Below are 556,557 nucleotides of genomic sequence, written 5' to 3' on the forward strand. Positions count from 1 at the left end.
TCATATGTTCCTTGCGGAACCATTAAACCTTTATCTTCATCATAGAATCACTGAACAGAGTCAGGAAACATTTCATTAGCGGTTAAAGCAATAACATCTTGCTTCACGCCTTTCATTCTGCAGTGAAATGCAACTTCATTTAAATCATTCGTGAGTAAGTCTATGTAAGTCTTCTTTCCACAAAATATTGACTTGTATGCTAAACTTTGTTTTCCAGGTGTGATTTCTGCAAAGTCGCTATGAAATTGACCAAGGTTTTTACCAATGAGAACTCTTCCATAACGTTTCTCAAACTCTTCAGCTAAACGAGGGATATCTTCATTGTAGAGATGCATACTGTCCGTATCGCTATAAAAGATGTCCATTCCTAAGTCCTCAGCAGTACAGAATACTTCACACATTATTCTCTTCGACATAGACAGAATGTTAACACCAAGTGGACAGAAGTTAAAGTGTCTGCAAATGCTTTTCGTTAGCTTGAAAATAGTTTTATCTGAACCATCCAAACCTTCGAACTTCACTATATGGTTGTAGTTTCTGATGGCATATCTTATAGCATCTTTGTCATTTACTATGGTTATTTTTGACTCAATAGGAGATAGAATAGTTTTGCCATAAATACTGTTCAGAATGAGCTTTATATTTTCTTGCAAAGGATTTCCTTCTTTCTTATACTTTAACCTTAACTCAAACAACTTCTTTACTTCATCTCTTATTCTAATATCTCTGTTTCCATCGTAATAGTATCCTTGCAACACTTCACATTTGACACCTTGATATTTTATGAGGTCTTGTAATGTTATATGGTCAACATACATTAAACAGCAAGTGTTTGAACTTCTGGGAACGTTAAGTTCTGGATTTAGTTCAGGGTCACAAACTATTAAAGGAAAGTGTCTATGTATTCCAATCTCTGTTATCTTAATGAGAACAAAGAAGCCAGACATAAACTTTTCACCAATGGGTTCCTTTTGGTCGTCATCGAATAAATGTCTCATGAGATACTCTGTGCTTAACATTTCTTTCTTCATAACCTTTGGAATTCCTTCTAAAGTATAAAGTCTTGCTATAGCTGATGGATATAATGAAACAGCGTCGAAGTCAGCAATGAGTTTCTTTTCGCTCTTTTGTTTAATGTTATCTGACAGCATACATCTTCCACCTTGAATACAGCGTGAAATAAATTCTCTTGGTTTATTTGAGAGGTCATATAAATTTCCATTCGGGAAGTACACTCTGTTCTCAAACAATTTGTTAGCAATTGAACAAATACTAACATAGTCATAAACGTTTAAATCAAATTCTTTCAATATGTCATTGCGGAACTTAACAAAACCTTCTCTTAAAATTCTTACATCTTGTTTGCAATAAAATGCGCTATACTTTTCTAAGTCGAAGTGGTTTTCATCTATTCTGCAACCTTTGATGGAATTTATGTTTTTCATGAATGTATCTGCATCCCGGATAAACTTACATGCTTCAGAAATGACACCAGTTCTGTTGTCATTTGCTAACAAAACACTGCTGTAGTAGTTATATGGAAATACTTCTTTCGGTCCTGTTTGTAAGTTAAACATAGCAGGAAATAGTTTAAGCTTCTTATTTATAACACTGTAAGAGTCTTTTATAATAATTGCCCTTCCTTTATATAAGCCAGTTATTTGCATTGTTCGTGAACCTTTAATGATGGGAGTTCCTTTCACTTCTGTCATGTGTCTTAAGATGAAGTTTATATCATAACTGAGGTTATGGAAATATATTAAACTCTTGTCAGGAAGTCGTTCCAAAAATTCTGTTGCACAGTTCTGACCCCAAATGCTTTCACTCACTGAACCATCTTCACTGTCGTAACATATGTTAAAAGCTTTATGAAAGCCATCGGTACTGCACTCAAAGTCAGCAAAGAAAACGTGCTCAGGAATGAACTTGCACTTATTTTTATTTACTTCTTTTGACTCGGCTTTCTTCTTCAGTTGTACACAATACTTTGGAGCATATGTCAAATCTTTAAATGGTGCAAGGTTCTGTTTATATAAGTCAGTCGTATATGTGAAAAGTTCTCCATAAGAAATAGGTTCGAAATATTTGCACTCCCACAATGTTTTCATAACATCCCATAACGGTGTTGTTCTATCATAACGAACTACATATTTATCTTCTCTCTTTGTATAAATCTTCATTTGTTTCTCAATGTTCATTCCACCACAAGTCTTCAGATTTCTATTGTAATTTCGACGAAATATGTTGTCATTGGTAATCTTTCATTTAGCATGTAGTGGTCTTCAACAAGAAGTAAGTCAATAGTTCGAACAGTTTCACATTCTTTTGGTATGTATCTCTTTATTTCATTATGTCTTGAGTCATTGAAATAACCAATGGTAACATTAAATGCTATACCTGTTGCGTCAGAAATTTCTTGTACTTTACTTTGAGGAAAGTCTCTAACACGAATGACTTCTCTCATGTGGTCAATAGTTTCTCTCATTTACTCCAGCCTGAATGCAAGCATAAACGAAGCAGTTATCTTCTGTCATAAGTGCTGCAGTTCTTTTCAATTCATTGAAGATTTGGTAGCGCTTCAAGATTTATAGGTAATGTGCAAAGATACTTCCAGAACTGACCGCTTCTCTTCTTATAAAACTTCTTTTCACCATTATCTTTCCAAAAGCTTTCTATAAGTGCTGGGTTTCCTGTTTGCTTAAGAGCTTCCAAAATGGCTTTCTGGTCATTTGTCAGTGTGCTTTCATCTCTATATGGTCTCTTTTTTGGTTTGCCTTTCTTTACATCTGACATCGTTAAGCCTTCATATTCTGTTAAATCATACATCTTTATTTCAGTAAGATTCTTTATGTTTGTCAAGAAGAAGTCATAGTGCATTTCAACAATACCTGCAGCATTTGCTTCTATCTCTGATATAAAGTTCTCCTTCAAGAGCTGATGTAGTAATGTTCCAATATTATTGAGGTTTAACGTAGAACATTCATACTTTCCACCAAGTTTATAACATACCATCCATCTCTGTTGTGAGTTTATTTTAATTTTCTCTAAGAGTCTCATGAAAACCTTACCGAAATGTTTGTGTAAGTAGTCTCTGTTTGGTTCATCTAAAGCTTCGATGTTAAAGTCAATGAGTCTATTGCCTGACTTCACATTTCTCTTCCTATTCTCTTCATCTTTCTTTAACCATCTCTCACCTTCTTTTGGTTTGTCGTCAATGGAACGAATGACATCGTTAGCTTTGCGAACTTGTTCTATAGCACTTTTAAACATCTCTCTTCTCTGTTGTTTCAGTGTGTCGTCTCTTCTTCTTGTTTCACCAACGTTTGCATTTGTTATGTCAAACATTTCTCTTCTTACTTCATGAGGTACTGAACGTCTATGATATAAGTCAATAGCAACGTCATTTAAAGGAAATGCTCTTGCATGGACTTCGTCCTCGCCGCGTTGCGGCTTTATGAACTCATGAATTCTATCATAACTTATTGCACCATTATAGTCTTTAATGAAGTCAGCGAGTGCTTTTTTGTTTGTTGCGTAATGTTTTGCAACATCTATGTTAGCTTCTGTAAGAAGTTGTTTTATTTCCGAGTGTTCTAACTTAGACAACTTCCGATACATTTTTAGTAGGAAATAAAAAAATATTTTTTGAAAAAATTAGATTAGATTTTTTTTAAGTTATTTTCAAAATAATTTAATATTTTTATTTTAATGAAACACATGCAAGATTGCAAGTTCTTTTCATACAATGCTCTCGCTACTGCCATCAAGAATGAGTTCAATAATGCTTCAAATGTTAATGTTATCTTTAACAAGAAGTTTGTGAAAGAATCTAAGTTTGGTCAGTATGTCAGACCATTAGCTATCGTCATTGACCGCAAACGTTATACTTCACAAGAGTTAGCAGTAGTTTTGAAACAAAAGAGTTTCTTCGTGAATGTCAAAGATACTCATTATACTGTTATAAAGAACTCTAATATTGACTTCTTCAGTATTGTTTTAAATCTTTCCGAACAGAAAGAATATAAGAAGGGTGAAACATCTGTGAAATATTATCCTTCATCTCTGAAGACAATAACGAACAAAGATGTTATACAGAAATTCTTACCAAAGGTTGAAGAAGCTTCTATTGACATTGACGAAGGAAGTGAAATGGTTGAAGAAATAGACCCTGAAGCTATTTAAGCAAAAATATATTTTAGGTGAAGAGGTGAGATCTCACCCGTTTTTTCACCTCTTTTTTCACCTCATTCTCTCTTCGTTAATGTTGTCGTGACTTCTTCGTTAATGTTGTCGTGACTTCTTCGTTAATGTTGTCGTGACTTCATTCTTCCTCTTTGAAGTTATCGAAATATTCTGTTATTTTTTCCTTCAGTAATGTTAAGTCTTCTTTGAATGTAAGTATTGTGCAACCTTTGATGTCATAGTGTGTTTGAGGAAGAGTATTTTTGACAATTTCCTTTATTTGCTCATTCGGTGTCATTGAAATTGGTAAGTTTTCACGATAGAACCAGTTTCTGTCAGATTTGTAAATCTTAGCAAGGTCATAAAAGCTTTTGTTGTTTCTTCTGACTAAATGCAACATAACCATATCTCTGTCTTCTTCTTTCTCCAACTCTTCAGTATATATCATATACTTATAACTCTTTTCCTTTCCTTTTGGTACTGAACGCGGTATTCTTTTCTGTATGCTTTTGTCTTTGGATTCAATGACTTCATCTTTTGCTTGAAGTTTCTTTTCCATCTCTCCACGTTCTGCTTTATATAGTTCATCTAACATCATGAAAATATAACAAGCATAACGAGGTGAAGCCCATATTGCTACAGCGTTTACTAAAAGTCTATGAACATAATAACCTTTCAAACCAGGAGCCAAATTCTTGCGATTTTCGTACGGAATCTCTTCTCTCGGTTTTCCGAGGGAAGCAATCATATGAGGAAATTCTTCTAAAAGTTCTTTTGTCTGTTGGTTTTCAAACCAATGATATGCTTGTTTTGTAGAACGAAGAGCATTCATTATACTTTGCATTTGGTACATGTCATCTTTGACTGAACGAATGAGACGTAACTGTTTGTTATACTGTATGTACTCGTATTCTTCATTTATGGCTTCATGAACGATAGCAATTGTTGTGTTCTCTGATGTTGTCATTACTGTCTTTACATACAAAATAAAAAAATAAATAAAAATAAAACTAACTTTATTTTCTGACTTTCACAAAAGACCAAAAATAAACGCTTTACATGTATTTTTCAGCAACTTCGTCAAATAATTTTATAGCTTTATCTATCTCATCTACTTCAAACGTTTCTTTACCTTTCGTGGGAGCACCATACATTTTCTCAAAAACTTCAAGCAGTTCTGTTTCAGCAGCTCTCATATCATTAACAAACACAACCTTGACTCTATTGACTGTACTGTCATATCTTTGAGTTATATTATATGTCCTTCCTATCTTATATCTTTTTGTGTTGAAGTCCTTCGGTTTCTGAACGATATAAAGTAAGCCTTCACTGCAACGTTCCGTATCGAATGAACCATATGTTATGAAGTTATATCCAACAACTGGGTCTAACCATAACAAAACTATTGGTATAAGACTTTTGTCTATAAGATATGCTCTTGTTCCATGAAATGCTACTGATATCATAAGCTCAGGATTTCTTGTCAAAATTTTCTGAGTTGAAGCATTTCTAACCCAGTCGTTTGTTTTCTTTCCAGATGGAGATATAATGTCTGACAAAGAATATTTGTTGTATTTCTTTGAGTATCTTACGTTTAAATCACCTATTCTAACCACTTTGGTGTCATTGTCTATCTTTCTAACTGTTTCAAACTCAATGTTTGTCATTACTGTCTTTACATACAAAATAAAAAAAATAAATAAAAATAAAATTAGCGTTATTTTTCTAACTAATGAAATTCATTATTTTTGTGCTGAATTCAATAAAAATAATTTTTAGGTGAAGAGGTGAGATCTCACCTTTTTTTCACCTAATTTTTCACCTCTTTTTTCACCTCTTTTTTTCACAAGCGTTTTACATTAATTGTACGATGTATATTTGAAATCCTAAACAATTTCGTAGCTTCAATTTCTTCTTTTAGTACATCGAATGTTTTAATCATGCCGAAAGTCTCTTTATATTTCTTCTTGACGTCAGACAGAAGGAAATCTTCTGCAGTTGGATAGTTTTTGTTCAGAAATGTCAACATATCCATTTTATCTTCTGCTGGCTTTTCTGCTTCTTTCTTTAAGTCTGCATAGTCGTTTCGCATTCTTTCTATCTCTTTGACTGAATAGTTATATTTTCTTATTGCTGCTTTACATTTTGAACATTGCGGATTCATTTTTGCGTTATACATTGAAATAAAACCAGCTAGAACAACTAAGGCGTCAATGGTTTTCTTTAACTCAAAAGCTGCTGGTTTTAACTGTTCATGCCATACCTTACCTCTTCTATCTTTATCTCTTATTTCCCAACACATTTTGCAACTAATGAAACAAAGTTATCGTATGTCTTAAACTCCACCGATTTATATGTCAGAAATATTTTTATAAACCATGTCGCAATCTTTGTCCATAACTTTATGGTTGCAATGATATCCTAGAAACTCATAATTTACTTTACGTATGAATTTCTTTATTTCTACTGAGTCAGTTGGTTTCACTTCTATTTCGTCGAATTCAGGAATAGTTAGTTTTTGTTGTTGGATTTCAGGCAATTTGGGTAAATGGTCAATAATGTCCTGCATTTCATAAAGATATTGTTCATTTGTTTCATCTTTCGCACTACAGTCTAAATTACTTGTTAAAAGTTCTTGCTTTATCTTCTGGATTTCTGTTTCAAAAGTATATGAAGAAGGAATAAAGCTTTTCATCTCTACCAACATTGACGTAGGATTCATGACTAGCGAGTTTGGTGCTGTAGTTGTTTGAATTGTTGTTGTGCCGATTGTTGAAATCATATCTTTTATACAAAATAAAAAAATAAATAAAAATAAAACTAACTTTATTTTTCTATCTTAAGGAAATTCATGAAAATTCACGAGAAAGCTAAAGCAATCTGAGCCGCTAAGCGGCGAGGGTGAAAAAAACAGGTGAAAAAACGGGTGAGATCTCACCTCTTCACCTAAAATATATTTTTGGTGTAAATTTATGTTAAAATAAATGGTACCATTAATAATCATGACTGTTCTCATTCATGTCTGATTTACATCTAATGAAAAAGTTTAGAAGAATTTTCTTATTCTTTCTGGCTTATTTTTGTCTTTCCAGTACTCCCGCTCTAATGGTCCCAGATGTGTTGGCTTTGACTCTCTCAAGTTCTTAGATGGTATAACATCTTCAACGCCTCCTTCATATCTTACTTTATAAGTGTCATCGTTTATGTTATAGCCAAGTATTTCAATAACCACTCCTCGCTTTGCTTCGTCAATGGTTTCAGCAAGTTTGCCATTACTACTTTCGACTAATTTATGACGAGGGTAAAACGCAATAGAGTCGTCAGCAGCTTTTATAAGATATCCATTACCTTGCGTAGAGTCTATATATAGTTTCTACTTAACCTTAAACGTTTCTTTGTCAACGGTTTGTCGTCAAGAACTACACGAACTTTTGTACCAGGAATGAGGGTAAATTGTGTTGAATTTCTGATATTTTGTGTTTGGCTTCGTTTCTTTTGTATATACTTTTCTTCTTGTTGTTGTGTCATTGAATTTGGTGTATGCCTGTTGTAGAATGTGTTGAGGAATTGTAAACTTCGGTGAAATGTTTCATTGTTTCTTCGGTAAAGTCTCGCTCTTGGTTTAAATCTCTGAGCGTTCTTATGAAGCGGTTTATGATGCCGAGTATGTTATGGTTATGGTCTTCAGTAGTGTAGTGAGTTATGTTATGCTTAATGAGAAAATCTGTGATTTCATTGCTGAGGTATGCACTGTCTTGGTCTGATGTTAAAGTACTTGGGCTATGTTCTGCTACAAACTTTTGTAAAACTCTTAACACTTCACGAGTTCCTTTATTTTTCATTGGATATGCATATGCTTTACGAGTGTTAACATTAATGAAGATGAGGAATGGTTTATGTCCTCCTTTTCTGCTTTGAATGAGAGTGTCAAATTGGTATGCGTCAGGAGCGTTGGAGTAAATTGGTAAAAAGTAGTCGTAAGGGTTTATTTTTGTTTGATGTACAACATTTTTGTCAAAGAACCTTTTCACTTCAGCTCTGTTAGTAAATCCCCAACTCTTTGCAGCTTCATTGAACTTCTTAAATGACCTCCATGGATGTTGTTCGAATACTTCTTTCAAGCTCATTTATGTAAAGTTAAAGATTTTATTCTAGGCTCAAGCGCGTTCATTGAACTCTATACCATGCGAATACAGTCACAAATGGTGGCATATAATCTGCACCCGAGCCTGTTGGATTTGTTGTGAAAGTGTGTGAATGATTTCCTCCTGGTTCAGTTGGTCGAAAAATCTTTTTTGCTGCATTGTTATAAGATGGAGATAAAACATCATGACCGGCTTCATACTCTGAGTTGTATAATGGGTGGTCTCTTAATGAGTGGCTATGGTCGCCAGAAAAGTTTGTCGTTCCTGTATGAGTGTGCGGTGGAAGGTTTGCTTCTTTAATTTTCTTCGAACCTCCTGTTTGCTTTGAAGAGTTAGCACAGTATAAGAATTTATCTACAATCTGTTCCCACGTACCAAAACCTAAAACACTTGCTGGATTTGTTGAATTCATTGATGTATAAATAGAGCCTATAGGATATATGGTTTCAAGAATCTGAGTCTTCATTGTTTGAAGTTCATGTTTAACATTTATAAATCCTTTGCCATCTACAATATTTATATTGTTTGTTATTAAACCATTAGGAAAAGTAGGAGGATAAATTCTTTGTTCTTGTACAGTTGCACCGTTTCTTCCTGTTTTTGTTACTATTTCGATGCATGCTTTAATTTCGTTAATCTTGATTGTTTGAAATTCTTCATGTGTATGGTTCTTGTCGGCTTTTCCATTAAGCGCAGCATTTACTTCCGACTTCTTTGCATAATTTTCATCTACATAAGTTTTGTCAGCTTTCTTATCTAACATTGCTGGTAGTTCGTATGCTTCAAAGTTTCTGGCATGACCTTCAATGTTCATACATCTGTTATCTAAATTGTTTAGTGTATCTTTTACGCTTGTACTTGGATTCTCTAAAGGTGCACTTGAACCCAAATCATAGTTCAATATTATGTCGTCTGCTCTAACAGTAGTGAAGGATTTATGTGTATGTTCTTTGTCAGCTTTACTATTTAATGTAGCTTGAAGTTCATTTATATCGGAGATATTGTGTTTATGAGATTTCAAAACTTTGTTCATTGCTTCGAGTTCAACTTTGTCAGCTTTACTTTTAATAGCATCTTCAAACGTTATTTTTGCCTTAACTCTCAAAGTAAATCTTGGTTCAACTAATACACCGTTAACAAAGAAATAGAGGCATAAATTTCACGTTATAACCAAATGCTTCTGGTGCTTTACCATGTCATACTGTACAGTACAGCTTATGTCATAACCTTTAGCACGAATGTATTTATATCTTCTTTCATTAACATTTTTTGTCTTCGCTTCATCACTTCGTGTTAAATATCCATGGTAGTCCGTTATAATCTGTTCGTCTGAAGTTATATAATGAACATGGTTTTTATCTGCTTTTTGTGAAAGAAGTTCAACAACTTTTGCTTCACTTATGTTACCAGTGTCACTTTCATTTATTTTTGTCAGCATTGCGTTCAAAACTTCATAAAGACTAACTACTTCTTTTGGTTCTTGAAACAATGAGTCAAAAGTCTTTCTTAACATTACATCTTCAACTGTTATGACTGAGTCAATACCTTTCTCTTTTATTGTCTTAGCTAACTGACCTAAAACAACGAACATATAGTCTAAAATATTATCTTCAGTGTTAAACACTATACAGTTTTCACGAATTGTTGTGTTTGTTGCTGTTAAAACTTCTTTAAACTCAGGATATATATTCAGTAGATTTTCAACAATTGTTTGAACCACTTGTCCTCCTTCATCTAAATCTCTTGCTGCCATTAAAGGATGTAAATTAATTGGTTCAATAATTCCGAGACGAGGGTTGTAAGCAAGTCCGTCGAACATATTTTTACGTTTGAGTGCCCAGTTAGTTAGTTTCTTTGTATTATATGTTACTTTACCCCATAAATTTTTGAGACCGTCAAAGAAACTTCCTGTATTTCCATGTAATTTAGCAAACTCAACATAAAACTTCATGCTATCTATGCCACCAAGAAAAGCCCAGAGTGCATCTATCTCACTTTGCATGGTTATAAGAGATGCAGTTGTTACACCTGATGAAAATAAAGTAAACAACCACCCTAACCAACTCTTACCTGCTCCACTTTGTTCTACTTTCACAAAATCACTGATATGACTTTTTAAGTATTCTTTCGTAAGTAATGTGTCTCCAGGTGTAACGTCTCTAACGATATTATCTCCGTCAAAAGTCAATGTTCTAACTTGTGTCCGTGCAGCCTTTATTTTAAGGCATGCATAGTCTGGTGTTTGAGGAGCAGAAGGCTCGATGTATGTAATTTTAAAGAAATCGTCATAATTTTTCTTAAAGGTTTCATATGTTGTTTTGAATGTATTGAACCTCATTATTATATCAAGAAGTTTTGTCAATGAGTCAGCAATTGCTTCATCTACTGTTGACGTTTTGAGTTTTATTTCTGCTGAGTCGTTTATGAATGGTACTTGACATTGAGTTGTATATGGGTCAAATCCTGTAGGACCCAAATGAAGCAAGTAGTCTAAAATATCACGAACAGACTTTGAGACAGTGTTGTCGTTCTTCATGACGATTTCACCATTTACAATGAATGGCATAGTACATGAAGTTATTTGTGGGTCAAAACCAGAAGGATTGAAATGAAGCATATAGTTCAGCGCCTCATACACTGACTTATACACTGTTTCATTATTTTTTGACACAATTTCACTATTTACAATGAATGGCATTGTCGAAGGAGTTGTTTTTTGTATCGAACCCTGAAGGATTGAAGTTAAGAATGCTTTCAAGAGCTTCATATACAGACCTATAAACAGTTGTGTCGTTCTTCATGACAACTTCACCATTTACAATGAATGGCATAGTACATGGAGTTAAAATAGGGTCAAACTTTTCATAGTCCTTCCATGTTATATATTTCTCAGTATTTCCATCAGAAATAACAATATATTTGTCAGTAAGTGTGAGAGAGTATTGACCAAAATATAAACGTTTAGCTCTGTCAGCTTCATACGCATATGCAGCTATACTCATATTTTAATGAGAATAAAATGTTGTTCTATTTGCAAAGTACAGACCCAAACGAATACGGGACAGTAAAGCTACAAACAAACTTAGGTCTACAGAATGAGGCGCTTGCATTCAGAATGGTTGACTTCAATACTATCGCTTCATTCGTTATAACAGATGAAACAGATTTCATGGAGATTGAAATAGATGGAAAGAAGCATGAAATAAGATTTCACAATAATGTAGAATATAAGATGGAAACATTAGCTGGAGTGTTAAATGCTCTCATAAATACTACAATAAACAAGGATAACGAAAAAACTTAATGAATGTTAAACTTATTGCAGGAGTTTTGAAGTTCAGTTATGTGAAGGAGTTTAAGATACCAGAATGAGTCATAGAGTACAACTTCTTTTGGGTGCATACCATATGACATTTCCTTTGAAAAGTGTTGACAAAACGATTGAGATGAAATCTGTTCCATAAGTATGTTATGGTAATTGTTTATACATTGAGTCTAAAATAGCTAATGTCACAGGCATTTCAGGAGTTAATAGTAAAGGTTCAGTAGAATATAAATCCTTCTGTTATGAAGTAAATTCAATGTTCATTCCAAACGTTCCTGTCATAGCAACTCATTTAGGTAAATGGGTTCGCATTAGTCCTCATAATTTGAAAGACATGCAATTCAGACTTGTTGACTTTCAAGGAGAGCCTGTAGAACCGAAGGCACCAGTGCGAATGACTGTTGAAGTTGACTTTTTAGAAAATATTAAATGCAACAGCTTACAAGAGAACTCAGAGCTAAAAATATAAAGTATGAATGTTATGTATTAGGTCATGAACTTTGGTTGTTGCTGTTTGATGAAACAAATGAATTAGTTATGTCAGTCAAGAGAACATAAAAATATTGTGTTAGTGAACACTGCGCCAAGTCAATAAGATTAGGTTTGCATTATGAAGATGAGTTCGATACTGTTGAAGAAGTTTTGGATAGATACTATAAGTTGCTTTAATTTACTAAAACATATTTCAAGCAAAGTTTATATTCTGTTGAAAGTTTTGTATACTCGTTCGAATATTTATACTTAAACTCAACTCCTGTAGTTCCTGGTGTTTCAATGATGCGGATGTTACCTATTTTCATGAATAGTGGAGTTTGACCACAGCATTCGATTTCAGGGTCGAGATAGTCAATGACACATTGTTTCCCTGTTATTCGTGATATAGCATTTTCAAGGTCCTCCTTTGTTAGAATTATTTGTTCTTGCTTATAAGATTTGTCAAAAGCTTCTTATCGTCTTTGAGTAAGATAGTTTGATATAACTGAAGAAGGTAATGGTCTACGTTATCTGAAGGATTTGTTTGAAAATTTGTGTAAGGATTGTCGTTGGCTTCTCTTGAAAGAATTTGGTCCAGTGGTGATACTCTAACTTAACATCTGATGTAGCGTTAGCGTTTGAAGCTGAGTTTTAAATTCACCGACTTAAGTTCTGGTTCTTTTTCTTTCAAACACTCTGAACTATAGTTCTTTATGACAATATTGTTTGTCGTTCGTGAGTCAACATTTGATGTTGGTTCAATTGGAACATTAACGGCACCAGCTAAGATGGATTTGCTTCTCATTTCATATAGAATAAAAACCTTTTATATGTATGAAATGAACAATATACTCGACAAGGGTTTGAATGTAAAGCTAACAAATGAAAAATATTGTTGAATTCACTGAGACAGGAGCTGTGTATAAAGATGAGAACTACTGAACAAAAGAGCTAAGGAAGAAGCAGGAACATGAACAAAGGGTGGAAGCCTATAAAAATTTATGTCAATGATGGCTCAGGAGGTTCAAACATAAAGTATGCAGAAAGTTATAGAGTTTATGCTCTCAAAGGTGAAAAGCCTTCATTTAAGAACAGCTATTCTAACGCATATCCTCAAAAGCTAACGGATGGGGAAGTGGATGATATGAATGACAGCAAAAATATTAACAGAAATGGCGACAGAGATGCATGGAATTTGTTTACCATCAGTCAACTGAAGGTTAAACTTTAAAACAATGTTGGTCGTTCCCATGGAATATTTTGACTTTAATGGTATTAGTCATGATATGAATCTCAAGGTATGAACGAGGAGAGATGAGAGACTTATATGCTTCCCAAATTTCTTCAAAAGGTAATATTATACCTGACTGTTTCCAAATGAGTTCAATGTCATAGCGTGAGAAACCTTGAAAGATAACGAAGTCAGTTATGAGACGTTTTATGTTTAAAGCTAAAAACCTCCATGTTTGCATAAGTATTGCTACAGTTAAGTGGTAATGTCTGACTTTAGTAATGATGTTAGCTAATGGTGAGTCTGGTTTTGACACTAAACCTTTTCCGGCGAAGTCGTCGCAAACGAGCAGAGTGTTTGAAGGATACTTTTTGAAGGGGTATTTTGAAAGTTTTGACAGAATGTAGTTTGTAAGTCGTTTCATATCGTAAACTCCTGAGTACTGACGTAAGTGGTGTTTGTCAATAATTCTTTCCATCTCCTCAGAAGTCTTTTGCATTCCTGACTGTATAAATTCAACGATGGCATAATATTTCCTCTTACGTCGAATGTAACGTTGAAGAAATTCAATGAGTTCACTGTCTGGAACTTTAACGACAGAGGCTTGAACTTTTGACATAAATGTTTTCGCTGTTGAGTCCATAGAGTCTGAAGTTGCTGATATAATGATTTGGTCATAATATGAATCTTGACCTAAACGTTCTGTTATGAGTATATGACGAATGAGGTTAAATGTCTTACCTGAACCCATCTTTCCACAATAGAAATAAACGCCATTTGAACAGAACTCATAATCCTTACTGAAAGGAAGAATAAGAGAAGAGTTAAGTTTGTCTGTAGTTTCATTCATGTCTTCATCTACGTCATGTATTAAATGCTTCATTTTATCTCCATTAAAAATGCAAGTCAGAAATATTCAGAACATAGCACCGAGTCTAACTGACAAGAGTATAAAGATATACTATGAACACGTTATGATGAAACCAACCAAAATTCAAGAAAGTCAGTATACTTATGAATATCCAAGACACTGGGTAGAGTATGTAGGAGGTGAGAAAGCTATTGAAATCAGACAGGTTCGAAGTATTCCAGCAGGAAGAACAATATTATTGAAGAACTTTAATGTTTTGAGATATAATGATGAAACAAAGAAGCAAGATAGTTTCCCTGTTGCTGTGTATGTGAACCTAGACACAGGAGATGACATGAAAGTTTTTAACACAAAGCTTCAAACGGTAGTGAGAGAACAACTGACTGCGGAAGGGCATCCATTACCTTCAGAAGTTACCATAGCATATAATTTTGAAACAAACTCAATAGATTTTAAAGTCATCTCTGCAAAGAAGTCAGGTTTTACATTTAATGAAGCAGATGTATATTCGAATGAAAACTTCAAAGCTATTGCATGGTTAGATAATGACGATTGTTTTAAGAAAATATTTAAATACAGTGACTCAACGATGTCAATAGATGACCTTCGTGGAATGTTACCATCGACGTTTACAGTAGAAGGTTCAGCAGGATTGCTTACAAGATTGTCAATTGGTGGTATTTGGTCTCGTGAAAACATTGTTATAAAATCCAGTATAAGTGAATTTGCTGAAGAATCTATATTATGTCTTTCAAACTACATGTATTCGCCGCCGAAGCATTATAGTATAACAAACTTTGTCAGTAAGTTTAACATAAGACTTGTCGAACCTTCTTCAATGAAAGATGTTGTGCTACCTAAAGACGGAAAGGATGGACTCATTATTGAGATGATTTTAATAGCATATTAAATGAGCTTGTTCTTGAAGGTCATTCATGATGAAATAACTGTTGTAGAAGATGTTAGCAATTGTTCAGATATTTTGAAGCGTATAGATGATATAAGAAATAAGTTAGATAGACCGCAAAGCGGTGAGGGCGAAGCCCGTGAGAACGCTTATGTTTCATTGACTTTCTCCAGTAACGAGAACTTTTATGAGATAATATTGAAGAGAGATGATTTTAATATGGTGTAAATGGTAGCTTGGGCAGCTTTAGGCGCAATGGGAACAAAAGCATTAGCATTTGGAACAAAAGCACTTGGAGCTTATGACGCAGTAAATAAAATGAGTGGAGGAAGGGTTTCGAAGACATTAGATGCAAATAAAGGAAAGATTGGAGGCTGGGTTGCAAAGAAGTTAAGATTAAATAAAATAGGGCTCATAAATAAAGCATCCAATTTGGTTGCGACTGAGTCAGAAAATGCTTTAGGAAAGGACGATGAGTTTGCAAAACACGCAAAAGACTTTAATGACCAGATGAAAGGTGAAACAATGCATTTAAATAGAGTCGATGGAACTAAAGAAAATGTTTCTTCTCCACCAGTAGTTCTTCCGTATGGTCCCTATGGAATGTATGGAAACCCTTACGAAAGACCATTTGACCCATTGACTGGTGGAAGTAATTGGTATCATTACGGACGAAGAAGAAAGATAGTCAAGTTGGAGACGGACGTAAAGAAAGCAACTAAAAAGAAACCAAGGAAGAGAGTTATAAAGCAATGAATTCAACAGGGTGAAAAAAACAGGTGAAAAAAGAGGTGAGATCTTACCACTTCACCTAAATTTATTTTTGTGCTATGTTTTCATACGTGTGAGGGTGGTGATATCATTAATTTTTAAGTTTATTTTTTATTTTACTGAAAATTTTTATTTGGATGTAAATGACAGAACAAAAGCAACTCATACAAATCGAAAAATATAACAAACATACATTTAAACATTTATTCTTCCTTCCTGAGCATAACATGTTCTTTCAAATACATCCGAGACCAGTTGACTTTTCATTGACTGTGTATAAAGATAGAAATAGTTATATCATTAAACCATATGATGACGAAGGTAAGTTATGTAAATTGTACGTTAAGAAGTTAGAGAAAGTTTATGACTTCAAGTATGACTACAATAGGGTTAACACTGATGATGAAGATATTGAGGAAAATTTATGAGAACATTAGTGAAGTCGTTAGTGAGAACGATAGTGAGAACGTTTATTTTTTTACATTAGTGAGTTCGTTAGTGAAGTGAAGTGGGTGGTGGTTTTGTAAATATTTAAGGTTAGGTTAGTGTTGTCGTTTGTGTTGTAAAATATACGTTACCGGTTTCGTAAAGTGTCAAAACCGTTAAGTGGTGTACGGAGGCGCGCAGTGCCACAGTACCCAACTTAACCATACTAACTTTTGTTGAAGAGAGGAAGCACCTTGATGAAGAGAGGAAGCATCTTGATGAAGAGAGGAAGTACTTTGAAGAAGAGAGGAAGCATATTGATGAAGAGAGGAAGCATCTTGATCAAGAGAGGAAGTACTTTGTTGAAGAGAGGAAGCATCTTGATCAAGAGAGGAAGTACTTTGTTGAAGAGAGGAAGCATCTTGATGAAGAGAGGAAGCATCTTGATGAAGAGAGGAAGTACTTTGAAGAAGAGAGGAAGCATCTTGATGAAGAGAGGAAGTACTTTGAAGAAGAGAGGAAGCATCTTGATCAAGAGAGGAAGCATCTTGATCAAGAGAGGAAGTACTTTGAAGAAGAGAGGAAGCATCTTGATCAAGAGAGGAAGCATCTTGATGAAGAGAGGAAGCATCTTGATGAAGAGAGGAAGTACTTTGAAGAAGAGAGGAAGCATATTGATGAAGAGAGGAAGCACCTTGATGAAGAGAGGAAGCACCTTGATGAAGAGAGGAAGTACTTTGAAGAAGAGAGGAAGCATCTGGATCAAGAGAGGAAGCATCTTGATCAAGAGAGGAAGTACTTTGAAGAAGAGAGGAAGCATATTGATGAAGAGAGGAAGCATCTTGATGAAGAGAGGAAGTACTTTGAAGAAGAGAGGAAGCATCTTGATCAAGAGAGGAAGTACTTTGATGAAGAGAGGAAGCATCTTGATGAAGAGAGGAAGTACTTTGAAGAAGAGAGGAAGCATATTGATGAAGAGAGGAAGCATCTTGATCAAGAGAGGAAGTACTTTGTTGAAGAGAGGAAGCATCTTGATCAAGAGAGGAAGTACTTTGAAGAAGAGAGGAAGCATCTTGATGAAGAGAGGAAGTACTTTGAAGAAGAGAGGAAGCATCTTGATCAAGAGAGGAAGCATCTTGATCAAGAGAGGAAGTACTTTGAAGAAGAGAGGAAGCATCTTGATCAAGAGAGGAGCATCTTGATGAAGAGAGGAAGCATCTTGATGAAGAGAGGAAGTACTTTGAAGAAGAGAGGAAGCATATTGATGAAGAGAGGAAGCACCTTGATGAAGAGAGGAAGCACCTTGATGAAGAGAGGAAGTACTTTGAAGAAGAGAGGAAGCATCTGGATCAAGAGAGGAAGCATCTTGATCAAGAGAGGAAGTACTTTGAAGAAGAGAGGAAGCATATTGATGAAGAGAGGAAGCATCTTGATGAAGAGAGGAAGTACTTTGAAGAAGAGAGGAAGCATCTTGATCAAGAGAGGAAGTACTTTGATGAAGAGAGGAAGCATCTTGATGAAGAGAGGAAGTACTTTGAAGAAGAGAGGAAGCATATTGATGAAGAGAGGAAGCATCTTGATCAAGAGAGGAAGTACTTTGTTGAAGAGAGGAAGCATCTTGATCAAGAGAGGAAGTACTTTGTTGAAGAGAGGAAGCATCTTGATGAAGAGAGGAAGCATATTGATGAAGAGAGGAAGCATCTTGATGAAGAGAGGAAGTACTTTGAAGAAGAGAGGAAGCATATTGATGAAGAGAGGAAGCATCTTGATCAAGAGAGGAAGTACTTTGTTGAAGAGAGGAAGCATCTTGATCAAGAGAGGAAGCACCTTGATGAAGAGAGGAAGCATCTTGATGAAGAGAGGAAGCATATTGATGAAGAGAGGAAGCATCTTGATCAAGAGAGGAAGTACTTTGATGAAGAGAGGAAGCACCTTGATGAAGAGAGGAAGTACTTTGAAGAAGAGAGGAAGCACCTTGATCAAGAGAGGAAGCATCTTGATCAAGAGAGGAAGCTGCATGGTGGAGTGAGGAAGCATCTTGATCAAGAGAGGAAGTATTTTGAAGAAGAGAGGAATCACTTTGTTGAAGAGAGGAAGCATCTTGATCAAGAGAGGAAGCACCTTGATGAAGAGAGGAAGCATCTTGATGAAGAGAGGAAGCGTAAGAACCGATAACATTTACAAAATATTAAATTTATTTTGTAAATTTTCCAAAAGCCTTAGTACCAATGTAATATAAATGCTCCAAAAATACCATCCCTCCTTCCAAAAGCGTAAGAACCGATAACATTTACAAAATATTAAATTTATTTTGTAAATTTTCCAAAAGCCTTAGTACCAATATAATATAAATGCACTAAAAACCCAACTGCCAATAGCATGTATTCAAAAAATGCAATTCAATACAAATTTGATTGCATTTTTTGAGATGGAAGTGTATCTGAATTCACAATTGTAATCCACGAATACACTTCCATCTCATTGATAAGAGGCTAATGTTTTTCTCATTAATAAGGTGCTGTTGGCCTCTATCCATAGCCGAAGTGATATTAACGTATGTTAACGTACAAAGTAAAAACATGTTTTTTCTTTTTAAAATCATTTAGTAATAAGGGTTTCGTTTTGCGAAAAAAACGTACAATACGCAATTTCGCTAAAAAAACATTTAGCTAGCAATTTCGACCTTTGACTCCACTCAAGACGTCACTTTTTTAATTTTGCGGTATCATATTTTTGGAAAATCTTTATGAATATTATATAAAAAGTCTCTTTAATATCTATATTTCATATTTTTATCGATTTTTAAAGTTTTTGCGAAAAGTATTCAATTATTTTTGCTATTTGGTCGGGTAAATGTCAGATTTGCGACATTTTCTGATATGATATTCAGATTCTACGTTGATAATAATGCTTATAGAACCCTCTTGCTATTGTGTCAAAATTGCGAAACCGATAGCAAAAATATCTCGCAATATCAAAATTGAGATATTGAGTGAATTATGCATTATAGAGATTAAAAATCTGATTTGTGAAAACATCTCATCAGTTTCTAGCTAATTCAAAAATCTTTACTATCTTATTCGATTAAAATGAAAAGGGAATAGTTTCATTATGCTTTAAATGACAGCCTTATAATATAATCATAGTTTTCGCTCAATATGCAGCATTTTTTTTTCGAAATCTATGGTCAATATCCTAAATACTGATTGCTTTGCATTCAGATCTCTTACATTTTCTATACCCACATCACTATTCATTGCTATTCCTATCTTTTTCATTTTTGTTTGTTTCTCATAATTTCTCAAAAAACATGATAACTTGATATTTGTAAATATCATACTTTATAACGTAAATAAGAACTTGACCTATTAAGAAAAGCAGTAATGAAAAGAAAATCTGAAATTCATAAAAATTACAAGTTTCTGATGACAATTAGCTTAATTAAACCAGGTACAAGATTATATAATTGTATTTTCTATCCAATTATCCATATAATATCTTATCCAGAAAAAATAACTTGATCAATACCAAATGATTTTTTAACTAGTAAATAAAGTATTTTCTTTACACACATGTAATAAACAGAAATTCATCAAAAGTGACATCTCTCAATCTTTTGACATTTGTAAATTCTAAATTGAATGAGAAAAATGAAATAATACTAAGCATAATACAATATTCTAGATTTAATTATAATTAGGGAAAAGTTAGTTTTGAGAGTACTTTTCATAGGCATATAGAATGAAATCTTCTGAAAAATAATATCACATAAACTCATATTATTTTCTAATATATAACTATTTTATATAAAAATCAAATTCAATGATCTTAAAAGCGAAGGATAAACCTCAAAATTTACGAATATAATGAGTGGGAATATAATGCTTATCTATCATAAAACCATATGAAATATCAATTTTTGCTTTACGCCTAATTTTTGACGACAATTAGCAAAAAATGTTAAATGTTAACACTCAGTCCATTTGAATATGAAAAATAAAATTGACTTTGATTAAATGTTTTTATTTATCATGCAATTCTTCTTGCGACCAAAGATTTGAATAAAATTTCAAAAAAATAAGATAGCTTAAAAAATAATATACGGTAGTGTTTACTAATAGATGAATAGTATATAAATTCTATTAAAATGGATTTGATCCAAAAAAATATATAAAATTTGATCATAAATAAAATCGTTTTAAATTACTTCTTCATTTAAATTATAACAATTATTTTTGGTTTTATATTTTTTTGGATCAAATCCATTTTAATAGAATTTATATACTATTCATCTATTAGTAAACACTACCGTATATTATTTTTTAAGCTATCTTATTTTTTGAAATTTTATTCAAATCTTTGGTCGCAAGAAGAATTGCACGATAAATAAAAACATTTAATCAAAGTCAATTTTATTTTTCATATTCAAATGGACTGAGTGTTAACATTTAACATTTTTTGCTAATTGTCGTCAAAAATTAGGCGTAAAGCAAAAATTGATATTTCATATGGTTTTATGATAGATAAGTAAGGGTTTCGTTTTGCTAAAATTGTCACTTTTATAGCATATTTGTTTTTGGATGTTTTGCGAAACCAAAAAAAAACTATGATATACAATGTGTGTGTAAAGAAAATACTTTATTTACTAGTTAAAAAATCATTTGGTATTGATCAAGTAGTAGTATATATGGAAGGGTTGTGTGACTTTTTTTTGTAAACGTAAGAATTCATACGATATTGAACGATTTTGTATCATTTTTTTTAACATATGAAGTAAAAAATGTATGATTCTTACGGTTTTTATTCTTACGTTTTTGAATAAATCAAGATTTAAAAAATGTTCAAATTGTAAGACATTTACTAAAAACACTTGTTTTAATGAATTTGCGAACGAATTTATGAACGAAAGACAAAGGGCTGAATTAGGAGGAAATAAAGGGAAAAGTTTATTTTGCAAGATTTCGCTTAATGGATCATATGGTTACGATGCAATGAATACACAAAATTACACAAAGACTAAAATAATGAATGCACAGAAGGCACGCGTTGCATGTATGCCAAATAAGTTTAAAAACATAAGAGAAATAGGAGAGGATACATATCAAGTGATGCTTAAAGATAGATTTTATAGATGTGATTCATGTTTACAAGAGGCATTCTTCACTTTAGATAATGCTAAATACTGGTATTTGGTTTTCATTTATGATTTTATGTATAAATGCATGAATGTTAATCGTTTTCATTTCATTGAAGGTGATACTGATTCATCTTATTGGGCAATCGCTGGCGATCCAAATCTTCCTAACACTCAAGCATTTCAGGCGATTGTAACCGATAAACAATTTTATGATAAAAACATTTTCAAATTTGCACCATTTGATTTCTTCTGTTTTGATGAGAAATTTAAACCTAAATTAAAGAATAAAGCTGAAGAAAAAGCACATGAGAAGAAGTTATTGGGTTTAGCAATTGAGAAACAAGGTGATAACATGGTTGCTTTATGCCCCAAGTGTTATACATCATTCAACGGTTCAATTGATGGAAGTGATTTTAAAAAGATTGCACAAAAAATGAAAGGTGTTAGTTTACGACAAAATAAACAATTAACACCTAAAAATTATTTGGATATAATAAATGATAAAGTGATATTTGATGGTCAGAATATTAATTTACAACTTAAAAACAGGACGATGACTCGCTTAACAATCGGTAAGACTGCATTAACGGGAGCACACACTAAGGCTGTATGTTGTGAAAATGGATGTTGTATGCCATTTATTTAATAATTTATTTTTTATTTTTAATGAAATGCCACAGAAGAGACAAAAGGAACCGTTAATAATGGTTTTAATTCTTGATCAAAGAGGTGGGCGCCCTTAAAACATTTATTTTATTTTTATATAAATGGGCAATGTAGATTTAAAAATTTTAATTGATGATTTAGTATTTAATCAAAATTTTCTTACTTATTATGAATTAAAAGCATATCTCCAAAAATATGATGAAAATATAACGGGTGATGATATGGATTATTATTATCAAAAAAAAAAAAAAGGTAGTGGGGCTTCCAGGCACTTCGTGCCCTCTAGCCCCGAAGATGTTTAGTATAAATGAAGTTTTTATTCGGAAAATTGTTAGTCTTCTGGTGTGAATTCGGAGGACTCTTCTTCTTCCTCCATTGCTTCTGGGAAGAAGCCTTCTTCTGGGTCGAAAACATTATATAATGTGTCGCTTTTCACAAATTATATATGTTTTCATGTTTTGTTACTTTTCTGTCACTTTTCAGGAAAAAACATTTTTATTATTATATATAAATGAATTTTACAAAACCTCCGTTACCGTTCTTTGGAAATAAGAGTAAATGTAAAGATATTATATTGAGAGAACTTAAGAAACTACCGAATGGTCTAACATTTGTAGATTTGTTCGGTGGAAGTTTCTATATATCCCATTTATGTCATACAATATTTCCAGACTCAAAGATTATATGCAATGACTTCGACAACTATATGGACCGTCTCAAACATGATTACCAGACACAAAACAATATATTGAAAGAGTTAAAAGAAAAGATACCTATAGGTAAGATGGAACGTATACCATTAGATAAGAAAAATATTGTGAGAGAGGTTTTGAAAAAAGCAGAATATATAGACTGGGATAGTATATCTGCTAGACTATTATATAGTGGTTCTATAAGAGTTCATGACATTGAAACACTTATGTCAAAAGTTTTTATATCTTAACTATACAAATGTTTTCAAAGAGGACATAGAAAAATATATTGAGGGTATAGAGTTTGTGAGATGTCATTGGACAGAGTTGTATGAAAAATATAAAGACAAGGAAAATTTTTCTTTATAGTGGACCCGCCGTTCTTAACACATGGATTTTCAATACCAAGTAGACTGGACTTTGAGAGACTCTTAGAAACTTTAGACGTTTTACATAACCATCTATGCTTTTACTTTACATCCGATAAAAGTGGTTTGGAAACCGTTATGAGATGGTTAGAGGACATACATGACTATGAGTTTAGATATGACAAGATAGAATATGAGAGAGGTCCTATAAACCGGAGAAAGTGTCATAACAAGAAATTTTATTAGTAAGTAAATGTGGTTTGAAATAGGACTACTTGTTTTAGGTTTTTTCCATTGTGTCATTTATTTCTTTGACGTGCAGAAAAGTACAGAGAATATGAAAGATGAACCAATGCCTGCAAATGTTCAGTATATGTACTCGTAAGAGATATTTTTATCTAATATTAAATGGACGCACAGAAATTAGCGAATGCACAGCAACCTGGATAACCAAACCCAGAGAATATTCCAAATGAAGTTAGAATACAAACTGCAATGGCAAACTATGGTCAAGTGCCAACAGATGTACAATGCAAACTGCCATGTCAAATGACGCTGCGTTAGGTTTGCCACCATGGTATGCAAATATGAGATGGAAAGAGTTTTATACAAACCCTGAAGTGGGATATAAACAACTTTATGCAGATGACGCGAACACAGGAGTTGACCCAGAATATGTTTTACCAGAGGAGAAACAGAATGTATGAGCTCCAGTTAAAGAATGCTATGGAACTCAACAGGAAACGCAAAAGACTAGGCGGACATTAGATTTTTACATATAGTAAAATGGGTTTCTTCAGTAGTATTGGAAACTTCTTCAGAAGAGTTGGAAGAGGTATATGGAATGGAATAAAAACCGTAGGAAGAGGAATTTGGAACGGAGTCAAAAATATTGGTAAAAGAGTAGGTCAGTTCGTTGGTATTATACCTAAAGACCCTGAACCAGAAGAACAAGCTCCTGTTATACAACAGCCTGAACCTGCACCACAGTCTAGTTGGCAACCAAATCCAACACCTCAACCGTATTAAAAAATTATATTTTTACCGTTCGATAGTAGTTGTATATGAAACTAAGTTCTAAGTAAAACGCATGGTATAATGGAATTATTCTTTTTCTTCCATCTGTAGTAAACCATACTTGAAAGTCTGAAATACTTCCACTTGGTGGTTCGTATAACTTTGTAGGTTTTTCGTAAAAGTCATTTGCCAAGCATAAGAAAGAGTTTTGGGCGCCAGAAAATGAAGCATGAACAATAATAGCATCTTGGTCGAAAACATTTTCATATGTTCCATTAGGGTTTTCGACTTCATAAAAGTCTGGGTGTACTGGATATGCTGCAGGCTGATTTAACATCCTCATAAATCTATACCATGCCAAGTTGTTATATTTTGTAGAAATATAAAACGTTTTCTCCAAGGTCTTCTATTTTATTGATTTTAACAGTTGCATTTTTCCTGTCATAAATAATATCGAGATGGTACTCTCCCTCGTCAATGTTATACTGGTTGCATATTCGATATAGATATCGTTTATTTTTTCTTGAAAAGCTTGAAGAGTTGTTTCTAAGTTTACAAGCAATAACTTGTAAAAGTTTTCCCTGTTCAAATTTCTCATACATACGTTTTTCTTTGTTATAGTATCGAACTTCAAAACCGACCGTAAATGGGAAACCATGTATGGCTTCTGAAATGAACTTCATTCTACGAAAGCCAATAGCTTTTGTGACGGATGGGTCTCTTAACCATCTTAATGGGTAGTCAAAACGATAGCCCTGCTTTACAGTCTCTGTCTCAAACTTTTGACCGACATTAGTAAAAAGTTCATCTAATGGTTTAGTTGTAGCAACTCTTGAATTTTCTTTTTCTATTGGAAGCATATTTTATCTAGAATAAAAATGTCGAAAGATATTGCTTCCATGAGAGAAATACAACACACCGACAACTCATTATGCAAGCTCTAAATAAGAACACAACAAACTTTTCAAACTACTCTAAGATATCTGAGTCATTGAAAGAAGGAAACTTAAAATTGACATTAAACCCAATGACAGATGAGTTTCTGTTTCAAGACAATAAGAACCATACTGTCTGTATAAATCCAACAAAAGGAACTTTAAACGAGAAACCTATAAATGAACTTCTTTTGAAAGCAGATGTTGACAACAAAGCTGACAAAGAATATGTAGACGATGCAATAGCAAAAGAAGAAGAAAGAGCTAACAATGCTTATGCAACAAAAGAACATACTCATCCTGAACTAGCAGACAAAACATATGTTGACAATAAAATGTCAAGTGAAGTGACAAGAGCTGAAAACGAATATTCTAAAAAGACTCATATACATTCTATATCTGAAATAACAGACTTAAACGTTAGCCTTGAAAATAAGGTAGATAAGGGACTTATGGCTAGTGTGTTAGTGAAGAAGGCGGATAAGGAATATGTGGATGAAAAAGATAAAGAAATTATAGAAAGGGTTGACTGGTACCATGAACGGACATCAAAGATTTTAAAAACTAAAGCCGATACAGGATGGGTTTCAGGATGTTTAGACCTTAAAGCAGATAAAACTTATGTTAACGATGAGTTAGAGAAAGAAGCAGATAAGACTCATACACATACAAGTTTTACAACTGTTAGAGCAGACGACATAATATGAACTTTGACCTTGGTTCAAGTGCACCTTTAGAGAATCCGAGTACAAGCGTAAAAGATACTCTTAACAATTTAGATAAGAGTTGCAGGAACATTGAAAGTCATGCCAGAAACTTTGAAGCATATGAACTACCCGCAATGTTAGATAAGAAAGCAGACAAAACAGAGCTTCAAACATTAAAGACTGAAATGCTTCAAACATTATATCCTATAGGCTCTATTTATACGTCAATGAACTCTACCAGACCAGAAACAGTTCTGGGTTTTGGAACTTGGACTCAAATAGTCGACAGGTTTTTGTATTGTGCAAACTCTTCAAAGGAAACAGGTGGAAGTAAAACGATTTCAGGTGAAAATTTACCTGCACATAGTCACTACATAGATTTAAGTACATCTCAAGCAGGTTGGCATAAGCATAGATATTGGGATTGGTCAGCAATGACAAAAGGTAAAGGATATGATGTTAAAGACAACGTTAAGTTTGCTATAGATTGTTACTGGAGTAACTGAGGAGGAGGAAACCATACACATCGCGTTTCAGGATATACGCAAACAACGGGACAAAGTAAAGACTACATGCCACCTTACATGACAGTTTACGCATGGTATAGAAATGCTTAGTCGTCATTTTCAACTTCTTTAGCATATTCGTCAGGAGTTGTCTTATATTTGTTAGGAACTGTCTTTGAAAGTATACCACCTTGAACTTTGACAAGTTTTGAAACGAGGTCTGACAATAGTCGTTTTATCTTCTGCTTGCAGTCTGTACATTTTGCCATGTTGCCTAAAACTTCATAATATTCTCTTGTATACTTTCTTCTATTTTTACGAACACGAATGTGAGTACTGTCGGGTTCCCATTGTTGTCATAGTCAATAGTATTTTCATATATGGGTCGGTGTTTAGGTATTTCTATTTTTACTTTGTCACTTTCTTAAGTTTGAAGCCCGGCATTCTTTCTTGTTTGTCTCTTTTGACTAAATTATTAAATATATAGTCTTTCTCTAAGTCAGGGTTGTTTTTCATTTCTTCGGGGAGTGGTTTCCCAAACCTTTTTTGTTTACGGCTATTGTAAATATTTAAAACTTGTCTCATCTTTGCCATGGAGAAGTGTCTATATTTGTCGTCATATGACATTTCATTTGCTTCACCACCTTGTGGTTGGTTTAAGTCTCTTAACATTTTTATACAACCGTCAATGACACAAGAGCAGAATGGTTTTGGTCGACAATGAAATATTGGTTTACATTTTTTGAACGCAGATAGTTTTTTACATCATCTGATTTGAAAGAACTTTCACAGTCAGATGTCAGTTTTGTTGGATGGTATTTGTCAACGAATATTGTCAAAGCAGTTTTTCACATCTAAAATATTTTTGGACCATAATGGTATGGCTTCACAGTATCTTGTGTTTTGACCAACAAATATTAGCCAGTATGGTGGTCCATCTGTTCTAACTCTCGGAATGTTTTCCAAGATATCCATAAACCAAGCATTTGGTGTTGAACTAAAGATTTTTACCATGAGTGCTTTCTTTGTCGCTTTAAGAAACATAGGGGTCCTTGTTTGGATTCGTCATTTTTTATCCTATAAGAAATGGGTTTATTTGGCGCATTAGCAGGAGTTGCATCCAGATTTTTGCCCGCAGTGGGAACAATAGCCAGAGGTGTATTTGGAGTTGGAAGGAAGATTTTGAGTACATTAGGTATACTTAAAGAGAAAGCACAACCTATTATACAAACTGTACAGAAAGGTTGGGATGTAGCACGAGATGCAACAAATCTTATTCCAAATCCTGAAAAAGAGGAAAAGTTCAAGGATGGATGGACAATGTAGGAAGACAAGCAGGAAACTATTATAACAAAGCAAATGACTACTATAACCAAGCAGGACACTATATGGACCAAGGTGAAAGATTCTTTAACAGAGGATATAACCATGCACAACAATGGGTAAACAATAACCAACCTCAACCGCCTCAAACGTGGGGAATGTAAAGTTTTTTACTGAGATGAAATGAACAATACAGCATTGAGACAAATGGGTTCAAGATGGATTTGTCGGCTTCCAGCAGTTACACAACGTGTTTGTCAAGTTCTTCCTATACCTCAGGAAGTTTTAGACCGACTTAAAAAACAACAACAACCAGTTGAAAACAAACCAAACTAAATTTTTTTACTGAGATGAAATGACCGAAGAAGTTGAAACGGTAGATTTGACACCACAAACAAAAAGTTCAGAACCATTGTCAAAACCTGTCAAAGAACTTACAGATGAAGAGAAAAATTCAATAATAGAAAGTGCCAGGTCTGGAAATACAAACCCTAACTATAAAGTCACTTTTCATAAAAATGGAACGGCTAGTATCTCAAAAAAGAAACAGACTCTCACAAATAAAATATTGAAGTCTGAAGGAGCTTTCGAGACAACAGATGGAAAAGTTTACTTCACTGACCAACAGTTCATTATAGAACATCTCATTGACTTAGAGTCGAAATATTCTAAACTTTACAACAAACACAAAAAGTTGAAAGGAAACAAAAACAAATGGCATATGATATTTATGAAGATGTTGACAACACAACTGTTCCTGCAGGTGAGGTAAAGTCAGAGGAACCGAAAAGTGACGAAAAACCGATAGAAGAAGAAAAACCAAAACTGAAGATAAACCAAAACCAAAGTTTAGTTTGGAAACTAAACCAAGTCAACCTTCATTAGCTGGTATGGGTTGGCGTCAAAGACTTATGGCAGCAGGCGGTTATGTAAAGTAAAGAAAAAAATATTTTTTATTTTTATAAAAATGCCCCATATAGAATGGATAGAAAATCTGCTAGAATAAAAGCAGAGTTGCAAAGATATGGTTGGAGAGTTTCGAAGAAGTTTAAATATAGGAAGGGAAGACCCATAAAAGTCTATGACAAATTGTTGGTCTTCGCTACGAAATGGATTTGGAAACAGCACGTGCAAATTATCCAAACAGACTAGAGAGGTTAGAAGAAGAACGTCTTATGGACATGCCTTTCGATGTTAGTGAACATTGCATGAAGTAAAAATTTATTTTTAAAAAAGTGACATTTTTTTATTTTATTTGAAATGTACGCTGAGTTTGTTGGAGAAGACCGTTGGGAAACTTGTTTGTTAGATGAGAAATATGAAATGGCATACCATTTTAAAACAATATATTTTTACATATATTAAATGCTTCAGGTTGAAAAACAAAGAACAAAAGTAGTAGATACAAAACCGTTAGACTATATCTTTACAAATGCTGGTAGGACTATTTCAGATGAAGAAATTTCATCCCGAACATACAGGTTTGACTATCCAATTCGTTGGCTTCAAAGTCCTTCAGATGCAAAGGCAATAGGATTTAGAAGAGTTTTGTTTTCAAATAGAACTAACGCATTTATGTTCGCAGTATATTTTCATGGGCAGTATAAAGGTTCTGATGGTCTAATAGACAAATTTGACGAAATGAGAATCTTTACAGTTCGTTCAGACGAAAGTCTTGAGAAAACTCTAAATGACTTTCAAACTCAAATGAACAAATATTATTGGGAATTTCAAGAAAAATACGACTCTTTACTAAATGGAACATACTATCTGAAACTAGAATATGACAAGATGAACTCCACCGTTTCATTTCAAAAGATTGAAATTAACCCTCCAAGAGATACAGAGTTTTTATATTGGAAAGTAGACAAACGTTCTTGGGCACAATTTCTTCGGTTACTAAACCAGAACGAACCATTACCACCAGATGGTCCATTTAAATTTATACTTCCACCAGCAGATTTGACAGTTTATAGAAACGTGTTTGACCCTCAAAATGTTATGTGTCATGCAAGTTTCAGTTCAAGCAACAATAGTTTTCTATGTATTGGTAAGGACTTTTATGACTTTGCTTCTAAATTCTACGAACCACCTAGTAACAGTTTCTCTGACTTTCAAGTTTGGTTCACAACAAATGGTGTGCAACATATTATTCCATTGTACTATGACTTTTATCTCGAATTGTCTTTCATATATAACTACGGAAAAGTGCTGAAAAAGTATTGAATGTGAAGATATTAGAAAATAACACGTTTTCTAACATCGTAGAAAACTCATGAAAACAATTTATTTTTGACACTTTCACAAAAAACATAAAAAAGTGCAGTTAAACGTTAAGGTTTACTGAACTGGTTGGATGTCGCCTTCTGAGGTTATGAAGAACGGTTGTCCTGAGAAGTGGAACAGTGCTCTGAGAATTTGTATAATTCGTGGAATTGGACTCTCTCTGTTTGGAAGTAGTATCCAAGGACGCTTGGCAAAGAACTTGAGAAGAGCTTCTTTCTTTGCTTGCTTTATGCCATCGTAGGCTGTCCCGTCTGGTATTTGAATTGGAATTCCAGTCGAAATCTCGAGAGTCAAGGCAGCCCTTCCAGAAATAGTGGTGAACTTGACCTTGGGCTTCATGACCTTGCGCAAGTACTGCTTAACAAGCTCGTTAATTTAAATTAGGTAAACTGCCTCATCTAATGGCTCGATGTTGTCCATTGCACTGCTTCAGAACAATACTTGTACTTTTTCAGAACAATACTTGCACTGCTTCAGAACAATACTTGTACTTTTTCAGAACAAGACTTGCACTGCTTCAGAACAATACTTGTACTTTTTCAGAACAATACTTGTACTTTTTCAGAACAAATTTCCCGTAAAAGCTCTCAATTTGTGAGAAAAATTTTCTGTTTCAGAACAATACTTGTACTTTTTCAGAACAATACTTGTACTTTTTCAGAACAATACTTGTACTGCTTCAGAACAATACTTGTACTTTTTCAGAACAATACTTGCACTGCTTCAGAACAATACTTGTACTTTTTCAGAACAAGACTTGCACTGCTTCAGAACAATATTTGTACTGTTTCAAGACAATGTCCGACGTACCACCAACCCAGTCCATTCCCAAACCAGAGGAACCTAAAGCACCAGCCCCTGCACCTCAGTTCCAGCAAGTACCTCCGATTTACTACCAATTTCCACCTCAAGGTTACTACCCACCACAAGGCTTCCCGAACTACCCTCCTCAGCCTATGCCTTACTTCCCCAACCCTTGGATGTTTATGCAAAACCCTGCCCCACAATTCCAATCCCAATCGAAGAGAGCCCAAGAGTTCGAGGAAGGTCTGAACCGCTTACGCAAAGAGTATGCTACAGCTCCAATTGAGAGAAAGTTGTTCCCGGACCAAAAAATAAAGTTTAGGGTAGAAGGTTAGATCTAACCTCTTTTCTACCCTCTTGAATTTTCATGAATTTTCATGAATGTTTTGTCATGACTTCTTCGTAAATGTTTTGTCATGACTTCTTCGTAAATGTTTTGTCATGACTTCTTCGTAAATGTTTTGTCATGACTTCTTCATCGTAATGAGCGTAAATGTTTTGTGAAGAATATAGCAACCGTCGGAATACAGACGGTTGGTTTTTATACAAAATTCATGCGGGAAATTCTTGAGTTTTGGTTGAAAGAATACGGTGGAGCCAAAAGTGGCTCGACCTCAAAACAAGCATTTTATGAGCTTACAAAGGGTGTTATGAATGAATTCAAAGGTATTTGCATACATCCTGACCTCGTTCATTTTGTTGCTGAATTCAGCAAAAATAAAGTTTATGTTAGAATGTTAGATCTAACCTCTTGAATTTGTCATGAATTTTCATGAATTTTCCCGAAATAAAAAATAAAGTTAGTTTTATTTTTCATTTTTTTGTATGTAAAGACATGATTTCAGGGATTTTTTTGACGAAGTGTCAATGTTCACTTCGTCAAAAAATAACAGTTATCTAATGAAAAAGTGTCATTTTATTTTTTTATTTTGTATGTAAGATATGATTTCAGGGATTTTTTTGACGAAGTGTCAATGTTCACTTCGTCAAAAAATAACAGTTATCTAATGAAAAAGTGTCATGACTTCTTCGTAAATGTTTTGTCAAACATGAACGTAAATGTTTTGTCATGATTTCATCGTAAATGTTTTGTCAAAACTTCTTCGTAAATGTTTTGTCATGACTTCTTCGTAAATGTTTTGTCATGACTTCTTCATCGTAATGAGCGTAAAGGACCCAAAAATAAAGTTTAGGTGAAGTGGTGCGATCTCACCTCTTTTTTCACCTGTTTTTTCACCTCTTGAATTTTCATGAATTTTCCCGAAATAAAAAATAAAGTTAGTTTTATTTTTTTTATTTTTTTTATTTTGTATAAAAAAATAAAAATGTCAACAATCGGCACAACAACAGTTCAAACAACAACAGCACCTAACTCGTTAGTCATGAATCCTACGTCAATGTTAGTAGAGATGAAAAGCTTCATTCCTTCTTCATATACTTTCGAAACAAAAATCCAGAAGATAAAGCAAGAACTTTTAACAAGTAATTTAGACTGTAGTGCGAAAGATGAAGAAAATGAAGAATATCTTTATGAAATGCAGGACCTCATCGACCATTTACCCAAATTGCCTGAAATTCAGCAACAAAAACTAACCATTCCTGAATTCGATGAAATTGAAGTCAAAGCAACTGACTCAGTAGAAATAAAGAAGTTCATACGAAAGGTAAACTATGAGTTTCTAGGATTTCATTGCAACCATAAAGTTATGGACAAAGATTGCGACATGGTATATAAGAACATCTCTGACATATATAAATCTGAAGAATTTAAGACCTACGACAACTTTGTTTCGTTAGTTGCTGAATGTGTATGGCAGATAAGAGATAAAGATAGAAGAGGTAAGGTATGGAACAAACAGATAAAACCAGCAGCTTTTGAGATGAAGAGAGCAATTGACGCTTTAGTTGTTTTAGCAGGTAAGGTTTCAGAATATAACGCAAAAATGAACCCGCAATGTTCTAAATGTAAAGCAGCAATGAGGAGATATAACTACTCCGTCAAAGAGATAGAACGTATGAGAAACGACTATGCAGACTTAAAGAAAGAAGCAGAGAAACCAGCAGAAGATAAAATGGACATGTTGACATTTCTGAACAAAAACTATCCAACAGCAGAAGATTTCCTTCTATCTGACGTCAAGAAGAAGTATAAAGAAACTTTCGGCATTGTTAAAACATTCGATGTACTAAAAGAAGAAATAGAGGCTACAAAACTGTTTAGGATTTCAAATATACATCGTACAATTCATGTAAAACGCTTGTGAGAAAACAGGTGAAAAAAGAGGTGAGATCGCACCACTTCACCTAAACTTTATTTTTGCTGAATTCCGTATGAAATTTCATGAGTTTTGTGTGTTTTAGACCATGTTAGAAAAGAGGTTAGATCTAACATGCTAACATAAACATTATTTTTGCTGAAAAAAATGACCAAATTTCATGAATTTCCTCATATGTTTGCTACCCGAGGAAAACCGAGGGTAGAGATTCCGTACGAAAATCGTAAAAAATTGCCAATAAATTTAAGAGGTTGGTATGTACATAGACTATTAGTAAATGCAGTTGCAGTGAAGGCTTACTTTACATCGTTCAGAAACCAAACATACAGACATTGGTTCAAAAACCAAAGCACACAAGAACTTTTGAGTGAAATTTCTCTAGACCGACTTTTTTCGGTCTAGCATAAAACTCATGAAAATCGTGAAAAAATGACCAAATTTCATGAATTTCCTCATATGTTTGCTACCCGAGGAAAACCGCGGGTAGAGATTCCGTACGAAAATCGTAAAAAATTGCGAGTAGGGAAAAAAACCTGGTCGCCTAAAACTCATGAAAATCGTGAAAAAATGACCAAATTTCATTATATAACTGTTATTTTTTTACGAAGAGAACTTTTGCACTTCGTAAAAAAAATCCCTGAAATCATATCTTTTATACAAGATAGAAAAAATAAAGTTAGTTTTTTGTAAAATATTTTTTTTATTTTGTATGTAAGAACAGAAATGACAAACATTGAGTTTGAAACAGTTAGAAAGATAGACAATGACACCAAAGTGGTTAGAATAGGTGATTTAAACGTAAGATACTCAAAGAAATACAACAAATATTCTTTGTCAGACATTATATCTCCATCTGAAAAGAAAACACACGACTGGGTTAGAAATGCTTCTACTCAGAAAATTTTGACAAGAAATCCTGAGCTTATGATATCGGTAAGATTCTATGGAACTGCAGCATATCTTATAGACAAAAGTCTTATACCAATAGTTTTGTTATGGTTAGACCCAGTTGTTGGATATAACTTCATAACATATGGTTCATTCGATACGGAACGTTGCAGTGAAGGCTTACTTTACATCGTTCAGAAACCGAAGGACTTCAATACAAAGAGATATAAGATAGGAAGAACATATAATATAACTCAAAGATATGACAGTACAGTCAATATAGTCAAAGTTGTGTTCGTTAACGATATGAGAGCTGCAGAAACAGAACTACTTGAAAAGTTTGAGAAAATGTATGGTGCTCCCATAAAAGGTAAAGAAACGTTTGAAGTAGATGAGATAGATAAAGCTATAAAATTATTTGACGAAGTTGCTGAAAAATACATGTAAAGCGTTTATTTTTGGTCTTTTGTGAAAGTCAGAAAATAACGCTAATTTTTTATAAAATATTTTTTTATTTTGTATGTAAGATATGATTTCAGGGATTTTTTTGACGAAGTGTCAATGTTCACTTCGTCAAAAAATAACAGTTATCTAATGAAAAAGTGTCATTTTATTTTTTTATTTTGTATGTAAGATATGATTTCAGGGATTTTTTTGACGAAGTGTCAATGTTCACTTCGTCAAAAAATAACGCTTACCATGTAAAACGGTTGTGAAATAACTGGGGTAGAAAAGAGGTTAGATCTAACCTTCTACCCTAAATTATATTTGTGCTGAATTCAGCAAAAATAATGTTTAGGTGAAGTGGTGCGATCTCACCTGTTTTTTCACCTGTTTTCTCACAAGCGTTTATTTTTGGTCTTTTGTGAAAGTCAGAAAATAAAGTTAGTTTTATTTTTTATTTGTATGTAAGATATGATTTCAGGGATTTTTTTGACGAAGTGTCAATGTTCACTTCGTCAAAAAATAACAGTTATCTAATGAAAAAGTGTCATTTTATTTTTTTATTTTGTATGTAAGATATGATTTCAGGGATTTTTTTGACGAAGTGTCAATGTTCACTTCGTCAAAAAATAACAGTTATCTAATGAAAAAGTGTCATTTTATTTTTTTATTTTGTATGTAAGATATGATTTCAGGGATTTTTTTGACGAAGTGTCAATGTTCACTTCGTCAAAAAATAACAGTTATCTAATGAAAAAGTGTCATTTTATTTTTTTATTTTGTATGTAAGATATGATTTCAGGGATTTTTTTGACGAAGTGTCAATGTTCACTTCGTCAAAAAATAACGCTTACCATGTAAAACGCTTGTGAAAAAAACAGGTTAGAAAGGAGGTTAGATCTAACCTTCTACCCTAAACATTATTTTTGCTGAATTCAGCACAAATTTCATGAGTTTTGTATGTTTTAGACCATGTGAGAAAACAGGTGAAAAAACAGGTGAGATCGCACCTCTTCATATCTTACGCTCATTACGATGAAGAAGTCTTGACAAAACATTTACGCTCATTACGATGAAGAAGTCTTGACAAAGCATGTACGAAGAAGTCATGACAAAACATTTACGAAGAAGTTTTGACAAAACATGTACGTTCATGTTTGACAAAACATTTACGAAGAAGTCTTGACAAAACATATACGTTCATGTTTGACAAAACATATACGTTCATGTTTGACAAAACATTTACGAAGAAATCATGAAAATTCACGAGGGTAGAAAACGTGTTAGATCTAACCTTCTACCCTAAAATATATTTTTGCTGAAAAATGACCAAAAATCTGAGTAAAATGGCATATGCTTGCTACCCTCGGAGAACCGAGAGAAGAGATTCCGTATGAAAATCATGAAGAACAGCGAGTACGTAAGAAAACGTAGTCGCCAAAACTCTATGAAAACAGTGAAATTTCTCTAGACCGACTTTTTTCGGTCTTGCATAAAACTCATGAAAACAGTGAATTTCCTTAAGATAGAAAAAATAACGCTAATTTTTTATAAAATATTTTTTTATTTTGTATGTAAAGACAGATATGTCAACATTAGAGAACACAACAACTGCTATCGTTCATGAAGCCATAAATGAAGAATATGAGTACATACAGTATAACAAACAGTTACGTCTCATTCGTTCAGTCAAAGACGATATGTACCAAATGCAAAGTATTTTGAATGCTCTTCGTTCTACAAAGCAAGCACATCATTGGTTTGAAAACCAACAGACAAAAGAACTTTTAGAAGAATTTCCTCATATGTTTGCGACCCGAGGAAAACTGCGGGTCGAGATTCCGTACGAAAATCGTAAAAATTTGGCTCCTGGTTTGAGAGGCTGGTATGTACATAGACTTCTTGTAAATGCTGTTGCAATGTGGGCTTCACCTCGTTACGCTTGTTATATTTTCATGATGTTAGATGAAATTCATAGACAAGAACGTGAAGAGCTAGAGAACAAGCTTGAAGCAAAAGACAAAAGCATTCAGAAAAGAATACCACGTTCGGTACCAAAAGGAAAGGAAAAGAACTATAAGTATATGATTTATACTGAAGAGATGGAAAATGAAGAAGATAAAGATATGGTTATGTTGCATTTAGTCAGAAGAAACAACAAAAGCTTTTACGACCTTGCTAAGATTTACAAATCTGACAGAAATTGGTTCTATCGCGAAAACTTACCGATTTCAATGACCCCAAATGAAGATGTGAAACAAATAGTTCAAGATACTTTACCTCAAACACACTATGATATTAAAGGTTGTACAATACTTACCTTCAAAGAAGATTTGCCATTGTTAAAGGAAAAAATAACAGAGTATTTTGACAACTTCAAACAAGTAGAGTAGATGAACCATTTATTTTTCAAGCTTGACTTCAGATGGCTCAAGTAGCTCTATAAGGTAAATTGCCTTGTCAAATCCTTCTGGCATTCCGAGTCCTTCCTTCCGACAGAAAAAGTTTTTCCTTCCGACAGAAAAAGTTTTTCCTTCCGACAGAAAAAATTTTTCCCGACGACAGGAAGAACGCTTCCAGTTGTCCGTCCGTAAACCATTCAAATTTTCGAAAATTGAGAACTTTTTGGTCGAACTTCAGAAAAAGTTTTTCCTTCCAACAGGAAAAGTTTTTCCTTCCAACAGGAAAAGTTTTTCCTTCCGACAGGACACAAACGGATGACTGACGTTTCTCTTCCTGAATGCCTTCCCAAACCAGAAGAACCGACAGCCCCAGCACCACAACAGACTTACTAAGACTAAACACTTACATTTTTCAAGCTTGACTTTTTACAATTTGAACTTTGTTTGCGTAGATATGAATTCTGAAAGAAGTATGAGGGTCTTGTATGACTTTGTACTTCTCCCATAGTTCATATCTGTCAAACTTACCTGCCATGGACTCTTTCATAAGTTCCATGAAATCGTCTTCGGACAATCCGGGGAAAAGTATAATGTCAGTAAGTATTCTTTTAACATCCTTACTTAAACTCTTTGCTGTCTGTACACAAATGACAACTGAGATGTTAAAGTGTCTGAGCTTCTTAAGAATTCGACACATATCTTGTTCTCTGTTCTTTAACAAAGGATGAGAGGCGAAATCATCTAAGATAAGAAGACATCTATGAGGGTATGTCTTCCAATCGTAAGATTGCAATTTCTTCGAAATGTATTCTATCTCTTTCTGTTTGTTTCTGAAGTGTTTCTTCTCTAATTTCTCTGCATTTCCTCATTTGGGTCTTTAAACTTAGAATTTATATACTCATTTATAGCATTGTACTTCAAAACTCTTCTTTGGTACTTCTTTATCCAATCTAACAACTCAGTATCCTTTATACATACTAACTTAGACTTCTTTATAATATCTTTGAACGAATTGACGGTTTGGTCAAATTGACCAGAAGTACTACAAATAACAACAACTCATAGAATGGGTTTCTCTCATCTAGTTCTTGTTGTGTGCAGCCATTTTAAGATAAGTGAAAGTCTTACCCGACCCAGGTGGTGCAATTAGACCTGTTATACCATTCTGAGCAAATAAGAACTTGTCATGTATAGGTTTTTATCTGAGCATTTTCTAACTTCCTCTTGTTCTTGTTTAAAACATTCTCAAATTTCTTGTCAATGTCAGCAAACTTTTTTTCTAACATATTTTTAGAAAATTAAAATTTTATCTTTTAGAAAATGTCTAGCGATTTCGCTATCTATATTCGAGACAAACTTTTCGACAGCAAAAACATCTGTCGACCATAAAATCTTACATAGTGTAAACAAGAAAGGTGAATTTGTTCTAAAGTTCTGTTTCTGGGAATATGACAAGAACCATAAAACATTAAGCAGAGCAGTCTTAAAATTTGTCAATGACAGACTTGTTGACAGAGATGACACCGATTGGAAAGATGAAGTCCAACAAAAGTTCTTAGAATGCAAAGAAGACACATGCGCTGTTCTTGAAGATGAAATAGAAAACAGAATAGATGAGCTATTAAAGGACAAAGAACTTTTACATAAATATGGTTCGGAGAAATTTGACATAACTCCACCAGAAAAGAAGAAGAAAGAAAAGAAAGAAAAGAAAGTAGAAAAGAAGAGAAGAAAGAACCTGAACCAGTTCCAGAGAAAAAGAAATTTGACATGTAAAAAATAAATTTTATTTTTAGAACATTTCTGGGTCAATGTCAATGTTCTCTTCCTCTTTAGGAGCAAACACTGGCTTAGACTCTAAATCTTTTTACCCAATTTACCTTGAACTTCAACTATCTTAGACTCATAATATTCATAGTCGTCTGCTTTTCTTTGGTTCATAAGGTATAACAAGTTTGTATGCTTTGCCTTCTTAAGGTTTGAAAACCTTGTCAAAACTTTCTTTGACTGCTAACAAACCTTCTATCTCTAAGTCTTCAAATTTCGCACCATTTTTAGTCACAATAGCAAACTTAACTGGTTCGATGTTCCAAACTTTGCTGAATGAAACTTTTCAAAATGGTAGAAGTAAACATTCAAATATGTGAATGGGTCTAGTTCTTCTTTAAGTCCTGACATGTACTTGTTTACTGAGATGAATTTTGTCATCTTTTCTATCGGATAAAAAAATATTTTTTTTAAAATTTACTCAGAAAAATTTTTCTTTGTATATACACCATTCTGTACGTCTAAAAGACTTTTGACATTTGCCAAGAATGTTCGTTTAGAATCTGTCATATAACCATATTCCTTGAAATATTGTTTATACGAATCGTACAATGACCTTTCATCTAAACACTCAAAGTCAGTTTCATCTATGAAAGTTCATATACACTCTTGTTTGCTTCTAACAATGTTTGTCTCTCTTCGGTATGTGGAATTTGTCTTGGATGAACTTAGAAATATCTAATGTCATGAAATATGAGAACAAGTGGTTGTAAAAGTCAGATGTCAAAGTTTCTGCTAAGTCGTCAAAATATTCTGTATCTTGCATATGAGAATCTGACGTTCTGACAACTACATATCTTCTGTCAGAACTTTCTAACTTCATCGGAACAGCATTGTTTGAAACCATAATGAAGTTTGCAACATTTTCACAAACTCTTTGGTCTTTATACTTTCTTTCAACAACTCCAACTTTGTCTGTTATAAGACTCTTCAAAGCATCTGAGTTCAAAACTTTTGTTGTATCTATACTTTGAAGTTCATTGCAAACTATAAGTTTCATATTCTCAATAGAAGAGTTAAATTTACCGCAGATGTTTTCTAAGTTTGTCATATTCGGATTCGAATAACCTTCTAACAGTTTGCACAAGATATCTGTAAAGAAAGTATTCTTACCAGTTCCTTGTTTTCCAATTATAATGAGAGCAGTTTCATTTTTAGCACTTGGATGTTGTAAGATGTTTGCAAACCAACATAAGATATACTCATAGACTCTTTCGTTTCCATTGCATATAATTTCTTTGACATGGTCTAACCAAGCTTCTATAATATTTTCTTTCCATTCTACTTGTTCGTATTTATATCCAGTGAAGATAGAATAGAAGTTTGGAGAAGGTGTATAGAACTTTATACCTCGAACTGAAAAATCTTCTAACTTTGACAATAAGATATCCCAAGCATCTAACATCTTCATGCCAACTTGTACAACTTTTATTTTCTTAAGTTTCTGTCTACATTCTTGTTCAGACACTATTGTTGCTCTTGGTTTGTTAAAGACAACATCCCATTCTTTCATGACATAACATTCTGGGGCAGAGTCGACATAAATGACTAAACGTTTCAAATTCTCGACTGCTTTGTTATAGTCTCGAAATGGACACATATTTCTGAATGCTTGGAAGTCATAAAAATCTGAAACATCTATTCTGTACATTTTTATAAAAATAAAAAAATATTTTTTTTATTCTTGACTTTGTTGTTGCATTTGTTCCATTTGTTGCATTTGTTGTTCTTGAGCTATTTGTTGTTGAAGTTGTTCTTGTAATACAATACTTTCACCAGTTGCATCTTCCAATTCGAAACTTTCTGCCGTCATTGACAAATACATAGGACATAAAAGTTTTACAGGAACAAAGTTTGCGTCAACTAATGTCAACGTTATACTTGCCAAAGTGTTTGAGTTCACTAAGGTTGAAAATTCTGCATTCGAATGAACAATAGGCAAACCAGCAGAGAAAGTATTGTTTATACGCATAAGTATCTTTTGGTCATAATAGTTTCTGTCGACATTCGAATAACACTTTGAACCTAAGTTTGAAACAATATATAAGATTGGTGTGCTTAATGTCAATGGAATAGACATTCCTTGTATGACACCTTTTCCTGTTATAGGAAACTGTTGGTAGTAAAAACCAGAAATAAGTTTTGTATTATAGCTCATATCGTTTATAGTAAACTCAGTCGGACATCCAAACATAATGAAACCTGCTCTAGTTGCAGCACATGTTACACCCGTACTTAAAGTATTAAATAAGTCAACAAAACCTGTTGGTGTATATCTGAGTAAGTATCTTCAAAGGAGTATTTTTTACCATTCACAACAATAAAGTCTTCTGGTGTCAAAAGAGCAAAACAGGCTTTAGTCGTCATTGTGTTTAAGGTTAGTTTACAATATCGTCCTTGAGGACTTTGTAAGTTTGTTGTTATAGAATTATATGACTCAGGGTTTTTAGTCGTAATAGTATAAACCATTATATCTTCTGCCATTTATATATATTTAAAAGTTTTTCTGAAAGTGGAGAAGAACTTCATCTAAACTTTCACATGGCGTTTCTTTGAAGTTCTCTGTCTAAGAAGTTCAAATATTTTGTAAAGACATAGAACTTTCCTTTGTCTACACGAACAAACAAAACAGGGTCTTTCATATCGTTCAAAAGTGTGTAAAGTCCTTTACATGAAATAAAGTCTATATTATTTTTCTTCAAACATCTTTCAAGAAGTTTTGACATTTTTACTTAGCAAATAAATTTTTAATGAAATGTTGTGGTCGTCAAATATTTTTATGACGTCTGGGAAACTATACTTTAAGTTCAACGTTTCACCTCCTTTCATAACGTATATCTTGTCAATGACATTATATGAAACACCACAGCAACTAATGTCGGGTTCTATTTCTTTGATGTTTATATCGTCTGCCTCTGTCAAAAGTTTCAATAGTTCTTTCAAAACTTCATGAGGTGCAATGACATATGAGTTCACTTTTACAGGGTTGTGTTCGACCAAGTTTAACATTATACCTAAAGCTTGACAAATCTTCTCCTGAGTTTGAAGTTTTGTCTTTAAGTTGTTGGTAGTCGTTTCGAATATCTGCAACAGAACTTAAGTCTCTGCTAACTTCAGGATATGTTGGTTGTTCTTTTACAGGAACAATTGTTATACCATCTTTGTCTTCGTATGGTTTCCCCACTTCAACATCTCTGTCTTTGACATTGACAATAACACTTTGACTGTTTGTTTGAGTTGGTGAATTTAACTTCACATCTGCCACCGCCATTAAACCTTTTGAAACACTTATGCTTCTATTTTTCGGAAATGACATTTTACTTAGAATAAAAAGATGGACGTATTCGAGTATCTCTTCGAATTGAAGCAGAACAAAGTTTACACACACAAACAATACAAATACATTGACAGAATAGTTCTTTATACAAACAATGGTAAATGTTATAGAATAGCAATATTTGCTGAACCAAAATATTTCCATAAAGCAAAGAAAGTTGGTATAACTGAAATGGTGAAAGTTCTTGACGTTGACAAAAATATAACAACAAAACTTACAGATATTTCTAAAGGTAAGTTTATAATACAATATTATGTCAAAACTGGCGTACTGTCAATATTTGACGGAGAGAAGTCAGTTCAAGAACAACTTACTGACCTGCTGCCAAAATCTGCTCGATGGAAGCTGTCGTTATGCCAATCTGAGGAGCCCCAGCAGGTTTCATCGAACGAATCTTCAAAAGAGCATCTTCCGTGAAAAGTGCTATTGGTTTTGTAAACTTCTTTGCTTTCAATTCATCTGGACCGTCTCTGTCACCAGTATATTGTATTTGTACAGTACCAACAGTTGAAATACCACCCATAAAGTCTTCTGAGTCAGCAAATGGAATGCCAAGCCAAAAGTTTGAACGGTCTCCATTTGTATATTGAGTTTTTTGACCTCCTGTATGAGTCCATACTTTCACATATGGCATAATAGAACTTTGCATTTCAGGGTTAATGGTTGTTGTGAAGTTGTTGTTAAAGTTCATAGCATCTAATGTCAAGTTGTATGACCTCATATCCTCAACTGTAGAATATTCTTCTCTTGGATAATATTTGCCATCTATGTTTATATGATATTTAATACCGGGGTTGTAGAAACAAGAATAGTCATTTATAGTTCGTCTGAACAGTACAAACATAGTATCTGCATGTTTCATTGCAGTTGTTAAAGCAATATCTGTTCTTGCACCTGGGTCAGCACTTTGGTTTCCAACTTCACCTGCAAAGTCTTTGACAGATATTTGGTGTATAGGGAACATAAGTGGAACTGCAATATATTTGGCAGCTAAAGCATTTGAAATATCTGGGTCCAACATATAGACTGCAAGTCTGCTTTCTATTCTCTTGCATTCAAATTTTTCGCATGTGAACTTAACTGGGTCCCAAGCAGTTCCAGCAGCATTGAAATAATAGTTTACTTCATTGTTGAAGTTTGAGAAACCAAAGTCTAAGTCAACTTTGTCTTTGCAAAAGTCACAGAACTTGGCTCCACCAGTTCCAGCTACAGTAATGCTGAATGGGTCTTGTGTTGGTGCAATGACTAAGTTATTTTTGCTTGGAGTAAGTTCGATAGAAATTTTCCTGCCCAGTTTGGCAAGTATCTAAAAACCTGAAGATGAGGAAAGATGACAAAGGAACTCTAAGTTTCAGTTTTACTTTAGTGGCAGCAGTTCCATCTGAACCAGAAAGGTTAACATAAACTCCTGGAACGTTAGGGTCAAGTCTTCTTATTTTCTCAATATTTGCATACTGGTCTGTTTGTTCTCTAGCTTGTGGTTGTACTGAGTTTCTCAAAGCGAACCATTCATAGTTTGCCCATGTTACTGTTTGAACTAAGTCAGAGTTAGAATATATCTTATATCCCATGAAAACTTCTGGAGCATATTGGTATCCGACATAGAAAATTCCATTGCAACCTTTCTTGTCAGACAACTTGGCAGAAGGTTTTTTTCAATGTCTTGTTCCACGTATAAGAATGAGTTGTCAATAGAAATAATATGAAACCTGTCGCAAGCAATATCTACTGTTGTTGAAGAACCTTCTCCAAACTCACCTACGTTTCCATAAGAAACAGCAGTTGTATATTCGTAAGTTCCAGGAACTATTTCTGACCTTCTAATGGCATTGTCGCATTCGTTATACCATTCGGAAACATTTCCGTTCATGGCATCCAAAACTGTTGGCGTTATATTCTGAGCGGCGTACATTTCATATGGGTAAAAATATAGAATAGTTGGATTTATTTGTCATAATTGTTTCGGACCAAGCTTTACTTTCTTCCTGACTGAGTTTTTAACTCTTCTTTTTCCTTCATTGCCACTACTTTCACTAGATGAAGTTACTTCTTCACTATTTTCACTTTGTTCTACTCTTCTTCTTTGGTGTCGCTTTTGGTAACTTGCCCTCTGCTTCAAGTTGTTGCATCTTTGCCTCATGTTCACCTAGTATGTTGTAAATTTCCCATGTCCTTTTGCCTTTGGGCTCTGGTCGCCCATCTCAGGTAACCTATATCCTAGAAAGATTTTGTCATAGTTTGTATTTGAGTCTTCGCGTATTGTTTGCATGACTCTTTCCTGAGTTTCCGGTTCAAGCTCTTCAAACAGAGCTTGTCCATATGGAATAAGCTCGTTTCCAAATATATGTTTTTGTAGCCATTCTGGTTTTCTTTCCATGTTACCAACAATATCTTTTGTGAATGGGAAAGCTTTTACCCAATGTTTCAGTCTTGCGTCATTTATTTCTGTAGTTTCCAAAGGAGGGACTTGTTCGTTTCCTTCAGGCTCTTCTAGCTGTTGTTGCTGAACTATTTCTTCCATGTCTGGTTCTATCTGAACTTCTTCCTGTGGAGTTTCTTGTACCTCATCTGCTGGCATTTCATATATTCCGAGACCGTTTTTAAAAAGTTCCCTATCTAAGTCATCCGGACTCATAAACCTTTCTTCTTTCGTTCCGTCTCTATTTTTTACGCGTTTCATGAAGAGAGTTGAATTATCATTTAGCTCTGACACCAAATATCTCGGAGTAAATTCAGTCATGTCATTTGGATGATATGCTATTAAATCATATCCCTTAGCGAGCTTGTATTTTCCAGGTTTGAAATTATATCCCATTTGGTGCTGAACCATAAAGCTAAATAGGTTCGGGTCAGTATTTCCTTCCTTGAACTTTCTAATAGCTTCTTTATATCTGTCACTAAAGTCAAGAGTATCTGGGTAACCATAGTCTTCCTTAAGCATTTTTAAGAATTCTTGGTTTCCTTGTTCTCTACTTCTTTTATGTCCTTGCTCTGTTTGTGGTTGTTGTGGTGCAGTGTTTTGAACTGTTGGTTGTGGTGCAGTGTTTTGAACTGTTGGTTGTTGTGCAGGGTTTTGAACTGTTGGTTGTTGTGCTGGTTGTGGTTGTTGTTGTGCTGGATTTTGAACTGTTGGTTGTTGTTTTGGTGCATGCCTGTGTCTGTGTCCATGTGACGATGTAAATGTTTTAGGTAGTCCTGGTGCAGGTGCTTCTCTTGGAGGGTTTGGTGGTATATAAGTTCCACCAGCTAGTATATAAGTTCCACCAGCTGGTATATAAGTTCCACCAGCTGGCACATATGTTCCATCTGCAGCATAATGTCCTACCTGACTTTTCGTTTTTAAGAAAGCATTTACTAGGTCTGTTTTGGTCTGTTGTAACTCTTTTTCTTGACTTTCCACAACAGTTGCTCTAACGGCGTCATAGGCACTTTGAACTGCCTGTCTCGTTGCTGCATCTGTTATTTTCGTCATATTTTGTGCTACTTCTCTTAACTCGTTGTCGAAACCTTCAGACTTCAGTTTCTTTCCAGATGAGAAGTCGTTCACTAGTTTCACCTTACTATGAAGAGCTTCGAAGGCGTTCTTAAAGTCAGCATTCATTAAAGCTTCATTTGAACTGTCTTCATCCGCTTGTATTTTTGTCCTTATTGACCCTATAAGTTGGGCTGCTTTAGCGTTGGCTTGGGCATCTAACCAGTCATTATTAGCTTTTATATATTCTGAGCTTTTCATTGCCTTTTGCATGGCTGCGTCGTTATTTTTACTTTCTTGTGCTAAGTTTTCATACTGTACGGTTTGGTTTTGCAACTGTAAAAGTTTTTCTGCCTTTACATTTGCTTCAACTTCTTTTTTATACTCATCGCTATCCATATATGTCTTCAGGGCTTTTTGTTTTATTTCTTCATCTTTCAGTACTTTATATTGAGTAGTATGGTTTTTCAAATTTATAACATCTTGTTCCATTTTTGCTACTTCTGCTGCTTTTTCTGACACTTTTTTCGCATATTCCTCTGTACTTAGTTCTTTCAGTTGTTCTTCTTTCTTCTTTTTCTCTACGTTTAACTCATTGAGTTTCTTTGTGTGTCTGTCATATTCTAGTTTCTTTTCGTTTTCACTTATTTGTTTCTGTATGTCTATGTTTGACTTTTTGACATCTGTTATTTGATTTTTGAGTGAACTCAAATTCATTTGACTTTGAGGGTTATAAGCTGTTCCGTCTGCAGCTCCACCATAGCCTGCCATTTTCGCTAAAAGTGCCGCTCTTAAACCTCCACTCTGTGCACCAATAACTCGGTTTAAAAGCATAGGGTTGCTTGACATTTGTTGCAACATAGTGGGGTCATTCATCATTTGTTGTTGCAACTGTTGTTGTGGTGTCAGTTTTACTATTGGATGTTTCAATGCTCTCTTCCTCTTACGTATATTCTTACGTAGCTTACGTGGCATTTTAAGTGAAGTAAAAAACGGTTTTTGACAGATGTTTATATGACACTATTTGTTCAGCACAAAAAACTACTCGGTCAACGTGTTGCTAGTTTTGTAAAATAACCGTCCTATCTTGTTTTAAAATGGAGAAAAGGCTTCTCAAAGTATACTTCCTTGGAACGCCCGTAACTTTTCCTGTAGCGACGATAGACCCTTACTTGTCCGGACAAAGTTATACTATTTTGAGTGCTCTACAAAAAAGTCAACGGCTGGCTCGTCCTCAAAAACTTTTTATGGGCTAGAGGGCACGAAGTGCCTGGAAGGCCATCCCAAGAAAAAAAAAACTTCATTATACTAAACATCTTCAGGGCTAGAGGGCACGAAGTGCCTGGAGGCCCCACTACCTTTTTTTTTTTTTTTTTTATCATTATTATAAAAATGAAATTTTGAAATATCATGATAAAATAATTTCTAAAATTAAAGACAAAATTAAAAATAATGAATATGCAAAGGGAAAAACTAAATCACAACTTAAACAATTGAAAGTTTTCAAAAATAAAGTATTAACAGAAGAAGATATTGATGAATTATATAATTTATATAATCCTGAGCCGCAAAAAACAAAAGTGCAAAACGCTCAGGTCATTCAGACCATAAATGATGCACAAGCTTTAATTTATGATTCATTAGTTAAACCATATTCAGCCCGACTTTTAAATGAAGATCAACTTTTGGAATTCATCCTTCAACATAAACTCGAAGCGGGAAAGTATATCAAACCTTTATATACAGTATATTTAAAACAAATGAATAGAATACATCCAGAATTAATGAAAGGAGGAATGAATTCCAAAATCAAAGCAGATAAAATTAAATCACTAGCAACACCAAAACCTCCAACAGTAGTACCTCCTCCTCCTTCAGTTAATCCTTCATCATTCACTTTATTATATCCATTTCAAACATTAAAGAAGCAAAAAGATTTTAAAAAGGATTTCAAGATATTAAATAAACCAATTGACCCGAAAATTCAACCGTTAAAGGAAAAATTTGGTCGCCCCTCATTTGCACCATATCCATATTCATACGAAATCGATCATTTAGAATATTCAAAAGGAAACGTTACTTATTTATTTGCCATTAACATTAACACCAGATATTTATATTGCATTCCAGTGAAAGGGAAAACAGAACAGGAAACAAGAAGAGCTATACAATACTTACTAGATCATGAAAGAGTAGATAATATAAGGGGTGATGGTGATAAAGGATTTCAGGCAGCTATGGCTCATTATTTTCCACAAATTAATTTTTACTTTTCATCCTCTCCATATACGTTTCATAATAAAATAGTTGATGCGGTAATGAGAACTCTTAGAGATGCGTTAGGAGTTAACGGCCAGATATACTGGGATGGAAATCATGACTCCATCATACAACAGTTAGTATATTATTACAATAATACATGGCATAGAACTATAAACGTGAAACCAGTGGAAATGAAAAATGATATTTCAAAAGAATGGGAATATATTAGAAAACAAATGGAAAGGTTAAATGATGTTAAACGTGGACAAATTAATTCGGGGCTCATGAATTTTAAACAAGGGGATAAAGTTTTGATTCATCTCGATTATGGAAAAACTGATAAATCAATGACAAAAAGAAGACGAAGATTTGACACAATAGCTGAATTTGTTAGATATATTAACGGTAATGTATTAGTTGAGGTTAACAATAAATTAATAGAAATTCCGATTTATTTTATTACTCCATTATATTTAAATAATATTTAATTTTTTTTTATTTCGTAAGAAATGAGTGACAACGAAGCAGCCAAGAGTCCAGACGATGAATATAAAAAGAAACTAAACAGAATTAAATCAAAAATATGCTATTACAAAAAGAAGCCGCAATGTGGTGGGGTTGAAAACGATCAAGAGAGGAAAGAAATAATCGAAAAATTAAAAACTTACCGTTCAATCCTTAAACTGAGTGAAGCAAAAATAAAAGAATTTAATAGAATAAATAAATTGATTGGAAGAGATGAATTTAATAAAGATGAATTTTTAAACTCAATCCAAATTTAATTTTTATTCCTCATCTTCTCTGTTTTTCATGGTTTGTTGTTTTTAATTTTTCGATTATTTCTTTCTTCCCTTGTTATGATTCGTGGTAAATTTTGAGCTTGTGGGGTATTCATTCATATAAAAATAAAATTTGATGTTATCGTTATTTTATCATTAATGGTTTCAGGTTATTCAATAATGAATTATTTTTGAAGAACTGAAGGTGCTACCATGTCAATTAATTTCTTTTAAAAATAGTGACAACATGACATTTTGACAACAACACGAGAGGAAGGCAATAATGAATTATTTTTGAAGAACTGAAGGTGCTACCATGTTGTCATGTTGACGACATGACATTGTGTCAACAACACGAGAGGAAGGCAATAATGAATTATTTTTGAAGAACTGAAGGTGCTACCATGTTACCGGGTGCTACCATGTCAATTAATTTCTTTTAAAAATAGTGACAACATGACATTTTGACAACAACACGAGAGGAAGGCAATAATGAATTATTTTTGAAGAACTGAAGGTGCTACCATGTTGTCATGTTGACGACATGACATTGTGTCAACAACACGAGAGGAAGGCAATAATGAATTATTTTTGAAGAACTGAAGGTGCTACCATGTTACCGGGTGCTACCATGTCAATTAATTTCTTTTAAAAATAGTGACAACATGACATTTTGACAACAACATAGGAAATTTGATGTAGCCCAAAAATAAAGTTAGTTTTAAAATTATTTTTATTTTTTTATTCCTATATAAATGACGGCAACAAACAACAACAGCAACTATATCGTTTCTGATGAAAAAGTTATTGATTCATTAGTTGAGGAATTAGTTGTGGCAGAAACTAAAACCCTCAACGAAAGAATTGGTGAAAACATGATTGATTTACACAACTACCTCAAACATGATGGAGGAAGAGGAAGGAAAACTGGTATGGCTTTATTAGTAAATAAAATTCCAAATTTAACGATTATAGATGTCGATATCAATAAATCGTACAATGATGAACTTAAAGAAACGGTTAGAAAAGACATTTTATCAAAACTTTCGGATAAAGATGTTATAGTTAAAACCGCTTCTGGAGGTCTTCACATTTATTGCAACACTAATTTCTTCTATGCAGTTTCGAACAGAATGATTAAATGCTATTCCTGCAATGATTATGATATTGATATCATGACTTCTATGGATGATTCAAAGCGTTCATTAGTAGTTATGGCTGATTCAAGAGTTCGCAAGAATGCAACAGAATCAATCAATACATACTCATTCATTCGTGGAAGTTATGATTCAACATTAACCAGAACAGTGAATGATATATTAAATGATTTGAATATTAAGGTAAAAGTTGAACAGAAGAACGAAGAAATAAAGACTATCATGAATGAAAACAAAGATGTAAACATTGACGATAAACTTGCCCAGAGCATAGTTGATGGCATCTGTGATTTTGAAGTACATAATGACGGTGGAAACATGAATTTAGAAAAAGAAATAACATTATTCACACTGTTTCAAGCAATTAATTCGTTACCTAATCATTTAATTAATGAAGCATACGATAACGTTTATAACTTCTGCAGTTTAACAGAAAATGCAAAAAGTAATTTTGAAAAAGCACGTAGTAGATATGCATATTTAATGACTTCTCCATTTGTTTTGGTGAAGATTCTAAAACTATATCAAAAGGAATATTATGATGAATATGTTTTACCTCTATTACGTAAGCCAAAAATAACATTTGATATCAAACTTGACGACTCGTTTTTGATAACAGATATTAGACGCAAGGCTGAAAATCATCAGTATAAAAACAGTTCTGAAGTAATTGAGGATTTATCACGTGTAATCCGTTTTGTAGATTGTGGAAATAAATATTTCATTCAAAAGGACTATAATATCCACGACAAAATGAATCAAATATCATTCGTTCTTCAATCAAACATGAAAGAGTCACTCAAAATGATTAAATTATTTAAAGAAGAAGGTAAAACAATAACAGCATGGGATGTACTACTAAATCAATTGTCTTCATTAACCGTTAAGGGTGTTTGCTTTAAATCTGATTCCCCCGATGTTTTCTCAACGTTTCAAGGTTATAAATACAACGTTCTCGAAAAGCCTGATTACTCAAAAATTGAGATGTTTATGAATTTCATTAAAGAAGCCATTTGTGATAATAATGAAGAAGTGTATAAATACCTACTCGGGTGGATTGCATCAATGATTCAACATCCTGGAATCAAGAATGAAACAGCAATTATTTTGAAAGGACTTCAGGGAACAGGTAAAAACAGATTTACAGACATTATTTCTGAACTTCTCGCTGGTTATTCATGTAAAAACATTACTGAAATCGGTGAGCTAACGGGTAATTTCAACTCAGTAGTTGAAAATAAAATGTTTCTTGTACTTAATGAACTCAAGAATGTAGGTGAAGATAGACTCGCAAACTTCAACGCTTTGAAATCAATTATAACGGATAATGAGATTAGAATTAATGAAAAGAATCAACCCAGAAGAACCGCTCAAAACGTTGCGAACTTCATTTTGGTAACTAATAACGTCTACCCTGTCAAAATTGAAGTTGGAGACAGAAGATATGTAGTTTTAAGGGTTAATGGTAAATTTAAGGGTCAATTTGATTACTTCAAGAATTTAATGGATTCATGCACAAAGGAATTTTATGATAATTTACTGACGTATTTTATCAATTACGACCTTTCATCATTTAATGTACGAATCATACCGATGACTGAAGCCAAACAAGATTTAATTGAATTATCATCAAATCCTTTAGATGTATGGATAAATACACATTATGATGAATTGTGTGCAGGTATGATGTGTGAAAATGCTTTATTCTGCAAACCATCAGACATGAAAGACAAGAATTTTCAAATGAGTATTAAGGATAAATGTGATAGGAAACATAGAAGAATAGATGGTAAACAAACATGGTGTTATGTTTTGAAAGAAGAAATGAAAGGATTATATAAACAGGTTGAACCAAACGATAATGAGGATTCATTTACTGATGATGAAATACCTGTAAATGAAGCTTTATAAAGTATGATTCGAATTTATTTTTACCTTCCTCTCGTGTTGTTGTCAAAATGGTAACATGGTAGCACCTTCAGTTCTTCAAAAATAATTCATTATTGAATAACCTGAAACCATTAATGATAAAATATATTTTTGGTTGTTTATGATAAAAATAAATGGTTCATTTACTCACAATATTTTTGTACAAAACGTCCCCAAACTTTTAACTTCTTTTCTGCAGCTTCAAATGCTATCTTAGTGAGTTCATATTCTCTAAATTCTCTCTTTAAATCTTCTTGTTCCCATTGGTCTAGTTCGTATGAAGAATCTCTATAACCATAACATATCTCATGTTCATGTTCTAATTGTTTTTCACACATTTTTCTAACTTCTTCTTCAAACAAAGGTTTTGCATTCTCTACTGTATCTTCGAGTTCTTCTTCATCTAATTTCTCATGAACTTTCTTGTCTATGGAGTCCATAATATCTTTGACATAAAATGCATACTTTACTGAGCACCATTCAGCAACAAAATGAACGAGGTCAGGATGTATGTAAATACCTTTGAATTCATTTATAACGCCCTTAGTAAGCTCATAAAATGCTTGTTTTGAGGTTGAGCCACTTTTGGCTTGACCGTATTCGTTCATCCAAAACTCAAGAATTTCCCGCATTTTAGTACTATTGAGAAATCTGTTTAAATGGTTTAACCTTCCCGCTTCTCTTGCCATCTTTGTTGCATTAATGTAACCATCCTTGTCTCTACGTAAGACTTCAATACCATTATAAGTGCCTTTTGTGAATGTTTCGCCATTAGATTTGTTCGTAAATGTTTTTGCTTCGACTGACATTTCTGATTTAATATTAATTAAAAAAATAAAAATAATTTTAAAACTAACTTTATTTTTGGGCTACATCAAATTTCCTATGTTGTTGTCAAAATGTCATGTTGTCACTATTTTTAAAAGAAATTAATTGACATGGTAGCACCCGGTAACATGGTAGCACCTTCAGTTCTTCAAAAATAATTCATTATTGCCTTCCTCTCGTGTTGTTGACACAATGTCATGTCGTCAACATGACAACATGGTAGCACCTTCAGTTCTTCAAAAATAATTCATTATTGCCTTCCTCTCGTGTTGTTGTCAAAATGGTAGCACCCGGTAACATGGTAGTAGTGAAATAAAATTTTGTTATCAGTTATTTTGTCATCATTTTATTAAGCTCATCTTTAGTTAATAATTTGAATGGATTCGCTAATGTTCCACCTTGAGTCACAACACTTGCCCCAGCTAATTGTGAAGAACCTGGGATAAGTACTCCACGAAATGATTTCATTGGTATCATTAATTTAGAAATAGTTGGCTTAATTAATTTTGTCATTTATGATAAAAATAAAATTACATAATTTAAATTTTTATTTTCTCATCCTGTTTTGGTTTCAGCAACTTTTCAAGTTGTTGTCTTGTCAGTAACTTTAATTTTAACTTCGGATCAAATATTGGGTTTCCATCTTTATCTCTTCCAATAACACCATATGGTAGAATCTTCATTTATGATAAAATAAAAATTTAAATTATGCCGTTCGCTCTTTTGGAGCTCAGGACTTTCAGTCCGTTCTAAAGTTTGTTTCACAAACATTGAGCGTTCATTGAACTCTATACCATGCGTAAACCGTCATGTAAGGTGGCATGTATTCTTTACTTTGTCCTGTTGTTTGTGTATATCCTGAAACGAAATGTGTATGGTTTCCTTCTCCCTGAGTGTCACTCCAGTAACAATTTATAGCAAACTTAACGTCGTCTTTAACATAATATCCTTTACCTTTTGTCATTCCTGACCAATCCCAATATCTATGCTTATGCCAACCTGCTTGAGATGTGCTTAAATCTATGTAGTGACTGTGTGCAGGTAAATTTTCACCTGAAATCGTTTTACTTCCACCTGTTTCCTTTGAAGAGTTTGCACAATACAAAAACTTGTCGACTATTTGTTCCCATGCACCAACACCAAACATTGCTTGAGGACCTCTTGCATCCATAGATGTATAAATAGAACCTACTGGGTTCATTAAATCAAACATATGAGATATTATAGGATTGTCTCTTTTGAACTTAAGATATAATGCAACTATTTCAGGTTCTTTTGGTTGTGTCAGAATATTTTTATAATATAATCTTAGTTTCAGGGTAGGTAAAATCTTGACTATAATATTTATTTCTGTCATCTGTATAATAATATACTATTCTCGTTTTTTCTATTGCATTATATCTTTTATATCTATAATAACTAAATATAATGTTAGCTTTTTTCTCTACATTGGTGTTCTGTCGTCATCTCCATAGTCATAATAATATGGTGCTGGAGCTGGGTAGGCAATGTCATATCTGCCATTTCATAAACTTAAATATTTCTTTGTTCGTCTCCATATAGTTTAAGTAACAGTTGTATCTAATGGAACTTTAACTTGTGTACCATTTTCTTTTTATAGCTTACATACATTTCATTGTTATTTTTCGGAATGAGTTTACACCGTGTACCATTTTTTAAGGACTGTACAAACTGCCATCTAAAATATTTATTTTCTTCATTGACAGAAAAGTTACCAACAATAGTTTCAATATTTTTTGTTGTTCCTATCAAACTTTGGTATATTTCGTTAACATATTCCTTATCTGCCTTCTTCTCTAACTCATCGCTAACATAAGTTTTGTCTGCTTTCTTATCATATAAATCTTGAGCAGTGAATTTAACATTATTTTCACTACTCATGACATAAACATTTTTACAGCTAATTTTTTTATTCGTTGTTATGTTTTCATTCGATGTTAAACCTTGTGGAAAGTTAGGAGGTTTATAATATAATGCATCCCCATCAGTTCCCTCAACCGTTCCTTCAATATTTTCTATAGAAACAGTTGAGAAGAAGTTATGTGTATGTTCTTTATCTGCTTTCTTCATTAACTCATCATTAACATAAGTTTTATCCGCTTTAAGGTCTAAACATCCTGAAACCCATCCTGTATCAGCTTTAACTTTAAAAGTCTCAATGTCCATTCATGATACCATTCAACCTTTTCTTTAATTTCATTATCTTTTTCATCCACATAAACCAAATTTGCCTTCTTATTTAACTCACTATCCACATATTCCTTATCTGCTTTCTTCATTATGTCATTTAGGAAACCTTTTATGAATTCCTCATTTAAATTAAATCTTCCAATCTTCAAAACTTTAGGAAATGCATTTAATGCGTAATATCTTTGTTCTTCTGGTGGAATTAATGTTATATCATCCGTTATTCCTTTAATTTTTGAATTCATAAATAAAATTTCTTTTATATTTGATATCACTGCACCACCTTTGCAAACGAATTCGAAAGGTCATTTTTCAATACTATCTCCAAATCTCCATATTTCAACCTTTGCGTTTGTTCTGCCATCTTTGAATTATATGCATATATGGCGTATGTAATGGTTGAAGGACCTGGGTGCTTTGCGCCTTAAGTTGCTTGGTTGCTGTTGTTTAATCATTTATTATGATTTAAAAATAAATATTTAATCCGTTATCTCATCAGCTATTTTTTCTATTTGAAATTGCCATAATATTTCATTCATAAATTCTAAATCACAATCAAATAGGTCAGTTATTCTAAATTTAATATTTGATAAATCTTTTGAATGAAGAATAAATGAATTCCCGGATAATTGAAACGGATATGATAAAGAAAATGTGTTTAAGTTGATGGATAAAATGTTTTGTATTGATGGGTAAGAGTTAGGGTCTAATGTTTGATGTGAAAATCTCATTGGGGTATTAACTTTATCACATTTGATTAAAATGAAATTGGAACCAGTGTCAGAATACAAAACATCCCAACATCTTTTTCAAAATTTAATATCCCCAACAATGAACGAAGATGAGGAGTACAAAATTTAATTTTCAGCGGGAATTTAATAAGGTTATTTATTTCATCAAGTTCAAAAAGTTTATCAGGTTTTGATTTAAAATTTTCTTCATACCATACGATAAATGATTCATTTAAATAACTTAAAATCGTGTTAATATCCCATTTCGCTATCACATTATTTATATACATATCATACGTTTTTTCATGGTCATCTTTAATAAATGATATATAATCTGAAGGGTCTAAAAGAATGGGATTAAATTTACCACTCACAGAAACGAGAGTAACATTATAAATTCCGCTAACTGTTAAATTTAATTCACAACTATTATTCGAAATAATATTGATAATTGACATTTTTATTACGATTAAAAATATGGTAAAGCGTTATTTTCCAGTGATAAATAAAACTAGAATAAGATTACCTCAAGAATTCATAAATTCAACGAATAAGAAATTCATTCATGTTATAAATTTTAGTGTTTTCAGAAAATATGAGTCGATGTCATATTCATCAACAGGTTATATTTCACTTCATTCAAATTTAGTTCAATCAAACCCATATAATGACCATTTCATAAGATTTTCAGATGGTATTAAAAATGTAATTGATAGATTAAAATATGAACAGATTGACAATATCGAATTTTTGGAATTTTGGTTTAAATATCCCGATGGAAAAAAGATTGAAGTTAAAGATAAAGCTGATACTATAACAAAAACAATTACAATGACCGATCCAGATAGTGGGGAACAAAAAGAAATAAAACAAACGATAGAAACTGGTGAAAGGTCAATTATTATTGATTATGATTCAAAGGATTATTATTCGATAATGTTAATGCTTGAATATTAAATAGCCTTAACAAAGAATTTTTCAAGTGATATTTTATATTCATCAACTATTTTATTATAAATATCATTATATGTTAAATGAAGTTCAGTTGTTGTTCCGTTCTTTGATATCTTAATTGTGCTAATATCCTTTATAGGATTTATTTTTGCAACTGTTCCGCAGCATGAAACCTCATCATCTATGAAAAATTGAATCTTAACGTCTGAATCTTGAACATCACAAAGAATGGCGATAATGTGAATTAATGATTCATAAGGTAAAATAATTAAACCGGATTGGTCAATTAAATTTATTATTGAATCATAATTATTAATTATTATATCACGGTAAATTTTCATTAATTCAGAATTAATGTCTATTTTATATGGGTTCTCGATGTTTGATGAAAGAGGTGGGGGTATGTTGGATAAGTGGGAATTTCAACAGGTTCTTTACCAGGTTCAGATAAAATGATTGGGTCTCCATTCTCATGGTTTTCTTCATTCTCCTCATTCTTCGGTAAGTCACGAGTTAATAAATTTGGTTGAGTTGCTGACCTTGTTAATTCAGGGCTAACATTAACTTTAACATTTTGAATAATTCGTGATTTATCATCATTTACGTTATAACCAACCGTAATCTCTGCTTTTGCGTTAGTGTTCTTTTGACTAGTGAAACGTCTTCTCATTTATAATCGAATAAAAAAAATATATTTAAACTTTTATTTTGCTGGAACTTTTGAATCTATTATTCCCTGTATTTGTTCATGAAGTTGATTTTTAGCTGTTTCATCGAAATTAATAGACCAATATATTCATTAATTGCATTCTTATAATCATCTGATTTCTCAAATTTTCTTTTATCTGATTCCTTAACTAAATCATAAGTTAAACCTCGTTGCTGATATAATGGTTTCTTAATTAAATCTTTGAATGCTTGAGATAAAGCACCTGATGCAATTCTTGCTACTATAATTGGTTGGAATTGCTGTTTAAGTTCATCTTTAACATTTGCGAAAACTGGATCGAATAAAGCAACTTTAAAGAATTTCTTAGCTGAAATTTCAGGTCTAATATTTGCATATTGACCATCAAACTGGTTAGAATATCGTGGTAATCCATCCGGTCCCTCTTCAATAGCATTTAATTCTTCATTGAAATAAGAATATGGATTATGACGGTATGAATTAATTGGACCATTTTCACCTTCTCCAATGTATTGTTTAACAGCTTTTCCATTTTCATCAAATTGCATAGGATAACGTTCATTATATGCTTTACGTTTAGGATAATCAGTTATAGTTAATTTGTAACCATTTATGACTTTAATATTACCTTGACCATCAGTAACGAAAACTTCATTTATACCATCAGGTTTTCCATTTGGACCCGTAATGTCTGCTTCGTGTGCTTCCCAATTTGGACCATGACGTTTGGCATATGCTTGAGCTTCTGGTAATGTTAAAACGTTTCTCATTTGTTTAACATCTTTTTGAAGACCAGCAACAATATGAACTAATTCTTTCATTCCATCAGGAACTTTCATAGTTCTATTATATGCACCCTTTTTGTTTGTCCCTTGTTTTAATGGAACCTGTAAAAGATTTGCTATTTCTGTCATGTTTAATTATAAATAAAAAATAAAAATTAATTATAAAAAGTTAATCAAATTTAACACTCCTTTATTTAAATCAACTATTATTTTTCCATGTTCACCTAATTGCTGATATTGTGTGTAAAGTTCATTAATGCTCATTGGTAAATTCACTTGATAAAGCATAACGTTCAACTGTTGACGACTAAACCCACTGAAAATGAAAAGTGTTGATAGATTTGATTTAATGTTTGTGCTTAATGCTTTGAAGTATTGAACAGCCATGAAGAATGAACACTGAATGTGTCGACATTGAGTTAATAACTGATTAAAATATGATTTCTCATTTGTTATTAGTTTTGATTTCACTGCATCATCTAGAAAAATGAGTGAATGCAAAAATTCTCTATCAAAATTTGAAAAGAAAGTGTTTCAAATAATTCATCCCGTTGTTTATCAATAATTTTATCCTCTAATCCTTGCTTCTTGATTGTATTATATAATTCTTTATACATTAAAAAGTTTTTTAAATAATCTTCTGCTTCTTCTTGTGATAAATAAATAATTGGAATTTTGATTAAATGCTTTAAAGATTCAAATGTATCATCTGAAGGTGAACCTGAACGGTTGATATAAATTAACACATGTGAATGGGGGAAGTGTTAGCAATAATGATAATTTGTTTTAATATCGTTAATGTTTTACCTTTATTTTGTTTACCAATTGCTGCAGTGATTGAATTTAAGTAACATTCAGAATATGGAATTTTCATTAATTTTTCCTTAGATAGAGCATTTCTATTATCACTCAATGCTTCATTAATCATATCATCTACGTATGTATTATATACTCCTGCTAATTCTTCATAAGGGGTGGATGAATTTAAATCCATTTAATCAAAAATAAATTTATAATTTTAAACATTTCTATTCATCAATATTTCATCATATGAACTTCTATACTGTGGTGGTGTACCTGTTGGATGATATTTCAAACCTTCATCCGGTGTCCATGTCCAATATGTAGTCCTAGTAAACCAAACCTGAGGAGGATTTGTCACCTTTGAACAGTAAGTGTCATTTTCACCCTGAATGATTGGATAAGCTTTCACTTGTACTGTAACTTGTGAGTTGAAAGTTTCTAATCCATCAAAGAATATACCCGCTCCATCACGTTGAACTGGAATAGTGCATAAGAATGAAGTTTGGTCTTTCCATGTTCTAGCTAATGGCGTGCCATTATCATCATTCAGTGGTCTAGTTAATGAGTCCTCGTATTCTTCTGTGCATTCATTCACTCCATCTAAATCAGAAGCTTGAAGCATACGTGTAAAGAATATGTCACCCACTGTGGTCATCGCTTGATCGGGGAAGTTTCTGGAATCTATAGTGACCTGAAGACCTCGAAGCATTGGATTTTCTAAAACTGTTCTTTGCATTGCATTCTTCGGAAATGTTAACACAACATCTGTAACATTATGAAGAGCGTATGAGAAATCTGAGCTAATACCTTCAGGAGTGATGCAACCTCCATTTAGTGAACGAACGTCAATATGTTGAGCTGGAATCATGAATGGATCTTCCTTACTGAATAAACGTGGTATTGCTTTAACTGATTCTTCAATTAAACCGTATCCTGGTGTAATGCATTTATCCTCTAAAACTTCCATCTTTGTGCATGAAATAATAACGTCATCAACTGTTGCGTCAGCAGATGTAGCGGCTAAGCTTGTAATTAATTTGGTAGGAAGTCCGATTTGTTGGAATTTGCGATCATATTTATAAACATGATTCATAATCTTTTCATAATTTTCATCAGTTATCTTTTCATAAACGTAATTTTGTAAATCAGCAACTCTTAACGGGTCAACCTGACAAAATACTAAAGTATCCCTGAAAACATAATATTTAAGAATGATATCACCAAATGATTTAGGATAATCATCGAACGCCTGAAATGCTAACAAATCATTTACCGGAATAATCATATCAAAAGTGACATCAACTTCTTTATTTGCTTCTTGAAAACTTCTGAAGGGTCAATATATTTACCACATACTGAGTTATCATATTTTTGAACATTATTATATAACGAATGAACAAACTTTTTAACTTTCCTTTCTGATTTTGGTTTATATGTTGCAAATGCGAAAGATTCACGGGCGCAATCCATCTGAAGATAACCGGCATCACCTCTTTCGGTTTCTACTTCTAATTGTTTAAAGCTTTGATTTGATGATTTGTAACCAACGAATAAACGCATGCATTTAAAAGCGGCATCACATGTGAAAGCTTTATTTGAAACTAGAGTTGCTTTAACTTTGCGTTTAATATATGTGTCACCTAATTGGTTCACATCATGAGCTGGGTTTGTAATTCTTAAATGAGTTTGTTTATCATCAAAATATGGAGCATCAGAGTCATAGCATGAACTTTCAAGTTCTCTATAATATCTTCTACTGTCATTCTTTGCGAATATTTCATTTATCTTTTCGAATGAATGAAATACATTTCCATTAATTGGTTTAGTGTTTGGCACCAAATAGTTAGTCGTCATTTATTAATAAATAAAAAATCAAAATTAAAAGATGAAAATGAATTTTTAATTTTAATGAAATAATCAACTATGGCTGTAGGTATATTTAAGAAACTGTGGAATAAAGTAAAAAGAGGAGCGAGTAAAGTTTGGGAAACATTGAAGAAGGGGGCAAATTGGATATTTAAGAATAAAGAAGCAATTAGTGACGTTGCTGAATCAATAACGCCAAAAGCTGCCCCAATAAGAGAAGTTTTAAATAAAGGAGAAAAAGTTTATCAAAGACTTCAACCGATACTAAGATAAAAATAATATTTATTTTTCCACTATCTACCCCCTATTTTATTAAGTATTCCTTCAGCTATTCCACCAACTGCGTTACCTGCTTGTGCTCCCATCGCCGGATTACCTGCTTTAGTACCTAATACTCCACCTATGATATTTCCTGCCGTTTTCGCTACTGGTGCCAAAAAGTTTGCAACGGGTTTAATAATCTTTTTATAAACCCAACCCGCAGCTTTCTTAATTCCATCCCATAATTTTTTAAAGAATCCTGCCGCCATTTCTGATTTAATATTAATTAAAAAATATATTTCATCACTTATATTCTAATTTTTATTTAATGATAAATGAAACCAATTTTAAAAATAAATGAAACAAAGAAGGAAGAAATAAATGAAAGTGAAGATGTTCAACAAAAAATAAACGTTGTTAAACCCACCACTGAAATAAAATTTTTTTTCATCTGTTGAAGAATTTAATGACTATTATACCAATAATAAAAAATTATTTGAAGAATTGACAACGTGTAAATTGAATAAAATGTTTAAAGTTGATGGATTCAAAATTTCAAAAATAAAAGGAGTGGTTAGTTTGAAATCTATTCCTCAATCAAGAATCACCTCATTAATGAAAATAGATGATTTAACAAAAAGAATAGAAGAGATTGAAGAAAGAATGAATCAAATAATTGATTTCATAAATTCAAATAATCATTAGTTTCTTAAAGTTCAATGTTGAACTCATCAAATATCACTTTATTTTTAAATTGAAGTTTAATTAATCGCGGAATATCTGACATCATCTATATATATAGCTTCTTTTTATAAAAGATGAAATATATTTTTTAATGTATGGGCTGAGTGTAAATGTCTTACAATTTGAACATTTTTTAAATCTTGATTTATTCAAAAACGTAAGAATAAAAACCGTAAGAATCATACATTTTTTACTTCATATGTTAAAAAAAATGATACAAAATCGTTCAATATCGTATGAATTCTTACGTTTACAAAAAAAGTCACACAACCCTTCCATATATACTACTTCAAGTTATTTTTTCTGGATAAGATATTATATGGATAATTGGATAGAAAATACAATTATATAATCTTGTACCTGGTTTAATTAAGCTAATTGTCATCGGAAACTTGTAATTTTTATGAATTTCAGATTTTCTTTTCATTACTGCTTTTCTTAATAGGTCAAGTTCTTATTTACGTTATAAAGTATGATATTTACAAATATCAAGTTATCATGTTTTTTGAGAAATTATGAGAAACAAACAAAAATGAAAAAGATAGGAATAGCAATGAATAGTGATGTGGGTATAGAAAATGTAAGAGATCTGAATGCAAAGCAATCAGTATTTAGGATATTGACCATAGATTTCGAAAAAAAATGCTGCATATTGAGCGAAAACTATGATTATATTATAAGGCTGTCATTTAAAGCATAATGAAACTATTCCCTTTTCATTTTAATCGAATAAGATAGTAAAGATTTTTGAATTAGCTAGAAACTGATGAGATGTTTTCACAAATCAGATTTTTAATCTCTATAATGCATAATTCACTCAATATCTCAATTTTGATATTGCGAGATATTTTTGCTATCGGTTTTGCAATTTTGACACAATAGCAAGAGGGTTCTATAAGCATTATTATCAACGTAGAATCTGAATATCATATCAGAAAATGTCGCAAATCTGACATTTACCCGACCAAATAGCAAAAATAATTGAATACTTTTCGCAAAAACTTTAAAAATCGATAAAAATATGAAATATAGATATTAAAGAGACTTTTTATATAATATTCATAAAGATTTTCCAAAAATATGATACCGCAAAATTAAAAAAGTGACGTCTTGAGTGGAGTCAAAGGTCGAAATTGCTAGCTAAATGTTTTTTTAGCGAAATTGCGTATTGTACGTTTTTTTTCGCAAAACGAAACCCTTAAGATAAGCATTATATTCCCACTCATTATATTCGTAAATTTTGAGGTTTATCCTTCGCTTTTAAGATCATTGAATTTGATTTTTATATAAAATAGTTATATATTAGAAAATAATATGAGTTTATGTGATATTATTTTTCAGAAGATTTTGTGTTCTTCTTCAAAATTTTACTTTTTTATGAAAAAGAATCTTTACAAAATATACATTTCCTTTAATTAATATTTAAAAACGTGCTCTATCAAAAGTTCCAAAAATTCAATATTTTAGCTTTTCTGAGGTGTCACTTTTGGTGAATTTCTGTTTACAACATTTTCTTTACACACACATTGTATATCATAGTTTTTTTTTGTTTCGCAAAACATCCAAAAACAAATATGCTATAAAAGTGACAATTTTAGCAAAACGAAACCCTTATTAGTAATTAATAATATTTAGCACTCATAGTAAAAACATTAAAATTTATAAGAATTGTTATGAAGAAAAATTGAGAACTTATGATTTTTATTTAAGAAAATGATTAAATAATATATAAATAACCATATAAACAACATTTTTGATTCCTCTGAAAAGGGTATCTCAAATTGGTCTATGACCAATTGAATGGCTCGCCGGTTATTCAAGGTACGGTAAGTGTTTAGGGTTTGAAAGTGAATGAAGCGGTTTTAATGAAAAGCTTAAAATTTGTTTAAAAATAATTGGAAAATTGGATGGAGATATAATTGAAATATAAGAGTGGTCTTAAATCTTTAACCTATAGAAAATATGTTTTGAATTATTATTTGAACCTTTTTTTGTATTGAAAATGTGTATGATTTACATTGTAAATATTAAAATTTTATCAAAAACAATAGACAGTATAGATCCGTATTTTTCCCAAGTGAGCGGGGTATCTCCAATCCCAGCCCTATCGTCCTCCTAGTGTCAGTTTTCAATATAAAATCCAAATTTTTTTTTGAAAATAAAAATTTCGAGAAATTTTTCTGATTTTTTTCCTTTGATTTTAATAATTCAAAATAAATTTGGGAGTAAAAAAACACTATTTAATGAAATTCATATGAGTGAATGTGGATAAATACTCTCAAAACATACAATTTATCTATTTTTTCTTTATATTATCAACTAATTAGTGATAATTTTTTTGGATCAGATTTTTTTTCATTAAAAACATAATATATAACACAACAATGATGCACACATACGTATCTACACATCAAAATATAAAGCTTGTTTTGGTCTGGGCATCCCAACCCAAAATTCTTTAAAAATTGAATAAAATTGAATACTTGGGGCTGGGATACCCATCCCAAAACCGAATTGAATTTTTTGAATTAAAGAATATATTTATGTATTTATAATATACATGTGATGTCTATAAAAAATACTAAATTCTAAAAAAAATTCAATTTATTCAAAACGTATACTAAGTGATCACTTCATTAGTAGGATCAGCAATCCTACTAAATGGTGAGAACGCCACTAACTAAAAAGGGAGTCCTTGGAGCTCTTGATCTCTTGTCAGTAGAGTTCATAATGAGGCATGGCATCTACTGATTAGAGATCAGAGCAATCCTACCTTTCCTTCAGGAGCTACAAAGCTCCTAATCGTTACGAGAGGGAGCCTTGGAGCTCCTGAAGCTCATCAGCAGAGGCTATTTACCATTTGGGCCTCTTCTGATGAAAGATGCGAAACACGTCTACGAACCAGGAGCTTCAAAGCTTCTAATCCTTACTAAAGGGAGCTTTGGAGCTCCTGAGTCTCCATCAACAGAGTCCCAGATGGTAAATGTCCTTTGCTGATGAAAGATGCGAAACACATCTACGAACCAGGAGCTCCAAAGCTCCTAATCCTTACGAAAGGGAGCTTTGGAGCTCCTGAAACTCCTTTTACTATAAAATAGGACAGTTTTCTTCTGAGGTTCTCATCAAATCTAAGACTTCAGAAGAAAGCTGTCCTATCAATGTATACTTACACTCTCATGGACTACAAGTGTACAATTTTAAGGCAGAGATTATCCGAGGCCTCTCATCAAATGAGGGACCTCGGATAATCTCTACCTTAAGTAGTCAAATAACTTTTCTCACTATTTAGGAACAAAAGAACAAGAGTTGGAGTACTTTAAGGCAAGATTCTTCCGAAATCTCTCATCGAATGAGAGACTTCGGAAGGACCTTGCCAAATCCTTGAACGCCAATATCCTTGGAACTGAGCTAGAACCAGGGAGAAGTAGCATACTATAGAGCACGATAGTAATCTCGGAAATGCTTATATCGCCCCAAGCACAATATTTAAGAAGTCTAACTCATATATACAAGAAGTCAGGCTGAATAGATATTGTGCATATGGTTTGCAGAACTCTCATGATATTTAAAATTCATGTTATCCCAAAAAGGTGACACTTTGGGTGTATCGTCCATCCCAGGGATGCAAAAATCACATCACCTTGGATCTATAATAGACAGATTGAAATTTTGATCATCATTATCACCATAATTTATGTGCATATATTTTGATAATTTTTCCCCATATCTCGAATGTCAAAATTGAAAGCATATTGAATATTATTCGCATCTACCAGTTATATTTAATGTGATAAAATAAGGATGTCAATTTGGAAGAAAAGTGAGAAAATTCCTAAAATGCTAAAAATGAATTTTCCAAACATATTTTTTTATCTCATTTTTTTGATTTTGAAAAAAATTTGGAGAGAAGAACTCTTCGTTTTTGAATTTTATCACGATGGTTTTAAAGTATATTAGACACATGTATTGGTATTACTATTTTTGTATATTTTGAGAGAAAATCCCTAAAAAGTGAGAAAATCTAAGACGGTTTGAGAAAATATATAAACTATTGAAAATTTGAATTAAACTTCTAATTTGGAAAAAAGAAATTTGGAAAGAAGAAAATTCAAAAATCGAGATTTAGACTCAGCATCAAATGGAGAACAAAATGTTTCTTCATATGAAGGAAAAAAATTTTCTTGTGAAGAAATAGAGTTTTTAAAATTTTATTGTATGTAATGAAATAAACAAATATTAAAATTATTTTTTGATAACAAGAAAATTCCCAATAGAAAATATTTGAGAGAAAGAAAAAAAGAAAATTGAAAAATATTACTCTCCTTTATATTTCATGAGATTTTAAATTTATTCTCATAAAATTGACAATTTTATACGTTTAGATGAAAATAAGTGATTTTGGTTGAAATAGAAATTATTATTTGCTTACAGCTATCAAATAGATTTTTGCTATTTTGATTAAAATTTGTTAATCAAATTAATAAATTTTTTCTAAATATCTTAAATATCTGGATCACTCACATATACAATGAATTGAACGATAAAAATAATACAAACTCAACTAAGTTTCCTGTCTTTCAACTAAAAAAATTATGCAAATTAAATTAAATTGTTTATTCAAATATAAAACAAAGATGAAGTAATTACAGTTATCATAAACTTTATGAATAACTCTGTAATTGGTTCAGATTTTCGTAAAAATATTTTTATTAATATCGATAAGAATACGTTTACCTACTATCACAACATATCGATAAACAAGAGTAGAGTGATTTTTATCATCGAAACTTTTTAAAAGCTGTAAGCTGGAAGGAAAAATCTTGTTTTTTCTGAGTTAGTTGTAGAACTATTGATGTACGAGTTATCATTGTGATGTAGAAGGATGTCAATGTACTGACTGAAGGATATGAAGTGAATTGAATTTCATTGCATTTCAATTTGATCAAAATTTGTTGAAATGATATGAATGTGTCAACATCTGTATCACTCTCTTTCACTCCTTCCCTATTCTTTCGAGAACGAAGCTAGCTCAGCTTTCGCTGAGCGAATTGACACTTTTGATGCCCTAAACGTACATACTCTCAAATTTATCGAAAAAAATTATACCACCTAAACTAGTATATTCTTATTTTAAATATGATATTATCCTTAGAATCCACACTAGAATATATTTAAATCAACTTTTAAAAAAGTTCGAATCCTGCGCGTCTCACTTTTTCAATTTTCGAAAAGGAAAATTATATTCTCCTAAAATGAAAACAATTTTCCGAATTGACATCCTTAGATAAAATGATATTGGAGTTAAATATACTTTCTTATTTTTATCGAGAAAAATAAGTTTTTTGGCACAAAATTAAATCGATATATCATATTGTTTGTGACGATTTATTTAATTCGATCGAATATTTTTACTCATTCAATTTTTTTATTTCAAAAGATTTGGATGTAAATCTTACTTCACTCTTAAATTTATATAATATTAAAAATTGATAAAAAAATTCAATGCTGCCATTTTTCAATGTGCTAAAAAACTCAGAATTTTATATTAAACGTATTTTGAAACAATGTTTCCTGTTATATTACAATTTTTTATCATTATGAGTAATTTTGCCAATTACCTCAGACTTTTCAGAGGATTGAGTTGCCACTCAATCCTCTGAAATAGTCTGTGGTAATTTTTAGTCTCTACACTATTTCAATATAAGCTCAATTTTTAAACAGTTTTTAAAAATCGAGCATTGAAAAGTGTGATGAGACTTGATTTTTCATAAAGCATTCAATTGTCTAATGATAAATAAATTTGGATGTGTTTTAACTCTCGTTAAAAATGATTTACATTCATGAAACATATAAAATGCATTAAGAGTTTCAATGTCTTTTCAATTTATCATTTTCTATCTAAGATTGAATCTTCTTTTTCCAATCTATAATATGCACAAATTATTTATTAATTCAATCAAATTTTAAATTATTAAATTTCAAAAATCTAAATATATATTAATTACCCCTTGTTCTACAATTTTTTCCTACAAAACCTTCAGACCAAGTTAAATGTTTCTTAGTTTTTTTAGATTAATTGAGTGTTCTGATTTATCTTTTTATATTTCTTCAAATTAATGTCAATCAGAATTTTCATAAATTTTATCTTCAATAAAATTAAATTCTTTGATATCGGCTCAAATATCATTATTAAATGTAATCAAATCATCAAAAGAGCGTTAAAAAGATTTTTATTTCTTGAAATTGTATAACATCCATATGTCCATCGAATTACTTATTTAATTTTATTCAACTGTTTTTTAATTATTGGATTTTTCATTTAATTGAACAACTTTTGTTATTTTTTTTTGATTTTTTATAGATATCCATATTTTTATGAAGTTGTAGAGTTGCTAATTTGGATGATCTTTTTGGATGATCCAAATTAGCTAAAAATCAAAGATCATTCTAAATTCAAGTTGCAACGGAATGCAGCAGAAGAACAAGTCTACACCTCAAAAAAATCCCAATTATGGAATTCACAAATAAACCGAAGATAGTTCAAACAAAGAACATATCCTACTGTGTTTGAACTTTTTCATGTAATCTTTTTCAAAAATGCAGCTTCTTTACAGCTACCAATAAAAGTGAGCATGAAAATATTCGGTCTTCGTGATTCTGCTTATCACATAATTCTCTTTGTCCAAGATTCATGAATTGGAATAACAAATACAATGATTTATGAAACATGTATTATATGAATTTAAGCAAGATAGTAAGGATTTGATAACAAATTCATTCATGCGTTCTAATTCTTACATTATTGCTCCCAAGTGATTTTCCCTCATTTTTAAATTATTATAGATCATAAAAACCCAAGAAAGCTCCTAGCAAACTTATTTCTCATAAAATTCAAAATTGAAATCAATTTCTGAAACCAGTAATTGTTATTAAAATAAGACTTACTAAGCATCAGTATATATTATTTCACATCAACACTCTAAGATAGCAAACAAAACGAGTGAAGTTTCTCCAATTGCCAAAAAAAGAACAGATATTAAAGTATTTTAAAATCGAATTAAATGGAAAGAAGGAGAGAGAAAAATAAATTTTATTATTGTTATAACAATTCAATTTTTCAAATGCGATGTAAAATTCAAAAAATTGAAATAGCTTTAGTTAATGTTTTATTCACTAAAAATCTAAAAATTATTTTCATATCACCGAAAAGAATTTCTGTTGTCCCGAGTGGAAAAAACTAAAAATTTCTTGTTAAAATTAACATATCCTCATTAAATTATAAAATTGGAATTTAATCATTTGATAAAGCCTCAAAAATTTAAAAGTATTCAATTTAATCAACTCATTACACATGATGCAATTCTTGATTTTTTCATTGCTTCTGAGAAATAAGTTTTCTTGGACTGAAGCCCAAGATCCTTATAATCTATTCGACATTTCTTACGATGATAAGAAAATAACGGATGGAATCAAGGCAACTTATTTTTCACGAATTAATTTAACCAATGATGATTTGTTAAAATATAAAGGCTTGGTAATAAATCCTTATATTGAATCTGATCCAGATCAAGATAAGATTTATTTGCGATTTAAAATTGTTTCAACAAATCATTATAAGGATAGTTTCTTTTATTTGGACATTAAACCGCATTCTAATGATAATACAAACTTTATGATCCAAAAATTAGGAACGGGAAAAGGTTTCTATCTCAAAGATACGTATTCGGATGTACAAATTTCATTTATTATGGACGATCCGAGAAGAACAACTATTGTTGATAGTGATGGCTATGATCGAGATGAATTACTACCAAAATCATCCAAAAATTACAGAATTCTTTTTGATAAGTCAACACTTATACATCCAAATGAAGAAAAGATAATTACTATTGAAATATCTGCTGAAAGTGTGAATAAAATAACTGTAAGTCATGATATTAGCCATAATGTTGCTTTGAGAAGAGGAGAAAAAATCAACTTTACGGCAACTTTGAGAAGTACAGTTCAAATTCCAAATTTAGATGTTAAAATCTATGCAAATCATGACTCAATGATATAATCATCAATATCAATTGATAGTATCAACACAGATATTCCTGTCAATCTTCAATTTGAAAATTCAATAGGAAACGATTATTTCCAAGTCTATTTTACTTTTGAAGCCGACTCCATTCCAATTGAAGCATTCACTTTTACCGTCAATGCAATTCCACTTAATTTCAGAGTGACGAATCCTCAAACAGATATATTCAAAACTTCATATGATGTAAATTTTGTAGCTTCAGGTATTGAGTCATATCAATTCTGCTATGATTTGAAAGAAGTTACGACATGCCAAGACGAATTAATTCCTTTAACAACCACAGAGACGGCTTATTCACGAAAAATTTATCCAGAAATACCAGAAGAACAAGAAGAAATCATTAAAATTTATTTGAAAAGTTCAAAACAAGTTTCCAATATCGAATCAATCACTTTGGAACAAGCTCAATTTACTATAATACCTCCAACAATTGAAGTATACGACGAACTTACATATAGGGTTAATGCCCCAAGAACATATACAATACCCTTGAAAGTCAATCATATCGGAGTTGTAGGAAGTGTTGATGTTTGTTTAATTTGGAGAGCAGAAAATGTGAAAAACTTAACATATGAAATAGAATCGAATTATCAAGTCATTAATTTTCCAATCGAATTAGAAAATATAGAACGAGAAAGATTTGTTTTTGAGTTTTATAACAATGGGAAGATCGTTGGTACAGAAGAGTTCAGAGTTCAAAACTTGACGGAATGGAATCTTGAATCATTTTTACCTGAATTTGAATTAAATAAAGAACTTGAATTTTTTGCAATGTTTCATGGAGTGCCACCAAATGAACAATTCAATTTGGAAGTATATTATGCAGGACAACTTATTTCATCACAAATATTCTCAACTTTTGAAAATTATTCATCTCATATATTCAGTTTTAACTATACATTTACAGAAATCCCTGACAGGGCATTCAATTTGTACACCCAAAAAGTGGACACTGAAGAAGTGAAAATTCCACATACAATGCCATTTTGGACAAATAATAAAATTTTCAATGTCATTCCATTCAAAACCAAGTTTAATTTAGCAGATACTCTTGAATTCAATGTTACATATATTGCACCTGCAGAAGGAATCTTATGGTGTTCTGCCGAAGGATATTATTTAGATTCATTAAATGTTAAACAGATTTATTCTACAGTGAATACCACACAAACTGTTTCTATTAGAAGTTGGACTGATCTTCATGGTCTATTTTACAAAAATGGCCTGAAGGTGAGAACTGATAACATTCAATACATTAAATCAGGATTATACACTATTACATTTTTAATTAAAGGCAAAGATAAAATAGAAGAATTTCCAGTAGAGATAGAAATTGTAAATGAGAGACCCCAGCTAACAACAGACAAATTCGAAATTAACACAATTGGAAATCAATGCATAATAGAAGGTGTAGAAATCACTTATAATAGACCCGACACAAAATTAATTCTTTATTACCAAATAGAAAATATTCTAGGTGGGGCTCCAATTGTACTTAAATCAGATATTACTTTGACAGAAAATACTATAAAACTAGACGACAAATTCGCGTTCCCAATTAACATTTCAAATCCTAAAATATCTTTATGGTGCAAAGAAGATGTTCGTCCTATAGCATCAAAGAAATTTTCAATTTCTCATCAAATTTCCGCTTCATTAACTGAGTATCCAACTCAAATAGACTATGATAGAGATAAAACAATGCCTATAAGAGGCATTCTTAATACATATGGGGTAGAGATGAATGTAACAATTACAATATATATAAGTGGCTATGGATTCATAATACCGCCTGAACAATTCTCAAATGAAAGTGGAGAAACTGAGTTTACGTACACAATTGATTTAACAAATATACCAGTAGCAAATGAATGGAAATTGTATTTACATGCTAAAGACAATCAAAACAGTGAAATAAAATCTCAAACAGTGTATACAATTGATGTATTTAGAACAAATGTGCAGATTCAGAACGTTAATATTGTTAACAATGCTATCAGAGCTGGAGAAACGCTAAATATTAATTTGGCAATCACTGATGATGATCCAGATTCATATAACCCTTACATTGAATATTATGTAGATAATCAAGAACATAAAATAATGAATATTGAAAGTGATCAAGATAAATCGCAACTATCTCTTAATTTCCCAGTTGATGCTTTCGTTCCAGGACTATACAAATTATTCATGTTTTATGTAGGCTATCAAATTGGAAAAACCAAGCTATATTCATTCGATTTTACTATAATTAGTACTCCACCAACAATTTCAATTGAAACAGATTATTTACTTAATGAATACAGGTTCCTTACGTCCCCTACAATTAATATTGATTCCCTTGCATACAGTCTCAATGGAAAAATCGAAATTTATGTTATCGAAAATGATACACCTAGAAAAATCCTCGAATATACATCAGATTATACACATCATAAATTTGAATACATCCATAAACACCCGCTAATTGAACAGAAAATCAATTTAACATTTTATGTAATTAATGAATTTAATGATAAAACTTTTGCAAGCAATTCAATTGAATATAATGTAGTTCAAAAACCAACATTGCAAACATATACCAATTCAGATTGGTTATTACCAAAACAAACATTTACAATAATATGGAATATGGAAGATGTCTCTCCAAGTGATGAGATAACATTCGAAATTATCTTGTTTGATCGAACAATTCAATACTCTCAAAAAGCTCATCCAAAATCTGACTATACAACAGATAATTTCACATTTGAAGGAAATTCAGGTGATAACTATGGAAGTTCTTTTTATGAAATCTTGGCATATGCACAAAATTCAGAAATTGATAGAGTATCTCATTTGATCACTGTTAATGCAACTCCAAGATTTGAGAATGTTCAATGCAATACTTCTTTAGCAGCAGGAGACAAATTAACTATTATTACAGATTTTGAATGGAATTCATTCAAAGAAGTCTACGCACATGGTGAATACGCTTTGTTAAATGTCAAAATTAAAGCTGAATATCCAGAATTAAATTATAGATTTGATAATTCAACACTCAACAAAATGAAAGAAACAATTACAAATGGAGAAACTATTATTCCATTATATATGTATTTCGACGATATAACTAGTGTTCATTCATTGACATTGTATCTTTGTGACAGTTATATAATTTATAAATCTCTGACAAAGACATTTAGATTATCTGATCGAAAACTTCCATCAATAGAACTACTTAGTATATCTAAAACATCAGAGATACAAATGTATCAAGATGAAGTTTCTATTGATGTAAAAGTTAAAGATGAAATACAAAATGAAAATGTTAAAGTTTTCTACATAATTGGAGGATCAAAGTTCGAAATAGGAAGTGGACAATTATCAAATGGACAAAAAGATTTCCATTGCATTCTAGATCTTTTTGATGACTCCTCTGGTCCTTATTTAATTCTTGCAGAGGATAGCCAAGGATGTGTATCCAATTTGATTCCTCAATACCTTACCTTTGAAGAAACACATAATGAATATTTGAACATCATTGAATGGAAGACAAGTTTTGATGAAGGAGATCCAATCACAATTAAATATCAATTAAATAATCTCCCAAGAAGAAAGGAAATAACAATTTCATTCATGAACCATTCTTCAACAAACGAAATTTACAATACTAAGATTACTACTGATGAAAGTGGTAATTCAAACGCACTTGAATATCAATTTGGTGTTCTTCAAAATATTGATATCTTTGAGGTTGATCTTATTATTAAGATCCAAAGCATTATATTTGAAAACAAATTGCTAACTACAGGTATTAATGATATACCAATTTTAACAATTATAACTCCACCATCAGGAAATTATGGTATGATGTCTTGTATTCAATTTGAAGCAAACGTCAAATCTAAATATAAAGACATTGCAGTTCGTGTCTCAATTGAAGGTGGGGAAACAGATATTGGGGGTGAGATACATTTATTGGAATATGATTCAAATAGAACACTCTATTTCCAGTTTTATGGCGTCCCAGAAGAAACTGATCTAACATTTCAGTATTACATTCAGAATAGAGCTGGTTCAGTATCCCAAAAATATACTGCTACAATACATTGCGTTCCTCATATTGCAAATTTGATCATGATTGAAAATTGGGATTTCACAGAAAGTGCATTATCTGATGTTGGGATCACTAAATTTGAAACAATTTCCACAGTGTCGGCAATGATATTAAATCCTGTTGAAGGAATGAAATTAAAGGTATATTATCAATTGAATAATGATGAACCAATCTTTATCAAGGAGGTTATTTCAGAAGCAAAAATACCCGAAGGTATGTTTGGCCCTGGAGGAGGTTCAGGAGAAGATCCATATGGTCCTGGAGGAGATCCAGGAGAAGATCCATATGGTCCTGGAGATGAAGAATATCCTGAGGAAATGTCTGATTCTAGAAGTGCTAATCCTTTACGAAAAATATCATCTGACGAGGAGGGGTATCCAGATGATATGTCTGAAATCTACCAAATTGAAACAATTCAATTCAATTTACCAAATATTGCCCAAAAAACTCTAGTTAAAATATTTTTCATTGATGAAGAAGGTAGTAGAAGCAATACAGTCATGAAAACATTTAACGTAATAAAGCAGCCAGAATTTAGATGCACCGCAGTCGAAGAATGGGATAAATCACCTGTTGGATTCCCAGGAGATTTATATACATTGTCATGCCAAGCAGTTGAATACGAAATCGGAAAAGAAATCCAAGTAATAGTTACTTCAGACTATTTAGAAACAATGCAAAAGTCAATTGTAATGAAAGAAAATTATAAGAGCGATGTAGCATTGTTCGAATTTGCAGCTCCTGATCAACGAACATTCGATATTTCTATATCAGCAGAAAATAATAATTTGGCCATGCATTGCTATGTTAAAATGGTTCCTTTAATTGCATTAAATATTGAAGAAGAAATGGATTTAAGTGGAGAAGATCGATACATTTTCAAGTTTAGAATAAATTCTGTAGAACATTATAATGTAGAATGCAATTTTAGAGAAGTATTACAGAGGAAAGAAGAATTTACTATATCATCTGTAGATATTGAATTTGTTTATCCATTTGAAGATTTCGAAGAACATTCTGGAGAGTTCTCAATAAGTGTAACTTTATTTGATTTAGAATCCGAATTTAGATACAACTTTGAAAAATCAATAAAGTTTATTATTGAGGAACCGGAACCAGTTGATCCAACACCTGATCCTGAAAATCCAACACCTGACCCAGAGAATCCAACACCTGACCCAGAGAATCCAACACAAAATCCAGAAGAACCAACACAAAATCCAGAAGAACCAACACAAAATCCAGAAGAACCAACACAAAATCCAGAAGAACCAACACAAAATCCAGAAGAACCAACACAAAATCCAGAAGAACCAACACAAAATCCAGAAGAACCAACAAAAGAACCTGTTCATCCAACTGTGGAACCTCTCAAACCTTCTTCAACATCTAATGTTCCATCAAATGATGACTCAGAAGATCCATCCAATAATATTGAAAACTCAGCTTCCCTATTTCGCAAAGTATTGATTTGGCCTTTGATAATATTAGTAATAATCGGATGTGCAATTGCAGCATTTTTTGTTTTTAAGTATCTCAAATCAAAACGTGATACACAAAATCCTGATAATGTAGATAATGTTGACACAATTGAGAGTTTGCCTCCTCTTGATGAAAAAAGTATCAATTTTGAAAGTGAAGACGAATCAACTAAATCAAGTGGAAATATTGATGAACAAGCTCCACAAGGTGATATATGGATTTAAAAGACACAATATCTATCTCATATTTGAGATATTTATCCTAAAATTTTTAATTTTTATTTTAATATTTCTTTTATAACTTTTAATAGCATTCCAAAATCAATAAAAATAATGCTAGCTAACTAATCTATAAAAAGGTACATTCACTATTTTTGACAAAATTTTAATTTTTCATGGGGTTGTAAATCTTATAATAACTAGATGAATAAGGAATGAATCCCAGTATAATGTGCATCATTATATTAAACACTATATGTAAGGCTAATGATTCTATTAACACTTATGAAGATCTATAGTATTTGAGCAGATAAATTTGATAATTTCCAAAACTCTTATATTTCAAAATTAAAGTGTGCGAATGCATTTAAATGAGAGCAAAAAGAGATTGATGCTGTTAAAACTAGGTGTTAATTTGCAATTATTTCGCATCACAAGAACTACCCAGTAAATTCGGCTATCTTTCTTTGCAATTATTCTCCATTATCTAAAATATTTTTACGATTTTAACCATGTGTTGTTGAAACCATATATCAATCTTAGCTAAAGTATAGTTTATGAGTCTGTCACCATCTAACGTATGAATTTTCAAAAATGTCAAATATGTTCATTTTTTCTGTAGATTCAGCCATAATTTCATGTTGTTATACTATTCAACTATTATTTAATATTTTTATCGATTTAAATATATGATGAGATGCTTAGTTCTCCTGGAAATCGATTTTTAATCGCAATTTTAACTTTCCAAAAAAAATTCAAAAATAAAAATCCCTCTCAATTTTCTCAGTTTTATAACTCGCCAAATCTCTAGCCAAATTTTTTTGGCCCGTATAAATATTGTTAGGCACTATATAGGGATGCTATTTATCCTATTTTCATCCCATTTTACTGTTATCGCCTAGTGAATGTACCTTTATCTATAATTATGATAATTCTGCTTCAAAAATAAAATTCTATTTTTTAAATAAAGTCATTTTATGAAAATTATTAGTAATATCAATATTAAAATAAAAGTGTAATGAATGTATTTCTGTTCAAAGATTAAAATATCGCTATTTAAAAAAATATTACAGAATTCTGAGATTAAAATGAAAAAATTTGCGCTTATTTTCATTTTACAAACTAATATAATCAGAAATAGATTATTTATCCTTTGTTCAACTTGAATATTTTGGAAAATCAAACAGTTTTCCTTTAGAATTCAATTAATCTTATGCAGATCTTCTTTTGGAGATTTGTAATGTTGATTGTACTTGCTTATATTCGACAAAAGTCAATTTGATTTGATTTCTTTTTCGTAAACTTTCTGATTTGAAAGATGTTTCGAGTGCGATTCATATGTAAGTCGAATCCATTAACTGTGCGTTCTTTTCTAATTTCTTCATGTTAGGTTCATGATTTTTCTGCATTTTTTGACCAAAAACAGTAATATAGAGCAGCATAATTATAATGAAGTCAGACATTACGTGCATTATTGCAAAAAATCCAGTAATTCTGACGTTATTCTCGTATGCGCGTGAAATAGCATGTAAACATGTTTTTGTCTTACTCTCCTTGCATATATCCATTGGAAATTCATCGACAGAATAAAAACCGCAGCATTTGAAAATTACTTGTATAAATGTTGTTTGAGGTTTGTTGATATTGTTTTCCCATGCACTATGGTACCTATTGAAAACATTTTTTGGATCAAATATCCATTGAGCACCGAAAATAAAATATAATAAAATGCTTACTGCAGAAATGAACATTGTAATATACATAAATACATTTGAATCAGTAACGTAGATTATTTCGAAGAGCAATGCTAATATTACGAATGAAGTTAAAGAAAATTTAATACAATTTATGTGAAATTCTGAGAGATAAATGACTCCAGATTCGATCATCCATGACCGTGTTAGGATCATGCATAAAATATCTGCAATTATGTTCGTTAGACATATCGAAAGAGGAATCCATTTATTTGACATTAAAAAAAATAAGCATTTCGTTTTATTTTGTTAAGGGAAAAATTCTAGAAATATTAAGTATAATATATTTTTTAATATAAAAAAGCTTGTTTAGCAATGATTACAGATTTCAGATGTAAATTTCCAATAAAGCTATATTTATGATATAAAATTAATGTATTCATTGAATACATATCTTGAACCATAAAATGATAGTTTCAAACCATGAACAGCAATGAATTTGGATTTCATCAAGGAATATGATAGCAAATCTGTTTTAAATGAAAGTTTTTTAAATAAGTGTGATCACCTTACAGAACCACAAGTCTATCATTATATGAGAAATCAATCTTATGAATTATGTGAGTTGATAGGATTTCATTAGCCAAAGAACTCATAGCCATTATACATATGATGTCCAGCGCTGGATTATTTAAATATTTGCATAATAAAAAGAAAAATTTGAAGCATCGTTATATGAAAATCACTTATTTCAGCTAAAATAAAGCTAAAAAATGCTCGTATGTATCTATGGAGGCAGAATGGAAGATGTTTAATGATGGCTAGTTAAGGTGAAGAAATACGACATGTGACATGAAATATTTTTGAATTGTGATGGATCAATTAAAATCCGTCACACAGTCAATAGGAGTAGAAGGAGTATTTGATGTAACTTTGAAAGATAGACCCCCTTTTCGTGCAAAATGCATAATTCGATTTGTTTTTCTGATTATCGAAGGCGAAAAACAAAAAAGTCTAATATTTTTACCGGAATATGGTCCTGCTATTTTCGGATTTGGAAATTCTGGCAATTCGATTATGTTTTCACCATTAGATATCGATCTTCATAGTGAAATCGTATTATCAGGCAAAGAAAGCGGCTCAATCCACAATTTTTACAACTACGCGTCAAATTCATACTTAGCTATGAAAGAATTTTGTGCAATCAGCGATCGAGATTTATCAAGACAAGAATATTTGATTTATTATTCAGGAATTAACAACGTTGAGCGTCCTATTTGCTTACTATTAAAGGATCAAAAAGTAATCCTCGATGAAAATGAGACAATCATTGATACAATCGAGATAAATTCACGTACAAAAATTACATTGAGCGATGCACGCCAAGAACCAATGTTCGGAATATCTAACAAGATGGGCCAAATCATTTGGTTCCAGTCATTTGATGTAATAAGTGTTATGCAGTGGTTTTTGGCATTATATATCACAAAATACTATGTAACAGAAGATCAACAATCCGTAATCAACAAAATCAAGCTATCTAGTACAATCGAAGCAATTCCTTCACCTGTAAAACCTTCACCTCAAAAAGTTGTTCAAAATTCTCTCGAAACGCTTACTCCTGTTCGAAAACAACCAGAAACCACTCGAGAATCACCAGTTACATCTCCATTTACTACTCCGAAGAAGGAAACCCATAAAGATGAACTTAGAAAACAAAATGAATCTTTATTAACTGTTTTAAACTTGAAACAAACGCAATACAAAGAAAGGCAATACTTATCACAAGAGAAAGACCCAGAGTTATACCCTCCACAACTCTATAATACATCTGAAATCAAAGAGAATGTCGAATTCCCAGAAATTGAGAGGAAAACGATCAATGATGTTTTAATTAGATCTATCGTTCTCGAGTCATCAGAAATTCCGAAAATATCTCCATCGCATTACTTTAAGAATCCTATAGCTAATCCTGGATTATACAGATTGAATTTGAATTATAATCCAGAAAGTAATTTGCTTTTCATCAATAAGTACAAGTCCGCTGACCCCCAAACAGCTTACCAACTGTTAGTCAGTATGGTTTTGTGCCAGTTCAATGATAAATCCATACTCGAAGTATATAATGTTCATGATTCGACTTCAAACCAACAGGGACAAGCCATGGCAGTTGTAGATCATTACAAAAGCGATCTACCGGCTTATATTCTTAGCCATCCCGAGATATTGACTCATTACAGAGTTTCTGCAATTGTTTACGATACGAAGTTACTTAAGGAACTTCCGAAGAAGGAACTACAAAGAGCAATTAATTTCCAACCTTTGTATCGGTTTCCTCATGATCCAATTCGAGATTTAAGACATTCAATGAATTACGCACTCCAAATGGCCAAGATAAGAAGATTTAATCCAATCAAGGTCTTCCAAGACTTTAGCCGCGCTTGGATTGCTGTTTTTCAGAATCATTGCAAATTTAATCTCGAATCTTTCTTCATTCGTATTTCTTCTGATCAGAGACAGAATGATACATGGGCAATCTTCAGAGATGAGACAGAATTGAAGCAGAAATGGCCTCTTTTTCTTCTTCATTCGATGAGAGACGAAAAAGTTTTAGAAAATCTCCTCCTAACGCTATCGAATAAGTCCGTTATTAACGCTTTTTACGACGATTGCGCCCAAATTAGAAGAGATGAAGTTATTGACGAACTCGTGTTTTACACGTGCATTTTCGCCAACTTTTACATCAAAATATCCAATAATGGAGTTGTTGAGTCACCATTATATGGCCCTCAGTTCGAAGCAATCTTCAAATAGAAAAAAAAATTATAATTTTTTTTATATGTAAATATATTTGTTAGTTATCGTTAACTTATAACTATTATTTTATGATTCTTTAATTGATTTCTTGATTTAGGTTTGATTTGTAATTTTTATTGTCGAAGAAATCAAAACTTCATTGTAATATGCCTATTTATTTGTTTAAATTAATCTCTTCTCATTAATTTGATCGTAATCATATTCTTTACGAATTCATTTTGAGAGGTTCAATCGAAACCCCAAAATTTCCATACCAATAAATGTGTTATGATTAGTATATTATTTATCAGATATATTTAATTTATATACATTAAGTCACTTTTGTCAAAAATTTTTAGATGAATTTTTCGCGGAGAGGGAATACTTTAAAAAACACAGCAGTTGATTCCGTGACTAACTTTTCATCTAAGAGGAGAGCTCAGTCTATAAGCAATGCTCACACCACAAAATTATTCCTCGCACCTGCTGATCCAAACCAAAAATCAGATAATTCAAAAAAACAATTTTTTTCCTATAACCTGTCTACAAAACCATTCACAAAAGATGAACTACTTACTTACGCTGGTACGCTTACTGATATGCAACTTATTCTATTTGCCCAATTTATCAAAATGGAAAATCCTTCGAGAGAAAAAATTCTAAATGCAGTGACAGCGATAAGCGAAAACGATACAGTTGCTCTTAATTTCTGGACACAATGCTTCTATAGCGCAACGAGACCTTCACAACAAGCTCTAATTCCACAAAGTACAGGACCTGTCACTAGCTATCCTTTGAATAACATACAATACGGACACTGCCCAGAAGAAACAATGATTATGGCAACACCATTTATCTTAGGAACTTCATTTTTTGATAAAGTCTTTACTATTGATAATATTCCAAAGAGGCATCGCGTAATTTTGCAATGCTTCCGCGCTGGAGTTGCCCCTGCTACTGTATTATGGCCGCAAACTTTAGGAATTTATATCAATGGATATATTGCAAAATCTCCAACCGCAAACTCAAATTCCAACATCATGTATACTAATATTGACATAAGCGAGTTCTTACCAAGCTTTACTCTTCGAGTTACGTGTAGTACAGAAAACATTCCTTCTGTATTCCTTGTAAGAGTTGTAAAGTACTTCACCTTCAAAGAGATTGTACAAATAATACGAAACAGACCATATCCGAACGATTTTCTCGATGAAAGAAATCGAGATGTTTTTACACCGAAACCTGCAGGAGCCGTGAAGTATCCTGGACGCACTACGTTCTGCGAACACCCACAGTGCTTCGATTTGAAGCATTTTATTAAGTTTGCAACGTTGACTGGAATATGGAGGTGTCCGATCTGCGGGAAACAGACGAATCCTGAAAGTTTGAGATATTCAAACCTCACTGAACAGTATCTCAACAAAATTAAGTCTGCTTCTCAGCCTGTTTCACCTCAACTGAATTATAATCCTGCTTTCTCGTCGCCTGATGCATTCCAGAGTCAGACTCCGAATGCTACTATGGATCAGTCACAGATTGACGTGTTTAGTCTAGATCCAAACCAGAATAACGATGATTTCGAATTTTTCTCTTAAAATTCGATTTGTTTACACAATATAAATGAAATGAGGTGATTTATTAGACATTTCCCAGATTTCTAGTGATTTTTTTATGCAAAATATTAGTATTTTTTTTCTTTCTTTAATTTTTTGAAGATAAATGTAATTTGTTTTGATTATTTCTTTTCATATATTAATCTTCTTTAACCAATATGCCTAAAATCAAACAAATAAATGCTGATTTGTTCTGAATTACGGACTTGTGTATCAAAAATAAATTTTTAGGATACCCATGAAGATTAGAAAAATCTTATTTTTGCTAATTGAATATAACCTGATTATATTTTCTATCTATTATTTTCAAATTGCATCTTTTCTTATTAAGATGCATTCTTTCTGTATATACAAACATATATAGTATTGCAAAGAGGTATTTGTATATACTGCACCCACATTGAATGACCATATGGAGTTTGGTATCTTAACATCATGGAAAATTTATATTTAGAAAATAATGACATAAATGCATAATAAAATAATTTTTAGATATATTAAGAATATGACAGGGCACCTAAATCCACATACTTCTTCAGAAGATAATATCAAGATATTGATCTATTGATAATAAGTACGTAGCTATTTAGTTTAACGTGCTCCTGCCTTAAAAAGAAGATTCACAATCTTTCTGTAGTTCTCATTTTCGTTTTGATTTTCTTTTGCTAAATCAAGTGGAGTTTGTCCGTCATTGTTTTTATCATTAAGATTGGCCCGAATTGAAACTAAATATTCAACGACATCGAAATTTCCTTTTAGTGTTGCCCAATGAATTACTGAATTATTAACATCTGTTTTCTCATTTTTATTGCACCCACAATAAATGAGGTATTTAACTACTTCAAGATGATCCATTACTGTAATAAACAGAAATTCATCAAAAGTGACAGCTCTCAATTTTTTGACATTTGTAAATTCTAAATTGAATGAGAAAAATGAAATAATACTAAGCATAAGACAATATTCTAGATTTAATTATAATTAGGAAAAAGTTAGTTTTGAGAGTACTTTTCATAGGCATATAGAATGAAATCTTCTGAAAAATAATATCACATAAACTCATATTATTTTCTAATATATAACTATTTTATATAAAAATCAAATTCAATGATCTTAAAAGCGAAGGATAAACCTCAAAATTTACGAATATAATGAGTGGGAATATAATGCTTATCTATCATAAAACCATATGAAATATCAATTTTTGCTTTACGCCTAATTTTTGACGACAATTAGCAAAAAATGTTAAATGTTAACACTCAGTCCATTTGAATATGAAAAATAAAATTGACTTTGATTAAATGTTTTTATTTATCATGCAATTCTTCTTGCGACCAAAGATTTGAATAAAAGTTCAAAAAATAAGATAGCTTAAAAAATAATATACGGTAGTGTTTACTAATAGATGAATAGTATATAAATTCTATTAAAATGGATTTGATCCAAAAAATATATAAAATTTGATCATAAATAAAATCGTTTTAAATTACTTCTTCATTTAAATTATAACAATTATTTTTGGTTTTATATTTTTTTGGATCAAATCCATTTTAATAGAATTTATATACTATTCATCTATTAGTAAACACTACCGTATATTATTTTTTAAGCTATCTTATTTTTTGAACTTTTATTCAAATCTTTGGTCGCAAGAAGAATTGCATGATAAATAAAAACATTTAATCAAAGTCAATTTTATTTTTCATATTCAAATGGACTGAGTGTTAACATTTAACATTTTTTGCTAATTGTCGTCAAAAATTAGGCGTAAAGCAAAAATTGATATTTCATATGGTTTTATGATAGATAAGCATTATATTCCCACTCATTATATTCGTAAATTTTGAGGTTTATCCTTCGCTTTTAAGATCATTGAATTTGATTTTTATATAAAATAGTTATATATTAGAAAATAATATGAGTTTATGTGATATTATTTTTCAGAAGATTTTGTGTTCTTCTTCAAAATTTTATTTTTTTATTAAAAAGAATCTTTACAAAATATACATTTACTTTAATTAATATTTAAAAACGTGCTCTATCAAAAGTTCCAAAAATTCAATATTTTAGCTTTTCTGAGGTGTCACTTTTGGTGAATTTCTGTTTACAACATTACTGATGCAATAATTATTGGAGACCATACATTACTATATTTTACATCTGGGTTAGCTCCAACTGATATTAGATATTTAACTACTTCAAGATGACCTCGTTCTGATGCAGAAATTAGGGGAGTAAATCCACCATTTATTTTTGAATTTGGATTGGCTCCGATTGATATAAGATATTTAACTATTTCAAGATGATTTTCTTGCGATGCAGCATATATTGCATCACTTCCATCAGTTTTATTTCGATAATTCTTGTCAAATCCAACTCCAATTAAATATTTTACAATTTCAAGATGTCCAGAGTATGATGCTTTAAGTAAACCATTATTATCACAACCTCCTTCTATAAGAGATCTTAATAATTGAAAATCTCCTCTATAACATGCCTCAAGAAGTGGAGTATTTCCAATTGACGATCATTTTTCACTTAAACCAGCTGCACATGAGAAAAAAAAATCTAAAATTGACCGATATGATTACTATTATTCAGGCGGATATAGACATGATTCATTATGCAAATCTAGATCTGTTACAACACCAAAGCTGAAATTAATGAATTTTAATATCATAAAAGCTTTATATATTGATTCCTTCATGTTTACATTGAGCGATGAAAATTAATAAATGCATTTACAGTTCTTTTTATGCAATCGTTTTATGTTCAAAGAAATAATCATTTACGATATCACTTTCAATTGATGATAAATTTATTTCGCGCCTGATTGAACTAGGAATTCAATTATATTTCTGTATTTTTCATTTTCGTTTTGCTTCTCTTTTGCACAATCAAGTGGAGTTTTTCCTTCATTGTCTTTATGATTTAAATCGACACGAATCGAAACTAAATATTTAACAAGATCAAAATGCCCAAAAGATGCAGCATAATGAAGTGAAGTATCATTATGATTGTTTAAATCATTCTTATCGACTCCGCATTGAATGAGATATTTAACTACATCAATATGACCATTTTCTGATGCAGCATGTATTGGAGAGCATCCATTATTATCTTTTCCTTCTGGATTAACCCCAATTGAAAAAAGATATTTAACTACGTCAAGCTGACTATTATTTGATGAAGTAGTCATGGGCGAAAAACCATCATTAGTTTTTTCATTTGGATTAGCCTTAACTGAAATAAGATACTTAACTACGTCAAGATGACCATTATGCGATGCAGCAAATATTGGTGAAAATCCATCATTAGTTTTTTCATTCGGATTAACTCCAACTGAAATAAGATATTTAACTACATCAAGACGACCATTCTGTGATGCAGCATGAATTGGTGAATATCCTTCATTATTTTTCTCATTCGGATTGACTCCAAGTGAAACGAGATATTTTACTGCTTTAAGATGACCATACAATGATGAAAAGAGAATACAATCATTACCATCTTTATTTTTTGATTTTACATCGCAACCTATGCTTTTTAGATATTTAATTACTTCAAGGTTACCAGAAATTGATGCTACAATAATTGGTGTAGATTCATTATTGCTTTTTGCATTTGGATCGGCGCCGCATGAAATAAGACATGTAATGATTTCAAGATTGCCTTCTTGTGATGCAGCATAAATTGATGAACATCCATTATTATTTTTTTGATTTGGATCAGCCCCAATTGAAATAAGATATTTAACTATTTCAAGTTGACAAGTTAATGAAGCATAAAGAATAGGATTATTTCCATTAGTTTTGTTACGCCAGTTCTTGTCAAAACCGGCTTCAATTAAATATTTAACGATGTCAAGACGTCCATTAGCTGATGATAAAAGTAAGCAATTATTTCCGTTTTTATCAATTGCATCTTTGTCACATCCTGATTCGGTAAGAGATTTAACAAATTGGAAATCCCCATTAATACATGCTTCAAGCAAGATTGTGTTTTCATCTGAGTTTCGCTTTTCACTTAATCCAACTGCACATGAAATAGGCATTTTAATATTATCACACTTCTTTGTAAGTCCTTCAAGGAAATTATCACGCTTTTTAGAAAATTCTTTAAGGAAATTGTAAGCTGTATCAAAATCTGAATTTAATGGAATTTCATGTATTGTCGCAATTTTATTAATTCTTTGTTGTAATTGATTATTTTCATTATGACATTTGAATATTTCATTCATGAGTTGTGCATTTTGAATATTAAATTGTGATATTTCATTTTGAAGTTGTGTTTGATTATTTTGATTTTCTATGTGTTTAGTAAAGAAATCTATTAATCCAGATGATGATTCGAGTTTCAAACAGGTTTCGTAGATTTTAAGAATATTAATAGCGTCTTCAAATGTTTTAACACAAACTTTGCATTTTTGAACAAATTTATATAATTTTGGTAATGAATATTTTGTTTTACCTTGCAAAAGAAGAGTCTTGAAAAGAGTTGGATCAAGATTTGCTTTCTCTAAAATGTTTGGAATGTTTTCTTGATCGATATATGTTTGAATATTTTTTGCGATATAGTCTATATTTAAAGAAAGACTCATCACAAAAAAATTATCAGATTTTTTTCTGACCAAACGGTCTGTATCGTCATTTATTTATTATATCTTCAAGTTCAATTTTCATCAATATTCTAACAAAGATGATCTAATAATCAACTACAATATGTGCATATTTTCGATGTATACTATTTAAATATAGGCTATTGAAGGACAATAGTTTGTTTATGACCATATTATTAAACACGACAATCTTAACGCATTTAATGAAGGATATACTAAGTCATAAAAATGATATGATCTTTTTAAGGTAGTTGCTACAATAATAGTCTTTTAATATGTGGGATTAATTTAATCTAGTTTATTTTTGATTTATAAATTGATTGCTTCAATTTTAAATTTGATCAAAATTTTACTTTATGCATATAAAAATGGAAGTTGCAACTTTTTATTAAATAATAAAGTCATTTTAGAATGCTATAATTGAAATTTTGTTTATTGTGCACCTAACCTTATAAGAAGATTCATGATCTTTTTATAGTTTTCATTTTCGTTTTGTTTTTCTTTCGCACAATCAAGTGGAGTTTTTCCTTTATCGTTTTTATCTTTAAGATTGACATCAATTGAAACCAAGAATCGAGCAACTTCAAAATGTCCACTTGTAGCTGCAAAATGAATGGGAGAATCTTTATCTTTTGTTTTATCATTTTTATCACAACCACATTGAATGAGATATTTAACTATATCAAGATGGCCACAATTTGATGCAGCATGTATTGGAGAACATCCGTCATCATCTTTTTCATTTGGATTTGCACCAATTAAAATAAGATATTTAACAACATCAAGATGGAATGATCATTTCATCATAGAAAGAAAGCCTTTAATAAACTGGAGCAAAATTGACATCGACATTCTTGTTCTTGCAAAGAATGTAATCGTTCGTTATTCGCTCTGAATAAATAGAAATAGGAAATTCATTCCAGCGATCACATAAATCTGCTCAAACCGTCAAAACACAATATATTGAGATTTAAATATAAGATAAATTTGATTTGACCGTATTTCATGCCTCAAAGCAACTCATACTATGAGTCATAGTGTTCTATTTGCAATATATAAATATATTTTGATATATGATCCATTAATTTTTCAATTTCGATGAAAATTATTTTAAATGATCATGTTTTAAACAATCACTGGATGAATTATTATACAAAATAACATATAAAACATAATATTTTCGATTTACAAAACAAACAAAAATATAAAATAAAAACAAAAATTTCATTCATTTGGTTCCTCTTCAGCTTCAGCCATTTCTTCTTCCATTGCTAACTGAACTGATTGCAAGTTCGCTCTGAAGAAGTCAATTCTTGTTTCATCACCTTCAACAGCTGCAATGACTAATTTATCTGAATCAGGAGTGTTTTCTATTATTTCCATTGCCAAAGACAACAATTCTCTTATTTCAGATTTACCAAGCTTGTGAAGTTCAATTATTGACGGGTGATGTGAAAATTCAACCGCCAAAACTCTCAAAAACAAGTCATTGAAATTTCCTTCCGCTCTTTGGAAGAGCCACAAGAAGAAGGAGAAGCAATCGCTTTCCAGTTCAAAATCTAACTGTATCGGCATTGCAGAAAGAGCCAAAGGAATTACTTGACTCAAATCGTATTCATCAGGTGACATTATGTCCATTACGAACTTTCCAAGGCATGTAACGCATCTGTCTCTCATCAATATGGACCTTTCGACCAAATTTACTTTGTTCGGGTCCAAGTGATTCAAGAATATTTGGATTAATTTTTCGGAATAAGGACGAACGAGGTCTCTATCAACTGTTGCTAGAGCTCGAAGACAAAGGAATGCAGATCCATCATCTGTTTGGTCTCCTTCCACTGTTGTTAATGATGCTTCGAGAGCTTTGTTTTTTAAGTCATCTTCGACTTTGCAACTCGAATAATTCAATAAACTCGATAGAATACTCAAAGCAATCGACCGAAATCGAATTACATTTGATGTCGAAAAAGTGACAAGGGAAGGAATTAATGGGGCGATAAGTTCCAACATTCTTTCTCCGGCTGCGTAGCTCAGCATCATCAGGAAATCGCAGGCAGCGTTAAACAAGTCTCTTCCGCGTTCGGTTGGCCTCTTTAATTGAGTCTGCGGGTCGTTTATCATTTGGCAAACTACATCTATAAGTTTCTCTATATGCTCGATCAATCCCGTGTAGTCTATATACGTTATGATCTGTTCCGCACTCAGGAATGACTGGTAGCAAACGTTTGCATCGCATTCACTTGCCAATTTTACAATAATTTCTCCAATATTTTGGGCAATCTCCTTCTCAGTATCGGTATTTACAGGAGTCTTCCTTGCCAGGTTGACCAGCGACGCAGCTGCGGCTATACGGCATGAAGGAGCGATAGAAGTTGATTGTAATTGGCAACATTTGATCAATTCTTCATGGAATTGGTCGAAATAGTCATTGGATATGACAATGATATCTGATAAAAGCTTAAGACTTGAAGCGCTTTTTTCAAACTGTGGAGGTAACTCGTATCCTTCATCATTATTTTCTTCTTTGTAGAATGGTGAGTAATCAAGCTCAGCATTCTCAAGAACAAAAGGTAATAATCTCGATATGTACGGTTCGATCGATTTCGTTGAGCCATCAGGTAATTCAATATACATTGTTATGATTTTCTCAAGAGCTGTGATGCATGATGCTGAGAGTTCTTCGTTATTGAGGTTTTCGATAAGAAAAGTGAACGTTGTCGGTACATATTCGTCAAATGTTGGACCAATTGCGACAGCAACGATTGCTATTGTCGCAACAGCAGGTCCTTTCAAGTGTTCGAGGGCATCCGATGCACTGTTGATGATATCAAACAATATATTGAGTAGTTGCGGGTAATAAACGAAAATTTTGAGGGACGACCACTTTGCGAGGTTCGAAATTGACTGTAAAGCGGCCGATTGTGTCTCCACGTCACATTCCTGTACAACAGAGACCAAAAAAGGGAAAAATACGTCGAAAACTCGGTCAGTTTTCTTTGTAGCGTCCAAAAGAGAAGCAAGAACAGTCAGAAGTTCACCGGAGATGTTCTCTTGGCAGGTGTTTGCTACATCATTGATGAAAGCGAAGGAAAGTTCGTCAGATTCAAATACAAATGTAGATACAAAGTCATCAGCGCTTCTTGCGCATGAATCTCTAAGTAAGTTGGAGTCTGATAATATTCCTGCCCTCAAAATCGATATAACTTCTTCTAGTTTTTGGGAATAAAAATCAATAGCTACTGTATACGTTGCAGACATCATTCTTGAGAATGCGAATAGCCCTGCCGGCTCAGAAGACACCTGCATGCACATATCCCACATTGGCTGAATAGTGTCCGCTGTACAAAGATCTGTAAAAATTTGCTCAAGGAGTGGAGCGTTGCTCAATATGAATTGGTCATCGGGTTCGAAGATCTCCATAATGTATGTCATGTACATTTCGATGATTGGAGCCGCATTTTCAGATTCGATGACAATTTGAGCATAGTTATGGCAAATTGCTTGTATAATGAGGTTAAGTTGGAGTACTAGTTTCGAATCTTCTTTGCTTTTTGTGAATTGGTCAATGCATTTTTCTAATAATGGAATTGGATTTCCAACGACTGGAGAATGGCCTAGTGCCGATGCGTATAAAGTAACTAGTCTTGAAAATAGTAAATTGTTTCCGATAACTAAATCGAAACAGTTGACACAGGCTTCCCAAAATGAAGAATTTGTTTCTGCTGAGCAATCAATGACATTGTTCTCAAGAAGGAACTGTACAGCAGCTATCAATACTTCTGGTTGCTGTGATTGGAATGCAACTTCAACCATTTCGTAAAAAAAATTCGTAACGCTTTGATCGTTTATCGATTCAATGAAACCTTGAGGGAATAGTGCAGATAAAAGTAACGCGATTTCTAAATATGCGGTATTCTCTTTGCTGATACAGAACTTGATGAAATCCATAATTATTGAACAGTAATCTGGTGAAATTGCTTTAGAAAGAATGTCTATGATGTTTCTTCTGATAGTCCACTCTGGTTCTGTGGTAATCATTGATAGCAATATTTGAAAAACTTCAGCACGAGATTCAACTGCAACACTTTCCCATGCAAGACCTACACATTTGTTGAGACCAATTATTGCATGTTGTCTGTCTGTCGGATCAGAAGACTGTTTGTAAAAATTTATCAGGTGCTGAATTGCGATTGCTTGTTTGTAGAACGAATCAAGCCATTTCGTTGCCTTTTGAATTTGTTCATCAGTAGGGCATTTTGATCTGAGAAGGAGGTAGCACTGTGTTAGAGTTTCATATACAGCACTATCATCCATCTTACAAAATGAACCTTTTCACGTATCAAAATTCATATTATACTCATATATCATTATTATAACATATATTTCATTTTAAAACCATATGATTCTTTAAGGGTGCACACGAGAGGATCATGTAAACTTCAGAATTTAGAACCTTATTTTTAGGCATTATCTTGGCTACCTATTTAGGCTCGAAAAGCAAAAAATATCAAAAAATACAACTTGACTCCATTATGACCCTTTCATGGAGGTAGTTTTTATCCGCTAGTATTTTCCCTTTGAATCTCTTTACAATTCGAAATCAAATTCAAATCTCAGTAGAAGAAAGGAAGAATCGACTTACTACGGTTGTAATACGAATAAATACATATATTTAATTATTTTTATTTACATAATAATTGTTTGAAGCTCATATTCCATCAAATTTTTAAATAAAAACATTAAAATGTTGAAAATGTTCATATATTTTAATAGGGTTTTGGCACTTTATTGAGGAATTACTACATACATAGTCGAACTGAACTTGATATTTTGAAATTTAAATTATTTATCAAAATTAAAATTTAACTTGAAATTTATAATTATTTAGTCATATTTTGCATAATTCTAAGTAGATTTTGTAAAAAATCAAGAAAGAAAAATTTTAACGTGCTTTTTTTTCTTTTTTATAATAATACATATTATATTAATTAACATATTCATAATGTTTCACCCTTTCAAAAATATAATCCTCCTCCTCTCAAATAAACGTACATACGGGTGGCCTCTTTTTTCAAAAAATTAAAATTTGAAATTTTGGGCTCAAATATTAGAGATTTTTTCAACCTTCAACGATATATGTTGTCTATATCAGACCTCCTTTCTTTTTGATACTTAACATTGTTCCTAAATCTTAGCCGTTAAGGCTGTTCTGAAAATATTTTTTTTTCGAAAAAATTCGAAAAAAATTCTTAAAATTCAAAAAATCCCTTAATTCCTGAGGATTTTGGAAAAAAGTTTTTACATGAACATGTGTATATTATATGAAGTATATTGATAAGGTAAAAATCAAATTTTATTGCATATTCATCGAGAAAATAAACTAACGAATTCCTCAAAATTGAGAGGGTAATCCTCCTCCTCTCAAATAAACGTACATACGGGTGCACCCTTAAATATTTTAAATATTTCTTCCAAAATTTTTTTTCAACCTCAGTAGTATATATAACGGGTTGTGTGACTTTTTTTGTAAACGTAAGAATTCATACAATATCGAGCGATTTTGTATCATTTTTTTTAACATATGAAGTAAAAAATGTATGATTCTTACGGTTTTTATTCTCACGTTTTTGAATAAATCAAGATTTAAAAAATTTTCAAAATTGTAAGACATTTACACTCAGCCCAAATATTTATATACTAAACACATTAAAAAAATTAACATTAATTTTAAAATAATTTATTTTTCATCTTTTATAAAAGAAGCTATATATAGATGATGTCAGATATTCCACGATTAATTAAACATTGTTTAAATCCTGAATGGATTAAACTTCAATTTAAAAATGAAGATTGTGAATTATTAAATGAATATGAAAGCCAAAATAAGCTAATGATTATTTGAATTTATGAAATCAATTATTTGATTCATTCTTTCTTCAATCTCTTCTATTCTTTTTGTTAAATCATCAATTTTCATTAATGAGGTGATTCTTGATTGAGGAATAGATTTCAAACTAATCACCCCTTTTATTTTTGAAATTTTGAATCCATCAACTTTAAACATTTTATTCAATTTACATGTTGTCAATTCTTCAAATAATTTTTTATTATTAGCATAATAGTCATTAAATTCTTCAACAGATGAAAAAATTTTTGTTTCAGTAATTGGTTTAACAACGTTTATTTTTTGTTGAACATCTTTACTTTCATTTATTTCTTCCTTCTCTGTTTCATTTATTTTCAAAATTGGTTTCATTTATCATTAAATAAAAATTAGAATATAAGTGATGAATTATATTTTTTTAATTAATATTAAATCAGAAATGGCTGCAGGATTCTTTAAAAAATTATGGGATGGAATTAAGAAAGCTGCGGGTTGGGTTCATAAAAATATTATTAAACCCGTTGCAAACTTTTTGGCACCAGTAGCGAAAACAGCAGGAACTATCATAGGTGGAGTATTAGGTACTAAAGCAGGTAATCCGGCAATGGGAGCACAAGCAGGTAACGCAGTTGGTGGAATTGCTGAAGGAATACTTAATAAAATAGGAGGTAGATAGTGGAAAAATAAATAAATATTATTTTTATCTTAGTATCGGTTGTAGTCTTTGATAAACTTTTTCTCCTTTATTTAATATTTCTCTTATTGGGGCAGCTTTTGGTGTTATTGATTCAGCAACGTCACTAATTGCTTCTTTATTCTTAAATATCCAATTTGCCCCCTTCTTCAATGTTTCCCAAACTTTACTCGCTCCTCTTTTTACTTTATCCCACAGTTTCTTAAATATACCTGCAGCCATAGTTGATTATTTCATTAAAATTAAAAATTCATTTTCATCTTTTAATTTTGATTTTTTATTTATTAATAAATGACGACTAACTATTTGGTGCCAAACACTAAACCGATTAATGGAAATGTGTTTCATTCATTCGAAAAGATAAATGAAATATTCGCAAAGAATGACGGTAGAAGATATTATAGAGAACTTGAAAGTTCATGCTATGACTCTGATGCTCCATATTTTGATGATAAACAAACTCATTTAAGAATTACAAATCCGGCTCATGATGTGAATCAATTAGGTGACACATATATTAAACGCAAAGTTAAAGCAACTCTAGTTTCAAATAAAGCTTTCACATGTGATGCCGCTTTTAAATGCATGCGTTTATTCGTTGGTTACAAATCATCAAATCAAAGCTTTAAACAATTAGAAGTAGAAACTGAAAGAGGTGATGCCGGTTATCTTCAGATGGATTGTGCCCGTGAATCTTTCGCATTTGCAACATATAAACCAAAATCAGAAAGGAAAGTTAAAAAGTTTGTTCATTCGTTATATAATAATGTTCAAAAATATGATAACTCAGTATGTGGTAAATATATTGACCCTTCAGAAGTTTTCACTAAAGCAAATGAAGAAGTTGATGTCACTTTTGATATGATTATTCCGGTAAATGATTTGTTAGCATTTCAGGCGTTCGATGATTATCCTAAATCATTTGGTGAAATCATTCTTAAATATTATGTTTTCAGGGATACTTTAGTATTTTGTCAGGTTGACCCGTTAAGAGTTGCTGATTTACAAAATTACGTTATGAAAAGATAACTGATGAAAATTATGAAAAGATTATGAATCATGTTTATAAATATGATCGCAAATTCCAACAAATCGGACTTCCTACCAATTAATTACAAGCTTAGCCGCTACATCTGCTGACGCAACAGTTGATGACGTTATTATTTCATGCACAAAGATGGAAGTTTTAGAGGATAAATGCATTACACCAGGATACGGTTTAATTGAAGAATCAGTTAAAGCAATACCACGTTTATTCAGTAAGGAAGATCCATTCATGATTCCAGCTCAACATATTGACGTTCGTTTCACTAAATGGAGGTTGCATCACTCCTGAAGGTATCAGCTCAGATTTCTCATACGCTCTTCATAATGTTACAGATGTTGTGTTAGCATTTCCGAAGAATGCAATGCAAAGAACAGTTTTAGAAAATCCAATGCTTCGAGGTCTTCAGGTCACTATAGATTCCAGAAACTTCCCCGATCAAGCGATGACCACAGTGGGCGACATATTCTTTACACGTATGCTTCAAGCTTCTGATTTAGATGGAGTGAATGAATGCACGGAAGAATATGAGGACTCATTAACTAGACCACTGAATGATGATAATGGCACGCCATTAGCTAGAACATGGAAAGACCAAACTTCATTCTTATGCACTATTCCAGTTCAACGTGATGGAGCGGGTATATTCTTTGATGGATTAGAAACTTTCAACTCACAAGTTACAGTACAAGTGAAAGCTTATCCAATCATTCAGGGTGTAAATGACACTTACTGTTCAAAGGTGACAAATCCTCCTCAGGTTTGGTTTACTAGGACTACATATTGGACATGGACACCGGACGAAGGTTTGAAATATCATTCAACAGGTACACCACCACAGTATAGAAGTTCATATGATGAAATATTGATGAATAGAAATGTTTAAAATTATAAATTTATTTTTGATTAAATGGATTTAAATTCATCCACCCCTTATGAAGAATTAGTGGGAGTATATAATACATACGTAGATGATATGATTAATGAAGCATTGAGTGATAATAGAAATGCTCTATCTAAGGAAAAATTAATGAAAATTCCATATTCTGAATGTTACTTAAATTCAATCACTGCAGCAATTGGTAAACAAAATAAAGGTAAAACATTAACGATATTAAAACAAATTATCATTATTGCTAACACTTCCCCCCATTCACACGTGTTAATTTATATCAACCGTTCAGGTTCACCTTCAGATGATACATTTGAATCTTTAAAGCATTTAATCAAAATTCCAATTATTTATTTATCACAAGAAGAAGCAGAAGATTATTTAAAAAACTTTTTAATGTATAAAGAATTATATAATACAATCAAGAAGCAAGGATTAGAGGATAAAATTATTGATAAACAACGGGATGAATTATTTGAAACACTTTCTATTTCAAATTTTGATAGAGAATTTTTGCATTCACTCATTTTTCTAGATGATGCAGTGAAATCAAAACTAATAACAAACGAGAAATCATATTTTAATCAGTTATTAACTCAATGTCGACACATTCAGTGTTCATTCTTCATGGCTGTTCAATACTTCAAAGCATTAAGCACAAACGTTAAATCAAATCTATCAACACTTTTCATTTTCAGTGGGTTTAGTCGTCAACAGTTGAACGTTATGCTTTATCAAGTGAATTTACCAATGAGCATTAATGAACTTTACACACAATATCAGCAATTAGGTGAACATGGAAAAATAATAGTTGATTTAAATAAAGGAAGTGTTAAATTTGATTAACTTTTTATAATTAATTTTTATTTTTTATTTATAATTAAACATGACAGAAATAGCAAATCTTCTACAGGTTCCATTAAAACAAGGGACAAACAAAAGGGTGCATATAATAGAACTATGAAAGTTCCTGATGGAATGAAAGAATTAGTTCATATTGTTGCTGGTCTTCAAAAGATGTTAAACAAATGAGAAACGTTTTAACATTACCAGAAGCTCAAGCATATGCCAAACGTCAAGGTCCAAATTGGGAAGCACACGAAGCAGACATTACGGGTCCAAATGGAAACCTGATGGTATAAATGAAGTTTTCGTTACTGATGGTCAAGGTAATATTAAAGTCATAAATGGTTATAAATTAACTATATCTGATTATCCTAACGTAAAGCATATAATGAACGTTATCCTATGCAATTTGATGAAAATGGAAAAGCTGTTAAACAATACATTGGAGAAGGTGAAAAATGGTCCAATTATATCATTCACCGTCATAATCCATATTCTTATTTCAATGAAGAATTAAATGCTATTAAGAGGGACCGGATGGATTACCACGATATTCTAACCAGTTTGATGGTCAATATGCAAATATTAGACCTGAAATTTCAGCTAAGAAATTCTTTTTAAAGTTGCTTTATTCGATCCAGTTTTCGCAAATGTTAAAGATGAACTTAAACAGCAATTCCAACCAATTATAGTAGCAAGAATTGCATCAGGTGCTTTATCTCAAGCATTCAAAGATCTAATTAAGAAACCATTATATCAGCAACGAGGTTTAACTATGATTTAGTTAAGGAATCAGATAAAAGAAAATTTGAGAAATCAATGATTATAAGGAATGCAATTAATGAATATATTCGGTCTATTAATTTCGATGAAAATGCTAAAATCAACTTCATGAACAAATACAGGGAATAATAGATTCAAAAGTTCCAGCAAAATAAAAGTTTAAATATATTTTTTTTATTCGAATTAAATGAGAAGACGTTTCACTAGTCAAAAGAACACTAACGCAAAAGCAGAGATTACGGTTGGTTATAACGTAATGATGATAATCACGAATTATTCAAAATGTTAAAGTTAATGTTAGCCCTGAATTATAACAAGGTCAGCAACTCAACCAAATTTATTAACTCGTGACTTACCGAAAGAATGAGGAGAATGAGAAAACCATGAGAATGGAGACCCAATCATTTTATCTGAACCCGGTAAAGAACCTGTTGAAATTCCCACTTATCCAACATACCCCACCTCTTTCATCAAACATCGAGAACCCATATAAAATAGAACATTAATTCAGAATTAGATGAAAATTTACCGTGATATAATAATTAATAATTATGATTCAATAATAAATTTAATTGACCAATCCGGTTTAATTATTTTACCTTATGAATCATTAATTCACATTATCGCCATTCTTTGTGATGTTCAAGATTCAGACGTTAAGATTCAATTTTTCATAGATGATGAGGTTTCATGCTGCGGAACAGTTGCAAAAATAAATCCTATAAAGGATATTAGCACAATTAAGATATCAAAGAACGGAACAACAACTGAACTTCATTTAACATATAATGATATTTATAATAAAATAGTTGATGATATAAAATATCACTTGAAAAATTCTTTGTTAAGGCTATTTAATATTCAAGCATTAACATTATCGAATAATAATCCTTTGAATCATAATCGATAATAATTGACCTTTCACCAGTTTCTATCGTTTGTTTTATTTCTTTTTGTTCCCCACTATCTGGATCGGTCATTGTAATTGTTTTTGTTATAGTATCAGCTTTATCTTTAACTTCAATTTTTTTCCATCGGGATATTTAAACCAAAATTCCAAAAATTCGATATTGTCAATCTGTTCATATTTTAATCTATCAATTACATTTTTAATACCATCTGAAAATCTTATGAAATGGTCATTATATGGGTTTGATTGAACTAAATTTGAATGAAGTGAAATATAACCTGTTGATGAATATGACATTGACTCATATTTTCTGAAAACACTAAATTTTATAACATGAATGAATTTCTTATTCGTTGAATTTATGAATTCTTGAGGTAATCTTATTCTAGTTTATATTTATCACTGGAAAATAACGCTTTACCATATTTTTAATCGTAATAAAAATGTCAATTATCAATATTATTTCGAATAATAGCTGTGAATTAAATTTAACAGTTAGCGGAATTTATAAATGTTACTCTCGTTTCTGTGAGTGGTAAATTTAATCCCATTCTTTTAGACCCTTCAGATTATATATCATTTATTAAAGATGACCATGAAAAAACGTATGATATGTATATAAATAATGTGATAGCGAAATGGGATATTAACACGATTTTAAGTTATTTAAATGAATCATTTATCGTATGGTATGAAGAAAATTTTAAATCAAAACCTGATAAACTTTTTGAACTTGATGAAATAATAACTTATTAAATTTCCGCTGAAAATTAAATTTTGTACTCCTCATCTTCGTTCATTGTTGGGGATATTAAATTTTGAAAAAAGATGTTGGGGATGTTTTGTATTCTGACACTGGTTCCAATTTCATTTTAATCAAATGTGATAAAGTTAATACCCCAATGAGATTTTCACATCAAACATTAGACCCAACTCTTACCCATCAATACAAAACATTTTATCCATCAACTTAAACACATTTTCGTTTCATATCCGTTTCAATTATCCGGGAATTCATTTATTCTTCATTCAAAAGATTTATCAAATATTAAATTTAGAATAACTGACCTATTTGATTGTGATTTAAAATTTATGAATGAATATTATGGCAATTTCAAATAGAAAAAATAGCTGATGAGATAACGGATTAAATATTTATTTTTAAATCATAATAAATGATTAAACAACAGCAACCACAACAACTTAAGGCACAAAACACCCAGGTCCTTCAGACCATTACATACGCCATATATGCATATAATTCAAAGACGGGCAGAACAAACGCAAATGTTGAAATATGGAGATTTGGAGATAGTATTGAAAAATGACCGTTTCGAATTCGTTTGCAAGGGTGGTGCAGTGATATCAAATATAAAAGAAATTTTATTTATGAATTCAAAAATTAAAGGAATAACGGATGATATAACATCAATTCCACCAGAAGAACAGAGATATTACGCATTAAATGCATTTCCTAAAGTTTTGAAGATTGGAAGATTTAATTTAAATGAGGAATTCATAGAAGGTTTCCTAAATGAGTTAATGAAGAAGGCGGATAAGGAATATGTGGATAGTGAGTTAATGAAGAAGGCAAATTTGGTTTATGTTGATGAAAAAGATAATGAAATTAAAGAAAGGGTTGAATGGTATCATGAATGGACATCAAAGATTTTAAAAACTAAAGCCGATACAGGATGGGTTTCAGGATGTTTAGACCTTAAAGCGGATAAGGAATATGTTAACGATGAGTTAATGAAGAAGGCGGATAAGGAATATGTGGATAGTGAGTTAATGAAGAAGGCAAATTTGGTTTATGTTGATGAAAAAGATAATGAAATTAAAGAAAGGGTTGAATGGTATCATGAATGGACATCAAAGATTTTAAAAACTAAAGCCGATACAGGATGGGTTTCAGGATGTTTAGACCTTAAAGCGGATAAGGAATATGTTAACGATGAGTTAATGAAGAAGGCGGATAAGGAATATGTCAACGAAATATACCAAAGTTTGATAGGAACAAAAAATATTGAAACTATTGTTGGTGATTTTTCTGTCAATGAAGAAAATAAATATTTTGGATGGCAGTTTGTACAGTCCTTAAAAAATGGTGCACGGTGTAAACTCATTCCGAAAAATAACAATGAAATGTATGTAAGCTATAAAAAGAATGATGGTACACAAGTTAAAGTTCCATTAGACAACAACTGCTACTTAAACTTATATGGAGACGAACAAAAGAAATATTTAAGAGTTTATGAAATGGTAGATATAATTGCCTGACCCAGCTCCAGCACACCAATTATTATGACTATGGAGATGACGAGAGAACACCACATGTAGATGAACAAAAGCTAACATTATATTTAGATTATTATAGATATAAAAGATATAATGCAATAGAAAAAACGAGAATAGTATATTATTATACAGATGACAGAAATAAATATTATAGTCAAGATTTTACCTTTCCTGAAAACATAAGATTATATTATAAAAAATATTCTAACACAAACCAGAAGAAACCTGAAATAGTTGCACTATATTTTAAGTTCAAAAGAGACAATCCTATATATATCTCATATGTTTGATTTAATGAACCCAGTAGGTTCTATTATACATCTATGGATGCAAGAGGTCCTCAAGTAATGTTTGGTGTTGGTGCATGGGAACAAATAGTTGACAGGTTTTTGTATTGTGCAAACTCTTCAAAGGAAACAGGGGGGAGTAAAACGATTTCAGGTGAAAATTTACCTGCACACAGTCACTACATAGATTTAAGTACATCTCAAGCAGGTTGGCATAAGCATAGATATTGGGATTGATCAGGAATGACAAAAGGTAAAGGATATGATGTTAAAGACGACGTTAAGTTTGCTATAAATTGTTACTGGGATGACACTCAGGGAGAAGGAAACCATACACATTTCGTTTCAGGATATACACAAACAACGGGACAAAGTAAAGAATACATGCCACCATTTATGACTGTATTCGCATGGTACCGCATTCATTGAACGCTCAATGTTTGTGAAAGTCCTGAGCTCCAAAAGAGTGAACGGCATAATTTAAATTTTTATTTTTATCATAAATGACAACACAGGAGGATGGCAGTTATGAATTATTTTTGAAGAACTGAAGGTGTCACCATGTCACCATGTCACCAGGTTATTTAACTTTTCTGAAAAAATGAGACAACATGACATTTTGACAACATTAGAGGATGGCAGTTATGAATTATTTTTGAAGAACTGAAGGTGTCACCATGTCACCATGTCACCAGGTTATTTAACTTTTCTGAAAAAATGAGACAACATGACATTTTGACAACATTAGAGATGGCAGTTATGAATTATTTTTGAAGAACTGAAGGTGTCACCATGTCACCATGTCACCAGGTTATTTAACTTTTCTGAAAAAATGAGACAACATGACATTTTGACAACATTAGAGGATGGCAGTTATGAATTATTTTTGAAGAACTGAAGGTGTCACCATGTCACCATGTCACCAGGTTATTTAACTTTTCTGAAAAAATGAGACAACATGACATTTTGACAACATTAGAGGATGGCAGTTATGAATTATTTTTGAAGAACTGAAGGTGTCACCATGTCACCATGTCACCAGGTTATTTAACTTTTCTGAAAAAATGAGACAACATGACATTTTGACAACATTAGAGGATGGCAGTTATGAATTATTTTTGAAGAACTGAAGGTGTCACCATGTCACCATGTCACCAGGTTATTTAACTTTTCTGAAAAAATGAGACAACATGACATTTTGACAACATTAGAGGATGGCAGTTATGAATTATTTTTGAAGAACTGAAGGTGTCACCATGTCACCATGTCACCAGGTTATTTAACTTTTCTGAAAAAATGAGACAACATGACATTTTGACAACATTAGAGGATGGCAGTTATGAATTATTTTTTGAAGAACTGAAGGTGTCACCATGTCACCATGTCACCAGGTTATTTAACTTTTCTGAAAAAATGAGACAACATGACATTTTGACAAACATTAGAGGATGGCAGTTATGAATTATTTTTGAAGAACTGAAGGTGTCACCATGTCACCATGTCACCAGGTTATTTAACTTTTCTGAAAAAATGAGACAACATGACATTTTGACAACATTAGAGGATGGCAGTTATGAATTATTTTTGAGAACTGAAGGTGTCACCATGTCACCATGTCACCAGGTTATTTAACTTTTCTGAAAAATGAGACAACATGACATTTTGACAACATTAGAGGATGGCAGTTATGAATTATTTTTGAAGAACTGAAGGTGTCACCATGTCACCATGTCACCAGGTTATTTAACTTTTCTGAAAAAATGAGACAACATGACATTTTGACAACATTAGAGGATGGCAGTTATGAATTATTTTTGAAGAACTGAAGGTGTCACCATGTCACCATGTCACCAGGTTATTTAACTTTTCTGAAAAAATGAGACAACATGACATTTTGACAACATTAGAGGATGGCAGTTATGAATTATTTTTGAAGAACTGAAGGTGTCACCATGTCACCATGTCACCAGGTTATTTAACTTTTCTGAAAAAATGAGACAACATGACATTTTGACAACATTAGAGGATGGCAGTTATGAATTATTTTGAAGAACTGAAGGTGTCACCCATGTCACCATGTCACCAGGTATATTTAACTTTTTCTGAAAAATGAGACAACATGACATTTGACAACATTAGAGGATGGCAGTTATGAATTATTTTTGAAGAACTGAAGGTGTCACCATGTCACCATGTCACCAGGTTATTTAACTTTTCTGAAAAAATGAGACAACATGACATTTTGACAACATTAGAGGATGGCAGTTATGAATTATTTTGAAGAACTGAAGGTGTCACCATGTCACCATGTCACCAGGTTATTTAACTTTTCTGAAAAAATGAGACAACATGACATTTTGACAACATTAGAGGATGGCAGTTATGAATTATTTTTGAAGAACTGAAGGTGTCACCATGTCACCATGTCACCAGGTTATTTAACTTTTCTGAAAAATGAGACAACATGACATTTTGACAACATTAGAGGATGGCAGTTATGAATTATTTTTGAAGAACTGAAGGTGTCACCATGTCACCATGTCACCAGGTTATTTAACTTTTCTGAAAAAATGAGACAACATGACATTTTTGACAACATTAGAGGATGGCAGTTATGAATTATTTTGAAGAACTGAAGGTGTCACCATGTCACCATGTCACCAGGTTATTTAACTTTTCTGAAAAAATGAGACAACATGACATTTTGACAACATTAGAGGATGGCAGTTATGAATTATTTTTGAAGAACTGAAGGTGTCACCATGTCACCATGTCACCAGGTTATTTAACTTTTCTGAAAAAATGAGACAACATGACATTTTGACAACATTAGAGGATGGCAGTTATGAATTATTTTTGAAGAACTGAAGGTGTCACCATGTCACCATGTCACCAGGTTATTTAACTTTTCTGAAAAAATGAGACAACATGACATTTTGACAACATTAGAGGATGGCAGTTATGAATTATTTTTGAAGAACTGAAGGTGTCACCATGTCACCATGTCACCAGGTTATTTAACTTTTCTGAAAAAATGAGACAACATGACATTTTGACAACATTAGAGGATGGCAGTTATGAATTATTTTTGAAGAACTGAAGGTGTCACCATGTCACCATGTCACCAGGTTATTTAACTTTTCTGAAAAAATGAGACAACATGACATTTTGACAACATTAGAGGATGGCAGTTATGAATTATTTTTGAAGAACTGAAGGTGTCACCATGTCACCATGTCACCAGGTTATTTAACTTTTCTGAAAAAATGAGACAACATGACATTTTGACAACATTAGAGGATGGCAGTTATGAATTATTTTTGAAGAACTGAAGGTGTCACCATGTCACCATGTCACCAGGTTATTTAACTTTTCTGAAAAAATGAGACAACATGACATTTTGACAACATTAGAGGATGGCAGTTATGAATTATTTTTGAAGAACTGAAGGTGTCACCATGTCACCATGTCACCAGGTTATTTAACTTTTCTGAAAAAATGAGACAACATGACATTTTGACAACATTAGAGGATGGCAGTTATGAATTATTTTTGAAGAACTGAAGGTGTCACCATGTCACCATGTCACCAGGTTATTTAACTTTTCTGAAAAAATGAGACAACATGACATTTTGACAACATTAGAGGATGGCAGTTATGAATTATTTTTGAAGAACTGAAGGTGTCACCATGTCACCATGTCACCAGGTTATTTAACTTTTCTGAAAAAATGAGACAACATGACATTTTGACAACATTAGAGGATGGCAGTTATGAATTATTTTTGAAGAACTGAAGGTGTCACCATGTCACCATGTCACCAGGTTATTTAACTTTTCTGAAAAAATGAGACAACATGACATTTTGACAACATTAGAGGATGGCAGTTATGAATTATTTTTGAAGAACTGAAGGTGTCACCATGTCACCATGTCACCAGGTTATTTAACTTTTCTGAAAAAATGAGACAACATGACATTTTGACAACATTAGAGGATGGCAGTTATGAATTATTTTTGAAGAACTGAAGGTGTCACCATGTCACCATGTCACCAGGTTATTTAACTTTTCTGAAAAAATGAGACAACATGACATTTTGACAACATTAGAGGATGGCAGTTATGAATTATTTTTGAAGAACTGAAGGTGTCACCATGTCACCATGTCACCAGGTTATTTAACTTTTCTGAAAAAATGAGACAACATGACATTTTGACAACATTAGAGGATGGCAGTTATGAATTATTTTTGAAGAACTGAAGGTGTCACCATGTCACCATGTCACCAGGTTATTTAACTTTTCTGAAAAAATGAGACAACATGACATTTTGACAACATTAGAGGATGGCAGTTATGAATTATTTTTGAAGAACTGAAGGTGTCACCATGTCACCATGTCACCAGGTTATTTAACTTTTCTGAAAAAATGAGACAACATGACATTTTGACAACATTAGAGGATGGCAGTTATGAATTATTTTTGAAGAACTGAAGGTGTCACCATGTCACCATGTCACCAGGTTATTTAACTTTTCTGAAAAAATGAGACAACATGACATTTTGACAACATTAGAGGATGGCAGTTATGAATTATTTTTGAAGAACTGAAGGTGTCACCATGTCACCATGTCACCAGGTTATTTAACTTTTCTGAAAAAATGAGACAACATGACATTTTGACAACATTAGAGGATGGCAGTTATGAATTATTTTTGAAGAACTGAAGGTGTCACCATGTCACCATGTCACCAGGTTATTTAACTTTTCTGAAAAAATGAGACAACATGACATTTTGACAACATTAGAGGATGGCAGTTATGAATTATTTTTGAAGAACTGAAGGTGTCACCATGTCACCATGTCACCAGGTTATTTAACTTTTCTGAAAAAATGAGACAACATGACATTTTGACAACATTAGAGGATGGCAGTTATGAATTATTTTTGAAGAACTGAAGGTGTCACCATGTCACCATGTCACCAGGTTATTTAACTTTTCTGAAAAAATGAGACAACATGACATTTTGACAACATTAGAGGATGGCAGTTATGAATTATTTTTGAAGAACTGAAGGTGTCACCATGTCACCATGTCACCAGGTTATTTAACTTTTCTGAAAAAATGAGACAACATGACATTTTGACAACATTAGAGGATGGCAGTTATGAATTATTTTTGAAGAACTGAAGGTGTCACCATGTCACCATGTCACCAGGTTATTTAACTTTTCTGAAAAAATGAGACAACATGACATTTTGACAACATTAGAGGATGGCAGTTATGAATTATTTTTGAAGAACTGAAGGTGTCACCATGTCACCATGTCACCAGGTTATTTAACTTTTCTGAAAAAATGAGACAACATGACATTTTGACAACATTAGAGGATGGCAGTTATGAATTATTTTTGAAGAACTGAAGGTGTCACCATGTCACCATGTCACCAGGTTATTTAACTTTTCTGAAAAAATGAGACAACATGACATTTTGACAACATTAGAGGATGGCAGTTATGAATTATTTTTGAAGAACTGAAGGTGTCACCATGTCACCATGTCACCAGGTTATTTAACTTTTCTGAAAAAATGAGACAACATGACATTTTGACAACATTAGAGGATGGCAGTTATGAATTATTTTTGAAGAACTGAAGGTGTCACCATGTCACCATGTCACCAGGTTATTTAACTTTTCTGAAAAAATGAGACAACATGACATTTTGACAACATTAGAGGATGGCAGTTATGAATTATTTTTGAAGAACTGAAGGTGTCACCATGTCACCATGTCACCAGGTTATTTAACTTTTCTGAAAAAATGAGACAACATGACATTTTGACAACATTAGAGGATGGCAGTTATGAATTATTTTTGAAGAACTGAAGGTGTCACCATGTCACCATGTCACCAGGTTATTTAACTTTTCTGAAAAAATGAGACAACATGACATTTTGACAACATTAGAGGATGGCAGTTATGAATTATTTTTGAAGAACTGAAGGTGTCACCATGTCACCATGTCACCAGGTTATTTAACTTTTCTGAAAAAATGAGACAACATGACATTTTGACAACATTAGAGGATGGCAGTTATGAATTATTTTTGAAGAACTGAAGGTGTCACCATGTCACCATGTCACCAGGTTATTTAACTTTTCTGAAAAAATGAGACAACATGACATTTTGACAACATTAGAGGATGGCAGTTATGAATTATTTTTGAAGAACTGAAGGTGTCACCATGTCACCATGTCACCAGGTTATTTAACTTTTCTGAAAAAATGAGACAACATGACATTTTGACAACATTAGAGGATGGCAGTTATGAATTATTTTTGAAGAACTGAAGGTGTCACCATGTCACCATGTCACCAGGTTATTTAACTTTTCTGAAAAAATGAGACAACATGACATTTTGACAACATTAGAGGATGGCAGTTATGAATTATTTTTGAAGAACTGAAGGTGTCACCATGTCACCATGTCACCAGGTTATTTAACTTTTCTGAAAAAATGAGACAACATGACATTTTGACAACATTAGAGGATGGCAGTTATGAATTATTTTTGAAGAACTGAAGGTGTCACCATGTCACCATGTCACCAGGTTATTTAACTTTTCTGAAAAAATGAGACAACATGACATTTTGACAACATTAGAGGATGGCAGTTATGAATTATTTTTGAAGAACTGAAGGTGTCACCATGTCACCATGTCACCAGGTTATTTAACTTTTCTGAAAAAATGAGACAACATGACATTTTGACAACATTAGAGGATGGCAGTTATGAATTATTTTTGAAGAACTGAAGGTGTCACCATGTCACCATGTCACCAGGTTATTTAACTTTTCTGAAAAAATGAGACAACATGACATTTTGACAACATTAGAGGATGGCAGTTATGAATTATTTTTGAAGAACTGAAGGTGTCACCATGTCACCATGTCACCAGGTTATTTAACTTTTCTGAAAAAATGAGACAACATGACATTTTGACAACATTAGAGGATGGCAGTTATGAATTATTTTTGAAGAACTGAAGGTGTCACCATGTCACCATGTCACCAGGTTATTTAACTTTTCTGAAAAAATGAGACAACATGACATTTTGACAACATTAGAGGATGGCAGTTATGAATTATTTTTGAAGAACTGAAGGTGTCACCATGTCACCATGTCACCAGGTTATTTAACTTTTCTGAAAAAATGAGACAACATGACATTTTGACAACATTAGAGGATGGCAGTTATGAATTATTTTTGAAGAACTGAAGGTGTCACCATGTCACCATGTCACCAGGTTATTTAACTTTTCTGAAAAAATGAGACAACATGACATTTTGACAACATTAGAGGATGGCAGTTATGAATTATTTTTGAAGAACTGAAGGTGTCACCATGTCACCATGTCACCAGGTTATTTAACTTTTCTGAAAAAATGAGACAACATGACATTTTGACAACATTAGAGGATGGCAGTTATGAATTATTTTTGAAGAACTGAAGGTGTCACCATGTCACCATGTCACCAGGTTATTTAACTTTTCTGAAAAAATGAGACAACATGACATTTTGACAACATTAGAGGATGGCAGTTATGAATTATTTTTGAAGAACTGAAGGTGTCACCATGTCACCATGTCACCAGGTTATTTAACTTTTCTGAAAAAATGAGACAACATGACATTTTGACAACATTAGAGGATGGCAGTTATGAATTATTTTTGAAGAACTGAAGGTGTCACCATGTCACCATGTCACCAGGTTATTTAACTTTTCTGAAAAAATGAGACAACATGACATTTTGACAACATTAGAGGATGGCAGTTATGAATTATTTTTGAAGAACTGAAGGTGTCACCATGTCACCATGTCACCAGGTTATTTAACTTTTCTGAAAAAATGAGACAACATGACATTTTGACAACATTAGAGGATGGCAGTTATGAATTATTTTTGAAGAACTGAAGGTGTCACCATGTCACCATGTCACCAGGTTATTTAACTTTTCTGAAAAAATGAGACAACATGACATTTTGACAACATTAGAGGATGGCAGTTATGAATTATTTTTGAAGAACTGAAGGTGTCACCATGTCACCATGTCACCAGGTTATTTAACTTTTCTGAAAAAATGAGACAACATGACATTTTGACAACATTAGAGGATGGCAGTTATGAATTATTTTTGAAGAACTGAAGGTGTCACCATGTCACCATGTCACCAGGTTATTTAACTTTTCTGAAAAAATGAGACAACATGACATTTTGACAACATTAGAGGATGGCAGTTATGAATTATTTTTGAAGAACTGAAGGTGTCACCATGTCACCATGTCACCAGGTTATTTAACTTTTCTGAAAAAATGAGACAACATGACATTTTGACAACATTAGAGGATGGCAGTTATGAATTATTTTTGAAGAACTGAAGGTGTCACCATGTCACCATGTCACCAGGTTATTTAACTTTTCTGAAAAAATGAGACAACATGACATTTTGACAACATTAGAGGATGGCAGTTATGAATTATTTTTGAAGAACTGAAGGTGTCACCATGTCACCATGTCACCAGGTTATTTAACTTTTCTGAAAAAATGAGACAACATGACATTTTGACAACATTAGAGGATGGCAGTTATGAATTATTTTTGAAGAACTGAAGGTGTCACCATGTCACCATGTCACCAGGTTATTTAACTTTTCTGAAAAAATGAGACAACATGACATTTTGACAACATTAGAGGATGGCAGTTATGAATTATTTTTGAAGAACTGAAGGTGTCACCATGTCACCATGTCACCAGGTTATTTAACTTTTCTGAAAAAATGAGACAACATGACATTTTGACAACATTAGAGGATGGCAGTTATGAATTATTTTTGAAGAACTGAAGGTGTCACCATGTCACCATGTCACCAGGTTATTTAACTTTTCTGAAAAAATGAGACAACATGACATTTTGACAACATTAGAGGATTAATGCAAAAATAAATTCCAATCATACTTTATAAAGCATCATTTACAGGTATTTCATCGTCAGTAAATGAATCCTCATTATCCTTTGGTTCAACCTGTTTATATAATCCTTTCATTTCTTCTTTCAAAACATAACACCATGTTTGTTTATCGTCTATTCTTCTCTGTTTCCTATCACATTTATCCTTAATGCTCATTTGGAAATTCTTGTCTTTCATGTCTGATGGTTTGCAGAATAGAGCATTTTTACATATCATACCTGCACACAATTCATCATAATGTGTATTTATCCATACATCTAAAGGATTTGTTGATAATTCTATTAAATCTTGTTTGGCTTCAGTCATCGGTATGATTCGTACATTAAATGATGAAAGGTCATATTGCATAAAATATGTTAGTAAATTATCATAAAATTCCTTTGTGCATGAATCCATTAAATTCTTGAAGTAATCAAATTGACCCTTGAATTTACCATTAACTCTTAAAACTACGTATCTTCTGTCTCCAACTTCAATTTTGACAGGGTAGACGTTATTAGTTACGAAAATGAAGTTTGCAACGTTCTGAGCAGTTCTTCTGGGTTGATTCTTTTCATTAATTCTAATCTCATTATCCGTTATAATTGATTTCAAAGCGTTGAAGTTTGCGAGTCTGTCTTCACCAACATTCTTGAGTTCATTAAGTACAAGAAACATTTTATTTTCAACTACTGAATTGAAATTACCCGTTAGCTCACCTATTTCAGTAATGTTTTTACATGAATAACCAGCGAGAAGTTCAGAAATAATGTCTGTGAATCTGTTTTTACCTGTTCCCTGAAGTCCTTTCAAAATAATTGCTGTTTCATTCTTGATTCCAGGATGTTGAATCATTGATGCAATCCAGCCGAGAAGGTATTTATACACTTCATCGTTATTATCGCATATGGCTTCTTTAATGAAATCCATAAACATCTCAATTTTTGAGTAATCAGGCTTTTCGAGAACGTTGTATTTATAACCTTGAAACGTTGAGAAAACATCTGGGGAATCAGATTTAAAGCAAACACCCTTAACGGTTAATGAGGATAATTGATTTAGTAGTACGTCCCATGCTGTTATTGTTTTACCTTCTTCTTTAAATAATTTAATCATTTTGAGTGACTCTTTCATGTTTGACTGAAGAACGAATGATATTTGATTCATTTTGTCGTGTATGTTGTAATCTTTCTGAATGAAGTATTTATTTCCACAATCTACAAAACGGATTACACGTGATAAATCCTCAATTACTTCAGAACTGTTTTTATACTGATGATTTTCAGCCCTGCGTCTAATATCTGTTATCAAAAACGAGTCATCAAGTTTTATATCAAATGTTATTTTTGGCTTACGTAATAAAGGTAAAACATATTCATCATAATATTCCTTTTGATAAAGTTTTAGAATCTTCACTAAAACAAATGGTGAAGTCATTAAATGTGCATATCTACTACGTGCTTTTTCAAAATTACTTTGTGCATTTTCAGTTAAAATGCATCGAAATCTGTTAGAAATTACTGGATTACAAACTCAATTATGACAAACATTGATGAATATTGATTTTGGGGAACTGAATTTCAGAAAATGATACTACCAAGAGCGCTCACTCTTGGAACTTTATTTTATTCAAATAACATTTTTTGTTTGAAGCCATTCAAATCATATATTTTGCAAATTTTTGCATATTCATTATGTATATTAATATCATTCTTAATTTATGCTATTCAAACAACAAGTGACCGAAGAATTTGTATGTTCTTGGTACATTGTGTATCACTTCTATATTATTTATATGAGTTTCTGATACACAAAACTGATATTCCAATAAATTATAAAATTGGAATGAATTTAGACGGTTATTATACATACTTTTTCAACTCGGGATACAAAACATATTTAATATCAATGTGTTCAATCAAAGCATGTTTAGCTTTCAATAATATAATTGGGATTTTTAGTTTTTCATACCAAATCAAGTATTTTATATCAGAGATTCCATTTTATTTAATCTGGATTACGAATACATTTTCTTTTTTGCATTACAATTTCGAGTTAATTGATATAGTGAATTCAAGAGTGGAAACAAAAATTCTTCAACGACTGTTATATGAAATTCAAAAATGTAAGAAGAAAGTAAATAAATGCAAATATTCACCTAAAGAAGAAGCAAATCTAAATAACTTAGTTAAACAAATTACTGAAAAAATTCCAAAATTGACCGATATGATTACTATTATTCAGGCGGATATAGACATGATTCATTATGCAAATCTAGATCTGTTACAACAACAAAGCTGAAATTAATGAAATATAAAAGCTTTATATATTGATTCCTTCATGTTTATTTTGAATTAAGTATTGAAATAAATGCATTAACTTTTTTTTCTAATATATTTGTATTTACAGTTCTTTTAATGGCATTAAAAAGTATAATATATACAGATTAGGGCTGTACAAAATCGAGAAAAACATTGCCGTGCGGTAATATAGGGTCAAAAAAATCGCGCCTCGGCGGCTCCGCCGCCTCGGCACTATTAAGTGCGCATTATATTTAATATGTCCTTTTTTTCTTTTTTCTTCTTCTTCTTTTCCTTTCCTTCTTCCTCTCCTTCCTCTTCTTTCCTTCTCCTTCTCTTTTTACAACAACGTCGAAGATCTTCGAATTTGATTGTTGGAAAAGCATCTATTTCAGATAAAGGATGCCTTTCTCACAGTCAACATACGAGGGTCCTGGCTGAAACGTTCTCAAAAAGCCTGAGATGGTAATTCTCTGATCACTCATAGCTGGGCAGGTAGTCATTGCTGACAATACCTGTCTTTATGCATGCACGCTTTCATGTATATGGGTTTACACTATCAATTCGCAAAGTTGTTCCGAATTCTTCCAAAATGGAAGGACCCGAAACAACTTTGCTTGTTAACGATACAGACGCATTACTTTGCATTGATACTGTGCTGAGTTGTGTAGAAAGTTTGATTAGAGTTGTTTTGTTCTGGTATCTCTCATCTTCTGATGAGAGAAATCAAAGCAACACAACTCTAATGAGTTTGTTTTCACTCATTTGTATGTAGGTTTTTAGTTCGATTGGAGCTGCTTCATAATGAGATCTCTCATCAATTGATGAGGGAGATCATAACAAAGCAGCTCTAATGTATATGCTCGTATTAACCGGGTTGTAATGCGTTGTAACGTCAGCTTGTAGTTCGTTTGGGGCCACTTCACATTGAGATGAGAAGAAATGATTAAAGGACTCTGAAAGGCTTTGGCCGTTGATGTTGTAATCGCATTACTTGGAACTAGCTGGATGCTAAGCTGTGTAGAATGTTCGATTAGAGCTGTTTTGATATGATTTTTCTCATCATAAGATTGGAGGAATCATAGCAAAACAACTCTAATGGGTTTACCATCATCTACTTGTATGTAGATGTTTGGGAAATTGTCTTGTTAATCGATTTTCGAGATGACTTTCAAATGCTATAATCAAATGACAAACAAGTCTAAGATTTCTCGACAATACATCAAATCATGATGTTTGTAAGTGCGATGAGATTAGAGTTTTTGAAGGAATGACAAGAGAAGTAGGGAAGCTCGGCATTCGCCGAGCAAATTAAAAAATTAACGTATGGATTAAATTTTAAGAGGAATTCAATTTTAATTACGGGTTGTTCAAATATTGATTAATATAAATTTATTAATAAGAATAAACAATTTTTGTTTTTGAATTTATTCAATTTATAGCTTTACATATAGTTTCAAAATTGTACAACTATGATTATTTCAACAAAAAATATCTTACTTTTTCACTTCACTTTCACCCTCACTTTTTCCGTAATTCAAATTTCAACATTATGTATTTTAATTCCTTATAGTATTTTTAACATAATTAATCAAATAATAATTGGAAGTTCTGAACTCACTTTTTCCGTAATTCAAAATCAAAAATATGAATAATATATCTATTTATTATATACTAATGCTATTTTCAACTAGAAGTGAGGTACGGTAATCTTACGGATTCCCGTAACTCAATTTTACGGAAAAAGTGCAGTAAACTACTCAATTTACGGAAAAAGTGTCGTAAACTATTGATGTGGCGGTAAAATCACGGTAATTCACGGAAAGCTATATGCGAAATTTTGAAATTATACAAAATCGAGCGAAACACTTTTAAATAGGTTGTTCTCGTATTTAAAATACTATTCCCAGATTTATTGTCGTCAGAATATTTCCAAATTTTTGCCGATTTACAAAAAAATGATTTACAAAGCATATTTTTTAATCTAAAAAATTCCTAAAAAAAGGAACCGGTGTGCGGAAACCTCGGTAAATTACCGCGGTTCCCGTTGGGACTGCCATAATACAGATATATTATGTTTGTAAATGCAATCATTTTATTTTTATAGAAATCATAAACAACATCACTTTCAGTTGACGATAAATTTATTTCGCGCCTGATTGAACTAGGAATTCAATTATATTTCTGAATTCTTCATTTTCGTTTTGCTTCTCTTTCGCACAATCAAGTGGAGTTTTTCCTTCATTGTCTTTATGATTTAAATCGACACGAATCGAAACTAAATATTTAACAAGATCAAAATGCCCAAAAGATGCAGCATAATGAAGTGAAGAATCATTATGATTGTTTAAATCATTTTTGTCGACTCCGCATTGAATGAGATATTTAACTACATCAATATGACCATTTTCTGATGCAGCATGTATTGGAGAGCATCCATTATTATCTTTTCCTTCTGGATTAACCCCAATTGAAAAAAGATATTTAACTACGTCAAGCTGACCATTATTTGATGAAGTAGTCATGGGAGAAAAACCATCATTAGTTTTTTCATTCGGATTAACTCCAACTGAAATAAGATATTTAACTACATCAAGATGACCATTCAGTGATGCAGCATGAATTGGTGAAAATCCTTCATTATTTTTTTCATTCGGATTGACTCCAAGTGAAACGAGATATTTTACTATTTTAGGTTACCATACAATGATGAAAAGAGAATACAATCATTACCATTTTTATTTTTTGATTTTACATCACAACCTATGCTTTTTAGATATTTAATTACTTCAAGGTTACCAGAAATTGATGCCATAATAATTGGTGTAGATTCATTATTGCTTTTTGCATTTGGATCGGCGCCGCATGAAATAAGATATTTAATGATTTCAAGATTGCCTGTGATGCAGCATAAATTGATGAACATCCATTATTATTTTTTTGATTTGGATCAGCCCCAATTGAAATAAGATATTTAACTATTTCAAGTTGACAAGTTAATGAAGCATAAAGAATAGGATTATTTCCATTAGTTTTGTTACGCCAGTTCTTGTCAAAACCGATTTCAATTAAATATTTAACGATGTCAAGACGTCCATTAGCTGATGATAAAAGTAAGCAATTATTTCCGTTTTTATCAATTGCATCTTTGTCACATCCTGATTCGGTAAGAGATTTAACAAATTGGAAATCCTCATTAATACATGCTTCAAGCAAGATTGTGTTTTCATCTGAGTTTCGCTTTTCACTTAATCCAACTGCACATGAAATAGGCATTTTAATATTATCACGCTTCTTTGTAAGTCCTTCAAGGAAATTATCACGCTTTTTAGAAAGTTCTTTAAGGAAATTGTAAGCTGTGTCAAAATCTGACTTCAATGGAATTTCATGTATTGTCGCAATTTTATTGATTCTTTGTTGTAATTGATTATTTTCATTATGACATTTGAATATTTCGTTCATGAGTTGTGCATTTTGAATATTAAATTGTGATATTTCATTTTGAAGTTGTGTTTGATTATTTTGAAGTTGTGTTTGATTTTTTTGATTTTCTATGTGTTTAGTAAAGAAATCTATTAATCCAGATGATGATTCAAGTTTCAAACAGGTTTCGTAGGTTTTAAGAATATTAATAGCGTCTTCAAATGTTTTAACACAAACTTTGCATTTTTGAACAAATTTATATAATTTTGGTAATGAATATTTTGTTTTACCTTGCAAAAGAAGAGTTTTGAAAAGAGTTGGATCAAGATTTGCTTTCTCTAAAATGTTTGGAATGTTTTCTTGATCAATAATATCAAAAAAGTTTTCTTGATCGATATATGTTTGAATATTTTTTGCGATATAGTCTATATTTAAAGAAAGACTCATCACAAAAAAATTATCAGATTTTTTCTGACCAAACGGTCTCTATCGTCAACTTTACTATCAAATAAAGTAGCTTGATGTTTTTAAAATCTAATTCTCAATCTCATTGTTTTAATGAAATTCTACTCAAAGATTCTGAAATTTAGAATTAGAACATCAAAAATTCATTTAATAAAGTCAATATTTATTTAGTGATGGTTTTCTTCTCTTATGGTATGAAGCGGAAAAAAAAGAAATCACATGATTTTCATTGAGATTTATCCTCTGTTGAGAATACTTTAAATGGTAAATCACCGAAATTCTATTATAAATTCGAATGGGAGAGCTCTTCGTCAAAAAAAAGCTCATATTCAAATCCTCTCAATAATCGCTTTTATTGACAAAAGTGACAAAGGGAAGTTCACTCTTTTATTAGATTTATTTTCATTATTTTTCTTCAATGAATTACAAAGATCCGGCCGATTTCATAATTCAGCAGCCATGCAAAGATGATCCTGACTCGAAACCAATCGATTTTCATGACGAAATTGATAACGAATCTCGATATAATAATTTCGAAGCACTTTGCAAGAGTTTAAACGATGCATACGCAAGCAACACTCAAGATATTATCATTTATATCAATTCTCTTGGTATATTTTTCGACCGCGAAAGGTTTTATCTAACAAAAAATCCAAAATTTTTACAAGACCTTCAAAGAATACTTTCTTCTTATAACATCCTCGACATACTATTGGAAACACTCCAGCCTCCTTACATACAACAGAATATTTCCTTGTTTCAATACATAATTTTTTTATTAACCGTTTTTTCAACTTATTACAAACCATTTATGGAAAATTTACTATCAACAAAACGGTTTTTCCCACTTTTGTTCGAATTTTTTGTTGATATCGAAAATTATTCTTTCGATTCTAGCGTTTACACGAATATTATGAAGTATTTGATACAGACAATGCCAATAGAATCAATGTTTGAAGACAAATTCCCTCATTTTGCAGAAAATTTTGATGATTCAATAATAAAATTTTTAAAATCAGTGGAAAACCATAAAAATAGGGTACAAACAATATTGTCAATAGAGTTTGTATCACTATTAGTTAAAGAATATCCAGAAGTATTCACAGAAAACGGAACAATAATAATTTTAAATTATATTCACGAAAAACTTGACGAAAACACATTTTTATGGTCAAGCAAGTTTGCTTTTGACATAATAAACTTACATCCGGAGATTTCTAGTTTAGTTTTTGAAAATTTCAAAAATTCTTTTAAGCACTTCACTTCTTTAGATTTTCCATCAATAGAGAGTGGATACAAGTTATTAAGTGTCCTTGTTTTGCATCTTGATGATGAATCAGTGTTAAATTTGATAAAATCATATCCATATTTTTCTGATGATGTCAAAACATGTCTAGAAGATGTAAATAAGGTAGAATATGTATTAGTGTTTCTTACTAATTGCACATCAAGGTTTTTGAGCTTAAAAAACAGATTAATTTTATTATTAGATTTAATTTTGATTCCGATTGGATTAGAAACGTCAACTGTTATCAGAAACTTATGTTGTAGATATGAGAATCTTAATTCTCGTGCTAAAGAACGAATTTGCGTGTTTTTGGCGAGTTTATCGAATTTGAATGTTTTTTTACTGAAAAAAGTGAAAAGATTTTTCAAATCAAACATGATTTGTGATATTCTTGTTAGCGGAAGTAAGGAATCAATTAAATTTGCATTGATTATTATTCTTAATTCAATGAAAATGACGAAAAACGAATCTCAAGATGAATTTGAGAATTTGCTGCATGAATACGAAGAAGAAGGAATTAATGATGAAGTTGGAACACTATCTTGTGAAGATGGTGAAATTGGAAACTTGTCAAATATGATTATTGATGAAGTAAACTGTTAATTTTATTTATACTTTTTTAGGATATTTTTTTGTCGTCTGGAAAAGTGACAAAAATTTCATTTGAGATTTAACAAGCATGTTTTAGTACCTAAATAAAGGAAGAACTTCAATGCCATCTATGTATATAGTGTGCAAACACGCATTATAACTGGATTTGCTCTTTATCTGGCTAAAAATTCTCTCAATCGAAAATTTGTATTGCTAGTTTTTTCTCATTTAAAAGCATATGAGTTGTTCATATTATTTTAATTATATTTTTGTAGGTAGGAATTCTTTTATATATTTGTCGTGATTAGATTTCATTAATTAGTATAAGCTATTGAATGGGATATGCAGTGATTCAAAGATACCTCTTCATTATGCAGTGATTAATGGACACAAAGATATTGTAGAGAAGTTAATTTATGCAGATTCAGATTGTAGCATATGTGATAATGAAGGGAGGATACCTCTACATTATGCAGTAATGAATGGTGATGTGAATATGGCGTTAAAGATAATAAAAAACACATATTTTATAAATCAAAGAGATATCAATGGGAAGTATCCTCTTCAGTATGCCCTCGATCATAGTGAAATGTTCAAATCCCTAGTTTATGATTATGGATCACGAAGACAGTATTACTATCTAGCAGATGCTTTGGAATGTGAGCCTGATGCAAATGAATCCATACAAGAATTCATTTATGATTGGAAACGTGGTTTTTGGAGACCTGGGGATGATTAATTCTATTTTTAAAAATGTGAAATATTGGTTGAAAGTTACAAGCTCTCAATTTTCGTCCCTTTTGTACGTTTATTATAATTGTAGCATATTGTCATCAAGCACGCGACTAACCAGCAAAGACGTGTCCTCTAATTCCATCCCTAGTTCAAGAATCTGGAACTATTTAAGCAAAAACATTCGATTTCAAAATCAAGCATTCTTTATTCAACGAGTAAAACATTAAAGTATGATTTGTCATACACGGAATAATGACAAGCTCTTAGAGTATGTTTAGTACAGAGTTACTGCCAACTTGAGTTCTTGAATTTGGTAAGTTAGAACAAAAGAAGCCATATGTCGCATCTAAGGACTTGTACTTATCAGAGTATTACTAAATGTTTAAGAATGTTAGTTATTCGTCCCAAACTCGTACGTTTCCACGCGAATCTTGATAATAAATATACTATTTTGGACTTTTTGCAATAAATCTCTTTTTACCACATTAGCATATCTGTGTGTATGCTACTTAACCTCTTTAGAGACCATTAAGATAATGTTTTTTGATACTTTTTCAAGACTATGCCATAAAGTAAACGAATAATTTACAAAATGATATTAAAAAATTTAATTTTATTATGCTTTTATAAATATAGATCCAAGGTGATGTGATTTTTGCATCCCTGGGATGGACGATACACCCAAAGTGTCACCTTTTTGGGATAACATGAATTTTAAATATCATGAGAGTTCTGCAAACCATATGCACAATATCTATTCAGCCTGACTTCTTGTATATATGAGTTAGACTTCTTAAATATTGTGCTTGGGGCGATATAAGCATTTCCGAGATTACCATCGTGCTCTATAGTATGCTACTTCTCCCTGGTTCTAGCTCAGTTCCAAGGATATTGGCGTTCAAGGATTTGGCAAGGTCCTTCCGAAGTCTCTCATTCGATGAGAGATTTCGGAAGAATCTTGCCTTAAAGTACTCCAACTCTTGTTCTTTTGTTCCTAAATAGTGAGAAAAGTTATTTGACTACTTAAGGTAGAGATTATCCGAGGTCCCTCATTTGATGAGAGGCCTCGGATAATCTCTGCCTTAAAATTGTACACTTGTAGTCCATGAGAGTGTAAGTATACATTGATAGGACAGCTTTCTTCTGAAGTCTTAGATTTGATGAGAACCTCAGAAGAAAACTGTCCTATTTTATTGTAAAAGGAGTTTCAGGAGCTCCAAAGCTCCCTTTCGTAAGGATTAGGAGCTTTGGAGCTCCTGGTTCGTAGACGTGTTTCGCATCTTTCATCAGAAGAGGCCCAAATGGTAAATAGCCTCTGCTGATGAGTTTCAGGAGCTCCAAGGCTCCCTCTCGTAACGATTAGGAGCTTTGTAGCTCCTGAAGGTAAGGTAGGATTGCTCTGATCTCTAATCAGTAGATGCCATGCCTCATTATGAACTCTACTGACAAGAGATCAAGAGCTCCAAGGACTCCCTTTTTAGTTAGTGAAATATTTGAGTTACCAAATCACAAATGAAGATCCAGGAAAGATTTGGTGAAATTTCAAACAGATCCATGAATTTATATCATATTTTTTTATTCGTGAAAACTCGAAGATATTTTAATATTAAAATTTAATTTCTCTTTTTATTAATTTACCAAATTGAAAACAACTGCTCATGATAAATGCACTTACTTGTGGTAATGGTGGAGTGATCGAGTTTCTTCATAGCGCCACAGTGTGTACCAAGGCGTTTCTTGAGGAATTGGTGAGCAGAAATTGAATGGCGTTCGAATGATTTCTAGCCGACAAGTTCGTGAGCAATCTTGCATGCGAAATTAACACGCTTGGTAGATGAGCGAAGACCCCACTCACGCTTTGGGGCAAGATCATTTTGTTGTTTCTCAGACATTCGTCAAGAAGCGGCCAATCGCATAAATCGTTTTTTGAATTTACCACATCATGTATTATAAAATTTAACTTCGAAAAAAAAACATTTTTGAAGAAATAATATTTATTTTCGTATTGAAGCAAACAGTTGAGAATTTAAAGAAAGAGAACAAGAAACTATGGGGATATGTTACATTTGATAATCGTATGATTACGGCCCAAAAGCAAACTGTTGAAAAGATATTAACAACTTCGAAATAAACATGTTTATATTTTGTCATTTGAAAACATTATCATAAATTGTCTCTCTTTTCATAAATAATTAAACAAAATATCATCATATTTAATACAAATAAAATAAAATAAAATAAAAAAAAATATATATTACAAAAAATATTAAGAAAGGCCGAATGATCCCTGGCAGCCTCTCACAGCAGTCATCAATCTCTCCCTCAAAATCTCTTTGGAAGAATACATCGGCAGTTTGAAGTAGTTGAAGCAAGTCATGACAGAAGGAAGGCAGTCGTCGTAGTTCGCTCCTTTGTCTGGAGCTCTCTCCGCAACTGTCAGTTTCGGCTGCAAACCAGCCAATCCTCCAATTGGAAGATTCACTGATCCAGTTATGAATCTGATTAATAGTTTCTGGTCTTCGTCATTCATCTCTTCAATCACTTCGAAGAAATTAGTAATAACTGGGGAGTCCTTCTTGTATCCTGTTCCGACTTCAACGTTATTCATCAAATCCTGTATTGTTATCCTCTGGAAACTTCCTGTGATTATCTGAATCAATTCTTCTGGAGTAAAGACACATGTTGGCTCCCAATGGAGAACTTGGTTGAATCCTTCAATGAAAGAGTGGCATTTTGTCTTCATGACCTTTCCACATGTGAAATCTCTGATTTTGGAAACGTAATCATTCACATTTTCTTGATTAATTTCGATCATTTGGCCGTTTGGACAAATTGGGAAGTCATAAAGACCAGGATATGTGAAATCAAGGCCAATAAGTCCTTCTGGGTTCTCCAAAGCGATGGCAAGTTGAGGATCTACATCTTGGACTGTAACATCTTCGTTTCTGAGGGTTCTTATGAAATGAGGAGATAAAGGAAGGTCTACAATGAACTGTGTTTGAAGGGCTTTCGCACAAAACATGCCAAGTAACCGTAAATCTTCGTTCGAAGCTGCCGGACTTGGATAGAGACCTGTCTGTGAGAAGGCGAACTCCGCTTGAGGGTCATTTGTTCGCCAGAGACCTCTAGAAGTGCGGCAGAGCTCGTGAGAGAATAATGTGAAAAATTCTTGGGTCGGACCATAACCCATTCCCTCATCGCCGATGAATTGGACCTCTAGGATGCCCATGGAAGGTGCGAAAGCGTTCAAAACCGTTGCTCCTTCTGCGGCCAAATTGTCCCGATTCAACTGACAGTTGTATTTTATGGCTTTCTCGCTTCTCCTGGCCTCTGGCTTTATGAATTCTATGTACATAGAGTAGAATCCGGCCGGTAAATCAAATGCCAGCTCTTTAAAGAACAAAATACGGTGTTTGAGATCAAATAAATACGGGTAATTGTACATCATGCTGCCGGCCGAACTGAATCCGCCAACAGTGTTCGCAATTGAAGCTAATGATGGAGCGATATGATCCGAAAAAGCTTGGCAGACTAAATTAAGGGTTGGATGGAGTCTGTGTATAATAGATAATAGTTCAAAGGTAGGTAAAATCTGTTGCGGGACCTTGCTAACTTGATATAAATCAAAAGGTGCCGGATTTGAGTCTCCTTCGATAATTTTGATGAGAGGACACTTTTCTTTGAGTAGTTTAGGGTCTTTTATTACTTTACAAATGGATTGGAAAACGTTATCTCGAGCAGAAAAAATTGAATTTCCAATTTTGAAGGAACAGCGCTTATATTCTGGAGTATTTGCTATTCTATTGAGGACTGCCAACTTTGAGTACTGTATTTTTTCATCAATCCTCTTTAAATGGCGAGATATAATTGGATTTCTGTCAAAACTTCTTTTCATGATATCAAAAGTGACTCCACGTCTTCTCTGGTTATAAAATGCCTCAATGGCCGAGAAATCTATTGTTATTTCCAATCTGAAATTTTCAGTCCCCATATTCGGCATTTCTATATCAACGTTGATGGAAAATGACTCGAACTTATCATTCCTTTCCGATCCGAGTATGTCCTCGTCATGAGGAACTGGAAAACCACTCAAAATAGAATGAGATGCTTCAACAAGTTGCTTTAGAGATTCCTCTCCAACAACATCTATACGGCCTTGGTATGTATATAAGAATTCCTTGGCAGCTTCGAGTCCTCCTGTATTCACAAAGTCATATAATGGCATGTTTTGCGTAATCAAGAGATCGTATAGTTGTTCGAACGAAGTAATTGAATTTATTTCCTTCAAAGTTGCGAAACCGCTGCTATCTAGCTTAGAAAGTATTAAATCAACCCTTTTTACGAAATCTTTGTCGTTAGAAAGCCTCTTTTTGGCTCCAATGAGTATACTTGGGATTGGAGACTTGGCAAGAGACATTTGGTTGGGTACATTGTTTGCTATGTCCAAAATACTTTTGACCAATTCATTATCTATGGCGTAACCAGTAAAACTCTCGTATAAACATGATATATCGGCTGATGGATTGAGTTTGAGTATGTATTTTATGCATTCTAGGCTTGTTTTAGCTGATCCTCGGTGATTTTGTAAAACGTCTATGATAACAGGGAATGCTTTGTTGATAAAACTCAATATGATGTTCGTTGACTTCGATGCTTTGACTTTTGAGTAGTGCTTGAGCGTTACATTAATCAATGAAACAATTTTCGTATATAACTCGACTTCTCGCGATGTAGATTGCGCCTGTGATATAATACCATTGAAATCTATTGGACTAATAACGAAAGCATGTAAAAGAGAATGAATTTGAACTAATTTTATTAAATCTTCGAGTAATAGAATATCTGAGTTCATATCTGTAATAACTAGTAAGCTTACTGCAATCTGATTGATTACTTTAGGTGGAGCTGTTGAAATATTCAAGCGGGAAACAATATTATGAAAAGTTTTAACTGCGTGAATAACTAATCGTAAATTATATTCTGTGAAGAAAGGTGCTATATCTTGTAAGTTCGAAATCATGTTATTGTCAACATATTTCTCAGTCATTCGCGCCATGGCTACAAAAGCATCTTTTTGATCAATTAAGCTACACTCGTTAATTGCTTTGATGAGAGGATCAATACCCACTGTCTTGCAAAGCTCCTCTGGGTTTACTTTCGAAATTGTGATGAATGTTCTGAGACAATTTTCAGTAATTTTGGAACTTAGCTTACGATCTATGAAGTTTCTCAAGTGTTGGAATATCTTGGTCTTAGAATATAAATCGTATGTGTTATCTAATGAATCAGCAATTTTAAAAACACACTCTGTTGCAAGTTCTAGTATATCAACTCTATTTAGTTGTGATAGTATATCGTCTATCCTTGCGCAAATTTCATCAAAAGGCAGTCGATAGGCTATTTGCTGCTCTGTAAATTGAATTTTATCGGCAATGAGCTTCAATGCTGGGATAGGTCGCTCTGTTTTCAATTGCTCGATGATTGCAAGCCATTCAGGGTCCATTTGATTGGCTTGAATCACTCTTCGCATTGAATCTTTTTCTGAATTTTGTTGTAGGAAAAAAAAATTTTGGAGGAAGAAAAAAATTTTCGAGTTAATTTTAAATAAATTAAAAGGCCATGATGTGTTAAATAATTTCACCAATACGATTTAAATGATTTGGGCTCCAAAACAAATTGGAAGTAAAATTTTCCATTGAACAAGTAAAAAAGATATATGAATATATTCATGGATTCTCCGAGTTATTTAAGGTGTTTGAGTTTCTTAAATCATTTCAACAAAAAGCTAAAAATACCATAAAAAATACCAATAAATAAAGAATAAAAAGTATTTATTCCGCAAAAATCTCTAAATTTATAACAGTTTTAGAATTGGATCCTATTCAAATCATTCTATTCAAAGTAATAAAAAAATCTTTTCGAGTATTGTATAAATTGAAGCAATTGTATTCAAAGTAAGTCTTATAGTTACATTCCTTGCAAATAACATCGTAATTGTGGCTAGTAAACGTGAAATATTTTGAAAACAATTCACATTTAATTTGTTATCATTGAATTTAAGTACAAAAGATGAGTTACCAATTTTCATTTGCTTGGGGAATCAATGTATTTATCAATCTTGGAATATAGAGCTTGAAGTTTTTCTAAGTAATGTTTGTTTGGATGAGAATCAATGTTCTCTCCTTTGGCCTTTAAATAGCACATTTGAAGAGTCGTCAGAGCGTATGCCATTGTAGTTTTGAATTTCAATTGCTCGAATTCTGTTAAAGAAGCCATTGTTTCTTCAATAGGACGTTGGGAAAGCAATTTAATGTGCGCCTCTGCAATTTTTATTGCAATTTGATATTGTTGTAAGTCAGTGTTGTTTGTTTCAGTTGACATTTTTTTCACTTTTTTCCCTGACTTCATATGAAATGTTAGTTTTTTTCGTGATAAGCATAGATCTTTCTGTTACACACTCATCAACTGTTATTTCCTATGTTAATAAAAAAGTAACGAACTTTTATTTAATTAATCCTGATAAGTGGAGTCCTTACTGTTGATCTTGATAACATCTCGAAAAATAAGCAAATACACATCGATCAAAGGAACCTTTGATTCCCATAATGTGAGCCAAAAAAACTACGAAAAACTCCACTTCATTATGCAAAAGAAAAGAAAATGAAAACTACATAATGAACTTGAATATTCATATTTAAAGCAGGTGCAAAATAAAACAATCAAAATATTGAATCCTCAACAGTACAGGCATGTTCTCCACTTTGCACTTTAACTCTAAAATGATATAAAATTGATAAAAGTAGGACATTATTTTTAGCTATTTTCTATAATTATTCATCACATCTCGAAAACTGGTAGTGAATAAACATATTATTCGCCAACATTGTAATGAACAGATGAGCTACTATCACATTACCGTATGAAAAAAGTAATGAGTTTCATTTATAAAGTAACAAATATATTATAATTTACATCAAACAACTAAAAAAAATGAATAAAATAACAAACCAAAGTTAATCAACAGGACGAGAAGAAGGGAATTTATCATTTACTTTTCCTTTAGAATCGCTTCCTGATATCTTCTTTCTAGAGCTCCTCTTCGTGTTCCTTGTTGTTTCGCGGTTAGTTTTTTTAGGAGTGGCTGTGTCATGTCCAGAAGTTACGAAAACATGAGAAGTGTTCCAAGCTTCAAGAAGAATCTCTTTAGCATCCAAATATTTTTGTTTTGCCTCAAGGAGTTTCTTAATAACATCACTAATCTCCATTTCATTTGTTTTTTGTGTTTCAAATAATTTATTTTCAAGTTGACCCATTGCAGTCATATCTCTCTTGTTCACCTCAATCTCTGACTGTAGCTGTTGCTGAAGGCTCCTCAAATTGTACTCTAATACCTCTTTGCTGTTCTGTAAATTGCCAATGGCCTCTCTGTAGGTGTCACTTTTTCCATTTTGTACTCCATTTATTTCATCGAACTTAGTAGTAAGAGCTTTTATTGTTGTATTTCGACTTTCACTGGCTGTTTTGAATTCTTCTTTAGCTTTGACGAGATCGTCTGAATAAGATTGGATTTGTTCCCTTTCTTCTGAGATTTCCTGGCGTGTTAGGTGTAGTCTGGCATCTACATCTTTGGTTGATTGTACTTCCCTCTTGATTTTGTTCTCTTTCCTTTCTTTCCTCAATTTTTGATTTGATTTTATCAATTTCTCAATATCTGCATGGTATTTGTACTCGATATCGTTGTAATCTATATCAAAGTAGTATAAAAGAGTGTTATCCATGAGAGCTTTCGATATAACTTTTGGATTTCCCAAAAGATTATTTCGAAATGAGACTTTTTCAATGGATTTGGAAGCTCCTAATGCAGGTATTAATACATCACCGCCTACATCAGTAATTTCTGTCATCTCTAAATCGATCTCCTTCAAGATGGGATGCTCTTTAATCACTTCCGCGAAATTCTTAGCGCCTTCATCGCCAATCGGGTTATGTGACAGAATCAGTGTTGTAAGGGAATAATTCTCGGCCAGTTTCTTGCAGAAGGATTTGAAGCCGTTGTTGTCAATTTGACACATTGAGATGTTTAATGTCTTTATTTTAAGATTCATGGCAAGCGCTGGTCCGAACTCATCAATTCCGGCACCTGTGAGTGGATTGTGTGACAAATTAAACTCAATTAACTCAGAATAATTTGCAAAAGCTGGTGTAATAGCTTTTGTGAATGCTTTTGTAAGCTGGTTATTAGAAATATTAAGGCGCTTGATGCTTTTGTTCTTGGAAATGTATTTTATGAAGTCTGGAGCAATATCATCTTTAATTGCATTGTTTGAGATGTTTAAATCAACAATGTTTGAGTTTAATATTGCTTGTAATACTTTTCTGCATCCTTTTGAGCAAATATTGTTGTTAGATATGTTTAAAACTTGCAATGAATGATTTAATTCTAATCCTTTCGAAATGTGGATCATTAAATCGCATGTAATCTTTGCCATTGATAAATCTAGTTCGGAAAGAACTTGATTCATTGAAAGAGTTGATGCTAATTCTTTTGCAGCACTTTGGCCAACTGAATTTCTTGCAACTGATGATGTAGAGCCAATTTTAAGTGAAATAACGGAAGGGTTTGATTTAAGTGCATAAAATATGGCATATAGACCTTTGTCAAGGATTGCATTTGATGATAAATCTAATGATATTATTTTTGTTGTTTGTAATAAGAATTGAGCAATAGAAGTAGCTCCTTTGTTGCCAATGGAGTTTCCCGATAAGTTAATTGATCTTATATGAGGATGATTTAGAATTAATGAACAAATCACTTCTGTTGCTTTAGGACCAATAGAAGATGAGCTCATATCAAAGATTTTTAGGAATGGTTTCTTCATTTGATTAATATAAAATCGTTGAAACATCTTGTCTGATGTCGAAATGTTAAAATCTTGACTTTTTGCTATGAATATCGATTTTAATTCTTCTTCGGAAAACGTATTAGTAATTACTAGTGGATCTGATTTGGATTTTTCAAGGCGGACTGCTTGTCCTAGATCAATATCCTCAAATTGAACTGTTTCCTCCGCCATTTTTGAAGAAAACAACGTACAAAAAAATTGAAAAGAGAAATATAAAAATCAAATTTGATTTGATAATTCATATATGTATTGTAAATAAAATCTCGTTGCATCTGAAAATTGGCCTTACATGAAATTTTAAAAGTATTGAGACTACAAAAGTGACATATAAAAATTAAAATGTCACCTTGGCAGAAAAATCCTGGATTCAATAACTTTCAGAATGTAAAATTAACAGAAAATGTGCAAGGACCTCAAATGCCTCGTAGATCTACCGATGAACTCGAGCCAATCCACAGAAGACAAGTAAAACAAATCGATGATTCAAATTATAAGGATGAGGATGATGTTAAACCCAAGAAAAGCAGACTCCCGTTGTATTTAATCTTAGTGGCTTTCCTTGCAATCGCTTTTCTTATTGGATATTTCCTTGACACTGACAGCAAATAAACTTTTAATGAACAATTAAATTGTCATTACATAGTGAATATTTATTGTTGTAAAGATTTATAAATTTCAATTATTTTTTTTTATCATATTTTATATTTATTACTATTCTTCAGCAATACAATGTAAAAGAAATCAGAATTGTATGTTCTTCATCATCCGGGCTTTTAAACATATAATTCCAATATTGAAATTTGATTTATTAGATATATAGGAAGTTTCAGCTTGTTGTTGTCAATACACACAATTATTGCGAACAAATACAATCATTATCTAAAAATGGTTGTCTTTGGCACAACTCCAAGAAGAATTAGAAATGAAACTTTTTTAAATCTGCAATATAAGCAGCAATCGTATTGAGATGTGGAGCTTTATATATAAACTTTCAAAGATCTTATATAAAAATTAGTTTTTTGAAATAGAAGCGATTTAATTCTTTGATAAAACAAATATTTATAAATTATAAGGTGGTATTTTATTGAAATCCACGGCGAGGAGGAGCTGTCGAATCTTTTGCTCCAACAGATCTCAAATATTCTCTAACAGGTCCATTTGAAACACTTAATGGTGTATCTCCAAATTTGCTGGCAGCGTTTTTGTCTGCTCCGCTACCAACAAGATATTTAATTACATCAAGATGATTATTTGCAGCCGCTATGATGAGTGGTGTTTTTCCTTTGAGATTCTTTGAATCCTTATTAGCTCCTTTATTTACGAGTAATTTAACAACATCTAATTTGCCATTTGCAGCAGCCCAATAAAGTGCTGTATCACCAAATCTGTTCTTTGCCTCTTTGTTTGCACCAGCGGATAAAAGGTAATTAACCATATCATAGCGTCCATTTGACGATGCTTTGATAAGCGGAGTATCACTGGAATTACAAGTGGAGTCGATCTTTGATCCGATGGAAACAAGATATTTCGCAACATCTACATTTCCATAGCGAGATGCTCTAATAATAGGTGTCTCTCCATCATCATTCATTGGCTCTCTGGCAGCTCCATTTTCAATCAGGGATCTGACAAGCTTGAGATTTCACTTTTCACAAGCTTCTAAAAGAGGATTCTTGCCAAATTCGCCCTTCTTGTCACTTAATCTAACTTCTATTGCTCGTTGTAGCATCCTGTAGTTTCCTTTGGTTGCGAGGTCATTAAGTAAATTGTAGGCTCCCCAGAAATCTTCTGTATACCTTAGTTGATCCATCCTTGCAACATAATCTTCTGTTGTTTCTGGCATTGCTTCTGTGGCTGCTGCTTGTTCTTGTGCATCGGCTGCTGGAGGAAGAACACCAGATCTATTACCTCTTGTTTGATCAGCGAGTTCCTTTCTAGATCTTCTAGTTCTTCCGTTTTCTTCAGATGCATTTGAAGATTTCGGACTTCTTGTAGAGACAAGGCGTTCTTCAGATGCATTTGAAGATTTCGGACTCCTTGTAGAGACAAGGCGTTCTTCAGATGCATTTGAAGATTTCGGACTCCTTGTAGAGACAAGGCGTTCTTCAGATGCATTTGAAGATTTCGGACTTCTTGTAGAGACAAGGCGTTCTTCAGATGCATTGGAAGATTTCGGACTTCTTGTATAGGTAGGGCGTTGCTCAGAAGTAAATGATTGCGCTGAAGTTGGGGCTTGAGCCTGGTTACGTAATTCGTCCAATTGTGATTGTAATTTTGCGATTGATTCTTCGAAATCTTTATTAACTGGTTGAGTAGATGGTTTCTGGTCATTTTCGCTTAATGCATCAACAACACTGTCTAAAACTCTCAAATCCATACTTTTACTCATTGATTTCAGAACTATAACAGCATCTTGAAAATTTTTGACAGTAACATTAGCAGAATGTGTATAGCTAAAGAGATCCTTTTTGGAAATCTCTGATGCTCCTTGTTGGAGGATAGTACAGTAATCGTCGGAAGATAAAATTGCTGATTTAAGAAATTGTTTGATATCTTCTTCTTCGAAAATAGTAAAGAGTTTGTCTTGTGATATGTAATCTTTGATGTGAGATCCAATGTATTGGTAATTCTGTGTTATATCAGTATCCATACTAAAAATTTTTTGGAAATAAGTGAACTGATTACTTTTCGGATCAATTTCTCTCAAAAAAAAATATAACTCGCCTCGAAAATCAATATTATAAAAATATCAAATAACACAATATACACAGCAAATATTATGATATCTTAAATTTTACTGGTTCTCAATTTATTTTACATTTTTCATCAAACATGTGAAAATTTTTGATAAATATCAACGAGATTTATGAATAAACTTTCTATTTATGAACATATTAACGGTATTTTATGTTGTATGATCGCGATAGTATTCCTTCTCATGTGAATTACATATCAAATCTTATTTTATTGTTCTATTACAAATCAAATTTAAAATTGACTTATGTAATATTACGTTATGACAAAGTGGGTTGTTCACTTTTCAGTATTTGTTGAATTTACAACTATAAGTTACCTAATATAACAAAGGGTTATGAATATGAAATCAGAATGTAGCTACCTCCTTTTGATCCCTAGATGCTACGGGGGTTTCCTACCATCCTATATATTATATAACACATATAACAGAGCCATTATATAAAAGTTTAGTAAGTTTAGTGATATAAATAAATTTTATTATATATAACAAACAAAATATATTAAAAAAATTATAATTTCGATGCAACATCTCCTGATGTATTAAGTGTTTTCTTTCTAGCGATAGAAGACATTGCCTTTTTGATCATTTTCATTTCCGCGTCATCGGCTTTGTGTCTAGACAAAATTAATGTTGTATTCTTTGATTCAACGTTGTTTTCTTTTTGTCCTCCAGTCAGAATAGGAAGTTTTGTGGATTGCGTTGACATCTTTTTATCTATTTGTTGGAGATACTGTTTAAGCATGTTCTGTTCATCTAGATGTTCTTGTATTGTTCTTTCAAGCTCTTTGTTGCGTTTTACTTGACTTTCGTATCTCATTTTATCATTATTTCTTTCACTTTCGATATAAGCACGTAATTCCTTATTAACCTTTTGCGCATTCTCAAGTTCTTGTCTATCCAATGCTTTCATGTGCTTTTTAATGTGTTCTTTTCCACGATTTATTTCTTCCATCACATGTTGATATTCTTTATAGGTATTCTCGTAGTTTTGGGACTCCATATCGTAATGCCTTGCAAGAGTAGTGACTTCTCTTTGTAAAATCGAGTCTTCAAGGCGAGTATCGGATATCTGTCTTGGTTGTGGTTTATTTAGCTGTTTTTCGAACTTCATTGTTGTCTGTAATGCTTCCTGCTTAAATTCTCTTGTTTCTTGATGCATTTTATCGTATTGTTGCTTGAAATTATCAACATCAATTTGGGCGGAAGCGTCTATTTGAGCCTTTTGGTCATTTAACTGTTCTACAATTGTTTGGAGTGACTGTCTTTCGCGTTCATTAACTTGGCATAGTCTTTTTAAGTATTGAGTGTTTTCTATGACTTCTTCCTTGCGTTTTCTGACGGCAAGAAACTCATCTCTAATTTCTATAAGTCTTTTTGAAACATCTTCCGCGTAATCTGAAAAATCTTTTGTAAATTGGTCTTGAAGTGAATTATGTTGATTAATAATAGAATTAATACTGTTAGATAAGATTTTTGTGTATTCCATATGTGTTATAAATATGTTTTTCGATGCTTGTTCCGGAGAAAAAAACTTTTGATCAGCGACAGCTTCGAAATCTCGTATTAAAGCATGGATATCCGAGCATGCTTGTGAAAACTCTGCACATTTTTCTGAGAGATTTCGAATTTGGGCATCTTTATCTGCAATATCTTTTTTCATAATTTCAATTTCCTGCTTTTGATGGGCTAATTCAACGGCAGGAGACATTCTAAACTTCTTTGTAGATGTTTTGAGAACAGGATCAAGATCCCAGACCGGAGGCCCAAAGATATCCTCCGACATAGTTTTTTTCAATAACGTAGGAAAAGTGACAACATATCAATAATCAGGTTCTATGATTAATTCTTGATAAGGAAGATAGTTAGATAGAACAACTATAGGAATTTTTATTAATATGATGTAAAAGTCAATATTTGCTAAGAGATATGAAATTGATATAAGAAGTTGGTATAACATAATAGTATTGATCTGTTGGTTATTATAATTCATATTTAAATCATTAAATGAATTCATTGCCATGGAAATGAAGTTAAATTCTTGTATTATCATAAGATATTGAATTGAATCTTTCAAAGTCATTAAATATATTCATTAATTAGATCTGTAAATAGTGAATATATAAACACCTAACTGTGATAGACTGGATAAATATTAAAAATTTATAAAACAAACAAATTAATTTTTATTTTTCAATTTTTTCTTTTTCATAACAGATGGAATTGAAGGAATTGTTTCAATAATTCCGAGCATCTCATTCCATTGATGTAAATCTCCTTGATGGAATAAATTTTCTTTATTCGAAGCTTCATAATTTGCCAGCTTAGTCAAAGTAGACATAGCTCTGTTATGCATTTGTATAAACAATCTTGATATAGAACTCTGATGGTTTGCAATATCTATTTTTGCAATTTCGATATTTCGGCCAATTTCATCATTCTTTCCTTTCATTCTCTCCAATTCGAACTTCTTCATTTCATCTGTAGAATAAACTCCGATTTCTTTGAGCATAGAACTGTTTTCTTGTGTTAATTTCAAAACTTGTCTTCGCAAAGTAATAATCTGCTCTGACTCATGCTTTAAATCGTTTTCTATTCTCTTGTAACTTGTATCTGGCTCGAAAATTTGATCCGTGATTTGAATAATATCTTCGAAATTCTTTGCAACCTTCAAATCACCATATTTCTGGATGTAATCGAGTTCAATCTGTTTTTCATGATAATATTTATCAATGATATCAAGATAAATTGGAAAATTTTCAATATTTTCAGATAATAATTTTCTATTTTTCTTCAAATTTTCTTCTTCTCGTTGTAGATCTGATTTACAACTTGCCTTCTCTGTTTGCATGGTCGATAATTCTAATTTCATTTGACAAACTTTTTCTAAAGTTACGGCGTAATAAGATTTAAATTTCTCTGATGCTTCATGAGCTGCTTTCGAAAGACTTTTAATTGCTTCTGCTGTTTCGCTAAGATCATTTCGAGTTTTGTTCAATTTAATATTTAAATTTGTAATTTGACTTTTTAGTAGCTTATAATCATTGGAAAACTGTCTGTATTTTTGTACACCTTCTTCTAATGATGAAACTAGTTTGTTTTTTTCTAATTGCAATTCGTCAAAATTAATCGTTTTTTGTTCAGTTTGAGAGTTTCTAAACGAATTGCGAGTTTGTATAGATGAGTTCATTGATTCGTGTATTTGACTAGTTAAATCTTGTATTCTAAGATCTAAATCGTTTATTTGTGTTGAATTTTTTGAAGAAGTTGTTGAATAAAACTGTTGTTTCATTTGCAATTTTGCAGTTTTCTTCGTAATTGACGATATTCCCTTGGAAAATTCGTTTATTTGTTGTTTTATGCTTTGTAAATTCTCATCTGGTTCAATTCGTTCAGAACCGGAGATAAAATCTTCTAATTGTTCTTTTGAAGAACTCAAATTATTAACTGATGCTATTGTTTCTGTAAATTGGCTTCGAAAATTTGTAAGTTCATCTTGAATTTCTTCGTAACGTGTGTCTAAATTCTGCTTTTCTTTGTCTAATTCATATAATTTCGATAAAGCTTTAGATATTGCTTGGTCTGCTTTTTGAGAAAGAGATTTTAATTGTTGGGTTTGATAATATTGATTTTCTTGGAATTCTTTCCATGCACTCTTAATTGTTTCGTCGTATCTATCAAGAGTCATCATTCTGCTCCTATATTCATCTTCCGTTATTTTATATTTTTTATACAAATGCGAGACAGATTCACGCTTTTGAGAATATGTATTCACATGTTCTGATAATTCATCTCCAATCATTACTAATTGTCTTTTAATAATCATATTTGAAGAATCAGTATCTTTATTCTTTACATTCTTCATAAAAATGTTTGATAAAGAAATCATTCTGGCATTTTTTATGATGACTAAACTATTTCCTATCTAATATTAAGATTATTAAAATCAAACAGCAATTTTAAACACTGATTCATTGAAATTTTTTCTAAAATATAGAATTTCGGTGGTAGTAAGACAAAAATGAACAATTTGAATGTTAAAATGGAGGTACTGCGCTATTTCAAAGATATGAAAGTAACCTTATAGGCAAAATATAATTATTTGATTAATTATTAGAAAATATCGAACAATTCTAATTGTATTCGATAGTTTAAGTAAAACTATTGAACTGGAAATAGAATAGCCTGTTTATTTACATTAAAACTATAAAAAAAATTAGCAACTGCAATTTCCCTTTGGAGCATCGGGCTTGGCAACGTCAACACTTTGCTTTGTGCGTAGTCTAGATGATGTAGGATTAAACTTCAAGTATTCTTCGCAGGCATCTTCGAATACTTCAGTAACTCCTTTACCAGTAAGCGCACTTGTTTCACGATAGATAGCACCTATTGATTCAGCAAGTTTCTCGCCTTGTTCAGCAGTGACTTTTCTTCCTGGTAAATCAGATTTATTTCCAACTAATACAGTAATGACTCTTCCGTCATTAACTTCGCATATTCTATCATGCCACTCATTAATGGCATCCATTGTTTGCGGTAATGTTAAATCGAACATTAAAATTGCAATTTTTGTATCGCGATAATATTGTGAAGTAAGTGATCTATAAGCTTCTTGACCAGCAGTATCCCAAATAAGAAGATTTACATTGGTTTTACCGACTTTTAGCTTGGCGTTGCAAAACCCAGCTGCAATTGTTGGAGTAGTTGTTCCAGAAAACTCACCAGTAAGAAATCTCAGTGAAACACATGTTTTTCCTACTCCGGATTCTCCAACAACAACTACTTTGAGTGTTAAATCTTGAGACATTGAACAAAATTCTTTGTACCGAAAAACCGTCAAATGTAAATTTGTTAGGAAAAAGTTGTTATTTAGCCAATTCTTTGATAGAATTCGCGGATTTTTAGGATTTGACGAAATCCGAAAACGATGGAAACAATTTACGAAATCTCATTTGAAAATTTTTTTGACACTCGAACTAATTAACTCAATAATATTATTACTTAATATTGTTACAGCACTTACTCATAATTATGCGGTAATCGGATCGAAAAAATCAAACATAACCCTTAAACTTAAAATTCAGCTTCAAAGTATACAAAGCAAGAGGATCGTGGTGGTAAAGTCCATCAAGCTATCGATAGTTCTTTAAATTAGAAGATAAATCAATATACTTTTTCAAATTAATTGAATAAAAAAGTTATATGAGAGTATTATTTTCTAAATTAAGAAACCATCATGAAGATAAAATAAATTTTTACAACTCTATTGATTTGTAACGCCGTTGATAGTCTTTTTTTGGGATATTAAAAACTATTTGAAAAAATATAATACTTACTGATCAACAACCTTTGTTGTTTGAAGGCCATTGAAGGAAGCAACGTTCTTGTAGGATGCAATTGTAACCATCTTTTCAGCATCTTCCTCGTCAGCCTTGCGCTCGAAAACGACACGAACGCGTGTTGGTGGGCAGTTCTTGCCATGGATCCAGATGCGGGAGTTAAGTTCTGGGTCGATTTTAACGACTTCTGTGTGCATCATTTTCTTGGCTGCAGCTGTGATGAATTTGATAGCTCTCTCAGCACGGAATCTGCGTGTTGTTCCGTGGACAGCCTTTTGAAGGTGAATTGTTGTTTCAAGCTTTGCTGGAGCGAGTTCCTTTGGCATAATACAATGATGGTCCAAATCTAACCGCCAACAATTTCATACTTTAGATCTCTGCTGATATCATGATACCTAAATGCTATATTATATAAAAAATCTAATTACTTGCTCAAATTCCGTAAAATTACAATTGTGCATACAAATTCATCCAAGCTTTGACGAACAAGCAAACTATTTGGCGACGGCTTAAGTATTAAGCCTATACTTTGCAACTGTGGAAGCGAAATTATTGATTTTCATTCATTGATCTTTCATTACTTTCAATGACATAACGAATACTTGTGTTGATGGTTTGTTTTTAACCTTTTCCTGCCCGTTGCTTTGTTTCAATAATATTATGAATGTAAAACTCCGGAAGAAATTTAGATATCAAAAAAAATGAGTGATTACAAAATAAATGGTAAGTATTTATAAATAGTATAATATATATTACTGAAATCACAAAGAAAACTATATAAAACAAAGTTATGTTGCTCCAAGATTTCGAAGAATTGTCTTAATATCGTTATTATTGGTACTTCTAAGTGGTGTTTTGCCTTTATTGTTCTTTTCATTAAGTTTAATACCTTTAACTGTAACAAGGAACTTCACAACTTCAACTCTACAGTGGTCACAAGCTTTATGGAGTGCTGTATCGCCACCAATATTCTTGGCATTAATATCAAGTCCTGGGAGTGTGCAAAGGTACTCAACTACAGGAAGACGATCCCAATAACAAGCATGATGTAATGCTGTCCATTTGTTAATTGTATTTGTGCAAGCAATATCAGCACCACATTCTGCAAGCATTTTTACAAGCGGTAGATTGCCTTTTGAAGCTGCATATAAAAACATATTAAACCTCGTCTTATTTCATGATATCTATTCTCGATTGCATATTTCATTGATATTTTATCACCTTCGTCTGCAATATTCCTTAAAATGTCATAAACTTTGTAGAAATCTTCTTCTTTGACGTATTCATGTGTTCTTTCGAACTCATCACGTATTGGAGCGTATTGTTTTAAGTTTTCGATGTGAATTGTGTTAGTAGGAGTCGGTGAATTGATAGATGCCTCTTTTAACATTTCAATTTGCTGCTTTAAATCTTCAATAGTGGCTGCCTGTTGAGCGATTTCAACATTTGCTGTTGAAATTGATTTTCTGCTTAAAAGATTTGGATTCTTTCCCTTCATGTCGTTAATTTCTTTTCGTAGATGAATTAATTCTTCATCTTTTGTTTTTATTGTATCTAACATCTCCTTAACTGAAGATTGAAGAGCTCGAATAACAGGTGCCTTTAAGAAATTACTCAAAACGTCACATAGAGCCAAAGCTTGGTCAAAATCATGACCAAGTTCGACTTTGACGTATTGGAAGATTTTGAAGGAGTCTATTGGATCATATTTAAAATATGAGTCTTCAAAAAGGTTCCTTGCTTGTGATACATTTAATGTTGCAAGTTCCAAAATCTTGCATGTGTCCTGTATGTTGTATGACTCAACAAATGTATGATTTTCTAGTTGGTTCCCTATATCATTAGCTACCTGTCGATAGTTGATAGTCATTTGTAAAATTGATTGAAAACTCTGCTTTTACGAAAAAAAACGTTCCAAGACGATAAAAGGTACATTGAATTCCAAAAACAATTATAGTTTCAATTCACATTTATTTTTATTTTGCATCTGCGAAATCAACTTAATGATAAAAATAAATAAATTGAACGTGCATTGAAAAAATTGCTCAATTTTTCAAACAACTCATAATCGTTGTCGATTATTCGAATTTTGATATATTAATATTGCAGTACAGAGTTAAATCTATTTTAAATTCGGTTTTTAAAAAAAGTAAACTTTTGCGGTTTGAGTGATAAAATTGCGATTTCGGTGTTAATAAATCAACATTATCATCGAGCTATTTGAAATATTTAAGTTATATGATTTTTGGAAAGCTCCCGCAATATTTGATCAGCAATTTGAAAAAAGTTGAAATCTAGAAAATAAATTTCATTATGCATTAAGAACTCATAAAGCATACATAATTTTGCCAAATCGCCCTTGTCATCCAATTCATAATATTCAAAGTTGCTTGACTATAATCCTGTTTAAATAAGACGATTATTTAATAAGCCTATATGTATTACAGCTTGTCTTAAGGATAATTTTTAAAAGAAATTGTTAATTCGTAAAAAAGATATATTTATCTTTTATAATTGATATCAGTTGATATAAAACTTTCGTATTTTTGACTAAATTATATATTTCTTATCAAACAGTTCCCACAAAAACAGTTCTAATTTCATAAAAAAAAATACAAAAAATATAATCTTTATTCTTAATAGTAATTGGAGGTTCTAAGTGCACGATTAATTGGAACAGAATCAGATACATGCTTTGTCTTTCCATTTCCTATTTTAATCAAATAATCTATCTTAACACTTTTTGGATTGAATTCAACAACAGATCCATTATGCCATTCACCTTTGTTGTCAAAGAAACCTGCTTTTTGTCCTTTCTCACTTGGCCTAATTATCTGAATCTGATGGAGTTTGATTGGTCCGTAATTTGTAGAATTAGAAAGTGGCATTTCGAATGTTGTATCGACAATTTGATATGATATAATCACATCATTTTCTATATTATTAATAAGAATGTTCTTTCCAATATATGGCACAGCAGCGATAACTCCTTTATAAACTTTTTCGTGGTTGAAAACTGTTTCAGCTGTTCCCTTTTTCTCTATATCATAAATATATTCGCGTTTTGTCAACTCCTTCTTCTCAGGTTGATCGAAATTGATTGAAGATAATACACTGCTTGTGCTTGTTGTCGGAGGACTTTTAGATCTCGATGAATACTCTCTATCATTTGAATATTTCCTATCATATGAATAGTCTCTGTCGTGTGGATGTGAATAGTCTCTATCATATGGTCTTTCATGTCTACGGTAGGAATCGTGATTGTAATCGTATTCTTCGTCATCGGAATAACTCCTTCTCGATCTGTGATGATGATGGTGGTGTCTGTCATCATAATCATCATCGTATCGGCGTGAAGAAGAATAATCGTTGTATCTTGGTGGCGGACGAGGAGAATCGTCATTTCTACTGTATGATCTCGGTGGAAATTCTTCATCTCTACGCGGCGGTGGTGGCGGCGGCGGAGGTGGACTGCGTCTGTAATCTGAATATCTTGAATCTGGTCTCGGGGGTGGGCGATCATATCCCGGTGGTGGAGGTGGAGGATAGTTCGAATCATCTGGTCGTGGATACGAATTCTGGGGAGGAGGAGGTCCGGAATGGCGTGAATTTCCATTGTAATTCATTGGTGGGCCAAAATCATTATAGTTGTCTCTGGGATCTCTAAACCGACGATCTGGATAATCTGGTTCACTCGGATTAGGAGCAGACGACATTCTTTGCATTGGTGGATGCGGCGGGCCAGAAGATGGAGGATAATTTGGTGGATTTCGTTGCATGTATCCTGGGCCTGAATTTGGATTGAAAATAGGATTAGGGCCACGATTATTATTTGGATATTGATTTTGAGGATTGTTTGGACCCATATTGTAATTAGGACCTGAATTTTGCATGGAATTTGGAGGTGGAATGTAATTCTGGTTCGAATTTTGTCTTGAATTTGTATTTGGAGAATTCTGTCCAGGAGCGCTTGTATTTGCAACAACTGTTCCTTCCATAGTTTTCACAAATTTCCATCTGGTTCCATAATCACTCAGCGGCAGTAACTCTGGGCGATCATTTTCGGTTAAAATGCAAACATCACCTGATTTCATAACAAAAAGTACATGATATTCTTGTGTATTTTGCATTTTAACCATACCAACGGAATATTTTTGGCTATTTGCTGTAAAATCGTAGATATTATATGAATCATACCAATCGTACCCTTGATTTGAAAAGCAAAACACTTTTCCATCATATGGGTGTAATGCTGTAGCTCGTATGAATGTTTCCTTTGAATATATTAACAAATTATCTCCTGGAATTATTCTTTTCTCATTAACATCATAGCAGATTAACTTATCGGTTGCGATTTGGAATTCATCGTCACTATTTAATTCTTCATGATGTTGATTGATAGTATAAATTTGTGGTTTGTTATCGATTGAAATAAAAACGCCAACAGAGTTTGTTTTAGGAACATAAATTAGATCTCCAATTTTTGGTCGTAGCGTTAAATTTAGCACTGGTCGGGGCATTTTAGTATTATCCATTGCTTGTGTGTATGGATCTGTTTCTGTTAACACGGTTTTATATTCTCTATAGCAACTATATTCAGGATATTTTGGAATTTCATCTTCTGGAATGAAAGTGAAATCATCCCTATTTCCAGAATGATAAGCATCCAAATATTGAAACTGGAGTCTTCCTTCTGGGTCTAAACTGACTATCTTTGCATACTTATCTTTATTCAATCGTATGAAATCGCCTTCTTTAAAAACAACATTACTGCTCATTGTCACTTTTATAGCTTTGAGGATTCTATTTGAAGTCAATCAAGCCTCTCAATTACGCTTCAGTTTACATAATTATGTTTTTTGCACATTTTATGGTATATTCTATAAATAACACATCACCAAATCAAATCAAGAGAATTGAAGATTTCAAGCAAAGAAATCAAATATAATCCAAGTAATAAGTATCACGTATTTACTGGATAATAATTCAAATTACAAGTATATTTTAAATATAATAAACTAGAAGTGTTCATTTGATTATCAAATTGTTCCAAATGAAATTGCTAACAAATTAATTTTGATCCTAATATATCTATTCGATCCATATTGTTATCATATCCAATAATTTGTAGAATTATATAATCAGTTATTGATTGGTTGATCTCATCAACAATTTATAATCATTCGATGGAATCTTGTAGTTTCCATTAAAGTTGGTCATCAATCTGGCATAATCATATGTTAATTCCAGATTAATAGTTAAAAATAAATTGGAATTCTATGAGCTTAAAGTAATTTTCCAAGAAAACGCGACTTTCCATGAAAACTGCTTGTATATGGTATATATTAACTTGATAAATCCTCCATGCTCTCTTTATTTGAATTTTTGAATAGGTGACTGGAATTTTCAAAATTTTAAAATTTAAAATAAACATCTGAATCTTATGCACTTGCCAAAATTCTTTCTATCGTAATTTCTCTCAAATTGAGATAAACCCATCAGAAAATAAAATGAGCAAAGTTTTCATCTCATTTGACGTTGATGGAACTGTTGTCAACTTTACGACAAGCGTAAATGTTCACAAACAAGCATTTTCTAATGCTGTTGAGGAGGTAATTGCTCCTGTCGGCGATATTGAAGAGTTTTTAGGATATTCATTAGCTGGTTGGATGGACAAAAAGATCATCCATCATATTGTTGAGAAGCTTGGCCGCGAACCAACCGAAGAAATAATAAATGAAATAGGAAAGCGCACAGAACAAAACTTTATCAAAATGTTTACAGTCATTCCAGAGGTTCCAAAAGGAATTAAGCAAATCCTTAGTGAATTAAGTAAGATGCCAAATGTTACCATCGGACTTGCAAGTGGAAATTTGCAAGAGATTGCTTAGAAGAAACTTTCAAATGCAGGATTAATAGAATACTTCCCAGACAGAATCGGAGGATTTGGCGGATTTGTATGGGAAAGAGTAGAAGCACTCAAACTTGCACGTGAAAACGCAGAAAAATTACGTGGATACAAATTTGATAAATGGTTCCATGTTGGAGATATGCCGAATGATGTTGATGCTGCACTCGCTGCAGGCGCAACAGCAGTAGCTGTTAAAACAGGACATCCTGGCGACCATCCTTATCCATCACCTTCCTACATATTCAATAACCTCGAAGAAGGCCATGATGAATTCATGAAACTTATTCAATAAGAAATTTACAATTTTATTACTAAATTATCTTATATTGATTCTATAATTGTAAATTGCTATAATTAATGGATAAAAAGGGCAGCTTTAAATAAAATTATAATTAAACAGATGATGTATATAATGAATTAAAAAAATTTACAAAAAATAAGATACCCTAAAAATCCGACAATTGAAAAATTTTCATGACCCCCTCCCCAGGGTTCAAAAATAGCATATTTTTCACCCTAGAAACATGATGAGCAGATATTCAAAAACTAATATCAGCACAATGATGCTGCATGCCTAGATAGTATATTATACAAATATGGGTCAAATCTGAGAGGGTCGATCATGATTATATAACATATTTAGAATTTCATTATCTCATCATCAGAGCTATATCTCTCTGTCAAAACTTGCCATTCATATATATGTACATGTTACTTTATATTCATGATACCAAAATAGAAAAAGCTTTTTTCACTTAAATCTGATAGCAACGTAAATAAGACTCATTGTTGAAATACTGATATTTTCTTATTTGACCTATACAGAAACTTTTAATATAGATTTTATAGAATACTACCAAAATTAGATATAATATTTAATAAAAGTTTTATGTTTAAATTTCCAATGCAATCATCTTGTATAGACCATCAATATAAATATTTGATGCTCTAATATATGAGATATAAAGTGATGCAGAATGAATTTGCAAGATTAACATATTTCCTTGCAGTCCTTAAATTGGAGTATGGATTGAATATGGTAGATGCATTTATGTTAGTGTAATTAAGAGAAATGAGTATAACGTGTAATTATAAAACAATTTAAAAATGAATGAAGAAAATATTAGGCATTATGCACTCCTGTCGGTCTGCATGTGTCATTCTGGGAGACATTGCCTATGCATGTCTCCCAGAATGGCAGACTCTTCCGCATTCATAACTTGAATGCGGAAGTTTGACCGACAAGAGTGCATTGTGCACTCCTGTCGGTCTGCATGTGTCATTCTGGGAGACATTGCCTATGCATGTCTCCCAGAATGGCAGACTCTTCCGCATTCATAACTTGAATGCGGAAGTTTGACCGACAAGAGTGCATGATGCACTCCATTTTGTCCTATCCTCTAACTAACAAAAACCAACCCTTACATAAAATTTGTAAATTCTGATTTTCACTTAATAATATTTATTTTTAATTTTTTGTGCTTTATATAACTTATTTTTTCTACTACACTATTTTACAGACTCTACATAGCTATCCCCACATATAAACCTGTGGCAATAACACATATATACTCCCTTCATATTCTGATCTCATGACATATTATCGCAAAAACTATAATTATACAACACACCTCATAAAGTCTCATTTTACCCCTATCTAAGCGTTCAAAACTTATTTTCCCCGCGTAATCTGATTCTTCTGGCTCCGCTGATTCGATTTCTGCTGTCAGATCGTGAAAATATGCATCACATAATGAGATAAACCCAAATTACTTAACTTAATATTTTACTTAAAATTTCTCTTCAAGTTCATACTTCATCTTTTTTTGAAAATTCGATTTTTTCAAAAAAATATATGAATTCAAAAGTGCAGATTATATCTAGTCATTACCCAACATTGATTTTGTATTTTAGTTTTTGAGATAATCATTTTATTATACGTATTATTCAGAAAATTAAATATATTTGTGAGGGAAAACGGAAGATATAATAAATATTTCCATAGCGAGGAATAGGAAATTTTAAGTAAAATATTAAGTTAAGTAATTTGGGTTTATCTCATTATGTGATGCATATTTTCACGATCTGACAGCAGAAATCGAATCAGCGGAGCCAGAAGAATCAGATTACGCGGGGAAAATAAGTTTTGAACGCTTAGATAGGGGTAAAATGAGACTTTATGAGGTGTGTTGTATAATTATAGTTTTTGCGATAATATGTCATGAGATCAGAATATGAAGGGAGTATATATGTGTTATTGCCACAGGTTTATATGTGGGGATAGCTATGTAGAGTCTGTAAAATAGTGTAGTAGAAAAAATAAGTTATATAAAGCACAAAAAATTAAAAATAAATATTATTAAGTGAAAATCAGAATTTACAAATTTTATGTAAGGGTTGGTTTTTGTTAGTTAGAGGATAGGACAAAATGGAGTGCATCATGCACTCTTGTCGGTCAAACTTCCGCATTCAAGTTATGAATGCGGAAGAGTCTGCCATTCTGGGAGACATGCATAGGCAATGTCTCCCAGAATGACACATGCAGACCGACAGGAGTGCACAATGCACTCTTGTCGGTCAAACTTCCGCATTCAAGTTATGAATGCGGAAGAGTCTGCCATTCTGGGAGACATTGCCTATGGTATAACTTCTATTTCTGCTTTCTGGGTATTGTTTTTTGTTGTGATGCTTTTCTTCTCTTGCCTTTTATGTCCTGGAGCAATGATGAACATTTCAAAATTTGAGAAAATTTTTGTGTCATACACTATTGGAAATTGATGGTATATCTAGCAACATCATCCTAAATATCTTATAAATTTTAATTTATTTTTCATTTATTTTTTAGTTTTTGGATATCTGATGAATGAATATAAGGAAGATGAAGATACAGGTATTCCAAATCTTCCAAAAAATGACAAGATTTTCCATTTAAAAGACGTCAACTACAATCTCTATACGAATCCACAAGAAATTAAAGAAGGATTTTTTGAATTTTCAATAAATTTTAGCAATATCTTTGATTTTGATGGAACATTTTACATCCTTCTTTTGAAGGATCGAGAAGATCAAAGTGCAGCTATCAAAGACTTGTCTTTTTTTACAGATAATATTGGTATCATTACTTTTCAGAATTTCTTAGAAGCTGATATTTTTAAGTACATAGTAGCGATGTTTACGCAAACAGAAGGCTTTGAATTAGAATTCGGACACATTTTTTTAAATCTATCAAAAAATAAGAATCCGCCAACATTAGAACCTTTCGTTACTGATCTGTGTAACATAATTTTGAATCTAAATGAAATGTTTTTACCTGAATATATTTATGCAATAAATAACTATTTTCAAGACGATGTTCAATTCAGAATAGTAATTCATAATCTTCTTACAGTCTTTGTGGCTGAAAAATTAGCACAAAAACCTACACCATCATATGTTAATCAAATTTTAACTTATTTTCAGAATTTATTTTACTTCAGCTTTGTTGAAGTTGATGTAGATGAAAACGAAACTCCTCTTTTGATAAATTTTGAAGACCAAATTGTTCATTTAGTTGCAGATTATGTGACCGAAAGAATTAAATGCGAAAGTTCAGATTTATATCCACCAATTCTTGCAATTCTAGCTCACAAAGGTGAAATCGCTGAATATTTGATATCAATTGGAATAGAAAGTCAAATTTTAGATTTATTATCAAATCATGATTCTCGAATCTCAGAAAATATATATTTGTTAGCTGAAAAACTGATAAAATGGAGGATTGAGAATCATCAAACTTCGAGAATCGTAATCAATGAAAAATTTTATATGATAATGCAAAAAGACATATTAGGAGAGAAACAGGATATTTACATTCCAACTATATGCAATATCATATATGATTTGATCGTTGAATATGGAGATATTCTCTATGATTATCTAATTGAACCTTTTGTTCAAATGTTGAATACGGTATCTTATCAAGGATTGATTCCAATACTTTATGTTTTATGCGAATATATCATTATTGCCCCTCTTGATTACAGATTAAAAGTTTGCACCCCAGATTTCTTTGATCGCCTCAGTTCCTCAATAGACGAGGCTATGCCAACGTCTGTTGAAAAGATTTCGTCAATGATCTTGGCTTTAATTGAAGATCCAAATGATACCGAAAGGCCATTTGATGATATTATAAAAGAATCAGGGATATATGAAGAAATATCTGACTATTTTGAAAGTAGTGACGAAGAACTTCCGATTACATCTCATTTACTTGATATTTTGGTAATCGAATAATATATCTACTTTTTGTTTCATTTTGAATGAATTTTTATTACCATTACTCATATATAAAGTGTTTGTTTACATCTAAGAAAGTATCATTAAGTATTTTTCACAAAGCACAAATTTTAAAATAACTATGCTAAAATGGATCAAATTCTATGTCTTGTTTTGTTATGTTTGATTACATTTATCTCTAGGTACGATTATTTTATTTCATCGCATTTATTCAAATTTATGAAGAAATCATTAATCAATGAGGTCAATATTTAGGAGTATAAAAACATCACGTTCATGGTGTTATTTCCAAATTATATTAGCTTATTAATTGGAATGTTTTAATACAAACTTATAAGAATAGCTATTACTTCCTTCAAGAACTGACCGCATTGATTGCCAGGCTCGAGTGAATGTCGCAGCATGAAAGTATGGGATATGAGAGTCACCTAGATTTTGACACACAGATTAGAAATTATTTTGACAAAAAACGAGAAAAGTGACATCTCATGCAGCGGATTAATATGGATCTCATGGATAATGATGATTATGAGGAAGATGAAGAGCTGCAAAAGATAGCAGACAGTAACAATGAAGCAAATGTCGAATACTTTAAGCAAGAACTCCTTGGAGTTCAAAAACGAATTAATAAAAATCGAGAAAAGTTAGCATATTTACGTAAAGTATATCAGCAATTTGCAATGCTTATCAATAAAACAGTTTGCGATAACTATGGACCGCCAATTGTTCATCAAAAAGTTGAAAAGCCGCTATCGCTTCCAATTCCTGAAATAGATACGAAAACAAGTAATGAGCTCATTCACCTACTTACCAAAATGGAATCTGTATCACCATCTGATGTACAAAAGTTTTTAAATAATTCTTCTGTTGTAGAAAAGCTTATTTTTGGCAATCAAACTATTTTTGATGATCAACTACAAAATGCAATACTTCGTACGTCTCCAGATATTAGAATGGCGTTTTTCAGTTCAATTCTCACAAAATTATTACGTTGTAATAAATTTTTAGAAGGATTACTACCAATCTTATCAAAACTTTCTTTGAACAGTGTACTCCAACGTCAATTATCTGACCCTTACGCCGATTTCAAAGATTTTTTGACGTTTTTTGAAGAATCCAGAAGGAAAATTGGTGAAACACTAGGCTTCAAAGACATCGTTATACTATTTAATACAGGAGACGGCGACTTATTATATCAAACTTCCGATCGAAATAATTTATTACAAATAAACAACACTTTAGTTGGCCATCTCCTTCACTGTGAAGGCCCTATAGTTACTTCTCAACCCCTAGAGAGCGATAAGATCCAAAGGAGTGAGGAAAGGTGCTTTTTTAAGGATGACAGAGCTTGTTTATCAATGAGGTTTTCTTTTGGCGACAATATCGAGGACGGATTAGTTTTACTTTTCAATGATCAGTTCACCGAATCAGATATGGCCATTATGCAGATAGTTATACAGTATACAACCCCTGCTTTGCATACTTTTGGAACAATTTTTAATACGTTGACTCCTTCAATGATGTCGAAGATCTTACTTGATATATCATCATTGTATGAAGCTAAAGATATCATTAAATCAATAGAACAAGTTGTTCAGTCAACATTAAATTCTGTCAAAACAAAAGTAATGACTTTAAAGAGATCTGAAGAGTTCCCTAATGTTCCTATACTTCCACAAGACAAATCATTGATAAGAGCGGCCGCAGAAAAGGGAGGTTCCACTTTAATCAGATTGCCAAGATTACAAAAAGGTTTTGTTAAAGAAATCGATGATGATACATCTCTTAGTATTATAACTGTTCTACATATCATTAAAATACCATTTAAAGACCTCTTTGTCATAAGTTACAACGCAAATGATTCGAATTCTTACAAAATTCAAGTCAGATCGATGGTTGAGCACTTGATAAATGCTACACCATATCCTATTGAAGAATTTCTTAAGAGAAGAGCTGTAGAACAGAATTATAACTTAGATTCAACTCAAAAAGATTTAATGGAGAACTTTTTAACGAGAATACCACGTTTAGTGCAAGCCGTACAAGATTCCAAACTTATAGAAGTTGTTGCCGAAGAAACAGGCATAAAAGGAATGAAAGTTGAAGTGATTTCATTGATTGAAGAAAATAATTATTATGTTTTCCCTTCAAATGTAATGAGTGAGTATCCAGAAGAGATATCAGGTATAGCAGAACCAACTCACATGCAAATTGATGAGCAAAATGAGATTTTTGTCATTCCATCAACTTCAACTACTTCATATTGCGTTTTTAGCGGTATTTCGGACTACAGCTCTATTGACGAACGATTATTGGTGTATTTGGGTAACGCTACGATCGTTTTATTCCCTTGGGCTTTGATGGAAATTCAATTTAATGATATGATACATAGACAAACATATCTTAGAGGGTCAATGAGAATTTCTATTGACTCTATATCAGATTTAATTGACTATAACCTCATTTACAAGGAGTATTCTCCTCCAATTTCTGAAAAAGATTTTAAATCCGAAAAACCATTCCATATTTTGATAGAAACGAAGCGAGGAATCGAAGCATCAATCGAATGCGATGAAGTTATTGAAGATGATATCTCAAAAAGTGTTCTTGAATCGTACAAAGATTATTTATCTTTCGCATTATCATCAAGGAGCTCAGTAAGAGAAGTTCCATCGGAGGTGTTCAATAGTATAATTGATTATGTCCAAATTTTCAAGTGTGATAATACAAAATTGATGAATTGGATAAAAATAATTTTATCTTTCTTCAAAACTAACAATTATGACATCAATGTTAACCTCAAAATGATGAAATTTGTTAAATCCATTTTATCCAAGCTTTCTGTCTACAACTGGTTCTCAGATGATGATAAATCTGTTATTATGATTTTATTGTTCTTGAATGGACTTGAAAACTTTTGGAGAATCAAGGCAGATGATTACCTAATAGATTTATGCTCAAATTCAAGTTTTTATGGAGCTCCTTACGTTGCTGCAGTTTTTAATTCTAATTTCGGAATTGGAAATGGATTAAGCATTGATCGTGCAAAGCATATCGCTCGTCTATTTTCCTATTACTCAATTGGCCCGAAAATGGAACAAGAACTTGAAGTTATTGCAAGAGTTAGATTTATTTCGGATAAGGGCTGGGAAAAGTCAGATGAAGCAAAGGTATTCGTTGGAAAGTCTCTTAGTATCCTTAGTCGTGCAGAACCTTGGTTAGTTTCGCCTTTCGATCCTTCAGCTTTTGCAAACCCGAAAAGAGAGTTGATTTATCTTGAAAGAGTTCTTTTACCACTGTTTTCATACTACAGCATGAAGAATGAGTTCATGATGGGCGATATGAGAACAATTCGAAGTAATATTCGCCAGATTCGACTTCAGCCTAAGTAATTTATATGTTTTTATTGTATGTAATTATATTATAAATGTTTGTATTTATCTATTCTGTTTAATTTCAACAAATTTTTCAATTTGATTCGAAAAAATATAGCTATTGTAAATAACATAGCAATATTCTCCTTAACCATATCATAGATATTGTTCTTTTAGGGTTATCAAATGTAGAATTGATTGGGAATAGAGAGTTTTAGAAGTTGATGATTTTTGAATTAAAAATAATCGTTTAAAAACCAAGTCTAATGGACAAACTCTCTCCTGATAATCAAATAATTCTTTTTGAAGCTATCCGTCGCTATTACCCACAGTCAGAAAATAAAGAAATCGTATTATCTATGATTTTCCAGTGGTATAACGAACATGCAACACAATTCCTTCCTGCAAAGGAGTTAAGAGCTATTTGCATGGATTATTATGACTTTAACAAACAAGTTACCCAGCCAAATGCCAACCACGTTTTTAGTTTTAAGACGTTTTAAATTTCAAGTATGTCTATTCACCAAAATCATATACATCACCTATCTCTACAATTTTAATCACAATCTTAATCGATTGTCTTATTATACAAAATTGGAATAAATATGTTTGTTTATATATTTACTGTTTTTTTATTCTCTTAGTATGCTAAGATATGTAATGAATGTTAGTGTTAGTTGTGTAAACGTTATTAATATGTAATAATATTAATTCATTAAGTTTTTGTAAAAAGTAATGAATGGTAAAACAACAAACAAAATTTTTTACTTATAGCTGAGCTTTCTTCCGATTCTCATCTATCTTACTCCACAAATCATTCTGATTTTGGGTCAAATCATCCATATTGTAAGAGAAGAAACATGTAGAATCGATAGTTCCATATGCGATCATACCGCTAATTTGATTTTGGTTTGCCGAAGAAATTGTTATTGGTGCTATCGATTTATAAAGTGTAAGTGCTGCTGCTGGATCTTCAGTTGAATTTTTAGTCTCTTCTTGTTTCTGAACGATACTCTCTAATTCTTCAACGCGATTCTTTAAAAATTGCCTTTTCTTGATTAATTCTTCTTTTGCTTGTTTTAACTTTTCTATTTCGAGTTTCTGCGAATTTGAACTAATTTTGTCACTATTTTTGAGTTTTTCTTCTTCTTCTCGAAGAGATTGGATTTTCATCTGAAGTTCTTTTGTCTTTTTCGTATTTTCATCTTGCAAATTATAAATATGAGCGTCCATCTCAACTTTCTTATCCTTGATTTTCTCGCATAAGTCTCTTAATGTTGGCGAAACTTCGCCCCCAAACATTTTTTAAACGTACACTTTCTGCTCAAATCATAGAATTTGTATGAATAATAAACATTTAGAAACTAGATGATTTAAATTAGTGAAAAGGATCTATTTAAGAACGAAATCTCGTATAATATTAAAAAATGAGAGAATTGAAGAATAATAATCGACTTAAATTGAGCGATTTCACTTAGCTTTCAAGCAAAAATGGTTTTGAATGAAAAATAAAACATTTTCTATTTCAAAAAAAATCAAGTTTTTGGTTTTCTATTATTAAAAAGTCTAAAATTCTTTTCATTTTTTAATTTTTGAAAAAAATTTGGAATTTTTTTTGTGCTGCTTTTTGATTTTGATAAGCAACATTAGTTACACATAAGATGTATTTAAAAAATATACATCAAATAGAAAATTTTTGAATATTATTTGAGATTTTTATAATTTGCCAAACAATGAGTAACTTAATCCCCTAATCTGCACCTTGAGCCTTATTTTCTATATCATTGATCATATCATTTATCATTTTACAATGTATTTTTATTGATTAATTCAAAAATAGATCAACATCCAAATAGCATGTCATTTCCCAATCAGAAGGTAAGTCATACACATTTAGCCAGCATGTAAATTTCAATCAATATGTTGATACATTTAATTACAAGATAAATAAATCATTGTATGTTCATTTTTAACATCTATTACATTATCAAACATAATTGAGTTCATGCATTACCTTCGTTTTTAATTCTAAACGTGCAACAATTTGAGATCTATACTGAAATCTATGTTCACACCAATAATTATACGATAAATTTTGATATACATCATATTTACATTACTTTTGGCAACAAATATTTTTGCAAAATCCTCGCTAATAAAATTTTCAGAGTGGATGAGTGAATCCTTGTCTCAGCAGGCCATAGGATTCCTCAATTCACTTGGTATCACACAATTATCACGATCAGATCATTATAATGTTACACATTACGGTGAAATGCATAATACAGAAAATCTTGAAGAAATATCAAGGTTAATTCATGAGAATCCAACAGATTTTAAAAAACTAGTATCCATTCTCCGAAACATCAGAGATTGTGGCGAATATACCGAGTTTTTTGCTCTACTAGAAAGTAACGATCTCCCGCTTGATATATTCATTCCTTTATGTATGAAATTTATAACGAAAGAAGATATATTAGCTCAAATATCATCAGTTTTATATGGAATACTCCTCGGATATCGTCCTATTCAACATAATTACAACGAAATTTTGATTCAGAAAGTAATTCATAACATAATTAAAGCGTCAAATTCAGTAGAACTAAAGAAAGATATCACTGACGTCGACATTTCTTACGTTTCCATAGCAGATGGCTTTTTTAGTGAATTTTCTTCAGCAATTTCAGCAGATTTCATCAATATCGCAACGCGTGAAGTATATACAGCCTTCATAGAACTATCTTTTAAGATAGGATCTACAATGACAAAGCAAATTTCACAATACGTTCCAAATTTAGAAGAAAATGTCATGAAATTCATACAATCAGCATTACAAATAAGTCCAGATTACGTTGCGCCTCATGTTGTATCATTTCTTGTTGCAGACAACCTACCAAAGAACCAAAGAGTTCAAAAATTTCGAGAAAAAATTATAGAATCAACGATGTACTCATTACAAGGCTCAGATTCAACGCTAACATTGATTTGTCAACACTTAACAGTCAGATGTCCTGATAGAGCAGCCATGAGAGAGATGATTAGTCAAACAATTAAATCATTTTTTAATGCAATACATGATAAACAGAAATACACATCATATCTCATGAAATGCATCAAATCAACTAAGATGAGTCTAAGAAATGTCTCTTTAGAAGTCCTTTCAGTGCTAATTCCTTATTTTGATTTGAATTTTATAAATGAAATTACAGAAATTTTGAAAAAAATGACGACAGAAGTTCATCCGAATATCAAATCGCTGGCAATCGGTGCATTATCATCTATTGTTGAATATACAGGTAACACAGATTTCTTTGATGTCCTAAAACACTCACTTTTGGATGAAAAAGTTGTTGTAAGGAAAAGTTCTTTAAATTTTTTGTCAATTTTGATCAAAAAAATTAATGAAGAAAATTCGGAGATACTAGAACTACTCAGCCAAAGAACAAGGGACAAATCTCCTTTAATAAGACATGAAGCAATCAAAATGCTCTCAGATTATTTCACAAAATTCATTTCGGAAAAAACTTTTTTCGTTTTTTTGGATTCTGTTTTGCCAAGAGTTTTAGATGATGATAAAAAGATTGTAACATTCTCAACTCAAATGATTGAGACCCATTTCCTTAGTGACATCAATTTGTCGATGAAATATTCGAGTGTTTTTGATGAAAACATTGTTGAAAATTTAAGAAGTTCTTTGCAAATTATTAAAACAAATTCACAAAAACAAATCAAGAATTTTGCAAAGTTGATTTCAAAGAAACTTAATGGAGATGTTGATGGAGGCTTCTGGGCTTTGGCAGATGTGATAAGCGAGTTCGAAACTAAGCAATTCAACAAAGATTTGTTAAAAGATCTCTGGCCAAAAAGACTCTCAATTTCACATCACTTTTTGTCAATTTGTTCGAAGCATGCAAACAAAACATGGATCAAAGATGCTATGAATGATGTTACTAATATATCCAAAGGTAATTTGACATGTAATTACGGACATATCAAATATTTGGTGGAAATTTCTGGTTCCGATAAAGAAAATACGAAAATTTTCAGAAATTTGTTCAAAAAGTGTCTTGAAAAGAACATAAAAGATAATGATTGCATTGTTTACTTGGTTGGCTGCTTGTCATCATATTTCACTCTTGAAAACAGAGATGAAATTAATCCATTGATTGATATTTGTTTCGACAAACAAATTGACAACAAAATCAGATCAATTGGAATTTTGTCACTTGGAAAATGTCTATTAACAAAGAAAGAAGTTGCTCAAGATGTAATAATTTTGTTATCTAATGATTTGACTTCTGATTCTCATTCAACAATTAAAATGAATGAAATAACTGCTTTGTCAGATTTATTAATCAAATATGGTACTTTCGCAAGCGTTTTTATTGATAATGCTTTGAAGTTATTGATTGATGGAGAAGATATTGTTAAAAGACATGTTCTTGTAATGATAACACGCTTAGTAACAGAAGATTACATCAAAGTGAAATCGAATTTATTTTTCAAACTTTTGAAGAGTTTGTTAGATGAAAATCCAATGATTTCTAACTTTGCTTCATCATGTATCTTTGATCTGATTGTTCCCAAATCATCAAAGATATTACTATTTCTCTCAGATGCTGTTTCATTTTACAATTCTCCTGATGTCGGAATTTTCGGAGTTAATATTCAAGAGAGGAAGAAAATTTATGATTTTTGTGTCGACAGAATGACTGATATCCAATGCTGGTCAACAATACAAACACTCTGCTCTAAATATATTGATCATCACATGACTGTTGATACATCACATATGAGAGATAGCTTGACAATTATTGGTATTTGTTACCAAGCAATTATTTCTAGAAGTTCAACATCAAAAAGTGATAATTTGAATGAAACCGAATCACAAGAACTTAGTTCTTCACAAGAATCAAGGAATGATGGAAGAGAAAGTATCCAGAAGTTGTTAGTTATCATACAACAACAGATTATCAAAGTTTTGTTACCGAAAATGATTGATTTACATTATCATTTGAGGTCAACAAATTCTCCATTGCAAGGCGATTTAAAGAAACTAATGTCACTTATTGTTAGAAGTGATTCATCTTTCTTGCAGTACATAGAAATGATTGATAAAACACTTAGTAATGAATTGAAAATTTATCTCCAAAGAACTCCAGAAAATGAAGATCCGAGTTTGCCTCCTTCTCCTTCGGTTAGAAGAGTCTTCTCTTCATCTCTTTTGACAAGATTAGCAGCAAGAGGATCCCCTGCAAGACAGACAACAAACTCAACACCAAGTAGATCTCAAACACCAGATGATTTTTCAATTTTGCTCAAGAGAATGCCAAATTTAGACGAAGATGAGTGAAATACTATATTTGTTTATATATATTTTATTAATAATAAAATGTTTTTTTATTCCTGTTTATAGTAATTATAGCTTATCGACGCAATTTTATTTTTAAATCAGAAAAAAAAAGAATCAGAATTTATCGAAAATAATAAAACGTCCAACATAATGAATGTATTAATAATAATTAAATTGTTTTCAAGATAATTTTTTTTTCTGAATTTTTGGCGAATTATTAATGTCAAGAACTAAAACTCGACACTAATTACACAAATGCATTCTAAAATACTCTTAGATATTATAAATTCGATTTTTTGGCTTATTTTTTTCAGTCGTTTCGATCAAGTTGCATGATAGCTATTAATAAATTCATGACATTGAAAAAATAATTAACATGCATTGTTGACAGGTTAACAATTAAGCAAATTAATTTAGTCAAAAATTGCAATTTCATTTAATCTTCGACAAATTCATGATATACTAGATTTTCTGCTTTATTAAATGAAAAAGCCATATCCTATTTGGATCATTTAAATTGTTATAAAAAAATTATTTTATACCCAGATTTTTCTAACTTTTACCACCCCCTCAGGTATTTGTGAGAAAAACGATTATTATATTTTTTTATGGAAGAATAGCTCGCTTACCTAGAAAGGACCTCACATCTCTGACTAAAAAGAGTCTCGGATCATAAATAGGTTTGTGATCCAGTAAGCAAATCCAACAAAAAGTCTATTTTTTGCCTTTTTTGGCGCTCATTTTATCGCATATACACATGAATATGTGGAAATCATTGGATCTTTTTAGGTAATCCATATATCCATGTAGTCTGGATCATCTTTCCTCGTAGGACCTCTTTACGGGTGCGAATACCCATAAAGTTCTCAAAAGATTCATTTATCATCTCCATGTTGAAAGAACTTGCGCCAAAAATGATATCTACGCAACAAACTACAGGCATATATGAACTAAATTCATAAAGCTCAGCTCTTAATTTACCAAAAACGTCGAAATCTTACTCATTGCAATTGCATTTTCTCAAAAGCTCAGAAGAAATACAAGATTTTGATTAAGCCGATGTTATAGATATCACAAATACTACATACTTACGCAATATCAAAATTGCAGGTAAAAGTTTCTTATCATTATGCTCATATTTGTTTTATAAACTAAAAATCTACTTATATTATTCACTAAATTTTTATATATTATTCATATACTTTAATAATTACAATGCTATTTCACTTTCAAAATGAATTTCGTAAATCAATATTATTTTTTTGAAAATTTATCCATTTTAGATGAAAACAACATGAAAATAAAATTTACGTAAAACAATATGCAAAATAGTTTTAAAAAGTGGTTATTGATAATAAGAAAGTTTATAGTTTGCTTTGAAGTTTATTTTTAGAAAAAAAATTAGGATCCTATAATTAAATCAAAATAAAGAGTTATTTTAGAATCTATATTATCCATAAAACAATTATTTACATTTGTATTGGCTTTTTAATATTTTGAATAAAATTCAATTCCGCATTCTTAAAGATTTTTAAAAAATAGATAAATACAAAGATAGTATATATGCAGAAGATTTAGAATGTGAAGCAAATCAAATAAAGGACAATCAAATTTTCAAGAAGCAAAAAAGGAAAAAAAATAGCATATAGGCAATTGAACCTGAGCAAATATATCCAATTTGACAATAAGTTCCGCTACACTACGCAACAATCCCCGAAAGTTGCCTAGGAGGTGACATTTAATAGCTTATCGCAACGATAGGCGGTTTCCCCAGCCTTAGAGGGGTGGTAAAAGTTAGAAAAATATGGGTATTTTTAATTATTATTTAATTATTTAATAAACAAACAATTCATATAAATAAGGCCCTATTTCCCTTTAAAAATAAAATTATTTTTTGAGCTCTTGTATTTTTTCCAAAACTAATTTAGCTAACTGAATTTCTTCTTCTAAAGCTTTATTCTCTGACATCAAGCGCGTTCTATGATCTAAAAGGCTTAGAGATTTTGTCCTGAGCAAAAAATTGGTTTCTTCCAAATTGTTTAGATAGTCTTTTCTTCCTTCGCGCCATTTTCTAGCAGTGAGTCTGTTTTTTGTCTTCGAATCTAATTGATCATACTCAATTAATTTTTGAATCTTTGGATCGGCGTAATCAACAGCATTGCAAACTTTAAATGGTCGGGTTTCTAGTTTCGGTATTGTTGGAAATTGAAAATGTGGAATGTCGCTTTGAATATCCATGAAAATTGTTTTCGTCATTATGGTTTTATATTTGAATAGTAATTGAATTATGAAAAAAAGATAAAATCTTCATGAATATGATATGGACCATATGTAATAATTTATTACTTATTTATTAAAAATTTCAAGAGCTCACAATTATAATAAGTCAAACTACAAAATGATGCACAATTATCTCTCAATATAAATTCTGCGCTTTTTAAAAATTTACCATTAGTATTCAAATATCTTTGACTTATAATTGAATTAGTATTGAACATTTCATGTTAATTTGTCTGGTTCGTATACTTTTTGTAATTTTTAACTGAGTATTCGACAATTTTTATTGATCTGAAGTTTACATTCCTCAGTTGAAAATTTTATACAACCATATGCAGTTACGATCCAGAGTCGAGGGATATACACATGTCCATACACATACCTTACCTTCTTATGTATCAACCTTACTACTCACAATGAACTAGCCATTGCAAATGGTATTTGAAATTAATTATATTTGAGGTAATTTTAGTCATGCAATATTGACCAACACAATATCCTATTATAAATACATTATAATTCTATATTTGTTCGTTTCAAATTCCATTTCCAATAGAAGTACCCTTTATCTACTCATTGAATATCTCACATCCTAGGAATGAGCCTCAATCAGCGTCAGAATTTAAAATTATATAGAATCATTAAAAAGATCTTTGATTATTTTATATTCCGTGTTACTCTCAAAATTATGAAATTTTTAAAATAATTACGTCATAATAATTAAATTTTACATTTTGATATCTGCTAAATGCAAGCATACATTTTACCTAATTATAAAACAATTTCTTCATTATTTTTGAATTATCAAAAAACTCGTTATTTTAATGACTTTTGATGCTTTTGCCCGCGGCAAGAGAGAAACAACTGATACTGGTCCTGGAATGTATAACATTCCTAGTACCATAGGTGCTGGTCCAAAATTCTCAATTCGTGGCCGTTCTACAGAACTTAAACCACAATATGCCCCCAAATATTACCTTTTACCTTCCACATTAAATAAAAATGGCATAAACATCGGTCATGAGCTTAAATTTAAGAAAGATTTTCGTCAAACAGCAGTTTCAGAACCAAATTTATATGCAATTCCTTCTACAATTGGTCAAGGACCAAAAGTATCAATCAGACCTAAAATGTCATCGAAAACAGAGATAACACCAGGCCCAGGGCAGTACGATCCTAAAATTAATGATAAAGGACCTGCTTTTGTTGTTGGAGTTGGACGTCGTTTCGATTTCATACAGGATAATATCTTAGTTCCTCCCGGATCTTATGACATCCCATCTACTATGCAACCACGTGCTGTTATTAATCATGCAGATCATGGACCAACTAGAAGGCCAAAGTTTCAGAAGAAACAGCATCCAGGTCCAATTTATGATGTTGTTCAACCATTTGGACACGATGCAAGAAGATGCCAGTTCCCAAAGAACAAAACAGAAAAATCAATTCCGAAAACTCCAGGTCCTGGTGAATACGAAGTTCTCAAGCCATTTGGAGAGTCATCGAAGCGAATTTATACCACAATGCACGTCAGAACTAAAGAAAGAAGTAGATCTGTTTTTGATGTCCCTTATTACGATATTCCTTCTACAATTGACAATAAGAAGAAGATTCATATGTTATCTAGACCACCAACTTCATACGAAACTCCTTCCCCTGGACCTGTTTACGATATTCCAACGTCAATTGTTCCTCGACCAATGACTATTGGTGTTAAAACTGAGAAGAAGAACCCAATGAGCGATATTCCAGGTCCTGACGCATACTTCAGCTCTGATGCTCCTAAAGATATCAGCGAAGACGTTGTTTGCCCTCTTGACGGACCATATGCAAGAGATATTATCAATTATAAGGAAGTTTCAAGTCTTCCTGGTCCTGGACAATATGATGTTGACGCTGGAGAAAAGAATAAAAAGAAAGGATTCACAATTTCGAATCGTGACCTTAGTCCTTCACGTCCAGATACATCAGCACCTTATCGACTATTATCATCTACTCTTGGCGGACCATCTTATACTATTAGTCTCAAAGATTATTAATTTTTATTTTCTTATCATCTTGTTTTGTTTGATTTAAATTGTTTTTATCTTGAATATTTATATTTTTAGTTGCTTGTTATTTCAAATCATCTCCTTTATTGCATTGTTGTGAACCTCATTCCATATGAAAAAACTAAATTCCTTATATAGAGGGACCATATTGAAGAATGCTAAGTTGTTTTTAAGGATGCACATACCACTTTTTGACATGCTCCCATAATATCAATATATCTTTATTGTGATTGCAAAAAAGTATAACAGTAATATAAGGTACAAAGTAGTTATTTAAAATAACTTCTTCCCGAACAAAGTTAATGACTTTTTAACTTAGAAGAATTGGATAAAAAACTAGAATGTCAAAAAATTGAGAGAATGTCAGAAAGTGGTAAGTGCACCCTTAATTACTATTAATATCTTTCCAAGAATACATGTCAATCAAAGTAGAATTCTCGTAATTCTAAAAAATAATATCCCGACTTTTTTCCCCCATGACGGAAAATTAATGGAAAATCGAATATTTTAAATTTTAATAATTTATGCTTATAATAGTGATTTGTACAAAATATACTAGAAAATTTTGTGAGATCGACTTTCCATTAATTTTCCGTCATATTGAATAAACCGGTACAAAATTTTTAGTAAAGTTACGACTTTTATTATTATCCATGTCGGGCGGTCTTGAAGTGAACCTTGAGTATATGGCTGCACATATCAGTGATTTTATTACAGATGAATATTTCTTTGAATCATTCGAACTCGAAGACATCAAAAATATCATGAAAAATTCAAATTTCAATACAAATGATTTCACATTTTTGATTGAACTGTCATATCATACAATTAAGGCACATAAATTATATCTTTGCGCAAGAAAAGCAAATGTTTGCGTTCAAAACATGGAAGATGTCATTTTAATATTGAAATCAATCAGAAAGAACATGAAACTCCGAGTTCTTAATAGTATCATTGACTATTTAGATCGTGAGAAAAAATCGCTTGGATGCCAAGAGAAAGTCCAAAAACTACAATCTCAAATTACTCAACTTAATGAAATATATAATCAGAGCTTAGTTATCCCAAGGATTACAGAACTTAAGAAATCTAATGAGTTTAACGATATATACAATTTCTTGGATCAACTTTCATCTCTTGAAAATAATCAAATGCTTTCAAGAGCATGTGATGAAGGGCTTTGGAAAAAGAAAGATCCTAAATTCTGGTATAATCATTCAATGAATGTTCTTAATACTGCATGTGAAAGAGGAAATCTCAGACTTGTCAAATCTCTAATTGAATGTGGCTGCATGTCTGATAATGATGAAATTTCTCCACTCAATTATGCTATAGAAAATGGTAAACCTGAGATTGCCCAATATCTCATTTCTGCTGGTGTTAATAAAGAAGCAAAGAATAAAAATGGCGAAACACCAGTATTTCAAGCATTAGAAAATGGCTAACTTGAAATTTTCAAATATCTTATCTCTTCAGGAGCTAACAAAGAAGCAAAGAATAAAAACGGCGAAACTCCACTCTTTTTGGCATCAAGAAATGGTCAACTTGAACAAGTCAAATATCTTATCTCTGCAGGAGCTAATAAAGAAGCAAAGAATATACATGGCGAAACTCCACTCATATCTGCCTCAGTAAATGGTCACCTTAGTGTTGTGAAATATCTTATCTCTGTTGGCGCTAATAAAGAAGCAAGAGATGATGACGGAAATACTCCACTCATTTTTGCTTCATCAAGGAATAATCTTGAAGTTGTTAAGTATTTAATCTCAATTGGTGCTAATAAAGAAGCAAAGAATTATAATGGGACTAATTCACTCATTTTTGCCTCAATGTTGGGACACTATGAGGTAACCGAATACCTTATCGCAATAGGAGCTGATAAAAATACTAAGAATGATGATGGATATACCCCACTCATTTTTGCATCAAAAATGGGAAATTTTGATATTGTAAAATATCTTATCTCTGTAGGAGCTAATAAAGATGCAGAGAATAATAATGGAGAAACTGCGCTCGATAATGCTCTTAATACACAAATTAGAGAATATTTGCTTTCTATGAAGTTTGACTATTCTAATTAAACTTCATAGACAATGTCTCCCACGATGACACATAGCACACAATAACAGTGCACTGTTGCACTTTGTTGACAAAAGATACACAATCAGAAGAAGATTGTGTATGAATGTGTCATTCTGGGAGACTTGCATAGACAATGTCTCCCACGATGACACATAGCACACAATAACAGTGCACTGTTGCACTTTGTTGACAAAAGATACACAATCAGAAGAAGATTGTGTATGAATGTGTCATTCTGGGAGACTTGCATAGACAATGTCTCCCACGATGACACATAGCACACAATAACAGTGCACTGTTGCACTTTGTTGACAAAAGATACACAATCAGAAGAAGATTGTGTATGAATGTGTCATTCTGGGAGACTTGCATAGACAATGTCTCCCAAAATGACACATATAGATAAATAAAAGCGTAATATGCTATTTTGTGTTTCAAAGTATTACAAAATGATTCTTCTAAAAGTTGCCCAGTGAACAACAAACACGTGTATATTCATAAATAACACGTGTTTATCGAAGACATAGACAACAATTGTCTATCAATTGTTGTCTTTGATTCAACTTTGACAAGAATCACAAATGATTCTTATCAAAGTTGCTCAGTGAACAACAAACACTTGTTATTGTTTATAATTCAAGTGAATGTTGTACACAAAGACAACAATTGTCTATCAATTGTTGTCTTTGATTCAACTTTGACAAGAATCACAAATGATTCTTATCAAAGTTGCTCAGTGAACAACAAACACTTGTTATTGTTTATAATTCAAGTGAATGTTATACACAAAGACAACAATTGTCTATCAATTGTTGTCTTTGATTCAACTTTGACAAGAATCACAAATGATTCTTATCAAAGTTGCTCAGTGAACAACAAACACTTGTTATTGTTTATAATTCAAGTGAATGTTGTACACAAAGACAACAATTGTCTATCAATTGTTGTCTTTGATTCAACTTTGACAAGAATCACAAATGATTCTTATCAAAGTTGCTCAGTGAACAACAAACACTTGTTATTGTTTATAATTCAAGTGAATGTTGTACACAAAGACAACAATTGTCTATCAATTGTTGTCTTTGATTCAACTTTGACAAGAATCACAAATGATTCTTCTCAAAGTTGCTCAGTGAACAACAAACACTTGTTATTGTTTATAATTCAAGTGAATGTTGTACACAAAGACAACAATTGTCTATCAATTGTTGTCTTTGATTCAACTTTGACAAGAATCACAAATGATTCTTATCAAAGTTGCTCAGTGAACAACACCCATTAATTCTTTTTGATATTACACATTAGGCTAACCAACCACACCAGTCATTTTATTTATATAGCTTTTATCCGTAACATTTTTAAAGGATTTCAAATAATTTACTTTTTCAAATATTTACTAGTTAATATCTCAATCAATTTATCCTCTTATTTATATTTTTAAAAATTTTCATCTCCATCACCATTCAATTTGGAATCTCATTTTTAAAATATCTTAATATAATCAGAATTTTATTAGTAGGTTAAAATATTTGCGAATATTAATTATTTGGATCAAAGCTTTCATACGATTACATTAATTTTTTTAATCGAAATTCTATTTCATTACTACTCAATTTTAAATCATAGCAGCATTAATAGCTCATCTACTTATATTCCATCATAATGTTATTTTATTCAATTTTTATATATCTGATTTTCATATTTTTTCAAATTCTGTCGCAAAATCTTTAAAATTGTTATATTTCCTTACAACACGGTTAATATAGTATTCTCCTTAACTTGTTTAAATGCAATTTTGCAATATTTGGAAATGATCAAAATATCCTAATGTAAACGTTTGCTCTTAGAATTCAGTGTCATAGTCGATTGTTTCTAACAAATTAATCTTTTTTGCATTGATTTTCGAAGTATTGCATTTTCATTACGGCCAAATCTGCTCTCTTTCATTAGATTGATAGCTCACAATAGTTCTTGTAATCAGAGAGGAAATATCTTACGAAATATACCTCTAAATTTTCACTTTATAGATAAATGTTATATTTTTCCGTTACTCGATTATTGTCCAATAAAACCACAATCATATTAAACTTCGTCCAAAATAAACAATAAAGAATAGTTTTTAAGTTTCTTAAACGGTTTATGAAGGTTCATATTTAATCAATTTTTTTATTTTCAATTCATGTATCTATAGTTCGTTAGTCTATCATCCCTTCATAAATTATCTGCAAAGAATTTTGTAGAATCTCAACTCTGTGAGGAACTACAATAAATTGAAAAGTCATTTTGTGATATCAAAATCCAATATATTATTCTTTCTAATACATATTAATAATATCTTGAGATGTAGTACACTATATATATACTTTCAAAAATCTTATATGTTTATTAGTTATTGAGAAAGAAGCGATTTAATTCTTTGAAAATCGACGAAAAGTGCCATATTCATAAAATTATAGGGTATCTAATATATATCATAGAAATGAAAGAATAATAAAAATCAATGAGACACATATTACTTTTGATGAAAACTCCGAGTTTCTTATGCCCAAATATGAAGTTATAAGTGAATGTGCCTTTAAAGATTGTGAAAATCTCAAAAATGTGAAATTCCCAAACACATTAAGAATCATTGAATCAGGAGCTTTTGATAATTGTTAAAACCTAATAATGATTGAATTTTCAGAAAATCTCGAAGTAATTGGAAGTAAAGCATTTAAATCTTGTTATAATCTTTCAATAATTGAGAATTCGCTTGTTATAAAAAAAATTAATAATTCAGCTTTTCACAATTGCCAAAAATTGTCTTAAATTACCTTCGGAAATAATATTGAAGTTATCGAAGAGTTTGTATTTAGTAATTGCAACAGTATTTCTCAAATTGATATACCAAACTCAATAAGAATTATCAAAAAAGCAGCATTTTGGAATTGCAGCAATCTTACCAGAATTGCATTTGGAAAAAATCTTGAAGTAATAGAAGATTCTGCCTTTGAAAGTTGCTCTTTGTTAAGAACCGTTATATTTTCAGATAATATAAAATTTATTGACAATTATGCATTTTGTTATTGTGGCTTAATCGAAATATATTTACCTAAAAATCTAACTATAATTAATAAGGGACTGTTTCGAAATTGTCGGAAATTAAAATCAATAATTTTACCAGAAAAAGTAGAAATTATCAATGAAAATGCATTTCAATCTTGTAAGATTACTTCTATTACTATACCTGAATCATTAAAAGTAATCACAATGAATGCATTTTTATATACAAATATAAAATACATTACATTTCAAACCTCAAATTTTGACATTTTTATTAATTTTACTGATCATAAAGAAGTTGAAGGAATTGAATATGAATTTCCTAATTTGACAATTCTAAAACCATTTCAGTTTATGTGTTTGAATATGATACAAGAACATAAACTCATTTTTTAAATCTTTCTAGGTATTTGCCATTATATTTAAAGCCACTTATGTGCCCACATAGACTAACAACTATAGTAAATATATTTTTATTAAATAAAAACAAATCTGTATCCTCTTAAGAACACATCACAATTCAAAAAATCATATATAGTATAATATCTATTTACAAACAAGTAATAAAACATATCAATTTGAAGAATCATCTGAAATTATAGCAAGAATTCTCTCGGCAATTTCATATCCGTCCGAATCCGATTCAGAATAATCTGAAATGATATCAACAAAATCCGAGCAGTCTTTATATCCTTCAAAATTAGGTATTTCTAAAAATAATTTTTCAATTGCGCTCAAAATCATCGAAGATAGTTGTTCATTCGTTTCATCTATCATAGAAATGATATAGTTGAATGAGTTATTCGCTAAAAACATTGATCTGATTTCTTCATTTTGGAATAACAAAGCTTCACAAATAATTTGCGTGCAAAGATTGCGAATCACAAATTTCTGGCCATTGGAATATCTACAGATCTCTTGAACTAAGTTTTCGTTCAGAAAAATATTCAAATGAATATTATTATTCCGAATTAAAGCCAAAATAAAGTTCAGAGCTTCAATACTGATATCAGAGTTTGGTCTAATTATGCATACAAGCTTTGAACAGAGAATATCAATGTCTACAAGGCCCCAAAAATCTGTTTGAGAAATTACAAGTAAAATACTTAATCCTGACTTAACAGTATTAATATTAAACGCAGTAAGAAAGTTAAAAGCATGATCTATCACGTCTAATTCAATTGCTTGCTCAATTGCTTCTGGATAATTTGTAATTAAATGTGCAAGGCCAACAGCAGCATCTGCTTGAGCTACTTGATTACCATGCTTGATATTCTCGCTGAATAATGAACAAGCACTCTCCATTATTGGTAATGAAGTTCTAAATTCACATAATTTCGATAAAATTCGCAACGGTAAATTAAAATCACCTTTCCCACCAAAATCTGATATTAGGGCAATCAAATGAGCAAGAAAATCACTGTTTTCATCAATATGTTTTATTACGTTTTCTGAAACGATCATATTGTTGATTGTAACGAATGCATGGGCCCTACTCATTGTAAGATTGGAACAAACGATCTGTATAAATAAATTTAAAATTCCTAAGTCGATTAAAGCAAATGAATATGATTCTGATAAAGAAGAGAGCTTTGATATTGCTAGTATGTAAGGCCTAAGAGTAGAATCATCAAGATTTGGATTGGTCAATAGAATTGAAATTGATCTGATTAATGCTCTCGGAAAGTACGAATTTTCTGGCTCAATATCGGTTTCAACAGGTTGAATCGTGCAAATGTAGTTGAATTGCTTGATATATTCTGATGAAATCACTTCATCATCATCAGGAAATGAATCTAGAAAAGAATTCAAGCTCATTGTCTCTAAGTTATTTGCTAAGTTTCTATTGAGGGATAGAACAGTACTACTAGAGTATAATTCTGGGACTTTATACTCCATAAAGTTACCCAAAAAAATCTCGAAAAATTTTTGCCAAAAAGCAAAATTAACTTTACATGGCAAAAATATTGTATCGATTTTTATTTTTATTTTTTTATATTGCTACTGTAATAAACAGAAATTCATCAAAAGTGACAGCTCTCAATTTTTTGACATTTCTAAATTCTAAATTGAATGAGAAAAATGAAATAATACTAAGCATAATACAATATTCTAGATTTAATTATAATTAGGAAAAAGTCAGTTTTGAGAGTACTTTTCATAGGCATATAGAATGAAATCTTCTGAAAAATAATATCATATAAACTCATATTATTTTCTAATATATAACTATTTTATATAAAAATCAAATTCAATGATCTTAAAAGCGAAGGATAAACCTCAAAATTTACGAATATAATGAGTGGGAATATAATGCTTATCTATCATAAAACCATATGAAATATCAATTTTTGCTTTACGCCTAATTTTTGACGACAATTAGCAAAAAATGTTAAATGTTAACACTCAGTCCATTTGAATATGAAAAATAAAATTGACTTTGATTAAATGTTTTTATTTATCATGCAATTCTTCTTGCGACCAAAGATTTGAATAAAAGTTCAAAAAAAAAAGATAGCTTAAAAAATAATATACGGTAGTGTTTACTAATAGATGAATAGTATATAAATTCTATTAAAATGGATTTGATCCAAAAAAATATATAAAATTTGATCATAAATAAAATCGTTTTAAATTACTTCTTCATTTAAATTATAACAATTATTTTTGGTTTTATATTTTTTTGGATCAAATCCATTTTAATAGAATTTATATACTATTCATCTATTAGTAAACACTACCGTATATTATTTTTTAAGCTATCTTATTTTTTGAACTTTTATTCAAATCTTTGGTCGCAAGAAGAATTGCATGATAAATAAAAACATTTAATCAAAGTCAATTTTATTTTTCATATTCAAATGGACTGAGTGTTAACATTTAACATTTTTTGCTAATTGTCGTCAAAAATTAGGCGTAAAGCAAAAATTGATATTTCATATGGTTTTATGATAGATAAGCATTATATTCCCACTCATTATATTCGTAAATTTTGAGGTTTATCCTTCGCTTTTAAGATCATTGAATTTGATTTTTATATAAAATAGTTATATATTAGAAAATAATATGAGTTTATATGATATTATTTTTCAGAAGATTTTGTGTTCTTCTTCAAAATTTTATTTTTTTATTAAAAAGAATCTTTACAAAATATACATTTACTTTAATTAATATTTAAAAACGTGCTCTATCAAAAGTTCCAAAAATTCAATATTTTAGCTTTTCTGAGGTGTCACTTTTGATGAATTTCTGTTTACAACACGATCAACGCATTTAGATAATTTGATGAAATCCAAAACCTCATCCTTTTCAAATTCTTCAATGAATTCACCTTCATTACTCAAAACACAGTCACCAATGAAAAATAATACATCTACATCAAAATATAATTCATCACTTAATTCTTCATTCATTAGTAAATCGCCAATTCAACATCGTTCAGGAGAATTTGATGCAAAACTTTTCTCATCGCCAATTTCAAGTACATCCAAATACAATTCAACAACAAGTAGAAGTTCTACCATTCGAACACCAAAATCCGCTTCAAAAACAAAAGGTATTTCACAAGGTCAAAGTTTATATTCTTTTGATTACGGGTTCGTATTAGAAGTCAGAAGAATTGATGCAAGGAATAAGATACAGTCAGAAGTTTGAATGTAAATACAAAAAATTACAAATTTAGAATTATTCTTATTGAACAAGCTTCCACATGTTTAAATACATCTTTTCTTATATATGTGGATCCAAATTGATCAATTAATCATATTATTTCAAGTTTATTATAATTGATAAAGTCCTCAGACCTGTAATCAACTAGATTCCATTTGGTATTATATAAAATGATGATTAGATTATGAATAATAGCTATATATTGAATTTTTGATGTTAATTCATGATATTTATACTTTGTTTTATTTTTTAGTTCGTTTCTATAAATAACCAAGAGCTTTCTTTCTTATTTTCGTATTTCTAAATCAATAAGTTTGATATTATTTAAGAATTGGATGAGAATTGATATATTTTTTAAGCATTGATTCGTTATGTGCCCTATTTACCATTCAGTTCACAGATAACTCGATATGTCTACTCATAATACAATCTTTTTAACAAATCGGTTCAGGTTTTTAGATTACAACTTTCCTTTTTGCTGCAGGTTTCATTTTTCTTCTTGAGTAAGGAAGTAAATTTGGAAAATTGTTTTCACTTTAGGAGAATATAATTTTCCATTTGGAAAATTTAAAAAGTGAGACGCGCAGGATTCGAACTTTTTTAAAAGTTGATTTAAATGAATTTTAGTGTGGAATATAAGGATAATATCATATTTAAAATAAGAATATACTAGTTTAGGTGGTATTAATTTTTTGGATAAATTTGAGAGTATGTACGTTTAGGGCATGAAAAGTGTCAATTCGCTCAGCGAAAGCTGAGCTAGCTTCGTTCTCGAAAGAATAAGGAAGGAGTGAGGGAGAATGATACAGAAGTTGACACATTCATATCATTTCAACAAATTTTGATCAAATTGAAATTCAATAAAATTCAATTCAATTCATATCCTTCAGTCAGTACATTGACATCCTTCTACATCACAATGATAACTCGGGCATCAATAGTTCTACAACTAACTCAGAAAAAACAAGATTATTACTTCCTGCTTACAGCTTTTAAAAAGTTTCGATGATAAAAATCACTCTACTCTCGTTTATCGACATATGGTGATAGTAGGTAAACATATTCTTATCGATATTAATAAAAATATTTGTACGAAAATCTTATCCAATTAGAGAGTTATTCATAAAGTATATGATAATTATAATTACTTTATCTTTGTTTTATCTTTGAATAAACTATTTAATTTAAATTGCATAATATTTTTTGGTTGAAAGACAGGAAACTGAGTTGAGTTTGTATTATTTTTATCGTTTAATTCATCGTATCAGTGAGTGATACAGATGTTTAAGATATTTAGAAAAAAATTATTAATTTGATTAACAAATTTTAATCAAAATAGCAAAAATCTATTTGATAGCTGTAAACAAACAATAATTTTTATTTCAAACAAAATCACTTATTTTCATCTAAACGTATAAAATTGTCAATTTTATGAAAATAAATTGAAAATCTCATGAAATGTAAAGGAGAGTAATATTTTTCAATTTTCTTTTTTTCTTTGTCTCAAATATTTTTTGTTGGGAATTTTGCAAATTACCTCAGACTTTTCAGAGGATTGAGTTGCCACTCAATCCTCTGAAATAGTCTGTGGTAATTTTTAGTCTCTACACTATTTCAATATAAGCTCCATTTTTGAACAGTTTTTAAAAATCGAGCATTGAAAAGTGTGATGAGACTTTCTTGTTATCAAAAAATAATTTTAATATTTGTTTATTTCATTACATCCAATAAAATTTTAAAAACTCTATTTCTTCTCAAGAAAATTTTTTCCTTCATATGAAGAAACATTTTGTTCTCCATTTGATACTGAGTCTAAATCTCGATTTTTGAATTTTCTTCTTTCCAAATTTCTTTTTTCCAAATGAGAAGTTTAATTCAAATTTTCAATAGTTTATATATTTTCTCAAACCGTCTCAGATTTTCTCACTTTTTAGGGATTTTCTCTCAAAATATACAAAAATAGTAATATTGTTGCATGCTATGTTCGGTCAACGATAGGAATTGAGGGGAAATTAATCGTCGAGGAAATACGATTATGTAAAGTAAAAAATGTTTTGGAATTTTTAATATTGTATATAATTTTATAATAATATTTTTGTGAGACATTTTAAGAAGCACATATAATTTTTTGATTTTAAAAATTAAAGTAGTGTTGAATGAATTTATTGATTAATTTAATACGGATATTTCTCAAAATTAATCAAAAATAGGTTTTCAGAGAACTTTTGAGATATCTTTTCAAAATGTCTTTTTGAAAATATATAAGTATTATATCAAATTGAAAAAAGGTATTTATCAAAATTCTAAATTCTTAATAAAAAATAACTTTTCAGAGGATTGTGATTTTGAAAGCATGAGTCATAAGTAAAAAATATCTACGATTTTAAGGAGGGAATTGTTCCTTATGAGGTATACATTATAACTATATACCTCATAAGGAACAGTTCCCTCTTGATAGCTGGGAAACTTTCTCTGAATAACTTATCATTTGGAGAAAGTTTCCCAGCTATCTATTAGAAACTAAAGGCTGTGAGGCACTAATATATAATCAGTGCCTCATAGCCTTTAGTTTCTTATTAAAAACGAGAATATATATATTGTTCAATTTAACAATAAAACACAAATATATTCTAAAAAGCAATAATTCACTCTTTCTTTTGCTGAGCTCTTATCTTTGCGAGGATTTCCTTTGCTCTTGTTACAGTTACAGGCATTCCGTTGTTTAGTTCTGCAGCAACCTGGTTTATTTCGTCACCTACAGCTCCAGCCTCATGAGCGATGTTTCTGGAGTGAAGTTTCATGTGGCCAGAATTAATTCCAGTGGTAACTAGTGCTCTTATAGCTGCGAAATTGGAGGCAAGGCCAACAGAAGCAATAACACATGCAAGATCATTGGCAGATTCAACTCTAAGCATCTTTTTAATTATAGGATTTGCTGGATCTCTTCTCATTGAGCCACCAACGACACCAACAGGTAATGGAACATCGATCTCGCCAACGAGACAGTCATTTTCGATGTAATATTTGGTGAGAGCTGGATTTTCTGATGAAGATGCGTAAGAATGGACTGCTGCTTCAACAGCACGTGTATCGTTACCTGTAGCAAGTACTACTGCTGTTATACCGTTCATTATTCCTTTGCGATGAGTTGCTCCTCTGGCCAAATCTGATGCAGCGACATCTGCTGCCATAATTATACGTCTGGCAACGCTCATGCCATCAAAATCTTTTGTAGATAGAGATTTGATAGGCCAATGGGCTTCGGCATGTATAATTCTTTCGCTGGCAAGATTTGTAAGAATTCCCATCAAAGGAATATAATGAAGATGTTCTGAGATGTATTGCTCGACAACTTCGCATGCATGATTAACACAGTTGGCTCCCATTGCGTCTCCTACATCAATATGGAGTTCAACAACTAATATTCTATTTGTTGCGGTATTTACGATTCTTGCTGTAGCATCTTGAGTACCACCAGTTCTTTCAACCATCGATGGCATCGTTGAGTTCGATATTGATATAATTTGGTCTTTGATTTCCATTACCTTTGAAATTGGATCTTCTTCAGTAGAAGGAGGGATAACAATGACTTGCCCTTTGCATATGTTGCGTCCGGAATTGGTTTTGAAACCTCCGCCGCCTCTTGCAAGCTTGGCCGCTAAAGATGCTCCTGCAATTACGCTAGGTTCTTCATTTGCCATAGGTACAAGGATTTCTTTTCCATCAACGATGAAATTAGTTGCAACACCAATTGGAGTACTGTGCATAGCTACGCAATTTTCAATCATTGTATCGGCTTTGACCAAAGTCAACGAGTGATCGCTTGTTTGAATTGTTGCAATTTCCTCGTCTGTGAGGTTGAACATGTTCTTAATGATTTCTTGTCTTTCCTGTATAGATTTGTTGAAAAATCCAGGTAAAGCTGATGATATCATTGAAGAACTTTTTTTATCGTTCTGGATTATGATTTAATACGGTGAAAATAATTTTTATTATTGCTAATTACATTACATAGCAACTATATTTTTAAATTAAAATCTCAAAAACGAAGGAGAAGTTTTAACCTTAAGTTCAAAAAAGTGGCATTAATTGCTTCCTCTCTTGTTTATGCTTTGGATTTACTAAGATGCTAGAGTTAGCAAAGTATTAGTATATCCTTAAGATAAAACAATGTTTATTACATTGATTAGTATCCTTTTCCATCTGACTAAATTTAGGCAATATTTTTTTTTGGATTATGGTTAACGCATCCTGTTTCTACATTACAGCATTCAATTCATCATTGCTATTCGCCGTGTTAAGGTATAGGAAAATAGATTTATGATATTCAAAAACTTAGAGTGATTGGAAACTGCAGTTGGTGACAGGAAAAAATAGTTAGTAAAAACTATAAACAACACTATAACATATAATAGAAATAAAGTTTTACAAATAATATTATTTTGAAATTTCTTTGAGGTCTCCATCATGTGTTGGAGCATCTGATTCATCAATTGAACGATTAGGATCTCTATTTTGATCATCAGATCTTTGAGGACTTGGAGGTGAAGTTAGAAGCCTGATTTTTCTCTCGTTAAGTGTAGTTCTTTCTTTTCTTATCTTTTCAAATTCATTTGATTTATTTTCCTTCTCAGTCTCAAGTAGTTTCAGTTGATTTCCTAATTCAGTAAACTTTACATTCTTTTCTGCAAGTTCAGTAGCAGCTTTCGTCAGTTCCGCTGATATTTCAGCTGATTGTTCTCTCTCTTGATTGAGAGTGTCTGAAAATCCTTTGATTTGAATATCCAATCTTTTGATTGCAGAATTTCGATCGTCAATCTTCTTTCTACACTCATTAATCTCTGCAAATGTTTTATCATTTTCTTCCTTTTGCCTTTGAATTTGTTCAATTAATCTTTGCTTTGTGTTTTGAAGTTCTCTTATGCTGTCTGTTTCATTAACAACAGAGTTTTCACTGTCTTTGATATCGGATCTTAGCTTTTCAATGTCAGAAGCTAAAAAACTTGATCGAGATTTACTCTTTTTTAATGTATCCCTTTTCCCTTCTAAATGAACTGATTTATCTTGAAGATTTCTTTCTGTTTTACTAACTTGAAGTAAAAGATTTTTATTAGATTGTGAGATTTCATTAATTTCTTCTACAAGTCGTGTTTTTTCATTTTGTTTATCAGTAATAGTTCCAGTTAGTTCTAACAATTTACTTTTGAGTTCGTGTTTTCCTTCTTTTAACGAATTAATTCTTCCATCTAATTGTTTGTTGTTTTTATGAATTAAATTACAGGCTATCTCGGTTTCTTTAGCTTCTCTTTTAGTTTCATCGCATTTCTTTTGATTATTTTGAGCTTCAAGTGTAATTTGACTATTTTCATTGTCAATAGATTCAATTTCGCTAATTAATTCATTTAATTTGTTTTTTAGTTCTTGCAATTTCGCAGCTTCTTCATCTTGTTTTTTCTTTTCTTCGCTAATTGCCTGAGATTGGTTTGAAATTTCTGTTTCTAAATGATCAACATCGCTAGAAACACAACCATAGTTATTATGTTGTTGGAAAAGCTGCATTTGCATTTTAAGTATATCATATTTTCTATTGATGTAATTATAATTTGGATTCATTCAAAAATTTTAAAAATATTAAACCGCCATTTGTTTTTAAATCTACTTATATAAGGTAAATGTCTATCAAAAAACAATAAATATCTCTTATAAATGAATTATGATGGATAAATTTTTGCATTTTCTGCGCTCTCTGGTTACCCTATTGGGATTTTTGCAGCATCAAGCAAATCAATCAATAATTCTATATTGTTGTCCGAAATTAGTTTCGATAAATAATTTTGTAAAAATTAAAGTTGAAATTAAAGACATAAATAACAATTTATTCAGCATCTTCCTCATAATCACTGAAGACAGGGCCCTGATTGACCTCTTCTTCCTCCTCTTCTTCTTCTTCTTCAAGACCGTAAATTTTAGCGATTTCATTAGAGAACCAATCTGTTTCTAAATCGTATATCTTTGTCTCTGTATGAGGTGCAGCAACAGACTTTTTGAGATCTCGATCGCAAATTGGGACCCATCCAGTTTTTGTTGCAAGTGCCTGGAATTGGGCCGCTAGGTATTCCATTTTATCTGGATTTTCGAGAGTTTCATCTGAGAAAACTGGTGTTCCACAGTATGGACAAGGTCTTTCTCCTTCTGCACGACAAATAACACGCCCACAGTTCATACAGTTATTAATTGCTGGATGTTCAGTACCGTAGCATCCGCATTCTTTATTAAAATCGATTTCCTTTTCTGGAATGTTGACTGTAACTTGGGGCATTAATGCAATATTTGATTTCTTCTTGCCTGACTTATTTCCCTTACCGGCACGACGACGTTCTGCCTGTTCAAGGAGTTCTGAAAATTGGGTTTTAGACATTATAAATTTTGTCAAAAAATGTTGATGAAAAATTTTTTTTGGTACCAAACCAAAGACATTGTAAATAACAATATGAAACTATGGTGAATGAAATGAGCCAATTAAATTAGCAATCTTTAATGATTAAAGTGCGAATTCGGAAGAAATTTGCTCTTTTCTATAAAATTTTTCTATTTATAAGACATCCTTTAGATTGCGACATATGATAGTTGCTTGAATTGGATATATGACAACTTCTAATTCGCTTGCAATTTCCTGTTCAGATTAAATACTACAATGGAATCTAAATAAGGTGTCTTGTAGCAAAAATTAGGTAATTATTGTGAACAGACTGGACAATCCCGTTATTATATGTTTTTAAAAGAAATTTACAAAATCCTTGACATTTGAAGAATAAAGACAGTGGCCATGAGGATGGAAAAATATATATTGATCAGATATATGCAAATATTAAATGTATTCTTAAGAACATGTGATTTAATTTTTTTTAGATCAGATAAAGTTTAATTCTAAGCTTAAATACCAAAAAACGTAAACGAATACAAAAAGTAAAGACTCTATTTATTGAAATACAAACAAAATATAAAAATTTAAAAATAATTATTATTTGTAACATTCTTTCACGAAAACAAATGATAGAATATTTTTCACATGCGAGGATCTTCCAAACATGTTATCAACGCTCTTCCACAGTATTGAAGACCAGCAATAATTTTTTGAGCTTTTACAGCATCTTCTGTTTTTTCGTACTCAATTACAATTGGCGTTGGAATGATGCTAGAAAATTTCGGAAAAGTAGTTTCTGCATATGCATTCAAAACTTTTCCGTATTTCTCGCATTCTTCTTTCATATCTCCTATAACAGTGTTTACTTCTTCACTCGGAGTGTCTCTCTTCAAAACATTGTAAATTTTGAGAAATCTTGAAGATGAATAAGGTACAATCGCATCAATTGTTGCTATATCTACATCAAGATTAAATATATCAGCAATTGTTAAATCTTTTTTAGGATAAACTGAATAAAGTTTTTCTTTTTGCATTCCTTTGTTAAGATTTGTATGCATGATCTTACTTTTAATCTCGCTGATATCCCTGGGGTATTCTCCTGATTGGACAAAGCATCTCCTTGCTTGTAAGTTATGATTTAGCTTTAATTTCAAAATTACAAAATCTACGTAATCAGGATTGAATAAATCAACAATTACATAACCTAAACGTATGTCATTGAATTTGGGCATCTGAACTTTATCTACTATTGCGTATTTCGAAACAATTTCTTTGATTTCTTGACAAATTTTCTCCGATTCAAGTGATGTATCGAAAAATGACTTATCCTGTATAATGAGACCGTTAACATGCTCATGCGGAAGCGTAAGACTCGTTTCTGTTGTAGTAGCCATTGTTGATTTTCGTATTTTTAAGGTAAATCCATCAATAATGAATGAATCTTTAAGTTCTACAAACTTTTCTGCATCTTTAGGTTTCTCAAAGTCAACAAAAGCAAATTGTCCCTGAGAATTTATTGAAACTTTGTAAACAACATCAGGTTGTGATGTAAGGTTTTTCTTGAACAATGTTTGATTAATTACTTGCTTCAAGCGAGCTTCTGTAATGTTGGGAGGAAGCGAAGAAACAAAACACCTAACTATTTTACCAGCTTCAAATAAAGCAGATCTTTCTTGGACTGCAAAGTTACTATCGTAAGCTGCAAATTGCTGATCACATTCTTCAAACCTTTGACTTGTATCCGAAATTTGTTTTGTTTGTGGAACATATATGCCAGGAGGCAGACCAATTGTAAATCCAAGAGATTTAAATTCATCAGGCCCAACATCCCAGCCACCTCTAAGACGCTGATGGCGACGCGCTTCTGGATTCATTGGAAACTAAATAACAAAAACCGAATTTAATTCATAATATAAAATAAACACTCTTCAATCTATTACATAATCTCAACCAAAAGGCTTCCAATTTAGAAAAATTTATATAAAAAATTCGACACTTTTTATGGGTGAGCGAAAACCATCTTGCCATTATATCGCTCCAGATTTCGATCCGAGCCAAACTGGTCGTCGTTGTAAGCCCCAAAATGGCCAACATACAATTCGCTTTATGCTTCCTATGGCTATTAAATGTACAAACTGTGGTGAATATATGCATGCAGGAACCAAAGCAAATGCAAGAAAAGAACTTTGCTATACCGATGCATATCTCGGAGAAATCAATGTTTATAGAATTTATATTCATTGTAAGGCATGCTACGCAGAAATCACAATTAAAACTGATCCAGAACATTGCGATTATATTGTAGAAAAAGGAGCAACAAGACACTTTGAACCATGGCGCGATCATTATATTTCAATCGCTATGGAAGAAAAGAATAAATTAAAAGGGAGTATTATAGAACAAGCTGAAGCAAAAACAGTCGATATGAAAAAAGAAATGGAACATATACATGAATTAGAAAGATTACGAGCAAAAAGTCAAAAGATTGATAAAATGAATTTAGAATCAGTACAATATGATGAAAATGAGAAAAAACAAATACTTACTGAACTCGATAGACAACGTATAGATTTATTTGAACTGAAAAAACAAGAAGAATTACATCTTTTGGATAAACAAGAATTGGCTAATCAAGTGTACATGTCTCCTCAACCAACTATCAATACATTTAAATCTAAAAAGGTTAATATGTTCGATAATGCAGCTGCGGAAGATTTTGGATTTTAATATTAGTTTTTTATGTTAGTAAAATATATGTTTATGTGATCCTCAAGTATGATTTTTGTGATATTTTACACATAATTAAGAATTATATTTTTATAAAATATATTTTCATTTAATTTTTCTTTGAAATAGACTGAATCATTAATAAATTGAATTACATTAGGTTCATAGTTTATAATTATTTAAACTTTAAATCATATTTATATAATATTTTATGAGGAATGTTACATTAATTTCCTTACTTTCAATTAATTCATTATATCATTCACCATTCATTACGAAATCACCTAATTCAATGAAATCTATATTAACAATATGCAATTCCAGATTTATTAAACAATTTTCAAATATATATCGATCAGAAAAAGCAAAAGAATCTTTAAATCTCTTAAAATCAGATTTCAAGCAGACATTACAACCTGTTATACATATTTCTCAGTCAGAATTCGAAGATGATTTGGATGAAGGATCATCATTTCAAACAGAAAACATTAAACTTGCTGGATTTAAGCAAACATTAATTATGCATAAAAGAAATCTCGATATTGATCAATGCTCTTTCACAGGTTGCATGGGAAAAATGGGAGGAGCTATTCATATTGAAAAAAGTCATTCAATACAGATCTCTAGGGCCTCATTCGAAGGTAACTCTGCAGATGTAGGCGGAGCTGGACATTTTTTAGGAATAATATCATTTAAACTAAAAGATTCTAAATTTAATACTAATTATGCAAAGTATTATGGAGCTTTAATGGTTGATGGTAAGGAGAAACCTGTTAACTTTTCTATATCTGTTGTAAATTTTACAAATAATCGCGCGGAGCTTTGGGGAGCTGCTTTAAGACTAGACAGATGTGGTGGTGATATTAGATGCACATACTTTGTTAAGAATATTGCACTAGTTTCTGGTGCTTTCTTTGATTTTTCTTGTAAACCAAACACAAGGTCAATTACTCGATGTTGTTTCCTATCGAATAACTGCACGTCTCGAGCAGCTGTAACATGCTTCCATTTATTACAAGAGTCAACATATACAAAATGCATATTTGCGAAGAATTATTGCGAAAAGAAACCAAATTCGATCGAAATACAATCTATCAACACAAAAATTACATTGCAGAATTGCGTGTTTGAAGGTACTAAAGAAACTGAAATCGGAATGAAGTTTAATTATTCAGAATTTATTGTTCAAGATTCTGAATTTGGCACTGTAATACAGGACTATAGTAAGTTCCTCGGTAATCTATATTGGGTATAATCTTGTTTATCATTTTTTGTTTGTTTTTGTTTATTTAAAAAAAATTATTTGTATTCTTTCTTAGATAAGACTACAAATAGACAATTTTATTTTAAGTTAAGCACAAAATATTTTATTTCTATAAAAACATAATACGGTTGGAAAAATCTTATATTTTCTTATTACTTGGTTTGATGATATGAAGAACTAATCCTTTGAAAAATCATCACTTTATTATGCAATTAACTAAATGTTTCTGATAATTTTGCCTTGATAAATTCATAACAGAATAATATATGAATAATTTAAGATATAACATGTTTTCAAGCTATACATTAACTTGTGTATGCAAATTTCAGATTGAGATAGATCGCATTTCTTGATAAATCCTTATTCTAATTAGAATTTGTAAATTTTAACTAGTTGGATGGTAGAATTCAGGGGCTGTAGTTATGCTAACTTGAAATGATGCTGTCATAGCATGGAATTTGCAAAATTTCTATTGTGAATAACGAAATTTTAGACTTTGTAAACACTTTTTATAACAACCGTTTTTTGTAAAAATATAAAATTTTTTTTGGCGATGTCTGGAAAAGACTTAGAAAACATGAGTGTCGACGATGTCGCTAAAATGATAAAAGATGCAGGCTTTGGAGATGCTAATGCTCAATTTTTCAAGGATGCTGAAATCTCTGGACCAACATTAGCATTTATAACGGAAGAACATCTTAAAGAAATCGGTATTAAAGCCATCGGACCACGTCTCTTAATACTTAGACACATTAAGAAGATGACAGGGCGTCTTAATCCACGTCCTTCTCCCCAAGAAGCACCTCCATCAAGATTACCTCCCCCACAGCCAGTTCAATTCCAGTCACCACATCAGGAGAAGCCTAGAGCAAACATGAACCAGACAATGACTCAATCAATGCCCGTCAAAAAGACATCAGAAGCAAGTCGCCCACAGACAGCAAATCCACCAGGAGAAAAGCCTAAATTCGTACAAGACCATGAAAAGATGGTTGCTTCTATCAGAGCAGCTCGTAAATACATGAAATACCAGAAAGACCTTGAAGAAGGTAAAGCTGTTGGCCCACCACCAGAGCTTCCACCTATCGAAGAGCCTCCAGATCTTGTTCAATGCCCAACATGCGGAAGAAAGATGAGCGAAGAGGCAGCTCGTCATCACTTCCCAGTTTGTGCTCGTATGAACCAGGGAAGAATGAATACAAGCAAATACAGCAGAAAATAATACAATTTGTAGTTCTTAATCTTAATTTCATGAATAAAATTAGTTAATATGAATATGTTTTCTTACAAACATTGTATAATTGAACACTAATATTTTAAATCAATATATCTATTGCTGTTGATATTCGGAGATTTAGAAAATGAAAATATACATCATTTTTTGCTTGATATTTGAAATCTATAAGGTAAATATATATTTTCCTGATATCATTAGAAAAGTAATTTATGTATTTTTGCTAATTGAATATAAACAGATTATATTTTCTATCCTTTATTTTAAAATAACATCTTTTCTTATTAAGATGCAATCTTTCAGTATATATAAACATATATAGGATTGCAAAGAGGTATTTGTATATACTGCACCCACATTGAATGACCATATGGAGTTTTAACATCATGGAAAATTTATATTTAGAAAATAATGACATAAATGCATAATAAAATAATTTTTAGATATATTAAGAATATGACGGGGCAAATTAATACACGTACTTCTTCAGAAGATAACATCAAGATATTGATCTATGGCTAATAAGTACGTAGCTATTTAGTTTAACGTGCTCCTGCCTTAATAAGAAGATTCACAATCTTTCTGTAGTTCCCATTTACGTTTTGTTTTGCTTTTGCTAAATCAAGTGGAGTTTTCCCGCCATTGTTTTTATCATTAAGATTGGCCCGAATTGAAACTAAATATTCAACGACATCAAAATTTCCTCTTTGTGATGCCCAATGAAGTGCCGAATCATTATTATCTGTTTTATCATTTTTATTGCACCCACAATGAATGAGGTATTTAACTACTTCAAGATGATCCATTGTTGATGCCATAATTATTGGAGACCATCCATTACTATATTTTACATCTGGGTTAGCTCCAACTGAAATTAGATATTTAACTACTTCAAGATGACCATTTTCTGATGCAATAGTTAATGGAGTAAATCCAGCATCTCTTTTTGAATTTGGATTAGCTCCAATTGATATAAGATATTTAACTATTTCAAGATGACCTTCTTGCGATGCAGCGTATATTGCATCAGCTCCATCAGTTTTTTTTCGATAATTCTTGTCAAATCCAAGTCCAATTAAATATTTTACAATTTCAAGATGTCCATGATATGAAGCTAAAAGTAAACAATTGCTTCCCATTTTGTTAACTGCATTTTTATCACAACCTCCTTCAATAAGAGATTTTGTTAATTGAAAATCTCCTCTATAACATGCCTCAAGAAGTGGAGTATCTCCATCTGAATCTCTTTTTTCACTTAAACCAGCTGCACATGAGAGAGTCATTTTCAGTCTATCTCATTTATTAGAAATACATTTAAGGAAATCGTAAACTCTATCAAAATCAGAAGATATTAATTGAATAATTTTTGCGAAATCATCGATTGATCGTTGTAATTGGTCATTTTTGTTGTTAAGTGTTGAGATTTCTTTTTTAAGTTGATCATTGTCTTTTTTCAAGTTTGAAATTTCATCTTTAAATGTATTATTTTGTTCTTTATATGTATTAATTTCTTCTTTGTATTTATTAGTTTCGTTTTCTAAACTCACAATCTGTGCTTTGAGGTTTTGAATTTCGGTGTGTAAATTTGAAACTTCTTGAGAGTTTGTATTATAATCTGCCTTGTATTTCTCTAAGTAATTGATCAAGTTACCAGACGATTTAAGTTTAAGATTCCTTTTGTAACTTTTGAGAACGTTAATAACATCTTCGAATGAATTTACTGAAATACTGCACTTTCGGACAAAGCCATACATCTTGGCTGCGTTGTACTTTGCTTTACCTTGGGAAAGAAGAGTTTTGAAGGCGCTTGAGTTTAGATTTGTTTTCTCTAACACTTTTGGGATATCTTCTTTTTCAAGAATATCAAAAAAGTTTTCTTGATCGATATATGATTGTATATTGTTCGCAATATAATCAAAATCGACAGTAAGACCTCCGCTCATCAGAAAAATCTAAAAGTTCGTTACTTATTGAGAAATTATTGTCATTATATCGAAAATGCAAAATATGTTGTTTATTTGAGTTTTTGTTGGGCGGTTATTCTCAGAATAAGGAGACATTTTTTTTACAAAGGAAATAATCACATGGGAATGAGCTTTTTTTGTTGAATAACCCGAATTCTTTTTACTTTAACCAACATATTATGTTGAATCATTATGAAAAATAATCAGGTATACATTATCATCAAAATTAGACAGACATGCATATATATCAAGAAAAGCTACATGTTAGAATTGCCATATCATGTAAATTTTGTTATTTGATTGAAATCTTAAATGACATATGAAAACCATTCAGTGATCTAATATACATATAATATGTTTTAATTATCAAGATAATCTATCTAAAAAAGAACAACAAAGATCATACAAGTTTAAAAAAAAGCTGCGAGACAATTGAGAGGAAGTATTCAAAATATTCTATGAGATTCTCACAATTTCATATCACATGGTACTTACGCCTTTTGTCCCAGGTATAAAAATTCAATATATAACATAAGATTAGTAAGTAGATAGATATTATCAGAAAATTTAAATCCTCTGTTCAGGATTAGATTATCTGATATTTGATAATCAAGTAAACAGACGCTTTACCTATGGAAATAGTATCACAGTATCCCCATAGTTACAAAACAAAATAGAATCAATAATAATGAATTTCAAATTCATTATGAAAATTTAACTACGTTAGTGATCGCATCTTTGTACTGGTAATGGCTCATAATTTATGTAGCCATTTGAGGTATTAGATAGAAACGAGTAACCCGAAAGGAAGATTTTTTTATGAAAAGTATCAAGTATATTTCGTTGAACGACCAGCACTTTATAGTATGGTGAGTCTGTAATTTTATAGTTACAATTTGCTTGTGTGGATATTTTGAGTATTTCTGAAAATTTAAAAGTTATTAAATGAATTTTCACTAAAAATTATTTCAGTTTATGATATTTCTTTTAATTTGATGGTAACAAAGCTCGTGTAACATGGATAATAGCCGATGGAGTGTAAATTTGAAATTAGATTTTATCTTAATTGCATGAAATTTAAACATGGATCATGCAGAGGTTTACTATACTTGCGGAACTATATGGGCGGCAAGAATTGCAAAGCCGAGCATATTGTTGCCAATAAGGCATTAAAAAATGATGTAAACTATTCAAAATTGTATACTTACGCCTTTTGTCTCGCAGTTTATAATAAAAATATTTTTATTGATAATTACAGTTTGGATATTTCTTGCTTAAGTTTTGCATGGAAAGGAGAATTAGATGCACTGATTTCAGCAGCTTTTGATAAGTTATCCAGCAGTTCTCTATCCTTGAATTTCATAACAATTGTCATTGTTATTGCGAACAATCCTTCGAATGTTTCATCACCTCTGCATTTCAATCTCCAAGGAAGGTGAATTACCTTCTCTGTGTGCAATACATCGAAGAAAACATCCAAAAACATAGGATTGATGTTTTGTTTAATTTGAACTAATGAGTTAAGAGTTGCTCTCATGTTTAATATATCATTTGTCTGTCGGAAATGTGTTGACATTTCTCTTCCCAAGAAAACTAATAAAGAATTTGGAGGTTTCTTGTCAATCCACAGTTTGCAAATCAACAACAAAAGAGAGGAAACCCATTCATCACGAGATCTTTCATCTAATTCTGAACCAATAACTTGATCTGACATAAACAACTTGTCAATATTTTCTCCTCCAAACTCAATAATGAATGAGAGAATCTTGACAATGTGACTCTTTCCTTTCTTCATGTCTTGAGAAGATGCCATTCTGAAGAAAGACTCAACGATCTTGTTGTTCTTCAACATGATGTCGTAGACTTGATGTGTTGCATTGTACATCATGTTTTCAACAAACAAAAGACTTTCATCGAAATAATCAACATTTGGATCTAATTTAGTGATTCCTTCGATCAAATACTTAATTGATTCTGTCTTTCCTAGTAAATACATACTGTTTGCTGTGACAACATCTTTCTTGAACATTGTTAAGATCTCATACAACTGGTTTGTTGTTACTTTCTCTTTGAACAAACCATTGCAAACAATCTTATATAATCTTGTGCTGTTTGCATATCTCTTTGTGCATTCTTTGCAGAAATCAATAAATGATTTATTGTATTTCTGCCTGAAAATGAGTTCAACCAACAAATTACTGTTGTTTTCTGGCATCAATTGGTCGACTGAAATTCTTGTCTTTTGGATACACATTTCCAAGAGTTTCAAGTAACTGTTGATCGCGTAATCTCTGTGTGAACATTTAATGTCAATGACATCAAACGCTTTTCGTGAGAATTCGATGACTCTTTCAATCTCATTTTTTTCGATTTTGCTGTTGTTTGTCATACACATTGATGTTGCAAGTTCAACCATACAAACAGTGTGTGCATCGAATTTTCCGCCGACTTTTACGACTTTTTCTAAATTGGAAACAACGATTTCGACGTCTTGTTGTGTTATTTCGATTTCACTGTTTTCTTCGCTATTAATTTCATCAGTTAAATATCTCAGTAACTGGAAACCATTGAAGTTATCGAATGAGCCAGCAGCAGACAATTGATTTGTTTTATAGAAGTTTCTTGAATAAATTGGTATGTAATTGATTTCTCTGAAGAATGGTCCAAAGAATTGTTTGTTCTGTTTATTCTTTCTTCTGTTAACTTTAATGGAATTAATTGCTTCTTGTACAACAATTTGATTCTTAGCGAAAAGCAATGCACCCATCAATTCATAGTTCTTCAATGTGAATGAAGACAAATCATCAACAGTTGACAAACATCTTGCCATCCTTGAATATGACTCTGGAGAACAAAGAGGTCCTGATTCAAGCCATGCTCTTGGACACATGAAATCAGTTTTCGCAATTAAGTCAATAACAAGTTCTTCACTGATACTGTTAACACCGATATCAATGAACTTCTCGACATTGTCAATCTTCAGTTTAACAATCATGTTGATGATCGCGTCACCGATTTTCTCTGAAGAAATGACCCATTTCATGAAATCTTTAGTTAAATATGCCTTAGGAACTTTCAGATTGACAAGAGTATTAATTAAATGACTGAAGTCAGATAATCTCTTGAATCTTTCAGCACTACATTGGTTCTGTTTGTTGTTAACAAATGTTGGAACTTCTTCTGTGACGAATTTGATCAAGAACTGATCTGCATCAATTGATAACAAGAACTGGCAATTTTCACGAGAAATTTCAGTGAAAACTTCTAAAACAGAGAAGATATCGAATGAATTTCTCCAGTTTTGGAGGATTTCCATCTCCCATTCGTAAATAAATGTGAAAATAGTGATCATCAAATCATTCTCAGAACCCATTCTTGTAAATATTTGTTTCATGAATTGAGTGAAAATGTTTCTTATTTCTTTGTTTGTAGAATAAACAAGAATGTATTTGATTATTGCCAATTCATTTTGAATTACTTCTAAACTGTCATTGAACAAATGATTCTCATCAAATTTCTCCAAAATCTTTTGCGAAAGTTTTGCAAATGATTCATTATCATCAGAATGACTCAAAACTTTCATGAAGTAGTTAATAACAATTTGGTTACATTCTTTGTAATCAACGAGATGACAAATGAAATCTACAAATTGTTTGGAGTAATAAACTTTGTCAATAATCAATCTGTCGTTTTCTATCTTGATTTGATTAATGATTTCTTCGTCAACTTTTATTTCCATTCCGAAATCTTCTTTGTAATCATTGTTCTTGTAGAAAAGCAAATATGCGGATGTTCCGTATTCTCCAACACCTGAATTTGCACTTTTTGCTTCTTCAAGAAAAACGAATTTAGTGCTTTGGTCGTTGAAATTCATCCATTTTTCGCCTTTCAAATAAGAAATGTAATGACCAACTTCTGCATCACCTTGATGAACAACTGTTCCGATCAATGACAACTTCTTTCCATTGATTTCGAATTCGTCTGGGACTTCGAAAATGGAATCAATCTTTGTTCTCATTCCTGTTTCGACACTGTAATCGAATCTCTTTAGTTGGATGATTAAAATTGGAGGCAATTTCTCAATTGTTGTGTATCTTTGGATATTGAATTTTTCTGGATACTTTTCATCTCTGTAATCTTCGATTGTTTCTGGAGTGCAGAAAAGTTTCAAAGAATCATCAATGTTAGTGATGTCTTTAATAGGTATTGATAAACTAGGGAATGATTCAGATCTCTCGGAATGGAAATCATTAGTCAATCCAATGAAATGTTCAATTGTTAATCCAGTAAAAAGTGACATAATTGGATAATTTTCCAATTTTGAGAACAATTGCAATAAGAAATCATGACAATCTTGTTGTTGTCTTACGTTTACTGGTTGTCCATCGTAATCTTTCCAACGAGAAGTGAACTCTTTCATGTCGACATAATGAGAATCACTGTACATTAGTTTGGTAAACAAAATATGTAAATAATTCAACCCTTCGTCATCAAATTTTGTTGAAATGATGAAGTTCCTGAATGGTTCGATAGAAAACAAAATTTGAATCAAAGAATTGATGTAACATGTTGCACCTAAATTATTCAAACCGCATCTGTTAGTAGCAATAGATTTCATCTCGTTGCTCGGTGTGTATCCCCATGGAGAATTCATTGGCAATGTTTGGAAAATGCTGTTTATCGTGTTTTGTTTGAATTCTTCTGATCTTTTCATCATAGAAAGAATAAACTGGAATGGAGCAAAATTGACATTGACATTCTTGTTCTTGCAAAGAATGTAATCGTTCATAATTCGCTCTGAATAAATAGAAATAGGAAATTCATTCCAGCGGTCACATAAATCTGCTAAAACCGTCAAAACTTCTGAATTTTTGATGTCACAATTTCTGAGAATTTGTTCTAATTGGCCGGCCATTTCCAAAGGAACAGAAATCTCTGTGAAAATGTAGACATGTTCTGCATAATTCTGTAAACTATTGAAGATAGTCCAGATCTTTGAAAAGTTCTGATTTTTGATCAATTTAGTTTTGAGAAGTTTTTCAACGAAATTTCTTCTTTCGTCGAATAATAAAACTTTCAAGTCGTTTTCTTCTAAATCAACTTGCAAGTTCTCAACTAATTTGATAAGCATATCAGATAACTTAACAAAGTATTCATCATTTGGTAATTGTACTAATTTGAGAAGGCTGCCGATCATCTTTTCAGAGGGTTCAGAAATTAAAAACAATGAAATTAATTTTGATTCTGGCAAAAGTAGCTCGAAATTATTTTCGAATATTTCTTTGACGCCTGGAATCAATGCCTGGTTCTTCTCCTTTTCGCAGTAAATGTATTGCAACTGATAGAGATAACGATAGGGCTCTGAATATTTAAGGTTATCAATTTTATAATTAGTTGGAGTTGGCAATTGTTGTAAAACATTGAAACACTGGAGAGAAAGGTTTTCCTCACTCAAGAACTGGAACAACTCATTGACATGGTCTTTGAGGATAGTTATTGGATGATTTTTCAGTGTGAAATGAACTCCTTTGTCGTATTCATTCTTAATTCTGATTTCGATTTCAGGAGGTGTCAAATCTCTGACAAAACCGTCTTTTACAACTGATTTATTGTGGTAAATAACAATAGACTGCTCATCAACATCCAATGATTTGGCGGCTAATGGTTTGATAGTCCTGACACTTTCGTTCTTCAAACAATTAATTGTAAAGTTCTTAATTTGATATGTCACTTTTATGGTAATTAGTTCATTGTCAAAAGAAACTTTATGTGGCTTGTAGTTCAAAGATAAAGGTGAAATATACTCATTGCAAAGGTTCAAACAGTCACTTAAAAGTTTCAATGCAGTGTCACTTTTTGTTTGTAAAACGGAAATTGCTTTGTTTGTTATTTCCATGACTTTTGATGGAAGATTATGAGGTTCTTTAACTTCCAACAACAATTTCATGGACTGCTCATCATTCTTCAGACAGTTTTGCCATATTTTTTCGTATGCGGCGTTGAAAACAGTTGTTATCAATATAGGATTTGCATTTGAATATTGCAAATTGATGTAACAATGTCTGAGGATTTCGATATCTTCTGTTTGGTTTATAATACGTAATAATGGATCAATGGAGTCTTGATCGACCAAAGATAAACCGATATCTGGCAAAATTTGTTTGAAAAACTTTGTTTGACTTTCTTTTGTCAGTTTTTCAAAAATTTTTGATAATTGGCCGGCCGAAAAATGTGATTTCGATCTAGACATGATAGATACTAATGTCATGATCATGGATTCCAAGTTTTCGTGTTCTATAACTTGATCTACAAGTGTAGATGGATTAAAAACGGTTTTTGTATTTGACAAAATTTTGTCAATTAAAGTGACACTTTTTTCTGTAAAATTCTTTTCAGAACTCAGTTCAACAGCCTTTGGAATTAAGTCTCCTAAGTCTGCTCTCGAAGCTGTTTTCGTTAAAGTCTCGAAAACTTCACTGTTGTCTCTGATATTCGACCACAACATTATAGAAACGACTCTGGCGTACTGGTGACCTTCCAAGAGTCTTCCGAGGATGTTAGGAGACAAATCTTGGAACTCTAAGATTATGTCTGGGTTCTGAAGGTTCAATGCGATATCTGCAAAAATAATTTCGCATTTGTTGAGGATGGAAGCGTGTTGGGACTTTACAGACTCGTACAATGATTTGATTAGAACAGGAGAAAGATGGTTATGCTTGGCAAAATTGATGAAAATCGGCTTGATTACTTCAAATTGCTCAATTGAATTGGCGTTCTTGGAAACAGCTGCGAGCAAGTTTGTCTGGCTGCCTGTAAGAGGTGTGATACCTGTAATTGCTTTTGTAAAGATGATTTGGGAAAGTCTGAATCCTGACATCTTGACTTCTACAATATCTGAGGTAATAAAGCGGTTAACAACATTGCAAGCGCAATCAACAATAAGTGGATGGTTGACACATTCAAAAATGTATTCGTATATTTGTATAATTTGCTTATGATGTAAATTTCTGTCGTTTTGCTCAGAAAGTATATTTGTTATGGCTTGATTTATTGATTGTACTTGATTATCGATCTTGTTGAAGATAGCATTTGTTCCTAAAAGCATGCATAATCGGCGAATTACATCAAAAACGGAAACAAGCTCATCTATTGATAAATCTTTGCCCATTGCAGAAAATAGCATAACATGAATATACTTCTGTTTAGCATTGTTAGCAAAATCTGTCATATAAGAAGAATATGGCAAATTTTGTTTTCTTCCGTTGTAAATGTAAATAGGCATCGAAGGATCGAATATTTGAGATAAGTACTTTAGTAAAGTGTATTTCTTTTTGATGGTAAAGCTCCACATAATTATACCAATTGCTGTCTTAATAAATGCAAGAATTGCCATTTCATCTGTTGTAGTAACGCTCTCTAACTGAAGAACTTTAGTTAATATTGGAGGGAACGATTCGTACACAAGGATTTCAGTCAAATCTTGGTATGGTTCTGGCAAACCTTTCATTTTTGCCTGTTCCAAGAATGAAGAGAGCTTGTTTAACTGTGCGGCATATCCAGTTCCTTCATCTAGTGAGATTGTAAGGACTGCACACAGTGTATCTGGATCATAATCTTGCATTTTATAAAAATTAACTTTTTTTTTGTTCTAAAAAAATTTGACATCCGAACAATCAACAGTTGACTTAAAGTATAGATTTAAAACTAGTTAAGAATCAAAATGATTCAGGCAAAATTTAAGATGTGGTGGAAATATTTTTGTACGATTATTTTCCTTTCAATTTATATCCAAGCATCGAACCAAGTAAGCAATCTATTTGATATTAGGCCGAACCATAGAAAGGAAATAATATATTGCTTGAGTACTGGAGGTTGCGGTCATTGAAGTTAAAATTATATTCAATATTGAATTGTTCCTAATTGAATCATCTTTTGATGTGGAATAATAACTTGTGTTCAATACCATCATTTTCATATACTATTTATTGACCCTATTCTTCAAGATTTTGTGAATTTATGTAAAAAGTAACGTACAATTTTAGAAATGAAAGTTACATCTTCTTCCGCTGGCTCTTCAGCGAGTTTTTTATTATCTGGACGTGACGACTCTACCAGATCAGAGTTAGATCGTTTACGCCGAGAAGTAATGGAAAAGAAAGGACAAATTGACATTTTAGAACGAGAGGCATCAAAAGTGGATGAAATTCGCGATTTTCTTATTGGGTTAATAGAAGACTTTCAGAAGCTCGGCCAATATCAATTTTTCGATTCGAATGAAGATTTACAAAAATTACTTAAAAATCCTGTTAACGGCATTACATTACTTCGAAATGGCATCAATAATCTAATTACTAAACATCAAAATTTAAGTTCAAATTTCGAATTGCAAATGAAAAGAAACCTTTTTCCTTTAGAACAAGAGCTAGATCAAGCAAAAAAGATTAACGAAGATCAAAATAAAGGTTTTACTAGTGATTTGGAAGAAAGAACTCATAAACAAAATATAATTAAATATATTGAGGGCGAAAAAACAATATTCCACCGAACAATATTAATGAAAACAGCTGCTTACGATCGTCATCAAGAGAATGATAAAGGAACCATTATTTTAGTTCAAAATCAAATGCAACAAGTTCAAAATCAATTATCTGATGCTAAAAAAGAATTAGAGAATAAAGAAGCAGAATATAGATCATTAACATCTCGTGCACAAGATAGACAATCGTTTGAAGAAAAACAAAGACAAGATTATCAAGAATTATTAGCCCGCGTTGAGAAACTACGTAAAGATTACCAAGCAGAATCTCATAGTCATAACCAATGTCAAGCAGATCTTGACGCTGCTAAGAATGAATTACAACAATTAACTTTAATGGTTGGATCTTACCGCGACAACAGAAAAACTCAGCAGCTTCTTGGAGAAGAAGCAGAGAATAGGCGTATTCATTCTAACTTTGCTATCGAAAAAGTCGAAGCAGATAGAAAACAACAAAAAGAAGAAAAGAAAACTATTGAACTTGAAAAACAAGTTTCTGTTCTCCAACAAAACATTGCAAACTTGAACGAACAGATTGTAATTACTGAACAAAAGCTTCAGATGCAGATGATCAAGATTCCAGACTTTGCACAGTTACATCAAGCTCTTGATCGCTCACTTGCAATGTCTAAGAAGTTCAGAGACCAAGTCATGGAAACAAAGTACATGCTTGATGAAATTCGAGAGAAGAACAGAATTCTCGAACAGATGGAAATACACGACTCAAAAGTTAGAACGGCTCAGCTCAAAATACCACTTCCTATTGATGTGACACAGCCAAAGAAGTCTGATGATGACATTAAAAAGGCACAGGAGATGTCTCCAAAAGAATTAGATGAATCTGTGAAAATTATTCTTCAGAATTATGATAATTTGTAAATTTATATTTTTGTTTGTTTGTAAATATATATGTATATAATATCTGTCTCTATCTTTCATCATTCTTCGGCACTGTAAAATTAAGTTTAAACGGTTTTCTGATGTCTCTAAAGGATAATAGTTATTAGGCCACATAATATATTAAATATATTGTCTTGAATGGATCTAACAATATTTAAATCATACAGAGAATAATGGAAGTATTATTTGTTGTATACGATGCGCAATGCAATAGCACCGATTTGAAGAAACCTCAAATATTAGATAAGATTCTTCACGTATTGTTCTTTTTGGAACTTTGCATTCAAAACTTATTTTATCTTTATGAGAACAAATGGTATATCATTTATAACATTGTATCATCAACTCAACAATATAGTAAGTAATGGCTATAAGTAGGAATTACCTCGATAAGTCTCATGAATGAAATTATTTAAAAATATTTGATATGAAATTTAAATATTTCGTATTTTTTATTAAATAAACAATTTATTCTATGCAATGTAGTAACTATTAAAATGTGATTAATCTTTCTTGGATTTTCTTGATTGTGGAGTGTATTTACGAGTATATCCTAAAATGATGCGTATAATTGCGTTGATTACGTAAAAAGCAGTAATTAATACCATTGATGGTGTGCCAAAAGCCAATATAATAGAAATTTGGAAAGGAATTGAGAGCAAGGACAATTTTGTGAAAGAATAAAATGTTTTATAGTTAACGAATCCTCTAATAAAACCAACAATTAGGCATACTACGTATATTATAATTGATAGATAGAAAATAACTACTGAAGAAAACTCTGTCAGCCAAAATCCGAAATCATAAGAAGGTTGTGATACAGCTGCAACTACGAAAAAGATATTTTCGGATATAAATGGGAGTAAAAGAATTGTTGTTATCAATAAATTTCCTTTGTTAGCAGAATAACGTCGAACTTTTGCCCAAGCGATAACCCACATTAAAGTAGTGATTACAAAGAACACTGGCGTGATTATATAAAAAGCTGAATCAAAATTGAAGAAGGCTGCCTCAAAAAATCCCATTTTATAAAAATAAAAAAGTGACAAATTTAATCATTTTATTGTTATTTTTCCATTTTATTGTTTGAACTGTGACAATATATCTTTGATTCAGAATTGTGTCAATAAATCATCTATTTATTAGAACACACTCAACAATATACTTTAATTTTCTTGTGTTGAATATAATTTTTGATGAAATTGGATAAGCAAATGCATGTTAATATTTACTAGATTGATTGTTGAATTAATAGCCGTTTGCTCATAAATTAGCCCGAAGCATCCTTAGTAGTAGGATAGGAAGGGTTGTGTGAGAGAGGGTCAAAGTTGCTATTTGTCACTTTTCCACAAGAATATAATGGGGAAAAAGTTATCATATAGTTGATCTCATTCACTGAGGTGAGAGATGCATGTAGTGTAATGTTATAAACAGTGGGATTGCTGCTCTAAGTCCTAGGTTCGAGACACACTGGCTTCATTTTTCTCTTTTTTATTGACGTAAACTATTCAATTTTTGTGTTCTCCATTCAAATTTCAGAATTTTTTTTGCAGATTTCACGCTACATTCGAAGTTACCTTTTGTAACAACCACCACTGCCTACGAAAGACGAAAGTGTGTCACGATTTCACCCGGAAATCCGACGGTTGTTTAAGAGTATGCACTTTTGTCACCTACTCAGGGTTGTGTGACTTTTTTTGTAAACGTAAGAATTCATACAATATCGAGCGATTTTGTATCATTTTTTTAACATATGAAGTAAAAAATGTATGATTCTGACGGTTTTTATTCTTACGTTTTTGAATAAATCAAGATTTAAAAAATTTTCAAAATTGTAAGACATTTACACTCAACCCATACATAATGAAATAAAAAATAAACACATTAAAAATTAACATTAATTTTAAAATAATTTATTTTTTATCTTTTATAAAAGAAGCTATATATAGATGATGTCAGATATTCCGCGATTAATTAAACATTGTTTAAATCCTGAATGGAATCAATGGAGTCATAATCAAAGACCTCATAAACGAGTAAAAGAAATTAGAAATAATTATTTTCATGAATAAAAGATTCACTACCATAATGAAATAAAAAATAAAAAAATAAACTTTAAAAATTCAATGTCTCAGAATCAACATTGAACTTTAAGAAATTAATGATTATTTGAATTTATGATATCAATTATTTGATTTATTCTTTCTTCAATCTCTTCTATTCTTTTTGTTAAATCATCAATTTTCATTAATGAGGTGATTCTTGATTGAGGAATAGATTTCAAACTAACCACTCATTTTATTTTTGAAATTTTGAATCCATCAACTTTAAACATTTTATTCAATTTACACGTTGTCAATTCTTCAAATAATTTTTTATTGTTAGCATAATAGTCATTAAATTCTTCAACAGATGAAAAAATTTTTATTTCAGTAATTGGTTTAACAACGTTTATTTTTTGTTGAACATTTTCACTTTCATTTATTTCTTCCTTCTCTGTTTCATTTATTTTTAAAATCGGTTTCATTTATCATTAAATAAAAATTAGAATATAAGTGATGAAATATATTTTTTAATTAATATTAAATCAACTATGGTTGCAGGATTCTTTAAAAAATTATGGGATGGAATTAAGAAAGCTGCGGGTTGGGTTCATAAAAAGATTATTAAACCCATTGCAAACTTTTTGGCACCAGTAGCGAAAACGGCAGGAACTATCATAGGTGGAGTATTAGGTACTAAAGCAGGTAATCCGGCGATGGGAGCACAAGCAGGTAACGCAATTGGTGGAATAGCTGAAGGAATACTTAATAAAATAGGAGGTAGATAGTGGAAAAATAAATAAATATTATTTTTATCTTAGTATCGGTTGAAGTCTTTGATAAACTTTTTCTCCTTTATTTAATATTTCTCTTATTGGGGCAGCTTTTGGCGTTATTGATTCAGCAACGTCACTAATTGCTTCTTTATTCTTAAATATCCAATTTGCTCCTTTCTTCATTGTTTCCCAAACTTTATGCGCTCCTCTTTTTACTTTATCCCACAGTTTCTTAAATATACCCGCAGCCATAGTTGATTATTTCATTAAAATTAAAAATTCATTTTCATCTTTTAATTTTGATTTTTTATTTATTAATAAATGACGACTAACTATTTGGTGCCAAACACTAAACCGATTAATGGAAATGTGTTTCATTCATTCGAAAAGATAAATGAAATATTCGCAAAGAATGACGGTAGAAGATATTATAGAGAACTTGAAAGTTCATGCTATGACTCTGATGCTCCATATTTTGATGATAAACAAACTCATTTAAGAATTACAAATCCGGCTCATGATGTGAATCAATTAGGTGACACATATATTAAACGCAAAGTTAAAGCAACTCTAGTTTCAAATAAAGCTTTCACATGTGATGCCGCTTTTAAATGCATGCGTTTATTCGTTGGTTACAAATCATCAAATCAAAGCTTTAAACAATTAGAAGTAGAAACCGAAAGAGGTGATGCCGGTTATCTTCAGATGGATTGCGCCCGTGAATCTTTCGCATTTGCAACATATAAACCAAAATCAGAAAGGAAAGTTAAAAAGTTTGTTCATTCGTTATATAATAATGTTCAAAAATATGATAACTCAGTATGTGGTAAATATATTGACCCTTCAGAAGTTTTCAAGAAAGCAAATGAAGAAGTTGATGTCACTTTTGATATGATTATTCCGGTAAATGATTTGTTAGCATTTCAGGCGTTCGATGATTATCCTAAATCATTTGGTGAAATCATTCTTAAATATTATGTTTTCAGGGATACTTTAGTATTTTGTCAGGTTGACCCGTTAAGAGTTGCTGATTTACAAAATTACGTTTATGAAAAGATAACTGATGAAAATTATGAAAAGATTATGAATCATGTTTATAAATATGATCGCAAATTCCAACAAATCGGACTTCCTGCCAAATTAATTACAAGCTTAGCCGCTACATCTGCTGACGCAACAGTTGATAACGTTATTATTTCATGCACAAAGATGGAAGTTTTATAGGATAAATGCATTACACCAGGATACGGTTTAATTGAAGAATCAGTTAAAGCAATACCACGTTTATTCAGTAAGGAAGATCCATTCATGATTCCAGCTCAACATATTGACGTTCGTTCACTAAATGGAGGTTGCATCACTCCTGAAGGTATTAGTTCAGATTTCTCATACGCTCTTCATAATGTTACAGATGTTGTGTTAGCATTTCCGAAGAATGCAATGCAAAGAACAGTTTTAGAAAATCCAATGCTTCGAGGTCTTCAGGTCACTATAGATTCCAGAAACTTCCCCGATCAAGCGATGACCACAGTGGGTGACATATTCTTTACACGTATGCTTCAAGCTTCTGATTTAGATGGAGTGAATGAATGCACAGAAGAATATGAGGACTCATTAACTAGACCACTGAATGATGATAATGGCACGCCATTAGCTAGAACATGGGAAGACCAAACTTCATTCTTATGCACTATTCCAGTTCAACGTGATGGAGCGGGTATATTCTTTGATGGATTAGAAACTTTCAACTCACAAGTTACAGTACAAGTGAAAGCTTATCCAATCATTCAGGGTGTAAATGACACTTACTGTTCAAAGGTGACAAATCCTCCTCAGGTTTGGTTTACTAGGACTACATATTGGACATGGACACCGGATGAAGGTTTGAAATATCATCCAACAGGTACACCACCACAGTATAGAAGTTCATATGATGAAATATTGATGAATAGAAATGTTTAAAATTATAAATTTATTTTTGATTAAATGGATTTAAATTCATCCACCCCTTATGAAGAATTAGCAGGAGTATATAATACATACGTAGATGATATGATTAATGAAGCATTGAGTGATAATAGAAATGCTCTATCTAAGGAAAAATTAATGAAAATTCCATATTCTGAATGTTACTTAAATTCAATCACTGCAGCAATTGGTAAACAAAATAAAGGTAAAACATTAACGATATTAAAACAAATTATCATTATTGCTAACACTTCCCCCTATTCACATGTGTTAATTTATATCAACCGTTCAGGTTCACCTTCAGATGATACATTTGAATCTTTAAAGCATTTAATCAAAATTCCAATTATTTATTTATCACAAGAAGAAGCAGAAGATTATTTAAAAAACTTTTTAATGTATAAAGAATTATATAATACAATCAAGAAGCAAGGATTAGAGGATAAAATTATTGATAAACAACGGGATGAATTATTTGAAACACTTTCTATTTCAAATTTTGATAGAGAATTTTTGCATTCACTCATTTTTCTAGATGATGCAGTGAAATCAAAACTAATAACAAATGAGAAATCATATTTTAATCAGTTATTAACTCAATGTCGACACATTCAGTGTTCATTCTTCATGGCTGTTCAATACTTCAAAGCATTAAGCACAAACATTAAATCAAATCTATCAACCCTTTTCATTTTCAGTGGGTTTAGTCGTCAACAGTTGAACGTTATGCTTTATCAAGTGAATTTACCAATGAGCATTAATGAACTTTACACACAATATCAGCAATTAGGTGAACATGGAAAAATAATAGTTGATTTAAATAAAGGAGTGTTAAATTTGATTAACTTTTTATAATTAATTTTTATTTTTTATTTATAATTAAACATGACAGAAATAGCAAATCTTCTACAGGTTCCATTAAAACAAGGACAAACAAAAAGGGTGCATATAATAGAACTATGAAAGTTCCTGATGGAATGAAAGAATTAGTTCATATTGTTGCTGGTCTTCAAAAAGATGTTAAACAAATGAGAAACGTTTTAACATTACCAGAAGCTCAAGCATATGCCAAACGTCAAGGTCCAAATTGGGAAGCACACGAAGCAGACATTACGGGTCCAAATGGAAAACCTGATGGTATAAATGAAGTTTTCGTTACTGATGGTCAAGGTAATATTAAAGTCATAAATGGTTATAAATTAACTATAACTGATTATCCTAAACGTAAAGCATATAATGAACGTTATCCTATGCAATTTGATGAAAATGGAAAAGCTGTTAAACAATACATTGGAGAAGGTGAAAATGGTCCAATTAATTCATACCGTCATAATCCATATTCTTATTTCAATGAAGAATTAAATGCTATTGAAGAGGGACCGGATGGATTACCACGATATTCTAACCAGTTTGATGGTCAATATGCAAATATTAGACCTGAAATTTCAGCTAAGAAATTCTTTAAAGTTGCTTTATTCGATCCAGTTTTCGCAAATGTTAAAGATGAACTTAAACAGCAATTCCAACCAATTATAGTAGCAAGAATTGCATCAGGTGCTTTATCTCAAGCATTCAAAGATTTAATTAAGAAACCATTATATCAGCAACGAGGTTTAACTTATGATTTAGTTAAGGAATCAGATAAAAGAAAATTTGAGAAATCAGATGATTATAAGAATGCAATTAATGAATATATTCGGTCTATTAATTTCGATGAAACAGCTAAAAATCAACTTCATGAACAAATACAGGGAATAATAGATTCAAAAGTTCCAGCAAAATAAAAGTTTAAATATATTTTTTTATTCGAATATAAATGAGAAGACGTTTCACTAGTCAAAAGAACACTAACGCAAAAGCAGAGATTACGGTTGGTTATAACGTAAATGATGATAAATCACGAATTATTCAAAATGTTAAAGTTAATGTTAGCCCTGAATTAACAAGGTCAGCAACTCAACCAAATTTATTAACTCGTGACTTACCGAAGAATGAGGAGAATGAAGAAAACCATGAGAATGGAGACCCAATCATTTTATCTGAACCCGGTAAAGAACCTGTTGAAATTCCCACTTATCCAACATACCCCCCACCTCTTTCATCAAACATCGAGAACCCATATAAAATAGACATTAATTCTGAATTAATGAAAATTTACCGTGATATAATAATTAATAATTATGATTCAATAATAAATTTAATTGACCAATCCGGTTTAATTATTTTACCTTATGAATCATTAATTCACATTATCGCCATTCTTTGTGATGTTCAAGATTCAGACGTTAAGATTCAATTTTTCATAGATGATGAGGTTTCATGCTGCGGAACAGTTGCAAAAATAAATCCTATAAAGGATATTAGCACAATTAAGATATCAAAGAACGGAACAACAACTGAACTTCATTTAACATATAATGATATTTATAATAAAATAGTTGATGAATATAAAATATCACTTGAAAAATTCTTTGTTAAGGCTATTTAATATTCAAGCATTAACATTATCGAATAATAATCCTTTGAATCATAATCAATAATAATTGACCTTTCACCAGTTTCTATCGTTTGTTTTATTTCTTTTTGTTCCCCACTATCCGGATCGGTCATTGTAATTGTTTTTGTTATAGTATCAGCTTTATCTTTAACTTCAATCTTTTTTCCATCGGGATATTTAAACCAAAATTCCAAAAATTCGATATTGTCAATCTGTTCATATTTTAATCTATCAATTACATTTTTAATACCATCTGAAAATCTTATGAAATGGTCATTATATGGGTTTGATTGAACTAAATTTGAATGAAGTGAAATATAACCTGTTGATGAATATGACACTGACTCATATTTTCTGAAAACACTAAAATTTATAACATGAATGAATTTCTTATTCGTTGAATTTATGAATTCTTGAGGTAATCTTATTCTAGTTTTATTTATCACTGGAAAATAACGCTTTACCATATTTTTAATCGTAATAAAAAATGTCAATTATCAATATTATTTCGAATAATAACTGTGAATTAAATTTAACAGTTAGCGGAATTTATAATGTTACTCTCGTTTCTGTGAGTGGTAAATTTAATCCCATTCTTTTAGACCCTTCAGATTATATATCATTTATTAAAGATGACCTTGAAAAAACGTATGATATGTATATAAATAATGTGATAGCGAAATGGGATATTAACATGATTTTAAGTTATTTAAATGAATCATTTATCGTATGGTATGAAGAAAATTTTAAATCAAAACCTGATAAACTTTTTGAACTTGATGAAATAAATAACCTTATTAAATTCCGCTGAAAATTAAATTTTGTACTCCTCATCTTCGTTCATTGTTGGGGATATTAAATTTTGAAAAAGATGTTGGGGATGTTTTGTATTCTGACACTGGTTCCAATTTCATTTTAATCAAATGTGATAAAGTTAATACCCCAATGAGATTTTCACATCAAACATTAGACCCTAACTCTTACCCATCAATACAAAACATTTTATCCATCAACTTAAACATATTTTCTTTATCATATCCGTTTCAATTATCCGGGAATTCATTTATTCTTCATTCAAAAGATTTATCAAATATTAAATTTAGAATAACTGACCTATTTGATTGTGATTTAGAATTTATGAATGAAATATTATGGCAATTTCAAATAGAGAAATAGCTGATGAGATAACGGATTAAATATTTATTTTTAAATCATAATAAATGATTAAACAACAGCAACCACAAAACTTAAGGCACAAAACACCCAGGTCCTTCAGACCATTACATACGCCATATATGCATATAATTCAAAGACGGCAGAACAAACGCAAAGGTTGAAATATGGAGATTTGGAGATAGTATTGAAAAATGAACATTTCGAATTCGTTTGCAAAGGTGGTGCAGTGATATCAAATATAAAAGAAATTTTATTTATGAATTCAAAAATTAAAGGAATAACGGATGATATAACATCAATTCCACCAGAAGAACAGAGATATTACGCATTAAATGCATTTCCTAAAGTTTTGAAGATTGGAAGATTTAATTTAAATGAGGAATTCATAGAAGGTTTCCTAAACGACATAATGAAGAAGGTGGATAAGGAATACGTGGATAGTGAGTTAAATAAGAAGGCAAATTTGGTTTATGTTGATGAAAAAGATAATGAAATTAAAGAAAAGGTTGAATGGTATCATGAATGGACATTTGAGACTTTTAAAGTTAAAGCTGATACAGAATGGGTTTCAGGATGTTTAGATCTTAAAGCAGATAAAACTTATGTTGATGAAAATTATGCAAAGAAGTCGGAAGTAATGATGTGATTACAAGCATGAAAAATGAAATACTTCAAACATTATATCCTGTTGGTTCTATTTATACGTCAATGAACTCAACAAATCCAGCAACAGTTTTAGGTTTTGGTATGTGGAAGCAGATTGTAGATAAATTCTTATACTGTGCTAGATATTCAAAGCAAACAGGAGGTTCGAAGAAAATTAAAGAAGCAAACCTTCCACCGCACACTCATACAGGAACTACAAACACAACAGGAAATCATTCACATTCAATAAAAAAAGAGGTTATACAAATCTTGCAGCGGGTTCGGATAGATGGGGAATGAATAGATATGATATCACAACTGACCCAGTAGATTCAAGCACAGGTATTTTCTGTGGAACCGCAGGTAATCATTCACACACTTTCACAACAAATCCAACAGGCTCGGGTAAAGATTACATGCCACCATTTGTGACTGTATTCGCATGGTACCGCGTTCATTGAATGTGCTTGAGACTTGACCCAAAGGGTTTAGGCTTACCGAATGAAACAAATATATTTTATGTCTGTAATTAATTAGGTAATGAGTGTAAATGACCCAAAAATAATGTTTACGTTAAGTGACTCAAAGAGTCCGGAGACAAAGTCTCATGTTTACGTTAATGTTTACGTTAATGGTTTCGGGTTATTCAATAATTAATTATTTTTGAATAACTGAAGGTGCTACCATGTTACCATGTGCTACCAGGTTAATTAACTTCTCTGAAAAAATGAGACAACATGACATTTTGACAACAACACAGCAGGATTAAGGAGGAAGGCAGTTATGAATTATTTTTGAAGAACTGAAGGTGTCACTACGTCACCATGTGCTACCAGGTTAATTAACTTCTCTGAAAAAATGAGACAACATGACATTTTGACAACACAGCAGGATTAAGGAGGAAGGCAGTTATGAATTATTTTTGAAGAACTGAAGGTGCTACCATGTTACCATGTGCTACCAGGTTAATTAACTTCTCTGAAAAAATGAGACAACATGACATTTTGACAACAACACAGCAGGATTAATGAGGAAGGCATTTATGAATTATTTTTGAAGAACTGAAGGTGTCACTACGTCACCATGTGCTACCAGGTTAATTAACTTCTCTGAAAAAATGAGACAACATGACATTTTGACAACACAGCAGGATTAATGCAAAAATAAATTCAAATCATACTTTATAAAGCTTCATTCACAGGTATTTCATCGTCAGTAAATGAATCCTCATTATCGTTTGGTTCAACCTGTTTATATAATCCTTTCATTTCTTCTTTCAAAACATAACACCATGTTTGTTTATCGTCTATTCTTCTATGTTTCCTATCACATTTATCCTTAATGCTCATTTGAAAATTCTTGTCTTTCATGTCTGATGGTTTGCAGAATAGAGCATTTTTACACGTCATACCTGCACATAATTCATCATAATGTGTATTTATCCATACATCTAAAGGATTTGTTGATAATTCAATTAAATCTTGTTTGGCTTCAGTCATCGGTATGATTCGTACATTAAATGATGAAAGGTCATATTGCATAAAATATGTTAAAAGGTTATCATAAAATTCCTTTGTGCATGAATTCATCAAATTCTTGAAGTAATCAAATTGACCCTTGAATTTACCATTAACTCTTAAAACTACGTATCTTCTGTCTCCAACTTCAATTTTGACAGGGTAAACGTTTTGTCATGATTTCATCGTAATGAGTGTAAATGACCCAAAATATATTTTAGGGTAGAAGGGTAGATCTAACTTCATTTCTAACCTCTTGCGATTTTCATACGGAATCTCTTCTCTCGGTTTTCCGAGGGAAGTAATCATATGAGGAAATTCTTCTAAAAGTTCTTTTGTCTGTTGGTTTTCAAACCAATGATATGCTTGCTTTGTAGAACGAAGAGCATTCATTATACTTTGCATTTGGTACATGTCATTTTTGACCGAACGAATGAGGTGAAGTTGTTTGTTATATTGTATGTACTCGTATTCTTCATTAATGGCTTCATGAACGATAGCAGTTGTTGTGTTCTCTGATGTTGACATTACTGTCATTTCATACAAAATAAAAATAATTTTAAAACTAACTTTATTTTCTGACTTTCACAAAAGACCAAAAATAAACGCTTTACATGTATTTTTCAGCAACTTCGTCAAATAATTTTATAGCTTTATCTATCTCATCTACTTCAAACGTTTCTTTACCTTTCATGGGAGCACCATACCTTTTCTCAAACTTTTCAAGTAGTTCTGTTTCAGCAGCTCTCATATCATTAACGAACACAACCTTGACTCTATTGACTGTACTGTCATATCTTTGAGTTATATTATATGTTCTTCCTATCTTATATCTCTTTGTATTGAAGTCCTTCGGTTTCTGAACGATGTAAAGTAAGCCTTCACTGCAACGTTCTGAGTCGAATGAACCATAAGTTATGAAGTTATATCCAACAACTGGGTCTAACCATAACAAAACTATTGGTATAAGACTTTTGTCTATAAGATATGCTCTTGTTCCATGAAATGCTACTGATATCATAAGCTCAGGATTTCTTGTCAAAATTTTCTGAGTAGAAGCAATTCTAACCCAGTCCTTTGTTTTCTTTCCAGATGGTGTTATAATGTCTGACAAAGAATATTTGTTGTATTTCTTTGAGTATCTTACGTTTAAATCACCTATTCTAACCACTTTGGTGTCATTGTCAATCTTTCTAACTGTTTCAAACTCAATGTTTGACATTACTGTCTTTACATACAAAATAAAAAAATTTCTTAGAAAAAATTAGCGTTATTTTTCTAACTAATGAAATTCATGAAATTTGGTCATTTTTCAGACAAAAATAATGTTTAGGGTAGATGGTTAGATCTAACCTGATATCTACCCTCATTTCTACCCTCAAGATTTACAAACGTTTAACGTGATATACGTTATGAATTCGTGAAATTTTAAATATTTTTGTAGCTTCTATTTCTTCAGTTAATATATCAAAAATTTTAACAATGCCGAAAGTTTCTTTATACTTCTTCTTGACATCAGATAAAAGGAAATCATCAGCTGTGGGATAGTTTTTATTAAGAAATGTCAACATGTCCATTTTATCTTCTGCTGGCTTTTCTGCTTCTTTCTTTAAGTCTGCGTAATCGTTTCTCATTCTTTCTATCTCTTTTAGTGAGTAGTTATATTTCCTCATTGCTGCTTTACATTTTGAGCATTGCGGATTCATTTTTGCGTTATACATTGAAACATTACCAGCTAAAATAACTAAAGCAGCAATGGCTTTCTTTAAATCTGAAGCAGTTGGTTTTATCTGTTCGTTCCATACTTTGCCTCTTCTGTCTTTATCTCTTATTTGCCACACACATTCAGCAGCTAATGAAACAAAGTTATCGTAAGTCTTAAACTCCTCAGATTTATATATGTCAGAAATGTTCTTATATACCATGTCGCAATCTTTGTTCATAACTTTATGGTTGCAATGAAAACCAAGGAATTCATAATTTACTTTACGTATGAACTTCTTTATTTCTACTGAATCAGTAACTTTAACTTCAATTTCATCGAATTCAGGAATAGTTAGTTTTTGTTGCTGAACTTCCGGTAATTTAGGCAAATGGTCTATGATATCTTGCATTTCATATAGCTCCTCTCCATTTGTTTCATCTTTCGCACTACAGTCTAAATTACTTGTTAAAAGTTCTTGCTTTATTTTTGTATTTCTGTTTCAAAAGTATATGAAGAAGGAATGAAGTTTTTCATCTCTACCAACATTGACGTAGGATTCATGATTAATGAATTTGGTGCCGTAGTTGTGGACAGAGTCCCGCCGTTCGTGGCTTGAATTGTTGTTGTGCCGATTGTTGAAATCATATCTTTTATACAAAATAAAAAAATAAAAATAAAACTAACTTTATTTCTTCTGTCTTAAGGAAATTCATGAAAATTCATGAGGGTAGAAATGAGGGTAGATATCAGGTTAGATCTAACCATCTACCCTAAACATTATTTTTGCTGAATTCAGCAACAAAATGAACGAGGTCAGGATGTATGTAAATACCTTTGAATTCATTTATAACGCCCTTAGTAAGCTCATAAAATGCTTGTTTTGAGGTGGAGCCAAAAGTGGCTCGACCGTATTCTTTCAACCAAAACTCAAGAATTTCCTGCATGAATTTTGTATAAAAAAACAACCGTCTGAATTCCGGCGGTTGCTATATTCTTCACAAAATGCCTTATAATACTCTTCCCAGGACTTATTTTCCAACAACTTTCTAAAGTCTTTCCTAAACTGACTGACTGACGGCACAAAGTGGCTTAACGAAAACATTAATATATAAAATTCATGAAAATTCATGAGGGTAGAAATGAGGGTAGATATCAGGTTAGATCTAACATGCTAACGTAAACATTATTTTTGGGTCATTTACACTCATTATGATGAAGAAGTCTTGACAAAACATATACGAAGAAGTCTTGACATAGAGTTTACGTTCATGTTTGACATAGAGTTTACGCTCATTACGATGAAGTCATGACAAAACATATACGTTCATGTTTGACATAGAGTTTACGATGAAATCATGACAAAACATTTACGATAAAATACCTTCCTCATTAATCCTGCTGTGTTGTTGTCAAAATGTCATGTTGTCTCATTTTTTCAGAGAAGTTAATTAACCTGGTAGCACATGGTAACATGGTAGCACCTTCAGTTCTTCAAAAATAATTAATTATTGAATAACCTAAAAACCATTAACGATAAAATAACTAATAACAAATTTTTATTTTTATCATAAATGGATACCCCACAAGCTCAAAATTTACCACGAATTATAACAAGGGAGGAAATGATAAAAATGATGCGAGAACATGTTAAAAATAACAAACCACTAAAAATGAGAAAATGTGGTTATGCAGTAATGATGGAAAGAGAGACGTTGTCGAAGAGGAATAAAAATTAAATTTGGATTGAGTTTAAAAATTCATCTTTATTAAATTCATCTCTTCCAATCAATTTATTTATTCTATTAAATTCTTTTATTTTTGCTTCACCCAGTTTAAGGATTGAACGGTAAGTTTCTAATTTTTCGATTATTTCTTCATCGTTTTCAGTTCCATTAGTTTTATGGGCATCAACCCCACCGCATTGTGGCTTCTTTTTGTAATAGCATATTTTTGATTTAATTCTGTTTAGTTTCTTTTTATATTCATTGTCTGGACTCTTGGCTGCTTTGTTGTCACTCATTTCTTACGAAATAAAAAAATTAAATATTATTTAAATATAATGGAGTAATAAAATAAATCGGAATTTCTATTAATTTATTGTCAACTTCAACTAATGCATTGCCGTTAATATATCTAACAAATTCAGCTATTGTGTCAAATCTTCGTCTTCTTTTTGTCATTGATTTATCAGTTTTTCCATAATCGAGATGAATCAAAACTTTATCCCCTTGTTTAAAATTCATGAGCCCCGAATTAATTTGTTCACGTTTAACATCATTTAACCTTTCCATTTGCTTTCTAATATATTCCCATTCTTTTGAAATATCATTTTTCATTTCCACTGGTTTCATGTTTATTGTTCTATGCCATGTATTATTATAATAATATACTAACTGTTGTATGATGGAGTCATGATTTCCATCCCAGTATATCTGACCGTTAACCCCTAACGCATCTCTAAGAGTTCTCATTACCGCATCAACTATTTTATTATGAAACGTATATGGAGAGGATGAGAAGAAAAAATTAATTTGTGGGAAATAATGAGTCATAGTTGCCTGAAATCCTTTATCACCATCACCCCTGATATTATCTACTCTTTCATGATCTAGTAAGTATTGAATAGCTCTTCTTGTTTCCTGTTCTGTTTTCCCTTTCACTGGAATGCAATATAAATATCTAGTGTTAATGTTAATGGCAAATAAATAAGTAACTTTTCCTTTTGAATATTCCAGATGATCGATTTCGTATGAATATGGATATGGAGCAAATGAAGGGCGACTAAATTTTTCCTTTAACGGTTGAATTTTTGGGTCAATTGGTTTATTTAATATCTTGAAATCCTTTTTAAAATCTTTTTGCTTCTTAAATGTTTGAAATGGATATAATAAAGTGAATGATGAAGGATTAACTGAAGGAGGAGGCGGTACTACTGTTGGAGGTTTTGGTGTTGTAAGTGGTTTAATTTTATCTGCTTTGATTTTGGAATTCATTCCCCCCTTCATTAATTCTGGATGTATTTTATTCATTTGTTTAAAATATGCTGTATATAAAGGTTTGATATACTTTCCCGCTTCGAGTTTATGTTGAAGGATGAATTCCAAAAGTTGATCTTCATTTAAAAGTCGGGCTGAATATGGTTTAACTAATGAATCATAAATTAAAGCTTGTGCTTCATTTATGGTCTGAAGAACCTGGGTGTTTTGCACCTTTTGTTTTTGTTCCTTTGGCTTTGGCTTTTGCGGCTCAGGATTATATAATTTATATAATTCATCAATATCTTCTTCTGTTAATACTTTATTTTTGAAATCTTTCAACTGTTTAAGTTGTGATTTAGTTTTTCCCTTTGTATATTCATTATTTTTAATTTTGTCTTTAATTTCAGAAATTATTTTATTATGATATTTCAAAATTTCATTTTTATAATATGGATAATAATATTCCATATCATCACCCGTTATGTTGTTATCATATTTTTGGAGATATGCTTTTAAATCATAATAATCAAGAAAATTTTGATTAAATATTAAATCATCAATTAAAATTTTTAAATCTGTGTTATCCATTTATATAAAAATAAAATCAATGTTTTAAGGGTGCCCACCTCTTTGAATCATAGTATCAAAACCATCATTAACGGTTCCTTTTGTCTCTTCTGTGGTATTTCATTAAAAATAAAATATTTATTGTATTAAATAAATGGCATACAACATCCATTTTCACAACATACAGCCTTAGTGTGTGCTCCTGTTAATGCAGTCTTACCGATTGTTAAGCGAGTCATTGACCCATTTTTAAGTTGTAAATTAATATTCTGACCATCAAATATCACTTTATCATTTATTATATCCAAATATTTTTTAGGTGTTAATTGCTTATTTTGTCTTAAACTAACACCCTTCATTTTTTGTGCAATCTTTTTAAAATCACTCCCATCAATTGAACCGTTGAATGATGTATAACACTTAGGACATAAAGCAACCATGTTATCACCTTGTTTCTCAATTGCTAAACCCAATAACTTCTTCTCATGTGCTTTTTCTTCAGCTTTATTCTTTAATTTAGGTTTAAATTTCTCATCAAAACAAAAGAAATCAAATGGTGCGAATTTGAAAATGTTTTTATCATAAAATTGTTTATCAGTAACAATTGTTTGAAATGCTTGAGTGTTAGGAAGATTTGGGTCGCCAGCGATTGCCCAATAAGATGAATCAGTATCACCTTCAATGAAATGAAAACGATTAACATTCATGCATTTATACATAAAATCATAAATGAAAACCAAATACCAGTATTTAGCATTATCTAAAGTGAAGAATGCCTCTTGTAAACATGTATCACATCTATAAAATCTATCTTTTAGCATCACTTGATATGTATCCTCACCTATTTCTCTTATGTTTTTAAACTTATTTGACATACATGCAACGCGTGCCTTCTGTGCATTCATTATTTTAGTCTTTGCGTAATTTTGTGTATTCATTGCATCGTAACCATATGATCCATTAAGTGAAATTTTGCAAAATAAACTTTTTCCTTTATTTCCTTCTAATTCAGCCTTTTGTCTTTCGTTCATAAATTCGTTCGCAAATTCATTAAAACAAGTGTTTTTAGTAAATGTTAAAATTGATTGAATATCATCGATGATAAAATGAAATCTGTCTATTAGATACCAAAGATAATAAGAAGAAAATGGTTGATATTGGTTGTGTGTTGATGCTAACTGAGTTAATTTTCTTTGTTTCTGGTCAACTGGTAGATTGTTTGATTTCATGTAATTATACATAAAACTGCCAATTGTTTTTTCATCTGTGATAATATCTAAGTTTCTTATTATCGGTAAAAAGTTTATGTAATCATTAATGTATTTTTCATCAATGTGACCCTTTACTTCAGCCACGAATAAAGTATTTTTCTTCTTAATTATTCCCAGTGCTTTTGCTTTCTTTGTTGCTGTATCACAAATGATAACACCATTCAATCTTCCCGGCATATACATTTTATGGTCAGTATATTGAATGAAATCATGAGGATTAGATGAAAATGATGAAGGATATAATGAATTAAAATCAACACCAACGAAATGAGTCATGATGTTGGTGGTGTCCTCATTTGATACAGTTTTAGTTTCTGGATTATATGAAAGTTTATTAATGTGCGTGATTCCTTTAAGATTTACTCTATGTTGAACATTTGATAAACCACCAGTAATTCCATTACGGAGAATGTGATAAGCTTCAACTGAATCTAAAGTCATTGGTAAATTATTTTTTAATGTGTAATTTCTTAAATTGATTCTTAAACGTTGAACATCTTCATCTTTATTTGATTTTACGACATTGCAATAACAACACATTAACTGACAATTTTCTTTGGTATGTGGTTTTTCATTATCGATTCTATCCAATGTTGGTTTATTTGCATATGTAAACGCTTTACCACACATTTTGCATTTAGATGAAAGGATTAAATCGTGATAGTATTGAAAATCATCCATTGAAACATTATTTTTAGTATACCTTTCTGCTTTTTCATCTTGTTTCTTATATGATTCAATTTTATATTTCCAATACTTTTTTGTTAATTCAAAACTTGATTCTATCTCTTCCTCAGGATATTTTTCATTAGGATTAAAGTCTTTATATGCTAAAGCGTAACGAATCATTGATGCATTCGATGATAAAGAAAGATTATGAAGCATGTCAATTTTATAAACAAATGTTTCTTCAATAATTTTATCAATTGGGTCAATCATAATTTCAACATCTTTATTGCAATAATGAATAAAATATTCTAATCTATTCTTAAAATTTTTAGCATCATTGAGATATATTTGATAATCACTATCTGATATAGTTTCTTGAGTTAATGCTGAATAAAATGAATCTTTCGTGAATGGTTCCACTTTGTATAATTCTTCTTCGTAATTCTCCCACGTGATGAATTGATAAGGGAAAAAGGATTTAACACGTGTTTTATTATTTCCGAAATCTTGAGTGAATTGGTCTAATGTCCCACCCGCTATATAATTTCTGATGTCAATAAATCTCAATTCATATGGAGCGTTTGTTTTCTTTACTATGACTTGCTTAAATTGAGAAGATGAACCCAGCATTGATTTTATTTTCCATTTTGCAGTGTTTAAATCACGAAGAATTAAATTTAAATCAAACTTTCCCGAATTAAAACCTATGATATTCACTTTATTGAATTCCTCATCTAGAAGTTCTTTAAATGCTTTCTTCTGTTTTTCATTTAATGTATGAGACTTCATTAATTCATTGTATTGTTCAATATTTGATTCAACAACTAATGAACAGGTTGAAAATAAAAACTCAATCCAATCAGAAATAAAAGAATCACTCGAAGTTAAGCAAAAATTTCTCGTATACGTTTTATCGTTTAATTTAACCGTTGATGATACCATGAATGGTTTTAAGTAAGCGTTCAAAGTTGCACACTCAGAAAGTTGTAATTCTTCTTTAGTCTCTAATGTTTCGAAGTCAAAAGTAATATAATATCTTGTCGGTTGATAATATTCCTGCAAATTATGAGCTAATAACCACTGACATATCTTCTGTTTCGTAATATGTGGTGCATATGGTTGCTGTGTCTTTTGCAACTGAACGTCTTGAATTAATCTTCCATTATTTTCTTTACATTTCTCACAATGCTTTAAAAATCTTCTTTGGTTTTTCCTTTCTGGATCATCACGGATAGAATATACTTCTTCTTTGCAAAAGGGGCAAACTTTATATCCTGTGAGTGCTTCAACGTCTGTAATTCTGTCAGCGTGAAGTTTTCCACATGGACTCTGTGTTAATAAAATATTTACTGTTTCAAATTCTGGATCTATCATTATTGATTCCACTAATGGAAAGTCTACCTTATTTATGTCCACGTCTTCTGGTTGAGGATCACAATAATAGAAATCAATATTAACATTTAACATTCTCGCTAATCTCTCACTTTCTGATGAAATGTCAAACCCTTCATATGAATCTATTGCTTCATTTAAATAACTTCTACGAGTTTTAGGATTAACACCATCAGGAATGTTATAGAAGCGTTTAAATAACCTTCTACCTTCTGCTCTAATTTGATTATCATTCATTTTAGCTGTTCCGTTTTTGTTCATTTATGTAAGAATAAAAAATTAAAAAATAAATAAAAATAAAGTTTATTTTTTAAAGCCCATAAAATGAATTAAGAACACATAAATTTTTATCATCTGCGACGTGACGAATACATTTTAATTTACTCAAGAATGCGTACCCTGATACATTAAATCTAATTCCTGTCTTATTTAATTTCACAACTTTGAAAAGGAATGTATGAATAGCTATAAAATGATGAGAAGATGTTTTATGGGTTGCTTCCATTTTTTCTGAAATAAATGAATAAATATAATGCTTATAAGTTTTCATATCTTTTATATTCTTAATAACGAATGGTATAGACCTTTCCACTTCGTCTTCCTTCGGTGCTGTTCTTTCATATGAAACATTATTAGTATCTTCAATAATGAAACCACAATCACACAAAATTTTATAGGTTCCAATGGTTTCTTTTGATATTTTATCTAATAAATCAAAAACTTTATCAACACCTGTGCATTTATTTAAATAATAATTTGTGTAAATATCATGATCTTCTTTCTTAATCGTATTAGTTGCATATGTCACGTTTTTAAGAGCTTTTTTGAATTTCTCAGAATCGAGAGGGGGTGAAAGTAAGATACAAGGGTATTCTTCATTATCAATAAATTGTAACTTATGTTTACGAATAAATTTAGTACCTTCTTCTGAAAGTGTTTCATCTATTTCGCCATCTAATAAATTTTGTGTTGATTCTGAGACATAATTTTTATATCTTTCTTCATGAGATTTCTGAACTGCTGATTCTGAAGCTGGGATATTCATTAAACCCTCTACTTCATTTTCATTATATTTTTCAACTTCTCTTAATTCCTTAATTTTTTCATCTATTTCATCTCTTATTTTTTCCAGTCTTTCAATTTCATCGTATTCATCATCTTTAATCCGTTCTTCATAATATTCAGGGAAAACATCAGGTTCTTTAGGTTTTTCTTCTTCAGATGTGGGATATAAGAAATTTATAACATCATCTTTATTCATTTTTCCATCATAATCTAAATCATTTAATAACTCGGCAAATTTTTGACAATTTCTTAAATAATATTTACTAACTTCATAACACATCTCATCTAATATATCCTTTATTTCCTCGTTTGTGAATCCTAATTTTTTAACGTTGTTAGTTTTGACGCTCATTTCATACGAATTAAAAATAAATTATTCAAAAATGTAAGACATTGAATTTTTAAAGTTTATTTTTTTATTTTTTATTTCATTATGGTAGTGAATCTTTTATTCATGAAAATAATTATTTCTAATTTCTTTTACTCGTTTATGAGGTCTTTGATTATGACTCCATTGATTCCATTCAGGATTTAAACAATGTTTAATTAATCGCGGAATATCTGACATCATCTATATATAGCTTCTTTTATAAAAGATAAAAAATAAATTATTTTAAAATTAATGTTAATTTTTAATGTGTTTATTTTTTATTTCATTATGTATGGGTTGAGTGTAAATGTCTTACAATTTTGAAAATTTTTTAAATCTTGATTTATTCAAAAACGTAAGAATAAAAACCGTCAGAATCATACATTTTTTACTTCATATGTTAAAAAAAAATGATACAAAATCGCTCGATATTGTATGAATTCTTACGTTTACAAAAAAAGTCACACAGCCCTTCCTATCCTACTACTATCCTTCAATACACTATTAGATGCTACATTATCAAAATATTGCTGACAATCTCTTGTAAAATCAATATATCTTTATTAGAATAGCAAAAAATATAACAATGATACTAGGCACTATATAGTGATTTTTTATAACTTTTTCCTGACCAAAAGTTAACTTTTGACCTTAGAAAATTAAGAGAATGCCATGAAGTAGTAAGTTTACCCTTAATGGAGTTTCGATCTGTTTATAGGATTCAATGAACTTGCAAGATATCAAATTAGGAAAAGAAAGAAATTTATTCATAAAAAATAAATCCATTAGTGTTCACTAAGGCCCATCTGACTTTAAAAACCCGAATTGAACTTGTCACACGGGCCCAAGTGACCTTTAATTCTAAAAACTAGTATCAATGATGGAATACTAGCTTTTTAAACTACTCCTTAATATGTATAATTTTAACATTTTGAGAATTTTTTTAAGAAACTAATGAACTCATGAAATTTCAAATTAATTCCGATCCAATTGAGAGAAAAAGTTAGGTCTTGGTGGATCAGAATTTCTCAATTCTTATAAACCTTTTGTTCTTTTTCTTTCCTTTCTATATCCTCTGGTGTGAGAATTCTGAAATTAAGTTTAGGTTTTGGTAAACTTGGATGTTCTTCTTGCTCATTTTGTTTATCTTCATCTGCTTGTTTGTCCTCTAAGTAGTATATGTGGACGGGTTGTGTGACTTTTTTTGTAAACGTAAGAATTCATACAATATTGAACGATTTTGTATCATTTTTTTTAACATATGAAGTAAAAAATGTATGATTCTTACGGTTTTTATTCTTACGTTTTTGAATAAATTAAGATTTAAAAAATTTTCAAAATTGTAAGACATTTACACTCAGCCCATACATATATATAATGAAAAATAAAAGAAGCCATATATAGATGATGTCAGCTATTCCACAATTAATTAAACATTGTTTAAATCATGAATGGAATCAATGGAGTCATAATCAAAGACCTCATAAACGAGAAAAAGAAATTGAAACTAATGATTATTTGAATTTATGAAATCAATTATTTGATTCATTCTTTCTTCAATCTCTTCTATTCTTTTTGTTAAATCATCAATTTTCATTAATGAGGTGATTCTTGATTGAGGAATAGATTTCAAACTAACCACTCCTTTTATTTTTGAAATTTTGAATCCATCAACTTTAAACATTTTATTCAATTTACACGTTGTCAATTCTTCAAATAATTTTTTATTATTGGCATAATAGTCATTAAATTCTTCAATAGATGAAAAAATTTTTATTTCAGTAATTGGTTTAATAATGTTTATTTTTTGTTGAACATTTTCACTTTCATTTATTTCTTCCTTCTCTGTTTCATTTATTTTTAAAATCGGTTTCATTTATCATTAAATAAAAATTAGAAACTTACCGTTCAATCCTTAAACTGAGTGAAGCAAAAATAAAAGAATTTAATAGAATAAATAAATTGGTTGGAAGAGATGAATTTAATAAAGATGAATTTTTAAACTCAATCCAAATTTAATTTTTATTCCTCTTCGACAACATCTCTCTTTCCATCATTACTGCATAACCACATTTTCTCATTTTTAGTGGTTTGTTATTTTTAACATGTTCTTGCATCATTTTTATCATTTCCTCCCTTGTTATGATTCGTGGTAAATTTTGAGCTTGTGGGGTATTCATTTATGATAAAAATAAAAATTTAAATTATGCCGTTCTAAAGTTTGTGACAACATAACATTTTGACAACATCATGGGTTATTCAATAATTAATTATTTTTGAAGAACTGAAGGGGTCACCAGGTCACCAGGTCACCAGGTCATTTCACTTCTCTGAAAAATGTGACAACATGACATTTTGACAACATCATGGGTTATTCAATAATTAATTATTTTTGAAGAACTGAAGGGGTCACCAGGTCACCAGGTCACCAGGTCATTTCACTTCTCTGAAAAAATGTGACAACATGACATTTTGACAACATCACAGGATTAATGCAAAAATAAATTCAAATCATACTTTATAAAGCTTCATTCACAGGTATTTCATCGTCAGTAAATGATTCCTCATTATCGTTTGGTTCAATTTGTTTATATAATCCTTTCATTTCTTCTTTCAAAACATAATACCATGTTTGTTTACCATCTATTTTTCTTTGTTTCCTTTCACATTTATCCTTAATGCTCATTTGAAAGTTTTTGTCTTTCATGTCTGATGGTTTGCAGAATAGAGCATTTTTACACGTCATACCTGCACATAATTCATCATAATGTGTATTTATCCATTCATCTAAAGGATTTGTTGATAATTCAATTAAATCTTGTTTGGCTTCAGTCATCGGTATGATTCGTACATTAAATGATGAAAGGTCATATTGCATAAAATATGTTAAAAGGTTATCATAAAATTCCTTTGTGCATGAATCCATTAAATTCTTGAAGTAATCAAATTGACCCTTGAATTTACCATTAACCCTTAAAACTACGTATCTTCTGTCTCCAACTTCAATTTTGACAGGGTAAACGTTGTTAGTTACGAAAATGAAGTTTGCAACGTTCTGTGCTGTCCTTCTGGGTTGATTCTTTTCATTAATTCTTATCTCATTATCCGTTATAATTGATTTCAAAGCGTTGAAGTTTGCGAGTCTATCTTCACCACATTCTTGAGTTCATTAAGTACAAGAAACATTTTATTTTCAACTACTGAGTTGAAATTACCCGTTAGCTCACTTATTTCAGTAATGTTTTTACATGAATAACCAGCGAGGAGTTCAGAAATAATGTCTGTAAATCTGTTTTTACCTGTTCCCTGAAGTCCTTTCAAAAATAATTGCTGTTTCATTCTTGATTCCAGGATGTTGAATCATTGATGCAATCCAGCCGAGAAGGTATTTATACACTTCATCGTTATTATCACAAATGGCTTCTTTAATGAAATTCATAAACATCTCAATTTTTGAGTAATCAGGCTTTTCAAGAATGTTGTATTTATAACCCTGAAACGTTGAGAGAAAACATCTGGAGAATCAGATTTAAAGCAAACACCCTTAACGGTTAATGAAGACAATTGATTTAGTAGTACATCCCATGCTGTTATGGTTTTACCTTCTTCTTTAAATAATTTAATCATTTTGAGTGACTCTTTCATGTTTGATTGAAGAACGAATGATATTTGATTCATTTTGTCGTGTATGTTGTAATCTTTCTGAATGAAATATTTGTTTCCACAATCTACAGAACGGATTACACGTGATAAATCCTCAATTACTTCAGAACTGTTTTTATACTGATGATTTTCAGCCTTGCGTCTAATATCTGTTATCAAAAACGAGTCATCAAGTTTGATATCAAATGTTATTTTTGGCTTACGTAATAAAGGTAAAACATATTCATCATAATATTCCTTTTGATAAAGTTTTAGAATCTTCACCAAAACAAATGGAGAAGTCATTAAATGTGCATATCTACTACGTGCTTTTTCAAAATTACTTTTTGCATTTTCAGTTAAATTGCAGAAGTTATAAACGTTATCGTATGCTTCATTAATTAAATGATTAGGTAACGAATTAATTGCTTGAAACAGTGTGAATAATGTAACTTCTTTTTCTAAATTCATGTTTCCACCATCATTATGTACTTCAAAATCACAGATGCCATCAACTATGCTCTGGGCAAGTTTATCGTCAATGTTTACATCTTTGTTTTCATTCATTATACTCTTTATTTCTTCGCTCTTCTGTTCAACTCTTACCTTAATATTCAAATCATTTAATATATCATTCACTGTTCTAGTTAATGTTGAATCATAACTTCCACGAATGAATGAGTATGTATTGATTGGTTCTGTTGCATTCTTTCGAACTCTTGAATCAGCCATAACCACTAAAGAACGCTTTGAATCATCCATTGAAGTCATTATATCAATATCATAATCATTGCAGGAATAACATTTAATCATTCTGTTCGAAACTGCATAGAAGAAATTAGTGTTGCAATAAATGTGAAGACCTCCTGATGCGGTTTTAACGATAACATCTTTCTCCGAAAGTTTTGATAAAATGTCTTTTCTAACTGTTTCTTTAAGTTCATCATTGTACGATTTATTGATATCAACATCTATAATCGTTAAATTTGAAATTTTATTTACTAATAAAGCTGTACCAGTTTTCCTTCCTCTTCCTCCATCATGTTTGAGGTAGTTATGTAAATCAATCATGTTTTCACCAATTCTTTCGTTGAGGGGTTTAGTTTCTGCCACAACTAATTCCGCAACTAATGAATCAATAACTTTTTCATCAGAAACGATAAAGTTGCTGTTGTTGTTTGTTGCTGTCATTTATATAGGAATAAAAAATAAAAATAATTTTAAAACTAACTTTATTTTTGGACTGCATCAAATTTTCTGTGATGTTGTCAAAATGTCATGTTGTCACATTTTTTCAGAGAAGTGAAATGACCTGGTGACCTGGTGACCTGGTGACCCCTTCAGTTCTTCAAAAATAATTAATTATTGAATGACCTGAAAACATTAACATAAACATTAACGTAAACATTTATTTCCAGGACTGTTGTCAAAATGTCATGTTGTCACATTTTTTCAGAGAAGTTAAATAACCCGGTGACCTGGTGACCTGGTGACCCCTTCAGTTCTTCAAAAATAATTAATTATTGAATGACCTGAAAACATTAACATAAACATTAACGTAAACATTTATTTCCAGGACTGTTGCCAAAATGTCATGTTGTCACATTTTTTCAGAGAAGTGAAATGACCTGGTGACCTGGTGACCTGGTGACCCCTTCAGTTCTTCAAAAATAATTAATTATTGAATGACCTGAAAACATTAACGATAAAATATATTTTTGGTCGTTTATGACAAAAATAAATGGTTCATTTACTCACAATATTTTTGTACAAAACGACCCCAAACTTTTAACTTCTTTTCTGCAGTTTCTAATGCTATCTTAGCGAGTTCATATTCTCTAAATTCTCTCTTTAAATCTTCTTGTTCCCATTGGTCTAGTTCGTATGAAGAATCTCTATAACCATAACATTTCTCACGTTCATGTTCTAATTGTTTTTCACACGTTTTTCTAACTTCTTCTTCAAACAAATGTTTAGCATTCTCTACTGTATCTTCGAGTTCTTCTTCATCTAATTTCTCATGAACTTTCTTGTCTATGGAGTCCATAATATCTTTGACATAAAATGCATACTTTACAGAGCACCATTCAGCAACAAAATGAACGAGGTCAGGATGTATGTAAATACCTTTGAATTCATTTATAACACCCTTAGTAAGCTCATAAAAAGCTTGTTTTGAGGTTGAGCCACTTTTGGCTTGACCGTATTCGTTCATCCAAAACTCAAGAATTTCCTGCATTTTAGTACTATTGAGAAATCTGTTTAAATGGTTTAACCTTCCCGCTTCTCTTGCCATCTTTGTTGCATTAATGTAACCATCCTTGTCTCTACGTAAGACTTCAATACCATTATAAGTGCCTTTTGTGAATGTTTCACCATTAGATTTGTTCGTGAATGTTTTTACTTCAACTGACATTTCTGTTCTTACATACAAAATAAAAAATAAAAATAATTTTAAAACTAACTTTATTTTTGAACTGCATCATATTTCCAGGACTGTTGTCAAAATGTCATGTTGTCACATTTTTTCAGAGAAGTGAAATGACCTGGTGACCTGGTGACCTGGTGACCCCTTCAGTTCTTCAAAAATAATTAATTATTGAATGACCTGAAAACATTAACGATAAAATATATTTTTGTTGTAAATTTTATTAAGTTCATCTTTAGTTAATAATTTGAATGGATTCGCTAATGTTCCACCTTGAGTCACAACACTTGCCCCGGCTAATTGTGACGAACCTGGGATAAGTACTCCATGAAATGATTTCATTGGTATCATTAATTTAGAAATAGTTGGCTTAATTAATTTTGTCATTTATGATAAAAATAAAATGTTAAATTATACCGTTCGCTCTTTTGAGCTCAGGACTTTCAGTCCGTTCTAAAGTTTGTTTTACAAACATTGAGCGTTCATTGAACTCTATACCATGCGAATACAGTCATAAATGGTGGCATGTATTCTTTACTTTGTCCCGTTGTTTGTGTATATCCTGAAACGAAATGTGTATGGTTTCCTTCTCCCTGAGTGTCACTCCAGTAACAATTTATGGCAAACTTAACGTCGTCTTTAACATCATATCCTTTACCTTTTGTCATTCCTGACCAATCCCAATATCTATGCTTATGCCAACCTGCTTGAGATGTGCTTAAATCTATGTAGTGACTATGTGCAGGTAAATTTTCACCTGAAATCGTTTTACTTCCCCTGTTTCCTTTGAAGAGTTTGCACAATACAAAAACCTGTCAACTATTTGTTCCCATGCACCAACACCAAACATTACTTGAGGACCTCTTGCATCCATAGATGTATAAATAGAACCTACTGGGTTCATTAAATCAAACATATGAGATATTATAGGATTGTCTCTTTTGAACTTAAAATATAGTGTAACTATTTCAGGTTTCTTCTGGTTTGTGTCAGAATATTTTTTATAATATAATCTTATGTTTTCAGGGTAGGTAAAATCTTGACTATAATATTTATTTCTGTCATCTGTATAATAATATACTATTCTCGTTTTTTCTATTGCATTATATCTTTTATATCTATAATAATCTAAATATAATGTTAACTTTTGTTCATCTACATGTGGTGTTCTGACATCATCCCCATAGTCATAATAATATGGTGCTGGAGCTGGGTCAGGCAATGTCATATCTACCATTTCATAAACTCTTAAATATTTCTTTTGTTCGTCTCCATATAAGTTTAAGTAGCAGTTGTTGTCTAATGGAACTTTAACTTGTGTGCCATTATTCTTTTTATAACTTACATACATTTCATTGTTATTTTTCGGAATGAGTTTCCACCGTATACCATTTTTTAAGGAGTGTACAAACTGCCATCTAAAATATTTATTTTCTTCATTGACAGAAAAGTCGCCAACAATAGTTTCAATATTTTTTGTTCCTATCAAACTTTGGTATATTTCGTTAACATATGTTTTATCTGCCTTCTTCCCTAACTCATCGTTAACATATGTTTTATCCGCTTTAAGGTCTAAACATCCTGAAACCCATCCTGTATCAGCTTTAGTTTTTAAAATCTTTGATGTCCATTCATGATACCATTCAACCATTTCTTTAATTTCATTATCTTTTTCATCCACATATTCCTTATCTGTCCTCTTCTTTAACTCACTATCCACATATTCCTTATCTGCTTTCTCCATTATGTCATTTAGGAAACCTTTTATGAATTCCTCATTTAAATTAAATCTTCCAATCTTCAAAACTTTAGGAAATGCATTTAATGCGTAATATCTCTGTTCTTCTGGTGGAATTGATGTTATATCATCCGTTATTCCTTTAATTTTTGAATTCATAAATAAAATTTCTTTTATATTTGATATCACTGCACCACCTTTGCAAACGAATTCGAAATGTTCATTTTTCAATACTATCTCCAAATCTCCATATTTCAACCTTTGCGTTTGTTCTGCCGTCTTTGAATTATATGCATATATGGCGTATGTAATGGTCTGAAGGACCTGGGTGTTTGTGCCTTAAGTTGTTGTGGTTGCTGTTGTTTAATCATTTATTACGATTTAAAAATAAATATTTAATCTGTTATCTCATCAGCTATTTTCTCTATTTGAAATTGCCATAATATTTCATTCATAAATTCTAAATCACAATCAAATAGGTCAGTTATTCTAAATTTAATATTTGATAAATCTTTTGAATGAAGAATAAATGAATTCCCGGATAATTGAAACGGATATGATAAAGAAAATGTGTTTAAGTTGATGGATAAAATGTTTTGTATTGATGGGTAAGAGTTAGGGTCTAATGTTTGATGTGAAAATCTCATTGGGGTATTAACTTTATCACATTTGATTAAAATGAAATTGGAACCAGTGTCAGAATACAAAACATCCCCAACATCTTTTTCAAAATTTAATATCCCCAACAATGAACGAAGATGAGGAGAACAAAATTTAATTTTCAGCGGAATTTAATAAGGTTATTTATTTCATCAAGTTCAAAAAGTTTATCAGGTTTTTTTAAAATTTTCTTCATACCATACGATAAATGATTCATTTAAATAACTTAAAATCGTGTTAATATCCCATTTCGCTATCACATTATTTATATACATATCATACGTTTTTTCAAGGTCATCTTTAATAAATGATATATAATCTGAAGGGTCTAAAAGAATGGGATTAAATTTACCACTCACAGAAACGAGAGTAACATTATAAATTCCGCTAACTGTTAAATTTAATTCACAGTTATTATTCGAAATAATATTGATAATTGACATTTTTATTACGATTAAAAATATGGTAAAGCGTTATTTTCCAGTGATAAATAAAACTAGATAAGATTACCTCAAGAATTCATAAATTCAACGAATAAGAAATTCATTCATGTTATAAATTTTAGTGTTTTCAGAAAATATGAGTCGATGTCATATTCATCAACAGGTTATATTTCACTTCATTCAAATTTAGTTCAATCAAACCCATATAATGACCATTTCATAAGATTTTCAGATGGTATTAAAAATGTAATTGATAGATTAAAATATGAACAGATTGACAATATCGAATTTTTGGAATTTTGGTTTAAATATCCCGATGGAAAAAAGATTGAAGTTAAAGATAAAGCTGATACTATAACAAAAACAATTACAATGACCGATCCAGATAGTGGGGAACAAAAAGAAATAAAACAAACGATAGAAACTGGTGAAAGGTCAATTATTATTGATTATGATTCAAAGGATTATTATTCGATAATGTTAATGCTTGAATATTAAATAGCCTTAACAAAGAATTTTTCAAGTGATATTTTATATTCATCAACTATTTTATTATAAATATCATTATATGTTAAATGAAGTTCAGTTGTTGTTCCGTTCTTTGATATCTTAATTGTGCTAATATCCTTTATAGGATTTATTTTTGCAACTGTTCCGCAGCATGAAACCTCATCATCTATGAAAAATTGAATCTTAACGTCTGAATCTTGAACATCACAAAGAATGGCGATAATGTGAATTAATGATTCATAAGGTAAAATAATTAAACCAGATTGGTCAATTAAATTTATTATTGAATCATAATTATTAATTATTATATCACGGTAAATTTTCATTAATTCTGAATTAATGTCTATTTTATATGGCGCATTGCGACTGGAATCGTAGATTCCTGGGTTCTCGATGTTTGATGAAAGAGGTGGGGGGTATGTTGGATAAGTGGGAATTTCAACAGGTTCTTTACCGGGTTCATCTTCTTTATTTTGCTCCTCCTTTTTCGGTAAGTCACGAGTTAATAAATTTGGTTGAGTTGCTGACCTTGTTAATTCAGGACTAACATTAACTTTAACATTTTGAATAATTCGTGATTTATCATCATTTACGTTATAACCAACCGTAATCTCTGCTTTTGCGTTAGTGTTCTTTTGACTAGTGAAACGTCTTCTCATTTATAATCGAATAAAAAAAGAAAAATATATTTAAAGTTTTATTTAGTTGTTACGGTAATATCCCAAGGTTCATCCTTGTTTGCTTATACTTTCTTTGTAACTGCACCAATTATGTTATTGATATTGCTTTGAGTTTCTTCCAGTCTTATTTTATCATTTACAATATCTTTAATCATTTCATTACATGCATTCTTAAAACCATCTGATTTTTCTAATTTACGTCTATCACTTTCTTTAATTAAATCAAAGTTATAACCTTGTTGAGAATAAAGTGGTTTCTTTATCAATTCCTTGAACGCTTCTGAAAGTGAAGATGAAGAAATTCTTGCCACTTGAATTGGTTTAAATTCTGCTTTCATTGCTTCTTTCTGTTCATTGAACACTGGATCGAATAAAGCAACTTTAAAGAATTTCTTAGCTGGAATTTCAGGTCTCAAATTTGCATATTGACCATCAAACTGATTAACATATCGTGGTAATCCATCCGGTCCCTCTTCAATAGCATTTAATTTTTCATTGAAATAAGAATATGGAATAAGATGGTATGAATATTGGACCATTTTCACCTTCTCCAATGTATTGTTTAACAGCTTTTCCATTTTCATCAAATTGCATAGGATAACATTCATTATATGCTTTACGTTTAGGATAATCCGTCATTGTTAATTTATACCCATTTATGACTTTAATATTTCCTTGACCATCAGTAACGAAAACTTCATTTATACCATCAGGCTTTCCATTTGGTCCTGTAATGTCTGCTTCATGTGCTTCCCAATTTGGTCCATGACGTTTGGCATATGCTTGAGCTTCTGGTAATGTTAAAACGTTTCTCATTTGTTTAACATCTTTTGAAGACCGGCAACAATGTGGACTAATTCTTTCATTCCGTCTGGAACTTTCATAGTTCTATTATATGCACCCTTTTTGTTTGTCCCTTGTTTTAATGGAACCTGTAGAAGATTTGCTATTTCTGTCATGTTTAATTATAAATAAAAAATAAAAATTAATTATAAAAAGTTAATCAAATTTAATGGAACCTTTATTTAAATCAACTATTATTTTTCCATGTTCACCTAATTGTTGATATTGTGTGTAAAGTTCATTAATGCTCATTGGTAAATTCACTTGATAAAGCATAACGTTCAACTGTTGACGACTAAACCACTGAAAATGAAAAGGGTGGACAGTTTGATTTAATGTTTGTGCTTAATGCTTTGAATATTGAACAGCCATAAAGAATGAACACTGAATGTGTCGACATTGAGTTAATAACTGATTAAAATATGATTTCTCATTTGTTATTAGTTTTGATTTCACGGCATCATCTAGAAAAATTAGTGAATGCAAAAATTCTTTATCAAAATTTGAAATAGAAAGTGTTTCAAATAATTCATCCCGTTGTTTATCAATAATTTTATCCTCTAATCCTTGCTTCTTGATTGTATTATATAATTCTTTATACATTAAAAAGTTTTTTAAATAATCTTCTGCTTCTTCTTGTGATAAATAAATAATTGGAATTTTGATTAAATGCTTTAAAGATTCAAATGTATCATCTGAAGGTGAACCTGAACGGTTGATATAAATTAACACATGTGAATGGGGGAAGTGTTAGCAATAATGATAATTTGTTTTAATATCGTTAATGTTTTACCTTTATTTTGTTTACCAATTGCTGCAGTGATTGAATTTAAATAACATTCAGAATATGGAATTTTCATTAATTTTTCCTTAGATAGAGCATTTCTATTTATCACTCAATGCTTTTAATTATCATTATATACGTATGTATTATATACTCCTGCTAATTCTTCATAAGGGGTGGATGAATTTAAATCCATTTAATCAAAAATAAATTTATAATTTTAAACATTTCTATTCATCAATATTTCATCATATGAACTTCTATACTGTGGTGGTGTACCTGTTGGATGATATTTCAAACCTTCGTCCGGTGTCCATGTCCAATACGTAGTCCTAGTAAACCAAACCTGAGGAGGATTTGTCACCTTTGAACAGTAAGTGTCATTTTCACCCTGAATGATTGGATAAGCTTTCACTTGTACTGTAACTTGTGAGTTGAAAGTTTCTAATCCATCAAAGAATATACCCGCTCCATCACGTTGAACTGGAATAGTGCATAAGAATGAAGTTTGGTCTTCCCATGTTCTAGCTAATGGCGTGCCATTATCATCATTCAGTGGTCTAGTTAATGAGTCCTCGTATTCTTCTGTGCATTCATTCACTCCATATAAATCAGAAGCTTGAAGCATACGTGTAAAGAATATGTCGCCCACTGTGGTCATCGCTTGATCGGGGAAGTTTCTGGAATCTATAGTGACCTGAAGACCTCGAAGCATTGGATTTTCTAAAACTGTTCTTTGCATTGCATTCTTCGGAAATGTTAACACACATCTGTAACATTATGAAGAGCGTATGAGAAATCTGAGCTAATACCTTCAGGAGTGATGCAACCTCCATTTAGTGAACGAACGTCAATATGTTGAGCTGGAATCATGAATGGATCTTCCTTACTGAATAAACGTGGTATTGCTTTAACTGATTCTTCAATTAAACCGTATCCTGGTGTAATGCATTTATCCTCTAAAACTTCCATCTTTGTGCATGAAATAATAACGTCATCAACTGTTGCGTCAGCAGATGTAGCGGCTAAGCTTGTAATTAATTTGGCAGGAAGTCCGATTTGTTGGAATTTACGATCATATTTATAAACATGATTCATAATCTTTTCATAATTTTCATCAGTTATCTTTTCATAAACGTAATTTTGTAAATCAGCAACTCTTAACGGGTCAACCTGACAAAATACTAAAGTATCCCTGAAAACATAATATTTAAGAATGATTTCACCAAATGATTTAGGATAATCATCGAACGCCTGAAATGCTAACAAATCATTTACCGGAATAATCATATCAAAAGTGACATCAACTTCTTCATTTGCTTTCTTGAAAACTTCTGAAGGGTCATATATTTACCACATACTGAGTTATCATATTTTTGAACATTATTATATAACGAATGAACAAACTTTTTAACTTTCCTTTCTGATTTTGGTTTATATGTTGCAAATACGAAAGATTCACGGGCACAATCCATCTGAAGATAACCGGCATCACCTCTTTCGGTTTCTACTTCTAATTGTTTAAAGCTTTGATTTGATGATTTGTAACCAACGAATAAACGCATGCATTTAAAAGCGGCATCACATGTGAAAGCTTTATTTGAAACTAGAGTTGCTTTAACTTTGCGTTTAATATATGTGTCACCTAATTGATTCACATCATGAGCCGGATTTGTAATTCTTAAATGAGTTTGTTTATCATCAAAATATGGAGTATCAGAGTCATAGCATGAACTTTCAAGTTCTCTATAATATCTTCTACCATCATTCTTTGCGAATATTTCATTTATCTTTTCGAATGAATGAAACACATTTCCATTAATCGGTTTAGTGTTTGGCACCAAATAGTTAGTCGTCATTTATTAATAATAAAAAATCAAAATTAAAAGATGAAAATGAATTTTTAATTTTAATGAAATAATCAACTATGGCTGCAGGATTCTTTAAGAAACTGTGGGATAAAGTAAAAAGAGGAGCGCATAAAGTTTGGGAAACAATGAAGAAAGGAGCAAATTGGATATTTAAGAATAAAGAAGCAATTAGTGACGTTGCTGAATCAATAACACCAAAAGCTGCCCCAATAAGAGAAATATTAAATAAAGGAGAAAAAGTTTATCAAAGACTTCAACCGATACTAAGATAAAAATAATATTTATTTATTTTTCCACTATCTACCTCCTATTTTATTAAGTATTCCTTCAGCTATTCCACCAATTGCGTTACCTGCTTGTGCTCCCATCGCTGGATTACCTGCTTTAGTACCTAATACTCCACCTATGATAGTTCCTGCCGTTTTCGCTACTGGTGCCAAAAAGTTTGCAACGTGTTTAATAATATTTTTATGAACCCAACCCGCAGCTTTCTTAATTCCATCCCATAATTTTTTAAAGAATCCTGCCGCCATTTCTGATTTAATATTAATTAAAAAATATATTTCATCACTTATATTCTAATTTTTCGATTATTTCTTTCCTCTCTTCATCGTTTTCAGTTCCATTAGTTTTATGGGCATCAACCCCACCGCATTGTGGCTTCTTTTTGTAATAGCATATTTTTGATTTAATTCTGTTTAGTTTCTTTTTATATTCATTGTCTGGACTCTTGGCTGCTTTGTTGTCACTCATTTCTTACGAAATAAAAAAATTAAATATTATTTAAATATAATGGAGTAATAAAATAAATCGGAATTTCTATTAATTTATTGTCAACTTCAACTAATGCATTGCCGTTAATATATCTAACAAATTCAGCTATTGTGTCAAATCTTCGTCTTCTTTTTGTCATTGATTTATCAGTTTTTCCATAATCGAGATGAATTAAAACTTTATTTCCTTGTTTAAAATTCATGAGCCCCGAATTAATTTGTTCACGTTTAACATCATTCAACCTTTCCATTTGCTTTCTAATATATTCCCATTCTTTTGAAATATCATTTTTCATTTCCACTGGTTTCATGTTTATAGTTCTATGCCATGTATTATTGTAATAATATACTAACTGCTGTATGATGGAGTCATGATTTCCATCCCAGTATATCTGACCGTTAACCCCTAACGCATCTCTAAGAGTTCTCATTACCGCATCAACTATTTTATTATGAAACGTATATGGAGAGGATGAAAAGTAAAAATTAATTTGTGGGAAATAATGAGTCATAGCTGCCTGAAATCCTTTATCACCATCACCCCTGATATTATCTACTCTTTCATGATCTAGTAAGTATTGAATAGCTCTTCTTGTTTCCTGTTCTGTTTTCCCTTTCACTGGAATGCAATATAAATATCTAGTGTTAATGTTAATGGCAAATAAATAAGTAACTTTTCCTTTTGAATATTCCAGATGATCGATTTCGTATGAATATGGATATGGAGCAAATGAAGGGCGACTAAATTTTTCCTTTAACGGTTGAATTTTTGGGTCAATTGGTTTATTTAATATCTTGAAATCCTTTTTAAAATCTTTTTGCTTCTTAAATGTTTGAAATGGATATAATAAAGTGAATGATGAAGGATTAACTGAAGGAGGAGGAGGTACTACTGTTGGAGGTTTTGGTGTTGTAAGTGGTTTAATTTTATCTGCTTTGATTTTGGATTTCATTCCCCCCTTCATTAATTCTGGATGTATTCTATTCATTTGTTTTAAATATGCTGTATATAAAGGTTTGATATACTTTCCCGCTTCGAGTTTATGTTGAAGGATGAATTCCAAAAGTTGATCTTCATTTAAAAGTCGGGCTGAATATGGTTTAACTAATGAATCATAAATTAAAGCTTGTGCTTCATTTATGGTCTGAAGGACCTGGGTGTTTTGTTCCTTTGGTTTTTGTGGCTCAGGATTATATAATTTATATAATTCATCAATATCTTCTTCTGTTAATACTTTATTTTTGAAATCTTTCAACTGTTTAAGCTGTGATTTAGTTTTTCCCTTTGAATATTCATTATTTTTAATTTTGTCTTTAATTTCAGAAATTATTTTATTATGATATTTCAAAATTTCATTTTTATAATATGGATAATAATATTCCATATCATCACCCGTTATATTGTTATCATATTTTTGGAGATATGCTTTTAAATCATAATAATCAAGAAAATTTTGATTAAATACTAAATCAGCAATTAAAATTTTTAAATCTACGTTATCCATTTATATAAAAATAAAATCAATGTTTTAAGGGTGCCCACCTCTTTGAATCATAGTATCAAAACCATCATTAACGGTTCCTTTTGTCTCTTCTGTGGTATTTTATTAAATAAATGGCATACAACATCCATTTTCACAACATACAGCCTTAGTGTGTGCTCCTGTTAATGCAGTCTTACCAATTGTTAAGCGAGTCATTGACCCATTTTTAAGTTGTAAATTAATATTCTGACCATCAAATATCAATTTATCATTTATTATATCCAAATAATTTTTAGGTGTTAATTGTTTATTTTGTCGTAAACTAACACCTTCCATTTTTTGTGCAATCTTTTTAAAATCACTTCCATCAATTGAACCGTTGAATGATGTATAACACTTAGGGCATAAAGCAACCATGTTATCACCTTGTTTCTCAATTGCTAAACCCAATAACTTCTTCTCATGTGCTTTTTCTTCAGCTTTATTCTTTAATTTAGGTTTAAATTTCTCATCAAAACAGAAGAAATCAAAAGGTGCGAATTTGAAAATGTTTTTATCATAAAATTGTTTATCGGTAACAATTGCTTGAAATGCTTGAGTGTTAGGAAGATTTGGATCGCCAGCAATAGCCCAATAAGATGAATCAGTATCACCTTCAATGAAATGAAAACGATTAACATTCATGCATTTATACATAAAATCATAAATGAAAACCAAATACCAGTATTTAGCATTATCTAAAGTGAAGAATGCCTCTTGTAAACATGTATCACATCTATAAAATCTATCTTTTAGCATCACTTGATATGTATCCTCACCTATTTCTCTTATGTTTTTAAACTTATTTGACATACATGCAACGCGTGACTTCTGTGCATTCATTATTTTAGTCTTTGCGTAATTTTGTGTATTCATTGCATCGTAACCATATGATCCATTAAGTGAAATCTTGCAAAATAAACTTTTTCCTTTATTTCCTTCTAATTCAGCCTTTTGTCTTTCGTTCATAAATTCGTTCGCAAATTCATTAAAACAAGTGTTTTTCGTAAATGTTAAAATTGATTGAATATCATCAATGATAAAATGAAATCTGTCTATTAGATACCAAAGATAATAAGAAGAAAATGGTTGATATTGGTTGTGTGTTGATGCTAACTGAGTTAATTTCCTCTGTTTCTGGTCAACTGGTAGATTGTTTGATTTCATGTAATTATACATAAAACTGCCAATTGTTTTTTCATCTGTGATAATATCTAAGTTTCTTATTATCGGTAAAAAGTTAATGTAATCATTAATGTATTTTTCATCAATGTGACCCTTTACTTCAGCCACGAATAAAGTATTTTTCTTCTTAATTATTCCCAGTGCTTTTGCTTTCTTTGTTGCTGTATCACAAATGATAACACCATTCAATCTTCCCGCATATACATTTTATGGTCAGTATATTGAATGAAATCATGAGGATTAGATGAAAATGATGAAGGATATAATGAATTAAAGTCAACTCCAACGAAATGAGTCATAATGTTGGTGGTGTCCTCATTTGATACAGTTTTAGTTTCTGGATTATATGAAAGTTTATTAATGTGCGTGATTCCTTTAAGATTAACACGATGTTGAACATTTGATAGACCACCAGTAATTCCATTACGGAGAATGTGATAAGCTTCAACTGAATCTAAAGTCATTGGTAAATTATTTTTTAATGCATAATTTCTTAAATTGATTCTTAAACGTTGAACATCTTCATCTTTATTTGATTTTACGACATTGCAATAACAACACATTAACTGACAATTTTCTTTGGTATGTGGTTTTTCATTATCTATTCTATCCAATGTTGGTTTATTTACATATGTAAACGCTTTACCACACATTTTGCATTTAGATGAAAGGATTAAATCGTGATAGTATTGATAGTCATCCATTGAAACATTGTTTTTAGTATCCCTTTCTGCTTTTTCATCTTGTTTCTTATATGATTCAATTTTATATTTCCAATACTTTTTTGTTAATTCAAAACTTGATTCCACATTTTCTTCTTCTGGATATGTTTCGTTAGGATTGAAGTTCTTATATGCTAACGCGTAACGAATCATTGATGCATTCGATGATAAAGAAAGATTATGAAGCATGTCAATTTTATAAAAAATGTTTCTTCGATAATTTTATCAATTGGGTCAATCATAATTTCAACATCTTTATTGCAATAATGAATAAAATATTCTAATCTATTCTTAAAGTTTTTAGCATCATTGAGATATATTTGATAATCTGAATCGGATATTGTTTCTTGTGTTAATGCTGAATAAAATGAATCTTGAGTGAATGGTTCCTTTATATAATTCATCTTCGTAATTCTCCCATGTGATGAATTGATAAGGGAAAAAGGATTTAACACGTGATTTATTGTTTCCGAAATCTTGAGTGAATTGGTCTAATGTTCCACCCGCTATATAATTTCTGATGTCAATAAATCTCAATTCATATGGAACGTTTGTTTTCTTTACTATGACTTGCTTAAATTGAGAAGAAGAACCCAGCATTGATTTTATCTTCCATTTTGCAGTATTTAAATCACGAAGAATTAAATTTAAATCAAACTTTCCCGAATTAAAACCTATGATATTCACTTTATTAAATTCTTCATCTAAAAGCTCTTTCATTGCTTCCTTTTGTTTCTCATTTAATGTATTCATTAATTCTTCATATTGTTCAATATTTGATTTAGCAACTAATGAACAGGTTGAAAATAAAAATTCAATCCAATCAGAGATGAACGAATCACTTGATGTTAAGCAAAAATTCCTCGTAAATGTTTTATCACGGTCTACGTCCTCGCCGCTTTGCGGCTTTATTTTGACAGTTGATGATACCATGAATGGTTTTAAGTAAGCGTTCAAAGTTGCACATTCAGAAAGTTGAAGTTCTTCTTTAGTCTCTAATGTTTCGAAGTCAAAAGTAATATAATATCTTGTTGGTTTATAATACCTGCAAATTATGTGCTAATAGCCATTGATATATCTTCTGTTTCGTGATATGTGGTGCATATGGTTGTTGTGTGTTTTGCAATTGAACGTCTTGAATTAATCTTCCATTATTTTCTTTACATTTCTCACAATGTTTTAAAAATCTTCTTTGGTTTTTCCTTTCTGGATCATCACGGATAGAATATACTTCTTCTTTGCAAAAGGGGCAAACTTTATATCCTGTGAGTGCTTCAACGTCTGTAATTCTGTCAGCGTGAAGTTTTCCACATGGACTCTGTGTTAATAAAATATTTACTGTTTCAAATTCTGGATCTATCATTATTGATTCCACTAATGGAAAGTCTACCTTGTTAATGTCTACGTCTTCTGGTTGAGGATCACAATAATAGAAATCAATATTAACATTTAACATTCTCGCTAATCTCTCACTTTCTGATGAAATGTCAAACCCTTCATATGCATCTATTGCTTCATTTAAATAGCTTCTACGAGTTTTAGGATTAACACCATCAGGAATGTTATAGAAGCGTTTAAATAACCTTCTACCTTCGGCTCTTATTTGATTATCATTCATTTTAGCTGTTCCGTTTTTGTTCATTTATGTAAGAATAAAAAAAATTAAAAAATAAAGTTTATTCTTTAAAGCCCATAAAATGAATTAAGAACACATAAATTTTTATCATCCGCGACGTGACGAATACATTTTAATTTACTCAAGAATGCGTACCCTGATACATTAAATCTAATTCCTGTCTTATTTAATTTCACAACTTTGAAAAGGAATGTATGAATAGCTATAAAATGATGAGATGATGTTTTATGGGTTGCTTCCATTTTTTCTGAAATAAATGAATAAATATAATGTTTATAAGTTTTCATATCTTTTATGTTCTTAATAACGAATGGTATAGACCTTTCAACTTCGTCTTCCTTCGGTGCTGTTCTTTCATATGAAACATTATTGGTATCTTCAATAATGAAACCACAATCACATAAAATTTTATAGGTTCCAATTGTTTCTTTTGATATTTTATCTAACAAATCAAAAACTTTATCAACACCTGTACATTTATTTAAATAATAATTTGTGTAAATATCATGGTCTTCTTTCTTAATCGTATTTGTTGCATATGTTACATTTTTCAGTGCTTTTTTGAATTTTTCAGAATCAAGAGGAGGTGAAAGTAATATACATGGATAATCTCCATCGTCAATAAATTGTAACTTATGTTTATGAATAAATTTAATACCTTCTTCCGAAAGTGTTTCATCTATTTCACCATCTAATAAATTTTGTGTTGATTCTAAGACATAATTTTTATATCTTTCTTCATGAGATTTCTGAACTTCTGATTCTGAAGCTGGGATATTCATTAAACCCTCTACTTCATTTTCATTATATTTTTCAACTTCTCTTAATTCCTTAATTCTTTCATCTATTTCATTTCTTAATTGTTCCAATTTCTCAATCTCATCGTTATAATATTCATCTTGTTTAATTTTTTCTTCAAAATATTCAGGAGGTGTTTCGAGGCTCTCTGAGCCCAGGTCCTCTGGACCATAAAGAGGAATATTCTCCTGTTTTTCAACTTTTTTGGGATATAAATATCTCATTATAGCCTTTTTAGTAATTGGTCCGTTATATTTAAATTCATTCAACAATCTGGAAAACTCTTTCACATTCTGCATATATGTTGGATAAGAACCGTCTCCAAAATTTTCTAAAATATTTTCTAATTCTGAATTAGTGAACTTTAAAGATTTCAATGAATTAGTTGTTATACTCATTTATTATAAAATAAAAAAATAAATTTAACTTAGTTTTAATTTTACGTAAGAAGTCAATTTTTTATCTTTTATTTCATTATGGGCTGAGTGTAAATGTCTTACAATTTTGAAAATTTTTAAATCTTAATTTATTCAAAAACGTAAGAATAAAAACCGTAAGAATCATACATTTTTTACTTCATATGTTAAAAAAAATGATACAAAATCGTTCAATATTGTATGAATTCTTACGTTTACAAAAAAAGTCACACAACCCGTCCACATATACTACTCCTCTAATTCTTTATTCATTTTGAATGATGAATGAGATATATTATTACTATCGCTAGATTTAGAATTTTTTAATTTAGTTTGTTCGTTTTGAAGTGATTGAACAGTTTTATTTAGTTTATCAAATTCTGATTTAATAATTTTATGTTGATCAACTATGTTTTTAAAGAAATGTGATAGTTTTGTAAAAAGTGTGGTTGATAATATTGATGAAAGTGAATCCAAAAAAAGAAATACTTTATCAATATCTTCACCAAATTCAAAATCCGAGATATTAAGCAATGATTCGACTGTTTCCATGCAATTATGATGTAACTTATAACGAATAATAAATTTTTCTGCATTTTCAATATTGATTGTTGTAAACTTTAACATTTTTATGATATCATTATGCGGAACTTCTGTATACAAGACCTCGTCATCAATGTATTCTTCAAAATGCTTTCCATATTCATTATAATCGATGGAATCGCTCATATATCTTAATAACGATTCTTTTTAATTCAAATAATCTAAATTTATAAATTCTATAGCGCATTAGGTAGAAAATTCTGAACCAGACTTAAATTTTATTGTTGCAATGGAGCATCCTAGCACATAGCTCTTTACCATAAATGTCTATCTCTAGGATTCCTCAATTTATCTTTGAGTTCAATATTTCAATTTTCAATATTTCAATTATTCTTGCCGCCTCCACATTAACGAAATCGCTAATTACAATCAATCCATCAAATATTGATATATATTATTGCTTTTTAATATGAAATATTTCATAAAATGTCAATAAATCAGCTATATCAAAGATTAATATATAAATAAACTATTTGTCTACCTTTTTTTGATTATTTGCTCATTACATGAATGTTTTTTAGGCTTTGATTCTTTTATAAAATTTTAAAATCTCTTTATTTTTTTGAACTACACTTCTCATTTGTAATCTCTTATTTCATGAATTTAAAAAAATTCGATTGATATATTTCCTTTCATTAGGTGTAGATATCAATAAAAAAACTTTTAGACGGAATAATTGCTCTTCATAAAGCAGCAATTAATAATAGTAAAGAAACAGCTGAACTTCTTATTCCACATGGTATAATTATCAATGAAAAAAATTATAGAAAAGTAACTGCTCTTCATTATGCGGCACATTAAAATAGTAAAGAAACAGCCGAACTTATTATTTCAAATGGTGCAAATATCAATGAAAAAGATAATGATGAAAAAACCCCTCTTCATTATGCAATATGGAATAATAGTAAAGAAATAGTCGAACTTCTTATTTCACATGATGTAAATATCAATGAAAGAAATAAGGAAGGAGGGACCGCTCTTCATATTGCAGCACATTATAATGGGAAAGAAATAGCCGAACTTCTTGTTTCCCATGATGCAAATATCAATACATAAGATAAAGATGGAAAAACCACTCTTCATTATACAACATGGAATAATAAGGAAATAGCTGAAAATCTTATTTTACATGGTGCAAATATCAATGAAAAAGATTATGATGGAAAAACCACTCTTCATAAAGCCGCAGAAAATAATAGGAAAGAAATAGTCGAACTTCTTATTTCACATGGTGCAAATATCAATGAAAGAGATAATGATATAATCACAGCTCTTCATATAACAGCAAGTAATAATAGTAAAGAAACCCCCGAAATTCTTATTTCGTATGGTGTAAATATCAAAACAAAAGATAAAGATGGGAAAACTGCTCTTCATTATGCAAAATGTAATAATAATAAAGAAATAGCCAAACTTCTTATTTTACATGGTGCAAATAAATGTTCTAACATATAATTTCGGAATTTGATTTAACATCAGGCAAAGATAAAATACTTCTCATATAGTTATTGAAACTATATTAATGCAAATCTAATGAATAATTTCGAATGATAAATTGAATAACATAGATTAAACTTTATGTCTTAGTAGAGCGAAATAATAATTAAATGATTTTACTAACAAATAAAAATTAAAATTATAATAAAATTAGTGTTTGCACAATTGTTTGCATTTGGAACAAAGGAATCGACCACATTTATCACAAGTGTCGATTGATTTGTTCAAATCGCTTCCACAAACACAGCAATTGACACAATATGTCTTCTTGAGAGGGTATTCAACTGATAAATCAAGACTTTCAACGCTGAACCATCTTTTATCTGATGAAACAAACACAAGACGTGAACATTTGTCTTGTATAAAAACATTTTCAGCGCAAACAGGAAGATTGATGCTCGAAATGAGGCTCATGTCGCATGTACGGATGAATTTCAAACTATTATCTTCACTGCACAAAACAACAAAACGATCAACAAAAGAAGTAGGTAAATTAGAAGATTTGAAACATGTGATTCTTGTATTGTTTTCATTAGCAAATGTATATAATTTATCACTACTGATACTATATGAATCAACACTGTGATGATGAACAAAGAACATAATTCCTGAATTGTCATCAATTATAATTTTGTTTATCAATGAATCTGTTTCAATATTATGAAGAATTGTTCTTGTTCCGATGTCATAAACATCAACTTTGTTTTCATATGAAATGCACAAAATATAATGAACAGAACTAATACATAAACTTGTGATTTTTCCATCAATATAAAACTTATCAATCAATGCTGCATTTGTTGCTTGTTCTTTCTTATAAAAGATTCTATAAATAATAACAAGACCTTCTTTGATCGATGTGCAAAGATAAATTCCATCATTAGAATAACAATATTTTGAGTAATTATGATGAATAAGAGAATTAATGTTAATTGGCGATTTCATTTCTGGAAGAATAAATTGTTTTTCATCAAAGAATGACAAATTATTTTCATAAACAAGACAATATGATGCCTTATCTGATTGTGGATTGATTTGTTGAATAAACAAATCACGATTTGTCATCAAATTCCATGTGTAACTACTCTTTTGATTCGGATGAGTTTTGGTGAAAATTTGTTCAGGACATTGTCCGAAATTCAAAATACACATTTCATTTGCTTCTGTTTCAAGAGGATCATCACTTTGAACTCTATCTGCGTATGTCAAAGGATGGAACAAGTTCTTGCTTTCTATTGCAAGTTCACCACGGCTTTTCTCTCCGAAGATGAGATCGAACCAATTTCCAATTCCTTTTCCAACTTTTTCTTGTTCAAGAGAAAACATCATTTTCTGGGAGAAATCGTATTCAGATGATGACCATTTTGGAAGAACAACAAAGCTTGCATCTCTTTCTGTTGAAACAAATCTGAATGATGTTGATTTCAAGATTTCAGGACTGTTGTACAATTGTGGCGTGAGTTCTTTAACATCTGCGGGAGTTGAGAAACTTGCAGAACGCCATGAATCAGAAACAGAAGTGAAGATTCTGTTTGGATGGTCCCAACCACGGTTGAGATGAATTCCAAGCAAACAGAATGGATCTGCACGGAAATTAAAGAAGAGAACAACACCGAAATGCATATAATGGCTTCCATAATAGAAAGAATGATCAGAATCTTCGTAAGTATTATCATAACCTTTCTTTCTATCTGAAGGAAGTTGGCCCATTGGTAATCTTAAATCTCTTAACGAACTTTCACGAACATCTTCGTTATCGTAATCACTCAATACCCATGGGAAAACATAGTATTGTGTGTGATCAACAATTGTTCTTCCACTCAGAATATTGACAATGCAAATATAAGTAAATGTCGAGATATCTCCATTTACCCATTTGTTTGTTATGTCTTTGAGTGATGTATTACGAAGAAGACGTGAAGTATTGATAGGTGTCATAAAAGATGATACAAAAGGAGGAAGACTTTGGTCTGTTTGTTCAATAATTTGATCCAAAATCTGAATAAATTTGACGTTATTTGTAACATCAGTTATAACAACAAATTGTTGGCCACGAATGAAAGTTAATACAGCAGATGATTTCTTCTGAAGCCAATTATGAATCCTTATATCAATGAGCTCGTTCAAACAAAGTCTGAATGAGATATGACCGAAGAAAGTGAATGACTTTCCAAAATAGTTATTTAATATTATGTGTCCGTAATATCTCATTGAAAGGTTTTCACTTTCTGTCTGTTCGATGACTTCGAATCCTATTTCTTTGTTGTACCTAAATCCTTCAAGGAAAATGAATTCATTCTGTGTTATTAAGATAACTCCTTCGAGTGGATCAATTCCCCAAAGAATGTGGCAATTAAAAATGTTCTTGAATTCGTTTCCTTCGTTTAACAAATTCTCCAAAATCCATAAACGAAGATTCGTGTTTATCTCGAAATTCCAACAGAACATTTTATGTTTTTCATCGACAATCTCTGAGACAGGTGGATAAATTCTACAAGTGAAGTGATAAAGAGAAGTTTCTTCAAAGATATTCTCTTTGTACAATGTCTTGTATAAATCAGGAATGGAGCCACCTGGATAAGGAGGCATTTCGTATTCTAATGGAGATGGATCAAATCTTCGTGATGGAAGAAATGTGTCTCCTAAAAATGTCAAACATTTTCTGTCACTTTTATGCGGTTTAAATTTAGAAATTGACCAAGAAATTAATTCTTTCTTACGTAATGTCATGCAATAACTACATTCAAAGCTTTCAAGATACATGCGGCGTAGTAAATCAGTAACAGTATTTGCCATAGCAGTCATCTGACTGATGTTAGAAATGAATTCATTTCCTGTAATTCTTATTTTGTCAATTTTTTCATGTGTTGATGCTTTTGATTTTTGAAGACGTTCGTTCATCTGTTCAGATCTATGTTGGCATCCTTCATTAACAGATTGAATTGCTTTGGCAGATTGCAATGGATTGTCTGATTGATCATTAAACACTTTCTGCCATTTATCATTACTTTTATTAAGAAATTCAACAATTTTATCCATGTTATGAACCATTTTACATGTTTGCCATATGCATGCGCTAACATAAGGATATTCTTTGATGATATCACTGTTGAAGATCCATTCGCAATTCTCGTTAATCAAATCACCAAGAGTTGCTGTAATTCTTGGCAGAAAAGCCAAACAAAGAAGGAAATTAGTGTTAATAAGAGATTTATCTTCGAAACATTTCCTTATACTCAAATTAAGGACTTCTTCTGTATGTTCATTGAGCCAACCATCTAAAATTAAGTTGCAGACATGTGAGAAAATAGTTCTATCAAGTTGTTCTGTTTTAGTAAGAAGTAAATTAATGATTTTGCTGAGTAACATACTTGTATAAGATTTCGGACAACTTGAACATGGAGGAATAAGAATTGTTTGTGCATTATTTGATGTTACAACAATATTTTTAATAAATAATGCAACGCTTTCCATAACATTTTCATTAACTGTTTGGTTTTCATTGTCTATTTCTGCATCTTTGAAGAGTTCTGTGCAATAATGTAAATAATCATCAATATCAGAGAAAAGAGGACTAAAGAATTCATCAGTTTGTTTTGGAATAACCATAACAACGTTTGCACCTGGATTAAGTTCAATTTTAGAAGGAATTGACTTCTTAATTGTTACTTCAAGTTCTTTTTCAATCATGCTGTTGAATTTGACTTCTCCTGGTAATCCGCTTATTATAAATGAAGAAGCAGAGTTTTCTACAGAAGCAGGAAAACTCAAATTAGAGTTAACAACAGGAGTTTTTTTTGGCAATGATCCAACTTTGTTGCTAACACCTGGTAATTGAGGAATTGGCAAGTTAAGACCATTAAAAGAAGGAACAGTTGTTTTTGTAAGTTTCCTTGATGAAGATGAATATGTTGAATACGTTGAAGAAGGAACAGATAAAGGAGGAGAAGGAGGAGATGAGAAATTGATCCGTCCTTGGGAACCGGAGTTAACTTGATCTTCAATTGAAACATCAGAAACATCTGTAACATTATCACTTTCAGAAACATTTCCTGAAACTTTTTTATTTATGAAAGAATCATCATCAGCAATTTTAGGAATTCTTGGACTTGATGCCGGCATAAATTGTATTTTGCTGTCTTGGAAGAGGTTTTTAACTGTTGAACTCCTTCTTCTTCCTCCTATTCTTGGACCAGCATCTGAAACACGTCTCATCTTCTGCGATGGACGTGGTTTGAAGCCAAAGATTACTTCGCATCTCGTTGGATCAGGAGCAATGCTGTCATCATTATAAAGTGAATAACCAAGACACATTAAAATTGATGACCACATTGTAAATTCTTGGCCAAATTTCTTTTGTTTTGGTATAACAGTATTTGAGAATTCATCTAATATTGTTGTACCTATTTTAGCCCATTTGTTATCTTGTTTCGATATACTTGATCCATAAACAAGAGAACCAATTAATGACAAGAAAGGAAAAATCAAATTTATATCAAAATTCTGGAGATTTATGTTGTTATAATCACTACATGAACCATGAGTAACAATATGAATAATTGCAGACCATGTGTCTTCAAACATTATCTGTTGATTCAAACTAATCAATATATTCTTAAGGATGTTTGACATGTTGTCATCGAATTGTATATTATAAACAACTTTCATGACAACGTCGTGTGGTAAATTATACAACAAATGTGAACAACTAACAGTGTTTTCAAGGATATTAAACATAAGATTAGGATCTAATAAAGGAAAACATTGGCATTTGTAACAAGAAGCGAATAAAGATGTTGTTGAAATTTTGTGGACAGCTTTTAATTTTGAAACAATTTGAGTGATTTCTCTTGATTGTTCTGTTCCAATTAAAAGTAACCACAACAACACATTTAATGAATAATTAGGGAATTTTTCTTTCGATGACAAATCAAGTAATGTATCAAAAATAATTGATTTGTAACTGGAAGTCATCAATCTATCAATATCCAAGAAAAATGACTCAAAAGAAATCCAGTCAACAATAGGATTCGTAAATAAATCAATTAATGATTTGACAATGTCTGATGAGAATTCAAAGAAAGAAGCAATGACAGACATTCTTTCCGCAAACTTAAGATTGTCGAAATCTGTTTCTCCTCTTCTTTGATAATTAATTAAACCTTCTAAATAGTTCAAACCGTCTTTTTCGTCAATTTCCTTTTCAAAGAATTTTTGGAGGATGTAATGGAATCCGCCCAAAACATTTCTTATGTATTTAGGCAACGGATAGTTCGGAATGATCTGCGGAGATCCTGTTACACATTTAGGAAGTGAATAATTGGAATCAATATCCAAAAACTCGTTTGGAGAAATGTGTAATAATGATTTCAGTTTTTTCAAACAGTCATAACCGTTTTTCATGACATTATCCATTTCATCTGATTTCTGATCATACATTCTAATGATTGTAGTGATGAAATTGGTGCTTTTTCCACCAATTGTCGTATTCCCTTTCGCAACAACTTTCGTGTTTCCTTCTAATTTTCCATTGACGTAAATATTCAAATTATTGTCATCGGATTTCAAATAAATGAAATACCAGTTTTGCGAGTCTATCTTACTTATCAAGTTGTTGTCAAGCATAAGTCCTTTTTTGGATAAGGTTAACTTTACACCTTGAAAAGTGACAAACTCAGAAATTTTTGATTCAATTAATTTGAACCAAAAAGTTAAAATTGAAATGTTATCGTCATGTTTGATGGAAAACTTGGCTTCTTCGCCAGGAAACTGGAATAAGGGGAACTTGTTTTCTTCATGTGATGAACACGCTTTGAATAATAAAGAATTGTCCGCAATCTTTTTGGATAATTTAGGGCAAACGTAAGTTCCTGAGATTCGTGGTAAGTAGGGACTTTCTAGAGGGTTCTCGTATTCACCATATAGCTCAATAAGAAGGAGATCGTAGAGATCCGTAATATCATATCGTTCTGCTCTTTGAATAAGGGTTGGGAAGCAGACTTTCGGTTTGGATATTTCATCAGTAAGCATTTTACCAAATGAAAATCTTAAAAATTCCTCTGGAGATAAATTAAAATTATCTAATCTGTCAATATAGTCCGAAATCATGCGGTTATAGTCTCTTATAAATCTACCTTGTGATAATATGCTAACGTAGTTAACCAAAGTCTTAATATCCAATAATTTCATTTGATAAAGCTGAATTACGGTTCCAATTGTATTTAATCTGAGGTATTCCGCAAGTAGCGATGATGACTTTGATGATATCATAAGTACTTCTACGAAACAGCTTGAATCTTTTTGTATTTCGATATAATTCATAAGATAATCGATAATTTGTGGATAAACGGAAGCACCTTGCAGCAGTTGGGCCAAACAATATTTCGCTTCGGTCTTATTGTCAAGATCTGCAAAGATTGAAATAAATATTTTTAATATTTTGTTCTTTTCTTGTTGATTTGGGAGGGATTCATAAAATCTTTGTAAAAACAATACTAATTGCGGATATTTATTGAACAACTCCTTTGAGTCGGAATAATTGAGAGTTGTAACGAAAGGCGCGAAAAATGAGAGAGCAAAAGGTTGGAATTCTGTATCCATTTGTAAAAGTAAATGAAATAAATCCGTAAGATCGACATTTAAAGCTGTAGTCAAATTACAAAATCTAAGAATTCCCGGTACGATTGGAAGTATGTTATAATTTAGTGTATATCTTAAGTAAACGAGCATACCGATATATTTTTCGACAGCTTTTGTATTTGACAGATTCATGGAAAAAGCAATTGGACTGATAAGGTGGGATTTCAGAATGTCTTCAGAAGGCTTTCTGTCTTGTATGTATTGGTCGAGTGAAGTTAGTAAGGTATTGTAAGTGTCAGGATTGATTAAATTTTCATTTGTAAGAGCGTCAACTAAAAAACCGATAGCGGGTGGTAATTGTGATGGATCAGGATTCATGTTAATATAATCTGTTAGTATCGTGGCAACTGAGTCGGACACATCTTGTAATTTTACAATTGTGTGAATCATTTGTACGAATAAGCCAGATTCAATAGCAAGAGGATAAAGTTTCTTAGGATCTAGTTGTATAAGATATAATATAAGTTGTGAAAATTGCTTGGATTCGTCTAATAATAAAGAATCAAAAGATTGAGAAACAATTTGGAAAATTTTGGAAGCACTAGAAACATCTAGAGCTAGATTGTATTTATGAATGTTTGCGAATATAATTTTTAGCGCCGTTTCGCTCAATAATGTCTTTTTTTTCATCATTTTTTGGAATATTGCAAACATAAGTCCATCATTTTCGATAAAATTGTTTGCAAGAGCGGGAATACTAAGCAATTGAGTTAATGAAGGTGTTAATAAATTGAGATTATCACTATCAGATTGGCAAAATTGAACGGCAGTAACATAAATGGACGCAAATAATCTTTCTACGCCGAGGATACTTGCAAAATTCATGAATTTCGTAAGAAAATCAATAATGGTTTTAAATTCAGGTTGTTGTTGTGAAAACATGTCAATATTTTGCAGTATTGATTGTAGATATCGCTGCGATGCAGTTTGAACGCTTGTTTTATCGATATCTTTTGTAATATTATTGAAAATTTCTGTGAAGAAAGGAATCACTTGAATTGTAATTGCAAGTGTTTTGGAATATTCCTTTCCACCGCATTCATTTAACATTACAACAATCATTTCTGCCATTGATTCAACTAATTCATTTTTCACACTCATAATTAGTCACTTTTAAAATATTGAAGGAAAATTTATCGATCCAACTTCAATTTTATTTTATTGATCTGAAATCACTATATTAGTGAATTGTAAGATAAGCAATCATACTTTTTTTGAAAACGATATTCTGACAAAATGTAAAAATAAATCACAATGTGCATGCTATATTCTTGCAGTTTTTTCAACTGACATTTTTCGGATTTCAATATAACCTCAAAGAATAAATTATTGAAAATCGGGAATCAATAGCGACTATTAATAAAAATAATTTCCTGCTAGAATTGATAATGCATCTGCTACTGGGATATATATAGAATTATTGCAAAGCGAATGAAAAATTATTGAAAAAAGAAAGTTATAAAAGCGTCTCTACATTGATGAAACTAATAGATTTAAGCAATATAAACGAATTTCTTCTTTTGCGGGTCATAAGATTATAACAGGTCTGAATTCTGAATTATTTGTATGGTTTCGTAAAGTTTTATAGTTGATTATGAATTAGATAGTGGTATATATTCTAATTACCTCAATTATGTTATGTTATTTACCATCCATCATTTTTCGAATCAAAAAAGTTTCACAAATTGTGAAGAATTTAAGAGATTTTAAGGGTTTCGTTTTGCGAAAAAACGTACAATACGCAATTTCGCTAAAAAAACATTTAGCTAGCAATTTCGACATTTGACTCCACTCAAGACGTCACTTTTTTAATTTTGCGGTATCATATTTTTGGAAAATCTTTATGAATATTATATAAAAAGTCTCTTTAATATCTATATTTCATATTTTTATCGATTTTTAAAGTTTTTGCGAAAAGTATTCAATTATTTTTGCTATTTGGTCGGGTAAATGTCAGATTTGCGACATTTTCTGATATGATATTCAGATTCTACGTTGATAATAATGCTTATAGAACCCTCTTGCTATTGTGTCAAAATTGCGAAACCGATAGCAAAAATATCTCGCAATATCAAAATTGAGATATTGAGTGAATTATGCATTATAGAGATTAAAAATCTGATTTGTGAAAACATCTCATCAGTTTCTAGCTAATTCAAAAATCTTTACTATCTTATTCGATTAAAATGAAAAGGGAATAGTTTCATTATGCTTTAAATGACAGCCTTATAATATAATCATAGTTTTCGCTCAATATGCAGCTTTTTTTTTCGAAATCTATGGTCAATGTCCTAAATACTGATTGCTTTGCATTCATATCTCTTACATTTTCTGTACCCACATCACTATTCATTGCTATTCCTATCTTTTTCATTTTTGTTTGTTTCTCATAATTTCTCAAAAAACACGATAACTTGATATTTGTAAATATCATACTTTATAACGTAAATAAGAACTTGACCTATTAAGAAAAGCAGTAATGAAAAGAAAATCTGAAATTCATAAAAATTACAAGTTTCTGATGACAATTAGCTTAATTAAACCAGGTACAAGATTATATAATTGTATTTTCTATCCAATTATCCATATAATATCTTATCCAGAAAAAATAACTTGATCTGTTCCATATTAAGTTCTGTCAAAATGTAAGCTATTCAATTCTATCGTCGGGGGAAGTATCACAAATCTATCAATTTTTTTGTAAAAGTATACAAAAACATATGGTGTTCAATTAGTTTATAATAATATAAATATTAAGATTATCCAAAATAAGAAAAACTAGGTTTTGAGAACACTTTTGAGATGATAATCAAAATATTTTGATTGAAAAATAATATATTATTTATCAGATATAGAATGGATTTTTTCAAATTTAAAAATTCTGAAAAATAAACAGTTTTGTAAAGTAAAAAAAATGAACGAAAACTCGAGACCTCGTATTCCAAATGAATGGGTAAGATATATGTATGAAAAACTTGAAAGTGGTGAGTTAACTTACGCAACAGTTTTGAAAAAAGTTCCATATTCTTATCAAAATGTTACAATTTTCAAACAAATTTCAAGAAATACTCTCAAAAAAGCATTCAAAGAAATCGGTGGTACACCAAAAATTAAAAGTGCTCCTCCACAAGAGGAATTAACTCCAGAATTAATTTTGAAGGTTCAGAATTCTTATGAAAATTACAAATGTGGGGTTCAAAAAATTGTATTGGACTCTCAATATGAATCCAAAACAATTTTAAATCAGTTACAATGCAGTTATTAAGGCAGCAAAATTTCTGGGAATTTACAAAGAAAAAGATAAAAGTAATCCAAAAGCATATTATGTGGATTATGAAGCAATTCTTCCAAATACAATCTGGCATGTGGATATTCATTTTTTGAAAGAACCAGAAACTTTACCGGTTTATGGAATAATTGATGACAAAAGTCGTTATTTGTTAGCATTGAAATTGCTTCGTAACAAAAGTTCAACAGAAACTTCAAAAGTGGCAATTGCAACAGTTCAAAAATATGGAGCACCTTTCTGTTTCTGGTCAGATAACGGTAAAGAAAATGAGGGAGAGTTCACAAAATTTTTGAGTACTTATGACATTCAAATCAGAAAATCAGCTCCATACATGCCACGTCAAAATGGCAAAATTGAACGCCTCTGACCATCACTGGACAAAAATACTCCAAAGTCTTCAGAATTTGAGAGCATCAATCAGGAATTAGAAGAATTCAGGCAAAAATACAATGACATGCCACATGGCGCTCATCCAAAAATTGGAGTTCGACCATACACTCCAAGAGAGGTTTACAACAAATTTAAGAAATGGACCAAGGATGATAAACCGCTCTGGAAAAAATGTGTTAATAAGCAGTGGGAAGTTGAAGAGATTCCAAACTATTGAAATATTCTATATTTTTTCAAAAATTCTCATTCAAATTTGAATTTGGTTTTCAAAATTATGAATAAACATTATTTTTATTAAACTTGATTTTTAGCTCTAAAGAATCAAAAGAATTTAGCGAGAAAGAATATGCAGCTCACATAGGGGTAGATAAAGATATATCTCGAAAAAAATTGAATTTATTGTAAAGAATGAAGAAGTTCATTTTAAGATTGAGTTGATTTTCAACCAAAACGAGAGAGCATGCAGGCAAATGAAATTCGAAAAGTGAAAGGAATGACATATGCAAAAGAAAAGATTCAAATAACGCAAGCGAAATATAGATCAGTTAAAATCACAATAAAATTTCGATCTTTTCTACAGGGAACTAAAGGCTATGAGGCACTGATATAAGGTCAGTGCCTCATAGCCTTTAGTTCCCTACTAAAAGTGAGAAAACTTGTTCGCAATGCGAAATGATTGCGAACAAGTTTTCTCACTTCAGCGAGGGAATTGTTCCTTATGATGCATACATTATAAATATATACATCATAAGGAACAATTCCCTCTAGATAGCTGGGAAACTTTCTCTAAATAACTTATCATTTGGAGAAAGTTTCCCAGCTATCTACTGGGAACTAAAGGCTATGAGGCACTAATATATAATCAGTGCCTCATAGCCTTTAGTTTGTTATTAAAAACGAGAAAACTTGTTCGAAATGATAAACAATTTCGAACAAGTTTTCTCGTTTAAGGAGGGAATTGTTCCTTATGATGCATACATTATAAATATATACATCATAAGGAACAATTCCCTCTAGATAGCTAGGAAACCCTAAATTAACTATTAATCTTTGAGATATTTTTTATTGAGGTTAATACGTTTTTCTAAATAATTAAAATGTAAAATTTTGATTATGAACTCATCTCTAATATTTTGGCTCTTTAATATATTTGAATCATGATCTTTGAGAAGAGTTCTCAAAAGTATTCACAAAAGCTATTTTTCCTTGAAATTTAAAAATCCTGTTTATCATATATTACCGAATTCAATTCCCTACATATTTCAAAATATTCTATGAACATTTCAATTTTTGAAAAAATCATATTTTTTCCAAATATATTTATTATCATATTTCTAATAATATTTCCTAAAGAGTCACTTTTTACTTCCTCGACGATTATTTCCCTCTCAAAAAATTCAACAGCTTACATTTTGACAGAACTTAATATGTAACACTCTTTCTATCTAATATTTCTCTATTCCTTAATTTTCTTATGAAATTTGTTATTTTTTATTTAATTTTTAAAATTTTCAATTTTTTTGGATAATTTTATTCATTTTTATGATAATTTATTCTATTCTCATTATATAATAATATTGTTCATTTTTATTTTTTTAATTTTTCAATGCATACGATAATTTTTAATTCAATTTTTAAACGAATGTTTTGATGGGATGAGCTTACTGAGCATAGGCTCATCCCATCAAAACATTCCCTTAAAAACTCTGGCCTTCATCGAGGCCAGAGTTTACAATTCATCAGCTCAGAGCCAAGTTCCTCGACGGTCGTCCTCATTAGGCCCGATCCGAGAACTTGGCTCTTCATTAAAATCACAAGCTCTGGCCATTGCTAAGGCCAGAGCTTCGCAAACCATCCTCGGGGCCGGTTTCCTCAAAGACCGCCCTGATTCGGGGCGGCCGGAGAGGAAACCAGCCCAGAGAGAGTTCCCATACGAAGCTCTGGCCCAAGCAAAGGCCAGAGCCTGCAAATACAATCCTCAGGGCCGAGTTTTGCGATGATCGTCGATCATGTCGACGGTCTCATATGAGATTAACAAAATCCGAACATGATATTAACTGTTTAGGTGAAGCTTATTTCAAACGTCATGATAGGATAAAAATAAAATCAAGTTTTGAATTTAAAGATGATTCAGCATTTTCTGCTGGAGGAAATGCAGATGACGAAAAATATCTTAATTGTAATAGAATATTTATTGGATTTAAGTCAAGTAATCAAATTTTTAGACAATTAGAAGTTGAGACAGATAGAGGAGATACAGGATATTTGCAAATGGAAATGGTTAAAGAAGGTTTTGCATATGCTACATATAAACCAAAATCGGAAAGGAAGACAAAGAAATTTGTCCATAGTTTATACAATAATGTTCAGAAAATGGACAATTCAGTATGTAGGGTATATTTCAATCCAAATGATGGTCAATGGTTGAAAGATGCTAAGGATGAAAGGTATTTAGAATTTGATTTGATCATTCCATTAAATGACTTATTAGCATTCCAGGCTTTTGATGATTACCCAAAGAGTTTTGGTGATATAATACTTAAGTTAGTATCTAGTAATTGGGTACCAAGGGTCTACGCCCCTTAGTACTCAAATTACTAGAATTTACAAAAACCGTTTGACACGTAAAATATTTTCGACATTTACAAAACTAAAAAAATAATTTTAAAAAAAATAAACTTAAAAATAAACTTTAAAATTTTTGACACTTTACAAAATAAAAAAAATGATTTTTAAAAATAAACTTAAAAATTAACGTTAAAATTTTTGACACTTCACAAAATAAAAAAAATAATTTTTAAAAAATAAACTTAAAAATTAACGTTAAATTTTTTTATTTATTTTTTTATCATAGATTTTAACACCCAGAGTAAAAAAATAATTTTTAAAAAATAAACTTAAAAATTAACGTTAAAATTTTTTTATTTATTTTTTTTATCATAGATTTTAACACTCAGAGTAAAAAAATAATTTTTTAAAAATAAATTAACTCAAAATTTTTTTAATTTCTGTATATACTAAATTTTTCATAAATGATAAAATTAATTTTAGGGTATATCTAACCCGATATCTAACCCGATTTCTCACCTTGTGAATTTTTCATAAATTTTCTTATAAAGTTGCAATAGTTGAATTCATTAACTGAGCCTCAAGGAAGAAAACATCCTTTCTGTCTTCGGGTAATACAACGGGGCATTTATGATCATGTGTAGAATACATATCAATCCAAAATTCTCTATTATTTCCTGATAACTTATAATATTTAATATTTGTTAATGGTGATGCTCTAGTATGTCCAATAAATTCATTTTCAACCCCTTTAGCGATATTTGAATATAAGATCACTTGTTTTCTGTCCCATACATTATATGTTATTATTGGTAATAATACTGTTCGTTCTTCTCCGGGTTTATAATTAAATACATTCATGAAGTCTTCATTATACTGAGAAATTTTAAAACCTATCCTAAAATCACTTTGTCTCTTTTCTGCTACTTCATTAAACGGCGAGTATATAACAAATGTGCATGTATGTGAATCATCTATTTGTTCAATAAATTCATAATGAAAGTCTATAATCTGCGGATGAATTCCTTCTTCACCTAATTTATCAAGATACACATTTAATCCTAAAGCGTTTTTGTTAAATTTCTTTTCGAAAATTTCATTAAAATCATTCATGCATTCATATAATGTTGTATCATCTTTGAAATATTTATATATGTGAATAGTTTGCTTAAATTCTTGTGTATCGTTTATAACAACAACTTCAAGCTCAAATTCAACCTTTCTAAATCCTCGCGTTATATACATATTTGATAAACCAATATATTTTTCATTTATATTCACAGCCCACTCAATAGGTAATTTAAATGTAATTCTATTTCCATTTATTTTAACATTTTCGTCTTCAGAACTGAAAGCAACTGTTAAAGGTACTTGTCTATACATTTATTACAAACAAAAATATATCATTTATTCTTTCTTCTCAATGGAAAAGGGTCTTCGACCCTCATGAGGCTCAATGAGCCTCTTCAGCCTTTTCCTTTTCAGCTTTTTCTTTAGCCTCACGTTCTCTTTTTGCTTTCATTCTCGGGTTCTTCTCTCTTCCTGCAGCTAATGCGGCTAACTGCTTTAGTTAGTATCATGAAATTGGGTACCAAGGGTCTACGCCCCTCATTTCCCCTTTTCATGTTTTGACAAAATAATCGGATATCGTAAATTTACAAAACATATTTTTGACATTTACAAAAAATAAAAAAAATATTTTTTTAAAAATTAACTTTAAAAATTAACGTTAAAATTTTTGACACTTTACAAAATAAAAAAAATAATTTTTAAAAAAATAAACTTAAAAATTAACGTTAAAATTTTTGACACTTCACAAAATAAAAAAATAATTTTTAAAAAATAAACTTAAAAATTAACGTTAAAATTTTTTTATTTATTTTTTTATCATAGATTTTAACACCCATGTAATAAACAGAAATTCATCAAAAGTGACAGCTCTCAATTTTTTGACATTTGTAAATTCTAAATTGAATGAGAAAAATGAAATAATACTAAGCATAATACAATATTCTAGATTTAATTATAATTAGGAAAAAGTTAGTTTTGAGAGTACTTTTCATAGGCATATAGAATGAAATCTTCTGAAAAATAATATCACATAAACTCATATTATTTTCTAATATATAACTATTTTATATAAAAATCAAATTCAATGATCTTAAAAGCGAAGGATAAACCTCAAAATTTACGAATATAATGAGTGGGAATATAATGCTTATCTATCATAAAACCATATGAAATATCAATTTTTGCTTTACGCCTAATTTTTGACGACAATTAGCAAAAAATGTTAAATGTTAACACTCAGTCCATTTGAATATGAAAAATAAAATTGACTTTGATTAAATGTTTTTATTTATCATGCAATTCTTCTTGCGACCAAAGATTTGAATAAAATTTCAAAAAATAAGATAGCTTAAAAAATAATATACGGTAGTGTTTACTAATAGATGAATAGTATATAAATTCTATTAAAATGGATTTGATCCAAAAAAATATATAAAATTTGATCATAAATAAAATCGTTTTAAATTACTTCTTCATTTAAATTATAACAATTATTTTTGATTTTTATTTATCATCCACATTCAAATTTGAATCTTATCACAAAAGAAGGACCACTTTTATGACTACTGCCAAATCTATAAGCAGAGAATGGCTATTTGAAGCTAAAAGAAGAATAGAAGAAGGTGAATCTTACAAAAGTGTGGGAAAGGAAGTTGAATTGGAAAATGGTAAAATTAAATTGAATGTTGCCGAAATACAATAAGAAGAGCATTTCAACTTCAAGAAATCGAATTACCAAAAGTTAGTCGCGGCAGAAAACCAAATCCACCAACATTTGAGCAAAAACAATTAATTAATTCTTGTGTTTCACAATATAAAGGATGAATTTCAAAAACTTATTTATTGATTAAAAGGTTTCAAAATATTGCTCAAAATCCCGATTGTGAGAAAGAAAAAGAAGAAATTGCAAAAGAATTTGAAAAATAGAAGATTTGACAAAAGATCAAATTTTTGACAATTTACAAAAAATAAAGCATCATCAAGTGGAAAAATTTATGATGGAATCAGGTTTATCTTCAAAAGAGATTACAAACCAGCAGATCCACCTACCAAATATCGTGCCATATCAAAGAATTTGATATGGCACTGCGATATTCATTACCTTCACGGTAATGTTTCTTTTCCATTTTTTGCCATATTGGATGATATGACACGTAAAGTTCTCAAAACTAAATTATTGAAAAACAAGTCTTCCAACTCAACAGCGAAGGTTTTAAGAAAACTTTTAGAGGAGTTTATTCCTTACTGCATCTGGACCGATAACGGCGGTGAAAACCGCGGTGAATTCGGCCAGGTTATGCAGGAAAACGGAATAGTTTGGAAGCACACCTTGCCGTATATGCCAAGACAGAACGGCAAGGTGGAGCGCCTGTGGCCAAGCTTAGAAAAGTTTTTGCCAGACGAGTTGGATGATATTCAACAAATCAAGGACTCAGTTCAGCAGTTCATTGAAAAATACAACAATACACCACAGTTATCTCTCGATATTAATCCAAAAACGAATAGTAATTACACTCCCAACGAATTATTCGAAGTTTCAAAATTTTGGTACGAGCCAGAAATGCAAAAATGGGAGTTATATATCAAAGACGAATGGGTCTTAGCAAAATTTGAATAATTACATCATTTTAAATGACTACTAAACAATTTTATTTATGATCAAATTTTATATATTTTTTTGGATCAAATCCATTTAATAGAATTTATATACTATTCATCTATTAGTAAACACTACCGTATATTATTTTTTAAGCTATCTTATTTTTTGAAATTTTATTCAAATCTTTGGTCGCAAGAAGAATTGCATGATAAATAAAAACATTTAATCAAAGTCAATTTTATTTTTCATATTCAAATGGACTGAGTGTTAACATTTAACATTTTTTGCTAATTGTCGTCAAAAATTAGGCGTAAAGCAAAAATTGATATTTCATATGGTTTTATGATAGATAAGCATTATATTCCCACTCATTATATTCGTAAATTTTGAGGTTTATCCTTCGCTTTTAAGATCATTGAATTTGATTTTTATATAAAATAGTTATATATTAGAAAATAATATGAGTTTATGTGATATTATTTTTCAGAAGATTTTGTGTTCTTCTTCAAAATTTTATTTTTTTATTAAAAAGAATCTTTACAAAATATACATTTACTTTAATTAATATTTAAAAACGTGCTCTATCAAAAGTTCCAAAAATTCAATATTTTAGCTTTTCTGAGGTGTCACTTTTGATGAATTTCTGTTTACAACACCCAGAGTAAAAAAATAAACTTAAAAATAAATTAACTCAAAAATTTTTTAATTTCTGTATATACTAAATTTTTCATAAATGATAAAATTAATTTAGAGGGCTCTTTGAGCCCATCTCGCCGCTACGCGGCTTAGGGTAGATCTAACCCGATATCTAACCTCATTTCTAACTTTGTGAATTTTCAACAGTAAATATGTTGGCATGATTCAGGAATGTCATCGCTGCTGTCTTCAAACTCTTTTATAGATTCATACCATAAACGAGCTTCACGGGAGATGAGAAGTAATGAAACGATAATTAATAATTTATTAGTAAAATTCATTTTATATAAAAATAAAATTTATTATTTCATGAGGACTCTTTGAGTCCATCTCGCCGCTAAGCGGCTTAATCTGATTTTTCGAATTCTTCTAACTTCTTCTTCCGTTCTGCTATATTATCTTCATATAATTTAATCTTTCTTAATATTCCATCTTTATTTAATGGCTGCTTAATTTTTCTAAATTGAACACTACCATCTTTCATTTGATGAACATAAAAACCTTCTGGAATAGTTCCTGATTTAATGTATTCAACTAAAAACTTTTGTTTTGTTGCTTCAGTAATTTTAGTACTCATTTTATTAAAAGTAAAAAATAAAAAATATTTTTAAAATTAACTTTATTTTTTATGAGGACTCTCTGAGTCCATCTGAGCCGCTTAGCGGCTTCGTCGTCTTTTCCTTAATTCCTGCGGATCAACTAGGTCGGTTGAAGGTCTATTACTTTCTTTATAGTGTTTATAAAGTTTATAAGCCGCCATATGATAAGGATAATTAAACCATAAATACGCTTTACCTAAAGTTTTCAATCGATTATATAAATCATTATTGTTAGGCGTTTCAGGTGGTGCAGGGTATTCGAGAACAATCTCTAACCATTTAATTACTTTAAAACTCTTGGTTTCTTTTTTTAGTTTTTAACAGTTTCTTTGCTTTTGCGATTTTAGCTAAAATATATCTTCGACCGTAATGGAACCAATTCGAACCTCCTGTTTTAGGGTCAAAAGGTCTTCCATAACCGCCAGGGTCATATGGTGCGACTGCAGTTACTGGCGCTGGTGATGGTGATGGCGCAGGTGCTGAATTAATCGGCGGTGCCTCAATTGGTGGATATTCTGGCTGTTTCTCCTTTTCTTTAAGTGAATTTAATTTAAACTCTTCGCCATTCAACTGACCTTTAAAATCTTTTAGCTGCTTAGATATTTCATTATCTTCACCTAAAAGGTTCTGCGACTGATCAGCGACCCAGTTACCTAATTTCTTTAACTTTTCAGATTTTAATTTTCTGGCAGCAGCTCCCACAAGCATTCCAGCATTATTTTTTAAAGCTTTTGATACAGCTCCACCAGTTAAACCGTCAATAGCTTTATAACCTCCATACAAAGCTGATAGTGTTGAAAATACCATTTAATGCTTATTAAAATCATTTCTCATAATGATTAACTCATAAAATTTTTCATCGGAGCTAAACGTTAATGAAACTCTGACTTTTTCACCACTGAACCTCTTTATTAGTTCATTAATTCTATCAATTATATTAGCACACTCACTTACATCATCAATGATAGTAATATCATCACAAATTATTTTTACATTTAACGACGTCATTTATTACAAATTAATTTCTTCTATTCTTTAAATAATTAATAAAAGACCTAATACGTGTGAGTGGTTCGCGGTTCCTTTCCTGTGTCGGGCTTGTTTGAATCGGTGTAGATTTTTTCAGACCTGTTGGAATAAGATCAGCCCCGGCAGTTGAATTAATCGGTGTTCTATATAAATTTCTATATAAATATGGTCCCGCTACAGCACCAGCAGCTAATAAAAGACCTACAGGAATTACAATTCTATTATAATTCCGCGGTTTAGGGTCTTCATCAAAACTAGCCCATGCGCTTTCAGTCGTTGAACTCATTTATATATAATTAAATTTTAATAAGCGATTAATATGAGTTCGATAATAATACTATCTTTTCTGTCATCAGGAAGGACAATATCTTTTAGGCTCGATGGTTCAACTAATTTTATATTAAATTTATTAACATAATTAGTTATTGAATAATGCTTCGGCGGAGAATATAAACAGTTTGATAAACATAAAATAGAATCTTCAGCGAATTCACTTATACTTGATTTAATGATTGCCGCTTCTCTGGACCAAACACCATTAAATGAAATTGATGTTAATAAATAATCATCATTTTTAATGGAAATTGATTTTGGTAAGTACTCCAGGAGGTCATTTAATGTTATCTGTTCTGCTCCGAACTGAGCAAATCGATAAAAGCATTCATCATTATTAATTCCTGTAATCTCTTGAAAATTTTTATTCGTGTATATATTTTCAATCTCATCACCGACAGCACCATCTTTTAAATCAAATATGAAACCAGCTTTTGAATTTGAATTAACACGAAATTCTATTGAATTAGTTTCAAAACTATAAAACATATCAACTTCATTAGGTTGAGGATATCCGGCACCTTTTAACTGTTCAATAAGAACCGATTTAATCTTTTTATTAAATGCTGTCATATCATCTCCTGTGTCTAAATCTATATAAATCTGTAAATCATATTGATGATTATCTCTTATTATTCCAAAGTTATATAATTCAATGGTTCGTCCTGCAGGAATGGTTTTTATCTGTCTTATTTCAATTGCTTTTTCACCAGTGTTATAATCAACCCAGTGTTTAGGGTATTCATAAATGTATTCACCATTGATTATTTTAAACGGTTGTGAAAATATGTGCTCATAATAGATTTTAATACTTTTATCATTAAGACTGGGAACGGTATTAACAAAATTTCTGACTTGCATTTTTAATTATAATAAAATGAAACATTTATTTGAAGAAGTAGATGAAAAAATGAATGAAAAATCTGATAAACTCAATAGTTCATTAATTCTTCCCTTCAGTAAGGATTATCAGTTCTGTTCAAACGGTGTGTATTTCTATTGCGGAAAAATGGGTTCGGGAAAGACTTTTAATTTAATACGTCATATTTTAATTACTGAACGGTTAGGCTCTGAACACGCTAAAGGCGTGTTGAGCTCCGAAGGAGCGAATTCATATTATGACCAAATCATTATATCAGCAACTTCAGATTCAATGGATTCAACAGCGAAGACGTTTATGAGTAAAGTTCAGGCATCAGTAATTAAAGTTCCAGATAGCGAATTAATTTCTTTTCTTCAACGTTATATAAGAAGAAAGAAGAAATATTATGCAATAGTTGAATTTATACAATCAGGAATGCAAAAGACCTCGGAAGAAATGGAAAGAATTATTGATAAACATCATTTGAGACAGCAGGATGGTACGTATGATATGAAACGATTGACAAACTACATTCTCTCAAAACTTTCAAAATATCCTTTTAAAAAATATCCATCAAACACTTTATTAGTTTGTGATGATTTCGCTGGTAAAGGTTTAGTTTCAAAACCAGATTCACCATTAGCTAATTTAATTACTAAAGTCAGACATTATCACATGACTGTAGCAATACTAATGCAGACGTGGAGGTTTTTAGCTTTAAACATTAAACGTCTCATTACTGATTTCGTTATATTTCAAGGTTTCTCAAAATACGATATAGAATTAATTTGGAAGCAATCAGGTATAACATTACCTTTTGATGAAATCTGGGATGCTTATAAATCACTCATTTCACCACGTTCATATTTAGAAATTCATATAATGACTAATACAATTAATGTTAAAAATATACCTTGGGAAAGACCAACATTATTTTAAAGCTTTATTTTTAGATGAGGTGTAGTGAATAGATTCCATCCATCTCTATCACCATTTCTGTTTATATTTTTGGTGTCATTCATGTCCACACTTTCTGGATTAGTTAGTTTTTGAGGATAAAGATTAGAATAACTGTTTTTAATTGATGGTGCTTCACCTTTTAACGCATAAACTCTATTACTTTCTGCATATTTAATGTTTGAACCACCAGAACCATCATTTACGTAAATAGTAAATGGTTTATAATCGATGTTCATATTTCGACTTCTGCCTTTTGATTTCTTATTTAACACCTCAACATCTTTATAAACTGCGCCCGTTTCAGTGAATTCAACAAGATTTTCATTTTCAAGTTTCACGTTTAAACCTTTATCAAAGATATTATTCATTTTTATAGTAATAAAAGGTTTTTATTCTCTAGAAAATGAGAAGTAAATCCATCTTAGCCGGTGCAGTGAATGTTCCATCGAACCGACGTCGAATGTTGATTCAAGAACGACAAATAATATTATAATCAAAAATTACAGCTCCGAAAACTTGAAAGATAAAGAACCTAGGCCAAAGCTGAAATCCGTTAATTTAAACACAGCTTCAAACGCAAACGCTAACAGTGAAGTTAAGTTAGAATATCCACCTCCATTAGAACCAATAATCGTGATGCTCAAGATAATCCATATTCAACTATTCAAACTTCTTCAGATAACGTAGACCATTACCTCCTTAATTTATACCAAACAATATTACTCAAAGACGATAAGAAGCTTTTGACAAATCTTATTAGTAAGAATCAAATAATTTTAACAAAGGAGGATTTAGAAAATGTTATATCAAGAATAACAGGGAAACAGTGCGTTATTGATTATCTCGACCCTGAAATCGAATGTTGGTCAATGCCGTATTTATGAAAATCGGTAATATTAGAATAATCGAAACACCAGGAACTACAGGAGTTGAGTTTAAGTATAAATATTCGAATGAATACACAAAACTTTCAACAGAATATAAACTTTGCTTGAAATATGTTTTAACGAATTAATTTAAATTTTATATTTTTATCCCTGCTTGGTTCATCATCTAGTCCATTAGCTCTTATATTAGACCAAAAATCAACTTCTATAGTCATTGACAGGAGCTTTAATTTCAATTGGTTCGCCTTGAAAATCAACTAATCTAAATGTCATATCTTTTAAATGGTGTGGTTGAATTCGAACCCATTTTCCTTCGTGCCTTAATAAAATCGGAAAATTAGGCATGAATACAGAATTAACGGCGTAACAGAACGATTTATATTCTATAACAGAATTTTTATTATTAACTCCTGAAATTCCTGTTACATTACTTATTTTTGATTCAACATATAAACAGTTTCCATAACATATGTAGGGCAGATTTCATTTCAATTATATATTTTTGATTTTCAATAGAAGATTTTAACGGTAATTCTTGATGATAAGCACCTAATAATAAACGTGCTCGATGAGTCATATCAGTAATTTTAAATTCTTTTTCGGAACTAAATTTTATTATTCCTGAATCAGTTAATTCACAGTTAAGGGCTCCGTTAAATTTTTCATCAATGAGATCCTGAATCTTTTTTTCTAACGTATCAATATCATATTTATTTCTTGCTTTAAAATGAATTTCAGTACTAATACCATCAATTTCAAATGTAATGAAATCGTTAGTGTCTGTTATAACAAATGAAGCGATAGTGCTAAAATCAAGAACTCTGAAAGCTAGTGGTTCATTCTGAAGACCAAGGTTAGTTTGTAATTTTAATGTCCCGTAATCATTAGGATCAGTACTTTGCAAATAGAACAACATTTTTATTCTAATTAAAAATATGAGTATATCCGCATATTCTTATGAAGCTGATAGGGCGAAAAGATTAATTTTTGGTTCATACACGTTTTCATTTGATGATGAGCATTTAATTATCACTGACGGAAAAACTGAACATTATATCTCATGGAAAGAATTTGAAAAATTCATTCCAATATTAACGCCATGTACAATGCCGTTTATAAAAGACGGTGAAATTATTGAAAAAGATAACACAACAGTATATAGGTCTGTTTATGAAGCATTAGAATATATGTTGAATTATAATCCCGAAAGATTTGACCCAAGCACTACGCCATGTGCAATGCCCTTTATTAAGGATGGTGAAATCGTAAGGGTTCCGAATTCAACGGTTTATACAGCTGTTCAAAACAGTTTACAAAACATTTTAGCGAATATCTTTAATTCAGAAACTACAGAAATAAAATTACCGTATATAACAGATGCTAAAGAAATTAAATCAAAAACAACAACATTATTTGCATCACTTAATGATTTAATGACTTATATAATTAATACTCCCCAGCCGACTACGGCATTTGATCCAAACTCGACGGTTTGCAGTGTACCTTTCATTAATGACAGTTCAGTAATTGAATTAAGGGATTCAACAGTTAATGAATCATTAAAGGCTTCATTAATGAAAATCATTGATTTTAACTCATTCATGAATACATATAATTCATTCATTAATGTTTCATACACTTCTAAAGAAGGTGAGCCAAAAACTATAGATAAAGCGGTGTATGAAATAAAAGCATCAATGACGAAATTGAATTCGTTAACTTTTGACGGTGATAGTTCCGTTAACAGCATGACATCAGGAAAAACGATTTTAACGAAAGAATATTTAAAATCTCATGTTAGTGTGTTCGTTGAAATTGAAAAAGAAGGTGGAATTAAGTTCGATCCACTGGGTTTCATTTTCGACTTAGCGAATGCGGGTGTTAGTTTCGCTGAATGGACAACTATACAGAGTGAGATAAACGCTATATGGACGTTTTTGGGGTCAAAAGCGGGAATGGGTGAGCTTGTAGATGCTGCAAGAACATTAGGTGAAACGGGAAATTTTGTGGATGGTTTTAAAAGACTTGTTTCAAATGTTTTAACAAACACAAAGAAATTATTTAGATATACCGTACATAACGGACAGATTTTCGAACAGGTAGCAACAAATCCTCCGGTTATGGCTGCGTTGATGATGGCTAGAGACATAAAGCCGCGTAGCGGCGAGGGCGAAGCCCACGAAGAAGAGGAGAAACCAGAGGATACGGGTCAGGTTATTCGAGACATTAAAAACGTGTATCCTGAAGTTATTGATTTATTTAGAGGTGTTAATGATTCGATTTCAAATCATTCTATAACCCTTGATGAAGAGAATAAATTAACAGATTATATATTCGTCATTATTGCAGAATTAATGAAGAGAATAAATGAAAAAGGTATAGCTGATATCATTAATGTAAGTGATGTAATGATGAAAAGAAATTTTGACTCATTATTTACAGAACCGAAAACAGAATATAGTCTTTATGACGTAATTACTGAATTAATGAAAAAGATTAATGATAATAAGAGTTCTGGCGGAAGAGTTGAATTAGAGGTGAATGATGTTAATGAGAAATTAGATAATAAAGCAGATAAAAACCCTGTTCATTATATAAGTTCAGATGAACAGATTATAACGGATTATCATGGATATTTAACACAGGATGAAGAAGTGAAGACGGAAGATGTTAATGAAAGAAGATATAAATTCATTCGTGCTGAAGGTTATGACATACGTTGTACTGTACAGTATGACACAGGTAAAGCACCAGAAGCATTTGGTTATAACAATGAAATTTATGCTTCATACTTCTTTGTTAACGGTGTATTAGTTGAACCAAGATTTATGTTGAGAGTTAAGGCAAAAATAACTTTTGAAGATGCTATTAAAAGTAAAGCTGACAAAGATGAACTTGACGCAACGAACAAAGTTTTGAAATCTCATAAACACAATATCTCCGATATAAATGAACTTCAAGCTACATTAAATAGTAAAGCTGATAAGAACCATACACATTAATCCTTCACTACTGTTAGAGCAGACGACATAATATTGAACTATACCCTTGGTTCAAGTGCACCTTTAGAGAATCCAAGTACAAGCGTAAAAGATACTCTTAATAGTTTAGATAGTAAATGTATGAACATTGAAGGTCGTGTCAGAAACTTTGAAACATATGAACTACCAGCAATGTTAGATAAAAAAGCAGATAAAGAACATACACATAACTCCTTCTCAACTGTTGCTATAGAAAGTATTGAAGGAACGGTTGGCGGAACTGGTGGGGATGCATTATATTATAAACCTCCTAACTTTCCACAAGGTTTAACATCGAATGAAAACATAACAACGAAGAAAGACATTAGCTGTAAAAATGTTTATGTCATGGATGATGAAAATAATGTTAAATTCGCTGCTCAAGATTTATATGATAAGAAAGCAGACAAAACTTATGTAGATGAAAAAACAGAATATGCTAAGAACAAAGCAATAGATTATACAGAAGAAGCAAAGGAATGAGTCAATGAAAATTATGTGAAGAAGTCAGAAGTAAATGATGCGGTTAATGGTAAAATTAATGAAAGATTTTCGAATATAGATTCATTAACAGTTAATGACATTCAATTACATCATCAATTACCTGGTCAAAAGAATGTGGAATATAATAATCTTACTCATGTTCTCGATGGTTTCGATGAATTTAGAACTGATGCAACAAATGCGATTACAAGCATGAAAAATGAAATATTGCAAGCTATATATCCTGTTGGTTCTTTATATACATCAATGAACTCAACAAATCCAGCAAGTGTTTTAGGTTTTGGTACGTGGCAGCAGATTGTAGATAAATTCTTATACTGTGCTAACTCTTCAAATCAAACAGGTGGTTCAAAGAAAATTTTAGAAGCAAACCTTCTACCGCATAAGCATACAGGAACTACAAACACAACAGGTAATCATTCACATTCAATAACAAAAAGATGTTATACAAATCTTGCAGCAGGTTGGGATAGACAGGGAATGAATAGATATGATATTTCAAGTGACCCAGTAGATTCAAGCGCAGGTATTTTCTGTGGAACCACAGGAAATCATTCACACACTTTCACAACAAATCCAACAGGTTCGGGTGCAGATTATATGCCACCGTATATTACAGTTTATGCATGGGTTAGAACGGAATGAAAGTCCTGAGCTCCAAAAGAGCGAACAGCATGAAATTTACTAAATTTATTTTTACATAAATGAGTTTAAAAGAAGTTTTCGAATCATCACCGTGGAGGTCATTTAAAAAATTCTATGAAGCTGCAAAGAATGCGGGATTTAATGATAGAACAGAAATTAAGAGATTTTATGATGAAAATATAGTTCATCAGGTTAAAGTTAATCCATACGACTACTACCTTCCCATTTATTCTAAAACCATGATGCATATCAATTTGATACACTCGTTCAGAGTAAGAAAGGAAGAAAGCCACCATTTTTGATTTTCATTAATGTTAATACACGTAAAGCTTTTGCGTATATAATGAAAAATAAAGGAACAAAAGAAGTTTTAAGAGTTTTGCAGACGTTCATGGCAGAACATCATCCCACTTCATTAACTTCAGACCAGGATTCAGCGTACCTTTCAAATGAAATTACAGAATTTTTGATTAAACATAACGTTACTCATTACACGACTGAAGACCATAAACATAATATTTTAGGAATCATTAATCGTTTCATTAGAACGCTAAGAGATTTAAATAAAGAAAGAGATTTTACGGAGGAATCAATGAATAAAGTTATTAATGCTTATAATAAATCAACTCATAACAGCACAGGATTTAAACCAAACGAAATGACTTCAAAAGAGGAGGATGAATACATAAAACAAAAGAGAATGTTAATGGAGGAAAGAAGAAGTTCATCATTACTGCCAGGAACTAAAGTTAGAATCATTCTTGAACATAAACCACATGAAAAGGTAAGAAATCAGTTAAGTGATGATTATTATATCGTTGATTCCTCACAGGGTAATGGTTATTTAATTAAAGCAGCTGACCATTCGGTTGCGTTTTATCCACGATTTCGATTAGTTGAAAGCGAAAATGGAAGATTAGCTAAGACGGTTGATGATGCAAAAAGAGGTATAGTTAATAAAATTGTGAGTTATGATGAAGACAAAGATGAATACACTGTCGTTTATGAAGGAGGTGTGGATGATAAAATTCCTTCTAGAAATTTGAGAGAATCGAACCCTACACATTTATCGGAACTCGAAAAGGATTACTGGAAGGATAAAAATAAGCCAAAATTAATCAAAAAATTTTTATGAACTAAATATATTTTATGTCTGTAATTAATTAGTTAATAAAGTAGCGGATGAACTGCAGAAATATATTTTATCGTTAATGTTTTCATTAATGTTTCGTAAATGTTTTCAGTGTCACCACGTCACCATGTCACCAGGTTAATTAACTTCTTTTAAAAATGATGACAACATGACATTTAGACAACAGCCCCGAAAATAAATTTTATCGTTTATGTTTTCGTAAATGTTTTCATTAATGTTTCGTAAATGTTTTCAGTGTCACCACGTCACCATGTCACCAGGTTAATTAACTTCTTTTAAAAATGATGACAACATGACATTTAGACAACAGCACAGGAAATAAATGTTTTCGTAAATGTTTACGTTAATGTTTTCATGAATTTTATATATTAATGTTTTCGTTTATGTTTTCATACATTTACACCAAAAATATATTTTAGTTGAAAAGGTTAGATATAACCCGATTTATACCCTCATTTCTACCCTCATGAATTTTCATGAATTTTATATATTAATGTTTTCGTTAAGCCACTTTGTGCCGTCAGTCAGTCAGTCAGTTAATGAAATTTACACCAAAAATATATTTTAGTTGAAAAGGGTAGATATAACCCGATTTATACCCTCATTTCTACCCTCATGAATTTTCATGAATTTTCCCGAAATAAAAAATAAAGTTAGTTTTTATTTTATTTTTATTTTTTATTTTTATATAAATATGATTACAAAAATCGAAACATCCGCACTTTCGACATCAACGGCACCAAATTCATTAGTCATGAATCCTACGTCAATGTTAGTAGAAATGAAAAACTTCATTCCTTCTTCATTTACTTTCGAAACAGAAATACAAAAAATTAAGCAGGAACTTTTAACAAGTAATTTAGACTGTAGCGCGAAAGATGAAACAAATGGAGAGGAGTTATATGAAATGCAAGATATCATAGACCATTTACCTAAATTACCTGAAGTTCAGCAACAGAAACTAACTATTCCTGAATTCGATGAAATTGAAGTTAAAGTTAGTGATTCTGCAGAAATTAAGAAATTCATTCGTAAGGTAAATTCTGAATTCTTAGGTTTTCATTGTAACCACAAAGTTATGGATAAAGACTGCGACATGATTTATAAAAACATTTCAGATATTTATAAATCTGAGGAATTTAAGACATACGATAACTTTGTTTCATTAGCTGCTCAATGTGTGTGGGAGATTAGAGATAAAGACAGAAGAGGTAAAGTATGGCATGAACAGATAAAACCAACTGCTTCAGATTTAAAGAAAGCCATTGATGCTTTAGTTATTTTAGCAGGTAAGGTTTCAGAATATAACGCAAAAATGAATCCTCAGTGTTCGAAATGTAAAGCAGCAATTAGGAAATATAACTATTCAGTAAAAGAGATAGAAAGAATGAGAAACGATTACGAAGATTTAAAGAGGGAGGCAGAGAAACCAGCAGAAAATAAAATGAACATGTTAGAATTTCTGAATAAAAACTATCCCACAGCCGATGATTTCCTTTTATCTGATGTCAAGAAGAAGTATAAAGAAACTTTCGGTATCGTTAAAACTTTTGATATATTAACTGAAGAAATAGAAGCTACAAAAATATTTAAAATTTCACGAATTCATAACGTATATCATGTGAAACGTTTATAAAATAACTGGGTAGAAATGAGGGTAGATATCGGGTTAGATCTAACCTTTTCAACTAAAATATATTTTTGCTTTAATTAAATGTTTTCCGGAAACGTCGATGAAAATCATATGGACAAATTATATGAAAAAATTAATAATGATTACCCCTCATTAACCAGGGAAATGACGGATTCTATAGTTCGTAAATTCGATGAAATACAGGATATGTGGTTCGATAGATTCGACATGAACGATAAGGAAAAGAGAAAGAACGATAACAATTTACTTACTAAAAGAATCCTAAAATCTAAAATAGGTGAAGCTTCAGCATTTAATACAGTACATAACTTTTACACCGCTGTTTATATTTTCAATAATTTATTTAACGATGAACGAGAAAGAAAAGAAATGTTTAACGGAAGAAATGAATATGATTTTATCCTTTGTGCTGTTCGGGATGTTGACATGAAACTAAAGAAAATATTCTTATTACAAAATGATACCGTTAAGATGAAGTCAATGAGTTTTTAAATCGTGATTTAAATGAAATTGATGAAGTTATGACCGAATGTTATAAAAAGTTCAAGGGGTAGATATCGGGTTAGATCTAACCTTTTCAACTAAAATATATTTTTGGTGTAAATTTTACTGACTGACTAACTGACTGACCGTAACTAATTATTTACAAAAATAATTCATAAATGCCTTCCTCCTTTCGTACCTGTTGTCTAAATGTCATGTTGTCATCATTTTTAAAAGAAGTTAATTAACCTGGTGACATGGTGACGTGGTGACACCTTCAGTTATTCAAAAATAAATTTTCTTATAAAGCTTCAGGGTCTATTTCCTCAATCATTTCCGTTCCTTCTTCATCATATTCAATCGTTGCTTCCTCAATTACTGGTAGGAGCTTATTGATTATATCTTTATTCGTTATTGTCTTCAGAGATGAAGGATAATATTTCACAACTACTTCACTTGGAGGGCTCTTTGAGCCCATCTCGGCGCCTTGCGCCTTCTTGAATTCTTTCTGCTGCGATAAATCTAAAACAATGCTGAAAAATTCAACGTTAGAGTTCTTCATAATCGTATAATGTGTATCTTTGATATTTACAAATATTCCTTTCTGTTTAAGTAATACTGCTATTTCATGTGGTGTGTAACGTTTTCTGTCAATAATGATAGCGTATGGTTTAACGAACTGACCGTATTTAGATTCTTTCACAGACTTTTTATTGAATATAACGTTCACGTTTTTTCCATTTATGAATTCACCCTTAACAGCAGTAGCGAGAGCATTGTATGAATAGAACTTGTACTCAGACATTATTTTATTAAAATTAAAAATATAAATTATTTTAAAAAATTAAGTTTATTTTTAAATTATATTTTTTACGGAAAATATTTTTTTTTATTTTCCATAAAAGATGTATAAAAAGCTATCTAGATTAGACCATGAAGAAATTAAGAAGTTATTGAAGAATGCTGGCATTGAAGTTAGCAAAAGATATGCGACTAACAAATCTTCATTAGCTAAATACCTCAATGATTACAGAGGTGTAGTCACTTACGAGAAAATTAATGATTACATTAATAACAAAACATTTCCTTTAAATGATGTTCAGGTTAATTTATATCATAAACAAGCGGTACCGAAGGAAGTAAGAAAAGAAATGTATGATATAACTAATGTTAATGTAGGTGAAACGAGAAAGAAGAAAAGCGATGAAGAAAAGAAAAATATAGCTGTAAAGTATGCAAAAGCAATTGCACAATTACGCAAAGCAAACGAAGTTATTAAATCTATAGACGATAAAGCTCTTGATGACGAAAAATGGTTAAAGAAGGATGAAAATAATAAATGCAAAAATGTTAAAGCAGGAAATAGAATCATAGATTTTAATATTCGTGAACTCAATGAAGAAAACAGAAATTACCTACATGAACGTTTCGGTAAAATGTTTATTAGGCTTCTGCAGAAGATAAAAGTAAATTCACAGCAAAAATGGATGATTTGTTATAAACTCGATGGTAAATTTACTAATTCAACATTGAATATCGAGAACATCGGAGCTTTGCTTCATCAGTTAAAGCAATAAAACTTTATAACAGAGATTGAAGCAAACGCAGCCGGAATAATTGAAAAACATTATGATTTCTTCATGACAAATATTAAGAACCTCGAAGAAATTAAAATGTATGATTTAACTGAATATGAAGGATTAACGATGAGCGATATTAAGAAAGGTAAGCCACAGAAGAGAGAAAAAAGAGATGAAAGCAAATTAACAGCACGTCAGCAAAGATTATTAAACAGACTTAAAGAAATAGGAGATAAACAGGATATAGATGATTTTTGGAATGAAATTCTTGATGAAAAGAGAACGAATAAAAAGAGAAGTGGAGAGTTTTGGAAGTATCTTTGCAGATTACCTATAAATCTTGAACGCTATCAAATTTTCAATGAACTTAACAAAAGAACTGCTAAGTTGATGACAGAAGATAACTGCTTCGTTTATGCTTGCATTCAGGCTGGAGTTGATGAGCAGACGGTAGACCACATGCGTGAAGTTATTAGAGTTAGAGATTTTCCACAAAGTAAGATTCAGGAAATTTCTAACGCAACAGGCATAGCATTTAATGTTACCATTGGTTATTTCAATGACTCTAGACATAATGAAATAAAGAGATATATACCAAAAGAATGTGAAACTGTTCGAACTATTGACTTACTTCTTGTTGAAGACCATTACATGTTAAATGAAAGATTACCTATGACAACATATTTTATCATAAATTATAACGAAATTCTCAAATCATTAGGCGGCTGGAATATTGAGCGTCAAATGAAAATATATAAGAAAAGGGAAAATAGATTTGTTATTGATTCTACGCGAACAACTCCTTTATGGGATATTTTGAAAACATTAAGAGAGTGCAATTACTTTGAACCGTTATCTTATGGTGAACTTTTCACTTATACAACAGATTTATATAAACAAAAACTTGCACCGTTTAAAGATTTAAATTATACCCCGAACTACTGTGTTCAGTTAAAGAAAAAGTCTGAAAGTAAAGATAGTGATAAATCAAAACAAAAATTCATTCCTGAACACATTTTCTTCGCTGACTTTGAATGTAGCACTGATGGAGTTCATAAAGCCTTTAACATTTGTTATGATAGTGAAGATGGAAAGATTAGCGAAAGCATTTGGGGTCAAAATTGTGCAACAAAATTTTTAGAAAGAATTCCTGATAAAAGTTTAATATATTTTCATAACCTCAGTTATGATATCAATTTCATTTTAAGACATTTAACAGAAATTAGCGGAACACCAATTATTAAGGGTTCTAGAACAATGCAGATAACGGGAATATATAAAGGTAAAGCAATCATTATTAAAGATTCATACACTGTTATAAATAAGAAGCTTAAACTATTTCCTGAAATGTTTCATTTGCAGTGTGGTGAAAAGGAAGTATTTCCGTATCAATATTATTCAAGCTCTTTATTAGTTAATGATAACAAAACTGGCGTAATTTCTGAAGCGTGTAAGTTTGTAAAAGATATTGAAACGTTCATGAAAAACATAGATTTAATCGAAAACTGCAGAATAGATGAAAACCATTTCGATTTAGAAAAATATAGCTCATTTTATTGCAAACAGGACGTAAGGATTTTAAGAGAAGGTTTTGTTAAGTTCAGAAATGATATATTGAAAGAGTTTGATTTAAACGTTTATGATTACGTTAGCATTTGTTCAATCGCTAACAAACTTTTCGAAAACAGAGTATATTTCCCGAATGGAAATTTATATGACCTTTCAAATAAACCAAGAGAATTTATTTCACGCTGTATTCAAGGTGGAAGATGTATGCTGTCAGATAACATGAAACAAAAGAGCGAAAAGAAACTCATTGCTGACTTCGATGCTGTTTCATTATATCCCTCAGCTATGCGAGACTTTATACTTTAGAAGGAATTCCAAAGGTTATGAAGAAAGAAATGTTAAACAGTGAATATTTGTTAAAACATTTATTCGATGATGACCAGGGCGAGCCTGAAGGTGAGAAATTCATTTCCGGATTCTTTGTTTTAATAAAAATAACCGAGATTAAGATTAAAAGGCACTTTCCATTAATAACAGTAGATCCAGAATTAAACCCGGAGCTAAAGGTTCCAAGAAGTTCTAACACATGCTGTTTAATGTATGTGGACCACATAGCTTTGCAGGATTTAATAAAATATCAGGGCATCAGCTGCGAAGTATTACAGGGTTACTACTACGATGAAAAAAGAGATTTTAGAATAAGAGATGAAGAAAGAAATTGTTTGAATTGAGATTAAAGTATAAGAAGGAAGAAAATCCGCTACAAGAAAATATTAAATTAATTTTGAACAGTATTTATGGAAAAACTATTTTGTCCCCGATAGAGTCGAAAATTAAAATCATTGATGATAAAGATGCTGTTAGGTATGCCATCAGAAATTATAACCATATCATTAAATTTGAAGGTTTAGATGGTTCGGATAAAACTATTTTCAAACTAACTAAAAGCATTTGCAGACACTTTAACTTTTGCCCCTTAGGTGTTAATATCTTATCTATGTCGAAACGTATCATGAATGAAGTATTTTGCACTGCTGAGGATATGGGCTTAAATCTTTACCAGGACTGTGATAGCATGCATATTTTCAATGAAGACATACCACGTTTAGCTCGGGAATTTCAGAAAAGATATGGTCGTGAATTAATAGGAAAGAATTTAGGTCAGTTTCATTCAGATTTTGCAGAAATCACAAAAGATAAACAAAGTTTAGCTTACAAGTCGATATTTTGTGGAAAGAAGACTTACATAGACCTTTTAATAAATGACATTGGTGAAGTTGCATTTCATGCACGTATGAAAGGCGTAAAACAAGATGTCATTGCTTTAACCGCTAACGAAATGTTTCCTGACGCAGTACAATGCTATTATAATGAAGATAAGAACATTCATATTCCTGTTGGAAAATATGATAAAGATTCTGAGTTCAGTATAATGAAATTATATCAAGCCCTTCACGGGTCAGGAAATCGCATTTGATTTATGCAAATCAACAGCACCCTGTTTTGAAGAGAAGTTTAACTTTTCAATAACGACTAAAAATACTTTCATAAGGAAATTAAAGTTCTGAAGTCATAAATGATATAATATATTTTTATCGTTCAAGACAAAAATAAACTTTTCATATTAAATTATGTAAGCGTTTGAATTTACTATATGTAATGCACGTTCTTTTTCCATTACATCATAAACGTTAACATATAATGAACCATTTATGTTTTCATTAATGTATAGTTCTTTATACTGACGACCGTTATAATAATAAAACAAATCTGCATTGATGTCGTAAAATAAATCCTCAAATTCATGATTTCCATAATGTGAAACAGTAATTGAATTTTCACTGATTTCATCAACGAAATTATATTCTACTCCATTTGCTTTACTTCTATTTCTATTATTTGTAGAACTTGAACACCAATGTAATTATCAATCTTATTATTATTTCTAACTTTATCGTAATGGTCAACTTCCCCAAAACTATCAGGATTATCAATCCACTGAATAGCTATTAATCTATGCTTAAGATATTTTTTACCGTTAAGGGTTAATCTTATATATCCATTCTTTTCTTCATACTCACTGACAGTCTTTCCGTTTTTCTTTCTTCTTATTTGATACGGATATTTTGTGTTAATTTCGTAATCTTCATCAGCTACTAAGTTTCCCAGTTATTTTCCATCGTTTTATAAAAATAAAAAAATCAGAAAATTAAAAATTAACTACATTTATTTTTTTCTATCACCTCCATCAGCAGCTAAATTATAATCATCAATTCTAACAGCAGGGATGCCGGCTGGTCTAACTTGAATAGCGAAACAAGCATTTCTAAGAAATCCTAATAAAGGTTTGACAGTGTATTTTTCGCTTATATTTGTATCATCAGCTTTAACACCTAATTTATATGTAATTGGTGCCGTTGATGTTTGACCCTGTTGAAATGTGAAATCAGTTTCCGTAGGGAATCCACAGAGGAAATGAGTGTTATCGTATGATTCATATAAATGTTTAACGCTTCCATCATCAATTAACGACCTCATCACATCTTCATTAAATCCTATCATATCGTTATTTGTATTGCATGCATTAGCAACCATTTCATAGAACACAGGACCATAAGAGCTTCGGGTTCAGCTGGCATACTTCCATAAGCGCCCATTGATAATTGAAGGGTTTCAAATTGAGGATTTTCGAAATTCACGATATAATTATCATTCTTCCTAAATAAAGCCCAAATGCTTTTAACGTTAATTGGTGTATAAGCTGCTGTGAAAGTTGCTGATGGTGAACCTTTACTGAACGAACCGTCCATAGGAATCCAGTCCATTACTTTAATTGGAAAACATAAAGCTTGTGATGTATAATGATCGACTAATTCAGTGTAAATATTTGGATCGAGTGAAAATGCTTTAGGATGAATGAAGCAATCAATGAATTCAGCTGATTTCTTCGTTAATCTTTGTTCAACTGTTGAAACAGTAATTTCACCATTTGATTTAGAAACTGCTGTTATCATATTGAATGGTTCATTCCATGGAACAAATTTATTAGTTGGTGGGTCATAATTATCTTTTACCTGACTGATTAAAGAAGGATTATGAGCTAAAATATCTTCTACCGGCAGTGCTGTTACCTGGAAATGCATCGCTACTAAATTTAACCTTTAACTGAATGTTGCCTGCAAAAGCAGGAATAAATCTAATAACTTCTAGAATAAGGAATTTACGACATGGAATCTTTATTTTAATGTCAAAATTAATTTCAGCTCCTGCAGCTAAAGGTCCTGAGATAATTTGACCTGTTCGAACTGTTCCAGAACGTTTCCATACATCTTTATGTCTCGTTTTTGAGAAAACATCAACTTTCTTTATTTGTTCTGTAGTCTGTGAATTAGAAATGATATATGCTTCTTCTCTTGCGTTATCCTGACTATAAATAACTCTTCCATTTGCTAATAACTGATATGCTTCAATGGTGTAAATTGATTCATCAAAAACGCCAAAAAACCTGGAGAATTAGTATTTGGAATTGATGAGCCAGTAATAGCATTATCCACGATATATTTACTTTTATAGGTAGTTGTAAGGAATGTGTTATAAAGGTCTAGCATATTTTCACCTGGCGGAGATAAATTGAATGTGACCCAGTTATGATCCTTTGCGCTTCCTGGTTGTGATGGAATTTTTGCATCGATATATCTTCTATTAGTATCACCAATATTAATTGCATTATCGATTACATCAAAATATGAACGAATTTGATGGATATGTTCAGCTGGTGTAAATTCGTTAAGCTGTTCGTTTTGCATGTTTTATGTTAGATAAAAATATTTATTTAGTTTAATACTCTAACTCTTCTTCTTAGTTGAGGAATTTGTTTCTTTTGTTCAATAATTTCATGTTTTACGTTTTTAACAAACTCTTCATTAATTTTGGTTTCCTGCTCTTTTACTGGTGGGTCTGGATTTTTTGATTCCGTTTGCTTTTCAATGAAATTTACAAATTTAGCTATTAATTCTTGATTCGTTATCGAAAGTACATCGGGTTTGATTTCGGCGCTCTGCGCCAAGATGGACTCTCTGAGTCCTCCTGGTTTAGGTTCTGGTTTAGATTCCGTTTCCTTTATCGTGGGCTTTGTCTTGACAACCTCGCTGTCTTCCGCTTTTGTTTCAAGTTTAGGTTTTATATCTATTTTATCAGTTTCCGAATTCGTTAATGGAACTCGTCTTTTTCTTACATAAATTTTTCCATCTTTACTTGTTGATACATAATATAATGGATGCTGAATTCCTCTTGCATCATTTAATATAATCGATTGTCTCTCAGATTTTGATAGGCTCATATTTAATTCAAATAAAATTTTTAAATTTTGAATTTTTTATCGGTAATCAAATGAGTCAGGGATTAGATATTGAAGCCATCAAAAAAGAAATTCGTGAGCAGATATTAACAGAACTAAAGACACCTAAAGCCGAAGAAAAACCAGTAAAACCAAAAAGGAAATTAAGTGAAAAGCAGTTAGCCGCATTAGCTGCAGGAAGAGAGAAGAACCCGAGAATGAAAGCAAAAAGAGAACGTGAGGCTAAAGAAAAAGCTGAAAAGGAAAAGGCTGAAGAGGCTCATTGAGCCTCATGAGGGTCGAAGACCCTTTTTCATTGAGAAGAAAGAATAAATGATATATTTTTGTTTGTAATAAATGTATAGACAAGTACCTTTAACAGTTGCTTTCAGTTCTGAAACGAAAATGTCAAAATAAATGGAAATAGAATTACATTTAAATTACCTATTGACTGGCTGTGAATATAAATGAAAAATATATTGGTTTATCAAATATGTATATAACGCGAGGATTTAGAAAGGTTGAATTTGAGCTTGAAGTTGTTGTTATAAACGATACACAAGAATTTAAGCAAACTATTCACATATATAAATATTTCAAAGATGATACAACATTATATGAATGCATGAATGATTTTAATGAAATTTTCGAAAAGAAATTTAACAAAAACGCTTTAGGATTAAATGTGTATCTTGATAAATTAGGTGAAGAAGGAATTCATCCGCAGATTATAGACTTTCATTATGAATTTATTGAACAAATAGATGATTCACATACATGCACATTTGTTATATACTCGCCGTTTAATGAAGTAGCAGAAAAGAGACAAAGTGATTTTAGGATAGGTTTTAAAATTTCTCAGTATAATGAAGACTTCATGAATGTATTTAATTATAAACCCGGAGAAGAACGAACAGTATTATTACCAATAATAACATATAATGTATGGGACAGAAAACAAGTGATCTTATATTCAAATATCGCTAAAGGGGTTGAAAATGAATTTATTGGGCATACTAGAGCATCACCATTAACAAGTATTAAATATTATAAGTTATCAGGAAATAATAGAGAGTTTTGGATTGATATGTATTCTACACACGATCATAAATGCCCCGTTGTATTACCCGAAGACAGAAAGGATGTTTTCTTCCTTGAGGCTCAGTTAATGAATTCAACTATTGCAACTTTATAAGAAAATTTATGAAAAATTCACAAGGTTAGAAATGAGGTTAGATATCGGGTTAGATCTACCCTAAGCCGCGTAGCGGCGAGATGGGCTCAAAGAGCCCTCTAAATTAATTTTATCATTTATGAAAAATTTAGTATATACAGAAATTAAAAAATTTTTGAGTTAATTTATTTTTAAGTTTATTTTTTTACTCTGGGTGTTAAAATCTATGATAAAAAAATAAATAAAAAAATTTTAACGTTAATTTTTAAGTTTATTTTTAAAAAATTATTTTTTTTATTTTGTGAAGTGTCAAAAATTTTAACGTTAATTTTTAAGTTTATTTTTTAAAAATTATTTTTTATTTTGTAAAGTGTCAAAAATTTTAACGTTAATTTTTAAAGTTAATTTTTTAAAAAAATATTTTTTTATTTTTTGTAAATGTCAAAAATATGTTTTGTAAATTTACGATATCCGATTATTTTGTCAAAACATGAAAAGGGGAAATGAGGGGCGTAGACCCTTGGTACCCAATTTCATGATACTAACTGCTTTTCACTTAATTTCCTTTTTGGTTTTACTGGTTTTTCTTCGGCTTTAGGTGTCTTTAGTTCTGTTAATATCTGCTCACGAATTTCTTTTTTGATGGCTTCAATATCTAATCCCTGACTCATTTGATTACCGATAAAAAATTCAAAATTTAAAAATTTTATTTGAATTAAATATGAGCCTATCAAAATCTGAGAGACAATCGATTATATTAAATGATGCAAGAGGAATTCAGCATCCATTATATTATGTATCAACAAGTAAAGATGGAAAAATTTATGTAAGAAAAAGACGAGTTCCATTAACGAATTCGGAAACTGATAAAATAGATATAAAACCTAAACTTGAAACAAAAGCGGAAGACAGCGAGGTTGTCAAAACAAAGCCCACGATAAAGGAAACGGAATCTAAACCAGAACCTAAACCAGGAGGACTCAGAGAGTCCATCTTGGCGCAGAGCGCCGAAATCAAACCCGATGTACTTTCGATAACGAATCAAGAATTAATAGCTAAATTTGTAAATTTCATTGAAAAGCAAACGGAATCAAAAAATCCAGACCCACCAGTAAAAGAGCAGGAAACCAATATTAATGAAGAGTTTGTTAAAAACGTAAAACATGAAATTATTGAACAAAAGAAACAAATTCCTCAACTAAGAAGAAGAGTTAGAGTATCGTGCTGAACCGTTGGGAAAAATTGAATACCCGAGGTTCAGCATACATATAAAAATGAAAGACTTAGAGCCTAGGGTTAAGCAGGAAGATAGAGGGTACATATGAGATTATCCTCAGTAACTCTCAGGCAAATCTGAGTTTTTGGTCAGATATATAAGATTATTGTGAACGAAAAATTATCTAATATAGACCTAATTGTCATGTGAGCATATAGACATATGTATATATTATATGTTTCTTGTGTTATTATAGGTTAAATCCATATGATATGTGAGATAAATTATATCTTAACACAGAAATCGTTTTTTTATATTATCACAGTAGATATGAGGGGTACTATATGAGTTATAATATATATTATTAGGAATAAGTATATAGGTCCAAAATAATGGGAATGCATAATTTATGGCGAACTCAAAACATTTATTTTTATATTATGAGGTTATAAAATTGTTTTATTCATATATTATATGTGCTCTGCGCTATTGAAATGTGCTTAAAATGATTCTGCACGCGCAATCACAAAGCAAAACTTCGTAGCGAGCAACAGTTTGTGCAAGGACAGGGAATTTATATTTTTATCATTACATAAACTTATAATGTGGTTAAAATGTTCGGTTTGCTCTCACTTTTGTTCCGCAATGTGACATCGTGAACAAAGTTTCCGATCTGAGTGCATATATGCAGGGTCTTTCCATGGCACCCTGCATACATGTACTCAGATCGGGAATATTGTCCACTTTTGTTCCACGATGTGACATCGTGAACAAAGTTTCCGATCTGAGTGCATATATGCAGGGTCTTTCCATGGCACCCTGCATACATGTACTCAGATAAGAAATTTGCTTAATTGTTTGACATGAATGTCACATTCGATGATTTGCAAGAATCTTTGAAAAGAATATAATATAGGTTCTATTTTTGTAAAATTTATCCAAATCATGTATTACATAAATTACGATTAAAACGATGAAAGAACCAAAAAGTGTGTTTTGTGTTTTGTTGTTGCGTGTTGGATGCGGGATCCTGTTATTTCCGAAATCGACAAAAAATTTGGAAATTTAATTTCCGAAATCGAAATTATATTAATGTTTTTAATATTCTTATATCAAAAGGATTAAAGTTCATTAAGAGAAAAACAATTCTTCTTCTTCAATCTATTGGCGCATTTATTTCTACACGCCAATAAGGAAGGGAAAATTATAAGACACCATGGTGTCTTCAAAACGCTAATTTTTGATATTTTTAACAACCCTATATATATTTTATTCTATTATTATTACATAATAATATTATACATATTAATTGTTTTAATTTTTGAATGCCTACGATAATTTTTAATTCAATTTTTAAACGAGTGCGGGACAAATTTGCCAAGTGTCACTTTTTCAATAACCTCAAATTACGCTTTTCTCGTTTTTTAAAAAAATAACCTTAAATTATATTTGAAGAAATTATGTCTATGATATATGTTTTATGCTAGAATATTGGAGTTTTCATGCACTACACAAGAGCTCCAAGGTTCCAAGAGTGAATGCTCAATAGCAATTATAGAGATGTACCTTTTCAAAATGACTTTTACTGATTAAATTTAATCAATAGAAGACATTTTGAAAAGGTACCTCTACAATTAGATATACAAGAGATTCAAAGCTTCATTTCAGATAGATTTGAAACTTTGAAACTCTTGGTAGTTTTGAGTGAATTCTGACAATCATCTTTGAGAAGGTTTCTTAAAGAAAACCTTCTCAAAGAGGTTTCTCAGGAGCCCTGAGGCTCCCTTCGTAATGATTGGGAGCCTTGGGGCTCCTGAGACGAAGAATGGCTTCGCCGAATCTTTGATCAGCAGAGGCCAAATGGAAAGGCCTCTGCTGATGGATTCTCAGGAGCCCTGAGGCTCCCTTTCGTAATGATTGGGAGCCTTGGGGCTCCTGAGACGAAGAATGGCTTCGCCGAATCTTTGATCAGCAGAGGCCAAATGGAAAGGCCTCTGCTGATGGATTCTCAGGAGCCCTGAGGCTCCCTTTTGTAATGATTGGGAGCTTTGGGGCTCCTGCAGCAGAGTATCGCTCCGCTCCATTAATTTTCTTTAAAAAAGTGCCGTGTGGCAAATTTGTCCTGTTCCCTTTTTAAACGAATGTTTTGATGGGACGAGCTTACTGCTCATAGGCTCATCCCATCAAAACATTCCATTCAAAACTCTGGCCTTCATCGAGGCCAGAGCCAACAATTCATCCCCTCAGAGCCAAGTTCCTCGACGGCCGTCCTCATTAGGCCTGATCCGAGAGGAACTTGGCTTTGAACGAAAATCACAAGCTCTGGCCTCAGGAAAGGCCAGAGCTTCGCAAACAATCCTCGGGGCCGGTTTCCTCAAAGACCGCCCTGATTCGGGGCGGCCGGAGAGGAATCCAGTCCCGAGAGAACGTCCATACGAAGCACTGGCCTTTTCCGAGGCCAGAGCTTGTAAATACAATCCGCAGGGCCGAGTTTGAGGGAGATCGTCTACATCATTGACGATCTCCTCTCTTCTCGGCCCTGAAAGACATGCAAATACAGGCTCTGGCCATAGCAAAGGCCAGGGCATGGCTTACATTCCCCAGGGCCGGCTTTCCCAAATGCCGCCCTTATCCCGGGCGGCAGGAGTGGAATCCGGCCCTGGGAAGTAGAAAATACGAAGCTCTGGCCCAAGCAAAGGCCAGAGCCTGCAAAATTCATCCTCAGGGCCGAGTTCTGCGATGATCGTCGATCATGTCGACGTCTCGCAGGAACTCGGCCCTGAAAGACATACAAATACAGGCTCTGCCCAAGCAAAGGCCAGAGCCTCGCTTACAATCAAATTGCCGAATCTCAGGAATCGTTCAAATCACGGACGGTTTTCCCTGAGATTCGGCAAAAATAAGTCAAATTACAGTTCTAGAAAGACTAGAAGGGGGCCCTGACCTTGAGAAAGGACCCCCTTCCCGGTCTTTCTGGCGAACTTTGGTTCGCATTGCGAGTGTCTGCTGCGAATCCGGGGCTGAGCAGCAGACACTCGCAATTATATGTCGCGGCAAGTGCACCTGTGGTCCAGATGCACTTGCCGCGACAATTGCGAAATGCAAAGATGATGCGGAAGAGCGGCAATACTGGCAAAAGCCACTCCTTCCGACACCAGAAAGACTAGAAGGGGCCCTGACCTTGAGAAAGGACCCCCTTCTCGGCCTTTTTTGTTAAATTTAAGATTATTTCAATTGCAAAATTATTTCACAATTCATAATGGATAGTACCATACGAAGGTGCAAGTCATAGCAATGGTGCACCATCAATATGAGCCCCATTGCTATGACTTCACCTCGGGAAACCTCGATGGAGGAAAAGTGGAGCAATTCGAAACATTGCTCCACTATACAAGTTTTTGTAAGGATAGGTATATAGTTACCACATCCTTACAAGAACTGTTCCTCGCTTCGAGTTTTGTCTGATTGTGTGTGCTGTGCCATCCAATGGACAAACGGATAGCACAGCACACACATACTAGGCATGATAACCCTTCCCTATGAATTAGGACGTGATAGCCCTGACCTCACCCCGGGATAACTTGCATTTGTACTCATATCCCGATCAATAACATAATTTATATCAAGACACCAACCTACCAAACATAATATAGCATTATATCAACACAATACTAATATATAATGTTAAAAACACACAAATTGATGATATTCATAATATAAATTGGGACTAAAGATCTATATTGAGACATAACTATTATCAAACCTTTATATATAGGAAACATACATTGCACCTATAGAATATTGAATGAAAATTAGATGGTTCTAAAATTCGATATCTGATGCTGACCCAAGGTGGTCCTCATTCCTATATATGTTCATCTATACCTAATGTCCTAATATTCATCCATATACATGTTGGGTCTATCTCCATCAGAAGGGTCCATGCTGAAGTGTGGGTATTCAATTTCCACCCAACGGTTCAGCACGCCTCAAGAGTTAGAATATTAAACTAAATAAATATTTTTATCTAACATAAAACATGCAAAACGAACAGCTTAACGAATTTACACCAGCTGAACATATCCATCAAATTCGTTCATATTTTGATGTAATCGATAATGCAATTAATATTGGTGATACTAATAGAAGATATATCGATGCAAAAATTCCATCACAACCAGGAAGCGCAAAGGATCATAACTGGTCACATTCAATTTATCTCCGCCAGGTGAAAATATGCTAGACCTTTATAACACATTCCTTACAACTACCTATAAAAGTAAATATATCTGGATAATGCTATTACTGGTTCATCAATTCCAAATACTAATTCTCCAGGTTTCTTTGGCGTTTTGATGAATCAATTTACACCATTGAAGCATCAGTTATTAGCAAATGGAAGAGTTATTTATAGTCAGGATAACGCAAGAGAAGAAGCATATATCATTTCTAATTCACAGACTACAGAACAAATAAAGAAAGTTGATGTTTTCTCAAAAACGAGACATAAAGATGTATGGAAACGTTCTGGAACAGTTCGAACAGGTCAAATTATCTCAGGACCTTTAGCGGCAGGCGCTGAAATTAATTTTGACATTAAAATAAAGATTCCATGTCGTAAATTCCTTATTCTAGAAGTTATTAGATTTATTCCTGCTTTTGCAGGCAACATTCAGTTAAAGGTTAAATTTAGTAGCGATGCATTCCATGTAACAGCACTGCCGGTAGAAAATATTTTAGCTCATAATCCTTCTTTAATCAGTCAGGTAAAAGATAATTATGACCCACCAACTAATAAATTTGTTCCATGGAATGAACCATTCAATATGATAACAGCAGTTTCTAAATCAAATGGTGAAATTACTGTTTCAACAGTTGAACAAAGATTAACGAAAAATCAGCTGAATTCATTGATTGCTTCATTCATCCTAAAGCATTTTCACTCGATCCAAATATTTACACTGAATTAGTCGATCATTATACATCACAAGCTTTATGTTTTCCAATTAAAGTAATGGACTGGATTCCTATGGACGGTTCGTTCAGTAAAGGTTCACCATCAGCAACTTTCACAGCAGCTTATACACCAATTAACGTTAAAAGCATTTGGGCTTTATTTAGGAAGAATGATAATTATATCGTGAATTTCGAAAATCCTCAATTTGAAACCCTTCAATTATCAATGGGCGCTTATGGAAGTATGCCAGCTGAACCCGAAAGCTCTTATGGTCCTGTGTTATATGAAATGGTTGCTAATGCATGCAAGACAAATAACGATATGATAGGATTTAATGAAGATGTGATGAGGTCGTTAATTGATGATGGAAGCGTTAAACATTTATATGAATCATACGATAACACTCATTTCCTCTGTGGATTCCCTACGGAAACTGATTTCACATTTCAACAGGGTCAAACATCAACGGCACCAATTACATATAAATTAGGTGTTAAAGCTGATGATACAAATATAAGCGAAAAATACACTGTCAAACCTTTATTAGGATTTCTTAGAAATGCTTGTTTCGCTATTCAAGTTAGACCAGCCGGCATCCCTGCTGTTAGAATTGATGATTATAATTTAGCTGCTGATGGAGGTGATGAATAAAAATAAATCTAGTTAATTTTTAATTTTCTGATTTTTTTATTTTTATAAAACGATGGAAAATAATAGAAATAGATGTAGAGTAAATGGAGTAGAATATAATTTCGTTGATGAAATCAGTGAAAATTCAATAGTGATTAAATCCTATGGAAATCATGAATTTGAGGATTTATTTTATGACATTGATGCAGATTTATTTTATTATTATAATGGACGTAGATATAAAGAACTTTACATTAATGAAAACATAAATGGTTCATTATATGTTAATGTTCGTGATGTAAATAGAAAAAGAACGTGCATTACATATAGTAAATTTAAACGATTACATGATTTAATATAAAAAAATAAATCTAGTTAATTTTTAATTTTTTGAATTTTTTATTTTTATAAAAAGATGAGCTGGCAAACACTCGAACATGATAACGAATATGAAATTTTCACTGAATTTCCTTATACTATAAGAAGAATATCTAATAAAAGAGTTGTTAGTGAATTCGATAATGGTGATGGTTATATTTGTGTTAATCTTAACAAACATAAACTATTTAAACATAGGATAGTTGCTGAAACTTTCATTCCTAATCCTGATGGGCTTCGTGAAGTCGATCATATAAATAGAGATAGAGGAGATTATCACATTTCAAATTTACGATGGACTTCGAGAAAAGAAAACATGAGAAATATATCTGGTTCTAATGGTTATTGGTTTGAAATTATTGATTCACTTCCTGAAGACGCGATTGAAATCATTCAATATTCAAAATTTACCCTAGAAAATTACTTTTATGTCCTGAGTGAAGATTCATTTTATTATTTTATGGGAACTCAATATAGAAAATGTAATGTCTTGCGTCAGTATAAACAAAATTATATAAACATTACAGATATAGAAGGAAGAAGAACAAAGTTATCTATTGCAAAATTTAAGAAAGATAATGGTTATGCATAAATGACAAAAATAATGAAGTCATTTATTTTTATCATTAATGACTTCAGAACTTTAATTTCCTTATGAAAGTATTTTTAGTCGTTAGTGAAAAGTTAAACTTCTCTTCAAAACAGGGTGCTGTTGATTTGCATAAATCAAATGCGATTTCCTGACCGTCGTGAAGGGCTTGATATAATTTCATTATACTGAACTCAGAATCTTTATCATGTTTTCCAACAGGAATATGAATGTTCTTATCTTCATTATAATAGCATTGTACTGCGTCAGGAAACATTTCGTTAGCGGTTAAAGCAATGACATCTTGTTTTACGCCTTTCATACGTGCATGAAATGCAACTTCACCAATGTCATTTATTAAAAGGTCTATGTAAGTCTTCTTTCCACAAAATATCGACTTGTAAGCTAAACTTTGTTTATCTTTTGTGATTTCTGCAAAATCTGAATGAAACTGACCTAAATTCTTTCCTATTAATTCACGACCATATCTCTTCTTAAATTCTTGAGCTAAACGTGGTATATCTTCATTGAAAATATGCATGCTATCACAGTCCTGGTAAAAGATACTTAAGCCCATATCCTCAGCAGTGCAAAATACTTCATTCATGATACGTTTCGACATAGATAAGATATTAACACCTAAGGGGCAAAAGTTAAAGTGTCTGCAAATGCTTTTAGTTAGTTTGAAAATAGTTTTATCCGAACCATCTAAACCTTCAAATTTAATGATATGGTTATAATTTCTGATGGCATACCTAACAGCATCTTTATCATCAATGATTTTAATTTTCGACTCTATCGGGGACAAAATAGTTTTTCCATAAATACTGTTCAAAATTAATTTAATATTTTCTTGTAGCGGATTTTCTTCCTTCTTATACTTTAATCTCAATTCAAATAATTTCTTAACTTCATCTCTTATTCTAAAATCTCTTTTTTCATCGTAGTAGTAACCCTGTAATACTTCGCAGCTGATGCCCTGATATTTTATTAAATCCTGCAAAGCTATGTGGTCCACATACATTAAACAGCATGTGTTAGAACTTCTTGGAACCTTTAGCTCCGGGTAGGGATGCGTTAAACACGCCATTTGACCGGGCGTACATTTTTTTTGTTCGCCCAAAAATTTCGCCATTTGAGAAATTCAAAAATTAAAAATAAAATTTTAATCTTGATTTTTTTATTTTCGTGATTTTTTTGAAACTTACATAAGCGATGAAATACTTTTTTAAGTAATCGTTTATTATATATAAATATATCTTAATAAATTTAATTCCTTAAGGTAGAGCGTGTTCAAATTTAAAATCTCATACAATATTTTCTTAATGGCGTATTTTTCTGAGGTCGCCCAAATAAAGGCGAATTCAAAATTGAGAACTCCAAGGCGTATGGCGAGTATTCAAAAAGTACGCCACATACAAAATATTGAATGTGGATTATCAATTTTTTGGCGTGTTCAATTTCAAATTTTGATATTTATGTTTATTTTATTCAGTATAATGCTAAGAATTAAAATATAAAATTCATAGAATTTTTTCTTTGAAAATATTTTACATTTTTATTAGACCACTCCTAGACTAGTCATCAGGTTATCCTCAGATCATCCTCAGACTACTCCTTAGACCCCTCCTCATCAGACTACTCCTCAGATCTTCCTCATAAGACTCCTCCTCAGATCTTCCTCATAAGACTCCTCCTCAGATCTTCCTCCTGAGACTACTCTTCAGACTACTCCTTAGACCCCTCCTCATCAGACTCCTCCTCAGATCTTCCTCATAAGACTCCTCCTCAGATCTTCCTCCTGAGACTACTCTTCAGACTACTCCTTAGACCCCTCCTCATCAGACTCCTCCTCAGATCTTCCTCATAAGACTCCTCCTCAGATCTTCCTCCTGAGACTACTCTTCAGACTACTCCTTAGACCCCTCCTCATCAGACTCCTCCTCAGATTATCCTCAAACTCCTCAGACTACTCCTCAAACTCCTCAAATTATCCTCAGACAACTCTTGAAACTACTCCTCAGACAACTCCTCAGATTATCCTCAGACTCCTCCTCAGATTATCCTCAAACTCCTCAGACTACTCCTCAGACTACTCCTCAAACTACTCCTCAAACTCCTCCTCAGATTATCCTCAAACTCCTCAGACTACTCCTCGGTCTAATCCTCAGACTCCTCCTCAGATTATCCTCAAACTACTCCTCAAACTCCTCCTCAGATTATCCTCAGACTCCTCCTCAGATTATCCTCAAACTCCTCAGACTACTCCTCAAACTCCTCAAATTATCCTCAGACAACTCTTGAAACTACTCCTCAGACAACTCCTCAGATTATCCTCAAACTCCTCAGACTACTCCTCAGACTACTCCTCAAACTACTCCTCAAACTCCTCCTCAGATTATCCTCAAACTCCTCAGACTACTCCTCGGTCTAATCCTCAGACTCCTCCTCAGATTATCCTCAAACTCCTCAGACTACTCCTCAAACTCCTCAAATTATCCTCAGACAACTCTTGAAACTACTCCTCAGACAACTCCTCAGATTATCCTCAAACTCCTCAGACTACTCCTCGGACTACTCCTCAAACTCCTCCTCAGATTATCCTCAAACTCCTCAGACTACTCCTCGGTCTAATCCTCAGACTCCTCCTCAGATTATCCTCAAACTACTCAGATTATCCTCAGACTCCTCCTCAGATTATCCTCAAACTCCTCAGACTACTCCTCAAACTCCTCAAATTATCCTCAGACAACTCTTGAAACTACTCCTCAGACAACTCCTCAGATTATCCTCAAACTCCTCAGACTACTCCTCGGACTACTCCTCAAACTCCTCCTCAGATTATCCTCAAACTCCTCAGACTACTCCTCGGTCTAATCCTCAGACTCCTCCTCAGATTATCCTCAAACTACTCAGATTATCCTCAGACTCCTCCTCAGATTATCCTCAAACTCCTCAGACTACTCCTCAAACTCCTCAAATTATCCTCAGACAACTCTTGAAACTACTCCTCAGACAACTCCTCAGATTATCCTCAAATTCCTCAGATTATCCTCAAACTCCTCAGACTACTCCTCAGACTACTCCTCAAACTACTCCTCAGACTACTCCTCAAACTACTCCTCAGACTACTCCTCAACCTCCTCAGATTATCCTCAAACTCCTCAGACTACTCCTCAAACTCCTCAGACTACTCCTCAGACTACTCCTCAAACCCCTCAAATTATCCACAGACTACTCCTCAAACTACTCCTCAAACTCCTCAGATTATCATCAAACTCCTCAAACTACTCCTCGGTCTAATCCTCAGACTCCTCCTCAGATTATCCTCAGATTATCACTTTACATATATATATCGATAACTAAATAATTACTTATTATACTTTCTTTATTTTTTTTAATTTTAAAATAATATTAATATATCTTTCTACGTTTAATGATGAAAAGAGAAAGAGGAGTAAAAAGAGGAAAGAGAAAAGAAAGAGAGAGAAAAAAAAGAAAGAAAAAAAGGACGGCGATAATTTTGTATTGTTTTGTTATTCGGCCGAATGGCGGGTACGAAGTAGCCGCCATTCGGCCCCAAAAATGGCGTATTATTCTATTTTTAAACGGTCATGACGTAAAACCGTCGCATCCCTAGCTCCGGGTTTAATTCTGGATCTACTGTTATTAATGGAAAGTGCCTTTTAATCTTAATCTCGGTTATTTTTATTAAAACAAAGAATCCGGAAATGAATTTCTCACCTTCAGGCTCGCCCTGGTCATCATCGAATAAATGTTTTAACAAATATTCACTGTTTAACATTTCTTTCTTCATAACCTTTGGAATTCCTTCTAAAGTATAAAGTCTCGCAATAGCTGAGGGATATAATGAAACAGCATCGAAGTCAGCAATGAGTTTCTTTTCGCTCTTTTGTTTCATGTTATCTGACAGCATACATCTTCCACCTTGAATACAGCGTGAAATAAATTCTCTTGGTTTATTTGAAAGGTCATATAAATTTCCATTCGGGAAATATACTCTGTTTTCGAAAAGTTTGTTAGCGATTGAACAAATGCTAACGTAATCATAAACGTTTAAATCAAACTCTTTCAATATATCATTTCTGAACTTAACAAAACCTTCTCTTAAAATCCTTACGTCCTGTTTGCAATAAAATGAGCTATATTTTTCTAAATCGAAATGGTTTTCATCTATTCTGCAGTTTTCGATTAAATCTATGTTTTTCATGAACGTTTCAATATCTTTTACAAACTTACACGCTTCAGAAATTACGCCAGTTTTGTTATCATTAACTAATAAAGAGCTTGAATAATATTGATACGGAAATACTTCCTTTTCACCACACTGCAAATGAAACATTTCAGGAAATAGTTTAAGCTTCTTATTTATAACAGTGTATGAATCTTTAATAATGATTGCTTTACCTTTATATATTCCCGTTAGATTTTAAGAGAAGGTAGCAATTACCTCAAAGTTTCTCAGATTTATATAGATCACTAGTGTCCCCTAGGCACTGATTCTGGTTCAGTACCTAGGAGGCTCTAGTTCTCTAACGAACTGATAAAATGTTTTTAAATTTTTGGATATTGCTACCTGTGAAGCACTGACTTCAAGTCAGTACCTCACAGGTAGCAATTACATTGAAAGATGGGAGAAACTTTGTCCGAATGTTAAACTATTCGGACAAAGTTTCTCCCATTTGTAGTGGAGATGGAAGGCTTTGAGGTATATTGTATTAATATATACCCCAAAGCCTTCCATCTCCACTTGAAAGTTCCAAAACTTTGGGTTAATAGTTTGCAATTAACCCAAAGTTTTGGAACTTTCTAGAAGGAATTGCAGGGTAAGAGGTACATATTCATACTATGTACCTCTTACCCTCCAATTCCTTCCTTAACATAAACAAATTTGGAGTTAATTGTTTGCAATTAACTCCGGGTTTGTTGACCTCCAAATGAAAATGAAAGGGTAAGAGGTATATAGTGACCCTATATGCCTCTTACCCTTTCATTCTCATTAATTATGGGAGAAACTTTGGCCGAATGTTAAATTATTCGACCAAAGTTTCTCCCATTTTTTGAAGGGATTGGAGGCTATGAGATACTGATGCAATGTCAGTACCTCATGGCCTCCAATTCCATCCTGAAACTGATCCAAGTTGACCTTACATGCATTTGAAATTTGCCATGTAAAGTCCACTTTTTGAGAGAGGATTTGACTGCGTCAAATCCTCTTTTTCGTTTACGAGATTAAGTACAAGAAACATTTTATTCTCAACAACCGAGTTAAAATTACCCGTTAGCTCACTTATTTCAGTAATGTTTTTGATTGAATAACCAGCGAGGAGTTCAGAAATAATGTCTGTAAATCTGTTTTTACCTGTTCCCTGAAGTCCTTTCAAAATAATTGCTGTTTTATTCTTGATTCCTGGATGTTGAATCATTGATGCAATCCAGCCGAGAAGGTATTTATACACTTCATCATTATTATCACAAATGGCTTCTTTAATGAAATCCATAAACATCTCAATTTTTGAGTAATCAGGCTTTTCGAGAACGTTGTATTTATAACCTTGAAACGTTGAGAAAACATCTGGGGAATCAGATTTAAAGCAAACACCCTTAACGGTTAATGAGGATAATTGATTTAGTAGTACATCCCATGCTGTTATTGTTTTACCTTCTTCTTTAAATAATTTAATCATTTTAAGTGACTCTTTCATGTTTGATTGAAGAACGAATGATATTTGATTCATTTTGTCGTGGATATTATAGTCCTTTTGAATAAAGTATTTGTTTCCACAATCTACAAAACGGATTACACGTGATAAATCCTCAATTACTTCAGAACTGTTTTTATACTGATGATTTTCAGCCTTGCGTCTAATATCTGTTATCAAAAACTAGTCATCAAGTTTTATATCAAATGTTATTTTTGGCTTACGTAATAAGGTAAAACGTATTCATCATAATATTCCTTTTGATAAAGTTTTAGAATCTTCACTAAAACAAATGGAGAAGTCATTAAATGTGCATATCTACTACGTGCTTTTTCAAAATTACTTTTAGCATTTTCTGTTAAACTGCAGAAGTTATAAACGTTATCGTAGGCTTCATTAATTAAATGATCAGGTAATGAATTAATAGCTTGAAACAGTGTAAATAATGTTATTTCTTTTTCTAAATTCATGTTTCCACCGTCATTATGTACTTCAAAATCACTAATACCATCGACTATGCTCTGGGCAAGTTTATCGTCAATGTTTACATCTTTGTTTTCATTCATGATAGTCTTTATTTCTTCATTCTTTTGTTCAACTCTTACCTTAATATTCAAATCATTTAATATATCATTCACTGTTCTAGTTAATGTTGAATCATAACTTCCACGAATGAATGAGTATGTATTGATTGGTTCTGTTGCATTCTTGCGAACTCTTGAATCAGCCATAATCACTAATGAACGCTTTGAATCATCCATTGAAGTCATGATATCGATATCATAATCATTGCAGGAATAGCATTTAATCATTCTGTTCGAAACTGTATAGAAGAAATTAGTGTTGCAATAAATGTGAAGACCTCCTGAAGCGGTTTTAACTATAACGTCTTTATCCGAAAGTTTTGATAAAATATCTTTTCTAACTGTTTCTTTAAGTTCATCATTGTATGATTTATTGATATCAACATCTATAATAGTTAAATTTTGAATTTTATTTACTAATAAAGCCATACCAGTTTTCCTTCCTCTTCCTCCATCGTGTTTAGGTTTACGTAAATCAATCTTGTTTTCACCAATTCTTTCGTTGAGGGTTTTAGTTTCTGCCACAACTAATTCCTCAGCTAATGAATCAATAACTTTTTCATCAGAAATGATAAAGTTGCTGTTGTTGTTTGTTGCTGTCATTTATATAGGAATAAAAAAATAAAAATAAATTTAAAACTAACTTTATTTTTGGACTGCATCGAATTTCCGGGCTTGTTGTCTAAATGTCATGTTGTCATCATTTTTTAAAGAAGTTAATTAACCTGGTGACATGGTGACGTGGTGACACGTTCAGTTCTTCAAAAATAATTAATTATTGAATAACCTAAAAAAACCATTTACGATAAAATATATTTCTGCAGTTCATCCGTTACCTTATTAACTAATTAATTACAGACATAAAATATATTTAGTTCATAAAATTTTTTTTGATTAATTTTGGCTTATTTTTATCCTTCCAGTAATCCTTTTCGAGTTCCGATAAATGTGTAGGGTTCGATTCTCTCAAATTTCTAGAAGGAATTTTATCATCCACACCTCCTTCATAAACGACAGTGTATTCATCTTTGTCTTCATCATAACTCACAATTTTATTAACTATACCTCTTTTTGCTTCATCAACCGTCTTAGCTAATCTTCCATTTTCGCTTTCAACTAATCGAAATCGTGGATAAAACGCAACCGAATGGTCAGCTGCTTTAATTAAATAACCATTACCCTGTGAGGAATCAACGATATAATAATCATCACTTAACTGATTTCTTACCTTTTCATGTGGTTTATGTTCAAGAATGATTCTAACTTTAGTTCCTGGCAGTAATGATGAACTTCTTCTTTCCTCCATTAACATTCTCTTTTGTTTTATGTATTCATCCTCCTCTTTTGAAGTCATTTCGTTTGGTTTAAATCCTGTGCTGTTATGAGTTGATTTATTATAAGCATTAATAACTTTATTCATTGATTCCTCCGTAAAATCTCTTTCTTTATTTAAATCTCTTAGCGTTCTAATGAAACGATTAATGATTCCTAAAATATTATGTTTATGGTCTTCAGTCGTGTAATGAGTAACGTTATGTTTAATAAAAAATTCAGTAATTTCATTACTGAGGTATGCTGAATCCTGGTCTGAAGTTAATGAAGTGGGATGATGTTCTGCCACGAACGTCTGCAAAACTCTTAAAACTTCTTTTGTTCCTTTATTTTTCATTATATACGCAAAAGCTTTACGTGTATTAACATTAATGAAAATCAAAAATGGTGGCTTTCTTCCTTTCTTACTCTGAACGAGTGTATCAAATTGATATGCATCATGGGTTTTAGAATAAATGGGAAGGTAGTAGTCGTATGGATTAACTTTAACCTGATGAACTATATTTTCATCATAAAATCTCTTAATTTCTGTTCTATCATTAAATCCCGCATTCTTTGCAGCTTCATAGAATTTTTTAAATGACCTCCACGGTGATGATTCGAAAACTTCTTTTAAACTCATTTATGTAAAAATAAATTTAGTAAATTTTAAGCTGTTCGCTCTTTTGGAGCTCAGGACTTTCAGTCCGTTCTAACCCATGCATAAACTGTAATATACGGTGGCATATAATCTGCACCACTTCCTGTTGGATTTGTTGTAAATGTATGCTGGTGGTTGCCTCCTTCATCTGTTGTTCTTTTAACCCATTTGCATGTAGTATCTAATGGTCTAAATGTATTGTCACTGTTAAAATCTTTTTGCCAGTTAGCTACGTAGTGGTCATCGAAAGTATGCGTATGGTATCCTGAAAAGTTTGTCGTTCCTGTATGCTTATGCGGTGGAAGGTTTGCTTCTAAAATTTTCTTTGAACCACCTGTTTGATTTGAAGAGTTAGCACAGTATAAGAATTTATCTACAATCTGCTGCCATGAACCAAAACCTAAAACACTTGCTGGATTTGTTGAGTTCATTGATGTATATAAAGAACCAACAGGATATATAGCTTGCAATATTTCATTCTTCATGCTTACAATCGCATTTGTTGCATCAGTTCTAAATTCATTGAAACCATCGAGAACATTAGTAAGATTATTATATTCCACATTCTTTTGACCAGGTAATTGATGGTGTAATTGAATGTCATTAACTGTTAATGAATCGATATTCGAAAATCTTTCATTAATTTTACCATTAACCGCATCATTTACTTCCGACTTCTTCACATAATTTTCATTGACCCGTTCCTTTGCTTCTTCTGTATAACTCATTGCTTTTGTATCATAACGATTTAATTCTTCATCTACATATATTTTGTCGGTTTTATTGGCTAAATCAACAACCATATCTTTTAGGTTAGTGCACGTATCCTCATCACGCATGCTTGATGAAGCAATAGCCCAATTCAATATTATCTCATCAGCTCTAATAGTTGTGAAGAATTCGTGTGTATGTTCTTTATCTGCTTTTTTATCTAAAAGGGCTGGTAGTTCATATGTTTCAAAGTTTCTGGCATGACCTTCAATGTTCCTGCAACTGTTATCTAAATTGTTAAGAGTATCTTTTACGCTAGTGCTTGGATTCTCTAAAGGTGCACTTGAACCCAAATCAAAGTTCAGTATTATGTCGTCTGCTCTAACAGTTGTGAAGGATTCATGCGTATGATTTTTGTCTGCTTTACTGTCTAATGAAGTTTGAAGTGAATTTATGTCGGAGATATTGTGTTTATGAGATTCCAAAACTTTGTTCGTTGCGTCAAGTTCATCTTTGTCAGCTTTAGTTTTAATAGCATCTTCCACCTTCATTCTTGACTTAACCATCAAAGTAAATCTTGGTTCAACTAATACATCATTAACAAAGAAACTAGAGGCATAAATTTCCTCATTATAATCAAATGCTTCTGCTTCTTTTCCTGTGTCATACTGTACAGTACAACGTATGTCATAACCTTCAGCACGAATGTATTTATATCTATACTCATTAGGGTCTTCCGTATTCACTCTTTCTTCAATTCGTGTTAAATAATCATGATAATCCGTTATAATCTGTTCATCTGAACTTACATAATGAACATGGTTCGTGACTCTATCACTCAGAGCTAAAAGCTCATTTTTGTCTGCCTTACTATCTAATTTCTCATTAACATCATTCACCTCTAATTCAACCCTTCCGCCAGAACTCTTATTATCATTAATCTTTTTCATTAATTCAGTAATTACGTCATAAAGACTATATTCTGTTTTCGGTTCTGTAAATAATGAGTCAAAATTTCTTTTCATCATTACATCGCTGACATTAATTATATCAGCTATACCTTTTTCATTTATTCTCTTCATTAGTTCTGCAATAATGACGAATGTATAATCTGTTAATTTATTCTCTTCATCAATGGTTATAGAATGATTTGAAATCGAATCATTAACACCTCTAAATAAATCAATAACTTCAGGATACACGTTTTTAATGTCTCGAATAACCTGACCCGTATCCTCTGGTTTCTCCTCTTCTTCGTTTATGTCTCTAGCCATCATCAACGCAGCCATAACCGGAGGGTTTGTTGCTACCTGTTCGAAAATCTGTCCGTTATGTACGGTATATCTAAATAATTTCTTTGTGTTTGTTAAAACATTTGAAACAAGTCTTTTAAAACCATCTACAAAATTTCCCGTTTCACCTAATGTTCTTGCAGCATCTACAAGCTCACCCATTCCCGCTTTTGACCCCAAAAACGTCCATATAGCGTTTATCTCACTCTGTATAGTTGTCCATTCAGCGAAACTAACACCCGCATTCGCTAAGTCGAAAATGAAACCCAGTGGATCGAACTTAATTCCACCTTCTTTTTCAATTTCAACGAACACACTAACATGAGATTTTAAATATTCTTTCGTTAAAATCGTTTTTCCTGATGTCATGCTGTTAACGGAACTATCACCGTCAAAAGTTAACGAATTCAATTTCGTCATTGATGCTTTTATTTCATACACCGCTTTATCATAGTTTTTGGCTCACCTTCTTTAGAAGTGTATGAAACATTAATGAATGAATTATATGTATTCATGAATGAGTTAAAATCAATGATTTTCATTAATGAAGCCTTTAATGATTCATTTACTGTTGAATCCCTTAATTCAATTACTGAACTGTCGTTAATGAAAGGTACGCTGCAAACCGTCGAGTTTGGATCAAATGCCGTAGTCGGCTGGGGAGTATTAATTATATAAGTCATTAAATCATTAAGTGATGCAAATAATGTTGTTGTTTTTGATTTAATTTCTTTAGCATCTGTTATATACGGTAATTTTATTTCCGTAGTTTCTGAATTAAAGATATTCGCTAAAATGTTTTGTAAACTGTTTTGAACAGCTGTATAAACCGTTGAATTCGGAACCCTTACGATTTCACCATCCTTAATAAAGGGCATTGCACATGGCGTAGTGCTTGGGTCAAATCTTTCGGGATTATAATTCAACATATATTCTAATGCTTCATAAACAGACCTATATACTGTTGTGTTATCTTTTTCAATAATTTCACCGTCTTTATAAAGGCATTGTACATGGCGTTAATATTGGAATGAATTTTTCATATTCTTTCCATGAGATATAATGTTCAGTTTTTCCATCAGTGATAATTAAATGCTCATCATCAAATGAAAACGTGTATGAACCAAAATTAATCTTTTCGCCCTATCAGCTTCATAAGAATATGCGGATATACTCATATTTTTAATTAGAATAAAATGTTGTTCTATTTGCAAAGTACAGACCCTAATGATTACGGGACATTAAAATTACAAACTAACCTTGGTCTTCAGAATGAACCACTAGCTTTCAGAGTTCTTGATTTTAGCACTATCGCTTCATTTGTTATAACAGACACTAACGATTTCATTACTTTTGAAATTGATGGTATTAGTACTGAAATTCATTTTAAAGCAAGAAATAAATATGATATTGATACGTTAGAGAAAAAGATTCAGGATCTCATTGATGAAAAATTTAATGGAGCCCTTAACTGTGAATTAACTGATTCAGGAATAATAAAATTTAGTTCCGAAAAAGAATTTAAAATTACTGATATGACTCATCGAGCACGTTTATTATTAGGTGCTTATCATCAAGAATTACCATTAAAATCTTCTATTGAAAATCAAAAATATATAATTGAAATGAAATCTGCACCCTACATATGTTATGGAAACTGTTTATATGTTGAATCAAAAATAAGTAATGTAACAGGAATTTCAGGAGTTAATAATAAAAATTCTGTTATAGAATATAAATCGTTCTGTTACGCCGTTAATTCTGTATTCATGCCTAATTTTCCGATTTTATTAAGACACGAAGGAAAATGGGTTCGAATACAACCACACCACTTAAAAGATATGACATTTAGATTAGTTGATTTTCAAGGCGAACCAATTGAAATTAAAGCTCCTGTGCAGATGACTATAGAAGTTGATTTTTGGTCTAATATAAGAGCTAATGGACTAGATGATGAACCAGGGAGCCGCTACGCGACGGGGCTTCGCCCATAAAAATATAAATTTTAAATTAATTCGTTAAAACATATTTCAAGCAAAGTTTATATTCTGTTGAAAGTTTTGTGTATTCATTCGAATATTTATACTTAAACTCAACTCCTGTAGTTCCTGGTGTTTCGATTATTCTAATATTACCGATTTTCATAAATACTGGTTTGACCACAACATTCGATTTCAGGGTCAAGATAATCAATAACGCACTGTTTCCCTGTTATTCTTGATATAACATTTTCTAAATCCTCCTTTGTTAAAATTATTTGATTCTTACTAATAAGATTTGTCAAAAGCTTCTTATCGTCTTTGAGTAATATTGTTTGGTATAAATTAAGGAGGTAATGGTCTACGTTATCTGCTGTAGAAGTCTGAACATTTGAATATGGATTATCCTGAGCTTCACGTGAAATTATTGGCTCTAATGGAGGTGGATATTCTAACTTAACTTCACTATTTGCATTTGCGCTTGAAGCTGTGTTTAAATTAACGGATTTCAGTTCTTTCACAGGACCATAGGAAATAGGTTCCTTTTCTTTCAAGTTCTCAGAACTATAATTTTTGATTATAATATTATTTGTCGTTCTTGAATCAACATTCGACGTCGGTTCGATTGGAACATTCACTGCACCGGCTAAGATGGATTTACTTCTCATTTTCTAGAGAATAAAAACCTTTTATTACTATAAAAATGAATAATATCTTTGATAAAGGTTTAAACGTGAAACTTGAAAATGAAAATCTTGTTGAATTCACTGAAACGGGCGCAGTTTATAAAGATGTTGAGGTGTTAAATAAGAAATCAAAAGGCAGAAGTCGAAATATGAACATCGATTATAAACCATTTACTATTTACGTAAATGATGGTTCTGGTGGTTCAAACATTAAATATGCAGAAAGTAATAGAGTTTATGCGTTAAAAGGTGAAGCACCATCGATTAAAAACAGTTATTCTAATCTTTATCCTCAAAAACTAACTGATCCAGAAAGTGTGGACATGAATGACACCAAAAATATAAACAGAAATGGTGATAGAGATGGATGGAATCTATTCACTACACCTCATCTAAAAATAAAGCTTTAAAATAATGTTGGTCTTTCCCAAGGTATATTTTTAACATTAATTGTATTAGTCATTATATGAATTTCTAAATATGAACGTGGTGAAATGAGTGATTTATAAGCATCCCAGATTTCATCAAAAGGTAATGTTATACCTGATTGCTTCCAAATTAATTCTATATCGTATTTTGAGAAACCTTGAAATATAACGAAATCAGTAATGAGACGTTTAATGTTTAAAGCTAAAAACCTCCACGTCTGCATAAGTATTGCTACAGTCATGTGATAATGTCTGACTTTAGTAATTAAATTAGCTAATGGTGAATCTGGTTTTGAAACTAAACCTTTACCAGCGAAATCATCACAAACTAATAAAGTGTTTGATGGATATTTTTTAAAAGGATATTTTGAAAGTTTTGAGAGAATGTAGTTTGTCAATCGTTTCATATCATACGTACCATCCTGCTGTCTCAAATGATGTTTATCAATAATTCTTTCCATTTCTTCCGAGGTCTTTTGCATTCCTGATTGTATAAATTCAACTATTGCATAATATTTCTTCTTTCTTCTTATATAACGTTGAAGAAAAGAAATTAATTCGCTATCTGGAACCTTCACAACAGATGCCTGAACTTTACTCATAAACGTCTTCGCTGTTGAATCCATTGAATCTGAAGTTGCTGATATAATGATTTGGTCATAATATGAATTCGCTCCTTCGGAGCTCAACACGCCTTTAGCGTGTTCAGAGCCTAACCGTTCAGTAATTAAAATATGACGTATTAAATTAAAAGTCTTTCCCGAACCCATTTTTCCGCAATAGAAATACACACCGTTTGAACAGAACTGATAATCCTTACTGAAGGGAAGAATTAATGAACTATTGAGTTTATCAGATTTTTCATTCATTTTTTCATCTACTTCTTCAAATAAATGTTTCATTTTATTATAATTAAAAATGCAAGTCAGAAATTTTGTTTGTTGTGCATGAAAAATAGCGTGACTTCACTTTTGACAAAAAGTGACACTATTTCTGATGGTTTTGTCATTTATTTGTCAGATTTATAAATGGATAATAATGCTGTAAATCAGATATTAATTAAAAATATTTAAGATTTATGTTCGAATTGAAAAGCAAAATGATATTTTTTTTAATTGAAAAACGTTAATATCTGATATTTTGAAGTTTTTAATATTTGTTAGTATCTTAAATTATTGAATGCATACGTTTTTTATGTTCTCAATTTTAAAAAAATTGTGAAGAATTTAGTTTTTTGGAGATGGATGTTTAATATTTGTGAGTGAGAATGCAAGCAGGAGTTTGGTACTTTAAGGCTAGGTTGAGATAGATTTTCCATTATATTATCTGTGAATATATTGTTTGAAAATTCAAGATATAAAAATATATTATCAAAAAATTTTATATTTTTAAATACAATAGGGTGGAAATATAGTACAATGAGATAGCAATGATATATTTTATAATGGGAGGTAATCTGAAGATAAGTAGCAAATTTTATGCGATTTTGGCTAAGAATTGGAGGGTGTGAGTACTATAGCATGTAATAGTATCTCACACCCTCCAATTCTTCCTATGGCGCCGAAAAAATTTTTGGTGAAATGCGACGACATTTCACCAAAAATTTTTCGGCGCCATATAGAGAACTATAGTCTGCGAGGTACTGATTCTATCTATGTACCTCGCAGACCATAGTTCTCAGCCAAAATGGCTAATAATTTGAGAGTCTATATGATAATGTAAAAGTTAAAACATTCAAGTATTTAAGTATTTCTTTAAAATATTAAGTTTTTTATTTTTCCAATAAAATTCTAATATCAAATATTTTTATTTAACGATTAATTTTATTTATATTTTTATAGTTTTTTTTAAGAAAAAATATTGTTAGGGTTTTATGGATTTTCAATTAATATACAAGATAATTCATGAATGTATATATTTCCAAGTTTTTAAGGATGCAACACTTTACATTTGTAAACTGTCAAAAGTGAAGTCACGCTATTTTTCATGCATTACAAGTCAGAAATTTTGTTAATACCGTTCCCAGTCTTAATGATAAAAGTATTAAAATCTATTATGAGCACATATTTTCACAACCGTTTAAAATAATCAATGGTGAATACATTTATGAATACCCTAAACACTGGGTTGATTATAACACTGGTGAAAAAGCAATTGAAATAAGACAGATAAAAACCATTCCTGCAGGACGAACCATTGAATTATATAACTTTGGAATAATAAGAGATAATCATCAATATGATTTACAGATTTATATAGATTTAGACACAGGAGATGATATGACAGCATTTAATAAAAAGATTAAATCGGTTCTTATTGAACAGTTAAAAGGTGCCGGATATCCTCAACCTAATGAAGTTGATATGTTTTATAGTTTTGAAACTAATTCAATAGAATTTCGTGTTAATTCAAATTCAAAAGCTGGTTTCATATTTGATTTAAAAGATGGTGCTGTCGGTGATGAGATTGAAAATATATACACGAATAAAAATTTTCAAGAGATTACAGGAATTAATAATGATGAATGCTTTTATCGATTTGCTCAGTTCGGAGCAGAACAGATAACATTAAATGACCTCCTGGAGTACTTACCAAAATCAATTTCCATTAAAAATGATGATTATTTATTAACATCAATTTCATTTAATGGTGTTTGGTCCAGAGAAGCGGCAATCATTAAATCAAGTATAAGTGAATTCGCTGAAGATTCTATTTTATGTTTATCAAACTGTTTATATTCTCCGCCGAAGCATTATTCAATAACTAATTATGTTAATAAATTTAATATAAAATTAGTTGAACCATCGAGCCTAAAAGATATTGTCCTTCCTGATGACAGAAAAGATAGTATTATTATCGAACTCATATTAATCGCTTATTAAAATTTAATTATATATAAATGAGTTCAACGACTGAAAGCGCATGGGCTAGTTTTGATGAAGATCCTAAACCGCGGAATTATAATAGAATTGTAATTCCTGTAGGTCTTTTATTAGCTGCTGGTGCTGTAGCGGGACCATATTTATATAGAAATTTATATAGAACACCGATTAATTCAACTGCCGGGGCTGATCTTATTCCAACAGGTCTGAAAAAATCTACACCGATTCAAACAAGCCCGACACAGGAAAGGAACCGCGAACCACTCACACGTATTAGGTCTTTTATTAATTATTTAAAGAATAGAAGAAATTAATTTGTAATAAATGACGTCGTTAAATGTAAAAATAATTTGTGATGATATTACTATCATTGATGATGTAAGTGAGTGTGCTAATATAATTGATAGAATTAATGAACTAATAAAGAGGTTCAGTGGTGAAAAAGTCAGAGTTTCATTAACGTTTAGCTCCGATGAAAAATTTTATGAGTTAATCATTATGAGAAATGATTTTAATAAGCATTAAATGGTATTTTCAACACTATCAGCTTTGTATGGAGGTTATAAAGCTATTGACGGTTTAACTGGTGGAGCTGTATCAAAAGCTTTAAAAAATAATGCTGGAATGCTTGTGGGAGCTGCTGCCAGAAAATTAAAATCTGAAAAGTTAAAGAAATTAGGTAACTGGGTCGCTGACCAGTCGCAAACCTTTTAGGTGAAGATAATGAAATATCTAAGCAGTTAAAAGATTTTAAAGGTCAGCTGAATGGTGAAGAGTTTAAATTAAATTCACTTAAAGAAAAGGAGAAACAGCCAGAATATCCACCAATTGAGGCACCGCCGATTAATTCAGCACCTGCGCCATCACCAGCACCAGCGCCAGTAACTGCAGTCGCACCATATGACCCGAACGCTTATGGAAGACCTTTTGACCCTAAAACAGGAGGTTCGAATTGGTTCCATTACGGTCGAAGATATATTTTAGCTAAAATCGCAAAAGCAAAGAAACTGTTAAAAACTAAAAAGAAACCAAGAGTTTTAAAGTAATTAAATGGTTAGAGATGTTCTCGAATACCCTGCACCACCTGCAACGCCTAACAATAATGATTTATATAATCGATTGAAAACTTTAGGTAAAGCGTATTTATGGTTTAATTATCTTTATCATATGGCGGCTTATACACTCTATAAGCACTATAAAGAAAGTCAAAGACCTTCAACCGACCTAGTTGATCCGCAGGAATTAAGGAAAAGACGACGAAGCCGCTAAGCGGCTCAGATGGACTCAGAGAGTCCTCATAAAAAATAAAGTTAATTTTAAAAATATTTTTTATTTTTTACTTTTAATAAAATGAGTACTAAAATTACTGAAGCAACAAAACAAAAGTTTTTAGTTGAATACATTAAATCAGGAACTATTCCAGAAGGTTTTTATGTTCATCAAATGAAAGATGGTAGAGTTCAATTTAGAAAAATTAAGCAGCCATTAAATAAAGATGGAATATTAAGAAAGATTAAATTATATGAAGATAACATAGCAGAACTGAAGAAGAAATTAGACGAATTCGAAAAATCAGATTAGATATAAAATTTTATTTTTATATAAAATGAATTTTACTAATAAATTATTAATTATTGTTTCATTACTTCTCATCTCCCGTGAAGCTCGTTTATGGTATGAATCTATAAAAGAGTTTGAAGACAGCAGCAATGACATTCCTGAATCATGCCAGTATATTTACTGTTGAAAATTCACAAGGTGAGAAATCGGGTTAGATATCGGGTTAGATATACCCTAAAATTAATTTTATCATTTATGAAAAATTTAGTATATACAGAAATTAAAAAATTTTTGGGTTAATTTATTTTTAAAAAATTATTTTTTTTTACTCTGGGTGTTAAAATCTATGATAAAAAAATTTAAAAAATTTAACGTTAATTTTTAAGTTTATTTTTAAAAAATTATTTTTTTATTTTGTGAAGTGTCAAAAATTTTAACGTTAATTTTTAAGTTTATTTTTAAAAAATTATTTTTTTATTTTGTGAAGTGTCAAAAATTTTAACGTTAATTTTTAAGTTTATTTTTAAAAAATTATTTTTTTTATTTTGTAAAGTGTCAAAAATTTTAAAGTTTATTTTTAAGTTTATTTTTTAAAAAATTATTTTTTTATTTTTGTAAATGTCGAAAATATTTTACGTGTCAAACGGTTTTTGTAAATTCTAGTAATTTGAGTACTAAGGGGCGTAGACCCTTGGTACCCAATTACTAGATACTAACTTACTTAAATATTATAACACACCTCATTCAATGGTTTATTGTCAAGTTGATCCAGCGAGAGCTGCTGATATTCAATATGTTTGTTATGGAGAGATGGATCCAGCAGATTATCAAGCTGTTACAGCAACAGATTTTGGTAAAACTTATACAAGAGAATTTCAACAAATTGGTGAACCAACTACTTTAATAAAGGGTGTTAAACGTGCTAACAAGGGACAAATTAAAACATTAACTCCAACAATAGCTGGAAACGAAGCTCTTACAACCCTTAAGATAGAAGTTAAGGAAACAACTGTTGAACATGGAAAACTTCCTTCACCACAAATTACTGTTGAGAGTGGTGAAGTTACTTTCAGCATTATTCAAATGCAAATTACAGAAGATAAATTTATTGTTCCAGGATATGGAGTTATTGAATCCACAGCAAGAGCAATTCCAACATTATTCAACCGTCGTGATCCATTTATGATTCCAGTTAGTATGGCTAAGTCGTGTACTGAGGCACTGCGCGCCTCCGTACACCACTTAACCTTAAATATTTACAAAACCAGTAACGTATATTTTACAACACAAACGACAACACTAACTTAACCTTAAATATTTACAAACCGCCAACCACTAATGACTTCACTAATGTAAAAAATAAACGTTCTCACTTACAAAAGTATTGCAACTCCTCCCATTGCTGTGCTTCACATAACAGCTCATAATCTTCTGACTCACTTTCTTCTTCATATAGGTCAAAGTCACTGTCAAAATAAATGTTAGTAAGTTTTGACAAATGTAATGAAACACGTTTACCGTTTGTATCATATGCTTGTATAAACTTTCCATTCTTCATTCCTTCATAAACGCTCAAACTAACTTTACCCTTTCTCCCTCGTATCTGATAGAATGTATTTTCACGAGGAACGAAGAACAAATTCTTGAACTCATGACCGTTGTAGTTTGTTATCTCAATAGTTTTCGTCATTTATATAAAAATAAACTTAAAAAATAATGATATCACCACCCTCACACGTATGAAAACATAGCGCAAAAATAAATTTAGGGTAGAAGGGTAGATCTAACCTCATTTCTACCCTCATTTCTAACCTGTTGAATTCATTGCTTTATAACTCTCTTCCTTGGTTTCTTTTTAGTTGCTTTCTTTACGTCCGTCTCCAACTTGACTATCTTTCTTCTTCGTCCGTAATGATACCAATTACTTCCACCAGTCAATGGGTCAAATGGTCGTTCATAAGGGTTTCCATACATTCCATAAGGTCCGTATGGATAAACCGCTGGTGGAGAAGAAACATTTTCTTTAGTTCCATCGACTCTATTTAAATGCATTGTTTCACCTTTCATCTGGTCATTAAAGTCTTTTGCGTGTTTTGCAAACTCATCGTCCTTTCCTAAAGCATTTTCTGACTCAGTCGCAACCAAATTGGATGCTTTATTTATGAGCCCTATTTTATTTAATCTTAACTTCTTTGCAACCCAGCCTCCAATCTTTCCTTTATTTGCATCTAATGTCTTTGAAACCCTTCCTCCACTCATTTTATTTACTGCGTCATAAGCTCCAAGTGCTTTTGCTCCAAATGCTAATGCTTTTGTTCCCATTGCGCCTAAAGCTGCCCAAGCTACCATTTACACCATATTAAAATCATCTCTCTTCAATATTATCTCATAAAAGTTCTCGTTACTGGAAAAAGTCAATGAAACATAAGCGTTCTCACGGGCTTCGCCCTCACCGCTTTGCGGTCTATCTAACTTATTTCTTATATCATCTATACGCTTCAAAATGTCTGAACAATTGCTAACATCTTCTACAACAGTTATTTCATCATGAATGACCTTCAAGAACAAGCTCATTTAATATGCTATTAAAATCATCTCAATAATGAGTCCATCCTTTCCATCTTTAGGTAGCACAACATCTTTCATTGAAGAAGGTTCGACAAGTCTTATGTTAAACTTACTGACAAAGTTTGTTATACTATAATGCTTTGGCGGCGAATACATATAGTTTGAAAGACATAATATAGATTCTTCAGCAAATTCACTTATACTGGATTTTATAACAATGTTCTCACGAGACCAAATACCACCAATTGACAATCTTGTAAGCAATCCTGCTGAACCTTCAACTGTAAACGTCGATGGTAACATTCCACGAAGGTCATCTATTGACATCTTTGAGTCACTGAATTTAAAGATTTTCTTAAAGCAATCGTCATTATCTAACCATGCAATAGCTTTGAAGTTTTCATTCGAATATACATCTGCTTCATTAAATGTAAAACCTGACTTCTTTGCAGAGATGACTTTAAAATCTATTGAGTTTGTTTCAAAATTATATGCTATGGTAACTTCTGAAGGTAATGGATGTCCTTCCGCAGTAAGTTGTTCTCTCACTACCGTTTGAAGCTTTGTATTAAAAACTTTCATGTCATCTCCTGTATCTAAGTTCACATACACAGCAACAGGAAAACTATCTTGCTTCTTTGTTTCATCATTATATCTCAAAACATTAAAGTTCTTCAATAATATTGTTCTTCCTGCTGGAATACTTCGAACCTGTCTGATTTCAATAGCTTTCTCACCTCCTACATACTCTACCCAGTGTCTTGGATATTCATAAGTATACTGACTTTCTTGAATTTTGGTTGGTTTCATCATAACGTGTTCATAGTATATCTTTATACTCTTGTCAGTTAGACTCGGTGCTATGTTCTGAATATTTCTGACTTGCATTTTTAATGGAGATAAAATGAAGCATTTAATACATGACGTAGATGAAGACATGAATGAAACTACAGACAAACTTAACTCTTCTCTCATTCTTCCTTTCAGTAAGGACTATGAGTTCTGTTCAAATGGTGTTTATTTCTATTGTGGAAAGATGGGTTCAGGTAAGACATTTAATTTAATTCGTCATATACTCATAACAGAGCGTTTAGGAAACGACTCTTACTATGACCAAATCATTATATCAGCAACTTCAGACTCTATGGATTCAACAGCGAAAACATTCATGAGTAAAGTTCAAGCATCTGTCGTTAAAGTTCCAGATAGCGAACTCATTGAATTTCTTCAACGTTACATTCGACGTAAGAGAAAATATTATGCAATTGTAGAGTTCATACAGTCAGGAATGCAAAAGACTTCAGAAGAGATGGAAAGAATTATTGACAAACACCACTTACGTCAGTACTCAGGAGTTTACGATATGAAACGACTGACAAACTACATTCTATCAAAACTTTCAAAATACCCCTTCAAAAAGTATCCTTCAAACACTTTATTAGTTTGTGACGACTTCGCCGGAAAAGGTTTAGTGTCAAAACCAGACTCACCATTAGCTAACATCATTACTAAAGTCAGACATTACCATTTAACTGTAGCAATACTTATGCAAACATGGAGGTTTTTAGCTTTAAACATAAAACGTCTCATAACTGACTTCGTTATCTTTCAAGGTTTCTCACGTTATGACATTGAACTCATTTGGAAACAGTCAGGTATAACATTACCTTTTGAAGAAATTTGGGAAGCATATAAGTCTCTCATCTCTCCTCGTTCATACCTTGAGATTCATATCATGACTAATACCATTAAAGTCAAAAATATTCCATGGGAACGACCAACATTGTTTTAAAGTTTAACCTTCAATTGACTGATGGTAAACAAATTCCATGCATCTCTGTCGCCATTTCTGTTAATATTTTTGCTGTCATTCATATCATCCACTTCCCCATCCGTTAGCTTTTGAGGATATGCGTTAGAATAGCTGTTCTTAAATGAAGGCTTTTCACCTTTGAGAGCATAAACTCTATAACTTTCTGCATACTTTATGTTTGAACCTCCTGAGCCATCATTGACATAAATTTTTATAGGCTTCCACCCTTTGTTCATGTTCCTGCTTCTTCCCTTTGCTCTTTTGTTCAGTAGTTCTACATCTTTATACACAACTCCTGTCTCAGTGAATTCAACAATATTTTCATTCGTTAGCTTTACATTCAAACCCTTGTCGAGTATATTGTTCATTTCATACATATAAAAGGTTTTTATTCTATATGAAATGAGAAGCAAATCCATCTTAGCTGGTGCTGTTAATGTTCCAATTGAACCAACATCAAATGTTGACTCACGAACGACAAACAATATTGTCATAAAGAACTATAGTTCAGAGTGTTTGAAAGAAAAAGAACCAGAACTTAAGTCGGTGAATTTAAACACAGCTTCAAGTGCAAACGCTACATCAGATGTTAAGTTAGAGTATCCACCACTGGACCAAATTCTTTCAAGAGAAGCCAACGACAACCCTTACATAAATGTTCAAACAAATCCTTCAGATAACGTAGACCATTACCTTCTTCAGTTATACCAAACAATTTTACTCAAAGACGATAAGAAGCTTTTGACAAATCTTATAAGTAAGAACCAAATAATTCTAACAAAGGAGGACCTTGAAAATGTTATCTCACGAATAACAGGGAAACAATGTGTCATTGACTATCTCGACCCTGAAATCGAATGCTGTGGTCAAACTCCACTATTCATGAAAATAGGTAACATCCGCATCATTGAAACACCAGAAACTACAGGAGTTGAGTTTAAGTATAAATATTCGAACGAGTATACAAAACTATCTACTGACTATAAGCTTTGTTTGAAATATGTTTTAGTAAATTAAAGCAGTCAGGAGGGCTCTTTGAGCCCATCTTGGCGCTTTGCACCGTCAGTCAAAAAATTTCAAGTTAGCAATTTGTAATATCTATCCAAAACTTCTTCAACAGTATCGAACTCATCTTCATAATGCAAACCTAATCTTATTGACTTGGTGCAGTTTTCACTAACACAATATTTTTCTGTTCTCTTGACTGACATAACTAATTCATTTGTTTCATCAAACAGCAACAACCAAAGTTCATGACCTAATACATAACATTCATACTTTATATTTTTAGCTCTGAGTTCTCTTGTAAGCTGTTGCATTTAATATTTTCTAAAAAGTCAACTTCAACAGTCATTCGCACTGGTGCCTTCAGTTCTACAGGCTCACCCTGAAAGTCAACTAGTCTGAATTGCATGTCTTTCAAATTATGAGGACTAATGCGAACCCATTTACCTAAATGAGTTGCTATGACAGGAACGTTTGGAATGAACATTGAATTTACTTCATAACAGAAGGATTTATATTCTACTGAACCTTTACTATTAACTCCTGAAATACCTGTGACATTAGCTATTTTTGACTCAATGTACAAACAATTGCCATAACATACGTATGGAACAGATTTCATCTCAATCGTTTTGTCAACACTTTTCAAAGGAAATGTCATATGGTATGCTCCCAAAAGAAGTTGTACTCTATGACTCATTCTTGGTATCTTAAACTCTTTCGCATAACTGAACTTCAAAACTCCTGCAATAAGTTTAACATTCATTAAGTTTTCTTCGTTATCCTTGTTTATTGTAGTATTTATGAGAGCATTTAACACTCCAGCTAATGTTTCCATCTTATATTCTACATTATTGTGAAATCTTATTTCGTGCTTCTTTCCATCTATTTCAAACTCCATGAAATCTGTTTCGTCAGTTATAACGAATGAAGCAATAGTATTGAAGTCAACCATTCTGAATGCAAGCGCCTCATTCTGTAGACCTAAGTTTGTTTGTAGCTTTACTGTCCCGTATTCGTTTGGGTCTGTACTTTGCAAATAGAACAACATTTTATTCTCATTAAAATATGACTATTGCTGCATATGCGTATGAAACAAATGAAGCAAGAAGAGCACATGAACTAGTAAACGAAAACTCAACTTTAACCATTGAAGGCAATGATTTAGTCATTGACGATGGAAAAACTAAAAAAGTCATTGATTTCGATACTTTTAACACTTATGACCCATTCATTACAACAAGCAAGGTTCCCATCATAAATGATGGAACGGTGCAATATATAAATTCTACAGTAGATGCCTCATTAGTGAAAGTACTGAATGTTCTCATTGAATTGTTAAAGAGCTTTCGATTTGACGACAACATTAAATGCCTAAAGAATTTAGTCATGAATGAGAAACAAATTCTCGGCGTTGCTGGTAGCAGTAACGATGTACACCTTATGACATTAGAATATTATAACGAACATAAAGATGAACTGAAAGGAGAGAAGGGTGACACCGGACCACAAGGACCACAAGGAATACAAGGACCTCAAGGCGAAAACGGTTTGGATGGAAAGGATGGAAAGGATGGAAAAACTGCTAAATCATGGATATGGGACCTTATAAATACTGGTTTAACAGCTGCTTCATATGGAGTTCTTCAATACCAAATCGGAAAGATATGGGCAGTACTTGGTGAAGAAGCTTTAGATGACGTTAAAAATGCTTTGAACTTCATTTCAAATGGTTCGGATACTATTAAAACTTTATCTGGTTGGATGCAAGAAATAAGGAGTCAAATAGATACTGTAAGACGTATAGCAAACAATGCACGTACTGGATTGGATACTTTACGAGAAGCACAAAATACACTAAAGGAAGCAAATGATATTCTTGGCTCAGTATCAGACATGCATGAAGATTGGCTTAAAGGTATTGACAAATCTTTAAAAAATCACAGTCAGTCTATTGCTGACTACAAGAAAAGTATAGATTTTTTACATAGTGCTATGGACGTACATGATGGAAGCATAAGGAACTTACTTAATGCTAACAATAACTTACCAGGAACTATTAAAGCATTTATAAAGTCCTTTGTAAAACCTGGTGCTCTAACATTTAGGTCTTTGAGAGCAAGAGCATTGAAGTCAAGAGATGCAGAAACTCCAGAAGAACCACCAAAACCAACAGCTAATGAAATATTGTTCGAATATTTTCCAAGGTACTCTGTTCTCATTGCATACATTCAAGAAATACTTAAGAAAGCAGACTTGACTTTAGGAGATGATGAAAGTTCTGTATATCTTTCGTTCCAGTTTCAAATAGCAGAACTTTTGAGACAGATATGCTTAATGTATGACAACATCTCTGATTTCACAAGATATGATGACGACCATGATCCCGAACACGGTGAAGAAGAAGTTTTACAAACATCCATTAAGACAGGAAAGGTTTTAACTCAAAGTCTCATTATTGACACTAAAGATGGCGAAGTGGACGTTCTTCAAGAGCTGAAGAAAAATACTTCTTCGGGAGGTGGTGGTAGGCATGAACTTGAAATAAATGAGATAGAAGAGAAATTAGCCGAAAAAGCAGATAAAAACCACGTTCATTATATAACTTCAGACGAACAGATTATAACAGACTACCATGGATATTTAACACGAAGTGATGAAGCGAAGACAAAAAATGTTAATGAAAGAAGATATAAATACATTCGTGCTAAAGGTTATGACATAAGCTGTACTGTACAGTATGATGTAGCTAAAGCACCAGAAGCATTTGGTTATAACGATGAAATTTATGCCTCTACTTTCAATGTTAACGGTGTATTAGTTGAACCAAGATTTACATTGAGAGTTAAGGCAAAAATAACGTTTGAAGATGCTATTAAAAGTAAAGCTGACAAAGATGAACTCGAAGCAATGAACAAAGTTTTGAAATCTCATAAACACAACATCTCCGATATAAATGAACTTCAAGCTACATTAGACAGTAAAGCCGACAAGAACCATACACATAAATCCTTCACTACTGTTAGAGCAGACGACATAATATTGAACTTTGACCTTGGTTCAAGTGCACCATTAGAAAATCCAAGTACAAGCGTAAAAGATACTCTTAACAATTTAGATAAGAGTTGCAGGAATATCGAAGATCATGCCAGAAACTTTGAAGCATATGAACTACCAACAATGTTAGATAAGAAAGCAGACAAAACAGAGCTTCAAACATTAAAGACAGAAATACTTCAAACATTATATCCTATAGGCTCTATTTATACGTCAATGAATTCAACAAATCCAGAAACAGTTTTAGGTTTTGGTATGTGGAAGCAGATTGTAGATAAATTCTTATACTGTGCGAACTCTTCAAAGCAAACAGGAGGTTCGAAGAAAATTAAAGAAGCAAACCTTCCACCGCACACTCATACAGGAACTACAAACACAACAGGTAGTCATTCACATTCAATAACAAAAAGAGGTTATACAAATCTTGCAGCAGGTTTGGATAGACAGGGAATGCATAGATATGATATTTCAAGTGACCCAGTAGATTCAAGCACAGGTATTTTCTGTGGAACCACAGGAAATCATTCACACACTTTCACAACAAATCCAACAGGCTCGGGTGAAGATTATATGCCACCATTTGTGACTATATTCGCATGGTACCGCGTTCAATGAACGCGCTTGAGCCTGCTTTGCGGACTTACCGTCTTGAATAAAATCTTTAACTTTACATAAATGAGCTTGAAAGAAGTATTCGAACAACATCCATGGAGGTCATTTAAGAAGTTCAATGAAGCTGCAAAGAGTTGGGGATTTACTAACAGAGCTGAAGTGAAAAGGTTCTTTGACAAAAATGTTGTACATCAAACAAAAATAAACCCTTACGACTACTTTTTACCAATTTACTCCAACACTCCCTGACGCATACAATTTGACACTCTCATTCAAAGCAGAAAGGAGGACATAAACATTCCTCATCTTCATTAATGTTAACACTCGTAAAGCATATGCATATCCAATGAGGAACAAAGGAACTCGTGAAGTGTTAAGAGTTTTACAAAAGTTTGTAGCAGAACATAGCCCAAGTACTTTAACATCAGACCAAGACAGTGCATACCTCAGCAACGAAATCACAGAATTTCTCATTAAGCATAACATAACTCACTACACTACTGAAGACCATAACCATAACATACTCGGCATCATAAACCGCTTCATAAGGACTCTCAGAGATTTAAATCAAGAGCGAGACTTTACCGAAGAAACAATGAAACATTTTCTCGAAGTATATAATTCCTCAACACATTCTACAACAGGACATACAACAAATTCAATGACACAACAACAAGAAGAAAAGTATATACAAAAGAAACGAAGTCAAACACAAAATATCAGAAATTCAACACAATTTACCCTCATTCCTGGTACAAAAGTTCGTGTAGTTCTTGACGACAAACCGTTGACAAAGAAACGTTTAAGGTTAAGTCGAAATTATTATATCGTAGACTCTACGCAAGGTAATGGATATCTTATAAAAGCTGCTGACGACTCTATTGCGTTTTATCCTCGTCATAAATTAGTTGAAAGTAGTAATGGCAAACTTGCTGAAACCATTGACGAAGCAAAGCGAGGAGTGGTTATTGAAATACTTGACTATAACATAAACGATGACACTTATAAAGTAAGATATGAAGGAGGTGTTGAAGATGTTATACCATCTAAGAACTTGAGAGAGTCAAAGCCAACACATCTGGGACCATTAGAGCGGGAGTACTGGAAAGACAAAAATATGCCAGAAAGAATAAGAAAATTCTTCTAAACTTTTTCATTAGATGTAAATCAGACATGAACGAGAACAGTCATGATATCATTAATGGTACCATTTATTTTAACATAAAGACGCAAAGCGGCGAGGACGAAGTCCATGACCAAAATAATGTTTAGGGTAGATGGTTAGATCTACCCTCATTTCTACCCTCATTTCTACCCTCATTTTTTGTATTTGACGGGAATTAATTCTTGATTTCAGGGATTTTTTGACGAAGTGCAAATCTTCACTTCGTCAAAAATAACAGTTATCTACCCTCATTTCTACCTCATTTTTTGTATTTGACGGGAATTAATTCTTGATTTCAGGGATTTTTTGACGAAGTGCAAATCTTCACTTCGTCAAAAATAACAGTTATCTACCCTCATTTCTACCCTCATTTTTTGTATTTGACGGGAATTAATTCTTGATTTCAGGGATTTTTTGACGAAGTGCAAATCTTCACTTCGTCAAAAATAACAGTTATCTACCCTCATTTCTACTCAGCCGCTAAGCGGCGAGACCCAAAGGGTCTTGAATTTTCATGAATTTCCTTAAGATGAAAAAATAAAGTTAGTTTTATTTTTATTTATTTTTTTATTTTGTATAAAAGATATGATTTCAACATCGGCACAACAACAATTCAAACAACAGCACCACCAAATTCGTTAGTCATGAATCCAACATCTATGTTAGTAGAGATGAAAAGCTTTATTCCTTCTTCATATACTTTTGAAACAAAAATCCAGAAGATAAAGCAAGAACTTTTAACAAGTAATTTAGACTGTACCGCACAGGATGAAGAAAATGAAGAATATCTTTATGACATGCAGGACATTATTGACCATTTACCCAAATTGCCTGAAATCCAACAACAAAAGCTCACTATTCATGAATTCGATGAAATAGAAGTGAAACCAACTGACTCAGTAGAAATAAAGAAGTTCATACGTAAAGTAAATTATGAGTTTCTAGGATATCATTGCAACCATAAAGTTATGGACAAAGATTGCGACATGGTATATAAGAACATCTCTGACATATATAAATCCGAAGAATTTAAGACATACGACAACTTTGTTTCATTAGTTGCAGAATGTGTATGGCAGATAAGAGATAAAGATAGAAGAGGTAAGGTATGGAATGAACAGATAAAACCAACTGCTTTTGAGTTAAAGAAAACCATTGACGCCTTAGTTGTTCTAGCAGGTCAAATTTCAATGTATAACGCAAAAATGAATCCACAATGTTCTAAATGTAAAGCAGCAATGAGGAAATATAACTACTCCGTCAAAGAGATAGAACGTATGAGAAACGACTATGCTGACTTAAAGAAAGAAGTAGAGAAACCAGCAGAAGATAAAATGGACATGTTAGCATTTCTGAACAAAAACTATCCAACTGCTGACGATTTCCTATTATCTGACGTCAAGAAGAAGTATAAAGAAACCTTCGGCATTGTTAAAACATTCGATGTACTAAAAGAAGAAATAGAAGCTACAAAACTGTTTAGAATCTCACGAATTCATAACGTATATCATGTAAAATGTTTATAAAATAACTGGGGTAGAAATGAGGGTAGAAATGAGGTTAGATCTAACCATCTACCCTAAAATATATTTTTGCTGAATTCAACACAAAAATAATGAATTTCCTTAAGATAGAAAAAAATAAAGTTAGTTTTATTTTTTCTAACTTTTTATCTTGTATGTAAGAACAGAAATGTCAGTCGAAGCAAAAACATTCACTAACAAATCTAATGGCGAAACATTCACAAAAGGCACTTATAACGGTATTGAAGTCTTACGTAGAGACAATGATGGTTATATAAATGCAACAAAGATGGCAAGAGAAGCAGGAAAGTTAAACCATTTAAACAGATTTCTCAATAGTGCTAAAATGCAGGAAATTCTTGAGTTTTGGTTGAAAGAATACGGTGGAGCCAAAAGTGGCTCAACCTCAAAACAAGCATTTTATGAGCTTGCTAAGGGCGTTATAAATGAATTCAAAGGTATTTACATACATCCTGACCTCGTTCATTTTGTTGCTGAATGGTGCTCTGTAAACTATGCATTTTATGTCAAAGATATTATGGACTCCATAGACAAGAAAGTTCATGAGAAGTTAGATGAAGAAGAACTCGAAGATACAGTAGAGAATGCTAAACCTTTGTTCGAACAAGAAGTTGGAAAAATGTGCGAAAAACAATTAGAACATGAACGTGAGATATGTTATGGTTATAGAGATTCTCATACGAACTAGACCAATGGGAACAAGAAGATTTAAAGAGAGAATTTAGAGAATATGAACTCGCTAAGATAGCATTAGAAGCTGCAGAAAAGAAGTTAAAAATTTGGGGTCGTTTTGTACAAAAATATTGTGAGTAAATGAACTCATTATTTTTGCTGAATTCAGCACAAAATTCTGAGTAAAATGACATATGGCACGTGTCAAACCGTTGAGTTTTCACAAATTTTAAAAATTGCTGCGGAAAGTTCGTCAAAAAAGTGAAGGTTCCCGACGGTTTCAAACCGCCATACTTTACATGAAGATAGTTTACAATGTCAACTAAATATCATATACGATAGAAACGGTTATGTAAAGTTTACATTTTGTAAAGTTTTGTCCTGATTCAAGACAAGTCTTGTATTTTTTCAGAACAAGTCTTGTATTTTTTCAAGACAAATCTTGTCCTGATTCAGAACAAGACTTGCACTTTTTAGTCAGTTTTTCTTGTAAAGTTCTCAAATTTGAGAACAATTGTCCTGATTCAAGACAAGTCTTGTATTTTTTCAGAACAAGTCTTGTATTTTTTCAAGACAAATCTTGTCCTGATTCAAGACAAGTCTTGCACTTTTTCAGGAAATCCTATCGTCCAACTTTACAAATGTCACTTTTTCAACATGATTGCATTTTGGTCGGGGAACAACTTTCTCTCATTTTGTCACTTTTTCTATCGTCGTGTTTTGTCACTTTTCCCTCAGGGTGTGTGTCAGAAAATATCCAAAATCTTTATAGCCTCGTATCTCCTTCAATTCTTGACGGTTTGACATGTATGACACACCATTCAATTCAAAATTATGTGCTGAATCTTATGACCTTCATTTGTTCGTGACTTCTTTTCACATATGTAACCATGAATTTTTAACATTTCTTTAACACAGAAAAATAAAGTTAGTTTTTTATAAAATATTTTTTTTATCCGGAATATAAAGACAGATATGTCAACAACAGAGAACACAACAACTGCTATCGTTCATGAAGCCATTAATGAAGAATATGAATACATACAGTATAACAAACAATTGAGACTCATTCGTTCGGTCAAAGACGATATGTACCAAATGCAAAGTATAATGAACGCTCTTCTTTCTACAAAGCAAGCATATCATTGGTTTGAAAACCAACAGACAAAAGAACTTTTAGAAGAATTTCCTCATATGATTGCTTCCCTCGGAAAACCGAGGGAAAGATTCCGTACGAAAATCGCAAGAATTTGGCTCCTGGTTTGAAAGGTTATTATGTTCATAGACTTTTAGTAAATGCTGTAGCAATGTGGGCTTCACCTCGTTATGCTTGTTATATTTTCATGATGTTAGATGAACTATATAAAGCAGAACGTGAAGATATGGAAATGAAACTTCAAGCAAAAGATGAAGTCATTGAATCCAAAGACAAAAGCATACAGAAAAGAATACCACGTTCAGTACCAAAAGGAAAGGAAAAGAGTTATAAGTATATGATATATACTGAAGAGTTGGAGAAAGAAGAAGATAAAGATATGGTTATGTTACATTTAGTCAGAAGAAACAACAAAAGCTTTTACGACCTTGCTAAGATTTACAAATCTGACAGAAATTGGTTCTATCGTGAAAACTTACCGATTTCAATGACACCGAATGAGCAAATAAAAGAAATTGTCAAAAATACTCTTCCTCAAACACACTATGACATCAAAGGTTGCACAATACTTACATTCAAAGAAGACTTACCATTACTGAAGGAAAAAATAACAGAATATTTCGATAACTTCAAAGAGGAAGAATAAAAAAATCTAAGCTAATTTTATTTTTTTATAAAATTTTATCTCATATGAAAGAACATGAATTTAGAATATTCGGAACTCATGACAGAAGAAGAGAACGAACAACATGTAAAAGATTATGCAAAATTTCTGAAGGTATATAAAGCATTTAAACAATATCTAAATGCTTCTAAAGATTATGCAAAATTTCTGAAGGTATATAAAGCTTATGAAAAAGCGTATGAAAAGTTTATACATTGGGGAATTGTTGTAAAATATCGATATGAAGACTAACCAAAAACATTAACTTTTTGACGAAGTGAAGATTTGCACTTTGTCAAAATTTAATGAAAAACATTAACTTTTTGACGAAGTGAAGATTTGCACTTTGTCAAAATTTAATGAAAAACATTAACTTTTTGACGAAGTGAAGATTTGCACTTTGTCAAAATTTAATGAAAAACATTAACGTAAACATTAACGATAAAATTTATTTCCTGGACTGTTGTCAAAATGTCATGTTGTCATCATTTTTAAAAGAAGTTAAATAACCTGGTGACACATGGTGACGTGGTGACACCTTCAGTTCTTCAAAAATATATTTTTGCTTAAATAGCTTCAGGGTCTATTTCTTCAACCATTTCACTTTCTTCGTCAATGTCAATAGAAGCTTCTTCAACCTTTGGTAAGAACTTTTGTATGACATCTTTGTTCGTTATTGTCTTCAGAGATGAAGGATAATATTTCACATTTGTTTCACCCTTCTTATATTCTTTCTGTTCGGAAAGATTTAAAGCAATACTGAAGAAGTCAATGTTAGAGTTCTTTATGACAGTATAATGAGTATCTTTGACATTCACGAAGAAACTCTTTTGTTTCAAAACTACTGCTAACTCTTGTGAAGTATAACGTTTGCGGTCAATGACGATAGCTAATGGTCTGACATACTGACCAAACTTAGATTCTTTCACAAACTTCTTGTTAAAGATAACATTAACATTTGAAGCACCATTGAACTCATTCTTGATGGCAGTAGCGAGAGCATTGTATGAAAAGAACTTGCAATCTTGCATGTGTTTCATTAAAATAAAAATATTAAATTATTTTGAAAAATAACTTAAAAAAATCTAATCTAATTTTTTCAAAAAATATTTTTTTATTTCCTACTAAAGATGTATCGGAAGTTGTCTAAGTTAGAACACTCGGAAATAAAACAACTTCTTACAGAAGCTAATATAGATGTTGCAAAGCATTACGCACAAACAAAAAAGCACTCGCTGACATCCTCAATGACTACAATGGTGAATAATTATGATAGAATTCATGAGTTCATAAAGCCGCAACGCGGCGAGGACGAAGTCCATGCAAGAATTTCCTTTAAATGACGTTGCTATTGACTTATATCATAGACGTTCAATACCTCATGAAGTAAGAAGAGAAATGTTTGACATAACAAATGCAAACGTTGGTGAAACAAGAAGAAGAGACGACACACTGAAACAACAGAGAAGAGAGATGTTTAAAAGTGCTATAGAACAAGTTCGCAAAGCTAACGATGTCATTCGTTCCATTGACGACAAACCAAAAGAAGGTGAGAGATGGTTAAAGAAAGATGAAGAGAATAGGAAGAGAAATGTGAAGTCAGGCAATAGACTCATTGACTTTAACATCGAAGCTTTAGATGAACCAAACAGAGACTACTTACACAAACATTTTGGTAAGGTTTTCATGAGACTCTTAGAGAAAATTAAAATAAACTCACAACAGAGATGGATGGTATGTTATAAACTTGGTGGAAAGTATGAATGTTCTACGTTAAACCTCAATAATATTGGAACATTACTACATCAGCTCTTGAAGGAGAACTTTATATCAGAGATAGAAGCAAATGCTGCAGGTATTGTTGAAATGCACTATGACTTCTTCTTGACAAACATAAAGAATCTTACCGAAATAAAGATGTATGATTTAACAGAATATGAAGGCTTAACGATGTCAGATGTAAAGAAAGGCAAACCAAAAAAGAGACCATATAGAGATGAAAGCACACTGACAAATGACCAGAAAGCCATTTTGGAAGCTCTTAAGCAAACAGGAAACCCAGCACTTATAGAAAGCTTTTGGAAAGATAATGGTGAAAAGAAGTTTTATAAGAAGAGAAGCGGTCAGTTCTGGAAGTATCTTTGCACATTACCTATAAATCTTGAGCGCTACCAAATCTTCAATGAACTGAACAAAAGAACTGCAGCACTTATGACAGAAGACAATTGTTTCGTTTATGCTTGCATTCAGGCTGGAGTAGATGGAGAGACTATTGATCACATGAGAGAAGTCATTCGTGTTAGAGACTTTCCTCAAAGTAAAGTACAAGAAATTTCTGACGCAACAGGTATAGCATTTAATGTTACCATTGGTTACTTCAATGACTCAAGACATAATGAAATAAAGAGATACATACCAAAAGAATGTAAAACTATTCGAACTATTGACTTACTTCTTGTTGAAGACCACTACATGCTAAATGAAAGATTACCAATGACAACATATTTCGTCAGAAATTACAAAGAAATTCTCAAAGCTTGTGGTGGAATGAACATTGAGAAACAGATGAAGATTTATACAAAGAGAGAGAACAAATATGTAGTTCGTTATGATAGAACAACACCGTTATGGGATGTTATGAAAACATTGTGGGAGTGCAAATATTTTGAACCTATTTCTTATGGAGAACTTTTCACATATACGACTGACTTATATAAACAGAACTTGCACCATTTAAAGATTTGACATATGCTCCAAAGTATTGTGTACAACTGAAGAAGAAAGCCGAGTCAAAAGAAGTAAATAAAAATAAATGCAAGTTCATTCCTGAGCACGTTTTCTTTGCTGACTTTGAGTGTAGTACCGATGGCTTTCATAAAGCTTTTAACATCTGTTATGACAGTGAAGATGGTTCAGTGAGTGAAAGCATTTGGGGTCAGAACTGTGCAACAGAATTTTGGAACGACTTCCTGACAAGAGTTTAATATATTTCCATAACCTCAGTTATGATATAAACTTCATCTTAAGACACATGACAGAAGTGAAAGGAACTCCCATCATTAAAGGTTCACGAACAATGCAAATAACTGGCTTATATAAAGGAAGGGCAATTATTATAAAAGACTTTACAGTGTTATAAATAAGAAGCTTAAACTATTTCCTGCTATGTTTAACTTACAAACAGGACCGAAAGAAGTATTTCCATACAACTACTACAGCAGTGTTTTGTTAGCAAATGACAACAGAACTGGTGTCATTTCTGAAGCATGTAAGTTTATCCGGGATGCAGATACATTCATGAAAAACATAGATTCATCAAAGGTTGCAGAATAGATGAAAACCACTTCGACTTAGAAAAATATAGCACATTCTATTGCAAACAAGATGTAAGAATTTTAAGAGAAGGTTTTGTTAAGTTCCGCAATGACATATTGAAAGAGTTTGATTTAAACGTATATGACTACGTTAGTATTTGTTCTATTGCTAACAAATTGTTTGAGAACAGAGTGTACTTCCCGAATGGAAATTTATATGACCTCTCAAATAAACCAAGAGAATTTATTTCACGCTGTATTCAAGGTGGAAGATGTATGCTGTCAGATAACATGAAACAAAAGAGCGAAAAGAAACTCATTGCTGACTTCGACGCTGTTTCATTATATCCATCAGCTATAGCAAGACTTTATACTTTAGAAGGTATACCGAAAGTATTGAAGAAAGAAATGCTAAGCACAGAGTATCTCATGAGACATTTATTCGATGACGACCAAAAGGAACCCATTGGTGAAAAGTTTATGTCCGGCTTCTTTGTTCTCATTAAGATAACAGAGATTGGAATACATAGACACTTTCCTTTAATAGTTTGTGACCCTGAACTAAATCCAGAACTTAACGTTCCCAGAAGTTCAAACACTTGCTGTTTAATGTATGTTGACCATATAACATTACAAGACCTCATAAAATATCAAGGTGTCAAATGTGAAGTGTTGCAAGGATACTATTACGATGGAAACAGAGATATTAGAATAAGAGATGAAGTAAAGAAGTTGTTTGAGTTAAGGTTAAAGTATAAGAAAGAAGGAAATCCTTTGCAAGAAAATATAAAGCTCATTCTGAACAGTATTTATGGCAAAACTATTCTATCTCCTATTGAGTCAAAAATAACCATAGTAAATGACAAAGATGCTATAAGATATGCCATCAGAAACTACAACCATATAGTGAAGTTCGAAGGTTTGGACGGTTCAGATAAAACTATTTTCAAGCTAACGAAAAGCATTTGCAGACACTTTAACTTCTGTCCACTTGGTGTTAACATTCTATCTATGTCGAAGAGAATAATGTGTGAAGTATTCTGTACTGCTGAAGATATGGGACTTCAAATATTTTACCAGGACTGTGATAGCATGCATATTTTCAATGAAGACATACCAAAGCTTGCAGCAGAGTTTAAGAAGAGATACGGTAGAGAACTTATTGGTAAAACATTAGGTCAGTTCCATTCTGACTTCGCAGAAATAACACCTGGAAAACAAAGTTTAGCATACAAGTCAATATTTTGTGGAAAGAAGACTTACATAGACTTACTCACGAATGATTTAAATGAAGTTGCATTCCATGCACGTTGTAAAGGTGTAAAACAAGACGTTCTTGCTTTAACAGCTAATGAAATGTTTCCTGAAGCTATACAATGCTATTACAATGAAGATAAGAACATTCACATACCTGTTGGAACATATGACAAAGACTCTGAGTTCAGTTTAATGAAACTTTACAAAGCACTTTATGACGGTCAAGAGATTGGATTTGACTTATGTAAGTCATGTCAACCTTGCTTTGCTGAAAAGTTTAACTTCTCAATAACGACTAAAACAAGCTTTATTCGTAAGTTGAAGTTCTGAGGTCATTTATTTTTGTCAGCAATGAGGTCATTCGTGATAAAAATAAAACTAGCGTAGATTTTACAATACAGCAATTGTAGAGTTTAAGAGTTGTGCTTCAATGTAGAGACAGTCCTTATGGTCTGGAGGTAAGAACACTGGGCAGTTATGGTCATGAGTGGAGAACATGTCTATCCAAAACTCACGATTGAAGCCAGTTAATTTATAGTATTTAGGGTTAGGAAGTGGTGAAGTTCTTGTATGACCAATGAACTCATTTTCAACTCCCTTACTTAAGTTTGAATATAATATAGCTTGCTTTCTATCCCAAATGCCAGGTGTTACAATCTTTGAAAATTCATTTTTCCTCGGAAGCATTGCATTATAATTGAAAACATTTTTGAAATCATCATTGGGTTCAGAGATTTGAAATCTTATACGTAATGGATTTTCTTTTTTTTTAGCTACTTCATTGAATGGTGAATATATAACAAACTGACAGTCATGAGTTCCATCTTCATTTTCATTAAATTCATAATGAAAGTCTATAAGTTGTGGCTGACTACCTTCTTCTTTCAGTTGTGCAAGAAACTCACGTATAGGCTGTAAAGTTTGTACTTCAATGTTAAACTTTTTCTCGAACATTTCATTAAATGAAATCATACATTGCAACAATGTTGTATCGTCTTTAAAGTATTTGTATATGTGAATGTTTTGGGCACTTAAAGACTGTTCGTCATTTTCTATCTCGACTTGAAGTATAAAGTCAACCTTTCTGAAAGCACGTGTTATATACATAGATGTTATGCCAATGTACTTCTCTTCATTTATGTTCACAATCCAGTCTGTTGGAAACTTAAACGTTACTCTGTTCCCCTTTATTTTGACGTCAGGGTTTTCACTACTGAATGCAACAGTTAAAGGTATTTGTCTATACATTTAATTCGGATAAAAATAAACCATTTACTCTTTCTTTGCTTCAGCTTCTTTAGCTTTTGCTTCAGCTTCTTCTCTAGCTTTTTTCGCCAGTAGTCTTGGGTTCTTTTGTCTTCCAGCAGCTAATGCAGCAAGTTGTTTTTCACTAAGTTTTCTCTTTGGTCTCTCTGGCTTTTGTTCTTGTTTTTGTTCCTTCAGTTCGGATAAAATTTGCTCGCGAATTTCTTTCTTCAATGCTTCAACATCTATGACCCCTTGGGTCTTGTCCGTAGGGCTTGTCTGAGTCATTTGACTGCAGATAAAAAACAAAATTAAAACTTTAACCGATGTAAAATGAGCTTGTCAAAATCAGAGCGAGAGTCTATTATATTAAATGACGCCAGAGGAATACAACATCCTTTCTATTACGTAAGTCAGAGTAAAGATGGTAAAATATACGTAAGAAAAAGAAAGGTTCTATTAGCGAATGCAGAAAGCGACAACATTAAGGTGTATGGCAAGGGTGAAGTCCACGAAGCCCATATAAAACCTTCTATTCAAACTGAAAAGTCAATAGAACAAGAAGAAAAGAAGCCAGATGTACTTTCAATAACGAACCAAGAGCTTATTGCAAAGTTCGTGAATTTCATTGAAAAACAAAACGAGTCAAAGAACCCTGACCCACCAGTGAAAGAAGTTGAGACAAAAGAGAATGTACAGTTCATTGAAAATGTCAAGAAACAACTTCCACCACGAATGCCAAGAAGAAGAGTGAGAATAATGAAGTAAATAGATATTTTTATCCGAAGTAAATACATGCAGAACGAACAGTTAAACGAATTTACTCCAGCAGAGCATATTCATCAGATTCGCTCATATTTCGATATCATAGACAATGCAGTTCAAATTGGTGACACTAATAGAAAATATTTGACGCAAAGATTCCATCACAACCTGGAACTGCTAAAGATAACACATGGGTAACATTCAATCTCTCACCTCCTGGTGAAAATATGTTGGACCTTTACAATACATTCATTACGTATAAAATGGAAGGTCAATTTATTGTAGATAAAGAAATTGGTTCAGGTTCCGATAAAACAAACCCACCAGGATTTTGGATTGGTTTCGATGACGCTTTCTATGCAGTTGCTGGATATCAAATCCTTGCAAATGGTCGTATCGTATATTCTCAAGACAACGCAAGAGAAGAAGCATATATAACTTCAAACTCACAAACTACCGAACAAATAAAGAAAGTAGATGTTTTCTCAAAGACTCGACATGAAGATGTATGGAGTCATTCGGGAACATGCAGAACAGGACAAATTGTTAGTGGTCCAATTACAGCAGGAAAATCATTTGATTTTAAGCTTCGTTTAAGAATTCCTGTTAGAAGATTCCTTCCATTAGAAGCTATTCGATTTATTCCAGCTTTTGCAGGAAACATTCAGCTTAAAGTAAAGTTCAGTAGCGACGCCTTACAATGCACATCTATATCTGTAAATGATATCATTGCTTTCAATCCAACTCTTAAAGTTGCATTTGCTTCAGATTCAAATCCACCGACAAATAAATTTGTTCCATGGAATGAACCATTCACTATGATAACGAAGGCAATAGAAGCTAGTGGAACAGTTACTATTACAACTGTAACCCAGCAACTATTTCGAACAAAGATGGATTTTAATGAATGTTTCATTCATCCAAAGTCATTCTCTTTAGACCCTAACATTTATACAGAACTTGTAGAACATTATACAAACGAGGCTTTATGTTTTCCTGTTAAAGTTATGGATTGGATTCCTATGGACGGTTCATTCTCAAAGAATACAGATAGTTCAAGTGCAACATTTTACAGCAGCTTATACGCCTATTAATGTTAAAAGTATTTGGGCACTATTTAGAAGAAAGACAACTATTATGTTAATTTTGAGAACCCTAAGTTTAAATATCTTCAGCTTTCCATGGGAGCTTATGGAAATATGCCTGCAGAACCTGAAAATCATATGGACTGTATTTTATGAAATGGTTGCGAAACGCCTGCAATACAAACAATGATATGATTGGATTTAATGAAGAGTTATGAGGTCATTGGTGGATGATGGTAGTGTGGAACATAAATGGGATAGCTATGACAACGCACATTTCTTATGTGGTTTTCCAACTGAAGTGGACTTTTGCTTCCAGCAAGGTCAAACTCTTGTCAATAACATACAATTGTCTGTTAAAGGACCTATTGAACTAGCAACTGAAAACGTACCAAGCCACTTATTGGATTTATGAGGGATTGTTGCTTTGCAATACAAGTAAGACAGTCAGGCATACCAATAATAAGACTTGACGACTATAACTTAGCAACTGACGACAGTGAGGAATAAAGGATGAACGTTTATTTTTAAAGCTTATAAATGAGTTCTTCATCAAGCTCTCGTGAACCTTCACATCTATGAAACAAACTTTACCAAACGATTATGGAGCACCTATTGAATATTTCTTACGAGCTGCACAATGGCAAGCAGTCTCACCAAGGTTAGGTGTTCCACCAGCTCCTGTCAAAAATAGCATTTGGTCAAGTCCTTATATAAATATGGTCTCCCACTAGGTTTGCTAGCTACAGCAGGAGCAGTAATGATGTTGAAAAGAAACAAAGCAAATGTTGTAAATAATACTGAAGTAGCTGAAGTTAAACAAACTTCAACACCTTCACAAGCAAAACCTTCAATGACTCCTGAACCTATGGAAGTACAAACTCCTGTTCAAAAGTCAACTCCTAAACCGACTCCAACATTTAAACCAGAAATACTCCTCAAATAAATCGTAAAACTCCTGCGTTTCCTTACTGAAAAATAACGTTATTTTTATTTAATATTAAAATTTTTATTTGATTGAAATGACAAATAAAGTCACTGAAGCAATGAAACAAAAGTTTTTGGTAGAATACATTAAATCAGGAACTATTCCAGAAGGTTTTTACATTCATACTATGAAGGATGGTAGAGTTCAGTTTAGAAAGATAAAGCAACCATTAGATAAAGAAGGAATTTTGAGAAAGATTAAACTTCATGAGGACAACATTGCTGAACTTAAGAAGAAGCTAGAAGAGTTGGAGAAAGCAGACGACAGAGAGTTATAAAGCAATGAATTCAACAGGTTAGAAATGAGGGTAGAAATGAGGTTAGATCTACCCTTCTACCCTAAATTTATTTTTGCGCTATGTTTTCATACGTGTGAGGGTGGTGATATCATTATTTTTTAAGTTTATTTTTATATAAATGACGAAAACTATTGAGATAACAAACTACAACGGTCATGAGTTCAAGAATTTGTTCTTCGTTCCTCGTGAAAATACATTCTATCAGATACGAGGGAGAAAGGGTAAAGTTAGTTTGAGCGTTTATGAAGGAATGAAGAATGGAAAGTTTATACAAGCATATGATACAAACGGTAAACGTGTTTCATTACATTTGTCAAAACTTACTAACATTTATTTTGACAGTGACTTTGACCTATATGAAGAAAAAAGTGAGTCAGAAGATTATGAGCTGTTATGTGAAGCACAGCAATGGGAGGAGTTGCAATACTTTTGTAAGTGAGAACGTTTATTTTTTACATTAGTGAAGTCATTAGTGGTTGGCGGTTTGTAAATATTTAAGGTTAAGTTAGTGTTGTCGTTTGTGTTGTAAAATATACGTTACTGGTTTTGTAAATATTTAAGGTTAAGTGGTGTACGGAGGCGCGCAGTGACTCAGTACACGACTTAGCCATACTAACTATTCCAGCACAACAAATTGATGTCAGAACATTAAATAATGGAAGTGTTACTAACAATGGTATCGTCTCTGACTTTACATATGCTTTGCATAATGTCACTGATATTGTTACTGTATTTCCAACGAGACAATCACAACGAACAGTATTTAGAAACCCAATGGTTAGAAACTTCCAAATCACAATTGATGGTCGCAACTTCCCTGATAATGCAATGAGTACTGTTGGAGATATCTTCTTTACACGTATGCTACAAGCTAGTGATTTAGATGGTGTTAATGAATGTACAGAAGAATATGAAGATAGCTTAACACGAGAAAGAAGTACTTCAGAGAAAATGCTTGCACCGTGGAAAGATCAAACATCCTTTATTTGTACCATACCTGTTATGAGGGATGGTGGAAGTGTCTTCTTTGATGGTTTAGAAACAAAGAATAACCAAGTCAGTATTAGATTACAAGCAAATCCAATTCATACTAAAAGAGAGGCTGATGTATACTGTTCTGTTCAAGATGTTGCACCACCTCAGATGTGGTTTACAAGGACAACTTACTGGACTTGGTGTCCTGAAGATGGTTTGAAATACCATGCAACAGGAACTCCGGCTAAATATGCTTCACCAGCGGATAATGTTTAAAAAAAATTAAATGTTTATTTTTGTTTCTTAAGGAAATTGAGGGGAAAATAATCGTCATTTTTCAGTTTTTTAATGGCACGCACGAAGATGTTGGCAGAACTACAGAAGAAGAGAGAGCAGGAACAACGCGAGAAAGAGGAAGAACAAAGGAGAAGAGAGCTGGAGCAATGGTGGTCAGAGCAAGAGGAAGAAGAGGAAGAAGATCAGGATCAGAATCTGCAAACACCGATGGAACAAGGAACTACAGCACCAATGATACAAGAAGAGAATGTACAAAAGCAACTGGAACAAGCAAGATCAAATCTCAATCGAGTCACTGAGGAATTGAAGAGAAGCCAGACCCATCTTCAGGAAACCCAAAGAGAAAACATTGCACTCTACGAAAAGATGAAAGTCCTGCTCAACGATCCAGAGATCAAAAGAAGAACTCAGGAACAAATCAAGAAAGACGAGGAAGAAGAAAGGCGACTTAAAGAAGAAGAACTAGAAGCGACGAAGAAAGAAGCTCAAATGCTCAGATCTGAACTAATCGCCAAAGACAATGAAATCAAGAAGATTATGAGGGAACTCGAGGAAGCAAATGCTCTCACAACATCAGGAAAAAAGAAGTATGACTTTTGGATCTCGGACAAAGGACAAAAGATCATCGCAGAGCTGAAATATTACGAAAACCATCAGGTTCCAGTCCCATATTGGAAATACAGAAAGATGGTTTGTGAACTCTACCCAGAAGAAGAACAAATGCAGTTTGAATTTCCCGAAGATGCCCTTTTAAGGTATTGCTTCACGAATTTGATCAATACATGGCAACACTCAAGAAGATGCGGGAATGAAACCAGTGCCGAAATCATTTTGCAAGACCTTCAGAGAATCATTTCCAGCCAACTCTGGAGTGAACAATATAACGTTGACCACATATTCCATTAAAAACTTCGACTAAAAACTTAATTTTATTAATTTATACACTTTTTTCATCGTTAATTTTCTTAACAAATTAATCAAATTTCATGAGTTTTGCTTTAGAAAATTGATGATAATTAAGTGAATTTCATTAGCAAAACTCATGAATTTCATGTATTTTCCTTTGAAAACAAAAACGTGCACGTGTGATTTTCAGCCATTTTTCAGCAAACCTATGTAAAGAAATGGTCAAAAAATTCATAAGGCTTCGTGCAAGTTGCTTTAAAAAACTCATGAGGGTGTCAAAAAATGGTCAAAAACTCACAAAATCATGTATTTTAGGGGGTTTTCTTCATTAATGTTCGTTAGTTTTTAAAGAAAACAAAAACGTGCACAAAACCCGCATACTATACTACTAGTATAAATTAGATAATGAATCTCCAATTTGCAAATATTTTGTCACTTTTTTGGTTTGAAATTTTTATGACTGAGGATGAAGAAGAGAATTGTATGATATGCATGGGTCCTTTAGCGACGGAAGGCGAGCATAGAGTCTGTTCTCTTAAATGCGGACATATTTTTGGTTATAAATGCATTGTTGAATGGCTAAATACCAAAAGCACATGTCCTGCATGTAATTCACCTGCAACAGTAGAATCTATCATTCCTTTATATTGGAGAGGTGGCAAAGTTATAAAAAATTCGGAATTAATAATGCTCACACAAGAAAATGAAAAATTAAAAGCAGAAAATGCCGAAATAATTCAATCATTAAGTTCGAATCAGACTTCTCAATACTCTCAAGCAAGCTATTTTCCATCATATCCTACAATTTTAATGACCAAAGAAATAAATGACGGATTACGTCTATCATTTACGAAATCTCGAATAGTAGTCACAGAAAAAGTCAATGACAATTATGGAATTTCATATACAGAATGGCAAAAGCCAAAATGGAATTTTATTCCATTATGCAAACTAATAATACGTGACATATCAGTTAATAAGAGTCCTATTGAGAAATCCTTAACAGTTTCGCATGAAGGATCCTTTTCAGTTGTTAATTTAAACGAAAATTCCATAATTACAACGAATACATTGCCAGAAACACCATGGTGCTGTTGTTGGATAAATGAGGATAAGGCAGCTATTGGCGCAGCACATGGCACAATTTTTGTTGTAAATACAAGAACTGGAGATATAATCTCAAAAAAATCAACTGGACCCGAGAATCCTCAGTTCCAATCCATAATACCAACATCTACTTATTCTGTGATAGCTTTGAACTGCCGAAATGCTTTTACGTTTAATATTGAAACTTCTATGTTTATTCCAAATCCAATAAGCTTTGACCATGAATATATTAAGATGAGTAATGATAATTTAATCGCTATATCATTGAAAAACAAAAAATGCACTTTATGTGATATTAAATTTCAAACTTTGAGGAGTTTGAGATGGTTTCCCATAGGGGAAATTAAAACCAGAGCTAGACCAGCTATTGGCACTAGAAATAAATCAGTTTACATTGCGATTCCAAAACCAAATTTTGATTTCTCAATAAGAGAGATTCATGATATAGATAAAGATTTATACGGATCATTCAGTGAAAGATATACTACTTTTGAGAAAAATGGATCAATTTTAGATCTTGATTTTTCTCCAGGGCCAGATTTTTTATTTGCTGCTATGTCATCATCGCTTTTGATTGTTTTGTCTTTACCTGTTCAATAATAATAAATTGTTTGTATTGTTTATAATGAAACATTTCGTATTTACAATGAATTTATAATCGTTTTAATTTTTTAAAGGCGACATCAAATATAACCTATAATCTAGCAGAAGTTTCACTTTAAAAATGAAATATCGTACCTAAATCTTCTGAAAAATACCCTACTTTCCCAACATTTAGAATAAGGTTATTGCCCTAAAATTCAGTTATAGACACTTAGGAGAGCATTTAAACCATGATATTTTGGCATATGATAGAGAAACATCTTATAAACATTTTCAGTATGTTTTCCTATAAAATAACGATCTCACATGAAATTACTAAAATATCAAATTTTGATTTTCACTTTAAAGTTGGGAGAATACTCTACAGTGACAGGGTATACAATTTTAACCTTTGTTTTGATTATAAATAAAGTATTGATAGAGATATGAGTTGTACAGAATTATACACGTGTGTTTAATCAAATGTAAGTTGTGCAACAATAATGATTAGCTAGATAGTATATTAAGGAACTGTGATTTATGATCTAATTCAATAAGATGTAAATGATATTCAAATATATTAAATAAATGCGAATGTTCAAGATGTGAAATCGGTTAGTTAATTGTTGTATATAGATATTTTACTGTGATTAATGAATTTTTTAACAATTTAAAATTATCAAATTTCAAAATATGCGCAATGAGATAATTTGAGAGTATTTTGAGAACTGAAGACTTATGATTTAGTGTTTTTGAATAAGCACATCAATATAAAGATAGAAAATAAATTGAGATATAATTTTTTTGAAGGTATTATAAGGGTGGAGGTAGTAGGATAAATTTTTAATGTTCTATACTTTCATGGCAAATAATTAAATAGAAGTAAAACTTTGTTTTAAGAATTGAAAATTTTAAATAAAAAAGGAATGTTAGTAATGCTAATTTATTTGATTCCGGGGACACCCCGGTTATCAAATATATTTATTAAAATGGAAAATCTCTCACTTTTCGAAAAAATCGAAACTGCACGGATCTCCGATTCTCGATATGATAATTTATTTGATTCCGGGGACACCCCGGTTATCAAATATATTTATTAGAACGGAAAATCTCTCACTTTTCGAAAAAATCGAAACTGCAAGGATCTCCGATTCTCGATATGATAATTTATTTGATTCCGGGGACACCCCGGTTATCAAATATATTTATTAGAACGGAAAATCTCTCACTTTTCGAAAAAATCGAAACTGCAAGGATCTCCGATTCTCGATATGATAATTTATTTGATTCCGGGGACACCCCGGTTATCAAATATATTTATTAGAACGGAAAATCTCTCACTTTTCGAAAAAATCGAAACTGCAAGGATCTCCGATTCTCGATATGATAATTTATTTGATTCCGGGGGACCCCGGTTATCAAATATATTTATTAGAACGGAAAATCTCTCACTTTTCGAAAAAATCGAAACTGCAAGGATCTCCGATTCTCGATATGATAATTTATTTGATTCCGGGGACACCCCGGTTATCAAATATATTTATTAGAACGGAAAATCTCTCACTTTTCGAAATTTTTTTTAACAAAAATATGGCATTCTTAAATTATAGTTACATGTTATTTCACAATCATTATCATTAAAAAATTCAATTATTCAAGTTGTTTTGTCCCGACGGTTTTTACGGTTATAAAAATGGTTGCGAACTCAATCCATCAGCAAAATGTCGGTTGGGGTGCCCTTCTTGGCCTCCTGAGTACTCACCAAGATACCCCCAGCTCCCGCAAAACACCTCCCTTAGGTGAGCATTAACTGATGACATGAGTTAACAATTCTACAAAATCATCAAGCATGAAGGTTTATGATTTATAAATCAAAATCTCAGAAACTGCTTGACTTTGCAAGTTGCTGTCTTTACCGGTTACTCTGCTGCAATCTCTTTTCTGATTGCAGGCAGAGTTCTGCATCCTGAGGACATTGCCTTGCAGATATGCTTGTAATCACTACGTGAGCAACTTGGTGTTGCAAGTTGCTGTCTTTACCGGTTACTCTGCTGCAATCTCTTTTCTGATTGCAGGCAAAGTTCTGCATCCTGAGGACTTTGCCTTGCAGATATGCTTGTAATCACTACGTGAGCAACTTGGTGTTGCAAGTTGCTGTCTTTACCGGTTAGCTTTTTTTGAAGTTTCTTCGCATCTTATATAAGCTCTAGATCAATATTTATCATCAGAATTTGCATCTCATAAAGCACGATATTAATCAAATAGGCAAATTTCATTCGGAGTCTCTCATTAAATGAGAAACTCCGAATGAGATTTGCTCTAAGGTAATGTACTTGTTATGCTTGGCCTAGAAGCAAGGAGGAAACATGTATATGGTTTGTTTATACTGAAGTTATCTGGAATTCTCTCAATTGAGGATTCAAATCCAGATAACAGCAGTATAAGTTAATATTGTTGTGCACCTCAGGTTGTTTATAGGCCCGAGAACGAGAAAAGAATTTATGGTGTGAATTGGCTCGATATATACCTACGCTCTGTAAAAAATACGTTATATTTTCTTTCATATGAGAAAAATGTTTTTCTTTTTTATAATACTATGTGCTTTGTTACTTCATAAATTGTCTATTTTTCTTATTAAAACCTATTTTTTCCGTGTGATTCGGAATCTACGCATTCAAAAAATGCGTTTTCCGCTCTCAGAACGCGAAAATATGAACTACATGACGAGATAAATCGATTTATTATGTTCCTAAATATTCTCATTTTTCAATCTTGCTCAATACTCAAAAATAAGCAGACTCTCAAATAGAGAACATAAAATAACTCATATTTATCATATTAAAATTTTGAAAAAGTCTCCCGAAAAAATCATATTTCGAAAATTTCGAAAAAAATAAGTACATTTTTCGCCAAAGAAAAAAGAAAAATGTTTTTTTTTTGAATTTTTGATGATAATATGCACTCCTGACGGTCGCAGTGTCTCATTCGGGAGACATTGCCTGTGCATGTCTCCCAGAATGGCATACTGTTCCGCATTCATAACTTGAATGCGGAACTTTGACCGACAAGAGTGCATTGTGCACTCTTGTTGGTCTGCATGTGTCATTCCGGGAGACATTGCCTGTGCATGTCTCCCAGAATGGCATACTGTTCCGCATTCATAACTTGAATGCGGAACTTTGACCGACAAGAGTGCATTGTGCACTCTTGTTGGTCTGCATGTGTCATTCCGGGAGACATTGCCTGTGCATGTCTCCCAGAACGAGACAATTTATTGCAATCAGAATACGATTGCAAAACTTTGACCGACAAGAGTGCATTGTGCACTCTTGTTTGTCATCCACTATGATACTTAGAGAAAATACTTTACTTACATTATTTAAAATATTAATTTCCCTATTTAATATTTATTTATTATTTTTTGTGCTTTATATTCCCTATGGCATGTACTGAACTATTTTATAGACTCTACCGAGCTATCTCCACATATAAACATTTGACAATAACACATATATACTCTCTTCATATTCTAGTCTCATGACATATTATTGCAAAAGCTATATTTATACAGCATACCTCATAAAGTCTCATTATATCCCTATCTAAGCGTTCAAAACCTATTTTCCCCACGTAATCTGATTCTTCAGGCTCCGCTGATTCGATTTCTTTCTGCTGTCAGATCGTGAAAATATGAATCACATAACAAGATAAACACAAATCCAAAATAATAATGTTTTCTTCAAATTGACTCTTCCACGATATTCATATATTTGTTATTAATTCCGTTTTCCCTTACAAATGTATTTAATTTTCTGAATAATACGTATTATAAAATGAATATCTCAAAAACTAAATTAAAAAATTAATACTGGGTAATAACTAGATATATTGTGACTTTTTGAATTCACACACTTTTGGAAAAAATTGAATTTTTCTAAAATGATGTTGTTTGAACATGAACTTAAAGAGTTTTTTTACGTAAAATATCAAGTTGGGTAACTTGTGTTTATCTTGTTATGTGATTCATATTTTCACGATCTGACAGCAGAAATCGAATCAGCGGAGCCTGAAGAATCAGATTACGTGGGGAAAATAGGTTTTGAACGCTTAGATAGGGATATAATGAGACTTTATGAGGTATGCTGTATAAATATAGCTTTTGCAATAATATGTCATGAGACTAGAATATGAAGAGAGTATATATGTGTTATTGTCAAATGTTTATATGTGGAGATAGCTCGGTAGAGTCTATAAAATAGTTCAGTACATGCCATAGGGAATATAAAGCACAAAAAATAATAAATAAATATTAAATAGGGAAATTAATATTTTAAATAATGTAAGTAAAGTATTTTCTCTAAGTATCATAGTGGATGACAAACAAGAGTGCACAATGCACTCTTGTCGGTCAAAGTTTTGCAATCGTATTCTGATTGCAATAAATTGTCTCGTTCTGGGAGACATGCACAGGCAATGTCTCCCGGAATGACACATGCAGACCAACAAGAGTGCACAATGCACTCTTGTCGGTCAAAGTTTTGCAATCGTATTCTGATTGCAATAAATTGTCTCGTTCTGGGAGACATGCACAGGCAATGTCTCCCGGAATGACACATGCAGACCAACAAGAGTGCACAATGCACTCTTGTCGGTCAAAGTTCCGCATTCAAGTTATGAATGCGGAACAGTATGCCATTCTGGGAGACATGCACAGGCAATGTCTCCCGGAATGACACATGCAGACCAACAAGAGTGCACAATGCACTCTTGTCGGTCAAAGTTTTGCAATCGTATTCTGATTGCAATAAATTGTTTCATTCTGGGAGACATGCACAGGCAATGTCTCCCGGAATGACACATGCAGACCAACAAGAGTGCACAATGCACTCTTGTCGGTCAAAGTTCCGCATTCAAGTTATGAATGCGGAACAGTATGCCATTCTGGGAGACATGCACAGGCAATGTCTCCCGGAATGACACATGCAGACCAACAAGAGTGCACAATGCACTCTTGTCGGTCAAAGTTTTGCAATCGTATTCTGATTGCAATAAATTGTTTCATTCTGGGAGACATGCACAGGCAATGTCTCCCGGAATGACACATGCAGACCAACAAGAGTGCACAATGCACTCTTGTCGGTCAAAGTTCCGCATTCAAGTTATGAATGCGGAACAGTATGCCATTCTGGGAGACATGCACAGGCAATGTCTCCCGGAATGACACATGCAGACCAACAAGAGTGAACAATCCGCTTTCTCCTTTGAAATCCAACATTCTAATCACATCTACATTAATAAATTGTTATAAAATACTAATCAAAGATCCAATACAATTCTACTATCTTATTCACACATTACCAATGTTAATACCTCTTATAACTTAAATTATTTCATAAAATTTGTTTTTATATCTTATTATTTTCTCATAATGCTTCTAATACATCTCTAATTTCTTACATTCAAACACCAATATCGTCATACTATCATAAGCACTTAATTTTTTCAAAATTTTAGACTTAAATTTGAGCTACATTTTCATCATCATTTTTAGCCTTAAGCTTCTATAAGGTTATAATACATTATCGTAATATTCTAATATTTATGATTCTTACTACTCAATTCAATATAATCATATAAGTCACTCATAATCAGGAGCATAATTTAAAAATCTATAGCTCATATTTTGACAATTATATATATAGATGATGCATATTGCAATTCCGGTTTCAACACGATCAAATGTCAAACCATGATAAAATATATATCAATTTACAAAATATCGATTAACATTAGAATCCATATCTAATTCCATCAATGCACAAGTTGTAAATGCTTAATTCATCTTTGAGAAACGTGAATAGCACAATTTTATAAGATTATTTGTTGAATATTTAAAATATAAGCCAAATCGAATCTGCTGTATATTACTTTAGTTTATCATTGAATGTTAAATGTGCTCAGATAAATATTTGAGTCAGATATCGCATTTTCTAATTTCAAAATTTATCTCATGAAGTTAGAATTTATTTGATCATACAACATCATATTAGTCAAACTAGAGTTCAATCGCGATTCCAAAATGGAACAATTGCTTGTTTTATCAAAATGTTAAAATATTAATCTAAAAAACTTAATATCTAACCAAAACATTCTAGAAATATCATATATAGGTATATGCAATCTAAATGCACACGAAATACTGAAAATTAAAAAGAATATTTATGAGATTATTAAATCTTATGCATTTCAATGAAGAGTCGATAATTATCATCTATATAGGTTATATATCAACATATGAGTTTTTGGATTGACCACTACTATACTAATGTGATCAAATTAATCTGATTTCTTGAATTTTCATTTGAAGCATTCGCAGTAGTAGGAGTACCTTCATATATTAACATATTAAAAAATTGCGCCCAGATTCGCAGTTTAATCATGATTTTAAGATTGCATTAGATTTCGAAATGCAGAAAAAAATCACTTTAGATTCCCTTCAAACTCTAAGCATAAGCATGTCTCTATATGAGGAAACTATTTGAGCTATTCATTTGGCGGCCCAAAAACTCATGTTGCCTGAGCGCAGAAAATACCAATTTTTGGACCCTGGGTAGGGGGTCATGCATGTTTTCTAAATGTTGGAAAAGTAGGGTATTCCTAAAAAAGGTACTGTTCTTCAATACTTATATACTTTAAGTGAAATTTTTAATAAAAAGTATTAAGATAATATACAATTAATTTTAATCATAAGTTGTAATAGAATCAATGAATGCTTGGAATACTGATTCATCTGGATTGAAATCAGGATCAATTGTTTTGATAATTTCCTTTAATGAAGAATCATTCACGTAAAATCCACATTCCTTTGCCTTCATAATCATTTCTTCTGTTCCGTATTTCACTTCTTCATAAGTTTTATCACAAATTGATGATAATTTCTTTTTATAGGCTTCGTACTGTTTATATTCGGAATCATTAAGGTATGTTTTTGCGATGTCCTCCATACGTTTCTCAAGATCAACTGGTTTGATTCTTTCTTTGTATTCTCCTTTCCAACATTCAAAAATTAAGCCTGCAATTTCCTTGTTGAAACCATCTTTTGTGAATTTTTCATCGACTAGAATTTCATCATCTCTCAATCCGCCTTGAATCATTTCTTTAATAATAGGTTTGACATATTCAGCGGCGATTCTCCTTTGTTCTTCTATTTCTTCTTTACTAGCACCATCCATTTCCTGGATTTCCTCATAATCTTTAAGACTTTTATATGCATCGCGGGTTTTTGAAGTAATATTCTCTTTGTAGAATTCAATAAAATATTTGAGACCTTCTTCAGTAGTAAATGCCTTCTCAAATGGGTAGTTTCCTGTAATTACGTTGAACATTACTCCACCAAATGAAAAAACATCCGATGCGCACTTTCTTATGGTTTTGTATATCTCTGGAGCTGTAAAAGGAACTGTACCATGACTTGTTGATATTGACAAAGAATATCTGTCGGTAGAATCATCCCAATCAATGATATGAGGAATAAAATCGCCATCAATAATAATGTTGTCTGGTTTAAGGTCACGATGCTTAACGTTCTTTTCCTTCATTAGAGTTAATTGGAAAATTAGTGCAGAAAAATTTCCAATGCGTACAGCGTTTTGATGTGTTTTCTTTTGGGAATACTTCTAATAATTTCACCTAAAGTATTTCCTGGAATATAATCCATCAGCATCCATTCAAATCTTTGGCCACTGTGGCGCCTCGAATTATCATAGTAACAAGGTGTTAGATGAAATTGAAATTCCAGCATTGCCTTAAATAAATTATTGATATCTGTTCCACTTTTGTTGAATAATTTTTTAAGGATTTTGTACTGGTCATTGTGCTTCAAAATCCAGCAACATCCATTGCCACCTGCACGATAATTCCATATGGGCTCTGCCCGACTATCATACCATGTATCTGTTTTCAACATTTGATTTAGGCAAATTTTTCAAAAAAAAAATTACATCACCTCACATGGATCTTTTTTGACTTATGCCAAGATGGCATACAAATTATCAGAAACTATAGTTACTTTTCAATGAGTAGATCTTGCTCTGGATTTATGAACACACCAACATGCAATGCAACATTTATTGATTTTGTTAGAGAATAAATTCCTATTATTTTTCTGAATAAACATAATGACACAGCCGAAAATAAGATAACTTACTACTTTCTGACATGCTCTCAAAAATAGGAATTTGAGAATGTGTCAGGAAAAAGGGGGGAACTTCGTCGACAACAAAGGTATCGACCAAAATTGTTCCCATTATGCTTGACATATGAAGTATAGTAATAGTGTGTATGGACTCATAGAATGACTTTCGTTTGATTTCGAGATATATTATCATCTTCTAAAATATCCATACTTTACTTGATAACTCATATGTATTATCGTATTATGAAAATTAAACGAAAAATATGGCTCAAGACGAGCAAAATTCGATGCTAAAAAAGTAAATTGTTTAATGATTAGGGTGCTTTCAGGTATTTTTCTGAAGAAACACTTTATTCGTTTTTCTTTCTACATCTGTATATAAAACATGCACAAATAAGGATTTATAATTAAAAATATTATTCGAATTGGGTAATTAAATCGTTAGATCTTAGATTTTATTAATCGTTTCTTCTTAAAATGAGACTGTGGTAATGGGAACTGTGTATGAGAGTTGAAGTATTGTTAAATTGCGCGAAATGTTGATAAGTTTCAAAAACAATTTGTAGTATGTTCAAGTATATTAGAATTTAATAATATGTGATAACATCGACTGCAAATAATTGATTTTAAGTGATTGATGAAAATCGATATCAATATTTAAAATTTTCGAGGTTTTTTTGACTGATAGCAATTGCTTTGGACATCTAGAATGAAGTTCTCCTTGGTGAGTTTCTCCAAATTTTTTCCATTTTAGAAAAAGCCTATGCAATTTTCTAGAAAATGATAACGTTTTTTTCAATTCTCGATTTTTTTGGAAAAATGAGGTTAATTTTTTTTGAAAATTTATAATTTAGAGAGAAATAAACCATTTTCATTGTGTTATAAATCGATAAAACCTTTTTATTTTTGTATTCTATAATATTTCTACTAAAATATATCACTTATACAGCAAAATCATATAACTATTTTTCAAAGATATAGAAAAGAAGAATATATTCCTAAATTATAAATCAGTCATAGTTTACTATCAAAAATAATATATTATTATATATAGATAACCATCCATTGTTAGTAATTTAAAATTATTTCTGGTTCAAATTAAGGATTATCTTCACATGTTTAGAAAATATTGTAAACATCTAGAAAACAATCAATAATATCATGATTTTATTAACAGATGAGTTCAAGATATATATTGTGATTTGATTTTCGATAATAAATCTGAATCAAATGTATATTAAACTCGCACATTTAGTCTTCTTATCATAATAATGTTATTAGTTAGTGACTATGGCTAAAAAATAAGCAACATTAGATCTGTATCTCATAATCAAACGGAAGTTAAGCTAAGATATTTGAGATTTTATCACCTGGTAGTATGCATGATACTATACCAGAATGACTAGTCAATCTGTTGTTTTAATAACGTTTTAAATTTTTTATGCCAAAATAGTACTCTGGCTATCATTGGTAATACGTAAGGTTGCTACTGTTGTAATATTTCGAAAAAATAAAGGTATCAAATTTAATGCAAGATATGATGAGTTGAACATCGAATAATTGGGTTTTTGTAATACTAATCTTCTCTAGTCCCTAGTATATCATTGTTTCATACTAATAACGTGGATCAATTCCGTTTCAATGATCAGATAAAGCAGAAACAATATACTCAGGTGCCACTTTTTTGGTCTAAAAAATGAGTTCCCCCCTTTTGTCAGGAAGTGGTAAATACTCTTTTAAAAACGTCTCGATTTTGAGGGATCTGGGGGCCATTTTGCAAAATTTTTATTGTCTTATACCCAGTTGAAGTTATTTAAAAATGATATCCTGAGTAAAAAAAAAATACAATTAAATAAGAATAGATATAAAGAATTTTTATTCGTCAAAATCTTGGAGTGTCTGAAGAGTTGCATCTTCAGCGACTTCATCAGCTCTATTTCCAAACATATTTGGTATTTTCTTGCTGCAGCCAGGTACATCAAGAAGAATCTTCAACAGTTGGTTATTTCCTGCTCTAGATGCAAGGAAAACAGGCGATTCTCCTTTTTCATCTGTGCAATTTACGTTGCATTTAGAATCAATGCAGAATTTAACAACTCTTATCTCATTCTGTTCTGATGCACGACATAAACAAATATTCAATTCGGAGTTGTAGAATGCCTGAGCGATTTTTGGTCGAATGTAATTGAACAAATCAATTCTCTTGAAATAAGTTGCGACTCTGAGGCATTTTTCGAAGTCATAACCACGAGATAAGAAGTATTGTATCGATTTCATGTTTCCACCGGCAACAGCGAACATCATCGGAGAAGAAAATTGTATTTTATGTGATAATATCCAGTCAACGATCTTTGTTGAGCCAAAGAAGGCTGGAAAGTCAATATATGATGGTGTCATCTTCAAGAATTGGCATGGAATAAACAAAATGTCATCAACAAATCCTTCCAAATCTATTTTTTCTTGATTTACGTGCCTTTCGAAAGAATTGACATCATCTTTCATTATACTGTAGGCAATATGTGTCTTTTCAACACCAATTTCTGTAAGTTCTTTTAATTTCGAAAAATCATTTTCGCTAAGTTCGGAAAATCTGTCTTGATATGGGTGTAAACACCTCTCTGTAAGTCGAAGATCAGGAATCATCTCGTTTAACTTCTTTGTAAAGCGTTGATCCGTAGATGTAATTTCTGGTAAAAAGAATAAAGCGGCAAGGAATAAAAAGTTTGGTCTGGAGGCATCTATTTCTTTCATTGATGCTGTAATTGACTGAATTTTGACAAGTTTAGCATTCAAAAGCATTCTTAGAAAGTGAAATTTCGTAATAACAACATCTGGATTGTATTCTGGTGTGAATTCGAAGCATACTTTAATTATCTCGGCTGGAAGAGCTCCAATTGCATTCCTTTTGCTTTCTCCAGCTAAAATTTTTGAAATTAATTCAACATAAAGTGGTAATTCCAGGAAACGGAGTTGAATCGTATTTAATAGAGTCTTGCATAAAATTGGTAATGATTCTTGTGTCTTGGCAAAGGTTGAACTTATGATATATTTGGCAATATGTTTCAAATTTGATTCATTGAGGTCTGAAAACCATGAATTAAGCTCCATTATACTTTTTTGTTTTAGGGTTAATTGAACATCTTCACGAAATCCATTTGGAGTATCAATTGCGTAGAGCATTTTTCGGAATAAAGAAAAATTGATCGAATTTCAAAAAGAAAATACGGATGTCTAGAGGTAAGTAAAAGAGATAGATAATTAATAGGGAAAGTTCATGTTCAAAAAAGCCCGTAGCGATTATTTTTCATACAAATATTTGACTTGTCAGATAATATCGGAAATGAGGAAAATAGGAGATGGAATTTATTACTAATGTTATTTAAATTTATAGAAATATTTCTGGAAATCGGTCATAGTGTAATGGTTATCATGTAAGATTGTCGTTCTTTTGATCCGGGTTCGATTCCCGGTGACCGAGCTTTTTTATTATTTTTTTATGCAGTGCTTAAAGGTACATCTTCAATTTTTTGCATTGCAAAGTTGATCAATGGCTTTTTAAAGTCGTACATTCTTAAAAACTGACTGTTATCATATGCTAAAAATTTGAAAAAATAATTTTTATTAAATAATATAACAAATATTTCAAATAAAATTAATAAAATACAAGTAATTTGTAGGGCTTACATTTTTGCATCATTCATGAGACAATAAAGATTCATGAGTATTAATGAAAATGTAATTTTATGTTAAATAAACAATTACGCTGATGAAACAGATGATAAATCCTTGTCTGAGAAGTTTTCTGCATTTGCAATCGTTGGTTGTTGATGATCAAAATTTGATGAATGTTGTGGTGGAACTAAAGCATCTTGTGGAACTTGAGTTGGTTCGGTTGGTTCGGGTAAAGCATTTGGATTAGCATATTTTGCTGCAGAGTCTTGGTTGTCAGCTTCTTTGCACATTATGATATTTTTTGACAATTTGTATCGTCGTAAACGTTTCAAAAACGCTCTTTACAAGGTATAGTTTTTAAAACGGAAATAGCCATATCTCTGTTTAATTTAGAGTTTTCAGTGAATGAAATCGAGTTTTCACATCAATATTCAGTCAAAATTGTGAAAATATATTCAAGATTGTGTTCAGCGAACACTTATATATGTAAATACTCTTATTTTATCTTTTGAATGTAATTCTTAGAGGTAATAATATTCATCTTGATATTAAAGAATCACACAAATAAATATCGCAGTAATGATTGTAATGATTCGTTTCTCATTAAGAAACTCTATTAAGTAATAATCCCTTATTAATCAAGAAGCTCCAATCTGAGAAGAGTGGTAAAAATTTAGGAAAATTTGAGCAATTAAATAAAAAAAATATAAAACCATATAGACAAATAAGAAACACTTCAAGTAGATAAAACAAACAAATAACATATTTTACAAAACAAAAAATATATAAACATATAAATTTCCATTTTCATGAAATTGTTGAATTTGGTGGTGGAGAGAATGAAGGCATAACAGGAGAAACTAATGCAGGATATCCTATTGGCAAATCGCAAGCTTGAACAATCAAATTTCTCATTGTGTGGTCGTCCTCTTGAATTGATAGTCTTTCGCTGTTATCTTCGCCAAAGAATATCTGTTCAACTGCTTCACTTGCCCAATATGACCTTACAAACTCTTTTTGCACAGACAAAACGTCCCAAACAACTTCAGTCAGTCTAAAGAACAAAACGAAACGGCCATCGGCTTTATCTTCAAATGCGACCAAGTCTTTTCTTTCTTGCATGAATGCTTCACTAAATTCTGTACTTTGTGCAGGAGCAACGAAGTATCTGAGGCTTGTATCTGATATAAATGCTCTGCATGACTCGGTTGTGTCTGTTTCTGGTCCTAATGACATGGAACATAATGATAAATACAAAACGATGTTTCTGGCAGCATTTTGGATGATTGGCTCTGGATGGCCATGGAAAACTCTAAATAATTTGTCCCTGTCAATTGCGTCGTTTGTAAAGATTGATTCCATAAAATTCTTTTCTAACCATTTTAATGACTTTTTCATGGAATCGTCGACATTAATCTCGACAACAGTTATGGCTAATTGGAAATCAATGTCCAATTCCCCGTCTAATTCAAAGGGAGGCAACTTATTTTCGACAATGAAAGGTTTTGCACTGACAGCGAAGGCCAAGAATGACCAGAAACGCATTTCATCAACTGTTAGACTTATAAATGCATCCGAACTCTTAATTTTTGTTACATTATATTGCCATAAAATAACTCCAGTGGCTCTTGTCTTCCAATCCGTAATCATATACATGCAGCTTGATGTAATATTAGGAACTCCATCCTTGTAACTGGAAATATCATCTTTAAGCTTTGCAATTTCGCCTAGATGACAAATTGTTTCATCATTGTACTCCAAACCTCTTAATTGGAACAGAACTGAGTTTGGTTCGATACTTATTATATGCACAAATGCCGCCAAAGGCTCGCTAAGGAACAAATAAAAAGAATTTGAGCTAACAATGCCCAAACGGCCGGATCTGACCAAACCGTAAAGGGAAAAAACAAGGGATTGAGTCATTGAAGTGTAAACTGGAGTTTCTATGGGATGTTCCGTTCGATGTTGGAGATAATTCCTTGCAATATCGATATTTCGGTTCTCCAACACTTGGTTCCAGAACGAATTTGGTCGGGGAGGGAATGGCAAAAGAATGTAAGGGAATTTTGATGGAATATGGTAAGGAGCACCAGTAACGAAGCTCCAGATGAAAGCTATAGTTGTAACTGACCTATCTGCAAACGGTACAGACATAATTATTAAAGTCACAAAGTATAATGTAATTTTTTCTAAAATTGTATCGCCGGAGAAGTGATCTAGTATCTGATAAACAGCCGGAAGTCTGGATCTACTCCAGAAATCTGTAACTGATATCACAGAAACCAATTTCTGCAAAACCATCATTGAATAAAAAATTCCAAAGGTTCTATCGGTCAAATTAAGTTCTATTTCGTAGAATATTTTTTCAATGAGCAGGGCCAACGCAAAAATGTGAGGTTCCGTGAAAGACTTATTTATGCACATTATTAGGATGAATCCTGTCAATATGAAGTTGGCGGGATTGATGGACAATGTCAGTCCCAAAACCATTGGACAGATGAAGCAAGGTGTCAAAAATCTTATGAAATTAACCGTATTTGAAGTGAACGGAATAAATCTTGTCGTAAAGAAGATATATCGGTTAATTGCGCATCCGTATGGCCAAAGTATATCGAATACGCCTAAAAATGTCATGGAAAATATATATAATACTGATTCAGTCGAAAAAGTGGTTGAAGCGCCTGTATAACAGCCGATATAAGCTACAACACCCATACATAGTATGAAAACAACTGAAATAAGCGATCTCCATGAGAGTTTGAAACAAATTCTTGTCGGAATTTGTAAAATTACTACAATTATTGCGCACGACAAGCTAAGTGTTAATCTGCTATAATTAGCTGATAAAATACCAGTAATAATTGCATATAAAATGGCAGATCTAATAAATAAAATTAATGCATTGCCACAGCTTGTAACTCCGCAATGACCGAACAGATACCTTGATGCCCATTCCAATATCCAGGTCAGCATCGTAATCGGGTGGCCAATAAATAAATATGTCCATAATGGGAACAAATAAAGGCCGTAAACGAAGAAATAGTATAGCCAATGTATGAATTCTGTTATATTCTCTTGAATGGCCGAATCTTTTAATAAATCTGGAAATAATTTATTTGATTGAATAAATTGCAAAATTCCGACAACACAAGCTATTGAAGCTGGTCTGGTAATTCCTGTGTATATGTCTCCTGTCGTTGTTGAGTAATAATCGACTTCTGGTGGATGCAAAGTGCTGTACAAAGCTGGCCCGAAAACAAAGCAAAGCCAGATCTTCCCTGGTAATGGAAGTGTCTTCATATGCATCGGACACAGTACATTCATAAGAAAATTTACGCAAAATGCAATAATTACGTAGAAAAAGGAAGTATTTCCGCCAAATAAAGAATCTAAGCTATCTCTTGTAAAAGGTAATGTAAATTGATGGCCGCATATGATTAAAACGTCTTTCTTTTCGTTTTCTGATGAAGTATCTGCTTCAGAAACTTGATTTTCTGATTCTGTAACAATTTTTATGAAATTTATAACGACATTTGGTTCAAAACCTCTGTCAATAAGATCAGAAAAGATGTTTTCGGTAATAGGACCGTCGTATGGGATATCATTTCTTAAATCCCATAATTCTTGAGGGATTCCTTCTGGAGGAGTATTGCTAGACAGCTGCGCTTTTCTGGTGATAGTTGTATTTTCTGTGTTTTGTTGTTTTTTTGGTATAATTTGGGTATGATTTACTATTAATGTTAAAATTACTAAGGTTATTTTGATTGCGAATATGAAAAGTGATAATACTATCGAAAATTGGATAGATTGTGTCCAAGTAAAATCATAAAATGCAGGAATCAAATATACTAAAATTAAAAGGATGAAAACTATCATTCTGATAATATTAGTTGCAATATTATTAGAAATGGCTAGCCCTGAACAAAAGGAGATGAGCCAGCGCCGATGTCCATCCCCTATTGTCATCAAAAACTTAACTTTAATAAAAACTTGATAATCGTAAATTAGAAATTGAGAGTTAATAAAAATTTATTATCGGCAAAATAATCATATAATAAAATTATTTGGAAAATCCTAAAAATATTCTCCTTCCGTCAAAAAAATTGAGAGAAATTGTGTTCGTCATTTAAGTTGATATTTGCATATCTGTGATTATTGATATATGAAGACATTACATTTCATATTTTTGCAACGGTTTTTTTGAATAAACTTTATTCAGTAGAAATAAATGCCATCCGATTTTATTCTAAGGCAATTTTTGAAACTGGAGCAAGACGAAGCTTGCATAGATATAAGTGCTTCAGCCTTTTCTATTTTGCAGTTTTATTTTATGTAATTAAGAAGATATTACTAGCCATACTCAACTTTATCTAGCTAGATGCTTTGAAAGCTAGTAAATTAAAACTAATTTGCAGCTTATTGAAATTCTTGCGCCATGCTTCATGATGTATTAGATTTGTTAATTTTATTTTCCATAATTCTTTAATAAAATTTGTAAATATAATATATTAGATTTGTAAAGTTAAGCTCTATCATTTTCATATTTATTTTATTGGATTTATTTTCATATTTATCATTGATTTATAGGATTCTTTTTCTTATAATATTTAATATTGCTTTATTGAGTTCTATTTATTATATCAAATGTTCTCTTGATCACGGGGCCAACATCTTCAAGTGGGCCAAAGCATACGAAACACAAAAACTCTTCATTGCCTGATTAAAGTCTTTCATAATTGTTTTATATTGTTTTAATCAAACTAGACATAAATTGCCAAGTTGGCGAGTTTATATATATATATGTTGAAAGAAAACATAGTTGCATCATTGCGAATCCGAGCACGTGGGCGTCAAAAAGTGCTCGCCGAGCTCACCATAAAAAATCGAGATCTATAGGTTTTTCTTCTTTTTTAGCGCTCTCATCTGCATACTCAGCAGCACTTTTTCCATCATTATCCTTTTCATTGATATTCGCACCATGTGAAATAAGAAGTTCGGCTATTTCTTTACTATTTGTACAAGCTGCTTCATGAAGTGCAGTTTTTCCGTTTTTATCTTTTTCATTGATATTTATGCCATGTGAAATAAGAAGTTTGGCTATTCCTTTATTGTTTTCATGGATTGCAATATGAAGAGCAGTGCAGCCATCTTTATCTTTTTCGTTGATATTTGCACCATTCGAAAGAAGAAGTTCGGTTGTTTCTTTTTGAACCCAGCCATATTTTCTTGCTGCTTCATGAAGTGCAGTTCTTCCGCCATTGTCTTTTTCATTGACATTTATACCATGTGAAATAAGAAGTTCGGCTGTTTCTTTTTTATTTGCATAGGCTGCTTTATGAAGTGCAGTTTTTCCGTCATTATCTTTTTCATTGATATTTATGCCATGTGAAATAAGAAATTCAGCTGTTTCTTTACTATTTTTATAGGCTGCTTTATGAAGTGCAGTTTTTCCGTCATTATCTTTTTCATTGATATTTATGCCATGTGAAATAAGAAATTCAGCTGTTTCTTTACTATTTTTATAGGCTGCTTCATGAAGTGCGGTTTTTCCGTTATTATCTTTTTCATTGATATTTATACCATGTGAAATAAGAAGTTCGGCTGTTTCTTTTTTATTTGCATAGGCTGCTTTATGAAGTGCAGTTTTTCCGTTATTATCTTTTTCATTGATATTTATACCATGTGAAATAAGAAATTCGGCTGTTTCTTTACAATCTTGAAGTGCTGCATAATGAAGTGCGGTTTGCCCATATCCTTCTTTTTCATTGATATTCGCACCATGTGATATAAGAAGCTCGGCGGTTTCTTTACTATTATTTTCTGCTGCAACATGAAGAGCAGTTTTTCCATGTTTATCTTTTTCATTGATATTTGCACCATGTAAAATAAGAAGTTCAGCTGTTTCTTTACTATTTTATAGGCTGCTTCATGAAGTGCGGTTTTTCCGTCATTATCTATTTCATTGATATTTATACCATGTGAAATAAGAAATTCGGCTGCTTCCTTAGAATTTTCATAGGCTGCATTATGAAGAGCGGTTGATTTAAGATAATCTCTTGCCATGATGTCAGCACCAAGTGATAAGAAATATTCGCAAATGGATGGAATATTGAAACATGCTGAATAAACAAAACATGTGTTAATATCATTAGTTAGATCGAAATAAACTAAAAATGATTCAAGGTTTTTATGATCTATGCAATGATATAAACGTATATATATATCTATATTGTATTCATTCATCAAGAATGTAACAAAATCAATATTGTGTGAAATAATTGCATACTTCATGCAATCTTTATCTGGTTTGTGATGTTTCAAACATTCACTCATAATCTCTGGATTTCCTCCTAGAAATGAACTTATTAGACATTTATAAGTTATTTCTGAGTTAAATTTTGTTCTTAATAACTTGAAACAGTCAACAGCTCCATGGTAGCAGCATAATTCAAGTAATGTAGATTGTTTCATCTCATGTGGATATAAACTGCTTACAAGTTTTTGATCTTTATCAAATCCTTCTCTTTCGGTGAATGAAATGAATCTTTCTAAATCATTATACATAATTGCTCTGTAAATTGTATCTTCTGTATGAATATCAAGATTTTTTGATTTAATTTTTTCGAAATCATCAAATTTGTTTAATTTAATTCCATATTCTTTGTAAAACAATAAGTTTGAAATAAATCAACATTTCTGACCTCCAGGATATGATAATCATCTGAAATGAGTTTCGCAAGATATAAATATGACTTTGTATAACGATTATTATACGGAATGATATCAAAAATATCTTTTATTAAAATTTGCGGAAGACGCTTCTCTGAATCAATCAATTCTGTTTGTATCATTTTGTAAATCTTGTTTAATTCTTCTTCTTTTTCCGTTTTCAGTTGATACAATGCATTATATGAATCGATATAGTATTTAAACTTATCTCGCACTTCACCGTATTTGTTTGGATGAATGTCTTGATCAGACATTAAAAATTTTTTAAAAGGACAAATTTGTATTTTACCATAAATAATATCTTTAATATTCATTAAGGATACCCTTACGTGTCAGATTTTTTGCGCATACGAAGAAGTCATGCTAGACATGAGCTATAAACCTGAAATTTTAGCAACATATTTAAAACTTTTTAAACTACAATACACTTTAATATTCAAGAACAAAAATATTCTTTTTAGAAATTACATAATTATTTTATGTGAAATCTATATAAAAACATATTTTGCGAGCGTAACTTTTTTCTTTATAAGCACCTTATATGACTGATAAACTGTGAAGGCACATAATTGTTAATTCATAGAGTTGATATGTTTCCAAAATTGAGAGGAAATTTGAAAATTGAATACCCTTTCAATTCAATTTTCAAAAGATATCAGCTCCTTCAATAATTGAAGGACGATTTTGATCATTTGCTCTTAAAACAAGTATGCCATGGAGAAAAAAGTTACGCTCGCAAATCTGAAATATAACTATCATATAAAAAAATTAAATTTCTAATTTTTTACTCTATAGATATTATTGGCCACTTGTGTAATGCATAAAAGTTTATGTCATATGCATACATTTGGAAGTATGGGAGACGAGGGAAATTACTTCTATGAGGCACTAGGATTTTTAAAAATTTCTCTATCGGACTCACCATTCAATTTCTCGAAAATTAAAAAAAATCAATAATAGCTAAAATGTATTATGCATAACAAATTTTAATGTTACACGGTATTTTTTGAACTTCATGACATGAATTTTCTTTATATTATTTTTTTTTGGATTTTCTATGATTTATGCGATAAGCTGGAACAACATTGTAAGTGCAATGATATCATTTATAGAGAAATCTAAAACTTCAGCATTCAGAACTCGCAACCACAAAAATATTCATTTGCTAAGTAAGTAAAGTTGATTAAGTTCGACACTTAGCTTTTATACGTAAAACCAAGTGTGTATTGTTATTTCTTGTTAAATTATTGAGAAAAAAATAAATTGTAAGAGAAACGATACTGATTATTGAAATAATATTGAGGGTAGCTGCAGATTTCTTCATTAACATGCCGGAAATTTGTTAATCTTGGTTTTCTATCATAAAATCTGTCGAAGAATCTAAAAACGGAGATATGAAATAGAGATCATGTAAATCTAGAGTATCCTGTCAGAAAAATAGACTAAGCATGTAACCCTTTTTTGGTCATAAACACTTTTTACCACTTAGTCATACAGATGATCATTAAATTTAAACGAGCACTTTTTGTCAGAATTTATTCTTTTACAAAGACAGAAGATTTTAGTATTATTTAATATTAGTGCTGTAGCAAAATTCAAAAAACGGTGAAAATTCAGTGAATTTGTGAATTCACATTTTTTTTCGACATTTTTCTTGATATATCCATGCACATTAAGAACACAGCTTTGATACGCTTAAAAAAGCATATTTCATATGAAATTGTTAAAGAAATAAACAATTTATATAAAAATTGCACTTATGGGCAGTTTAGATATATAATTTATATATAACATATATACAAATCCATAGACAAAGTGCAATAACTACAATGTTGTAGAAAATTACAGCAGAAATACTGACTTTTTGAAGGATAATAAGAATTCTTCTAAATGTTGTATTTTTATAATTTGATTGATTTTTTTTACTATTTCATTAATCTTTTATGAATAATAATTATTTTTAATATATGTGCTATTAAAATTTCAAATTTTGACTAATATATCTAAGTTATCTGAACGAAACATTTAGAAAATATCATACTTACATTGAAATAGCAAGTAGAGCATATTAATAGCAAGTTTCTTGGCTTTATATCTATCATCTATTGTTGTTTGATCAAACAAAATTCACTCTATTATATGGTGTCAATTAATTAAAACAATTTTTAATAGTTATTTATTTAGTGCGAATAAGTGCAAACTCATAAATGAATAACTTAATAGTAGAAATGAATTATCTGATATAAATCTCACATTTTGTCCATCAGAAATACTTTAATTGCATACGCATAACTATTAGTAATACGTCTGGAGTGTCAATTAATAACAATCCCACAACAAGTAAAATTCAGATTTTTATTAAACTTATTTTTTCCTAAAAGTTTTTCTCAAATTACTATATATACATATGTGGATAAAATAATAGTAATATTGTAAAAAATTAGATAATTTTTTTTATTTGAGAACCTCTCAAAAGTTCATTCAATTTATCAATTGTTTCAGTTTGATGTATATTCATTTCTGGAGCCTAAAACTTTAGCAATCATGACAATATCATATTCTCTTTCTAACTACGCAATGTAAGGGTATCCTTAAGAGAAAAAAAAATACTATGTGAACTTGGAAAAAAAACTATGCCAACTTTGGCAAAGGTACCGACACTCTCTCCCAACCAAAATTTTGGCCTAAAACTCCAGATACGGACTATCCATATTATGTATATGTGGAATACATAGTTTGGAGAAAATCGGTCAATACTATCTTGAGTTATATTATCATACAGAATTATCGTGAAAAATCTCTTAAATGCCACTGCAAAATAATCAAGTGCAAGTATTATATCAGTTTTATATCATAAAACGAATTGTATATCAATACAATGTCCACAATTTGATTCAATTTACAATATTGGTATAAGGTTGAAGCTTACTTTATCACGCACGTAGTACTAACAAGTTCGGGTATCTCATGTACCAACTACAATTTTAACATTGCGTGTTAAAACTTCTAATATGAAATTAAATAGACTAAAAACCTGTTTTATACTCTTTTATCGATGTATTTTACTGATTTATCTCATGGTTGTAAACATTGTAATACATTTGTTTTACAATTACACATAATTTGGTTTGATATTTGTGATCAAATCTATATTTTAAAAATAATGGTACTATTAATCATATTATATGATATGAAACAAAATTAAGATACTCATTCTGTTCAATGTCAGAGTTGAAAATTCAAAAAAAAAATATATATATATATAATATTTGAATTTTCATATGAAAAAATAGATTTTGAATATTTTTTGGAAAACCGATTTGCTTTATTATTATCCAAACTTTGAAGTTCAATCATTTTGAAGTGGAAAAACACATTTTTTTTGATTCTGATATTAATTTTTTTTATTCTTCAACTTAAAGTTCACAAAATCTCAGCCATGATGATAAAAATATGCACTATACAAATTTCATGTTAATTCAACAAGTTAAAAAAAATATACATCTAAGTGCATTCGTAAATGTTTCGTAATCTATAGATTGCGTACATTAGTGTTATGAAAAATTAGGAATTATGAGATATTCAAATTAGAATATATGAAGAGCCTTGTAAAGAAAATATTCTCATGGCAATGATATATATATTGAATAAAGTTTGAAAAAAGGCAAATAATTATTTTTTTGTATAAATAACAAATATTTTAAAAATTAAAAATATATATATACAAATAATATATAAAACAACAAAAAATTAAATAGATCTAATAATTTCCAAAACATTATCAGTTCTTGGTAAAACAATGTGTATCTCACTTTGTTGTCTGATCTGCAGAAGTCTTCTGAAATTGAAAACAAGTTTATCTGACTTGTATTCTTCAATCACAGGCAAATCTTCATTTTCTGTTTCTACGGCTGATTCTGATTCAGGTGAATCACTTTGTTCCCTTGGAATGTCAGAGCTAGACGCATCATCAATGAATTTACTCATCTTCTTCTCTTCATTTTGGTCAGAACTCTGCAACAAAATTGGTAAATCAGATTCTTTTTCTTGTTTAATTTGTCTGATTTTCTTCGACAAATGTGATTCTTCAGTTTCACTCGTCATTCCTGTTGTTGACGGTGTTTCTCTATTGAACTTCTTGCACTTGTCTGCGTTGGGAAGTTTCGAAATTAAAGAGATAATCTTTGGTGCAGCAAAGCCGAAACTTTCTGGTCCAGAAACACTCACAGAATGAGATTTGAAACCGAGAATTGATCTCTTTCTCTCGATGTCTTTGATAGCAGCACTCCAAGGACTCGTAGGCTTAGGACCTTCCCAGAAATACTCTGGATTATCTTTCAATTCGACCCTGAACAACGGCATCTCTCCCCCGTCTAAAATCAATGATCTGTACCACGCTTTTTCGTTTGGATTTTCGATACTCGCGTAGAGTCTTTCAGAAACAAAACCAATACAATAAATATATCTCTGTGTGTGGTAATTCTCTCGAGTATAATCTACAGTACCTAAACTAATAACTCTTAATGTTGAATTCAAAATAATCGGAAAAGTGACTTCATCTGAATTTTCTTCGGTTTTTTCTTCACTTAAATTACTATTATTATTTGATATTTGATTCGAAGATGTTCTTTTAAGAGCAGTTTTATTTATTACCTTTGTGAAATGCAATATCTTTTTAAGCTCTTTTTGCAAAGGTCTCACTTTTGTAACACCTGGTAAATTGTTGTTTACAATGTCACTTTTTGCAGCATCTTCGTAACCCAACTCCAAAACTGTTTGGACTATTTCTCTTTGTGTCTGGTTTATTAGTGCGTTCTGGTCGAGAACTTCTTTCAAATCAATCATCAAAGTAATGGAATTATATATTCTTCGTGCGGTTTTGTCATTGATTTTATCTGACATAAAAAGTGACTCTGTGTCAGAACCGTCAACAAATTTGAAACAGTAGTCAATTATTTGTTCGCAGTACTTCATTACTTCTTCTCTCGTGTGCTTGGAATTCGTCTTGGAAAGAACTAAATCCGGATTTACAAAACCGTTTCTGTCAATTAATTTTATTAGTTCTTTGTGCTCTTCCAAACTGAAACTGTCTGAATATGATTTCAATGCTGTTTTCCGCCCTTTCTTTTCCAAAGCGGTTTTGACGGTTTCATTTGTTATTTTGTCAAGTTTTGAAGCTACTTTATCTATAGCAGTCATTATAGCGTTGAATCTCTCTGTCGGATTGACAGAATCATCCATATCTAAGTCAGAAGAAGTCACTTCACCTAAACCTTTTTCGTAAGTCAATTTCATGAGTAACCTGTCTTTCTCTGGCGTCCAGTTGTCTCCGTATTTTGGTGGCAGGTTTGGAATGGCGATGTCCTCGTCTTTGTCAGCTGTTTTCAGCAGTCTTCCGTTCAATTCTATGAATTTGATTCGTTTTAGACGTAATTTGGCACTTTTTGACTTAAATTCATCAGAGAACTTTTCTTCGTATGGAGATTCGCCCTCAATAAATTCGTTTATTATTGGCGTTTTGGAGGTATCGTAGCCAGTACTCAGCTTCATCCATTTCATCGTAACTCTGCACACAGCTGTCAAATCATCTATTGGTGTAATGGGCCTGGAATAATTTGTTTGTGTCGGAAGACTCGAATTTGACGGTTGCGGTTGTTGTAAAGAAGGTGAAGTGACATTATTTTGTTGTTGTTGGCTATTCTGAGTATTTTGTTGAGTGTAAGGCGAAGTGACCACATTATTATTGGTCGGTTGAGATGGGAAAGGTGAAGTGGCCACATTTCCATTGAAATTCTGATTTTGAGGGAAATTTTGAGGAATTTGGGGATTTTGAGGGAAAGATGGCTGTTTATTGTACTGCTGACTGTACTGGTCGCTGTTCTGCTGCATCTTCTGCTGCCGTTGGAGCTGTTTCATCTGTTGCTGCCTCAATTTACTCAAATGTTGCATCTGATACGCGAACATCTGCATTTGTTGTGGCGCGTACTGGTACTGGCCGTTCATAAACATCGATTGCTGTGGGTATTGGCCGTTCTTCATCATTAATAACGAAGGAACCATCTGATTATTACTCAAATTTTTGTTTTTACGCTTCTTCTTAGCTCCAGAGAAGTTTTCTACGTTCATTGGAATCATTTGCTGTGGAGGAGGAGGCGGAATTGCCGACATTTGCTGCATTTGCTGTTCTTGAAGGAGTTGTTGTTGCTGCTGCTGTTGGATGATCTCTTGTGACTTGTTGTATATGTTTTCTATCTTAGTAAGTATCGTTTCCCAGAAATAATCTGTAGAAATATTTGGATCATCAAAATTAAGCAGAGATTTGTTGATCATGAACATCGGAGATGTACCAGCATTCAATGATCCTCGATGAATTTCAGAATGCATCAAGATTTCTTCAATTGAATTTTGATTATTGAAATTTCGAGTGAAAGTATCAACAGCTATTGCTGCGCAAAGCTTGTATAAGGTGTTCTGGCTTTTGGGATTCGATCCATATGTCAATGCTTCGATCGAATACTTAGTAATTAGTCTGTAAATCGAAACTTCGTTTGTAGGATCGGGAATTCTGATGTCGTTGATCAGTTTGATGTCATCCATCGTTTGTGGATCCCTTTGTGACAATGTATCGTATAAAATAAAGTGGTTTGAGCGTAATAAATTTTTCAGATTCGAAATTAGTTCATTTCTGCGGACAACAGCTATCTTTAAGACAATAATAATTTGTGGCTGTACTACTGTATCTAATGGCTTGTCTTTCTCTATGGAAATCGCGCTTAATCCCTTATTTATGAAAAATTTAAGGAGAAAATCTCGAAGTTGAGGGTAAAACACGATGATTACGACTGGAAATTGACAAGTGTTCTTTACGAAATCAACAATTTTGTCTGTAATTTTTAATTTGGCGGAAGATGAAATTAAAGCGTTTAAATCTACATCTTTTGTACGTAAACTTATGTTATTATTCTTCATGTATCTTGTAATGATTGTTTCTGTATCATAAGTGATTGCAGGATGGTTGCAAACGTTGTGTAAAGTTGTTGAAAGATTATTAAAGATTGTATTCTCGTTTGACTTCTTTATTGACTTTATATTGTCTTTGTTCTGTAAGAATGAGTCGAAATAGTAGTAATATTGCTCGTATTCCATGTTACATTCGATAAGATATTCTGTGAATGGATTATCGTACATTTTATTGATCGCTTCTGATTTAATTGTAATATTATCCGTATGCATAGGGTCAGTAAGGAATTCTGAGTACATTTTTCGGTGATAATCATCGAATTGACCGTTTACAATGAAAATTTTGCATTGTGATTGAATTGCTTTGTCTTGTACGACATTGGCGATGTTGGGTCTGATACTTGGCGAGCTGTCATCAAGAATAACCAAGTTCCATTTGAATGATAAGCAAAAAATGTTAGTATCGAACGTAGTAAGTATGATTTGGTATTTAAGATTAGGCATATTTGGATTCCGAAGTATGGATTTTTGGATTTGAACTAATTCTTGTTCTGTACCTACAAATTTGATGTAATCGATATGAAGATCCGGGATGAATTGCTCCCATAGTGATACGTAATCGATTGTAGTAACAATTAAGTACCTGCCGTAGCCTGGTTGAGGTCTTGCCGTAGTTCCAATGAAATTAATGAAAGGAGCGCGTGATTCTTGTGGTGAATTAGTAATATAAATTACGCTGCTGTTGTCTTGTAGTATCCGCGCTATTCCATCCCTTAATCTGTTCATTCTTTCGATCTGAAACAGATCTGTTTCGCCATGATTCATCATATCTGATTGTGCGTACGGGCTGTTTGCAATGGAGGTGGTATTTTTGGATTGAACAGCATCTTGCCTGAGATAATCATTAATCAGTTTATCATTTTTAAGGGAATCACGGGTTTCCCATGTAGCATCAGCAATAGGTAAATTTTTCCACATTACATGGTATTTGTCATTTTCAACTCCTATTATCTTTACTGGGATATTGAAATCAGGATTGTAGTATGGCGCTGCGGGTGGAGTATATTGATGTAATTTCAGATATTTGTCAACTGTAGTTTTATTTACCCCGGAAGTAGGATAATCTATCCATTTTGAATCTTTGTATGACTCTTTATTCATTTTAACAAAGAATTTATATTCTCCTGATGGGCTAACTGTATGTGTGTGAACAACATCAATTGTTTCTTCATTAGAAGAGTAAAAATCTTCAAATTGCTCCATCCCGAAAGGAAAAGAATCAAGAAGAGTGTCAATATTTTGATCATCGTCAGAGCCTTGTCTTGAGCTCCTACTGTTGTTTTCGTCAACAGTATTTGACATCAAGTGGAAAGAGCGGGATTAAAAAAAAATTTGAATGGTTTTGTAAATTGTTGAACGTTTAAATAGCGCATGCTGCCATGAAGTTTTCAAACTTGTTAAAAATATGAGAATCAAAAATGTGATTAAAAGGAATAACTAATTAAATTTGATGTAATAGTTCTATCGGCGTTATTCATTAATGCAATTGAGATGAAGATAATGAGGTAATTAATATGGACTTCGATTAATTAGACAGAATGTAAATTTGTTTAGAAAGACAATTAATTGTGAACTTAGTTTAAAAATTCGGTGTTAAATTAATAAGAATTGTAATAATAAAATTAAATAAACATGAGTGAAAAATTGATTTTGAATAATTGAGAGGAAATTTTGAATGAAAAAGTGTCATGTATTTAAAAAGATTATAAACTTCATATTAATGTATGATTTTCATTTGTGTCAATATGATCAACGTGCTTTTTAAAAAAACAGAAAAATTTGAATTGTCTCAAGTGCTTTATATAAAAAAATTGTTGAAAAATAATTGATATTTATTATTAGGATTATTCCAGCAATAACGTTCGATCTTACATATCATTCAAAATTTGAGACTAGAATGAAAATCTATCGATCAATTAACTGATGTAAGCACATTAAATTCTAGGCTTTCAATTTTTATTCTTGATTTTTCAATGATGTATAAAATTTTTATGAACTTTCAAAAATCATTTTAATTAAATAAGAAAAAAACTTCATTAAATTAGACTCATATGTGAGGAATATAGTTTTTATAATTAAAATGCTTATTTACTTCATTTTTTAATAGTTTTTCAAAAAAACCTTCCAAACTCAGCAAATTAATCAAACAAAGATTAATACTAGCTATGTCGTATCTTAATCTATAGTTTTCTAATAAATTTGCCTATAATAGAAATATTTCAATCAAAAGTATTTGTCAATCTATTTGGTGACTTGAGTAGCAACTGGCTGTATTGATGGTTGCATAAATTTCTTTGCTTTTTATGATTTTATTTACATCTTTTTTTATTAAAATTAGGTATTCCAAAGCTCATAGGCAAATATCAATTTGGTTTTCTATCTTGAGTGTTTATCGTTCATTACATTCTCTTAAGACTTTATTAACTCTTTGAAAGAAATCAAAAATCGAATTTTCTTCGATCATTTCAAAGATGTGATTATAAAACTATAATAAACATGTGTACTGCATTATTAAAATACCCTTTTTATTCAAAATTCTGAAATGATTTGCTCAAATTTTCGGCGATTAATTTTGATTTAAAAAATCGAAGAACTTTTTTTTTCTAATGTTTTTTTCCTTTCTATTTGCCTTAAGATACGATGCTGATTTTTCTCCAGGTGAATATACTATTCAACTAGATGATCAGGGCTTCACTGATACTAATTTTTCATTTTTAGCAGTTGATAATCAAAACATCGAAATTACAAGTATCTACACAAACTATTCACTATCCGAAGATACGACATTTGAAATACCCAAGCAAATTGAATTTAATGATATTAACGTTCCTGTTACAAAAATTAGAAAATTTTCATTATCACTTTGTGGAATTGCCAACATTATTCTTCCAGAAACAATAACAACAGCAGAAGAAGCATGGCTTGCTTCACGTTTTATTCGAATGATTGATGCATCTAAAATAAATGTAACTAATCCACCAAAATATTTCTTTGCAAATATAATGAACGCAACCGAAATTAAGATACCTACTAATATAATTGAATTAAAAGTTGGTGCTTTTGCTTTTGACTATAATTTAACAACAATTAACATAAATTATGGCATAATTATGAACAAAACATCAAGTGGATTCTACAATTGTTCAAGTCTAGTTTCGATCGACCTTTCAAAAGTGTTAATGAATAAAATTCCTGATCAATTGTTTAAAAACTGCGCTAATCTTCAATCAGTAATATTTCCAAACTATACATCATTTGGTGCTTATGTTTTTTCTAATTCTTTTATTTCAGATTTTCCACTTTACGATAACGTTGAATATGCTGAAGGCTGTTTTGGAGAAATGCTCTCTACGCATCCTATATCTGCTCCTGATGGTATATTCTTCAATAATTCCATTCCGCAAGCCGCATTTGATTCATGTCTTTTCATGGAATCGGCTGTTCTTAGAGAAGGCCTCATAAGAATACCAAGATTCTTATTTTGGAATTGTACATCACTTATTTCTATTGTTTTTCCCTCGACAATTTATAATGTTGCTGAAAAAGCATTTTATTTTGTTCCAATGCCTGTTTTAAACTTTTATCACACCAATTTAACAAATCTAGATGGATATGCATTCTCTGGTTTCCATGGAGAAGAAGTTATTCTTCCAGATAAAAATTTTAATTTTCCAAATGGTCTGTTTTCTATGTCAACGATAACTAGATTCAATTTCAGTGCAAGGCTTAATAACGTTGGTGACTATTTCTTTAACTCTACTAACTTAACAATTGCAAATATTTCTTGTTTAACTTACTCCTCCATAGGATCGTATTGTTTCCATAGATGTCTGTATCTAGAAGAAGTATATCTCCCAGATATCGATTTGTTCTGCGGAAATTCAGCTTTCGCTTATTCTCCAAACCTGAAATATCTGAAATTTACAAAAAGAGCATCGTTTAGTTACAATTGCATGGATCATTGCACATCATTAGAGTATGTAATGTGGGGTAGTTGTAGTTCTATTAACAATGCAGTTTGTTATTGCAATTATAATATGAGATATTTCGGACCAACAGTTGAAGATGTTACGAAAGTTACTCCTCAGGTTGACCTCCATAATTTCACAACATACGAGTTCGGAGCTTTGTCTTTTTCCAACTTATATTTAATAGAATATGTTTATATAGGTCCTGGATTCAGTTACATTGGTGATGCTTCATTTAGAAATGATACAAGTTTAATTACAGTAGATATGGTCGATTGTATTACAAGTACAGTTTCATATGAATCATTTATGAACTGTACACAGCTTACTAATGTATATTTACCAAAAGATTTAAGATATATAAGACAAGGAGCTTTCGTTGGAACCCCAGAACTTAATATTTTCTACTGTGGAACTACTTCAATTACAAATACAGATGGATTTAGTCCAGGAGTTATCATCCATTACTACGGACTAAATAAGCATGTATTATTCAATGGTATGGAGCCAATGTATCCAGGAAAATGCTGGAGAGCGTGGGATAGTCCTCCATATCCACCTTTTCCAACAAAAACACCAGATGTTCCGTATTTCATCCCGAAGTACACGAATGCTTTGATCACTCCCGAGCCAGAAAAAGTACTTCCTGCCCAAACTTACGTTGAAGATCAGAAACCGAATGAATATGGACCAGAGTTCTTTAAAGGAAGGAAATCTGCACTTTTTGCAACTGCTTTATCTATTTCTATTGTTTTTATTGTTTTGATTGTCATTATTTTATTTTTCATTTTTTTTGGCCTATGGAGTCGATTCAGGAGAGTCGACTATTACACAGGAGATTCGATGTAGATCCCGTGTCTATACATAATCCAAGTATGAGCGCTGAAATTGACTATGATAACTATGTGAATCAGCCAAAGTCACTTACCAGTCTTGTACAGTAATTTATGCATACGTCATATTGTAAATATGACTTCTATCCTCTATTTTGTTATTCGAAATTTATTAAAAAAATTTCATGTTAGTTTTTAGATACTTTCATATTGTTTTATATCAATATATAACTTTTAATGTCGAATCATAATGTTAGAATTGCATTAATATTATGATATTATAAAATCTGAAAAGAAATTATTTAAAGTGATCAAAATTGTACAATAAAGATATGATACAACGACTATAAAAATTGTTTACTATCGAATGAAAGTGAAAACTAGCATATTAGCCAATGGTTTTGGAAATCATTTCTAGTATTACAAGGTTTAAACCATAGTTTTGGAAATCGTTTGTCATATAATTTGTTCATAGGACTAAATTTGCTCAAATAATAGATGAGAACAGTTGAAAGTGAGTAGTCAATAATTCTGCTAATCAAAAACTTTACATGGCAATTATTTTGACTTATCAATTTTAATTGAGAAAATCATAGAATTTAAATATATCAAAGAATATAACCTCCATGTTATGGTAGTAATAATTCTAGTTTTTTCTTTCCTGAGTGGTGAATAATTTTGAATGCTAACCGATATTAATCAATTCAAAAACGTGCGTTGTGAATTTTGAAAATTTCAAATCAATGTTTCCTGTGCGAGCGCCTATTGTTCCAAAATATGGAATGATAGTGCACCCACCTAGAAGGAAAGTTCAAGTCAACAATCCACCATTACCACCTTTGAATCCAATGATTACAATTCCAATTACGAAACCAGTTAAATCTGCTCGTGTTCCTAAGATGAAAGAAAAGCTTCCGGAGCAAATAATATTCACAGGACGCATCAACCCTCTAGAGGCATTATCAAAATATCCGTTTTTATTAACTGATCGAGAACATTCCGAAATTTTGCATTATGATGATATCTATTATATTCGATTAGCACCACCCCACAACACACCGCAACCGAAATCAACACCTAATTACTTTCATTTTGTTCCAAATGACCACATAGCTTACAGATATCAACAATTAGAGGTATTAGGCAAAGGTTCATTCGGAACAGTTATTAAATGTCTTGACCACAAAACGAAAGAACTTGTTGCAATTAAGTTTTTAAGAGATACCAAGAAAGTTCACGATGAAATTTTGTTTGAGAACAAAATCATTTCAAGACTACAAGATGGCGAAAACTCTTCAACATCAGGAATCATACGATACATAGAATCCTTTTCTTTTCGAGAATTCTTTTGTATTGTAATGGAATTACTCTGGAAAGACACATATACAGTTCTTGAAGCCAGGCATTTTGTTGGCTATAGTAAGAATATCATCAAAATGGTAGCTTATCAATCTGCAAAAGCCCTTGATTTTATGCATAAACATAATATTGTCCATTGTGACATAAAACCCGAAAATATTATGTTTATAACCGAACAGAAAAAGAATATTAAGATCATTGACTTCGGTTGCAGCTGTTTTTCCGGAGAAATTATGTTTACATATATCCAAAGTCGATTTTACCGAGCTCCGGAAGTTGTCCTTGGCATTGAGTACGATAGAGAAATCGATATTTGGTCGCTTGGCTGTGTTCTTTGCGAATTAGTCACAGGAAGACCTTTATTTGACGCGGATACCCAGATTGATCTCCTGGCCATGATAATAGAGACCATCGGGGAACCGCCAAAATCGATGCTGGATCGAGGTTCCTACACAAAGAAATTTTTTGATGGAAGGAACTTGAAGATACAGTACAATAAAGATGTAAGAATCCCTGGACCACCTAAATCAAGGTCATTGGAAGCTGAATTAAATGTTTCTGACGCTCAATTTATTGATTTGATTCTTGGATGCTTGAAATGGGAGCCATCTGAAAGATATACCGCAGAAGAATTAATGAACCATCCATTTTTAGCCGATTATAGATCCGGCTTATAAAATATTATTTGTTTTGTTTGAATTATGCTTGTAAAGCATTAGTATTTAATATTTTTCTATTTTTTCGAATGGATATTATAAAACTTCATAAATTAGTCTAATTAAGAAATCAATAAAATTATCCATCAGATAATTTCTTAAATTTTACGACTCATGAACCTTTGAGCGTAATAAAAAGATAATATGTGTTGACTAAAGTTACTTACAAGCTTTAATTTCAGCATAATGTTTTAATCATACTGCGACTAAAATCGAAACACTCTAATCGAGCGAAAATACATCATAAAAATACTATCCTTCAAGTGCCTGTGCATATTTTTTGATATAACTTCTGAAAGGTTGATTTCTAATTCATTGTCAAATTCGCAACGTCGATTTTTGCTAATTTTTGTGCTAATTTGTTACCTGATCATTTGTAAATAATCGCACTAAAGTTTTCGTTTTTCACCGGAAGTTGGCAATTTTCTAAGTGATATAAAAAATGTTTGGAAAGAAAAAGGTAGATCCAAAGGAGCAAGCAAAGGCCTGGAAATCAGATTTAAGAGGTCAGGTTCGTGAGCTCAACAAGCAAATGCGTCATATTGAGATGGAAGAAACAAAAATCCAAAATAAAGTAAAAACAATGATGAAGCAAGGCCATGGAGACATGGTTGAACCACTTGTCAAGGAGCTCGTTCAGTCAAAGAAAGCAAAATCTAAAATTCTTAAGACAAGAACTCAATTAGAGTCAATCGAAAGACAAATTGACCTTCAGATGGCTCAGGTTAAAGTTTGCGGTGCATTCTCCAAATCTGCCGAAGTTACACATGCTTTGAACTCTCTCGTCAGGCTCCCAGAGCTTAACGCTACAATGATGAAACTTCAAGGTGAAATGCAAAAGGCTGGTATGATCGAAGAACAGATGGATTCTACAATGGAAGCTGTCCAGGAAGATGACGAAGATCCAGAACTTGCCACACGTATTGCCTTCAACCAGATCGCTCAGGAAATCAACGGACAGGCCGGAACTACAAAGGTTCCACTCAAGCAGATCGATCCAGAGGAACTTGAGGCAGAACCAGAGGTTGCTGCTATGATGGCGAAATAAATATATTTTTTTTAAAAAAAATGCTACATGTATATTTCTAACTATGACAACTCCTTTTAAGTTGATTATAATTTGCTTATTTTTTTCTGAATTAGGAAAAGAAATTGAAATTTCTTGTCAATATTCGGCTTAGCAAAAGTTACTGTAGCACTTCCAATAGGCACTTAATGTAAGGTATCTGACTATGGTGGATATATGTTAAGAAACGTCCCTCGAGCTAATGATTTTTCAGTATATCATAATTTGTAAATCTGAAGCTTCCACCTTATATTATATATATTGGTGATCTCTTAAAAATGGAACCATCACAAAGCATATTAACTAGGTGAATAAAGAATGAAATACTATACATATTAAATACTATACATATGGATATTCATCCTATTATAGGCCATGAATATATTTGGGTTTGGAGTAGTTAAATTTGATAATTTCCAAAACTTTTAAATTTCAATATTACTGTGCGCGAATACATTTCAATGAAAGTAAAAATGGAATAAATTTGTTATTGCCAAGTGAGTTTCCCTTTTCCTGAGGTGATAAAATTAGTGGAAAAAAAATCAAATGAGTGAAAACATCATCCTCGACACAGACTATATTGCGAACAACATTCAAATATATATCGATGAAGGAAACTTTATTGATATATTTGATGTGAACACCATTTCGGAAGTCTTATCAAAAACAGAACCTATTTCAACAAACTTCAGATTACTTATTTCACAATTTAAAGAAAATTGCAACTCTCTGAAACTATGTGCATGCGTTCAAAAGAGCAATATTAATATTCTTTCATTTGAAGATGCAATCAATGTTCTTCAAAGTTACAATCAGGCCCTCAAACTAAACTCACTTCCTACAGTAATAAGATATTTGGAAGAATACGGAAAAAATACTTCTAGAAATCAAAACAATCTCATATCTGAAAATCAAAAACTCCAGAATAAGATTTCAAACCTAGAAAAAGAAATTAATGAATCCAATAATAATTTTTTTGCTGAATTACGAATGTTATATTCTGAAAAATATTTGAACTCAGATTTTGGTGCGATTTACGATTTCCTTAAACAAGCTTCAGATAATGGTGATAAAATGAAAATGTCTATTTCATGTGAAATTGGTTTAGATAAAAAGAAAGATTCGGGTGAAAATACTCCACTTCTTTCAGCATGTTCTAAAGGAGATCTTCAATTAGTAAAATCTCTTATTGAAAAAGGTTGCGACAGAGATGCAATTAATAAAGATGAATGTAATTGTTTAATTATAGCATCATATAATGGACATCTTGAAATTGTAAAATATTTAATTGGAATTGGATTTGACAAGAATTGCCAATATAAACTAAATGGCTCTAAAGCAATTCATTTTGCATCACAAAATGGTCATCTTGAAGTTGTTAAATATCTTATTTCAATTGGAGCTAATCCAAAAGAAAAAGATAATGATGGATGGTCTCCAATTCATGCTGCATCACAAAATGGTCATCTTGAAGTTGTTAAATATTTAATTTCAATTGGAGCTGATACAAAAGAAAAAGATAATGATGGAGTAACTCCAATTCATGCTGCATCACAAAATGGTCATCTTGAAGTTGTTAAATATCTTAGTTCAATTGGAGCTAATCCAAAAGAAAAAAATAATAATGGATGGTCTCCAATTCATTTTGCCGCAAAGAAAGGGCAATTTGACGTTGTTGAATATTTAGTTTCAATTAATGTCAATCTTAATGATAAAAACGCACAGGGAAAAACTCCACTTGATTTAGCAAAAGAAAAACAAAATGAAAATGAAAATTACAAAAAGATTACGAATTTATTACGAAATAGAGGTTGAATAAAGATAAAATTCTTTTGCATTCAAAATTGGCAGGCCCTTTTTGCACTTTTAAATTTCTTTTCAAAAACGAAAAAAGAAACTAAAAAATGAATATGGTGACGTCTTTTTTCTTAACAAAACAAAATAAAGCAAAATTTGTTTAATAAAATAATTAAGATATTTTGAGGATAGGGTCCATGTTTGCATTGAATATTTGGTACCCTTTCGTTGGCAAAAGGAAAGAAAAGCGTAGGTAAGACTTTAATTAGTAAGATTATCCGCATTTGATGGCTTTGTATTACTCTCAATTCTGCTTAATTGGATCATCTATTGACTATAAAACAATTAAAAAGTGATTTAGACTTAGTTTGTAATTTTGATAAATAAAAAAATTTGTCCAAAAATTAAAACAATACAAAACATATTTAAATAAACAATACAATACAAAACAAATTAAACTTCCTCTTCGCAAATATCCTCTTCAACCATTTTGAAGTCTTCCACAGTCTCAAATTGGTTATCTTGGGAGTATTTGCCAAAATCTGGTTCCTTCTCTTCCTTCTGTGAACAAGTAAGGAGGGAGAAGCCAACAGAAATAAGAATAATAGCGTAAATATATAATTGACCAAATTTTGGTAATTTGATGAAGGATACGATTGGTCCTCTTAATGATAGAATAATTGTTGCAACAATGCAGCCAAATATTCCTATCAAGAGGTAAAAAATCAAATTGCCAAGCGCAGCAAAAATGGAAAATAAGGCCAAGTACATGATTACGCGAGGATTATTTTGTATAGCGTCTATATTTGATTGAAACATTCCAGAAGAGAATGATGAAGCGATAGATATGATAGATCCTACCAAATAAGAGACAGAAATGAGTTCTAATATAGGGATACCGTCAATCTTAAGCATCTTTTCGGCAAAGTTTGAGAATACAGCATCAAGGCATAACGTAAGCATGATTGCTGCAATTCCATTTCGATCGAACCTTGTTTTGCCGCTGAAATTGCCAATTGCAAGGGCCACCAGGCCGCAAACAATGAAGCACACTGAAACAACGGTCGGCGTAGGTGGAGATTGCTTCAATATCGCAATACTACCGACAATAACTGGGATTAAACGAACCGATTTGAAGAGAACTTGAGTCGAGGGACTGAGACTCATCGAAGCATAGTGTGAAAGAGATACGGCTAATGTTACGACAGTTGCGAAAATGCAATAAGTCAATAAAGCAACGCGTAATTTCTGTTGTCTTGTTAATAATCTGATAAGAGTTGGTATAGTGAGTATCACGTTGCCTATCAATTGCATGAATGTTAGGAATAGGCAGTCGGTGATCATAAATTTCTGAATGAGAACATCCCTGGAATAGTTTGAAACCTCAAAAGTTATAACTATTTCAATGGTGCAAAGTATGAGTAGAATCTGTGGATGTATAGTTGGAATCTTGAGACACTTTATCCCAAGTTCCATATAGTTGGATAAAAAAAAATATCCGAAAAGTGACAAAATCATGATTGAGAAATATTTTATTATATTACATGTATCATGTATTTTTCATTCTTATCGAATAAAGAAAATTTTGAATGCATTTTAATCGTCACGCTCGAACAAATGTTTACTTTTTAACTTATGATAATAAAATAGAATAATTAAGGAAAAGCTCGTTAATTTTATGAGAAGAACTTTTCAAAAGAAAAGTGACTCAATATTAAATCATCGACTCATTATGTGTAAAATTGTATACGCTATAAGTTGTAAAAAACAACAAACAAAACTTTTTGTGATTGATTTGCCGGTTTTTTCCAAATATTTTGAGATTGGAGTAGTTTCTAAATATAGTATTAGATTAATTTAAAATATTTGCATGAAATTGTAAAAATTAATCACCGCGGTATCGTAACTGATTTTTTCTTCCAAAATATTTTGAATAGTAAATTAAAAGAAATAGAAACTTTGTCTTGGGTTTGACCTTTTTTTAATAAAAGAATAACTTGTAAGTCATATTTGGGTGAAATTGTAAAAAGGCACAATAAATGAAAATTGTGTAAATTTGTCATTAAATATAATCTATGCACAGTGTGGATATGTCAGTTATTTTATTCCACTTATTATGAATCAACATTCAAAATCTGATAAAAATTAAACTCATTTAAATGAATCAAGAATAGAATACCTGTCATCAATTTGATGCACAAAATCATTACATCAATTGATATAACAATAATTGTAAAATATCTAAAATATTCAATAGAATTCAAATTATCTTATTCGATGAATATGCTGATGGTTGGTACTTTATTTTTGAAAAGTTTAACAGCAAACCAAGTAACAACTATTTTTTGCAGATTTGATTTCAGCTTATTTATTAGTTCTCGCTGGAAATTTCAAATATAAATAGTAAAAATATTAGGTTGTCCGTTAACAAAGCTCTTTTACTTGCAATGGATGATAAGTAGTATATGTTGAAGGGTTGGAGAGGTTATCGATTTTGTAATTTAATCGTCGTCGTTATCGATTTTGTAATTTAATCGTTATCGTCTTTTTCTAAACGTGCATTTTTACATTAAAAGCAATGCAACTCCAAAATTAATTGGTATTTAGACTTTAATTAGGTGCAGACAAACGAAATGCAGTCCAAATATTTTGGTGATATATGAATTACATAAATTTAGGGAAATTGAAATTATATCTTTTTAAATTTTTAGGAAAACAGATTTATAGAATTGTTTAAGTCATCAAAATAATGCAGACTTAGGTCAAATTTTCCAAATTTAATCATTTGCAAGACTTTCAAGCGACTTCAAAATGTCGAAATATAAGTCCAAAAATAAAATTACGATTACAGTCTATCCTCAATTATTATCACGCTAATTATTGAGTGACCCATGCGTTCGTATGTATGTAATACCTTTTAAAAAGGAGATGAGAGAGATAAACTACATTTACAATTTAAATCTGATGTATTTACTTGTTACATTTACAAATGTAAATGTTTCTCGTAATGTTTACATTTTGTAAGTATAACGAATAAAAATGACGCACTTTTTTTACAAAGTCAAATTATGCGATACAACTTTACTTGTTACATTTACAAATGTAAATGTTTCTCGTAATGTTTACATTTTGTAAGTATAACGAATAAAAATGACGCACTTTTTTTACAAAGTCAAATTATTGTTCGATTTTTGCAGCTTGTAAACGATTAATTGTATAAAGCAATTGATATTAGCACGACATAACTGAATAATTCTAATATTGAAATCAAAAGCCCTTAAAATATCATGATATTTTAATTTCATAACAAATCTAGGAGACTATTTGATGAAAACATATCCGATGTGGGTTTTGTTGTATTATATAACTTGTTATTGACTTCTTAGCTTTCCAAATTTTTTTCGATAATGAGAAAACGAATGAAAAATCAACATTTGGTCCATTTAAAATTTGATTTGTTTACATTTTTTTTACTTTTTGAATTTCAATTTATATTTTCCTCAAGAAATACTTTAGATTTTAAGAAACTAAATCATATAATCTACTAAGAAAATATATTAAATCCTATAATACTCAAAGTTTTGTGATAAATCCGATCTTTTTTATTTTACTTTTATTATGTTTTTGCAAACTTAAGGTCATCACTAGGTAAAACATAATACTCTTTGAAGTTAAGTATTTTCACAAAGAGAGGACCAACAATATCAAAAGATTGAATAAAGATTTGTATTATTTTATTTATTTTTAAGAACATGTTTAAGAACCCTCATTATCTCCACGAATATTGCATATTTTTCTATTCTAAGACCACCAAAATTACGTTTTAATATAGAAAATAACATATTTATGTGATGCTAAAGTCGAAGTCCTTAAATATTTTTGAAATATTTACAAAATATGCTCTTTCTATCATCGATACTTTAATACAGAGCAAATTTAGTAAATGTCATCACATTATTTTTTCATAAATCGTTTTCGAACTTTTGAAATATTTATTTTAAACCAGTTTTCTACATTTAATATGTGAATTATATCAAAAGTAGATGGGCGATACTTGTAAATCTATTTAAACTATTAGTTTGCTATTATTGAAGAACTTTATAATTTTTTTTTCTTATGTATGGAATTAAAGATAATTTTGCCGATTCCAACTGGTTTTTCTATATGAGTTAAATATGCCAAGTGAAATTGGACTTGCCAATATTGTAAATTGAAGTATGGACTATATATCGATTTTCATTGATTGATGAATAACTCGGAGTAATGTAATTGTTGATAATGAAAAATAGTTTTCAATTGCTGGTAAGGGCCAATGTATGTTCAATAGCTCCGAAAGCAAAAAATGCACGTTTAGAAAAAGACGATAACGATTAAATTACAAAATCGATAACGACGACGATTAAATTACAAAATCAATAATGACCCGAAGGGTTGTGTGACTTTTTTTGTAAACGTAAGAATTCATATAATATCGAGCGATTTTGTATCATTTTTTTTAACATATGAAGTAAAAAATGTATGATTCTTACGGTTTTTATTCTTACGTTTTTGAATAAATCAAGATTTAAAAAATTTTCAAAATTGTAAGACATTTACACTCAGCCCATACATAATGAAATAAAAAATAAAATATATTTATTTATAAATCATTAAAAAATTAACATTAATTTTAAAATAATTTATTTCATCTTTTATAAAAGAAGCTATATATAGATGATGTCAGATATTCCGCGATTAATTAAACATTGTTTAAATCCTGAATGGAATCAATGGAGTCATAATCAAAGACCTCATAAACGAGTAAAAGAAATTAGAAATAATTATTTTCATGAATAAAAGATTCACTACCATAATGAAATAAAAAATAAAAAAATAAAAAAATTTTTAAAAAATAAACTTTAAAAATTATGTCTCAGAATCAACATTGAACTTTAAGAAACTAATGATTATTTGAATTTATGAAATCAATTATTTGATTTATTCTTTCTTCAATCTCTTCTATTCTTTTTGTTAAATCATCAATTTTCATTAATGAGGTGATTCTTGATTGAGGAATAGATTTCAAACTAACCACCCCCTTTATTTTTGAAATTTTGAATCCATCAACTTTAAACATTTTATTCAATTTACATGTTGTCAATTCTTCAAATAATTTTTTATTATTAGCATAATAGTCATTAAATTCTTCAACAGATGAAAAAATTTTTATTTCAGTAATTGGTTTAACAACGTTTATTTTTTGTTGAACATTTTCACTTTCATTTATTTCTTCCTCCTCTGTTTCATTTATTTTTAAAATTGGTTTCATTTATCATTAAATAAAAATTAGAATATAAGTGATGAAATATATTTTTTAATTAATATTAAATCAGAAATGGCGGCAGGATTCTTTAAAAAATTATGGGATGGAATTAAGAAAGCTGCAGGTTGGGTTCATAAAAATATTATTAAACCCGTTGCAAACTTTTTGGCACCAGTAGCGAAAACGGCAGGAACTATCATAGGTGGAGTATTAGGTACTAAAGCAGGTAATCCGGCGATGGGAGCACAAGCAGGTAACGCAGTTGGTGGAATTGCTGAAGGAATACTTAATAAAATAGGAGGTAGATAGTGGAAAAATAAATAAATATTATTTTTATCTTAGTATCGGTTGAAGTCTTTGATAAACTTTTTCTCCTTTATTTAATATTTCTCTTATTGGGGCGGCTTTTGGTGTTATTGATTCAGCAACGTCACTAATTGCTTCTTTATTCTTAAATATCCAATTTGCTCCTTTCTTCATTGTTTCCCAAACTTTATGCGCTCCTCTTTTTACTTTATCCCACAGTTTCTTAAATATACCTGCAGCCATAGTTGATTATTTCATTAAAATTAAAAATTCATTTTCATCTTTTAATTTTGATTTTTTATTTATTAATAAATGACGACTAACTATTTGGTGCCAAACACTAAACCGATTAATGGAAATGTGTTTCATTCATTCGAAAAGATAAATGAAATATTCGCAAAGAATGACGGTAGAAGATATTATAGAGAACTTGAAAGTTCATGCTATGACTCTGATGCTCCATATTTTGATGATAAACAAACTCATTTAAGAATTACAAATCCAGCTCATGATGTGAATCAATTAGGTGACACATATATTAAACGCAAAGTTAAAGCAACTCTAGTTTCAAATAAAGCTTTCACATGCGATACCGCTTTTAAATGCATGCGTTTATTCGTTGGTTACAAATCATCAAATCAAAGCTTTAAACAATTAGAAGTAGAAACTGAAAGAGGTGATGCCGGTTATCTTCAAATGGATTGCGCCCGTGAATCTTTCGCATTTGCAACATATAAACCAAAATCAGAAAGGAAAGTTAAAAAGTTTGTTCATTCGTTATATAATAATGTTCAAAAATATGATAACTCAGTATGTGGTAAATATATTGACCCTTCAGAAGTTTTCAAGAAAGCAAATGAAGAAGTTGATGTCACTTTTGATATGATTATTCCGGTAAATGATTTGTTAGCATTTCAGGCGTTCGATGATTATCCTAAATCATTTGGTGAAATCATTCTTAAATATTATGTTTTCAGGGATACTTTAGTATTTTGTCAGGTTGACCCGTTAAGAGTTGCTGATTTACAAAATTACGTTTATGAAAAGATAACTGATGAAAATTATGAAAAGATTATGAATCATGTTTATAAATATGATCGCAAATTCCAACAAATCGGACTTCCTGCCAAATTAATTACAAGCTTAGCCGCTACATCTGCTGACGCAACAGTTGATGACGTTATTATTTCATGCACAAAGATGGAAGTTTTAGAGGATAAATGCATTACACCAGGATACGGTTTAATTGAAGAATCAGTTAAAGCAATACCACGTTTATTCAGTAAGGAAGATCCATTCATGATTCCAGCTCAACATATTGACGTTCGTTCACTAAATGGAGGTTGCATCACTCCTGAAGGTATCAGCTCAGATTTCTCATACGCTCTTCATAATGTTACAGATGTTGTGTTAACATTTCCGAAGAATGCAATGCAAAGAACAGTTTTAGAAAATCCAATGCTTCGAGGTCTTCAGGTCACTATAGATTCCAGAAACTTCCCCGATCAAGCGATGACCACAGTGGGTGACATATTCTTTACACGTATGCTTCAAGCTTCTGATTTAGATGGAGTGAATGAATGCACAGAAGAATACGAGGACTCATTAACTAGACCACTGAATGAGATGATGGCACGCCATTAGCTAGAACATGGAAAGACCAAACTTCATTCTTATGCACTATTCCAGTTCAACGTGATGGAGCGGGTATATTCTTTGATGGATTAGAAACTTTCAACTCACAAGTTACAGTACAAGTGAAAGCTTATCCAATCATTCAGGGTGTAAAATGACACTTACTGTTCAAAGGTGACAAATCCTCCTCAGGTTTGGTTTACTAGGACTACATATTGGACATGGACACCGGATGAAGGTTTGAAATATCATCCAACAGGTACACCACCACAGTATAGAAGTTCATATGATGAAATATTGATGAATAGAAATGTTTAAAATTATAAATTTATTTTTGATTAAATGGATTTAAATTCATCCACCCCTTATGAAGAATTAGCAGGAGTATATAATACATACGTAGATGATATGATTAATGAAGCATTGAGTGATAATAGAAATGCTCTATCTAAGGAAAAATTAATGAAAATTCCATATTCTGAATGTTACTTAAATTCAATCACTGCAGCAATTGGTAAACAAAATAAAGGTAAAACATTAACGATATTAAAACAAATTATCATTATTGCTAACACTTCCCCCATTCACATGTGTTAATTTATATCAACCGTTCAGGTTCACCTTCAGATGATACATTTGAATCTTTAAAGCATTTAATCAAAATTCCAATTATTTATTTATCACAAGAAGAAGCAGAAGATTATTTAAAAAACTTTTTAATGTATAAAGAATTATATAATACAATCAAGAAGCAAGGATTAGAGGATAAAATTATTGATAAACAACGGGATGAATTATTTGAAACACTTTCTATTTCAAATTTTGATAGAGAATTTTTGCATTCACTCATTTTTCTAGATGATGCGTGAAATCAAAACTAATAACAAATGAGAAATCATATTTTAATCAGTTATTAACTCAATGTCGACACATTCAGTGTTCATTCTTCATGGCTGTTCAATACTTCAAAGCATTAAGCACAAACATTAAATCAAATCTATCAACCCTTTTCATTTTCAGTGGGTTTAGTCGTCAACAGTTGAACGTTATGCTTTATCAAGTGAATTTACCAATGAGCATTAATGAACTTTACACACAATATCAGCAATTAGGTGAACATGGAAAAATAATAGTTGATTTAAATAAAGGAGTGTTAAATTTGATTAACTTTTTATAATTAATTTTTATTTTTTATTTATAATTAAACATGACAGAAATGGCAAATCTTCTACAGGTTCCATTAAAACAAGGGACAAACAAAAAGGGTGCATATAATAGAACTATGAAAGTTCCTGATGGAATGAAAGAATTAGTTCATATTGTTGCTGGTCTTCAAAAAGATGTTAAACAAATGAGAAACGTTTTAACATTACCAGAAGCTCAAGCATATGCCAAACGTCATGGTCCAAATTGGGAAGCACACGAAGCAGACATTACGGGTCCAAATGGAAAACCTGATGGTATAAATGAAGTTTTCGTTACTGATGGTCAAGGTAATATTAAAGTCATAAATGGTTATAAATTAACTATGTCTGATTATCCTAAACGTAAAGTATATAATGAACGTTATCCTATGCAATTTGATGAAAATGGAAAAGCTGTTAAACAATACATTGGAGAAGGTGAAAATGGTCCAATTAATTCATACCGTCGTAATCCATATTCTTATTTCAATGAAGAATTAAATGCTATTGAAGAGGGACCGGATGGATTACCACGATATTCTAACCAGTTTGATGGTCAATATGCAAATATTAGACCTGAAATTTCAGCTAAGAAATTCTTTAAAGTTGCTTTATTCGATCCAGTTTTCGCAAATGTTAAAGATGAACTTAAACAGCAATTCCAACCAATTATAGTAGCAAGAATTGCATCAGGTGCTTTATCTCAAGCATTCAAAGATTTAATTAAGAAACCATTATATCAGCAACGAGGTTTAACTTATGATTTAGTTAAGGAATCAGATAAAAGAAAATTTGAGAAATCAGATGATTATAAGAATGCAATTAATGAATATATTCGGTCTATTAATTTCGATGAAAATGCTAAAAATCAACTTCATGAACAAATACAGGGAATAATAGATTCAAAAGTTCCAGCAAAATAAAAGTTTAAATATATTTTTTTTATTCGAATATAAATGAGAAGACGTTTCACTAGTCAAAAGAACACTAACGCAAAAGCAGAGATTACGGTTGGTTATAACGTAAATGATGATAAATCACGAATTATTCAAAATGTTAAAGTTAATGTTAGCCCTGAATTAACAAGGTCAGCAACTCAACCAAATTTATTAACTCGTGACTTACCGAAGAATGAAGAAAACCATGAGAATGGAGACCCAATCATTTTATCTGAACCCGGTAAAGAACCTGTTGAAATTCCCACTTATCCAACATATCCCCCACCTCTTTCATCAAACATCGAGAACCCATATAAAATAGACATTAATTCTGAATTAATGAAAATTTACCGTGATATAATAATTAATAATTATGATTCAATAATAAATTTAATTGATCAATCCGGTTTAATTATTTTACCTTATGAATCATTAATTCACATTATCGCCATTCTTTGTGATGTTCAAGATTCAGACGTTAAGATTCAATTTTTCATAGATGATGAGGTTTCATGCTGCGGAATAGTTGCAAAAATAAATCCTATAAAGGATATTAGCACAATTAAGATATCAAAGAACGGAACAACAACTGAACTTCATTTAACATATAATGATATTTATAATAAAATAGTTGATGAATATAAAATATCACTTGAAAAATTCTTTGTTAAGGCTATTTAATATTCAAGCATTAACATTATCGAATAATAATCCTTTGAATCATAATCAATAATAATTGACCTTTCACCAGTTTCTATCGTTTGTTTTATTTCTTTTTGTTCCCCACTATCCGGATCGGTCATTGTAATTGTTTTTGTTATAGTATCAGCTTTATCTTTAACTTCAATCTTTTTTCCATCGGGATATTTAAACCAAAATTCCAAAAATTCGATATTGTCAATCTGTTCATATTTTAATCTATCAATTACATTTTTAATACCATCTGAAAATCTTATGAAATGGTCATTATATGGGTTTGATTGAACTAAATTTGAATGAAGTGAAATATAACCTGTTGATGAATATGACATTGACTCATATTTTCTGAAAACACTAAAATTTATAACATGAATGAATTTCTTATTCGTTGAATTTATGAATTCTTGAGGTAATCTTATTCTAGTTTTATTTATCACTGGAAAATAACGCTTTACCATATTTTTAATCGTAATAAAAATGTCAATTATCAATATTATTTCGAATAATAACTGTGAATTAAATTTAACAGTTAGCGGAATTTATAATGTTACTCTCGTTCCTGTGAGTGGTAAATTTAATCCCATTCTTTTAGACCCTTCAGATTATATATCATTTATTAAAGATGACCATGAAAAAACGTATGATATGTATATAAATAATGTGATAGCGAAATGGGATATTAACATGATTTTAAGTTATTTAAATGAATCATTTATCGTATGGTATGAAGAAAATTTTAAATCAAAACCCGATAAACTTTTTGAACTTGATGAAATAAATAACCTTATTAAATTCCCGCTGAAAATTAAATTTTGTACTCCTCATCTTCGTTCATTGTTGGGGATATTAAATTTTGAAAAAGATGTTGGGGATGTTTTGTATTCTGACACTGGTTCCAATTTCATTTTAATCAAATGTGATAAAGTTAATACCCCAATGAGATTTTCACATCAAACATTAGACCCTAACTCTTACCCATCAATACAAAACATTTTATCCATCAACTTAAACACATTTTCTTTATCATATCCGTTTCAATTATCTGGGAATTCATTTATTCTTCATTCAAAAGATTTATCAAATATTAAATTTAGAATAACTGACCTATTTGATTGTGATTTAGAATTTATGAATGAAATATTATGGCAATTTCAAATAGAGAAAATAGCCGATGAGATAACAGATTAAATATTTATTTTTAAATCATAATAAATGATTAAACCACAGCAACCACAACAACTTAAGGCACAAAACACCCAGGTCCTTCAGACCATTACATACGCCACATATGCATATAATTCAAAGACGGCAGAACAAACGCAAAGGTTGAAATATGGAGATTTGGAGATAGTATTGAAAAATGACCATTTCGAATTCGTTTGCAAAGGTGGTGCAGTGATATCAAATATAAAAGAAATTTTATTTATGAATTCTAAAATTAAAGATATAACGGATGATATAACATCAATTCCACCAGAAGAACAGAGATATTACGCATTAAATGCATTTCCTAAAGTTTTGAAGATTGGAAGATTTAATTTAAATGAGGAATTCATAGAAGGTTTCCTAAATGACATAATGAAGAAGGTGGATAAGGAATATGTGGATAGTGAGTTAAATAAGAAGGCAAATTTGGTTTATGTTGATGAAAAAGATAATGAAATTAAAGAAAAGGTTGAATGGTATCATGAATGGACATTTGAGACTTTTAAAGTTAAAGCCGATACAGAATGGGTTTCAGGATGTTTAGATCTTAAAGCAGATAAAACATATGTTGATGAAAATTATGCAAAGAAGTCGGAAGTAAATGATGTGATTACAAGCATGAAAAATGAAATACTTCAAACATTATATCCTGTTGGTTCTATTTATACATCAATGAACTCAACAAATCCATCAGAAGTTTTAGGTTTTGGTATGTGGAAGCAGATTGTAGATAAATTCTTATACTGTGCTAGATATTCAAAGCAAACAGGAGGTTCGAAGAAAATTAAAGAAGCAAACCTTCCACCGCACACTCATACAGGAACTACAAACACAACAGGTAATCATTCACATTCAATAACAAAAAGAGGTTATACAAATCTTGCAGCGGGTTCGGATAGATGGGGAATGAATAGATATGATATCACAACTGACCCAGTAGATTCAAGCACAGGTATTTTCTGTGGAACCACAGGTAATCATTCACACACTTTCACAACAAATCCAACAGGCTCGGGTAAAGATTACATGCCACCATTTGTGACTGTATTCGCATGGTACCGCGTTCATTGAATGTGCTTGAGCCCAGACTTTTGGGTCAAGGCTTACCGAATGACCAAATATATTTTATGTCTGTAATTAATTAGGTAATGAAGTCTTACGTAGAGACAAGGATGGTTACATTAATGCAACAAAGATAGCATTAGAAGCGGCAGAAAAGAAGTTAAAAGCTTGGGGTTGTTTTGTACAAAAATATTGTGAGTAAATGAACTCATTATTTTTATTGAATTCACCAAAAATAATTTTTAGGGTAGATGGTTAGATCTAACCTCATTTCTAACCTCATTTCTAACCTCATGACATTTTGACAACAACACAGGAGGATTAATGAGGAAGGCACTTATGAAGCATTTTTGAAGAACTGAAGGTGTCACTACGTCACCATGTGTCACTCGGTTAATTAACTTCTCTGAAAAAATGAGACAACATGACATTTTGACAACACAGGAGGATTAATGAGGAAGGCACTTATGAAGCATTTTTGAAGAACTGAAGGTGTCACTACGTCACCATGTGTCACTCGGTTAATTAACTTCTCTGAAAAAATGAGACAACATGACATTTTGACAACACAGGAGGATTAATGAGGAAGGCAAAAATAAATTCCAATCATACTTTATACTGCCTCATTTACAGGTATTTCATCATCAGTAAATGAATCATCATTATCGTTTGGTTCAACCTGTTTATATAATCCTTTCATTTCTTCTTTCAAAACATAACACCATGTTTGTTTACCATCTATTCTTCTCTGTTTCTTATCACATTTATCCTTAATGCTCATTTGGAAATTCTTGTCTTTCATGTCTGATGGTTTGCAGAATAGAGCATTTTCACACGTCATACCTGCACACAATTCATCATAATGTGTATTTATCCATACATCTAAAGGATTTGTTGATAATTCAATTAAATCTTGTTTGGCTTCAGTCATCGGTATGATTCGTACATTAAATGATGAAAGGTCGTAATTGATAAAATATGTTAAAAGGTTATCATAAAATTCCTTTGTGCATGAATTCATCAAATTCTTGAAGTAATCAAATTGACCCTTGAATTTACCATTAACTCTTAAAACTACGTATATTCTGTCTCCAACTTCAATTTTGACAGGGTAGACGTTATTAGTTACGAAAATGAAGTTTGCAACATTCTGAGCAGTTCTTCTGGGTTGATTCTTTTCATTAATTCTAATCTCATTATCCGTAATAATTGATTTCAAAGCGTTGAAGTTTGCGAGTCTATCTTCACCTACATTCTTGAGTTCATTAAGTACAAGAAACATTTTATTCTCAACTACTGAATTGAAATTACCCGTTAGCTCACTTATTTCGGTAATGTTTTTACATGAATAACCAGCGAGAAGTTCAGAAATAATGTCTGTAAATCTGTTTTTACCTGTTCCCTGAAGTCCTTTCAAAATAATTGCTGTTTCATTCTTGATTCCGGGATGTTGAATCATTGATGCAATCCAGCCGAGAAGGTATTTATACACTTCATCGTTATTATCACAAATGGCTTCTTTAATGAAATTCATAAACATCTCAATTTTTGAGTAATCTGGTTTTTCGAGAACGTTGTATTTATAACCTTGAAACGTTGAGAAAACATCTGGAGAATCAGATTTAAAGCAAACACCCTTAACGGTTAATGAGGATAATTGATTTAATAGTACTTCCCATGCTGTTATTGTTTTACCTTCTTCTTTAAATAATTTAATCATTTTAAGTGACTCTTTCATGTTTGATTGAAGAACGAATGATATTTGATTCATTTTGTCGTGTATGTTGTAATCTTTCTGAATGAAGTATTTGTTTCCACAATCTACAAAACGGATTACACGTGATAAATCCTCAATTACTTCAGAATTGTTTTTATACTGATGATTTTCAGCCTTGCGTCTAATATCTGTTATCAAAAACGAGTCATCAAGTTTGATATCAAATGTTATTTTTGGCTTACGTAATAAAGGTAAAACATATTCATCATAATATTCCTTTTGATAAAGTTTTAGAATCTTCACTAAAACAAATGGCGAAGTCATTAAATGTGCATATCTACTACGTGCTTTTTCAAAATTACTTTTTGCATTTTCTGTTAAACTGCAGAAGTTATAAACGTTATTGTATGCTTCATTAATTAAATGATTAGGTAACGAATTAATTGCTTGAAACAGTGTGAATAATGTAACTTCTTTTTCTAAATTCATGTTTCCACCGTCATTATGTACTTCAAAATCACTGATGCCATCGACTATGCTCTGGGCAAGTTTATCGTCAATGTTTACATCTTTGTTTTCATTCATGATAGTCTTTATTTCTTCATTCTTCTGTTCAACTCTTACCTTAATATTCAAATCATTTAATATATCATTCACTGTTCTGGTTAATGTTGAATCATAACTTCCACGAATGAATGAGTATGTATTGATTGGTTCTGTTGCATTCTTGCGAACTCTTGAATCAGCCATAACTACTAATGAACGCTTTGAATCATCAATAGAAGTCATTATATCAATATCATAATCATTGCAAGAATAACATTTAATCATTCTGTTCGAGGTTGAATAGAAGAAATTAGTGTTGCAATAAATGTGAAGACCTCCTGAAGCGGTTTTAACGATAACATCTTTATCCGAAAGTTTTGATAGAATGTCTTTTCTAACTGTTTCTTTAAGTTCATCATTGTACGATTTATTGATATCAACATCTATAATAGTTAAATTTGAAATTTTATTTACTAATAAAGCTGTACCAGTTTTCCTTCCTCTTCCTCCATCATGTTTGAGGTAGTTATGTAAATCAATCTTGTTTTCATCAATTCTTTCGTTGAGGGTTTTAGTTTCTGCCACAACTAATTCCTCAGCTAATGAATCAATAACTTTTTCATCAGAAATGATAAAGTTGCTGTTGTTGTTTGTTGCTGTCATTTATATAGGAATAAAAAAATAAAAATAATTTTAAAACTAACTTTATTTTTGGACTACATCATATTTCCAGGACTGTTGTCAAAATGTCATGTTGTCTCATTTTTTCAGAGAAGTTAATTAACCGAGTGACACATGGTGACATAGTGCACCTTCAGTTCTTCAAAAATAATTAATTATGAATAACCTGAAACCATTAACGTAAACATTAACGTAAACATCATATTTCCAGGACTGTTGTCAAAATGTCATGTTGTCTCATTTTTTCAGAGAAGTTAATTAACCGAGTGACACATGGTGACATAGTGACACCTTCAGTTCTTCAAAAATAATTCATAAATGCCTTCCTCCTGTGTTGTTGTCAAAATGTCATTTGTCCTCATTTTTTTCAGAGAAGTTAAATAACCGAGTGACACATGGTGACATAGTTACACCTTCAGTTCTTCAAAAATAATTAATTATTGAATAACCTGAAACCATTAACGATAAAATAACTGATAACAAATTTTTATTTTTATCATAAATGGATACCCCACAAGCTCAAAATTTACCACGAATCATAACAAGGGAGGAAACGATAAAAATGATGCGAGAACTTGCTAAAAATAACAAACCACTAAAACTGAGAAAATGTGGTTATGCAGTAATGATGGAAAGAGAGACGTTGTCGAAGAGGAATAAAAATTAAATTTGGATTGAGTTTAAAAATTCATCTTTATTAAATTCATCTCTTCCAATCAATTTATTTATTCTATTAAATTCTTTTATTTTTGCTTCACCCAGTTTAAGGATTGAACGGTAAGTTTCTAATTTTTCGATTATTTCTTTCCTCTCTTCATCGTTTTCAATTACTTTAGTTTTATGGGCATCAACCCCACCGCATTGCGGCTTCTTTTTATAATAGCATATTTTTGATTTAATTCTGTTTAGTTTCTTTTTATATTCATCGTCTGGACTCTTGGATGCTTCGTTGTCACCCATTTCTTACGAAATAAAAAAATTAAATATTATTTAAATATAATGGAGTAATAAAATAAATCGGAATTTCTATTAATTTATTGTCAACTTCAACTAATGCATTGCCGTTAATATATCTAACAAATTCAGCTATTGTGTCAAATCTTCGTCTTCTTTTTGTCATTGATTTATCAGTTTTTCCATAATCGAGATGAATCAAAACTTTATCCCCTTGTTTAAAATTCATGAGCCCCGAATTAATTTGTTCACGTTTAACATCATTTAACCTTTCCATTTGCTTTCTAATATATTCCCATTCTTTTGAAATATCATTTTTCATTTCCACTGGTTTCATGTTTATAGTTCTATGCCATGTATTATTGTAATAATATACTAACTGTTGTATGATGGAGTCATGATTTCCATCCCAGTATATCTGACCGTTAACCCTAACGCATCTCTAAGAGTTTCTCATTACCGCATCAACTATTTTATTATGAAACGTATATGGAGAGGATGGAAAAGAAAAAATTAATTTGTGGGAATATATGAGTCATAGTTGCCTGAAATCCTTTATCACATCACCCCTTATATTATCTACTCTTTCATGATCTAGTAAGTATTGTATAGCTCTTCTTGTTTCCTGTTCTGTTTTCCCTTTCACCGGAATGCAATATAAATATCTAGTGTTAATGTTAATGGCAAATAAATAAGTAACGTTTCCTTTTGAATATTTCCAGATGATCGATTTCGTATGAATATGGATATGGTGCAAATGAAGGGCGACTAAATTTTTTCTTTAACGGTTGAATTTTGTCGGGTCAATTGGTTTATTTAATATCTTGAAATCCTTTTTAAAATCTTTTTGCTTCTTTAATGTTTGAAATGGATATAATAAAGTGAATGATGAAGGATTAACTGAAGGAGGAGGCGGTACTGTCGTTGGAGGTTTTGGTGTTGCAGGTGGTTTAATTTTATCTGCTTTGATTTTGGATGATGAAGTTTTGGAATTCATTCCCCCCTTCATTAATTCTGGATGTATTCTATTCATTTGTTTTAAATATGCTGTATATAAAGGTTTGATATACTTTCCCGCTTCGAGTTTATGTTGAAGGATGAATTCCAAAAGTTGATCTTCATTTAAAAGTCGGGCTGAATATGGTTTAACTAATGAATCATAAATTAAAGCTTGTGCATCATTTATGGTCTGAAGGGTTAGGGCGTTTTGTTCCTTTAGCTGTTGAACATTTGGCTGTTGAACATTTGCTACTTTAGACCTCGGCTTTGGCTTTTGCGGCTCAGGATTATATAAATTATATAATTCATCAATATCTTCTTCTGTTAATACTTTATTTTTGAAATCTTTCAACTGTTTAAGTTGTGATTTAGTTTTTCCCTTTGTATATTCATTATTTTTAATTTTGTCTTTAATTTCAGAAATTATTCTATCATGATATTTCAAAATTTCATTTTTATAATATGGATAATAATATTCCATATCATCACCCGTTATATTATTATTATGTTTTTGGAGATATGATTTTAATTCATAATAACTAAGAAAATTTTGATTAAGTACTAAATCATCAATTAAAATTTTTAAATCTGTGTTATTCATTTATATAAAAATAAAATAAATGTTTTAAGGGTGCCCGCCTCTTTGAATCATAGTATCAAAACCATCATTTACATATTGAATCCCATCATTAACGGTTCCTTTTGTCTCTTCTGTGGCATTTCATTAAAAATAAAATTTTAAATTGTATTAAATAAATGGCATACAACATCCATTTTCACAACATACAGCCTTAGTGTGTGCTCCTGTTAATGCAGTCTTACCGATTGTTAAGCGAGTCATTGACCCGTTTTTAAGTTGTAAATTAATATTCTGACCATCAAATATCACTTTATCATTTATTATATCCAAATATTTTTTAGGTGTTAATTGCTTATTTTGTCTTAAACTAACACCCTTCATTTTTTGTGCAATCTTTTTAAAATCACTTCCATCGATTGAACCGTTGAATGATGTATAACACTTAGGACATAAAGCAACCATGTTATCACCTTGTTTCTCAATTGCTAAACCCAATAACTTCTTCTCATGTGCTTTTTCTTCAGCTTTATTCTTTAATTTAGGTTTAAATTTCTCATCAAAACAGAAGAAATCAAAAGGTGCGAATTTGAAAATGTTTTTATCATAAAATTGTTTATCTGTAACAATTGCTTGAAATGCTTGAGTGTTAGGAAGACATGGATCGCCAGCGATTGCCCAATAAGATGAATCAGTATCACTTTCAATGAAATGAAAACGATTAACATTCAAGCATTTATACATAAAATCATAAATGAAAACCAAATACCAGTATTTAGCATTATCTAAAGTGAAGAATGCCTCTTGTAAACATGTATCACATCTATAAAATCTATCTTTGAGCATCACTTGATATGTATCCTCTCCTATTTCTCTTATGTTTTTAAACTTATTTGACATACATGCAACGCGTGCCTTCTGTGCATTCATTATTTTAGTCTTTGCGTAATTTTGTGTATTCATTGCATCGTAACCATATGATCCATTAAGTGAAATCTTGCAAAATAAACTTTTTCCTTTATTTCCTTCTAATTCAGCCTTTTATCTTTCGTTCATAAATTTGTTCGCAAATTCATTAAAACAGGTGTTTTTAGTAAATGTTAAAATTGATTGAATATCATCGATGATAAAATGAAATCTGTCTATTAGATACCAAAGATAATAAGAAGAAAATGGTTGATATTGGTTGTGTGTTGATGCTAATTGAGTTAATTTCCTCTGTTTCTGGTCAACCGGTAGATTGTTTGATTTCATGTAATTATACATAAAACCGCCAATTGTTTTTTCATCTGTGATAATATCTAAGTTTCTTATTATCGGTAAAAAGTTTATGTAATCATTAATGTATTTTTCATCAATGTGACCCTTTACTTCAGCCACGAATAAAGTATTTTTCTTCTTAATTATTCCCAGTGCTTTTGCTTTCTTTGTTGCTGTATCACAAATGATAACACCATTCAATCTTCCCGGCATACACATTTTATGGTCAGTATATTGAATGAAATCATGAGGATTAGATGAAAATGATGAAGGATATAATGAATTAAAATCAACACCAACGAAATGAGTCATGATGTTGGTGGTGTCCTCATTTGATACAGTTTTAGTTTCTGGATTATATGAAAGTTTATTAATGTGCGTGATTCCTTTAAGATTAACACGATGTTGAACATTTGATAGACCACCAGTAATTCCATTACGGAGAATGTGATAAGCTTCAACTGAATCTAAAGTCATTGGTAAATTATTTTTTAATGCGTAATTTCTTAAATTGATTCTTAAACGTTGAACATCTTCATCTTTATTTGATTTCACGACATTGCAATAACAACACATTAACTGACAATTTTCTTTAGTATGTGGTTTTTCATTATCGATTCTATCCAATGTTAGTTTATTAGCATATGTAAACGCTTTACCACACATTTTGCATTTAGATGAAAGGATTAAATCGTGATAGTATTGAAAATCATCCATTGAAACATTATTTTTAGTATCCCTTTCTGCTTTTTCATCTTGTTTCTTATATGATTCAATTTTATATTTCCAATACTTTTTCGTTAATTCAAAACTTGATTCTATCTCTTCCTCAGGATATTTTTCATTAGGATTAAAGTCTTTATATGCTAAAGCGTAACGAATCATTGAAGCATTCGATGATAAAGAAAGATTATGAAGCATGTCAATTTTATAAACAAATGTTTCTTCAATAATTTTATCAATTGGGTCAATCATAATTTCAACATCTTTATTGCAATAATGAATAAAATATTCTAATCTATTCTTAAAGTTTTTAGCATCATTGAGATATATTTGATAATCACTATCTGATATAGTTTCTTGGGTTAATGCTGAATAAAATGAATCTTGAGTGAATGGTTCCTCTTTATATAATTCTTCTTCGTAATTTTCCCATGTGATAAATTGATAAGGGAAAAAGGATTTAACACGTGATTTATTGTTTCCGAAATCTTGAGTGAATTGGTCTAATGTCCCACCCGCTATATAATTTCTGATGTCAATAAATCTCAATTCATATGGAACGTTTGTTTTCTTTACAATGATTTGCTTAAATTGTGAAGATGAACCCAGCATTGATTTTATTTTCCATTTTGCAGTGTTTAAATCACGAAGAATTAAATTTAAATCAAACTTTCCCGAATTAAAACCTATGATATTCACTTTATTGAATTCCTCATCTAGAAGTTCTTTAAATGCTTCCTTCTGTTTTTCATTTAATGTATGAGACAAAGTCCCCGCCGTTTGGTCTGAAAGACCTTCAGGACTCAAAGAGTCCGTTTGCGACTTCATTAATTCTTCATATTGTTCAATATTTGATTTAGCAACTAATGAACAGGTTGAAAATAAAAACTCAATCCAACCAGAAATAAAAGAATCACTCGAAGTTAAGCAAAAATTCCTCGTATATGTTTTATCATTTAATTTAACCGTTGATGATACCATGAATGGTTTTAAGTAAGCGTTCAAAGTTGCACACTCAGAAAGTTGTAATTCTTCTTTAGTCTCTAATGTTTCGAAGTCAAAAGTAATATAATATCTTGTCGGTTGATAATATTCCTGCAAATTGTGAGCTAATAACCACTGATATATCTTCTGTTTCGTAATATGTGGTGCATATGGTTGCTGTGCCTTTTGCAACTGAACGTCTTGAATTAATCTTCCATTATTTTCTTTACATTTCTCACAATGCTTTAAAAATCTTCTTTGGTTTTTCCTTTCTGGATCATCACGGATAGAATAAACTTCTTCTTTACAATATGGATAAACTTTATAGCCGGTGAGTGCTTCAACGTCTGTTATTCTGTCAGCGTGAAGTTTTCCACATGGACTCTGTGTTAATAAAATATTTACTGTTTCAAATTCTGGATCTATCATTATTGATTCCACTAATGGAAAGTCTACCTTATTTATGTCCACGTCTTCTGGTTGAGGATCACAATAATAGAAATCAATATTAACATTTAACATTCTCGCTAATCTCTCACTTTCTGATGAAATGTCAAACCCTTCATATGAATCTATTGCTTCATTTAAATAGCTTCTACGAGTTTTAGGATTAGCACCATCAGGAATGTTATAGAAGCGTTTAAATAACCTTCTACCTTCTGCTCTAATTTGATTATCATTCATTTTAGCTGTTCCGTTTTTGTTCATTTATGTAAGAATAAAAAATTAAAAAATAAATAAAAATAAAGTTTATTTTTTAAAGCCCATAAAATGAATTAAGAACACATAAATTTTTATCATCTGCAACGTGACGAATACATTTTAATTTACTCAAGAATGTGTACCCTGATACATTAAATCTAATTCCTGTCTTATTTAATTTCACAACTTTGAAAAGGAATGTATGAATAGCTATAAAATGATGAGAAGATGTTTTATGGGTTGCTTCCATTTTTTCTGAAATAAATGAATAAATATAATGTTTATAAGTTTTCATATCTTTTATATTCTTAATAACGAATGGTATAGACCTTTCAACTTCGTCTTCCTTCGGTGCTGTTCTTTCATATGAAACATTATTAGTATCTTCAATAATGAAACCACAATCACACAAAATTTTATATGTTCCAATGGTTTCTTTTGATATTTTATCTAATAAATCAAAAACTTTATCAACACCTGTGCATTTATTTAAATAATAATTTGTGTAAATATCATGATCTTCTTTCTTAATCGTATTAGTTGCATATGTCACGTTTTTTAGTGCTTTTTTGAATTTTTTGGAATCTAAAGGTGGTGAAAGTAGGATACAGGGGTATTCTTCATTATCAATAAATTGTAACTTATGTTTACGAATAAATTTAGTACCTTCTTCTGAAAGTGTTTCGTCTATTTCACCATCTAATAAATTTTGTGTTGATTCTGAGACATAATTTTTATATCTTTCTTCATGAGATTTCTGAACTGCTGATTCTGAAGCTGGGATATTCATTAAACCCTCTACTTCATTTTCAACTTCTCTTAATTCCTTAATTTTTTCATCTATTTCATCTCTTATTTTTTTCAGTCTTTCAATTTCATCATATTCATCATCTTTAATCCGTTCTTCATAATATTCAGGGAAAACATCAGGTTCTTTAGGTTTTTCTTCTTCAGATGTGGGATATAAGAAATTTATAACATCATCTTTATTCATTTTTCCATCATAATCTAAATCATTTAATAACTCGGCAAATTTTTGACAATTTCTTAAATAATATTTACTAACTTCATAACACATCTCATCTAATATATCCTTTATTTCCTCGTTTGTGAATCCTAATTTTTTAACGTCGTTAGTCTTGACACTCATTTTATACGAATTAAAAATAAATTCTTTTAAAATGTAAGACATAATTTTTTAAAGTTTATTTTTTTATTTTTTATTTCATTATGGTAGTGAATCTTTTACTCGTTTATGAGGTCTTTGATTATGACTCCATTGATTCCATTCAGGATTTAAACAATGTTTAATTAATCGCGGAATATCTGACATCATCTATATATAGCTTCTTTTATAAAAGATGAAATAAATTATTTTAAAATTAATGTTAATTTTTTAATGATTTATAAATAAATATATTTTATTTTTTATTTCATTATGTATGGGCTGAGTGTAAATGTCTTACAATTTTGAAAATTTTTTAAATCTTGATTTATTCAAAAACGTAAGAATAAAAACCGTAAGAATCATACATTTTTTACTTCATATGTTAAAAAAAATGATACAAAATCGCTCGATATTATATGAATTCTTACGTTTACAAAAAAAGTCACACAACCCTTCAACATATACTACTATGATAGGTATTGAAAAAACTTATGAAAAAAGAGGAAACAACACAGAATTCTCTTCAAATGAACCCGGTTATGGTTTTATATTGGCAAAAATGGGAATATAAATTTTAATATGTCTGATCAAGGCATTCAAATAAATACTATGAATTACAAAGTATTTATAAGCATCAAATCGATTCATATATTGAGCTATATCAACTGAAAACAGAAAATGAAGAAGAATTAAACTGAATTTACAAAATGATCAAAGCCGAGTTGATTTATTCAACGAAATATCTTCATTTTGCGGCAATGAATGATAGTAAAGAAACAGCTGAACTTCTTATCTCTCACGATGCAAATATCAGTGAAAAGGATGAAAATGGAGTAACTGCTCTTCATTTATATAATATATATATCTTAAGATATTTTATATAATTCGAATTTTACTTTATATAAGAAACAAAAAAAAAATAAAAATAAATAAATAAATTAAACAATAGCTAGTTGAGCTTGTTCACGCTCAATAATTGTCTCAATTTCCTGAATTGTATCATAAGAAATCTTATGGAAACCTTCAGTTCTGAAGTAGAAAGAGAATTCGATTGGAATTCCTGTGTTATACAATATTTCGTAGGGATCTCTCGAAATAGATATCTTGTGAGCAGGAGATCCCATTGCTAGAATCAAATCATATGGATTGTCATCTCTCATATCGAAAACAGGGGAAAAATCCAATCCGAAACTAGCATGTGTTGCTTTAACTTTCGAAACAACGCAATGAGGTTCGCAACCCAATTCAGTGATTCTCTTTGATATCTTAAGAGAAGCGCACAACAAAGTAATCAATGCCCTGAAATGCGAAATGTTCTGATCCAAAAGTGCCGAATAAATCTTTATCGCCATTGTTGATCTCGCGACTGGCCAAAGATGTTGATATTCTTTGCACTCTTTTATAACAATTGTTTTGACTTCTTCAATTATATCAATACTGTCAAGTTTATTGATATAAAAAGTAGCAACAAAAGCATTGTTCACCTGTATAGAACTGAATGATTCTTCCCCGGCTAATGCTTCGTAAACTTCAGGTGGAATAAATTGTAAACCTAACAATTTTAATTGGTTGAGTTCATTTCTCCATAATCTTGTACTTTCGTATTCCCTTGTCTTATCTCTGATGACACACACGTAATTCACTCTTCCGCAGTCTAGTTCTATACCATCCAACTTGTACTTGAGAGCTTCCATGACGACATCTTTCTTTTTTTCGTCTTTTGGATGAAACAAAATTTTGTCGACGTCGTTTTCGTCTGTTCCATCATTTGGGATGATATTTGCAATGGATTTGATGGCGTCATCGAACTTCATGCCTTCTAATGGTGGAGCGGAAAGGAATTCTTCAATTACCATAGAAGATCTGATAATTACATTTTGGGAATTCAACAAAATGTGGTTTTCTAATAGATCATCTCTTAATTCTTCACTGTTGAGTAGATCTATCACGACAGCTGATGATTTCTTCATCTCTTCCTCGCGAGTACTCAATGTCAAATTTGTAGAAATTTGACCTTTATTTGTGTCAAATTTTGGCATGGTCGAAATTATGGATTTCGAGATTGTGTTGAAGGAAAGCCAGTATGTGCCGCTGGAAGTGCTGATGGAGAGTATGAAGGCGATGAGGCCAATGGAGATGATGGCGGAAAGAGTGGAATAAAATTGAATTTGGTGATTTGATTTGTCTAAGCGAGTTGACAGGGAAACAGCACAGAAATTGGTGTACATGGTGGATGTGGTGATGATTTGGGAAAGAATTTGGTCGAAATTGTCCGTTTTGTAACGTTCGGATTTGATATCAAAGATATTAAGGGAAATAATGTCAATTGAAGTGAACAGAGCTCTTCTGTCGGTTGGAGCATTGACTTCTGTGGTAATATAAAGTGAAATGTCAACAACTTTTGGTGAATTCTTGGAAAATTTCTGCATTCCGCTCGCAACCATTTGTCTCGCGAAATCTATCATGGTGAATAAGTTTTCTGTGTGTTTGGCTCTCATTTCTGTTGTTGCTGTCTCGTTTACGGTCGAATCTTCCAAGATTCTTCTTCTTTGATTTTCTTCTTCGTCCAAAGCATTTTCAATATAGTTTATTTTGGCTTTGCACTGTTTTGGTTCATTTTCTTGGCGTTCGTCCGAAAGAGGAAGTCTATCGTCTGACAGTGAACTTCCCCTCAAATTGGGAGAAATTGTAAACATCGAGTTAAGTTCTTTTATCTTTTCTAGTGTTTCTTTAGTGATTTTCTTCGATGTCGACAATTTGGAAAATGCCTGTAATGTGTTTAATGTGCTTCTGAGCATTCTTAGTGAATTTGTTGATGAATCAGAGTTATATACTTCATCATTCGAAGACAACAAGAATAATTGACCAATCTTTAGCATCTGTTGTGACAATAGATAAGCATACGATGATATTCCGATATCTGTTGCGTTTTCTTTAAGAGAAACCCAAACTAATTCGTTCATTCCCCAAGTTATTGCAACAAAAATCAAAAATACAGCTGTGCGTTTCAATACTAATGTTCTCTCTATTGTCCTATTGGTCAGAGAGTTCGTATGTGTCTTAGAAATGATTAATTCTCTGTTATATCTTACATTATTATCTTCCTGTTGGCCAGAATTGCTGCTGTCCTTCACCCATGATATTAATTCACGTGTTTTCTGGATCAGATCTGTTTTTGAGAGCTTAAACAAAGATTGGAAGCTTGAATTAATTGATTTCGTCAAATTATGAGAGAAAAACCACAAAAGAATAGGTCCGAGTATGAGAAACACTGCCATCTGTATTCTGCAGATCAATGTGACCAACCTGATGAGTTTTAGAGCGTAATTGCATAAAGATGTGATTGTATCATCCAAAATTGCAGAAAAAATGACCAAATCTGTTGTACCTTTGACGTATATCCCATCATAACCAGGATCCCCGCCTTCCACAATGTTTTGGAAGCTGGAAGCGAGAAATCTGATTGATGACTCAACAGTTGATGGAATTCGAGTCACATTGAAAGGATGAACAAGCCAACTTTCAATTAAACCGTCAAATTTCCTATCTATAACGTATTCTTTGATTTTTGACGTGTAATTTGTAATGGAATTTGTCATTGACTGCAAATCAGCTGTTAGATTGGTCAGTCTTGTTGGGAACAGGGATGTATCGTACACGTCACTTGAAATCATCGATACATTTATGGAATTGTTCAATTTAATCAAAGTTGTTATGAAAGAACCGGCGGAAATGGACTGTAAGATATTGTAAGCATCTATTGATGCGTTCCAGATGCTTTTGACCTCACTCTTGGCCCATCCATTCATTGCCAAATTAAAAGTATATAAAATTATTCCGATATACACTAAAATATACTGAGTACAGTGCGAGTGTATGTTGGAATCTTCGTTTCTGTTGCCAGATCTCGATACTAACGCATAAGTTAGGTTATTATTTTCAGTTTCTGTGTTGTAATGCGTTATTTCACAGAAAGTTGAGTATATTTGGCCGAGATTTCCTGATTTCCCGTACTGACTGAATATATTTGTGAGGTTTAAGTAGTTATTTGCCACATCATTTGACAATGAAACCAAATGTTCAACGTTATCGTTAACGATTTCGTTCCAAAACATGCCGAGAGTGTTGGAATAGTCATTGAGAATAGCTTGAGCACGAATTGTGACGAAAGTTGGCCTGACAATATTTTCATAGTAAATTAAACGGACTTGGTAGATAGTATTATTAGGTTTGAGTTCTGTTATTGTATCTAATGCCTTTTTCATGCGTTCTTCGTTGCTTATTTCTTGAGAAACTAAAAATAAAATTTCATTAATTATAATACTACCGGAATTTCTTGATTCTAAGTAATCTAACAGCTCGTTCGGGAAATCCATCTTCGCTGCTGCCCTTGTAATGATGTTTTCGAGGTTTGTTGTACCGTATTTGTCAAGATTTTGGTAAGAATGCATCTGAATTGCTTCTCTAACAGGAATTAATATGTATTCCGATGTAAAGTATACAATTACCGATACGATTACGAAGCTAATATTAAGCATTATCAAGTAAAACGTGATATATGATTCTCCATCGAGTTTTACGAAGATTGTAATGATATTAATTAGACAGCCGACGATAGTAGCGAGTGAATATAAGATGTGAAGATTTGAACTTGCGTTTTTGATTTGAAAAAACAGATAAATTACCAAAATTGCCAGAGAAATGCCGTTTATTAGGCCAACTGTTAGGGAACTTTTGATGTAGAAGTTGAAACTCGGCACGAAGAACTGAAAAATTGATATTATGTAGTTGACAATGATACGTTTATGATTAAAAATCAAATCTTTCTTAGGAAGGCCGTATTGTATGAAGTATTCGATGTATGTTGAAAAAATAGTTAAAGCTAATGTAATAATGCAAAGTAAAAACTGTAAATAATGATCAGTAAAAGAACCGGAAAAAATGTAAGCAATTGCAGCATAGCTTGCCGGAATGATGATAACATGTAAACCTACAACAGCTAAAGCGAATGGTATAAAGGAGATCTTGTTTTGATGATTGCCAATGTAAAAGAAATAAATTATGATTGAAAGTATACCATAATAGACAAGACATATGCATACCAACGAGTAGGAAAGATAATCTAAATCTTGGATTTCTTTAACTCCTGTCCAAAATGAAAATATGCATTGTAAAAGAGTTAAAAGTGAATTTTTTGTGGTTTCCGATTTCCATTCGAGCTTCGATGAACAAAATAAGAACTGAGCAACTATTTGTATGCCAAAAAAGATAAGTCCGATGATGAAAATTAATCTTATTCGAACTACTTTGTCTTCAATGGCGTTAAGGAGATTAAATAGCTTCTGCTGTCTTTGTTGTTTACCGATTGGGCCTATTAAATCAGAAAGCGCTCGAGACATTTAAAGAAAAAAAAGTATTACAATAAAAAAAATTACGGTGAAAAATAAACAGGGGTAATTATACTTTCAAAAATATTGATAAGGTACTACCCCCTATAAATTTCATGTAAAATCAACAATATTGGATCGATATATTATTTATCTTGAGAGGAGATTTTTCAATTTGTATTGTAAAGTTTTTCAATGTGATATTTTGAAAGGAATGAGTGAAAGGTTGAATTTTGAGAGAAAATGCTATTTAATTCAAATAAAACGTAAAATCTTGATAATTAGTGCATACTAGGATTATATCTAATTTATTCAATTTTTTGTGAATGATCAAAATTAACAATTGATTTTACAATAATATTACTAATTAAAATATCTTTTAAATTTTAAAATTAAAAAAAAATCACAAACAAAAATTTATTTGAAATGAGTGTGCCGTAATATAAGTGAGATAATTTGTCGTTTTAGAATTATTTTGCTTTATTATCATTCGAAAAGTAAGAAAAAATAAAATGAAAAAAAATACATGGGCGCCTTTATGAAATTGACAATGAAATACTATCTAGTGAGTAAAATATAAGCAATGTATCGATCCCAAAACTAATAACAACCACATTTTCACCATCAAATTTTTTTCAAAATCAAAATAATGAAGAAAATTTTATTGTTTTACTATTTGCAAGAATGGATTTTGAAAAAATTTTGGAAAAAGAAAAAGAAAGAAAAACATGCAAACATGCCAAATCAAGCAATTTTGCTAATTAATCATCGCATTTTATTTAAATTATTCATGATAAATGAATTTTATGCAAAATGTATTGATTAATAGACGATAATTCAAACATTTATTTTTAAAGTATATCTACAAACATTTAATATATATAATATAATCTATTTGGTAAAAGACATCATGTCTAGAGACATTAAACCTGATGAATCAGATTCCATGGGTATTGGGAATCCATTATGCAAGAGTTGATTGTTAATTTTAACTTGATGCATCATTTTTCGAATTGATTGTCTCAAACTCTCTTCCTTTGCCGTTGCCGACTCTCTAAGTTCAGAGTACTGCTTTTGCATATTATTCAATTCGTCCAGCAATGTAAGTTTTTGCTGAACCAAGGAAGCAATTGATGCTTCATATTCTTGTTCATAATAGTATGTATTTTGATCTTCGTAAGCGGTTTCGCTTAGTGGTTCTTCAATTTCATAGGATTTATTTGATATTTGCTGTATTTCTGAAATTATTTGATCAAAAAGCTCAACAGATTGATTAATTCTAAACGTGAGGCTTTGTATGCTGTTATCAAGGTAGTTCAATTCCTTTGAACTTGCCTTTTCGAAGTCTTGATTGCGAGATTGCAATTCTGCTGATTGTTTTTCATTATTTTGCAAGATTTTTGTTATTTGAGCCTTGTATTCGTTCACGTCTCGCTCAATGATAGCGTTAGATTCTTTAAATGTAGTAATGTTTTGGTTGAGTTTTTTGATATCGTATTCTGGATAGGAACATATAATCCGTCCCAGTTTCATTTTTGATTGTAAGCTTTTATTAATTTCGTTCGCTGCTTCTAATGTGGAAGATGTGTTAAAATTTGGCCGCATTTCGGATAAAATTGTCGAATTTAACTGTGATAATGAATTCATAAGTTCTTTTGATTCGAATTTCAATTTTTGATTATCGATTTGGGAAATACTCGGCTTATGAACGTGAAAATTAATATCAATGTCAGAATATAAATCAGTTTCTTTGTAGTTTAATAATTCGGTCATGTACTCTCGTTTTTGCTTTTCATTTTCAATTTCAAATGATAAAGTGTCAATTTGAGTCTTAAGTTGAGCATTTGACTGACAACATTCAATTAAATCACTCATAAGATATTGTATGGATGAATGTGCAGTTTGGGATATTGAATCTTTTATCTGTTCTTTGATTAATAATAATTCTTGATTCGTTAATTGAGTGTTTTTAATATTTTTCAGATTTTTCTGCATCTGCTTTGCCTTCTGACGAAGTTCATATATATCAAGCTCGAGTTTACGTATTCGGTTTTTAGATTTCCGACTTTTACTCGAATTACTTGGTTTTGGGGATTTCTTAGAAAAGAAAGTGTTGTACGTAGACGTAGAATCAGTTGAGGTTATGTTTCCTATATGAACTATTGTCTCTGTCGCTGATCCTGTAGTTGCAGAAGACATTAGCTGTCACTTTTCATTTTGCACCTTACATTTCCTTTTTTTCATTAGAGAAGATATTTGTAGTGAGTAGGCATACATCAAGCTCACTCACTTTGTGAACATTTCTCGCTCTCTGCCCGATCAATGACCAGAGAATCGCAACAGAATTAAACATTTTAGAAAAAAATTTTCGCTTAGCTTGAGAATTTTTGATGAAAATGCCTTTAATAACCTTCTCTGCATTTTGTAATGCGATTCAACACTTACTTAACAATAAAAATTTAAAATTAAAGTTATGTATTATCAATTTTGATTGATGAACCGATTTCTTCTTTAGATTCCTTTAGCAACATGTCACTTTTTGGCCGTGTGGAAAGCTCGTTTTCAAAGGTAGTAAGCATTTTATAATCTTTTTATAATCTTTGAAGTGTTTACCCAAAAGGATATAAGGGATTGTTTGTGATTCAAGTGCTTATTATAAGAACATCATAATATGAAGAATATCTTTGAGAGATCTTTTTGGTGAAAAAAATTTTATACATTTTCTCTAAAATCTATGTAATTTTGATTGTACATATTATGCTTATAATTTGTGTCGTTTATATACAATTTTCTATTGAATCAAAATTTTTATAAAAAATAATTTTTTTTATAAATGGATTCGTCTTTATTAGCAAATATTATCAAGAAAGCAAATGCTAATGAAGATTGTAGCAAGGAAATCAAAACAGCTGCAAGTAATCTCACAGAACTATCACAACAAAATGAATTTTATCAATTACCTATTCCAATCATTGCCAGAATCATGTCGAGGAAATCTTCCATTGGCGCAAACACAATCACACGCATAATAATGAAAATAAAGGACTTTCAAGCCAAAGATTTAATGGATGACGTCGAAGAAGCTCAAAATCAATTAAAAGCAACAATGGTCAGAAATACCGCATTGCAATTAGAATTACGTCTAGCACTTGAAGAAAATAAAAATTTACACGATCAACTTGAAAAACTTAAGTCAGACAATTTAATATTGAAGAGTGAAAATCAAAATAATGTCAGCTATGAATTAGACGAGACAGAGGTACTTCCTATCGAAAAACCGAGCGATTACGAGCCAAATATCTACAAAGCATGTGAAAAAGGCCTTTTGTCATCAGTCAAATATACAATTACAAACGAAGACTTCGATGTTAACACTCCAAATGAGACAGGCGACATTCCACTTACTATTGCTGCTTTCAACGGTAAAGCAGACATTGTCAATTTTCTTTTACATGTTGGGGCAGATATCGAATACACGAATGCCTTTGGAAACAACGCATTGATGGAAGCATCCCAAGGCAACAGACCAGATACTATTAAAGAATTGATTGCTTTTGGAACTCCTTTAGAAGCAACTAACCCTAAAAACAAAAGAACAGCCTTAGACATCGCAGCCGATGCCGGCGCGAAGAACGCAATCGAAGCACTTGTCCTTGCCGGTGCAGAAATCGAAGCTAAAGGCAAAGACGGGCTCACACCTCTTTGCATTGCCTGCAAAAACGGTAACAAACGCGTTACTCCAACATTAATCAACTGTGGAGCGGACATAAATGCCAGGTCACCAGATGGCCAGACTCCTTTGATACTCGCAAGTGCGGCAGGAGCATTAACAATTGTCAAAAATTTGGTTGACAAGGGAAGTAACATTTCTGATGTAACGGATTCCGGTGACACCCCCTTATTAATGGCTTGTTCAAATGGCGCTGATAATGTTGTCACTTTTCTCCTTGAAAAAGGTGCCAGCATTGAAGTTCGGAACAAAGATCGAAAAGGTCCAATGTATTTAGCAACACAGTCAGGAAGTGAAGACACTGTTTCCATTCTTTTACAATATGGATGCGATGTAAATGAACGCGGAAAAGATAACGCAACTCCTTTGTATGTTGCTGCTCAAAATGATTACATTGAGATTGTGAAATTACTTCTTTCTAAAGGTGCTGATGTAAACTTAATGACTCGTTATGGAGATACTCCTTTGATCGAAGCTTGTGGAACAGGATCTCTCGAATTAGTTAATTTACTTATAGAAAACGGTGCTGATTTGGAACACGCAAATAATGGAGGTGAAACAGCTCTGACTGCTGCTTGCTCTGAAGGAAGAGCAGAAATTGTGGCAGCGCTCATTGCAAAAGGAGCTAAAACTGAGAATAAAACAAAATATGGAAATACACCTTTGCTGGAAGCTGTGTCAGAAGGAAATGTAGAAATATGCCAGGCACTTTTGAATGGAGGAGCGGATATAAACGCTCTGAATAACATGTCTATGAATGCTCTGCATATAGCTGTGTCAAATAGTGATGTGGAAGTGATCAAACTGTTAGTTGAGAAAGGAATAAATAAGAAACAAGTGGATGATGACGGAAAAACTCCACTAGATTTAGCCAGTGAAGACGAAATTAGGGAATTGATTAAGTAATTATATATATGTGTATATTTAGCTTTTATTTGTTTTAATTTTTTACGAATATGATGTTTTTATACAGAATAAAAAAATAAAAATCTTACAATTGAAAAACCAAATTTCATATTTTTTTAAAGGAGAAAAAGGCACTGTAAGAATTCAATTTCTACCGTCCTAATTTGTAACATAACCTTATTTTTTTCAAACATTTACTTTCTTGGTTAAGAAAGACATCTGATAATATTTTATAATTATAAATGGTCAATCATTCAATTTTTGAATACAATCTGAATAAAGTGTCAAATTATACCATGGAAATTTTCATCTACTTTTTATTCATTTATTCCACAAGTATTGGATCTCTTGGGTTCCTAGATGAAACTAATCAAACTGTTGTTAATTGTACATGGGACCTTGTTGATGCTTTGATACCAAATACGGTGTTAACAATAAATCAAAATGTCTTTGAAAAGTGTAAATATAGTATAAAAACTCTTACATTTGAAGTAAATAGCCGCGTTCTAAGTATCAGCAAAAATTGCTTCTCTGGTACATATCTGGAAACTGCAGATCTCAGTGAATGCAAAGAACTTACACTACTTAACAAATCTGTCTTCTATTGGTGCACTAAATTGAAATCAATATTGCTTCCTCCTAAAATTTCCACAATAGGGAGTTTTTGCTTTTGTTATAATTCTGTATTAAGGGTGCACCCGTATGTACGTTTATTTGAGAGGAGGAGGATTACCCTCTCAATTTTGAGGGATTCGTTAGTTTATTTTCTCGATGAATATGCAATAAAATTTGATTTTTACCTTATCAATATACTTCATATAATATACACATGTTCATGTAAAAACTTTTTTCCAAAATCCTCAGGAATTAAGGGATTTTTGAATTTTAAGAATTTTTTTCGAATTTTTTCGAAAAAAAAATATTTTCAGAACAGCCTTAACGGCTAAGATTTAGGAACAATGTTAAGTATCAAAAAGAAAGGAGGTCTGATATAGACAACATATATCGTTGAAGGTTGAAAAAATCTCTAATATTTGAGCCCAAAATTTCAAATTTTAATTTTTTGAAAAAAGAGGCCACCCGTATGTACGTTTATTTGAGAGGAGGAGGATTATATTTTTGAAAGGGTGAAACATTATGAATATGTTAATTATATAATAATATGTATTATTATAAAAAAGAAAAAATAAAGCACGTTAAAATTTTTCTTTCTTGATTTTTTACAAAATCTACTTAGAATTATGCAAAATATGACTAAATAATTATAAATTAAAAAAAAAAAAAAAAGGCATTGGGGGTTCCAGGGCTGCGCCCTCTACCCCCCTGAAGATGTTTAGTATAACATGCAGTTTATATAAAATGAGGTTTTTTTTGGGGTGTGGGGGCTTCCAGGCACTTCGTGCCTTCTAGCCCCTAAAATTTTTTGAAAGTCGTTGCTGTTAACTTTTTGGTAGAGGACTCAAAATAGTAGAACTATGTCCGGACAAGTAAGGGTCTATCGTCGCTACAGAAAAGTTACGGGCGTTCAAAGAAATATACTTTGAGAGACTCTTTAGAAACTTTAGACGTTTTACATAACCATCCATGCTTTTACTTTACATCCGATAAAAGTGGTTTGGAAACCGTTATGAGATGGTTAGAGGACAAAGTCTTTACGATGAAGAAGAACTTGACAAAGTCTTTACGATGAAGAACTTGACAAAGTCTTTACGATGAAGAAGAACTTGACAAAACATTGACAAGAAAGTTCATGACAAAGTCTTTACGATGAAGAAGTCTTGACAAAGTCTTTACGATGAAGAAGTCTTTACAAAACATTGACAAGAAAGTTCATGACAAAGTCTTTACGATGAAGAAGAACTTGACAAAACATTGACAAGAAAGTTCATGACAAAGTCTTTACGATGAAGAAGAACTTGACAAAGTCTTTACGATGAAGAAGAACTTGACAAAGTCTTTACGATGAAGAAGTCTTTACAAAACATTGACAAGAAAGTTCATGACAAAGTCTTTACAAAACATTGACGAAGAAGTCTTTACAAAACATAGACAAGAAAGTTCATGACAAAGTCTTTACAAAACATTGACGAAGAACTTGACAAAACATTGACAAGAAAGTTCATGAAGAACTTGACAAAACATTGACAAGAAAGTTCATGACAAAGTCTTTACAAAACATTTACAAGAAAGTTCATGACAAAGTCTTTACAAAACATTGACAAGAAAGTTCATGACAAAGTCTTTACAAAACATTTACAAGAAAGTTCATGACAAAGTCTTTACAAAACATTGACGAAGAAGTCTTTACAAAACATTGACGAAGAAGTCTTTACAAAGTCTTTACAAAACATTGACGAAGAAGTCTTTACAAAGTCTTTACGATGAAGAACTTGACAAAGTCTTTACAAAACATTTACAAGAAAGTTCATGAGAAATTAGATGAAGAACTTAACAAAGTCTTTACGATGATTTTAGATACGATAAGATAGAATATGAGAGAGGTCCTATAAACCGGAGAAAGTGTCATATAAACATCTGTCAAAAGCCTCTTTTTAACTTCACTTAAATGTCACGTAAGAATATACGTAAGAATATACGTAAGAGGAAGGGAGCATTGAAACATCCAATAGTAAAACTGACACCACAACAACAGTTGCAACAACAAATGCTGAATGACCCCACTATGTTGCAACAAATGTCAAGCAATCCTATGCTTTTAAACCGAGTTGTTGGTGCACAGAGTGGAGGTTTAAGAGCGGCACTTTTAGCGAAAATGGCAGGCTATGGTGGAGCTGCAGACGGAACAGCATATAACCCTCAAAGTCAAATGAATTTGAGTTCACTCAAAAATCAAATAACAGATGTCAAAAAGTCAAACATAGACATACAGAAGCAAATAAGTGAAAACGAAAAGAAACTAGAATATGACAGACACACAAAGAAACTCAATGAGTTAAACGTAGAGAAAAAGAAGAAAGAAGAACAACTGAAAGAACTAAGTACAGAGGAATATGCGAAAAAAGTGTCAGAAAAAGCAGCAGAAGTAGCAAAAATGGAACAAGATGTCATAAATTTGAAAAACCATACTACTCGATATAAAGTACTGAAAGATGAAGAAATAAAACAAAAAGCCCTGAAGACATATATGGATAGCGATGAGTATAAAAAAGAAGTTGAAGCAACTGTAAAGGCAGAAAAACTTTTACAGTTGCAAAACCAAACCGTACAGTATGAAAACTTAGCACAAGAAAGTAAAAATAACGACGCGGCTATGCAAAAGGCAATGAAAAGCTCAGAATATATAAAAGCTAACAATGACTGGTTAGATGCCCAAGCCAACGCTAAAGCAGCCCAACTTATAGGGTCAATAAGGACAAAAATACAAGCGGATGAAGACAGTTCAAATGAAGCTTTAACAAATGCTGACTTTAAGAACGCCTTCGAAGCTCTTCATAGTAAGGTGAAACAAGTGAACGATTTCTCATCTGGAAAGAAACTGAAGTCTGAAGGTTTCGACAAAGAGTTAAAAGAAGTAGCACAAAATATGACGAAAATAACAGATGCAGCAACGAGACAGGCAGTTCAAAGTGCCTATGACGCCGTTAGAGCAACTGTTGTGAAAAGTCAAGAAAAAGAGTTACAACAGACCAAAACAGACCTAGTAAATGCTTTCTTAAAAACGAAAAGTCAGGTAGGACATTACGCTGCAGATGGAACATATGTGCCAGCTGGTGGAACATATGTGCCAGCTGGTGGAACTTATATACCAGCTGGTGGAACTTATATACTAGCTAGTGGAACTTATATACCACCAAACCCTCCAAGAGAAGCACCTGCACCAGGACTACCTAAAACATTTACATCGTCACATGGACACAGACACAGGCATGCACCAAAACCAACACAACAACCAGCACAGCAACCAACACAACAACCAACACAACAACCAACAGTTCAAAACCCTGCACAACAACCACCTCCACAACCAGAGCAAGGACATAAAAGAAGTAGAGAACAAGGAAACCAAGAATTCTTAAAAAGGCTTAAGGAAGACTATGGTTACCCAGATAGTATTGACTTTAGTGACAGATATAAAGAAGCTATTAGAAAGTTCAAGGATGGAAATACTGACCCGGACCTATTTAGCTTTATGGCTCAGCACCAAACGGATATAAATTCAAACCTGGAAATACAAGCTCGCTAAGGGATATGATTTAATAGCATATCATCCAAATGACATGAACGAATTTACTCCGAGATATTTGATGTCAGAGCTAAATGACAATTCAACTCCCGTCATGAAACGCGTAAAAAATAGAGACGGAACGAAAGAAGAAAGGTTTTATGAGTCCGGATGACTTAGATAGGGAAATTGTTTGAAAACGGTCTCGGAATATATGAAATGCCAGCAGATGAGGTACAAGAAACTCCACAGGAAGAAGTTCAGATACAACCAGACATGGAAGAAATAGTTCAGCAACAACAGCTAGAAGAGCCTGAAGGAAACGAACAAGTCCTTCCTTTGGAAACTAACTTCACAGAACTAGATGAAGATTTGGAACAGCCGAAAAATCTTGACCTCAACAAGAGTATGCGGAGAATATGGAATATTTCCAAGAGTCTAAAAAAATTCGCTGACATAGTAGAAGAATATCGAAAAATGTCGCCGACATACAAAAGACTCCAACACAAGATGAAAATATTCAGCATAGAATGGAAGCACTGAAAGAAAATGTAACACAAATACAAAAACCCTTTTTACTTACGAGCATTTAACGTTCAATCTTTCGGATGAACTCGGTGAAAATAAAAGGTTAAATTTCAAGAAAAAAACATATAGAAATGAAAACATTGATTTAAAGTTCATTCAGAACCTAGCCAAGATGAAACAAACCTACTTTTGTTTCTGCAGACGATGGAACTACAATGAGATAGGGGTCATAAAGCTAACCCGGATAAGGTGGTTCATAAACTTTACAACCACAATTCCAAGAAGTTGTAGACGCAATGGAATTGAATGGTGAACGAGACATAGCTGGATAATTTAAGCGCGGCTTTAATGCCATTGAAAGATATGAAACATGCAGATATTTTGGACCAGTATGAAATGAACATGGCTGATGGAAATATAACACCTGACGTTCTAGAACATTTATCTCAAAGAAACTACACAGAACCATAGAGATGGTATATTTGGTGAAGAGATTTAGAAAGAAAGTTAGGGAGGGAGAAGGAAGAGAACCTATTGTACATGACCTTGCAAACGAAAGTTTACAAAATGTCATAAAAACTTACTTTGCAGACAATGAACCGAGAAGAAGGATGAATATTTAAGAAAATTCAATTGGACAGTACCAAATGAAATGTTAGTATTGAAAAAACATGTTCCTTGACAAATAAAACCAACTACAGAAATAAACGACCGCAAGACTGAAGATTGGGGTAAAAGCTTTCCCATTCACAAAGATAGTTGGTAACATGGAAGAAAACCAGAATGGCTACAAAAACATATATTTGGAAACGAGCATATTCCATATGGACAGGCACTGTTTGAAGAGCTTGAACCGGAAACTCAGGAAAGAGTCATGCAAACAATACGCAAAGACTCAAATACAAACTATGACAAACTCTTTCTAGGATATTGGTTACCTGAGATGGGCGACCAGAGCCCAAAGCAAAAAGGACATGGGAAATTTACAACATACTAGGTGAACATGAGGCAAAGATGGCAACAACTTGAAGCAGAGGCAAGTTACCAAAGCGACACCAAAGAAGAAGAGTAGAACAAAGTGAAAGTAGTGAAGAAGTAACTTCATCTAGTGAAAGTAGTGGCAATGAAGGAAAAAGAAGAGTTAAAAACTCAGTCAGGAAGAAAGTAAAGCTTGGTCCACGTGGGTTCTATTATGACATATAAATCCAACTATTCTATATTTTTACCCATATGAAATGTACGCCGCTCAGAATATAACGCCAACAGTTTTGGATGCCATGAATGGAAATGTTTCCGAATGGTATAACGAATGCGACAATGCCATTAGAAGGTCAGAAATAGTTCCTGGAACTTACGAATATACAACTGCTGTTTCTTATGGAAACGTAGGTGAGTTTGGAGAAGGTTCTTCAACAACAGTAGATATTGCTTGCGACAGGTTTCATATAATTTCTATTGACAACTCTTTCTTATACGTGGAACAAGACATTGAAATAAAACCTTCTGCCAAGTTGTCTGACAAGAAAGGTTGCAATGGAATTTTCTATGTCGGATACCAATATGCTCCAGAAGTTTTTCATGGGATATAAGATATATTCTAACTCTGACTTAGTTCAGACAGTAAATGGGCAAACTATGAATGGTTCGCTTTGAGAAACTCAGTACAACCACAAGCTAGAGAACAAACAGACCAGTATGCAACTATTGAGAAAATAAGACTTGACCCTAACGTTCCAGAAGTTTATGTTAACCTTTCTGGACAAACTGCAGCAGCAGTAACCAAAGTAAAATTGAAAACTTAGAGTTCCTTTGTCATCTTTCCTCATCTTCAGGTTTTAAGATACTTGCCAAACTGGGCAGGAAAAATTTCTATTGAACTTACTCCAAGCAAAAATAACTTAGTCATTGCACCAACGCAAGACCCATTCAGCATTGCTGTAGCTGGAACTGGTGGAGCCAAGTTCTGTGACTTTTGCAAAGACAAAGTTGACTTAGACTTTGGTTTCTCAAACCTCAACACTGAAGTAAACTACTACTTCAATGCTGCTGGAACTGCTTGGACCCAGTTAAGTTCACATGCGAAAAATTTGAATGCAAGAGAATAGAAAGCAGACTTGCAGTCTATATGTTGGACCCAGATATTTCAAATGCTTTAGCTGCCAAATATATTGCAGTTCCACTTATGTTCCCTATACACCAAATATCTGTCAAAGACTTTGCAGGTGAAGTTGGAAACCAAAGTGCTGACCCAGGTGCAAGAACAGATATTGCCTTAACAACTGCAATGAAACATGCAGATACTATGTTTGTACTGTTCAGACGAACTATAAATGACTATTCTTGTTTCTACAACCCCGGTATTAAATATCATATAAACATAGATGGCAAATACTATCCAAGAGAAGAATATTCTACAGTTGAGGATATGAGGTCATACAACTTGACATTAGATGCTATGAACTTTAACAACAACTTCACAACAACCATTAACCCTGAAATGCAAAGTTCTATTATGCCATATGTGAAAGTATGGACCCATACAGGAGCTCAAAACACTCAATATACAAATGGAGACCGTTCAAACTTTTGGCTTGGCATTCCATTTGCTGACTCAGAAGACTTTATGGGTGGTATTTCAACTGTTGGTACAGTTCAAATACAATATACTGGTGACAGAGACGGTCCAGATGAATTGAAAGCAAAGAAGTTTACAAAACCAATAGCACTTTTCACGGAAGATGCTCTTTTGAAGATTCGTTCGATGAAACCTGCTGGGGCTCCACAGATTGGTATAACGACAGCTTCCATCGAGCAGATTTTGGCAGCAGGTCAGTAAGTTGTTCTTGAACTGACTTCTCTCCGTCAAATATTGACAGTACGCCAGTTTTGATATAATATTGTATTATAAACTTACCTTTAGAAATATCTGTAAGTTTTGTTGTTATATTTTTGTCTGCTTCAAGAACTTTCACCATTTCAGTTATACCAACTTTCTTTGCTTTATGAAAATATTTTGGTTCAGCAAAGACTGCTATTCTATAACATTTTCCATTGTTTGTATAAAGAACTATTCTGTCAATGAACTTGTATTGTTTGTGTGTGTAAACTTTGTTCTGCTTCAATTCGAAGAGATACTCAAATACGTCCATCTTTTTATTCTAAGTAAAATGTCATTTCCGAAAAATAGAAGCGTAAGTGTTTCAAAAGGTTTAATGGCGATGGCAGATGTGAAGTTAAATTCACCAACTCAAACAAACAGTCAAAGTGTTGTTGTCAATGTCAAAGAAAGAGATGTTGAAGTGGGGAAACCATACGAAGACGAAGATGGTATAACAATAGTTCCTGTAAAAGAACAACCAACATATCCTGAAGTTAGCAGAGACTTAAGTTCTGTTGCAGATATTCGAAACGACTACCAACAACTTAAAGACAAACTTAAAACTCAGGAGAAGATTTGTCAGGCTTTGGGTATAATGTTAAACTTGGTTGAGCACAACCCTGTAAAAGTGAACTCATATGTCATCGCACCTCATGAAGTTTTGAAAGAACTATTGAAACTTTTGACAGAGGCAGACGATATATAACATCAAAAGAAATAGAACCCGACATTGCTTGCTGTGGTGTTTCATATAATGTCATTGACAAGATATACGTTATGAAAGGAGGTGAAACGTTGAACTTAAAATATAGTTTCCCAGACGTCATAAAAATATTTGACGACCACAACATTTCATTAAAGTTTGTTTGCTAAGTAAATGGCAGAAGACATAGTGGTTTATACTATTACGACTAAAAACCCTGAGTCATATAATTCTATAACAACAAACTTACAAAGTCCTCAAGGACGATATTGTAAACTGACCTTAAACACGATGACGACTAAAGCCTGTTTTGCTCTTTTGACACCAGAAGATTTTTTGTTGTGAATGGTAAAAAATACTTCTTTGAAGATACTTACTCAGATATACCACCAACAGGTTTTGTTGACTTATTTAATACTTTAAGGACGGATGTAACATGTGCTGCAACTAGAGCAGGTTTCATTATGTTTGGATGTCCGACTGAGTTTAGTATAAACGATATGAGCTATAATACAAAACTTATATCTGGTTTTTACTACCAACAGTTTCCTATAACAGGAAAAGGTGTCATACAAGGTTTGTCTGTTCCATTGACTTTAAGTACACCTATTTTATATATTGTTTCAAACTTAGGTTCAAAGTGCTATTCGAATGTCGACAGAAAACTACTATGACCAAAAGATACTCATGCGTATAAACAACACTTTCTCTGCTGGTTTGCCTATTGTTCATTCGAATGCAGAGTTTTAGCTTTAGTAAAACTCAAACACTTTGGCAAACATAAACTTAACCTTAGTTGACGCAAACTTTGTTCTGTAAAACTTTATGTCCTATGTATTTGTCAATGACGGCAGAAAGTTTCGAATTGGAAGATGCAACTGGTGAAAGTATTGTATTACAAGAACAACTTCAACAACAAATAGCTCAAGAACAACAAATGCAACAAATGGAACAAATGCAACAAATAGCTCAAGAACAACAAATAGCTCAAGAACAACAAATAGCTCAAGAATAAAAAAAATATTTTTTTTTATTTTTATAAAAAAATGTACAGAATAGACGTTTCAGATTTTTATGACTTCCAAGCGTTCAGAAATATGTGTCCATTTAGAGACTATAACAAAGCAGTCGAGAATTTGAAACGTTTAGTCATTTATGTCGACTCTGCCCCAGAATGTTATGTCATGAAAGAATGGGATGTAGTCTTTAACAAACCTAAAGCGACAATAGTTTCAGAACAAGAATGTAAACAGAAACTTAAGAAAATAAAAGTCGTACAAGTTGGCATGAAGATGTTAGATGCTTGGGATATCTTATTGTCAAAACTTGAAGATTTTTCAGTTCGTGGTATAAAGTTCTATACACCTTCTCCAAACTTCTATTCTATCTTCACTGGATATAAATACGAACAAGTAGAATGGAAAGAAAATGTTATAGAAGCTTGGTTAGACCATGTCAAAGAAATTATATGCAATGGAAACGAAAGAGTCTATGAGTATATCTTATGTTGGTTTGCAAACATCTTACAACATCCAAGTGCTAAAAATGAAACTGCTCTCATTATAATTGGAAAACAAGGAACTGGTAAGAACACTTTCTTTACAGATATCTTATGCAAACTGTTAGAAGGTTATTCGAATCCGAATATGACAAACTTAGAAAACATCTGCGGTAAATTTAACTCTTCAATAGAGAATATGAAACTTATAGTATGTAACGAACTTCAAAGTATAGATACAACAAAGGTTTTAAACTCAGATGCTTTGAAGAGTCTTATAACAGACAAAGTTGGAGTTGTTGAAAGAAAGTATAGAGACCAAAGAGTTTGTGAAAATGTTGCAAATTTCATCATGGTTTCAAACAACGCTGTTCCGATGAAGTTAGAAAGTTCTGACAGAAGATATGTAGTTGTCAGAACGTCAGATTCTCATATGCAAGATACAGAATATTTTGACGACTTAGCAGAAACTTTGACATCTGACTTTTACAACCACTTGTTCTCATATTTCATGACATTAGATATTTCTAAGTTCAATCCAAGACAAATTCCACATACCGAAGAGAGACAAACATTGTTAGAAGCAAACAAGAGTGTATATGAACTGTTCATAGATGAAACTGACTTTGAGTGTTTAGATGAAAGGTCATTGTACGATTCGTATAAACAGTATTGTCAAGAGTATGGTTATATGACAGCGTCTAAACGAACATTCTTGGCAAATGTCAAAAGTCTTTTAGACGTACAGAATGGTGTATATACAAAGAAAAATTTTTCTGAGTAAATTTTAAAAAAAATTTTTTTTATCCGATAGAAAAGATGACGAAATTCATCTCAGTAAACAAGTACATGTCAGGACTTAAAGAAGAACTAGACCCATTCACATATTTGAATGTTTACTTCTACCATTTTGAAAAGTCTACATTTGACAAAGTTTGGAACATCGAACCAGTTAAGTTTGCTATTGTGACTAAAAATGGTGCGAAATTTGAAGACTTAGACATAGAAGGTTTGTTAACAGTCAAAGAAAGTTTTGACAGAAGGTTTTCAAACCTTAAAGAAGGCAAAGCATACAAACTTGTTATACCTTATGAACCAAAGAAAGCAGACGACTATGAATATTATGAGTCTAAGATAGTTGAAGTTCAAGGTAAATTGGGTAAAAAGATTTTAGAGTCTAAGCCAGTGTTTGCTCCTAAAGAGGAAGAGAACATTGACATTGACCCAGAAATGTTCTAAAAATAAAATTTTATTTTTACATGTCAAATTTCTTTTTCTCTGGCTTGGTTCTTTCTTCTCTTCTTCTACTTTCTTTTCTTTCTTTTCTCTCTTCTTCTTCTCTGGTGGAGTTATGTCAAACTTCTCAGAACCATATTTTTGTAAAAGTGCTTTGTCATTTAATAGCTTCTATTCTGTTTTCTATTTCATTTTCAAGAACAGCGCATGTGTCTTCTTTGCATTCTAAGAAGTTTTGTTGGACTTCATCTCTCCAAGAGGCGTCATCTCTGTCAACAAGTCTGTCATTGACAAATTTTAAGACTTCTCTGCTTAAGGTTTTATGGTTCTTGTCATATTCCCAGAAACAGAACTTTAGAACAAATTCCCTTTCTTGTTTACACTATGTAAGATTTTATGGTCGACAGATGTTTTGCTGTCGAAAAGCTTGTCTCGAATATAGATAGCGAAATCGCTAGACATTTCCTAAAAGATAAAAATTTTAATTTTTCTAAAATATGTTAGAAAAAAAGTTTGCTGACATTGACAAGAAATTTGAGAATGTTTTAAACAAGAACAAGAGGAAGTTGGAAAATGCTCAGATAAAACCCATACATGACAAGTTCCTATTTGCTCAGAATGGTATAACAGGTCTAATTGCACCACCTGGGTCGGGTAAGACTTTCACTTATCTTAAAATGGCTGCACAACAACAAGAACTAGATGAGAAGAACCCATTCTATGAGTTAGTAGTCATTTGTAGTACTTCTGGTCAATTTGACCAAACCGTCAATTCGTTCAAAGATATTATAAAAAAGTCTAAGTTAGTATGTATAAAAGACTCTGAGTTGTTAGATTGGATAAAGAAGTACCAAAGAAGAGTTTTGAAGTACAATGCTATAAATGAGTATGTCAATTCGAAGTTTAAAGACCCAAAATGAGGAAATGCAGAGAATATTAGAGAAGAAACACTTCAGAAACAAACAGAAAGAGATAGAATACATTTCGAAGAAATTGCAATCTTACGATTGGAAGACTTACCCTCATAGATGTCTTCTTATCTTAGATGACTTTGCTTCTCATCCTTTGTTAAAGAATAGAGAACAAGACATGTGTCGAATTCTTAAGAAGCTCAGACACTTTAACATTTCAGTTGTCATTTGTGTACAGACAGCCAAGAGTTTAAGTAAGGATGTAAAGAGAATACTTACTGACATTGTACTTTTCCCCGGATTGTCCGAAGACGATTTCATGGAACTTATGAAAGAGTCCATGGCAGGTAAGTTTGACAGACATGAACTATGGGAGAAGTACAAAGTCATACAAGACCCTCATACTTCTTTCAGAATTCATATCTACGCAAACAAAGTTCAAATTGTAAAAAGTCAAGCGTAAAAAATAAATGGTTCATTTACTCTTCTTCTTTGAAGTTGTCAAAATACTCTGTTATCTTTTCCTTCAGTAGCGGTAAGTCTTCTTTGAATGTAAGTATTGTACAACCTTTCATATCATAGTGTGTTTGAGGTAACGTATCTTGAACTATCTGTTTAACATCTTCATTTGGTGTCATTGAAATCGGTAAGTTTTCGCGATAGAACCAATTTCTGTCAGATTTGTAAATCTTAGCAAGGTCGTAAAAGCTTTTGTTGTTTCTTCTGACTAAATGCAACATAACCATATCTCTGTCTTCTTCATTTTCCATCTCTTCAGTGTAAATCATATACTTATAGTTCTTTTCCTTTCCTTTTGGTACCGAACGTGGTATTCTTTTCTGTATGTTTTTGTCTTTTGCTTCAATGACTTCATCTTTTGCTTCAATGACTTCATCTTTTGCTTGAAGTTTCTTTTCCATCTCTTCACGTTCTTGTCTATGAATTTCGTCAAGAAGTCTGAAAATATACCAAGCGTAACGAGGTGAAGCCCACATTGCAACAGCATTTACAAGAAGTCTATGTACATAATATCCTCTTAAATTTATTGGCAAATTTTTACGATTTTCATGTGTTTTATGCAAGGCCGAGAATTCTCGGTCTAGAGAAATTTCACTCAAAAGTTCTTGTGTGCTTTGGTTTTTGAACCAGTCGTCTGCGTGTTTAGTATCTGGAGCAAAACATGCATTCAAAATACTTTGCATTTGGTACATGTCATCTTTGACCGAACGAATGAGACGGAGTTGTTTGTTATACTGAACCCACTCATATTCTTCACTTATGGCTTCATGAACGATAGCAGTTGTTGTGTTCTCTGTTGTTGACATTTCTGTTCTTATATACAAAATAAAAAATAAAATAAAATAAAAAATAAAATAAAAAATAAAATAAAAAATAAAATAAAAAATAAAATAAAAAATAAAATTAGCGTTATTTTCTATCTTGTATAAAAGACCAAAAATAAACGCTTTACATGTATTTTTCAGCAACTTCGTCAAATAATTTTACAGCTTTCTCTATCTCATCTACTTCAAACGTTTCTTTACCTTTCGTGGGAGCACCATACATTTTCTCAAACTTTTCAAGTAGTTCTGTTTCAGCAGCTCTCATATCATTTACAAACACAACCTTGACTCTATTGACTGTACTGTCATATCTTTGAGTTATATTATATGTTCTTCCTATCTTATATCTCTTTGTATTGAAGTCCTTCGGTTTCTGAACGATGTAAAGTAAGCCTTCACTGCAACGTTCCGTATCGAATGAACCATATGTTATGAAATTATATCCAACAACTGGGTCTAACCATAACAAAACTATCGGTATAAGACTTTTGTCGATGAGATATGCTGTAGTTCCACAGAATCTTACCGATATCATAAGCTCAGGATTTCTTGTCAAAATTTTCTGAGTTGAAGCAATTCCAACCCAATGCCATGTTTTCTTTCCAGATGGTGTTAGAATGTCTGACAAAGAATATTTGTTGTATTTCTTTGAGTATCTTACGTTTAAATCACCTATTCTAACCACTTTGGTGTCATTGTCTATCTTTTTGACTGTTTCAAACTCAGTGTTTGTCATTTCCTGTTCTTACATACAAAATAAAAAAAAATATTTTAAAAAAACTAGCGTTAATTTTATTTTTTCTATCTTGTATAAAAGATATGATTTCATAGAGTTTTTTTACGATTTTCATGTGTTTTATGCAAGGCCGAGAATTCTCGGTCTAGAGAAATTTCACGATTTTCATGAGTTTTGGCGACTGGGGTTTTTTACCTACTCGCAATTTTTCACGATTTCAGGGATTTTTTTACGAAGTGCAAAAGTTCTCTTCGTCAAAAAATAACAGTTATATAATGAAAAAGTGTCATTTTTTTCATGTCAGAAGACTCGAAGGTGCAACACTTCCAAAATACCGACGAACTCAGAAGAGCAGCATGGCAGTATGTTCTTGACAACTTCTTTGAGTTCTCCAGGTACACCTTGGAAAATGCTGAAGAACTCCGACACAGAGAATTTGGAGAAATTGCACTCCAATACTACATTGACAAACAAAGGGTAAAATAAGACTAAAAACTTAACGTTTAAAAAGTGACATTTTTATGAGCTCCGAGTCACCGAGAAAACTTGGTCAGATGTTAGCAGCTTACTTCCCTGAGGAGGATGGAAGCGTTACATACGTAAGGTTCAAAAACAACGAACCTGGAATTGCGTACAAAATTCGCAATTACATGACCATGGAAGAGTACGAAAGGTTCCTACAAGAGAAACCAGCTCTAAACAACTCAGAAAAGAAAGAATAAAAAGTTTAACTCGTAATTGTTTATTTTTTTACTTGTATGGGCAAGCTGCAAGAATGAAGTCGACTATCTCAGTTTTTGTCTTGACGAGCTGGACGGCTCTTGCGAGTACGTCTGTTTTGCGGTCTCCAGCTGGTGTCTGACCTTCGTAATTGCGCATGTTCTTGAGAGCTCCAACTGTAAATGATTGTAGGATGAAGAGTCTCTCAGACTGCTTGAGGTAGTCGTCTCTGTCTTTGACCGAATCTGTGGTACGAGTCGAATCGGTCGATTTGAGGGAAGAGACTGAAAGCCTGTCGTCTTCCATTGGAGCTGTAGCATACTCTTTGCGTAAGCGGTTCAGACCTTCTTCGAAGTCTTGGTCTCTCTTCGATTGGGATTGAGATTGGAATTGCTGGGGTGGAGCTTGCTGGAACATCCAAGGGTTGGGGAAGTAAGGCATAGGTTGAGGAGGGTAGTTCGGGAAGCCTTGTGGTGGGTAGTAACCTTGAGGTGGAAATTGGTAGTAATACGGAGGTACTTGCTGGAACTGAGGTACTTGCTGGAACTGAGGTGCAGGGGCTGGTGCTTTAGGTTCTTCTGGTTTGGGAATGGACTCGGTTGGTGGGACGTCGGACATTCGTTTGTGGCTTAACCGTCGGACCACAACGATAAAAATCTCTGCTACTAGCAGTACTGCTACTGACAGTAGCAGTACTTTTACTGACAGTAGCAGTACTTTTTCTGACAGTAGCAGTACTTTTACTGACAGTAGCAGTACTTTTTCTGACAGTAGCAGTACTTTTACTGACAGTAGCAGTACTTTTACTGACAGTAGCAGTACTTTATCGTCGAAAACCCGAGTATATAAGAATTTCCGAAAAAGTGACACCCAAAAAGTGACACTTTCAATAGGGGGTAACACTTAAAAAGTGACAATTTAAAATTCACAATAAATAAAAATAATAATTTTTTTAGTCTATTAAATTATTCTTTTCTTTGAAATCCTCCAAAAATTCTTCGAAATGTTCTAAAATATAATCTGGAGAATTATAACAAAATTCATTAATTTCTAACATATACGTATCTAACAATTCATTTGGAATTTCAAACGATCTTAAATATGTAATTGAATTTTGTATCTTCTCATTTATTTGAGAAAGTTTTTCTTCAGCATTTTCCAATAAAAATCTTAATGGATTCAAATTGGCTTCTTGATTCTGAACAGAATTTAATACTTGGTATAAACGTGATTGAACTTCTCTTTTCAATTTTGTTTATAATCTGTCAATCGAGGCTCGCGAATTCTAATTGAAGGAATAAAACCTGTTTGAAGTAAATCGTTTTTAATACGATAAAAGTAATTGGGTGCAACTTCTTCTAAAAGATTTTTGACAAAAACATCAATTCTTTGATTTTTAACGCAGCCAAAATCGTGATATTTTATCTTTTTAAATAAAGATTCAGAAACGTTATTCACAACGGTTAATTCATTTGGTCTGGCAGCGGCTATCCACATCATAGCCAACAATTCCTTATACAAAATTCAAAAACTTGGGTGCAATCAGTTCTGATTGCACCCAAGTTTTTGAACTTTCTTGAGGGAATTAAAGGGTGAGAGATTTATAGTCTATCTATATATCTCCCACCCTCTAATTCCCTCCCTGACAGCGGGAAACTTTGTCTGAATGTTAAACTATTCAGACAAAGTTTCCCACTGTTTGCGAAGGAATTGTTGGCTATGATGTACTGATTCATGATCAGTACAACATAGCCAACAATTCCTTATATAAAGTTCAAAAACTTGGGTGCAATCAGAACTGATTGCACCCAAGTTTTTGAACTTTCTTGAGGGAATGGAAGAGTAAGAGGTATACATTATGAATATATACCTCTTACCCTTCCATTCCCTCTCTGACAGCGGGAAACTTTGTCTGAATGTTAAACTATTCAGACAAAGTTTCCCGCTGTCAGCGAAAGAATTGTTCCATCTGGTGCATAGAGTGTGAATCTATGCACCAAATGGAGCAAGTCCCTCGCGAAATTGCCCAAACTTGCGTCGCATTTCAAAGATTGTGACCCAAATTTTGGCGATTTCTAGTAGAGATGGAGTATTTTGAGTCACTGACCTATATGCAGTGGCTCAAAGGGCTCCATCTCTACTTTGAAGCAAGGAAACTTTCCTCGAAATTTTGATAATTTGAAGAAAGTTTTCAAGCAATTAACAAAGGATTACTCGCTATGAGGTAAAAATTCTAGATTTTCACCTCATAGCGAGAGCTTCCTTTCATTGCTTGAAAACTTTCCCGCTTCAAAATTGGGAAAGGGCTGTAAAAGTCGACTCCGATACCAGCAGGTACCAGAGTATTTAAAAGAGAAGCCCTCGTACAAGTTTCTATGAAGACCTTCTCATTCAAGAAGATCTTAATAGAAAATCGTACGAGGGCATTGGAAACTCGCGTCTGTACATGTTGGTACCAGAGTGTTTGAGATTTGAAGACTCTGGTACTAACATGTACCAGAATTTATGATGAATTTAAGATGGACCATTATAAAATGGTAGCGGTTTGTTTCAAAAAATTTTAGATGAGATTTGCATAGATATAGATTATATGATTTATACATATGAAAAATAATATATAAAAATATAATTTTGAGATAATTATGTAAATAATATTATAAATATTTGAATTTGAGGTATAATTTTATAGTAAAATATATTATAAAGAGTATTTATATAAATATTGTAAAATAATATAAGTAATAAAAATTGAGACCCCCTCCCTGTTTTTGATGTTTTGTCACTTTTTCGGTAATTCTTATTGTTTCCTTTTTCTGACAGTAGCAGTACTTTTACTGACAGTAGCAGTACTTTTACTGACAGTAGCAGTACTTTATCGTCGAAAACCCTCTCAAATTTTCCTTTTTACTGCTACTAGCAGTACTTTTACTGACAGTAGCAGTACTTTTTCTGACAGTAGCAGTACTTTTACTGACAGTAGCAGTACTTTTACTGACAGTAGCAGTACTTTTTCTGACAGTAGCAGTACTTTTTCTGACAGTAGCAATGGTCGAGGTCGAACCTACCGACGAGGCAATTTACCTAATTGAAATTAACGAGCTTGTTAAAGACTTCCTCAGGCAGAATGTAAAAGGCAAGCTTGTTAACGGTTGGATAACGGGAAGGGCTGCCTTGAATCTCGAGACTTCGACTGGAATTCCAATTCAAATACCAGACGGGACAGCCTACGACGACATAAAGCAAGCAAAGAAGGAAGCCATTATAAAGTTCTTTGCCAAGCGTCCTTGGATACTACTTCCAAGCAGAGAGAACCCTTTCCCAAGAATGAACCAAATTCTCAAGGGTCTCCTTCACTTCTCGGGTCAGCCGTTCTACATAACCTGTGAAGGCGACATTCAGCCAGTTCAGTAAACATCTCATTTTAACTTCACTTTTTTTATGTTTTTACGCATGTGAAGAAGAAGCCTTCTGGTAAGTTTCTTATAGCCATATACATGGCACGCTTTGAGTAAAAACATTTTTTTCTTTTTTGAATGAAGCAAGTTAAATTCGTCCCACACCAATCTCAATGGACCGATGAAGAGTTTCAAGCTATAGTTGAAGGTGTTGAGAACGACATAGACGGCGAACTTGAAGGAGCTCAAATCACAATTGCAACCAAAATTGCAGAAGTCAAGGAACAGATAGCTCCACTTAAAGCTACCAAAGCTACTCTTGACCTCATGGATAGTTACCGTTTAGATGTCAAGAGTGGAATAAGACAATTAAAATTAAAACTTCTAAACTACGAAGCTATACTCCAAAAGTTAGCAGAAATGAGAAGACTTTACCAGAGCTACTTACATGTAAGGGACTTACCTTCAAGCAGTCCGACCAAAGATGAATTTGTTGACATTGTCCCAATTTTGTCCGAAAGTCAGCTCAGATGTTTCGAACTGCTCCCAACATATCCAGAATATGAACGTTTGCCTGAACTCTTCCGCAATCTCAAAAAACGTTTTTTGGTTCTCATGTTCGAAACTTTTATCGGAAGAGACAACAAACGTTCAGAAGAAGAACAAGATATTATTTTAAACTTGTTGTATGACTTAACCGTCATAACAAGCTTTTTGAAGTAAAACCGTCATTCTCAAACCACTTCATTTTTTCGATGTCCGAACAAGCACCAAAGCCAAACTCAATGGCAGATGTCCTTTCAAGGTTGCCAGACAAGCGCCCAGTTCAAATTCAAATTGCCCAATTGAACGCTCATCTGACAAACACCATTAAGACTATCCAAAGTAGTCTTATGGAAGAGATAACCAATCTCAAAGTCGAAGTCCTCACGAACCAAGCTTCCAATAAGAAAGTCCTGAACGATTTCGCGGAAACCTTGCGCCAATACAACAAAGAGAACCAAAACCTTGCCAGACTCATCTACCGTTTCTTCGAAGAGATAGACGCCATCTGGAAGGTACTCGGAAAGGACAGAACATGCAACACCGTACTTCGTGAGTACCAAATTGAAGAAGGAATTTTCGAGGAAGAAGAGAAACACGAAGAAGAAGAGGAAGAAGAAGAGAAACACGAAGAAAAGGAAGTTTGGGCAACCCTTGTTGCCGATGACGGTTACGAAATTTCCCAACCCTACCCATACAAAATCCGCAACAAGGAGACCGGCAAGGTTCTTACCCCAGTCCTCAACAACTTGGGACACTTGAGCCTTACCCTTCGGAATTACGGTACAATTTCCATGGGAAGGCTTGTCGGTATGCAATGGGTTCCAAATCCAAACAAGAAGACGAAGGTCAGACACATTGACGGTGACAAGCTCAACAACCGTAAGGAGAACCTCGAGTGGTTCTAAGAGTAAAAAAATTTTATTTTAGGGGGAAACCCCGAGTAAATTTAAGTTTTTAGTTGCATAAGTATGTTAAATTAAGGGTAATTTGCAAAATTAGTTCCCGACCTTTGAATTGGACTCTTTCGTTATCCCAGTTGCGTAGGAGGTCGTCCCAGAGGAGTTGGTAGAATTGCCAATCCAAGGACGATTTGTCCTCCCAGGCATTGAGGATGTACTGCTCGTAGAGTTTCATGACCTCTGCCTTGCACCAGACACCCTCTCCCTTGGAACGTAAGGCTTCTTCGAAGTGCTCGAATGCGATTGGCTGCTTGACCATCTGAAATGACACTTTTTGTCCGTTTGGTCAATGTTTGTGTCTCGTGCCATAGTCGACGAAAATACAGACAAACAGGTTATATATGAGTTTGAGACCAAGAATGGTGTAACTCGACCTGTCCGATTCAAAGACTCCGAGGGCGACCATGAAATTAAACGGAAATTAGCTAGGAAGGAATATAAAATGGACTGGTTGCCACCACCTCCACCTCCACCACCTTTACCTGTTCCTCAAGTAAATAAGCCTTTCACGTTCCCAAGAATTCCCACATTTAAATTCAAATTCGAATAAAAATTTTTTATTTCATGCAATGTTTAACTATTTCACCATCTTCTTTAACACCCCAGTACTTACGCTTGGAGAGGACATGAACTTCGGTGAAAATTTTGTCCAATTTGAATTGACCCATCTTTTCACCGACCATTCCCATTTCAATGAGTTTGTTGTACCCTTCTTCGTTCGTCATGAGTGCATCGATGTTCTCGTAGTATACCTTCACTTTGGATTTAACTTCCGAGAAGAATTTGTTGTAGTTGTCAAGGACTGCTTTTGCGAACTGAGGATAGGACCAATGTTCGACAATAGGTTTTACTGTGGTTACTAAGCCATTTTGACCTTCGGTGAACTCGTACTTCAAAACAAAAGGGGAGAACCTTTCAACAAAGTTGTCGACCTTCTCATAGTGTTTACTCTTCATCTTTTGAGGTTTTTTAATGGAATACCCCCATGTCGAATTCATAAGCAATTTGAGTGTCATTGCAAGTTTGGGGTTTGAAGCTTTCCTAATATCATAGAGTTGTTGTATGACCTTTCCAACTGTATAGTTCCTTCCCGGGAACTCACCGTCTTCGTTTGGAATTCCAGTTGGAATATATTGGACGAACCTCATGTACGCAGCGTTAAGGTCGACATAGTATATTTTTTCGTTTGAGTCGAACTTGTCGCAACCAATGGGTCCAGTTTGTGGAAATTCAAGTGAGTCTCTTATCTTCTGAGAAACCTCGCCTGTTATCTCATAAACATCGTCAAAGCAACCTGTTTCATATAAAACCTTCTGACCTAACTCAGAAGCTCTCCAATACAATTTGACATCAATTGGATGTCTCAATGGAAGTTTGTTTATAGCATCTTGAAGTTCTTGCAACCTCATTGGAAGTTCTTCTGGTTCAGGTTGGTATCCGAACAATCCAACTCCTTTTGGAACTGTGTACTTCTTTTGTGCTATAACTTTGTCTGGAACAACTTTTGGTCTTACCAACAATGAAAAGTTTGTTTCGTCTTTTGGTACAAAAGTTTCTGTCAGCTTGTCATCTGGAATTGGTTCCAACAAGCCTTTCTCGAAAAGAATGTTAACAGCTCTGACAATGTTGCACTTACCTTTTCCGAACAATGGGTTTGTAAGACTTTCGTTCAACATGAAGTGGTTGTGGACAAGTACAATCTTCAACCATGGTAAGTCTTTGTCAACAACATAGTCGTCATGTGAAGAACCTTTCTCAGTCGGAATGTTGACTCGGATATTCACATTTGCCAACGGTGCAATTTTTGACAATTGACCTCTAAGAATGTACCTTGTCTTCACACATGACTCAAGATACTTCATTTTCTCATCTGTAACAAGACCAGAGTTCCTGAGACATGTAAGAATACAAGGTTCATTGACAATTGTTTCAATTGAATTGTAAATTCCATACCTTGTTAAGTCAATGTCAGACTTATTTCTGAACGGGAAATAACCAGCATGTTGTCTGACTGCTTGAGGGTTGGGTTGATACCATTCGAACTTCACGCTTGCAATTCCTTCAATTGCATTCAAAATGTCTGAGTCGGAGTCAACCATTTGTTCTCTCTTTGTAGTCTTGAAAGCGTCAAGAAGTTGTGCAGCTGTTGTGACATTGCCATGTGCATAGTAAATGTGACCATCCAAATCTGTTACGGTCTATCTGAGATTGTATCCTTTCTTATTTCCGTCTTGTATGGCAGCAAGTACACCCATGAAGCCTTCTTTGTTCTTTCCTTCGTCAAAATTTACTGTAAAGGTTCGACCAGATGTAATTTTACTTCTAACTTCACGATACTTTTCATATGCATATCTTGTTCTTTCCATGGGAGCATGTGCGTCTTCACCTTTTCCTTTTTTCCTCCTCAAAGGATGCAATTGTTCGTCATGTTTCCAGTAGAACCTGGCAAAGCCGTCGTGTCCATCAACTTGAGGTTCATTAACATCGAAAGGCATGTCCATAAGACGTTCTTCTTCTAACCTCTCTAGTCTGTTTGGATAATTTGTGCGTGCTGTTTCCAAGTCCATTTCATAGCAGACCAGACAGTTTGTCATAGACTTTTATGGCTTTCCCTTCCTATATTTAAACTTCTTTGAAACTCTCCAACCATATCTTTCTAACTCTGCTTTTATTCTAGCAGACCTTCTATCCATTCTATACGGGGCATTTTTATAAAAATAAAAAAAATTTTTTTCTTTACTTTACATAACCACCGCTGCCAAAAGTCTTTGACGCCAACCCATACCAGCTAATGAAGGTTGACTTGGTTTAGTTGAAACTAAACTTTGGTTTTGGTTTATCTTCAGTTTTTGGTTTCTCTTCTTCTATTGGTTTTTCGTCACTTTTCGGTTCATCTGACTTTACCTCACTTGCTGGAACAGTTGTGTCGTCAACATCTTCATAAATATCATATGCCATTTGTTTTTGTTTTCCTTTCAACTTTTTGTGTTTGTTGTAAAGTTTAGAATATTTCGACTCTAAGTCAATGAGATGTTCTATAATGAACTGTTGGTCAGTGAAGTAAACTTTTCCATCTGTTGTCTCGAAAGCTCCTTCAGACTTCAATATTTTATTTGTGAGAGTCTGTTTCTTTTTTGAGATACTTGCCGTTCCATTTTTATGAAAAGTGACTTTGTAGTTAGAGTTTGTATTTCCAGACCTGGCACTTTCTATTATTGAATTTTTCTCTTCATCTGTAAGTTCTTTGACAGGTTTTGACAATGGTTCTGAACTTTTTGTTTGTGGTGTCAAATCTACCGTTTCAACTTCTTCGGTCATTTCATCTCAGTAAAAAATTTTAGTTTGGTTTGTTTTCAACTGGTTGTTGAGGTTTTTTAAGTCGGTCTAAAACTTCCTGAGGTATAGGAAGAACTTGACAAACACGTGGTGTGTAACTGCTGGAAGCCGACAAAGCCATCTTGAGCCCATTTGTCTCAATGCTGTATTGTTCATTTCATCTCAGTAAAAAATTTACATTCCCCACGTTTGAGGCGGTTGAGGTTGGTTGTTGTTTACCCACTGTTGTGCATGGTTATATCCTCTGTTAAAGAATCTTTCACCTTGGTCCATGTAGTGCCCTGCTTGGTTATAGTAGTCATTTGCTTTGTTATAGTAGTTTCCTGCTTGTCTTCCTACATTGTCCATCCATCCTTGAACTTTTCCTCTTGTTTCAGGATTTGGAATAAGATTTGCTGCATCTCGTGCTACCTCCCAACCTTTCTGTACAGTTTGTATAATAGGTTGTGCTTTCTCTTTCAGTATACCTAATGTACTCAAAATCTTCCTTCCAATTCCAAATGCACCTCTGGCTATTGTGTTCCCACTGCGGGCAAAAATCTAGATGCGACTCCTGCTAATGCGCCAAATAAACCCATTTCTTATGGGTTAAAAATGACGAATTCAAACAAGGACCCGTATGTTTCTAAAGCAACAAAGAAAGCACTCATGGTAAAAATCTTTAGTTCAACACCAAATGCTTGGTTTATGGATATCTTGGAAAACATTCCGAGGTATAGAGAAGATGGACCACCATACTGGCTAATATTTGTTGGTCAAAACACAAGATACTGTGAAGCCATACCATTAGTCCAAAAATATTTTAGATGTGAAAACTGCTTTGACAATATTCGTTGACAAATACCATCCAACAAAACTGACATCTGACTGTGAAAGTTCTTTCAAATCAGACGATATTAAAAACTATCTGCGTTCAAAAAATGTAAACCAATATTTCATTGTCGACCAAAACCATTCTGCTCTTGGTGTCATTGACAGTTGTATAAAAATCTTAAGAGACTTAAATCAACCACAAGGTGGTGAGGTAGATGAAATGTCATATGACGACAAATATAGACACTTCTCCATGGCAAAGATGAGACAAGTTTTAAATATTTACAATACCGTAAACAAAAAGGTTTGGGAAACCACTCCCCCGAAGAAATGAAAAACAACCCTGACTTAGAGAAAGACTATATATTTAATAGTTTAGTCAAAAGAGACAAACAAGAAAGAATGCCAGGCTTCAAACTTAAGAAAGGTGACAAAGTAAAAATAGAAATACCTAAACGCGACCCATATGAAAATACTATTGACTATGACAACAATGGGAACTCGACAGGTACTCACATTCGTGTTCGTAAAAATAGAAGAAAGTATACAAGAGAATATTATGAAGTTTTAGGCAAACATGGCAAAATGTACAGACTGCAAGCAGAAGATAAAACTACTATTGTCAGACCTCGTTTCAAACTTGTTAAGGTTCAAGGTGGTATACTTTCAAAGACAGTTCCTAACAAATATAAGACAACTCCTGACGAATATGCTAAAGAAGTTGAAAATGACGACTAAGCATTTCTATACCATGCGTAAACTGTCATGTAAGGTGGCATGTAGTCTTTACTTTGTCCCGTTGTTTGCGTATACCCTGAAACGCGATGTGTATGGTTTCCTTCTCCCTGTGTGCTACCCCAGAAACAATTTATAGCAAACTGAACGTCGTCTTTAACATCATATCCTTTACCTTTTTTCATTGCTGACCAATCCCAAAATCTATGCTTATGCCAACCTGCTTGAGATGTACTTAAATCTATGTAGTGACTGTGTGCAGGTAAGTTTTCACCTGAAATCGTTTTACTTCCACCTGTTTCCTTTGAAGAGTTTGCACAATACAAAAACCTGTCGACTATTTGAGTCCAAGTTCCGAGACCAAGTACTACTTCTGGTCTGGTAGAGTTCATTGACGTGTAAATAGAACCTATAGGATATAGTGTTTGAAGTATTTCAATCTTTAATGTTTGAAGCTCTGTTTTGTCTGCTTTTTTATCATATAAATCTTGAGCAGTGAATTTAACTTTGTTTTCATCCTCCATGACATAGACATTTCTACATCTAGTGTATTTCATCGTCGTTATGTCATCCTCCGATGTTAAACCTTGTGGAAAGTTAGGAGGTTTCCAATTTAATACATCCCCACCAGTTCCATCAGGTTCTTCAACCGTTCCTGCAATATTTTCTATACCAACAGTTGCGAAGAAATCGTGTGTATGTCCAACGTCACTTTTCTTGTTTAAGGTTTCTTGTAAGTTTGTAATATTTGCAATGGTATGTGTATGAGTCTTTTTAGAATATTCTTTGTCAGCTCTTGTCACTTCACTTGACATTTTATTGTCAACATATGTTTTATCCGCCTTGTCATCTAACTTTTCTTGAAGTTCATCTACGTCATAGATGTTATGTGTATGGTGTTTTTGTGGGTATGCTCTATCTGTCCATGCGAAAATATAGTCTTTTGTTGCATCTACATACTCTTTGTCAGCTTTCTTTTCAAGGCTAACGTTTAAGTCTGTTATTTCAGATATAGTATGTGTATGTCCAACGTCACTTTTCCTGTTTAAGGTTTCTTGTAAGTTTGTAATATTTGCAATGGTATGTGTATGAGTCTTTTTAGAATATTCTTTGTCAGCTCTTGTCACTTCACTTGACATTTTATTGTCAACATATGTTTTGTCTGCTAGTTCAGGATGAGTATGTTCTTTTGTTGCATATGTTGCATCTGCTCTGTCATGTTCTTCTTGAACTTTTTCAATGACATACTCTTTGTCAGCTTTGTTGTCAACATCTGCTTTCAAAAGAAGTTCATCTATAGGTTTCTCGTTTAAAGTTCCTTTTGTTGGATTTACACAGACAGTATGGTTCTTACTGTCTTGAAACAGAAACTCGTCTGTCAATGGGTTTATCGTCAGTTTTAAGTTTCCTTCTTTCAATGACTCAGATATCTTAGAATAGTTTGAAAAGTTTGTTGTGTTCTTATTTAGAGCTTGCAAAATGAGTTGTCGGTTGTGTTGTATTTCTCTCATAGACGCTGTTTCTTTCGACATTTTTATTCTAGATAAAAAATGCTTCCAATAGAAAAAGAAAATTCAAGAGTTGCTACAACTAAACCATTAGATGAACTTTTTACGAATGTCGGTCAAAAGTTTGAGACAGAGACCGTAAAGCATGAAGGCTATCGTTTTGACTACCCCTTAAGATGGTTAAGAGACCCATCCGTCACAAAAGCTATTGGCTTTCGTAGAATGAAGTTCATTTCAGAAGCCATACATGGTTTCCCATTTACGGTCGCTTTTGAAATTCGATACTATAACAAAGAAAAACGTACGTATGAGAAATTTGAACAGGGAAAACTTTTACAAGTGAATTTGCTTGTAAACTTAGAAACAATCTTTCAAGCTTTTCAAGAAAAAATAAACGATATCTATCTCGAATATGCAAACCAGTTTAACATTGACGAAGGAGAGTACCATCTCGATATTATATATGACAGGAAAAATGCAACTGTTTTAAAATCAATAGAATAGAACCTTGGAGAAGACGTTTATATTTCTACAAAATATAACAACTTGGCATGTATAGATTTTTGAGGATGTTAAATCAGCCTGCAGAATATCCAGTACACCCGAACTTTTATGAAGTCGAAAACCCTAATGGAACATATGAAAAATTTTCGACCAAGATTATTATAGTTCATGCTTCATTTTCTGGTGCACAAAACTCTTTTTATGCTGGCAAACGACTTTTACGAAAAACCTACAAAGCTATATGAACCGCCGAGTGGAAGTATTTCAACTTTCAAGTATGTTTACTACAGATGGAAGAAAGAGAATAGTTTCCATTATACCATGCGTTTTACTTAGAACTTAGTCTCATATACAACTACTATCGAACGGTAAAAATATAATTTTTAATACGGTTGAGGTTGGATTGGTTGCCAACTAGACTGTGGTGCAGTTCAGGCTGTTGTATAACAGGAGCTTGTTCTTCTGGTTCAGGGTCTTTAGGTATAATACCAACAAACTGACCTACTCTTTTGCCAAATTTTTGACTCCGTTCCAAATTCCTCTTCCGACAGATTTTATTCCATTCCATATACCTCTTCCAACATTTCGAAAGAAGTTTCCTATTCTTCCAAAGAAACCCATTTTACTATATGTAAAAAATCTAATGTCCGCCTAGTCTCTTACGTTTCCTGTTGAGTTCCATAGCATTTTTTAACTGGAGCTCATACATTCTATTTCTCCTCTGGTAGAAAACATACTCTGGGTCAACTCCTGTGTTCGCGTCATCTGCATAGAGTTGTTTATATCCCACTTCAGGGTTTGTATAAAACTCTTTCCATCTCATATTGCATACCATGGTGGCAAACCTAACGCAGCGTCATTTGACATGGCAGTTTGCATTTTACATCTGTTGGCACTTGACCATAGTTTTGCCATTGCAGTTTGTATTCTAACTTCATTTGGAATATTCTCGGTTTGGTTGTCCAGGTTGCTGTGCATTCGCTAAGTTCTGTGCGTCCATTTAATATTAGATAAAAATATCTCTTACGAGTACATATGCTGAACATTTGCAGACATTGGTTCATCTTCATATTCTCTATATCTTTCTGCCACGTCAAATAAGTAAATGACACAATGGAAAAAACCTAAAACAAGTAGTCCTATTTCAAAACCACATTTACTTACCAATAAAATTTCTTTGTTGTGACACTTTCTCCAGTTTATAGGACCTCTCTCATATTCTATCTTATCGTATCTAAACTCATAGTCATGTATGTCCTCTAACCATCTCATAACGGTTTCCAAACCACTTTTATCGGATGTAAAGTAAAAGCATGGATGGTTATGTAAAACGTCTAAAGTTTCTAAAGAGTCTCTCAAAGTCCAGTCTACTTGGTATTGAAAATCCCATGTGTTATAGAACGGCGGGTCTACTATAAAGAAAAACATTTTCCTTTTTTTATATTTTTTCATACAACTCTGTCCAATGACATCTCACAAACTCTATACCCTCAGTATATTTTTCTATGTTCTCTTTGAAAACCTTTGTATAGTTAAGATATAAAACTTTTGACATAAGTGTTTCAATGTCATGAACTCTTATAGAACCACTATATAATAGTCTAGAAGATATACTATCCCAGTCAATATACTCTGCTTTTTTCAAAACCTCTCTGACAGTATTTTTCTTATCTAATGGTATACGTTCCATCTTACCTATAGGTATCTTTTCTTTTAACTCTTTCAATATTTTGTTAGTGTCTGGTATATGTTTGAGACGGTCCATATAGTTGTCGAAGTCATTGCATATAATCTTTGAGTCAGGAAATACAGTATGGCACAAATGAGATATATAGAAACTTCCACCGAACAAATCTACAAATGTTAGACCATTCGGTAGTTTCTTAAGTTCTCTCAATAGAATATCTTTACATCTACTCTTATTTCCAAAGAAGGGTAACGGTGGTTTTGTAAAATTCATTTTATATACAATAAAAATGTTTTTTCCCTGAAAAATGACAAAACATCTTCGGGGCTAGAGGGCACGAAGTGCCTGGAAGCCCCAATACCTTTTTTTTTTTAAATTTCAAGTTCAATTTTCATTTTGATAAATAATTTAAATTTCAAAATTTCAAGTTCAGTTCGACTATGTATGTAGTAATTCCTCAATAAAGTGCCAAAACCCTATTAAAATATATGAACATTTTCAACATTTTAATGTTTTTATTTAAAAATTTGTTGGAATATGAGCTTCAAACAATTATTATGTAAATAAAAATAATTAAATATATGTATTTATTCGTATTACAACCGTAGTAAGTCGATTCTTCCTTTCTTCTACTGAGTTTTGAATTTGATTTCGAATTGTAAAGAGATTCAAAGGGAAAATACTAGCGGATAAAAACTACCTCCATGAAAGGGTCATAATGGAGTCAAGTTGTATTTTTTGATATTTTTTGCTTTTCGAGCCTAAATAGGTAGCAAAGATAATGCCTAAAAATAAGGTTCTAAATTCTGAAGTTTACATGATCCTCTCGTGTGCACCCTTAAAATCAATAATTTTGCCTGATTCTGTAGTTTCTATTAATGAGTCTGCATTTAGATATTCCAAATTAATAGAAATAAATATTTCCTTTAATTCAAAATTATTTGAATTCCATGAATATTGCTTTGCTGACACAATACTATCTTCAATATTTATTCCAAAAGGTTTCCAAACAATAAACATTTTCTCATTTCATAATTGCCCATTAACCAATATTACAGTTGATCCAGAAAATTCGAAATTCAAAAGCGATACTAAATCAATTTATACTGAGATTGACAATTCAACATTATATAGAGTTATCAGCCGATACTCAGGAGAATTTATTGTACCTAGCTATGTTCGTCATATTTCTGATGGCTGCTTTTGCAATGTTGGTATTTCTTCCATTAAACTTCATAACCTTATTGAATCAATTGGAGTCAATGCATTTTATTATTGTAAATCATTAACAAATATTGTGTTTCCTAATAGTTTATCATGTATAGATAATGCCACGTGCTATGGCTGTAATTCATTAAAGAATATTACAATCCCAAATAGTGTAACAAATATTGGAAAATATGCTTTTTATTCTTGTTCATCATTAACAAATATTACAATCCCAAATAGTGTAACAAATATTGGAGAATATGCTTTTTATTCTTGTTCATCATTAACAAACATTATAATCCCAAATAATGTAACATCAATTGGAAGTTTTGCATTTAAAGATTGCACAAATCTAACTCATTTTGAAATTCCTAATAGTTTGACAACTATCGAATATTCAATATTTCGAGGTTGCAGATCTTTAGCACATGTTACAATTCCAAGTAGTATATTATTTATTGGAAATTACACATTTTGTGATTGTACTTCAATAACAAAAATCATAATTCCAAATAGCGTGACATCAATTGGAAATTATACATTTAAAGGTTGCACTTCATTGATATATATAACAATTCCAAATAGTGTATTATCAATTGGAGAAGGAATATTATGTGATTGCCCATGCTTGACTTATTTTGAACCTCCAAATAGATTTAAATGCATTGAAAATTATACTTTTCAGCGTTGCATCTCATTGACTAATTTTATTATCTCGGATAATATAGTATCAATTGGAAATTATGCATTTAATGGCTGTACATCTTTATGGAATATTACAATTCTAAATAGTACAACATCAATTGGAAATTATGCATTTAGTGGCTGTACATCTTTAAAGAATATTACAATTCCTAATAGTGTAACATCAATTGGAAAATTTGTATTTAGTGACTGTACATCATTAACTAGTATTGTAATGCCAAATAAAATAACTATTATTCCGGAATATTCATTTCAAAATTGCATATCTTTAATTAATTTTTTAATTCCTAATTTGGTTTATGGGGTAGAAGATTATGCATTTGGAAATTGCAGCTCATTGACTAATATCTCATTCATTGAAAATGCAGTATCTATTGGGTATGCTGCAGTCTATGCATGCAGATCATTAAAGAGTATTACACTTCGAAGTGGGGATTTGACTCTGTGGAAGTATGCATTCGGGGCATGCAGTTCATTAACAAATGTTGATATCTTATTTAATGCAAATTTTGTTTACTTTAGTGACTATGTATTTAGAGGTTGCAGTTCAATGGCAAATATAGTATTACCAAAAAAATTATATTCGCAATTTTGGAGACTTTTTTGTGATTGTGTGTCTTTAACAAACATTACATTTCCTGTTAAGGTAACATCAATCGGAAAATCTGCTTTTAGTGGTTGCTCATCTTTAACAAATATTACAATTCCTGATACAGTTACATCAATCGGAAAATCTGCTTTTAGTGGTTGCTCATCTTTACTTCACCTCACTTCCACCATTTCGTCTTATGACAGAAGTATTTCATTTTTCATGCTTGTAATCACATCATTTACTTCCGACTTCTTTGCATAATTTTCATCAACATAAGTTTTATCTGCTTTAAGGTCTAAACATCCTGAAACCCATCCTGTATCAGCTTTAACTTTAAAAGTCTCCGATGTCCATTCATGATACCATTCAACCTTTTCTTTAATTTCATTATCTTTTTCATCAACATAAGTTTTATCTGCTTTAAGGTCTAAACATCCTGAAACCCATCCTGTATCAGCTTTAACTTTAAAAGTCTCCGATGTCCATTCATGATACCATTCAACCTTTTCTTTAATTTCATTATCTTTTTCATCAACATAAACCAAATTTGCCTTCTTATTTAATTCACTATCCACATATTCCTTATCCACCTTCTTCATTATGTCGTTTAGGAAACCTTCTATGAATTCCTCATTTAAATTAAATCTTCCAATCTTCAAAACTTTAGGAAATGCATTTAATGCGTAATATCTCTGTTCTTCTGGTGGAATTGATGTTATATCATCTGTTATTCCTTTAATTTTTGAATTCATAAATAAAATTTCTTTTATATTTGATATCACTGCACCACCTTTGCAAACGAATTCGAAATGGTCATTTTTCAATACTATCTCCAAATCTCCATATTTCAACCTTTGCGTTTGTTCTGCCGTCTTTGAATTATATGCATATATGGCGTATGTAATGGTTTGAAGGACCTGGGCGTTTTGTGCCTTAAGTTGTTGTGGTTGCTGTTGTTTATTCATTTATTACGATTTAAAAATAAATATTTAATCCATTATCTCATCAGCTATTTTTTCTATTTGAAATTGCCATAATATTTCATTCATAAATTCTAAATCACAATCAAATAGGTCAGTTATTCTAAATTTAATATTTGATAAATCTTTTGAATGAAGAATAAATGAATTCCCGGATAATTGAAACGGATATGATAAAGAAAATGTGTTTAAGTTGATGGATAAAATGTTTTGTATTGATGGGTAAGAGTTAGGGTCTAATGTTTGATGTGAAAATCTCATTGGGGTATTAACTTTATCACATTTGATTAAAATGAAATTGGAACCAGTGTCAGAATACAAAACATCCCCAACATCTTTTTCAAAATTTAATATCCCCAACAATGAACGAAAATGAGGAGTACAAAATTTAATTTTCAGCGGGAATTTAATAAGGTTATTTATTTCATCAAGTTCAAAAAGTTTATCAGGTTTTGATTTAAAATTTTCTTCATACCATACGATAAATGATTCATTTAAATAACTTAAAATCATGTTAATATCCCATTTCGTTATCACATTATTTATAAACATATCACACATTTTTTCATGGTCATCTTTAATAAATGATATATAATCTGAAGGGTCTAAAAGAATGGGATTAAATTTACCACTCACAGAAACGAGAGTAACATTATAAATTCCACCAACTGTTAAATTTAATTCACAACTATTATTCGAAATAATATTGATAATTGACATTTTTATTACGATTAAAAATATGGTAAAGCGTTATTTTCCAGTGATAAATAAAACTAAAATAAGATTACCTCAAGAATTCATAAATTCAACGAATAAGAAATTCATTCATGTTATAAATTTTAGTGTTTTCAGAAAATATGAGTCAATGTCATATTCATCAACAGGTTATATTTCACTTCATTCAAATTTAGTTCAATCAAACCCATATAATGACCATTTCATAAGATTTTCAGATGGTATTAAAAATGTAATTGATAGATTAAAATATGAACAGATTGACAATATCGAATTTTTGGAATTTTGGTTTAAATATCCCGATGGAAAAAAGATTGAAGTTAAAGATAAAGCTGATACTATAACAAAAACAATTACAATGACTGATCCAGATAGTGGGGAACAAAAAGAAATAAAACAAACAATAGAAACTGGTGAAAGGTCAATTATTATTGATTATGATTCAAAGGATTATTATTCAATAATGTTAATGCTTGAATATTAAATAGCCTTAACAAAGAATTTTTCAAGTGATATTTTATATTCATCAACTATTTTATTATAAATATCATTATATGTTAAATGAAGTTCAGTTGTTGTTCCATTCTTTGTTATCTTAATTGTGCTAATATCCTTTATAGGATTTATTTTTGCAACTGTTCCGCAGCATGAAACCTCATCATCTATGAAAAATTGAATCTTAACGTCTGAATCTTGAACATCACAAAGAATGGCGATAATGTGAATTAATGATTCATAAGGTAAAATAATTAAACCGGATTGGTCAATTAAATTTATTATTGAATCATAATTATTAATTATTATATCACGGTAAATTTTCATTAATTCAAAATTAATGTCTATTTTATATGGGTTCTCGATGTTTGATGAAAGAGGTGGGGGGTATGTTGGATAAGTGGGAATTTCAACGGGTTCTTTACCAGGTTCAGATAAAATGATTGAGTCTCCATTCTCATGGTTTTCTTCATTCTCCTCATTCTTCGGTAAGTCACGAGTTAATAAATTTGGTTGAGTTGCTGACCTTGTTAATTCAGGGCTAAAATTAACTTTAACATTTTGAATAATTCGTGATTTATCATCATTTACGTTATAACCAACCGTAATCTCTGCTTTTGCGTTAGTGTTCTTTTGACTAGTGAAACGTCTTCTCATTTATATTCGAATAAAAAAAATATATTTAAACTTTTATTTTGCTGGAACTTTTGAATCTATTATTTCCTGTATTTGTTCTTGAAGTTGATTTTTAGCTGTTTCATCGAAATTAATAGACCGAATATATTCATTAATTGCATTCTTATAATCAACTGATTTCTCAAATTTTCTTCTATCTGATTCCTTAACTAAATCATAAGTTAAACCTCGTTGCTGATATAATGGTTTCTTAATTAAATCTTTGAATGCTTGAGATAAAGCACCTGATGCAATTCTTGCTACTATAATTGGTTGGAATTGCTGTTTAAGTTCATCTTTAACATTTGCGAAAACTGGATCGAATAAAGCAACTTTAAAGAATTTCTTAGCTGAAATTTCAGGTCTAATATTTGCATATTGACCATCAAACTGGTTAGAATATCGTGGTAATCCATCCGGTCCCTCTTCAATAGCATTTAATTCTTCATTGAAATAAGAATATGGATTATGACGGTATGAATTAATTGGACCATTTTCACCTTCTCCAATGTATTGTTTAACAGCTTTTCCATTTTCATCAAATTGCATAGGATAATGTTCATTATATGCTTTACGTTTAGGATAATCAGATACAGTTAATTTATAACCATTTATGACTTTAATATTACCTTGACCATCAGTAACGAAAACTTCATTTATACCATCAGGTTTTCCATTTGGACCCGTAATGTCTGCTTCGTGTGCTTCCCAATTTGGACCATGACGTTTGGCATATGCTTGAGCTTCTGGTAATGTTAAAACATTTCTCATTTGTTTAAACTTTCTTGAAGACCAGCAACAATATGAACTAATTCTTTCATTCCATCGGGAACTTTCATGGTTCTATTATATGCACCCTTTTTGTTTGTTCCTTGTTTTAATGGAACCTGTAGAAGATTTGCCATTTCTGTCATGTTTAATTATAAATAAAAAAATAAAAATTAATTATAAAAAGTTAATCAAATTTAACACCTCCTTTATTTAAATCAACTATTATTTTTCCATGTTCACCTAATTGATATTGTGTGTAAAGTTCATTAATGCTCATTGGTAAATTCACTTGATAAAGCATAACGTTCAACTGTTGACGACTAAACCCATTGAAAATGAAAAGTGTTGATAGATTTGATTTAATGTTTGTGCTTAATGCTTTGAAATATTGAACAGCCATAAAGAATGAACACTGAATGTGTCGACATTGAGTTAATAACTGATTAAAATATGATTTCTCATTTGTTATTAGTTTTGATTTCACTGCATCATCTAGAAAAATGAGTGAATGCAAAAATTCTCTATCAAAATTTGAAAATAGAAAGTGTTTCAAATAATTCATCCCGTTGTTTATCAATAATTTTATCCTCTAATCCTTGCTTCTTGATTGTATTATATAATTCTTTATACATTAAAAAGTTTTTTAAATAATCTTCTGCTTCTTCTTGTGATAAATAAATAATTGGAATTTTGATTAAATGCTTTAAAGATTCAAATGTATCATCTGAAGGTGAACCTGAACGGTTGATATAAATTAACACATGTGAATAGGGGGAAGTGTTAGCAATAATGATAATTTGTTTTAATATCGTTAATGTTTTACCTTTATTTGTTTACCAATTGCTGCAGTGATTGAATTTAAGTAACATTCAGAATATGGAATTTTCATTAATTTTTCCTTAGATAGAGCATTTCTATTATCACTCAATGCTTCATTAATCATATCATCTACGTATGTAATTATATACTCCTGCTAATTCTTCATAAGGGGTGGATGAATTTAAATCCATTTAATCAAAAATAAATTTATAATTTTAAACATTTCTATTCATCAATATTTCATCATATGAACTTCTATACTGTGGTGGTGTACCTGTTGGATGATATTTCAAACCTTCATCCGGTCCATGTCCAATATGTAGTCCTAGTAAACCAAACCTGAGGAGGATTTGTCACCTTTGAACAGTAAGTGTCATTTACACCCTGAATGATTGGATAAGCTTTCACTTGTACTGTAACTTGTGAGTTGAAAGTTTCTAATCCATCAAAGAATATACCCGCTCCATCACGTTGAACTGGAATAGTGCATAAGAACGAAGTTTGGTCTTTCCATGTTCTAGCTAATGGCGCGCCATCATCTGCATTCAATGGTCTAGTTAATGAGTCCTCGTATTCTTCTGTGCATTCATTCACTCCATCTAAATCAGAAGCTTGAAGCATACGTGTAAAGAATATGTCGCCCACTGTGGTCATCGCTTGATCGGGGAAGTTTCTGGAATCTATAGTGACCTGAAGACCTCGAAGCATTGGATTTTCTAAAACTGTTCTTTGCATTGCATTCTTCGGAAATGTTAACACAACATCTGTAACATTATGAAGAGCGTATGAGAAATCTGAGCTAATACCTTCAGGAGTGATGCAACCTCCATTTAGTGAACGAACGTCAATATGTTGAGCTGGAATCATGAATGGATCTTCCTTACTAAATAAACGTGGTATTGCTTTAACTGATTCTTCAATTAAACCGTATCCTGGTGTAATACGTTTATCCTCTAAAACTTCCATCTTTGTGCATGAAATAATAACGTCATCAACTGTTGCCTCAGCAGATGTAGCAGCTAAGCTTGTAATTAATTTGGTAGGAAGTCCGATTTGTTGGAATTTGCGATCATATTTATAAACATGATTCATAATCTTTTCATAATTTTCATCAGTTATCTTTTCATAAACGTAATTTTGTAAATCAGCAACTCTTAACGGGTCAACCTGACAAAATACTAAACTATCCCTGAAAACATAATATTTAAGAATGATATCACCAAATGATTTAGGATAATCATCGAACGCCTGAAATGCTAACAAATCATTTACCGGAATAATCATATCAAAAGTGACATCAACTTCTTCATTTGCTTTCTTGAAAACTTCTGAAGGGTCAATATATTTACCACATACCGAGTTATCATATTTTTGAACATTATTATATAACGAATGAACAAACTTTTTAACTTTCCTTTCTGATTTTGGTTTATATGTTGCAAATGCGAAAGATTCACGGCGCAATCCATTTGAAGATAACCGGCATCACCTCTTTCAGTTTCTACTTCTAATTGTTTAAAGTTTTGATTTGATGATTTGTAACCAACGAATAAACGCATGCATTTAAAAGCGGCATCACATGTGAAAGCTTTATTTGAAACTAGAGTTACTTTAACTTTACGCTTAATATATGTGTCACCTAATTGGTTCACATCATGAGCTGGATTTGTAATTCTTAAATGAGTTTGTTTATCATCAAAATATGGAGTATCAGAGTCATAGCATGAACTTTCAAGTTCTCTATAATATCTTCTTCCGTCATTCTTTGCGAATATTTCATTTATCTTTTCGAATGAATGAAACACATTTCCATTAATTGGTTTAGTGTTTGGCACTAAATAGTTAGTCGTCATTTATTAATAAATAAAAATTCAAAATTAAAAGATGAAAATGAATTTTTAATTTTAATGAAATAATTAATTATGGCTGCAGGTATATTTAAGAAACTGTGGGATAGAGTAAAAAGAGGAGCGAGTAAAGTTTGGGAAACAATGAAGAAGGGAGCAAATTGGATATTTAAGAATAAAGAAGCAATTAGTGACGTAGCTGAATCAATAACACCAAAAGCTGCCCAACTAAGATAAGAGAAATTTTAAATAAAGGAGAAAAGTTTATCAAAGACTACAACCAATACTAAGATAAAAATAATATTTATTTTTCCACTATCTACCTCCTATTTTATTAAGTATTCCTTCAGCTATTCCACCAATTGCGTTACCTGCTTGTGCTCCCATCGCCGGATTACCTGCTTTAGTACCTAATACTCCACCTATGATAGTTCCTGCCGTTTTCGCTACTGGTGCCAAAAAGTTTGCAACAGGTTTAATAACCTTTTTATAAACCCAACCCGCAGCTTTCTTAATTCCATCCCATAATTTTTTAAAGAATCCTGCCGCCATTTCTGATTTAATATTAATTAAAAAATATATTTCATCACTTATATTCTAATTTTTATTTAATGATAAATGAAACCGATTTTAAAAATAAATGAAACAGAGGAAGAAATAAATGAAAGTGAAAATGTTCAACAAAAAATAAACGTTGTTAAACCAATTACTGAAATAAAAATTTTTTCATCTGTTGAAGAATTTAATGACTATTATGCTAATAATAAAAAATTATTTGAAGAATTGACAACGTGTAAATTGAATAAAATGTTTAAAGTTAATGGATTCAAAATTTCAAAAATAAAAGGAGTGGTTAGTTTGAAATCTATTCCTCAATCAAGAATCACCTCATTAATGAAAATAGATGATTTAACAAAAAGAATAGAAGAGATTGAAGAAAGAATGAATCAAATAATTGATTTCATAAATTCAAATAATCATTAGTTTCTAATTTCTTTTTACCCGTTTATGAGGTCTTTGATTATGACTCCATTGATTCCATTCAGGATTTAAACAATGTTTAATTAATCGCGGAATATCTGACATCATCTATATATAGCTTCTTTTATAAAAGATAAAAAAATTAATTATTTTAAAATTAATGTTAATTTTTTAATGATTTATAAATAAATATATTTTAATGCATCGTCTATATATAGATGTAACAAAAAAAGTCACACAACCCTTCATACCCTACTACTAATTTTTTCTTACGTTTTTTAAGTCATGAATTCGTAAGAAAGCGCGACATTATTAAATAAATTAGTAATAAATATTATATACTAAACACATTTTAAAAAATTAATATAAATAGTATAAAAGATGAATTGTAATAGAATTACCAAAAATTTTGCTAATTATTCTGATTTTATAATTTCATTATGATATGAAGTAATAAATATATTTAACATTTGTACTAATTGGTCTTTTTAAGTTCATGGAATGGTGAAGCTTTGTTCTGGACTGCACTTAATATTTCAAATTAGATTTTATCAATTTATGGCACATATTTCACGCTTTCAGTATAATGTTGAATCAATATTAAAATATCTTAAATTTGAATAACATTACCATTAGTAGTAGGATATGAAGGGTTGTGTGACTTTTTTTGTTACATCTATATATAGACGATGCATTAAAATATATTTATTTATAAATCATTAAAAAATTAACATTAATTTTAAAATAATTAATTTTTTTATCTTTTATAAAAGAAGCTATATATAGATGATGTCAGATATTCCGCGATTAATTAAACATTGTTTAAATCCTGAATGGGTTAAACTTCAATTTAAAAATGAAGATTGTGAATTATTAAATGAATATGAAAGCCAAAATAAGCTAATGAGGTATAAATATAATGATAAAGAATATTTAATTTCATGGAATCAATGGAGTCATAATCAAAGACCTCATAAACGAGAAGAAGAAATTGAAAATAATGAAATGGAAATCATTGATGACATTAAAGAGGATGGAATTCCTAAATTTTGTAGAAAAACCTTTAGACTAAGTTAGGAGCATATAAACGTAGAGTATTAAATCCTGAATATCTTAAACATATATTTAAAAAGGAAGACTGTGAATTATTAAACGCTAATGAATATGAAAATGCTAAATCAAAACTGAGATATAAATATATTGGAAGTGATGAAAGGTGTAAAGATAAAGATAAAGTTTATTCAGTTTCATATAATAACTGGCACACGTTAGGGATAAGAAAACATTTAGGAGATTATGGGAAATGTTCTGAATTCTTTAAATCTAGTATATACGAGAGAGTAAAAGAAATTAGAAATAATTATTTTCATGAATAAAATAAAAAAATTTTTAAAAAATAAACTTTAAAAATTCATGTCTTACATTTTTGAATAATTTATTTTTTTAATTCGTAAGAAATGAACGGAAAAAAATTCGTGACTGTGAATCAATTACTGGATAAACTTTCACCAATTCTCACCCAGGTTAAATAAGTAGACGTTTATTTTGATGATTACATACAAAGTTTATTTTATAAAGGTAAGTTTAATATTAAACCTATTGCTTTTGCATTTGATGGTAAATTAATCGAAAATTCAAAAATTTGGGAATTAATTCCGGATATTGAATTTATAACAAATATTAAGGATAAATGGTTTAAACAACAAAACCACCTCACTAAAGTTCTTTGTAGATTAATGATTAAAACTGAGGAAAAAGAATTTAACGGGTTTAAATATCATCCATGTAAAATTTTAGAACTTGGTAACGAAAAACTTCAGAAAAAATTAAACGAAAGACTATCAAAAATAAATTGAAAGAGTAAATAAACTCGCTAAAGGTAATGGTAATGATGATGATGAAGAAGAATTTGATGAGTTCAACATTGAACTTTAAGAAACTAATGATTATTTGAATTTATGAAATCAATTATTTGATTCATTCTTTCTTCAATCTCTTCTATTCTTTTTGTTAAATCATCTATTTTCATTAATGAGGTGATTCTTGATTGAGGAATAGATTTCAAACTAACCACTCCTTTTATTTTTGAAATTTTGAATCCATTAACTTTAAACATTTTATTCAATTTACATTGTCAATTCTTCAAATAATTTTTTATTATTAGCATAATAGTCATTAAATTCTTCAACAGATGAAAAAATTTTTATTTCAGTAATTGGTTTAACAACGTTTATTTTTTGTTGAACATTTTCACTTTCATTTATTTCTTCCTCTGTTTCATTTATTTTTAAAATCGGTTTCATTTATCATTAAATAAAAATTAGAATATAAGTGATGAAATATATTTTTTAATTAATATTAAATCAGAAATGGCGGCAGGATTCTTTAAAAAATTATGGGATGGAATTAAGAAAGCTGCGGGTTGGGTTTATAAAAAGGTTATTAAACCTGTTGCAAACTTTTTGGCACCAGTAGCGAAAACGGCAGGAACTATCATAGGTGGAGTATTAGGTACTAAAGCAGGTAATCCGGCGATGGGAGCACAAGCAGGTAACGCAATTGGTGGAATAGCTGAAGGAATACTTAATAAAATAGGAGGTAGATAGTGGAAAAATAAATATTATTTTTATCTTAGTATTGGTTGTAGTCTTTGATAAACTTTTTCTCCTTTATTTAAAATTTCTCTTATTGGGGCAGCTTTTGGTGTTATTGATTCAGCTACGTCACTAATTGCTTCTTTATTCTTAAATATCCAATTTGCTCCCTTCTTCATTGTTTCCCAAACTTTACTCGCTCCTCTTTTTACTCTATCCCACAGTTTCTTAAATATACCTGCAGCCATAATTAATTATTTCATTAAAATTAAAAATTCATTTTCATCTTTTAATTTTGAATTTTTATTTATTAATAAATGACGACTAACTATTTAGTGCCAAACACTAAACCAATTAATGGAAATGTGTTTCATTCATTCGAAAAGATAAATGAAATATTCGCAAAGAATGACGGAAGAAGATATTATAGAGAACTTGAAAGTTCATGCTATGACTCTGATACTCCATATTTTGATGATAAACAAACTCATTTAAGAATTACAAATCCAGCTCATGATGTGAACCAATTAGGTGACACATATATTAAGCGTAAAGTTAAAGTAACTCTAGTTTCAAATAAAGCTTTCACATGTGATGCCGCTTTTAAATGCATGCGTTTATTCGTTGGTTACAAATCATCAAATCAAAACTTTAAACAATTAGAAGTAGAAACTGAAAGAGGTGATGCCGGTTATCTTCAGATGGATTGCGCCCGTGAATCTTTCGCATTTGCAACATATAAACCAAAATCAGAAAGGAAAGTTAAAAAGTTTGTTCATTCGTTATATAATAATGTTCAAAAATATGATAACTCAGTATGTGGTAAATATATTGACCCTTCAGAAGTTTTCAAGAAAGCAAATGAAGAAGTTGATGTCACTTTTGATATGATTATTCCGGTAAATGATTTGTTAGCATTTCAGGCGTTCGATGATTATCCTAAATCATTTGGTGATATCATTCTTAAATATTATGTTTTCAGGGATACTTTAGTATTTTGTCAGGTTGACCCGTTAAGAGTTGCTGATTTACAAAATTACGTTTATGAAAAGATAACTGATGAAAATTATGAAAAGATTATGAATCATGTTTATAAATATGATCGCAAATTCCAACAAATCGGACTTCCTGCCAAATTAATTACAAGCTTAGCCGCTACATCTGCTGACGCAACAGTTGATGACGTTATTATTTCATGCACAAAGATGGAAGTTTTAGAGGATAAATGCATTACACCAGGATACGGTTTAATTGAAGAATCAGTTAAAGCAATACCACGTTTATTTAGTAAGGAAGATCCATTCATGATTCCAGCTCAACATATTGACGTTCGTTCACTAAATGGAGGTTGCATCACTCCTGAAGGTATTAGCTCAGATTTCTCATACGCTCTTCATAATGTTACAGATGTTGTGTTAACATTTCCGAAGAATGCAATGCAAAGAACAGTTTTAGAAAATCCAATGCTTCGAGGTCTTCAGGTCACTATAGATTCCAGAAACTTCCCCGATCAAGCGATGACCACAGTGGGCGACATATTCTTTACACGTATGCTTCAAGCTTCTGATTTAGATGGAGTGAATGAATGCACAGAAGAATACGAGGACTCATTAACTAGACCACTGAATGCAGATGATGGCGCGCCATTAGCTAGAACATGGAAAGACCAAACTTCATTCTTATGCACTATTCCAGTTCAACGTGATGGAGCGGGTATATTCTTTGATGGATTAGAAACTTTCAACTCACAAGTTACAGTACAAGTGAAAGCTTATCCAATCATTCAGGGTGAAAATGACACTTACTGTTCAAAGGTGACAAATCCTCCTCAGGTTTGGTTTACTAGGACTACATATTGGACATGGACACCGGATGAAGGTTTGAAATATCATCCAACAGGTACACCACCACAGTATAGAAGTTCATATGATGAAATATTGATGAATAGAAATGTTTAAAATTATAAATTTATTTTTGATTAAATGGATTTAAATTCATCCACCCTTATGAAGAATTAGCAGGAGTATATAATACATACGTAGATGATATGATTAATGAAGCATTGAGTGATAATAGAAATGCTCTATCTAAGGAAAAATTAATGAAAATTCCATATTCTGAATGTTACTTAAATTCAATCACTGCAGCAATTGGTAAACAGAATAAAGGTAAAACATTAACGATATTAAAACAAATTATCATTATTGCTAACACTTCCCCCTATTCACATGTGTTAATTTATATCAACCGTTCAGGTTCACCTTCAGATGATACATTTGAATCTTTAAAGCATTTAATCAAAATTCCAATTATTTATTTATCACAAGAAGAAGCAGAAGATTATTTAAAAAACTTTTTAATGTATAAAGAATTATATAATACAATCAAGAAGCAAGGATTAGAGGATAAAATTATTGATAAACAACGGGATGAATTATTTGAAACACTTTCTATTTCAAATTTTGATAGAGAATTTTTGCATTCACTCATTTTTCTAGATGATGCAGTGAAATCAAAACTAATAACAAATGAGAAATCATATTTTAATCAGTTATTAACTCAATGTCGACACATTCAGTGTTCATTCTTTATGGCTGTTCAATATTTCAAAGCATTAAGCACAAACATTAAATCAAATCTATCAACACTTTTCATTTTCAGTGGGTTTAGTCGTCAACAGTTGAACGTTATGCTTTATCAAGTGAATTTACCAATGAGCATTAATGAACTTTACACACAATATCAGCAATTAGGTGAACATGGAAAAATAATAGTTGATTTAAATAAAGGAAGTGTTAAATTTGATTAACTTTTTATAATTAATTTTATTTTTTTTTATAATTAAACATGACAGAAATGGCAAATCTTCTACAGGTTCCATTAAAACAAGGAACAAACAAAAAAGGGTGCATATAATAGAACTATGAAAGTTCCTGATGGAATGAAAGAATTAGTTCATATTGTTGCTGGTCTGCAAAAAGATGTTAAACAAATGAGAAACGTTTTAACATTACCAGAAGCTCAAGCATATGCCAAACGTCAAGGTCCAAATTGGGAAGCACACGAAGCAGACATTACGGGTCCAAATGGAAAACCTGATGGTATAAATGAAGTTTTCGTTACTGATGGTCAAGGTAATATTAAAGTCATAAATGGTTATAAATTAACTATCTGATTATCCTAAACGTAAAGCATATAATGAACGTTATCCTATGCAATTTGATGAAAATGGAAAAGCTGTTAAACAATACATTGGAGAAGGTGAAAATGGTCCAATTAATTCATACCGTTATAATCCATATTCTTATTTCAATGAAGAATTAAATGCTATTGAAGAGGGACCGGATGGATTACCACGATATTCTAACCAGTTTGATGGTCAATATGCAAATATTAGACCTGAAATTTCAGCTAAGAAATTCTTTAAAGTTGCTTTATTCGATCCAGTTTTCGCAAATGTTAAAGATGAACTTAAACATCAATTCCAACCAATTATAGTAGCAAGAATTGCATCAGGTGCTTTATCTCAAGCATTCAAAGATTTAATTAAGAAACCATTATATCAGCAACGAGGTTTAACTTATGATTTAGTTAAGGAATTAGATAAAAGAAAATTTGAGAAATCAGATGATTATAAGAATGCAATTAATGAATATATTAGGTCTATTAATTACAATGAACCAGCTAAAAATCAACTTCAAGAACAAATACAGGGAATAATAGATTCAAAACTTCCAGCAAAATAAAAGTTTAAATATATTTTTTTATTCGAATATAAATGAGAAGACGTTTCACTAGTCAAAAGAACACTAACGCAAAAGCAGAGATTACGGTTGGTTATAACGTAAATGATGATAAATCACGAATTATTCAAAATGTTAAAGTTAATGTTAGCCCTGAATTAACAAGGTCAGCAACTCAACCAAATTTATTAACTCGTGACTTACCGAAAAGGAGGAGGAGCAAAATAAAGAAGATGGAGACCCAATCATTTTATCTGAACCCGGTAAAGAACCTGTTGAAATTCCCACTTATCCAACATACCCCCACCTCTTTCATCAAACATCGAGAACCCATATAAAATAGACATTAATTCTGAATTAATGAAAATTTACCGTGATATAATAATTAATAATTATGATTCAATAATAAATTTAATTGACCAATCCGGTTTAATTATTTTACCTTATGAATCATTAATTCACATTATCGCCATTCTTTGTGATGTTCAAGATTCAGACGTTAAGATTCAATTTTTCATAGATGATGAGGTTTCATGCTGCGGAACAGTTGCAAAAATAAATCCTATAAAGGATATTAGCACAATTAAGATATCAAAGAACGGAACAACAACTGAACTTCATTTAACATATAATGATATTTATAATAAAATAGTTGATGAATATAAAATATCACTTGAAAAATTCTTTGTTAAGGCTATTTAATATTCAAGCATTAACATTATCGAATAATAATCCTTTGAATCATAATCAATAATAATTGACCTTTCACCAGTTTCTATCGTTTGTTTTATTTCTTTTTGTTCCCCACTATCCGGATCGGTCATTGTAATTGTTTTTGTTATAGTATCAGCTTTATCTTTAACTTCAATCTTTTTTCCATCGGGATATTTAAACCAAAATTCCAAAAATTCGATATTGTCAATCTGTTCATATTTTAATCTATCAATTACATTTTTAATACCATCTGAAAATCTTATGAAATGGTCATTATATGGGTTTGATTGAACTAAATTTGAATGAAGTGAAATATAACCTGTTGATGAATATGACATTGACTCATATTTTCTGAAAACACTAAAATTTATAACATGAATGAATTTCTTATTCGTTGAATTTATGAATTCTTGAGGTAATCTTATTCTAGTTTTATTTATCACTGGAAAATAACGCTTTACCATATTTTTAATCGTAATAAAAATGTCAATTATCAATATTATTTCGAATAAAACTGTGAATTAAATTTAACAGTTAGCGGAATTTATAATGTTACTCTCGTTTCTGTGAGTGGTAAATTTAATCCCATTCTTTTAGACCCTTCAGATTATATATCATTTATTAAAGATGACCATGAAAAAATGTATGATATGTATATAAATAATGTGATAGCGAAATGGGATATTAACACGATTTTAAGTTATTTAAATGAATCATTTATCGTATGGTATGAAGAAAATTTTAAATCAAAACCTGATAAACTTTTTGAACTTGATGAAATAAATAACCTTATTAAATTCCCGCTGAAAATTAAATTTTTTACTCCTCATCTTCGTTCATTGTTGGGGATATTAAATTTTGAAAAAGATGTTGGGGATGTTTTGTATTCCGACACTGGTTCCAATTTCATTTTAATCAAATGTGATAAAGTTAATACCCCAATGAGATTTTCACATCAAACATTAGACCCTAACTCTTACCCATCAATACAAAACATTTTATCCATCAACTTAAACACATTTTCTTTATCATATCCGTTTCAATTATCCGGGAATTCATTTATTCTTCATTCAAAAGATTTATCAAATATTAAATTTAGAATAACTGACCTATTTGATTGTGATTTAGAATTTATGAATGAAATATTATGGCAATTTCAAATAGAAAAAATAGCTGATGAGATAACGGATTAAATATTTATTTTTAAATCATAATAAATGATTAAACAACAGCAACTTAAGGCGCAAAGCGCCCAGGTCCTTCAGACCATTACATACGCCATATATGCATATAATTCAAAGACGGCAGAACAAACGCAAAGGTTGAAATATGGAGATTTGGAGATAGTATTGAAAAATGACCATTTCGAATTCGTTTGCAAAGGTGGTGCAGTGATATCAAATATAAAAGAAATTTTATTTATGAATTCAAAAATTAAAGGAATAACAGATGATATAACATCAATTCCACCAGAAGAACAGAGATATTACGCATTAAATGCATTTCCTAAAGTTTTGAAGATTGGAAGATTTAATTTAAATGAGGAATTCATAGAAGGTTTCCTAAACGACATAATGAAGAAGGTGGATAAGGAATATGTGGATAGTGAATTAAATAAGAAGGCAAATTTGGTTTATGTTGATGAAAAAGATAATGAAATTAAAGAAAAGGTTGAATGGTATCATGAATGGACATCGGAGACTTTTAAAGTTAAAGCTGATACAGGATGGGTTTCAGGATGTTTAGACCTTAAAGCAGATAAAACTTATGTTGATGAAAAAGATAATGAAATTAAAGAAAAGGTTGAATGGTATCATGAATGGACATCGGAGACTTTTAAAGTTAAAGCTGATACAGGATGGGTTTCAGGATGTTTAGACCTTAAAGCAGATAAAACTTATGTTGATGAAAATTATGCAAAGAAGTCGGAAGTAAATGATGTGATTACAAGCATGAAAAATGAAATACTTCAAACATTATATCCTGTTGGTTCTATTTATACGTCAATGAACTCAACAAATCCCGCAACAGTTCTGGGTTTTGGTACGTGGAAGCAGATTGTAGATAAATTCTTATACTGTGCTAGATATTCAAAGCAAACAGGAGGTTCGAAGAAAATTAAAGAAGCAAACCTTCCACCGCACACTCATACAGGAACGACAAACTTTTCTGGCGACCATAGCCACTCATTAAGAGACCACCCATTATACAACTCAGAATATAAAGCTGGCAATGATGTTTTATCTCCATCTTATAACAATGCAGCAAAAAAGATTTTTCGACCAACTGAACCAGGAGGAAATCATTCACACACTTTCACAACAAATCCAACAGGCTTGGGTAAAGATTACATGCCACCATTTGTGACTATATTCGCATGGTACCGCGTTCAATGAATGTGCTTGAGCCCAGACCTTTGGGTCAAGGCTTACCGAATGAACTAAATATATTTTATGTCTGTAATTAATTAGGTAATGAAGTAACGGATGAACTGCAGAAATATATTTTATTTTTATATAAATGGATACCCCACAAGCTCAAAATTTACCACGAATCATAACAAGGGAGGAAATGATAAAAATGATGCAAGAACGAATTAAAATCAACAAACCACGAAAACCGAGAAGAACCCAGAAGGGTTCGGGAAGAGGAATAAAAATTAAATTTGGATTGAGTTTAAAAATTCATCTTTATTAAATTCATCTCTTCCAATCAATTTATTTATTCTATTAAATTCTTTTATTTTTGCTTCACTCAGTTTAAGGATTGAACGGTAAGTTTCTAATTTTTCGATTATTTCTTTCCTCTCTTTATCGTTTTCAGCCCCACCGCATTGCGGCTTCTTTTTGTAATAGCATATTTTTGATTTAATTCTGTTTAGTTTCTTTTTATATTCATTGTCTGGACTCTTGGCTGCTTTGTTGTCACTCATTTCTTACGAAATAAAAAAAATTAAATATTATTTAAATATAATGGAGTAATAAACTAAATCGGAATTTCTATTAATTTATTGTCAACTTCAACTAATGCATTGCCGTTAATATATCTAACAAATTCAGCTATTGTGTCAAATCTTCGTCTTCTTTTTGTCATTGATTTATCAGTTTTTCCATAATCGAGATGAATCAAAACTTTATCCCCTTGTTTAAAATTCATGAGCCCCGAATTAATTTGTTCACGTTTAACATCATTCAACCTTTCCATTTGCTTTCTAATATATTCCCATTCTTTTGAAATATCATTTTTCATTTCCACTGGTTTCATGTTTATAGTTCTATGCCATGTATTATTGTAATAATATACTAACTGTTGTATGATGGAGTCGTGATTTCCATCCCAGTATATCTGACCGTTAACCTCTAACGCATCTCTAAGAGTTCTCATTACCGCATCAACTATTTTATTATGAAACGTATATGGAGAGGATGAAAAAAAAATTAATTTGTGGGAAATAATGAGCCATAGCTGCCTGAAATCCTTTATCACCATCACCCCTGATATTATCTACTCTTTCATGATCTAGTAAGTATTGTATAGCCCTTCTTGTTTCCTGTTCTGTTTTCCCTTTCACTGGAATGCAATATAAATATCTAGTGTTAATGTTAATGGCAAATAAATAAGTAACGTTTCCTTTTGAATATTCCAGATGATCGATTTCGTATGAATATGGATATGGAGCAAATGAAGGGCGACTAAATTTTTCCTTTAACGGTTGAATTTTCGGGTCAATTGGTTTATTTAATATCTTGAAATCCTTTTTAAAATCTTTTTGCTTCTTTAATGTTTGAAATGGATATAATAAAGTGAATGATGAAGGATTAACTGAAGGAGGAGGCGGTACTGTCGTTGGAGGTTTTGGCGTTGCAAGTGGTTTAATTTTATCTGCTTTGATTTTAGATTTCATTCCCCCCTTCATTAATTCTGGATGTATTCTATTCATTTGTTTTAAATATGCTGTATATAAAGGTTTGATATACTTTCCCGCTTCGAGTTTATGTTGAAGGATGAATTCCAAAAGTTGATCTTCATTTAAAAGTCGGGCTGAATATGGTTTAACTAATGAATCATAAATTAAAGCTTGTGCTTCATTTATGGTCTGAAGGACCTGGGCGTTTTGCACCTTTTGTTTTTGTTCCTTTGTTTTTTGCGGCTCATGATTATATAATTTATATAATTCATCAATATCTTCTTCTGTTAATACTTTATTTTTGAAATCTTTCAATTGTTTAAGTTGTGATTTAGTTTTTTCCTTTGTATATTCATTATTTTTAATTTTGTCTTTAATTTTAGAAATTATTTTATCATGATATTTCAAAATTTCATTTTTATAATATGGATAATAATAATCCATATCATCACCCGTTATATTGTTATTATGTTTTTGGAGATATGATTTTAATTCATAATAATTAAGAAAATTTTGATTAAGTACTAAATCATAAAGAGAAAGGGACAGACTAGCCCATTGTCACTTTTTAATTTCGCAAATGAACGCTTATGGAGTGGAGTTTTTGGGTAAATCTGATTTGCTTATAAATGAAATAAAATCAAAAGAAACCATATTGGCATTATATTATGCAAAAATAAATGATCTTACTTAGTACTTTTAAAGTTAATTTCAGAAAAAATTTGACACAATGGTATCCGGCACATACAAGTGGTGTACAACCAAAATATAAGTTGGTTTAAACATATATTGCTATATCTCATGATCTTACTTAGTACTTTTAAAGTTAATTTCAGAAAAAATTTGACACAATGGTATCCGGCACATACAAGTGGTGTACAACCAAAATATAAGTTAGTTTAAACATATATTGCTATATCTCATGATCTTACTTAGTACTTTTAAAGTTAATTCAGAATTTTTGACACAATGGTATCCGGCACATACAAGTGGTGTACAACCAAAATATAAGTTGGTTTAAACATATATTGCTATATCTCATGATCTTACTTAGTACTTTTAAAGTTAATTTCAGAAAAAATTTGACACAATGGTATCCGGCACATACAAGTGGTGTACAACCAAAATTTCATATCCCTAGTTTTACATTTATGTTTAGTTTTATTTCACCTAATTTTCAAAGATCATAATTGAATTAGATGGCCAAGCTATTCAAAACACGACCAAGCTTATCAAAATAAGATCAATATATTCAAAATTCTTTATTCTTTCAAATCATTTCATTTTAATGCAGATCCAAGATCACGAACTCACATATATCGAGTTGTTTAAGTATGGAGTGCAACAAGAAATCCAAGCAGGTTGTAGTTATTCATATAAAACTAGGAAAGAAAGAAATCAAATCCAATTTAATTGTAAGTGGCCGAATTGTCCATGTCGCTTCTTTGTTGATACACTTCCCGATGACAAGTACCACATACGAAAAATGTATTAACACCCACAATCATTCTGCCCCTTTTCCAAACAAATCACAACAAATTACATCATATTTTTATAGATCTTATTTAACAAGATATTTTGAATCAAATCAAGACCGTGTTTACGCACAATTAAGGTGTTTCAAAGATCTTAATATCCCATTTGATAGTGGGATCATTCCGGAAATGTTTCAACAAGAGATTTCGAAGAAATGACACAATTTAAAAAAAGTCGAATGCATCAGTATGCTTGAAGCTGTTCAGAAAGGTCTGAAAAATGATACACTTGATCCCAACATTGTTTACTCAACATTAAAAATATTATTGCAAAGAAAACATTTGATTTAATAAACATTTAATTTATTATAATTAATTTTTTATTACAGTATAGTAAAAAATGCTATAAATAAATTATTATATTTTATTAAAATGTGACTTTTAATAGTAAGTGAATAAAATAAATCAGGAATTGGGAAAGAAATAAGGTTAATTAAAAATAATGAAAATTACAAGTTTAAGGTTAATGAAAAAGTGACAATGGGCGAGTTTGTCCCCCACTCAATCATAAATTAAATTTTTTAAATCTGTGTTATCCATTTATATAAAAATAAAATAAATGTTTAAGGGTGCCCACCTCTTTGAATCATAGTATCAAAACCATTATTTACATATTGAATCGCATCATTAACGGTTCCTTTTGTCTCTTCTGTGGCATTTCATTAAAAATAAAATTTTAAATTGTATTAAATAAATGGCATACAACATCCATTTTCACAACATACAGCCTTAGTGTGTGCTCCTGTTAATGCAGTCTTACCGATTGTTAAGCGAGTCATTGACCCGTTTTTAAGTTGTAAATTAATATTCTGACCATCAAATATCACTTTATCATTTATTATATCCAAATAATTTTTAGGTGTTAATTGTTTATTTTGTCGTAAACTAACACCTTTCATTTTTTGTGCAATCTTTTTAAAATCACTTCCATCAATTGAACCGTTGAATGATGTATAACACTTAGGGCATAAAGCAACCATGTTATCACCTTGTTTCTCAATTGCTAAACCCAATAACTTCTTCTCATGTGCTTTTTCTTCAGCTTTATTCTTTAATTTAGGTTTAAATTTCTCATCAAAACAGAAGAAATCAAATGGTGCGAATTTGAAAATGTTTTTATCATAAAATTGTTTATCGGTAACAATTGCTTGAAATGCTTGAGTGTTAGGAAGATTTGGTCGCCAGCGATTGCCAATAAGATGAATCAGTATCACCTTCAATGAAATGAAAACGATTAACATTCATGCATTTATACATAAAATCATAAATGAAAACCAAATACCAGTATTTAGCATTATCTAAAGTGAAGAATGCCTCTTGTAAACATGTATCACATCTATAAAATCTATCTTTAAGCATCACTTGATATGTATCTTCACCTATTTCTCTTATGTTTTTAAACTTATTTGACATACATGCAACGCGTGACTTCTGTGCATTCATTATTTTAGTCTTTGCGTAATTTTGTGTATTCATTGCATCGTAACCATATGATCCATTAAGTGAAATCTTGCAAAATAAACTTTTCCTTTATTTCCTTCTAATTCAGCCTTTGTCTTTCGTTCATAAATTTGTTCGCAAATTCATATAAACAAGTTTTTAGTAAATGTTAAAATTGATTGAATGTCATCAATGATAAAATGAAATCTGTCTATTAGATACCAAAGATAATAAGAAGAAAATGGTTGATATTGGTTGTGTGTTGATGCTAACTGAGTTAATTTCCTCTGTTTCTGGTCAACCGGTAGATTGTTTGATTTCATGTAATTATACATAAAACTGCCAATTGTTTTTTCATCTGTGATAATATCTAAGTTTCTTATTATCGGTAAAAAGTTTATGTAATCATTAATGTATTTTTCATCAATGTGACCCTTTACTTCAGCCACGAATAAAGTATTTTTCTTCTTAATTATTCCAGTGCTTTTGCTTTCTTTGTTGCTGTATCACAAATGATAACACCATTCAATCTTCCCGGCATATACATTTTATGGTCAGTATAGAATGAAATCATGAGGATTAGATGAAAATGATGAAGGATATAATGAATTAAAATCAACACCAACGAAATGAGTCATGATGTTGGAAGTGTCCTCATTTGATACAGTTTTAGTTTCTGGATTATATGAAAGTTTATTAATGTGCGTGATTCCTTTAAGATTAACACGATGTTGAACATTTGATAGACCACCAGTAATTCCATTACGGAGAATGTGATAAGCTTCAACTGAATCTAAAGTCATTGGTAAATTATTTTTTAATGCATAATTTCTTAAATTGATTCTTAAACGTTGAACATCTTCATCTTTATTGATTTTACGACATTGCAATAACAAACATTAACTGACAATTTTCTTTGGTATGTGGTTTTTCATTATCGATTCTATCTAATGTTGGTTTATTTGCATATGTAAACGCTTTACCACACATTTTGCATTTAGATGAAAGGATTAAATCGTGATAGTATTGAAAATCATCCATTGAAACATTATTTTTAGTATATCTTTCTGCTTTTTCATCTTGTTTCTTATATGATTCAATTTTATATTTCCAATACTTTTTCGTTAATTCAAAACTTGATTCTATCTCTTCCTCAGGATATTTTCATTAGGATTAAAGTCTTTATATGCTAAAGCGTAACGAATCATTGAAGCATTCGATGATAAAGAAAGATTATGAAGCGTGTCAATTTTATAAACAAATGTTTCTTCAATAATTTTATCGATTGGGTCAATCATAATTTCAACATCTTTATTGCAATAATGAATAAAATATTCTAATATATTCTTAAAATTTTTAGCATCATTGAGATATATTTGATAATCACTATCTGATATAGTTTCTTGAGTTAATGCTGAATAAAATGAATCTTGAGTGAATGGTTCCACTTTATATAATTCTTCTTCGTAATTTTCCCATGTGATGAATTGATAAGGGAAAAAGGATTTAACACGTGATTTATTGTTTCCGAAATCTTGAGTGAATTGGTCTAATGTCCCACCCGCTATATAATTTCTGATGTCAATAAATCTCAATTCATATGGAACGTTTGTTTTCTTTACAATGATTTGCTTAAATTGTGAAGATGAACCCAGCATTGATTTTATTTTCCATTTTGCAGTGTTTAAATCATGAAGAATTAAATTTAAATCAAACTTTCCCGAATTAAAACCTATGATATTCACTTTATTGAATTCCTCATCTAGAAGTTCTTTAAATGCTTCCTTCTGTTTTTCATTTAATGTATGGGACAAAGTCCCCGCCGTTTGCGGCTTCATTAATTCATTGTATTGACTCATATTTGATTCAACAACTAATGAACAGGTTGAAAATAAAAACTCAATCCAATCAGATGTGGGATATAAGAAATTTATAACATCATCTTTATTCATTTTTCCATCATAATCTAAATCATTTAATAACTCCGCGAATTTTTTACAATTTCTTAAATAATATTTATCAACTTCATAACCCACCTCCTCTAATATATCCTTTATTTCCTCGTTTGTGAATCCTAATTTTTGAACGTTGTTAGTTTTGACGCTCATTTCATACAAAATAAAAAAATAAAATAATAAACATAACTAAGTTTTAATTTTTCGTAAGAAGTTTATTTCTAATTTCTTTTACTCGTTTATGAGGTCTTTGATTATGACTCCATTGATTCCATTCAGGATTTAAACAATGTTTAATTAATCGCGGAATATCTGACATCATCTATATATAGCTTCTTTTATAAAAGATAAAAAAATAAATTATTTTAAAATTAATATTAATTTTTTAAAATGTGTTTAGTATATAATATTTATTACTAATTTATTTAATAATGTCGCGCTTTCTTACGAATTCATGACTTAAAAAACGTAAGAAAAAATTTTTATATCATCTATATATAGAAGATGTGAAAATATACCTTCATCTATATATAGACGTAACAAAAAAAGTCACACAACCCTTCATATACTACTACTAACATTTCAAAACTAAGGATAATGTTTTGAATATATAAACAATAATACTTTGTCTGGAGAATTAAATTTGTGCTATCCAATTGTCAATTCTTTGAATTTTTTATAAAATGCACGATATTCCGACATTAGCCTCTTTAAATATAAACTACATGCATCACAATATTAGTATGTAATGGCATTAAAGCGAATTTCCTAATTTCTTCTCAATTTAATTCCTAGAAAAACTTAGGAATTAATGATTGGAAATAGGTCAAAAAATTCCTAATATAAAATTCATACTTATAATAAAATCAAAATTCGAAAATATCTATTTTTCAAAACATGCATCCAGAAGCAAAAAATAGGAAAAAATCATGTTCTTATAAAACTCGCTGATTTTGCAATTTTTATGTGATTTGAAGTGATAGAATATATTATCATCCTATTAAAACATATACTTTATTGTTACATTCACAAAATATTAATCAGAACACTAGGAAAAGTGGATTTTCGAAAAAAGACGATAATGATTATTTGCAAATCGCCTCTCAATTTTGAGAGACTTTCAATTTTTACAGTGGACCCTTAAAAACGATTAAAAATTGCAACCGAAAATGGTCAAAAGTAAGTCACGAAAATATGAAATTTAGATAGCTAATTTGATTTAATTAAAGACGACGAAAAAAAAGGTAAGTCACGAAAAAAATATATAGCGCATCTATCGGCGCGCGGCTTCGCCGCGCGCCGATATAAGATGAAAAAAGGAGATGATGACGATCAAATGTTGTAAACTATTTAAAAATTGAATTCACAGTATCGTTGGAGTGTACCCTTCAGAAAAATCATTCAATCATTGCATAACCAAGTAAATGAATATATAAATTTCTATCTCATGGAAGTAAGGATGTCAATTCGGAAAATTGTTTTCGTTTTAGGAGAATAAATTTTTCGTTTGGAAAATTTAAAAAGTGAGACGCGCAGGATTCGAACATTTTCTTCCAAATTGACATCCTTAATGGAAGTGAAATAAAAATTAAATAAAATTAAATTTGAGTAAAAAACACAATAGATGAAGTAGTTTATCAATAAATATTACAAAATAAGTTCTAGTAAATGTTCATTGTCTTATTAGTTTCATCAATATGAGTAGTGAATACTTTGATTGTTTCTCCGACTTGTTCGAGAAGGAATGGATAGCGGGAGAACGAGTTTATAGTACTAGAAATGTTTCCAAGATAAGAGGTAACTTCGCTTCTCATTTTTATCTTCTTATTTTTCTGAAAAACAGAAGGAGGAAGATCTTTGTCTATAAATGACGTAAAATCACGTATATATACTTTAACTCTTTCATTAAACTTTTTGACTTCTTCTTCGCTTGTTTTTTCGTTCAAAATAGAAAATGCTTTTTCATGTATGTTTTTGAGTGTTTTCTTGATCTTAGGAAGACCATTTACGACAGAGTCATCATAGAAATGTTCATCAGATATTGATTTTTCGATAACATTAACAATATTTTGTAATTTCTTGAAATCGGATTTGGCAACATCAAAAAGTACGGTACTTCCTGCATTTTTAATCGATTCATAACTACTGAATAATTCAGCGATGATTTTCTGTAAATTTTTGGATGTATTTACTAAAATTGATGGAATTTGAAGTGTTTTATTTACCATACCAAGCGCGCTTGCTGTTTGATTGCAATAATCTTGGAACATATTCGTTAATACTGCAAATTTTTCTGAAAAATCTTTAAACATTATTGATGACGTATTAAAAACTAAGAATTCTCGAATGGCAATAGACATATCACCATATGCATTAATAAGTGGTTGTGTCGCTGGACATCTTGTGAATTCTCTGAACTTTGGAGATTGAATATGTTGCAATTTTTCAGTGGATCGCCTAGGAGATGAGTTTGGACTTAAATTTTGCTTACCATTTCGAGCACTATTTTGTGTTGATACAGAACTAAAGTCTGAGAGATTAAGCGGAGGAGAATTTGTAGAACTCAAAAGACAATAAACGTGACAACAAAAGTGACAAAATTTTATGTTTTGTTTTGTTTTCTTTATATTTTCAAGGCAAACATCCAATGATGTTATCATAGATCATGGATACAATGCTGAATTTTTCTTCCATAACACTGGTTATAATAATCAGATCGAAGGAGAAGATTTGAACGTAATTCCAGCGTGGTCTGCGGGATATTCCGGCAAAAACTATAATATTACAGTTGTTGGAGGTGGATGCAGACTTGCACACCATGATTTTAACGAAACTGCTGATTATCAAAATTCATATAATTATATAACGAAATTAAACAATCCATTTACAAGTACTCAGAAATCTCAGGTCGGAACAGCAGTTTTGGGCCTAGCAGCTGCCAACATAAATAACTTTGGAATTGTTGGAGCTGCTCCTGATTCTTCTGTTTCGTGCATTGCATTCGATACCGCACAGAAATTAGTTAAAGACACAGATATGGAGAAATACCTCTTTGAAAAGACAAAGCATGCAGATGTTTTGGCAATTCCGTTTTTAATGATGGGACCAAAGCCATATCTTCCAAATACAGCACTCCAGGAGAAGATGAAGGAAGCTGCTACTAAAAATAACATTGTCATTGTAAATAGTGCAGGAAATTCCGGTCATTTAGGTGGAGATGTAAATCATTACGCAACTACATGCTCACCACATTCAATAACAGTCGGATCTTCAACAGTTAGAGGCTCTCCTACATACTATACTAATAACGGAGCTTGCATTTCTGTTACTTCTCCAAATTCTGGTCTTCCTGATGAATTTCCTGTAGAAATGGCAAGATATCCGATGATACCTCATCCATCTTCCGATGATGATGAGCTTCTTGAGGTTTCTCATGGAGATAATCGTCATGCAGTCGGACCAATCGCAGGAATTGCCGCTTTAATACGTAATGCTAATCCAAATCTTACACCATACGATATACAAGTCATTATGGAGCTTACAGCTACAAGGAATGATCCAAATTCTCCATTATGGAAACAAAATGCCGCCGGAAACTACTACCATCCACAACTTGGCTTCGGAAGAGCCAATGCAGCCCTTGCTGTTGACGTTGCCAAGCAATGGACCAATAAATTGACACCATCCACCTCAGAAAAGTCATTTACAAATTCAAAAGGAAATTACATAAGTTACGGTTCTAATTCCCCAACCGAAATTGACTTTTCCATAAGTTCAAACATTAATTTTGTTTCTTATGTCGAATTACAGATAAATACTTCGAATGTTGACCTGAACATGGCGAAGATAGAAGTGCAATCTCCACAGGGATCAAGGTTTACTGTCCTTTATCCTTCAATTTTCCAAGAAGATTCGGATGATTTTATTATTAACGTAAAACAGTCAATTAAATCAAAGATGACAATAGGAATTAGATGTTTCCTCGGTGAAAAAGCAGCTGGAACATGGAAAGTCTTCATAAAATACAGTAATTACTATCCTGAGGTCACATTGTACGATTCCAAGCTTATTATCTACGGATTTGAGTCAGTTAAGATACCAACATTTACAAAAGTTGTTGGAAAAGAAAGTGAATTGAAATATGCCCAATTAAATTCAACATCTTGGATTAAAATGCCTTCAGATTTTGAATGTGACAAACTCACGAATATTAACTTATCTACATTTACAGAAAACTACCAGGATATTCCAGTTCCTTTATATTTAGTTAATAAGAAAGATTCTAGTCATGTACTGATCGGATCTCATTATACATCTTACAAACCATCAAATTTGTCTATTAACGTCCCATGTATCTATAAATCAGGCGATTACGGACTTTCATTTAGATATGAAAATACAATTTTCCAGGTTTCTCATGATTTCAAGCTCACCAACCATCATGATGTGACATTGTTTAAGCCAAAGCCGCACGCGATCATCAAAGAAAATCCATTGTTCGTGATATGGAACAGAAATCTCACAAGACCGAAGCCATCCGGCATTTACCAAAAGGTAATCATCAATATATACGATAATAATAAAGATAAGCACCTTCTTACAAAGTATCTCGATGAATCTGGAGACACAAATGTAGATGTACCAGAAGTTAACTGCGAAGACTGCATTTTCTCCATTTCCTCAGTTTACGACGAAGAATACAACAACTATTTCTCAACAGATATCTATTTGAGAATGGTTGAACCAACATCTCCTACCCCATCTCCATTTGTTCCAACAAGAACAATCTCACAACTCCACAGCGGAACTCAGTTTTTAATTATTTCGGCTGTTGGATCAATAATAGTCTCATTATTTGTCGCATTTGCTATGTTCTTAAGAAAGAGGCGAAAAGCAGAAAACACCACTGCATATATTACACCTTTAATACATTAACTTTTTCTATTTATTTAAATATATATTATTTTCTAATTTTTAACAGATATATCCATGTTTTGAACGCACAAACACAATAGGAATAGAATACCTGCTCATAATACATTAAATATTCAATTCAGCTCATGAATATTTCCATTTTTTCATTTATAAACCCCTCATCATTAAACAATTAACTAATATACTATATGAAAAATTCGATAATATGCTGTAATAAAACCCATGACTATGTTTTTTGAATGAAAATAGGAACATTTGCAAATCCTGAAATTTTATCTTAATGAAAAACTTGACAAAATGATACTTATCTAAGGAATGAAATTTGAATGCTACTGTAAGTAGTTGGTCGGTTTCACATTTTTTTTAGTATTTTTTTTTATGCTTGAAGAAGTTTTGGCCAACCATCCTCAAATTCTGAAATATTTCCAAATATTTGGTGGTATAGGAGATAAGGATGCAGACAGGCAGGCAACAATGATTCAGAAATTAACAGATTTTCATGTCAAACATTCAAACATGCTAACTGATAAAGAAAAAAGAATAAATTCAAGGACATACGATATTTCATCTGCTAGATCACAACATTACTACTTTTTTATTGCTTATTTAAGGGAGAAAATGATGAAAAAAGAAAAACAAGTTTTGGCATATGAACAAGAATCCATGAAAGAACTTTTAGATCTCGCAGATGAAGTAGCGCAAGTTATCAGTGAAGATCCTAGATTATTAACGTAAGTCAATTTACATCGCATATATTGAAATTCATATCGACAAGACCTTCATATGTCGAACTAAAGCAAAAGCACAAGAGGCTATATGTCAAATTTACTGGAATAATGGGAAAAATTGTTTCTTTGAATCATCAAAAGTTTATTTCCACCGAAATGATCTTAGCTAGCAGATCTTTTGATAACGAAATATTATATTCACCTCCAAATCAGATGGATCATGCTCTTACTTACTACATAGAGCAATCTTCATTAAATAATTTGATTGAACCAACTGCTAAGAGCATTGCAAATGATCCGACAGATGTTGCAATCGAATCTATATCTAATACCGCGCTTGAAGTTTACAAACAACTTGAATTAGGAGAAGGAATTCCAAGAACTTTGATTTTCCTTGGTTTATCTCGATATTTATTTGATGTTGCTTATTCATATGATAAGATCTTATCATATGACAAGCAATGGTCCCAAATTTTCCAAGAAAAATGCGAAGAATATTCAAAACAAAGAGTTAGGGACTTAAAGCTCTCAAAAGATGTGATTGAAGGATATACACCAGGGTTATCGCTTTCCAGTATGTTTAAAGGCAAAAGAATTAATTCTTTGCTACCATTAGAATTTATGACGAACCCAATCGACATGATGAACTATGTTCACTCGGTTCTTCAACAACTTGGTACATACTTCAGTAAAGGAAAGTCAATGTCCTTTGATGATACTTTTACTTTGTTAATGGCGCATATGTCAATTGCACCACCAGTAAACGGTGCTGCTATTGCGAGATTTGCCATAAAATGGGATGATTTACAGCTATCTCCCATTGTTGCAATGTCTAAAAACTATTTTGTTGCAGCAATTGAAGCATTGATGGGAACAAACGATTGGCAAAATGATATATAATGTTGTTTAATAAAATTATAATACTATCATTCATTTTTTTTATAATGAAGAATAATTGAGAGAATGTCAAAAAGTGACAAACATTTTTGAATGGTTTACATTTCTATTGGTATCTTCACTGAGAGTGAGTGAAAATTCTCAAATATGAGAGCTCGAATAAGCTGCGCATGCAATAGATAGTATGATAACTTCTAGGTATGCTTATATCTTAAATCTTGAAGTAGAAAACAAAAAATAATATTAGTTCATCCCTTATGCATGCTTGTTTTATGATTATTTATTATTATTGTATTTTATCGGATTAGAGCCGATAGTTTGTGCAGTCAAAAAAGTGTAATTAATTGTAGGTATCATTCTCAAAAAGATGAAGGTAAGTCCGCACCTACTTTCAAACACCATCACAAAAAGAGATATACAGGCGTGAATAATCATGATTTATTAATCAAGAATCAATTAAATAATAACAATCAAAATAATCGGCTTGATCCCAATCACATATTGAATTCAAGCTATTGTCATTTTGATTTTCCTTATTTTTACTGTCATTTGTTGTATCAAGTAGAAATCCTTTTGATTTAGATTTGATATGTTGTTTTATGTCTTCATCATTTGAAATTATTTCCCAGTTCTCGCACATCCAAACAAGAATTTTGTCTTTTGATCTGGAATAGTAATAACTTAAATGAATTTTGTATTTCTCCATGAATTTATATGCCAAACGTTTCAGATCTTCTATGCCCATCCCATAGAATACTTTTTCAATTTCTGAAAATCGATCTCCAAATTCAACTTTCTTTCTTTGAACTTCTTCGTTTAATGTCATCGTTTTTATGCTCTTTACCTTACGCCCTGGCTTGTATCTTTTGAAAGGTTGATCTGATATCATTATTATTAAGTGATTTGATGATTTGTTTGAAAATGATTTCAATAATTTTATCAATTGAAATGGAAAAAACTCGAAGCATAAAACTATAAATAGTAAATTCAATAAAATGAGAGAGAAATTTTAAATCCATGGGAAAATTTTATTGTGATAATTTTTCCAAAATTCAATGGTATTCAAATTTTTCACAAAATCGAGGAAATCTTCATAACCGTTGCATTGTCTTTGGAGTAGCACAGACATACTACCATTTATGAAAAATATTAACTGTTCTTCTAAATTTAAAGCAAATCACAATAAAATCTTTATCTTCTCTATTTCAAATGATGATCATGACAAAAGATATTAGTAAAGTAGTGTAATGATAGTACTCTTAACAAAAACACTATAATCATTATTAATTGCATATTTTGAATTGAACCTCCCATAAGTTTTATGTAATTTCCCATAAACATTAACTTACTATTACTCATTATATGCCAATGAAATTCACTTTGAATTATAGTGTGACCATTTTCACAAATGAACTTTGATCTGTAGAATTATTATTGTTTTTGAAATATTAAACGTTATTTGCTAAATACTTCAAATGAACATCAGGTTTATATTGTATTTGACAGTAGATTGGGACAAATAATTTTTTGTCATTCATCTATCGGCGCGCGGAGCGCGCCGATAGATGATATATATAAAGTTGCCTCAAAATCTCGATTGAAAGGCATTGAATTTAGTTTTGAGAAGACTTTTTTACATTTTGCGAATTATTAATTAGTATATCATTAAGATCATATTGTATTAAGTTATCAATTCTCTTAAATTTTGAAAGCTTAAGAAATTTAAAAGCACAAACAAATATATATTATTAAAATCATTGTATTGATCAATTTAAAAAAATTTGAAATTTTGAATTCGAATTTAAATGTAAGCTTTAATAGTTGTAACAGAATAGGAAGCATGACAGATGTCAATTTAGATTAATGAAAAGTTGAAATTTTTCCAATAAAATTAAATTAATGAAAAAAGATTCATGAAATACAATAATAGTAATATAAATATTTTATACAACATGTTATATAAGAGATCACTATAAATAGAATAGCTTTAAACAAAATAATCAAATCAAAATTTGTATTTGTAAACAGCAAGAGTGTTATATGCTAATATTATGTGTAACTACTCATTGGATAATGAATGCAATATAATACATTGATTTATTGGCTAAAGAAAAAAAATTATATCCTTCAATTTGGACAATCCGAAATTTTTCTCATTTTTTTGAATTGCATATATATATGAATTTGCAATTGAGTGATATCAGCGAGAAACTTATATGCACGTTTAACTTTATCAGATTTCAAATGAAAACATGGATTTCATTGATTGTTTTTCAATATGAGCTCAACAAAAATGATACAAAGATGAATAAATAGTAGTGCCCCTAAAAACAAGGTAAAAAACAAAAAATTAGCAACAATATACTTAATTTCGGCCAATATGGTGAAAAGTGAATATGTCAAAAACATTTACTCCATCATCTTGTTATCTGTACCTCACGACAGACGAATATAAAGAGATATCAATTTCCAAAATTTTACCAAAAAGAGATTAGGCCTAATTTTTACGGCCAATCTTTATTATTTGTTATACAGATGCTAGATCCACTACTCCCCAAAACAATTCATTTTTTGAATGGCACTGTTTTTTAGGCCTTCATTTTATGAAAAATGCCAATATTATACGAATCATAATATATTTATTTTTTTGTTCTCAATAAAGGTATTCAAAAGTCAATATAAACCATTCAAAATTGAGAGGAAACTCATTGAGAGGCTCGGAATTCGAGTAGTGAGGAAGGATAAATTTTGAGAGCCAAAATTTCAAATCCCCTCAATATTTCAAAGCCCTTCTACTTAGATTTTGTGACTACCTTATATAGAAGATTAATCGACATTTTTTCACAAGCAGTGTAACAATCAAAAACCATTTTTAAATATCTATTTTTTAAGACTTAGTTTTGATAGTTTTCACTCAAAAATTTTCATCATATTTAAAATAATATCATATTATTAATCTGAGCTATTTGATTGGCGCAAAGCGCCAATCAAATAGCGAAGAAAATAACTTTTCAAATTATTTAATAATAATTTATTATCAAAAGTCAAAATCAATCTGATGTCATTATGTTACATCTGATTGTAAATCGTAATTCGTTGAAATAAGTTTGCCGAACAAACAACCAAAGTTGTTCTCAAAATATAATTAGCGGCGTGAAGCGCCGCTTCCCAAACGATAGGCAAAGAGTTTTTGAAAAATTGAGAGAAATATTGTTTTTTCATTTCACATTTTCATCTTTTCTTAACCAGACTTTCTGCACAAACTTCTAATGTAGCACATTGATCTAATGCATCATTGGTGTTCCATCCTACCTTAAATGATTCACAATATGCCCATTTGGTTACAGATGAATTTTGAAAATTCTAAAATTCTAGATTTTCGTCTATAACAAGTTCTTTGTCATCACATGCCTAATTAATCTTTAACTTTAGAGCTCCTCAATATCCTTACAAATTACATAATTTCCGAAATACTTTCTCAACAAATATCTATGATCGCATAGATATCAGATTACAATAAGACTATTAATGTTTCAAATACATTACAACCGTTTACTATAGCTAAGACATTTTCTTCATTTATGAACATGACTTCAGCTCTAATTTTGCCAAGTAACAAACTGATGTAATATCTCATCGAAGTGTATTCATTTCACAACAAATTCTTAATAAATGCTTTGCTTTCAATATTTCTTTCGAAAAATCTCTAAAATCTCAAAGTATTCCCTAAACCACTTCGATGGATATAAAAATCTCTTGTATGTTTTACATCATAATCTTTGAAATATAATATTAATCGCACAAATTCAAATTTAATTGTATAAACTCATTTCCTATAATCATAATATATTTATTTTGCTGAAGTTGGCTGGGCTTGCCCGAAGGGCAAGCCTAGCCAACTGAAGCCCGAAATTATATTATATCAAATTTGATTTTTTTACCTAAAGAATTGTTGCAAGTATATACATCCACGCTACAGATCATTAAACTTTATTTATTTCATTCTGACAAAGAGCTTCATGACATGCTTGTCGAAATTTCCTTTTGGAGAAATATATTTTTCAATCGAAAAATAATTAATATTAGTAATGTCTAATTTAATGATCATTTTTAAAATATTTTTTCGAAATGATTTTAGAAATAACGATCAAAAATTTTATACGTTTAATGTCTTTTTCAAGCCTCTCATTTGGTGAGAGACCTGGAAATCCATTTCGTTTAGATGATCCGTGCAATGTTTTTGGATCAAAAGAAGCAGATGAAATTAGAGTTAAAGCAAAAAGAGAAATGTTACAAAATTTAACGTTAAAAGAACGCGCTGAAAGAATGACATCGCCAATTCCAACATGCCATAACTCACAAACACGTACTAGAGTTCCTTCTCAAATTGGATCTCCGACTGGAATTAAAACTTCTCATAAACACGAATCAGCAAAAAGAATGTCCGAGTTTATCCAACAAAAGCGTGAAGCATATCTTATGCAGTTAATTATCGATTCGAAAAATGAAGAAATCCGAAAAATTTATCAAACAATGTCTACATCAGAGAAAGAATACGATGAAACAGAAGCAACTCAAACAGATTTAGCTACAAAATATAAATTAATTTCATCACAAAGTGAAAATATGGTTGCGAGACAAAGAAAAAATACAGAATACGCAAACTCACATAGAGTTGAACTCACGAAGAAGTTGAAGCATAAACAACACGATATCTCGGCTATCCAATCAGAAATTTCTAAAAACGAAGAATTACTTGAACAATATCAATTATACAACGATTTCTTAAATGACTTTAAACCAAAAGATCGACCAATCGAATACTATTACGACGACACATCTAAGCTTATGGATGAAATTGACAAATACGAGAAACAAAACTTATTTTTGATTGATCAATATCAAAACCTCCAAAACCAACTGGATAAAGACAATGCAAACTATGCTGCATCAATAAGAGATGTATCACAGGCAGTTGATATTCTTGAATCTCAAATTGATCGAAGTAATCCATTAATTGATTTCCAGAAATCAGAACAGAACCTTCAAAACCAACTTGGAACTATCGACTCCGAAATCAACAGACTAAGCAACTTAGTTCGGAACATGTATCTCCGTCTATACCGCGAAGATCCAAAACTTAATGCTATGCACATGCTCCAGAAGGTTGATTCTGATCTGGAACTTATGTACAGCCAATCAGAAGACTTGAATCGGAAATATTACAATGATAAACAAGCACAACTGGAGAAGAAACGACGTGATCAACAACGAATAGAGCAGCAAAAGGAGATTCAGCGTCAAGCACAAGAGAAGAAAGAAGCTGCACTTGCAAGAGCAAATCGAACAGTCCAAAAGAGGATGGGTAAACCACTTATGTATCGAACAACACTTAAGAAAGTTGTTAAGAATGATGACGCTAAACGACGTCGTCAAGAAGCCGAACAACGACGAATTGATCAACTTCTTTTTGGCGAAGATTTCGATTGATTTTAATATATCTTTTTATTTTGTTTTAATAATAAAAAAGTGTGTTTTTTTGCTTCGGAAATATATTGACATTCTCTCAATTTTTTTACACTCTAGGTTTTTATCCAAATTTTATAATGTAAAAAAGATAATAATTTTGTGCGGGGAAAACGTTATTTTTTAAAATCACTACCAAGTACCTTATAATAATATTGCAATATTTTATGTGGGCATGTCAGAAAGTGCACCATTAACAGATCTTTGAAGACCAAACAAAATGAAGAATGATGATAAAATTGATTTCTTACAAAAGCAAAACTAATGAATATTTAAATTATTTGGCGCCTGATTGTTTGCTTATCCTGTCAACAAGAAGAGTAATGATTTTTCCGTAGTTTTCATTTTCGGTTTGTCTTTCTTTTGCATAATCAAGTGGTGTTTTTCCATCATTGTCTTTATCATTAAGATTGGAACCTTTTGAAACTAAAAATTCAACAACTTCGAAATATCCTTTCTTGGCTGCAAAATGAAGTGGAGAATCACCATCATCGTTTTTATCATTTAGATCATATCCTTTTGTAATCAGATATTTAACTACTTCAAGATGACCATATGATGATGCAATAATTATTGGAGACCATACACCTTTTAATTTTATATTTGGATCAATACCATCATTACGATCAAAGAGATATTCAATGATTTCAAGATGACCAAATTGCGATGCAAATTGAATTGGAGAATATCCATTGTTATCTTGTTCATTTGGACTAGCTCCAACTGATACAAGATATTTAACTGTTTCAAGATGTCCATTTGCTATTGCATTGTAAACACAATTTGCATTATTTAAATTTTTAGATTCTAAATTACAACCCTTATATTTGAGATATTTAACTACTTCAAGATGACCATTTTCTGATGCAACAAGAATAGCATTATTTCCATCTTTTTGATTTTGATAATTCATGTCAATTTTACCAATTTCAATTAAATATCTTACAATTTCAATCAGTCCATGTCCTGATGCATTAATTAAGCAATTATTTCCATAATTATCAACTGCATTTCTGTCACAACCTCCTTCAATAAGAGATTTTGCTAATTTAAGATATCCACAAAGACATGCACAATTAAGTACAGTATTTCCGTATTGATTTTCTTTCTTTTCACTTAATCCACATGCACATGAAATTGCCATTTTCAATTGATCTCCTTTATCTGAAAGTCCTCGAAGGAAATTGTAAACTGTATTGAAATCAGAATTTAATGGCAATCCAGCACATTGCGCAATTTTATTGATTGATTGTTGTAGTTTATTATTTTTGCTGTTAAATGTTGCGATTTCATTTTTGAGTTGATTGATTTCATCTTTGTATTTGTTATTTTCGTTTTCAAGACTAATAATCTTTGTTTCGAGATCTTGAATTTTGTTTTGTAAATTTGTGACTTCTTGTGAATTTGTATTAAATTCGGTCTTGTATTGATTTAAATAATCAATTAAGTTTCCGGATGATTTAAGTTTCAAAATACTTTGGTAACTGTTGAGAACGTTAATCACCTCTTCGAACGAATTAACTGAAATGTTACACTTACGAACAAATCCATACATTTTAGATGAATTATATTTCGTTTTACCTTGTGAAAGAAGATCATTGAAGTTATTAGAGGTTAGATTTGTTTTTTCTAAAACTTCTGCAATGTCATTTTCATCAAGAATATCGTAAATGTTACCTTGTTCGATGTATGATTGTATGTTGTTCGCAATATAATCAAAATTAACAGTAAGACCTTCACTCATCAAGAAAAAACTGAAAATAAGATTTTTTTATAAAGATTAAATATATTATGTTTATATATCATATATGAATTTTATAATTGATAAATTATTCATAGGAGGAGGTGGTGGCATTTTCATTAAAAAAAATCACTCACAACAATTTGACAATGAAAATACTATTACATGATTAACCAATCATTTATAACAACATATAGTATGGTCATTTCTATTCGTGTTACAAATAAACAGATAAACAGATATTTAGCTACAAAATATTGTTTCGAGACAAGGAAATAGTTCAGAATACGCGAAACATAAACAACTTGAAATCTCAGCTATTCAATCAGATATTTCAAATATTCAGTATTTACTTGAACAATATCAATTATATAACGATTCTTAAGATAATTATAGAAAAATAAACTTATTTCCTCAATTGCATTATATCATCTTTGCAGCCGACCAAATGAAGAATGATGTTGACAAAATATAGAGGGAAAAAAAATTAATATTTAAAAAGTTGAAATATTTAAAATATATAATATATCAAAAGATTATGGTCAATATTAAAATTATTGTGCGCCTGATTGAACAAGAAGATTAATGATCTTCCTGTAGTTTTCATTTTCGTTTTGCTTTTCCTTTGCATAATCAAGTGGAGTTTTTCCATCTTTGTTTTTATCACTAAGATTGGCACAAATTGAAACTAAATATTCAACAACTTCATATTGTCCTTTCGTTGCTGCATAATGAAGTGGAGTATCATAATCACTCGTTTTATCGTTTTTATTACATCCACATTGAATCAGATATTTAACTAATTCTAGATGACCATTTGCTGATGCAATTATTATTGGCGACCATCCATAATTTGATTTTGTATCTGGATTAACTCCAATCGAAATAAAATATTCAACTACATCAAGATGACCATTTTGTGATGCACAATGAATTGGAGAAATTCCATTATTGTCTTTTTCATTTGGATTGCCACCAACTGAAACAAGATATTTAACTACTTCAAGATGCCCATTTAATGATGCAAAGTAAATACAATTTGCATTATCTTTTTGTTTAGAGTTTACATCACAACCAATACTTTTCAGATATTTCACCACTTCAAGATGACCATATCTTGATGCATAAAGAATTGGAGAAAATCCATTATTATCTTTTTCTTTTGGATTAGCTCCAACTGAAACAAGATATTTAACTACTTCAAGATGTCCATAATGTGATGCACCATTAATTGCACTAAATCCATCATTTTTGCTTCGCCAATTTTTGTCAAATCCAACTCCGATTAAATATTTTACAATTTCAATCAGTCCATGTCCTGATGCATTAATTAAGCAATTATTTCCATAATTATCAACTGCATTTCTGTCACAACCTCCTTCAATAAGAGATTTTGCTAATTTAAGATATCCACAAAGACATGCACAATTAAGTACAGTATTTCCGTATTGATTTTCTTTCTTTTCACTTAATCCACATGCACATGAAATTGCCATTTTCAATTGATCTCCTTTTTCTGAAAGTTAGTAAAGGAATTTGTAAACTGTATTGAAATCAGAATTTAAAGGTAATTCAGCATATTGCGCAATTTTATTGATTGATTGTTGTAATTGATTGTTTTTGCTGTTAAGTGTTGCGATTTCATTTTTAAGTTGATTGATTTCATCTTTGTATTTGTTATTTTCGTTTTCAAGACTAATAATCTTTGTTTCGAGATCTTGAATTTTGTTTTGTAAATTTGTGACTTCTTGTGAATTTGTATTAAATTCGGTCTTGTATTGATTTAAATAATCAATTAAGTTTCCGGATGATTTAAGTTTCAAAATACTTTGGTAACTGTTGAGAACGTTAATCACCTCTTCGAACGAATTAACTGAAATGTTACACTTACGAACAAATCCATACATTTTAGATGAATTATATTTCGTTTTACCTTGTGAAAGAAGATCATTGAAGTTATTAGAGGTTAGATTTGTTTTTTCTAAAACTTGGGCGATGTCTTCTTTTTCAAGAATATCGTAAAAGTTGCCTTGTTCGATGTATGATTGTATGTTGTTCGCAATATAATCAAAATTAACAGTAAGACCTTCACTCATCAAGAAAAAACTGAAAGGTGATTTTTTTTTCAAATAAGATAAGGATGTCAATTTGGAAGAAAAGTGAGAAAATTCCTAAAATGCTAAAAATGAATTTTCCAAACGTACTTTTTTATCTCATTTTTTTGATTTTGAAAAAAATTTGGAGAGAAGAACTCTTCGTTTTTGAATTTTGTCACGATGGTTTTAAAGTATATTAGACATATGTATTGATATTACTATTTTTGTATATTTTGAGAGAAAATCCCTAAAAAGCGAGAAAATCTGAGACGGTTTGAGAAAATATATAAACTATTGAAAAATTGAATTAAACTTCTAATTTGGAAAAAAGAAATTTGGAAAGAAGAAAATTCAAAAATCGGGATTTAGACTCAGTATCAAATGGAGAACAAAATGTTTCTTCATATGAAGGAAAAAATTTTCTTGAGAAGAAATAGAGTTTTTAAAATTTTATTGTATGTAATGAAATAAACAAATATTAAAATTATTTTTTGATAACAAGAAAATTCCCAACAGAAAATATTTGAGACAAAGAAAAAAGAAAATTGAAAAATATTACTCTCCTTTACATTTCATGAGATTTTCAATTTATTTTCATAAAATTGACAATTTTATACGTTTAGATGAAAATAAGTGATTTTGCTTGAAATAAAAATTATTGTTTGTTTACAGTTATCAAATAGATTTTTGCTATTTTGATTAAAATTTGTTAATCAAATTAATAATTTTTTTTCTAAATATCTTAAATATCTGGATCACTCACTGATACGATGAATTAAACGATAAAAATAATACAAACTCTAAGCTTTTCCTGTCTTTCAACCAAAAAATATTATGCAATTTAAATTAAATTGTTTATTCAAAGATAAAACAAAGATAAAGTAATTATAATTATCATATACTTTATGAATAACTCTCTAATTGGATAAGATTTTCGTACAAATATTTTTATTAATATCGATAAGAATATGTTTACCTACTATCACCATATGTCGATAAACGAGAGTAGAGTGATTTTTATCATCGAAACTTTTTAAAAGCTGTAAGCAGGAAGTAATAATCTTGTTTTTTCTGAGTTAGTTGTAGAACTATTGATGCCCGAGTTATCATTGTGATGCAGAAGGATATCAATGTACTGACTGAAGGATATGAAGTGAATTGAATTTTATTGAATTTCAATTTGATCAAAATTTGTTGAAATGATATGAATGTGTCAACTTCTGTATCATTCTCCTTCACTCCTTCCTTATTCTTTCGAGAACGAAGCTAGCTCAGCTTTCGCTGAGCGAATTGACACTTTTCATGCCCTAAACGTACATACTCTCAAATTTATCGAAAAAATTAATACCACCTAAACTAGTATATTCTTATTTTAAATATGATATTATCCTTATATTCCACACTAAAATTCATTTAAATCAACTTTTAAAAAAGTTCGAATCCTGCGCGTCTCACTTTTTAAATTTTCCAAATGGAAAATTATATTCTCCTAAAGTGAAAACAATTTTCCAAATTGACTTCCGTAAATAAGATCTAATACATTATGTTTATATATTATATAAATAATTTTTTTGATAATCTGAATTTTTTTTTAAGGATACCCTTACGTGTCAGATTTTTTGCGCATACGAAGAAGTCATGCTAGACATGAGCTATAAACCTGAAATTTTAGCAACATATTTAAAACTTTTTAAACTACAATACACTTTAATATTCAAGAACAAAAATATTCTTTTTAGAAATTACATAATTATTTTATGTGAAATCTATATAAAAACATATTTTGCGAGCGTAACTTTTTTCTTTATAAGCACCTTATATGACTGATAAACTGTGAAGGCACATAATTGTTAATTCATAGAGTTGATATGTTTCCAAAATTGAGAGGAAATTTGAAAATTGAATACCCTTTCAATTCAATTTTCAAAAGATATCAGCTCCTTCAATAATTGAAGGACGATTTTGATCATTTGCTCTTAAAACAAGTATGCCATGGAGAAAAAAGTTACGCTCGCAAATCTGAAATATAACTATCATATAAAAAATTAAATTTCTAATTTTTTACTCTATAGATATTATTGGCCACTTGTGTAATGCATAAAAGTTTATGTCATATGCATACATTTGGAAGTATGGGAGACGAGGGAAATTACTTCTATGAGGCACTAGGATTTTTAAAAATTTCTCTATCGGACTCACCATTCAATTTCTCGAAAATTAAAAAAAAATCAATAATAGCTAAAATGTATTATGCATAACAAATTTTAATGTTACACGGTATTTTTTGAACTTCATGACATGAATTTTCTTTATATTATTTTTTTTTTGGATTTTCTATGATTTATGCGATAGGCTGGAACAACATTGTAAGTGCAATGATATCATTTATAGAGAAATCTAAAACTTCAGCATTCAGAACTCGCAACCACAAAAATATTCATTTGCTAAGTAAGTAAAGTTGATTAAGTTCGACACTTAGCTTTTATACGTAAAACCAAGTGTGTATTGTTATTCTTGTTAAATTATTGAGAAAAAAAATAAATTGTAAGAGAAACGATACTGATTATTGAAATAATATTGAGGGTAGCTGCAGATTTCTTCATTAACATGCCGGAAATTTGTTAATCTTGGTTTTCTATCATAAAATCTGTCGAAGAATCTAAAAACGGAGATATGAAATAGAGATCATGTAAATCTAGAGTATCCTGTCAGAAAAATAGACTAAGCATGTAACCCTTTTTGGTCATAAACACTTTTTACCACTTAGTCATACAGATGATCATTAAATTTAAACGAGCACTTTTTGTCAGAATTTATTCTTTTACAAAGACAGAAGATTTTAGTATTATTTAATATTAGTGCTGTAGCAAAATTCAAAAAACGGTGAAAATTCAGTGAATTTGTGAATTCACATTTTTTTTCGACATTTTTCTTGATATATCCATGCACATTAAGAACACAGCTTTGATACGCTTAAAAAAGCATATTTCATATGAAATTGTTAAAGAAATAAACAATTTATATAAAAATTGCACTTATGGGCAGTTTAGATATATAATTTATATATAACATATATACAAATCCATAGACAAAGTGCAATAACTACAATGTTGTAGAAAATTACAGCAGAAATACTGACTTTTTGAAGGATAATAAGAATTCTTCTAAATGTTGTATTTTTATAATTTGATTGATTTTTTTTACTATTTCATTAATCTTTTATGAATAATAATTTTTTTAATATATGTGCTATTAAAATTTCAAATTTTGACTAATATATCTAAGTTATCTGAACGAAACATTTAGAAAATATCATACTTACATTGAAATAGCAAGTAGAGCATATTAATAGCAAGTTTCTTGGCTTTATATCTATCATCTATTGTTGTTTGATCAAACAAAATTCACTCTATTATATGGTGTCAATTAATTAAAACAATTTTTAATAGTTATTTATTTAGTGCGAATAAGTGCAAACTCATAAATGAATAACTTAATAGTAGAAATGAATTATCTGATATAAATCTCACATTTTGTCCATCAGAAATACTTTAATTGCATACGCATAACTATTAGTAATACGTCTGGAGTGTCAATTAATAACAATCCCACAACAAGTAAAATTCAGATTTTTATTAAACTTATTTTTTCCTAAAAGTTTTCTCAAATTACTATATATACATATGTGGATAAAATAATAGTAATATTGTAAAAAATTAGATAATTTTTTTTATTTGAGAACCTCTCAAAAGTTCATTCAATTTATCAATTGTTTCAGTTTGATGTATATTCATTTCTGGAGCCTAAAACTTTAGCAATCATGACAATATCATATTCTCTTTCTAACTACGCAATGTAAGGGTATCCTTAATGCAAGAATAATTTTGAGGAGGAGGAGGGGGCGGCATATTCGTAAAAATAAAGATTGCTCTTACAATATGAATTCGGTAAAATGCTTAATTAATCATTTTTATCCACATATTATAAGCTCAATGACTTGCAGCTGTGTGTATAATTTGCAAATTTCAAGAAATGATATTGAATTTCAAAATTGTATAATGTATTTAATGGGATTGTACACTTGATTGCATATTATAATGGAAATAGCGAATTTTGGAAACAATTACCCTATAATTCCTGGGTTGTCAATTTTTTTGGGGCCTATGGAGAAATTTACTTTATCAATAGCGCACCATAGATTCGAATCCAGAGCCTATAATTCTAGAAGTAGATGAAGGTACCCTAGAATAACTATGTGGTGTAGTTTTTATTGCTATTTAAGATATCACATAAAATATATTAATCAAATAATAAAAATTTCAATAAAATTAAATAATTGTTATTTTTATATAGAGTAGATATTATTTCTATATTTAGATCGAAAAAATAAATAATTCTGAAGTACTAGTAATATTCATCCATGATGATTTATTTTTCAATATTATACAATAAGAAATATATTGATAAGTTTTTTTTGAAAAATGTTTAAAATTGAGAGATCAAAATTTCGATTTGTGAAAAGAAATCATAAATCAAATATGTCCTAATTTTTGTTTTTATTAGGGTATACATGTTTTATACTCAAAGTACGGTATGTTGTTGTTTTTTTATTCAATAATTAAAAACTTGCATACAGGTCGTAAGGTGTTGGAATATCGTACACAGATGTTACGCACATGTCTAGGGCAACTATTTGTTATGAATGAGTGTATTTTAAAAGATTTGAAATATCATAAGATTGATCCAAAATGGCATTATAATAAATGTTTTTATCCAATGTTAATTATATTTTAAATAAATTAATGCAAAATTAATGACTTTTGAAAATTGAGAGAGAGAACAAAAAATAGAGTTTTTAAGAAACTAAATGTTGAAATAGTTTGGGATATCAATAAAATTAACAGTGAAAAATATTAATCAGAATAAATACAAAAATTGGGTATTTTATTGAAAAAATATGTGAAAAAGAGTGAAGATCAACCGAAATTTTATATTAATATAAAGGATATAAAAGGAATGTGAACGTAAATAAATATAAATTAAAAGATATAATTAAAATTTTTAAATAATTGTATTTGTAAAGTAAACATGTTTTATTTATGGTTATATACGTGTTTGTTGTTCACTGAGCAACTTTGATAAGAATCATTTGTGATTCTTGTCAAAGTTGAATCAAAGACAACAATTGATAGACAATTGTTGTCTTTGTGTACAACATTCACTTGAATTATAAACAATAACAAGTGTTTGTTGTTCACTGAGCAACTTTGATAAGAATCATTTGTGATTCTTGTCAAAGTTGAATCAAAGACAACAATTGATAGACAATTGTTGTCTTTGTGTACAACATTCACTTGAATTATAAACAATAACAAGTGTTTGTTGTTCACTGAGCAACTTTGATAAGAATCATTTGTGATTCTTGTCAAAGTTGAATCAAAGACAACAATTGATAGACAATTGTTGTCTTTGTGTACAACATTCACTTGAATTATAAACAATAACAAGTGTTTGTTGTTCACTGAGCAACTTTGATAAGAATCATTTGTGATTCTTGTCAAAGTTGAATCAAAGACAACAATTGATAGACAATTGTTGTCTTTGTGTACAACATTCACTTGAATTATAAACAATAACAAGTGTTTGTTGTTCACTGAGCAACTTTGAGAAGAATCATTTGTGATTCTTGTCAAAGTTGAATCAAAGACAACAATTGATAGACAATTGTTGTCTTTGTGTACAACATTCACTTGAATTATAAACAATAACAAGTGTTTGTTGTTCACTGAGCAACTTTGAGAAGAATCATTTGTGATTCTTGTCAAAGTTGAATCAAAGACAACAATTGATAGACAATTGTTGTCTTTGTGTACAACATTCACTTGAATTATAAACAATAACAAGTGTTTGTTGTTCACTGAGCAACTTTGAGAAGAATCATTTGTGATTCTTGTCAAAGTTGAATCAAAGACAACAATTGATAGACAATTGTTGTCTTTGTGTACAACATTCACTTGAATTATAAACAATAACAAGTGTTTGTTGTTCACTGAGCAACTTTGAGAAGAATCATTTGTGATTCTTGTCAAAGTTGAATCAAAGACAACAATTGATAGACAATTGTTGTCTTTGTGTACAACATTCACTTGAATTATAAACAATAACAAGTGTTTGTTGTTCACTGAGCAACTTTGAGAAGAATCATTTGTGATTCTTGTCAAAGTTGAATCAAAGACAACAATTGATAGACAATTGTTGTCTTTGTGTACAACATTCACTTGAATTATAAACAATAACAAGTGTTTGTTGTTCACTGAGCAACTTTGAGAAGAATCATTTGTGATTCTTGTCAAAGTTGAATCAAAGACAACAATTGATAGACAATTGTTGTCTTTGTGTACAACATTCACTTGAATTATAAACAATAACAAGTGTTTGTTGTTCACTGAGCAACTTTGAGAAGAATCATTTGTGATTCTTGTCAAAGTTGAATCAAATTTTTATTTATTTCATGTATTTCTTTTTTAATATCGATATTCCTATTATTATTCTACCGTTTATTAATAAAAATATTTCTTGCAAAACCTTAAAAATAAAATTTTGGATTCTTCCTTCTCATATACTGTACCCTTAGTTCTTTATTTTTAAAAATCTTATTTGGCGGTTACTCTCAATTTTCTCAATTTTCTGAGCAATGAATTTACTTTTTTATATCAAATTTTAATGAATATCAAATCTTATAAACAAGATGTTGAAAATATTGATATTGGTGATTGTGTCTCCAAGATACCATTTCCTGTTGACAAAATAGATGCATTTGACGAAAATATCCTTGTTTTTACCCGGATTGTTATTTATTACGACTTTAAAATTTTAGCATTAGAATCCGATGATACATATCTATGTTATTTTCAATGGCAAAACAAATCAACACATAATAAACAAAAGAAAATAGGTACATTATTGTATTCTTTAATGAATAACGAAATTTCACTAGTAGACTTTATAATGCAAGATCAACAGTTCTCTCTTAACCGTTACATATGGTGGTGTCTAGACCAAAGCGTTCCAGAATTCTTCAATCAGATACTTTTCATTGTTTTTACGCATTTCGATCAAGATTTTATCTTTTATAGCGGTCTTTTTTCAAATATTATTGATAATTATAATGATTACAATTCTAGCAAGAAAAATTTTTTCGTTCAGATAATTTGCTATTGTATCTTAAATTTCGAATTTTCACAGAACGATCAACAAATAATGTACCACTTTTTATTGGAGGAAGGACTACTTGAATCATTTAATAATAACAGTCTAAGATTTAAAATTGATTTATTGTTGGCTCTTGAAAAATGCTATTGCATATTCGGAAAGTATGATTTTATGCATGACAAAATTGAATTAATAGATTTATCATATGAGAGCCAATTATTCGAAGAAAATTGCCCAAATTTCTTAGAATACTTGATTGAATTAACAGATGAGGATGGTTCATAGAAGTTTATATGAGGATTTACTTTGAATAAATATAATTTTAATGAATTAAAAATTAATTTTATATATTTGGCTATTGTTATTATTTTTAGAGTATATGAGTTGGGGCAAAGTGAAACAAATTTTTGACATAAAAGAAAGTCTTTGAAGAGAGTTAAAGAGAAATTTTTAAAAGATTAAAAAAATAGCATATATAAAATTTAAGGATTTGATATGGTAAGGAGATATTATTTGTGACTGTCTCACAGAATGAGACGTTTCTCTACAATCTTCTTATTCCACATTAATTTTCTTCTCAAATCAAGTTTTTATAGTATACTAATTTTTATTATGAATATACTATAGAGGCATTACATACAAACACACCTATTCATCACAAAAATTCACCTAATCTTCCAATCTGTATGTTTTATCAATTGTTATCATTTCATATAATAACAATTTATATGTTTGACTAATCTAATTTCATATTTTCCTATTAAATACTAATTTACACAAAAATGGTTTTATCAAATCTTTATGAAGTTATTAAATTCCAGATTATATTGCTTACTTTGCAAGCTAACTATAATATAGTGTGATAGCCTTATTGAACTTTGATCAAATACTCCTTCGTCCGTTAAAAATTAAGATGCGTTTAAAAAATCGGAAAAAAATTCTTTTGTTTTATTTTTAATTTTTCAACCGATAAAACTTTTTAGAAAAACTCCAAATTCCAAGAAATGCTTAGATTCAATATGAAGAACATATTCATACAGTCATTTCGTTTCAAATTTCAATTTTCAAATCGAACAAAGCTGCAAATTTGAACACTTTACAAAATTTTGAAACGTCTTTTCCCGAATGAATATTGAGTTTCAAGCCGGACAAGCTATAGCAAAACAGATCCTTATGACCCACTCTATCATTTTGGTTTTTTTTGCAAAACGTGGGTAAACACCCATCTCATAACACATTTTTTGCAAAATTTGGTAAAATCCGTGTAAATGCTCAGATACATGTGGCCAATAATATTTGAATACTGACAGGTCCGGATATTAGGTTTAAATAGCTGATTTAATTCGAAATATGAAAAAAGATGAAATCTCAATGTAATATAGTAAATTAAGAATCAGTATGAATGGTTATATGATTTTGATAAAAGAAAACTGAAGGGAATAGAACAAAATTTGAATCTCAGAATTTAAAAGTAAATAGAGAAGAAAAAGTGGCCTTAGGGGTTTTATGATAGGTTATTGTCGGGTATTAGAAGTGAACGTGTTGAAAAGAGATATTCAGTTAATATGAGACAAAATTAAAACAAGAATTGAAGATTGTGTATGAATGTGTCATTCTGGGAGACTTGCATAGACAATGTCTCCCACAATGACGCATAGCACACAATAACAATGCACTGTTGCACTTTGTTGACAAAAGATACACAATCAGAAGAAGATTGTGTATGAATGTGTCATTCTGGGAGACTTGCATAGACAATGTCTCCCACAATGACGCATAGCACACAATAACAGTGCACTGTTGCACTTTGTTGACAAAAGATACACAATCAGAAGAAGATTGTGTATGAATGTGTCATTCTGGGAGACTTGCATAGACAATGTCTCCCGAAATGACACATATAGATAAATAAAAGCATAATATGCTATTTTGTGTTCAAAGTATTACAAAATGATTCTTCTCAAAGTTGCTCAGTGAACAACAAACACTTGTTATTGTTTATAATTCAAGTGAATGTTGTACACAAAGACAACAATTGTCTATCAATTGTTGTCTTTGATTCAACTTTGACAAGAATCACAAATGATTCTTATCAAAGTTGCTCAGTGAACAACAAACACTTGTTATTGTTTATAATTCAAGTGAATGTTGTACACAAAGACAACAATTGTCTATCAATTGTTGTCTTTGATTCAACTTTGACAAGAATCACAAATGATTCTTATCAAAGTTGCTCAGTGAACAACAAACACTTGTTATTGTTTATAATTCAAGTGAATGTTGTACACAAAGACAACAATTGTCTATCAATTGTTGTCTTTGATTCAACTTTGACAAGAATCACAAATGATTCTTATCAAAGTTGCTCAGTGAACAACAAACACTTGTTATTGTTTATAATTCAAGTGAATGTTGTACACAAAGACAACAATTGTCTATCAATTGTTGTCTTTGATTCAACTTTGACAAGAATCACAAATGATTCTTATCAAAGTTGCTCAGTGAACCACACCCATTAATTCTTTTTGATATTACACATTAGGCTAACCAACCACACCAGTCATTTTATTTATATAGCTTTTATCCGTAACATTTTTAAAGGATTTCAAATAATTTACTTTTTCAAATATTTACTAGTTAATATCTCAATCAATTTATCCTCTTATTTATATTTTTAAAAATTTTCATCTCCATCACCATTCAATTTGGAATCTCATTTTTAAAATATCTTAATATAATCAGAATTTTATTAGTAGGTTAAAATATTTGCGAATATTAATTATTTGGATCAAAGCTTTCATACGATTACATTACTTTTTTTAATCGAAATTCTATTTCATTACTACTCAATTTTAAATCATAGCAGCATTAATAGCTCATCTACTTATATTCCATCATAATGTTATTTTATTCAATTTTTATATATCTGATTTTCATATTTTTTCAAATTCTGTCGCACAATCTTTAAAATTGTTATATTTCCTTACAACACGGTTAATATAGTATTCTCCTTAACTTGTTTAAATGCAATTTTGCAATATTTGGAAATGATCAAAATATCCTAATGTAAACGTTTGCTCTTAGAATTCAGTGTCATAGTCGATTGTTTCTAACAAATTAATCTTTTTTGCATTGATTTTCGAAGTATTGCATTTTCATTACGGCCAAATCTGCTCTCTTTCATTAGATTGATAGCTCACAATAGTTCTTGTAATCAGAGAGGAAATATCTTACGAAATATACCTCTAAATTTTCACTTTATAGATAAATGTTATATTTTTCCGTTACTCGATTATTGTCCAATAAAACCACAATCATATTAAACTTCGTCCAAAATAAACAATAAAGAATAGTTTTTAAGTTTCTTAAACGGTTTATGAAGGTTCATATTTAATCGATTTTTTTATTTTCAATTCATGTATCTATAGTTCGTTAGTCTATCATCCCTTCATAAATTATCTGCAAAGAATTTTGTAGAATCTCAACTCTGTGAGGAACTACAATAAATTGAAAAGTCATTTTGTGATATCAAAATCCAATATATTATTCTTTCTAATACATATTAATAATATCTTGAGATGTAGTACACTATATATGTACTTTCAAAAATCTTATATGTTTATTAGTTATTGAGATAGAAGCGATTTAATTCTTTGAAAATCGACGAAAAGTGCCATATTCATAAAATTATAGGGTATTTTTGAATAAATGTTTTAGCTTCAGATTTGACATCTTTATCATTTCATCAAATAAAAACAAAATTTGGTTTTCGTTAATGATTGTATTTTCTTTCAGAAATCAAAATTTTCTCTTATTCATCTATGAAAAGAAAATGATAGTAAATTAATATATAAAATACATAACAATTTATTCTTTGGTTAGTTTGGTAAATGAATGTTATAACATTCTTATTATAAAAATAAAATTCATGAAAATTAAACAACTAATATAATATAAAATAATAAAATAGAACATACATATATATAATCAGTGACTCCAAAATTTTGGTTCAAAATAAAAAAAAAATCTTTGAAATTTGGAGAAAAAAAATCATATTGTCTACAGCCAAATAGCAAAGAATTCCTTTGTTTGTTTGCAAAATTCTATTTTTTTCATGAACAATTTAGAATTTGCTCGCAAACGATTTTTTTTGAGCCAAAATTTTTTTCTTCAAAATTATTTCCATCAAAATTTATAAATTTCAATTCCAATAATTTTGAAGCTTAAAAAAATTTAGAAATTTTCTTGTTGATATTATCAAAAAATTATCAGAAAAAGTAACACGAAAATTTCCAAAATTTTTTGTTGTCGATAAAAAAATAATTAATCGAATTGGTCATCTCTATTAAATGACTTAAGAATCTCTTCGGAACCTTCGAATCTATGGAAAACCCTTGAGGAAGTTGTGATTGTTGAATCGCTGCTGCTACTTCCAGATAGGCTAAATCTATCCTTCCAATAAGAAGAATCTGGTCCAGGATCTTCAGAAGGAGGCATTATTCCCACTGATTCAAACTTCTGTCTCATTGGCTTAGAGCAGAGAGCGTCACCAAGTATTCCTAGTTCTTCTTTGAGACAAGGTATGAAAGGGAATGATTGAAATGTTGCTTCGTTTTGTAAGACAAACATAATTGTCATTTTCCAAAAATCATCAGGATGAAAAGTGTTGATCCACAGATCGATTGAATCTCTTATCAACAAAGCTCCTTCATTCTGTTTTCGAAGGAAGTTCAAAGCTTTCTTCGCTGAGATTTCTATCTGGTTGGAGCCTTTCTTTTCTATAAGAGATTTCACTGCATGTCGAAATGCTTTCTTTCTTGAAACAACTCCACATGAAGGAAACTCTTTCTCGATCTCTTCAACTTCTTCTTTGCACGAAAGACCAATTGATGAACGGAATGATGGATGTGAAGGAGGTCGTAATGGAACAACAGTCTTGGTAAATGATGAAACAGCTCCAGATCGTGATCGAACAGCAACACGACCAAAACGGGATGGCATTGAGTAATTATTTAATAATGCGCTGAAAAATGTTTGAACTGTATCGACATCGTTGATGAGAACAAGAAGATTAAGCATCTGTGATAAGTAATCAGCGCGTTGGACTCGGAAAATGATTAATGCAAACGAATACCACGTACTTTGGTCAAGAGCTGGAGCAAACGGGATCAATTTAGAGAAATCAAGTTCAATGTTAAAGATTGAACCTGTATCTAAATCGACAATGTTGTTTTCAAGTGGTAATGTGGAGGAACATATGCTACAGAATGAATTAGCGAGACATTTTGGTAGAACTGTGATCGATGGTGGTGTAAGGAATGCATCTATAGCACAAATGTAGTTGTTAGGAACAAAAACTATGACAATAGAATCAAATCTGGCAAAACAAAGAGGAACATCTGAAGAAATGTTGGGCGCATTGATAATATGATTGAATACTTGCGGATATGTAGATACACAGAATGATAAATGTGTCTCTGGCCCATTAAATAATTGTTGTATCACGCATCTTTTGTTGTTATGGGAAAATACGTAGAATCTATTGTTGGCATTGTGAAAGTAAGGAAGATGGAGATGGGAAAGTGGATTTAAGGCAAGCTCGTGAGGTAATTTTGAAGTTTGCATCACATTTACGTGGATTGGTGGCTCCGAATCGAAATTTTGAGAGAGCATATTAAATACAGACATAAAAACGGATTTATCATTCGAGTAAATTGCTATTAATGTACAGAGATTGTAGTCAAAATGATAGGAGATTAGATTAGGAATATGTATGCCGCCTCTAAGTTTTTCCATTTCTACAGATCTCTTCGAAATCGTTATTTTCAGATGAGTTAATCTGTTTCCTATGACATGGATCATCTGATAAACTCCATTTGCGGATCCCGGTAAGAAAAACCCGTCAATAGGGGAATCGTACTGAATTTCTTTGCTTTTGGCGTTGCCAAATATGTGGTAGATTGTTGATATAAACGAAAATCCTTTTGGCGATGGGATTCTTTCTGTTAAATGACATAATTCGTGGTCTTCTGATAAATGTGCACTTACAATATCAATATATTTCTTAAAAGATATAACAGTTGTAGACTCTCCTTTTGATGAAACTTCTTCAACCGAAGTTTGAGAGGTTGTATTAACAAGCATCAAGAGCTTATTATCATATGTAGCACCAAGTACTCTACAACGAACGCTCTTCTCGTCTTTAAGCCTGGCTGGCCGAAAGACGTCTACGTACTTGAGCATTCTCTGTTTTTCTATCGTTTTCGCGAATTTTCATTGTTTATTTTGGAAATGATAGATAAATAATACACTTTAAAACTAATCATTTCTGTCTTCGATGAATTGTTTTTACAATCTTATAATTTAAATATAATTACCTTATCAATTCAATTTTTGAAAAGATTTGTGAACTTTGACGGAAAATATAATAAAAACCAATGATTAAGGGAGTTCAAACCTAAAAATTAATAAGTTCTAATTCATTTAACGCATACATAAATAATTTGATATCAATTTGATTCAAAACTGTAGATTATTTCATTGGAAAAATATGATAGCTAAATTGGTCATAAAAATTTGAAAACATAATTGCTTTATAATTTGGAAAGTAAATTTTATATAATTTATATGCCATTTAGTGTTTGAATCAAGAATATTGAAACAAGATTTAGAAATGATTGTGATACAATCATTTCATGATAAGTGCGATAGTGACATACACTTAATACATTGTTATGATTCAAATGCTGCATATCAGTCAGCGATAGAAAATTCTTTTAGAAAGAAGAGCTGAACTTTCATATTAGAAACATGACATTACGTAAGTATCTGCACATCCAATTTTTTGCCCATTAATTATAAGCAGAGAATAGAATTGCTGGAAAATCTATTTCAAACATTATATAGCTACATTTTTGCAATCTAATATTAATATGCTCATACAATTTTTCATGATAATATCGAACATCTTGACTAGATATGGCATGATGGTTTAGATCTTTATATATTTTGTGATTTTCATGTTTTTCTAATGTTTGATTAAAGAAATCTAAAATTTGGATAAGTATCCCTTAGAGTATCTGCAATCAACATGATTTAATAGACTATCTACAAAAAAGAGCTCAATAATACAATTACTATATATGTGTTCAAGGTATTGAAGCTATAAAGAACTTTCATTTTATTAAAGTCGTCACGGAGAATTAAATCAAAAATCACACTAAAGTCGTTTGAGGTATTTTATTAGAAAATGCTCATATATGCCACATTTAATGCATTGCTTTGTTGGAGATTTTAAATTATCCAACTTTTATAAAACAATCAAAATTCCGCTCGAGCAAAAATAAAATACATTCTGGAAGAATTTTCTACAATAAGAGGAAGTTAAGTAGATTATTTATAGTGAATTAGATTGAGTGACAGACTTTTGGTTTCAAATTTCGAATAGACTGAATTTTGTTATTTCATATCAATTCTATATCAACAAACAGCATAGTGTCGATCAAAATCTATACTTTGATAATATCGTTAAAACTGTCAAAACGTTGAATTCAAAATCAAACAAATACTAAAATTTATATTTAAAATTGCTCAATATCACATATGTAATCATAATCGAAAATTGAAAGACCATACTTTTCAAATTAATTTTGATCAAAATCGCGTTATTATTAATTGAGGGGCTAAATATAATATATTTATCCATTTTACATTCAATTTGAAAAGTTATCTTCAAAATATATTTATTCAATGATCCCCTTCAAAAATGTTTGGTCTTACGTTTCAATTATTTAATTGGACTATCCTCTTTATCATTATTTCGTTTTATCAAGCAGTCATCACGAACTATTGAACCTTTCAAATTATGATTGTTATTTTTTGAGACAAAATTTAGGTTTGAAGATTTATACTTCCGATTTACAATAACATAATGTTTTCAATAATTATTTTTATTGAAACCCAGTCATAAAATTTTCATAAAATCAAATGAGCAATTCATACCATTATACTTATCCATAGATAATGAGAAAGCTTTCGGATTTTTCAAACAAACGTCCGACGATGATAATTCTAATTTTTCAATATTTTTGTAAATTTCTGATTAAATTTTTGATTAATGACTCAATGGACATCTGACTCTAAAATTGACAACTACATCCTCGAAGAAATGGTGGGCACATTTAAAGGGTTTGCTATTTGGACAGCCATAAATGCAATAACTAAGCAAAAAGTAACAATTCGAATATTTCCCAGGGCTGTTTTGAAGTCTGAATTTCATAAAAATCTATTTGCTTCAGAGAAAATAGTTCTTAAGTCTATTAACTCGCCATTCATTCCACAGCTTTTCGAAATCATTGAAACACCAGCTGAATCATTTATAGTCAAAGAATACATACCTTACAATCCTATCTCTAAGGTTGTTAAGGAAAGCGGCCCAGTACCTTATATAATAGCTAAGAAGTATTTTCAAGAGTTTGTTATCGCGGTTAATCACTTACACGATCATGATTTTGTTATATTCGATGATTTTACTACGGAATCAGTTCTTGTTGACGAAAATGACCACATAAGAATAGTCGACTACGAATTCTTTAAAGAAGGATCCCTGCCACCGTATCATATCAACAATAAACCAGAGTCGTTACCATTATCCGGACTAAATTTCATACCCCCTGAAGTCCTTGCAGGTGATATTCCATCAAAGAAAGCGGATACATGGTGCGCTGGCATATTTTTGTATTATATAGTGGTCGGAGATTTGCCTTTCAAATCTACTGAGCAGATTTATAGCGCTTGTCCCGAATTCCCTCAGAAGATACCACAGAAGTTACAAGATCTTATAAATCAGATGCTCAGAAAAGATCCAATGCAAAGAGTTTCGCTTAGAGATGTTTTATCGAATAACTGGCTATCTAAAAATGAACTACAGAATTATTGCGAGACATTTGCCCTCAGAAATAACTACATAAACGCAGTTGATCCGTTCATATTAAATAAAATGGAACAGTTCGGATTAAACGTAGAATATCTCCCACAAATGTTAATGAGGGATGAAGATATGTATTTGACCTCGATTTATAGACAGTTCCATAGACAAAACGCAATTATGTGCGCATCAGCCGAAATAGATTCGATTCTGAGCAAATCTACTTCGAATGATGACATAGAAGTTTGCAAGAAGAGTAGAAGTAAGCCAAATCTCCCTATTATGCGCAGATGCAAACACGCAAACATCGGGATTTTCCTTAGACATCAGAGTTTTAAACCCTGAGTACTTTCAATCATTATCGTTAGATTAACCATTGAAATAAAATGTTTTCTTTCTTTCTTTAAAAAAAAATTGTAATTTTTTTTAATTTTTAATGAATAATCTAGGATTAAGTTCATTTTTCATCATATTCATGCTATGGACATTTTAAATTCGTATAAATAAGAATACGAATAATCGCAATTTTCGAAATTCTTGTCTTCTTTGATATTTTCAACAAATAACATCAAATAAGATAAGTGTACAATACACCATATAGGAAAAAAGCATTTTTATTACAATACAAACAAACATAAAAAATTTATACTAAATTTAAATTCAAATTTCCCATCCAATTCATTAGGGTGTTGAGTTCTTCCTTAACATTGATGTATTTCCAACTCTGAAGTTCATTTAAGAGCAATGAATACATCTGGTGTTCGTTTTTACAAATTAACAAGTAACAGTCTTCGGATATCCTCTGTAATGAAATATCTGCCTTAGTGATTGCTTGTTTCCGGGCCTCGATAAATGATTTCTTTTGATTAATGCGAGATTCAAGATAAGAAACTTCATTTTGAAGAGATATAAGTTTTTTATCATTATGGATTGGTGTAAATATATATTTTGCAGTCTGATCGTGAATCCGATCAATCTGGACTGTTAATTTATAAATCTGTGAATTTAATTCATCAAGTTCTGCCAATTTTTCGTTGCAATTTGGTGAAGTTTTGAATGAAGCGGCCATTTCAAGGGTGGTTTGAACTGGAATTGAATAGCTTTGGTTGAAAATTTGCATCCGACGTTTATTTAACTCAGTTTCGATGTCATTCTGAACAGAAATTCTTTCTTTTAATGATTTGATTTCCGTCTTCATGGATTTTTTATCTGAAAGATAGTTTTTGATTTCAGCATTTGTTTTCTTAATTTCTGCTATAAGATCGGATGATTTAGCATCTTCTGACCTGATTTGATTATTGATACTAGTTAACTCATTCTCCTTTTCTTAAAAATCAGAATAAGGAGCCATAAAGTGCTTTATAAGAAAGTCATGAATATCTAAATGCTGAAAATACTTTGTTTTCTGTTTAATTTCATTTGTTTGACTAATTATTTTTGGAGCTTGAAAATCAGAATAAGAAGCCATAAAGTGCTTTATAAGAAAGTCATGAATATCTAAATGCTGAAAATACTTTGTTTTCTGTTTAATTTCATTTGTTTGACTAATTATTTTTGTAATTTCATGGATTTTATCATTTATTGAGTTAGATTTATCGTAGATTTTGGATTTATAGTAATCAATCTCCCATTCTAACTGATTAAGGTCTTTATTTATGTTGGAATTTTGAATTTTCATACGATTAGTTTGGATTTTAGCAGAATTAGAGTCATAATTAAACAGTTTTGTTGTGAATTCGTCCTTCTTCATTAGATTTTTTTGCAATAAAAGATTTTCAAATTTGATTTTTGTATCTCTAATAGAATTCGATATCAGATTAGATTTTTCTATTTCTAGATTAGAAATTTTCTCTACAGATTCTATGATTTTGTCATTAGATTCATGAAGATCTTTCATTATTGTATTTATTGAATCTGAAAGCTGATAATTCACATCTGACTTGAGAATTAGGGTTATGTTCTTTGATTGAAGAGATAATTGCTGATAGTATTCTTCATAATAAGAAATTTTATCCGTTAATTTTTTAATTTTTGTTGAAAGTATTGTATCTTCACTATTGTTCAATGTTTCATACTCCAACAAATTGAGATATCTTAGATGCAAATCAAATTCTTCTTGATTCATCTTATTCATTATCGAAACGTAGTTTTCTTGAAATGCTTTAGCTTGATCTTTAATCTGTCTATCACAATCGCGCAATTTCCTTTCATAATCATTTATATATCTAGTTCTTTGATTGGAATATTTTATGAAATCTCTGATTTCTGCATTTGTTTGATCTGTTTCAAAAGAAAATGCAGCCAAGGAATTGAATTGCTTATCAACTTCCATTACTGACCGATCCAATGCCTCCTCAATGGTAACTTTTCGAGACATCGGATCGTTTCTCCTAAAATTTCGTTTAAAATTTCCCGATCATAAAAGTTCAATAATTCAATTATATCATTTTTTCCATTCGTTCTGTTAAATGATCACTCTTCTCAACCATGCGTCCTACCGTGTAATCCAAAATATGTTCATTGATAATTTTATCATGTTTATTGATCTGGTTTGACACATTATTGAATAAATAGTGAGGCATTAAGGGTGCACCCGTATGTACGTTTATTTGAGAGGAGGAGGATTACCCTCTCAATTTTGAGGGATTCGTTAGTTTATTTTCTCGATGAATATGCAATAAAATTTGATTTTTACCTTATCAATATACTTCATATAATATACACATGTTCATGTAAAAACTTTTTTCCAAAATCCTCAGGAATTAAGGGATTTTTGAATTTTAAGAATTTTTTTCGAATTTTTTCGAAAAAAAAATATTTTCAGAACAGCCTTAACGGCTAAGATTTAGGAACAATGTTAAGTAGGGATGCGTTAAACACGCCATTTGACCGGGCGTACATTTTTTTTTGTTCGCCCAAAAATTTCGCCATTTGAGAAATTCAAAAATTAAAAATAAAATTTTAATCTTGATTTTTTTATTTTCGTGATTTTTTTGAAACTTACATAAGCGATGAAATACTTTTTTTAAGTAATCGTTTATTATATATAAATATATCTTAATAAATTTAATTCCTTAAGGTAGAGCGTGTTCAAATTTAAAATCTCATACAATATTTTCTTAATGGCGTATTTTTCTGAGGTCGCCCAAATAAAGGCGAATTCAAAATTGAGAACTCCAAGGCGTATGGCGAGTATTCAAAAAGTACGCCACTTACAAAATATTGAATGTGGATTATCAATTTTTTGGCGTGTTCAATTTCAAATTTTGATATTTATGTTTATTTTATTCAGTATAATGCTAAGAATTAAAATATAAAATTCATAGAATTTTTTCTTTGAAAATATTTTACATTTTTATTAGACCACTCCTAGACTAGTCATCAGGTTATCCTCAGATCATCCTCAGACTACTCCTTAGACCCCTCCTCATCAGACTACTCCTCAGATCTTCCTCATAAGACTCCTCCTCAGATCTTCCTCCTGAGACTACTCTTCAGACTACTCCTTAGAGTCCTCCTCATCAGACTAGTCCTCAGACTACTCCTGAAACTACTCCTCAGATTATCCTCAAACTACTCCTCAGTCTAATCCTCAGACTCCTCCTCAGATTATCCTCAAACTACTCCTCGGTCTAATCCTCAGACTCCTCCTCAGATTATGCTCAGATTATCCTCAAACTCCTCAGTCTAATCCTCAGACTCCTCCTCAGATTATCCTCAGACTCCTCCTCAGATTATCCTCAAACTACTCCTCGGTCTAATCCTCAGACACCTCCTCAGATTATCCTCAAACTCCTCAGACTACTCCTCGGTCTAATCCTCAGACTCCTCCTCAGATTATCCTCAAACTCCTCCTCAGATTATCCTCAGACTCCTCCTCAGATTATCCTCAGACTCCTCCTCAGATTATCCTCAAACTCCTCAGACTACTCCTCAGATTATCCTCAAACTCCTCAGACTACTCCTCAAACTCCTCCTCAGATTATCATCAGATTATCACTTTACATATATATATCGATAACTAAATAATTACTTATTATACTTTCTTTATTTTTTTTTAATTTTAAAATAATATTAATATATCTTTCTACGTTTAATGATGAAAAGAGAAAGAGGAGTAAAAAGAGGAAAGAGAAAAGAAAGAGAGAGAGAAAAAAAAAGAGAAAGAAAGAAAAAAAAAGGACGGCGATAATTTTGTATTGTTTTGTTATTCGGCCGAATGGCGGGTACTTTGTACCCGCCATTCGGCCCAAAAAATGGCGTATTATTCTATTTTTAAACGGTCATGGCGTAAAACCGTCGCATCCCTAAATGTTAAGTATCAAAAAGAAAGGAGGTCTGATATAGACAACATATATCGTTGAAGGTTGAAAAAATCTCTAATATTTGAGCCCAAAATTTCAAATTTTAATTTTTTGAAAAAAGAGGCCACCCGTATGTACGTTTATTTGAGAGGAGGAGGATTATATTTTTGAAAGGGTGAAACATTATGAATATGTTAATTATATAATAATATGTATTATTATAAAAAAGAAAAAATAAAGCACGTTAAAATTTTTCTTTCTTAATTTTTTACAAAATCTACTTAGAATTATGCAAAATATGACTAAATAATTATAAATTTCAAGTTAAATTTTAATTTTGATAAATAATTTAAATTTCAAAATATCAAGTTCAGTTCGACTATGTATGTAGTAATTCCTCAATAAAGTGCCAAAACCCTATTAAAATATATGAACATTTTCAACATTTTAATGTTTTTATTTAAAAATTTGATGGAATATGAGCTTCAAACAATTATTATGTAAATAAAAATAATTAAATATATGTATTTATTCGTATTACAACCGTAGTAAGTCAATTCTTCCTTTCTTCTACTGAGTTTTGAATTTGATTTCGAATTGTAAAGAGATTCAAAGGGAAAATACTAGAGGATAAAAACTACCTCCATGAAAGGGTCATAATGGAGTCAAGTTGTATTTTTTGATATTTTTTGCTTTTCGAGCCTAAATAGGTAGCCAAGATAATGCCTAAAAATAAGGTTCTAAATTCTGAAGTTTACATGATCCTCTCGTGTGCACCCTTAATCAACTGATCATTTAGCAAATCTTTTATTAGTGATTGACATTTGATAAAGTACTGACCAAATCATCTATCAATTAACTAAATTTCTTTCTCAAAAAGTCATACAAAATTTTGCTCGAAAGTTTTTGTAATTAAGGGTTTCGTTTTGCTAAAATTGTCACTTTTATAGCATATTTGTTTTTGGATGTTTTGCGAAACCAAAAAAAAAAACTATGATATACAATGTGTGTGTAAAGAAAATACTTTATTTACTAGTTAAAAAATCATTTGGTATTGATCAAGTTATTTTTTCTGGATAAGATATTATATGGATAATTGGATAGAAAATACAATTATATAATCTTGTACCTGGTTTAATTAAGCTAATTGTCATCAGAAACTTGTAATTTTTATGAATTTCAGATTTTCTTTTCATTACTGCTTTTCTTAATAGGTCAAGTTCTTATTTACGTTATAAAGTATGATATTTACAAATATCAAGTTATCATGTTTTTTGAGAAATTATGAGAAACAAACAAAAATGAAAAAGATAGGAATAGCAATGAATAGTGATGTGGGTATAGAAAATGTAAGAGATATGAATGCAAAGCAATCAGTATTTAGGACATTGACCATAGATTTCGAAAAAAAAATGCTGCATATTGAGCGAAAACTATGATTATATTATAAGGCTGTCATTTAAAGCATAATGAAACTATTCCCTTTTCATTTTAATCGAATAAGATAGTAAAGATTTTTGAATTAGCTAGAAACTGATGAGATGTTTTCACAAATCAGATTTTTAATCTCTATAATGCATAATTCACTCAATATCTCAATTTTGATATTGCGAGATATTTTTGCTATCGGTTTCGCAATTTTGACACAATAGCAAGAGGGTTCTATAAGCATTATTATCAACGTAGAATCTGAATATCATATCAGAAAATGTCGCAAATCTGACATTTACCCGACCAAATAGCAAAAATAATTGAATACTTTTCGCAAAAACTTTAAAAATCGATAAAAATATGAAATATAGATATTAAAGAGACTTTTTATATAATATTCATAAAGATTTTCCAAAAATATGATACCGCAAAATTAAAAAAGTGACGTCTTGAGTGGAGTCAAAGGTCGAAATTGCTAGCTAAATGTTTTTTTAGCGAAATTGCGTATTGTACGTTTTTTTCGCAAAACGAAACCCTTATTGTAATTAATCTATTTATGATTCTGATCAATATGATCATATTGAAAAAATTGAATTCGACGTAAACTATTCATATGGTGTAAAAATTTTTTATTTCTGACCACTTCTGAATAATGGGTGAAGAATTGCCGACTTATGTCGATTTTCATGGTTTCAATGATTTTGCATACTTCTATCCCAAGCCTGTTATAGTTTGGACAATCGTAGGAACTGTTTTATTGATAATTACCATAGTTTCTTATATTCCTCAGCCTATTAAGATCATTAAAAAGATGTCTTCATACGGATTAGCTCCTGTTTCAACGTTTTCTTCTACAATATGCCTCTGGTTTGTTGTATTTAACGTTTTATGCTTAAAATGGGAAGATTTTGTAGGAGTTTTTCATCATTTAAACTTCTATACCTACGCAAGATTTCTTACATTTGCAAACTGCTTTGCACAGTGGTTTTTAATGTCCCAGGTTCCTTATCTGATCATGCTTTTTTATGATAAGGAAATTAGACCAGGAATGGACGAAGGAACTATTAAGAAAGGCTGGAAAGAGTTCAGATCTGTCTCAGTGATCTTAATGTGCATTTATGTTCCTTGTATTTTTATATGGGGCTTACTTGGAATGTATACAGGCTTTACTTCTACCGCAATTGATTACTTAGGACATATATCCGGTATTGTTGGCTTTATAATCGAAGTTCTTCAGTTTATCCCTCAAATTATCAAAACATTCAGAATGAAGAGCAGTGGAAACTTATCGATCCTTATGCTTGAGATCCAAGCACCCGTGAACCTCGGAAATGCAATGTTTATGTGTTTTGGAAACCATGAAAGTTGGACAACTTACGCAGCTTCAATTGCTGATGGCTGCTGGGAGTTCGTATTGCTTGCAATGTGTATCTACTACAATAAGGTCCAGAAGAGAGGCGAAGGATCAGATAATTCTGAAAATGAAATTAATCTCACAGAAAACGAAGTCAATGATGAAGATACTGGAGTTAAAGATGTCGAGAATCCATCAGGATCTGGTGTTGTTGATGTTGAAGGTAACCCAGATTATGTCCCTGATTAAGTTTATTTCTTTTGTAATTTGTATTGTTTTCATCTATTGTATAAAAATTTTGTAAATTTCTATCATTGTTGCGCTAAATTTTTCAATTTGGTTTGGAAATTTTCGAGTAAAATCTGATGAAACTTGAAATTTTGCTCATATACATCGTTTAAAGCTTAATTGCATCAACTTCCATAAAAATGGTTCTGTATCCAAAATAAAATTTTGATAAAAAAGTGACAAATGAATACGATTAAATCTCTAAAATTCATTGTTGGTAAAGTATTGGATGTTGTCTTCGGGCCAACTGTATACGAAGATGAACCAAATAAGCTAAATGATGCCATTAAACAAACTTATAAACAAGGAAAATTGTTAATATTACACGTTTATGATGGAGATACACCAAAATTTACAAGTATTGAACTACCAGAATCTGATTTTTTAATATTTAATACGAAATTAACTCAATCTGTATTTTCGTTTTTATTAAATTACAAAGTTTCAAGTATCCCATTCTGCGGTTGCTTTTATTGTCCATCAGATAATCCATCTGATTGCAAATGTATCCGTCAAATCCCAAGAGAAGAGGAAATTGCTCTAGTTTTTCAAAGTTTTTTTGCTTATAAAGACTTTCTTTTAGATCGCCGTTATAGAGAAAATAATCGTGAAATAATTAATGAACAAGATCAGCAATATCAAGAAGAATATCAAAATCAATTGGATTTCGAAGAGGAAGAATATGCTGAAGAAGAAGATATACAATATTTAGATAATTTCACAAAGGAAGAAGTCGAAGCAAGATTTTCAAGTTTACCTGAAGAGCCTTCAGAAAACGATCCAGATGCAATTACAGTTAAGTGCAACATAAATGGAAAAGCAAAGGTTAGGCGCTTTTTAATTACAGATTCAGCAGCTTTCTTATATGATTTTGTTGCAATAGATACCTTTCCTGAAATTCCATTAATTAGATACGGATTTCCTTCAATCCAATTAGAGGACTACGATAAGACTTTTGCAGATCTTCATTTCTCTAAGAAGGAAATGGTTTACGTTGAGATTTAATTTTTTATTTTTCAATATTTTATATACTATTTGTTAATTGTTCTTAAATCATATCTATCTATCGAAATAGTTTCGGTTTTCTTTTCTAACTCTCATTCGAACCTAAATTGAATTTATTTGGAAGGCGCGGTTTTTCAGAAAAAAATTAGTATTTAAGCAGAATGACAAATCAACACTTTATGAATACATAATTAACTCTAACTTTTTACGAAATGCACGTTTAAAATATCAATCATTGTCATGACTTCGATAGCAATTTGGGACTGCACAACATGTCCAGCAGCAAATATCGACTTCTTGCAACAGATAACAAAGAATACCAAAACAAATAAAATGAAAATATTTGCTTTTTCTGAAAATTCAGAAAATGTTCCAATGCAACTCTTCGAAATGCAAAATATTTTAGATGTTATAATCAGATTTGGAGAAATGGCATTGTTTGATATCGTTTCAGATGTTATCACAAGTATTCGCTCTATTAAAGAAGTAAAATGCATTTATCTTGCAACAAATAATATTCAATATTGGATTACCCCGATTGAAACCATAAAACCATCCGAAGTTCAAGCATTTACCGCATTATCACAACAAGAATTCAACGAAATTATTTCATTCTCATTTCTCGATCTCAAGAAATACAAATACAATCGGTGGTCAGGCGAAAAACAAATAGTTAATCCTATTAAACCACAGAAACTAAATCAGCCACAGCAAATTCCAGAGGAAGAAGAAGAATTTGTTGATGACATGCAATTACAAGAAAAAGAAGCAGAATCTGATCACTTTTCTCAAAATGAAGAGGAAGAGACCGTATTGGACTCCAATATCATTGAAGAAGAGGAAGATATGGAAAATGAAATTAATGATTCTAAAAATTCTTTCAATTCCTCAGGAGACATCAAACCTCTTGTCTCAATAGAGAACGAACAAATCATTGATCTAAGATCTCCTGCACCTGCAGAACGCTCAACCGATTTAATATCTAGATCTTCTCCATTACATTCTATATCGCAAACACCTCGCAGAGATGGTGACACATTCACAATTCCACATGAATTCCAAGCTCTTGTTGAATCGATGAAGGCAGTTGGAAAGGCTATGATTCCAATGAACGCATTGATTGAAGAATACAAGAAGACATGTAGCCAATTAGGCACTGGCGACCAAAACCTCTTAAATGTAATTCAAAAAGCGTCTGATCAAGGTTTTGTTATCTTTGACAGCACAATCAATTACATTAGATTCAGAGACCGTAAGATATCATTTTCTAAGATAAACTATGAGTAAAAATAACTGTTGATATATAATCTTTCATATGATTTTTTATCCATATCTTTATTTCCAAAGTTATCATTCTCATATAATCAATCATATACAGCATATTTAATTGTATTCACCCTTGAAACATAATATAAAAACACTTTATTCTACATCAAAGAGAAAAACAAATATTTATATTTTGTTATCAACTAATTAAGCCAATATCAGTTACCATTGATGATGCAGTTTCATCGTCTTCAAAATCATTTGTTGACAAAATCCACATGATAACTAATTTTGGAATATCTAAACAGAAGTTCAGAGTAAACTGTATAACGAGTTTGATGTAATTTAATTTGCTCAAATTTATATATTGATATTTCCAGATGTAGTTACTGTTATAAAATGAGTCACCTTCAAATGTAGCAAATAAACCAAGTACAAAGAAGAAAATGGAAACGTAAATGTAAATATGAAGCTTCCTCGGAATATATTTTTTGATGTTTGATAAAACTAGGCATATATTGAGAAGAATTAATGAATATAAATATAATGAACCATACAATAGTTCATAAACTAAGCCATAGTCCCTAAAGAATGGATTATTTCGTCCAACTTTTATATTTTCACCAATTGCGTAAACAAAGCATGCAACTAATCGTGCCAAATAGATAAAGAAGAAAATGTAATTGAAGTATTTCAAAAATCTGGCATATTCGATATTAAATGCTATTAAAATTGTTGCAATTTGAAGTAGGAACATAACAAATGCAAGTCTTGCAATTTCTTCCCAAATTCCACGTAGATGATAAAAATAATCGGATTCTGATTCGTGATAATAGAAATTGAATACGTATTGATCGTACCAATACCATATATTGTACACAATAAGGGCCAATGTATAGCACAATCCTGGCATAAAGTGGTTTCGTAGTTGAAATTTGAGCCTTCTAAACATTATTACCGAATAATAATAAAATGGAAGAATAAAATATCATAAGACAAATTACGGAAAGTGAACTCAAACAAAAAGTGACACAATGCATTTGCCAACCAAATAACTTTACAAAGCAAAAACTTAAATTACTTGTCAAGCTTACTATTCTTATTTTAACAATTAAAAAATTAAATTTTATTTTTTATTTAAAAAAATCATCTTATATCATCTGATATATATATATCTTATTTAAAAAAATCATCTTTGTCTGAATGTTAAACTATTCGGACAAAGTTTCCCGCTGTTTGCGAAGGAATTGTTGGCTATGATGTACTGATTCATGATCAGTACATCATAGCCAACAATTCCTTATACAAAGTTCAAAAACTTAGGTGCAATCAGTTCTGATTGCACCCAAGTTTTTGAACTTTCTTGAGGGAATGGAAGAGTAAGAGGTATACATTATGAATATATACCTCTTACCCTTCCATTCCCTCTCTGACAGCGGGAAACTTTGTCTGAATGTTAAACTATTCAGACAAAGTTTCCCGCTGTTTGCGAAGGAATTGTTGGCTATGATGTACTGATTCATGATCAGTACATCATAGCCAACAATTCCTTATACAAAGTTCAAAAACTTGGGTGCAATCAGAACTGATTGCACCCAAGTTTTTGAACTTTCTCGAGGGAATGAAAGGGTAAGAGGTATACATTATGAATATATACCTCTTACCCTTCCATTCCCTCTCTGACAGCGGGAAACTTTGTCTGAATGTTAAACTATTCAGACAAAGTTTCCCGCTGTTTGCGAAGGAATTGTTGGCTATGATGTACTGATTCATGATCAGTACATCATAGCCAACAATTCCTTATACAAAGTTCAAAAACTTGGGTGCAATCAGAACTGATTGCACCCAAGTTTTTGAACTTTCTCGAGGGAATGAAAGGGTAAGAGGTATACATTATGAATATATACCTCTTACCCTTCCATTCCCTCTCTGACAGCGGGAAACTTTGTCTGAATGTTAAACTATTCAGACAAAGTTTCCCGCTGTTTGCGAAGGAATTGTTGGCTATGATGTACTGATTCATGATCAGTACATCATAGCCAACAATTCCTTATACAAAGTTCAAAAACTTGGGTGCAATCAGAACTGATTGCACCCAAGTTTTTGAACTTTCTCGAGGGAATGAAAGGGTAAGAGGTATACATTATGAATATATACCTCTTACCCTTCCATTCCCTCTCTGACAGCGGGAAACTTTGTCTGAATGTTAAACTATTCAGACAAAGTTTCCCGCTGTTTGCGAAGGAATTGTTGGCTATGATGTACTGATTCATGATCAGTACATCATAGCCAACAATTCCTTATACAAAGTTCAAAAACTTGGGTGCAATCAGAACTGATTGCACCCAAGTTTTTGAACTTTCTCGAGGGAATGAAAGGGTAAGAGGTATACATTATGAATATATACCTCTTACCCTTCCATTCCCTCTCTGACAGCGGGAAACTTTGTCTGAATGTTAAACTATTCAGACAAAGTTTCCCGCTGTTTGCGAAGGAATTGTTGGCTATGATGTACTGATTCATGATCAGTACATCATAGCCAACAATTCCTTATACAAAGTTCAAAAACTTGGGTGCAATCAGAACTGATTGCACCCAAGTTTTTGAACTTTCTCGAGGGAATGAAAGGGTAAGAGGTATACATTATGAATATATACCTCTTACCCTTCCATTCCCTCTCTGACAGCGGGAAACTTTGTCTGAATGTTAAACTATTCAGACAAAGTTTCCCGCTGTTTGCGAAGGAATTGTTGGCTATGATGTACTGATTCATGATCAGTACATCATAGCCAACAATTCCTTATACAAAGTTCAAAAACTTGGGTGCAATCAGAACTGATTGCACCCAAGTTTTTGAACTTTCTCGAGGGAATGAAAGGGTAAGAGGTATACATTATGAATATATACCTCTTACCCTTCCATTCCCTCTCTGACAGCGGGAAACTTTGTCTGAATGTTAAACTATTCAGACAAAGTTTCCCGCTGTTTGCGAAGGAATTGTTGGCTATGATGTACTGATTCATGATCAGTACATCATAGCCAACAATTCCTTATACAAAGTTCAAAAACTTGGGTGCAATCAGAACTGATTGCACCCAAGTTTTTGAACTTTCTCGAGGAATGAAAGGGTAAGAGGTATACATTATGAATATATACCTCTTACCCTTCCATTCCCTCTCTGACAGCGGGAAACTTTGTCTGAATGTTAAACTATTCAGACAAAGTTTCCCGCTGTTTGCGAAGGAATTGTTGGCTATGATGTACTGATTCATGATCAGTACATCATAGCCAACAATTCCTTATACAAAGTTCAAAAACTTGGGTGCAATCAGAACTGATTGCACCCAAGTTTTTGAACTTTCTCGAGGGAATGAAAGGGTAAGAGGTATACATTATGAATATATACCTCTTACCCTTCCATTCCCTCTCTGACAGCGGGAAACTTTGTCTGAATGTTAAACTATTCAGACAAAGTTTCCCGCTGTTTGCGAAGGAATTGTTGGCTATGATGTACTGATTCATGATCAGTACATCATAGCCAACAATTCCTTATACAAAGTTCAAAAAACTTGGGTGCAATCAGAACTGATTGCACCCAAGTTTTTGAACTTTCTCGAGGGAATGAAAGGTAAGAGATATCCATTTCCTTTCACCTTCGTTCTCAATAATTAACTTATAAATTTTTTAAAGCAAAAAAAGTCTGATTTTTTTTGACAAGTAAATATATAGGGAATTTATCCGACCAAATAAGTGTCACTTTTTCGGTTCACCTCACTTTCCGTAACTCGTCTTACAACAAAAAACTACTAAAAGAATTACGTATATTAATGTACTTGGATGATTGCAATAGAATAGAGCTTGGAACTTGCATGTATTACGTTTTAATAGATTTCTAATGAAATACCAATTATGTAGAAGCATCTGTAGAAAAACTTTAAAAATTGAATGAATTGAATAGCTTTCAATTTCATTAGACTATTGGAAACAATATTCAGTACAATTAGGCTGTAAAGAGTACAATATATATGTATATATTGAATTAAGGGTATAGTCCACTAAAAATTTTTAAGTTTTGACAATGAAAATAAGCTCTGTGACCATGTAAATATATATCTATGCAAAACGAGAGGTTATGCCATAATTTTTTTTAGTTATCAAATTTTCCTTTTTTTTGAGAGAAGTCTCTCAATAATTTGAGAAGAATCTTTGATATAAAGAGATACACATTTGTAGAACGAAGTAAGTGTTTTCCAAACATTTTATATGTTCATCCTGTATAACAATATAAAGCTGCATAGTGCCATCTTGTGCGTTTGCTATTTTATGTACTTTTCATTGAGATAATCCCTCTTCTCGTGTGATTTTAACAGTCAACTCAATTTTAAAATAAAGATTTCATCAAAATGATTTCGAAATTAAAAAAAAAAAAAAAAAAAAAAAGGTATTGGGGCTTCCAGGGCTGCGCCCCTCTAGCCCCCTGAAGATGTTTAGTATAACAAGTAAGGGTCTATCGTCGCTACGTCACCAGGTCCCTCGGTCCCTCGGTCCCTCGGTTAAACCAACTTCTCTGAAAAAATGAGACAACATGACATTTTGACAACAGTCCAGGAAGTCTTAACAAGATAGAATATGAGAGAGGTCCTATAAACCGGAGAAAGTCTCATATAAACATCTGTCAAAAGCCGCTTTTTAACTTCACTTAAATGCCACGTAAGATACGTAAGAATATACGTAAGAGGAAGAGAGCATTGAAACATCCAATAGTAAGACTAACACCACAACAACAGTTGCAACAACAAATGCTGAATGACCCCACTATGTTGCAACAAATGTCAAGCAATCCTATGCTTTTAAACCGAGTTGTTGGTGCACAGAGTGGAGGTTTAAGAGCGGCACTTTTAGCGAAAATGGCAGGCTATGGTGGAGCTGCAGACGGAACAGCCTATAACCCTCAAAGTCAAATGAATTTGAGTTCACTCAAAAATCAAATAACAGATGTCAAAAAGTCAAACATAGACATACAGAAGCAAATAAGTGAAAACGAAAAGAAACTAGAATATGACAGACACACAAAGAAACTCAATGAGTTAAACGTAGAGAAAAAGAAGAAAGAAGAACAACTGAAAGAACTAAGTACAGAGGAATATGCGAAAAAAGTGTCAGAAAAAGCAACAGAAGTAGCAAAAATGGAACAAGATGTCATAAATTTGAAAAACCATACTACTCAATATAAAATACTGAAAGATGAAGAGATAAAACAAAAAGCCCTGAAGACATATATGGATAGCGATGAGTATAAAAAAGAAGTTGAAGCAAATGTAAAGGCAGAAAAACTTTTACAGTTGCAAAACCAAACCGTACAGTATGAAAACTTAGCACAAGAAAGTAAAAATAACGACGCGGCTATGCAAAAGGCAATGAAAAGCGCAGAATATATAAAAGCCAACAATGACTGGTTAGATGCCCAAGCCAACGCTAAAGCAGCCCAACTCATAGGGTCAATAAGGACAAAAATACAAGCGGATGAAGACAGTTCAAATGAAGCTTTAACAAATGCTGACTTTAAGAACGCCTTCGAAGCTCTTCATAGTAAGGTGAAACAAGTGAACGACTTCTCATCTGGAAAGAAACTGAAGTCTGAAGGTTTCGACAAAGAGTTAAAAGAAGTAGCACAAAATATGACGAAAATAACAGATGCAGCAACGAGACAGGCAGTTCAAAGTGCCTATGACGCCGTTAGAGCAACTGTTGTGGAAAGTCAAGAAAAAGAGTTACAACAGACCAAAACAGACCTAGTAAATGCTTTCTTAAAAACGAAAAGTCAGGTAGGACATTATGCTGCAGATGGAACATATGTGCCAGCTGGTGGAACTTATATACCACCAAACCCTCCAAGAGAAGCACCTGCACCAGGACTACCTAACACATTTACATCGTCACATGGACATAGACACAGGCATGCACCACAACAACAACCACAACCAACAGTTCAAAACCCTGCACAACAACAACCACAAACAGAGCAAGGACATAAAAGAAGTAGAGAACAAGGAAACCAAGAATTCTTAAAAATGCTTAAAGAAGAGTGTGGTTTCCCAGATAGTATTGACTTTAGTGACAGATATAAAGAAGCTATTAGAAAGTTCAAGGATGGAAATACTGACCCGGACCTATTTAGCTTTATGGCTCAGCACCAAAACGGATATAATCTCAAACCTGGAAAATACAAGCTCGCTAAGGGATATGATTTAATAGCATATCATCCAAATGACATGGATGAATTTACTCCGAGATATTTGATGTCAGAGCTAAATGACAATTCAACTTTCGTCATGAAACGCGTAAAAAATAGAGACGGAACGAAAGAACAAAAGCTTATGAATGCGGATGACGTAGATAGGGAAATTGTTGAAAACGGTCTCGGAATATATGAAATGCCAGCAGATGAGGTACAAGAAACTCCACAGGAAGAACTAGTTCAGATACAACCAGACATGGAAGAAATAGTTCAGCAACAACAGCTAGAAGAGCCTGAAGGAAACGAACAAGTCCTCCTTTGGAAACTAACTCACAGAACTAGATGAAGATTTGGAACAGCCGAAAATTCTTGACCCTCAACAAGAGTATGCGGAGAATATGGAATATTTCCAAGAGTCTAAAAAAAATTCGGCTGACATAGTAGAAGAATATCGAAAAATGTTTGCCGACATACAAAAGACTCCAACACCAGATGAAAATATTCAGCATAGAATGGAAGTACTGAAAGAAAATGTACACAAATACAACAACCCTTTTTACTTACGAGCATTTAACGTTCAATCTTCGGATGAACTCGGTGAAAATAAAAGGTTAAATTTCAAGAAAACATATAGAAATGAAACATTGTTTAAAGTTCATTCAGAACCTAACCAAGATGGAAACAAACCTACTTTTGTTTCTGCAGACGATGGAACTACAATGAGATGGGGTCATAAAGCTAACCCGGATAGGTGGTTCATAAACTTACAACCTCAATTCCAAGAAGTTGTAGACGCAATGGAAGTCAATGGTGAACGAGACATAGCTGGTATTTTAAGCGCGGCTTTAATGCCATTGAAAGATATGAAACATGCAGATATTTTGGACCAGTATGAAATGAACATGGCTGATGGAAATATAACACCTGACGTTCTAGAACATTTATCTCAAAGAACTACACAGAACCATAGAGATGGTATATTTGGTGAAGAGTTTAGAAAGAGAGTTAGGGAGAGAGAAGGAAGAGAACCTATTGTACATGACCTTGCAAACGAAAGTTTACAAAATGTCATAAAAACTTACTTTGCAGACGATGAACCGAGAAGGGATGAATATTTAAGAAAACTCAAATGGACAGTACCAAATGAAATGTTAGTATTGAAAAACATGTTCCTTGACAAAATAAAACCAACTACAGAAATAAACGACGCAAGACTGAAAGATTGGGTAAAAGCTTTCCCATTCACAAAAGATATAGTTGGTAACATGGAAAGAAAACCAGAATGGCTACAAAAACATATATTTGGAAACGAGCTTATTCCATATGGACAGGCTCTGTTTGAAGAGCTTGAACCGGAAACTCAGGAAAGAGTCATGCAAACAATACGCGAAGACTCAAATACAAACTATGACAAACTCTTTCTAGGATATAGGGTACCTGAGATGGGCGACCAGAGCCCAAAGGCAAAAAGGACATGGGAAATTTACAACATACTAGGTGAACATGAGGCAAAGATGCAACAACTTCAAGCAGAGGGCAAGTTACCAAAGCGACACCAAAGAAGAAGAGTAGAACAAAGTGAAAGTAGTGAAGAACAAAGTGAAAGTAGTGGCAATGAAGGAAAAAGAAGAGTTAAAAACTCAGTCAGGAAGAAAGTAAAGCTTGGTCCACGTGGGTTCTATTATGACACATAAACCCAACTATTCTATATTTTTACATATGAAATGTACGCCGCTCAGAATATAACGCCAACAGTTTTGGATGCCATGAATGGAAATGTTTCCGAATGGTATAACGAATGCGACAATGCCATTAGAAGGTCAGAAATAGTTCCTGGAACTTACGAATATACAACTGCTGTTTCTTATGGAAACGTAGGTGAGTTTGGAGAAGGTTCTTCAACAACAGTAGATATTGCATGCGACAGGTTTCATATAATTTCTATTGACAACTCTTTCTTATACGTGGAACAAGACATTGAAATAAAACCTTCTGCCAAGTTGTCTGACAAGAAAGGTTGCAATGGAATTTTCTATGTCGGATACCAATATGCTCCAGAAGTTTTCATGGGATATAAGATATATTCTAACTCTGACTTAGTTCAAACAGTAACATGGGCAAACTATGAATGGTTCGCTTTGAGAAACTCAGTACAACCACAAGCTAGAGAACAAACAGACCAGTATGCAACTATTGAGAAAATAAGAAGACTTGACCCTAACGTTCCAGGAGTTTATGTTGACCTTTCTGGACAAACTGCAGCAGCAGTAACCAAAGTAAAACTGAAACTTAGAGTTCCTTTGTCATCTTTCCTCATCTTCAGGTTTTTAAGATACTTGCCAAACTGGGCAGGAAAAATTTCTATCGAACTTACTCCAAGCAAAAATAACTTAGTCATTGCACCAACGCAAGACCCATTCACTCTTACTGTAGCTGGAACTGGTGGAGCCAAGTTCTGTGACTTTTGCAAAGACAAAGTTGACTTAGACTTTGGTTTCTCAAACCTCAACACTGAAGTAAACTACTACTTCAATGCTGCTGGAACTGCTTGGACCAGTTAAGTTCACATGCGAAAAATTTGAATGCAAGAGAATAGAAAGCAGACTTGCAGTCTATATGTTGGACCCAGATATTTCAAATGCTTTAGCTGCCAAATATATTGCAGTTCCACTTATGTTCCCTATACACCAAATATCTGTCAAAGACTTTGCAGGTGAAGTTGGAAACCAAAGTGCTGACCCAGGTGCAAGAACAGATATTGCCTTAACAACTGCAATGAAACATGCAGATACTATGTTTGTACTGTTCAGACGAACTATAAATGACTATTCTTGTTTCTACAACCCCGGTATTAAATATCATATAAACATAGATGGCAAATACTATCCAAGAGAAGAATATTCTACAGTTGAGGATATGAGGTCATACAACTTGACATTAGATGCTATGAACTTTAACAACAACTTCACAACAACCATTAACCCTGAAATGCAAAGTTCTATTATGCCATATGTGAAAGTATGGACTCATACAGGAGGTCAAAACACTCAATATACAAATGGAGACCGTTCAAACTTTTGGCTTGGCATTCCATTTGCTGACTCAGAAGACTTTATGGGTGGTATTTCAACTGTTGGTACAGTTCAAATACAATATACTGGTGACAGAGACGGTCCAAATGAATTGAAAGCAAAGAAGTTTACAAAACCAATAGCACTTTTCACGGAAGATGCTCTTTTGAAGATTCGTTCGATGAAACCTGCTGGGCTCCTCAGATTGGTATATAACGACAGCTTCCATCGAGCAGATTTTGGCAGCAGGTCAGTAAGTTGTTCTTGAACTGACTTCTCTCCGTCAAATATTGACAGTACGCCAGTTTTGATATAATATTGTATTATAAACTTACCTTTAGAAATATCGGTCAGTTTTGTTGTTATATTTTTGTCTGCTTCAAGAACTTTCACCATCTCGGTTACCAACTTTCTTTGCTTTATGAAATATTTTGGTTCAGCAAAGACTGCTATTCTATAACATTTTCCATTGTTTGTATAAAGAACTATTCTATCAATGAACTTGTATTGTTTGTGTGTAAACTTTGTTCTGCTTCAATTCGAAGAGATACTCGAATACGTCCATCTTTTTATTCTAAGTAAATGTCATTTCCGAAAAATAGAAGCGTAAGTGTTTCAAAAGGTTTAATGGCGATGGCAGATGTGAAGTTAAATTCACCAACTCAAACAAACAGTCAAAGTGTTGTTGTCAATGTCAAAGACAGAGATGTTGAAGTGGGGAAACCATACGAAGACGAAGATGGTATAACAATAGTTCCTGTAAAAGAACAACCAACATACCCTGAAGTTAGCAGAGACTTAAGTTCTGTTGCAGATATTCGAAACGACTACCAACAACTGAAAGACAAACTTAAAACTCAGGAGAAGATTTGTCAAGCTTTAGGTCTAATGTTAAACTTGGTCGAACACAACCCTGTAAAAGTGAACTCATATGTCATTGCACCTCATGAAATTTTGAAAGAACTATTGAAACTTTTGACAGAGGCAGACGATATAAACATCAAAGAAATAGAACCGACATTGCTTGCTGTGGTGTTTCATATAATGTCATTGACAAGATATACGTTATGAAAGGAGTGAAACGTGAACTTAAAATATAGTTTCCCAGACGTCATAAAAATATTTGACGACCACAACATTTCATTAAAATTTACTTGCTAAGTAAAAATGGCAGAAGAATAGTGGTTTATACTATTACGACTAAAAACCCTGAGTCATATAATTCTATAACAACAAACTTACAAAGTCCTCAAGGACGATATTGTAAACTGACCTTAAACACGATGACGACTAAAGCCTGTTTTGCTCTTTTGACACCAGAAGATTTTATTGTTGTGAATGGTAAAAAATACTTCTTTGAAGATACTTACTCAGATATACCACCAACAGGTTTTGTTGACTTATTTAATACTTTAAGGACGGATGTAACATGTGCTGCAACTAGAGCAGGTTTCATTATGTTTGGATGTCCGACTGAGTTTAGTATAAACGATATGAGCTATAATACAAAACTTATCTGGTTTTTACTACCAACAGTTTCCTATAACAGGAAAAGGTGTCATACAAGGAATGTCTGTTCCATTGACTTTAAGTACACCTATTTTATATATTGTTTCAAACTTAGGTTCAAAGTGCTATTCGAATGTCGACAGAAACTACTATGACCAAAAGATACTCATGCGTATAAACAACACTTTCTCTGCTGGTTTGCCTATTGTTCATTCGAATGCAGAGTTTTCAGCTTTAGTGAACTCAAACACTTTGGCAAACATAAACTTAACCTTAGTTGACGCAAACTTTGTTCCTGTAAAACTTTTATGTCCTATGTATTTGTCAATGACGGCAGAAAGTTTCGAATTGGAAGATGCAACTGGTGAAAGTATTGTACTACAAGAACAACTTCAACAACAACTAGCTCAAGAACAACAAATGCAACAAATGGAACAAATGCAACAAATAGCTCAAGAATAAAAAAAATATTTTTTTTTATTTTTATATAAAAAAATGTACAGAATAGACGTTTCAGATTTTTATGACTTCCAAGCGTTCAGAAATATGTGTCCATTTAGAGACTATAACAAAGCAGTCGAGAATTTGAAACGTTTAGTCATTTATGTCGACTCTGCCCCAGAATGTTATGTCATGAAAGAATGGGATGTAGTCTTTAACAAACCAAGAGCGACAATAGTTTCAGAACAAGAATGTAAACAGAAACTTAAGAAAATAAAAGTCGTACAAGTTGGCATGAAGATGTTAGATGCTTGGGATATCTTATTGTCAAAGTTAGAAGATTTTTCAGTTCGTGGTATAAAGTTCTATACACCTTCTCCAAACTTCTATTCTATCTTCACTGGATATAAATACGAACAAGTAGAATGGAAAGAAAATGTTATAGAAGCTTGGTTAGACCATGTCAAAGAAATTATATGCAATGGAAACGAAAAGTCTATGAGTATATCTTATGTTGGTTTGCAAACATCTTACAACATCCAAGTGCTAAAAATGAAACTGCTCTCATTGTAATTGGAAAACAAGGAACTGGTAAGACACTTTCTTTACAGATATTTTGTGCAAACTGTTAGAGGGCTATTCGAACCCGAATATGACAAACTTAGAAAACATCTGCGGTAAATTTAACTCTTCAATAGAGAATATGAAACTTATAGTATGTAACGAACTTCAAAGTATAGATACAACAAAGGTTTTAAACTCGGATGCTTTGAAGAGTCTTATAACAGACAAAGTTGGAGTTGTTGAAAGAAAATATAAAGACCAAAGAGTTTGTGAAAATGTTGCAAATTTCGTCATGGTTTCAAACAATGCCGTTCCGATGAAGTTAGAAAGTTCTGACAGAAGATATGTAGTTGTCAGAACGTCAGAAGCTCATATGCAAGATACAGAATATTTTGACGACTTAGCAGAAACTTTGACACCTAACTTTTACAACCACTTGTTCTCATATTTCATGACATTAGATATTTCTAAGTTCAATCCAAGACAAATTCCACATACCGAAGAGAGACAAACATTGTTAGAAGCAAACAAGAGTGTATATGAACTGTTCATAGATGAAACTGACTTTGAGTGTTTAGATGAAAGGTCATTGTACGATTCGTATAAACAATATTGTCAAGAGTATGGTTATATGACAGCGTCTAAACGAACATTCTTGGCAAATGTCAAAAGTCTTTTAGACGTACAGAATGGTGTATATACAAAGAAAAATTTTTCTGAGTAAATTTTAAAAAAAATATTTTTTTTATCCGATAGAAAAGATGACGAAATTCATCTCAGTCAACAAGTATATGACAGAAGTCAAAGAAGAACTAGACCCATTCACATATTTGAATGTTTACTTCTACCATTTTGAAAAGTCTACATTTGACAAAGTTTGGAACATCGAACCAGTTAAGTTTGCTATTGTGACTAAAAATGGTGCGAAATTTGAAGACTTAGACATAGAAGGTTTGTTAACAGTCAAAGAAAGTTTTGACAGAAGGTTTTCAAACCTTAAAGAAGGCAAAGCATACAAACTTGTTATACCTTATGAACCAAAGAAAGCAGACGACTATGAATATTATGAGTCTAAGATAGTTGAAGTTCAAGGTAAATTGGGTAAAAAGATTTTAGAGTCTAAGCCAGTGTTTGCTCCTAAAGAGGAAGAGAACATTGACATTGACCCAGAAATGTTCTAAAAATAAAATTTTATTTTTACATGTCAAATTTCTTTTTCTCTGGCTCTGGTTCTTTCTTCTCTTCTTCTACTTTCTTTTCTTTCTTTTCTCTCTTCTTCTTCTCTGGTGGAGTTATGTCAAACTTCTCAGAACCATATTTTTGTAAAAGGTCTTTGTCCTTTAATAGCTCTTCTATTCTGTTTTCTATTTCATTTTCAAGAACAGCGCATGTGTCTTCTTTGCATTCTAAGAAGTTTTGTTGGACTTCATCTCTCCAAGAGGCGTCATCTCTGTCAACAAGTCTGTCATTGACAAATTTTAAGACTTCTCTGCTTAACGTTTTATGGTTCTTGTCATATTCCCAGAAACAGAACTTTAGAACAAATTCACCTTTCTTGTTTACACTATGTAAGATTTTATGGTCGACAGATGTTTTGCTGTCGAAAAGCTTGTCTCGAATATAGATAGCGAAATCGCTAGACATTTCCTAAAAGATAAAAATTTTAATTTTTCTAAAAATATGTTAGAAAAAAAGTTTGCTGACATTGACAAGAAATTTGAGAATGTTTTAAATAAGAACAAGAGGAAGTTGGAAAATGCTCAGATAAAACCCATACATGACAAGTTCCTATTTGCTCAGAATGGTATAACAGGTCTAATCGCACCACCTGGGTCGGGCAAGACTTTCACTTATCTTAAAATGGCTGCACAACAACAAGAACTAGATGAGAAGAACCCATTCTATGAGTTAGTAGTCATTTGTAGTACTTCTGGTCAATTTGACCAAACCGTCAATTCGTTCAAAGATATTATAAAAAAGTCTAAGTTAGTATGTATAAAAGACTCTGAGTTGTTAGATTGGATAAAGAAGTACCAAAGAAGAGTTTTGAAGTACAATGCTATAAATGAGTATGTCAATTCTAAGTTTAAAGACCCAAATGAGGAAATGCAGAGAATATTAGAGAAGAAACACTTCAGAAACAAACAGAAAGAGATAGAATACATTTCGAAGAAATTGCAATCTTACGATTGGAAGACTTACCCTCACAGATGTCTTCTTATCTTAGATGACTTTGCTTCTCATCCTTTGTTAAAGAACAGAGAACAAGACATGTGTCGAATTCTCAAGAAGCTCAGACACTTTAACATTTCAGTTGTCATTTGTGTACAGACAGCAAAGAGTTTAAGTAAGGATGTAAAGAGAATACTTACTGATATCATACTTTTCCCCGGATTGTCCGAAGACGATTTCATGGAACTTATGAAAGAGTCCATGGCAGGTAAGTTTGACAGACATGAACTATGGGAGAAGTACAAAGTCATACAAGACCCTCATACTTCTTTCAGAATTCATATCTACGCGAACAAAGTTCAAATTGTAAAAAGTCAAGCGTAAAAATGTAAGTGTTTGAGTCTTAGTCTGTTGTGGTGCTGGGGCTGTCGGTTCTTCTGGCTTTGGAATGGACTCGGTTGGTGGAACGTCAGCCATCCGTTTGTGTCCTGTCGGAAGGAAGAGTTCTTCCAGTTGGAAGGAAGGACTTTTCCTGTCGGAAGGAAGGACTTTTCCTGTCGGAAAGAAAAACTTTTCCTGTCGGAAAGAAAAATTTTTCCTGAAGGAAAGAAAAATTTTTCCTGAAGGAAAGAAAAATTTTTCCTGAAGGTCGGCCAAAAAGTTCTCAATTTTCGAAAATTTGAATGGTTTACGGACGGACAACTGGAAAAGTTTTTCCTGAAGGAAAGAAAAATTTTTCCTGAAGGAAAGAAAAATTTTTCCTGAAGGAAAGAAAAACTTTTCCTGTCGGAAGGAAGGACTTTTCCTGTCGGAAGGAAGGACTTTTCCTGTCGGAAAGAAAAACTTTTCCTGTCGGAAGGAAGGACTTTTCCTGTCGGAAGGAAGGACTCGGAATGCCAGAAGGACTCGGAATGCCAGAAGGACTCGGAATGCCAGAAGGACTCGGAATGTCAGAAGGACTCGGACAAGACAATTTACCATCTAGAGCTACCTGAGCCATCTTTGGTGTCAAGCTTGAAAAATAAATGGTTCATTTACTCTTCCTCTTTGAAGTTGTCAAAATACTCTGTTATTTTTTCCTTCAGTAGCGGCAAATCTTCTTTGAATGTAAGTATTGTACAACCTTTCATATCATAGTGTGTTTGAGGTAACGTATCTTGAACTATCTGTTTAACATCTTCATTCGGTGTCATTGAAATCGGTAAGTTTTCGCGATAGAACCAATTTCTGTCAGATTTGTAAATCTTAGCAAGGTCGTAAAAGCTTTTGTTGTTTCTTCTGACTAAATGCAACATAACCATATCTCTGTCTTCTTCATTTTCCATCTCTTCAGTGTAAATCATATACTTATAGTTCTTTTCCTTTCCTTTTGGTACCGAACGTGGTATTCTTTTCTGTATGTTTTTGTCTTCTTTCATCATATCTTCTCTCTGCTTTGTACAAAGTTCGTCAAGTAGCATAAGTATGTAGATTGCATAACGAGGTGAAGCCCACATTGCTATTGAACTAGCTAGGAACTTATGAACATATATACCTTTTAGATGCGATGGTAAGTTTTGTCTGTCTTGGTACATCTTTTTAAGTTCTACATGTTCAAACTCACTGAGGAGTTCATGAGTGCTATTTAATTCAAACCAGTCTTGTGGTTTCTTGGTATCTGGAGCAAAACATGCTGTCAAAATACTTTGCATTTGGTACATGTCATCTTTGACCGAACGAATGAGACGTAACTGTTTGTTAAACTGTATGTACTCATATTCTTCATTTATGGCTTCATGAACGATAGCAGTTGTTGTGTTCTCTGTTGTTGTCATATCTGTCTTTACATACAAATATAAAAAAAATATTTTATAAAAACTAACGCTATTTTTTATCTTGTATAAAAGATATGATTTCAGGGATTTTTTTACGAAGTGTCAAAGTTCTCTTCGTCAAAAAAATACAGTTATATCATGAAATTTGGTCATTTTTTCACGATTTCAGGGATTTTTTTTACGAAGTGTCAAAGTTCTCTTCGTCAAAAAATACAGTTATATCATGAAATTTGGTCATTTTTTTCAGCAAAAATATATTTTAGGTGTCACCAGGTCCCTCGGTCCCTCGGTCAACTAACATCTTTTTGAAAATGGTGACAACATGACATTTTGACAACAACACAGGAAATAAACTTCTTCGTATATGTTTTGTCATGAAATTTGGTCATTTTACTCAGCAAAAATATATTTTATGTTAGCATGTTAGATCTAACACGTTTTCTAACCTCTTTTCTCACCTCTTGAATTTTGTATAAAAAAGATATGATTTCAGGGATTTTTTTACGAAGTGTCAAAGTTCTCTTCGTCAAAAATAACAGTTATATAATGAAATTTGGTCATTTTACTCAGCAAAAATATATTTTATGTTAGCATGTTAGATCTAACACGTTTCTAACCTCTTTTCTAACATAACTATTTACAAGCGTTTTACATGGTATATGTTGCGATGGTTCATGACTTTAAACAGTTTTGTAGCTTCTATTTCTTCACGAAGGATATCAAAAGTTTTAACAATGCCGAATGTTTCTTTATATTTCTTCTTGACATCTGAAAGAAGGAAATCGTCAGCTGTTGGATAGTTTTTGTTCAGAAATGTCAACATGTCCATTTTATCTTCTGCTGGTTTCTCTGCTTCTTTCTTTAAGTCAGCATAGTCGTTTCGCATACGTTCTATCTCTTTGACGGAGTAGTTATATTTCCTCATTGCTGCTTTACATTTTGAACATTGTGGGTTCATTTTAGCATTGTACATTGAAATAAAACCAGCTAGAACAACTAAGGCGTCAATGGTTTTCTTTAACTCAAAAGTTGCTGGTTTTATCTGTTCGTTCCATACTTTACCTCTTTTATCTTTATCTCTTATCTGCCATACACATTTTGCAACTAACGAAACAAAGTTGTCGTAGGTCTTAAATTCTTCAGATTTGTATATGTCAGAGATGTTTTTATATACCATATCGCAGTCTTTGTCCATGACTTTGTGGTTGCAATGAAATCCAAGAAACTCATAGTTTACCTTACGTATGAACTTCTTGGTTTCTACTGAGTCAGTTGCTTTGACTTCTATTTCATCGAATTCTGGAATAGTAAGCTTTTGTTGTTGTATTTCAGGAAGTTTAGGTAGATGGTCAATAATATCCTGCATTTCATAAAGATATTCTTCATTTGTTTCATCTTTCGCACTACAGTCTAAAACTCCTTGGAGAAGTTCCTGCTTTATCTTCTGGATTTCTGTTTCGAAAGTATATGAAGAAGGAATGAAGCTTTTCATCTCTACTAACATTGAAGTTGGGTTCATGACTAACGAGTTTGGTGAAGTTGTTGCTAACATGTTCTTACAATAAAAATAAAAAATATTTTTTTAAAAAAACTAACTTTATTTTTTATGTTTTTTATGAAAGTGTCAAAACTCATGAATTTCGAGAGTTTTCTACGATGTTAGAAAAGTGGTTAGAAAACGTGTTAGATCTAACATGCTAACATAAAATATATTTTTGCCGAAAAAAATGAGTTTTGGTTGAAAAAACAGGTGGAGCCAAAAGTGGCTCGACCTCAAAACAAGCATTTTGTGAAGAATATACCAACCGCCAGAATGTCGACGGTTGCTTTTTATACAAAATTCAACAGGTGAAAAAAGAGGTGAGAAAAGAGGTGAGATCTAACATGCTAACATAAAATATATTTTTCAATACTTTTTCAGCACAAAACATATACGATGAAATCTATCTCCTGTGTTGTTGTCTAAATGTCATGTTGTCACACTTTTTCAGAGAAGTTAAAATGACCGAGGGACCGAGGGACCGAGGGACCTGGTGACGTAGTGACACCTAAAACCATCTAACCTAAACATCTCATTTTTCAATACTTTTTCAGCACTTTTCCGTAGTTGTATATGAAAGACAATTCGAGATAAAAGTCATAGTACAATGGTATTATATGCTGCACACCGTTTGTTGTGAACCAGACTTGAAAGTCAGAGAAACTGTTACTAGGTGGTTCGTAGAATTTAGAAGCAAAGTCATAAAAGTCCTTACCGATACAAAGAAAACTGTTGTTGCTTGAACTGAAACTTGCATGACACATGACATTTTGAGGATCGAACACGTTTCTATAAACTGTCAAATCTGTTGGTGGGAGTATAAATTTAAAAGGACCGTCAGGTGGTAATGGTTCGTTCTGGTTTAGTAACCGAAGAAATTGTGCCCAAGAACGTTTGTCTACTCCCCAATATAAAAACTCTGTATCTCTTGGAGGGTTAATTTCAATCTTTTGAAATGAAACGGTGGAGTTCATCTTGTCGTATTCTAGTTTTAGATAGTATGTTCCATTTAGTAAAGAGTCGTATTTTTCTTGAAATTCCCAGTAGTATTTGTTTATTTGAGTTTGAAAGTCATTTAGAGTTTTTTCAAGACTTTCGTCTGAACGAATTGTAAAGATTTTCATTTCATCAAATTTTTCTATTAGACCATCAGAGCCTTTATACTGACCGTGAAAATATACTGCGAACATAAAAGCGTTAGTTCTATTTGAAAACAAAACTCTTCTAAATCCTATTGCCTTTGCATCTGAAGGGCTTTGAAGCCAACGAACTGGATAGTCAAACCTGTAAGTACGGGATGAAATTTCTTCATCTGATATAGTCCTACCAGCGTTTGTAAAGATATAGTCTAACGGTTTTGTATCTGCTACTTTTGTTCTTTGTTTTTCAACCTGAAGCATTTTATATATGTAAAAATATACTGTTTTAAAAACGTTTTAAAATGGTATGCAATTTTTTACTTCATGCAATGTTTTATTTCTGTGCCGTCTTCAAGTATACCCCAATACTTACGCTTGGAGAGGACATGAACTTCGGTGAAAATTTTGTCCAATTTGAATTGACCCATCTTTTCACCGACTAAACCCATTTCAATGAGTTTGTTGTATCCTTCTTCGTTCGTCATGAGTGCGTCAATGTTCTCATAGTATACCTTCACTTTCGATTTAACATCGGAGAAGAACTCATTGTAGTTGTCAAGGACTGCTTTTGCGAACTGAGGATAAGACCAATGTTCGACAATAGGTTTTACTGTGGTTACTAAGCCACCTTGACCTTGAGTAAATTCGTATTTCAAAACAAAAGGGGAGAACCTTTCAACAAAGTTGTCGACCTTCTCATAGTGTTTACTCTTCATCGCTTGAGGTTTCTTAATGGAATATCCCCATGTCGAATTCATAAGCAATTTGAGTGTCATTGCAAGTTTGGGGTTTGAAGCTTTCCTAATATCATACAGTTGTTGTATGACTTTTCCAACTGTATAGTTCCTTCCCGGGAACTCACCATCTTCGTTTGGAATTCCAGTCGGAATATATTGGACAAACCTCATGTACGCAGCGTTAAGGTCGACATAGTATATTTTTTCATCTGAGTCGAACTTGTCGCATCCAATCGGTCCAGTTCGTGGAAATTCAAGCGAGTCTCTTATCTTCTGAGAAACCTCGCCTGTTATTTCATAAACATCGTCAAAGCAACCTGTTTCATATAAAACCTTCTGACCTAACTCAGATGCTCTCCAATACAATTTGACGTCAATTGGATGTCTCAATGGAAGTTTGTTTATAGCATCTTGAAGTTCTTGCAACCTCATTGGAAGTTCTTCTGGTTCAGGTTGGTATCCGAACAATCCAACTCCTTTTGGAACTGTGTACTTCTTTTGTGCTATAACTTTGTCCGGAACAACTTTTGGTCTTACCAACAATGAAAAGTTTGTTTCGTCTTTTGGTACAAAAGTTTCTGTCAGCTTGTCATCTGGAATTGGTTCCAACAAACCTTTCTCGAAAAGAATGTTAACAGCTCTGACAATGTTGCATTTGCCTTTTCCGAACAATGGGTTTGTAAGACTTTCGTTCAACATGAAGTGGTTGTGGACAAGTACAATCTTCAACCATGGCAATTTGAAGTCAACAACATAGTCGTCATGTGAAGAACCTTTAGCTGTAGGTATGTTGACTCGGATATTGACATTTGCCAACGGTGCAATTTTTGCCAATTGACCTCTGAGCATGTACCTTGTTTTCACACATGACTCAAGATACTTCATCTTCTCATCTGTAACAAGACCAGAGTTCCTGAGACATGTAAGAATACAAGGTTCATTGACAATTTTTTCAATTGAATTGTAAATTCCATACCTTGTCAAGTCAATGTCAGACTTATTTCTGAAGGGGAAGTATCCAGCATGTTGTCTGACTGCTTGAGGGTTAGGTTGGTACCATTCGAACTTGACACTTGCAATTCCTTCAATCGCATTCAAAATGTCTGAGTCGGAGTCAACCATTTGTTCTCTCTTTGTAGTCTTGAAAGCGTCAAGAAGTTGTGCGGCTGTTGTGACATTGCCATATGCATAGTAAATATGACCATCCAAATCTGTTACGGTCAATCTGAGATTGTATCCTTTCTTATTTCCGTCTTGAATTGCAGCAAGTACTCCCATGAAGCCTTCTTTGTTCTTTCCTTCTTCAAAATTTACTGTAAAGGTTCGCCCAGATGTAATTTTACTTCTAACTTCACGATACTTCTCATATGCATATCTTGTTCTTTCCATGGGAGCATGTGCGTCTTCACCCTTCCCTTTTTTCCGTCTCAAGGGATGCAATTGTTCGTCATGTTTCCAGTAGAATCTGGCAAAGCCGTCGTGTCCTTCAACCTGTGGCTCACTAACATCGAAAGGCATGTCCATAAGCCGTTCTTCTTCTAACCTCTCTAGTCTGTTTGGATAATTTGCGCGTGCTGTTTCCAAGTCCATTTCGTAGGTCAGACCAGCCAGTTTGTCATAGACTTTTATTGGCTTTCCCTTCCTATATTTAAACTTCTTTGAAACTTTCCAACCATATCTTTCTAACTCTGCTTTTATTCTAGCAGACCTTCTATCCATTCTATACGGGGGCATTTTTTATAAAAATAAAAAAATGTTTTTTTTTACTTTACGTAACCACCTGCTGCCAAAAGTCTTTGACGCCAACCCATACCAGCTAATGAAGGTTGACTTGGTTTAGTTTGAAAACTAACCTTTGGTTTGGTTTATCTTCAGTTTTTGGTTTATTTCTTCTATTGGTTTTTCGTCACTTTTCGGTTCATCTGACTTTACCTCACCTGCAGGAACAGTTGTGTCGTCAACATCTTCATAAATATCATATGCCATTTGTTTTTGTTTTCCTTTCAACTTTTTGTGTTTGTTGTAAAGTTTAGAATATTTCGACTCTAAGTCAATGAGATGTTCTATAATGAACTGTTGGTCAGTGAAGTAAACTTTTCCATCTGTTGTCTCGAAAGCTCCTTCAGACTTCAATATTTTATTTGTGAGAGTCTGTTTCTTTTTTGAGATACTTGCCGTTCCATTTTTATGAAAAGTGACTTTGTAGTTAGGGTTTGTATTTCCAGACCTGGCACTTTCTATTATTGAATTTTTCTCTTCATCTGTAAGTTCTTTGACAGGTTTTGACAATGGTTCTGAACTTTTTGTTTGTGGTGTCAAATCTACCGTTTCAACTTCTTCAGTCATTTCATCTCAGTAAAAAATTTTAGTTTGGTTTGTTTTCAACTGGTTGTTTAGGTTTTTTAAGTCGGTCTAAAACTTCCTGAGGTATAGGAAGAACTTGACAAACACGTGGTTGTGTAACTGCTGGAAGCCGACAAATCCATCTTGAGCCCATTTGTCTCAATGCTGTATTGTTCATTTCATCTCAGTAAAAAAATTTACATTCCCCACGTTTGAGGCGGTTGAGGTTGGTTGTTGTTTACCCACTGTTGTGCATGGTTATATCCTCTGTTAAAGAATCTTTCACCTTGGTCCATGTAGTGTCCTGCTTGGTTATAGTAGTCATTTGCTTTGTTATAGTAGTTTCCTGCTTGTCATCCTACATTGTCCATCCATCCTTGAACTTTTCCTCTTGTTTCAGGATTTGGAATAAGATTTGCTGCATCTCGTGCTACCTCCCAACCTTTCTGTACGGTTTGTATAATAGGTTGCGCTTTCTCTTTCAGTATACCTAAAGTACTCAAAATCTTCCTTCCAATTCCAAATGCACCTCTGGCTAGTGTTCCCACTGCGGGCAAAAATCTAGATGCGACTCCTGCTAATGCGCCAAATAAACCCATTTCTTATGGGTTAAAATGACGAATTCAAACAAGGACCCGTATGTTTCTAAAGCGACAAAGAAGCACTCATGGTAAAAATCTTTAGTTCAACACCAAATGCTTGGTTTATGGATATCTTGGAAAACATTCCAAGGTATAGAGAAGATGGACCACCATACTGGCTAATATTTGTCGGTCAAAACACAAGATACTGTGAAGCCATACCATTATGGTCCAAAAATATTTTAGATGTGAAAACTGCTTTGACAATATTCGTTGACAAATACCATCCAACAAAACTGACATCTGACTGTGATAGTTCTTTCAAATCAGACGATATTAAAAACTATCTGCGTTCAAAAAATGTAAACCAATATTTCATTGTCGACCAAAACCATTCTGCTCTTGGTGTCATTGACAGTTGTATAAAAATCTTAAGAGACTTAAATCAACCACACAAGGTGGTGAGGTAGATGAAATGTCATATGACGACAAATATAGACACTTCTCCATGGCAAAGATGAGACAAGTTTTAAATATTTACAATAGCCGTAAACAAAAAGGTTTGGGAAACCATTCCCCCGAAGAAATGAAAAACAACCCCGACTTAGAGAAAGACTATATATTTAATAGTTTAGTTAAGAGGAAGACAAGAAAGAATGCCAGGCTTCAAACTTAAGAAAGGTGACAAAGTAAAAATAGAAATACCTAAACGCGACCCATATGAAAATACTATTGACTATGACAACAATGGGAACTCGACAGGTACTCACCTTCGTGTTCGTAAAAATAGAAGAAAGTATACAAGAGAATATTATATGAAGTTTTGGCAAACATGGCAAAATGTACAGACTGCAAGCAGAAGATAAAACTACTATTGTCAGACCTCGTTTCAAACTTGTTAAGGTTCAAGGTGGTATACTTTCAAAGACAGTTCCTAACAAATATAAGACAACTCCTGACGAATATGCTAAAGAAGTGGAACATGACGACTAAGCAATTCTATACCATGCGTAAACTGTCATGTAAGGTGGCATGTAGTCTTTACTTTGTCCTGTTGTTTGCGTATACCCTGTAATGCGATGTGTATGGCTTCCTCCTACCTCAGTGTTACTCCAGTAACAATTTATAGCAAACTTAACGTCCTCTTTAACATCATATCCTTTACCTTTTGTCATTCCTGACCAATCCCAAAATCTATGACTATGCAAACCTGCTTCAGATGTACTTAAATTTATGTAGTGACTGTGCGCAGGTAAATTTGCACCTGAAATCGTTTTACTTCCACCTGTTTCCTTTGAAGAGTTTGCACAATACAAAAACCTGTCGACTATTTGAGTCCAAGTTCCAAAACCAAGTACTACTTCTGGTCTGGTAGAGTTCATTGACGTGTAAATAGAACCTATAGGATATACTGTTTGAAGTATTTCTGTCTTTAACGTTTGAAGCTCTGTTTTGTCAGCTTTTTTATCATATAAATCTTGAGCAGTGAATTTAACTTTTTTTTCATCCTCCATGACATAGACATTTCTACATCTAATGTCTTTATCCGATGTTAAACCTTCTGGAAAGTTAGGAGGTTTAAAATATAATCCACCCCCACCAGTTTCTTCAATCGTTCCTAAAATACTTTCTATACCAACAGTTGAGAAGAAGCTATGTGTATGTCCAACGTCACTTTTCCTGTTTAAGGTTTCTTGTAAGTTTGTAATATTTGCAATGGTATGTGTATGTCCAACGTCACTTTTCCTGTTTAAGGTTTCTTGTAAGTTTGTAATATTTGCAATGGTATGTGTATGGTTCTTATCCGCTTTAAGGTCTAAACACCCTGAAACCCACCCTGTATTGGCTTTACCTTCTAAAATCTTTGTTGTCCGTTCATTATACCATTCAACCCTTTCTTTAATTTCATTGTCTTTTTCATCCACATATTCCTTATCTGCCTTCTTCACTAACGCACTAGCCATACAACCCCTATCTACCTTCTCCTCTAACTCACTGTTGACATATGTTTTGTCAGCTTTCTTTTCAAGGCTAACGTTTAAGTCTGTTATTTCAGATATAGAATGTGTATGTCCAACGTCACTTTTCCTGTTTAAGGTTTCTTGTAAGTTTGTAATATTTGCAATGGTATGTATATGAGTCTTTTTAGAATATTCGTTTTCAGCTCTTGTCACTTCACTTGACATTTTATTGTCAACATATGTTTTGTCCGCTAGTTCAGGATGAGTATGTTCTTTCGTTGCATATGTTGCATCTGCTCTGTCATGTTCTTCTTGAACTTTTTCAATGACATACTCTTTGTCAGCTTTGTTGTCAACATCTGCTTTCAAAAGAAGTTCATCTATAGGTTTCTCGTTTAAAGTTCCTTTTGTTGGATTTATACAAACAGTATGGTTCTTATTGTCTTGAAATAGAAACTCATCTGTCATTGGGTTTAATGTCAGTTTTAAGTTTCCTTCTTTCAATGACTCAGATATCTTAGAATAGTTTGAAAAGTTTGTTGTGTTCTTATTTAGAGCTTGCAAAATGAGTTGTCGGTTGTGTTTTATTTCTCTCATAGACGCTGTTTCTTTCGACATTTTTATTCTAGATAAAATATGCTTTCAATAGAAAAAGAAAATTCAAGAGTTGCTACAACTAAACCATTAGATGAACTTTTTACGAATGTTGGTCAAAAGTTTGAGACAGAGACCGTAAAGCATGAAGGCTATCGTTTTGACTACCCATTGAGATGGCTAAGAGACCCATCCGTCACAAAAGCTATTGGCTTTCGTAGAATGAAGTTCATTTCAGAAGCCATACATGGTTTCCCATTTACGGTCGCTTTTGAAGTTCGATACTATAACAAAGAAAAACGTACGTATGAGAAATTTGAACAGGGAAAACTTTTACAAGTGAATTTGCTTGTAAACTTAGAAACAACTCTTCAAGCTTTTCAAGAAAAATAAACGATATCTATATCGAATATGCAAACCAGTTTAACATTGACGAAGGAGAGTACCATCTCGATATTTTATATGACAGGAAAAATGCAACTGTTAAAATCAATAGAATAGAAGACCTTGGAGAAGACGTTTATATTTCTACAAAATATAACAACTTGGCATGGTATAGATTTTTGAGGATGTTAAATCAGCCTGCAGAATATCCAGTACACCCGAACTTTTATGAAGTCGAAAACCCTAATGGAACATATGAAAATGTTTTCGACTCAGATGCTATTATCGTTCATGCTTCATTTTCTGGTGCACAAAACTCTTTTTTATGCTTGGCAAATGACTTTTACGAAAAACCTACAAAGCTATATGAACCGCCGAGTGGAAGTATTTCAGACTTTCAAGTATGGTTTACAACAGATGGAAGAAAGAGAATAGTTCCATTATACCACGCGTTTTACTTAGAACTTAGTCTCATATACAACTACTATCGAACGGTAAAAATATAATTTTAATACGGTTGAGGTGTTGGATTTGGTTGCCAACTTGACTGTGGTGCAGGTTCAGGCTGTTGTATAACAGGAGCTTGTTCTTCTGGTTCAGGGTCTTTAGGTATAATACCAACGAACTGACCTACTCTTTTACCAATATTTTTGACTCCGTTCCAAATTCCTCTTCCTACGGTTTTTATTCCATTCCATATACCTCTTCCAACATTTCGAAAGAAGTTTCCAATACTACTGAAGAAACCCATTTTACTATATGTAAAAATCTAATGTCCACCTAGTCTCTTACGTTTCCTTCTGAGTTCCATTGCATTCTTTAACTGGAGCTCATACATTCTATTTCTCCTCTGGTAGAAAACATATTCTGGGTCAACTCCTGTGTTCGCGTCATCTGCATAGAGTTGTTTATATCCCACTTCAGGGTTTGTATAAAACTCTTTCCATCTCATATTTGCATACCATGGTGGCAAACCTAACGCAGCGTCATTTGACATGGCAGTTTGCATTTGTACATCTGTTGGCACTTGACCATAGTTTGCCATTGCAGTTTGTATTCTAACTTCATTTGGAATATTCTCTGGGTTTGGTTGTCCAGGTTGCTGTGCATTCGCTAAGTTCTGTGCGTCCATTTAATATTAGATAAAAATATCTCTTACGAGTACATATGCTGAACATTTGCTGGTATTGGTTCATCTTCATATTCTCTATATCTTTCTGCCACGTCAAATAAGTAAATGACACAATGGAAAAAACCTAAAACAAGTAGTCCTATTTCAAACCACATTTACTTACCAATAAAATTTCTTTGTTATGACACTTTCTCCAGTTTATAGGACCTCTCTCATATTCTATCTTATCGTATCTAAAATCATAGTCATGTATGTCCTCTAACCATCTCATGACACTTTCCAAACCACTTTTATCGGATGTAAAGTAAAAGCATGGACAGTTATGTAAAACGTCTAAAGTTTCTAAAGAGTCTCTCAAAGTCCAGTCTACTTGGTATTGAAAATCCCATGTGTTATAGAACGGCGGGTCTACTATAAAGAAAACATTTTCCTTGTTTTTATATTTTTCATACAACTCTGTCCAACGACATCTCACAAACTCTATACCCTCAGTATATTTTTCTATGTTCTCTTTGAAAACCTTTGTATAGTTAAGATATAAAACTTTTGACATAAGTGTTTCAATGTCATGAACTCTTATAGCACCACTATATAATAGTCTAGAAGATATACTATCCCAGTCAATATACTCTGCTTTTTTCAAAACCTCTCTGACAGTATTTTTCTTATCTAATGGTATACGTTCCATCTTACCTATAGGTATCTTTTCTTTTAACTCTTTCAATATTTTGTTTGTGTCTGGTATATGTTTGAGACGGTTCATATAGTTGTCGAAGTCATTGCATATAATCTTTGAGTCAGGAAATATTGTATGGCACAAATGAGATATATAGAAACTTCCACCGAACAAATCTACAAATGTTAGACCATTCGGTAGTTTCTTAAGTTCTCTCAATAGAATATCTTTACATCTACTCTTATTTTCAAAGAAGGGTAGCGGTGGTTTTGTAAAATTCATTTTATATACAATAAAAATGTTTTTTCCCTGAAAAGTGACAGAAAAGTGACAAAACATGAAAACTACTCGGTTAAGGTCTTGTCGGTTTTGTAAAATAACCATCCTATCTTGTTAAGACTTCCTGGACTGTTGTCAAAATGTCATGTTGTCTCATTTTTTCAGAGAAGTTCGTTTAACCGAGGGACCGAGGGACCGAGGGACCTGGTGTTATACTAAACATCTTCAGGGGGCTAGAGGGGCGCAGCCCTGGAAGCCCCAATACCCTTTTTTTTTTTTTTTTAAATTCGGATATTGATTATATAAATAGCACTGTTAACATATTTTGGATGAGTAAAAAATACCTTGTTTTGTATGCATTTAGTACACCTTTATTTTTGATTAAAACTATAAAATTTTTATTCCTTATATAATAAATAGTATATGTTACATAAACATGAAATTCAATAGCATTCAATTTTGGATTTTTTAGATTTGGTAAATTTTAGAAGAAATAAAATCAGCAATCAAAATAAAGAAACTTTTTTGTATCTTCTATGATTACCTTTTGGTACTAAATTTTGCATTAATAAGTAAATTATCTGTATTATTCTGTGAGCACAAGCCCTCAGTTATGCTGGTAGTGAATGAGGAATCGTCATTTTGCGAAGAGAACGCGATTATTAAGGTAATTTTGAGAATTGTCTTGAATTATTTAAAATTAAAGTTAATTGAATAGGTAGGATAACTAGCCTTTGCTAAATTTGTATAATTTGACCTTATTCTAGTTGGATCTGAGAATGTTTTGCTGAAATAATAAATTATATCGCCGATTTATGAAAATTTCTCTGATGGGACCGACTCGCTGAAACGTATTAGTGTTAATGGTAACTTGTCTGAATTTTCAAATTTTTTTCGAAATCCAAAAAATCACAAACAAAAGCATCAAAATTAAATTTGAATTTAAAGTTTTCATTTTTTTTGGAAAATAAAAATATTTTTCCCCAATAAAGTTTGTTTTTACTTTTGAGAGGAATAGAAACGTTATTTTGGAATTTTGAAACGACAGAAATGTTCCATTTTTAATGTAGATTCTAAAATGGGGTCAAATTTTTGATTGAACCGTTATCCATTGAAAAACCTCGATTTTAAAATGTTATTCCAAAATATTCATCTAATGATATAGTATATATTTATTAATTATTACTTTTTATTCAATTTTCACTTTTGGCGGGATTTCATTTTTTTGTTGTTGTATGGGCCATATTGTTCACCCAAAACGGAAAACAAAGGCAATGCATAACATTTTACTCCACGAACGTCGTCGACTCTCAGCGCGACAGATGCTTGGTGCTTGCATAATGACCGGAATGCCATATACAAAAGGTGCTCGCTTTCTTTCTCTTTGTGGAACTAAGCCCCCTGTGAAGAGTGGTGTCATGAGACAACAGAGATTTTGTGACGATAAGATTAGAAGACTTAAAAGTATTTCCCTAATGCTGTCGAGAAAGTCCTTCAGTGGTTACTTATCCATTGATGCAAGATGGACGCACAGGCGAAACTCGCCAAGTTGTACAGTAACTGCGCTCGATGCTGTCACAAAAAGAGTTCTTGCATGCGTGAACATCAACCATATTGGTGGAAACAGACAGCATGCTCAGTATTCCGGAGCTTCCAACAATATGGAAAGTGCTGGAACTCGAATCATCTTGAAGCAATTAAAGAAATACAATATCTTGAAAGATGTTAAAGAGATTATTAAAGACCGAGATAACAAAAGTGTCTCTGTCTTTAAAGAATTTGGCGTCTCTCATCTTGAAAGATTCGATCCAGGTCATGTATCAAAAAATATCTCAAAAGATTTTACAAAGTTCTCAGCTTCTCATAAGACAGTTGAAGTTTTCAACGACAAGACTCAGAAGATTGAAAAAATAGAGAGACCTTTCTGGGGTCTGAATGCAAGCCTAAGTATGTGGCTTTGGTCATGTTTTGCCGAAGAAAATATTGACAAACGTACGAAAATGTGGGAGAATTGTGTCTACCATTACGTAGGCAATCATTCTTTTTGCGAACCGCACAATTACAAATGCTTTGAATGGCAAAAAGGTGTCAATTCGATCCAACTTCAATTCATGCTCTATGACTGGGTTCACAAATGGACACCCATAGTTTCCAAAGTTTCTTCCAAAATTGCATGCTATTTGGACAAATCAAGAGCCTGGAAGAACATTAACATTAGAGTTAACGTTGCAATCTTAGAATGGAATGATCCAGAGCATTTTCTCGGAGATATACAAAAAGCATTACATCTTCCCCCACTTCCAGAAGATTGTGTCAAATCATTTGAAGAGAATTGTTACTCCAAAATGATATTGAAACAAAAAACTGTTACAAAAGGTTCTAAAAAACAGAACAAATACAAAAAATCCATTCAGAGTGTACCAGGAGGAGATTATCAAGTTTTCAGGTCCGAATGGGAATCAGAAGACGAAGACATTGATGACTTTGATTAACGAAAATTACATTTTATTTATTGTTTTTGTTTTTAATTAAATTATTATTATGCTCATTTTCTTATTTTGATTTTTTCTCATTATGATATAAATAATTTATTAATGCATTTATCCAATAATTATGCTATGATATTTTTATGCCTTATTTCATTTCTCTTATATTTGATAATCTGGTAAAATATAGTTCAGACTATAATCATTTTAGATTATTGATATATTTATATAGGTTAGAATAAAATTAGTTTCATTTTCTACTTTTATTTTGAATTAATAATTTATAATATCAAATATTATGGCGTAACCTCTCCTTTAAAATATAGATATATATAGGCCTATAGAGTTTATTGGCACTCTCAAAACTCTAGAATTTTGAGTTTACTATACCCTTAAGTTTCTGACGGCCAAGTTAGCAGATCTTAAATTTGGAGCAGTATTGAGTGTTGGATGGAATTTAAAAAAAAAAAAAAAAAAAAAAAAAAAAAAGGTAGTGGGGCTTCCAGGCACTTCGTGCCTTCTAGCCCTGAGGATGAATGAGTATAATGAAGTTCTTATATACGGGTCTTCCAGGAGCTTTTCACAAAATATATATGTTTTTCATGTTTTGTCAAGATTTCATCGTAAAGACTTTGTCAAGATTTCATCGTAAAGACTTTGTCAAGATTTCATCGTAAAGACTTTGTCAAAACTTCATCGTAAAGACTTTGTCAAAACTTCATCGTAAAATCAGACAAAAATAATGTTTAGGGTAGAAGGTTAGATATAACCTCTTTTCTAACCTCTTTTCTACCCTCTTGAATTTGTCAAGATTTCTTCGTAAATGTTTTGTCAAGACTTCTTCGTAAATGTTTTGTCAAGACTTCTTCGTAAATGTTTTGTCAAGATTTCATCGTAAAATCAGACAAAAATAATGTTTAGGGTAGAAGGTTAGATATAACCTCTTTTCTAACCTCTTTTCTACCCTCTTGAATTTTCATGAAATTTACACCAAAAATATACTACTAGGGTCATTTACGAAGAAATCTCAACAAAGTCTTTACGATGAAATCTCAACAAAACATAGACAAGAAAGTTCATGAGAAATTAGATGAAGAAGTCTTAACAAAGTCTTTACGAAGAAATTCATGAAAATTCAAGAGGGTAGAAAAGAGGTTAGAAAAGAGGTTATATCTAGCCTTCTACCCTAAAATATATTTTTGGGTCATTTACGCTCATTTACGAAGAAATCTCAACAAAGTCTTTACGAAGAAGTCACAATAAAACATCTGTCAAAAACCGCTTTTTAACTTCACTTAAAATGCCACGTAAGCTACGTAAGAATATACGTAAGAGGAAGAGAGCATTGAAACATCCAATAGTAAAACTGACACCACAACAACAGTTGCAACAACAAATGCTGAATGACCCCACTATGTTGCAACAAATGTCAAGCAATCCTATGCTTTTAAACCGAGTCATTGGTGCACAGAGTGGAGGTTTAAGAGCGGGACTTTTAGCGAAAATGGCAGGCTATGGTGGAGCTGCAGACGGAACAGCCTATAACCCTCAAAGTCAAATGAATTTGAGTTCACTCAAAAATCAAATAACAGATGTCAAAAAGTCAAACATAGACATACAGAAGCAAATAAGTGAAAACGAAAAGAAACTAGAATATGACAGACACACAAAGAAACTCAATGAGTTAAACGTAGAGAAAAAGAAGAAAGAAGAACAACTGAAAGAACTAAGTACAGAGGAATATGCGAAAAAAGTGTCAGAAAAAGCAGCAGAAGTAGCAAAAATGGAACAAGATGTTGTAAATTTGAAAAACCATACTACTCGATATAAAGTACTGAAAGATGAAGAAATAAAACAAAAAGCCCTGAAGACATATATGGATAGCGATGAGTATAAAAAGAAGTTGAAGCAAATGTAAAGGCAGAAAAACTTTTACAGTTGCAAAACCAAACCGTACAGTATGAAAACTTAGCACAAGAAAGTAAAAATAACGACGCAGCCATGCAAAAGGCAATGAAAAGCGCAGAATATATAAAGCTAACAATGACTGGTTAGATGCCCAAGCCAACGCTAAAGCAGCCCAGCTTATAGGGTCAATAAGGACAAAAATACAAGCGGATGAAGACAGTTCAAATGAAGCTTTAACAAATGCTGACTTTAAGAACGCCTTCGAAGCTCTTCATAGTAAGGTGAAACAAGTGAACGACTTCTCATCTGGAAAGAAACTGAAGTCTGAAGGTTTCGACAAAGAGTTAAAAGAAGTAGCACAAAATATGACGAAAATAACAGATGCAGCAACGAGACAGGCAGTTCAAAGTGCCTATGACGCCGTTAGAGCAACTGTTGTGAAAAGTCAAGAAAAAGAGTTACAACAGACCAAAACAGACCTAGTAAATGCTTTCTTAAGAACGAAAAGTCAGGTAGGACATTACGCTGCAGATGGAACATATGTGCCAGCTGGTGGAACTTATATACCAGCTGTGGAACTTATATACTAGCTAGTGGAACTTATATACCACCAAACCCTCCAAGAGAAGCACCTGCACCAGGACTACCTAAAACATTTACATCGTCACATGGACAAGACACAGGCATGCACCAAAACCAACACAACAACCAACAGTTCAAAACCCTGCACAACAACCACCTCCACAACCAGCACAACAACCAACACAAACCAGCACAACCAACAGTTCAAAACCCTGCACCAACAACCACAAACAGAGCAAGGACATAAAAGAAGTAGAGAACAAGGAAACCAAGAATTCTTAAAAATGCTTAAAGAAGAGTGTGGTTTCCCAGATACTGTTGACTTTAGTGACAGATATAAAGAAGCTATTGAAAGTTCAAGGATGGAAATACTGACCCGAACCTATTTAGCTTTATGGCTCAGCACCAAAGGATATAATTCAAACCTGGAAAATACAAGCTCGCTAAGGGATATGATTTAATAGCATATCATCCAAATGACATGAACGAATTTACTCCGAGATATTTGATGTCAGAGCTAAATGACAATACAACTTTCGTCATGAAACGCGTAAAAAATAGAGACGGAACGAAAGAAAAAGCTTTATGAATGCGGATGACTAGATAGGGAAATTGTTAAAACGGTCTCGGAATATATGAAATGCCAGCAGATGAGGTACAAGAAACTCCACAGGAAGAAGTTCAGATACAACCAGACATGGAAGAAATAGTTCAGCAACAACAGCTAGAAGAGCCTGAAGGAAACGAACAAGTCCTTCCTTTGGAAACTAACTTCACAGAACTAGATGAAGATTTGGAACAGCCGAAAAATCTTGACCCTCAACAAGAGTATGCGGAGAATATGGAATCTTTCCAAGAGTCTAAAAAAAATTCGGCTGACATAGTAGAAGAATATCGAAAAATGTTTGCCGACATACAAAAGACTCCAACACCAGATGAAAATATCCAGCATAGAATGGAAGAACTGAAAAAAAATGTACACAAATACAACAACCCTTTTTACTTACGAGCATTTAACGTTCAATCTTCGGATGAACTCGGTGAAGATAAAAGGTTAAATTTCAAGAAAACATATAGAAATGAAACATTGTTTAAAGTTCATTCAGAACCTAACCAAGATGGAAACAAACCTACTTTTGTTTCTGCAGACGATGGAACTACAATGAGATGGGGTCATAAAGCTAACCCGGATAGGTGGTTCATAAACTTACAACCTCAATTCCAAGAAGTTGTAGACGCAATGGAAGTCAATGGTGAACCAGATATAGCTGGTATTTTAAGCGCGGCTTTAATGCCATTGAAAGATATGAAACATGCAGATATTTTGGACCAGTATGAAATGAACATGGCTGATGGAAATATAACACCTGACGTTCTAGAACATTTATCTCAAAGAACTACACAGAACCATAGAGATGGTATATTTGGTGAAGAGTTTAGAAAGAAAGTTAGGGAGAGCGAAGGAAGAGAACCTATTGTACATGACCTTGCAAACGAAAGTTTACAAAATGTCATAAAAACTTACTTTGCAGACAATGAACCGAGAAGGGATGAATATTTAAGAAAACTCAAATGGACAGTACCAAATGAAATGTTAGTATTGAAAAACATGTTCCTTGACAAAATAAAACCAACTACAGAAATAAACGACGCAAGACTGAAAGATTGGGTAGAAGCTTTCCCATTCACAAAAGATATAGTTGGTAACATGGAAAGAAAACCAGAATGGCTACAAAAACATATATTTGGAAACGAGCATATTCCATATGGACAGGCACTGTTTGAAGAGCTTGAACCGGAAACTCAGGAAAGAGTCATGCAAACAATACGCGAAGACTCAAATACAACTATGACAAACTCTTTCTAGGATATAGGTTACCTGAGATGGGCGACCAGAGCCAAAAGGCAAAAAGGACATGGGAAATTTGCAACATACTAGATGAACATAATGCAAAGATGCAACAACTTCAAGCAGAGGGCAATGAAGGAAAAAGAAGAGTTAAAAACTCAGTCAGGAAGAAAGTAAAGCTTGGTCGTGGGTTCTATTATGACATATAAATCCAACTATTCTATATTTTTACTCATATGAAATGTACGCCGCTCAGAATATAACGCCAACAGTTTTGGATGCTATGAATGGAAATGTTTCCGAATGGTATAACGAATGCGACAATGCCATTAGAAGGTCAGAAATAGTTCCTGGAACTTACGAATATACAACTGCTGTTTCTTATGGAAACGTAGGTGAGTTTGGAGAAGGTTCTTCAACAACAGTAGATATTGCTTGCGACAGGTTTCATATATTTCTATTGACAACTCTTTCTTATACGTGGAACAAGACATTGAAATAAAACCTTCTGCCAAGTTGTCTGACAAGAAAGGTTGCAATGGAATTTTCTATGTCGGATACCAATATGCTCCAGAAGTTTTCATGGGATATAAGATATATTCTAACTCTGACTTAGTTCAAACAGTAACATGGGCAAACTATGAATGGTTCGCTTTGAGAAACTCAGTACAACCACAAGCTAGAGAACAAACAGACCAGTATGCAACTATTGAGAAAATAAGAAGACTTGACCCTAACGTTCCAGGAGTTTATGTTGACCTTTCTGGACAAACTGCAGCAGCAGTAACCAAAGTAAAACTGAAACTTAGAGTTCCTTTGTCATCTTTCCTCATCTTCAGGTTTTTAAGATACTTGCCAAACTGGGCAGGAAAAATTTCTATCGAACTTACTCCAAGCAAAAATAACTTAGTCATTGCACCAACACAAGACCCATTCACTCTTACAGACGTAAAGGGAGCAAATCAAACGTCATTCGCCGACTTTTGCAAAGACAAAGTTGACTTAGACTTTGGTTTCTCAAACCTCAACACTGAAGTAAACTATTATTTCAATGCTGCTGGAACTGCTTGGGACCCAGTTAAGTTCACATGCGAAAAGTTTGAATGCAAGAGAATAGAAAGCAGACTTGCAGTCTATATGTTGGACCCAGATATTTCAAATGCTTTAGCTGCCAAATATATTGCAGTTCCACTTATGTTCCCTATACACCAAATATCTGTCAAAGACTTTGCAGGTGAAGTTGGAAACCAAAGTGCTGACCCAGGTGCAAGAACAGATATTGCTTAACAACTGCAATGAAACATGCAGATACTATGTTTGTACTGTTCAGACGAACTATAAATGACTATTCTTGCTTCTACAACCCTGGTATTAAATACCATATAAACATAGATGGCAAATACTATCCAAGAGAAGAATATTCTACAGTTGAGGATATGAGGTCATACAACTTGACATTAGATGCTATGAACTTTAACAACAACTTCACAACAACCATTAACCCTGAAATGCAAAGTTCTATTATGCCATATGTGAAAGTATGGACTCATACAGGAGGTCAAAAACTCAATATACAAATGGAGACCGTTCAAACTTTTGGCTTGGCATTCCATTTGCTGACTCAGAAGACTTTATGGGTGGTATTTCAACTGTTGGTACAGTTCAAATACAATATACTGGTGACAGAGACGGTCCAGATGAATGAAGCAAAGAAGTTTACAAAACCAATAGCACTTTTCACGGAAGATGCTCTTTTGAAGATTCGTTCGATGAAACCTGCTGGGGCTCCTCAGATTGGCATAACGACAGCTTCCATCGAGCAGATTTTGGCAGCAGGTCAGTAAGTTGTTCTTGAACTGACTTCTCTCCGTCAAATATTGACAGTACGCCAGTTTTGATATAATATTGTATTATAAACTTACCTTTAGAAATATCGGTCAGTTTTGTTGTTATATTTTTGTCTGCTTCAAGAACTTTCACCATCTCGGTTATACCAACTTTCTTTGCTTTATGAAAATATTTTGGTTCAGCAAAGACTGCTATTCTATAACATTTTCCATTGTTTGTAAAGAACTATTCTGTCAATGAACTTGTATTGTTTGTGTGTGTAAACTTTGTTTTGCTTCAATTCGAAGAGATACTCAAATACGTCCATCTTTTTATTCTAAGTAAAATGTCATTTCCGAAAAATAGAAGCGTAAGTGTTTCAAAAGGTTTAATGGCGGTGGCAGATGTGAAGTTAAATTCACCAACTCAAACAAACAGTCAAAGTGTTGTTGTCAATGTCAAAGAAAGAGATGTTGAAGTGGGGAAACCATACGAAGACGAAGATGGTATAACAATAGTTCCTGTAAAAGAACAACCAACATATCCTGAAGTTAGCAGAGACTTAAGTTCTGTTGCAGATATTCGAAACGACTACCAACAACTTAAAGACAAACTTAAAACTCAGGAGAAGATTTGTCAAGCTTTGGTATAATGTTAAACTTGGTCGAACACAACCCTGTAAAAGTGAACTCATATGTCATCGCACCTCATGAAATTTTGAAAGAACTATTGAAACTTTTGACAGAGGCAGACGATATAAACATCAAAGAAATAGAACCCGACATTGCTTGCTGTGGTGTTTCATATAATGTCATTGACAAGATATACGTTATGAAAGGAGGTGAAACGTTGAACTTAAAATATAGTTTCCCAGACGTCATAAAAATATTTGACGACCACAACATTTCATTAAAATTTACTTGCTAAGTAAATGGCAGAAGACATAGTGGTTTATACTATTACGACTAAAAACCCTGAGTCATATAATTCTATAACAACAAACTTACAAAGTCCTCAAGGACGATATTGTAAACTGACCTTAAACACGATGACGACTAAAGCCTGTTTTGCTCTTTTGACACCAGAAGACTTTGTTGTTGTGAATGGTAAAAAATACTTCTTTGAAGATACTTACTCAGATATACCACCAACAGGTTTTGTTGACTTATTTAATACTTTAAGGACGGATGTAACATGTGCTGCAACTAGAGCAGGTTTCATTATGTTTGGATGTCCGACTGAGTTTAGTATAAACGATATGAGCTATAATACAAAACTTATATCTGGTTTTTACTACCAACAGTTTCCTATAACAGGAAAAGGTGTCATACAAGGTTTGTCTGTTCCATTGACTTTAAGTACACCTATTTTATATATTGTTTCAAACTTAGGTTCAAAGTGTTATTCGAATGTCGACAGAAACTACTATGACCAAAAGATACTCATGCGTATAAACAACACTTTCTCTGCTGGTTTGCCTATTGTTCATTCGAATGCAGAGTTTTCAGCTTTAGTAAACTCAAACACTTTAGCAAACATAAACTTAACCTTAGTTGACGCAAACTTTGTTCCTGTAAAACTTTTATGTCCTATGTATTTGTCAATGACGGCAGAAAGTTTCGAATTGGAAGATGCAACTGGTGAAAGTATTGTACTACAAGAACAACTTCAACAACAAATAGCTCAAGAACAACAAATGCAACAAATGGAACAAATGCAACAACAAGCTCAAGAATAAAAAAATATTTTTTTTTATTTTTATAAAAATGTACAGAATAGACGTTTCAGATTTTTATGACTTCCAAGCGTTCAGAAATATGTGTCCATTTAGAGACTATAACAAAGCAGTCGAGAATTTGAAACGTTTAGTCATTTATGTCGACTCTGCCCCAGAATGTTATGTCATGAAAGAATGGGATGTTGTCTTTAACAAACCAAGAGCACAATAGTTTCAGAACAAGAATGTAGACAGAAACTTAAGAAAATAAAAGTCGTACAAGTTGGTATGAAGATGTTAGATGCTTGGGATATCTTATTGTCAAAGTTAGAAGATTTTTCAGTTCGAGGTATAAAGTTTATACACCTTCTCCAAACTTCTATTCTATCTTCACTGGATATAAATACGAACAAGTAGAATGGAAAGAAAATTATAGAAGCTTGGTTAGACCATGTCAAAGAAATTATATGCAATGGAAACGAAAGAGTCTATGAGTATATCTTATGTTGGTTTGCAAACATCTTACAACATCCAAGTGCTAAAAATGAAACTGCTCTCATTATAATTGGAAAACAAGGAACTGGTAAGAACACTTTCTTTACAGATATCTTATGCAAACTGTTAGAGGGCTATTCGAACCGAATATGACAAACTTAGAAAACATCTGCGGTAAATTTAACTCTTCAATAGAGAATATGAAACTTATAGTATGTAACGAACTTCAAAGTATAGATACAACAAAAGTTTTAAACTCAGATGCTTTGAAGAGTCTTATAACAGACAAAGTTGGAGTTGTTGAAAGAAAATATAAAGACCAAAGAGTTTGTGAAAATGTTGCAAACTTCATTATGGTTTCAAACAATGTTCCGATGAAGTTAGAAAGTTCTGACAGAAGATATGTAGTTGTCAGAACGTCAGATTCTCATATGCAAGATACAGAATATTTTGACGACTTAGCAGAAACTTTGACACCTAACTTTTACAACCACTTGTTCTCATATTTCATGACATTAGATATTTCTAAGTTCAATCCAAGACAAATTCCACATACCGAAGAAAGACAAACATTGTTAGAAGCAAACAAGAGTGTATATGAACTGTTTATAGATGAGACTAACTTTGAGTGTTTAGATGAAAGGTCATTGTACGATGAATATAAACAATATTGTCAAGAGTATGGTTATATGACAGCGTCTAAACGAACATTCTTGGCAAATGTCAAAAATCTTTTAGATGTTCAGAATGGTATATACAAAGAAAATTTTTATGAGTAAATTTAAAAAAATATTTTTTTATCCGATAGAAAAGATGACGAAATATATTTCAGTAAATAAGTACATGACAGAAGTCAAAGAAGAACTAGACCCATTCGCTTATTTGAATGTTTACTTCTACCATTTTGAAAAGTCTACATTTGACAAAGTTTGGAACATCGAACCAGTTAAGTTTGCTATTGTGACTAAAAATGGTGCGAAATTTGAAGACTTAGACATAGAAGGTTTGTTAGCAGTCAAAGAAAATTTTGACAGAAGGTTCTCAAACCTTAAAGAAGGCAAAGCATACAAACTTGTTATACCTTATGAACCAAAGAAAGCAGACGACTATGAATATTATGAGTCTAAGATAGTTGAAGTTCAAGGTAAATTGGGTAAAAAGATTTTAGAGTCTAAGCCAGTGTTTGCTCCTAAAGAGGAAGAGAACATTGACATTGACCCAGAAATGTTCTAAAAATAAAATTTTATTTTTACATGTCAATTCTTCTCTGGCTCTGGTTCTTCTTCTCTCTTCTTTCTTTCTTCTCTTCTCTACTTTCTTTTCTTTCTTTCTCTCTTCTTCTTCTTCTTTCTGGTGGAGTTATGTCAAATTTCTCAGAACCATATTTTGTAAAAGTTCTTTGTCCTTTAATAGCTCTTCTATTCTGTTTTCTATTTCATCTTCAAGAACAGCGCATGTGTCTTCTTTGCATTCTAAGAACTTTTGTTGGACTTCATCTTTCCAATCGGCGTCATCTCTGTCAACAAGTCTGTCATTGACAAATTTTAAGACTGCTCTGTAATGTTTTATGGTTCTTGTCATATTCCCAGAAACAGAACTTTAGAACAAATTCACCTTTCTTGTTTACACTATGTAAGATTTTATGGTCGACAGATGTTTTGCTGTCGAAAAGTTTGTCTCGAATATAGATAGCGAAATCGCTAGACATTTTCAAAAAGATAAAAATTTTAATTTTTCTAAAAATATGTTAGAAAAAAAGTTTGCTGACATTGACAAGAAATTTGAGAATGTTTTAAAGAACAAGAGGAAGTTAGAAAATGCTCAGATAAAACCCATACATGACAAGTTCTTATTTGCTCAGAATGGTATAACAGGTCTAATTGCACCACCTGGGTCGGGTAAGACTTTCACTTATCTTAAAATGGCTGCACAACAACAAGAACTAGATGAGAAGAACCCATTCTATGAGTTAGTAGTCATTTGTAGTACTTCTGGTCAATTTGACCAAACCGTAATTCGTTCAAAGATATTATAAAAAGTCTAAGTTAGTATGTATAAAAGACTCTGAGTTGTTAGATTGGATAAAGAAGTACCAAAGAAGAGTTTTGAAGTACAATGCTATAAATGAGTATATAAATTCGAAGTTTAAAGACCCAAATGAGGAAATGCAGAGAATATTAGAGAAGAAACACTTCAGAAACAAACAGAAAGAGATAGAATACATTTCGAAGAAATTGCAATCTTACGATTGGAAGACTTACCCTCATAGATGTCTTCTTATCTTAGATGACTTTGCTTCTCATCCTTTGTTAAAGAACAGAGAACAAGACATGTGTCGAATTCTTAAGAAGCTCAGACACTTTAACATTTCAGTTGTCATTTGTGTACAGACAGCCAAGAGTTTAAGTAAGGATGTAAAGAGAATACTTACTGACATTGTACTTTTCCCTGGATTGTCCGAAGACGATTTCATGGAACTTATGAAAGAGTCCATGGCAGGTAAGTTTGACAGACATGAACTATGGGAGAAGTACAAAGTCATACAAGACCCTCATACTTCTTTCAGAATTCACATCTACGCGAACAAAGTTCAAATTGTAAAAAGTCAATAAAAATAAATGGTTCATTTACTCTGCTTGTTTGAAGTTGTCAAAATACTCTGTTATTTTTCACTGTTTTCATAGAGTTTTGGCTACCCCTGTAAAAGTCGGTCTAGAGAAATTTCATGAAATTTGGTCATTTTTTTCAGCAAAAATATATTTTAGGGTAGAAGGTTAGATATAACCTCTTTTCTAACCTCTTTTCTACCCCATATGTCCTTACTGAAAAAGTACGTGTTCCATATGTCATTTTACTCAGAATTTTACTCAGAATTCAATAAAAATATATTTTAGGGTAGAAGGTTAGATATAACCTCTTTTCTAACCTCTTTTCTACCCCAGTTATTTTATAAGCGTTTTACATGGTAAACATTGTGAATTCGTGAAATTCTAAACAGTTTTGTAGCTTCTATTTCTTCTGTCAGTACATCGAATGTTTTCACAATGCCGAAAGTTTCTTTATATTTCTTCTTGACGTCAGATAGAAGGAAATCGTCAGCTGTTGGATAGTTTTTGTTCAGAAATGTCAACATGTCCATTTTATCTTCTGCTGGTTTCTCTACTTCTTTCTTTAAGTCAGCATAGTCGTTTCGCATACGTTCTATCTCTTTGACGGAGTAGTTATATTTCCTCATTGCTGCTTTACATTTTGAACATTGTGGGTTCATTTTTGCGTTATATTCTGAAACCTTACCTGCTAGTATGACTAAGGCGTCAATTGCTCTCTTTAACTCAAAAGTTGCGGGTTTTATTTGTTCGTTCCATACCTTACCCCTACTATCTTTATCTCTTATTTCCCAAACACATTTTGCAACTAACGAAACAAAGTTGTCGTAGGTCTTAAACTCCCCAGATTTGTATATGTCAGAGATGTTCTTATATACCATATCGCAATCTTTGTCCATGACTTTGTGGTTGCAATGAAATCCAAGAAACTCATAGTTAACCTTTCGTATGAACTTCTTTATTTCTACTGAGTCAGTTGCTTTGACTTCTATTTCGTCGAATTCAGGAATAGTTAGTTTTTGTTGTTGGATTTCAGGCAATTTGGGTAAATGGTCAATAATGTCCTGCATTTCATAAAGATACTGTTCATTTGTTTCATCTTTCGCACTACAGTCTAAATTACTTGTTAAAAGTTCTTGCTTTATCTTCTGGATTTTTGTTTCGAAAGTATATGAAGAAGGAATGAAGCTTTTCATCTCTACTAACATTGACGTAGGATTCATGACTAAAGAGTTTGGTGCTGTTGTTGCTAACATGTTCTTACAATAAAAATAAAAAAATATTTTTTTAAAAAAACCAACTTTATTTTTTATTTCGGGAAAACTCATGACAAATTCAAGAGGGTAGAAAAGAGGTTAGAAAAGAGGTTATATCTAACCTTCTACCCTAAAATATATTTTTGCCGAATTCATGAGTTTTGGTTGAAAGAATACGGTGGAGCCAAAAGTGGCTCGACCTCAAAACAAGCATTTTCTGTATAAAACTCATGACAAATTCAAGAGGGTAGAAAAGAGGTTAGAAAAGAGGTTATATCTAACCTTCTACCCTAAAATATATTTTTGCCGAATTCATGAGTTTTGGTTGAAAGAATACGGTGGAGCCAAAAGTGGCTCGACCTCAAAACAAGCATTTTCTGTATAAAATTCATGAAATTCATGAGGTTAGAAAAGAGGTTAGAAAAGAGGTTATATCTAACCTTCTACCCTAAAATATATTTTTGCCGAATTCATGAGTTTTGGTTGAAAGAATACGGTGGAGCCAAAAGTGGCTCGACCTCAAAACAAGCATTTTCTGTATAAAATTCATGAAAATTCATGAGGTAGAAAAGAGGTTAGAAAAGAGGTTATATCTACCCTTCTACCCTAAATATATTTTTGCGAATTCAGCAACAAAATTCAAATTGTAAACGGTTTAATAGAAAAAGTGTTATTTTTTCATGTCCGAAGACTCGAAGGTGCAACACTTCCAAAATACCGACGAACTCAGAAGAGCAGCATGGCAGTATGTTCTTGACAACTTCTTTGAGTTCTCCAGGTACACCTTGGAAAATGCTGAAGAACTCCGACACAGAGAATTTGGAGAAATTGCACTCCAATACTACCTTGACAAACAAAGGGTAAACAAAGGGTAAAATAAGACTAAAAACTTAACGTTTAAAAAGTGACATTTTTATGAGCTCCGAGTCACCGAGAAAACTTGGTCAGATGTTAGCAGCTTACTTCCCTGAGGAGGATGGAAGCGTTACATACGTAAGGTTCAAAAACAACGAACCTGGAATTGCGTACCAAATTCGCAATTACATGACCATGGAAGAGTACGAAAGGTTTCTACAAGAGAAACCAGCTCTAAACAACTCAGAAAAGAAAGAGTAAAAAGTTTAACTCGTAATTGTTTATTTTTTTACTTGTATGGGCAAGCTGCAAGAATGAAGTCGACTATCTCAGTCTTTGTCTTGACCAGTTGGACTGCTCTTGCGAGTACGTCTGTTTTGCGGTCTCCAGCTGGTGTCTGACCTTCGTAATTGCGCATGTTCTTGAGAGCTCCAACTGTAAATGGTTGTAGATGAAGAGTCTCTCAGACTGCTTGAGGTAGTCTTCACGGTCACGAACCGAATCTGTGGTACGAGTCGAATTGGTCGACCTTAGGGAAGAGACTGAAAGCCTGTCATCTTCCATAGGGGCTGTGGCATACTCTTTGCGTAAACGGTTCAGACCTTCTTCGAACTCTTGGTCTCTCTTCGATTGGGATTGAGATTGGAATTGGGGTGGAGGGTTTGACATGAACATCCAAGGGTTAGGGAAGTAAGGCATGGGTTGAGGAGGGTAGTTTGGAAAGCCTTGTGGTGGGTAGTTTGGAAAGCCTTGTGGTGGGTAGTAACCTTGAGGTGGAAATTGGTAGTAATTCGGAGGTCCTTGTTGGAACTGAGGTTGCTGTGGGAGCCTTGTGGAGGTGGAACCTGTTGTGGTGCTGGAGCATGCTGTTCTTCTGGCTGTGGAACGGGTTCAGTAGGTGGGACGTCGGACATTCGTTTGTGTCTTAACCGTCTTTGTTCTGAAACAATATAATATTGTCTTGAAAAAGTACAACATTGTCTTGAAAAGTACAATATTGTCTTGAAAAAGTACAACATTGTCTTGAAAAAGTACAACATTGTCTGAAAAAGTACAACATTGTCTTGAAAAAGTACAACATTGTCTTGAAAAAGTACAACATTGTTCTGAAAAAGTTCAAGACTTGTTCTGAAAAAGTACAGCTGTACTCAAATTTGAGAGACATTGTCTGAAAAAGTACAACATTGTTCTGAAAAAGTACAACATTGTCTTGAAAAAGTACAACATTGTCTTGAAAAAGTACAACATTGTCTTGAAAAAGTACAACATTGTCTTGAAAAAGTACAATATTGTACTGACTCAGTATGGAGCTTGACCCCTTAGACGAAGCAATTTATCTAATTGAGGTAAATGAAACCGTGAAGGAATATCTCAGCAAGTGCAAACCAAGCAAGTCCATTGGCTTCTGGTTGTCCAAGAATAGTGTCTTAAAGTTGGAAATTGAAACAGGTGTTGCAATTCAAGTTCCAGAAGGCACTGCATTCGATGATATTAAGGATGTGAAGAAAGAAGCCCTCTTGAAGTTCTTCATGAAACGTCCTTGGATACTACTTCCATATCGTGAGAGCCCAATTCCACGAATTACACAAATTCTCAGAGCACTACTTCACTACTCTGGACAGCCGTTCTTCATAACCTCAGAAGGCGACATCCAACCAATTCAGTAAACATCTCATTTTAACTTCACTTTTTTTATGTTTTTACTCACACTCGTACTCAACAGGTTTGTGTACAACTATTTCAACTGTGAACCTTGTATTGACCGGTCTTCCTGCAAATGCAAGTTCGGTCAATACACAATTTATGGTGGCAAGAAAGACAGTGGGGAATGTTATTCTGACATCTGTTGTTGCGCTCGAGAGAGAATTGAAATTCCAGACCCAACTCCAACACCAACACTCAAGTTGCCGAAGACTCATGTGAAGAAGAAGCCTTCTGGTAAGTTTCTTATAGCCATCTATATGGCACGCTTTGAGTAAAAACATTTTTTTTTCTTTTTTGAATGAAGCAAGTTAAATTCGTCCCACACCAATCTCAATGGACCGATGAAGAGTTTCAAGCTATGGTTGAAGGTGTTGAGAACGACATAGACGGCGAACTTGAAGGAGCTCAAACCACAATTGCAACCAAAATTGCACAAGTCAAGGAACAGATAGCTCCACTTAAAGCTACCAAAGCTACTCTTGACCTCATGGATAGTTACCGTTTAGAAGTAAAGAGTGGAATAAGACAATTAAAATTAAAACTTCTAAACTACGAAGCTATACTCCAAAAGTTAGCAGAAATGAGAAGACTTTACCAGAGCTACTTACATGTAAGGGACTTACCTTCAAGCAGTCCGACCAAAGATGAATTTTCTGACATTGTCCCAATTTTGTCCGAAAGTCAGCTCAGATGTTTTGAACTGCTCCCAATATATCCAGAATATGAACGTTTGCCTGAACTCTTCCGCAATCTCAAAAAACGTTTTTTGGTTCTCATGTTCGAAACTTTTATCGGAAGAGACAACAAACGTTCAGAAGAAGAACAAGATATTATTTTAAACTTGTTGTATGACATAACTGTCATAACAAGCTTTTTGAAGTAAAACCGCCATTCTCAAACCACTTCATTTTTTCGATGTCCGAACAAGCACCGAAGCCAAACTCAATGGAAGATGTCCTTTCAAGGTTGCCAGACAAGCGCCCAGTTCAACTTCAAATTATGAATTTGAAAGCTCATCTGACAAACACCGTTAAGACTCTCCAAAGTAGTCTTATGGAAGAGATGAAGGGACTTAAAGGTGAGTTCCTCATGAACCAAGCTTCCAATGAGAAAGTCCTGAACGATTTGACGGAAACCTTGCGCATTTACGCGAGAGAGAACCGAGACCTTGCCAGACTCATCTACCGTTTCTTCGAAGAGATAGACGCCATCTGGAAGGTACTCGGAAAGGACAGAACCTCCAACACCGTACTTCGTGAACACAGAATTGCCGAAGGAATTGTCGAGGAAGAAGAGAAACACGAAGAAGAGGAAGAGGAAGAAGAGGAAGAAGAGAAACACGAAGAAGAGGAAGTTTGGGCAACCCTTGTTGCCGATGACACTTACGAAATTTCCCAACCCTACCCATACCAAATCCGCAACAAGGAGACCGGCAAGGTTCTTACCCCAGTTCTCAACAACTTGGGACACTTGAACCTTACCCTTCGGAATTACGGTTCAATCTCCATGGGCAAGCTTGTCGCAATTCAATGGGTTCCAAATCCAAACAAGAGGACGAAGGTCAGACACATTGACGGTGACAAGCTCAACAACCGTAAGGAGAACCTCGAGTGGTTCTAAGAGTAAAAAAATTTTATTTTAGGGGGAAACCCCGAGTAAATTTAGGTGTTTAGTTCATTAAGTGGGTTAAATTAAGGGTAATTTGGACAATTAGCTCCCGACCTCTGAATTGGACTCTTTCGTCATCCCAGTTGCGTAGGAGGTCGTCCCAGAGGAGTTGGTAGAATTGCCAATCCAAGGACGATTTGTCCTCCCAGGCATTGAGGATGTACTGCTCGTAGAGTCTCATGACCTCTCCCTTGCACCAGACACCCTCTCCCTTGGAACGTAAGGCTTCTTCGAAGTGCTCGAATGCGATTGGCTGCGGGACCATCTGAAATGACACTTTTTGTCCGTTTGGTCAATGTTTGTGTCTCGTGCCATAGTCGACGAAAATACAGACAAACAGGTTATATATGAGTTTGAGACCAAGAATGGTGTAACTCGACCTGTCCGATTCAAATTCGAATAAAAATTTTTTATTTCATGCAATGTTTAACTATTTCTCTTCTTTAACACCCAGTACTTCCTTGATAGGACATGAACTTCGGTGAAAATTTTGTCCAATTTGAATTGACCCATCTTTTCACCGACCATTCCCATTTCAATGAGTTTGTTATAGCCTTCTTCGTTCGTCATGAGTGCGTCAATGTTCTCATAGTAAACCTTCACTTTGGATTTGACTTCGGAGAAGAATTTGTTGTAGTTGTCAAGGACTGCCTTTGCGAACTGAGGGTAAGACCAATGTTCGACAATAGGTTTTACTGTGGTTACTAAGCCACCTTGACCTTGAGTAAATTCGTATTTCAAAACAAAAGGGGAGAACCTTTCAACAAAGTTGTCGACCTTCTCATAGTGTTTACTCTTCATCGCTTGAGGTTTCTTAATGGAATATCCCCATGTCGAATTCATAAGCAATTTGAGTGTCATTGCAAGTTTGGGGTTTGAAGCTTTCCTAATATCATACAGTTGTTGTATGACTTTTCCAACTGTATAGTTCCTTCCTGGGAACTCACCGTCTTCGTTTGGAATTCCAGTCGGGATATATTGGACGAACCTCATGTATGCAGCGTTAAGGTCGACATAGTATATCTTTTCGTGAGTCGAACTTGTCGCAACCAATGGGTCCAGTTCGTGGAAATTCAAGTGAGTCTCTTATCTTCTGAGAAACTTCGCCTGCTATCTCATAAACATCGTCGAAGCAACCTGTTTCATATAAAACCTTCTGACCTAACTCCGATGCTCTCCAATACAATTTGACGTCAATTGGATGTCTCAATGGAAGTTTGTTTATAGCATCTTGAAGTTCTTGCAACCTCATTGGAAGTTCTTCTGGTTCAGGTTGGTATCCGAACAATCCAACTCCTTTTGGAACAGTGTACTTCTTTTGTGCTATAACTTTGTCTGGAACAACTTTTGGTCTTGCTAACAATGAAAAGTTTGTTTCGTCTTTTGGTACAAAAGTTTCTGTCAGCTTGTCATCTGGAATTGGTTCCAACAAACCTTTCTCGAAAAGAATGTTTACAGCTCTGACAATGTTGCACTTGCCTTTTCCGAACATAAGACTTTCGTTCAACATGAAGTGGTTGTGGACAATTGCAATCTTCAACCATGGTAAGTCTTTGTCAACAACATAGTCGTCATGTGAAGAACCTTTAGCTGTAGGTATGTTGACTCGGATATTGACATTTGCCAACGGTGCAATTTTAGCCAATTGACCTCTGAGCATGTACCTTGTCTTCACACATGACTCAAGATACTTCATTTTCTCTTCTGAAACAAGACCAGAGTTCCTGAGACATGTAAGAATACAAGGTTCATTGACAATTGTTTCAATTGAATTGTAAATTCCATACCTTGTCAAGTCAATGTCAGACTTATTTATGAACGGGAAGTATCCAGCATGTTGTCTGACTGCTTGAGGGTTAGGTTGGTACCATTCAAATTTTACACTTGCAATTCCTTCAATTGCATTCAAAATGTCTGAGTCGGAGTCAACCATTTGTTCTCTCTTTGTAGTCTTGAAAGCGTCAAGAAGCATTGCAGCTGTTGTGACATTGCCATGTGCATAGTAAATGTGACCGTCCAAATCTGTTATGGTTAGTCTGAGATTGTATCCTTTCTTATTTCCGTCTTGTATGGCAGCAAGTACACCCATGAAGCCTTCTTTGTTCTTTCCTTCGTCAAAGTTTACTGTAAAGGTTCGACCAGATGTAATTTGACTTCTAACTTCACGATACTTTTCATATGCATATCTTGTTCTTTCCATGGGAGCATGTTTGTCTTCACCTTTTCCTTTTTTCCTTCTCAAAGGATGCAATTGTTCGTCATGTTTCCAGTAGAATCTGGCAAAGCCGTCGTGTCCTTCAACTTGAGGTTCACTAACATCGAAAGGCATGTCCATAAGACGTTCTTCTTCTAACCTCTCTAATCTGTTTGGATAGTTTGCGCGTGCTGTTTCTAAGTCCATTTCGTAGCGAAGACCAGCCAGTTTGTCATAGACTTTTATGGGTCTTCCCTTCCTATATTTAAAATTCTTCGAAACTTTCCAACCATATCTTTCTAACTCTGCTTTTATTCTAGCAGATTTTCTATCCATTCTATATGGGGGCATTTTTATAAAAATAAAAAAATGTTTTTTCTTTACTTTACATAACCGCCTGCTGCCATAAGTCTTTGACGCCAACCCATACCAGCTAATGAAGGTTGACTTGGTTTAGTTTGGAAACTAACCTTTGGTTTTGGTTTATCTTCAGTTTTTGGCTCACCTTCTTCTATCGGTTTTTCGTCACTTTTTGGTTCACCTGACTTTACTTCACTTGCAGGTATGGTTGTGTCGTCAACATCTTCATAAATATCATATGCCATTTGTTTTTGTTTTCCTTTCAACTTTTTGTGTTTGTTGTAAAGTTTAGAATATTTCGACTCTAAGTCAATGAGATGTTCTATAATGAACTGTTGGTCAGTGAAGTATACCTTCCATCTGTTGTCTCGAAAGCTCCTTCAGACTTCAATATTTTATTTGTGAGAGTCTGTTTCTTTTTTGAGATACTAGCCGTTCCATTTCTATGAAAAGTGACTTTGTAGTTAGGGTTTGTATTTCCAGACCTGGCACTTTCTATTATTGAATTTTTCTCTTCATCTGTAAGTTCTTTGACAGGTTTTGACAATGGTTCTGAACTTTTTGTTTGTGGTGTCAAATCTACCGTTTCAACTTCTTCGGTCATTTCATCTCAGTAAAAAATTTTAGTTTGGTTTGTTTTCAACTGGTTGTTTAGGTTTTTTAAGTCGGTCTAAAACTTCCTGAGGTATAGGAAGAACTTGACAAACACGTGGTTGTGTAACTACTGGAAGTCGACAAATCCATCTTGAACCCATTTGTCTCAATGCTGTATTGTTCATTTCATCTCAGTAAAAAAATTTACATTCCCCACGTTTGAGGCGGTTGCGGTTGGTTGTTGTTTACCCACTGTTGTGCATGGTTATATCCTCTGTTAAAGAATCTTTCACCTTGGTCCATATAGTGTCCTGCTTGGTTATAGTAGTCATTTGCTTTGTTATAGTAGTTTCCTGCTTGTCTTCCTACATTGTCCATCCATCCTTGAACTTTTCCTCTTGTTTCAGGATTTGGAATAAGATTTGCTGCATCTCGTGCTACATCCCAACCTTTCTGTACAGTTTGTATAATAGGTTGTGCTTTCTCTTTAAGTATACCTAATGTACTCAAAATCTTCCTTCCAACTCCAAATACACCTCTGGCTATTGTTCCCACTGCGGGCAAAAATCTGGATGCAACTCCTGCTAATGCGCCAAATAAACCCATTTCTTATAGGATAAAAATGACGAATCCAAACAAGGACCCGTATGTTTCTAAAGCAACAAAGAAAGCACTCATGGTAAAAATCTTTAGTTCAACACCAAATGCTTGGTTTATGGATATCTTGGAAAACATTCCGAGGTATAGAGAAGATGGACCTCCATACTGGCTAATATTTGTCGGTCAAAACACAAGATACTGTGAAGCCATACCATTACAGTCCAAAAATATTTTAGATGTGAAAACTGCTTTGACAATATTCGTTGACAAATACCATCCAACAAAACTGACATCTGACTGTGAACGTTCTTTCAAATCAGACGATATTAAAAACTATCTGCGTTCAAAAAATGTAAACCAATATTTCATTGTCGACCAAAACCATTCTGCTCTTGGTGTCATTGACAGTTGTATAAAAATCTTAAGAGACTTAAACCAACCACAAAGTGGTGAGGTAGATGAAATGTCATATGACGACAAATATAGACATTTCTCCATGGCAAAGATGAGACAAGTTTTAAATATTTACAATAGCCGTAAACAAAAAGGTTTGGGAAACCACTCCCCCGAAGAAATGAAAAACAACCCTGACTTAGAGAAAGACTATATATTTAATAGTTTAGTCAAAAGAGACAAACAAGAAAGAATGCCAGGCTTCAAACTTCAGAAAGGTGACAAAGTAAAAATAGAAATACCTAAACGCGACCCATATGAAAATACTATTGACTATGACAACAATGGGAACTCGACAGGTACTCGCATTCGTGTTCGTAAAAATAGAAGAAAGTATACAAGAGAATATTATGAAGTTTTAGGCAAACATGGCAAAATGTACAGACTGCAAGCAGAAGATAAAACTACTATTGTCAGACCTCGTTTCAAACTTGTTAAAGTTCAAGGTGGTATACTTTCAAAGACAGTTCCTAACAAATATAAGACAACTCCTGACGAATATGCTAAAGAAGTTGAAAATGACGACTAAGCAATTCTATACCATGCGTAAACTGTCATGTAAGGTGGCATATAGTCTTTACTTTGTCCCGTTGTTTGTGTATATCCTGAAACGCGATGTGTATGGCTTCCTCCTACCTCAGTGTTACTCCAGTAACAATTTATAGCAAACTTAACGTCCTCTTTAACATCATATCCTTTACCTTTTGTCATTCCTGACCAATCCCAAAATCTATGACTATGCAAACCTGCTTCAGATGTACTTAAATTTATGTAGTGACTGTGCGCAGGTAAATTTGCACCTGAAATCGTTTTACTTCCACCTGTTTCCTTTGAAGAGTTTGCACAATACAAAAACCTGTCGACTATTTGAGTCCAAGTTCCGAGACCAAGTACTACTTCTGGTTTGGTAGAGTTCATTGACGTGTAAATAGAACCTATAGGATATAGTGTTTGAAGTATTTCTGTCTTTAACGTTTGAAGCTCTGTTTTGTCAGCTTTTTTATCTAACTCATCGTTAACATATGTTTTGTCAGCTTTTTTATCTAACTCATCGTTAACATATGTTTTGTCAGCTTTTTTATCTAACTCATCGTTAACATATGTTTTGTCAGCTTTGTTGTCATATAAATCTTGAGCAGTGAATTTAACTTTGTTTTCATCCTCCATGACAAAAACATTTCTACATCTAGTGTATTTCATCGTTGTTATGTCTTCATCCGATGTTAAACCTTGTGGAAAGTTAGGAGGTTTCCAATTTAATACATCCCCACCAGTTCCATCAGGTTCTTCAACCGTTCCTGCAATATTTTCTATACCAACAGTTGCGAAGAAATCGTGTGTATGTCCAACGTCACTTTTCCTGTTTAAGGTTTCTTGTAAGTTTGTAATATTTGCAATGGTATGTGTATGAGTCTTTTTAGAATATTCGTTTTCAGCTCTTGTCACTTCACTTGACATTTTATTGTCAACATATGTTTTGTCTGCTAGTTCAGGATGAGTATGTTCTTTCGTTGCATATGTTGCATCTGCTCTGTCATGTTCTTCTTGAACTTTTTCAATGACATACTCTTTGTCAGCTTTGTTGTTAACATCTGCTTTTGTTGCATATGTTGCATCTGCTCTGTCATGTTCTTCTTGAACTTTTTCAATGACATACTCTTTGTCAGCTTTGTTGTCAACATCTGCTTTCAAAAGAAGTTCATCTATAGGTTTCTCGTTTAAAGTTCTTTTTGTTGGATTTATACAAACAGTATGGTTCTTACTGTCTTGAAACAGAAACTCGTCTGTCATTGGGTTTATCGTCAGTTTTAAGTTTCCTTCTTTCAATGACTCAGATATCTTAGAATAGTTTGAAAAGTTTGTTGTGTTCTTATTTAGAGCTTGCAAAATGAGTTGTCGGTTGTGTTGTATTTCTCTCATAGACGCTGTTTCTTTCGACATTTTTATTCTAGATAAAATATGCTTTCAATAGAAAAAGAAAATTCAAGAGTTGCTACAACTAAACCATTAGATGAACTTTTTACTAATGTCGGTCAAAAGTTTGAGACAGAGACCGTAAAGCATGAAGGCTATCGTTTTGACTACCCATTAAGATGGCTAAGAGACCCATCTGTCACAAAAGCTATTGGCTTTCGTAGAATGAAGTTTGTTCTGTAGAAGATAAAAGTTTTCCATTTATTGTAAGGTTTCATATAGATTATATATCTGAAGGGAAACGAAAAATGTGGGAAGAAATTGAGCTAATACAAGTTGACCTTTCATCTTCTCTACAGACTGCGTTAAAAAATATAGAAGATAAAATAAATTCATGTTATGCAAAATATGCTGATGAATATGCAAATACCGAGAGCACACTTTATGTGAGAATTGTATATGACAAACAAAATTCACAAGTGTCATTTCAAATCTACGAAGACAATCCAAAGAAAGACGAACAAATATATACAGAATTCACTGCAATGTCATGGTATTATTTGCAAAGAATGTTAAATCAGAAAGTCGAACTTCCTTTAGCAAATATTTACAGTCGATATGCAAGAGATGAACCATATTTATTTAAAGATGTTTTCGACCCAGCTGCTATTATTGTTCATGCTTCATTTTCTGGCGCCCAAAACTCTTTCTTATGCTTGGCAAATGACTTTTACGAAAAACCTACAAAGCTATATGAGCCGCCGAGTGGAAGTATTTCAGACTTTCAAGTATGGTTTACTACAGATGGAAGAAAAAGAATAATTCCATTATACCATGCGTTTTACTTAGAACTTAGTTTCATATACAACTACTATCGAACGGTAAAAATATAATTTTTTAATACGGTTGAGGTGTTGGATTTGGTTGCCAACTAGACTGTGGTGCAGGTTCAGGCTGTTGTATAACAGGAGCTTGTTCTTCTGGTTCAGGGTCTTTAGGTATAATACCAACGAACTGACCTACTCTTTTACCAATATTTTTGACACCGTTCCAAATTCCTCTTCCTACGGTTTTTATTCCATTCCATATACCTCTTCCAACATTTCGAAAGAAGTTTCCAATACTACTGAAGAAACCCATTTTACTATATGTAAAAATCTAATGTCCGCCTAGTCTCTTACGTTTCCTGTTGAGTTCCATAGCATTCTTTAACTGGAGCTCATACATTCTGTTTCTCCTCTGGTAGAAAACATATTCTGGGTCAACTCCTGTGTTCGCGTCATCTGCATAGAGTTGTTTATATCCACTTCGGGGTTTGTATAAAACTCTTTCCATCTCATATTTGCATACCATGGTGGTAAGCCTAACGCAGCGTCATTTGACATGGCAGTTTGCATTTGTACATCTGTTGGCACTTGACCATAGTTTGCCATTGCAGTTTGTATTCTAACTTCATTTGGAATATTCTCTGGGTTTGGTTGTCCAGGTTGCTGTGCATTTGCTAAGTTCTGTGCGTCCATTTAATATTAGATAAAAATATCTCTTACGAGTACATATACTGAACATTTGCAGGCATTGGTTCATCTTCATATTCTCTGTACTTTTCTGCCACGTCAAATAAATAAATGACACAATGGAAAAAACCTAAAAACAAGTAGTCCTATTTCAAACCACATTTACTTACTAGTAAAATTTCTTTGTTATGACACTTTCTCCAGTTTATAGGACCTCTCTCATATTCTATCTTATCGTATCTAAACTCATAGTCATGTATGTCCTCTAACCATCTCATGACACTTTTCCAAACCACTTTTATCGGATGTAAAGTAAAAGCATGGATGGTTATGTAAAACGTCTAAAGTTTCTAAAGAGTCTCTCAAAGTCCAGTCTACTTGGTATTGAAAATCCCATGTGTTATAGAACGGGACTATAGAAAACATTTTCCTTGTCTTTATATTTTTCATACAAATCTGTCCAATGACATCTCACAAACTCTATACCCTCAATATATTTTTCTATGTCCTCTTTGAAAACATTTGTATAGTTAAGATATAAAACTTTTGACATAAGTGTTTCAATGTCATGAACTCTTATAGCACCACTATATAATAGTCTAGCAGATATACTATCCCAGTCTATATATTCTGCTTTTTTCAAAACCTCTCTGACAGTATTTTTCTATCTAATGGTATACGTTCCATCTTACCTATAGGTATCTTTTCTTTCAACTCACTCAATATTTTGTTTGTGTCTGGTATATGTTTGAGACGGTTCATATAGTTGTCGAAGTCATTGCATATAATCTTTGAGTCTGGGAATATTGTATGGCACAGATGGGATATATAGAAACTTCCACCGAACAAATCTACAAATGTTAGACCATTCGGTAGTTTCTTAAGTTCTCTCAATAGAATATCTTTACATCTACTCTTATTTCCAAAGAAGGGTAACGGTGGTTTTGTAAAATTCATTTTATATACAATAAAAATGTTTTTTTCCTGAAAAGTGACAGAAAAGTGACAAAACATTTACGAAGAAATCTTGAAAATTCAAGAGGGTAGAAAAGAGGTTAGAAAAGAGGTTATATCTAACCTTCTACCCTAAACATTATTTTTGTCTGATTTTACGAAGAAGTCTTGACAAAACATGAAAACATATATAATTTGTGAAAAGCTCCTGGAAGACCCGTATATAAGAACTTCATTTATACTAAACATCTTCAGGGCTAGAAGGCACGAAGTGCCTGGAAGCCCCACTGCCTTTTTTTTTTTTTTTTTTTTTTTTTTTTTTAATTTTCCAACCAAAATTTATCAAAATTTGAATATACTTTGGATTTTTTGAATCGTGATCAGAACTTGAGATAAATCAATCACACACTGTTAGATTGTATGCTGCATATAACTTTCATTGAATCTTGAACATATTCAAAAAATCAATAACAACATTTTAAGGTATGTTTGGTATATGAAGATACAACATCAATCATTTTACTTTTGTTCTTTATCAGTGTATAATTTATTAGATTATAAAGTGTGTTTTAATCTTATTGAGGAAACAAAACCTACGTTCGAATGACCTAGGTTTTAATTGTTATTATTTGTGCAATGGTTCTTAACAAATCAACAACCCACTAACATCATTTGAAAAATTAAAGATTATAACCGTATTTGAAGTTATTTAAATATTTTTAATATTGAACGACACTTTTGGGAACGATAGCATGCTTACTTTTAGGCAGTATGCCTCAATTTAACTTCTTCACAAGAGTTTTCAGTGGAATTTAGATTTTGATTTCCTGAAAAAGTTGCGAGAACAATATTGAAAGGTACATTCACTATTTTTGACAAAATTTTAAATTTTCATGGGGTTGTAAATCTTATAATAACTAGATGAATAAGGAATGAATCCAAGTATAATGTACATCATGATATTAAACACTATATGTAAGGCTGGTGATTCTATTAACACTTATGAAGATCTATAGTATTTGAGCAGATAAATTTGATAATTTCCAAAACTCTTATATTTCAAAATTAAAGTGTGCAAAAGCATTTAAATGAGAGCAAAAAGAGAATGATGCTGCTAAAACTAGGTGTTAAATTCCAATTATTTCGCATCACAAGAACTACCCAGTAAATTCGGCCATCTTTTTTTGCAATTATTCTCTATTACACATATAATATAATGGTTAGGGTTTGAAGAAAAGTTACTAGAGAATTATTGACTTTTGAAATAATGCAGAATTTTACTTGAAGAAATTATTAATTTATGAGTTCCAAATTGCTAAGCATGACGAAGGATCATTAAATTTGCTGCAATTAAATACATTTATTGCAGAATTAAGATTTTTGAAATTAAAAGTTTGAAATATTGCCTTTTTGAATAAAAATTTAAATTTTATTATATAATCATGATAATATCTTATAGAAATTAAAAGAAAATATTTTAAACCATTCAAATATTTTGAATGTCTTATCAATTTAAAATATTAAAAGATAGCTTGATTTTATCATCATTAGTTGTTATCAAAGTTTTCTTCTTTTGATGAACAACAGTAAATGATTTGTTAATTACTTGTCTTCCTTTTTCGCAGCAAAATCGAAAGTTATGATGATAATCTTGCTCTCAATTTTGAAACTCTCTGATTTACAAGTAAGCATTCCTTTGGAAAAGCAGTCCTGTTCTGTTTTCAAGATATTTTAAAGCCTCCATTTCATACAATGCGCAGATCTATTCGAAATTGCAAGAACTCTCAAGAAAAATGCAGCAGCAAAGAAGATTCTATAGTTTCTAGCATCAAAAATTTACAACCTTAATACAACAGTTCAAGAGAAGCTCGAAAAGAAAATATTTAACCATAAAGCTGGAAACCATTCGATATCTACTATTGGATCTAATAAAAAGTTAATTGTAACATATTTAACATGCTATTTGCTGACTCTGTTCCATTAGATTACCATATATCTGTTTGAAATCTAAAATATTTTTACGATTTTAATCATGTGTTGTTGAAATCATATACCATTCTTAGCTAAAGTATAGTTTATGGGTCTGTCACCATCTAACTATATGAATTTTCAAAAATGTCAAATATGTTCATTTTTTCTGTATATTCAGCCACAATTTCATGTAGTTGTACTATTCAACTATTATTTAATAATTTTATCGATTTAAATATATGATGAGATGCTTAGTTCTCCCGGAAATCGATTTTTAATCGCAATTTTAACTTTCCAAAAAAAATTCGAAAATAAAAATTCCTCTCAATTTTCTAAGTTTTATAACTCGCCAAATCTCTAGCCAAATTTTTTTTGGCCCGTATAAATATTGTTAGGCACTATATAGGGATGCTATTTATCCTATTTTCATCCCATTTTACTGTTATCGCCTAGTGAATGTACCTTTCGATATTGCTACAAAAATTACGAAAACGAACCCATATAGATCATTTATTTATATAAAATATCCCATAACCTTTATTTGTTTTAAGGTTATCTATAAAATTTTGTTGTAATGACCATCAAACACATCAATTTTATTCAACAATTAAAGAACGAATACTGTCCAATACAGGCATATGATGTATGTAGACATCCTGCTTCATATATTTTTTTAATATCTCAGATAATTTTGTTATTTCCATTTTATTATCTCGCGGTAACATTGATGTCGAATCTAAAAATCCAATTAAAGAATACATTTCTGCCCGGACTATTCTTTTCCATTGCAACAGGCGCTTATTATTTCAGTACAACCTTCTACGATTATTTATTTAGATATTCATTCCATGATTTAGACGAAGACTTCTCATCTAGGCTCAGCTATATATGGGATGATATATCAAAACTATCAAAAGTTGCTTTTCTCGATCAAATTGCCATAGTTTTGATAGTTTTTGAATTTATGTATGTGAAAATATTGAAATATTTCAATGGGGAGAAGCTTCCTACACTTTTTAATCCCATAAATATGGTCATTATCTGGAATAAAGAGTTAAGCGTCATATGTCACTTTTTGTACTAAGGAAACATCGACTTTATGCGTTATGACTTTTCGATGAGGAAACAAGTGTTCACGTATTATAAACTTCCTTATTCCAATAAACCGACCCTAAACATAATTAATTCTAAGCATGATAATGGTCTCTTTTCTATGATAACCAAATCAATTTGGTTATCATAGTAAAGCACCAAAAACTGGAATAGGAATCTGCAATATGGAATCATGAAGCAACTCGGATAAAATAAATATGGAACATTCATACATCCATTCCCTATTTTTAACCATATTATATTTTCAAACAAAATTCTCGTACTATTTTCAATAAAATTTGCATAACCTTGTTATTACTCTTAGGCGAAAGATGATTTTAATGTTAATTTTATAGAAGAACTTTTAATGCATAATAAAATAACCATTTCCTATAAATTTAGACTTAAAACGGTGACAATAAACAAGCTTTAGTCTAGAAATTAATTTTCTACTACTATAAATGCATCTTTATCTTTAATTAGAAAAAAATTTATCAATTTTATTATCCAGATGAAAAAAGAAGTGACATATGATATTTTATCTAATTTAAAATCTTTTATTGATTGTTTTTAAAAACTTTGCATTTTGTATGAGTATTTCATGTTTAAATCAGTATAAATACGCAAAATACTTATGAAATTCCAGCTGTTATTCAGTACTATTCATTTTTCAGCAATCATTAACTGTGAAAGAGTATGGCAAACGTTCGATAATGATCATGTATACTCAGATCATCAAGAATGAATTAAAGTCAATGCAGGGAAATGGATAATCCGATTAAAAACCCCAAAAAGGAAAAAGATATTATATGAACGTCTCACAAATGGTTAGTACTAAGCTCTTTCCTGATGATTGAATATTCTTTCATATTTTTGTATATTGTAAGGGATTTTCTCCCCAAATATATAATACCTTCCTTATAAACGATCTACTTTCTTTGAATACAAGTATAATTTTACATTTTAGGAAAAAAATTTATTTTTTCAAATTTATCTTATAACAATAGAGATTTATATATGTGTGTGTCAATATAGGCTTTAGTGGTATAAAATTGGGTAGATTTTGTTTTATTTTGAGTAAAAAATTCAAAAAATACTACCTCATTTTGCGTGCAAAGGAATAGTCAGAGCTATTTAATAACATTTTACGAATGAACTATGGAATTACTATAACTTTTGAAGAAATTTCAAAGTTAATAGAAGATTGTATTTTAGAAATCAGCTAAAAGAATGATGTGCATGCATCAAGCGTTAAAGTATCCTAATCAGAATATAGTAATATACAATGATTAGCAAAGCAGATTTGAATCGGCAAGAAGAGTTGCTTAAAAAATCAGTTGAGTCTTCTCTAGTTTCCACACTGCCTATTCCTGTTTAAGTGCGGTTATTCCTATTCCAGTTTTTGGTGCTTTACTATGATAACCAAATTGATTTGGTTATCATAGAAAAGAGACCATTATCATGCTTAGAATTAATTATGTTTAGGGTCGGTTTATTGGAATAAGGAAGTTTATAATACGTGAACACTTGTTTCCTCATCGAAAAGTCATAACGCATAAAGTCGATGTTTCCTTAGTACAAAAAGTGACATATGACGCTTAACTCTTTATTCCAGATAATGACCATATTTATGGGATTAAAAAGTGTAGGAAGCTTCTCCCCAATTTAATTCTATATTTAGTATTCATAATTAAAATGGGATGAAAATAGGATAAATAGCATCCCTATATAGTGCCTAACAATATTTATACGGGCCAAAAAAAATTTGGCTAGAGATTTGGCGAGTTATAAAACTTAGAAAATTGAGAGGAATTTTTATTTTCGAATTTTTTTTGGAAAGTTAAAATTGCGATTAAAAATCGATTTCCGGGAGAACTAAGCATCTCATCATATATTTAAATCGATAAAATTATTAAATAATAGTTGAATAGTACAACTACATGAAATTGTGGCTGAATATACAGAAAAAATGAACATATTTGACATTTTTGAAAATTCATATAGTTAGATGGTGACAGACCCATAAACTATACTTTAGCTAAGAATGGTATATGATTTCAACAACACATGATTAAAATCGTAAAAATATTTTAGATTTCAAACAGATATATGGTAATCTAATGGAACAGAGTCAGCAAATAGCATGTTAAATATGTTACAATTAACTTTTTATTAGATCCAATAGTAGATATCGAATGGTTTCCAGCTTTATGGTTAAATATTTTCTTTTCGAGCTTCTCTTGAACTGTTGTATTAAGGTTGTAAATTTTTGATGCTAGAAACTATAGAATCTTCTTTGCTGCTGCATTTTTCTTGAGAGTTCTTGCAATTTCGAATAGATCTGCGCATTGTATGAAATGGAGGCTTTAAAATATCTTGAAAACAGAACAGGACTGCTTTTCCAAAGGAATGCTTACTTGTAAATCAGAGAGTTTCAAAATTGAGAGCAAGATTATCATCATAACTTTCGATTTTGCTGCGAAAAAGGAAGACAAGTAATTAACAAATCATTTACTGTTGTTCATCAAAAGAAGAAAACTTTGATAACAACTAATGATGATAAAATCAAGCTATCTTTTAATATTTTAAATTGATAAGACATTCAAAATATTTGAATGGTTTAAAATATTTTCTTTTAATTTCTATAAGATACTATCATGATTATATAATAAAATTTAAATTTTTATTCAAAAAGGCAATATTTCAAACTTTTAATTTCAAAAATCTTAATTCTGCAATAAATGTATTTAATTGCAGCAAATTTAATGATCCTTCGTCATGCTTAGCAATTTGGAACTCATAAATTAATGATTTCTTCAAGTAAAATTCTGCATTATTTCAAAAGTCAATAATTCTCTAGTAACTTTTCTTCAAACCCTAACCATTATATTATATGTGTAATAGAGAATAATTGCAAAAAAAGATGGCCGAATTTACTGGGTAGTTCTTGTGATGCGAAATAATTGGAATTTAACACCTAGTTTTAGCAGCATCATTCTCTTTTTGCTCTCATTTAAATGCTTTTGCACACTTTAATTTTGAAATATAAGAGTTTTGGAAATTATCAAATTTATCTGCTCAAATACTATAGATCTTCATAAGTGTTAATAGAATCACCAGCCTTACATATAGTGTTTAATATAATGATGTACATTATACTGGGATTCATTCCTTATTCATCTAGTTATTATAAGATTTACAACCCCATGAAAATTTAAAATTTTGTCAAAAATAGTGAATGTACCTTTGTATTCATTTTTAGATTGGTATGCAAATTGCTGTTTTTATTTATCCCAAGTGTCAAACCAGACGAAACTTTTATCATTAAAGATCTAATTTACAATGAAAACTACTCTATCTTCAGATTACTGTATGGACTTCTATATTTTGTAACACTTTTATTGCTATCTAGCTGCTTCATCTTCACAAACATCAAAGAATTTCTTCCAAAAAAATCTAGAATTATTATTTATTTTTGCATTTTCTTTTTTGTCCTCGGATTATTTGGTACTGAAGTTCTACAGGAAGTAAGATATTCCTTCCTTGTTATGAAATATGAAAAGACTGATCTAAATAAATTCAATTACCTGAGAATGATTATTAAATTATATGTTGATTATTGTATTGAAATCCCTATATTGATAATTATATGGGTTTTATCGTCGCCAGAATACAACGAAAAGCAAGAAAAAAGTGATAGCGTATTGAAGAGTGATTTCGCAATTCTTGATTGATATTTTACTGTATTTTTGACATATAGATATATACTAACTTTCTCATTATATTATGAATAAAAAAATCTATCTTTTATATACAAATACGTTCGATTATTTCTTAAATACAAAGAAATAGCTAGTTCGGCAAATATACTCATAATAGCATTTGTCAGACAATATGTGTATGGTTTATGCATAATATGTTTTGAAGATAAAATGGAAAATAAAATTTGAAAACTTTATAAACATGAAATTCGAGTAATGGCTAATCAAGATCTTGCATTTGGAATTATTCCTGCATAATAGAGCCAAATAAATTAACTACAAAAAATTTTTATGGTTTTATGATACTTGATAACCATCTGATAGAAATTCCATACAAATATCAAAAAAGAGAAACAAAAATTAAATTGAAAGCCTATTGAAATAACGGTAATTGGATAAGAAAACAATAATGGTTTCGAGTTTTATTAAGAGTTTACCACATGAATTTTGCCCCTTGCAAGCATATCGGATGTGCAAGCATCCCGTTTCATACATTTATATTGCAATTGATATCGTTTTATTGCTTCCCTTCTTTTATTTCGCAGCAACCCTATTCCGAAAACTTAAAATTCAACCAAAAAACAAATTTATGCCCGGATTACTATTTTCATTTTCAACAGCTACTTACATTATATACCGATGGTTTTCCGATTATGCATTTTCGTACTCATTTCATGACTACGACCAAGATTTTGCTTTTAGAGAGGGATTCATATGGGATGATATAGCAAAGTTATCGAAAGCCATGTTTCTTGATCAAATCGCCATAGTTTTAGTTGCATTTCAGTTTAAATACGTGAAAATATTGAAGTATTTCAATTATGCAATATTCTTTTTATTCTTATTCAGATTGATATGCAAATGGATATTCATGTTTATACCTAAAGTCAACCCATTCACACTTCCCGTTATTAAAGATGTAATTTACAATGACAATCCAAACTATTTTAGGTTATTTTACGGATTTCTTTATTTAGTTACATTGCTGCTTATTAACTTCTGTTTTGTGTTTTCAAAAATCAGAAATTGGATTCCAAAGCATGAATGCAATAAAATCTATATATGCACATTCTTTTTGGTTGTAGGATTATTTTCGACCGAATTTCTTCAGCAAATGAGATACTCAACTAATATGTACGGTTTCAACTACTTCAGATTTGCTGTTAATTGTATTATTAACTACTGCGTTGACTATCCATTACTCATCATCATTTGGGTCCTTTCAGAACCTGAATACAATAATGACCAACAAACTCAAGATGTCCTGTATAGTGGAATGGGTTTGATAGATTGACTCAAGATCGAATTACTGTTTTACAATATAATTAGATGCAATCATTTAATGAAATCTCTTTTATATGGCTATTACTCATTACTTTAGGTTAATTCAACTTATTGTAATCATACTAGGATATATATTATTATTTTTGAATAAATACTATGGATTTTAGTAACTCAAAACTTCATTCAATTTTTCTCTTTCTGATTAAGTCGAATTCGTTATGCATTGATGATCAGTAAAACATACACTTCTAAACTATTGCTGGATGGTAACAGTGATATCGATCATGAACATAACAATTATTTTCTTTATTCATCGAAAGACAGTTATTATTATCCAATGACCGTCTCAAACCGTCAAATAGATTGATATGATGTCATAATCCGAATGTCCATAATAATTATTCGAATGAGGTAAAGTAATGTTTTGCATCAACAAAAAATTTAAATAGAGATAATAATTACAACTATTAAAAAACACAATTTATTCTTAAAAAAAAATTTCAAAGATAATCTGCATCAGGTTCATCAGGGATATATGATGCTGCTGTTTTTGTTGTCCATGCTCCGACACCCTCTTTCTTTGCTGTAAGTTCAATTCTGTCAAGTTCTTCTGAAATTTCGTCCAAAATTTCGTCATCTTCTAAGAAATCGCATGTTTCGTAGTGACAAAGTCCTGTTCTGAGCATAACAGCGTTAACAGATGTACTTCTGATCTCTGGATGTTGTGTCAGAAGAACATCTGGGTCAGGTTCATTAATATCGTCAACAACCAAGTGGCAATAGAGCTTCTGACCATCTACAGCTGTCCAAAGAAATTCTTCTGCCTCTTTCTTGAAGTCTTCATCCTCATTTTCGAATGGCCGAGTGAAAGCCAATCTCACAGACAATCCTTGCGGAGGGATTGCTGCTATTTCTGGTGGTAATTCACGTAGGTTATTTACTGATATAGTATCATCAACACAAAGGTCGATAAAATCAACTTTTGCTTCGATATCGTTTAGATCAGAAATTTTTGCTCTGTAAATCTTATCGCTGAAGATGGCGCCGACAACATCACCTCTCATTGGATTTTTTGGTCGGGTCCGGCAGTTGACAATTGTTTCCCTGATCTTTTCGAAATCATCACTCATTATTGCGATGACAACAGTGATTGCGTCCCAGACACTGACGACTTTGCACTCGTATATTGTGTCCTTTTTGAGTCTGAAGACCGTTCGTGATGAATCTGACCACATTCCGACTTCTGAACGTTGCGCTGACTGTTGGGCTGCAACAAGGACCTGGCGTTGAGGATGGCGTTGTGCTTCGACGTGTAATGATGCAAATCCGCGTTTCAGAATTTCGGCTTCAAGTAAATATTCGTGATTTCCATCTTTTACGGTAACTGAGCCACAAAATGAACCAACCTTGTCAAGTTTTACGATAAATACTTCGCAGTTCCTCAGTTTGAAGTGGCGATTGCAATAATTTAGCGCATCAAAGCCAATTCGATCTTCGGAATCAGAAACTTTAAGTCCATATAGATTCATGCGAAGAATAATGTCGTATTCTGGGATTCTGACGATAAGTCTCGTACATGAAACAAAATATTCAATTATTCCGGACGTTTCCCGGCCATAAAGGGAATCGTAGTATGGCATTGATTTTTCTCTTGATGGTTCTCGAGAAAGAATAACAAATCTCTTAGGAGTTACAACATCATCCGAAAAAATTCCCTTTTTCTCGTTCCTTGCGAATTTGTCCGCTTCTGTAATAGAGTCTATGCAGGATGGGATCTTCTGTGAACGCAGGATGTTTTTCTTGCCATAGCCATTCTGAATAATCCTTGAATTCACGCAAAGAGTGTTTTCAAGGTACATTGAAACGTAGTAAATAGGAGTTTCACCAGATGTAACAGAAGAATCAACAATACACTTAACGCGCTTTCCAATTAAAAGATTTCGGAGATATTCGTGACTTTCGAAGCCGTATGGCTCGCTGGAAGTATTATCGTATGGATTATATGCTGGTGTTCTAACGCCTGACAATGAAACCCTTTTGATTGTATCGTCATCTAAAATTATTTCAAAAATTGAGCTTCCACGAATATTCATGACAGTTCCATCGAAGGAAATAGTATCTTCTGGAGGAACAACGAATTTCTTCCATTGGTTCTTCTCTTCTTTTCGCGCTTTTTCTTCAATCATCTTATAATTCTCTGGATCAGGGACATATGACAATGATGGTTCGTGGATTGATGCAAGACCCTCTTCTAGAAGTATTTTTCCAAAATCTGGACAATTCTTATGTGAAATAATTCCAAGAAAATAATTTTGAGTGTCAACATATGAAACAATCTTGATTTTTAATGTACGTTGGAATAGGTTCATCTTGCAAAGGTATAATGCTTCATTAGCATATGGAAATACTTTGTCTTTTGTAATTAATGGACAAATAACTCCTGCAAGAGAAAGATGTATTGATTCGAAGTTAGGAAGTAAGAAGACATGATATGAGGATCCATTTGAAAACCCATCGATGTAGCCTTCATATGTTTTACCGATTAAATTTCGTGGATTGAATTTTACTGGTAATTGACGTAAAAAATATGTATCACCCCATACTCCTCTATTGTTTTCTTTAGCTGAATCTTGGTAGCGGAAAAGCTCTCGAGTGTAGTCGTTCATTATTTCGGATTTGACTTTGGCAAAACCAGCAGATATCATAGCGATTCTGACATCCATGTTGTTGTAATCAATTAATTCGACTCTTCCAATTGAAAAAGGAACAGTGCCAAACGTGAAATTATTTCGTGTGTTTTTAGTTTCTTTAATATCACGAACAATGCATCTTCGACCAATAGCGAGTGTTCGTAAATAATTGAATGATGTCCACGCTTCGTACTCATCCTCTCGTTTCCCATCTGTTGTTCCTAATAAAGGAGAATGGCAGCCAAATAACTGAATGTAATTGATAGGTTTGCCTTCTTTCTCAATAAATTCTATATAAAGGCTTGACCCAGCATGGATTCCAACGACAATTCCTTTCTCCATTTATTTACTTCTCAAAGAAGTAATGTAAACTTCTCAAAAAAATTCAATTTGAAATGATACATTTCTCCTATAAACACGGCATTGTGACAGCTACTTTTTTGACTCCACTTGGGATGCCCTAACAAGGGGAGTAGCTCTTAGTAATTATTTGATTTTTTTTTAGATGATGAGCTCCGTCTCCTAGTGAGAGAGAAGTGGGGGTTTGCAAGCTATTTGAAATCAGGTGTAAGCAATTCAATATCATCATACCTTACTGATGGAAGCGCATTAACATAATATATTCCAAATAAGTATGGGAAACGTTACATCTTTTGGATTTTAAATCCTTAAGGAAATTGTGAACTTCATTAAAATCAGAGCTTGAATGTAATACCCGAATTTTTTGTGAATTCATTGACTGATTGAAGCAATTATTCATTTATTGATCATTGTTATTGTTAAAAGTTGATATATCGCTTATGAGCTTATTATTCTCATCTATATCTATTTGGTTAATTCGGGAAAAAAATTGAGAATGTGAACTCTGATTATGGCCAATATTTCTCAGAAAAATTAGAAAGCACAGAAAATTTTATTTTGAACAAAAGAAATAGCTTTATCATACAGAATATGTTTTCTGAAAATTTTATGATTTTGCCAATTTTTTGAATGGCAAGTGTTTCGAGCTTTATTCGTTCCTTAAAAAAGGAATTTTGCCCTCTTGTTGGAGATACATACTGCAATCACCCTTCTTTGTACATTTATCTCGCTCTTAATATCCTAATGCTTCTTCCTTACTTTTATTGTGTGGCCACTCTCTTTAGAAAGCTTAAATTCGAAGTAAGAAACAAAGTAATGCCTGGATTATTCTATACTATTGCTACATCAATTTATAATTTGGCTTCATGGTTTACTGATTATGCTTTAAATTACAATTTTCACGGCAATGACCAAGATTACTTTTTCAAAGAGAGCTTCATGTGGGATGACTTATCAAAGTTATCGAAAATCATGTTTCTTCATCAGATAGCTCTAGTTATGTTGGCATTTGAAAATAAGTTCGGAAAAATTCTTAAATATTTCAATTACCTAATGTTCTTCATATTCGGATTCAGATTTATAGGGAAATTCATTATACAATTTATTCCAAATGCTTATCCTTATGAAATTCCAGTACTTAAATACGTATTATACAATCTCAATCCAGCATATTTCAGTGCAATATATACATCGTTATACATATTAATGGTTGTTATTTTAAGTTTCTGTTTTGTTTTTTCAAAAATCAAAAATTATCTTCCTTCAGGTATTCTTCATCAAATTTACCTAGCAACATACTTTTTAGTGTTCGGACTTTTAAGTACAGAAGCAATTCAAGGATTTAGATATGGAAAATTATTCATGAAAATTCGTGAAACTGATTTAAGTATGTATAACTATGTTCGCTTTATTGTGAGTTTCTATGTTAAGTATTGCGTTGATTATCCAATATTTATCATAATTTGGATTTTATCCGCTCCTAATTACAATGAAGCGAAAACCAACGATGATATTCTTAATAGTAGCCTTGGCATATTAGAGTAATATTATTCTTTTGTTGTTTTTATTTATAAATTGTCTAAATCTTTTGGAATTTAATAATTTTTTTTTCAAAAACAATGTTCTAAGTAGGACCATCTAATACTTATTTCATTTGTTAAACTCTTAAATGAAAAAATAAAGTTCTCAAATTTTGGGAGAGAAATTGACAATATTGAAATTTAAGGAAACTGAGTAAATAACTAGGCTTCAAATCATATATTCTATATGTTTTAAAATTTTGTTGTATTGATCAGATTTTTATGGAACTCAAAAACCACACTCTAAAATATTTAACTTCAAATAAAACTTGCACGTTTCAAGCAGTTTTGGAATGCAATCATCCGAGCTCTTTCATATACATATGCTTAGTGATAGTTTTAATTCTTCCGTTTTATTTTTATTCGGCAAAGATGATGAGAAGACTTAAATTTCAACTCAGAAATCAATTCATGCCTGGACTATTTTATGCCTTTGCAACAGGAATCTACAATGTCTGGTATTGGTACGATCAATATGTTTTATTTTATGATTTCCATGAAGAGGATGATGATTTTAATAATAGATCTAAGGGCATTTGGGACGAAATTGCTAAACTTGCATTTGTTATGTTTTTACACCAGATTGCTACAGTTTTGATTGCATTTAATATTAAATGGGCAAAATATCTGAAATATTTCAATATTATATTCTTTCTGATATATTTGTTACGTTTTTTCGGTGAAATATTTTATACAATCTCAGGGTTTGCCAAAAATAGTTTAATTCAAACACTCCTTCACGATTCTGGTATATTTTATCGACTATTTTATGAGTTCTTATTTTTATATTCCCTAATTCTTCTTAATATTTGTTTTGTTTTATCAAATATTAAAGATTTTATTCCGAAAAAGTTCCATATTCCAATTTACCTTTCAATATTCTTTTTCGTGCTTTTTCTTTTTGTGACTGTTGAAGCAGACACATTCTATCATACTATATTTTTGAGATATTCGAATTCGGAACCAATCAAATTCAATTATATCAAATTAGTAATACAGATAGTTCTTAATTTCTGTTTAGATATACCGACGTTGATTATTTTGTGGATTTTATCTTCAAATGATTTTGATGAGGATGATGATACCACATCATCCATGATTTCACATGCAAGCTTATTAGACTAGAAAATTGCATTTTTGCTGTTGTTCTAATACTTGATCCTACGATTATAATTGACTCAAATGAACTTCCAAGATTTACAGGAACAAAAAAACAAAGATTCATCATTACAAAACTTAACATCTTCACCACTTCACTTTATTAAAGTTTGTACTTACGCTCATCCGGCATTCAAATTTCTGACAACTGGAATGAAGCATCATTGAAAATTGACCCTAAACACAAGAGTTGAAGGCCTAGTCATAAGTGGGTGCACTCTGAATTAAATCATAAAAATTTCATATAAACGTTTATGAGGCTTTATCATATGATATTTCGTCATGAAAACAGTTTCACTTGTGATCATACCTTTGCTTATGTTTCTAAAATATCAAATTTTCATTGAGTATAGATTTTATGTTCAATGTAAATATGTAGGTAAACAATATCAAAGAAATTTCATTTCAATTTCTTTATTCAAATTCAAAATTAAATGCTGGATTCTTAACGCAAAACAAATTAATATATCTATATATCAAGCTACAAATTAGTATAACGTGTAATATAACAATAAATACAATCTCAGTAATTTGAACGGGAGTAAGTATACTAGGTCTATAATTGCCATCTTGTTCAACAACAAAAAGCTCAATTGTCATAGGATCGAAGTATTGTTGTTTGTCTGTTGAGACAGGAGATATTTGTAAATAGAACTTCTTCGTTGAAGGAATAATATTATAAATATACTTATTACCTGTGTTTCTGATCCAAACTCTATTTAGAATGGC

General features: G+C 31.8%; 220 protein-coding genes, 1 non-coding gene and 48 pseudogenes across 269 annotated transcripts in view, besides 60 other annotated features; 132 read left to right on the forward strand and 137 right to left on the reverse strand.

The window, feature by feature from the left end:
• The window catches only part of TVAGG3_0881180, a 576-nt pseudogene extending 160 nt beyond the window's left edge, over nt 1–416 (reverse strand). The window contains exon 1 of the mRNA in view: nt 1–416. This exon is cut by the window's left edge and continues 160 nt beyond it. Coding sequence covers nt 1–416 — 416 coding nt within the window.
• Nucleotides 1–16,564: part of a mobile genetic element that runs on past the window's edge.
• On the reverse strand, nt 688–1,712 carry TVAGG3_0881190 (organellar and viral DNA polymerase type B; the record flags this gene model as incomplete). Its single annotated transcript, XM_051250444.1, has 1 exon — nt 688–1,712. A coding segment is annotated over one exon (1,025 nt), but the record flags the coding sequence as incomplete, so codon positions are not given.
• Nucleotides 2,806–3,618, reverse strand: TVAGG3_0881200 (organellar and viral DNA polymerase type B; the record flags this gene model as incomplete). The annotated part of the gene is made up of 1 exon (XM_051250445.1): nt 2,806–3,618. A coding segment is annotated over one exon (813 nt), but the record flags the coding sequence as incomplete, so codon positions are not given.
• TVAGG3_0881210 (uncharacterized protein) lies at nt 3,709–4,182 on the forward strand (the record flags this gene model as incomplete). Its single annotated transcript, XM_051250446.1, has 1 exon — nt 3,709–4,182. The coding sequence occupies one exon, from the start codon at nt 3,709–3,711 to the stop codon at nt 4,180–4,182; it is 474 nt and encodes a 157-aa protein (XP_051085921.1).
• TVAGG3_0881220 (KilA, N-terminal/APSES-type HTH, DNA-binding family) lies at nt 4,477–5,149 on the reverse strand (the record flags this gene model as incomplete). Its single annotated transcript, XM_051250447.1, has 1 exon — nt 4,477–5,149. A coding segment is annotated over one exon (673 nt), but the record flags the coding sequence as incomplete, so codon positions are not given.
• TVAGG3_0881230 (organellar and viral DNA polymerase type B) lies at nt 5,238–5,849 on the reverse strand (the record flags this gene model as incomplete). Its single annotated transcript, XM_051250448.1, has 1 exon — nt 5,238–5,849. The coding sequence occupies one exon, from the start codon at nt 5,847–5,849 to the stop codon at nt 5,238–5,240; it is 612 nt and encodes a 203-aa protein (XP_051085923.1).
• TVAGG3_0881240 lies at nt 7,229–8,309 on the reverse strand (annotated as a pseudogene). The gene has a single exon. A coding segment is annotated over exon 1 (1,081 nt).
• Nucleotides 8,350–9,360, reverse strand: TVAGG3_0881250 (keratin-associated protein family; the record flags this gene model as incomplete). Its single annotated transcript, XM_051250449.1, has 1 exon — nt 8,350–9,360. The coding sequence occupies one exon, from the start codon at nt 9,358–9,360 to the stop codon at nt 8,350–8,352; it is 1,011 nt and encodes a 336-aa protein (XP_051085924.1).
• On the forward strand, nt 11,909–12,121 carry TVAGG3_0881260 (uncharacterized protein; the record flags this gene model as incomplete). Its single annotated transcript, XM_051250450.1, has 1 exon — nt 11,909–12,121. The coding sequence occupies one exon, from the start codon at nt 11,909–11,911 to the stop codon at nt 12,119–12,121; it is 213 nt and encodes a 70-aa protein (XP_051085925.1).
• TVAGG3_0881270 (uncharacterized protein) lies at nt 14,392–15,138 on the forward strand (the record flags this gene model as incomplete). The annotated part of the gene is made up of 1 exon (XM_001303128.2): nt 14,392–15,138. A coding segment is annotated over one exon (747 nt), but the record flags the coding sequence as incomplete, so codon positions are not given.
• Nucleotides 15,364–15,891, forward strand: TVAGG3_0881280 (protein of unknown function, DUF4107 family; the record flags this gene model as incomplete). Its single annotated transcript, XM_001303127.2, has 1 exon — nt 15,364–15,891. The coding sequence occupies one exon, from the start codon at nt 15,364–15,366 to the stop codon at nt 15,889–15,891; it is 528 nt and encodes a 175-aa protein (XP_001303128.2).
• Nucleotides 16,565–17,514: 950 nt separating the features above from the next.
• On the reverse strand, nt 17,515–18,510 carry TVAGG3_0881290 (SLEI family protein family; the record flags this gene model as incomplete). The annotated part of the gene is made up of 1 exon (XM_001289219.2): nt 17,515–18,510. The coding sequence occupies one exon, from the start codon at nt 18,508–18,510 to the stop codon at nt 17,515–17,517; it is 996 nt and encodes a 331-aa protein (XP_001289220.2).
• Nucleotides 18,511–19,907: 1,397 nt separating this feature from the next.
• Nucleotides 19,908–19,944: a mobile genetic element.
• Nucleotides 19,945–21,230: 1,286 nt separating this feature from the next.
• TVAGG3_0881310 (DNA/RNA polymerases family) lies at nt 21,231–22,115 on the forward strand (the record flags this gene model as incomplete). Its single annotated transcript, XM_051250451.1, has 1 exon — nt 21,231–22,115. One exon carries the CDS (start codon nt 21,231–21,233, stop codon nt 22,113–22,115), a length of 885 nt encoding a protein of 294 aa, XP_051085926.1.
• Nucleotides 22,116–22,372: 257 nt separating this feature from the next.
• Nucleotides 22,373–46,796: a mobile genetic element.
• Nucleotides 23,982–24,224, forward strand: TVAGG3_0881330 (serine threonine-protein phosphatase family; the record flags this gene model as incomplete). The annotated part of the gene is made up of 1 exon (XM_051250452.1): nt 23,982–24,224. One exon carries the CDS (start codon nt 23,982–23,984, stop codon nt 24,222–24,224), a length of 243 nt encoding a protein of 80 aa, XP_051085927.1.
• Nucleotides 25,240–26,471, forward strand: TVAGG3_0881340 (annotated as a pseudogene). Its single transcript has one exon. A coding segment is annotated over exon 1 (1,232 nt).
• On the forward strand, nt 29,259–29,909 carry TVAGG3_0881350 (uncharacterized protein; the record flags this gene model as incomplete). Its single annotated transcript, XM_051250453.1, has 1 exon — nt 29,259–29,909. One exon carries the CDS (start codon nt 29,259–29,261, stop codon nt 29,907–29,909), a length of 651 nt encoding a protein of 216 aa, XP_051085928.1.
• TVAGG3_0881360 (uncharacterized protein) lies at nt 30,767–31,108 on the forward strand (the record flags this gene model as incomplete). Its single annotated transcript, XM_051250454.1, has 1 exon — nt 30,767–31,108. One exon carries the CDS (start codon nt 30,767–30,769, stop codon nt 31,106–31,108), a length of 342 nt encoding a protein of 113 aa, XP_051085929.1.
• TVAGG3_0881370 (organellar and viral DNA polymerase type B) lies at nt 32,099–32,524 on the forward strand (the record flags this gene model as incomplete). The annotated part of the gene is made up of 1 exon (XM_001297967.2): nt 32,099–32,524. A coding segment is annotated over one exon (426 nt), but the record flags the coding sequence as incomplete, so codon positions are not given.
• On the forward strand, nt 32,620–33,037 carry TVAGG3_0881380 (annotated as a pseudogene). The gene has a single exon. A coding segment is annotated over exon 1 (418 nt).
• TVAGG3_0881390 (organellar and viral DNA polymerase type B) lies at nt 33,773–34,384 on the forward strand (the record flags this gene model as incomplete). The annotated part of the gene is made up of 1 exon (XM_051250455.1): nt 33,773–34,384. One exon carries the CDS (start codon nt 33,773–33,775, stop codon nt 34,382–34,384), a length of 612 nt encoding a protein of 203 aa, XP_051085930.1.
• TVAGG3_0881400 (uncharacterized protein) lies at nt 36,340–36,774 on the forward strand (the record flags this gene model as incomplete). Its single annotated transcript, XM_051250456.1, has 1 exon — nt 36,340–36,774. The coding sequence occupies one exon, from the start codon at nt 36,340–36,342 to the stop codon at nt 36,772–36,774; it is 435 nt and encodes a 144-aa protein (XP_051085931.1).
• TVAGG3_0881410 lies at nt 37,196–38,069 on the reverse strand (annotated as a pseudogene). Its single transcript has one exon. A coding segment is annotated over exon 1 (874 nt).
• Nucleotides 38,104–38,559, forward strand: TVAGG3_0881420 (annotated as a pseudogene). Its single transcript has one exon. A coding segment is annotated over exon 1 (456 nt).
• TVAGG3_0881430 (uncharacterized protein) lies at nt 39,772–40,261 on the reverse strand (the record flags this gene model as incomplete). Its single annotated transcript, XM_051250457.1, has 1 exon — nt 39,772–40,261. A coding segment is annotated over one exon (490 nt), but the record flags the coding sequence as incomplete, so codon positions are not given.
• Nucleotides 40,289–40,690, reverse strand: TVAGG3_0881440 (uncharacterized protein; the record flags this gene model as incomplete). The annotated part of the gene is made up of 1 exon (XM_051250458.1): nt 40,289–40,690. The coding sequence occupies one exon, from the start codon at nt 40,688–40,690 to the stop codon at nt 40,289–40,291; it is 402 nt and encodes a 133-aa protein (XP_051085933.1).
• TVAGG3_0881450 (protein of unknown function, DUF4106 family) lies at nt 42,258–42,968 on the reverse strand (the record flags this gene model as incomplete). The annotated part of the gene is made up of 1 exon (XM_051250459.1): nt 42,258–42,968. The coding sequence occupies one exon, from the start codon at nt 42,966–42,968 to the stop codon at nt 42,258–42,260; it is 711 nt and encodes a 236-aa protein (XP_051085934.1).
• Nucleotides 42,978–43,817, reverse strand: TVAGG3_0881460 (annotated as a pseudogene). Its single transcript has one exon. A coding segment is annotated over exon 1 (840 nt).
• On the reverse strand, nt 44,008–44,777 carry TVAGG3_0881470 (annotated as a pseudogene). Its single transcript has one exon. A coding segment is annotated over exon 1 (770 nt).
• TVAGG3_0881480 (protein of unknown function, DUF4106 family) lies at nt 46,039–46,394 on the reverse strand (the record flags this gene model as incomplete). Its single annotated transcript, XM_051250460.1, has 1 exon — nt 46,039–46,394. A coding segment is annotated over one exon (356 nt), but the record flags the coding sequence as incomplete, so codon positions are not given.
• A 407-nt stretch (nt 46,797–47,203) lies between the features above and the next one.
• On the forward strand, nt 47,204–48,169 carry TVAGG3_0881500 (integrase core domain containing protein family; the record flags this gene model as incomplete). Its single annotated transcript, XM_051250461.1, has 1 exon — nt 47,204–48,169. One exon carries the CDS (start codon nt 47,204–47,206, stop codon nt 48,167–48,169), a length of 966 nt encoding a protein of 321 aa, XP_051085936.1.
• Nucleotides 47,204–59,334: a mobile genetic element.
• Nucleotides 48,191–48,463, forward strand: TVAGG3_0881520 (uncharacterized protein; the record flags this gene model as incomplete). The annotated part of the gene is made up of 1 exon (XM_051250462.1): nt 48,191–48,463. One exon carries the CDS (start codon nt 48,191–48,193, stop codon nt 48,461–48,463), a length of 273 nt encoding a protein of 90 aa, XP_051085937.1.
• Nucleotides 49,936–50,788, forward strand: TVAGG3_0881530 (uncharacterized protein; the record flags this gene model as incomplete). The annotated part of the gene is made up of 1 exon (XM_051250463.1): nt 49,936–50,788. A coding segment is annotated over one exon (853 nt), but the record flags the coding sequence as incomplete, so codon positions are not given.
• On the forward strand, nt 51,211–51,528 carry TVAGG3_0881540 (uncharacterized protein; the record flags this gene model as incomplete). The annotated part of the gene is made up of 1 exon (XM_051250464.1): nt 51,211–51,528. The coding sequence occupies one exon, from the start codon at nt 51,211–51,213 to the stop codon at nt 51,526–51,528; it is 318 nt and encodes a 105-aa protein (XP_051085939.1).
• TVAGG3_0881550 (KilA, N-terminal/APSES-type HTH, DNA-binding family) lies at nt 51,894–52,355 on the reverse strand (the record flags this gene model as incomplete). The annotated part of the gene is made up of 1 exon (XM_051250465.1): nt 51,894–52,355. A coding segment is annotated over one exon (462 nt), but the record flags the coding sequence as incomplete, so codon positions are not given.
• TVAGG3_0881560 (phage tail repeat-like family) lies at nt 53,153–53,545 on the reverse strand (the record flags this gene model as incomplete). The annotated part of the gene is made up of 1 exon (XM_051250466.1): nt 53,153–53,545. The coding sequence occupies one exon, from the start codon at nt 53,543–53,545 to the stop codon at nt 53,153–53,155; it is 393 nt and encodes a 130-aa protein (XP_051085941.1).
• TVAGG3_0881570 lies at nt 54,092–55,037 on the reverse strand (annotated as a pseudogene). Its single transcript has one exon. A coding segment is annotated over exon 1 (946 nt).
• Nucleotides 56,267–56,937, reverse strand: TVAGG3_0881580 (annotated as a pseudogene). The gene has a single exon. A coding segment is annotated over exon 1 (671 nt).
• TVAGG3_0881590 lies at nt 56,971–57,869 on the reverse strand (annotated as a pseudogene). Its single transcript has one exon. A coding segment is annotated over exon 1 (899 nt).
• Nucleotides 59,335–59,532: 198 nt separating the features above from the next.
• Nucleotides 59,533–60,398, reverse strand: TVAGG3_0881600 (annotated as a pseudogene). Its single transcript has one exon. A coding segment is annotated over exon 1 (866 nt).
• A 2,488-nt stretch (nt 60,399–62,886) lies between these two features.
• Nucleotides 62,887–62,924: a mobile genetic element.
• A 546-nt stretch (nt 62,925–63,470) lies between these two features.
• Nucleotides 63,471–65,067: a mobile genetic element.
• Nucleotides 65,068–69,162: 4,095 nt separating this feature from the next.
• TVAGG3_0881630 (uncharacterized protein) lies at nt 69,163–69,474 on the forward strand (the record flags this gene model as incomplete). Its single annotated transcript, XM_001321771.1, has 1 exon — nt 69,163–69,474. One exon carries the CDS (start codon nt 69,163–69,165, stop codon nt 69,472–69,474), a length of 312 nt encoding a protein of 103 aa, XP_001321806.1.
• A 795-nt stretch (nt 69,475–70,269) lies between these two features.
• On the forward strand, nt 70,270–75,303 carry TVAGG3_0881640 (uncharacterized protein; the record flags this gene model as incomplete). The annotated part of the gene is made up of 1 exon (XM_001321772.1): nt 70,270–75,303. The coding sequence occupies one exon, from the start codon at nt 70,270–70,272 to the stop codon at nt 75,301–75,303; it is 5,034 nt and encodes a 1,677-aa protein (XP_001321807.1).
• A 128-nt stretch (nt 75,304–75,431) lies between these two features.
• Nucleotides 75,432–76,212: a mobile genetic element.
• Nucleotides 76,213–77,867: 1,655 nt separating this feature from the next.
• TVAGG3_0881660 (uncharacterized protein) lies at nt 77,868–79,856 on the forward strand (the record flags this gene model as incomplete). Its single annotated transcript, XM_001321773.1, has 1 exon — nt 78,069–79,805. The coding sequence occupies one exon, from the start codon at nt 78,069–78,071 to the stop codon at nt 79,803–79,805; it is 1,737 nt and encodes a 578-aa protein (XP_001321808.1).
• A 184-nt stretch (nt 79,857–80,040) lies between these two features.
• Nucleotides 80,041–81,624, forward strand: TVAGG3_0881670 (zinc finger, RING/FYVE/PHD-type domain-containing protein; the record flags this gene model as incomplete). Its single annotated transcript, XM_001321774.2, has 1 exon — nt 80,147–81,382. One exon carries the CDS (start codon nt 80,147–80,149, stop codon nt 81,380–81,382), a length of 1,236 nt encoding a protein of 411 aa, XP_001321809.1.
• Nucleotides 81,625–81,991: 367 nt separating this feature from the next.
• Nucleotides 81,992–82,255, reverse strand: TVAGG3_0881680 (protein ubiquitination; the record flags this gene model as incomplete). The annotated part of the gene is made up of 1 exon (XM_001321775.1): nt 81,992–82,255. The coding sequence occupies one exon, from the start codon at nt 82,253–82,255 to the stop codon at nt 81,992–81,994; it is 264 nt and encodes an 87-aa protein (XP_001321810.1).
• A 5-nt stretch (nt 82,256–82,260) lies between these two features.
• Nucleotides 82,261–82,297: a mobile genetic element.
• Nucleotides 82,298–83,474: 1,177 nt separating this feature from the next.
• Nucleotides 83,475–83,512: a mobile genetic element.
• Nucleotides 83,513–84,218: 706 nt separating this feature from the next.
• TVAGG3_0881710 (spectrin binding) lies at nt 84,219–86,000 on the reverse strand (the record flags this gene model as incomplete). The annotated part of the gene is made up of 1 exon (XM_001321776.1): nt 84,219–86,000. The coding sequence occupies one exon, from the start codon at nt 85,998–86,000 to the stop codon at nt 84,219–84,221; it is 1,782 nt and encodes a 593-aa protein (XP_001321811.1).
• A 1,242-nt stretch (nt 86,001–87,242) lies between these two features.
• On the reverse strand, nt 87,243–90,375 carry TVAGG3_0881720 (armadillo (ARM) repeat-containing protein family; the record flags this gene model as incomplete). The annotated part of the gene is made up of 1 exon (XM_001321777.1): nt 87,243–90,332. One exon carries the CDS (start codon nt 90,330–90,332, stop codon nt 87,243–87,245), a length of 3,090 nt encoding a protein of 1,029 aa, XP_001321812.1.
• A 54-nt stretch (nt 90,376–90,429) lies between these two features.
• Nucleotides 90,430–91,467: a mobile genetic element.
• Nucleotides 91,468–92,341: 874 nt separating this feature from the next.
• Nucleotides 92,342–92,578, forward strand: TVAGG3_0881740 (N-acetylmuramoyl-l-alanine amidase family; the record flags this gene model as incomplete). The annotated part of the gene is made up of 1 exon (XM_001321778.1): nt 92,342–92,578. The coding sequence occupies one exon, from the start codon at nt 92,342–92,344 to the stop codon at nt 92,576–92,578; it is 237 nt and encodes a 78-aa protein (XP_001321813.1).
• A 24-nt stretch (nt 92,579–92,602) lies between these two features.
• TVAGG3_0881750 (uncharacterized protein) lies at nt 92,603–92,818 on the reverse strand (the record flags this gene model as incomplete). Its single annotated transcript, XM_001321779.1, has 1 exon — nt 92,603–92,818. The coding sequence occupies one exon, from the start codon at nt 92,816–92,818 to the stop codon at nt 92,603–92,605; it is 216 nt and encodes a 71-aa protein (XP_001321814.1).
• Nucleotides 92,819–93,951: 1,133 nt separating this feature from the next.
• Nucleotides 93,952–110,216: a mobile genetic element.
• On the forward strand, nt 98,248–99,894 carry TVAGG3_0881770 (annotated as a pseudogene). Its single transcript has one exon. A coding segment is annotated over exon 1 (1,647 nt).
• TVAGG3_0881780 (phage tail repeat-like family) lies at nt 99,901–100,086 on the forward strand (the record flags this gene model as incomplete). Its single annotated transcript, XM_051250467.1, has 1 exon — nt 99,901–100,086. The coding sequence occupies one exon, from the start codon at nt 99,901–99,903 to the stop codon at nt 100,084–100,086; it is 186 nt and encodes a 61-aa protein (XP_051085942.1).
• On the reverse strand, nt 108,672–110,099 carry TVAGG3_0881790 (uncharacterized protein; the record flags this gene model as incomplete). Its single annotated transcript, XM_051250468.1, has 1 exon — nt 108,672–110,099. The coding sequence occupies one exon, from the start codon at nt 110,097–110,099 to the stop codon at nt 108,672–108,674; it is 1,428 nt and encodes a 475-aa protein (XP_051085943.1).
• Nucleotides 110,217–111,109: 893 nt separating the features above from the next.
• Nucleotides 111,110–113,023: a mobile genetic element.
• Nucleotides 111,637–111,896: a mobile genetic element.
• Nucleotides 112,227–112,301: a mobile genetic element.
• An 83-nt stretch (nt 113,024–113,106) lies between the features above and the next one.
• Nucleotides 113,107–113,487, reverse strand: TVAGG3_0881830 (EP4 subtype prostaglandin E2 receptor binding; the record flags this gene model as incomplete). The annotated part of the gene is made up of 1 exon (XM_001321781.1): nt 113,107–113,487. The coding sequence occupies one exon, from the start codon at nt 113,485–113,487 to the stop codon at nt 113,107–113,109; it is 381 nt and encodes a 126-aa protein (XP_001321816.1).
• Nucleotides 113,488–113,746: 259 nt separating this feature from the next.
• Nucleotides 113,747–114,832, reverse strand: TVAGG3_0881840 (protein ubiquitination; the record flags this gene model as incomplete). Its single annotated transcript, XM_001321782.1, has 1 exon — nt 113,747–114,832. The coding sequence occupies one exon, from the start codon at nt 114,830–114,832 to the stop codon at nt 113,747–113,749; it is 1,086 nt and encodes a 361-aa protein (XP_001321817.1).
• Nucleotides 114,833–115,234: 402 nt separating this feature from the next.
• TVAGG3_0881850 (ankyrin repeat and sterile alpha motif-containing protein) lies at nt 115,235–118,030 on the forward strand (the record flags this gene model as incomplete). Its single annotated transcript, XM_001321783.1, has 1 exon — nt 117,208–117,468. One exon carries the CDS (start codon nt 117,208–117,210, stop codon nt 117,466–117,468), a length of 261 nt encoding a protein of 86 aa, XP_001321818.1.
• A 635-nt stretch (nt 118,031–118,665) lies between these two features.
• Nucleotides 118,666–118,847: a mobile genetic element.
• An 881-nt stretch (nt 118,848–119,728) lies between these two features.
• Nucleotides 119,729–123,002, reverse strand: TVAGG3_0881870 (E3 ubiquitin-protein ligase trip12 family; the record flags this gene model as incomplete). The annotated part of the gene is made up of 1 exon (XM_001321784.1): nt 119,731–122,994. The coding sequence occupies one exon, from the start codon at nt 122,992–122,994 to the stop codon at nt 119,731–119,733; it is 3,264 nt and encodes a 1,087-aa protein (XP_001321819.1).
• A 320-nt stretch (nt 123,003–123,322) lies between these two features.
• Nucleotides 123,323–123,850, reverse strand: TVAGG3_0881880 (maturation of 5.8S rRNA; the record flags this gene model as incomplete). The annotated part of the gene is made up of 1 exon (XM_001321785.1): nt 123,549–123,845. The coding sequence occupies one exon, from the start codon at nt 123,843–123,845 to the stop codon at nt 123,549–123,551; it is 297 nt and encodes a 98-aa protein (XP_001321820.1).
• Nucleotides 123,851–124,400: 550 nt separating this feature from the next.
• TVAGG3_0881890 (uncharacterized protein) lies at nt 124,401–126,538 on the reverse strand (the record flags this gene model as incomplete). Its single annotated transcript, XM_001321786.1, has 1 exon — nt 124,478–126,538. The coding sequence occupies one exon, from the start codon at nt 126,536–126,538 to the stop codon at nt 124,478–124,480; it is 2,061 nt and encodes a 686-aa protein (XP_001321821.1).
• A 168-nt stretch (nt 126,539–126,706) lies between these two features.
• TVAGG3_0881900 (uncharacterized protein) lies at nt 126,707–127,310 on the forward strand (the record flags this gene model as incomplete). The annotated part of the gene is made up of 1 exon (XM_001321787.1): nt 126,707–126,976. One exon carries the CDS (start codon nt 126,707–126,709, stop codon nt 126,974–126,976), a length of 270 nt encoding a protein of 89 aa, XP_001321822.1.
• Nucleotides 127,311–127,448: 138 nt separating this feature from the next.
• On the reverse strand, nt 127,449–127,958 carry TVAGG3_0881920 (ankyrin repeat, PH and SEC7 domain containing protein SECG-related family; the record flags this gene model as incomplete). The annotated part of the gene is made up of 1 exon (XM_001321788.1): nt 127,449–127,958. One exon carries the CDS (start codon nt 127,956–127,958, stop codon nt 127,449–127,451), a length of 510 nt encoding a protein of 169 aa, XP_001321823.1.
• A 51-nt stretch (nt 127,959–128,009) lies between these two features.
• TVAGG3_0881910 (spectrin binding) lies at nt 128,010–129,017 on the reverse strand (the record flags this gene model as incomplete). The annotated part of the gene is made up of 1 exon (XM_001321789.1): nt 128,010–129,017. The coding sequence occupies one exon, from the start codon at nt 129,015–129,017 to the stop codon at nt 128,010–128,012; it is 1,008 nt and encodes a 335-aa protein (XP_001321824.1).
• A 616-nt stretch (nt 129,018–129,633) lies between these two features.
• Nucleotides 129,634–130,908, reverse strand: TVAGG3_0881930 (uncharacterized protein; the record flags this gene model as incomplete). The annotated part of the gene is made up of 1 exon (XM_001321790.1): nt 129,634–130,908. The coding sequence occupies one exon, from the start codon at nt 130,906–130,908 to the stop codon at nt 129,634–129,636; it is 1,275 nt and encodes a 424-aa protein (XP_001321825.1).
• Nucleotides 130,909–131,091: 183 nt separating this feature from the next.
• On the reverse strand, nt 131,092–133,030 carry TVAGG3_0881940 (uncharacterized protein; the record flags this gene model as incomplete). The annotated part of the gene is made up of 1 exon (XM_001321791.1): nt 131,302–132,987. One exon carries the CDS (start codon nt 132,985–132,987, stop codon nt 131,302–131,304), a length of 1,686 nt encoding a protein of 561 aa, XP_001321826.1.
• A 263-nt stretch (nt 133,031–133,293) lies between these two features.
• Nucleotides 133,294–133,929, reverse strand: TVAGG3_0881950 (GTPase protein; the record flags this gene model as incomplete). The annotated part of the gene is made up of 1 exon (XM_001321792.2): nt 133,339–133,929. The coding sequence occupies one exon, from the start codon at nt 133,927–133,929 to the stop codon at nt 133,339–133,341; it is 591 nt and encodes a 196-aa protein (XP_001321827.1).
• Nucleotides 133,930–134,454: 525 nt separating this feature from the next.
• TVAGG3_0881960 (structural constituent of ribosome) lies at nt 134,455–134,787 on the reverse strand (the record flags this gene model as incomplete). Its single annotated transcript, XM_001321793.1, has 1 exon — nt 134,455–134,787. The coding sequence occupies one exon, from the start codon at nt 134,785–134,787 to the stop codon at nt 134,455–134,457; it is 333 nt and encodes a 110-aa protein (XP_001321828.1).
• Nucleotides 134,788–135,190: 403 nt separating this feature from the next.
• On the reverse strand, nt 135,191–136,334 carry TVAGG3_0881970 (Ankyrin repeat family; the record flags this gene model as incomplete). The annotated part of the gene is made up of 1 exon (XM_001321794.1): nt 135,250–135,573. One exon carries the CDS (start codon nt 135,571–135,573, stop codon nt 135,250–135,252), a length of 324 nt encoding a protein of 107 aa, XP_001321829.1.
• Nucleotides 136,335–137,077: 743 nt separating this feature from the next.
• On the reverse strand, nt 137,078–139,239 carry TVAGG3_0881980 (proline-rich extensin signature family; the record flags this gene model as incomplete). The annotated part of the gene is made up of 1 exon (XM_001321796.1): nt 137,098–139,239. One exon carries the CDS (start codon nt 139,237–139,239, stop codon nt 137,098–137,100), a length of 2,142 nt encoding a protein of 713 aa, XP_001321831.1.
• Nucleotides 139,240–139,971: 732 nt separating this feature from the next.
• TVAGG3_0881990 (HAD-hyrolase-like family) lies at nt 139,972–141,205 on the forward strand (the record flags this gene model as incomplete). Its single annotated transcript, XM_001321797.2, has 1 exon — nt 139,972–140,352. One exon carries the CDS (start codon nt 139,972–139,974, stop codon nt 140,350–140,352), a length of 381 nt encoding a protein of 126 aa, XP_001321832.1.
• A 2,026-nt stretch (nt 141,206–143,231) lies between these two features.
• Nucleotides 143,232–144,902, forward strand: TVAGG3_0882000 (armadillo (ARM) repeat-containing protein family; the record flags this gene model as incomplete). The annotated part of the gene is made up of 1 exon (XM_001321798.1): nt 143,232–144,644. One exon carries the CDS (start codon nt 143,232–143,234, stop codon nt 144,642–144,644), a length of 1,413 nt encoding a protein of 470 aa, XP_001321833.1.
• A 205-nt stretch (nt 144,903–145,107) lies between these two features.
• TVAGG3_0882010 (uncharacterized protein) lies at nt 145,108–148,099 on the forward strand (the record flags this gene model as incomplete). Its single annotated transcript, XM_001321799.1, has 1 exon — nt 145,151–148,039. One exon carries the CDS (start codon nt 145,151–145,153, stop codon nt 148,037–148,039), a length of 2,889 nt encoding a protein of 962 aa, XP_001321834.1.
• Nucleotides 148,100–148,789: 690 nt separating this feature from the next.
• On the reverse strand, nt 148,790–149,323 carry TVAGG3_0882020 (uncharacterized protein; the record flags this gene model as incomplete). Its single annotated transcript, XM_001321800.2, has 1 exon — nt 148,790–149,323. One exon carries the CDS (start codon nt 149,321–149,323, stop codon nt 148,790–148,792), a length of 534 nt encoding a protein of 177 aa, XP_001321835.2.
• An 871-nt stretch (nt 149,324–150,194) lies between these two features.
• Nucleotides 150,195–153,374, forward strand: TVAGG3_0882030 (meiotic chromosome condensation; the record flags this gene model as incomplete). The annotated part of the gene is made up of 1 exon (XM_001321801.1): nt 150,195–153,374. One exon carries the CDS (start codon nt 150,195–150,197, stop codon nt 153,372–153,374), a length of 3,180 nt encoding a protein of 1,059 aa, XP_001321836.1.
• Nucleotides 153,375–155,198: 1,824 nt separating this feature from the next.
• Nucleotides 155,199–155,627, reverse strand: TVAGG3_0882040 (uncharacterized protein; the record flags this gene model as incomplete). Its single annotated transcript, XM_001321802.1, has 1 exon — nt 155,262–155,612. One exon carries the CDS (start codon nt 155,610–155,612, stop codon nt 155,262–155,264), a length of 351 nt encoding a protein of 116 aa, XP_001321837.1.
• A 773-nt stretch (nt 155,628–156,400) lies between these two features.
• Nucleotides 156,401–157,739, forward strand: TVAGG3_0882050 (sperm-tail PG-rich repeat-containing protein; the record flags this gene model as incomplete). Its single annotated transcript, XM_001321803.1, has 1 exon — nt 156,476–157,690. One exon carries the CDS (start codon nt 156,476–156,478, stop codon nt 157,688–157,690), a length of 1,215 nt encoding a protein of 404 aa, XP_001321838.1.
• Nucleotides 157,740–157,872: 133 nt separating this feature from the next.
• Nucleotides 157,873–158,091: a mobile genetic element.
• A 264-nt stretch (nt 158,092–158,355) lies between these two features.
• On the forward strand, nt 158,356–159,147 carry TVAGG3_0882070 (spectrin binding; the record flags this gene model as incomplete). Its single annotated transcript, XM_001321804.1, has 1 exon — nt 158,356–159,147. The coding sequence occupies one exon, from the start codon at nt 158,356–158,358 to the stop codon at nt 159,145–159,147; it is 792 nt and encodes a 263-aa protein (XP_001321839.1).
• A 384-nt stretch (nt 159,148–159,531) lies between these two features.
• On the forward strand, nt 159,532–159,783 carry TVAGG3_0882080 (Ankyrin repeat family; the record flags this gene model as incomplete). Its single annotated transcript, XM_001321805.1, has 1 exon — nt 159,532–159,783. The coding sequence occupies one exon, from the start codon at nt 159,532–159,534 to the stop codon at nt 159,781–159,783; it is 252 nt and encodes an 83-aa protein (XP_001321840.1).
• A 3,616-nt stretch (nt 159,784–163,399) lies between these two features.
• TVAGG3_0882090 (armadillo (ARM) repeat-containing protein family) lies at nt 163,400–164,725 on the reverse strand (the record flags this gene model as incomplete). The annotated part of the gene is made up of 1 exon (XM_001321806.1): nt 163,400–164,725. The coding sequence occupies one exon, from the start codon at nt 164,723–164,725 to the stop codon at nt 163,400–163,402; it is 1,326 nt and encodes a 441-aa protein (XP_001321841.1).
• Nucleotides 164,726–164,833: 108 nt separating this feature from the next.
• Nucleotides 164,834–164,870: a mobile genetic element.
• Nucleotides 164,871–166,049: 1,179 nt separating this feature from the next.
• Nucleotides 166,050–166,087: a mobile genetic element.
• A 24-nt stretch (nt 166,088–166,111) lies between these two features.
• On the forward strand, nt 166,112–166,480 carry TVAGG3_0882120 (uncharacterized protein; the record flags this gene model as incomplete). Its single annotated transcript, XM_001321807.2, has 1 exon — nt 166,112–166,480. One exon carries the CDS (start codon nt 166,112–166,114, stop codon nt 166,478–166,480), a length of 369 nt encoding a protein of 122 aa, XP_001321842.1.
• A 2,406-nt stretch (nt 166,481–168,886) lies between these two features.
• Nucleotides 168,887–168,999: a mobile genetic element.
• Nucleotides 169,000–169,094: 95 nt separating this feature from the next.
• On the reverse strand, nt 169,095–170,713 carry TVAGG3_0882140 (HMG-CoA reductase classII domain-containing protein; the record flags this gene model as incomplete). The annotated part of the gene is made up of 1 exon (XM_001321808.2): nt 169,141–170,430. One exon carries the CDS (start codon nt 170,428–170,430, stop codon nt 169,141–169,143), a length of 1,290 nt encoding a protein of 429 aa, XP_001321843.2.
• A 219-nt stretch (nt 170,714–170,932) lies between these two features.
• On the reverse strand, nt 170,933–172,108 carry TVAGG3_0882150 (uncharacterized protein; the record flags this gene model as incomplete). Its single annotated transcript, XM_001321809.1, has 1 exon — nt 170,933–172,108. The coding sequence occupies one exon, from the start codon at nt 172,106–172,108 to the stop codon at nt 170,933–170,935; it is 1,176 nt and encodes a 391-aa protein (XP_001321844.1).
• Nucleotides 172,109–172,370: 262 nt separating this feature from the next.
• TVAGG3_0882160 (transcription coactivator protein) lies at nt 172,371–172,913 on the reverse strand (the record flags this gene model as incomplete). Its single annotated transcript, XM_001321810.1, has 1 exon — nt 172,371–172,913. The coding sequence occupies one exon, from the start codon at nt 172,911–172,913 to the stop codon at nt 172,371–172,373; it is 543 nt and encodes a 180-aa protein (XP_001321845.1).
• A 565-nt stretch (nt 172,914–173,478) lies between these two features.
• On the reverse strand, nt 173,479–174,799 carry TVAGG3_0882170 (RNA-binding protein family; the record flags this gene model as incomplete). The annotated part of the gene is made up of 1 exon (XM_001321811.1): nt 173,561–174,793. One exon carries the CDS (start codon nt 174,791–174,793, stop codon nt 173,561–173,563), a length of 1,233 nt encoding a protein of 410 aa, XP_001321846.1.
• Nucleotides 174,800–174,920: 121 nt separating this feature from the next.
• TVAGG3_0882180 (mRNA splicing, via spliceosome) lies at nt 174,921–175,706 on the forward strand (the record flags this gene model as incomplete). Its single annotated transcript, XM_001321812.1, has 1 exon — nt 174,921–175,646. The coding sequence occupies one exon, from the start codon at nt 174,921–174,923 to the stop codon at nt 175,644–175,646; it is 726 nt and encodes a 241-aa protein (XP_001321847.1).
• Nucleotides 175,707–175,857: 151 nt separating this feature from the next.
• TVAGG3_0882190 (pectin lyase-like family) lies at nt 175,858–177,024 on the forward strand (the record flags this gene model as incomplete). Its single annotated transcript, XM_001321813.1, has 1 exon — nt 175,858–176,901. The coding sequence occupies one exon, from the start codon at nt 175,858–175,860 to the stop codon at nt 176,899–176,901; it is 1,044 nt and encodes a 347-aa protein (XP_001321848.1).
• Nucleotides 177,025–177,334: 310 nt separating this feature from the next.
• Nucleotides 177,335–178,398, forward strand: TVAGG3_0882200 (C2H2 zinc finger protein, CGI-62-related family; the record flags this gene model as incomplete). Its single annotated transcript, XM_001321814.1, has 1 exon — nt 177,464–178,132. One exon carries the CDS (start codon nt 177,464–177,466, stop codon nt 178,130–178,132), a length of 669 nt encoding a protein of 222 aa, XP_001321849.1.
• A 288-nt stretch (nt 178,399–178,686) lies between these two features.
• On the reverse strand, nt 178,687–179,427 carry TVAGG3_0882210 (protein ubiquitination; the record flags this gene model as incomplete). The annotated part of the gene is made up of 1 exon (XM_001321815.1): nt 178,687–179,427. One exon carries the CDS (start codon nt 179,425–179,427, stop codon nt 178,687–178,689), a length of 741 nt encoding a protein of 246 aa, XP_001321850.1.
• A 12-nt stretch (nt 179,428–179,439) lies between these two features.
• TVAGG3_0882220 (EP4 subtype prostaglandin E2 receptor binding) lies at nt 179,440–180,087 on the reverse strand (the record flags this gene model as incomplete). Its single annotated transcript, XM_001321816.1, has 1 exon — nt 179,440–180,087. The coding sequence occupies one exon, from the start codon at nt 180,085–180,087 to the stop codon at nt 179,440–179,442; it is 648 nt and encodes a 215-aa protein (XP_001321851.1).
• Nucleotides 180,088–181,360: 1,273 nt separating this feature from the next.
• Nucleotides 181,361–187,733, reverse strand: TVAGG3_0882230 (ubiquitinyl hydrolase protein; the record flags this gene model as incomplete). Its single annotated transcript, XM_001321817.1, has 1 exon — nt 181,361–187,729. The coding sequence occupies one exon, from the start codon at nt 187,727–187,729 to the stop codon at nt 181,361–181,363; it is 6,369 nt and encodes a 2,122-aa protein (XP_001321852.1).
• Nucleotides 187,734–188,152: 419 nt separating this feature from the next.
• TVAGG3_0882240 (uncharacterized protein) lies at nt 188,153–189,841 on the forward strand (the record flags this gene model as incomplete). Its single annotated transcript, XM_001321818.1, has 1 exon — nt 188,153–189,523. The coding sequence occupies one exon, from the start codon at nt 188,153–188,155 to the stop codon at nt 189,521–189,523; it is 1,371 nt and encodes a 456-aa protein (XP_001321853.1).
• A 1,352-nt stretch (nt 189,842–191,193) lies between these two features.
• Nucleotides 191,194–191,223: a mobile genetic element.
• Nucleotides 191,224–192,398: 1,175 nt separating this feature from the next.
• On the reverse strand, nt 192,399–192,614 carry TVAGG3_0882260 (uncharacterized protein; the record flags this gene model as incomplete). Its single annotated transcript, XM_001321819.1, has 1 exon — nt 192,399–192,614. The coding sequence occupies one exon, from the start codon at nt 192,612–192,614 to the stop codon at nt 192,399–192,401; it is 216 nt and encodes a 71-aa protein (XP_001321854.1).
• A 69-nt stretch (nt 192,615–192,683) lies between these two features.
• Nucleotides 192,684–193,586, forward strand: TVAGG3_0882270 (uncharacterized protein; the record flags this gene model as incomplete). The annotated part of the gene is made up of 1 exon (XM_051250469.1): nt 192,684–193,586. One exon carries the CDS (start codon nt 192,684–192,686, stop codon nt 193,584–193,586), a length of 903 nt encoding a protein of 300 aa, XP_051085944.1.
• A 162-nt stretch (nt 193,587–193,748) lies between these two features.
• Nucleotides 193,749–210,200: a mobile genetic element.
• Nucleotides 194,349–195,175, forward strand: TVAGG3_0882290 (uncharacterized protein; the record flags this gene model as incomplete). The annotated part of the gene is made up of 1 exon (XM_001321820.2): nt 194,349–195,175. A coding segment is annotated over one exon (827 nt), but the record flags the coding sequence as incomplete, so codon positions are not given.
• TVAGG3_0882300 lies at nt 195,216–196,114 on the forward strand (annotated as a pseudogene). Its single transcript has one exon. A coding segment is annotated over exon 1 (899 nt).
• Nucleotides 196,147–196,818, forward strand: TVAGG3_0882310 (uncharacterized protein; the record flags this gene model as incomplete). The annotated part of the gene is made up of 1 exon (XM_051250470.1): nt 196,147–196,818. One exon carries the CDS (start codon nt 196,147–196,149, stop codon nt 196,816–196,818), a length of 672 nt encoding a protein of 223 aa, XP_051085945.1.
• TVAGG3_0882320 lies at nt 198,712–199,109 on the forward strand (annotated as a pseudogene). Its single transcript has one exon. A coding segment is annotated over exon 1 (398 nt).
• TVAGG3_0882330 (organellar and viral DNA polymerase type B) lies at nt 201,551–202,108 on the reverse strand (the record flags this gene model as incomplete). Its single annotated transcript, XM_051250471.1, has 1 exon — nt 201,551–202,108. One exon carries the CDS (start codon nt 202,106–202,108, stop codon nt 201,551–201,553), a length of 558 nt encoding a protein of 185 aa, XP_051085946.1.
• On the reverse strand, nt 203,603–203,890 carry TVAGG3_0882340 (uncharacterized protein; the record flags this gene model as incomplete). Its single annotated transcript, XM_051250472.1, has 1 exon — nt 203,603–203,890. The coding sequence occupies one exon, from the start codon at nt 203,888–203,890 to the stop codon at nt 203,603–203,605; it is 288 nt and encodes a 95-aa protein (XP_051085947.1).
• On the reverse strand, nt 203,910–205,436 carry TVAGG3_0882350 (integrase core domain containing protein family; the record flags this gene model as incomplete). Its single annotated transcript, XM_051250473.1, has 1 exon — nt 203,910–205,436. One exon carries the CDS (start codon nt 205,434–205,436, stop codon nt 203,910–203,912), a length of 1,527 nt encoding a protein of 508 aa, XP_051085948.1.
• Nucleotides 205,562–209,008, reverse strand: TVAGG3_0882360 (DNA/RNA polymerase superfamily; the record flags this gene model as incomplete). Its single annotated transcript, XM_051250474.1, has 1 exon — nt 205,562–209,008. The coding sequence occupies one exon, from the start codon at nt 209,006–209,008 to the stop codon at nt 205,562–205,564; it is 3,447 nt and encodes a 1,148-aa protein (XP_051085949.1).
• A 2,204-nt stretch (nt 210,201–212,404) lies between the features above and the next one.
• Nucleotides 212,405–230,881: a mobile genetic element.
• Nucleotides 213,500–215,015, reverse strand: TVAGG3_0882390 (annotated as a pseudogene). The gene has a single exon. A coding segment is annotated over exon 1 (1,516 nt).
• On the reverse strand, nt 215,575–216,240 carry TVAGG3_0882400 (uncharacterized protein; the record flags this gene model as incomplete). The annotated part of the gene is made up of 1 exon (XM_051250475.1): nt 215,575–216,240. The coding sequence occupies one exon, from the start codon at nt 216,238–216,240 to the stop codon at nt 215,575–215,577; it is 666 nt and encodes a 221-aa protein (XP_051085950.1).
• On the reverse strand, nt 216,735–217,903 carry TVAGG3_0882410 (annotated as a pseudogene). The gene has a single exon. A coding segment is annotated over exon 1 (1,169 nt).
• Nucleotides 220,596–221,167, reverse strand: TVAGG3_0882420 (annotated as a pseudogene). The gene has a single exon. A coding segment is annotated over exon 1 (572 nt).
• TVAGG3_0882430 (uncharacterized protein) lies at nt 223,838–224,053 on the forward strand (the record flags this gene model as incomplete). Its single annotated transcript, XM_051250476.1, has 1 exon — nt 223,838–224,053. One exon carries the CDS (start codon nt 223,838–223,840, stop codon nt 224,051–224,053), a length of 216 nt encoding a protein of 71 aa, XP_051085951.1.
• Nucleotides 226,162–226,734, reverse strand: TVAGG3_0882440 (DNA/RNA polymerase superfamily; the record flags this gene model as incomplete). Its single annotated transcript, XM_051250477.1, has 1 exon — nt 226,162–226,734. The coding sequence occupies one exon, from the start codon at nt 226,732–226,734 to the stop codon at nt 226,162–226,164; it is 573 nt and encodes a 190-aa protein (XP_051085952.1).
• TVAGG3_0882450 lies at nt 228,055–229,626 on the reverse strand (annotated as a pseudogene). The gene has a single exon. A coding segment is annotated over exon 1 (1,572 nt).
• On the reverse strand, nt 229,668–230,816 carry TVAGG3_0882460 (uncharacterized protein; the record flags this gene model as incomplete). Its single annotated transcript, XM_051250478.1, has 1 exon — nt 229,668–230,816. The coding sequence occupies one exon, from the start codon at nt 230,814–230,816 to the stop codon at nt 229,668–229,670; it is 1,149 nt and encodes a 382-aa protein (XP_051085953.1).
• Nucleotides 230,882–233,023: 2,142 nt separating the features above from the next.
• On the reverse strand, nt 233,024–240,674 carry TVAGG3_0882470 (platelet formation protein family; the record flags this gene model as incomplete). The annotated part of the gene is made up of 1 exon (XM_001300779.1): nt 233,085–240,674. One exon carries the CDS (start codon nt 240,672–240,674, stop codon nt 233,085–233,087), a length of 7,590 nt encoding a protein of 2,529 aa, XP_001300780.1.
• A 1,518-nt stretch (nt 240,675–242,192) lies between these two features.
• Nucleotides 242,193–242,233: a mobile genetic element.
• A 254-nt stretch (nt 242,234–242,487) lies between these two features.
• On the forward strand, nt 242,488–242,838 carry TVAGG3_0882500 (transposase-related family; the record flags this gene model as incomplete). The annotated part of the gene is made up of 1 exon (XM_001300778.1): nt 242,488–242,838. One exon carries the CDS (start codon nt 242,488–242,490, stop codon nt 242,836–242,838), a length of 351 nt encoding a protein of 116 aa, XP_001300779.1.
• Nucleotides 242,488–243,392: a mobile genetic element.
• A 449-nt stretch (nt 243,393–243,841) lies between these two features.
• Nucleotides 243,842–244,282: a mobile genetic element.
• Nucleotides 244,283–244,646: 364 nt separating this feature from the next.
• Nucleotides 244,647–244,687: a mobile genetic element.
• Nucleotides 244,688–245,277: 590 nt separating this feature from the next.
• On the forward strand, nt 245,278–245,838 carry TVAGG3_0882530 (uncharacterized protein; the record flags this gene model as incomplete). Its single annotated transcript, XM_051250479.1, has 1 exon — nt 245,278–245,838. One exon carries the CDS (start codon nt 245,278–245,280, stop codon nt 245,836–245,838), a length of 561 nt encoding a protein of 186 aa, XP_051085954.1.
• Nucleotides 245,839–246,366: 528 nt separating this feature from the next.
• Nucleotides 246,367–276,169: a mobile genetic element.
• Nucleotides 247,729–247,765: a mobile genetic element.
• Nucleotides 248,889–249,508, forward strand: TVAGG3_0882560 (annotated as a pseudogene). The gene has a single exon. A coding segment is annotated over exon 1 (620 nt).
• Nucleotides 250,108–250,145: a mobile genetic element.
• On the reverse strand, nt 250,533–250,763 carry TVAGG3_0882580 (uncharacterized protein; the record flags this gene model as incomplete). Its single annotated transcript, XM_051250480.1, has 1 exon — nt 250,533–250,763. The coding sequence occupies one exon, from the start codon at nt 250,761–250,763 to the stop codon at nt 250,533–250,535; it is 231 nt and encodes a 76-aa protein (XP_051085955.1).
• TVAGG3_0882590 lies at nt 251,069–251,592 on the reverse strand (annotated as a pseudogene). Its single transcript has one exon. A coding segment is annotated over exon 1 (524 nt).
• TVAGG3_0882600 (uncharacterized protein) lies at nt 251,804–252,100 on the reverse strand (the record flags this gene model as incomplete). The annotated part of the gene is made up of 1 exon (XM_051250481.1): nt 251,804–252,100. One exon carries the CDS (start codon nt 252,098–252,100, stop codon nt 251,804–251,806), a length of 297 nt encoding a protein of 98 aa, XP_051085956.1.
• Nucleotides 252,121–272,085: a mobile genetic element.
• Nucleotides 253,025–253,948, forward strand: TVAGG3_0882620 (protein of unknown function, DUF4106 family; the record flags this gene model as incomplete). The annotated part of the gene is made up of 1 exon (XM_051250482.1): nt 253,025–253,948. One exon carries the CDS (start codon nt 253,025–253,027, stop codon nt 253,946–253,948), a length of 924 nt encoding a protein of 307 aa, XP_051085957.1.
• On the reverse strand, nt 254,012–254,337 carry TVAGG3_0882630 (uncharacterized protein; the record flags this gene model as incomplete). The annotated part of the gene is made up of 1 exon (XM_051250483.1): nt 254,012–254,337. A coding segment is annotated over one exon (326 nt), but the record flags the coding sequence as incomplete, so codon positions are not given.
• Nucleotides 254,373–254,984, forward strand: TVAGG3_0882640 (annotated as a pseudogene). The gene has a single exon. A coding segment is annotated over exon 1 (612 nt).
• On the reverse strand, nt 255,012–255,772 carry TVAGG3_0882650 (annotated as a pseudogene). The gene has a single exon. A coding segment is annotated over exon 1 (761 nt).
• Nucleotides 260,873–261,814, forward strand: TVAGG3_0882660 (organellar and viral DNA polymerase type B; the record flags this gene model as incomplete). Its single annotated transcript, XM_051250484.1, has 1 exon — nt 260,873–261,814. One exon carries the CDS (start codon nt 260,873–260,875, stop codon nt 261,812–261,814), a length of 942 nt encoding a protein of 313 aa, XP_051085959.1.
• On the forward strand, nt 261,977–262,324 carry TVAGG3_0882670 (uncharacterized protein; the record flags this gene model as incomplete). Its single annotated transcript, XM_051250485.1, has 1 exon — nt 261,977–262,324. One exon carries the CDS (start codon nt 261,977–261,979, stop codon nt 262,322–262,324), a length of 348 nt encoding a protein of 115 aa, XP_051085960.1.
• TVAGG3_0882680 lies at nt 267,636–269,131 on the reverse strand (annotated as a pseudogene). The gene has a single exon. A coding segment is annotated over exon 1 (1,496 nt).
• TVAGG3_0882690 (uncharacterized protein) lies at nt 269,794–270,027 on the forward strand (the record flags this gene model as incomplete). Its single annotated transcript, XM_051250486.1, has 1 exon — nt 269,794–270,027. One exon carries the CDS (start codon nt 269,794–269,796, stop codon nt 270,025–270,027), a length of 234 nt encoding a protein of 77 aa, XP_051085961.1.
• On the forward strand, nt 270,366–270,935 carry TVAGG3_0882700 (uncharacterized protein; the record flags this gene model as incomplete). The annotated part of the gene is made up of 1 exon (XM_001298329.1): nt 270,366–270,935. The coding sequence occupies one exon, from the start codon at nt 270,366–270,368 to the stop codon at nt 270,933–270,935; it is 570 nt and encodes a 189-aa protein (XP_001298330.1).
• Nucleotides 273,490–274,260: a mobile genetic element.
• Nucleotides 276,170–294,938: a mobile genetic element.
• TVAGG3_0882730 lies at nt 276,957–277,738 on the forward strand (annotated as a pseudogene). The gene has a single exon. A coding segment is annotated over exon 1 (782 nt).
• On the forward strand, nt 278,133–278,687 carry TVAGG3_0882740 (His-Me finger endonucleases family; the record flags this gene model as incomplete). Its single annotated transcript, XM_051250487.1, has 1 exon — nt 278,133–278,687. One exon carries the CDS (start codon nt 278,133–278,135, stop codon nt 278,685–278,687), a length of 555 nt encoding a protein of 184 aa, XP_051085962.1.
• On the forward strand, nt 281,359–282,054 carry TVAGG3_0882750 (uncharacterized protein; the record flags this gene model as incomplete). The annotated part of the gene is made up of 1 exon (XM_001283850.2): nt 281,359–282,054. A coding segment is annotated over one exon (696 nt), but the record flags the coding sequence as incomplete, so codon positions are not given.
• Nucleotides 283,149–283,937: a mobile genetic element.
• TVAGG3_0882770 (Prim-pol domain family) lies at nt 284,617–285,594 on the reverse strand (the record flags this gene model as incomplete). Its single annotated transcript, XM_051250488.1, has 1 exon — nt 284,617–285,594. The coding sequence occupies one exon, from the start codon at nt 285,592–285,594 to the stop codon at nt 284,617–284,619; it is 978 nt and encodes a 325-aa protein (XP_051085963.1).
• Nucleotides 285,863–286,345, reverse strand: TVAGG3_0882780 (integrase core domain containing protein family; the record flags this gene model as incomplete). The annotated part of the gene is made up of 1 exon (XM_001296246.1): nt 285,863–286,345. One exon carries the CDS (start codon nt 286,343–286,345, stop codon nt 285,863–285,865), a length of 483 nt encoding a protein of 160 aa, XP_001296247.1.
• Nucleotides 286,630–286,945, reverse strand: TVAGG3_0882790 (uncharacterized protein; the record flags this gene model as incomplete). The annotated part of the gene is made up of 1 exon (XM_001296247.2): nt 286,630–286,945. A coding segment is annotated over one exon (316 nt), but the record flags the coding sequence as incomplete, so codon positions are not given.
• TVAGG3_0882800 (keratin-associated protein family) lies at nt 287,005–287,802 on the reverse strand (the record flags this gene model as incomplete). Its single annotated transcript, XM_051250489.1, has 1 exon — nt 287,005–287,802. The coding sequence occupies one exon, from the start codon at nt 287,800–287,802 to the stop codon at nt 287,005–287,007; it is 798 nt and encodes a 265-aa protein (XP_051085964.1).
• TVAGG3_0882810 (uncharacterized protein) lies at nt 289,459–289,644 on the forward strand (the record flags this gene model as incomplete). The annotated part of the gene is made up of 1 exon (XM_051250490.1): nt 289,459–289,644. The coding sequence occupies one exon, from the start codon at nt 289,459–289,461 to the stop codon at nt 289,642–289,644; it is 186 nt and encodes a 61-aa protein (XP_051085965.1).
• On the forward strand, nt 290,502–290,960 carry TVAGG3_0882820 (uncharacterized protein; the record flags this gene model as incomplete). Its single annotated transcript, XM_051250491.1, has 1 exon — nt 290,502–290,960. One exon carries the CDS (start codon nt 290,502–290,504, stop codon nt 290,958–290,960), a length of 459 nt encoding a protein of 152 aa, XP_051085966.1.
• TVAGG3_0882830 (uncharacterized protein) lies at nt 291,649–292,041 on the forward strand (the record flags this gene model as incomplete). Its single annotated transcript, XM_051250492.1, has 1 exon — nt 291,649–292,041. One exon carries the CDS (start codon nt 291,649–291,651, stop codon nt 292,039–292,041), a length of 393 nt encoding a protein of 130 aa, XP_051085967.1.
• TVAGG3_0882840 (uncharacterized protein) lies at nt 292,276–292,829 on the reverse strand (the record flags this gene model as incomplete). Its single annotated transcript, XM_051250493.1, has 1 exon — nt 292,276–292,829. A coding segment is annotated over one exon (554 nt), but the record flags the coding sequence as incomplete, so codon positions are not given.
• TVAGG3_0882850 lies at nt 294,164–294,440 on the forward strand (annotated as a pseudogene). The gene has a single exon. A coding segment is annotated over exon 1 (277 nt).
• A 20-nt stretch (nt 294,939–294,958) lies between the features above and the next one.
• On the forward strand, nt 294,959–295,255 carry TVAGG3_0882860 (uncharacterized protein; the record flags this gene model as incomplete). Its single annotated transcript, XM_051250494.1, has 1 exon — nt 294,959–295,255. One exon carries the CDS (start codon nt 294,959–294,961, stop codon nt 295,253–295,255), a length of 297 nt encoding a protein of 98 aa, XP_051085969.1.
• Nucleotides 295,256–295,466: 211 nt separating this feature from the next.
• TVAGG3_0882870 lies at nt 295,467–295,987 on the forward strand (annotated as a pseudogene). The gene has a single exon. A coding segment is annotated over exon 1 (521 nt).
• Nucleotides 295,988–296,291: 304 nt separating this feature from the next.
• Nucleotides 296,292–296,522, forward strand: TVAGG3_0882880 (uncharacterized protein; the record flags this gene model as incomplete). Its single annotated transcript, XM_001298326.1, has 1 exon — nt 296,292–296,522. One exon carries the CDS (start codon nt 296,292–296,294, stop codon nt 296,520–296,522), a length of 231 nt encoding a protein of 76 aa, XP_001298327.1.
• A 1,234-nt stretch (nt 296,523–297,756) lies between these two features.
• Nucleotides 297,757–320,262: a mobile genetic element.
• TVAGG3_0882900 (uncharacterized protein) lies at nt 299,076–299,396 on the reverse strand (the record flags this gene model as incomplete). Its single annotated transcript, XM_051250495.1, has 1 exon — nt 299,076–299,396. One exon carries the CDS (start codon nt 299,394–299,396, stop codon nt 299,076–299,078), a length of 321 nt encoding a protein of 106 aa, XP_051085970.1.
• On the forward strand, nt 299,650–299,844 carry TVAGG3_0882910 (uncharacterized protein; the record flags this gene model as incomplete). Its single annotated transcript, XM_051250496.1, has 1 exon — nt 299,650–299,844. One exon carries the CDS (start codon nt 299,650–299,652, stop codon nt 299,842–299,844), a length of 195 nt encoding a protein of 64 aa, XP_051085971.1.
• TVAGG3_0882920 (protein of unknown function, DUF4106 family) lies at nt 300,007–300,764 on the forward strand (the record flags this gene model as incomplete). Its single annotated transcript, XM_051250497.1, has 1 exon — nt 300,007–300,764. A coding segment is annotated over one exon (758 nt), but the record flags the coding sequence as incomplete, so codon positions are not given.
• On the reverse strand, nt 300,858–301,259 carry TVAGG3_0882930 (uncharacterized protein; the record flags this gene model as incomplete). Its single annotated transcript, XM_051250498.1, has 1 exon — nt 300,858–301,259. One exon carries the CDS (start codon nt 301,257–301,259, stop codon nt 300,858–300,860), a length of 402 nt encoding a protein of 133 aa, XP_051085973.1.
• On the forward strand, nt 301,285–301,899 carry TVAGG3_0882940 (uncharacterized protein; the record flags this gene model as incomplete). Its single annotated transcript, XM_051250499.1, has 1 exon — nt 301,285–301,899. One exon carries the CDS (start codon nt 301,285–301,287, stop codon nt 301,897–301,899), a length of 615 nt encoding a protein of 204 aa, XP_051085974.1.
• On the reverse strand, nt 302,162–302,938 carry TVAGG3_0882950 (uncharacterized protein; the record flags this gene model as incomplete). The annotated part of the gene is made up of 1 exon (XM_051250500.1): nt 302,162–302,938. One exon carries the CDS (start codon nt 302,936–302,938, stop codon nt 302,162–302,164), a length of 777 nt encoding a protein of 258 aa, XP_051085975.1.
• Nucleotides 304,225–305,416, forward strand: TVAGG3_0882960 (keratin-associated protein family; the record flags this gene model as incomplete). Its single annotated transcript, XM_051250501.1, has 1 exon — nt 304,225–305,416. A coding segment is annotated over one exon (1,192 nt), but the record flags the coding sequence as incomplete, so codon positions are not given.
• TVAGG3_0882970 (integrase core domain containing protein family) lies at nt 305,903–306,373 on the forward strand (the record flags this gene model as incomplete). The annotated part of the gene is made up of 1 exon (XM_051250502.1): nt 305,903–306,373. A coding segment is annotated over one exon (471 nt), but the record flags the coding sequence as incomplete, so codon positions are not given.
• TVAGG3_0882980 (organellar and viral DNA polymerase type B) lies at nt 307,690–308,247 on the forward strand (the record flags this gene model as incomplete). The annotated part of the gene is made up of 1 exon (XM_051250503.1): nt 307,690–308,247. The coding sequence occupies one exon, from the start codon at nt 307,690–307,692 to the stop codon at nt 308,245–308,247; it is 558 nt and encodes a 185-aa protein (XP_051085978.1).
• On the forward strand, nt 308,414–309,078 carry TVAGG3_0882990 (annotated as a pseudogene). The gene has a single exon. A coding segment is annotated over exon 1 (665 nt).
• TVAGG3_0883000 lies at nt 309,913–310,739 on the forward strand (annotated as a pseudogene). The gene has a single exon. A coding segment is annotated over exon 1 (827 nt).
• Nucleotides 311,324–311,797, reverse strand: TVAGG3_0883010 (uncharacterized protein; the record flags this gene model as incomplete). The annotated part of the gene is made up of 1 exon (XM_051250504.1): nt 311,324–311,797. One exon carries the CDS (start codon nt 311,795–311,797, stop codon nt 311,324–311,326), a length of 474 nt encoding a protein of 157 aa, XP_051085979.1.
• TVAGG3_0883020 lies at nt 311,888–314,356 on the forward strand (annotated as a pseudogene). Its single transcript has one exon. A coding segment is annotated over exon 1 (2,469 nt).
• TVAGG3_0883030 (organellar and viral DNA polymerase type B) lies at nt 314,681–315,658 on the forward strand (the record flags this gene model as incomplete). Its single annotated transcript, XM_001293608.1, has 1 exon — nt 314,681–315,658. The coding sequence occupies one exon, from the start codon at nt 314,681–314,683 to the stop codon at nt 315,656–315,658; it is 978 nt and encodes a 325-aa protein (XP_001293609.1).
• Nucleotides 315,719–316,282, reverse strand: TVAGG3_0883040 (uncharacterized protein; the record flags this gene model as incomplete). Its single annotated transcript, XM_001293607.1, has 1 exon — nt 315,719–316,282. One exon carries the CDS (start codon nt 316,280–316,282, stop codon nt 315,719–315,721), a length of 564 nt encoding a protein of 187 aa, XP_001293608.1.
• Nucleotides 316,601–316,861, reverse strand: TVAGG3_0883050 (uncharacterized protein; the record flags this gene model as incomplete). The annotated part of the gene is made up of 1 exon (XM_051250505.1): nt 316,601–316,861. One exon carries the CDS (start codon nt 316,859–316,861, stop codon nt 316,601–316,603), a length of 261 nt encoding a protein of 86 aa, XP_051085980.1.
• Nucleotides 316,907–317,341, forward strand: TVAGG3_0883060 (uncharacterized protein; the record flags this gene model as incomplete). Its single annotated transcript, XM_051250506.1, has 1 exon — nt 316,907–317,341. One exon carries the CDS (start codon nt 316,907–316,909, stop codon nt 317,339–317,341), a length of 435 nt encoding a protein of 144 aa, XP_051085981.1.
• On the forward strand, nt 319,828–320,148 carry TVAGG3_0883070 (uncharacterized protein; the record flags this gene model as incomplete). The annotated part of the gene is made up of 1 exon (XM_051250507.1): nt 319,828–320,148. One exon carries the CDS (start codon nt 319,828–319,830, stop codon nt 320,146–320,148), a length of 321 nt encoding a protein of 106 aa, XP_051085982.1.
• Nucleotides 320,263–320,483: 221 nt separating the features above from the next.
• Nucleotides 320,484–320,960, forward strand: TVAGG3_0883080 (uncharacterized protein; the record flags this gene model as incomplete). Its single annotated transcript, XM_051250508.1, has 1 exon — nt 320,484–320,960. One exon carries the CDS (start codon nt 320,484–320,486, stop codon nt 320,958–320,960), a length of 477 nt encoding a protein of 158 aa, XP_051085983.1.
• A 72-nt stretch (nt 320,961–321,032) lies between these two features.
• TVAGG3_0883090 (uncharacterized protein) lies at nt 321,033–321,889 on the forward strand (the record flags this gene model as incomplete). The annotated part of the gene is made up of 1 exon (XM_001316633.2): nt 321,033–321,887. One exon carries the CDS (start codon nt 321,033–321,035, stop codon nt 321,885–321,887), a length of 855 nt encoding a protein of 284 aa, XP_001316668.1.
• Nucleotides 321,890–322,343: 454 nt separating this feature from the next.
• Nucleotides 322,344–323,616, forward strand: TVAGG3_0883100 (MDM2/MDM4 family protein binding; the record flags this gene model as incomplete). Its single annotated transcript, XM_001316632.1, has 1 exon — nt 322,344–323,594. The coding sequence occupies one exon, from the start codon at nt 322,344–322,346 to the stop codon at nt 323,592–323,594; it is 1,251 nt and encodes a 416-aa protein (XP_001316667.1).
• Nucleotides 323,617–325,829: 2,213 nt separating this feature from the next.
• Nucleotides 325,830–326,523: a mobile genetic element.
• A 3,793-nt stretch (nt 326,524–330,316) lies between these two features.
• On the reverse strand, nt 330,317–331,552 carry TVAGG3_0883120 (protein serine/threonine kinase protein; the record flags this gene model as incomplete). The annotated part of the gene is made up of 1 exon (XM_001316631.2): nt 330,317–331,174. One exon carries the CDS (start codon nt 331,172–331,174, stop codon nt 330,317–330,319), a length of 858 nt encoding a protein of 285 aa, XP_001316666.1.
• Nucleotides 331,553–333,539: 1,987 nt separating this feature from the next.
• TVAGG3_0883130 (spectrin binding) lies at nt 333,540–335,076 on the reverse strand (the record flags this gene model as incomplete). Its single annotated transcript, XM_001316630.1, has 1 exon — nt 333,646–334,950. The coding sequence occupies one exon, from the start codon at nt 334,948–334,950 to the stop codon at nt 333,646–333,648; it is 1,305 nt and encodes a 434-aa protein (XP_001316665.1).
• A 100-nt stretch (nt 335,077–335,176) lies between these two features.
• On the forward strand, nt 335,177–335,248 carry TVAGG3_0883140. The gene has a single exon. It is a non-coding gene; the product is annotated as a tRNA-Asp (tRNA).
• Nucleotides 335,249–335,528: 280 nt separating this feature from the next.
• On the reverse strand, nt 335,529–335,732 carry TVAGG3_0883150 (uncharacterized protein; the record flags this gene model as incomplete). The annotated part of the gene is made up of 1 exon (XM_001316629.1): nt 335,529–335,732. The coding sequence occupies one exon, from the start codon at nt 335,730–335,732 to the stop codon at nt 335,529–335,531; it is 204 nt and encodes a 67-aa protein (XP_001316664.1).
• Nucleotides 335,733–336,241: 509 nt separating this feature from the next.
• TVAGG3_0883160 (pecanex family) lies at nt 336,242–339,425 on the reverse strand (the record flags this gene model as incomplete). The annotated part of the gene is made up of 1 exon (XM_001316628.1): nt 336,250–339,318. One exon carries the CDS (start codon nt 339,316–339,318, stop codon nt 336,250–336,252), a length of 3,069 nt encoding a protein of 1,022 aa, XP_001316663.1.
• Nucleotides 339,426–341,115: 1,690 nt separating this feature from the next.
• On the reverse strand, nt 341,116–342,006 carry TVAGG3_0883170 (protein of unknown function (DUF3447); the record flags this gene model as incomplete). The annotated part of the gene is made up of 1 exon (XM_001316627.1): nt 341,116–342,006. One exon carries the CDS (start codon nt 342,004–342,006, stop codon nt 341,116–341,118), a length of 891 nt encoding a protein of 296 aa, XP_001316662.1.
• A 20-nt stretch (nt 342,007–342,026) lies between these two features.
• On the reverse strand, nt 342,027–342,425 carry TVAGG3_0883180 (protein of unknown function (DUF3447); the record flags this gene model as incomplete). Its single annotated transcript, XM_001316626.1, has 1 exon — nt 342,084–342,425. One exon carries the CDS (start codon nt 342,423–342,425, stop codon nt 342,084–342,086), a length of 342 nt encoding a protein of 113 aa, XP_001316661.1.
• Nucleotides 342,426–342,488: 63 nt separating this feature from the next.
• Nucleotides 342,489–345,391: a mobile genetic element.
• A 507-nt stretch (nt 345,392–345,898) lies between these two features.
• Nucleotides 345,899–350,517, reverse strand: TVAGG3_0883200 (histone methyltransferase activity (H3-K4 specific); the record flags this gene model as incomplete). Its single annotated transcript, XM_001316625.1, has 1 exon — nt 345,922–350,493. The coding sequence occupies one exon, from the start codon at nt 350,491–350,493 to the stop codon at nt 345,922–345,924; it is 4,572 nt and encodes a 1,523-aa protein (XP_001316660.1).
• A 1,245-nt stretch (nt 350,518–351,762) lies between these two features.
• Nucleotides 351,763–354,291, forward strand: TVAGG3_0883210 (antigen BSP-related family; the record flags this gene model as incomplete). Its single annotated transcript, XM_001316624.1, has 1 exon — nt 351,798–354,008. The coding sequence occupies one exon, from the start codon at nt 351,798–351,800 to the stop codon at nt 354,006–354,008; it is 2,211 nt and encodes a 736-aa protein (XP_001316659.1).
• Nucleotides 354,292–354,735: 444 nt separating this feature from the next.
• TVAGG3_0883220 (dual specificity protein kinase family) lies at nt 354,736–356,028 on the forward strand (the record flags this gene model as incomplete). The annotated part of the gene is made up of 1 exon (XM_001316623.1): nt 354,736–356,028. The coding sequence occupies one exon, from the start codon at nt 354,736–354,738 to the stop codon at nt 356,026–356,028; it is 1,293 nt and encodes a 430-aa protein (XP_001316658.1).
• A 459-nt stretch (nt 356,029–356,487) lies between these two features.
• On the forward strand, nt 356,488–357,121 carry TVAGG3_0883230 (vacuolar transport; the record flags this gene model as incomplete). Its single annotated transcript, XM_001316622.2, has 1 exon — nt 356,510–357,115. The coding sequence occupies one exon, from the start codon at nt 356,510–356,512 to the stop codon at nt 357,113–357,115; it is 606 nt and encodes a 201-aa protein (XP_001316657.1).
• Nucleotides 357,122–357,465: 344 nt separating this feature from the next.
• Nucleotides 357,466–357,607: a mobile genetic element.
• Nucleotides 357,608–357,669: 62 nt separating this feature from the next.
• On the forward strand, nt 357,670–359,084 carry TVAGG3_0883250 (spectrin binding; the record flags this gene model as incomplete). Its single annotated transcript, XM_001316621.1, has 1 exon — nt 357,680–358,948. The coding sequence occupies one exon, from the start codon at nt 357,680–357,682 to the stop codon at nt 358,946–358,948; it is 1,269 nt and encodes a 422-aa protein (XP_001316656.1).
• Nucleotides 359,085–359,333: 249 nt separating this feature from the next.
• On the reverse strand, nt 359,334–360,405 carry TVAGG3_0883260 (3'-phosphoadenosine 5'-phosphosulfate transmembrane transporter protein; the record flags this gene model as incomplete). The annotated part of the gene is made up of 1 exon (XM_001316620.2): nt 359,384–360,274. The coding sequence occupies one exon, from the start codon at nt 360,272–360,274 to the stop codon at nt 359,384–359,386; it is 891 nt and encodes a 296-aa protein (XP_001316655.1).
• A 1,009-nt stretch (nt 360,406–361,414) lies between these two features.
• Nucleotides 361,415–361,621: a mobile genetic element.
• Nucleotides 361,622–363,137: 1,516 nt separating this feature from the next.
• Nucleotides 363,138–363,355: a mobile genetic element.
• A 1,210-nt stretch (nt 363,356–364,565) lies between these two features.
• Nucleotides 364,566–364,781, reverse strand: TVAGG3_0883290 (uncharacterized protein; the record flags this gene model as incomplete). The annotated part of the gene is made up of 1 exon (XM_001316619.1): nt 364,566–364,781. The coding sequence occupies one exon, from the start codon at nt 364,779–364,781 to the stop codon at nt 364,566–364,568; it is 216 nt and encodes a 71-aa protein (XP_001316654.1).
• Nucleotides 364,782–365,144: 363 nt separating this feature from the next.
• Nucleotides 365,145–366,491, forward strand: TVAGG3_0883300 (annotated as a pseudogene). The gene has a single exon. A coding segment is annotated over exon 1 (1,347 nt).
• A 150-nt stretch (nt 366,492–366,641) lies between these two features.
• Nucleotides 366,642–375,924: a mobile genetic element.
• Nucleotides 367,763–368,280, forward strand: TVAGG3_0883320 (annotated as a pseudogene). The gene has a single exon. A coding segment is annotated over exon 1 (518 nt).
• TVAGG3_0883330 lies at nt 368,314–369,028 on the forward strand (annotated as a pseudogene). Its single transcript has one exon. A coding segment is annotated over exon 1 (715 nt).
• On the forward strand, nt 370,207–370,673 carry TVAGG3_0883340 (uncharacterized protein; the record flags this gene model as incomplete). The annotated part of the gene is made up of 1 exon (XM_051250509.1): nt 370,207–370,673. A coding segment is annotated over one exon (467 nt), but the record flags the coding sequence as incomplete, so codon positions are not given.
• TVAGG3_0883350 (phage tail repeat-like family) lies at nt 370,873–371,271 on the forward strand (the record flags this gene model as incomplete). Its single annotated transcript, XM_051250510.1, has 1 exon — nt 370,873–371,271. The coding sequence occupies one exon, from the start codon at nt 370,873–370,875 to the stop codon at nt 371,269–371,271; it is 399 nt and encodes a 132-aa protein (XP_051085985.1).
• Nucleotides 371,876–374,188, reverse strand: TVAGG3_0883360 (uncharacterized protein; the record flags this gene model as incomplete). Its single annotated transcript, XM_051250511.1, has 1 exon — nt 371,876–374,188. The coding sequence occupies one exon, from the start codon at nt 374,186–374,188 to the stop codon at nt 371,876–371,878; it is 2,313 nt and encodes a 770-aa protein (XP_051085986.1).
• Nucleotides 374,870–375,166, reverse strand: TVAGG3_0883370 (uncharacterized protein; the record flags this gene model as incomplete). The annotated part of the gene is made up of 1 exon (XM_051250512.1): nt 374,870–375,166. The coding sequence occupies one exon, from the start codon at nt 375,164–375,166 to the stop codon at nt 374,870–374,872; it is 297 nt and encodes a 98-aa protein (XP_051085987.1).
• A 983-nt stretch (nt 375,925–376,907) lies between the features above and the next one.
• On the reverse strand, nt 376,908–377,666 carry TVAGG3_0883380 (uncharacterized protein; the record flags this gene model as incomplete). Its single annotated transcript, XM_051250513.1, has 1 exon — nt 376,908–377,666. One exon carries the CDS (start codon nt 377,664–377,666, stop codon nt 376,908–376,910), a length of 759 nt encoding a protein of 252 aa, XP_051085988.1.
• Nucleotides 377,667–379,412: 1,746 nt separating this feature from the next.
• Nucleotides 379,413–379,599: a mobile genetic element.
• A 1,541-nt stretch (nt 379,600–381,140) lies between these two features.
• Nucleotides 381,141–381,589: a mobile genetic element.
• Nucleotides 381,590–382,280: 691 nt separating this feature from the next.
• Nucleotides 382,281–382,457, forward strand: TVAGG3_0883410 (Ankyrin repeat family; the record flags this gene model as incomplete). The annotated part of the gene is made up of 1 exon (XM_001316617.1): nt 382,281–382,457. One exon carries the CDS (start codon nt 382,281–382,283, stop codon nt 382,455–382,457), a length of 177 nt encoding a protein of 58 aa, XP_001316652.1.
• A 47-nt stretch (nt 382,458–382,504) lies between these two features.
• TVAGG3_0883420 (Family A G protein-coupled receptor-like family) lies at nt 382,505–386,987 on the reverse strand (the record flags this gene model as incomplete). The annotated part of the gene is made up of 1 exon (XM_001316616.1): nt 382,512–386,972. One exon carries the CDS (start codon nt 386,970–386,972, stop codon nt 382,512–382,514), a length of 4,461 nt encoding a protein of 1,486 aa, XP_001316651.1.
• An 864-nt stretch (nt 386,988–387,851) lies between these two features.
• TVAGG3_0883430 (uncharacterized protein) lies at nt 387,852–389,159 on the reverse strand (the record flags this gene model as incomplete). The annotated part of the gene is made up of 1 exon (XM_001316615.1): nt 387,852–389,159. One exon carries the CDS (start codon nt 389,157–389,159, stop codon nt 387,852–387,854), a length of 1,308 nt encoding a protein of 435 aa, XP_001316650.1.
• A 53-nt stretch (nt 389,160–389,212) lies between these two features.
• Nucleotides 389,213–389,301: a mobile genetic element.
• Nucleotides 389,302–389,793: 492 nt separating this feature from the next.
• On the forward strand, nt 389,794–392,399 carry TVAGG3_0883450 (ankyrin repeat domain-containing protein 39-related family; the record flags this gene model as incomplete). Its single annotated transcript, XM_001316614.2, has 1 exon — nt 389,794–391,596. The coding sequence occupies one exon, from the start codon at nt 389,794–389,796 to the stop codon at nt 391,594–391,596; it is 1,803 nt and encodes a 600-aa protein (XP_001316649.1).
• A 4,067-nt stretch (nt 392,400–396,466) lies between these two features.
• Nucleotides 396,467–417,399: a mobile genetic element.
• Nucleotides 397,543–399,143, forward strand: TVAGG3_0883470 (annotated as a pseudogene). The gene has a single exon. A coding segment is annotated over exon 1 (1,601 nt).
• Nucleotides 400,986–402,170, forward strand: TVAGG3_0883480 (uncharacterized protein; the record flags this gene model as incomplete). The annotated part of the gene is made up of 1 exon (XM_051250514.1): nt 400,986–402,170. The coding sequence occupies one exon, from the start codon at nt 400,986–400,988 to the stop codon at nt 402,168–402,170; it is 1,185 nt and encodes a 394-aa protein (XP_051085989.1).
• TVAGG3_0883490 (protein of unknown function, DUF4108 family) lies at nt 402,206–402,625 on the forward strand (the record flags this gene model as incomplete). Its single annotated transcript, XM_051250515.1, has 1 exon — nt 402,206–402,625. One exon carries the CDS (start codon nt 402,206–402,208, stop codon nt 402,623–402,625), a length of 420 nt encoding a protein of 139 aa, XP_051085990.1.
• TVAGG3_0883500 (protein of unknown function, DUF4106 family) lies at nt 403,616–403,996 on the forward strand (the record flags this gene model as incomplete). The annotated part of the gene is made up of 1 exon (XM_051250516.1): nt 403,616–403,996. One exon carries the CDS (start codon nt 403,616–403,618, stop codon nt 403,994–403,996), a length of 381 nt encoding a protein of 126 aa, XP_051085991.1.
• On the reverse strand, nt 404,101–404,858 carry TVAGG3_0883510 (KilA, N-terminal/APSES-type HTH, DNA-binding family; the record flags this gene model as incomplete). The annotated part of the gene is made up of 1 exon (XM_051250517.1): nt 404,101–404,858. A coding segment is annotated over one exon (758 nt), but the record flags the coding sequence as incomplete, so codon positions are not given.
• TVAGG3_0883520 (organellar and viral DNA polymerase type B) lies at nt 405,001–405,411 on the reverse strand (the record flags this gene model as incomplete). The annotated part of the gene is made up of 1 exon (XM_051250518.1): nt 405,001–405,411. One exon carries the CDS (start codon nt 405,409–405,411, stop codon nt 405,001–405,003), a length of 411 nt encoding a protein of 136 aa, XP_051085993.1.
• Nucleotides 405,672–405,847: a mobile genetic element.
• TVAGG3_0883540 (uncharacterized protein) lies at nt 406,134–406,334 on the forward strand (the record flags this gene model as incomplete). The annotated part of the gene is made up of 1 exon (XM_051250519.1): nt 406,134–406,334. The coding sequence occupies one exon, from the start codon at nt 406,134–406,136 to the stop codon at nt 406,332–406,334; it is 201 nt and encodes a 66-aa protein (XP_051085994.1).
• Nucleotides 406,363–406,950, reverse strand: TVAGG3_0883550 (uncharacterized protein; the record flags this gene model as incomplete). Its single annotated transcript, XM_051250520.1, has 1 exon — nt 406,363–406,950. The coding sequence occupies one exon, from the start codon at nt 406,948–406,950 to the stop codon at nt 406,363–406,365; it is 588 nt and encodes a 195-aa protein (XP_051085995.1).
• Nucleotides 407,172–409,139: a mobile genetic element.
• Nucleotides 409,866–410,450, forward strand: TVAGG3_0883570 (uncharacterized protein; the record flags this gene model as incomplete). Its single annotated transcript, XM_051250521.1, has 1 exon — nt 409,866–410,450. The coding sequence occupies one exon, from the start codon at nt 409,866–409,868 to the stop codon at nt 410,448–410,450; it is 585 nt and encodes a 194-aa protein (XP_051085996.1).
• On the forward strand, nt 410,483–411,178 carry TVAGG3_0883580 (MazG nucleotide pyrophosphohydrolase domain-containing protein; the record flags this gene model as incomplete). The annotated part of the gene is made up of 1 exon (XM_051250522.1): nt 410,483–411,178. One exon carries the CDS (start codon nt 410,483–410,485, stop codon nt 411,176–411,178), a length of 696 nt encoding a protein of 231 aa, XP_051085997.1.
• Nucleotides 411,228–411,491, reverse strand: TVAGG3_0883590 (uncharacterized protein; the record flags this gene model as incomplete). Its single annotated transcript, XM_051250523.1, has 1 exon — nt 411,228–411,491. One exon carries the CDS (start codon nt 411,489–411,491, stop codon nt 411,228–411,230), a length of 264 nt encoding a protein of 87 aa, XP_051085998.1.
• TVAGG3_0883600 (uncharacterized protein) lies at nt 411,522–411,782 on the forward strand (the record flags this gene model as incomplete). The annotated part of the gene is made up of 1 exon (XM_001282304.2): nt 411,522–411,782. One exon carries the CDS (start codon nt 411,522–411,524, stop codon nt 411,780–411,782), a length of 261 nt encoding a protein of 86 aa, XP_001282305.2.
• TVAGG3_0883610 lies at nt 411,790–413,925 on the reverse strand (annotated as a pseudogene). Its single transcript has one exon. A coding segment is annotated over exon 1 (2,136 nt).
• On the reverse strand, nt 413,969–414,190 carry TVAGG3_0883620 (annotated as a pseudogene). Its single transcript has one exon. A coding segment is annotated over exon 1 (222 nt).
• On the reverse strand, nt 414,203–414,550 carry TVAGG3_0883630 (uncharacterized protein; the record flags this gene model as incomplete). Its single annotated transcript, XM_051250524.1, has 1 exon — nt 414,203–414,550. A coding segment is annotated over one exon (348 nt), but the record flags the coding sequence as incomplete, so codon positions are not given.
• On the reverse strand, nt 414,570–414,724 carry TVAGG3_0883640 (annotated as a pseudogene). Its single transcript has one exon. A coding segment is annotated over exon 1 (155 nt).
• Nucleotides 415,163–415,280, forward strand: TVAGG3_0883650 (uncharacterized protein; the record flags this gene model as incomplete). The annotated part of the gene is made up of 1 exon (XM_051250525.1): nt 415,163–415,280. A coding segment is annotated over one exon (118 nt), but the record flags the coding sequence as incomplete, so codon positions are not given.
• TVAGG3_0883660 (uncharacterized protein) lies at nt 415,784–416,119 on the forward strand (the record flags this gene model as incomplete). The annotated part of the gene is made up of 1 exon (XM_051250526.1): nt 415,784–416,119. The coding sequence occupies one exon, from the start codon at nt 415,784–415,786 to the stop codon at nt 416,117–416,119; it is 336 nt and encodes a 111-aa protein (XP_051086001.1).
• Nucleotides 417,400–422,523: 5,124 nt separating the features above from the next.
• Nucleotides 422,524–427,585: a mobile genetic element.
• Nucleotides 424,517–425,188, reverse strand: TVAGG3_0883680 (uncharacterized protein; the record flags this gene model as incomplete). Its single annotated transcript, XM_001319510.2, has 1 exon — nt 424,517–425,188. One exon carries the CDS (start codon nt 425,186–425,188, stop codon nt 424,517–424,519), a length of 672 nt encoding a protein of 223 aa, XP_001319545.2.
• Nucleotides 427,586–427,981: 396 nt separating the features above from the next.
• On the reverse strand, nt 427,982–428,649 carry TVAGG3_0883690 (annotated as a pseudogene). Its single transcript has one exon. A coding segment is annotated over exon 1 (668 nt).
• Nucleotides 428,650–428,958: 309 nt separating this feature from the next.
• Nucleotides 428,959–429,195, reverse strand: TVAGG3_0883700 (N-acetylmuramoyl-l-alanine amidase family; the record flags this gene model as incomplete). The annotated part of the gene is made up of 1 exon (XM_001316612.2): nt 428,959–429,195. The coding sequence occupies one exon, from the start codon at nt 429,193–429,195 to the stop codon at nt 428,959–428,961; it is 237 nt and encodes a 78-aa protein (XP_001316647.1).
• A 3,055-nt stretch (nt 429,196–432,250) lies between these two features.
• TVAGG3_0883710 (uncharacterized protein) lies at nt 432,251–432,466 on the reverse strand (the record flags this gene model as incomplete). Its single annotated transcript, XM_051250527.1, has 1 exon — nt 432,251–432,466. The coding sequence occupies one exon, from the start codon at nt 432,464–432,466 to the stop codon at nt 432,251–432,253; it is 216 nt and encodes a 71-aa protein (XP_051086002.1).
• A 1,134-nt stretch (nt 432,467–433,600) lies between these two features.
• Nucleotides 433,601–440,363: a mobile genetic element.
• Nucleotides 435,220–435,964, forward strand: TVAGG3_0883730 (annotated as a pseudogene). Its single transcript has one exon. A coding segment is annotated over exon 1 (745 nt).
• On the forward strand, nt 438,495–439,061 carry TVAGG3_0883740 (annotated as a pseudogene). Its single transcript has one exon. A coding segment is annotated over exon 1 (567 nt).
• Nucleotides 439,335–439,607, reverse strand: TVAGG3_0883750 (uncharacterized protein; the record flags this gene model as incomplete). Its single annotated transcript, XM_051250528.1, has 1 exon — nt 439,335–439,607. One exon carries the CDS (start codon nt 439,605–439,607, stop codon nt 439,335–439,337), a length of 273 nt encoding a protein of 90 aa, XP_051086003.1.
• On the reverse strand, nt 439,661–440,059 carry TVAGG3_0883760 (uncharacterized protein; the record flags this gene model as incomplete). Its single annotated transcript, XM_051250529.1, has 1 exon — nt 439,661–440,059. The coding sequence occupies one exon, from the start codon at nt 440,057–440,059 to the stop codon at nt 439,661–439,663; it is 399 nt and encodes a 132-aa protein (XP_051086004.1).
• Nucleotides 440,364–441,118: 755 nt separating the features above from the next.
• Nucleotides 441,119–442,620: a mobile genetic element.
• Nucleotides 442,621–445,439: 2,819 nt separating this feature from the next.
• Nucleotides 445,440–445,744: a mobile genetic element.
• Nucleotides 445,745–447,154: 1,410 nt separating this feature from the next.
• Nucleotides 447,155–448,082, reverse strand: TVAGG3_0883790 (uncharacterized protein; the record flags this gene model as incomplete). Its single annotated transcript, XM_001304404.2, has 1 exon — nt 447,174–447,872. One exon carries the CDS (start codon nt 447,870–447,872, stop codon nt 447,174–447,176), a length of 699 nt encoding a protein of 232 aa, XP_001304405.1.
• Nucleotides 448,083–448,116: 34 nt separating this feature from the next.
• Nucleotides 448,117–450,016, forward strand: TVAGG3_0883800 (serine-type endopeptidase protein; the record flags this gene model as incomplete). The annotated part of the gene is made up of 1 exon (XM_001304403.2): nt 448,117–450,016. A coding segment is annotated over one exon (1,900 nt), but the record flags the coding sequence as incomplete, so codon positions are not given.
• Nucleotides 450,017–450,246: 230 nt separating this feature from the next.
• Nucleotides 450,247–450,447, forward strand: TVAGG3_0883810 (uncharacterized protein; the record flags this gene model as incomplete). Its single annotated transcript, XM_001304402.1, has 1 exon — nt 450,247–450,447. One exon carries the CDS (start codon nt 450,247–450,249, stop codon nt 450,445–450,447), a length of 201 nt encoding a protein of 66 aa, XP_001304403.1.
• Nucleotides 450,448–450,825: 378 nt separating this feature from the next.
• On the forward strand, nt 450,826–451,182 carry TVAGG3_0883820 (uncharacterized protein; the record flags this gene model as incomplete). The annotated part of the gene is made up of 1 exon (XM_001304401.1): nt 450,826–451,182. The coding sequence occupies one exon, from the start codon at nt 450,826–450,828 to the stop codon at nt 451,180–451,182; it is 357 nt and encodes a 118-aa protein (XP_001304402.1).
• A 149-nt stretch (nt 451,183–451,331) lies between these two features.
• Nucleotides 451,332–452,075, forward strand: TVAGG3_0883830 (uncharacterized protein; the record flags this gene model as incomplete). Its single annotated transcript, XM_001304400.1, has 1 exon — nt 451,332–452,075. One exon carries the CDS (start codon nt 451,332–451,334, stop codon nt 452,073–452,075), a length of 744 nt encoding a protein of 247 aa, XP_001304401.1.
• A 4,138-nt stretch (nt 452,076–456,213) lies between these two features.
• On the forward strand, nt 456,214–457,622 carry TVAGG3_0883840 (cilia- and flagella-associated protein 100 family; the record flags this gene model as incomplete). The annotated part of the gene is made up of 1 exon (XM_001304399.1): nt 456,240–457,562. The coding sequence occupies one exon, from the start codon at nt 456,240–456,242 to the stop codon at nt 457,560–457,562; it is 1,323 nt and encodes a 440-aa protein (XP_001304400.1).
• Nucleotides 457,623–457,875: 253 nt separating this feature from the next.
• On the reverse strand, nt 457,876–459,342 carry TVAGG3_0883850 (protein ubiquitination; the record flags this gene model as incomplete). Its single annotated transcript, XM_001304398.1, has 1 exon — nt 457,876–459,342. The coding sequence occupies one exon, from the start codon at nt 459,340–459,342 to the stop codon at nt 457,876–457,878; it is 1,467 nt and encodes a 488-aa protein (XP_001304399.1).
• A 538-nt stretch (nt 459,343–459,880) lies between these two features.
• On the reverse strand, nt 459,881–460,896 carry TVAGG3_0883860 (spectrin binding; the record flags this gene model as incomplete). The annotated part of the gene is made up of 1 exon (XM_001295880.1): nt 459,894–460,835. The coding sequence occupies one exon, from the start codon at nt 460,833–460,835 to the stop codon at nt 459,894–459,896; it is 942 nt and encodes a 313-aa protein (XP_001295881.1).
• Nucleotides 460,897–472,519: 11,623 nt separating this feature from the next.
• Nucleotides 472,520–474,890, reverse strand: TVAGG3_0883870 (uncharacterized protein; the record flags this gene model as incomplete). The annotated part of the gene is made up of 1 exon (XM_001304397.1): nt 472,971–474,890. One exon carries the CDS (start codon nt 474,888–474,890, stop codon nt 472,971–472,973), a length of 1,920 nt encoding a protein of 639 aa, XP_001304398.1.
• A 1,873-nt stretch (nt 474,891–476,763) lies between these two features.
• Nucleotides 476,764–477,968, forward strand: TVAGG3_0883880 (protein serine/threonine kinase protein; the record flags this gene model as incomplete). Its single annotated transcript, XM_001304396.2, has 1 exon — nt 476,764–477,918. The coding sequence occupies one exon, from the start codon at nt 476,764–476,766 to the stop codon at nt 477,916–477,918; it is 1,155 nt and encodes a 384-aa protein (XP_001304397.1).
• Nucleotides 477,969–478,034: 66 nt separating this feature from the next.
• TVAGG3_0883890 (uncharacterized protein) lies at nt 478,035–480,145 on the reverse strand (the record flags this gene model as incomplete). Its single annotated transcript, XM_001304395.1, has 1 exon — nt 478,217–478,771. The coding sequence occupies one exon, from the start codon at nt 478,769–478,771 to the stop codon at nt 478,217–478,219; it is 555 nt and encodes a 184-aa protein (XP_001304396.1).
• A 1,857-nt stretch (nt 480,146–482,002) lies between these two features.
• Nucleotides 482,003–482,655: a mobile genetic element.
• A 1,305-nt stretch (nt 482,656–483,960) lies between these two features.
• TVAGG3_0883910 (PQ loop repeat-containing protein) lies at nt 483,961–484,992 on the forward strand (the record flags this gene model as incomplete). Its single annotated transcript, XM_001304394.1, has 1 exon — nt 483,961–484,911. One exon carries the CDS (start codon nt 483,961–483,963, stop codon nt 484,909–484,911), a length of 951 nt encoding a protein of 316 aa, XP_001304395.1.
• A 141-nt stretch (nt 484,993–485,133) lies between these two features.
• TVAGG3_0883920 (FAS-associated protein family) lies at nt 485,134–485,955 on the forward strand (the record flags this gene model as incomplete). Its single annotated transcript, XM_001304393.1, has 1 exon — nt 485,134–485,955. One exon carries the CDS (start codon nt 485,134–485,136, stop codon nt 485,953–485,955), a length of 822 nt encoding a protein of 273 aa, XP_001304394.1.
• Nucleotides 485,956–486,195: 240 nt separating this feature from the next.
• Nucleotides 486,196–487,242, forward strand: TVAGG3_0883930 (uncharacterized protein; the record flags this gene model as incomplete). The annotated part of the gene is made up of 1 exon (XM_001304392.1): nt 486,196–487,242. One exon carries the CDS (start codon nt 486,196–486,198, stop codon nt 487,240–487,242), a length of 1,047 nt encoding a protein of 348 aa, XP_001304393.1.
• Nucleotides 487,243–487,420: 178 nt separating this feature from the next.
• TVAGG3_0883940 (uncharacterized protein) lies at nt 487,421–488,134 on the reverse strand (the record flags this gene model as incomplete). Its single annotated transcript, XM_001304391.1, has 1 exon — nt 487,421–488,134. The coding sequence occupies one exon, from the start codon at nt 488,132–488,134 to the stop codon at nt 487,421–487,423; it is 714 nt and encodes a 237-aa protein (XP_001304392.1).
• Nucleotides 488,135–488,414: 280 nt separating this feature from the next.
• Nucleotides 488,415–490,865: a mobile genetic element.
• A 399-nt stretch (nt 490,866–491,264) lies between these two features.
• Nucleotides 491,265–491,286: a mobile genetic element.
• Nucleotides 491,287–491,924: 638 nt separating this feature from the next.
• Nucleotides 491,925–493,805: a mobile genetic element.
• A 316-nt stretch (nt 493,806–494,121) lies between these two features.
• Nucleotides 494,122–511,399: a mobile genetic element.
• Nucleotides 494,376–495,153, forward strand: TVAGG3_0883990 (annotated as a pseudogene). Its single transcript has one exon. A coding segment is annotated over exon 1 (778 nt).
• On the forward strand, nt 497,158–498,501 carry TVAGG3_0884000 (annotated as a pseudogene). Its single transcript has one exon. A coding segment is annotated over exon 1 (1,344 nt).
• TVAGG3_0884010 (protein of unknown function, DUF4108 family) lies at nt 499,806–500,225 on the forward strand (the record flags this gene model as incomplete). The annotated part of the gene is made up of 1 exon (XM_051250530.1): nt 499,806–500,225. The coding sequence occupies one exon, from the start codon at nt 499,806–499,808 to the stop codon at nt 500,223–500,225; it is 420 nt and encodes a 139-aa protein (XP_051086005.1).
• TVAGG3_0884020 (uncharacterized protein) lies at nt 500,242–500,688 on the reverse strand (the record flags this gene model as incomplete). The annotated part of the gene is made up of 1 exon (XM_051250531.1): nt 500,242–500,688. One exon carries the CDS (start codon nt 500,686–500,688, stop codon nt 500,242–500,244), a length of 447 nt encoding a protein of 148 aa, XP_051086006.1.
• On the forward strand, nt 500,725–501,484 carry TVAGG3_0884030 (protein of unknown function, DUF4106 family; the record flags this gene model as incomplete). The annotated part of the gene is made up of 1 exon (XM_001303680.2): nt 500,725–501,484. A coding segment is annotated over one exon (760 nt), but the record flags the coding sequence as incomplete, so codon positions are not given.
• TVAGG3_0884040 (uncharacterized protein) lies at nt 501,505–501,693 on the reverse strand (the record flags this gene model as incomplete). Its single annotated transcript, XM_051250532.1, has 1 exon — nt 501,505–501,693. One exon carries the CDS (start codon nt 501,691–501,693, stop codon nt 501,505–501,507), a length of 189 nt encoding a protein of 62 aa, XP_051086007.1.
• On the reverse strand, nt 501,905–502,216 carry TVAGG3_0884050 (uncharacterized protein; the record flags this gene model as incomplete). Its single annotated transcript, XM_001290903.1, has 1 exon — nt 501,905–502,216. One exon carries the CDS (start codon nt 502,214–502,216, stop codon nt 501,905–501,907), a length of 312 nt encoding a protein of 103 aa, XP_001290904.1.
• TVAGG3_0884060 (uncharacterized protein) lies at nt 502,251–503,030 on the reverse strand (the record flags this gene model as incomplete). Its single annotated transcript, XM_001290902.2, has 1 exon — nt 502,251–503,030. The coding sequence occupies one exon, from the start codon at nt 503,028–503,030 to the stop codon at nt 502,251–502,253; it is 780 nt and encodes a 259-aa protein (XP_001290903.2).
• On the reverse strand, nt 503,668–504,003 carry TVAGG3_0884070 (organellar and viral DNA polymerase type B; the record flags this gene model as incomplete). The annotated part of the gene is made up of 1 exon (XM_051250533.1): nt 503,668–504,003. The coding sequence occupies one exon, from the start codon at nt 504,001–504,003 to the stop codon at nt 503,668–503,670; it is 336 nt and encodes a 111-aa protein (XP_051086008.1).
• On the reverse strand, nt 504,126–504,582 carry TVAGG3_0884080 (organellar and viral DNA polymerase type B; the record flags this gene model as incomplete). The annotated part of the gene is made up of 1 exon (XM_001295743.1): nt 504,126–504,582. A coding segment is annotated over one exon (457 nt), but the record flags the coding sequence as incomplete, so codon positions are not given.
• TVAGG3_0884090 (uncharacterized protein) lies at nt 505,110–505,970 on the reverse strand (the record flags this gene model as incomplete). Its single annotated transcript, XM_051250534.1, has 1 exon — nt 505,110–505,970. One exon carries the CDS (start codon nt 505,968–505,970, stop codon nt 505,110–505,112), a length of 861 nt encoding a protein of 286 aa, XP_051086009.1.
• On the reverse strand, nt 506,027–508,180 carry TVAGG3_0884100 (uncharacterized protein; the record flags this gene model as incomplete). Its single annotated transcript, XM_051250535.1, has 1 exon — nt 506,027–508,180. The coding sequence occupies one exon, from the start codon at nt 508,178–508,180 to the stop codon at nt 506,027–506,029; it is 2,154 nt and encodes a 717-aa protein (XP_051086010.1).
• Nucleotides 508,295–508,792, reverse strand: TVAGG3_0884110 (uncharacterized protein; the record flags this gene model as incomplete). Its single annotated transcript, XM_051250536.1, has 1 exon — nt 508,295–508,792. One exon carries the CDS (start codon nt 508,790–508,792, stop codon nt 508,295–508,297), a length of 498 nt encoding a protein of 165 aa, XP_051086011.1.
• On the reverse strand, nt 508,812–508,967 carry TVAGG3_0884120 (uncharacterized protein; the record flags this gene model as incomplete). Its single annotated transcript, XM_051250537.1, has 1 exon — nt 508,812–508,967. The coding sequence occupies one exon, from the start codon at nt 508,965–508,967 to the stop codon at nt 508,812–508,814; it is 156 nt and encodes a 51-aa protein (XP_051086012.1).
• A 568-nt stretch (nt 511,400–511,967) lies between the features above and the next one.
• TVAGG3_0884130 lies at nt 511,968–512,815 on the forward strand (annotated as a pseudogene). The gene has a single exon. A coding segment is annotated over exon 1 (848 nt).
• Nucleotides 512,816–513,078: 263 nt separating this feature from the next.
• TVAGG3_0884140 (uncharacterized protein) lies at nt 513,079–513,354 on the reverse strand (the record flags this gene model as incomplete). The annotated part of the gene is made up of 1 exon (XM_051250538.1): nt 513,079–513,354. One exon carries the CDS (start codon nt 513,352–513,354, stop codon nt 513,079–513,081), a length of 276 nt encoding a protein of 91 aa, XP_051086013.1.
• Nucleotides 513,355–513,580: 226 nt separating this feature from the next.
• Nucleotides 513,581–514,399, reverse strand: TVAGG3_0884150 (phage tail repeat-like family; the record flags this gene model as incomplete). Its single annotated transcript, XM_051250539.1, has 1 exon — nt 513,581–514,399. One exon carries the CDS (start codon nt 514,397–514,399, stop codon nt 513,581–513,583), a length of 819 nt encoding a protein of 272 aa, XP_051086014.1.
• A 280-nt stretch (nt 514,400–514,679) lies between these two features.
• Nucleotides 514,680–517,274: a mobile genetic element.
• A 67-nt stretch (nt 517,275–517,341) lies between these two features.
• Nucleotides 517,342–542,254: a mobile genetic element.
• TVAGG3_0884180 lies at nt 518,183–519,380 on the forward strand (annotated as a pseudogene). Its single transcript has one exon. A coding segment is annotated over exon 1 (1,198 nt).
• TVAGG3_0884190 (protein of unknown function, DUF4106 family) lies at nt 519,459–519,833 on the forward strand (the record flags this gene model as incomplete). The annotated part of the gene is made up of 1 exon (XM_051250540.1): nt 519,459–519,833. One exon carries the CDS (start codon nt 519,459–519,461, stop codon nt 519,831–519,833), a length of 375 nt encoding a protein of 124 aa, XP_051086015.1.
• On the forward strand, nt 520,013–521,239 carry TVAGG3_0884200 (protein of unknown function, DUF4106 family; the record flags this gene model as incomplete). Its single annotated transcript, XM_051250541.1, has 1 exon — nt 520,013–521,239. One exon carries the CDS (start codon nt 520,013–520,015, stop codon nt 521,237–521,239), a length of 1,227 nt encoding a protein of 408 aa, XP_051086016.1.
• Nucleotides 521,463–522,508, forward strand: TVAGG3_0884210 (annotated as a pseudogene). The gene has a single exon. A coding segment is annotated over exon 1 (1,046 nt).
• On the forward strand, nt 522,535–523,065 carry TVAGG3_0884220 (protein of unknown function, DUF4106 family; the record flags this gene model as incomplete). Its single annotated transcript, XM_051250542.1, has 1 exon — nt 522,535–523,065. The coding sequence occupies one exon, from the start codon at nt 522,535–522,537 to the stop codon at nt 523,063–523,065; it is 531 nt and encodes a 176-aa protein (XP_051086017.1).
• On the forward strand, nt 523,440–524,786 carry TVAGG3_0884230 (annotated as a pseudogene). Its single transcript has one exon. A coding segment is annotated over exon 1 (1,347 nt).
• TVAGG3_0884240 (protein of unknown function, DUF4108 family) lies at nt 526,074–526,493 on the forward strand (the record flags this gene model as incomplete). The annotated part of the gene is made up of 1 exon (XM_051250543.1): nt 526,074–526,493. One exon carries the CDS (start codon nt 526,074–526,076, stop codon nt 526,491–526,493), a length of 420 nt encoding a protein of 139 aa, XP_051086018.1.
• On the reverse strand, nt 526,620–526,841 carry TVAGG3_0884250 (uncharacterized protein; the record flags this gene model as incomplete). The annotated part of the gene is made up of 1 exon (XM_051250544.1): nt 526,620–526,841. The coding sequence occupies one exon, from the start codon at nt 526,839–526,841 to the stop codon at nt 526,620–526,622; it is 222 nt and encodes a 73-aa protein (XP_051086019.1).
• On the forward strand, nt 527,591–527,872 carry TVAGG3_0884260 (protein of unknown function, DUF4106 family; the record flags this gene model as incomplete). The annotated part of the gene is made up of 1 exon (XM_051250545.1): nt 527,591–527,872. The coding sequence occupies one exon, from the start codon at nt 527,591–527,593 to the stop codon at nt 527,870–527,872; it is 282 nt and encodes a 93-aa protein (XP_051086020.1).
• TVAGG3_0884270 (organellar and viral DNA polymerase type B) lies at nt 528,208–528,528 on the reverse strand (the record flags this gene model as incomplete). Its single annotated transcript, XM_051250546.1, has 1 exon — nt 528,208–528,528. One exon carries the CDS (start codon nt 528,526–528,528, stop codon nt 528,208–528,210), a length of 321 nt encoding a protein of 106 aa, XP_051086021.1.
• TVAGG3_0884280 (organellar and viral DNA polymerase type B) lies at nt 528,555–529,122 on the reverse strand (the record flags this gene model as incomplete). The annotated part of the gene is made up of 1 exon (XM_051250547.1): nt 528,555–529,122. A coding segment is annotated over one exon (568 nt), but the record flags the coding sequence as incomplete, so codon positions are not given.
• Nucleotides 530,038–530,238, forward strand: TVAGG3_0884290 (uncharacterized protein; the record flags this gene model as incomplete). Its single annotated transcript, XM_051250548.1, has 1 exon — nt 530,038–530,238. The coding sequence occupies one exon, from the start codon at nt 530,038–530,040 to the stop codon at nt 530,236–530,238; it is 201 nt and encodes a 66-aa protein (XP_051086023.1).
• On the reverse strand, nt 530,302–530,891 carry TVAGG3_0884300 (annotated as a pseudogene). The gene has a single exon. A coding segment is annotated over exon 1 (590 nt).
• TVAGG3_0884310 (uncharacterized protein) lies at nt 531,282–531,644 on the forward strand (the record flags this gene model as incomplete). Its single annotated transcript, XM_051250549.1, has 1 exon — nt 531,282–531,644. One exon carries the CDS (start codon nt 531,282–531,284, stop codon nt 531,642–531,644), a length of 363 nt encoding a protein of 120 aa, XP_051086024.1.
• Nucleotides 531,672–531,956, forward strand: TVAGG3_0884320 (uncharacterized protein; the record flags this gene model as incomplete). The annotated part of the gene is made up of 1 exon (XM_051250550.1): nt 531,672–531,956. The coding sequence occupies one exon, from the start codon at nt 531,672–531,674 to the stop codon at nt 531,954–531,956; it is 285 nt and encodes a 94-aa protein (XP_051086025.1).
• TVAGG3_0884330 (uncharacterized protein) lies at nt 531,980–532,442 on the forward strand (the record flags this gene model as incomplete). The annotated part of the gene is made up of 1 exon (XM_051250551.1): nt 531,980–532,442. A coding segment is annotated over one exon (463 nt), but the record flags the coding sequence as incomplete, so codon positions are not given.
• TVAGG3_0884340 (cytochrome B-C1 complex subunit 6, mitochondrial family) lies at nt 532,597–533,301 on the forward strand (the record flags this gene model as incomplete). The annotated part of the gene is made up of 1 exon (XM_051250552.1): nt 532,597–533,301. The coding sequence occupies one exon, from the start codon at nt 532,597–532,599 to the stop codon at nt 533,299–533,301; it is 705 nt and encodes a 234-aa protein (XP_051086027.1).
• On the reverse strand, nt 533,351–533,614 carry TVAGG3_0884350 (uncharacterized protein; the record flags this gene model as incomplete). Its single annotated transcript, XM_051250553.1, has 1 exon — nt 533,351–533,614. The coding sequence occupies one exon, from the start codon at nt 533,612–533,614 to the stop codon at nt 533,351–533,353; it is 264 nt and encodes an 87-aa protein (XP_051086028.1).
• TVAGG3_0884360 lies at nt 533,776–535,894 on the reverse strand (annotated as a pseudogene). The gene has a single exon. A coding segment is annotated over exon 1 (2,119 nt).
• TVAGG3_0884370 (uncharacterized protein) lies at nt 536,527–536,682 on the reverse strand (the record flags this gene model as incomplete). Its single annotated transcript, XM_051250554.1, has 1 exon — nt 536,527–536,682. One exon carries the CDS (start codon nt 536,680–536,682, stop codon nt 536,527–536,529), a length of 156 nt encoding a protein of 51 aa, XP_051086029.1.
• On the reverse strand, nt 536,702–537,103 carry TVAGG3_0884380 (uncharacterized protein; the record flags this gene model as incomplete). Its single annotated transcript, XM_051250555.1, has 1 exon — nt 536,702–537,103. The coding sequence occupies one exon, from the start codon at nt 537,101–537,103 to the stop codon at nt 536,702–536,704; it is 402 nt and encodes a 133-aa protein (XP_051086030.1).
• Nucleotides 537,120–537,996, forward strand: TVAGG3_0884390 (uncharacterized protein; the record flags this gene model as incomplete). Its single annotated transcript, XM_051250556.1, has 1 exon — nt 537,120–537,996. A coding segment is annotated over one exon (877 nt), but the record flags the coding sequence as incomplete, so codon positions are not given.
• On the reverse strand, nt 538,076–539,233 carry TVAGG3_0884400 (phage tail repeat-like family; the record flags this gene model as incomplete). The annotated part of the gene is made up of 1 exon (XM_051250557.1): nt 538,076–539,233. A coding segment is annotated over one exon (1,158 nt), but the record flags the coding sequence as incomplete, so codon positions are not given.
• Nucleotides 540,362–540,604, reverse strand: TVAGG3_0884410 (serine threonine-protein phosphatase family; the record flags this gene model as incomplete). The annotated part of the gene is made up of 1 exon (XM_001301863.2): nt 540,362–540,604. The coding sequence occupies one exon, from the start codon at nt 540,602–540,604 to the stop codon at nt 540,362–540,364; it is 243 nt and encodes an 80-aa protein (XP_001301864.2).
• A 531-nt stretch (nt 542,255–542,785) lies between the features above and the next one.
• Nucleotides 542,786–544,369: a mobile genetic element.
• A 528-nt stretch (nt 544,370–544,897) lies between these two features.
• Nucleotides 544,898–546,657: a mobile genetic element.
• A 29-nt stretch (nt 546,658–546,686) lies between these two features.
• Nucleotides 546,687–548,243: a mobile genetic element.
• A 2,266-nt stretch (nt 548,244–550,509) lies between these two features.
• On the reverse strand, nt 550,510–553,250 carry TVAGG3_0884450 (gamete generation protein family; the record flags this gene model as incomplete). The annotated part of the gene is made up of 1 exon (XM_001301865.2): nt 550,541–553,072. The coding sequence occupies one exon, from the start codon at nt 553,070–553,072 to the stop codon at nt 550,541–550,543; it is 2,532 nt and encodes an 843-aa protein (XP_001301866.2).
• A 470-nt stretch (nt 553,251–553,720) lies between these two features.
• On the forward strand, nt 553,721–554,830 carry TVAGG3_0884460 (uncharacterized protein; the record flags this gene model as incomplete). The annotated part of the gene is made up of 1 exon (XM_001301866.1): nt 553,721–554,635. One exon carries the CDS (start codon nt 553,721–553,723, stop codon nt 554,633–554,635), a length of 915 nt encoding a protein of 304 aa, XP_001301867.1.
• A 68-nt stretch (nt 554,831–554,898) lies between these two features.
• The window catches only part of TVAGG3_0884470 (serine-type endopeptidase protein), a gene marked incomplete at both ends in the record, with an annotated part of 3,674 nt that continues 2,015 nt past the window's right edge, over nt 554,899–556,557 (reverse strand). The window contains one exon of the mRNA XM_001301867.1: nt 556,243–556,557. This exon is cut by the window's right edge and continues 1,659 nt beyond it. Coding sequence (XP_001301868.1) covers nt 556,243–556,557 — 315 coding nt within the window.

The sequence above is a fragment of the Trichomonas vaginalis genome, chromosome VI (assembly GCF_026262505.1).
Source record: "Trichomonas vaginalis G3 chromosome VI, whole genome shotgun sequence".
Classification (NCBI taxonomy): Eukaryota; Parabasalia; order Trichomonadida; family Trichomonadidae; genus Trichomonas; species Trichomonas vaginalis.